The 491,996-nt window shown below is 50.7% G+C and overlaps 8 protein-coding genes and 3 long non-coding RNA genes across 28 annotated transcripts; 4 read left to right on the top strand and 7 right to left on the bottom strand.

Moving 5' to 3' along the window:
• The first annotated feature begins 21,305 nt into the window (after positions 1-21,305).
• Positions 21,306-41,740, top strand: CLK4 (CDC like kinase 4). Of its 2 annotated transcripts, XM_087862387.1 has the most exons (14): positions 21,312-21,444; positions 24,490-24,650; positions 25,433-25,499; positions 29,178-29,400; positions 30,532-30,622; positions 31,022-31,088; positions 34,975-35,091; positions 35,182-35,348; positions 35,546-35,640; positions 35,893-36,022; positions 36,850-36,932; positions 40,141-40,220; positions 40,887-40,977; positions 41,067-41,740. In XM_087862387.1, exons 2-14 carry the CDS (start codon positions 24,548-24,550, stop codon positions 41,205-41,207), a joined length of 1,455 nt encoding a protein of 484 aa, XP_087718513.1. In that variant the 5' UTR covers positions 21,312-21,444; positions 24,490-24,547; the 3' UTR covers positions 41,208-41,740. The 2 variants fall into 2 exon arrangements, with proteins under 2 accessions (XP_045650895.1, XP_087718513.1); XM_045794939.2 differs by lacking the exon at positions 25,433-25,499 and having other exon boundaries at positions 21,306-21,444.
• A 14,117-nt stretch (positions 41,741-55,857) lies between these two features.
• Positions 55,858-365,146, top strand: COL23A1 (collagen type XXIII alpha 1 chain). Its single transcript, XM_045794937.2, has 29 exons — positions 55,858-56,327; positions 78,704-78,770; positions 303,000-303,044; positions 320,069-320,076; positions 321,652-321,678; positions 339,878-339,904; positions 341,190-341,216; positions 342,546-342,572; positions 346,371-346,487; positions 347,286-347,321; positions 347,646-347,672; positions 348,121-348,147; positions 350,128-350,181; positions 350,734-350,796; positions 351,237-351,281; positions 352,660-352,737; positions 354,385-354,438; positions 355,086-355,130; positions 355,397-355,486; positions 356,329-356,391; positions 356,757-356,813; positions 357,026-357,052; positions 358,043-358,105; positions 358,191-358,244; positions 358,447-358,473; positions 361,471-361,524; positions 361,709-361,795; positions 363,628-363,666; positions 364,107-365,146. Exons 1-29 carry the CDS (start codon positions 56,043-56,045, stop codon positions 364,107-364,109), a joined length of 1,623 nt encoding a protein of 540 aa, XP_045650893.1. The 5' UTR covers positions 55,858-56,042; the 3' UTR covers positions 364,110-365,146.
• A 3,709-nt stretch (positions 365,147-368,855) lies between these two features.
• On the top strand, positions 368,856-402,853 carry PHYKPL (5-phosphohydroxy-L-lysine phospho-lyase). Its single transcript, XM_045794927.2, has 12 exons — positions 368,856-368,995; positions 369,865-369,983; positions 371,031-371,190; positions 374,224-374,298; positions 374,872-374,959; positions 375,037-375,153; positions 376,631-376,713; positions 376,974-377,199; positions 399,406-399,560; positions 399,969-400,058; positions 401,725-401,855; positions 402,770-402,853. The coding sequence occupies exons 1-12, from the start codon at positions 368,937-368,939 to the stop codon at positions 402,817-402,819; spliced, it is 1,353 nt and encodes a 450-aa protein (XP_045650883.2). The 5' UTR covers positions 368,856-368,936; the 3' UTR covers positions 402,820-402,853.
• A 696-nt stretch (positions 402,854-403,549) lies between these two features.
• On the bottom strand, positions 403,550-410,140 carry HNRNPAB (heterogeneous nuclear ribonucleoprotein A/B). 2 transcript variants are annotated; one of them, XM_045794930.2, is made up of 8 exons: positions 409,941-410,140; positions 409,626-409,857; positions 408,691-408,859; positions 407,842-408,000; positions 407,512-407,643; positions 405,221-405,338; positions 404,411-404,551; positions 403,550-404,136 (listed from the first exon to the last, which is right to left on the bottom strand). In XM_045794930.2, the coding sequence occupies exons 2-8, from the start codon at positions 409,832-409,834 to the stop codon at positions 404,066-404,068; spliced, it is 999 nt and encodes a 332-aa protein (XP_045650886.1). In that variant the 5' UTR covers positions 409,835-409,857; positions 409,941-410,140; the 3' UTR covers positions 403,550-404,065. The 2 variants fall into 2 exon arrangements, with proteins under 2 accessions (XP_045650886.1, XP_087718511.1); XM_087862385.1 differs by lacking the exon at positions 404,411-404,551 and having other exon boundaries at positions 409,941-410,074.
• A 4,304-nt stretch (positions 410,141-414,444) lies between these two features.
• Positions 414,445-422,585, bottom strand: LOC123790471 (uncharacterized). 8 transcript variants are annotated; one of them, XR_015724613.1, is made up of 5 exons: positions 422,188-422,585; positions 419,830-420,001; positions 417,733-419,349; positions 416,373-417,180; positions 414,445-416,063 (listed from the first exon to the last, which is right to left on the bottom strand). XR_015724613.1 is itself a non-coding variant. In XM_087862386.1 (4 exons), the coding sequence occupies exons 1-4, from the start codon at positions 422,455-422,457 to the stop codon at positions 416,031-416,033; spliced, it is 582 nt and encodes a 193-aa protein (XP_087718512.1). In that variant the 5' UTR covers positions 422,458-422,585; the 3' UTR covers positions 414,448-416,030. The 8 variants fall into 8 exon arrangements, 1 of the variants encoding a protein (XP_087718512.1); XR_015724616.1 differs by lacking the exons at positions 419,830-420,001; positions 422,188-422,585 and adding an exon at positions 419,474-419,821; XR_015724617.1 differs by lacking the exons at positions 419,830-420,001; positions 422,188-422,585 and having other exon boundaries at positions 414,447-416,063; positions 417,733-417,881; positions 419,244-419,821.
• Positions 422,586-431,619: 9,034 nt separating this feature from the next.
• Positions 431,620-438,899, bottom strand: LOC148110151 (uncharacterized). Its single transcript, XR_015724611.1, has 3 exons — positions 438,072-438,899; positions 436,853-437,053; positions 431,620-432,130 (listed from the first exon to the last, which is right to left on the bottom strand). It is a non-coding gene; the product is annotated as an uncharacterized LOC148110151 (long non-coding RNA).
• Positions 438,900-439,148: 249 nt separating this feature from the next.
• NHP2 (NHP2 ribonucleoprotein) lies at positions 439,149-442,546 on the top strand. Its single transcript, XM_045794925.2, has 4 exons — positions 439,149-439,388; positions 439,468-439,537; positions 441,524-441,629; positions 442,196-442,546. The coding sequence occupies exons 1-4, from the start codon at positions 439,229-439,231 to the stop codon at positions 442,319-442,321; spliced, it is 462 nt and encodes a 153-aa protein (XP_045650881.1). The 5' UTR covers positions 439,149-439,228; the 3' UTR covers positions 442,322-442,546.
• LOC123790468 (uncharacterized) lies at positions 439,498-440,800 on the bottom strand. Its single transcript, XR_006779107.2, has 2 exons — positions 440,580-440,800; positions 439,498-439,807 (listed from the first exon to the last, which is right to left on the bottom strand). It is a non-coding gene; the product is annotated as an uncharacterized LOC123790468 (long non-coding RNA).
• An 828-nt stretch (positions 442,547-443,374) lies between the features above and the next one.
• RMND5B (required for meiotic nuclear division 5 homolog B) lies at positions 443,375-459,975 on the bottom strand. Of its 7 annotated transcripts, none has more exons than XM_087862384.1 (12): positions 459,846-459,975; positions 454,059-454,209; positions 453,026-453,044; positions 451,475-451,654; positions 447,729-447,874; positions 447,464-447,604; positions 446,875-446,975; positions 446,524-446,690; positions 445,555-445,720; positions 444,275-444,377; positions 444,028-444,182; positions 443,375-443,933 (listed from the first exon to the last, which is right to left on the bottom strand). In XM_087862384.1, the coding sequence occupies exons 2-12, from the start codon at positions 454,134-454,136 to the stop codon at positions 443,870-443,872; spliced, it is 1,320 nt and encodes a 439-aa protein (XP_087718510.1). In that variant the 5' UTR covers positions 454,137-454,209; positions 459,846-459,975; the 3' UTR covers positions 443,375-443,869. The 7 variants fall into 7 exon arrangements, with proteins under 7 accessions (XP_087718510.1, XP_087718509.1, XP_087718508.1 ...); XM_087862383.1 differs by having other exon boundaries at positions 459,492-459,880; XM_087862382.1 differs by having other exon boundaries at positions 459,551-459,880.
• Positions 459,976-467,240: 7,265 nt separating this feature from the next.
• Positions 467,241-475,621, bottom strand: N4BP3 (NEDD4 binding protein 3). Of its 3 annotated transcripts, none has more exons than XM_045794918.2 (5): positions 475,284-475,621; positions 469,886-470,233; positions 469,099-469,626; positions 468,261-468,515; positions 467,241-468,151 (listed from the first exon to the last, which is right to left on the bottom strand). In XM_045794918.2, exons 2-5 carry the CDS (start codon positions 470,204-470,206, stop codon positions 467,615-467,617), a joined length of 1,641 nt encoding a protein of 546 aa, XP_045650874.1. In that variant the 5' UTR covers positions 470,207-470,233; positions 475,284-475,621; the 3' UTR covers positions 467,241-467,614. The 3 variants fall into 3 exon arrangements, with proteins under 3 accessions (XP_045650874.1, XP_045650873.1, XP_087718504.1); XM_045794917.2 differs by having other exon boundaries at positions 469,886-470,236; positions 475,284-475,619; XM_087862378.1 differs by lacking the exon at positions 475,284-475,621 and having other exon boundaries at positions 469,886-475,259.
• Positions 475,622-482,058: 6,437 nt separating this feature from the next.
• On the bottom strand, positions 482,059-491,773 carry LOC123790598 (uncharacterized). Its single transcript, XR_006779134.2, has 3 exons — positions 491,541-491,773; positions 487,438-487,586; positions 482,059-482,183 (listed from the first exon to the last, which is right to left on the bottom strand). It is a non-coding gene; the product is annotated as an uncharacterized LOC123790598 (long non-coding RNA).
• Positions 491,774-491,996: the final 223 nt, after the last annotated feature.

Raw genomic sequence — 491,996 nt, 5'->3', positions numbered from 1 at the left:
CACCTGGGCATCAGGAAAGGGAGGCCCCAAATCTGCCTACGGAAATGAAGAAAATGTGATGTTTTCGGGATTCCTCCTGAGCTAGGAGACACCGAGCCTGAGTTGACTTAAGAAGTTACCACTCCTTGTAAAGCCCCCTTCCCTGCCTCCTCAGACTCCATCCAGAGACAGATGCCATACATCTGAAGGACTGGATAGAAGTGGGGTGGATGGTCTCCCAGGCTTGAGTTTTATTCTGAGTGGGGTCTAGAACCCTGACATGCAGCTGAGCTCCTGAAGTCAAAAGACAATCCAAGGGTCGTCATTCCTGTGTGTTTGTGGGAGGATGGCTGAATTCTTTGTCTTTCATTTCATAAGCATTTTTGCAGCCATTAAATTAGGAGCCCTGCTGAGGGAAACAAAAGAAAAAAATGAACTTTTGGGACTTCATCAAGATAAAAAGTTTCTGCACAGCAAAGGAAACAGTCATCAAAACAAAGAGGCAGCCCACGGAATAAGAGAAGATATTTGCAAATGAAACTGCAGATAAAAGGCTGGTATCCAAGATGTACAAAGAACTTCTCAAACTCAATACATGGGAAACAAATAGTCAAATCAAAAAATGGGCAGAAGATATGAACAGACACTTCTCCAATGAAGATGTCCAAATGGCTAACAGACACATGAAAAAGTGTTCAAAATCGTTAGCCATCAGGGAAATTCAAATAAAAACCACACTGAGATACCACCTTATTCCAGTTAGAATGAAAAAGACTGACAAGACAAGAAACAACAAATGTTGGAGAGGATGTGGAGAAAGGGGATCCTTCTTACACTGTTGGTGGGAATGCAAGTTGGGACAGCCACTTTGGAAAACAGTGTGGAGGTCCCTCAAAAAGTTAAAAATTGAGCTACCCTATGATCCAGCCATTGCACTACTGGGTATTTACCCCAAAGATACAGACGTAGTGAAGAGAAGGACCATATGCACCCCAATGTTCATATCAGCATTGTCCACAATAGCTAAATCGTGGAAGGAGCCGAGATGCCCTTCAAGAGATGACTGGATTAAGAAGTTGTGGTCCATATGTACAATGGAATATTACTCAGCCGTCAGATAGAATGATTACCCAACATTTGCAGCAACATGGACGGCACTGGAGGAGATTATGCTAAGTGAAATAAGTCAAGCAGAGAAAGACAATTATCATATGGTTTCACTCATTTGTGGAACATAAGAAATAGCAGGGAGATCAGTAGGAGAAGAAAGGGAAGAATGAAGGGGGGGCAAACAGAAGGGGGAATGAACCACGACAGACTATGGACTCTGGAAAACAAACGGGGGGCTTCAGAGGGGGAAGAGGGTGGGGGATTGGGATAGACTGGTGATGGGTATTAAGGAGGGCACGTATTGCATGGGGTACTGGGTGTTATAAGCAAACAATGAATCATGGAACACTAAAAAAGAAAAAAAAGAAAAAATTAGGAGCTCTGTATGTTTCTCTGAACTTTACAAATACTAAACTCATTCAGTCCTCAAGGCATGTGTCATGGAGGATGTTAACTACGCTCATTCGGCAGAGCGGGGTGGTAGCTACTCCTCAGAGCTGGGACCAGACACCCAGCCCTGGGCTCCAAAGTGCATGACGCTGCAGTTGCTGCTTCTGAAATACTTCCTGGGACCGTCCTTCAAAATTCCTGATTTTTCTTTTCTTTTTTCTTCTTTTTTTTTTTTTTTTTAGAGGCAGAGTGCCCATGAGCAGAGGGGGAGGGGCAGAGGGAGAGAATTTCAAGCAGACTCTGTGCTCAGCGTGGAGCCCAACATAGGGCTTGAGCTCATGACCTGAGCCAAAGGCCCAACCTACTGAGCCACCCAGGCGCCCCAGCATTTGGTAATTTTAGACAGAGGTCAGCATCATCAGCCATTTTACAATGCTAGGTATTGGATATTTTCTGTCCCCTGAAATAATACTGGCTTTGTTCCGTGGTGCAGTTAAGTACCATGAATCAGATTGACCTGACAGTTTTTGAAATGTTTGTATTTTCCTTTGCATCAGAAGGTCCAAGCTCTGATTTCCAGCAAAGGCCAAGAGGAAGAGGAACTATGGAAAACGCACAGAAGGAGGCCCATAGAGATGAGGATCCGGAGGTTAAAAGGGAATTTATTTTATTTTTTTTTAAGATTTTATTTATTTGTTTGACAGAGAGACAGCAAGAGAGGGAACACAAGCAGGGGGAGTGGGAGAGAAAGAAGCAGGCTCCCAGCGGAGGACCCTGATGTGAGGCTCGATCCCAGGACTCTGGGATCAGTTCCTGAGCCGAAGGCTTAACGACTGAGCCACCCAGGCGCCCCTAAAAGGGAATTTAAAGTACTTCTAGGGGCCAGTGTTTACCAGGCATTCCTCAGGAGTCACGCCCAAGGCAGGAGTGAACTGGTCCCACCCGGCCACATGGGCCACGTGATGGGCCCAGAGGAGGCAGTGCTCGCACAGATATCCCTCCGGCCCCATCCACCTCACCTGGGAGGCCCAGTCCACACTGACCAGGGTGACATGGTCATCAGCAGGCTCCCCCAGATCCTTTTCTCCCCGAGGCAGCATCCCTGGCCCAGGAAACATCCAGATGGAGAGTCAAGAGGAGGAAACTTCCAGATGGAGAGTCAAGAGGAGGAAACTTCCAAAGTCGGACATGGACATATTAGAAGGCATTGCAGATTATGTGCCCTCTGTGACCAGGACACCAGGATGAGGAGCAGGACAGATGTCAGGAAACGGGGCTAGACCCAGGCCAAGAGCGGGACCAAGAGACGAGGAAGAAGAGGCAGCACAGCGACTTGGAGAAGCACGAAGTGGACAATGAGCCCACGGACATGGACAGAGACGTGGGTCCTGCCAAGGAGTTGGTCAAGTCTATCAAAGAGAGTTTGCTGCATCGCTGGCTAGAAAGGCACTGGATTCTCTGAAGAAGCCAGAGGACAAGACTAAGCTGGGAGATTTCTTTTGCATGTCCCACAGTTACACAGCCCGCGAACCAGATAGAAAGGGTGAATGGCTGTGGGCAGTGTTGGGGAGGCAGATGACAGCAGCTGCACCTGGCACAGGAAGGGCCCCGGAGGCTGCTGGGACTTTGATGGCAGAGGCAATATGGTGAGTATATGAACACCCAGGAGGCTCTCCGCCAGAGGCTGCATTCCAGTCTGACATCACGATGTCTGGAGGGTGGAGAACTAGGCACTTCCAAGAAACCAGAGCTTTCATTACCAGTGGAGGAAGATGAAGGCGATTATTGAGAGGAGGACAATAATGGAAGCCAATGGAGTTGAAGTCAAAAGACCAAAATGCTCATCTCCAGTTCCAACCCCGAGAAGAATCTCCACAGGGATATGTTCCTACGGCTTTCTCTGCAATACCCAGAAGGCCACTTGGGTCGTCTTGTGAATACATGTACAACTTTGTTCTGTTCAAGTTGGTTATCCTGCCATTGGAGCAGTGGTCCCGAAGAACTTTCCCCCTGGGCTTTCTTAGAGTGGGCATGGCCCCTGGGCATGGCTGGGTCATTGGCAAAGATTCGGGGAGAGGGTGGGTGATGTCCTCATGAGCTCTCCACGTGCCTTTCTCTCTCTCAGGTCCTCCCAGCACAGATGCAGCTGACGTCCCATCTCACCAGCACCAGATCCAGGCCTGGACCACCCCCCACCTTCCACTTGGAGAAATGTTCTGGGACCCCCCACGTATGTGAGCTACACAGAGAATCCTCAGAAACCATAAAAGGAGGCCTCGAACATGAACCCTCCATGGTCAAGTCCATGCCCATGTCCTACCTTTCACCCCTGCAGAGTCCCCAGCCCCCAACAGCACCTATGGACCCAGATCTTGAACTTTAAGAAAATTTGAACCCGGGGGCACCTGTTACCTGTGAGTGGCTGCATCTGGGGCTCTGTATTTCAGAACAAAGTCTCCAGAGTCATATCATGTTTCCCTGGTGTTTGTGAACCGCTAGGAAGAGGCTGATCTCAGATTGGTCACGATTTCCTATCATCTCAGAGTACAGGACACAGAGCGATTCACCACTTAAAGTAGAAGGTCTCAACCTTGAACGGCCTTGCGAAACAGCTGGGACCATAGACTACGGGGTGGTTAGACTCACCTGGGGCCTAATCAAGTCTGATGGCCAAGAGCTGGCCAAATCTGTTTAGAAATTCTGCAGGATTTCCGCTGAGGTCATGATATGGATCTCGGGCTGGAGCTCCACATGGGGTGCGGGGGGGTCCCTGCTCAGCAGAGATCTGCTTGAGGATTCACTCCCTCTGTCTCTCCCCCCAACTCGCTCATGCATGTGCACGCGCGCTCTCCCTCCCTCTCTCTCTCAAAATAAATAAATAAAATATTTTAAAAAAATTTTTTTTAAAGTTTAGAAAGTCTCCAAGAGATTCTCCTGTATTACCACATTGTGTCAAGAAGCTAATAAAATCCCTGCTTCTCTGAATGTTATAAGCTAATCTTAGGCAGAGCCCACCGAAAATCCCCTCTTGGTAACTCTGAGGCCATGGTTCTCAAATCTGCTTGTCTATTAGAACCACCCGTAAAAACCTTTTTTTTTTTTTTTTTTTTGACAGAGAGAGACAGCCAGCGAGAGAGGGAACACAAGCAGGGGGAGTGGGAGAGGAAGAAGCAGGCTCATAGCGGAGGAGCCTGATGTGGGGCTCGATCCCAGTACGCCGGGATCACGCCCTGAGCCGAAGGCAGACGCTTAACGACTGCACCACCCAGGCGCCCCCGTAAAAATCTTTTTAACAAACAACCTAGGTCCCACCACAGGCTAATCACTCCCAGGGCTGAAGGGTAGAATTCTAGCTTCGGCAATTTTGAAAAGCCCTCCAGGGGACTTCAGTGCACGCAGTGAGAAGCGTGGTTCTCACGGTGCATTCGCTGTGCACACAAGACCCTCAGTGTCAGCAAGTTTGCAGAGGAACAGAGGAGGAGGCACCGTATGCTTGTATAGTTCTCGAAGAGGTAACAGGCAGAACACCTCGCGTGATCTGTGGGGCATCTTAGAGTCAGCGAAGACCTCCCAGGGAGGCCATGCATTGCTCATCAGACCTGAGAGCTGATACCAGTTAGGTAACTGGGAGTACGGGTGAAAGGAAGAGAGGGAAAGGCAAAGGGGGCAGAGCCATGGGCCATGAGCCAAAGGTGCTGCCCACCATATTGGAAATGAGCAAAGGTCAGCCTGGCTGCAGCACGTGTACTGAGCAGGACCCTAATGATCCGTGAGGATGTCCAGGAAGGGGCCAGAGGAACTGGGATCACAGGCAGTAACCAAGGTAGTTTGGATTTTATCCTTGGAGAAATGCAGGTAGAGACTGGTGTTGTCCATCAAGGGGTCCTGAATGCCTGGAATACGCTAATGTTGGGGAATGGAATGAAACAGACAGTTAGTAAGTGAGATTTCAGGACGTTCTGTTTGAATGGAAGCTGCAACTGAGGATCTCTGGACTTGGAATAGAACTAGCCATCAGCTGTCCTGCTTCCTGACTGACCCTGCAGATTTGGACACTTACCATCCTCCATAAACAAGCCAGTTTTGTTTTTTTTTTAGATTTTGTTTCTTTGATAGAGACAGAGAGAGAAAGAAAGAGAGCACAAGCAGGGGGAGCGACAGGCAGAGGGCAGAGGGAAAAACAGATTCCCTGCGGAGCAAGGAGCCCGATGTAGGACTCGAACTCAGGACCCTGGGATCACGACGTGAGCCAAAGGCAGACGCTAAACCAACAGAGCCACCCAGGCGCCCCCAAGAGCCAGTTCTTATAAAAATATGTGTTTGTATAAATCATACACATACACACACGCTCAGGGACCTATTGGTTCTGTTTCTCGGAAGAACAATCACTTTATGCTCCTGATTTTTCCGTTACTATCTTGAAAAAAGCGAGAACGGTATATTTATAATTGCTGTTGAAGACCCTCGTCTACTGAGTCTATCATCCCTGTCTTCTCTAGAACTGTTTTTATTGATTAATTTTAATCTCCTTGCTGCGAGTTACATTTTGCTGCTTCTTGCCATGTGTTACATATGTTTTTTATTATATCCCAATGTCAATTTTATGTTGTTCGTGCTGGAATTTGTTATATACCTTTAAAGATTTGAGCTCTTTTTTGGTGATGTGCGTGGGAGGCTTAGAAATCATTTGAACTTTCTAAGGCTGACTTGTAAGCTTCTGTGCTAATGTGATTTATAATAAGAAATACTATAATCTTCATCCCCATTTCTGGCGCGAAACTCCAAAAACCTAAGTGGTAAGATTTCCTAAGAGAGCCATCAAGGTGTCTTGTTATGTTAATGAAGTGACTTTTGGATTCCCATTTAAGGGTGCCGGCTGGTCCGCAGGAAACCAAGCTTGCAATTAGAAGGTTGGAACTTCCAGTCTCATCCCCTAACTCCCAGGGAGGGGAGAGGGGCTAGAGGTTGAATCAATTAATCGCCAATGGCCAATAATTTAATCAATCATTCCTATGCAACGACATGTCCATAAAAACCCAAACGTTTCAGAGAGCTTCCCGGTTGGCGAACATGTGGAGATCTGGGGAGAGTGGTGCCTCCAGAGACGGCATGGAAGCTTCGAGGCTTTTCCCCTGAACGTTGCCCCATGTATCACTTCCATCTGGCCATTCCTGAGTCACATCCTTTTATGATAAGCTAGTGATCTAGGAAGTAAAACGTCTCTTTGAGTTCTGTGAGCCGCTCTACACATTCATCGAACCCAACGGAGGAGGGCACCTCCGATTTATAGCTGGTATGAGATACAGGTAGCAACTTGGACTTGGAGCTGGCAGCTGAAGTCCAAGGAGGGGGTTGTGGGAACCTCCCATCTGTAGCCGGTAGCTCAGAAGCTCAGGTAGTAACTTGGGCTCGCGGCTGGTGTCTGAAAGCAGAGCAAGGGCCAGTCCGATAGGACTTGTGGAATCTGATCCTATCTCCAGGTAGATACGTGTCCGAATTGAATTGTAGAACAACCAGGCAAACCGGTTATGAGAACCTCGTGGTAGCCTAAGGGAGATATAAGGGTGAAGTAGACTAGATGATCCGCCATGGGGAGACATCCAGCAGGTGTGCTGATGGCGCAGGTGGGGGACAAGAAAGGAAGAGGCTGCTCCTGGAGCCTCCCGGGGGGACAGCTGTGCCATTATGGACACTGGGAGAGACTGGGATTTAACATACATGGCAGATTGAGTCCCAACAGTCTCTTGAAGGATGGGAGCACCCATTCTGACATCACTGTTCTGAATCCCCAAAAGAAGGAGGACCAAGGGTTTGTGCTACGAGGTCTGGTGTCCCTTTGATAGGTCAGCAGTTGTTTGTGGCCAGGAGCCAACATTTTGTGTAAAAGAGGCCTTCATCATCGGTTAGGTGGGGGGCTGGGGAGTGGTTTGAAGGGCATTAGGCGGGCTCTATTCATGGTTGTAGGGAGAGCTGGTCTTGGGCATGTGTTCCCTGGAATGATGTCAGCTCAATGGGTCCAGCTTGGGTTAAGATATTACTGATTAGGAATTTGAAAACTGATTTAAAGGCATACTTTTCATCCATGTAGCAACCTAATTTCCAAATACATTGAAATTTGAGATAACCCAAAGGTCTCTCAGTAGGAATCTGGTTGAATTAACTACGGTACATCTACAAAGGGCAATCCTATTCTATGCAGCTTTAAAAAGGAGTAAGAAAATCTCTATAAATTCCACAATGGAGAGACACATCTATAGAATATATTATTTTACTGGAAAAAAGGTATAGAACACTGTGTATTGCAATTTCATCAGAAAAAGAAGATAAAATTATATATGATAATGTATATAAAATATATAACAATTAAACATGTATATATATTATTTTGCATAATTCATTTAAAAAAAGAACCAACAAAAGGACAAAGCCCCAACAAAATAAAGTGGTTATCTGTAAGACAATGGAAGAAAAATGATGGAGGGGACAGGTATAGAATCTAAGTATCTTCTAAGGCACCTTGTTTTATAGTTTTGATGGTGGAATTACATAATTATAAAACTGGCAAGTAAAAATGAAAAAAATCCCTAAAAACTGAGATGACGCTGACACAGGTGAACCTCCTTTTATTTCCATGCAGTGGCCAGCTCCTCTTGCATGTACCCAAGTACAGCAGTGAGAGCGAGTCTGGTAAACTGAGTGCTCTCAGTAAACAGACCAGGGTCTTTTCCTCCTTCTGTGGCCAAAGGAGAAACCAGAAACTTGAGTTTTGGCACCACCTTCTGGAAAACACAAGAGAGGCAGCCAGGTGAGAACCAGAGAAGACAAAAGAGCTTAAGAATTAGGCCAAAAGAGGGAAGCAGGAAGTGTGGACCGGGTGTATCCAAGCAAGGTTGGAGAAAACCCTAGGAACAGCAGGATCACCAAACAGTAGGGCCACATATCAAAGTCACTAGTAGAGATTTGAAATGTGAAAACAGCATTCAAATGTGAAAACAGCAATGCAAAACTACAAGGCCTATGAGGAATCAAGAACACCTGTCATCACCCGAAGATAATGGTAATCCTCCAATAACCAAGCTCAAAGTCACAGAATTTTGTGACCTAGCGGATAAGGAATTTGGAATAGCTGTTTTAAGAAAACCCAACAAGCTATGAGGAGACACAGAAAGACAATATTCTTGATGAATATAGATGCAAAAACTCTCAACAAAGTATTAGCAAATCAAATTCAACAACACACAAAAGATTTATACACTTTGGGGAGGCTGGGTGGTTCAGTCGGTCAAGCGTCTGCCTGCAGCTCAGGTCATGATCCCAGGGTCCTGGGATTGAGTCCCGCATTGGGCTCCTTGCTTAGCTGGGAGCCCACTTCTCCCTCTCCCTCTGCTTCTCCCCCTGCTTGTGCTCTCTCTCTCTCTGTCAAATAAGTAAATAAGATCTTTTAAAAAAAAATTGGTTTGCTTTCTTTCTAAAAAAAAAAGAAGAAGATTTATACACTTTGATCACATGGGATTTATCCCTGAGAAGCACAGGATGGTTCAACATATGCAAATCCATAAATGTGACACACCATATAAATAGAATGAAGATAAAAATCATATGATCATTTCAATAGATTCAGAAAAGGCATTTGACAAAATGCAACACCCTTCCATGATAAAACCCTCAACAAACTGAGTGTAGAAGGAACATACCTGAACATAATAAAAAGTCATATGCAACAAACTCACAGGCAATATCATACTCAACATTGAAAGAGTAAAAGCTTTCCTCTAAGATTAGGAACAAGACAAGGATGCCCACTCTTACCACTCCAATTCAGTATACTACTGGAAGTTCTAGCCACAGCAATTAGGCAAGAAAAGAAATAAAGGGCATCCAAATTGGAATGGAAGAAATAAAAGAGTCTCCCTTGTAGATAACATGATCTTATAGGTAGAAAATCCTAAAGACTCAACCCAGAAACTGCTGGAACTAATCGACAAGAACTAGTCAAGCTGCAGGATATAAAGTCAACATACAGACATAAGCTGTGTTTCTATACACTAACAATGAAACACCTAAAAAAGAAATAAAGGAAACTACTATGTTTACAATAGCATCCAAAAGAGTAAAATGCTTAGGAAGACATTTAACCAATGAAAAGTATAAGACATTGATGGAAGAAATTGATGAAGACACAAACTAATGGAAAGATCTCCTGTGTTCAGGGATCAGAAGAATCAATATTGTTAAAATGTGCATATACCCAAAGACATCGGTAGATTCAGTGCAATCCTGATGGTAGGGGCGCCTGGGTGGCACAGTGGTTAAGCATCTGCCTTTGGCTCAGGGCGTGATCCCGGCGTTACGGGATCGAGCCCCACATCAGGTTCCTCCGCTATGAGCCTGCTTCTTCCTCTCCCACTCCCCCTGTTTGTGTTCCCTCTCTCGCTGACTGTCTCTATCTCTGTTGAATAAATAAATAAAATCTTTAAAAAAAAATCCTAATGGTAGTTTTCACAGAAATGGAAAAAAAATTCTAAAATTTGTGTGGCACCTCAAAAGACCCCAAATATCCAATGCAATCCTGAGAAAGAACAAAGCCAGCGATATCACATGTCCTGATTTCAAACTATCCTGCAAAGCTGTAGTAATTAAAACAATATGGTACTGCATGAAAACAGACACAGAGCCTAACGAAGCAGACTAGGGAGCCCGGGGATAAACCCCTCATAGACAGTCTGCTAGGGAAGCAAGAAAAACTCGAAGGAGAAAGAATAGTCTCCTCAGCAAATGATGTTGAGAAAACTGGATAGCCACGTGCAGAAAAATGTAATGCAGAAAATGCAGAAAATTAATCTTATCCTCACAAATATTCACTCTAAGCGTATTAAAGACTCACAGGTAAGACCTGAGACCATAAAACTCCTAGAAGAAAACATATAAGAAGCTCCTTCTCATTGGTTTGGGCAATGACTTTTTTGTATAGGCATACCTCTTCTAATTGAGCTTCACCAATATTGCATTTTTTTTTTTAACGAATTGAAGGTTTTGGCAACCGTGCACTGAGCAAGTCTATCAGCATCATCTTTCCAGCAGCATTTTGTCACTTCAGGTCTGTGCGTCACATTTTGGCAACTCTTAACCATATTTCAAACGTTTTCGTTATTGTATTTCTTATGGGATCTGTGATCAGTGATCTTCGATGTTATTATTGTCATCGTTTTAAGGCCCCGTGAACCCTACTCATATAAGATGGCAAACTTATTTGATAAATGTTATGTGTGTTCTGACTGCAGCAAGTTCTGACTCTGGGAGATCTAGCTAAGATCATTAATAAATGTGGCTGCACTCAACGACAGATTTTCAATGTGGATGAACTTGCCTTCTACTGGACGCCATCTAGGACTTTCATAGCTAGAGAAGAGGAGTCAGTGCCCGGCTTCAAAGGACGGGCTGGCTTTTGTTAGAGGCTAAGGCAGCAGGTGACTTTAAGCTGAAGTCAGTGCTCATTTGCCATTTCTGAAAATCCTAGGGCCCTGAAGAATTCTGCTAAATCTACTCTGCGCGTGCTCTACAAATGGAGCAACAAAGCTTGGGTGACAGCACATCTGCTTACAACATGGTTTACTGACTATGTTAAGCCCACTGTTGAGACCTACTACTCAGATAAAGATTCCTTTCAAAATATGACTGCTCAGTGATGATACTTCTGGTCACCCAAGAGCTCTGATGAAGATGTACAATGAGATGGATATTGTTTTCATGCCTGCTAACACAACGCCCATTCTGCAGCCCATGGATTAAGGAGTAATTTTGACTTTTAAGTCTTATTATTTAAGAAGTACGTTTCATGAGGCTACTGCTGCCATCGATAGTGATTCCTCTGATGGATCTGGGCCAAGGAAAATGAAAACCTTCCGGAAAGGATTCACCAGCTAGATGCCATTGAGGACGTATGTGATTCATAAGAAGAGGTCAAAATATCTGCATTTATAGGAGTTTGGAAGAAGTTGATCCCAACCCACATGGATGTCTTTGAGGGGTTCTAGACTTTAGTGGAGGAATTAACCGCAGATGTGGTGGAAATAGCAGAACTAGAATTAGAAGTGGAGCCCAAAGATGTGACTGAATTTCTACAATCTTGTGGTAAAACTTTAACGGATGAGAAGTTGCTTCTTATGGATGAGCAAAGTGGTTTCTTGGGATGGAATCTATTCCTGGTGAAGACTGTTGAAATGACAACAAAGGATTTATCTAATATCATCACATAAACTTAGTTGATAAAGCAGGAGAAGGGTTTAAGAGGATTGACTCCAATTTTGAAAGAAGTTCTACCGTGGGTAAAATGCTATCAAACAGCATCCCATGCTAAAGAGAAATCATTCATGAAAGGAAGAGTCAATCAATGCAGCAAACTTCATTGTTGTCTTATTTTGAAAAATTGCCACAGCCATCCCAACCTTCAGCAACCACCACCCTGATCAGTCAACAGCCATCGACACTGAGGAAAGACCCTCCACCAGCAAAAAGATGATTACCCACCGAAAGCTCAGACAATGGTTAGCAATCTTTAACACTAAAGTATTTTTAAATTAAGGCATATACAGTGTTTTTTGGGACATCACACTATTGAATCTTAATAGATTACAGTATAGTGTAAACATGACTTTTGTATGCACTGGGAAACAAAAAAAAAAAAATCGCTTGACTCATTTGATTGCAGTGGTCTGGAACTGAACTGACAACATCTCCAAGGTACCCCTCTTATATCCTACAACCTTGCTGAATTCATTTATCCGTTCTAACAATGTTTTAATGGATTCCTCAGGATTTTCTGGATATAATTTCACGCCATCTGTGAATATAGTCGTGCTGCTTCCTTTTCAATATGGTTGCCTTTTATATCTTTTTCTTGCCTAAATCGCTCTGGCTAGAACATTTAGTACAGTGTTGAGTAGCAATGATGAGAGCAGGCATCCTTGTCTTGTTCTGATCTTAGGGGGAAAGCATCCAATCACTCTCTGTTAAGCATGATGTTAACTATGGGTTTTCATGGACGATCTTTATCAGGTTGAGGATGTTTCCTTCTATTCATAGTTTGTTTTTTTTTTAAAGATTTTATTTATTTATTCGACAGAGATAGAGACAGCCAGCAAGAGAGGGAACACAAGCAGGGGGAGTGGGAGAGGGAGAAGCAGGCTCATAGCGGAGGAGCCTGATGTGGGGCTCGATCCCATAATGCCGGGATCACGCCCTGAGCCGAAAAAGGCAGACGCTTAACCGCTGTGCCACCCAGGTGCCCCCATAGTTTGTTTTTTATCCTGTTGGATTTTGTCAAATGCTTGTGTCCACTGAAATGGTCATGACTGTTTTGTCCTTTACTTTTTCTATATTTTATTGAGATTGAGATGATGTATACTCTTTTCACCTCAAATAATTTAAAAGACAACTGCATAAAGCCATAATTACAAAACTACCGTTAGGCTCATAATGGATAAGGATAGAATTTGCACGACAATACTACAGAGGAGTTAGGAAGAGAACTATATTTGAGCAGTTTCTGTATACTATTGGAGTTAAGTTAATATTCATCTGAAATTGTTCTTTAAGTTAAAATGCATATTGTTTTCTCCAGAGCAGCCGATAAAAGGAACTCCAAATATATAGGGTTTTTTAATTATAAAAATCATTTATTTGGTATAGTACTATATAATAACTCCTTTTTACTTGAGTTCTTTTAACATCTATTTCTTTACACTGGAACAAAATAACATTTTTTATAAAGTCTGAAAGTTAATTATTAAATGCTTGTGAATTGCTTAACTACATTTAACTAGCATTTCTTTTTTTTTCTTTTTTCCTTTTTTTAGTTTTATTTAAATTCAATTAATTAACATATAGTGTACCGTTAGTTTCAGAGGTAGACTTCAGTTATTCATCAGTTGCAAACAACACCTAGCGCTCATTACATCCCGTGCCCTCCTTAATGCCCATCACCCAGTTTCCCCACCCCCCCACCTACCTCCCCTCCAACAGCCCTCAGTTTGTTTCCTATAGTTAAGTCTCTTATGGTTTGTCTCTCTCTCTGATTTCATCTTATTTTATTTTTTTCTCCCTTCCTCTATGATCCTCTGCTTTGTCTCTTAAATGCCACACAGGAGTGAAATCTTACGTTAATTGCCTTTCTCTGATTGACTTATTTCACTTAGCATAATACCTTCCAGTTCCCAAATATATAGATTTTTTTAACAAAAAAGGAAAATGGTACACCTGAAAACATCTATTTAACACAAAAGAAGGCAATAAGAGGACAGAGGCACAAAAAAGCTATGTAGAGCAGATAAACGACAAAATGGCAGATGTAAAGCCAATGGATTAAACACTCCAATAGAAAGGCAGAAATTGCCAGACTGGATTTCAAAAAGGCAGAATCTGTGTGCTGTCTACAGGAGACACACTAAATTCAAATATACAAATAGGTCGAAACTAAAAGAATGGAAAAAGAGACAAGGTAAATAGATACCAAAAGAAAACTACAGCGGCTATACTAATGTCAGACAAAATTAAGGGGGAAAAGGTTACTAGGGACTAAAAGAAACATTTTATAATATTAAAAGCAATCATTCATCACGAAGGTAAGACGATCATAAACATAGATGCATCTAGCAAGACAGCCTAAACTATATGATACAGAAAGTGAGTGAGTTGGAAGGGAGACTTCAATACTTTTAATTTGCTTGACTTAATTGACACTTGTAGAAAATTCCAGCCAACAGCAAGGGAATATACATTTTTTTTTTCCTGGGACCATGACCCAAGCCAAAGGCAGACACTTAACTGACTGAGCCACCCAGGCATCCTGAATATACATTTTTCAGTTGCACAGGAAACATTCTCTATGGTAGCCCATGATCTATCTATTATGTATCTAATTTATGCTTGGCCATAAAACGAGTCTCAATACATGTAAGAGAATTGAAATCACATAAAGTATATTCTCTGACTATAAGGGAATGAAATTAGAAATCAACACCTTTCAAAAAATGGAAAATCCATAAGCATTTGTAAATTAAACAACAGGTTTCTAAATAACCCCTGAGTCAAAGAAGAAATCACAAGTTAAATTAGAAAGTCCTTAGGAACTGAGTGAGAAGGATATCACAATAAATCAAACTTTACGGGACGTAGCTAAAGCAGTACTGCTTAGAGGGAAAGTTATAGCTTTAAGCACATCTATTAGCAAAGAAGAAAGATCACAAATCAACAATCTAAGCTTTTGTCTTCAGAAACTAGATACAGAAGAGAAACCTGAGCATGAAATAAGTGGAAAATAGGAAGATCGTATTCTGGAGTGGGAACCAACTAGAGTTGGTTCTCTGAAAGGAGCAACAAAATTGTCAAATGTTAACTAGACCAACAGAAAGAGAGAAAGAGAGAGAGAAAACAGATCACCAAAATCAGGAATGAAGGGAGGCACCATTAGCCCCAGAAAAATTAAAAGAATTATATAAAGAACTACAGTGAACAATTTTATGCCAACAACTTAAACAACTAAGATGAAACGGGAAAATTCCTAGAAAGACAGAAAGCACTGAAACTGACTCAGGAAGAATAGGATAATTAAAATAGACCTACAACAAATAAGGAGATGAAATTGATAATTCAAAAATCTTTCTATGAAGAAAAGCAAAGGCCCGGATGGCTTATCTGGTACATTTTATCAAACATTTGAAGAAATAATTCCAATACGTCACAAACTTTTCTAGGAAATCGAGGAGGAGGGAATGCTTCCTGACTATTAGGCTGGAATTACCCTAATAGCAAAGCCAGACAAAAACATTACAAGAAAAAACAACCATTGCAACCTTACTCAATAACCGCACTAGCCCCTTTGAAAGTCCCTCAGTTCCTAAACACCTCTGCCTCTGAAACCCACCAATGCCTACATGAGTGGCTCCAAAAACTTACGTAAGACGAGCACTGGCTGCGTTTCAGGAGACTGTCCCTTGCAAGTACAGCTCTCCCTTGCAAGCAAACAGGAAGTTCACCTTGCTTGCTTCAGATAACAAGTTCAACTTACGGAGAATTCACAATCTTTTTGCTGGATCAACTCCAATTTACAATTTGTTATTAATTCAGGCTTGTGGATGGCAGATACACTAATGTAGCTTTGAGATGACCAAACTCAATTTTTCTAATCTTTGTGGTGATCGCTACCATCCCCTTTTTTGTATGTATATATATGAACTCCAAAATGCCAAAATGTGAGTGTAAATTTTGTGATGAATTTTCTGAACAACTGACGTTTATTAAAGAAAAATTCTTCAGAGCTCTTTGTAATACACGCAATTATTCATTTAATATAAAAAATGATGGAAACTCAGATATAAGCCAGCATATTCTAAGCATTGAGCATAAGAGATGCATGATTTCTTCAACTGACATCAGAGAAAGTGGTAACACATTTTTTGATTAATGAAGATAAAATAATCACAGAAAAAGTTGTTGTAATGGATGGCTTTGTACACTGTATATCATCAGACTTCCAGATCAAATGACTGGCCATACTGCTTCTAGAATATTTGCTGTTTTTAAGGTCGTGAAGAAGGGGAGCACCTGGGTGGCTCAGTCAGTTAAGTGTCTGACTCTTGATGATCTCAGGGTCCTGGGATCAAGCCCCGAAGCAGACTCCAACGCTCCACGGGGAATCTGCTTGGGATTCTGTCTCCCTCTTCTTCTGCCCCTCCCCCTGCTTGTGCTCTCTATCTCTCTCTAAAATAAATAAATATAAAAAATCTAAAAAAAAAAAAGCCTTGAAGAGGGAACTGAGCAAGTTCAGGTCAGCCAACTGTAGAGTCAGAGACCTCCTGTAGCCACAGGGAAGATTGTGTTGAAAATGAGACTCAGGATCTTTAGGGGGAACAAGGTTGCAAAGGAAACTGAATGCATAGCTTCAACGCTCCCCAGTGCTAAAGTTCAGAACTCTGAGAAGCAACTTCTCTAGTGCATTTAATACGTTGTCCTTTCAACCTACCCCAAAGTGACAAAATAAGTCATTTATTTATTTATTTATTTATTTATTTATTTATTTATTTAGAGAGCACAAGCTGGGGGAAGAGCAGAGAGAGCGGAAGAAGCAGACTCCCCACTGAGCAGGGAGCTCCATGCAGAACTTGATCCCAGGACCCTGAGATCATGACCTGAGCCGAAGGCAGATGCTTAACCAACTGAGCCACCCACGTGCCCCAAGTCAGTTATTTAAATATATATGTATCTTTGAAAACATGTAGCATAGTTGTAGTTTTTAAAAACGGCAAAAATGACATTGTATTATAAATTGCATTTTCTTTTTCACTCAACGTTAAGTTCCCAGGTCTTAATTGCTATACATAAATTTAGTTCAATTGCTTTTATCTGATGTGTAGTATACAGCTGACCCTTGAACAACACAGGTTTATGGATCTATCTATACATGGGTTTTTTCAATAAATACAGTACAGTACCGTGAACGTATTTTCCTTATGATTTCCTTAACACTTTCTCCTCTAGCTTAGTTTACTATAAGAATACAGCATATAATACTTGTAACATTCAAGATGAGTTAATGATTGTTGATGTTATCCGTAAGGCTTCCCATCAACAGTAGGCTTGGAGTAGTTAAGTTTTGGGCGTGTCAAAAATTACACACAGATTTTCAAATGTGCAGTGGGGGTCAGCGCCCTAACCCCTGCTCCATTCAAGGATCAACTGTGCATCCATTTTATTCACCCATGCCCTAGTAATGAACAACTACATTATAATCTTTTCTTCCTATCACAAAATGTCAAAGAGTATCTTCACACATGTTGCCTTATGGGGTTAAATGAGACTTCCAGTGGGCTTCTGTTCCACTTGTCCATGACCACCTTCTTCTTTCCCTTTAGCCCCACTTGTCCTATCTGCCAAGAGTCCTTCTCTTATCTTCCTACCTAAAGAAGACCCTCCTCAGTTATTCTTTTAATCCCCGGTTTGTTTCCTTCACAGCATATATAAAAAGTTTGAAGTATTTTTGGGGTGCCGGGGTGGCTCAGTCGGTTAAGGGTCCAACTCTTGGTTTCGGCTCAGCTCATGATCTCGGGGTCGTGAGATCAAGCCCTACATCAGGCTCCACACTCAGCAGGGAGTCTGCTTGAAGTTCTCTCTCCCTCTTTCTCTGCCCCTCCTCCTGCTCTCTCTAAAATAAATAAATAAATCTTTTTTTTTTTAAAGATTTTATTTATTTATGTGACAGAGAGACAGCCAGCGAGAGAGGGAACACAGCAGGGGAGTGGGAGAGGAAGAAGCAGGCTCCCAGCGGAGGAGCCCAATGTGGGACTCGATCCCAGAACGCCAGGATCATGCCCTGAGCCAAAGGCAGACGCTTAACGACTGCGCTACCCAGGCGCCCCAATAAATAAATCTTTTAAAAAATTGAAATATTTTATTCTATTTTCTTTCTCTCTCCCCCGCTGGAATCTAAGGTCTATGAGGGCAGGTATGTTGTCTTGTACACTTTTGTATCCTCAGCACCTAGATCACTGTGTGGCATTAAGTACATGACATCAGAACTTGACAATTACACAGTATAAGAAAGGGTTAACCCCACTGGATTCAAAGACAAACATATATGACCTATTTTCATACTTTCATGTGGGCTTCTACAAGGTTCACAAGAGATTTAGGATTTAGGTAAATATATTTTCCCTGCAATGTTGTCACTGGACGGTCGACAGTTGACACTATGCGTAAGTGGGGGTTAAGAAAGTACTTTATTAACCTGGCTCCAAAGCCCTTCCACTCGAGGCAGTGGAAATTCACAAGGAGTTTGCAGCCTGTCCTATTCCCTCCAGAACCTCAGAATTAAATCCCTCAGCACCCCTTTACTCCCCTCCTCACATACACGTGGCAAAGCGCTTTGTGTATCAGGGAACTCTTCTAGCACCGTCTGGAGGTGCTGAGTCCTGCTTAATAATCCTGTGCTGTATGAATCCCCTCACAACCAGTGTCAGGAAACACGGGAGGGATGGGGGACGTTATCCATCTTGGGTGGTGTGGGATGCAGGGGGGTCCTTTGTGACTTGCTGTCGAACAGGGAATGAGGCATGCTGAGGCCTTTGATGACCTGGACGTGATGGAGATAATCTGACCCATTGTTTCGTCACGAGCAGCCCTTGATGATATAGCACAGTGGAGAGTGGTTGGTTTTTTTTTTTTTTTTTTTAAGACAAACTCCTTTGGTGTTGCTGAAAGATGGACTCGGCCTATTTTCCATAACGACCAAGGAGAGTAAGTTGCTATGTACTTTGTGTTAGGAGTTGAAGCGGTTCAGCAGAATAGTTAAACGCATGTACTTTGAAACAAGCAAGGCCTAGACTGAATCTTGGTGTTGCTACTTGTTAACTGTGACCTAGAGCAAGTAACCAAAGATTGATCACTTTACAGAGTTGTTTAGATTATTAAATGAGGAGACCACGGGTATACAGGACTTGGCACATCATGAATATTTGATTGATGGCTAAACACAAATGAAAAATCTAATTTTTTTTTAAGATTTTATTTATTTATTTGACAGAGATAGAGACAGCCAGCGAGAGAGGGAACACAAGCAGGGGGAGTGGGAGAGAAAGAAGCAGGCTCCCAGCAGAGGAGCCCGATGTGGGGCTCGATCCCAGAACGCCGGGATCACGCCCTGAGCCAAAGGCAGACGCTTAACTGCTGTGCCACCCAGGCGCCCCTGAAAAATCTAATTGAATACAGATTGGTAATTATCAGTAATAGGCAACTTAAAACAGAGGTTATAACTCTGCAAAGGAGTTTTATTTGAGAGAGAGCGAGCACACAATCGGAGGAGCATGGAGCCCTATGTGGGGCTGGATCCCACCACCCTGAGATCATGATCTGAGTCGAAATCGAGAGTTCGACTGAACAAGCCACCCAGGTGCCCCTTCATTGGGCTGCCTTGTAACATTGTGTCCCTGTTTAAGCAGAAATGTGCACTGTCTTGACCACATTCTCTTACATCTTCTTGAGACAAAAATTTCTCAGCAAAAAGAAAAAAAAAGTAAGTTTTCTTTGGTGTCAGCTTCAATTTATGCCTCTATACAGGCAGCAAGGTGAGCCCCACTTTACCTTGCAGGATGGCCCAGTATGGGCAATCATTTGTAGAACCAGGAGATTTCACGTTTTGGGCAAAATTGGTTGGCATAACTTGGTGGCTCCAGGCACCACAGTATGCCGTGGCTACCTGTTTCAGGACCTCATCTCTAACTGGTGTATAGTCAAGAGCAGGGTAATGGCTGGGAACAGATCTAGTCGGGGACAGCATCTTAGAGATGGACCTGGAAGGATGGTCAACAAGATTTAAAGTTGTAGGTACAGAAATGTTGGCTATTCCAGACGAGAATAATATTGTCCGTTTCATTCTATAGCATAAAGAATTTTCACTTCCAATTTTCCAGTTATCTTTTCAACTCCACTTCTTCACTTCTTGAAGTGTGACACGATCTCCGTGAGGATTTATGTATTTTCAACTTCACTTTGTGAAGGCCTGTGGTACAATCTCCGTGACGATTCAATTTATCCTAAGAAGGTGGTCCAAGCTTCTAAGGATATCACATTACTGAATTACAGGGACTTTCTTTCACCTAACAATATACGAGAGTTCACATCTTCAACATGCTATTTAGTCTATGCCCGAAACCGTCCAACCCTGCTCTCCCAAATTCGATTTCTGGCTTTCCCTTTTATTCAGTGAATCCTTGTCAGAATACAGAATCCCCTTGACACTTTTCAGTACTAAGGATACCTGACCCCTTCCCTGCGTTTGGCACTGCCTTTTTTCCTTCATGTAAGCCTTTCTCCCCCCAGCTTTCTCTGACACCATAGTCTCGGCTCTCCTCTCCTTCTGATCATTCCTTCTCAGGCGCTTTTCCTCTGTCCCTTAAAAGCCTTTCCTAGGGCTCAGACTGGTTCTCTTTTCTTTACACACTCACAATGGAGAACTGTTTAGGGATTCTTAGAATTGCAAAATACTTTAGTTGAGATCAGCAAGCCCCCTTACTTGATGCTCACTAGCTCTCAGACGTGTCTCTCTGCCTCGGTTAAATGAAACCCACCCAGCAGGGACACAAAAATGGGACCTTGTTAGGGAAACTGTCCAGCTACCATCTGCCCAGGAAGCAGGGACCCAAACAGGAAGAACCCTGTAAGGAGTCTCAGCTAAAACTTCCTCATTTTTTTGTTGCGTTCTTCTGATGAGGTGCACAGGCCTCAAAAAGAGAAGCACCCCTGAGTTTGTTTTCTGAGACATCCTCTTTATTTATCTCCCTCCGTTTTAGATTGGAAGCTCCCAGGCGGGCTGGACTACTCGTATCCTGTTCACTGAACTGCCCTCCGCACCAGCCCCGGGCCTGGCACAGGGCAGGTTTGGGGGCTGAGCTGTGGCTTGTTGGCACTCTCCAGAGTTGACGTCCCGGAGGGGACCGAGGGACGGCAGCCCAAGGGCCATAGTGCGGTCCACTTGAGCCGAAGAGCAGGAAACGGGGCCACTCAGCTCCACCAGAAGGAGCAGACACATGCCACTACGTTAAGACAGAGCACAGGCACTACCTCCAGATTTCATCCAGACTCCGCCCCTGCGAAAACAAGTTCAAGGGTCCCCTCTACCACCCCCACCCCAGGCCTCCGGGCGGGACCTGCCTGGGCTGCGCAGCCGCAGTGTGGAGGGCGGGGCCCGACCCGGGCCGTCATAGAAGCCCCGCCCCTTACGCGGAGCGGCGGGAGCGCGCGAGCCTCTGTCACGCAGGCGCGTTCGCGCGGCGTAGGTGGCGCTAGAGGCCGCCTTGGGGGTTGTAAGGAGACGGCGCTGCCGCCATTTTGTAGGGTGTTTGTCGCAGCGGCTGGAGAGAGAAGACGGCGGTTTGGCGACGTTTCTCGGCCAGAGGGCCTTTTGCTTTTGCGGAGGTGAGGTTTTGGGTGGATTGGGCTGGGCCGTTTCCAGTCTTGTAAGTCTCGAAGCCAGATGTGGGAGAAACGACCCAGTTCGGGGCCTTGGCGATCGGGGTTTCTTCGGAGCACAGCCCCGCCGGTGGCCTTTGAAACCTAGAGTTGCTCAGGTGCCATGGTAGATTTAAATCCCTGGGGCTGCGGGGCCGCCGCTGACTCGTCTCTGATGGCCCTGGCCGCTCGCATCGCGGCTCCGGGAGCCCCGGCTCTTGCCGCAGGCGAGAGCGAGGACCTGTCGGAAAGACCCTTTGAGAACCGCCCTTAGGGGCTTGTGTAGTCGGAGATAAGGCTCTCCTCTGAGTGCCTGGTGTCTGCGGTTGGTAGCGTTGTGGGGGTTTTCCAGAGTCAAAACCTTTGGCCCTAGCTGTGAGTGCGCCAAAGGCCCTGGCCAGGTGCCTGGGGCGGGGTGGAGGGGGTGGGGACTGCCTGGGCGTCCGAGGAACTGCAAGTCTGCGAGTCCAGGTGGTGGAACTGAGCTCGTGCTCGTGAGACGTGGAACGGTGGAGGGGTTCGTGCCTTGTGCAGCACTGTTTTCGCCCCCCTAAAGTGGAGCATACCATTGCTGCACCGATCTGCATTTCCGATGCTTCGGCATCAGGTTATCCTTGGTTACTTAAGTAGCCTTCTGTGCGGACCCGGCCCCACACCTGGTCTTGTTTATAGCTGTCCCGGTTTGATTGTGCTCCGTACACACACTCCTCCAGGCTCCTCGTTACCCATTAAGTGCAGTCCTTCTGGAGCCATCTAATCATAACTTCACGCTCTTTCCATTTTTTAAAGCCATGTACACAGCGTGAAATTGTGGGGAATGAAAGGGCAGTAAGAGAATCAGATTTCTAAGGTGGATCCATTGTGTCCGATGTTTTCAGTGAAAGATACGCGGTGATTCTCACATGTAAGATTCTTTATTAACTGAAGGTAGTGTAATAATTCGAATTGGTTTTTTGTGTGGATGTGAAGGAACTTTATCTGTAACATGTAGGTCTGGGATTCTTCTCTTTGCCTCCTCAGACAGTATTTCTGAACATTTATAGTAAGGGGGAAACTTCCCAGCAGCTGAATTAAATTTAAAGTAGTGAACTTCACTGGAGAAATGGGGGGGGGGGCATCTTTGGTCCTCCGGGTGTGCTCATTCTTATTTTAATGGTTGAGTATTGATAATTTTGGTGATTTGAGAATTCTGCCTTGTTAGAGGCGAGCTGGTTTTGGCAGACTGACAGAGGGGGGAAAAAAACACCCCGCAAAGCTAAAGCAGATATGTTTTGCAAAAACTGCGTTAATAATCCTCAGTCATCCTATGTTGTAATTTTGCCGGCTGTGATTTAAGACTGCTTAACGGAGCCATTTTAAAGAATTACTGATGTGGTTGGGGTGATTAAAGGAAGGTTTGGAAGAATTCCACTAGAAATACAAAATTCTTTAGATGGTTTTTCTGTTGGCCTTTGCCTCAGAGTAGTTTGTAGTATTCATTTTAGGTTCCCATTTTGAGGTGACTCTATATCAAACTGCAATGCTCATTTAACCATTTCCGATGAGAATCCTAACACGTTTTAGAATTTTTGATTTACCTGACCAATGCCTTCCCTTCTCTTTTTTTTAAGCAAAAGGCATGATACAAATATTTTCTTAGGGAATACCTCCCAGGAGAATTGCAGCTGACTCATTTCAAGTCTTTTTTTTTAATGCATCTGAAATCATTTAAATTTTTCCTTGAATTTGTTTGCTTGTTACCAAGTCATTGGGCAAGCTGAAGGCAGTAAACTAAGCTGGATTTACTCCATTTTACCTTTTTTTCCCAGCTCTTGAGTTGTGAAACTCACCCTTCAGCAGTTTGGATATCACTGTTAAAAACTTAACTGCTTTGTAAAAGAATTAATATCGGGAGCAGCAGATAGTGATTACATTGTTAGAACACGGATCCTGAGCCTGGAAGGAACCCATCTATGCATTAGAGGCTGTAGATGGGGGCAGCAAAAGAGAATGGTCACTGTCCTCATCTGCTTTCACTGACCATGTGCATCCTTGTAGGTTGGTTTCTTCAGTCACCCCAGAGCTACAACAATTATGTTTTCATTTTAAGACTAATTGCAAGACGATCTGAAAATAAACTCGTTGGGTAGAGACAATGAGTTTAATAAAATCTTTGGTTTGCTTTTCAGTTTCTCTGTTTGAATACTGTGTTCTCCTCATGTCCTACTTTTCCCCCAAAGCTTGGAGTCATTCTGAGATTAGGAAAAGGAACTCTCTTTAGTGTTGTTGTTTTTTTTTTTTTTTAGAAGCTTCTTTACCTTTAAAACAACGTCATCCCCTATATTTAGAATCCCTAGGTGTTTCTCTGATTTCAGTTGCCTGTATTACAGAATTTTGCCAAAGCTGTATGACACTACGATATATTTCGTTTTAAAATAGTTCATAAAAGTTAGCATTTTTTAAAAAAGAAATTGTATTAATAATTAGATCATTTACTACAAAAAGAAGGTAAGGCGTGCCCGGCTGGCTCAGTTGGTGGAGCACGTGACTCCTGATCTCGGGGTTGTGAGTTCAAGCGCCACTTTGGGTATGGAGATTACTTAAAATCTTAAAAAAAAAAAAGTAAGAAAAATGAATTAAAACCCTACAAATTATTAATTTCTAGCTAGATACTGTCTACGGGAAGTTCTAAGTCTGAATCCTGGCTCTTTCACTTTGTTTACAATGGCAGTTAGCAAGGGTTAGTTGAAGATAAACACCAAACTGAGCATTTATTTAGAAGAATTGAAAGAAAATGTATTATTAGGTCTCAGAGTGTCATGCATCATTTGGTACTAGATCTGTATGCCATTTACAGTCATCTGACATACCATGGAATGGTGCCCCATGCCTTGGCAAACATCACCTACAGAGATTTTAGAACCTGTATGAGCCTGTGTGCTGGGTGTTTATATTTAAATACTGTGTAATATTTTATTTACTAACCATAGCCATCTGTAGCCTCCACAGCTCACTTTCCCTTTCCATTAACAGATGCGGCATTCCAAAAGAACTCACTGTCCTGATTGGGATAGCAGAGAAAGCTGGGGACATGAAAGCTACAGTGGAAGTCACAAACGGAAGAGGAGGTCCCACAGTAGTACCCAAGAGAACAGACATTGTAAACCACATCACCAGTTTAAAGAATCTGATTGGTAAATTCCTTTTGAATTAGTAACATTTTAACACTAGTAGTTTTAATGATTTCTCATTAGCTTATGTAGCTTTATTCTGTCAGATTGTTTTATCATTCACTCAACAAATATTCAGAAAATGTTTATCGAGTTCCTGTTATAGGCTAGGCACTGTACAGGTGCTGAGGCTACAGCTGTGAATAAAATAGTTCTTACTCATACTTCTCGATGTCTGTCTGGGACTTGTGGGAGACAGTGGAGTCCCAGGTGCCAAGAGTGTAGTCAGGTGGTGAGACACAAACAGTTGAGTCATAGTGATGCTAGGATGTCCAATGAGTGCCTTTAACTTGTATGTAGGAGGAGATATGTATTTTGGGGGGCTCAATTAGGGTTTCACAGATGAGAGGTGATGAGGGCATAGGGAGAGTTAATCCAGATGAGAAAACCAGCATGTGCTATTTGGGAATGGTAAAGTGCATGGGGGATTAGTCACTTAACTGTATTCTATAGGTTATATTTGTAGATAAGGCCAGTGGAGGTGTGTAGGATTTTTAGAAGCTTGGTTATTGTAAGAACCAGTAATTTAGGAAAGGGCCTCAATAAAAATTTTTCAATACCGTGTGTCCTGTTTAATTATACTCTTACTGTGTAAAATTTGGAGGTATATAGAATTTAAGGAATTTTAAAGTTCCTAAAGGATTAAAGAAAGGCTAGGTGAGTAGCATTTCTTTCAGTCTGTCTTCCATTAACTTCCCTTTCTCATTTGTTTTGTTGGTTCTATGTTTTCTCCTTGTTTTGTACAGATGTTCCATTGAGACTGTTTGCCAGATTGCTTTCTAAATTAGCCAGCTGGGGTTACTTTAAAAAACAGTATGTAATTTTTTTTCCTTCTCCATGCTAAAACAGACTTGTTCTGCAGAACAGTGAGCTTGGTAGTCACTGCAGACTAATCTTCGTCACATACTGTCATATGGGGAAGAGGGAGGGTTGCGCCAGGATGACAATGACCTGAGCCAATTAATGCGCTGTAGAAACATCTGTACCCTTTTATTAACAAATACAAAATGCCCTATGAGGCTTAACATCGTAGTACTAATAATCGATAAGTTTGTTATTCATTGTATGTGTAGGAAGGAAGATCTGAGTGATGAACAGTTTTCATGTCCACAGTTAACTACACATAAACACGATACTACATCAGTCCAGTTAACCAGCAGGCCAACAGCTGCTGCTTTGACCTTGGCACCAGAGGTGTCTCTTGGTAATTGCTCTCCATAATCTGGAATATTCTAATAGTTTTTTTTGAAGATTAAAAAACTTTAGTATTTTTTATAAAATTACTGAAAAGAGAACTGCAGTAAATTGTAAAGAAGGTAACCTTGGTAGGTTCCTAGCCCCCCATTGTTTCTATTCTTTAAAAAAAAAATCTTTCTTTACAAATCTTTGCCTCTGATTATTTCCTGAAAATAGGTTCTAAAAAGGATATTTTTAAGCTAAGGGTGTGAACTCTTACAAAACTCTTGCCACATACTCATGTTTTTTTCTAGAAAGTTTGTACCAGGTTCTACAACATGTTCTTTCATGCTCCTACCAGTCTTGGCATTTTGAAATGCCAAGAATAGTGGTTTTAATTTGAATTTTTAAGTTTTTGGTGAGTTTGTCCGATACATATTTTTTCTATTTCAGAGTATTTTACTGATTTAGAAGAGCTTTTACTGTATATCAGAGTTTTTTTTAACCTTTTTTCATACATATTGCAAAGTGTCTTTTCTTTCTGATTTGTCTTTGGGCGGTAGCCTGTGAATTGGTCTCTCTTGCTACAGGCTTAATTAGTTCTGTATATTATATCAGGAAGACTGATGTGGCTATAAACAACGCCTTTATATATTGTGGTAAAAGTTCTTAAGTGTCTTCTTATGTAACCTAGAGTATCAAGTCTTAAACCAGTGGTTCTCAAACTTGACTGTGACTAGAAGCGCCTCAGAGGTATGTTAAAAATGCATATTACCAGATGTAGATTCGGTCAGTCTGACCTGGGGCCCAGGAATCTTCATTTTTAATAATTCCATATTTTGATATTATTGATCAACCAGACCACCGTTTGAGAAACAGCTGTTTTAAACTCCTTAGCCTGGCATGCAAGATTTGCATGATCTGTTCCCTGCTTATTTATTTGCCTCTGTTCGTTCCCCTACGTGGAAAATTGGTCTTGCCGTAATTGTCTACGTACCGTTTCCTGGGTGATACGTAGACAACCCATCTCCCAGAACGCTGTTGTGATCTGTAAATGTGAGATGGTAATAATGCCATTCTTCTCCCATGGCATTTCTTCTACTTTCCGCTTTGTCCAAATCTTTACTTCCCTTTAAGATGCAACTCTGCTTTTTTATGAAGTCTTCCCTGACCATTTTAAGCAGTTTGAGTTTCCCTTCCCCTCTATGATCCTAAGCACTCATGCAACCTTTCAGCATTTCCTGCATTGTTTTGTTTTTATGTTAGTAATCTCAAATTGTTCATTTGTTGGCAAGGATTTTGCCTTATATATATTTTTTTATCTTCCACAGGACCTGTGTGGAAATAAAAACGAATGCCCGTAGCCTCATTAGTACTGGCTATTTTGAAGGACCACAGTGAAATATTCGCTGGACATTCAGTGAATATTTTTAGAATTTAAATCAGTCTGTTCATCTTGTCCACTCTGTCCACATACAGCCTTTATAATTCGGTAGACCTTGTTTATGTAATCGCTAAGGCTTGGTTGTACAGATTGACGAGGTCCCTCATCTTTCTAGTTTATCCGCATGGCTTTACTTCACCTCATGTTTGTTAGTCTGTAGATTGTTTATGGATTATCTGCAGCTCTAATTTTATGCACTATTCCAGCTAAAGGTTATTAGTATTAGTTTTTTCTGATAGGTTTTGGACTTTAATGGAAAGGGTGCCTCACAGAATTAAAAAGGATGCCCTTGAGAATGAGGTTATACTAGCCTGATGTAGATATCTCACTGACAGTTCAAAGCCAGGATTTCAGATCCCTGACCTAGACCCACATTCTTATCCTAATATCCTGAGTTGTTTCTCCAATGGTTAGAACTTACGATTGAAACTGGGAAAAGGGAGAAAAGGGGGTTCTGTATTTCCCTAGCCTGGATTTGATGCCAGCCCTGTTGAGTAGGAGTTTAGAGACGCTTTCCCTTTATTTCTTCTATGCCAGCCCCCTGGGAAAAAGAACAGCATATTCTGGGGAACGAGTGAGGTTGGTGAGGGCAACTAGTCAACATCTGTCACTCCATTGCTTGTCAGGATTCTTTTAGCCGTTTTGTCTGACTGGGCAGGTGTCCCCTCTCTCCCTCAGTGCTCCATGTGCATCCCTCTTGAAGCTTCGCACTCTGTTGAAGAGGACACCATCCCAGGTAGAGAGGGGGACGGGAAACTGGGCCAATTGAATCTATGTCCTTTTCTTTCCATCAGATCAAGGCTACTTAACTGGGATCTGTTGACTTCCTGGGGTCCGTAACCTCTATGAAATTCCTTGTTGAGTTTTGTTTATGCATTTGTGCATTTCTTAGGGGAGAGGGTCCATAGCTTTCATCAGATATTTAAAGGGATCTATAGATTCAGAAGTTAAGCACTATGGCACTAGATGATAAGGTTCCTGTGTAGAATTTTTGAGTATTTTGCAAGCAGGAATGACAGGAAATTAGAAACGCAAAGGGAAATAGGGTGGTGTGGGTGGGTGTTTTGTAATCCTAGGCAAGCAATTACAAGATCCTTTTCTCATTTGTGGGGAATATATTTTAATGTCTTTGGCACATGAGGCAACCTTCAAAAGCTGTGTTGTCTGTTTCTCAAAAAGGAAAAACAGGAAGTTAGGAATACAAAGTGGAGATGGGATGGGTGATATGTGTAATAAAATTGGCCCGTGTAATAGGAGTTAGAATGTGCTCTACAACCGTGGCAAATCATTTTCCTTCTAGGGATCTTAATTTAGTGATCTGTAAAATGAAAGGGCTGGAATCATGTAAGATTCATTCTAGCTCCAGTACACCTTTCGTGAAAGAACTCTGTGTGTGCCGGAGAGAACGAAAATTCACTTACATTAAAAGAGAAAGGAATCCTGTTTTGCCTGCCTCTGATTGTGTGTGGCTCTGTGAGGAAAGAAAGCAAGCTTAGTTACAGATGCGTATATCGTAAGACTGATAAATTTCAGAAGAGCAGTTTTGTGAATTTTTGGTTTTAACTTTTTCCAAAAGGTAAAGGGACACTTAAGTAAACCGTGAATGTAACCTAAGTGACTCAAGCTTTGTTCCTTGATGTGAGGTGTTGGATAGGAGTCTGTCTGATGGAGAATATGAGCTCACTTGTTGGTTAAAGCAAAATTATATCTTAAGTTTGTGAGATAAGTATAAACGCTAATCCATCAATTTGAGGTTTTTTTCTTTTATTGAGTTAGCTGTTTAAAGCAGGAGTTACTGAGAGAATGTTCTGTTTGAGCCACACTGCTGCAGAATGAAGAGAATGATTTGGAATCCTTTACTGTGTTCGCAGTCATTACTTAGAAGTGAGGTCCCTGAATGAGAGAGATTATCGGGACCGGAGATACGTTGATGAATACAGAAATGACTACTGCGAAGGCTATGTTCCTAGACATTATCACAGAGACGTTGAAAGCGGCTATCGAGTCCACTGCAGTAAATCTTCTGTCCGAAGCAGGAGAAGCAGCCCTAAAAGGAAGCGTAATAGACACTGTTCAAGTCATCAGTCACGTTCGGTATGATTGATTTTGTTTTTATTTTGGGTGGATGCTTATTTGTGTGTAAAAGCTCTTAAGGAGCCAGTAAGTTTGAAGAAGTTTATATATACATACAATATTATTTGAATATATTATAATTGTGTTTATATTACTTGAGTCCTTAAACATCCAGATTCTCATAGCTAATCGTATTTATTAGGTAGCCTTCATTTGCCCACATTTACTCATTTTCTGTAGTCCAGATCATGAGTTCTTGATTTTAATACTAAAAATATTTTTATGTTTTGTAATATAATTTTATGAAAAGATAAAGCACCCATTTTTTCTTTCATCTTAAATTTTTTTTTTTTAAACTTTAAAAAAAGGCCTTTTCTTGATAGTTGGAAACCAATCTAGAACTTTGCACTGGTGGATACTAACTGTTTTTACTCTCTACGTAGGGCAATCCCAGAGCACAGTGCGTCATTGTCCGTAGCTAGTTCCATTGAAATTCTAAAATGGGTGCTGAGTGGAAAATGCATTAGCCAAAAGCATGCCTTTTCTTTTTCTTTTTCTTTTTTTTTTTTTAAACATTCAGACATCTTCACCTGTTCATTCGGTAAACTTTGAATAAATTTTCTTCCCCAAGTTTTCTTCAGAACTAGCTTTGATTAGGTTGAACGTTGAAATTAACTAGCTTTTATTTCCCCTTTTACTTTAATTATGTATATTTTAAAATATTGCTAAATGAACAATTTCAACGAATCTTGACATTTTAAAACCTTTTCCTGACAAACTAGACATCTCAATTCACAGCATATGCTATTTTATAGCAAGAGATTAGTAGATCATGACATTGCATTCTTTAAATTTCAGACTTCAATTAAATCAGTATTTTAAAGAGACAATTGTGTTGTTTTTTTCTATTGCCACTTTAAGTATCTTATCTGAAAATCTGTTCCTTGCCATGTTTTTCTTCTGTAACATAAACTGTGCCCTGTGAATTTCTGGGGACTGAATTTGAAATTGCTCCTGCCAACTGTTCGTGGCCTGGTGCTTATCTGAATGCCTGAATATCTCCCCGCTGAATGAATTGCGTATTCTGCCCTGAATTCACTCTGATATATTGATTGGCTGGACGATCTTGGTGCTGCCCACTTGCCGTTCCAGAAGAGCCACCGAAGGAAAAGATCCAGGAGTATAGAGGATGATGAGGAGGGTCACCTGATCTGTCAAAGTGGAGACGTTCTAAGAGCAAGATGTATAGAATATTTTTCAACACTTTTTTAACTTTGCAGACAGAATAATCTTTTTAAGAATAGTTGGTCAGCGGGGGGCTAAAGAACTCTTCATTGCTTTTTTGTTTTGTTTTTTGTGGGTTTGTTTGTTGTTCTTTTGTATTTCTTCTTTTCTATAGAATTTAAATATTTCTACTCTAAAAGTTCCAAAATAATCAATGGAATTTGAGATTAGAGCAAGAAAGATAGCTCTATCTAATTGTTTTTGTAGCAGCTGAAAATAAAATAATTTGAGTGCTGGAACCTTAGTTATGCTTTGATAGAGATCATTTGAAAATATTCCACACTTAAGTATTCATTGTTTGAATAACTAGATAATTTGTACTCAGGTACTTACTCCTCGTTCTCCTCCCTTACTTTAGATGAAATCGTGGACACTTTGGGTGAAGGGGCCTTTGGCAAAGTCGTGGAGTGCATTGATCATGGCATGTAAGTTGTTTTTTTTTCTTTTTCTTTCTTTTTTTTTTAAAGATTTTATTTATTTATTTGACAGAGAGACAGCCAGAGAGAGAGGGAACACAAGTGGGGGAGTGGGAGAGGAAGAAGCAGGCTTCCAGCAGAGGAGCCTGATGTGGGGCTCGATCCCAGAACTCCGGGATCACGCCCTGAGCCAAAGGCAGACGCTCAACCACTGCGCCACCCAGGCGCCCCATTTTTTTTCTTTTTTGAACGTTTTGATATTTCTTGGAAAGGACCCATAATTTAGATGCCATAATTTTAAGTAGTAGCCACGTGTTTTCCTGGGTGGTGTAAATATCAAGAATTTCTTGAACTGTATCTGGTTATTTACCAAGAGTGTGGATTTTGATTGAGAATGCTGACAAATTTGGGGGTGCCTGGCTGGCTCAGTCAGTGGAGCATGTGACTCTTGATCTCTGGATTGTGAGTTTGAGCCCCAGGGCAGGTGTAGAGATTGCTTAAAAATAAAATCTTTAGGGGCGCCTGGGTGGCTCAGTCGTTAAGCGTCTGCCTTAGACCCAGGGCATGATCCCAGAGTCCTGGGATCAAGCCCCGCATCAGGCTCCCTGCTCCACTGGGAGCCTGCTTCTTCCTCTCCCACTCCCCCTGCTTGTGTTTCCTCTCTCGCTGGCTGTTTCTCTCTCTGTCAAATAAATAAATAAAATCTTAAAAAAAATAATAAAAGTAAAATAAAATCTTAAAAAGAAATAAAAAAGCAAAACCTGACAAATTCTGTTAGATGGTGTTTGTTGAAGTGAAAGTGGGTCTTCCAATGAAGGGGTTTCCCAGAATTTAGGCCTTGGCCCTTAGATTTAGAGTGCTTTGGTCTAGTTTTGAATATCAGAGACAATAAAGCTTGTCTAATCTCGGTCAAAAACACATATTCCCGATCTGAAAATTGCATGGTGGGAAAAGTGGCCTAGCAGAAAGCAGTCTGCCCTGGAGTGTCATTAAGGGAGTGGAAGGGAGCATCTTCCATTTAAAAGGTTTTGGAACCTATCTCAGTTGGTTAAGTATCTGCCTTTGGCTCAGGTTCATGATCTCAGGGTCCTGGGATCGAGCCCCCATCAGGCTCCCTGCTCAGTGGGGAGTCTGCTTGTCCCTCTGCCCCTCCATCTGCTTATGCTCACAAGCTCTTTCTCTCCCCCACCCCCAAATAAAAAAAATCTTAAATAAGTTTTGGAACCTTCTAGCTTTATTTTGAGATGATGCATAATCACAACCGGAGAAGAAGTCTGCTGTTAAGGACTAGATATTACTAGAGGAATTGCATTTTATCACCTATGTGCTCTGTATCATGCAGATCTTGTACCTTCTTTCTTCATACTTCATGAGATAAAAGTTTCTGTGGCAGAAAAACAAAAACAGAACAAAAACCTTTATTCCCAAATTTGCATATTAGAGTTAGCTTCTTAAATACAAAAAAATTCTATTATTTAAAGGCAACAGAATAAAGTCCAGATTCTTTAATGAGTTATACTAAACCCTTTGTGATTTGACCCTCTGTGTCTCATTTTAACATTTTCCTCCAGGATCTCTGTTCTGTAGGTTACAAACTTTTTTGTAAGTGAACCTCTTTAAAACAATATAGTTCACCTGTACATCTCTAAATTGACATCTAAAATTTTTCATCATAAAATAGTCGGGAAGGATGTGATTTCTACCTTATTTACACATTAATATATTTTTAAACTTCTCATAAATATGATTGAGGGAATCTAAATACTACAGCAACTTGGTAATACCTGGTGTTATCTCCATGAATCAACTCTTCTTGAATGCTTAAACATGTTTTATCTTGAAGTTATTTAATTCCATTTTCCGTGAAGTATATTATCCTGCTTGTCTTTTATTATCACCCTGTCTTTTCTGCAACAAAATGTGCATGTAAAGTGAAATTTTGAAATGTTTTGAAATACTTTCAGAGTTCTAAGAAAGTTTCTAGAATAGCTGAAAAAAATCCTATATATCCTTCACCCAGTTTCTCCACGTGTTGACATTTTACATTTTCTTTATCATTTTCTGTATACATACATGTGTTACATTTTCAAATGTTGCTAGCTAATCTACAGCTCTTAGATTTCACCAGTTGTCCTATTAATATCCTTTAAAATGTCTTGAGATTCCAGAGTATTTGAGGTATTCCAGTTAATGGTATTCAGTTGACCAAGTACAAATCTGTTGCAAATTTTGATACTTATTGGACCTAAATATAAAAGTTAATTGGAAATGTGTCTTTTATTGGGTTGGTTTGGACTTTAAAAAAAGGAGTACCGTGTATTCATAAACATACCTCAAGTGCTTAACTTTAGGTGTTTCCTTTTTTCTTTTTTTTTTTTTTAGATGACCTGTAACTTGTAAGTTGAAAGTGTACAGCTGTTCATTGCAATATGATTACTACAGTAGTGTTAGCTAACAGCTTTTGTTAATTTTTCATTCGTAGAGCTTAATAAGCACTGAGAAAACTTGGTCATACAGTAGATGAGATAGGAGTTTTGTCACAGTAGTTACATAGCAACTCTTTAGTCTTCAGATACGTGCCAAGTGTCATAGGGAGATTATCGTCAAAATCAGTTTTTAATGATTTATCAGCTCACAATTTCACTGGGGCTTTGTTGAAAACAGTGAATTAGGAACCACCAGACTTGGAAAAAAGGTTTGCTATTTGCTATACAGCCACTAGAAAAATTTGTTTGCCTCAAAGATTTTTTTTTTCCCATATCTTTTTTTTTTTTTTTAAGATTATTTATTTTGAGAGAGAGCGCGTGAGGGAAGGGGCAGAGGGAGAGAGAGAATCTCAAGCACGCTCTGCGCTGAGCACCGAGCGGAACGTGGGGTTCGATCTCATGTCCCTGAGATCATGACCTGAACTGAAATCAAGAGTTGGCTGCTGAGTGAACTGTGCCACCCAGGTGCCCCCAAGGGCACATATTTTAATATACTAATTAGGGGTGTATGAAGTTTTCTTGTGGCAAGTGGAAAGACCGTAGTTTAAAAAAAAGGGGGGGGCTTGAATGCTGGTTCATCTTCAGGAAGATGAGATTTAGAAAAGACAAGGAATTTGAAGGTTTAGAAATCCATTTCCTCAAGATCATTCGTGGCTTGATACTCTTTAGGAAGTATTACAGATACCGCAGCCTAAAGCTTGTGCCCTCCACTGGCTGTTTCTACCTGCTTGCATCAGTGAACGTGCTAAACATTTTCTTGCTTCATGACTTAGTGATGGTGTCTCCTTTGTTGGAACGTGTTCACTTTTCCTCCCAAATCTTACAGACTGGTAGCTGCTTTTCAGGGCTCAGTCGTGTGTCACTTCTTCTCTGAATAAGTTTGAGCTCCCCTAACCCCCTAATCGTTAGGCTCTCCCATCTCTTTGATGTGTAGTAGCTCGTACGAAGCACTTTTAACCTTGTAAGTTGTTCGTGTGTCTTTTTTCCATTAGACTGTGAGGAAAGTAGGGACAGGCCTTGTCTTCATCGCTAACACCTGTGCGCCCTCTGGCACAGGGTGGGCTTTCCCCTGTGAATGAGCAAATGCTTTCAGCAGTAACGTGTTCTATTTGAGGTTTTATTTTCATCATCATCTTTTTTTCCCCCAACTTTTGTGTAAAATCTAGGTAAATGTAAAATTCTGGAAAAATTAAAATGTGTAAGTATTAAGGGAATTAATTGCTCTATAGAAAGTGTGTTTTGTCAGAATGTTTTGAAAAGATATTATATGGAATCTGATATATGATGCCCTGAAAGACTGTTTCAGGAAAAGAGAGTAATTAATACTCAATAAGATTGTGCTTTAGAGGACACATGTCTTCAGCCTGTTTTTGTACATAAACCTTTTTAATCGTAATTTTGTTTTTAAGGGATGGCATACATGTAGCAGTGAAAATTGTAAAAAATGTAGGTCGATACCGTGAAGCAGCTCGTTCAGAAATCCAAGTATTGGAGCATTTAAATAGTACTGATCCTAATAGTGTCTTGTAAGTATAAACTTGAACTCTGATCCATCTTACTGCCAAAACTAAGCAGAATTCTGTGAACTGACGTGTTTTTATTTTGATCTGTTTTAGCCGATGTGTCCAGATGCTAGAATGGTTTGATCATCATGGTCACGTTTGTATTGTGTTTGAACTACTGGGACTTAGTACCTATGATTTCATTAAAGAAAATAGCTTTCTACCATTTCAAATTGACCACATCAGGCAGATGGCATATCAGATCTGCCAGTCTATAAATTGTAAGTATACTTGATAAATTTTAAACAGCAGAAAATTAAAAGTTTTCATTATACAAGCAACATGTCAAAACATTGTTACTAAAAATACACGTTACAGGTAAAGATGAAACTCCTGTATCCACTAGTAATCCTCAGTGTCCCCCAATACACATGAAATATGTAAGTGAAACTAATAATGCCTTTTTGTTCTCTTGTAGTTTTGCATCATAATAAATTAACCCATACAGATTTGAAGCCTGAAAATATTTTATTTGTGAAGTCTGACTATGTAGTCAAATATAATTCTAAAATGGTGAGTTATGACTTATTTTAATTTTGGTGGTTGTTTTAAAAATTAATATAGTTTGGTGATCCTTGGATGAAGAATTTTCACTTCTGAGACTGGTTATATCCTGATATTTAATCTAAAAAGGATAATCCTTTATCTTTCTCATGAAGTTACGTTGAAAATCAGAAAGATAATTCACATGCAAGCCTTTTGAAGTGCCATAAAGTATTTCATGTCTTTACTGATCTTCGTGCTGACTCAACTGTATTTTTCTAGAAACGCGATGAACGCACACTGAAAAACACAGATATCAAAGTTGTTGACTTTGGAAGTGCGACGTACGATGATGAACATCATAGTACTTTGGTATCTACACGGCATTACAGAGCTCCAGAGGTCATTCTGGGTCAGTAGACACCACCCTTCCTGATACTGTGTCCAGTCTACATATATAAGTACAATAAGTAGATCCCTGTGAACTTTAGATGACTCTGTTATTCTGCTTATATGAAACTGCTTATAATACCATTATAGTCCTTACATAATGTATGTAAAACTAGTATTTTTTTAATGCAAGAAGCAAACTCAGGCTTTAAGCTGATAATAAGCGATAAGTGACTAGTAATTACATTTTGAGGGTGACTGTCGACCTCTATTTGCTACAAAAATGTAAAATTTCCTGGAATAATCGTGAACCAGGTCTAACCGTGCCCCCCATTGCACGCAGTTCAGAGACTGGAGTATTTACACAAATTGGTAGTTAAACGTGGAAAATATTTGCTAGTCCCTCTCTGATTTTACATAAAATGCCCCCTCCCCCAGTTAAAGCACTGCCTTGTAAGGATATGGAGAATTATGAGAGTGTACTGAGTAACCTTTTCTATAAAACTAAAACTGTAAGGCCTGAGTTTACTGTCATATTCTCCCAAATGGGCTAGGTGAAAAGAGCACCCATACAGGGAAGGCTATCGTGTATTGGCAATTAAAAATTGTTGCATATACAAGTGTATGTTTGGGGGGCGCCTGGGTCGGTCAATCAGTTAAGCCTCTGCCTTCGGCTCAGGTCATGATCCCAACGTCCTGGGATCGAGCCCTGCATCGGGCTCCCTGCTCCCTGGTGAGTCTGCTTTTCCCTCTCCCTCTTCCCACTTTTGCCTTCTGTCTTGTTCTTTCTCTCTCTTTCTCAAATTAATTAAAAACAAAAACAAACAAGTGTGTGTTTGGTTTTTACAGCTTTAGGTTGGTCCCAGCCTTGTGATGTTTGGAGTATAGGTTGCATTCTCATCGAATATTACCTCGGTTTCACAGTCTTTCAGGTGTGTATTTAGTAAACAGCATTTCATAAGTAATTTTCAGTGTTAAAGGCATGTGAAAATTTTGGCCTCCATATTGACAAGTTGCTGTAGTGTTCTTCTTAAGCTTAAAACTTGTTTATGCAAAATGATCATCCTCTAAAACCAGAATTGGGTGAACTACTCTTGGTGAATGGTCATAGTCCAATTTGCATGTGGAGTTTTTAACACACAGTTCATATTGTCTTGTGTTCCCATTTTTTTATTGAGCTCCTGAATCAGTTTATATTAGTGTTACTGTGGCCAGTTTAATTCCGTTCTGGTTATGTTGACTTACCAGCACGGCCATGAACAAGTCACTTAGTCCTTTTTGTGAAATAATTCAGGAGCAATAAGTTGTATTTTATGCTTACATATTAAGCATCTGTGACCCCCTGTGCACATTTCAAGACACTTACGTGTATAAAGATGAAAAGACAACATCTCTGTCCTCAAGGAAGTCATGCAAAAGACATGGGAGAACTCACAGTATGATGTGTATTTGCTATCATGGGGCAATGTAGAAAGTGTAGTGGGAACCCAGGGAAGATGGACAGTTACATTCCTCTGAGAAGGCATCAGTGAGGAGGTGGGGAGTTTAAGCCAGTGCTAGAGGGAAGATGAGGGGTTTGTCAGAAAACTAGAGTGTGTGGTGGCCAGCGCAGGAAGAAGAAATTGTACCCATACATGTGGAGAGGCATAAAAGAACACACGCTGGTCTGAGAACAGCAAACAGTGCTGTCAGAGTATCTTGCATAAATGGGGAAATGATGCAGGGACTAATGGACTCCTTTGGGTAGAAAGGTACTTGTTTCCTAGAAGTTAAGTGTTTTCCAGAATGTAGATTAATCTAAAGTGAAAATGATTTTGTAAGTTTGTCATTTTGGCCTTTATTTAGAGATTATTCCTCCAGGTTTTTTGTTTGTTTTTGGTATTAAAATGTCCCTTTTATGGAATGATAGTAGTTGTTGGTAGTTGGTTTTTTAAAATTAAAGTCCTTACTTGGCAAAACAGAAAGTAGGAAACCTTGTATGTCTACTTTCTTCCCCTTGTAATTATACTTACTTTTGAATCTAACAGTCTTCTGAAAGGTTTAGGTTGTGCAAGCATTGACAAACTTGAAGTAGGGCTGCGATGTGATCAGAGTGTCGTGATCCGTTTTGGGGGGGTGGGCGTGCAGATTTGGCACATTCTGGCACATGCTGTTGAGGGTGACTTGAAGTCAGCGTGGGGGGAGGTATGAGGAGTGCAGAGTCACTTGGGTGCTGGCTGTTGTAGAATGCGTTCTCTGCTTGTGGGGCCTGTCACCAGCCTTCTGTTGCTAATCCACAGAGAGCCTGTTAAAAGTACTCTGAGTTTATAGACAAGTTTGATACCTAGAACCGTGGTGACCAGTCAGTTCTGGGAGGTGGTGTATCTGGTTTGTGGCGGTAAGCTGAGGGCCAGAAGAAGTTGAGCAGAGTACATGCCTTCTTCGTTCTGACACACATAAAAGTTGCTTCCCAGGATTTGTGATTGTAAATCACTCTGAGGTCTTAAGAGCAGATTGATTATTAACATTGGTTTGAGACATATTTTCTGTTTTAAGTTCCACCCTCCAAAATATTCTTCAACTAAGGAATGTTTTTAAATGTGGAGCTAGCTTTTTGCTGCATCTACTGCCGAATGAAGACCATTCTCAGCAGACTGTCGACATTCCAGAAAATGTCATCCCTCTGAAGGGATGCACTATTATTGTAAAGAGCCCCCAGAGGGCCTGCAAAGGGGCTTCGGTCACATCAGTGTAGAACTCCGTCTCCTTGGAAAGAAGGAAAAGGCTCCAGGTTGACAAATGGTGGAGAAATGATGTGAACCGTAGCCAGTTCTTTTCTGTCTGGAGTCTGTAGAGAACGTGAGCGAGGGTGTTGCACTGGGCTTCCATTGCAAGATGAGGTCTGTGTATGCTCATTTCCCCATCAACGTTGTTACTCAGGAGAATGGTTTTCTTGTTGAAATCTGACATTTCTTGGGTGAAAAATGTCTGCAGGGTTTGGATGAGGCCAGGTGTTGATTGTTCAGTATCTCTCAAACCCAGAAAGATGAGTTAATTCTTGAAGGAAATGACACTGAACTTGCATCAAATTCAGCTGCTTGGGTTCAGCAGGCCACAGCAGTTAAAAACAAGGGTATCAAAATACGGGGCTGGTATCTGTGTTTCTGAAAAAGGAACAGTTCGGCAGGCTGATGAGGAAGATCTAAGTTGTCGGGCTACAGACCCGGCAAGGTGCCAGGTGACCCTTCAGACTCGCGGGTTATACTTTAATGTAAAGATAAAAGCGTGGGGCTAGCGTTACCTGCTCCTGCCGTGAAGTAGGGCTTCACGTGTTGGAAGCAGCGTGCTAGGAACAGTAGTTGATAGATTGTAAGCAGCGTTACACACAGCCTCTGCTCCTCAGACTGAGAGTAGGCAAATGATATTCTGCCTGATGCCTGCTTTTAAAAAAGAAAAAGGAGTATGTGACAGAGACCATTTGTGGCCGGGTAGGCCTTAAATATTTACTGTTTGGACCCTCACGGAAGTTTGCCAGCCTCTGATCGAGGAGCACACCGCCTCAGCTGTAAGTGTGTGGGTCTCTCTCTCCCGCTTTAGCCGGAGCTCTGCTCCTGTGTGGCTTAAGAATGTGAGTTTTGACCTAGATCCATAACTCACCTTTCCTCGTTTACGAGCTAGTATCTCAGCTTCTTGGACACACACGTTCCCGCACACGGAGCTCAGGATGGTTGTGAGAATTACCGGCACTGTATTTTTATTGCCTGGCAATAGTTGATGTTAACACGTTCACTGGTGAGCGGAGGCCAGTTTGGGGTCAGCAGCTGAATAAGTGAGGAGACCGGTTTTCCGCTACTCTTCCCTAGCCATTCTTCAGTAGACAGTGCAAGGAATGAAAATGAATAAGGAAAATGTTCAGTTTCACGTTAAATTCCTTGTCCTCTGCTGTACAGAACCACTGTTGGATGTCTGACACTTCAGTTTTACTGGTTTGCATGGAGAATACAGCTCATTCAGTATTGTTCGTCTTTGAAGTAGAGTGTCATACCAGCTGCGCTGCTGTCTGATCGAGTCCTCTCTGTCAATGCTGTTTTCTTGTGTTTTCCTTTATTGTGCATGTAGCACAAGGGAAAGTGCTAAATTCATTTTTCTTGTGTGTTTTAGACTCACGATAGTAAAGAGCACCTGGCAATGATGGAACGAATATTAGGACCCATACCAACACACATGATTCAGAAAACCAGGTATGCTCCAAGATTAAAGCTCTTTCCTGGGTACGTGCAATGCCCTATATTCAAACTACAGAAAACCCAACTTTGTTGTTACTGCTTGTCCCAAGGACTTCAGAGTTTGATTTTTTTTTTTTTTTCATAAAGTCAAATTTTAAAAAAGTAATGCAGTATTTACCTCGTGATCTAGTAACCAAAGGTGGTGTTTTTTATACTCAGGTTAACCTTTGCGTAAATGTTTTCCTAACTTGATAAAAACATAATACAGAGAGTAGTAAAAAGAGCTTGATTTTGGAGTCCTGTCGATGTGTTTGTATTTCGTACTACCGCTAGCTAGACCTATGCCTTTGGACAAGATACTAGAGTGGTTTGCAAACAGAACTTCACCACCCCATCCCAGATCTAGTGAAATCTGAATTCGACTGGATCCAGAGGCCGACACTGTTCATGTATGGTATTTACGAACCACTTAGGTGGGGCACTGAAACCTCAGAGGGTGCAAGAGTGAGGAAGACGTGCCATGAAGTATCTGATATGTAATTGTTGAGATTCGAGAAAAACTGTATGCATGTGTCTGTGTGTCTACCTAGAGCTGTCCATGCTTCCCTCTGTTCAGTGGGGGCAGGGTAAACGTGTGGCTCTTCTGTTATTTTTACTGATCCAGACTTCTTTCTCTCGTAGAAAACGCAAGTATTTCCACCATAACCAGCTAGACTGGGACGAACACAGTTCCGCTGGCCGATACGTTAGGAGACGCTGCAAACCATTAAAGGTAAAAGAGAAAAGACTCAAGGTAGTTAAAAAATATATATTTTTAAAAACTATTTTTGAATCTCTTTCTTAACATTCCCCCCCCCCCAGGAATTTATGCTTTGTCATGATGAAGAACATGAGAAACTGTTCGACCTGGTACGAAGAATGTTAGAGTACGACCCAGTGAAAAGAATCACCTTGGATGAAGCCTTGCGGCACCCCTTCTTTGACTTATTAAACAAGAAATGAAATGGAAGTCAGTGGTCTTACTATATGCTTCTCTAGAAGAGATTACATAAGACTGTGTCAGTCAACTCTAAACATTCTAATATTTTTGTAAACATTAAATTATTTTGTACAGTTAAGTGTAAATACTGTATGTTTTGTATCAATAGCATAATTATCTTGTTAAGCAAGTATGGTCTTGATAATGAATGAACTATAAAAGTTAAAATTAATTTTCCTTTTTGAGATTAATTACCATTTTTAAAGATCTTTGGAATATTGTTTGTGTCTAGTGATAAATGTGATGGATCTTGTCTTTTTGTACACGGAGGTCAACTCTTTGAAGTGATTTTTTTTGAGTAAAAGGAAATCTTGACTACTTTATTCTTAATGAATATTCTTTATATACCTCAAATTCAAAACTTTTCGTAACTTTAAAGTTTTTTCTGTAATTGTTGAACAGGTGATAAGTATCAACTCCCAATAGGCAGGTATTGGAAACCAAAACCCATAGGAAAATGTTTACTGTTGGAATTTCATTAAATTTTAAGAATTGCGTTCTGTCTCATTGGGTCATGTCAGTGGTGATCATTAGCATTCGTGGCAAGGCGTCCAGTTTGTCCATCGTGACAGGTTGTTTAATAAAACCACATACACACTTCATTTAAGATGGAAGTCTAACTGGCAAGTCACAAACAGGAATTCTGATGCCTGAGGATTTCATTTTTAATTCCACATGGAGGAGTTTTGAAATGGAGCATAGTTTCCACATCACTGGAAGTAAGTAAATACTTCAGCCTGTGAGGATTAAGGTTACGAAGCCGTTTATATTTGTGTTACTCTGTAGTGGAGCAAAAGGCTCCTCTTCTGAAGTTGACTAGGAATTTAAGAAAGCTGAAGTTCTACCGTAGAATCGCGGCATAAATTAATCTCAGGCTTGCGATGCCGTCCACATACAGTAACCGCCCTCATAATAGTTTCAAGTGTAGAATTTAGCAATCCAACGCTTCCGTACAACACCTGGTGCTCAGGTGCTCATCACAACCCGTGGCCTCCTTAGTCCCCATCACCTGTTTCCCACCTAACCCCCCTGCCCCCCACTCCGGTAACCAGCCGAGTGTTCTCTGTCATCAAGAGTCTTTCTTGGTTTGCCTCTCTTCTTCCTATGTTCGTTTGTTTAGTTTCTTAGATTCCTCATATGGATGAAACCAAATGATACTTGTCTTTCTCTGAATTCTTTTTGCTTAGCAGGATGCTCTCCAAGTAGTTGGAAATGGCAGGATTTCGTTCTTTTTGATGGCTGAGTAATACTCCGTTGTAGCCATATCCCACATCTGCCTTATCCATTCTTCAGTGGACATTTGGGCTCCTTTCCATGGTTTGGCTATTGTTGGTAGTGTTGTTATAAACATTGGGGTGCATGTATCCCGTCGAGTCAGTTTTTGGTATCCTTTGGGTAAATACCTAGCAGTGTGATTGCTGAGTCATAAGGTAGCTCTTATTTTTAATTTTTTGAGGAACCTCCATACTGTTTTCCAGAGTGGCTGCACCAGTTTGAATTCCCACCCCACCCCACGCCCCGAGAGTATAAGAGGGTTCCCCTTCCTCCTCATCCTCACCAACACCTGTCGTCTCCTGTAATTTTAGCCATTGTGACAGGTGTGAGTGGTATCTCTTCATGGTTCCGATCTGTATTTCTCTGATGAGTGATGTTGAGTGTCTCGTCTTGTGTGTCTGTTAGCCATCTGGTTGTGTAACAAGGTTTTTTAAAAGCCTTTGATGTAAAAATGTTCTCCCTGACCCTAGCAATGTTGCTATGGTTAAGGTGTCTGCCACGCTCTACCTTCCTTCCGTCCACTTCCATGCTACCAGTGCTGCTGTAATACCCGAGCCTCTGGTCTGTTCCCTACAAGTGCTTCACGTTCTCCATCAGGAATTCACTCCCTCAGAGCAGCCGAACTTAGGATGTAGGAAGAAAGAAAAATACCCATGCTATTTCTAAGACTTAATGCTTGCCAACCGCCTTTCTCTTCTCAAAAGTACTTAACATTCTTCACAGAGAGTGTTGGCTAAGTCCTAGGCATTACTCCTGGAATTTTAGAAATTAAAGTGAAATTTCAATAAATTCACAAGAAATGTTTCAGTATTAGGGTGGTACCCCGGCATCATCGTGTGTTTACTGCCAGCCTTCCCTTTTGCGAGCTCTCGGCTTCCTATGACTTTATCCTTGTGCTTCTGAACTCATTTTCTGAAAGCGCCAGATTTTTACCTGATCGTGCCTGGAGTCTCAGCACTCAGCAAAGGTTTAAAATGGCCAATGAATAAATACGGGTCATTTGTAATCGGGTATTTTTCTTAATTTGATGCTTCATAGTTTACTGTTTTTAAAAAATATTAAAGTCCCTTGTTTTTTTTTTAAAAAATGTTTAAGGTATAATTGACAGTTTTAGGTGTACAACAATTCAGTATTAGTATATACTGTAAAATCAATAAGTCTAGTTAACATCCATCATCACACATAAAATCTTTTTTCCTGCATGAGACCTTTTAAGATCTACTCTCTCAGCAACTGTCAAATACGCAATACAGTATGATTAGCCATAGCCCTCATGCTGTACACCACGTTCCCATGACACCTGCAGGTTGTACCTTTTGGCCCCTGTCACCCATTTGCCCCACCCCCTGGCACCTGCAGCCACCATCAATGTAGGAGTTTGGTTTTGTGGGTTTTTTTGTGGCGGTTTCTGTTTGCTTAGAGTCTGCATGTGAGATTTTCTCGATCTGGCTTATTAGCATCATGCCTCAAGTTCCAACCATGTTGTTGGCAATGGCAAGATTGCATTCTTTTCTAAAGGCTGGACAGAGTGCGCACGCGTGTGTCTTTTCTATGTCCACTCACCCATCGATGACACCTGTTCCCATATCTCGGCTATCGTAAATAATGCTGCAGTGAGCATGGAGGTGCGTACGTCTTTTCAGTTGGTGTTTCCTTTTTCCTTGGATAATTAACTCAAAGGTGGAATCGCTGGGTCCTAGGGTAGCTCTATTTTAATTTTTCGAGGAACCTCCATACTGTTTCCCAGAGTGGCTGCACCAACTTACATTCCCACCGGCAGTGCCCAAGGATTCCCTTTTCTCCACTTCCTCGGCCAGCACTTACTTCTTTCTTTGATACTAGCCGTTCTAGCAGACGTGAGGTGATACTGCGGTTTTGATTCGCATTTGCCTGATGATGAGTGAGGCTGGGCATCTTTTCGTATGTCTGTTGGCCATCTGGATGTCTTCTTGGGAAAAATGTCTTTTCGGGTCCTGTGCCCATGTTTTAATCACGTTGGTTCCTATGAGTTGTAGGAGTTTTTCCACATGCTGGACGTTAACCCCCCATCCAATACACGATTTGCGGATACTTTCTCCCATTCACGAGGTTGCCTTTCCATTTTGTTGATTTCCTTTGCCGTGCAGAGGCTGTTTCGTTTGGTGAGGTCCTACTTGTTTGTTACTGGTTTTGTTGCCTCTGCTTTTGGTGTCAGATCCAAAAAGTCATCACCAAGACGGATAATCAAGGACCGCCTGTATTTACTTCTAGGAAATTTATGGGTTCAGTTCTTACATTTCAGTCTAGTCCATTTTGAAAGCTTGGCTTTCATGAGGCATTTTTTAAAGTGCAGCTAACGAGGTGATTTGCAGTGTTTTCAGATCCTGCTTATTTCTCGGGTGTTCTCATTCATCCGCGCATTCATCAGAATGTTCAGAGCAGATTAAAATTGACGCCCGCTATTACTCAACTGGCAGCAAATTACCCTGTGAAATTTTACAATTTGTAAAATTGAAAAACATTCCTTTGAGTAATCTTGAAGAGCTAGATGCTACGGAAACTGGAAAGGATTTGGCCAAGTCTCTCAGTCATGGCCGAGTTGTGACTTACACTCAGGTTTCCTAGATTCCTGCTTTCTTTTTTGGACTTACTTTGTGGAGTCCAAAACTCCATCAGTTTGAGTCTTGTTCACGGCTCTACTGTGGAATGAATTGGGATGAAATGGAAAGTAACGGTTAATAGAAAGTTTTATTACTTGGATTCCATCTGCGCATTTTTCTTTACTACAGTTGATACGTAGCTTCAGCTGTCAAAATGGTTAAAATGGTAAGGTCATTTGAATTTAAAATTATGTTTTCAGTAGGTAGGCACAAAGCTTGACATGAGGAAATGCATAAATGAAAGCAAAGTTTGTCAGTAAAGTTTTTACATCCTTCCCAATTTGAAGTTTGTGATTCCCACAAAACTTGGTGCAGATAAAATATTTTAAGTGGAAATATCCAGTACTTCTTAACAAGGTACTTTTTCAAATATTATAGTCGGAAGGATTCATTTCAAATAACAGTACCAAGAGCGGTGTCAGTAATTGTTGGCTTAGATTGAATATTCACAAATAGGTCAAAACAGTTTAAATTCTTTTTTTTTTTTTTTAAGATTTTATTTATTTGACAGAGAGACAGCCAGCGAGAGAGGGAACACAAGCAGGGGGAGTGGGAGAGGAAGAAGCAGGCTCATAGCGGAGGAGCCTGATGTGGGGCTCGATCCCAGAACTCCGGGATCACGCCCTGAGCCGAAGGCAGACACATAACGACTGAGCCACCCAGGCGCCCCAAAACAGTTTAAATTCTTAAAAGAGTTGATCATTTTACCATTTTTAAGAGGTTGCCATCTCCAGGTAAATCCTTAAGCTAAAATTTTGTCTGGTTAATTGGTTTTGTTTCTTTTTTTTAGATAAATAGAATGTAAAATCAAAGATAGGTTTTACAATTTGGTCAATCCAGACTTTTGAGATATAGGCGATGTGAATACATTTAATTTGAGTCATGTGGGGGAAGTTCTATATTGGTAATTAATTTTTAAAAATATAAGGCAACAGTAGAATGATGAACCTCTAAGTACTTACAGCCCAGCTTCAAAATTTAAAAACACTGTAAATTTTGTTTCATCTCTTCCTCAGCCTGTTTTCCTATTGTATTTATATATAAATGCCAGATACCGTATCATTTCACCCATAATATTTCTGTGTACCTTTTAACAGATGAGTTTTTTAAAATACCCTGCCATTATCATACCTAACAAAATAATTCCTTATCTGATATTGAGTCTATTTTTAAAATTTGTCTTAAGAAAATGTCTTTTTATAGTTGGTTGCTTTGAATTGGGACCCAGTCAGCGCCCACACATTGCTAATATGTCTTAGGTCTCTTAGAGTCATAATGTGTACCTTTTGCCACCCCCCCCACCCCCCATTCTGTTTCTTTGCTAATGAAACTGGCTCGCTTGTCTTTAAAGAATTTCCCATATTCAGTATTTCACCGGAGTGGTGTCCATTTCTCTAATCCCCATGATCTTGTAAACTGATAGTTGATGAAGGGAATTTTTAAATTTATTTTTTATTTATATGAGAGAGAGCACGCACACGAGCAGTGGGGAGGGGCAGAAGGAGAGGGAGAGGCTCCCCGCTGAGCAGGGAGCCAGATGCTGATGTGGGACTCAATCCCATGACCCTGGCATCATGACCTGAGCCGAAGGCAGACTTTTAACTGCCTGAGTCACCCAGGCGACCCGAAGGGAATTTTTAAAAACAGAATTCCTCCTAGTAAACGCGGAAGGGATGTTAGAAAGGCAATGTGTAGCAGCTGTTAATTAATAAATCCAGGCTGCAATCATCAGTGGAGGTTAAAACCATTGGGTGAAAAATTGATGGAGAGCTTTGTAACGGAGGGATCAGGTTGATAGCATGTGAACTCAGGGTTCAATGTGAGCTCAGAAGGACAACCAGAGGACGTGCTGATGTACTTCTGGGTGATGCAATAGGACATACACAGCACTTGGTATCATTGCCTTCAAACAAAAACCCAGCTCTAATCAAGCCTCCAGGTTGAAATGCCGTTAAGGTAAAGAAGCTTCTAGCCCTTTGTGTCTTGCATTTCTCACCTATCAGCTAATGCCTTGGGGTAAGAGTTCAGTGAATTGAAAGAGCTCAGACTTCTTACCAGCATGGTTCCAAGGTCAGTCCCTGGTCTCTGTGTTTGGGGAGCAAACGATTTAAAGTGACTTTACTTTGTTACTTGGAATTTCTTAGGGGTAATATCTATGCTATAGGGTGATTAAAAGCATCTAGCAGATTACCTGGCATTTAGTGGTCCCACTAATAAAAAGCAATTACTTTGTTTTCTGTAACCATTTCAACCCAGATGACTTCCTGTGTGGTTTTTTTTTTTTTTTTTAATTTTTCTAACTGTTAATTGTTCCTCTTTATGGCACCAGAAATTACTAAACTATCAAGAATTCTATTTTGGGGGGTGCCTGGGTGGTTCAGTCAGTGAAACCTCTGACTTGATTTCAGCTCAGGTCATGATCTCAGGGTTGTGAGATGGAGCCCCAAGCTGGACTCTGCTCTCTGTGGGGGTAGTCTGCTTGGATTCTCTCTCTCCCTAGCCCTCTGCCCCTCCTCACCGCCCCCCCCCACTCGCTCTCTCTCTCTCTCAAATTAATAAATCTTTTAAAAAAAGAATTCTATTTTTGACTCCCTAAAGTTGTAGTTTTTATTGCAACATTTCACTGAAACGTCATGGGGAATAGGATTTTCAAAGAAATTTGTTTCTTATTTGTTTGTTTTTACCAATCAAGAATGTCTAGTATTCAGATACATTTTCTTACATTCACTCCTTTTCTGGTTTTAGTTGGTTTAAATGTCACAATTTCTGGGGGAAAATCATAGATCCTTACAAGACAGACAGATTTAATTATGAAGACTTGAAACCACCTGAAAATATCCTTTGAGATAGGCACCCCATAGACTTAGTTCTTTCAGGTACTATTAAAGGTAGTTACGTGTAATGAGATGAACTGAAGATTAATTGTAGGGGTGCCTGGGTGACTCAGTCGTTTAGCATCTGCCTTCCACTCAGGGTGTGATCCCAGGGTCCTGGGATCGAGCCCTGCATCCCGCTCCCTGCTCAGTGGGAAGCCTGCTTCTCCCTCTCCCACTCCCCTTGCTTGTGTTCCCTCTTTCTCTTTGTCTCTCTCTGTCAAATAAATAAAATCTTTAAAAAAAAGATTAATTGTAGATTTGGGGGTGTTCCCATGCCCCTCCCCCCACCCCATGATTTAAAATGTCTCCCATTAGAAGTATAAATGAAATTTACGTGTTTGTTTTTTTTTAACTTAAAATATCCAGTGTTGCTGGATTTACTCTTAAGACAACATGGACAGGTACAATTTTGAATGAATGACAAGAATAGGCCTGTCATTTGTAGAGGAATTTAATTTTAAAAGATCTATTTCTTTTTTATATTTTTAAAATTGCTCCAGAAACACTGACCTGATTTTGTGTGTCTCACAGCTGCACATATGAGAATAATCCGGTCGGTGTCGTAATGCTTGCGTGCAGCGTCAGACTGGATCCACACCCTGGGATTACCCTACACGGGTGTGCGGGGTACATACCCTCTGTGGTCTCATCTGTGAGCTGGGATACAATACCTAAGTTCCCAAGGGCGATCCTGAGGATTAAATGAAATAACTTATAAAACGTGCTAGTGAATGGTAGCTTTTATTTTCATAATTTCTTAATTTATTCCCTGTATTGTTTTTTTTTAAGATTTTATTTATTCGAGAGAGAGAGAGCGTGCACGTGAGCAGGGGGAGGGGCAGAAGGAGAGAGAAGCTCAAGCGGACTCCACCCCCGTGCAGGGTCCGGCTTGGGACTCAATCTCACCACCCAGAGATCCTGTCACCTGAGCCAAACTCCGGAATCAGCGGTTTAGCAGACTGAGCCATTCAGGCGCCCCCTGTTGGTGGCTTATTACCTACAATTCTCCGTGTGTGTGTGTGTGTGTGCGCGCGCGCGCGCACCGCGCGCGCGCGCAGGGGGTGTGTTTAGCGGTTGCCTTAGAGATTGTAGTCTGCATCCTTATTACAATTTGCCTTTAAGTAACATTATTCCAGTTCACATATATAGCAAAGGGATCATATATAGAACTATATTAAGTTATAGTTTTTTTGTTTTTTTTTTTAATTTTTTTTTTTAAAGATTTTATTTATTTATTCGACAGAGATAGAGACAGCCAGCGAGAGAGGGAACACAAGCAGGGGGAGTGGGAGAGGAAGAAGCAGGCTCATAGCGGAAGAGACTGATGTGGGGCTCGATCCCATAACGCCGGGATCACGCGCTGAGCCCAAGGCAGACACTTAACCGCTGTGCCACCCAGGCCCCCATGTTTTTTTTTAAAGTAGGGGCGTGGAGCCCAACGCAGGGCTTGAACTCACCACTACGAGCAAAAGGATCTCCTAACAGTAAATTACCTAAATTTTTCCATTCCTGATCTTTGTACTCTTGTCATCACACATTTTATTTAGCCATATGCTACAACCCCACAATACATTGTTTTTTGTGTGTTTTTTTTTTTTGCTTTAAAACCTCAATTATCTTTTAAAGAGATATGAATAAGACTTCTTATGTTTACCCACAGTCATCATTTCCAGAGGTTTTCAATCCCTTATATAAACCCATATTCCCATCTGATACGGCTTTCCTTCTGCCTGAATTACTTCCTTTAACATTTGTTTTTATTCTGGGTCAACTGGTAATACATCCTTTTAGCTTTGGATCGATGTATTCGTTTAGACTTTGGTTTTTGAAAGATACTTGCACTGGGTGTAGAATTCTGGGTTTTTTCCTCACTACTGAGGCCAAATCTTTGACTCTATCCCATGCCCTGTGAATGATCAGCTTTTCCTTCCTTGTCCTTCTACGTGGTTCTTCCTCGGCCTCACGTAGTTTCCTCGCCAATGTGATGATGGTCTGTCTCTCTCCACTCCTCTACCCTGCAAATTCTAACCGCCTTGCCTTGCTTGGACTTGTAGCTCTCGCTCTCTTCACCCCAGGGTGGCTCTGCCTGGGTCCTCCTCCCTGCACTGTGGCCTGGAAACAACTCCAGACAGTAAACTGGGGCAGTCCTTGGGCTCCCTTCATTTGTTTCCCATCGCCCAAGGATCGCTGGCCTTCACTGCCTGGTGTCTAGTGTCTTGACAAGACGATTCATATAGTTTGCCTCATTTCCTAGTTGTTTCCGGCAGAGGAAATCTAGTCTCCGCCAGTATCTCCATTTTGTAAGTGGGAAAACTGGGGGTCCGGAATAGGAAGTAGCTGGGGGCTGTCAGGAGCTGGAACTAGAATCTAGGTGTTAACGTCAAGACCTGGTGTTTTCTCCACCGTATCACACCACCTTTTCTATGCAACAGTTTCCTCAGGTAACTGAAGCTTTAGCCCACTAAGCTTTATAGTGTCATTTAAACCGTAGTTCCTAGTCATTAAAAAAAATGAACTTTTTCTTTTTTTTTTTAAGATTTTATTTATTTATTTGAGAGAGAGAGAGAGCACAAGTTGGGGGAGAGGCCGAGGGAGAGGGAGAAGCAGACTCCCCCCTGAGCAGGGAGCCCACCAGGACCCCAGGATCACACCCCGAGCTGAAGGCAGACGCTTACCCGACTGAGCCACCCAGGCGCCCCGTATTTGAAATTTTCATCATCAACATTACTTATGATCTTCGGCAGGGGTGATCAACCCTATCTGACCCGAATAATTTCTTTTTGTTTTTTTTTTTTTAAGATTTTATTTATTTATTTGACAGAGATAGAGACAGTCAGCGAGAGAGGGAACACAAGCAGGGGGAGTGGGAGAGGAAGAAGCAGGCTCCCAGCGGAGGAGCCTGATGTGGGGCTTGATCCCAGAACGCTGGGATCACGCCCTGAGCCAAAGGCAGACGCTTAACCGCTGTGCCACCCAGGCGCCCCCCAAATAATTTCTTTTCTTAATAAAATATGTTATAATGCCCGTTTTATTCTGCGCCCTTGTCAATCACCAGGCTGCGTTGTTACACACTGCTGTTCACAGTGACAAGGGGACAAAGAGGTATCACAAAGTGCCTGGCATGGTCCTCCCTGCCCCCACTGTATCCAAGCAGCCCTATCTCCTCCTGCTGATCAGGGGTCAGGCACCCCCACCAGAATGATGACTCGATGACTTCAGGTCCCTGACACCAAGCTCCAAGTGCCCAGGGTGACAGCCGTAGCCTATAGTTGAATGGAGCCCTGCTGTATCCCCAGGCGAGAGTGGAGCCCCTTTGAGAACTAGCCTCTCCAGCCCTGCAGGACCCGCAGCTGTGAGGACAGCAAGTACAAAATCCCCCAGTGAGTCATGCGGGCTGATGGTGCGTGGGGCTACTCCCGCTTCTACCCCTTGGTTCCTAGACCCATGTTTTATTGGGAACACAGCATCATATACCACGACCTGAAAGGTGGCCCTGCAGCCTTTTCGAGTGCAGGAGCCCTCCCTTATCCATGGTTTCACGTTCTGGGGTTTCAGTTATCCATGCGCAACCACAGTCTGGAGGAAGATGCTGCTGGTGTAACATCAGAAGGTCAATAGTGACGCTACGTCATGACGCCGACATCATTCGCCTCACTTCCTCTCAGCACGAAAGCATTTTGTCATCTCACATCATCACCAAAAAAAAAGGGGGGGGATGAGAACAGTATAATAAGATATTTTGAGAGAGACCACATTCACATAACTTTTATTACACGATATTATAATTGTTCTATTTTTTATTGTTAATTTCTTATTGTGCCTAATTAATTTTTTAAAAGATCTTTATTTATTTGACACAGAGAGCATAAGCTGGCAGAGTGGCAGGCAGAGGGAGAGGGAGAAGCAGACTCCCCTCTGAGCAGAGAGCCCACACGGGGCTTGATCCCAGGACCCTGGGATCATGACCTGAGCCGAAGGAGACGCTTAACTGACTGAGCCCCCCAGGCACCCCTGTGCCTAATTCATAACTTAAACTTTATCATAAGAATGTCTATATCGGAGAAAATCTAGTATATATGGGGTTTGGTACGATCTGCAGTGCCAGGCATCCCCTGGGGGTCTTGGAATGTATCCCCCGTGGGTAAAGAGGAACCTTTATTGCATCTGTATTTTGCCTCTAAATACTATGAGTTGGTTTTTCACCCGTGCCTTCGAAAGGCGGTTCCAGGAGTGGAACAGTATCCTAGAACAGTGAGCCTGGCTGCTTCTGGCTGGTGCAGGATATAACAGGACCCGTAGATTCCATGGTCACGGACTCACTCCCACTGTCAGATGGGTCCCTCGCTCAAATGCTGTGTTGTATGGGATTCCATACCTATGGACCGGGCCGTCTGTTAGGACAGTGGTACTGGCTGAGGCTCTATAGGCAAGAAAGATAAACCCGTACCTGGAATAGTTGGCTGTCCCCGTGAGGGACAACCTGCTGGCCCTTCCGGGGTGGAGGGAGTCCAAAGTAGTTGATTTGCCATCAAGTGGCCAGCAGGGCTCCCTGAGGATTAGTCCCTGCTGCTGACCGGTTAGCCACTCAGAAGCAGCCGTAGCTGTATTGAGCTTGCTAAGTGCTATATGCTATATGTGTTAGGTAATGTGGTGGGGATTCTCTCTCTCTCTTTTTTTTCCCCTCGACAGAGCTGCTCTTCATCTCTCTGACTCTGTCCTTAGCAGGCTCACCTCTTGCACTGCACCCTCTGGGCTCCTACCCTGTGGGTTCGGTCAGCGGGAGGTAGGAGACCCAGCAGATCAGAGAGCAGGAGGAGAGAAAGACCATCCCCCCGGCTCCCACCTTCCGGCTCATGGAGCCCCTTAACCGAAGTCCACAGCTCCTGTCCTGCAGAACTTTTCACAGCTCCGAGCATTCACAGGGTCCCCCCAACAGCTCCTCGTCTTCACCCCTTCAGCTAGAATCGTAATGCTCCCCACTGTTGCTACTCCAGGGGGCTTCTTCAGCACCCCCTGTTGGCTTCCCTTCAACCGCCCCACTTTGTAAAGTCTTTACATTCAGGCTGTCTGTGGTCTGAGGAGGCCATCTGTTCCTTCTAGGACCCAACTAACAAAAACAAGACAGAGTGTTTTCTTCCTTGGCTTTTAAAGGGAGCTGCAGGCAGTAAACCTATTTTCACCTTGCCTTCATTCTTTTGACAAATATTTACTGAGCATCAGCCATGTGTCAGATCCTGTTCTGTTTTTTGAGAAAACAGTGGTGAGCAAGACAAAGGGCTTGCTAATGAAAAGATAACTTCAAACAGTGATAAATGGCCTGCTCCCCCGAGGAATCCTTTGGAGGGGAGCTACGGACCTTAGGTTGGGCAGCCTGGGCAGGTCCTTCAGAGCTGGTGAGGTTTGAGGACCTGAGGACCTTGACCGGAAGGAAGAGCTTGCTTTTCAAAGATCTGAGAGCAGAGGGGCGCCTGGGTGGCACAGCGGTTAAGCGTCTGCCTTCGGCTCAGGGCGTGATCGTGGCGTTATGGGATCGAGCCCCACATCAGGCTCCTCCGCTAGGAGCCTGCTTCTTCCTCTCCCACTCCCCCTGCTTGTGTTCCCTCTCTCGCTGGCTGTCTCTATCTCTGTCGAATAAATAAATAAAATCTTAAAAAAAAAAAAAAGATCTGAGAGCAGAACATTCCAGATAGGGAGGTAGTAGGCGAGGGCAAAGACCTAACGGATCAATGAGCTTGGCTTTTTTTTTTTAGTTTTTATTTTTTTAAACCTTCTTTTGAAAGTTTTAAAGTTTTTATTTAAATTCCAGTTAGTTAACATACAGTGTTATGTTAGTTTCAGGTGATTCAGCACTTTCATACATCACCTGGTTCTCATCACGACAACTGCCCTCCTTAATTCCCATCACCTGTTGCCCCCATGCCCCCCACCCACCTCCCCTCTCGAAACCATGAGTTTGCTCTCTATAGTTAAGAGTCTGTTTCTTGGTTTGTCTCTTTCTCACTCCCCCCCCCCATGATCGTTTGTTTTTTCTTAAATTCCACATATAAGTGAAATCATATGGTATTTGTCTTTCTTTAACTGACTTATTTCACTTAGCATTATACTCTCTAGCTCCATCCATGCTGTTGCAAATGGCAAGATTTCATTCTTTTTTGTGGCCGAGTAATATTCCAGTGTGTGTGTGTGTGTGTGTGTGTGTGTGTGTGTGTGTGTATACATACCACCTCTTATCCATTCAGTAGTCGATGGACACCTGGGCTGCCTCCATAATTTGACTCTTGTAGATAATGCTGCTTCAAACATGGGGACGTGCAGTAACATTAACACAGGTGATGGGCAATTAGTCTATGTGTCTGTAGGCCGAAGCATTAACCTATCATCTGACATTGGCCTCTTCCCGAGTACACAATCTAGTTTGCTTAGCGAGTACTCTGGGACTATTTATTGGGCATACACTGGATTTTAGCATAGCCCCAAGACCTAGCTCTGTATGGTCACCTAACCACAAGCCCAATTTACCTAAGGAAGGTCGCAGCTACGGAGCTGCAGAGGCGAGGTGCCAATCACTTCTGTGTTATTCCAGTCTCAGAGGTGGTTTTCCCCCTCTGAACTAAGGGAGTAAGGAGGGACCTGTCAGCTGGAGGTCCTCAACAGTTTTCAGAGATGAGTAATCTAGCCACAGAAATGGCTAATCCACAGATACCCAGAGAGCGAGAGGTAAGATAGAACAGGTCTTTTTCTCCAAACAACAACAACAAAACAACAACAAAACACGTTGTGGAGTTGCCCAAATCACGAAGATCTAAGCCAGCAGTTTGTGGGTTTATTTTAATATTACAGGCGTTAGTGGAAGCGGTATGGTGAGACCCGTTTTAGGATATAAATACACCTGGTAGGAATGTGTGAACAGGCCGACACCCCGCCCGACTTCCAGCCTTTCCTCCCTTTCTTGGCAAGACTGTGAGGGCCTCTTCATTCTCATTCGGGCTTTCCTGCCTGAACCCTGTGATCAAAGTCTGCAGCAGGACGGCGGGATAGGCTCAATGGGGTGCATACTGAATTATCACTTTGGGCCAAGCTGTGCTTCCACTACGGAATTAAGCCATCACCCGAACAGAAGTTGGAGCTCTTTCCCGCCATCTTTTCCATTTGTGATAGTCTCGATTTTCCCAAATGAAAACCCTTTCTAGGTCAGCGGCGAGGTCTTAACAATTTCTGCTCCCAGCACCACACCTAATAAATGGTGAGAGCGCTAAGATTCTAAGAGCATCTTCCCGCTTGGCGAGATCGCAACCCCGACTGCGTCTCCAAGGGCGAGCGCGCAGAGATCGCTTTCGGCCACAGAGCGGCGCTAAGGCACCATCCAGGCCGGACTCGCTAAGTTTTCCACGGGGTTTGAAGTTCTGAACTTAAAAAAAAAAAAAAAAAAAAAAAAAGTGTCGGAAAGGTTAATTCACAAGTTGAGGGGCCATTTCCTCCAGGCACGAATGATGCCCCAACCAGGGGTGGGCTGCAGAAGGCGCTGAGTGTCCGGGCGCCCCGGAGTCCTCTCGGGATCGCAGGGGACCTGGGCCGGAGGAGCCGCCGAGGTGCGCGCGCGGCAGCGGGGTGCAGCCCGGCGCCCGGGACAGGTGAGCGGCAGGTCCGCGCCGCGCCGGGGGTCGGCCAGGCGCGCGCCGGGGAGGGGTGGGGGGGCTCGGAGGAGCCAGCTCCCTTCCCTCCCCCGCCCCTCGCCGCGCGGGGCCGGCCGGGCCGCTCCTCCCCTGGGTGGGTCCCGGCTCCTTTTCTGGCAGGGTCTATTTGCATAGAGGAAACTGCCCAAAGTGGCCGCTGTGGAGGAGCTCGCGGCGGAGAGGGGGGCGTGCGCCGCGCTCCGCTGCTGCCCGCAGGCCAAGCCCCGCGCCCGGCCGACCTCGTGCCTCGGGCTCTCCCGCCTGCTCCCCGCGCGCCAGCCCGCGCCCGCCGCGCCGCACCGCCCCCTCGGAGAGCCACGCGCGACCAGCGCGCCATGAGCCCGGGCCAGCGCGCCGGCGGCGACGCGCGGAAGGACGGCCCGGCGGGCGGCGGCGGGGGGCGCCCCGCGACGGCGGCCGGGGCCTGGGCGGTGAGCGCGTTGTGCCTGCTGCTCTCCGTGGGCTCGGCGGCCGCCTGCCTGCTGCTGGGCGCCCAGGCGGCCGCGCTGCAGGGCCGGGTGGCGGCGCTCGAGGAGGAGCGGGAGCTGCTGCGGCGCGCGGGGCCGCCGGGCGCCCTGGCCGCCTGGGCCGAGCCGCACCTGGAGCGCCTGCTGCGCGAGGTGAGGGGCGCGGGGCGCGGCGGGGGGCGGGGGCTGAGCGCGGGGCGCGTGGGCTGTGCGGCCGTCTCCCTGAGGAGAGGCGGGCGGAGGCTGCGGGTGCGGGTCCCCGAGGGGGTCGTGCGGTCTCCGCTCCGGCCGCGGGGTCGCTTTCCAGGGCGCAGCGGCCGCGGGAAACGCGAGCTGGAAGGGCCGTTTCGGGAACGGGGAGGAAGAGAGAGGAAAGCCTCCGGACTTAGAAATTGTGACAGACCCGCGAGGGGGGGGGGGCGAGTCTCCACGGGGGTGCAAGCTCCGACCGGTCGCCTCCCGCCCGGCGCTTGGTGCGGACTAACGCCCAGGCTCGTGTGCGAAGGGTCGGGTGGGTGACTCGTCACCGGTGGCACAGCAGCCACCGTTCCCCGTGCTGGCGTACCTGGAGAAGCGCGGGCTCTCCAGCAGGCGGGCGGCCAGGGCGGCGGCAAGCCTCGGACGGACCGAGGGCCAGGGCCCTTAGAGGGATCTGCTCTGCCCAACCTTCCCTGCACACCTCCCTTTGGAAAGGTTTCCGAGCAGCTCCATCCCGGAGTTGCTGTGTTCTGGGGCTCTTAGAGCTGAGTGCACACCCAGCGCCCACGAAAATCTGGTAGGATGAGGGGAAGAAAAAAAAAATTCTGGTTTCAAGCGATGCAGATACGTCCTGAATTTTCTTGCGCTTGTTGGAAGTGCCATATGAGACGCTGTGACACTTCTGTTAAGGTTGCTGCCGTGTGTCTTCAAAGCAGACGCCCCATTTGGAGCCTCAAAGCCCTCACCCATCATGTGCATGAAAACCTCCACGTTTTGTGCAGCAAAAACCCCATAGAACCAAGACAGGCAGGTGGACTGGCTGGGTCTCCTGGGTGTGCTCACCTCCCTAGCCTGAGCCGCCCTCTTCCTCCTGGGAAAAGCGGATCCCAAGTATACTGCCCAGGGGCGCATCCTCAGTTGTAGCAGGAAAAGCGCCAGGGTTTCAAGGTAGAGGAGAAGCAGGTAGGCCAGGCCTGTTACTACTGATTCCCCTCACCTGTGCGAGCTGCGATCTTTATTAATGTATCCCGCTGTGTATCCATAATGTTTGAGTGCATTTGGAATCTTGGGGGGATGGGAGAAGACTGCACCACACCTTCTAGTCTTTCTAGTACCTGTTTCTTAGTGACTTGAATTGAAGCCAGCGTTACCTCTCCCCCAGCAACGTGGTTTGGGGCAGAATTGCTGCTTTGTGGTTTGATTTCCTTCTTTTCGTCTTGAAAGTGCCCACAGACTTTGGAAATCTCCCCGGAGCCCTGCTGGCAACTGGTGCTGGGTCTTCCATAATTGCGGCAAATCCCTAGAGACCAGGGTGTTGAATTGATTTATGGAGGCCCATTTCTATCTGTTCATGCACTAGCCCCAGCCGTTCTTTCGGAGAGGAGGCCCCTCTTCGTAAAAAGAAACCGCAAGCCCCGACTGAGTCAATCAGAAATCCCGGGAAAACCGTTTACAAGGACCTTGCAAATTGTGTCCAGGTTCATGGTGGTGGGGACAGGGTGGACGACCTGGGAAAGCAGCCACTGCTCAAAAGGGGGAATTCGCAGGTCCTGGACCTCGAGGATTAAGGATTCGGAGGGGAGAGACTGCAGTGGCTTCATTCTGTCTCCTCCACTGATTTTACCTAGATGCGACTTCATGTCTCTCTGTCTCTGTCAGTCTCTGTGCTCTCAGAAAGGCAAAGGGGAGATCTCACATCCGGGGATTTCCACTTGAAATGCGCCGCACCAATGGGCAGCCTGCGTGGGCACAGGGCCTCGGGGAGCGGCGTGCACTACCAGCTAACTAAACTTGGCTCGGTTGGGTTTGGTTAGTTGAAAAGCGCATAGGAGCACATATTAGAGGGTGGAGTGTCGGATGCGCCATGGTTTAATGCACTTGGGGTTGGGCTGTTTGGGGTCCCCTGTGAGGGGCATCTCTCTCCCAGGGCACCAGTCTGTCTGTTCGTGCAACAAGCAGTTCGTCTCACTAATGTCACTGGATGGGACATGTACTCAGCCTGGCTGGCGACGAGAGCCCCTGGCCCAGATGAGGGTGGGGGGTGTGGGAGGCGCATCACAAGGAGGTGGTAATTGGCTTTATCTCCTCTTAAGATGTTATGTATTCATTTGACAGAGAGAGAGAGAGAGAGAGAGCACAAGCAGGGGGAGCTGCAGGGGGAGCTGCAGAGGGAGCTGCAGAGGGAGAGGGAGAAGCCGACTCCCCGCTTGCAGGGAGTCCTACGCGGGACTTGATCCCAGGACCCTGAGATCATGACCTGAGCCAAAGGCAGATGCTTAACAACTGAGCCCCCCAGGCGCCCCCGTAATTGGCTTTAAATAGATGCGAGGATACTTCTTTTGAACCTTTACAGAGGAAGCACAAATAAATACTGAGCTGAGCATCTCTGCAAGGAAGAACATTTGAACTTGAACATGCTTTTCCGTCCGATTTGTTTTCAGGGAAGCCTCTTTTGAATTTGTTGCTGAAGTAGTTATGCACGCGAGGGTGCCTGCAGCTTGTCCTTTATCAACAAGCTTGTTTTCAGAGTTTCAGAGGCAGAAACCGCGTCCAAATTGAGGAAGAGCAGTCCTTGCCAACCACACACAACTTTAATGTCAGAAAAAAAAATTTTTTTTCAAAATAAGCCAACAAAAGCCACTGTTAATAGGGGACCCGATGTCTTTGTTCCCTTGGGAACAGAACTGTGACATAACTTTTTTTTTTTTGGAGACTGGCTGATGTGCCCGATAATGTAGATAGAGAAGCTACGAGAAAGGAAATATTCATGCTAACTTGGGAGTATTAAAGACCCTTCCCATGACACAAAAGTGAAAGAAATCGTTTTCAGAACATAAAAAAGTCATTAACGATAGTATCTTCGTTATGACCCAAAAATATAAACGCCCAAGAAGCATCTGGTATTATGCTTTTTAAGTGTCTTAAGTAGGTTGCCGGAGTAATCAACTCCCCCCCCCCAGCTCGTTACACCTATAATTACAGTATTACGACAGCTTAAATTTTAGAGTAAATAAAATAGCTTTCATACTCCAGTAACAAATTTAATGCAAGGATTAAAGAAATATTTAGCTGTATTCAGAGGAGAGCATTTCCAGCTTAACAATGGATTTATTGTTGGCTCCTGGTCTTCCATTGTCCAGACCCATCAGTTTGAAAACAAGAAAAACTCAGAGACTCAGGGTAAAATTCAATTTCCTCCCCTACCATCAACTACTATATGTATTGGTTAAATTACCGTAAAACCCAGAATCACATGCAGCTTTTTCGGCCCCTGCGGCAGCCTGCCACTTGTCAGGACTGCCCTATGGGGAACACGTTGATAAAAAGCCAGTTTTTGAATCCCATGGCACAACAGGAGATGGGAGGGTCAATCCTGGCGACATTTGTTTCCTTGACATTTCCTGGCTCCCAGACCAAAAAGTTCCTTTCTGGTGACTTCCTGGCATGCTCACTTTCTCCCTTTATTCTTTCCTTCTTCTTGTTTTTTGGTGGGGGAGAGCTTTTTAAAATAGCAACATGTTTAAGAAAAGGCAAAAGATTTATGCAAGCTGAAGAGGAACTAGAGTGTTAAAACACAGCAGTGTGTGCGTGACTCAGTCCTTTGAACGTCCGTCTCTTGGTTTCAGCTCAGTTCATGATCTCAGGGTTGTGAGATCGAGCCCCACATCGGGCCCCACGCTCAGCACGGAGTCTGCTTGTCCCTCTCCCCCTGCCCCTCTCCTTTCTTATGCTCATCTTCTCTTTCTCTCTCTAAAATAAATGAATAAATCTCAAAAAAAAATAGCATGTTTAGAACGAGCCAACTGTCAGGGCATTTCTTTTTCAAACATATTTTGGAAATGTTTGAATCGGACCTTTACATACTGGTGCTGAAGGTTTGCGGCATGGCTCCTGAGCTTGGGTAGTCCATAAACGGACTGAATTTATCCCAGCGGGGAGAAGGGCTCTGGTCCTACCATTTTCTAGCTGTGTCCTCTAACCGCTTCAACTTCCCCAGCGGCAGTTTCTTCTTTCCCAATGTGAAGGTCACAGCTACCTGTGCAGGGACAAGCAAATACAATAATACAGAGGAAGGCGTTGGTGATGAGTCGTGGAATATAGCTGAGCGTGGTGCCTTCAACAATTCAGTCATTGAGTTACCTTGCATAACTAGAGGAGCCTGGAAGTTAGTAGGCAGTTCTCAGTTCAGTGAGTCGGCCACCAGGGGATCCAGGTCAGTGTCTGCCCTTCTCTTGGCTTTTCCTCATGGTTTCAAAACGGCTGCTGCAGCTCCGAGCTCGTGTCTTCACACAAGAGTAACCGAGGCAGAAGGGAAGGGGGCAGGAAAAAGAGTCCTCTTCTCAGTAGGCTTTCTATTTTGTTTGAGTCAGGGGGGAAGCTCCCAGCACCTCTCGGAAGACTCCCCGTATGGCCACCAAGCAGAGCCAGTGCCCACGATTGCCATCATCCTGTCACTGGCAAGGGTAATGGGGTTGCCACAGGAGGCTTGGACCAATCTTGATTCCTCCCCTGAGGCTGGGCACGTTGCCACCGGAAGAGAATGGTGGCTTTGTTAGGAAGGAGGACTGGGAATGTTTTGGGGACCAACCTGCAGTGTCAGGTGGGTGCTATAGAATGTGACCCCAGAGGAGGATGGGGGCACATGGGGGACGGTCATCCACTGGCCTGCCACAGTTGTCATACCCACACCCCCTTTGGGAACACTTCTCAGCCACCAAATTTCTGTTTCCCTCGGGGTCCTGTCTCCAGCTCTGCCCCCAGTCAGAGTCAAAGGCAAGGTTGGTGTGTTTGGGGATTCTCTCTGGTACAGCCCCATTCTTGCACTTTACGGGCTTTAACCCTTCAGTGGACGCCGTTCTGACCCCACAGTGACCGGGGAAGGGGCATACCTGTATCATCCTGCAGTAGGCTGGTGAGGCTGGAGAAACTGGCTCAGCCACTCCGAGGACAAGGACATCACTGCACCCAAACTCGTGGATGGAGCCCTGTACCCATTAGGTATGTGCCCAGAAAGCTCCCCTCTTCGTCCTCCCTTACGCCTGGCCATGGGTCTCCATGGCTTTTCTCAGCAGCCATCTGTCACCGTGGCCCTCAGATTCCCTTCCAGAGCGTGTGCAGTTATAACCATGGTCCCCGGAGCATGATGTCCCCTTTACCCTCAGGAGCTTCATCTCATCAGATCCAGCCTTTCTACGCCCTTGGACTCTTCCGCCTTCAGTTAGCAATGTGACGGGACCCCAGCTCAGACCGGCTTAAATTAGAAAGGGAATTTATCGGGGCGCCTGGGTGCCTCGGTCGGTGAAGTGTCCGACTCTTGATCTCAGCTCAGGTCTTGATCTCAGGGTTGTGAGTTCGAGTCCTGAGTTGGGCTCCATGCTGGGTGTGGAGCCTACCTTAAAAATTTTTTTTTAAATATAAATACAAAGGGGATGTATCAGCTAGGAGGTTGCCACAGCCTCGCCTGGCACCGTGTGCCTTGGTGACTTTGTGCGGTTGTTTGGAAGACGACGTGCTCTGGACGAAGGGCTAGAGGCCACTGTCTCAGACTGTTTGAGCTGCTGTAACAAAACACCATAGCCCTGGTGGCTTAAAAACAAACACTTGTTTCTGGCAATTCTGAGGCTGGAAGTGCAAGATCGAGGCGCTGGCAGATTCGTTGTCTGGTCCCTGCTTCCTCGTTGGTAGATGGCGTCTTCACCATGTCCTCACGTGGCAGGAGAGGCAAGGGGGCTCTCAGAGGTCCTTTAATAAGGGCACTGATCCCATCCTGAGGCGGCACCCTCGTGTCCTCATCACCTCTCAACCGCCCCACCTGCGAATGCCACCATATTGGGGATCAGGTTTCAACACAGGGGTGAGCTCTGGGCACTGGATCCCCCGCCCTTCACCTTCAGGGCCCCACAGGGTTCTGGGGCCTTCAGAGAAGCCGTCTCCTCTCCCAGATTTCTACCCGTTTCTCCCCCCTAATTAATTCTAACCCCCACCATGAGGCACTGAGAGGTGTTGCCGGGAAATGGCGTTCTTCCAACCCTGCTCTTTGCAGGACAGGTGCAGACCCTTTGTCTTTGCCCTTTGCCGCGCTCCTCTGCTCTCCAGCTCCCACTGCCGCTGGGCTGTGACCACCTCCTTATCCAGGATGGTAGACCCAGTGTTGGGCAATAGCATGCCCATTTGCCTACCCTTCCCTTGCCTCCTTTTCTTTAAAAAACAAAGAAGCAAAAGAAAAACCAAAGTGTATGTTGCTTTAACATGATGAATGTTATTGATAACCCCACCACCCTAGAACAAGGACTATTTAACATTTTGCATAATCCCGTGCAGTCCTTAATCCTCGGACAGATTGACACCTACCCACCACGAACCACAGAGCACGCTCCACGTATAGCTGGTTTGTGTGCATTCCGACCTCACGTCGAAAACATGTTTCCAGGTGCTGCACGATCTTTGTGGCCCTGCGTCACAGCTGCACCTGAGCCCATCAATGGAAGCTGCATCTTTCTGTCCACCCGGAATCTAGGCCTCTTCCATATTTTTGTTGACGCAGAAAATGGAGCAGCCAGTGGTTTCATGGGGCAAGTGTCTTCTGTTATTCACTAGGGTGTAAGTAACTGCCTCAGGAGGAACCTCTCTAGGGCTTTGTTTTTTGTTTCGATTTTAGAATATCCAAATTTGTCTTTGATCCACCTGTGGTGTTCCCAAACCGTACCTGGTGAAGTCAGGTTTTATAATGGACAGCGTGGATTCCGTCTGTCTTGTGGGTGGATTTTTCACTTCATTCGTCTTTGTTGTCGTTGAAAGCAAAAGGCCGTTGATAATAGAGCCTTAAAACGCGATCTAGAAAAACTGCGGATTCATCTCGGAATCAGGCTCCTGCTTCGGTTTGGTGCCGACCCCCTTCTGGAACAGCAGTTTGAAAGTGCCCGGCCTTGCGCCCACCGCGCGCCCGTGACTTCTCTCTAACTCTGCGAACAAATGTCGTTTGGTTTTGGGCGTGCTCTCTGGAGGCCGCTCACGACCTCCGGCTCCTTCCCCGTTCGATTTTCTCCATGTGTAGGATCAGGATTAATCTTTAATTGTTGACACAGGCCCTCAGAAAACATCCCTTCATCATGTCCGGAAACAGATTGCAGAACGAAGCACGAATGCTCGGGAGAAAAACTAAGTTTGCAGATGTAGTTTTAAGGCAAGGCACGTCGGTGTGCGCCTAGAGGCTGTCGGGGAGGTCACTGAGTGCCTGTCTTTGCACACCTTGGGCAGAAGGGTTCACATAGGCGTCCTCACGGCCTCACCCCAGCCCCCACCCGGGCCTCCCACCCCCAAGCCCCCCCAGCAGGTGGGCTTCAGCCTTGCAGGAGGGACAGTGACTGCCCCCAGGTAGCGACGTGAGTCCTGGGGCTGAGCCCTTTCCCTCGGCCTCGCAGCAGACCCTTGTGGGAAGCAGTCATCGAGCGTGGCACAGCAGCAGCTTTTCCTGCCCATGTGGACATCCTCCGTGGGGGGCAGGGAACGCTTGAGCTTTAAGCAACCCCAAGACCAGCTCTGCCGTTTCCCAGCTGTGTAACTTTGGTAAATGACTGCGGTTCCAAACCTCTGTTTTGCCCATCTGTTTTTGTTTGTAATGTTTTATTTGTCTCTTTGGGAGAGAGAGGGGGACAAGCAGACTCTGCACTTGCGAGCCCAGAGCTCGACGTGGGGCTCGATCCCAGGACCCTGACGTCAGGACCTGAGCCGAAACCAAGAGGCGGAGGCTACACCGACTGAGCCCCCCAGGCACCCCTGCCTGGCTGTTAAGGGGGGATTATAATACTTGCCTCGTGAGGTTTCAGTGGGGATTAAACAAGCCGACAGGCCCAAAGTGCCCCAGACGTCACACACGTCCGGCGCATGGCTTTCTTTGCCTGGATCCAGAAGGCGCGTGTGTGTCTGTTTGCCAGTTGGAGAGGAGGCCCCGGGGTCCCTTTAATGCTGGGATCCTGCCAGCTTCCGGAGGCCACACAGAAGTGGAAAAGGTATTAACACAGGTCCGGCGTCTGCGTCAGTGACGGGAAGCTGGACTGCTCCTTTGCTGAGGCAAAGCAGGGGCTGAATTGGCTCCCTGACTCCCATTTCCCCCCCCCCCCCAGTTTCTCGTTTAGGAATGAGATTTTTCATTTAAACACACACACACACACATACACACACACACACACACTTCACGTTTATGACCAAAATAAAAACCTAATTATTCATGAAAATTATTAGATGGATTTTTCATTGCGCAAGGGCACCCAAACACCTAATAAATTCGCTTTAAATAATTAGTCTGTTCTTGTGGTTACGCAACATGGCATGAACACCCCCCCCCCCAAATGCTCATGATTAACCTGATGGATTAGAGGCCTCACACACATCTGCTTCAAGTCACATTTGGTAAATGAGAAAATCTTTATTTTTTTGATGTAGCCGCAAAATCGGGGTGGGGGGGAAGGGCTCTCAAATGGGTAATTTCAGCTTCTAAAACGGACTTTGCCTCCAACTTCGAGTTGTGAAACAAGTTGTAAAGCAATTACAGTGCTTTCTGGGGGTTTTCGGAGACAGTTGAAATAAAACCTACCCAGCGTTGGGCCTCCCAGGAGGATCTCCACGCACAAGAAAACGCAGTCTGTCCGTTGATTTAACGGTGCCTTTTCCGTCACCGTCCACGGCATCTTCTTCTCAGCCCCGTGGTGCGGTGCAGTCACGTGAAGGGCAAGTTCACGCGGCGGTTGGACTGGGGTGTGTGGCCTGGGTGTGAGCCTGAGCCGCTGTGAGGTCCGGAGGGCACTGGTGCAAATGCACGTGAGAGGAAATGTGCATGCGTGTGAGTGTGCACACATGTGTGCATAGAGATGCGCACGTGTGAGTGTGCATGCGTGTGAGAGTGCACACATGTGAGTGTGTGCATATAGATGCGTGCGTGAGCGTGCGTGAGTGCATGCACGTGAGTGTGTGCATATAGATGCGTGCGTGTGAGCGTGCGTGAGTGCATGCACGTGAGTGTGTGCATATAGATGCGTGCGTGTGAGTGCATGCACGTGTGTGCATATAGATGCGTGCGTGTGAGCGTGCGTGAGTGCATGCATGTGAGTGCAAATAGATGCGTGCGTGTGAGCGTGCGTGTGAGTGCATGCACGTGTGTGCATATAGATGCGTGCGTGTGAGCGTGCGTGAGTGCATGCACGTGAGTGTGTGCATATAGATGCGTGCGTGTGAGCGTGCGTGAGTGCATGCACGTGTGTGCATATAGATGCGTGCGTGTGAGCATGCGTGTGAGTGCATGCACGTGTGTGCATATAGATGCGTGCGTGTGAGCGTGCGTGAGTGCATGCACGTGAGTGCAAATAGATGCGTGCGTGTGAGTGTGCGTGTGAGTGCATGCACGTGTGTGCATATAGATGCGTGCGTGTGAGCGTGCGTGAGTGCATGCACGTGAGTGTGTGCATCTAGATGCGTGCGTGTGAGAGTGTGTGTGTATGCGTGCACATGGGTGTGCCTGTGGGCGTGTGCATGCACATATGCACCACAGAGGTTGCCCCACCCGCGTCCTCCTGACAGCCCCTTTCCCTGGGCCCTCCCAACTCATGCCACAGGCTCCAGAGCAGCGAGATCGGGGTCTGAGTCCAGAGCTGCCTCTAAACTGGCTGCAGGGGCCGGGACAAATGCGTTGGCTTTTCCAAGCCCCTACTTCCTCCTCTGGAAAAGGGGTGACAGTGGCTGCTTCCCTCCGTTCCCCTGAGGAATAAGTGACACGCACTTCCCAGGACAATGAGTGAGCCGTCACGTCGCCCCTCGCTCCCGGTCTGCTAAGCCTGCCAGTGGCGGCTGCCAGGAGTGTTCGTTCACCTCCGTGCCAGGGCCCTTCCTGGGGACCGTTCCTCCCCTTTTCTTCCCTCCTCCCCCGGCCTGTAGCGAGGCTCACGCTTGGGGCTTCGAATGGGATGAGCTGGAGAAAGATGATTCCTTCCCGGGCTTTCTTCTGTGCGCCTCCTTTAGCACCTGGCCCTTCTGGAAATGCTTGGTCTCTCTGGGTCCTGTCACTCCGTGCCTCAGACAGGCCTGGCCCCTCTGCTTTCCTCTTGGTCATCTTCCTAAACAGCCGTGGCGGGGTGTCCCTCCCTTCGCTCCCCAACCACCCTCACGGGGCGCCTGGGTGGCTCAGTGGGTTGGGCGTCTGTCTGCCTTCGGCTCAGGTCATGATCCCAGGGTCCTGGGATCGAGTCCCTCAGGAGTCTGCTTCTCCTTCTCCCTCTCCCTCTGCCTGCCACTCCCCCTGCTTGTGCTCTCATGCATTCTCTCTCTGACAAGTAAAAAAATCTTAAAAAAAAAAAAAAAAAAAGGAACATGAATTAAAGATCGCTGAAGAATTCCATCTCCTTTGAACACTGAACTTATCAAAGCATGCCAGCATGTTTCAGGGCTGAGCTAGGACCCTTGAGGAAATGTGTGCCCATGTGGTTTGGAAGTCACTCAGCATGCCGGCGGGAGTCACTGAGGAAACCCCATGTTCCTTAGAGAAACGTGTCTGAGCTCCTGCCGAACGCCGGGGCTGGGCTAGCTGCTCTCACCAACTGTCTTCCCTCGACTCTACCGAACTTTTCCTGGCACTGAGGTGGAAACCCAAGCCCGGTGGGGTGAAGTTGATGCCTTTTGACCCCAGGACACCTGCTCCCCCACCCCGAGGGATGGGGAGCCAAGCCTGTGGGAGCCAGGGCCAGAGTGTTTTTGTCCTTATCATTTTTTAAAGGTATATTTGATACATAATGAACTCCAAGTATTTTAAAATTACAATTTGAGACCTTGTGACCACATGTGTGCAAATGTGAAACCATCTCTACAGTCAAGGTAGTGAATGTATGCATCACCCTCAAAAGCTTCTCCTGTCCCCTTGAATTCTGTCCCATCCTGCCACCCAGGTGTCACGGATTTCTCTCACTATGGATTTGTCTTCTTTTTTTTTAGGATTTTTATACAAAAAGAATGACACAAAATTCTGCTTCTTTTTTTGCAGGGGGTAGGGTGTCTGGTTTCCTTTGCTCAGTATAATTATTGAGAGATGCATTTGCATTTTTGCATATATTATTAGTTCATTCTTTTTCCTTACCAAGTGTTATTTCTTTTTTTTTTTAATAAAGATTTTATTTATTTATTCAACAGAGATAGAGACAGCCAGCGAGAGAGGGAACACAAGCAGGGGGAGTGGGAGAGGAAGAAGCAGGCTCATAGCGGAGGAGCCCGATGTGGGGCTCGATCCCATAACGCCAGGATCACGCCCTGAGCCGAAGGCAGACGCTTAACCGCTGTGCCACCCAGGCACCCCCAAGTGTTATTTCATTATAAAGAAATGCCATCCTTTGTTTATCCCCTCACCTGTTAATGGACATTTGGGTTGTTTCCAGTTTGGGGCGATTACAAAGAAAGCTGCTGTTAACATTTGTGTACAAGTCTTTGTATGGACACCTGCTTTCGTGTCTCGTTATACAGACCTTGGAATGAAATGGTTGATCGTCTGATAGGTGTATGACTAACTTTTCAAGAAGCTGCCCAGCTGTTGTGCAAAGCCATTGTATCATTTTACATTCCCACCAGCAGCCTTAATAGAACGAGAGTTCTAGTATCCATGTCATGGGTCCTTTTCCCTCTGGCTGCTTTTAACATTTTCTCTTGATCCCTGGTTTGAAGCAGTTCGAATGCAATGTGCCTGCCTTGGTGCAATTTTCGTCGTGTTTATTGTGCTTGAGTTTCCCTGAGATTCTTGAATCTCTGGGGTTATAGTTATTATCAAACTTTGAACAATGTTCTGGCACTCACTGCTCAAAGTATTTTTTTCTGCTCTACTCTCCCTCTCTCTTTCCCCCAATTTGGAGACTGTACTTACATGTGCACTGGAAGACCCAAAGCTCACGGACGCTCTTCTTTTCTTTTTCATTCTTTCTCTCTGTTCATTTTGGATAATTTCTACTGCTGTCTTCAGGTTCACTAATCTTCTCTTCTGCAGTGTCTAATCTTGCCATCAATCCTCTCTGCTCTGTCTTTCACCTCAGACATGGTAGTTTTCACTCTTAGAATTTCAGTGTAGGTATTTTAGTATCTTTGGCGCCTCTACTGAACTCCCTGACCGTGTACCATGTAGTCGCAATCCTCGTTTTATGGTCTGGGGGGGGGGCGCTAATTCTAACATCTGTGGCAGTCGTGGGTCTGTTTCAGTTCACTGACTTTTCTGCTCATTATGGGGCCTGTTGTCCTGCTGGTAATTTCTTTCTTTCTTTTCTTTTTTAAAGATTTTATTTATTTATTTATTTGTCAGAGAGAGCACAAGCAGGGGGAGAGGCAGGCAGAGAGAGGAGCAGACTCCCCACTGAGCAGGGAGCCTGATGTGGGACTCGATCCCAGGACCCTGGGATCATGACCTGAGCCAAAGGCAGACGCTGGACCAACTGAGCCACCCAGGCACACCCCCCCCCACCACTGGTAATTTCTTATTAGATGCTGGACATCATGAGTTTTACCTCATTGGATATTGAATATTTTTGTATTTCTGTAAATTTTCATGAGCTTTGTTGGATTACAGTTGTTTGGAAGTAGTTGGATCCTTTGGGTCTTGTTTTTAGGATCCATTAGGTGGGACCAGAGCCACGTGTAGTCTAGGACTGATTACTCCCTATGTCTAGGCAAGACTCTTCTTGGAGCTCTACTTGGTTCACCTGTCTGGCTGGGGGAATGGGCACCCTTCCCAGTCCCGTGTAAGAACTACGTGCTGTTCCCTGCATCCTTTTAGGTGGTTCTTCCCCTGGCCTTGGGTCATTGCCTCCCACATGTGCTGATCAGTGCCCCATGGAACATCTGCAAAGAACCCTCCCAGATCTCTGGTTCTCTCGGCTCCTCTGCTCTGCAGCCCCAACTGCCTGGCATCCCTGGACTCCCAGCTCCATCTCTTCTTTAAAAAACATCTATTTTATTTAAATTCAATTAATTAACACAGAGTGTATTATTAGTTTCAGAGGTAGAGTTCAGTGATTCATCAGTTGCATACAACACCCAGTGCGCATTCCATCATGCGCCCTCCCTAATGCCCATCCCCCAGTTACCCCATTCCTCCACCCCCCTTCCCCTCCAGCAACCCTGTTTGTTCCCTATAGTTAAGAGTCTCTTATGGTTTGTCTCCCTCTCTGATTTCATCTTATTTTATTTTCCTTCCCTTCCCCTATGATTCCCTGTTTTGTTTCTCAAATTCCACATATGAGTGAAATCATATAAGAATTGTCTTTCTCTGATTGACTTATTTCCCTTAGCATAGTACCCTCTAGTTTCATCCACGTCATTGCAAATGGTAAGAGTTCATTTTTCTGATGGCCGAGTAGTATTCCATTGTGTATATATACCACATCTTCTTTATCCACTCATCTGTTGACAGGCATCTGGGCTCTTTCTGTAGTTTGGTGATTGTGGGCATTCCGGCTCCATCTGTCCAACTTCAGAAGGCTGCCAGGCTCCATGTCTGTTTTCCCTGCCTGTGCTACAGCCTGGAAACTCTCCCCAGGCAGGAAGCTAAAACCCTTGTTCTCTGAGATCATGCTGCTTTCCTGCTTGGTATCAATGTCTTCAAAACCTGTGTTCCCTACATTTTATTTGCAGATTTTGTTGTTGTTGTTTTTTTGGGTTTTGGTGGTGCTATTTTATGCAGGAGGATAAATATAGTTGTGCTACTGTATCTTGCCCGGAAGTAGAAATCCATGATGTGGCTTTTAAAATTTTTTGAAATAATTTTAGAATGATAGAAAAATATGCTTACATATGTACATAACTGTAGCACATTCATCAAAAGTAAGAAATTAACTGTGATACCTTACTCTAGCAGGCAGAGGTGTAGGAGAGCCCTCAGGATTCCCACCCCTTGGCGTACACACTTTGTGTGATTCCCTCCCCTTGAGTGTAGGCAGAACCTGTGATTATGATAGGATCGTTCCCGGGACTGAGTTACCAATCAGTTGATTGAGTTCATTACAGCATTTATCCTTGGTGGGCCTGACCCAAGCAGGTGAGTCCTTAGAAGGGACTGGGCCCTTCCTGAAGTCAGAGAGATCTGAAGCATGAGAGGCTGTGTGGAGGGGGGCCACATGTCAAGGAACTGTGGTGGCCTCTAGATGCTGAGAGCAGCCCCTGGCTGGCAGCCAGCAAGAGAACGAGGCTCACAGACCACAAGGAACCATATGAGCTTGAAAGAGGACCCAGAAGTCCAGAAAGAAACACCCAGCCAATGCATTGATTTCAGCCTCAGGAAACCACGAGCAGAGAACCAAACTGTGTCCAGACCTTTGACCACAGAAACCCTAGTAAATAGGTGTTGTTTGAAGCTGATGATTTGTGACAATTTGTTATGCAGCAATTAAAAACTAATACAATTACTATTAACTAAAAAACGCCAGGTCCAATTCTTTAGTAACAATATCCCATTATTAATCTAGCAATATCTCAACAAAGAGTAACGTGAGGACCAGCATGAAGCTGTGGGTCTATTCCCACCACTTCCAATTTTTAAGATGATTTTATTTGTTTTCTTATTTATTTATTTTTTTTTTAAAGAGAGAGAAAGAGCAAGCATGAACGGGGGAGGGGCAGAGAGAGAGGGAGAAGCAGGCTCCCCGCTGAGCCTAATGCGAGACTCAATCCCAGGACCCTGGGATCATGACCTGAGCTAAAGGCAGACGCTTAACTCACTGAGCCACCCAGGCGCCCTTTAAGATGATTTTAATGCACCCATATTGTGTCTTGGTTGGAGATGGTTAGGATCTTGATTAATAATAGATCTGTCATATGAGGAAATATTTGCAAATCATATATCTGATAAGGATGTAGTATCCAGAAAATGTAAAGGACTCTTATAGCTCAACAACAGAAAGCCAACCCAACTTAAAAATGGGCAAAGGACTTGAACAGACATTTCTTTAAACAAGATAGCAAATGATCAGCAAGCCCATGAGAAAGACGCTCCACATCATTAGTCATTAGGGACGTGCAGATCAAAATCACAATGAGATACCACTCAACACCCACTAGGATCCGTTGAGGAGGATGGGGAGAAACTGGAACCTTCATACATTGTTGGTGGTAATATCAAATGGTTCAGCCACTGTGGAGAAGTTTGGTGGGTACTCAAAACATAATATATGGCCTTAACCATATGACCCAGCAATTCCACTTCTAGGTATGTACCCAGAAGAACTGAAAACAGGTACTCCAACAAATACATACACTCGTGTTCACAGCCCAACTGTTCACAATAGCCCAAAGGTGAACACAGCCCAAATGTCCATCGACAGATGAATGGATAAACCAATTGTGGTGTAGACACCCGACAATATTATTCAGCCATGAAAAGAAATGAAGTGCTGATTCATGCCACGGAGTAGACAAAGCTCAAGAACATTATGCTAAGTGAAAGAAACCAGATACAGAAGGTCATATATTATGTATATTATGTTCCAGAATATGTGAATCCATAGAGACAGAAAGATTGGCAGCTGCCATGGGCTCAGAGGAGGGGGGAATGGGGAGCAGCTGCTTAGTGGGCACAGGATTTCCTTTTGGGGTCATGAGAATGTTTTAGAACTAGACAGAGCTGGCTAAGGGGTGGTTGCATGTGCCACCAACTGTTCCCTTTAACATTGTTCACTTTAATTTTATGCGGTGTGAATTTCACCTCGATTCAAAAAAATAGATGTGTTATAGAAATAACAAAGCTGTACCTCAGTGGGTGTTAAGGGACTTAGTGATTTCTTTTTACCCAATTTTATAGAGGGAACTACAGACATTATTCAGATCTCTCTGGTTTTTCCTCTAAAGTCCCCTTCCTGTTCCCAGATCCCACCCTGGATACCACGTTGCATTTTGTTTTCATGTCTCCTTGGTCTCCTTGGTCTATGATGGTTTCTCAGTCTTTCATGTTTTTCATGACCTTGACCATTTTTGGACATATTGGTCAGGTAGTTTGTAGACTGTCCCTCAGTTTGGGCTGCTCTGATGATTAGACTGGATTCTGCGGTCTTGGGGAGAAGAGCACTACAGTGGATTGCCATTCTCGTGGTGTCATGTCAGGGGTCCGTGATGTCACATGACCTATCACTGGTGACATTAACCTCGATCACTTGGTTCAAGTAGTATCTGCCAGATTTCTACCTTATAAAGTCCCGCTATTTTCCTTTCTCGGTCTTTCGGAAGTGAGTCTAGCCTTCACTCAAGAAGTAGGGAATTTTGCTCCACCTCCTGGAGAGGGGAGTATCTTCATATATTATTGGAAGATTTGTCTCTTCCCACTTATTTATTCAATCATCTCTATCAGTACGGACTGATGGGTTTCTAACCTATCCTTCGGGTGATAGATAATCTAATACATCATTATTTATTTTGTTGCCTAAATTGTTCCAACTTGGGCCATTCTGAGCCCTTTCAGGTAGGTTCTGTGTTTCTTTGACATACTCTTCCCCCACCTCCTTTTTTCAAAAAGGACTTCCTTACTTTCTGCCACTACAAGGCACTGGTGGTTCATCTTGTGTATTTCCTGCCCTGGGTTAGAATCAGCCATTTCTCCAAGGAGCCCTGCTTCCTTTTCTTGGAAAGTGGTATTTAGAAACCAAGATTCAGGTACGGGGTGTGCTTGCTGCTTCCAGGATGTCCTTGGTTGTAGGTCGTCTCTGCACACAGCTAGTGTATGTATCTGCCTGAATATCCACTCCCCTATGTACACGTACCTCTGATTATTTCCGTATGTCTCTTTCTGTGTAAATTAGATATGACCTCGTAGTGGCGTCGCTGACCCATCCAGCACCACACGGGTCATTCTGTCTCTCCCCCTTTGCGTCTTTATAACTTCTTTCTTGGACAGTGAGAAGCCTGGCTCTCATCACCCATAGTCTATTTACTCACTCATTCAACGCTAATGTATGTGTAAAGTAGTTTCAAAATCGCCGACCTTTCAGAATTGCCCTCGTTAATGCCCGTCGCCCAGTGAGACAGGGAGAGACAACTTTCCCTGCCGCAGGACAGCGTCTCTGTACGGCTCCTTTTGTGTTCAGTCTGATAGCTCTCCATCAAAACACTATTTTGTAGGGGCGCCTGGGTGGCACAGTGGTTAAGCGTCTGCCTTCGGCCCAGTGCGTGATCCCGGTGTTGTGGGATCGAGCCCCATATCAGGCTCCTGTGCTATGAGCCTGCTTCTTCCTCTCCCACTCCCCCTGCCTGTGTTCCCTCTCTCGCTGGCTGTCTCTATCTCTGTCAAATAAATAAATAAAATCTTTAAAAAAAAAAACAAAACACTATTTTGCAAAGTTACTTAGGTCAGCTGCCCGCTTTTCCCACCACTTGCAGCAGTCTTAACGTAGCTAGATTCATTCGTCACAGCCTACGTTTCGTCCAGAGATTCTCCCACATCCGGGTTGATTTGTAAAGAAAATGTGTATCCGTTAAAGTTCACTCTTTGCGACGTCCAGTCTTACTGGTTTTGACAACTGCCCAGAGTCACGTGTCCAGCGTCTCAGTGCCACACCGAGCAGTTCGATCAGCCTCACAGTGGCTCCTTGTACTTCACGTCTCACACTCCTCCAACCTTCAGCAACCCCGGACCTGATTTCTGTCCTTTTCATGCTGTCTGGCCTGGCTGTGGATGGCAACTTTTTGTTTGGTTGGTTGGTTGGGACACGAAGACGGCTTGTAAGCGGAGCGGGCCATGCTTTGCGGTTGGAGTTGGTGGACACCAGGGTGCAGGGCCCACCCTGATGCTTATTACATCGCCCTCTGGAGTCTCAGTGCTCTCATCTGTCAATGGGCACAATAGTCCCCACCTCTTGGTGGGGGTGGGGGTGGGGGTCTTGGCAGGTCTGGAGGAGGTGGCGGCTGTTGGCACTGTGCCTGGCCCCATAAACCATCAGTAACTCAGTAATAATACCTTGTATTTGATGTCCTCCTCATCTCCGTGATGAGCTATGCAAAAAAGAATGTCAGAGGCCAGGTCTCACTGCCCTCTGGGGTGGCTGGCCTCAGTGACAATGCAGCAGGGGCCCCTCCCTGTGAGAGTGGAAGGAGGGCAGAGGATTTGTGGGGGGAGCAGAGAGGGTCGTCTGGTGCTTGTGGTGCTAGAATCATCTGTCTGCCATTCACAAATGGTCCTTGGCAGGGCGACTTGAGGGCTTCATTTTGGTTCTTCCTCTTCTTCCAGGCTTTTTTTTTTTTTAACTGAAAAGATGGTCTGACAATACGGCAAGGACTTCTAAAGAAGTAAATCACCATAATCCCGACACGCAGGGGGCTTTGTGTTTCGGTAGCTGCTGCCACCCCATGCCTGAATTTTTACACAGATATAGACCTTTTATTTACGGTATCATAAACATCCCCCGCCCACTTCTTGCTATGCAGTGTTGCTAGTGACATTTCACGAAATATGACAGTTTCATCACGGAGAGTTTCACCATCCTTCTCTAAACTGCTCCCACTGTTTCGGGGGGCACAACTTCATGGGTATCATTTGCTCCTGCTGATTTTTACTTCCCTGCGATTTCTTCCCGAGAGCAGGAATCTTCTGTCAAAGAGGACAGGAATGTCTTTTGGCTTTATTTGTGCCATTTTACAGAAATAAATTGTGACATCCTTCTACGTGTATTCATCTATATTTCATCAGAATGCACCCGTTCGAGGCTGTGATCAAGCATCTGCCCGATGGGGCGCCTGGGTGGCACAGCGGTTAAGCGTCTGCCTTCGGCTCAGGGCGTGATCCCGGCGTTGTGGGATCGAGCCCCACATCAGGCTCCTCCGCTATGAGCCTGCTTCTTCCTCTCCCACTCCCCCTGCTTGTGTTCCCTCTCTCACTGGCTGTCTCTATCTCTGTCGAATAAATAAATAAAATCTTTAAAAAAAAAAAAAAGCATCTGGCCGAGCATCCCAGACTAGTGCTCCCACAGGTCATTAATAAATCTATCATCTAACAGCGTAATGCTTTTCTGAGAACCAAGATTTCCCCCTGCTCTCGCTGCCCCTCCCCCAACTCCAACTTCAAGTTCTCCTCCTCCGGACTGGTGGAGGGAAAGCTCCCAAAGTCTCAGGGACTTTTCTCTGAAACTCCTCCTTTAGTTACTTTTGGAGTCAGGACTTGTTTGCATATGTAAAACCAGGACCATATTGTTTGCAGATGCGAGGGGTGCTGCCAGATAATTGAATGCAAAAAAAAAAAAAAAAAAAAGTTGAGGCCTTTAAATCATTTTACAAACCTGGATGCAAAAGAATATTTTCTTAGAATTAGAGAAGAAAAAGCGAAGCATGGAAATAAAGATTGTGGGATTGGGTTTCTAATTCAAACATTTCACTTTGTGTTCATAGCAGTGGTATTTCAAACCCACAGAAAGTTAGGCGCCTGGGGGGGGTGGAGGGTGGGGGTGGAGGGCAGGGGACTAGCAGATAAAAATGCAGATTCTCCGTATAATCCAGAGAAACACACGCATAGACGCATAGACGGAGTTAGAGTCAGTGACCAAACAAAAACTCGATCCCATTACGTTATGACCCCACCTACGAGCATTAACAATAAGGTTAACCCCCCCACCCCCAATAGCTTCCTGTTTAGCTTTTTATTTTAGATAAGAGCCCTTTGGAAGTAATTGTGCTTCCTATCGGTATGTGATAAGCCCTCCCTCCCTTTTAGGAGAGCGGCCCAGATGTGATCAGCTGTTAAAACGAATCGGGTTTTAGCATTAAATGCTTTGGTTTCCAACAAGGAAGCGAGTGCGGCTTCTAGCCGGTCTAGTAGTGATAAAAACAGATGAGAGAGCGTCTCACACAACTTGACGGGCTTGAACGAGAAGGCTGTATTTGTTTGCCGTGTACATTTTGAAATCTGTAACAGTATCTGCAAATACAGTGGGGGAAGAAAGTGAGTTCTGAGACCCCGCTCCAGCCTGTATCCACGTCCGCGGGCAGCTTCGGTACTCTGGCTCAGAGACATGGTCGCTAGTGGGCCACAGGGTCCGCACTGCTGGGGGTGGCGCTGGGGGTGGGGAGCGCGGGTTGCAGAGCTGGGAGGGTTGCCATCTGCTGCTACTGCTAGTGGAGATGTTCTCACCCACCCCTGGGGTGGTGTAGCGCCCAGGGGAGCTCCGGGTGGCTTAGGGTCGCTCTGGGCCAGGTGGACCAGAGCAGAAGTGAGTGACAGGTAGGGGTCCAGCTGGGAGCTGGGAGCCTGCGTCCAGAAGCCCAGCCAGGTTCTGATTTCTGGGGCAAGCTGAGGTCTTGGGGGGCTGGGGAGGTGCGATGAAGACGGACAAGTTAGTGCACGTAAAGGCAGCACCCTTCCACCCTCTGCCTGTCTGTGGTACCCCTGCCATGCAGCCTCTGCCACGGGGTGTATAACCACGTCCCTGTGTCCCCTCAAAACTTGCAGGCTTTCACTCCTTCTCTTGTGGGTATCAGCCTCTGTGGCCCATCTGTAAAATGGGGGTGAGGCTGGCAGGGCTGGAGGTGGACCCTGGAAGTGCTTGGCAGGTGGCCGGAGCTCCTGGTCCTGGGCTGCTCCTGCCAGAGGCAGACCGGGCTTGGCTGTGAAGTCCCCTCTCCTGTGACAATTCCAGGCTTGGTGCTCAGGGGCTCAAAAGTGGGGGTGCCCTCCTCACCTCGTCTAAAGCAGTGCTTTAAACGTAACAGTTTGGGGATCGCCTGGCTGGCTCAGTCCATAGAGCATGCGACTTGATCTCAGGGTTGTGAGTTGGAGCCCCACGTTGGGCACAGAGATTACTTAAAAAAAAAAAAAAAAAAAAAAAAGGCCAAACAAAAATAACAGTTTTATTTGCTTCCTGTACTGTTTTCAAGGTATTTTAAATTTTTATTTATTTTTGTTGAGAAAGATGACATTTATTAAAAAGTTTTATTTATTTATTCCGAGAGAGAGAGCGCTTGCACAAGGAGGAGGAGCAGAGGGAGAGGGAGAGAGAATCCCAAGCCAACTCTGTGCTGAGCACGGAGCCCAACGTGGGGCTCGATCTCACGACCCTGAGATCATGAACTGAGCTGGAACCAAGAATCAGGTGCTTAACCCACTGAGCCACCCAGGGCACCCTGAGAAAGATTACATTTTTATGTTTGAACCTTCTGGTGGTAGTATCATGTTTTGTCATTCAGGTTATCCCATTTGGGATTTGCTTTGTTTTGCTTTGAGGGAGATTTTTTAAATTTGTTTGCTTTCTAAGGAAAGGTTAATACTTTATTTTTTCTTGTTAGGACTCAAGTCTTGGCTCGTTTGGGGATTATGGGCCCGTCATTTCACTCTCCTCAACCTGGATTTGGGTTTGGGGACTAATTTCTTTTTTTTTTTTTCCCAAGCGTGTCCCCGATGTGCGAGACAGGGACAGTAATCGGGCCTCCGAGGTTACTCCGACTGGCCCATCAGGCAGTGATTGTGCCAAGCTGTGCTGTGAGTTAGGAAAATAGTGGAGCTGGGATGTTTGGCCCTAATTCTGGGGTAATTCTCTTCCCTTCTGCCAAATGTAACACAGGGCTGGGCATGTGTAGAGATTCTTGTTAAATGGACGGAGCCAAATTTTCTAGGCCAAGGATCCCTGCTGGTAAGAAGGAAGGAAGAGGTCATCAGGGCGGATTAGGGCTGGGCCTGGGGTCTGAGGCCCCATGGGCTGTGGAGGTGGCTGCGAGGGGGCCCCAGGGCGTCCTGGGTTCGGATCCGACCTAAGGACCAGGAGTTGGCTGCCCAGGCCCAGCTTCCAACTTCTCTGCCCTCTCCTCGTCACGCTGACTGTATGGTCTCTCTGGCTTCTCCGGATTCATGTTTGAAAATGGGTAACAGGGGCATCTGGGGGGCTCCGTCTGTTAAGCGTCTGCCTTCACCTCAGGTCATGATCCTTGGGGTCCTGGGATCAAGCCGCACGTCTGACTCCCCACTCAGCGGGGGTCTGCTTCTCCCTCTGCCTCTCCCCCCTGCTCATGCTCTCTCTCTCTCTCAAATAAATAATAAAATCTTTAAAAAAATTTTAAAAATTAAAAATTAAAAAAAAATTTTTTTTTAAATGCTGTAACAGAGCAGAAACCTGCCACCTTCTTGTCAGGGACTCCCAAGTGATCGTTGCACGGTTATTTTGGTTTTTCCTCTCATGCTAAAACTGCCGATAGCATTTAACTGCCTGGTAAAAAAAAATGTGCCCCACTGTGCCACCCCCATTGTCGATCTTTCCAATACATCGGTGGTTGCTGATTTTTCCACTTCTGCCCCTGTCCGCTCTCAAACTCATGCTCATTTTTTCTCCCCCTCTCTTTTCTTTCTGGTCCAGAAGTTGGAGGGACTGGCCAAGCACCGGACAGTTCGGGAAGCACCGACCGCGTGCATCTGCCCACCAGGTAAGTGGATGTTTGATGCTCGCGGGCCCCTGATTTCCCGAGGCCGGGCCTCCTGCCTCCTGTCTGCTCTGAACTGCCGAGCACGTGGTCAAGAGGCTGACCCTGGCTTTCAGGCTGTGTGTCGCAGCTCGTGGACCACCCCACTCGTGGGGTCTTTCTTCCTATGTCTTCCCTGACCAGCTCACCAAGTCAAAGATTCTAGCAAGGTTACCTGACCTGGTTTGATGAGGATGGTGGTCTGTTAGAAACTGTTCGAAATGACTTATAATGAAGACGTAGATACAAGGAAACTAACAGCTGTCCCATGTCAAAGACCGAAAAACAGGCCTGGACCGTCCGCACGGTATTAACATTGTGACCCCAGCTCTATTTCAGACACGACGGTTGAGTAAGGAATCTGGCGAATATAGGTTTTTTCGGGTTTCGTTTCTTTTGGTGGAGGTAGAGGAAGGAAGATGGGAACGTGGTCTGAATGATTCGAATTATCGTGTCTGTCTTGGGTTTTGGTGGTGCAGCCAGGGTGGCTGAGAATCAGACCAGGATTTGTGGGTTTCCCATCCTTGGGGCTGAGTCCCGAGTCCCAGCAGGTCTTCCGGTGGTCCTCATGGGAGCTTTGTACAGACCTTCATCGAGACTTTAGGTGTGCGCTCTTGGCCCTGGTATTTTCAGCGTTAGAATTACCCTCTATCGAAGGTGTGTAGTGTGTAGTAACTACCGGTGAATGAGTTGGAAATTGCAATAATTCGTAGACTCCCCACCATGCAGGACAAGCTGGAGAACACAGGAGCTGAGCCCCGGGGACCTTGTCCTTGCTGTCCCTCCGTCCACTAGCCAAGTGGTCCGGCTTTTCCCAATCTGGCCGAGACACGAAGCTCCTTGAAAATGAACATCTCCGTATTGGGAGATGCCCTGGGATTTCTGCAGAGGTGGACCTCGCAGTGTGAAAATTCAGTCTCCAAGGGCCCGGCTGGAGAGGATTTTATGGGCGAGCTTGAGTTAGTCTTTAATAGCACCTCCAACATTTCAACAGGAGGGAAAAGGACGGGACAAGCAACGACATCATTAGCAGATCAGGAAGTCAGACATTTGATGCTCTTGTGGGGTTTTTTTGGTATTTTTTTCCCCTCCTCTTTCTGAGTGCTGTATGGATGTCAATTCATGGGAGTTATGTGGAGAAGTATTTTTTAAACTGGGAGTCACAAAGCGTTTGTAGGATATGAAATCAGTTCCGTGGGTTACAGCCAGCGTTTTTGAAATTTTGAACTAGCTGTAGACTGGAATAAAAACATATTGGAGTGAAGTTTTTGTTTGAGCTATTTATACTTGGAGTGTATGACCTGGATGGTGATTGAAAGGGGTTTCCTGCTATGCGTTGCTGACCGGAAGTTTGAAAGTCTCAGATACAGATGATGGGGAGAGAGGGAGGAGGAGGCAGTGAGGGGGCGTAGAGCTCCTGAATAAACCTGGCCCGGGGCCACATCTTGGTCTACCGCTTATTAACCCTCAGGGTCTTTATCGAAAATTGATAACGATATGCGAGTGGGCTCTGTAGACTTTTTTGAGATTGGTATTTGAGTATAGGTCAAAGCCCATGACCCAGAGACAGTCCTGGGACCTGCCTGCCCTTGGGGGTTCCTGAACTACCAAGAGAGGCTCTAAGAGGGTCTCAGGGGAGACTCTGGGGTCTGAAAGGCTGGTCAGAAACCCCCGTCCCACTGAGAGGAGGGCAGTAACCTCCCCTGCTCTTGGAGGGGGTGCCCTGCTGGCTGTCGGCGCTGCGCTGCCGTTACCGAGGGACTCGTGGCTGCCCTCAAGCGCTCCTGGGAGGCGTGCTCAGCACGGTCGTGTGGCAAGTGTGGCCAGACTCTGATGCACACTGCTTTCTCCCCCTGTCACCTCGAGCTGGAGGACTCGCTTGAGCCCTTTGGACCAGAGACCTTCATCGATGCAAAACGCTGTAGGGTGGACATTCTGTCATCAAAAGGACAAAGGCCTTTTTTCCTATAGCACTCGAAGCCTAAACCGACTCCCTTTCTTGTGCTCCGATCTGCCCTGCAGACTTTGGGAGTCTGGACCCGCCAACTGCCCTCTGTGGCTTGGGGCCCCATCTGATTTGAGATACTTGCCGATGCCCCCGCTGCCCACCCAGTTCCTTCTCACGGCCTGGAGACTGTGTGATCTTTTGTCAGATCCAAGGAGGTCTGATAAAACAGATAAGCGAGGCCAGAGAAGGGAGAGACTCTTCTGTGTGGTGCCCATTGTGAAGTGGGCCCTCAGTGGGAGCTGTGGAGCTGAGAAGGGGGCAGGCTTCTTGCACGAGCCAGGGGCAGCAGGCCTGGCAGGGCTGTGCCCTGAGCTGGCCCCGTGACCTCGGGCAGAAGAGGGACCTGAGCCTTGTACCTCGTCTATAAAATGGTGTAGAGGGTTGAATGAGGTCATCCAGGATTCAGGATGGGCCCTAAGTCCAATGACAAGAGTCCCTATGAGACAGAAGGGAGAGACTTGAGACACAGAGACACGCAGAGGAGAAGGCCTTGGGAGGCCTGGGAATGATGCATCTACAAGCTTAGGGCGCCAAGGCTTGCCCATGCCGACTGGAAGCTGGAGAGGGGGTGCGGAGGGGATTCTCCTGCAGCGTAGCCGGAGGGAACCAGCCCCGGTAACACCGGGGAGTTTGACTTCTGGCCTCCAGAACTTTGAGAGAATCAGTGTCCCGTCATTTAAAATCACCGCGTTTGTGGCAATTTGTTCTGGCAGCCCTAGGAAACGAAAGCGGGCTGGGATGTGAATCCCCCAAGGACCTTGACGTTGCCAAGGGGGAGGATGAAAATGGGGAGCCCCCCTCCCCCAGGCTGCCCTTTCTCATTCACCTGCCCAAAGAGCCCCTTCTGCGCTCCTTCAGCAGACAGCTCCAGGCTTTAGACGCACGCGACTCACCCCCGTCCCTTGGGCATTCCAACACACTTTGCTTGTGTGACCTATGTATTTACATGCTTAAAAATGAGCTGAAAGGTTCAAAATGCTACGTAAAGTTTAAAAGTGGTCATTACCGCATAGGAGATGTGATTAAAAAAAAAAAAATCTCAAGTACTGCTAAAGATTACCCACGAGGAATGATTCCCCTTTCCGGTTCTCCCCAGTTCTCCTGCTCGCCTTTCTAGACGCCTTACCAGGGTGCGCCTGTCCTAGAGCAGAACTTTCTGTGATGTGCAGGTGGACGAGATCCTGCAAATACGGCAGCTGCTACGGGCCGCATGTGGCTGCTGAGCCCTTGGCACGTGGCCCGTGCCAGCAAGGAACTGAATTTTAAAATTTTTACTTAATTTGAATTTCCATTGCCACATGTGGCCAGTGGCTTTGGTATCAGGCGGCGGGGTTTTTGAGGTAGTGCATGTATATTTCAGACCGCTGCCGCCGGGCCTGGGGGTGTCGGGCTGGACAGACAGGAGCTCGCAGTCTGTTGGGGGAGGCTGCCCTCAGAGCGGCAATTCTAGAATATTGCAGGAAGGGCTCTGGCAGGGGTGTCCCCCAAGGCTGTCCTGTGGCAGATGAAGGCACAACCTGGCCCCCGCTGCGCTAAGAACAGTCATGACCCGGGAGCATCCTAAGGGAGGGGTCAGGGCTAGAACCCAGCACCTTGGAGCCAGAGAGCCCTGGGTTTGACTCTGCCCTGTGGTCCCACCCGGGACGTCCTGGGATGGGCCACTCTGGTGTTAAAGTGCTTGTATTACTAACTCTCCATATTGCTCCATAACTAACTCTCCTAATGCCTATCGCTGGGTTAACTGCTGGGCCTGGAGGATGGGACGCATTGGGTTGCCAGGTCTGGGTCAGGTGCCTGTTCTTGGACCTGGAGGAACCCCTCGTGGGGGTGGGGTGACCCTGCCCATGTGGGCTGAGAATGGGGAAGGGTAGTTACCACAGGCATAAATAAGAGCTTACCACTCCAGGGGCAGCTGGCCAGCCCGGTCCAGGGGGCCCTCAGCTGGGGACTGGAGACAGAGTCTGGGTTTGGCCGGAGGTTTGTCTCCACTCCGGGCACAGAAGAGCCTTCTTTTCCCTCTGCTGAACTCTTCCAACAGTTAGCCTGGCCCAGTAACAAAGCGCTTGGACTCTGGACCCTGACTTTCTGGTTCAAATTCTGTCACTCACCAGCTCCATGACCTTGGACACTCATCCACGTAGCCTCCTGCTGCCTCAGTTTCTCATCTGTGAAATGGGGTTTCCAGTAGTAGCCATGTCCTAGGATCGTCACAAGGATGGAATAAGTTACCGCATGTGTGTTGTTTAGAATGGAACCTCCGTCGCTTTCTGAGTGAGTTAGTTGTGGTTACCATTAACTCAGATCCACTGTCCCCAGGCTGAGCCAGACCCACCTGTGTAGCCTGTTACCTTCTTGATTTTCGCTCACGTCCGGCAGGGCCGCCAGAGCGATGGGGGAGAGGAGATTTTGAAGTTGGCGGTTGTCTGGGACTATTCTGGAGGGAAAGAACAAAGGCTTGGCAGACCACATTGGCATGTTCTTCTAGGACGTGGGTGAGGAAAAGCTGGCGACAGAGCCCAGGAAGGGGACAGGGAACGTGTAACCCGTGAGCTCCTGTCAGCCACTAAGGGCTTCCAGAAGGATGCTTGCAAAGCCCCTTGCTCTGCTCCCTTCACACAGTTCACACTGGTTTCCACCCCGGGCTCCACCTGCCCTGGAAGTTTGTTAGCAACTTTTCAGAAAAGTGGCAACACTTTTCATTTCTTTTTCTGTGCCCTTCTGTATCGTTGTATAATACACCAGAGATGCTGTGTGAGGTTTCCAAATGATGTGCACCGGTGAGTAGATTAATCAGAGTTAGAAACGCCCGGCTCTGTCTCAGCCTTTGGAAGTTTGAGCCGAGGAGTGCAGCCCTCCGGAGGAGAGCATGATGTCGAACCTGATACATTTCATTCATAGTTTATGGCAAATGTTACCGAGTGGAACAGAAGTACAAGTTACACGTGTTCAGCCCGTTTAGTTGTTGGCTTAGGAAAGAACTTAGTGAAGGAATTGTGATTCCCCTTTTTGAATTATTTATGCCGAGAATGTTAAAAATAGCACACTTTTTTTAACCTGTTAAATCCTAGTTGGCTGGAATTCGTGATCTAAAACAGTAGCTTGACGGCAGTTCTCCCGCTGTGTCAGACTGCACAGAGTTGAAGGAGTTAATTTACGTGTCTGATCTTGTTTGCTTGTTTGTTGGCTGGAATCCTCTGGAGGATGGTCTCCAGCGCCCACTCCATTATGCTTAGATATTTGTTCTTTCTTTCCTTCATCTCTCCCTACCCGTTTTGTGCTTTTCCTGTGGGCAATATTGACAAAGATTGGGAGAGGCATGGTGGTTGGAGCCTGTCGTTGGAGGTCATGAGGCAGAAAGAACCTTACTGTCCTAAGAATGGGAAGAGCCTGGAGAGAATAAAAGTCTTGCAGAAACAACAACAACAAAAAAGGGAGAGATTGACTCAGCTCAGGAGAAACTGGGCAGGGGGGCAGATGATAGCCGGGCAGGGTTTTGAAGACTGTTTGGCATCTCAGCCAGCTGGGACAGGAGACGCGTTCCACGATCCCACCATTCTGAGCAGAGGCATGGGAGCGCTCTGTTTGGTTGGAAGGCGGCAGGGGGAGGTGAGGGTGGGTCCTGGTTAGGGAGGGATGTGGGTGTTTTTCCACGGGAGGACACAGCTGAGGGAATGTCAGTAGAGTTCAGCATTAAGAGGACCCCAGAAACAGCACATAGTAAAGAGCGGAGGCAGATCTGGGTCTAGCAGAGAAGACCCCGGGGAAAGGGTGCTCAGGGTGGGAATGGTCTTTGTCTCATTCCCTGCCGTGTCTCCTGAGCCTAGAACGGTGGTGGACACGTGGAGGAGGGACGATTGCATCTGCTGGATGACTTCTGTGGAGGAGAGGTCGTGAGAACTTGAATGGGGGCCATGAGAATTGATGGCCGGGAGCAGCTGCAGGAGGCACGGGGCCGCGTGGTGGACGGAACTCACAGACAGGATGGATGGGCACGGGAGGGGACAGAGGTGCCTGAAGCTACGAGCCTGGGGGAGGGCGATGAACATCGACAGGAAATCCCCAAGAGGGATTTGGAAGGGAAGATGGTAAGCGTGGTTTTGGACAGTGAGTGGCTTCCTGAATCAATTAGCAGACCCACTGATGGATGGGAGAAGGTAATTAGAGGTCTTCTCTTAGGGCATCGGCCGGCTACTCTGAATCTGCTCATTACAAAATATACCATGTCCCGTTAGTAAAGGTCTTGCGGTTTAACTGTGTGCTGACCGCTGAGATTTGGAGATTTTCTTGTGACCACCAGAGGGAGCCCACTATATTCATTAAATTCTATAGAAATTTAGCAGGAATTTAAAAGCCATGGATAATTAATGTTTTTTTAAAAAATGACTAACAAACACACAGAAGTGAAACAGAAAGCCAAGCACCCACGCTGGTGTTTTTTCCTATTTCTTCCATTTTCCTAAATGGAAGATGCCTCGGAATTTTCCAGAAGGTTCCAGAATCAAGTGGTTTCCTGGAAGCTGGGATGAATTATGGGAAGGGTAAAAGAGCCATCAGCAAACGCATTCCTGGAACAGTTGCCCCACCCACCCAACATTTATTGAGCGCCATCTGGTTTAGTCATAGCTGAGAATCCTGACGCTATGGGAAGACAGGACTAAAAGAGTCTTGACCTCAGCTTGGCCAACTCTGTGCCAACTATTGGACGACAGGTGCAACTTTTCACTGCGTGGGGTGTCATGTAACTTTGGAGGTTAGGATTATTAAATGTCCCACAGATCAGGAGCTGCTCACGTGGTGGCATTGCCTTTTCTGAGGGTCAGTTCAATGGGGCCCTCATATCTGGCTTCTCACCTTACTCCGAATGCCAAAGTATATTCCCCATGCATTGAAGACTTCAATGTGAAAAATGAAACCACGGAGGGCAAGACAAAAATACAGTAGGTCCCTGAAAAAAAAAACCGTGAGGAAGAAGTAGACTAGACTAAGTGTTGAAGTCAGAAACCATAAGGCAGTGGTTCTCAACCAGGGAAGATTTTACTCCCCAGGGAACATTCTGCAATGTTTGGAGACATTTCTGGTTTGTCTCAAGGTGGGGTGTAGTGGGATGATCCGGGCATTGAGTGGATGGAGGGCCAGGGATGTGGTTAAACATCCTGCAATGCCCTGGATGGCCCCCAACACAAAAAATGACCCCTCCCCAAATGTCAGTGGTGTCGAGGCTGAAAAACCCTGCCATAGTGTAAAATATTTTCTTACATGTTTTAGGCTTAAAGCTTCCATTTTCTGCATAGGAAATCTTGCCTAAACAAAGTTTAAAGGTAAAGAAGAAGCTGAAAAAAAGTTCAACCTATACACTACACGTGTGGTTAATATTCATGAGGTGAAAAGTGTTCTTACAAAGATTAAGGCAAAATCAAACGTTTTAGTGGACGAAGGGGCAAAGAATACGCATAGGGAGTCGCCAGTGAAAAATACAAATGGTGACACATTCCTTCAGTGGATACTCACGGGGCACCCACTCTGTGCCAGGCTCTGCTTTGGGCCCTTGAAAAGATCGTCCACGGTGAATAAATTGTGGAAATTCCTAGTAAAATGAGATAATGTTTTCAGGGATCCGACTGATAATGTTTACATTGTCTTGATCTTTCTGGTGGGCAGCTGTTGCTGTGAAGTCCAAGGGCAGTTGGCTGGAGAATCCTCTCTTGTTTGGGAATTCGGTCTTCTTGGTCTCTTCAGGCCTTCAACTGATTGGATAAGGCCCACCCACATGACGGAGGGCCATCTGCTTTCCTCCAAGTCCACCTCTTTGAATGTTAATCTCAGCCAAAAAAAAAAAAAAATCGTCAGAGAAACATCCAGAATGTTTGACCACGTATCTGGGCACCATGGTCCAGCCAAGCTGACCCATGAAATTAGCTGTCACACCTTCATCTGTTACTTCTCTTGGGGTCCTCCTCCTCCTCTCCCCTCAGCTCTCTCTCCAGTCAGTCAGTTGTCTCACCTGCTTCCCATATGTTGACGAGTCCTCCCTACACCGTTCGTCCACCACTGCCTCCTCCAGACACTCATCGGCTCTTGTCCTTACCAGACCTTCCTCAGGACTGGGGCAAAATGATGTTCAGTTTCAAAGCCTTCCTTGGGTCTCCACCGTCTTTAGGATCAAGGGTGCAGTCTATGTCTTGAGATTTCTCCATGTGATCCCTGCCTCCTTCCCTGCACCCGTCTCTCACATCATATCACCTTCCTATCTCAAATCCTATGCCCTAGGGAATGACTTAGTTTCTCGATCCAAACCTGTGTGTCATTCCCCTGCCTGGAGTGGCTCTCTCCTCCTGGCAGTTCTCCTTGAAGAATCCACCCACAATATTTCTTCAGATCCGCTGGCTGCACAGACCCTCCACGGGTGTTGGCTGAGGTGGTGGGAACCAACGACACACTCAGCCCTTGCGAAGGGAACACGCAGAATTCAGCTCTTTCTGTAAATACGTTTGGGTGATTTGTAGCATGACAGACAGGTCTGTTCCAGGTTGGTTTCAGGGAAAGGCCAATAAAAGCTATTAAGGAAGCCGCCAGGGCTGACGCTGTCCTTCTGGAATTCCACCCTGTCCAGGATCGGGGTATCTTCTCATCCCCTCCGTGGGAAAGCCCCTTCGAGGGGTGTTGGCCTCCTTTTTGTTTTTAAACTTGATACTGACTCTCTTTCCATTTTTTCCAGTGTTTTCTCCACTCGGCTTTTTGTGCTTGCTCACTGAGGCTTCACTCTGGCCAGGGCTTGGCTCGCCTGAGCTCTGACTTGGCCCCAGGGTCCGGTGATTGGAAGCATTTGCATTTGGTTTGGCGCTGGCCAGGGTCCCTTCCCTGTGAATCAGATCCGCTCCTGCCGCCTTGCCCTGGGGCACTTGCCGCTCCCTGTGTCGGGAATAGATTCCCTACAAGGAAACACTTAAAAATATCCTTCCTGGGGGCACCTGGGTGCTAAGTCTAAGCACCTGCCTTCAGCTCAGGTTATGATCTCAGGGTCCTGGGATTGAGCCCCGCATGGGGATCCCTGCTTATCGGGGAGTCTGCTTCTCCCTCTGCCCCTCCCTCTGCTCGTGCTCTCTCTCTCATTCAAATAAATACGTAAAATCTAAAAAAAAAAAAAGAAAAGAAAAGAAAAGAAGAAAGAAACAAGAAAGAAAGAAAAAGAAAGAAAGAGAGAGAGAAAGAAAGAGAGAAAGAAAGAAAGAAAGAAAGAAAGAAAGAAAGAAAGAAAGAAAGAAAAAGAAATATCCTTCCTGGAAAAGCCTTCCCATCCTTTGCAGCTAACATTTCCTGTGCACTCTGTTTTAGCCCCCCCCTTTGCCTAAATTGAGCAGGGTTTGGGAGTTGTGGAGACCTGGGCACCCCCAGACGCCTCCCTAGATTGCAAAGCCTTGTCTCTGTGCAGGAGCTCCTCCTAGGACCCCCCGAGCCCCTCTCTCCCCTTGTCCTCCTGGAGCTGGCTTACCCGCAGCCTTGCTCCCTGCGTGCCCTCACCCTAGGCATGGGTGACCCCAGCTTGCCTTCCATCCTCATGCAGCTGAGCAAAGCGGTGGTATGGGCCGAAAGCGCTGCCCTTGCTAAACGGTCCGAAGAGGATCGGTGGTGGCGGAAACGCACAGAAATGTCCCCTCATTCCCTTCATCTGCTCGTTTGGCGAGCTCCATCCCACTGTGCGGCGTGCACCTGCTCCCTTCGTCGTCCTTAACTATGTAGCCGCTGCGTGCCACAGGAGCTGGGCCCGGGGACAAGCCCCCAGACCCATGGAAGAGGCAGCTGCAAGTCTGCGTGGCTCCGGGGAACGGAGAGGAGGGAGGGCATCTCCATGGATGGCGAGCGAGTTTGCACTGTCACTAGCAACAGAAACCAAGTGGGGCAGACTTAGCGGGAACAGGAAAGTACTGGAAGGAGTTCCGAGCTCACAGAAGCCAAGCGCCTGGTGAGGAGGAGGTGGGGGCGGACAGGAGCGGACAGGATGCGGGTGGTTCTGGGAATCTGGGCAGCAGGTCCCCAGGGGATCGAGGGCTCTCAGATGCGTCCCCTCCAACTGCTTTTCTGTGTGTCACTACTCTGCTTGAGGTTTGGGGTCTCAGGACGAGGAGCCCTACTGGGCAGGCCCGGACCCTGTGCCCATCCCTCCGCCTGGGGCCTCCATGCAGGGTGGAGAGGCAGGGAAGCCCGTCCCCACGGGGGCCAGGATGCCTTTTGGTGTCTGGGACAGGAGTCCGGGTTCGGATGCGGGTGGATCCAGCCCTGAGTGCCAGCTGTGGCCTCCATGGGCCCTGTGAGGTGATTCTTTAAACTGTCTATCTCCTTGTCTGTAAAATGTACCTCGTGGGTTTGGGTTGAGGCATACGCTGAGAAAAATACATGTGGAAGTGCTTGGCATGCAGTAGGCGTCTAATAATGTCTGTGCACTTATCGCTAAGAAAAGTGATCTGTGGTCCCCACGGGGTGGACGAGAGACGGACACAGGTCATTATTATGGGTGGGGTGTTACCGAGGGAGCACGGACAGCATGACCGTGGGGACACTTTCTGTTTGTTGCCTCCCCTGCAGGGATGTAATGTCATTTCTGCTTGGTCTCTTGGTTCGTCTGGTGCCACAGTCCCCCTCATGAAGCTTCTGCTCCAAGATGGAGAAAGAGCATCTCCTGGCTCCTCGGGGAGCCCTTGAGCCTGATTATCAACAGGGAGCTTTATAAAGCCCTTTTCTTTTGGGGGACCCTGGAGATTCCCCCATGATGCAGCAAAGCCTCTCCCCTGACCCCACTGTTCTTTTTTAGTTTTTCAGCCCTGCCTTTAGAAATGGGACCGAATGCCGGCAGAGCTGCCTTCCCCACGAGGTCATGATTTTCGTGACACTGGGCTTGAAGTGGCCGTGGGCGGCCCCCTCACAGGCTAGCACAGAAGTTCACAGCTGCAGGCTGAGGTTCCGCGGGGAAGAAAAGTCCAGCAAACAAAGGCCAGTGCATGGCTGGTGTGGACGAGGGGCCAGACCTGGTTTCCCTATTAGAAACTCACACGCCTGCCTCCCCTGCGGTGCTTTCTGTCAAATGTACCTTAAAAAATGTGTAGACAAGGGGCGCCTGGGTGGCTCAGTTGGTGAAGCATCTGCCTTCAGCTCAGGTCATGATGCCAGGGTCCTGGGATCGAGCCCCACATTGGGCTCCCTGCTCGGCGGGAAGTCTGCTTCTCCCTCTCCCTCTGCCTCTGCCCCCCATTCATGCTCACTTTCTCAAATAAACAAAATCTTTTTTAAAAAAAATGTATAGACAAGACCACATGTGCCCCTGGGAGGGTGGGGGCGGCAGGTGACTTGGAGGCAGGGTGGGATATGCACCAGGGCTGTGGCACTCACAGAAGGACCAGACAGGGACTCTACGCGAGCGTCACTGCCTGTCGCCCAGGTGGGGTCAGAGGCGGGCTGTGTGGGCCCCCGTGCTCGCTGAAGGTCAGCAGTGTATGGGAGCGGTGTACTTACTAGCTGTGACTGTGGTCCTCAGAGTGTCCCCAGAGGGCCTGGCACTGGTTTTAGCACTCTCTCTGGGAGGCTATGTATGGGGTGGGGGAATGGGAGGCAGGACTGGACACAGGGCTGCTTCCTGAGGAAGGGGAGGAGCAGCTGCCCAGGAGTGACTCCCCCTGCACCCCTGCACCCCCAGTAGGACTTGGGCTTAATTTCCAGGAGGACAAGGTAGTGCCTTCTGTCCACCCCCCCTGCATGTGTGCTCCCCAAAATGTACATCCCCTCCTCTTGCCTCCTACCCCCTTGGGATCCAGGAATCCCAACAGGAGGGGCCGGTGAGGGTCATGCTCTGCTACATGGACACTGGGCCCTTCTCTGCTGGTGGGGTGGGGGGGGGTGTAGAAAAGCAGGGAAGGTGTATGTGTGGAGGGGTAGGTTGCATGTGGTGGGCGTGGGGGGGTATGAACTCAGGAGTGAGGATTTACGGGAGGGATAGTTTATGGCAGGGTGAATGCAGTGGGGTTGCTTTGGTGGGAGAAGGTAGAGGTGAGGGAGGGGTGAGGGAGGAGGGAGCGACTGGTGAACTCAGGCATATCTGCTCTGCCCACCAGGGGTGGGGCTCTGAGCCCCTCAGGCTGGTGCTGAATTCTCTGCCCAGAATCTCCCCCAGCCCCCAGGGCTGACTCACTTGGTCTCCAGCTCACCTCTGGATGATGGAGTGGCTCCTTTCCTACCTAGAACAGACTGTTTGCTTCCTCTTGGAGGTCCCCACCTCCCCACAGGGCCCCCTTCTCCTATCTTCTTAGCAGACTGTCCTCCTTTCATTAAAAAAAAAATTATTATTATAAAAGCAAGCTGTGCTTCTTCAACTTACTCCACTGCCCCCCTCCTCAAAAACAACAGAGCTCTGAAGTTCAAAGAAAAGTCTCCCTTGTCCCACCTCCCCACCCTCTCCAATCCCATTCCCTGGATGTAAATATTTTATAAATGCACACATTTAAACTCTTGCAGAAATAAAATAATGCATGGTATTCTGCACTTTTTTTTTTTTTTTTTGTCTTCACAATTTAAAGGTACAGTTCTCTGTCAGTCTGACCTGCATGGGCTCCAGGGGCCCCTGGCCATGCTTACGTGGGGACCCGTTCAAGTAAACAACAAACCGTGACTGCAGGCAGGGAGCTGGGGCAGCTTCCCCGCTTTCCCTCTGCCTTCCTGGACCTTTTCCAACATTTCCTTCCACACCGGTGGTTTTCACTGTTTCCAGTGCAAAAGTCTCCCTGCCTGTCTCTGGCCCCTGCTTTTGGCAGCAAGTTTCCATAGAAGGCGGCAGAAAGGCGGTGAACATGCACTCCGTTCATATTCTGTGTCTCCGCAACCGTTCGTGGCTTTGGTCACCGCAACATCAACAGATCCATCCCTCCTCCGATATCTGCCTCATTATTTGTTGTAATGTCTTGTCCAAATAGAACTCACCGTAGGCCAAGCGCATATCTGACATTTGCAGCTCGGTGAATTTGCACAGACAGCACACCCCTGGGTCCCAGGCAAGGAGCCACACATGACCCACCCTCCAGAGACACCTGTGCCCCCCATAGTTGCCCCGGGGGTGGGAGGTGGCTCCTAGCCCAATTTCTCACCGAACAGACTAGCTCTGCCTGTTTTTTGTACTTTACGTGAGTGGAATCACACGGTGTAGAAAGGTGTGTGTCTTTCGTGGAGGGTGATGAGATTTTGGCCATTTTGCCCGCATGTGGTTGGGGATTGCACATTTATTCGTTTTACTGCTGTTGGGCGTTTGGACAGTTTCCAGGTTTGGGGCTCTTGCTACGAGCAACATCCTGTGTGTTTCGGGGAACATAGATACGCCTCTCTGTTGTGTTCCTACCTCGCGGTGGAATCACTGGGCATGAGGTAGACAGACGCCTCCGTGTAGGGAACGGTGCCACGCTGTTTGTCAGAGAGGCCGCCAGTCCCCGCACGTGTGTCTGAGAATTTCGGGATTCCATGGGCTCCGCGTCCTCACCAACACTAGGCAGCTTCTGTGTTTTCCGTCTTGGCCACGCCGGCGGCTGCGCTGGCCCGTCTGCACCGCCTTTTCTGTTCTGTTGTTTTTTTTGTCGCCCGCTATGCTGATTCCAAATTATTTTAATTCCCAACGCATGAGTGTTGATTTCAGGGAGTAGGTTTTTTGTTTGTTTTTGTTTGTTTGTTTTTTAAAGAATTTATTTATTTATTTGAGAGAGAAAGAGAGAACAAGCAGGGGCAGCAGCAGAGGGAGAAGGAGAAGCAGACTCCCCGCTGAGCAGGGAGCCCAACGCGGGACTCGAACCCAGGACACTGAGATCATGCCCTGAGCTGAAGACAGACGCTGAACCGACGGGGCCACCCAGGTGCCCCCACAGGGAGTGTTTTGTTCTTCAGGATCGCCTCTGCTATTTCTGGGTCTCTGCATTTCCACACAAGGTTTACCTCCAGTTTGCCCGTTTCCTTTAGGGGGACTAGAACCCCCAAAACGCTGCCTGAGACCTATGAGTGAGATTCACTGACTGTAGATTCATTTGGGGGAGAGAGGACATCTTTACCATGTTGAGGGCTCCAGGTTACGAACGTCGTGTTTCGCTGCTACGTATTTGGGTCTTTGATTTGATTTGATGGTAATATTTTATAGTTTTGAACGTGGAGGTCTTACACATATTTTGTTAGATTTATTCCTAGCAATTTACTGGTTCTGCTGCCATTTAATTAATTGATTAATTTTTTAAATTTAAATTCAATTAACATATAACGTATTATTAGTTTCAGAGGTAGAGTTCAGTATTTCATCAGTCTTGTATAACACCCAGTGCTCATTCCATCAAGTGCCCATCTTAATGCCCATCCCCCAGTTACCCCATCCCCCACCCCCCTCCCCTCCAGCAAACCTCACTTTGTTTCCTATGGTTAAGAGTCTCTTATGGTTTGTCTCCCTCTCTGATTTCGCCTTCTGCTGCTATTTGAAATGATAATAGTCTTGGAAATTTGTTTTCTGTTCGTTGCCGAGAATCTTCACGTGGCTCCTGTTTCCAGCGTCCTTGTCACCTTTGCCTAACGCTTAATAGGTTAATGGTCTTTAGATTTTCTGCGTATTTACTCTCATCTTGTCTACAAAGAGTTTTATTTGTTTCCTATTCTGTGCCTTTTATTTCTTTTACTGGACTCACTGCTCTGGCCCAGACCTTCCCGCATGCTGAATAGAAGGATTCTCGCTTCTGAGCCAGGCATCCTGGTTTCGTAACTGAGCTTGGAAAACACTAAGCACAACCATTGCTTTAGGGTTTTTGCAGATATTAATCAGGTTAAAGAAGTCAGTCTTTTCTTAGTGTGCAGAGAGGTTTTTTTGTTTGTTTGTTTTTAAGTGAAGATTGGGTGTTAAAACTTGTCCAGTGACGTTTCTGCATTTATGAGCTGATCATAGGGATAGGTCTCTCTCTCTCTTTTTTTTCCCTGTTAAAACAGTGAATAACATTGATTGATTTTAGAATGTTAACTGCTCTGGGCCTCCTGGAAGAACCCCTGCTTGGATGGGATATGTGATTTTACCATGTTGCTGGATCCAATCCGCCAACATGGTGTTTGGGGATTTTGCATCTGTCTTCACAGAGAGATGGCCTGGAAGTTTCCTTTTCCTCTCTTGTCAGGTTTTGGTATCAAGTTTGTGCTGGCGTCATAAAATGAGTTGGGAAATGTTACCCCCGTTTCTTCTGTCTGGAAGAATTAGTGTAAGATTTAGCGTTTGCTCCCTTCTTCAATGTTTGGGAGAAGTCGCAAGTCAAAACATCCTGATGTAGGATTTTCTGTAGGCTTTAAATAATTAATTCAGTCGTTTTAATAGCTGTAGGACTCTGCCTCATTATGCCTCTTTAAAAATATTTTAAATTTATTTGAGAGAGAGAGAACAAGCAAGAGAGAGAGAGAGAGCATGGGCAGGGTTGGGGGGAGGGGCAGAGGGAGAGGAAGAAGCAGACTCCCCGCTGAGCAGGCTCGATGTGGGGCTGGATCCCAGGACCCCGAGATCATGACTTGAACCACCCAGGTATCCCTGTTATGTCTTTATAATAGTTTTATTAAGCTGGAACTCACAGGGGCACCCAGCTGGCTCAGTCAGAAGAGTGTGCAACTCCTGGTCTCAGGGTTGTGAGTTCGAGCACCACGTCGGGTGCGGAGATTACTAAAAAAAATAATTAAAAAAATCTTTGAAAAAGAAAAAAGATGGAACTCACATACCATATAATCCATCTGTTTAAAGCGTGCGATTCGGTGATCTGTACGTGTGTGCAGAGAGCAGCAACCATCACCACGGTCATGTTTAGAATATTTCCATCCCCCCACGCAGAAGCCCTGTGCTCCTGAGGCATCATCTTCCAAACCCCTCGTCACTCCCAGCCCCTGGCAACCGCTCAGCTATTTTTTGTCTCTCTCCCTATTTGCCTCTTCCTGGCATTTCCTAGAAATGGAAACATAACGATGTGGCCTTTTGCGTCTGGCCTCTTGTACTTAGTATAATGTTTCCGAGGTTCATCCTCGTGTGGCATTACCGTACTTCGTTCCTGTTTAAGGCTGAATAATACTCCATCGCATGGACATACCACACACTGTGTATCCCATCACCCATTCCTGGACATCCGGGTTCCCACTATTCGGCTCTAGCGGACACAGCTACCATGAACATTCGTGTACAGGTTTTTGTGTGAGCACACGTTTTTATTTCTCTGGGCTGTATACTCGGGTGTGGAATTGCTGACTCACAGGCTTCATTATTTTTATTGCAAAACCGTAACAGGGATACACCAAAGTGCATTTAACGACTGCATTATTGATGGTCCTTTGCGATGTTTGCATTCTTGCTGTTGAACTGCGCTCGGGGCTGCGCTACTCCAAACGTGGCTTGCCAGTGGGTGCCGGCCCGGGAACTGTTTGCTACGGGCCTCTAACAAGATTAGGGTAGAAACTGAGAGTATTTGGAAACTTTTATGGCAATTGAAGCGGTAATTTTATGTCTGTTGAATCTAATAATAAAAAACACGGGCGAGGACTTTTATGTTTTTGGTTTTAAAACATTTTATTTTCTGCCGCATCATTTTTATCGGATTTGCCCGAAGCCTCGGCCCCTGACAAGCTGGAAGTCAGGATGAAAAACACGGCCACCGCCCTACCCCCCCCCCCCCCAGGGTCAGGTGGTGCGCCTGCTTGCTCACGTGTTTCTGGAGGGATTGTTTTGAGAAGTGGAGCCTTGAGACCAAGGCCACAGGCTGAGAAGTGAAAAAGCCGTTTGGGACTCGGTGCTGGGAAGGGAGGAGGAGCTCCCATTGCGGGTGCTCCGGGCGCATGACGATGCTAAATGGTCATCCAGATGGGTGGGTACACAAAATGTGCAGCTGACCCTTGAACAAAATGGTTTGCACCATGTAGGGCCATTGATCCACAGCACTGCCCTGAAAATGCATTTTCTCTTCCTAATGATTCTCTTCATCACATTTTCTTTTCTCTCGCTTTAAGAATATGGTAGGCAGGGCGCCTGGGTGGCTCAGTTGATGAAACATCCGATTCTGGATTTCGGCTCAGGTCATAATCTCAGGGTCATGAGATCGAGCCCTGTGTCGGGCTCCACGCTCAGCGAAGAGTCTGCTTGGGATTCTCTCTCTCTCCCTCTGCCCCCCCCCAAAAATTAATATGATACATAATACATTTAACGTACAAAATATGTGTTCATTGACTTTGTTATCAGTAAGGCTTCTGGTCAACAGCAGGCTATTAGGCGTTAAGCTTTTGGGGAGTCAGAAGTTACACACAGGGTTTTGAGTGCACGGGGGTTGACGCCCCTAACCCCTGGGCTGTGCAGGGTTCAACTATACACTCATACCCAGCCTCAGATGGTGTTCAGCCTCAAACAGGAAGGACATTCTTTTTTTTTTTTTTTAAAGATTTTATTTATTTATTTATTTATTCGACAGAGACAGAGACAGCCAGCAAGAGAGGGAACACAAACAGGGGGAGTGGGAGAGGAAGAAGCAGGCTCATAGCAGAAGAGCCTGATGTGGGGCTCGATCCCATAACGCCGGGATCACGCCCTGAGCCGAAGGCAGACGCTTAACCGCTGTGCCACCCAGGTGCCCCAGGAAGGACATTCTGACACTCGCTATCACGTGGATGGACCTCGAGGACGCTGTCAGGATAAAGACTCTGGGATTCCATGTATACGAGGCACTTAGAGGAGTCAAATTCACAGAGACAGAGAACAGAATGGTGGCTGCCAGGGGCTGGGAGAGGGGAGAGCGGGCGGGTGTTTGATGGGGACAGGGCCTCAGTTTGGAGGAGAAAAGAGTGCCGGGGTGGACGGTGGTGATGGTTGCACAACAGTGTGAATGGACTTCATGCCACTGAGCTGTGCACTTAAAAACGGTTAAGAGGGAAAAAGATGAACTCTTTCTCTCCACCATGCAAGCACACAGCCAGGCTGTGGAGGGAGAGGGAGTTCTGGTCTTCTCCTCTTCCTCTAAGGGCACTAATCCCATCATGCGGATGACCTCGCAGAAACCTAATCACCTCCCAAAGGCCCCACCTTCAAATATCATCACATTGGGCTGGGCCGGTGGGTGGGACACAAACATTCAGTCCATAGCACCCATTCACTTGCCTGTGGCCTTGGACAAATCCCTTTAGTGCCTCGAGACTCAGCGTACCCATCTGTAAAATGGGGACAGTCACAGCGCGTGCGCCCCCCCCCTTAATATGGGGCTAACACATGACTCAAGTGAAGTGAGGGGTGCAGACACCTTTGTCAGCTGAGCTCGGGGAGCTAAGACTTGTCAGGGGTCAGCTGGAGTCTGTCTCAGGCACACTGGGGGCCCTTTTAACCAAGCACGTGGCAGGAGGTTAGGCCAGTCCGCATCTACAAGGCTGCACCTGAAAAGGCCTCTTCCATGCTCCTGTTTTTTAGATGAAGGCAGCCACACAGTTAAGCCATCCTCAGGGGCCTTGCCCGAGACACGGCCATGGAGGTTTCTCTTGAAAACCCGATTATTTTAAAAGGGATAATACTAAATCACGACCAGGTAAACAGTCTCAGGAAAAAATGTGCCTGGCGTAAAGCCTCCGTCCGAGCCCGCACAGGGGTGACCTCCGGGCTCAGCTGGGAGGGGACGGGGGGGGGGCGTGACCTGAGGAGGGGGCGTGTCTCTGAGCAAACCCCGCCCCTGGCCGCAGTTGCCCGACCCCCCCAGCCCGCCTGCGCGCATGCTCACGGCGGGGGGTGGGGGGGGTGGGGTGGGGGTGGGGGTGGGTGCAGAGTGTGGCCCCGCCCTTTTACCGGGGACCTCCCCTGCTCTGGTTGTCAGGGGCTGTGCAATCTGTTTCGTCACCCCCTCTGAGGGCTTCAGCGGCAGTCCCCAGCGCAGCCGGTGCTGGGCTCAGTCACTGGGCTAGAGGGAGCCTTCAGGATGCTGGGGCCGGCCTGGGCCAGCTTCGAAGGCTGAGGATGGGCGAGGACCCGCTTGCTCTGAACGTTCTGGCAATCTGCAGAGCGGTGGGGAGCTCTCTCACGTTGCCCCTGGAGCTTCACGTGGTTTAGCTTGGTTACTTGGTTTTGGCATCGGCACCAGAATAAGTTGGAAACACCGCGGTAGGAGCTTTGAATCCAGTGCAGCCTGAAAGCCAGTGTATCAGTTAGGCATGCGTTTGGCTGAGGATAACAGAAACCCTAACTTAAACTCACAGGGATTTACTTTCTTTGCTTGCTAATTCCGGAGGTGGGCAGCCCAGGGCTGGTATGGCTGCTCAGCGACGTTTCTGGAACCTGGCTCCTTTTATCTTTTCATCCCTCCATCCTTCGCGGCAGACCTTTATCTCCGCTGAGTGGTCAGGGAGAATGGGGTCCAGAATGAGTGCTGGGTCAGCTCCAGGCAGGCGATACAAAGAGTGTTAGACTTACAGTCAAGACATAGGAGTCCATGTCCCTCTCTGGGTCACCATGGGGCGAGTCACTTCCATCTTCTGGACTTTTCTCCACCTGTCAAATGGCCAATATTATCTCACAATTCCCTTCCTTCTGGTTCCGGGTTCCACATCTATTGCTGGGTTACAAACTACCCCCAGATTCTGTCGCTTATATGTTTATTTTGCTTATGAGTTTGCAGTACGGGGAGGGCTTGGTGAGGACAGGTGGTCTCAGCTCCGCTGCATGTTGGCTGGGAGGCTGGGATCATGCGAAAGCTTACACCATGTCATCCGAAGGCTCACACCATGTCTGGCAGGGGATGGGGGCGTTCCCTGGGACCTCAGCGGGAGCTGCAGCTGGATTTCTGTGTGGCTGCTTGACTTCCCCCCAAGGTGGTCACTGCGGTCCAAGGGCGAGTTCATCAACAAGCTTTCATGGACCATTCCTTATGTGGCTAGCACTGTGCTGGGCATAATAAGTTAAAAATCAGGCCCAAGGTCTGGCCGCATCAGTTGGGATTGTGTAGTTCTGCTGGGGAGGCAGACAACCAGGAGTGCTCCCAGCTAGCCAAGTCAGCCATGTCTGATTTCAGCCTGTGTCAGCGTCTACACTGGTCGTGGCATAGAGGCAGTGCTGGTCACGGTCTTGGTCAGTGACAGAAACTGATATTCATGCCGTGGATAGCCCCCTCCCACACTGATTCTGAGCTTGGCTGTGCAGATTGCTTTGGGCAACAGGACATTAGCAGGTGCGGTCCTCGTAGAGTAGGACAAGCCACTTGTACGCCAGGATTTGTGCTGTTGGAGCTCCCTTCATAGAACCCAGCCACCCAGCTAGGAAGAAGCTCGGGGTTAAACTACCAAAGGGCAGAAGGCCACATGGCGAGAGACCGTGAAGGGGAGGCTGTCACAGACATCCCAGCCACTTAGACAAGCTCTCAACTGGATCACAGCCTAGTGAATGACCTCACCTGTCACCATGTGGAACAAAACGGCCCAGCTCAGCCCAGTCGATCTACAGAATCATGAGAAGTAATTCATTGATATTTTAGGACATTAAGTTTTGGGTCGTGTTGTCATGTGGCCGAAGATGACTCATGAGGCCAAGATGGCTGCCACCAACTCTGGGCTCAGGTGGACTGAGAGCACCTCTTTTGCATTAATTTTTGCAAACGTCATAGGAGGGACCCTCATTTAACGAATGCAAGCCACTTGTTGATCTTGGAACCAATCACTGTGTCCAGTGGCGGGGCGGGGGGGGGACACCAGGCCAGAGACATGTGCCCATTCTTATAGCTGGAGCAGGGGTGGGATGCACTGGGGTGGGGTAGGGAAGGGGAAGAAATGATGCTATTATTGCCAGAAAGTGGGGGGTGAGGGGAGGAGTGGAGACCTAGTAGTCAGACTCAACAGATAATCCTCCACAGGGAGTAGGTTAAATCAGTGAGGGCTGAGTGAATAATTGTGATTGGGCTGAGTTGAGAAAGTTTGTTCAATGGCTAATATTTAAGCCAGTAAGGGACGAGGGTCTTAGGAGGCAAGCAAGCTGAGGGGTAGAACAGGAGATAGAAGAAGACCCAGAGGTGGGAATTAGAGCACTTGGGGTGGGTGACAGCTGGACGTGGATGCCAGATGGGATCTGCTTTGCACTCAGAGAAAGCCAGATGTCTCAGCTAAAAGCTGGGTGTTTGCCGAGACTCCACATGTGGGTTAGGCTTTTCCTCCTGAATTTAAAATTCACTTGAAATTTTTTTTTAAAGATTTTATTTATTTATTTGAGAGAGAGAGAGCATAAGTGGGGGAGGAAGACGGAGAGGGAGAAGCAAATTCCTGGCTGAGCAGGGAGCCTGACATGGGGCTCAATCCCAGGACCCTCAGATCATGACCTGAGTCGAAGGCAGATGCTTAACCAACTATGCCACCCAGGTGCCCCTAAATTCGCCTGTATTTTAAGAGACGTGTCTAGGTGTTTCTGATTCATTTACACCTAAGTCCTTGGTATGTGCGTGCTCACACGCACATGTGCGTAGCTATTTAATGCTTAAGAAATGCTGGAAATGGTTCATTTTGTCACCTGCCATTTCAGACTGTTTATCCGAGGAAGGAGAGGCTGCCTTTGGCTGGGCCGAGCCACCTTCAGCCATGCCAGGATTGTAGCGAGGAGGTGTGGGGAGCCCTCAGTATCCACACCACTTGGGGGACCGAGCGGGGCTTCTGAGTGACAGCTTGTAGCAGTGTCCCAGGAGAGACTTCAGAGCTGCCCTGAGCCGGACACACAGTTGTTCCGGCTCTCGGTAGAGATAGGCACCCCCCACCCCACCCCACCCCAGCTGGTCACAGTCACGAGGACAGTGTGTACCCAGGGATGTGCCTGGAGCGAGCTTGTGACCCAGCAACCATCCGGGCCAGCTGCCTCCTGGAAATAGACCCTGAGTAGGAGCCATTCCCACGGGGCTGAGATGTGCCCCAGGGGCCTGTCACTGCTGGCAGACGCCCAGGAACGGGAGACGAGGGGGTCGGCTGCTTATCTCCGGACAGACAGATGGAAAAGTGGGAAAGGCCAAGGCTCCTGGTACTGGCCGTCAGGGGGCTGTGAGGGATTGGTGTTTGTGAAGATATAGCTAGCTCTCCGGCTCAGGGGTCCCCTCAAGGACGCTGCCCTGCTCCTTCACCCCTCTGGCTGAGATCGGACTCAGATCCGCCCCAGAGCCACTGGCCTTTGCCCTGTGCCTTCCCAAGCACCCCCTTCCTACACAGCTCGCCTCCCTTCTTCCATCCCCAGGCCCTGCCTGTCCACCCCTTTGGGGTGAGCCTCTGGGGAATGTTACCCCACCTTTTCCAGTTTGGCTTTTTGACCCCTCCTACACCACATGCTTTCCTGGGGAGGGGGGCTTAGCTTCTGGGCCTAGTCCCCCCTCTCCCCCGCCTGACTCTGAGAGGCTGAGCGCGCGGACTCAGCAAATGAGGCCATCTTTCTCGACAGCAGCAGTGGGAGGATGAGTAAAGACAGGAACAGTTTCACACATTGATCAGGGTAATAAATTGGAGGACGAGGAGCAGCATGACGGAATCATTCCTGAACCCCCCCCCCCCAAACTGCCATTTATCGACCCCGACCTCTGGGCAGCAGAGCCACGTGGCTGACGGAACAGCAGCTCTGAGTTGAACCCACATTTTGGGGTTCCAGCCCTTTGAGGCCAGCCTGCCCTCCTCTGTGTCAGTGGCCCCCAAGCTCAGGCATGGCAGGACCGACCCCATGGCACACTCACCGGCTCCACGCCTCCACCGGCACTCCTCGGCATCCTCCTGGCCCTGCGTTCCTGTGTGGGCTTCATTCAGAGGTGGGCTCTTCCCCTGGGGGGCAGTGGTGACAGCCCCTGCCTGCCCCAGGCCCACATCCTGACAGCCGTGCCGGCCCAGAAGCATCCCACAAGGGCTTTCCCCTTTCAAGGTCTTCCCACGCTCACCTCCTCCAGGAAGCCACCTCTGATGACCCCAGCCCTCTCTACATTCTTCCTCCCCAGAACTCCCTGGACCCTCAGCTTCTTTGGGCCTGCCCAGGCAGTGTCTGTCTGTTCTCTCAGGCTGTTGCCGTCTTCAGCTTTTCCCGAACTAAAAGCCCCACACGTACCATGGGGTCGTCTTCTATATCAGTGAAGCTTTTCCTGTGAGTTCTGGACCCATTGTCTTTTTCCCTTTTGCACAGATTTTATTAGGAAAAGCCTCCGGGTCCTGGGGTTCACACTCCTGCTGTAGCCTGTCTTCGCTCACCACGTGAGCTTAGCCGAGTCATTCAGCCTCTTGGTGCCTGAGTCTCTTCGTCTTTGCAATGAGGAGAGGAGCACTTAACCTTCAAGAATTACGGAGACTGAACAGGGGCCCATATGGAAGCCCCGCCCAGCGCGCATGAACAGCTGGGGAATGAGCGAGTGAATCAGGCAGTGACTGAATCAGTGAGTGAGTCAATCAGTCCTACACGGTGTGTAGGATTCTAGACAGGGAACTCTATGAAAAAAGAAAACCCTGTTTTGTGGTGTTGGGGAGGCCCCAGCATAAACAGCGGGGCTAGAGCCAACCAGGGCCTGCCTGCCTTAGGCCGGGTCATTCTAGAAGCTGGGGCAGAGCTGCAGAAGAATCAGCTGGGGTGGTCAGCTGGCTCCACCCGGCAGGATAGAGGAGGCCGGCAAGGGCCTGGTCAGGTCAGCGCCCAGCCATGAGCAGAATGTCTGCCTGTGCTGGGCAGCACTGTGTCTGTCCCCTGTCCTTTGGTGACGGTGCCCCTTTCCCTGTTCCAAGGCTATGGCTTAGGGTGGGCTGACCCCATTAGAATCTAGTGATAAGCACAAGACCCGGTCCGTCCCCAAAGAGGCAGATTCCAGGCTTTTCTTGGGACCTTTTTAAAAAAATATTCTTTATTTATTTATTTGAGAGAGAGAGTGAGAGCGAGAGAGAGAGCACACAAGCATGGGGGAGGGGCAGAGAGAGAGGGAGAAGCAGACTCCCCGCTAAGCAGGGAGCTAGACTCGAGGCTCGATCCCAGGACCCCGGGATCATGACCTGAGCCAAAGGCAGACACTTACCCGACTGAACCACCCAGGCATCCGTTCTTGGGACTTTTGAAATAGAGAGGGTCTCTTTCCACTGAGGTTATGAAGCTGGTATAATGTAACCCCAGAGCAGCTGGGAGCCATGGTAGGGCTAGCCCTCCTCCCTTCTGCTGAGAACGAATCCAACACAGAGAATCCAGAGCTGAGAGGTGGGGAAGGAGAGTCCTGAGGGTGATGGCGAAGTCATCGGAGCACCTGGATCTAGCTGTTCTTGAACCTGCCTCAATTTGTCAGTCAAGGGAGGCAATGCATTCTCTTTGCCTTTTAAGTTAATACCACCCGGTTCTGACCTTGGGAGATAAAAAATTCTGGCTGATGGAGCACCCTATGGAAAGCAGTTGCTCCCCGGAGATCCTAACCACATGACCCAGTTTCCCTCCTGATGCTTATTCCCTTGGGTGTTTGCATTTTCGAGGTCCTTCTTGGAGGTCACCCAAATGAGCTGCCCTAGCCAGGAGAGGTTCTCAGGACGTCACTAAGGCAGGGAGCAAAAGCCGTGTGCGCGGACCCCATACCAGAACATGTCCCACCCTCAGAAACAGCCCCGTGTTGTGTTGTGGCCCCCATCCCAGGGACGTCAGAATCTGGAACGTGTGTGGACCACATTGAGAAGAGTTTCCTGCCCATTGTTCATCGTTTAAGATCTCATTTCGGTTTTTTCTCTGGGTACGTCGGTTCGGATTTCGCACGCACTGCCAGTTTGGTAATGGAAATAATCACACACGCTGATAAAGTATGGCAGTAAATGAAAGAAAATGATAGAAAGCACCCACCCAAGCGCTTCCATGGACGCAGAGGATGAACATTTCTGTCCGTGGTTAAGCAGGAACAGAGCTTCGGAGCTGCTCTTGCCCGGCCCCTGCCAGCGACACATCGTGAGCTCTGGGCCACATGGATCGCTTGGAACGTGTCCACCTCATGGAGTTTTTTCAAGTTCAGTTCTGCGCCTGGATCGGAGGCTGTGCTGGAGACAGAGACTCTAGGGCGGGGGATGCACAGCTCCTTACCGAAACTATCTCCATGCCAGAATTACACTGTGACACCCATGTGTGGTGTCCAAGGGTCCAAGATAAACCTTTTTCCCAGATAGTGGAGGGGTCGGGAGGGGGGTGCAGGGCTGCAAGAGAAGAGAAAGGATGCCCTTTGACAGAAGTGATGAGCAATCTCTCTAAGCTGACTCTGGTCCCTGGGCTGTGCCCATCATGAGTGCTTGGTGCCTGCCTTGATGACCTTTGTGGTGTTGGCATGTGTCATCAGACTGCCTAAGGATTACAGGCAGCCCCCCGGCCCCCATCCTGCCCTCCAGCACTGCCCTCTTGCCCTCACATATAAGCTCATTGCCTACCCTTGGGTGCATTCTCTCTCAAAAGACTTGTGGACGCAGCTCATGGGCTGAGGGGGGCCCTGGTGTCCCTCGCTGAACAGCTTGGATTAGAGTCTGTGCCATGTTCAGACCATATCCCGGCTGCGTGGGCAGGTGGCGAGGCCATTCCCGGTCCTGGGGTACGTACTACTGAGACCAGACTGTTGTCCCCATTAAAATAGGTTCCGACTGCAATTCACGTGGGTTGAATCCATGGGGCTTCATTTGAGAGGGAAAAATGTCTATTCCGTGGTTGCCTGGTTTGTGTTTCTCGTTCTCCTCTCTCCTGCCCCCAAATTACAGAAAGGAAAACATCCAGGTCATGTTTCCAAATTTCATTTCATAAACCGAAAACACATTGCAGGTCTCAAAGGGCAGAGAGACACCTTCATCTAGTTAACTTGAAATGTTTTTAATGTTCATACAACACAAAGTCGTGTAGCGCTCTCCCTTTTTAGGCCGATTAGGAGAATTGTTACTTTGCTCAGACTTCCCATTTTTTAAAGAATTCTTTTATTGTGGTAAAGTCTATTTTCCGTTGTAACCAATTTTTAAGTGTACAATTCAGTGGCGTCAATTATATTTACCACGTTGTGCAACTGTTTCCATGGTCTACTCCCAAAACTTTTTCGCACCCAAAATAGAAACTTTGTAACCCTCTTCTCCCACCCTACAGCCCCTGGTGATCTCCAGTCTACTTTGGGTCTCTATGCCTCGTCTAGGTACTTCCTATCCATCGAGTCTTACAATATGTGGCCTTTTGTGTCCGTTTTCTTTTACTTAGCACCTTTGAGTATGAATCGTTTTTCATTACTGAAAACTATTCCGTTGTAGGTACATCCCACACTTTGTACGTCTGTTCCATCGACAGACCTTTGAACCTCCTCATTCTTAGATTTCGGTCTTGAATAGTTTGGGGGAGTAAACTGAATCTTAACATTTTATTCTTGTCGAGTCATTCCATAATACTGCCTGGACAGTTGGATAGCATGAAATAGAGCTAACGTTTATTGACTGTCTTCCATAAATAGGGGTTCTGTGCTAGCCCCGTGCACATAGTATCATATTTACTCCTCACAAACACGGTATGCAGTAGGTGTCATCATCGCCTTTTGCAGATGAAAACACTGAATCTCAGAGAGCATAATGGACTTGCTCGAGGTCACGTGGCTAAGTATGGTGCTGAACTGAGCTTTGAATCCTGGTCCACTTAATTTCCAAATCCACATGTTCCCATTTTGTCTGTGCTCCCTCATTAATCATGGAGACAAACGAGTTCATGCTGCTTTGTCACATTAGAGGTGTGTCTGTCACAGATGCCTTCTTCCCAAGTACATCGACAGAGCTTTGAGCTACGGTCCAAATGTCCTTTGTCCTCCGTGTATCCCAGATCAACTTTTCAGTGACGAGGGAGAGTATGGAGGAGTCACGTGAGTGCCTTGCTCTTAGGGAGGTGTTGGGGAGTTTGGAAGAGGCCTTTGAGTAATGAGAGATCTGTCTGCTTTGCAGTTGGGGAACCAGTGACCAGCTACCTCCACTGAGCCTTCTACTCTAGCAGCAAAGTCAGGAACTGTCCAGCCTTGTTGGTCACACATTCATTCCCTCCCTTTCCCTTTCTCCCTTCCTTCTGACCATCCATCTGAACATCTCATATCCATTCAACTGTCCATGAATCCATGTCTGTATCCATCCACCCGTCCGTCATTCCATGCATCCATCCATCCATCTGTCCGTCCACCCATCCATCCACTCATCCATCTATCCGTCCATCCATCTGCCCACCCACTTATCCATCCACGCATCCATCCATCCATGCATCCATCTATCCATCCACCCATCCACCCACCCACTTATCCATCCATCCATCCATCCATACATCTGCCTGTCTATCCATCCATCCATTCACCGATCTGTCCATCCATCCCTCCATCCCTCCATCCATCCATCCATCATCCATCCATTCATCCATTCACTCATCCATCTATCCACCCTCCATCCACCCATCCACTCACTTATCCACCCATACATGCATGCATTCATCCTTTCATCCATCTGTCCATCTGCCCGTCCATCCATCCATCCATCCATCCATCCATCCATCCAGACAGACAGACAGACAGTATTTGTTGTAGGCCTGGTGAATGCTACATCCTATACCAGGCTCTGGGATACAGTGGTGGGCAGCACCAATGACTAATGAGATAAATAGCCTTTAATAGAGAACAGATCTAACCAGTATAATGTGTTAAGTCAGGAAGCTTTATTTCAAAATCCCGATTCCTGGCTTCTCTTGGAAAATCTGGAAGACCAGGCAGCACAGAGTGCAGCATGCCACACGGCTGTGCGGCCAGAGCTGTGTTGCCCTGGGCAGGACATTTGCCTCTAGCTCACCGCAGTCTGCCGCTCCCTGCCATCTGGCACCTGGGCCACATGGTGTGCCTGGCCCAGGCGGCCTTAGAGTCTTTGCCCTCACCTAGACCTGTGTTTGCAGCCGTGCTGGCTGGCCTAGCCGTCTGCCCCCACCGTGAGGTCTGGGCTTTGTTCTGACCCATTCAGCCCCTGAACTCCCAGTTTCCTCATCTGCCTAGTGACTGTGGGGGATGGGGGAGGGGGGCAAAGATGATAAAGGAGCTGGAAAAGGTCTGCAGACTGCAGCGTGCTGTCCCAAAGTGAGGGCTGCCATTGCCAAAAGCCTGAATCAGGAGAAAGCTAGTTGGGGCCTTGTCAGTAGCATGGGTGTTCCATTGAACACATTCTCCTTTTAGTTGAGATGAATCGCTCCATGGTGTCCTTTCTTCGTGCTGCTTGGTGGTGGCCAAGTGGGGCTCTTTGCCTTCCCAGTGCCCATGTCTGGATGGGCCTTGGGGAGCATCCTGATCCTTCCTGCTGTGTCTTTGGTGCTGGGATGTTGGCACTGTGCACTCCTCTCCCATCCGTCAGGGGCACAGGATTGCTTTTATCCATTCATGCATCCATACAACAAATCTCTACTAAACACCTGTTTGCCAGAGACCATTCTAACCACTGGGGATATGATAGTGGATTAAGGCATATGTGGCTGCTACATCTAGCCATGCCTTGCTGGATACTTCGGCTAGTTCTTGGCTGTGGGGATGGAGGGATAGTTGTGGGGGGAGTGCGGTTGCTGCGGTTCTCCACCCACTGGAGTCTCTGTCCCAGCTGGGTCCTGGCCCAGGGTCCAGCCACAGCCCATCATGGCCTCCTACAGTCCTGAGCTTTGACGAGGGTGTGTGCCCACTGGGGCCCTGCCCAGAAGCACCTCTGTTCACGATGACAGACACTTCCCACGCACGCAGCCCGGGATGGTTCAGCTTTGTATACGGGAAGGCCCCCCGCCCCGGTTACTGCCGGCACACGCCACCTCACACATCCACATTCTTGTATGTAACTGTGAATTATTTAGCATCGGGACAAGCGTGAGATGCAGGGAGACCCGGTGGGCCAGGTGGGCACAGTGCCCGCCCTCATGGAGTATCTGGAAAGTCTGGGCGGGGGGACTGGGAGGGACACCCCATCTGGGCTGGAGGAGTCGGGATGCTGCCAAAGGGACAGGGACGTGGCACCTAAGTCGAGGTAAGTAGGAATTGGGAGACAGAGGAAAGTCTTCCCCAGGCAGGGAAGACAGCACATGGACAGGGAGAGAGCAGGGGAGCATTCCAGGAGCTGAGAGTTGGTTCAGGATGGTTAGAAAGTGGGGTTTGTCCGTGAGTGTGGTGGGGAGGAGGGGGGGGATCCAGGGGTTCATGGGAGAAAGGCGGGAAGGCCATGCACGAGCCTGGACAGAGGGTCCGTGGGTATTTAGAACATTTCGTCCTGATACAACATGGTCAGGAGCGTGAACTTATCCTAAGAGCTGGGAAGTTACACGGGGAGTTGTTGGCCCGGGCGTGCACTGAGCATGTGGGCATTTGAGTTGGATGAGAATGGATGTGAGGGGCCCGACCTCAGGCAGGGGCTGGGGTGACTCAGCAGCCTGCTCAGCAGTCTGGGGCGAGAGGAGTCGGGAGTAAATGATTTTTGAATACAGGTGTTCAGGTGTGGGATTGCCTGGGGCTTGGGTTTCCTTAACTATGGGTGGGGGGAGGGCGGGGAGGGCACGGGAGGTCTCTGGGGTGGCTGGGGGCCTGTGAGGGGTAGGTTGGATGGAGTGGGGATCGGCCAGGGGGAGACCTCATGGTGGAGGTGCCCAGGATGCAGCTGCAAATTTTGTTCTGAGGCTCAGGATGGACAGTGACCAAAGCCGGGGAGGACAGGAGGGTGTCAGGAGGCTGAGTTGCCCTCCCACCCCCCCCCCCCCGCCATTGCTTCTGGTTCTTTGGTGAAGGGGGAGGCAGGCTCAGAACCAGTAGAGGCTGGTGGAGCTGAATGGACAAGAGGAGGGAAGCGTCCCGGCGTTGAGGGCCATGGGAGATGTGTGGGTCTGGCATGCCCTTTCCTGGCCACCCCTTCCCTGATGAGGCTGGTTAGACACCCTCACTCCCCCCGAAACCTCCACACCAGTCCTGGACTCATGTGGCTCCTGGGCGGACACCTGCCCAAGGACAGGCTCACAGCAGGTGCTCGCTGGGTCCTGGTCCCGTCCCCACTAAGGTGGGCAGACGTGGAAGGAGCCTGTGTGGTCATGGAGGCTGCGGTTGGGGGGGCTGCTGCAGATGGGGCATGGAGAGGGGCAGAAGAGGCCCCGGGCAATGTGGCTTCCAGAGGAAATGTCCCCTGTAGCAGATGTCCCCAGGAGGGCTGAGTGGGAGCCTAGCCCAGCCACATCTGCAGCTCAGCTGCCTCCAAGAAGCTAGGCTAGCACGTGGCTCTCGGGTGTCTGTCAGAACAGGCAGCCACTTTCTTCTGCGTGGAATAGTTTTGCTTCAAAGAGAGTGATTTTATTTTCATTGGACTCTAGGGGGGAAATAACTCCGAAAATTAGAACCTCGGCAGAAAACGCAAACGGGACTCTGTCCCTTGGCTCGGCTTTGTTCCTGAGGATTAAGCCAAGCTCCGAAAACGCTCTTAATTTGAATTTACAGCCAGCACGATGCTTTTGTGGGCGAGAGTGACCCGTGCTCTGGGAGGAGCTGGGATTCCGCCTGCGAGGTGACCAGTACCCTGGGCTGTGGTGTTTTTGGTCCCTTACATGTCAGTTACAAATACGGATGGTCTGTGCTGGCCCACACCCCTGAATTCCCAAAGCATCTTCTTCATGCGTTGCTGGGGGCAGCAGGCTGCTGTGTCAGCCTCCCTGCTGCGCTGCGAGGCCCATGTCGGTTCCTGTCTGTAGCCGCAGCCCCGGAGGCCCCAGGATGTGGCACGAAGCGCGGGGATGGCTTTTGCGTCAGTGGGTTGTTGGATGAATGAATGAATGCACAAAGAGGGAATAATGCAGCTCCTCTCAGAGCACCATGAGCTTCGGGGTCGGTTTCATGCCGACTTTGGACCCTCTCTATCCAAGCCACGCCACATGCTCCCACCAGCACCTTCCAGTGAAGCCCCATCTTCATCCTCCCTCCTTTTCTCAGAACCTTAAGTGGTTCCCTGTTTCTTAAGCTTCACATCCAAATGTCAGCCTAGTGCACCGCTGGTGCCTCCAGGCCAGCCAGGATGGCCTCCTCCCTGCCCTTCAAACCCAACAGTAAGGGCACAGGCTGCGGAATGCGAAATGGTGCAGCTGCTCTGAGACGTGGTCTGAATCACCATGTGACCCGGCTGCTCCACTTCCGGGTCCGTACCCGAAAGAGTGAAAAAAGGAAGGTCCGGAAGAAAGATCTGTACACCCATGTTCTTAGCAGCGTTACTCACAGTAGCCCAGAGGTGGGAGCAACCCAAGTGTCCGATGAGTGGATGAATGGATCGACAAAATGCGGTCTGTCCATGCGATGGGCATAGGATTCAGCCTTAAAAAGGAAGGACATTCTGATCACTGGGTGTTACACGCAGCTAATGAGTCGTTGAACACTACATCAGAAACTAGGGATGTACTATCTGCTGGCTAATTGAACATAATAAAACAAATTGAAAAAAATATATCTGTATCTTAAAAAAAAGGGGGGGGAAGGACATTCTGGAGACCTGGCTGGTGCAGTTGGTTGAGCGTCTGACTCTTGGTTTTGGCTTGGGGCATGATCTCAGGGTTTTGAGGTCGAGCCCTGTGTCAGGCTCCACGCTGGGCATGGAGTCTGCTTGAGATTCTCTCTCTCCCTCTCTCTCTTGTCCCCTTTCCCCCTCCTCTTCTCACATGCTCTCTCTCTCTCACACACACACACACACACACACACACGTGCTCTCTCTCTAAAAAAAAAAAAAAGATGGTAAATTTTATGCCATGTATGTGTTACTGCAATTAAAAAAATAATTTTTTATAAAGTGGAGGATGTTTGGAAAAGGTAAAAAAGTATGTTGGAGAGAGAAGCTGTGAGAAGGACTCCACCTGTCTGTGCTGACTTTGAAGATCGAGGGAGGGGGCCACGAGCCAAGGAATGCAGTGGCTTCTAGAACCTGGGATCAGCCCTCATTTTACCGCCAGCATGAAAAGGGGGACCTCAGTGTGATAACAGGCACGGAATGAACAGGAGAGAGATTCTCCTCCAGAGAGAGTCTCTAGGAAGGCTCACTGCCTGCCGACCTTCATTTTAGTCTGACGGGGCACGTACTGGACTTCTGACCCACAGAACACTTAGGATAATTACTTTGTGTGGTTGCAAGTCACTAAAAAAAAAAAAAAAAAAAAAGGGTTTGAATCCCAGCTCTCTCCCTTTTCAGCTGGGTGGCCTCGGACAAGTTTCTCACGCTCCCTGCTGCCCTTTCTTCAGCAGTCAGTTGGGTGTCTACACACCCTGTGGACCCGGGTGAGGTTTAAACGAGTTCACAGCTGGTGTTGCGTGCGGTGCCTGGCATCACCGGAGTGCCGTGCCCACGCGTGTGCCTACTGTTCGTGCCACTGCCACCCCCGTGGGCATTCTCCCCCGGGGCTCTCTCGTGTGCTACCACCCTCTGGGGGCCCCGCACCCCCACTCAGTGACCTCTTGACTTTTCTCTCCATATATCCCTCCCCGGCTGGAGCTCCTGGAACACAGTGTCCTCCTTCTTCATCCGCTCATCTTCTGGACCTTTCCATCGATCCCTTCTCCCTGGCACTCTGTGTACGTAGCTATCTCTTCCCCACTGGGCAGGCACCTGCCACAGCGTGGCTACCCAGGAAGAACCCGGTCAAGAAAGGTCCCTGAATGATCTTCTCTTTCTCAGACTGGTTATCACATATACGGTCCACGTAGATCTGCATTTAGATATACACACAGATTATTTTCCTCTCGAAACATAGCCACATGGTAAATATTTCAGCTTAAAATAGCTCAGTCTTCCACGACCGTTCCTTCCCGTGATTAACTACACCTCTCAACTCCAGGAGTGCTGAGAAAGAGTCTACCGCGGGTGTGTGCCAAAATTTATTTCAACAGTCTCCTACTGTTGGACACTCAGGCTCTTTCCAGTTTTCTGCTTACATTATTTATAAGCGTTGAACAGCCCTCTACACACACATTTTCTCTTCTACTTAATTTTCCTTTGACAGATTCCCAGAAGTGGATTTGCTGGGTCAAATAGTATGCACTTTTTTTTTTTTTTTAAGCGTGGAGCCCAACACGGGGCTTGAACTCATGACCCTGAGATCATGACCTGAGCTGAGATCAAGAGTCTGACGCTCAAAGGACTGAGCCCCCCCAGGCGCCCCCCCTGCACCTGCTATGTGCACATTTGTAAAGCTTTAGTTAAACATCGTACTTCCAAATTGCCTTCTCCAAAGGATGTATCAATAGAAACTCCCACTAGGAATGTACAAGAGTGTCCGTTCTCTTTCTAGCAATGAGTGGTATCATTTAAAATTTTTGTGATTTTTTTTTAATTTTTATTTATTTATTTATTTTTAATTTTTGTGATTTTTAACTTAAAACATTGGTAGGATATAGCTGAGATCTGAGATGAGAACATGTATGAGTCATTGCCATGTTCAAGGAGTATTCAAAATGACCACATGATTTAATTTCTCCCTCTGAGGAAAGCAGCAGTATCCCCATTTGGTATATGGTGGAGGCTCAGGAGCTGGTCAAGGGTCATGGAAGGTTGGGGTTGCTGCAGATCAGGGACCCACGGGTCACCTGCAACCACAGGAGGGAGGTGAACTGGGGCTCCCTATGAGCAAAGTGCTAAGGAGAGGGTTGGTATGTGGGCTAACGGCGCTCTTTAATGATCTCCATTGCACTGGCAATCTGCAAATAAAGCCTTATTTTAGTGGGGGTTGGGGATGGATGAACGACAGATTGCAGCTACAGATTATAAGTGAACGTCTTCTCGTTCAAGATGGTGCTTTCCAGGCTTGGGGCCTCCTTTGCTGCCGAGAACTGCTTGGTGCCAAGACCTTAGTTACTAATTCAAGTGTCACATAACTCTCAGGTCCCACGTGACAGCATTATGGGTGATCCTGCCAAGAAAATGGGCTTATTAGATCTCTTCGTAAGTGCATCGTCCCAGAGTGATCTCCAAATCTACTCTTAGCGTCACTTGAAAGTTTTCTTTGTAATCCAATGAAAAGTTGTTAAAATGAAAAATTGGGGGAATAATGAGTACAGGAAATTAAACCCAATTTTACCATTTCAAGAATGATTTCTAGTTTTTTATTCCTCTTCAGTTCTCGTTTACATATATTAGTTATAATCAGGAGCATATGTTATTTTGTGTTTTTATTTTCTTACCTAATATTGAATACGCATTTTTCTGTGTTTGAATACGGCCTTTTTAATTATTTCAATGGCTCCATAGTCATCCATCAAATGGATGTGCCCTAGTTAATTGTTTGGCGTTTAGATTACGTCCAAGTTTTTGCAGTTATATATTATGACTCTTCATACAAATAAACCCTTCCTTTGGCTTAACTAAGATGAAGTGTTAAGTCCCAGGAGTGGGCCTTCTGGAAACCTCTGTTTGTTCCATACTGCGTGTTGCCATTGTGTTTCGTGAAAGAGCTGTGTTTCAGCACAATCTCTCCGGCACGGGGTATCGTCATGCAAAAGAAAAAGCAGTTTCCTTTTTAATATCTCCAGGAACAGAAAATATGGATTTACTTACGCTCTTTTGAAATATTGATTACCATAACATTTTCTCGTAAGTGGGGACTTGAAAGGCGTGCTTAGAACATGTTTGCAGTGTAAATGATCGTGTGTTTGAGTATCTCTCGTGTGTGGGGAACCAGCTGGTGAACACTAAAGGCATGTGGAAAGTCATGGTCTCCATCCCCCAAGAGCTTTCCAGGAGCTGTCTGCAAACTCAGCATCCTAGAAGATGTAGAAAGTTTCAGAAGAATACATGATACAAGGTTTAAACAGTGGCTCAAGAAAAGAACAGGCAAACTGTCACAAAGCACGTGATTAATCATCTCACAAATGGTCCGGAGAGTGGCCGTTGAAGGCGTGTTGAAGATGACTTCAGGTTGGGGTGGTCAGAGAAAGCTTTAGGCGTGGGGTGGGTCAGGGTGGGGAGGCATGCTGCTATGCCTTTAATGATGGTCAGCCCTCCTCGGCCAGATGGAAGAGGTCAGAGCATTTCAGCAGGGGTGTGGAGGTAGGAGAGCCTACGATAGGTAAGTTCAGAGCTGGAAGTGGCCTTGGCCGTCACCCAGAGCACTGCTTCTCAAACCTCAATGTGCCAAACATGGCTAAGAGTCTTGTTCAAATGCAGGTTCTCAGCCAGTAGGTCTGGTGTGGGGCCCGGGACTCTGCATTTTGAACAAGCTCCCAGAAACTGCTGTGATTCATCCATGGGGTAACAGGGATCTACACGAACCCTCGCCTTTTAAAGTTGGGGAAACTAGGGGCGCCTGGGTGGCTCAATCATTAGGCGTCTGCCTTCGGCTCAGGCCATGTTCCCAGGGTCCTGGGATCGAGCCCCGCATGGGGCTCCCTGCTCATTGGGAAGCCTGCTTCTCCCTCTCCCTCTGCCTGCTGCTCCTCCTGCTTGTGTCCCCTCTCTTGCTGTCTCTCTATCAAATAAATAAATAAATAAATAAATAAATAAATAAATAAATAATAAATAAATAAAATAAATTTGGGGAAATTGAGTCCCAGCATGGAAAAAGGTCTTGGTCCAACATTGTGGAGCTTGGCAGCAGCTGCTGCAAGATTACAAACAGTTTGAACTACAGCTGATGACTCACTTAGGAGATATTAGGATATGAGGTTGGAACTGTTCGAGAAAAGTAAAGAAATTATTTATGGCATGTATTCTCAACGCCAGGCACTTGACCTAATTTATCTCACTTACTCCTCATGACACCCCTGCATAAGAAGGAACTTGCTTTTTATTTTCCAGAAGGAAAACTGAGCCTCTGACAGCCAAAGCAGCTTGCCTGAGGTCGAGTTCGTATTCCCTTTGAGACCACTCCAGCCCCATGCTCACGCTCTTTCACCTTGTCACCCCCACTACCTTCCGTGTCATCGAAGATGTTAAAATATTTGCCCCCAGGCACTCTGGCTTTGTTTAACTTTTGCTCCACTTTGGCATCTGAAACGTATTTTTAAAAAGGCTCCAAGTAACTTCCACTTATGGAAAGGTGGAGGAGAAGTGCTCTTCCCTGTTCTCCTGCTAAGAATGACTAAAAGGCATGGACATTATATCTAAAACAAACATAAGAAGACTGTGAAGGTAGAGAGAAGAAGGCAGGCCTGCTAGGGACTTCAGGACACAAGGAATGACATCGTGGTGAGCTCTCGACAAAAGTCTGCTCCCTGTAGCCAGAGGACCAGGAAAGGGGCCACCTAGCAAGGTAGAAAAGTTGAGATAATAACTGCCAAACTTCTGCCAAATAGCGCTCCCCCTGCCTCCACCCCTGCCATGGTGTCAGTGGAGCTCCCTGAAGAGCGGCCCCTCCTAGCCAGGGTGGGGTCAGTGGAAGCCTAGAGGGGGGATGGAACTCCTACTCCCACCTGGAAGTATCTTCCTTCAGGTGACAACAGAGGCCAAGTGGGGAACCTAGACATCTGCCCCCCACCTGGCAGTAATGAGGTGGTACCTCCCCTCTCCTGCCAGCGTGGTATCAGGGGAGTCACCTAAGGTGGAAGATTTAATTAAATAAGATCTAGAGTCTCATAATATAATATTCAAAATGTATGGGTTTTTATACGTTGGCTAATTGAATTTAAAAAGATGTATGGGGTTTTCATTGACAACCACTCATCATAACAAGAACCAGGAAAATTACAAACTGAATGAGAAAAGACAATCAGTGCCCAACACCAAGATGGCAGAAATGTTAGAATGATCTGGAATGAATATTAAAACAGCCACCATAAAACTGCTTCAGTGGGCAATTATGAACATGTTTGAAACAAATGAAAAAGCAGAGTCTTGATGAAGGAATAGAAGAGATCAAAACAAAATGAGGATTTTAGAACTGAAGAACATACAATCAAAAATTAAAAACCCAGTAGATGGTATCAACAACAGGATAGGGATAACAGAATAAAGAATCAGTGAAATAGAGGATAGAATAATAAAAAATACATAGTCGAAACAACAAAGAGAAAATAGACAAAAAGAAAGCAAGAGCAGAGACTCAGGGACCTGTGGGACTATCACAAAAGATCTAACATCCATGTTACTGGAGTCCCAGAAAAGAGGAGAAGGAGGCCAGGTCAGAAAGTACTTGAAGAAATAATGGCTGAAAACTTTCCAAACTTGACAAAAGACATAAACCTACAGTTTCAAGAAGTGGAGTGAATCCCAATTGGATGAACTGGAAGAAATCTACACCAAAACACATGTCAAAATTCTGAAATCTCATGACAAAGAAACAATGTTGAAAGTAACCAGGGAGACACAATGCCTTATCTATAGGAAGAAAACAATTTAAAGTTTATTTATTTTTAGTAATCTCCACACCCAACATGAACTCAAACTCATGACCCTATGATCAAGAGTCGCATGCTCTTCCAGGTGAGCCAACCAGGTGCCCCATAGGAAGAAAACAATTTGAATGAGAGTGGATATCTCATCAGAAATCATGGAGCCAGAACGAAGTGGCATTACAATTTTCAAGTGCTAAAAGAACTGTTAACCCAGATTCCTATATTGAAAATATCCTCCAGGAATGAAGGGGAAATAAAAACATTTTCAGATGAAGGAAAACTAATAGAATTCGTTGCCACCAGACTTAAACCAAATGTATCGCTAAAGGAAATCCTCTAAAGAAAAGAAATAATAAAAGAAGGTATCTTGGAACTTCAGGAAAGAAGAAAGACCAATGGAACAAATTTTAAAAATGGGTAAATATGATACATTTTCCTTCTCTTTAATTTTCCAAATTCAATAGTTGAAGCAAAAATTTTAACACTGTTTGATGTGGTTCTATAAATGTATGTAGAGGAAATAGTTAAGACAATTATATAATAAGTGGAGGAGGTTAAAGGGACTTAAAGGGAGGGAAGTTTTCTATACTTTGTAAAATGACACCACCAGTAGACTGTGATGTTATGTGTATATAATGTAATACCTAGAGCAACCACCAAAAAAAGCTATGCAAAGAGAAACACTCAAAAACACTAGAGATATACCAAAATGGAATTCTAAAAAATGTTCACATAACCCACAGGAAAGCAGGAAAAATAAAATAGAAAAAGAAAAAAATCAAACAATTAAAATAAAAGCGACACACTTAAGCCCTAACATATTAATAATTACATTAGGGGCGCCTGGGTGGCACAGCAGTTGAGCGGCTGCCTTCGGCTCAGGGCGTGGTCCCGCCATTGTGGGATCGAGCCCCACATCGGGCTCCTCCACTATGAGCCTGCTTCTTCCTCTCCCACTCCCCCTGCTTGTGTTTCCTCTCTCGCTGGCTGTCTCTATCTCTGTTGAATAAATAAATAAAATCTTTAAAAAAAATACATTAAATGTAAATGGTCTAAATATGCCAATTAAAAGCGATTATCAGAGCGGATTATAAAAACACAACCCAACTATAAGCTGTCTAGAAAAACTCACTTCCAGTAAAAGAATATAGGTAGGTAGGCTGAAAGTAAAATGATGGAGAAAGATATATCATGCAAACACTGATCAAAGAAAAGCAGAAGTGGCTATATTAGTTTCAAATTAAGTAGACTTCAGAGCAAAACATTACTACGGACAGACAGGGACATTATATAACGATAAAAGCGTCTATCCAGCACGAAGCGATTAAAAAAAAAATCCTAATGTATGTGCTCCAAACAAAACACCTGCAAAAAAATGTGAAGCAACAATGGAAAGAACTGAAAAGTAAACTAGACAAATTCACGTTACTTCTGTAAAGGGAGAAAGTGCTAGAACAGTTCTGTATCTTGATTGCAGTGGTGATTATGCTGATCTATACCTGTGATAAAATGGCACAGAAATACACTGTGTGTATTCTTGGTGTCTACTTCTTGGTTTTGATATTGCACTATAGTTAAGTAAGATGTAACCGGCGGGGCAAGGGGGGGCACCTAGGTGGCTTAGATGGTTGGGCCTCTGCTCAGGTTGTGATATCCAGGTCCTGAGGTTGAGCTGGGCATTTGGCTCCTGGCTCAGCAGGGAGTCTGCTTCTCCCTCTGCCTCTCCCTCCTGCTTGTGCTCTCTCTCTCTCTCTCTGTCTCTCTCTCAAATGAATAAGTAAAATCTTTAAAAAAAAAAAAAGATGTAACCAGTGGAGACTGGGCGAGGACGCTAGAGACTTCTCTGTACTATCTGTAACTTCCTGTGAATCTCTAATTATTTCAAAATAAAAAGTTAAAACAACAACAACAACCTCCAACTAGCAAAGTCCAGTTTCTCAATCTCACCTTGCCCCCTTCCCCTGCTAACCACCCCCACCACTCCAAGCCAGACGTACACAGGCTGGCCCTTTTGCCCTGCTCGGCGCAAGTTGTTACACTGTGTGGTTCAATTTGGGGACCCAAATTGAAGTTTCGTTAGCTGATTCGGTGTGGAAAGGTGGCACTGAGCAAAAACATGGGGGCACAAAAGGAGGGACTTTAGAGCAAAGGAGGCTTCAGAAACTAAAGGGACAGTGTGACAGCTGGCACCTGTGAGGGACTCAGAGGCCCCGGTGTAAACTGCAGATGCTAGTTAAGCCCCACACTTAGCAATGGAGAACATGCCTGTGAGGACATCTTGCAGACTGTGAAGGTCATAAGCAATGTTAGTGTGAACTTGATGAGGAAGGGAAGACAGGGTCCCCAGCCTGTACCCAGGAAGGCTGATCCTCTGAAATGACCATCAACTCATTTGCATGCTCCTATCAATTCTGCCACCACCTGGCTGATGACTGTCCTGCTCTTCCCCAGAATCTGGAGCTCAGTCTTAAAATCGAGGGAGTGGGTTTGTTCAGGTGATGGATGGGTGTCAGCCCACAGGTCTTGCTTTTAAAGCTGTAAAAGAGGCTGACTGCTACCTTTCCTCTGGACCTTCCCACATGCTTTTCTCTCTGCTGGAAAGTCTTTCCTTTCCTTATCCCCCTAGTCACTAAGCTTCAACCTCAGGATTCCTCTGTCTTTGCCAGCCTTGATGTCAATGAGAACCCAATTTAAGCTGGCTTAGTCAGAAAAGGGATTTTTTTTTTCCCAGCTCACCTGGAAATCCCCAGTATCCAAGCGACCATGTTGGGAGTCTGTCCTCCTCCATCTCGGAGCTCAGATTTCTTCATGCTCTCCCTCGCCATATGTTGGCCTCTGGCCACTCCAGGCTTACATCCAACCAGATCAACACCCCGGTAGAAAATGAGAGTCTTTTTTCTAGTAGACCGAGTGAGCTCCAGGGCTGACTCTCATTGGTTGCACTGGGTCATGTGCCTATCCTTGAGCCAATCATTGAGTCCCTGAGAGGCCAGGCTTGGGTCAAGTGCCCATCCCCAAGCCAATCATTGAGTCCCTTTGAGGCCAGCTCTGGGTCATGTGCCCATCTCTGAGCTAATCATTGAGTCCCCGAGAGGCCACTCCGGGGTCATGTGCTCATCTTGAGCATGGGGTGTTGGTACAGCTCCATTGGGTGAGGATGGAAAACTGGGGAGTGGTTTAGGTAAGAAGAATGGTCAGCAGGGTGGGCAAATCACCCACTGTATCCTGCAGTTTCCCTAATCCCCTGGCAGGGAGGGTGAGCCGCCACTGTGTGCTCCAACTGCCCATGTCCGTGTACCTCTGGTAGCACTCAGCACCCTATTCAACAACTAAAATTTTACACCTCTCTCTCTCTTTTCCTCCTTCTGGATAGTGAGCTCTGAAAGTACTAGGCAATAAACAATTAAAACAGAATGGAAACCAAAAAGCAATAGCACACATTTGACTGTACTGTGTTCCAGGCCTTTTAAACATGTTAATTTTAAAAACACGTTAGCTCATTTGGACCTGTGAACTAGATACTATTCTTAACCCCATTTTACAGATGAGGAGGCTGAGGTTTGAAATGTTAAGTGACCAGCCAATGGTTTCATGATGAAAAATGAAGATCCAACTTGGAGTCTCTCAAAAGAATGAAATGAGACATGAGCAGGGCTGTATTTTGCAGCACTATTAGCAAAGCCAGTGGTGGAGGGAGGATCTCCCAAGGGTCCATCCAGAGGGGAATGGCACATTTGCACAGTAGTGTAGTGTGGAACTGTAAGAGGGATCTGGGGAGGTCTTCTTTATTTTTTTATTTTTATGTAAAGATTTTATTTGTTTATCTGAGAGAGAGTGAAAGAGCACAAGCGGGGTGGGGGGCAAGGGGGAGGAGCAGAGGGAAAGGGAGAAGCAGACTCCCCGCTGAGCAGGAAGCCAGATGTGAGGCTCAATCCCAGGACCCTGAGATCATGACCTGAGCTGAGGGCAGACGCTTAACGGAGAGGTCTTTATATATCCCTGCAAAGTATTGTCAGGATATATTGCAAACGGAAAAAGACCAAGTACAGAACTGTGTATAGTACGCTGCCTTCCATATTAGAGAAAGGGGGGGAGGATAGAAGTATATATACATATCTGCTTATATTTTTATAAAAAGAAACAATAGAAGAATAAACCACAGGTTTACAAACCTTGTTTCATAAATTGGCTTTGGACCCATGTAAACATTTTACATAACTAAAAACCAAAATTAACCCAAAAAGAATGAAAGCTGCCTCGTCCTAACATTGAAAACAAACCGAAACAAACAGTCCTGTAATTGATGGCATAATCTCCCAGAGCATTGTTTCAAGTGCCTTTGAAACAATTTGTGCAGTTCACGTGGGACCAAGACAAGAAGAACCACAAACAGAACCTGGATGGTACCCAGCAATCTTATTGTTGGTAATCAAAGTGGTATTGTTTTGAAACTATTATATATACAAATATACACATTTAACCATAAATAATTATATTCATGTCCTTGGGAACCGGGGTATTGTCAGGGAAGGGACACAGAGAGAAAACCCTGGAAATTAAATAAATCTTGTCATCGTTAATGAGGATTGGAAACAGCAGTATAAAGTACTCCCTTTATTCCATAAGCAACGGCACTAATGTCATTAGGAGCAGCCGCAACCCCACACCAGGTCTCCCGCTGCGGGTCAGACCCTCCTTCCAGCCTCCCACTGAGCCTCCGTATCCCCACTGGCCCACGGGTTCCTCTCTGCGCGTTACAGTCTAGGTGGATGTTCTTTGGATGGAAGGGGCGAAGACGTATTTCCGTGGCTTCTGTGACCCCAAAGTCTGCTGGGAGGATGTGCCCCTGGGCCCCCTGGTTTTCCTGATCGAGGCCCCCAAGCACAGGCAGCTGCTCCGCATGTGTGGGACACCCAGGAAGCCTGAGGCCTCCAACAACTGTCAGTCCTTCCATCACGCTGGAACACTGTCCTTGCTGAAGCCCGGAAACCCCCTCAGGCTGAGTCCCAACTGCCAGGACAGGTTTCCACGCTGGGGAGTGGCATGGTCATTCCATCCTGGTCTAGAAACAGGCCTTTGCTGTTTTTTTCTCTCTCTTTGTTTATTTGTTCAACCCAGCTTCTCAAATCCTTCGGCAGACCTGGCCTTGCATGTGCTTTGCAGGCTCTGGGCACAGTGCTGGGTGGGCCTGCCCTGTCTGAGGTCCCATTCAGGGTCTGAAGCCATGGACTTAAGGGACCCTCTTCACTGTGGCATGTGAGACTTGGCACTGGGTCACAGCCGGCTTGGCTTGCTGGCCCCTTGTGCCCTTCTGGGGTGCCCCAGAAAGGCCCCCAGCAAACAAATACACTTAGCAAGAAGGTTATCCGGTGGTGGCCATCCCATGTTTGTCGAGCCCACCTCTTGTTTTAAAAAGCTTGGAGCCAAAATTTGTAAATCCACAGCCCTCAGATTTCTAGTTTCCCTTGAAGAGTCAGAGCATCCGCTAACCCCAGGCCATTCCTGCTTGGCCATACGTGGCTGGGGCAGAGTCATGGTTGCCCACATTTTGGCCACAGATCATATATATATATAGTACAGACAAGGTGCTTCACCCCTACAGATGTATTTGCTTCACTCAGTGGGGGACCAGCCTGGCCCCAGGAGGCATTTGAGTTTTCGGTCTTTGCTCCGGGACCAGGGTTGTAGCCCCTCCTGACCCGACATCCACTCCCAGTCCACTTGTCCGTCATCAGCTATCACCACCGTCCACCGAGATTCCAACCTTTTGCCTGTGCCCAGACCCCTTGACCTTGCACCTTGCTCTCCATCTGGGAGGTGGCCCTTCTTCCGCCGTGGACCCCGCTCACCCCACCCCATGCCTTTTGCTATGCACCCCAGCTCCTGTGTTCCACCTGCTCCCCAGGCCGGCCCCCTGGTGGGCAGTATAGTGGTGCCCAGGCCATTTCTCCTAACCCATCCTGTGGCCCCACTATCCACTGTCTCGGACCCAGCAGCTGACCCTTTCATCAAGGGAAAGTAGATTTTTTTTTTTTTTTTAATGATCATTTGAAAACTCCTGAGCAGTAAACTGACCTCTCTGTCCAACTCAGGAGTTTCCTTTACACTCTTAGAACCCCTCCTGCCACAACTCAAAAGTATCTGATGGGGAAGGTGGTATGGGAAATGGGAGAATACGCAGAATAGAAAACGTGTGAATCATTTCATCCTTCCAATGAAAAGATGCTAGGAGTTGAGTATACATTCACAGTGCTAGTTGGTATTAGCGTGAAATGTCTTTCCTTTCTTTTTTTTTTTTTTTTTAAGATTTTATTTATTTGACAGAGAGACAGCCAGAGGGAACACAAGCAGGGGGAGTGGGAGAGGAAGAAGCAGGCTCCCAGCGGATGAGCCCGATGTGGGGCTCGATCCCAGGACTCCGGGATCACGCCCTGAGCCGAAGGCAGACACTCAACGACTGAGCCACCCAGGCGCCCCAATGAAATGTTTTTCCTGAGTTGAGATCTTTTTCTTTCACACCTTTTCATCTGCAGTTCCCAATACCATACAAATGTCAATGGTTCAGTTATAAAGCATAATAATATAATGAACACCCCAGGACCTGTTCCCAAATGCAGAGCCCAAACACAGGTGAAAGCTCACAGCAGGGGCGCCTGGGTGGCACTGGGGCGCCTGGGTGGCACAGCGGTTAAGCGTCTGCCTTCGGCTCAGGGCGTGATCCCGGTGTTCTGGGTTCGAGCCCCACATCAGGCTCCTCTGCTATGAGCCTGCTTCTTCCTCTCCCACTCCCCCTGCTTGTGTTCCCTCTCTCGCTGGCTGTCTCTATCTCTGTCGAATGAATAAATAAAGTAAAAAAAATATTAAAAAAAAAAAAGAAAAAGCTCACAGCAGTCCCCTCCTGACTTAGCCCATTCTTCTGCCCACCCCGCCTCGGCTAATTCTTACCCTGAATTTTATCATCCTCCTTTCCCCTCTTCCTTTGAACTCTTTACTTGGAAAGAATTTTAAAGTTACGGAAAATTTGCAAAAGTAAGAAGAATACAAAGAACATCCACATAGACTTCACCCTGATTCACTCATTGGTAACATTTTACCCTATTGTCTTTATCATATGATCTCGTTCTCTCTGTCCCTCTCTCACCACTTCCTACACACACACACACACACACACACACACACACACACACGGCCACACATGTATACACATACACACACAGTATTTTTGGAACCACTTGAGGCTGTCGTGTTATGTCTCCCCTAAATACTTGAGCATGTATTTATTTCCTAATGATAGGAATATTCTCTCACTCAATCACATTACAATTTCTAACTTCAATAAATCGACCGAATAATGCCCTTTATAGCCCCCCCCCACCTCCAGTACAGGATCCAAATGTATGTCTCCTTAGTATCGTTTAATCTGGAACATTTCCACAGACTTTCTTTGTATTTCACACCATTGACATTTTGGAAAAATTTCTCTCCCTCCTCCCTCCCCCTTTAAAAAAATAGAATGCTCCTTGTTTTGAGTTGCAGTGGTTATTGTTTATTGTTTCCGGTTCCCGATGTGCTCTTCTGTGACTTAACGTTGAATTTTTAAGGCTCAGCCCTGGTGCTGCACGTCGAGCCGTAACCCCTTTGTCATCTGTGCTGAATCCCATCTCAGGGGGTGTATGCACTACCATTTATTTGCACGTCGAGGGACAGTTAGGTGTTTCCAGTCTTTTGTTCCTGTGGACGGTGCTGCTGGGAACATCATCCCGGCGCGTGTCTGCCGGTGCGCATGCGCGAGTTTCTTTGTGGCTCTCTCCAGCGGGGCTGGCATTGCTGGACCTTCGACCATGTGACTGTTCGGCTTTTCAAGATCATCCCGAATTGTTTTCCAAAGCGGGTGTGCCCTCTTAATCTCCACTAGCAATGAGTAAGAGCGCCTGTGAGCTTTTAATTTTTTCCGGCACCTAGTATATAAATAGTGTATAATAGATAAATTATTGTCTCGTGATGATTTTCATGAGCATTTCTCTGATGGCTAATGGTGACGAGCATCTTTTCATGTTTTTTGAGCATATGTGTGCCCTTTCCTGTGAATTAATAGTAGTAGTAGTGATAATCATTAGAATACCACATCTTGCTTACAACTTGCTATGCGTGAGAAACTGTTGTAAGCAACGCACAGCATTGAATCCTAAAAAACAACGTCATCCTTCCCCGAAACCGTTGCAGCAGAGGTATCAGGATGCCCCACTGTACATGGCCTCACGTACACATCCTTGGTGGCAGGGGTGGGAGAGGAGTCACTGTTTTCTCTGCGGTGTTTGGCTGGAGTAGAGAAGCAATTGTCTCACCATGCCAGGATGCCCCTTTCCACGTCTTTGGCTAGAGAGAGTCAGCTTTGGTTGGGGTGGTTTTGTTGGTACCCAATGGCGTTTTTGCTGGTTGCTGGCTTCTTCAGCTCCAAGTCTGGGGTGGATGAGGCAAAAAGAGAACCCAGGACTCAGCTCTGTGTTGTTCACTCTTTGAGTCTTGAAGTACCCAGGTAGTCTGCCTTCTCTCCACCATGAGTGTGTTCTTACGTTTCATGTAGACTTGTTTTTTAAATAATGCCTGGGGTTTTTCATTGTGTTTAGTGGAAGAAATAGGAAAAAGTATGTCTACACCATCTTCCCAGAAGTAGAACCCTTGCTGACTTGTAAGAGTTCTTTATGTCTTGTGAATACTAATCCTTATTCAAGGAGTAGTGTTATACCAGCTGAAAATATTTTTCAGTTCGTGGCTTTTAAAAGAACTTCTTGATAGTGCTTTTGACATCTGTTTCATCAGATGTTCTTGATTCTGATGTAGTTGTACTTACCAGTCTTTCCTTCTTCTTTTTAGAGTTAGTGGTTTTTATTTCTTGTTGAAGAAATAATTCCTTATCCAAAATGTAGAAAGATAGGGGTGCCTGGGTGGCCCAGGCAGTTAAGCATCTGACACTTGATTTCAGCTCAGGTCTCGATCTCAGGGAAGTGAGATTGAGCCCCACATCAGGCTCTGCACTGGGCGTGGAGCCTGCTTAAGATTCTCTCTCTCCCTCTTCCCCTACCCCTCCTCCCACACTTGTGTGCGTGCACTCTCTCTCTTGTTAAAAAAAACAAAAACAAAAGCCCAAAATGTAGAAAGATAATCTCCTCTAAAATTTTTAATGCTTTTGCTTCTCATGTTTAAGTTCTTGAGCCCCACCTGGAACTGATTTGGGGTTATATTATGGGGCAGGGGTCCAAGTTCATATTTTCAAAAGCCTCACTGAAGTGTAAATTAACATACAATAAAGAAGACATATTTAAAGTGTACAGTTTAATGGATGTTGACATATATATGTATACACTTGTGAAACCATCACCACCATAAGGAAAATGAACATACCATCACCCCAAAAGTTTCCTCCTGCCCCTTTGTAACCTTTCCTCCCTGAGTCTCCCCACCTTCCCTCCAGCCCCAGGCTACCACCGATTGGCTTTTGTTACTCTAAATTAGTATGGACTTCTGAGATTTTTGTATAACTGTAATCATACAGTTCATACTATTTTTGTTTGGTCTGGTGTCTTTCATTCACCATAATTATTTTGAGATTCATCCATGTTGTAGCATGTATCAATAGTTTCTTCTTTTTTATTGCTGAAAACTATCCCATTGTATGTCTGTAATGCAGTTTGCTTATCCATTCACTTGTTGGACATTTGGGTTGTTTCCATTTTGGGACTATTACAAATAAAGCTGCTATGAACGTGTGTGTATAAGGCTTTGCATGGAATATGATTTAATTTCTTTTAGGTATAAATACTTTGGCGTGGAATGGCTGGTGATATGGTAGATGTATGATTAACATCTTTTAGGAAATTGCCAAACTATTTTCCCTAAATTTTCCATTTCCACCAGCAGTGTATGAAAGTTCTAACTGCTTCACATCCTTACCAACGTTTGGTATAGTCAGCTTTTTTCACTTTATCCGTTCCAACAGGCGTATAGTGGCATCCCGTTGTGATTTTAGTTTGCATTTCCCTAATGACTAAGGATATCGAGCATCTTTTTATGTGTTTTTTTTTAAAGATTTTATTTATTTATTTGACAAAAATAACCAGTGAGAGAGGGAACGCAAGCAGGGGGAGTGGGAGATGAAGAAGCAGGCTCCTAGCGGGGGAGCCTGATGTGGGGCTCGATCCCAGAACGCTGGGATCACGCCCTGAGCCGAAGGCAGACGCTTAACGACTGCGCCACCCAGACGCCCCTTTTTATGTGTTTTGTATATAATTTTTACTTAAATCAACATTTAGGACTGTATGATTAAGGGTGTGCCCATATTATTCATAGTTCCAAACGTGTTCTGGTTTCTTTTTGTTTTGCTTGAAGTTAATATTTGCTTGGAATTTGTATTTGCTTCATTTGTTTGCGTGTGTGTCTGTTGCTAATTCTTCCCACCTTGTCATCCCATGACATTATCTTTTTGTCTTACTTTTTGGGTCTCATGTCTTTCTCTTTCTTCATTCATTTCATTGCCTTGTGGAGTTTACCCTCCAGGAGTTTCATCAGGTTAAAAATTAGTGCATTAGTGGAAAGCATGCTGGTGGACATGGGTTCATACACCTTACTCTTCAGTAACATTGTTCCAATATGGACTGGTTGCCATATTGGTATACTTGGTAACTGTCATTATCCCAGAATGTTTCCTCTTTAATTTGGAGAGTCTCTTATCCTTTTTTCCTGTCTTACATTTCCTATTTTCTGGATCCCATGTCTCTTTCTTTCTTTCTTAGTTTGCTCTCTCATTTTTGTGGAGAACAACCTTCAGTAAGATGCATTTTTTTAATGCATTTTTTTAAAATAAAATTTTTGACATCCCTTATGTCTGAAAATATCATTATTTTACTTGGATGTTTCCTTGGTAATTTGGATGGGTATAGAATTCTACATTAGAAAGCATATTCTTTCAGAACTGTGAATGAATTACTCCATTGTCTTTTCTTTCAAGGTTTTGTGGTCTTCTCTTTGTCCCCAGTGTTTGAAAGGGACCTATTATGCTGGTACTTAGTGGACCCTTTCAGTTTGGAACCTTAGGTCCTTTAGTTTGGGAAATTTTCTTGAATTTTAGAGGATAACTTTCTCTTCTTTTTTCTCTGGTTTTTTTTTTTTTCGTTTTCTTTCTGACACATTTGGCTATTGGATTGTCTTTTAATTTTCTTATCTTTACTGTTTTACTTTCAAACTCTTAATTTTTGCTTTACTTTCTGAGATGTTAACTCTGTCTTCTAACCCTTTTAAGGAGATTTTGATTCTCCTATTGTCCTTTTAATTTTAATTTTATTTTTTATTTTTATTATTTAGAGAGGGAGAGAGGAGGGGGCAGAGGGACAGAGAGAGGGTCTTAAGCAGTCTCCATGCCCAGAATGGAGCCCTCCTTGGGGCCCAGTCTCACAACCCTAAGATCATGACCTGAGCTGAAATCAAGAGTCAGACACTTAACCAGCTGAGCCACCCAGGTGCCCCTTGTGCTTTTAACTTTAAAAAGCTCTTTCTTAAAATAAACTTTTAAATTTTAGAGTAGATTTTTATTTGCAGAAAAAAATGCAAAGATAGTACAGAGCGTTCCTATATACACCCCACCCAGTTTCCCCTATTATTAACATCTCACATTACTTTGGTACATTTGTTACAATTAATGAACAAGTATCGATATGTTATCAACTAAAGTCCATACTTTATTCAGATCTCCTTAGATTTTACCCAATATCCTGCTTCTGTTCTAGGATCCTGTGCCAGACATCAGATTGTATTCAGTTGTTATGTCTCTTTAGTCTCCTCTTGGCTGTGATAGTTTCTTAGACTTTCCTTGTTTTCAATGACTTTGACAGTTTTGAGAAGTAATGGTCATGTGTTTTATAAAATGTCCCTCCGTTTGGATTGGTTAGACTGGTGTTATGTATTTTTAGGAGGGACCCCACAGGGGTGACGTCCTGTTCTCATCACATCAGATCAAGGGCACATTACTATCGACGTTACCCCTCATTGTTAATCTTGATCACCTGTTGAGGTAGTGTGTGTCTTGTGTCTCCACTGTAAAATTACTCCTCCCCTCCTTTCCATACAAAGAGCTCTCTTTTATTCTCTGATTTTTAGGATAGCATCTTGTCCCTGTTCTGTGCATATGGTTTTCTTATCTCTCTGAGGGTATTGATATTTGTTTTGTTGTGGTTCTACTGATATTTGTCAAGTGCGCCTTTCCCCAGCTTTTTGCTTTTTAATATTTGTGTCCTTGTATTTTCGGCATGTCTCCTATAAACAGTACATGGTTGGATTTTTTAATCGCCCAATTGCCAGTCTGTTTCTTTTTTTTTTCTTTTAAAGATTTTATTTATTTATTTGACAGAGAGAGACAGCCAGCGAGAGTGGGAACACAAGCAGGGGGAGTGGGAGAGGAAGAAGCAGGCTCATAGCGGAGGAGCCTGATGTGGGGCTCGATCCCGTAACGCCAGGATCACGCCCTGAGCCGAAGGCAGACGCTTAACCGCTGTGCCACCCAGGCGCCCCAACCCAGCCTGTTTCTTTTAACTACTGAGTTTAGTCCACCTATATATGTAGTAATTATGGATATACTTGGACTTGTTTCTTTGATCTTTTAAAAAACATTTCTAATTTCCTCCCTTTCTGTAGGTGTTTCTTTTCTAGTTGTCTTCTTTTGCTCATCTCGTTTTGTTATTTATATTCTGTTTTTTTTTGTTTCCTGTTTACCGGTCCTGTTACACACACTCTACCACTATTCTCACATTTTACTGAAACAAACTTAATAAATAGTAAGATGCACAAATGCTAAGTGTATGGCTTTGTCTTTTTACTGGACACACAGTTTTAAATCATCAGTTATTTTCTCTTAACACTCTGAGGCTATTCCACTACTTGTTGGCTTCCGGCGTTTGTGTTGAAAAGTCTACTGTCCTTTTAATAGACATTCCTTTAAAGGTGAACTGCTTGTTTTCCTGTGGATACTTTTAAGATCTTCTCTTTGTCTTTGATGTTACGTAGTTTTAATGTACCTAGATGTGGACTTCTTTTTATTTATCAATTTGGGATATGTTCTGCTCCCTAGAGTTGTGGATTCATTTTGTTTTCCCTATTAGTCCTCAGAAATTCATAGACATTATCTTTTTAGAATATTGCCTCTTCTCCATTTTTTTCTGTTCTTTCAGGCACTCATTCTGTTCTCTATATCTTTTTACATCTCTTTCGTATTCATACCCTGTCTTACTCTATTTCACTTTTGGTGATATCTTTGTATCTTCCAGCTCATTGATTCTTTCTTCAGCTTTATCTAATCTACTGTTTAACATACATATTGGGGTTTGTAAAAAAGATTTATTTATTTGTTTATTTATTTATTTTAGGGAGAGAGAGAGAGTGAGCATGAGTGGGAGGGGCAGAGGTTAAGCAGTCTCCATGCCGAGGATGGAGCCCAACTTGGGGCTCAGTCTCACAACCCTAAGACCATGACCTGAGCTGAAATCAAGAGTCAGACACTTAACCAACTGAGCCACCCAGGTGCCCCTTGTGCTTTTAACTTTAAAATGCTCTTTTTTAAAATAAACTTTTTAATTTTAGAATAGATTTTGATTTGCAGAAAAAATGCAAAGATAGTACAGAGAGTTCCTGTACAGAGAGAATCTCAAGCAGACTCTGTGCTGAGCCTGACATGGGGCTCAATCTCACGATACTGAGATCATGACCTTAAAACCAAGAGTTGGACACTTAACTGACTGTGCCATCCAGATGCCCCTGTATTGAGTTTTTTATTTCAACCGTGATATTTTTCACATATAAAAGCCACATTCTCCCCACAAACTTCCTATTAATTCCTCAGAGTCACTTCTTGGTTTTTTTCCTCGTCTTTGTGATTGCATCTTCTTTTTTTCTGTAAATATTTATATATATAGCTTCTATAATTCTGTTTCTGAAATTTTCAATACAGGAGAGAAGATATCTGTTGTTTATTGTTTCTGCTGATTGTTATCCAATGGGGTCTTGCCTTATCCCATGTCAATCCTTGATTATGAGCCCATTGCTTGATACTAACCTACAAGACTCCTTAGTCTGAATTGGAGAAGACCGCCTCCAAATTACTTTTGCCTGTCTTTCAGCTGGCTGCCATGGGGAGTCGCTGCCCTGAAACCGTATCAGCCACTCTTACGGATCTTGACCTAATGAAGCTGGAAATTTCAGACCCAAGTTTCCTATGCTGTTGAGCCAAGGCACTATGCCCTGATACGCTTCTGTTGCCGTTTGCCCTTAGGACAGATTCTGGCCCCTCACTGTTCAGGCTAAGGGTAGCTCATGTTTTATTTTTATCTAGTGGATGAGGTCCTTGGTGGAGCATGACCCTTTTGACAGTAGCACTGCCCCAAAGCATGTTTCCTGTCCAGAACACCTTAACATCCATAATGCTGGAAGCAGAGTTCTGAGAAAAGATTTTTAACTCATCAGGCAGGAACTGAAATGTAATCCTTGGAACTTAGAAAAATGTGTCTCAGTAGAATGAGTGGTCCGTGGCCTTGAAAAATCAGGTCTCAGTCTCCAGTGTTTCAGAGAACCATTAGTTGCCATGTTCTCCATATAAAGATTCAGCAGGAGAAATTTTTTTCAGAACTTAGCGTCAGGAAAAATCTTGTCTTCCCGGAGGGATTGGCAACTTCTTCTGCCTGATGGCAAGAGCTTTATAGTACATCTGAGTTCCCTTTTTGCCCAAGCTGCCTGGAAGCACTGGTCAAAACAGATGCCAAATCAAATCAGATTTTTAGTCCTTAGGACTGAAAAAGAGGATGTTTTCCTCTTTCTCAAAGTCATGATTTTTAGCTTGTGTGTGTATGTTAATAGATTTCTACTCTATCTACCTCTATATCTCTTTTATGAAAAGAGGCAAGTTATGAGTAAATTAAGTTAAAGTTATAAACATTTTACGTTTACCTTTCCTTCTCCTGTGTTCTTAAAATATCCAAAGGGCAGGTATAATCTGAAATATTTATGCAAATTGATCTAGCTACATACCGAAGCTTCATACTCAAGGCATGAATAAGCAAACCCAACTTCCTGTAGAACATGAGGGCATTTCTCTTTCTGCTCCCCCCTTGAGGGGAGCTGTGTCCTGACTGTGCTGAACTGGGATTCTTTGCACATTTCTTTTGTCTTGATGGTAGCCCAGGGGTGTGGAGTGAATTGTGCTAAGAGTAAGAACTAGACCTTAGACATTCTCCCAGAGAGTTCAGAATAGACTAACATATGTTCTGTTCACAGCAGGTGAAAAGGGGTGGGCATTTACATCCCTGAATTATAGATGGCAGGACTGGTACCCTTGACAGGCTTATTCTGTGATTTCTTTTTTTTTTTTTAAGATTTTATTTATTTATTCGACAGAGATAGAGACAGCCAGCAAGAGGGAACACAAGCAGGGGGAGTGGGAGAGGAAGAAGCAGGCTCATAGCGGAAGAGCCCAATGTGGGGCTCGATCCCACAACGCCAGGATCACGCCCTGAGCCGAAGGCAGACGCTTAACCGCTGTGCCACCCAGGCGCCCCTCATTCTGTGATTTCTGACTTCCGCCCTGTCCCATCTTTTGAGTCACAGTTATTGCCTAGTTCCTCTGAGTGAAGGTGTGAAATGAACTGCTCGGGATCATGGGCTTTGGAGCTAGTTCCTTCACCACTCACTACATAATTACTGTGTGACCTTCAGCAGAGTTACTTAAGCTCTCTGTGCCTCTGCTTTTTCATCTGTAAAATAGGAAAAGTAATGGTATCTACCTCCCACATCTGTTATAAGGACAAAAAGATTAAATGTGGGGGAAGTACTTAGAACATATAGCAAGCACTCCTAAATGTTAACCATTAATATGACTACTAATTTTTATTTTTATTTATTTTTTTTAAAGATTTTTTTAATTTTTATTTATTCGACAGAGATAGAGACAGCCAGCGAGAGAGGGAACACAAGCAGGGGGAGTGGAAGAGGAAGAAGCAGGCTCATAGTGGAGGAGCCTGATGTGGGGCTCGATCCCACAACGCTGGGATCATGCCCTGAGCTGAAGGCAGACGCTTAACCGCTGTGCCACCCAGGCGCCCCTAATTTTTATTTTTTTATTACATTTTTTTAGAGGGAGAGAGCATGTGTGTGTGTGTTTGTGTGTGTGTGTGTGAGCGCACATGTGGGTGGGGGCAGAGAGAGAGGGAGAGAGAGAATCTTAAGCACTCTCTACGCCCAGTGCAGGGCCCGATGTGGGGCTTGATCTCATGACCCCAAGATCATGACCTGAGCCAAAATCAAGAGTTGGATGCTTAACCAACTGAGTCACCCAGGTGCCCCATGACTACTAATTTTTAAATTACTGCTACCATGATTATTGTTGCTACAGGGGCTACCCTAAACAGAAACATAGTATCAGAGTCTCCCAATTGTCACATTCTAGGGACTTTTCCCCATTGTGTACTTAACTTGTCCCATGGGCATCTCTAGCTCAGGCCCCACTACTTTCTTGTTGCAACTTGATGCAGGCTTGGCCCCTGTGCCCTCTCTCCTTCTCTTCCCACTCTGCTTGGCCAACTTCATCCACCCTCGTGGTTTCAGGTTCCTTCAAAATCTGATGGGTGCAAATTCCTTACCAGCCTTTTCTCTGGGCAGTGATGCCCTTTATCCAACTCATGGTCAACTTCTCCACCGTTCGTCCCCATCTCAGCGAGGCAGCTAGCATCCTTTCTTAGGACTCAGGCTGCTAAGTTAAAATTTTTCATTCATTCATCCATTTCCTCATTCATTCATCCCAGTAGTGCCTCCTTCCTCTCTGAAGTTCATGATTGGCCTGCAAGTGTGGGGCTGTGTCAGAGGATTTTTCACATCCTTGATTTGGGCCACTTACGGTTCTCCCCATTTAACTTACTTAAATCCCAAATTCCTGCTTCCCTGAATTACTTGCCGGTCCTACCCCAGGTTGTTCTGTGGGATATTTGACCTCTCCAGCAACGCTGAGAACCCTGCTGTTGATGGATGGGCCCAGGGAGTCTGTGGTGCAGGGAACATGGGCTCATGCCTCGGGACAGGTTGGTGGGTGATCACTGCCCATGTGGGAGACTGAGTGCTGGGGTCCTGGGCAAATCTCAGTTCTGATCTGGCAGGATCAGGAGGAGGACACCAGGTACATCTCTAGTAACCATGGTTTTGTGAGGATCCAAGATGGCATCATGATTGGTATAAAAATCGTAGTGTCCCCACCTGACAGCTAATGCCATGCATGTGTGGCCGCTGACTTACTGGGATCCAGAGATAAATGCGTATGTGCAGGGAAAAGAAAAAGTCCCTTTTTCCTTGTGATGATGGGGGCAGAGGTTTCCTAGGGCATGACTCAGGTAGCACCCATGGCGACGAACAGGAAGAATCCTGAATACTGGACAGGGTGGTAGAAGGGGAGCTATTGGGCAGTGTTAGGATTGCACAGGGAGTGGTGCTTTCTCGTTTAGCGCATTAGTGGGAAGCATGTCAATGTGTTTGATACCCGTGCCCCCCACTCTGCTCCTTTGAGGCAGAGGTGGCCTCAATGGGGCCCCCTGAGTCTGACCCCTTGCCCCCGTTGAGTGGTGACCCGCTGTGTTTGTCTGCTTGGGCCGCCATAACAGAATGCCACAGGCTGGGGGTGCTCACACAATGGAAATTGTTTCTCCCTCAGTGCTGGAGGCTGGGAGTCCAAGATCAAGGTGTCAGCAGGGTTGGTCCCTGGTGAGGACTCGCTCCTGGAGTTGCAGACCCCTACCTTCTAACTGTCCTCACGTGGGCTGTGCATGCAGAGAGGGTGAGAGAGAAAGCACTCTGGTGTCTCTTCCTTTTCTTAGAAGACCACGGGTCTGTTGGATTAGGACCCCATCCCTATGCTCTCCTCTAGCCTCAGTTACTCCCTTAAAAGTTCTGTCTTCCAAATGCAGTCACATCGTGGGCTAGGGCTTCAACATCTGAATCCCGAAGGGATTCAGTCCATAACACCCACCACCCTCGCAACCCATTGCGTTCACAGCACGTGACCTGCTGCTGTTGAGCCGGCCCCCTGCTGACCACCTTGCCTCTTAATGGAAGGGTGGCCTGATGTCTGGCTTGGTCCTCCCTCCATAAATGTCTGCTGAATCAAAACCAAGTAATGTGTCCTTATAGGTGAATGAAAGCTGATATTATGTGAAGAATGTTTTAAGATTTTCACAACCCCCTCTTGATAGAATTGAGACACCCTGGAGTATTGCAAAACGAGGCAGGATCCACACTTCTCTCTACCTTTCCCCTGCCCTGCTGTGGTTTCTGCAATAGTTGAGTTAGAAACAGACCAGGTTTTGCCAGAGCAAACCCCTGGGTTTCCACACACAGGAAAGAGGGGCTTAAAATGCACTTTCTTAAGTAGCAGTGGTTGTGTTCACACTTGTGGCTCATATCTAATAAAAGTCCGTCCTGGGATTTGGGAAGGAAATAGGCATGAGATTGGCAGTGACCTGTGGCCTAGCATGAAGGCAGGCTTTGGCCTTAGCTGGTGGATTTGGTTTGTCCTGGAGAAGACCCTGCCAAGTGCTGGGGGTGCTCGGCCTATGAGCCCAAGGAAGGCATGTCCCCGGGGTTGGTGGCTCTGCTTCAGAAGGGCATGGGGTCCTTCTCTTGCATCCCCTGTGGCGGCAGAGGTCACATCTGCCAGCCGCCTCTGGCTCACCTGCATCTGGACGGGCCAACAGAGAAAGTGCTTCCCTTGATCTTACCTCTCCGGGACCCTCGAAGTGTGGGGGCTGCCAGACGGGCCGGCCTGGCCAGGTGACCCAAGGGCTGGTCTCCAGAAGCTACTCCACAGGGGCACCTTAATATGAGTGTGAGGGTCTTGGGCAGGAGGGGCGGTGTTGCTGGCCTCGGACTCTGAGAGAGAAGCCAGGTGACCCCATGTGGACAGAGCTCTCTCCTGGTGGGGAGAAGCTGCTGCTGGCCGATGGCTCCCTTGATAAGATCGGAGTTTGCTGGCTTAGAAGAACCCTGAATCCACTACAAAACTCTTCCAAGAAAAGTTGCCAGGCCTGGTGAGCCCTGGGCCTGCTGAGCAGGGAGGAGGGGTTCCAATAGGGCCATGTCCATAGATTTATAGGGAGGGATTCTGGCATGGAAGGTATTTCTAGATCTCTTGGGCTGCAGGGCCCACAGAACATTGAGCTAAGGGCCCCTGGAGATTCCCGTCCGTCACAGTGAGGATCGGAGCACTTATTCAGCCCGGAGTCAGAAAATGGGGATCCCCAGTCAGACAGAGTCCCTGCCCTCAAGGCATGGATGCTTTCAGGGTGTGAGACCTACAGTTCAAGGTTGACCTGCTAGGTACATTTATGCGGCACTTACTGAATGCCGGGCCCTGTTGTGAGCACTTTGCCTGAATCACGTCATGTAATCCTTTCGATAACCCTGTGAGGTTGGCACCCCCTTACAGGTGACGGACCTGAGCCACCAGGAAGCTTAGTAACTGACCCAGGGTCATAGGAGAGTAAATGGTTGGAGCTGGCCATCTCTTGCAGAGAGCCTGGCCCAAGAGCATGGACCCCCAAGGGGATGGGCGGCTGACACTGGCCAGGGGCCAGGAGGATCCTGCAGGTGGAGAAAAGGCGAGCAGCCAGTCTAGGTGAGGGCACGTGTGTGCAGAGGGGGAGAGACGTTAAAACGGCCTGGCCTGTGGGAGCGTGGCTGGGATCGAGGCTGCGTGTGAGCCCCGGGCAGCCAGTGAGCGGAAATAGACGTGCCAAACGGGCCACTGTACGTGGTCCCTGTTTGGCTTTCATGTTACAAATTATTTTTCTTTGTATTGTGGTAAAACACACATAGTATCAAAGTTACCATTTCAACCATTTGAAAGTGATTCAGTGGCATTGAATACTTTCATGTGATTGCAGGAACATCACGTCTGTTTTGGGGTTTTTTTTCAAGATTTTATTTTTAAGTAATCTCCACACCCACCGTGGGGCTCAAACTCACAGCCCCAAGATCAAAAGTTGCAAGCTCCTGCGCTGAGCCAGCTGGGAGCCCCATCCCTTCTGTTTACTTGCAGAACATTTTCATCACCCCAGAGGGACCCCTGTTCTCGTTAAGCGGTTGCTCCAACCCTCAGCCCCTGGCAACCACTCATCTGATTCTTTCTGTATAAATGTGCCTGTTCCGGATGTCAGTGGACTCCTACAGTACGTGGCTTCTGTGGCTGGTTTCTCTCACCTCGCACTGTGTTGGCAAGGTTCACCCACGCTGTAGCCTGTGGCGGAACCTCATTCCTTTCTATGGCCAGATAACCAAAGTGTTTATTTTCAATCGGAACGCCTTTCAGGGGACCAGCATTTGGTGGAGTCCACACCCCACACCCCAGCTTTGCCCTGGCCACCATCTCTCGTGGTCCTGCTCTTGGCTCAAGCCACATGCTGTTGTTACCTGCCTGCAGTTCAGTTTCCATCGTCGGTTTCGATAGAAGCGTTTGGGCCAGATTTTGAAGACCCCTGAATGTGGTTCTGAGGGTTTAGCCTCTGTCGGCAGGCGGCGGGTGGCTGCCCAGTGCGTGCGGCCCCCTCGTCCTTGGGTAGCCGTGTCTGTCAGTGCTGGGCGACCCTGCCATGGGCCAAGGCTGCTTGTCCCCAGGGGGAAGCCCGTGCTTCTTCTCAGGCGGTTTGTAATTGCGACCTGGCAAGAGAAGAGTCTTCTTCTCGGGACTTGGCCCAGCTTGAACTATGCGATTGGGAGAGGCTGGAGAAGTGGGGAGAAGGAAGCCATGAGGATGGGGGACAGGTCCTTGAGTTCTGGGAAATGTCACTTGGTCTTATAGAAATATCTCCTTCCCTCTGTCTGTCTGTCTGTCTCTCTGCTTAAGCTGGCATGCTCAGTGGGGTGGTGAAGTGCAGAGGGAGAAAACAATTTATTATAAAGTTAACTTTTCCAAAAAGGATTAAGAGGGGTGATTTTTGGGGGTGCCTGAGTGGCCCAGTCAGTTAAGCGTCTGCCTTCAGCTCAGATCATGATCCTGGGGTCTTGGGATCGAGTCCTGCTTGGGGCTTCTTGCTCAGCGGGGGGCTTGCTTCTCCCTCTGCCTGCTGCTACCCCAGCTTGTGTTCTCTCTCTCTCTGGCAAATAAATTAATAAATCTTTAAAAGCGATGATTTTTTCAAAGTCAAGCTCATTGAGGTATAATTTACCTAGTGAAATTCACCCTTCTAGGTGTTCAGCTCTGAGCTTTTGATACACCGTTTTTTATTGGGGAAAACTATACACAACAAAAAATTGACCATTCCAACCATTTTTAAGTATACAGTTTGGTGGCATTATGTACATTCCCAGCGCTGTGCAACCTTCCCACCGTCCACCTCCAGACCTTCTGCATCCCGCCGAACTGCAACTCTGTACTCACGGAAGGATAATTCTCCACGTTCCCCTCCCCCCAGCTGCTGGTAACCTCTACTTTCTGCCTCTATGAGTTTGCCTTTTAGGTCCCTCCTACAAATGAAATCATACAGTATCTGCCCTTCTGTGACGGGCTTCTCTCACTTAGCATAACGTTTTCAAGGTCCACCCAGGTGGTGGCATATGTCAGAATTTCCGTTTCCAGGCTGAGTAATATTCCGTTGTGCATATATACCACGGCTTGTGCCTGTCGTTGAACGCGCTGATTGCGTCCACCTTGAGGCTGTTGTGAATAACGCTGCTCTGAACGTGGGTGTACAAGCATCTGTTTGAGTCCCTGCTTTCGCTTCTTTGGCTTGTATATCTAGTATATCTGGGCGTAGAATTGCTGGGTTATCTGGTCATTCCATGGTTAATGTTTTGAGGAAGCACCACACTGTTTTCCAGAGTGGCCAGATCATTTTATGTGCCCACCAGCAATGCACAAAGGGTTCTAATTTCTCCACATGCTCGCCAGCACTTGTCATTTCCAGTATTTTGAGAATGGCCACGCTGATGGGTAGGAAGTAGTATCTCATTGCGGTCAGTTCTAGGGGTTTGACAAGTGTGCACAGTCCTATAACCATAAGATGGTGATTTGGGGGGAGAAGATGGACATGCCCAGATGCACGGGAAACTTCTGGCAAGCTCCGTCTTGGACAGTGAGGAGGTTCCAGGAGAGGAGATGGGGCAGGAGGTGGCTGGATCTGCCCACACAGATGGTGAGAAATGCAGCTGATTCAGGCAGTAGACTGGTGGCTCCAGAGCCCAAAGTCATGAGAATCTGCTTCCCGGATACCTCCCCGAGACAACTAGACAGGGGAGCAGATGACAGAAACGAGGGGTCAGAGATATGGCTGCGCTTGGCTGATGGGTGACTGCTTTCTGCTGGACGCACCCCTCCCCACGCTCCCCACCTCCCAGTCTCCTCTTTTGGTATCACGAACAGTTCATGTCCTTTGTTCCTGGCTTCTCACTCGGTCTGTGAGAGCCCTGCTTCCCCAGCTGACTGATTTCCAATGATCTCTGGTGGGAAATCTGGCCAGGAGGCCCGTGGAGAGCTGAACATATATAACCACTGTTGGCCGGTGGCTCGTGTGTTTGTTGACCTTGAAGAAGTCTGGGGAAGTACTGGGACGTCATTTCTTCACGCTGAAGCCTGGCAGGGGCAGAGACTGTCGTGTTCCACCAACTGCCCTCGTAGAACCACGGATCTCCTGCCCAGTGCCTCATTCAGTCACGTCCATTAAGAGTCATGGGCGCACTGGTGCGCTTCCAACCCTGTGCGCCATTTTGTCTAAATCAGTGGGGACCTACCTCTGCAAACCTGAGCTGGAGGATATTGAAGTCAAATTGGTCCAAGATTTCAATGATAGACGGAAGACATTGCATTTGAGAACACATGTTGCAAATAACTTGACATCTGAGAGAGGTAGAGATGAGGAGAGGGAAGGAAATGCTGGATTCGGCCTGGAATTTTCTCTAGAAATCATCACACGTGGCAAAGTGAAAGGAGGGCTGTCACCTGAATTTTGAGATTCCAGATCTGAGGTCAGGGATTATGTTCTGATCTGTGCAAGCATTCAGGACGGGTGACGGGAAGATGGAGCAAGTCTGCGTCAGAGAGGTGGTGTTGAATGAGAGGGTTTTCCCTGGGCAAATCCTCAGCAGACTTTTCTTGGGGTGTGTCGTCCTCCCTCAGTGCTGATTTAATATAAATTGACAGGGTTGAGGAACTGGAACACCCCAAGCCCTGCCAAATGACAGCTCATTCTCAGGTTTGTCCCCTCTCAGTGAGGAACGGGAACAGTCACTAATGGGGCTCACTCTTTGCCACACACCCGGCCTTATTTCAAATACTTCTCATAATAGGCCCCAGTGGTAAGGCTGTCATGTCCTCACTTTACGGTTTCGGGGAGGTTAAGGAACCTACCCAGGGTCTCACAGCTTGAAAATTCGATTTGTTCTTAAGCCCTACCCACCATGAGCCAAATACCCACAAGGAGCCCCTTTTGCACAGTGCTGATGAGACAGGGACGTTAAATTAACTCTCAAAGCATATGACCCAATATAATAGGATACTATTCAGCCATGAGAAAGAAGGAAGGCGTCCTGCCATTCGTGACAAGGTGGATGGAAATGGAGGGTGTTTTGCTAAGTGAGACAAGTCAGACAGAGAAAGACAAATACTGTATGATCTCACGTATATGGAATCTAAAAAAGCCAAATGGGTAAAAACGGGGAGTAGAATGGTGCTTCGCCGGGACTGGGAGAGTCAGAGAGATGTTTCAGGAGACAGGCTTGCAACCAGTAGATAAGTAGGTCCTGAAGATCTAACGCATAGTATCGTGATCATAGGCAATAATGCCGTGTTATAAACTTGCAAGTTGCTGAGAGACCAGATCTTACTTATTCTCGCCACAAAAAAGAAATGATAGGTACGTGGGGTTGGTCGGGATGTCAGCTGACACTGCAGTGGTAATCACACTGCGGTATACAGACCCATCACACCAGCGTGTTGTACACCGTGAACTTAGAGAATGTCGTATGCCAACTGTATCGCCATTAAACACAAACTTCAGGACGTAGCAGAGGTGATTTTCAATGTGACTCGTGTCTGTCTAACACGTCCTGGGATGCAGGGTTTTCAGTGGGTCTTGGTACCGTGGTTCAACTTTGGTTGGAATCGGGGTAGGTAGTTATCAGGAAAGAGCTAGAGGAAATGCTGACTAGTGTAACTGAGGCATTTCTTTGTACATCATCATGTGTCCATCCCACCAGCCCTCCCAGGAGGGATGTGAGACTCGGCAGGAGCTGGGTCCTGGAATCTCCAGAGTCCTTCCCGGGGCAAGTGTCACATTGGGGACCTTCCAGCCTGCATAGGTCCCTGGCTTTCCTGGGAAAGATCCACACTACACCCAAGTTCCTCTAAAAGCTTCCGGAAAATAAGACAAGCCCTGCCTCGTGCTGGAGACCACGTGTAAATTGGGACTCAGACATGGCCCCATCCTGGAACACCTGGATTCCAAGAGCGTCACCTGCAGAGCCACCTGTGATGGGAGGAGCTGGGGGAGAGACATGTGATGGGTAGGTTGGTTCTAGAACTTGTGAGCCCTGGGCTTACTGGTATAAAACAGATTCAAACAAAGATCAGGTGCAGTGTGTCGACCTCGTGTGGCATTTATGTGGCTGAGAGTGGAGAGCAGAACCGGGAGGCCCAGAGGTGGGATTTTTAATTCGACCACATCCTGTCTGATCCCCTAGTTCACTGCTCGTGATGATACCCTTCTTAGTCCATGGCAAGATACATTAGGTTTCCGTGAATCTTTACATTCCCAAGGGCACTTTCCAACTGGTCCTACTCGCCTTGGCCCCCTTTTTTTTTTTACAGGAAACACCTCTGTCTTGGCAAATGTGAAGCAGCCTCTGGGTTCCCAATGGCTGCCTAGCTTCTGGGTCTCCTTTCATCCCGTGTCCCCAGCGCCCTCCAACCCGTGACCTGTAGTTCTCTCTGCTTTGACAAAACCATGAAATAGCCTCTTTGCATTTGCCAATTACTCATTTTCTTTTAAGCTCCCACGTTTCCTTGTCTTGTTCAGCTTCTTCAATGTTCCTTCTGCTTTTCCCTAATGAATGACCGTGTTCTGTCAATGTCTCACTTTCCAAAACTTGGTAATTGTGCAGTGGACTTCTCGGACTCCCATCCCGGTTCACGCCGTCGGTATTTTCTGCACCAGATCTTCTCTGTGACACAGGAGGGGCACCTCCAAAGCCCTGACCTTTCTGCTCATGCACATGAAGGGTCTTGGCAACCCGTGTACATCCCCATGTCACCTGAGTGTAATTGTCCTGAGTTGGCAGCTTCCTGAATCTCTTCGAAGGCTCCCACATCTTCAGAACGTTCAAGGTCATGCACATCTTCAGGAGTGTTTTTTAAATCATGTGTTGACGTTTTCAGTAGTCAGTAGACATAGATTGACATATGTAATCACTCATCGGGGCGTGCATCTGTTTAACGGTCGTTCTGTAGCTTGCATGTGGTGATCAGCTCATTTCACACAATTTTAGCTGGTTGAGGCATCGTGATTGGAGGGCAGACATTTTGGCCATCTTTCCAAGGTCGAGGAATATGCAATTTATATTCCTTGCATTGGGGAGACTTATTCTTCTTAAAGAATTATTTATTTATTTTTAGAGAGAGAGAGAGCACGCGCAAGTGGGAGAGGCAGAGGGAGAAGGAGAAAGAATTTCAAGCAGACTCCGCGCTCAGTGCAGAGCCTGATGTGGCTCGATCTCACGACCCTGAGGTCACTATCTGAGCCGAAACCAAGAGTCAGATGCTTAACGAATGGACGGAGCCACACGGGTGCCCCATGGGAGTCTTTTTTATGCAGAGTCCTTCCCCCACCACCATCGCCACCACCATCCCCACTGCTCCATGCAACGGACACTTGGGAATTGAGGTTCTACTTATAAACTCAGCTTGCTGGTGGGTTTCCTTTTTAAGGTCAAAGTTTATATCTGTACCCCGTTTCTTGATGAGCAAAAGTACACCAATTTCATGTTATTAGAATGAGGTGGGAAGTAAACACGTAAATGGACCAACATCGTATTGTTGGAATTTTAGGAGGACGTTTTTATGCAGTTCAGAAATGTTCTGGAAGCTCAGATTCCTAGAGCCGTATGGTAACTGCTCGTCGCCTGACAAAGTTCTCATCATTCATTTATTCATCCCACATTTATTGGAAGCTCCCTGTGCTCCTTTGCTAAGCCCTGGAGACCCATGGCCAGAGTCTGACATCGGAAGGGCACGGCCTGTATGCTGGACTCTTTACAAATATGTTCTCCTATGGATCAGAGGAAAGAAAACATCACGTCCAGTCCCATCATGCTTACAGTCTGGGGACCCAGACACATGAGCAGTCATCATGTCCCGTGGTCATTTTTGACAGTCTCCTGTACAAGGTTCATGGGCTGGGGCCAGTCGCTCTGCCCGGGAGACACCATCCTTGTTCTTCAACAAACTGCCCTGAGTTTTGTTTGCTTCTTTTGCTTTGTTTTATTTTTGATACATTTGTCATTTGAATCATCCTCCAAGCAGAACAAACGAAAACAACTTCTTTTTGAAAACCTCGTGCCTCGGGACGCCTGGCTGGCGCAGTGGGTGAAGCGTCTGCCTTCAGCTCAGGTCAGGATCCCAGGGTCTTGGGATCAAGTCCTGCATCGGGCTCCTTGCTCAGCAGGGAGCCTGATTCTCCCTCTGTCTGCTGCTCCCCCTGCTTGTTCTCTCTGACGAAGGAAGGTAGGAAGGGAGGGAGGAAATCACATGCCTAGCAGAGTTTGGTGCCCAGGGGAGCGTGTGCTGTATTAGAGGCAAGCAAATGGGCATCCCTGAATCAATATTCCTTTTCCTCTTATGCACATACCAACCCCAGTATAAAAGTTTCCTTTTAAAGACAGACCCTCTTGCACAAGGCTCCTTACAACTCTGTAGGATACGGGGCGCCTGGGTGGCTCAGTCGGTTAAGCATCTGCCGTTGGCTCCAGTTGTCATCCCAGGGTCTTGGGATTGAGCCCCAAGTTGGGCTCCCTGCCCAGCGGGGAGTCTGCGTTTCCCTTTCCCTCTGCCCCTCCACCCCACTCATGCCCTCTTCCTCTCTCTCTCTCTCTCTCTCTCTCAATAAATAAATAAAAGTCTTTAAAAAAAAAAACCCAACTCCGGGATAAAGATGGTCAAGTTGGAATTAGAACCCACAGACAAGCCAACTGAACCTAATATCAGAAGAATGGACCAAGACCAAAACAAAATCAGAGGAAAACCAAACAAAAGCAGGGGAGGGAACTGGGTGTGTAGGGATGGAAGCTGAAAATTTCAGAATATGACTTGTGGTTTTTAGATGGGACTTTGGAAGCATGTAAATATTTAAACATGTAAAAAGTTAAATTATTTTTTTTTTAAACTTGACCTTACACTCCTTATTTGCTCACATGTGACTCCCCACTTCTGAGCTGTAGTCAGCTGAGGCGCCGGAAAGCCAGAAGGGAGGACGTAAGCAGAGAATCCCCCAGGTTGTATATCTTTTCTTTTTTTTAAAGATTTTATTAATTTATTTGACAGAGATAGAGACAGCCAGCGAGAGAGGGTACAAAAGCAGGGGGAGCAGGAGAGGAAGAAGCAGGCTCATAGCGGAGGAGCCTGATGTGGGGCTCGATCCCATAACGCTGGGATCATGCCCTGAGCCGAAGGCAGACGCTTAACCGCTGTGCCACCCAGGCGCCCCCCAGGTTGTGTATCTTGAGGGAGGCTGTCCCCGTGAGCTCTCTTATTCCTCGGATCTGAATCTGATCGCGTTTCACTGGGGACGCTGCCCAGCGCCAGCCTTTTGGAAATTCTTTTTTTTTTTTTTTTTGGTTTTGTTTTAATCCCTCTTTCATGTGGCATCTATTGCTTTCTCCGATCAATTCCTATGTGGTTGTCCCCCCAGTAATTCATTTTGAAGGAGAATTATGAGAGATGACATGCAAATGCTTAACTCTATTTAGGTGTCTGGATAGCTCAAAATTGATCACCTGCAAACCTTCACCGTGCCCCAGAGTGCTTATCAGCGACCTGTTTGTTGACCCTATTCACGATTTTTTTTTATGGTGATAGAATATACATAATATGAAATTTACCTTTTCCTCCATTTCTAAGTGTCCATTCAGTGGCGTGAAATACATCTGTGTGGTGCAACCATCTCCAGAAACTTTTCATTTTTCCAAACTCTAACTCTGTACCCACCGAACAATGACTTCCTTGCTCTCTCCCACTCCAGCCCCTGGCAAGCACCCTTCTCCTTTCGGTGTCTAGGAATTCGACAACTCTAGGTACTTCATATATGTGGAATGCTACAGTTTTTGTTCTTTTGTATCTGGCTTATTTCATAAGCACATTAGCACAATATCTTCAGGGTTCATCTATAGCGTAGCCTGTTACTAGAATTTCATTCCTTTTTCTGGCTGAATAATATTCTATTCTATGTGCTACAGATAGAATGTTTGGGTGCCCCCTCCCCCAAATCCATACGTTTAAGTCTGAACTCGCCAGGTGATGGCGTTAAGAGGTGGGGCGTCTGGGAGGTGAGTGGGTCATGAGGGTGGACCCTCACGAATGGGACCAGTGCCCTTATAAAAGAGACCCCAGGGAGCTGCCTCAGCCCTTCTGCCATGTGGGGACACAGCGAGACGGCAGCAGTCTGAAAGCTGGAAGAGGGCCATCACCAGAACCCTACCATACTGACGGCCCGACCTTGGACTTGAACTTCCAGAGCTGGGAGCTACATGTTTCTGCGGTCTATAAGCCCCTCAGTCCCCATGGTATGTTGTCATAGCAACCAGGACAGACTAAGACACTATGGATAGACCATATTGTTCATCCATTCATCTGGGGATGGATACTTGAGTTGATTCCATCTTTCGGCTCTTTGCTATGAGCAGTGGTGTACACGTATCTGTCTGAGTCCCTGCTTTCATTTCTTTTGGGTCGGTACCAACGGTGGCATTTCTGGGTTATATGGTAATTCTACATTTAACTTTTTGAGGAACTGCCCAACTACTTTCCACAGTGGCTGGTAGTACCATTTTTACGTTCTCGCTAGCAGTGCACAAGCACTCTAATTTCTTTACATCTTTGCTAACACTTGTTTTCCTTTTTTTCTCCATCGTAGCCATATTAATGGGTGAAGTAGTATCTGATTGTGCTCTTAATTTGCATTTTACTAATGACAAATGGTATCGAGCATCTTTTTATTTTTTATTTTTTAAGTTTTTTTTCTTTATTTATTCGACAGAGAGAGAGACAGCTAGCAAGAGAGGGAACACAAGCAGGGGGAGTGGGAGAGGAAGAAGCAGGCTCATAGAGGAGGAGCCTGATGTGGGGCTCGATCCCATAACTCCGGGATCACGCCCTGAGCCAAAGGCAGACGTTTAACCGCTGTGCCACCCAGGCGCCCCTGAGCATCTTTTTAAAATGGAACAGTAAATGTATTTTTTTGTTTTATATATGTATTTTTAAATTTGAATTTAAATTTTTTAAAGTTTAATTCCAGCAGAGTTAGCATATCGTGTTGTATTAGTTTCAAGTGTACAGTAGAGTGACTCAGCACTTCTGTATGTTACTCGAGGCTCACTGTGATAAGTGTCCTCTTAATCTGCTTCTCCGATTTCACCCGTCCCCTCATCCACCTGCCCTCTGGTAACCATCTGTTTGTTCTCTAGTTAAAAGTCTGATTTTTTGGTTTGTATCTTTTTTTCTTTTTCTGTTTGTTTCTTAAATTCCACATATGAGTGAAATCGTATGGTATGTGTCTTTCTCTGACTGACTTATGTTGCTTATTTGCTTACTCTCTAGCTCCATCCATGTCATTGCAAATGGCATGAGTTCCCTCTTTTTTATGGCTGAGTAATATTCCATTACACACACACACACACACACACACACACACACACACTCCACATCTTCCTTATCCATTCATCTGTCGATGGACACTTGGGCTGTTTCCGTAATTTAGCTCTTATGATAATACTGCTATAAACATCGGGATGCGTGTGCCCCTTTGAATCTGTATTTTTGTATCCTTTGGGTAAATACCTAGTAGTGCATTGCTAGATCATAGGGTAGTTCTGTTTTTAATTTTTTGAGGGACCTCCATACTGTTTTCCAGAATGGCTGGGCCGGTTTGCATTCCCACCAACAGTGCAGGGTTCCCCTTTCTCTGCATCCTTGCCAACACCTATTGTTTCTTGTGTTTTTTATTTTGAAATTGAGCATCTTTTCATGTGCTTACGCACCATTTGTATATCTTCTTGAGAGAAATGTCTGTTCAAGTTCTTTGCACATTTTTAATTGTGTTTTGTTGAGTTGTAGGATTTCCTTCTGCATGTTCTCTCTCTATATATAGGTATGTATACACATACCTATATATACATATTTCAATTTTTTTTTTTTAAGTGAGAGGGTGAAAAGGGGTTGGGGCAGAGGGAGAGAGAGAAAGAATCTTAGGCAGACTCCACACTCAGCACAGAGTCCAACATGGGGCTCGATCCCACAACCCTGACATCATGATCTGAGCCGCATCAAGAGTCGGACACTTAATCGACTGAGCCACCCAGGTGCATTCTGGATATTAATCACCTATCAAATATATGATTTGCAATTTTTTTTCTTGCATTCTGAAGGTTGTCTTTTCATTCTATCAATGGTGTCCTTTGATGCACAGAATTGTTTAGTTTTGATGAAGTCCAGTTTTTCTGTTTTTTTCTTTGTTGCCTGTGCTTTTGACATCATAGCCAAGAAATCATTGCCAAATTCAATATTATGAAAAATTTTCCCTATGTTTTCTCCCAGTAGTTTCATAGTTTTAGCTCTGGGGTTTAGGTCTTTGATCCATATTAAGTTATTTTTTGTATATGGTCACATTTAATTTTGATATTAAAAATAGTTATGAATATCCCTGACATCTTATACAAAGATGGAATCACAGTCAAGTCTGCTTAAACCTGTGAAAAATAGACTTTTGTATCCTTGTTGACCAGTTATCATCAATTTGCTGGTTTTATCTGTCTCTTCTGCCTTTTGTTTTTCCTGGAGTTTTTTTATTTTTATTTTTATTTAAAAGAGACTGTGTGTGTGTGTGTGTGTGTGTGTGTGTGCGCGTGCGCACTTGGGGGGGGAGGGGCAGAGGGAGAAGGAGATAGAGAATCCCAAGCCCCAAGCAGACTCCATGCTCAGCGAGGATCCAACACAGGGCTTGATACCATGATACCAAGATCATGACTTGAGCTGAAATCAAGAGTTGGGTGCTTAACTGACTGAGCCACACACAGGCACCCTTTTTCTAGAGTATTTTAAAGCAAATCCCAGGCACCTTATATTTTATTTGCAAATATTTCATTGTGCATATCTCAAGGAATACGTGGTTGTTGTTGTTGTTGTTGTTGTTTTTGCCCTTATAACCACAATGCCATTATCACACCTAAAATTAATATGAATCCTGAATATCACATAATTGCAGTCTGCATTCAGATTTCTCCACTTGAATTAAATCATGTCACCTCAGCATAGTATCATGCAGACCCCCCCTGGCTTCTTCCTGGGAACTAGTCCCACATCCTACTTCAAGGAGCCAGAAGTATTTCTGGAATGTAATCAAGAGTTGAAAATACTTGTGTGTTGGGGGGGGAGCATGGCCATGGGGGGAGCTGGCATTCCCAGCATCAGGGTAAGTGAGACTGCCCATTAGAGGAGTCAAGAGGGAGAGGGAGCCAGCAGCTCCAGGTTGTGCATGTCTGCAGTGAGGAGCACAGGTTTGGGGTAAGATAGCCTGAGTTCAGGTCCTGGCTCCTGTGTGTGACCTTGGGCAGGTGGCTTTAGCTCTTCGAACCTCCATTTCTTCGACTGTGAAATAGGAACAATAAGAGTGCCTGCTTCGTATTAAATAGTGCACAGAGAGGGCCTGACAGTGTTAAGTACTCAGTGAAGGTTGGCTGTTGTCAACAGTGCCATCACCGTAATCATTACTGGGGTGATTATTGTTATCCCGGTGAAGATCACAGGCCACTGAGGCTCATAACCTGGCTCTTGGCTCTCCCCCTGGGGACATGGCCTGGGCACACCAAAGTTACAGGGCAACGCAATGATTTGAAGAAGAGTAGTGCCTCTTAGAAGCCCAGTGGTGTTTGAATGTTCCAGGACAGTGCCCACGTCCAGAAATTGTGTCCAGAATTTCAGTGCCGGCCCGCATTTCTCTGTACCCCTGTTCTCTGGGGGAAACCTTTTGACAAAGTCTTGTGTGAATCAATGGAAGGACAAGTGGAAGGCAGTGATACTTTCAAAGGGGCCACCCCAGCTACTTTCATAGCTATTTCTCTTTCAACCTGAGTACATCTGGCTTCAAAGGTAACACAACTGGCCTGGGTATTTTCCCCAAATATTAATTTAAAACATTAGATTCCTGCAGACACTCTCTCCATGGACACAGTAGGGGAGGGGGGTTGGCACGGGAAATGTTTGCCGCCCAGATGGGACCCATTCTAGGGGAGGCCACCCAGATGTTTCCCGGGCCATGGGCCTTGATGTTGGTATGGAGGGTGCTGGAAGGGAAGAGCAACTCCCAAGTAAAATGGACCAGAGCTAGGAAAACCCGCAGCATTTGGTTAATAAATAAATAGCGCGTAGATTATATAAGAAATGACAGCTATTGTTTTGAGGCTGAAGGCTGGTTCCTTCTGGAGCATTCAGATGTGTAGCCCAGGGGAACAGCTGTTTCAGCCAGCCCAGGATAATCCTGGTTTATTTCCATGTCCCAAACCCTCAGTGAATTCTCCTGCCCACCCCTCCGCAGGCATCTTGGCAACCCATTGGTTCTTCAGGCCAAACCCTGGTATCTTCCCATCTCACATGTAAATCTCCTAGACCGGGCTCGGAAGGAGCTTTCATGTGGAAGGCCCCAGTGGGCTTCACTGGTGCCTGCCAGGGTACCCGCTGGAGACATCTGGCCCAACTGGGTCAAACCCTGCCAGACCCCAACCCCGGCTGCTGCCTTGCCTACTCTCCCCAGAGTGGGGGATGGGGGGGTCTCCCTGCCCCACCCCCACCCCATCTGTGTGCCCAGCTACCTCCAGGCCCTGAGACCTCCCAGCCAAAATGAGGGGCCTGAGAGTCTGCAGCTCCGATAACTGGCATTGGCCATCTCACCTTTAGTTCCTCATCCATGAAGTGGGGACGATCACTGCTCCCTCGTGGGTCCACCGTGAACCTCCCGGGGGCACACTTCACCCAGGGGAATCAATGGCCCAAACAGTCCTACCCTGTGAGACATACGATTTCCCTGCTATACTTGAAATGTTTTCTTATTTTATGTTCTCTTGGGAAGAGAAAGAAGGGGGATATGTGGACGGTTGTAAACATAGATGTTTTCCCTTGGAGAGGGGCTCAAGCTGTTTTGCATTTCTGCGAGGAGCCTTCCGATGTGTCCTTCAAGGTCTCTGCTTCCTGATTAGGCAAGAGGCACAGTGATTAACCACTCTTCCCTTTGGGCCAAACTGTCTAAAAGACCTACTGGCGCCTAATAAGGAGGCATGAAAGACAGTCTTTGGGGGACGATTCTGCTTACACTGTCTGCTTTCCATTTAAACAAGCCGTTTGTTTGCATGCAAGATGGATTGCTGGGCTCCACGGGTGAGTCGGTGCCCTGCAGGAGCGCGGGTAACACCGGAAGCTTCTGCGCATGCGTCTCTCCGGCTTGAGCCGGTCCAGTCACCCTGCCCCTGCTCCGGGATGGGTGCCTTCCCCCCTCAAAGCCCGGGCACTGCTTCTCTCGCTCAGAGCTTTGTGATCCTCAGGATGACTTAATGTTCTGGTTGTTTTCTGAATCCATGGGTTGCCTGGAAAACAACTTCTTCCAGTAAAAGAAGATAAAAGTACTTAACGGGAACGTCAACAGTCACAATCCCTCAGCCTTTTATGGCCCTTTGCTGTTTAGAAAATGCAGTTCAGCCATCATTGCTCAGAGAACCCAAACACTAGCCCTGAGAAGGAGGCCAGATATTCTGTTAACCCCCCTATATGGATGGGCAAAGTAAGGCTCAGGGGAGTGGAGGGACGCGGGTAATAATGTTAGAGCTGGAGCCCTGATTCTCTGACACCCCGGGTTCAGCTCCTGGCTGTGCGACTTGGTATTTGGGAGCTTAGAGAGGTCATTGAAGTCACTTGAACCCTGGTTCATCTGCATGACAGAGAAGTTGATCATGCTTGTACCAAAGGGAGGGTTGGATGAAATCGTACATAGACAGTCCCTAGAATGGGAGCCGGCATTATTCTTGCTAGGACTTTTATTAATTGTCATCATTATTATTCTTGCTACGTCAGACGCAAAGAATCAGGTGCCCAAGCAGCCCCACCCACGTTGTTGGCAGGTGCACGCGGGCACGTACAGAGCGTCATGCTGCCCACAGATCGCTGGTGCTTACCACCATGTGCATGGAGGATGGGTGTGGCAGGCAGGGTCCTGGTGACCCCAACATTCCTGCCCCCGGGGGTGTAGCTCTGCAATCTCTTCCCTTGAGTGTGGGCAGCCTGGAAATATGGTGGGATATTACTCCTGGGATGATGTCGCATTGGAGGGCAAAGGGATTTTGAAGATGGAATTGAGGTTAACTTTGAGTTAAGTTAATTAAGATTATCTGGCTGGGCCTGACCTAATACATCAGCCCTTTAAATCTGGGTGGAGGGGGCGCCTGGGTAGCGCAGTCGTTAAGCGTCTGCCTTTGGCTCAGGGCGTGATCCCGGCGTTATGGGATCGAGCCCCACATCAGGCTCCTCCGCTGGAAGCCTGCTTCTTCCTCTCCCACTCCCCCTGCTTGTGTTCCCTCTCTCGCTGGCTGTCTCTGTCAAATAAATAAATAAAATCTTTAAAAAAAAAAAATCTGGGTGAAGTCAACGGCAAGAAGTCAGAGGTCTTTGCAGAGGGTCACGTGGCTTCTAGGAGCTAACAGCGGTCCCCCGGCCAACAGCAAGCAAGAGATCAGGGGCCTCCGTCCTGCAACCTCAAGGAACTGAATTCTGCCAACAACCATGTGAGCTAGAAAGAGGCCCCTGAGCTTCAACAAGGACTGTGACTTCATCTTGATTTCAGCTGTCACAGGACACACAGACCTTGAGCAGTGGACCCAGACTTCTTCTTTTTTTTAAAGATTTTATTTATTTGTGATAGAGAGTGCACAAGCAGGCTGAGCAAGGAGCCCGGTGCAGGATTTGATCCCAGGGCCCTGGGATCATGGCCTGAGCCGAAGGCAGATGCTTAACCGACTGAGCCATTCAGCTGTCCCTGGACCCAGACTTCTGACCTACAGAAGCTGTGAGTTAAGTTTTAAGCTGCCAAGTGTGTGGCAATTTGTCGCAACAGAAAACCAACAAGCCCCTGCAGGGTGACGATTAGTTATCTATTGCTGTGAACACATTTCCATAAAACTCAATGGCTTAAACCACCAACATATACTGTCTCGTAGTTTCCAGGCGTTAGGAATGCAGGTGGGGCTTTACAGCATGCTTCTTCTTCAGGGTCTCTGCTTGGACCCAGATGTCCTCAGAGCGTTTCTTCTTTTCATTTAGGCTCCTGCTTCTGGGACACCTCCTCCCAGAGACCTCCCTGACACGGTAGCACCCATCACTCTCTGTCTCCTGTACGGCCACTTAATTTCTTTTCACGGTACTTGTGGTGTGTTAAATTGTGTCCTTCAAAAAGATATGTTGAAATTCTAACCACTGCTCCATGTGAGTGGGACCTTATTTGGAAATAAGATCTTGGCATATGTGACCAAGTTAATAGGAGGTCACACTGGATTAGGGTGGGCCCTCGCCTAATGACTAGTGTCCGTAGGAAATTTAGACACACAGACATGCAGGGAGAGCACCATGTGACTGACGTAGGCAGAGATTGAAGTGATACTTCTGTAAGCTAAGGAATGCCAAGGACAGCTGGCAACCACCAGAAACTAAGGAGGCAAGGAAGGGTCCTCCTCTAGAGCTTTCAGAGAGACCATGGCCCTGCTGACACCTTGATTTTGGACCCCTGGCTTCCAGAACTTCTAGACAATACATTTTCCCTGTTTTAACCTCCAAGTTCGTGCATACTAGTTATAGTGGCCAAAGGATACTGATACAGTACTTATCACCATCTCTTTCTTTCCCTATCTATCCATCAATCAATTCATCCATCCATCCATCCATCCATCCATCGATTGATCATCCATTCATCCATCCATCCATTGATCCATCCATCCATCCATCCATTGATCTATCCATCCATCCACCCATCATCCGTTGATCCATCCATCCATCCATCCATCCATCCATCTATCCCTCCATTGATCCATCCATCCATTGATCTATCCATCCATCCACCCATCATCCGTTGATCCATCCATCCATCCATCCATCCATCCATCGATCTATCCATTCATCCATCCATCCATCTGTCTATATACCAATCGATCTATTGATCTATGTATCCATCCATCTCTCTATCTAGTGTATGGTTTATAGTCTGCATTCCCCACTGGCATTAAGTTTCTTGAGAACAGTTGACTTTCTTTTGTTCCCAGGGCAACCCCCTGTACCTAAGTCAGAGCTTGCTTGGACCAGGACTTAATAAGAACGTGCTGAGTGAATTGATGAATATTTATTTAGTTAACAAGTGCCCATGATAGAAATCCTGTATATGCCACATTCTTCTGCTGTTAGAAAGGTTAAGAAAGAAAGACGGTGAGTTCCAGTGATCTGATTCACGATGAATTTATTTTTTCATATCTCACAGGGGAAGAGAAGATACTGGATCTTTAGGAAAAAGATATTTCTAATAAAAATCTCAGACATGAAACTCAAGAAAATAATAATTTCGTTATGAATAAGAAAAAGGGACAGAAGGATTGGAAATTTATTTTTCCTGTAGCCTGCTGCTGGAGCATAAGCTCTTTGTGAGCTAAATTCCACTGACCGCCTGGTCTGGGAGCAGGACGTAGTTTCGCTGACAGCAAGAGAGAAGGGGACTGGGGAGGGTAACCCTTAACATTAATTAGGAACGAAATAGATACAAAACTCTGACTTTCGAGGGGCTCCTTTGAAAATCTGATGAAAGCAAAGGACTTAGACAAAAGTGCCCATTGATGCGAACCCTCACATGCGGCGTCAGGGATTTGAGGATTTGCTGAGGCCCGCGGTGAAGAACTCTTGTCCTGCAGAATCTGTCAAAGCACGTCCCCGTTCCTGACTGGGACTGACCCCTGTCCCCTTGCCGAAGTCCACGTCGCCTTGGCCGGGGGCCAGCAGGGGGGCGGCGTGTGTCCATCAAGGCCGAGCACCATCTCTTTAGATCGCAGAGAAATAAAAATGGTTCGCTGATCTTGAGGGGAAACAAAATCGTTTGGACGATTGCAAAATGAATGACCCCATGTGGTGGTTCAGCCTCTTTTTCAAAGTTCTCAGGGCACTTTGTTTCAAGCAACTAGGAACAAAACCTCACAGGGATGTGCTGGGTAGTGGTGTAGGAGTTGTGCGAGGCCCCCTGAGGGAGGTTTTGGGGGTGCAGGGTGTTAATCAGCCCGTGGCCTTGACTGTTCAGAGGCGAATGTCAGAAGGAATTGTCAGAAGCACTGGCTTTGGGCTGACTCAAAGTCCCAGCTCTCCCGCCCACAGGCTGTGTGATCTTAGGCCAGTTACTTAACCATCCTGAGCCTCCGTTTTTCCCTCTGTGTAAGAGGAGACTAATAACACTTACCTTTTAGGCTTGTTGTGGAGATTAGGAATTATGCATGACAAGCACCTGGCACAGGAGTAGTAGCTGTTGGTAATATTATTAATGTTGACAGTACCTTACAGTTTGTGATGGATACCCCATATCTGGCCGTGTATCAGAAATATCCAGGAAGCGTTTAAGAAAAACTCCCAGGCCCCACCCAAGAACTACGGAATTGGATTTTCTGGGAGTAGGACTCAGGTACGCGGGGCATCTACCGTTGGCTTCTCCAGACCATTCCACAGCCTGTCCACCCTGCTTTGGGCCCCAGGAGGCTGCCCAGTAGGGCTGGTGATGTCCAGTTGGGTCTCAGTTGACCTTCCTAAAGGTCACTGTGGACTCACTGGGTCCTTCAAACAAAGGGATGTCCCTCAAGCACCCATCACATAGCAGTTCCACACGGTTCAGATAGCTGTCCCCTCTACCAGTCCTTTTCGTCTTTTGATTGTTTAAATATGTACCTGGGATTTTATTCTAATCAAGGGCAGTAAGAGGACAGACACAGAGACCACAGGCTTGAAAGAAACATTTATTCTTCACAGTTCCCAAGAGGAGCGGCCATGGCCTGCCACGCAGGGCCACACCGAGAAGCACCAGGAGGCAAGGCGGGGGGGGGGGGCGGGGGGCGTGAGGGGATGCATGGCCAGAGCCTATATTGTGGTTTTCGTGGGGAGGAATGGGTGAGGCAGGATGGGCAAGATGCGCAAGTTCAGGATTGCATTGTTTGAGTAATTTTGGCAGGCTCTGGACAAAAGCCATGGTCCCTAGTCGTCTGGGACCTGGCCCTGGGGTGATCTGGGACCGGGGGGGCTTGCTGCTTGGCATGTGAGAGTCGGCTAAAAGAGGCGGTTGGGGGTATGTATGGGCTTTGGATTGGCTGGTCTGCGTATAAAAGATGTGCCTGAAGGAAAGTTGTTTACTGTCTCTTACAAATTCACTTACCCGGATAGAGGGGTGGTCGCTCCCTGGCCAGCAAAGCATCAGAAGATATCAGGGCATCATAAAATATGAAAAAATCTATAAAACACAAAAACTAACCGAAGGCGATGAGTGTGTCTATAGCCCCTGAGAGCTGCACCATCCCTTGTCTGCAGCCTTGTAAGTTTCTTTTCCTTTTTAGCCTTGTAGGTTTCTTTATTAAACTCCCCTCAAACCGCCCCTGAAGAGTGCTGTTTTCTGCCAGGGGCCTGACTGACATGCGAGGAGGGTACACACTCCCCAGGAGATCCCGATGCAGCCCATGGCTGGAATAGGGGGTCTTTCAGAACCAGCTCGTGGGTGCACGGAGCAGATAGTTTGCAGAGCCTGTTTAGACTCTGAAGTCCTTGTTGGGACTTCAGGGTAAGCCAGCGAGGAAGGGAGACTTGAGAATGGTTGTAGCATGCAATGACTGGGAACAGACAACAGCACAGGCTTTGCAGGGCGGGGGCGGGCAGTCCTGCTGGGACAGGCTTCTGAGGCTCAGGTAGGTGCCTACTACACACCTCAGACCGGCTTCTCCCGGTGGGCCTTTGGGAGTTGGTGGCCACCCAGTGGGGTCCCCGGCTGGGGCTTGGCTCCTCAGGACGGCGGTGTCCATGTCCAGTGGGCTAGCCCTCGCCACTGTATTCCCTGACAGTCCAGATGGCTCCAGGCGGCAGGTGCCCAGGAACAGGGGCATCTCCGGATTTTTAGCTAAGGGAGCTGCTTGTGTAGCAGGAGCGAGGCATTTCCTCCGACGCCCCGTCTTTGATCCACATTATGGTGTCCATTCCTCTCCCTGTCTTGCAGCTCTGTGTTCTTTTCCACCCTCTGGCCTGTTAACGAGCTGAGATTTAGACCTTCCCCCGCTTCCCACCTGCACATTCTCTGCTGCTCCGCACTCGCTGTGGCTTCTGGATTGAAGGCCGGCTCGGGGTCAGAGTGGGGAGCTGGGAGGCTTCATGGTCTGGGGCGGGGTGGGGTGGGCACTGCCCAGCTCTTTGGCTGTGGACGATTCTTCTAGACAGTCTCTAGTGCAAGAAGATTGATGGGGCTATGTTTGCAGGGATCTATAATCACAGGAACCCAGGCCTGCTTGGCTGGCCCTCGGACACTGACTCATGGCAAAGGACGGACGCAGGAGCAGAGCGGGTGAGGCCAGGTGGGAGCCAAGAGCTCGAGTCACAGCTGATCCAGAGCAGAGCCTGATCGTCAGCTTGAAGCAGGTCCAGGGGAGGAGCCTGAGAAATGACTGAGCCAGACATTGACCCATCAGGACCGTCCACTGATTTTCGAGCGTAGCCCAGCAGCTGCTCTCTTTATCAGGCAGATGTCCACATGCTGAACCTCCAGTGTCTGGATATGGAGCGGATAAGTCCTTGGAGTGTGAAGGGTAGAGTTTTAAAGGGCCAATTCAGCTGCCTGGAGTGCCACTTGCACTGTGAGACAAAATTCATTGTTAAAATGACATATTACGATGCTTGCCAGTGAGAGGCGATGCCTGAGAAAAATAAAACAAAAACTTCTTCGCATGACGAAGGCTCCCTTTGGGCCTCTGCACAGTGGGTCTGCCTGGCTGAGACGTTTTAGCCCATCCCTGCTTCCAGGACTGGAAGGTTCTATCCATTCTAGGACTCTTAGGGAGGAACATGCCGGCTCCTGCCGCAACCACATCTGCTTGGCTGGGGGATGGGCAGCTTGGCCGCTCAGCCTGCAGGCACGGGCTCTCTGGGGAGGGCAGCAGGTGGCAGGCAGGCCGCCCCCAGCTCTGTCAGTCGGTGCCCGCCCTGGCTGCCTGCGTGGTGCTCAGCTCACCCAAGGGCGCTTGGCTGGGGCCTTTCTCCAGAATCCTAGGTGCAGATCACCCCATCTCCTGCTCTTGATCCAAGCCCTGTTCCTGAAACTGACACACCTTCTGAATTTGGTTTCAGGTCTCCTGCATGTGTGTATAGAATGCATAGACTTTGTAGAACCTGGTGGGGCTGATAGAAACAGTATCTCAGAGTGAGTGCGTGAACGCTGCCCAGGCAGATGCGGCTGGGAGCGCGGAGGGATAGACAGGAGGTAGGTGGAGGCACCCTTCCCCAGGCAGTGTCCCGGAAGTCACGAGGGCTGATCATGTTTAGAGTTGAGAATTCATCTGCTTCTGGGCATATATTCAAAAGAATTGAAAGCAGGGACTCAGATCTTTGCACACCTATGTTCATAGCAGCATTATTCACTGTCATGTCCACTGAGGGATGGATAAGAAGCACAGTGTGGTCTATCCACACAACGGAGTATCATTCAGTCTTAAAAGGGAAGGGCATTCTGGCAAATGCCATGACACGCACGAACCTTGAAGACACAGTGCTAAGTGAAACAAGCCAGTTGCAAAAGGACACGTGCCATGTGATTCTATCCATATGAGCTCCTAGCCTAGTGAGATTCACAGAGACGGAAAGTAGAATGGTAGCTGCCCGGGCTGGGGGACAGGAGGAATGGGGAGTCGTTTCAAGGAGACAGGGTTTCAGTTTTGAAAGAGGAAAGAATTCTGGATGGTGGTGATGGCCGCATCACAACGTGAACGGACTTAATGTCACTGAACCGTGCGCTTAAAAATAGCCAAAATGGTGAATTTTATGTTATGTGGTTTTCCCACAATAAAAACATTTTTTTAACTTGGGGTTTTATAAATTAAACATTAGGACCTCTCCCCCAGCATGCCACAGAGGGGAACCATAGGCTCCGAGACCTTCGCACGGTCCTCCCCACCGAGCTGCCTCCCCAGTAGACGGGACAGTGTCTTGTCTGGGCAGCAGGGGCACCCTGAGGACGGAGGGAGGTGCCCAGCTCTGCTCCTGGCCCACCCTGGCTCACCCCCTCCCGTCAGCCCGTCCCCCTCCGCTAGTGCCCCCAGTCACCCCGGTGTGTGTGTGCACTGTCGGCCAGGGCGGGGGGTTGGTGGTGGGGATGCGTGGCCTTGAGTGAGACTTGGGCACAATCTCAGACACTTTCACAGAGGGAGGAGACTGGCTTGGAAGCTCAAGGCCAAGAACTGCAAGGTCTCTCCTCGTCAGATGAGAGTATCCCCCCTCCCCCATCTCTCCCTGTGAAGCGGGGTAAAGATGGAGCGAAATGATGCTGCCACGCATGCCCCCGAGGACAGTCCTGAGCGCCCCTCTTCCCAGGACACGCGGGTTGGGCTTGTTGCTGGTCTTGCACTAGGTCATCTGCACTGGGTCCCCCCCTTCCACTCTGAGCTCCCCAAGCAGAGAACCACACTGGGATCCAGCCACCTCTCCAGCCACAGCTCCTTCTCCCAAAGCGAGGGACGTGCGTCCCCCAGGACAGGTGGCTCCTCGATGTGCGCCTGGGCATCACATCACATCAACCTGCTTTGGAGAACGTCGCCCCGATGTTGAGCAGAAAGCCTCACGCGGGTGCTGCTGTGTCCTTAACGCTTCTAACTCCGGCCAGTTCCCCTTTTTTCGCCAACGGAGAGCGCAGGCCTCAGACTCCGTGTCTCCAGCAAGCTGCAGTGTCTGGTTATAATTTAATAACTTCCTTTCCTTGCATTTATTTTTAGGGTTTCTTTCTATTTTTGGCAAGTGGGACTGGTTTTCTATTTACCGTAGTGTATAACGTTTACTTTTAAAATAACTTGGAGTGAAAAAAAAAAAAACCACCCATGAGTTGATTTAAAGAGAAATATTAAATCAGTAACGGGAGAAGTAGTGTGCGGCTCTGGTGGGACTCACGGAGGGGGTGCGCAGCGCGGTGTGGATTTGGCAGCCCGGGGTCTGAAGTTTGGGAGACTCCTCTGCCTCCTCCAGACACTAGCTCAGACCTGAGCTCTTCTCCGTGGTTTTCCCTGACACCCCAACACCCCAACACGGCAGCGCAGAGAGCAGCCGATGTTCGTGGCACTTGCCATATTCTATGGAAATTGCCTCTTCGTAGGTGTAAAGAATATGCTTACTGAGACAGTGAGCGGGGATGGGGACACCTCTGGGTCCCCAGCCCCCAACTCAGAGCCAGCCTGGAGCACACATCAGGAGTGTTTGTCACTCCAGGCTGCTGGCGGAAAGGGGTGGAAGGATCTCCCCTGCCGGGGGCGGGAGGTGAAGTCAGCTCTCCCAGACTTCTCTCTTTCCCAAAGGCCCCGTTAGTGCAGGCAGCAGATGTTCCTGTTTGTCCCTTGAGCGCCCTGTGAATTAATTTTGTCCACGTGGCTCCACTCATCTTTTTATGAGATTCTGCAACTTAATCTTGTAGTAATAACGCGAGTGTATTATTACAGTACTCTGGCATTTTACATTTCATACCTTTCCCCCACATGTATTATTTTAGTTATTCTTCAAAATAAGCCTCTCAGTGGAGGGAGTGTGATCCCCATTTTACAATTGGGGAACTGAGAGTCTGGCTTGCCCCACGGTCATACAGCTAGAATAGGGACACATGCTGCCGTTTCCCAAATCCTGTACCCATTCCGCTGCCCCACTGTGCCTGCCGTGTCACCGGCTAACCCTCAGACATGGCTGTCCCCCACCTGGGCAGGCCTGACAGGGGTTGGAGCTGCTCTGATAGCCCCTCTCGGCAGGCAGAAGTGTTACGGTTCCCATGCAGACAAACTCTCAGCTCCAGATGGACGGTGACGGTGGCTCTGAGGTCGTCCTGTGTGGCCAAGAGGCAGCAGGTGCAGGGCCACCACCCCCAGCTCTAAGACCCAGAAAACAACAGCTTGCTTGGCCCTCGGACTAGCAAGACCCAGAAAGAGAGGGGGTCCCCGGCACCTGGGGCCAGGGGTGAGCGTGCTGCCCCATCCTGCACACTCCATCCTGGAAGGCACTCCGCTGGGGGCACCCGGGCCCATCTCAGGTTTCTGCCGCTGTGTCTGAAAGTGCTGGGATCCTCCAGCCTGGGGAACCTCAGAATGATCACACGTAGAAAGGTTAGCGCTTTCCTTTGTGAGAGTGATAGGAAAAAAACAAAACAAGACAAACTTGACTCTTACGAGGGTGCTCCTGCTGCTAGCAGCAGTATTCCTCTCGTCCTCCCACAACCCGGTGGGTCTTGTTGATGTCCCCATTTGAAAGATGTGATAACAGCACCGTGAGGGAAGAAGTGGAGAGGCATTTAGAAGGGAGGCGAGCAGCCCTCCGGGACGGCGGTGACAACTGGGGAGGACAGAGTCGAGGAGTAGCAGCAGGGAGACTCAAGAGTGGGTCAGTGTGGACACTTAAGAGGTTTTCTGGAGGCTTGTTTTCAGAAGCATGCACTGTATACGAACATCTGGAGTCGATCGAGAAGCTGGTCTAGAAACGGACTGAGGGGTCACCAGCAGCCCCCGCATCACTCACTGGTTAATACTTCGTACCACCCGGAGAGACAAATGCTACATGACCACATTTACATGAGGAATCTCATAAAACAGACTCATAGTTGCCCGGGGCTCGAAGGGGGGGGGGCTCGGGAGGTGATGGTCAAAGGTGCAAAGCCTCAATTACATTGGGCGTGTTTGCAGTTCTGTTCATGGCTGTGCTCCCCGCATCAAGGGGCTCAGATCATGCTAGATAGAATATGCTGGGGGGGGGGCAGCCAGAAAGCACCGCCAAGCCAGACAAGGCTCTCCTGCTGCTTCTCAGGCTCACCCGGTCAGAGCTGTCCCTGCTGGCCAGGCTCAGCCGTGCTGCACAGCAGGCCTGCTCAGAGGGCAATGTCAGGGGGGTTATCTGCGGCTGTGTGAAGAATGCTATTAAACCCGTGCCTGGGTTCCTGACCTCCGAGAGAGAGAAAACAGATGCACGCTTTAACCCCTTCTTGCCACGGGAGGAGCCCAGCATCTGGGGTTTTAGGGACTCAGCCCAAGTTAGAGAATTTCTGGCCTTTGGACCCTAAGGGTTAATGAGAGCCCGGTGTTCCCAGGAGCAAATCTTGGAAGTCCCAGAACTTTGCTGCAGGATCTCTGAATCCCGGCCCTCAGAAGCCCGTCACCTGTCAGGGTCTGATGAACAGCCGGAGGGTCCACCCTTGCTTCCCAGAGGGTTCAATGCACACATCGTGCGGGTCATGGAGGTGGAAGTACTGTTTTCTTTTGCCACTGGGAGGTCGGGAGCACTTCATAAGACCGGCGTTCTCCACCTGGCTGGGCTTTGGATATTGCTTTCTAAATCGAATTAACTCTTTTTAGGACTCTACTCAGAGCCGCCGTTTCACTCCTGTTAACAATAACGTATTAAATACACGGCCCCTGTTGTTATTTACAAAATAGTGGCATTTTGGTAGGAGACGGAGCTTAAGTTGAGTACTTCTGTTCAAGTACAGTCGCTGCTGTGTGACCTTGGGCAACTCACTTAAACCAAGCTGTGCTTTCTGGTCTTCAAAACCCTGCTCACTGAGCTGCTGTCAGGCCTTGGGCACCCTGGGGCTCAGCAGACCTAGCTGGCAGGCCAGCTTTGTTGGGCAGGCACAGCATTGGAGAGCATTTGAGTTAACAGTTAAAAATACAGGTGTCCCTTTAAAATCCCACTTTCCATGTTCTTTTTTTTTTTTAAAGATTTTTGAATTTATTTAATGGAGAGTGAGAGAGTGAGCATGAGCAGGGAGAGGGGCAGAGGGAGAAGCAGACTACCCTGCTTAGCGGGGAGCCAGACGTGGGACTCGATCCCAGGACCCCGGGTTCACAACCTGAGCCAAAGGCAGACGCTTCACTGACCGAGCCACCCAGGTGCCCCTCTGTGTTCTTTAGCAAGTGGGAAACAACAGAGGCTGGCATTCCTGCATTTCCATAGTCAGGACTGAGTGACAGCCACAGCCTTCACGTACCCTGGCGGTGACAACAGTGCCTTATAAATAGCGATGTGCGGTAATTACGTGTTCCATCCGGGAGAAGACACTGTGTCTCAGAGGGGTGCTGAATGTGGAAGCAAGCCATATGTCCAGCGACAGACAGATGGACACACAAAATGTGGCATTTACATTGGAAGACGGAAATTGACAAATAGTATATTTAGGACGGAATATTATTCAGCCTCCAAAAGAAGGGCGTGCTGACACACGCCACACCGCGGGAGAAGCTTGAGGGCATCATGCTAAGTGAAATAAGCCGGTCCCCAAAAGACAAATAGTGTATGATTGCATTTGTATGAGGAGCGGACTCCGCTTATGTGGTATCTTGGACTTGTCAAATTCATAGCGACAGATAAGAGAATGGTGGTTGCCAGGGGCTAGGGCGTGGGGGAGACGGGAAATTAATGTTTAATGGGGACAGAGTTTCAATTTGGGATGATGAACACCTGGAGATACGATTAAGACTGTACACTTAAAACGGTTAAGATGGTCAATTTTATGTGATGTGTATGTTACCAAATGGAAAAAATGTGAATGAGCTGCTAACTGAAGCTTACAGACTGGGGGTGTCAGATTTCTGCCCCCCAGCCTGCACCCTTGTCCATTTCGGGTTGCTGGAAACCCGGTGCAACAGGGAGCAAGTGGGCTCCTCCCCAGGAGTGCTGCATAACCAGGCTGGTTCCCCAAAGAGGGGAGACCTCCTGGTATTTATGCCATGTGCCCCAGGCAGGCCAAAGGGCCCGTACCTGCACAGTGTCCTCGGCTGCAAAAGCAAGACCAGATGTTTGAGCTCTCCCTTGTTTATAAACGAAGCGTCTGTTCTCATCCAGACCCTCCGTGTTTGCAGGCTGGAAGGGGAAGGGGCTGGGGGGGGGATGGGTGTGCACACTTGGAAGCCTCCTGGGGCCAGTCGCTCTTGGGCACCCCCTTCTTCCCCATCACCCTTAGCTGTGGGGTCTTCAGGGAGTTATTAACTTCTCCTACCTGTTTACTCATCTGTAAACCAGAGGTGCTAATAATGCCCATCTCCTAAGGCCAAGTCTCACGGAATGTTTGCAAAGCACTCAGAACAGCGCCGGCCCCGCAGCAAGTGCCCGGTATGGGTATGTTATCCTCAGGCTAGCCCCTCTTTCCCTGCCTTTCCCCCTCCTTCTTGCTTCTGCTGCCCCCTTTCCAGACACAATAATGCTTTCATTCAACCCCACTGCCCCAGCCTGGGAAAAGAAAGCCAAATCCACGGACATCTTGGACTTTCTGAGAAAATAAACTCCTCTCCACGCGTCTAATTAAAAGCAGAGTTTTTGCAAACACTGTAAATTCGGGATGTTTGTGTATTCTCCAGTGAGAGCAGAAAGGAATCTTTCTTTGACTCACATATCACCTAGCCTGATGTCAAAACCCTTGTCGTGGCTAGAAAGGTGTGCAGCGGCTCTCCAAAGAAGTGGGATCCCCATAGCAAAACAGCCCATCGGGGCGTCTGAAGTTCAATTACACTTAAAAAAATATTTCCCTTTATTTAGCTGGGAAGTGAGGCGTGAAATTGCACCTAACCACCCACTTACTGGGCCCTTTGAACATTTTCCCCCTCCACGAGCATTTGGGCAAGGTACGCAGTGCCAGCCTTCAGCTGGTCCTACTTTGCTAATTACGCCAAATACATAGCAAATGCCGCCCTCCTGTTTCTCTCCTTTTTCTGCTGTCGTCTGCTGTTCGTAAATGCTCACTAATTTTCACACCAGTTTCCACTTTGGCTCTGGTTCTGAAGAGGGCACCGTGGGGACGTTTGTTAAGGAGAAATCTGGGAAATCTGTTTTGGGAACTGTTCTTCTCAGACGAGCGTTTGTTGAGAGGATTGGACTTGCAATTTGTAGTGAAATTGATTACATCCTGGAGGGTTTTGATTTTTTGTTTGTTTGTTTTTGTTGTTTCAGTCGAGCAGAGTCGGGACAAAGTTAAATTTTCCACGACTCTTTGGCCTGGTTTTGTATTTTCATTAGCTGGGATGGATGGGGAATATTGAAGAACCCAACAATAGTAATTCAGGGATTTCAGAGCCCAATGGGGGTGATTTGTAGAAACGCGAAGCTCTTAACCTAATATTTTGTTAAAAATGTTTCCTCTTATTGCGGCTGATTTAATACAGACTCTTCTCTTTTGTTCTTTATTTCTTTAAATGCCCGAGAGAAGTTAAATGCATACAGGTTTACGCGAGCCTCAAATGCAAAGATAAAAGGAATCGATAGGAAAAGCTCCCTATAAGTCATATCAATGACAGAAGAATGTGGAATTTTCATTACTGACCCGGGTACATGCCTCAGCTGCTTTTATTTAAAAGCTGTGTTGGGGATTGGGCCTGATTGCTGTGGGGAGAGACCCGGGACGTAACCTCTTAGAGACTCAGTGCCATCTGTGAAATCGTGGCCATAGAACGAGGTTTAAATTACGTGGAAATGTTTACCATGCACGGCACAGAGCAAGTGTTGCTTGTATGGCTGCTTTTATCCTAACTCCTTCTGGAAGATCGAATAAGCACCTCCAATGTGCCAGAAGCCAGCTCTGAGCTCACTCACCCACCGAGAACCACATCTGCAGGGTGGGGCAGGTGGCTGTGTTTGGGCGTCTCCCCGCCCCACCCCCAACGTTTTCCTTTAGACCCTTCTTGAATTTGTGTCGAATTCCTGTTATTTTGAATCGTTTGCCAAGACTGCCTCAAGCCCGCAGCCTCAGTCCTCTCACAGACCCCCTGAGGTAAATGCTGTGCTCTTCCTTGTGTCACAGAAGGGGAAACTGAGGCCCAGAGAGGTGAGGAAAATTGTCGGGGTCGCAGAGCTTGAAGGAACTTTCAGATGAGGTGTCTTTGTGTGAACTGTGGCATGGTGGCTACCCTCGTCTCTCTAAAGCAGAGAAAAAAAAATTAATTTTTTATTTTTATTGAGAGAGACAGAGTGAGACAGAGAAAGAGAGCGTGTGTGTGCACTTGAGCTGGGGATGGGGGGAGGCAGAGGGAGAGGGAGAGAGAATCCTAAGCAGGCTCCGCGCTCGGTGCAGAGCCCAGTGCGGGGCCTGATCTCATAACCCTGAGACTATGACCTGAGCCAACATCAAGAGTCAGATGCTTAACCGATGGAGACACCCAGGTGCCCTCAGAGTAGAGAAATTTCTTAAATATCTCAAAGTGCCTTCGCAGTTGTCCAAACTATTAAAAACTGGTTCTGTATTTTCGGAGAGCAGTACCCATTCACCATGCCACCGAGTGGCCCTTCCCCAGGTGGGACCGCCTTGTGCTGCCCTGGCCTGGCACCTGCCCGAGCTACCTTTGGGAGAGCAGGGGGCACAGGGGAGCGGTCAGCCACCTGGTCCCCCCTCCCCCCCAGCCCCTCTTCCCAGCGTGGGGACCACTGGCCTCCTTTGCTGCTGCTGCCCCCTGTGGTGGAAACGGGCATTACAGTCAGGAGGGGTGACCAGAGATGGCCTCGCCTGACATGGTGAGCACCCTGGGCACGCGTCCTGCAGCTCCCTGGATTGTCCTTTGGCTGGAAGATCAGGGGAAGTGACCCGCCCTCAAGGGGTGAGGCAGCACCAGGAATCCAGTCCCTGGGCTGCAGCCAGTTCCCATCGCCACACTATGGTCTTGCTGCCAAAACCAAGTACAGCAGCTGGTTTCTGCCCTCCAGCCTCCTTTAGAGAACGGCTCTCTTCCAGGAGGTGCCGGCCAGACTTTCCCATGGGAATCGCTCCTCTTTATCTCCTTATCCTTCAGTTTTTTAAAAATATGCTTGTATGAATGGAGACGCCCCATCCACAGCCCCCCCCAACTCGAATATTATAAAATGGGAGAAGGGGGTCGGGAGATCTTGGGTGTCAGACTTCCCTCCCCAGGGGACTGCAAACCAGGCATCAGCACAAGTCCTAATGACGTAGGGTCGGTAGAGTTGGGAAGACCTTTTGTAAAATGCAAAGGACAAAAAAAAAAAAAAATGTCCGTTTCTTTTTTCCACTGGGAGCAGGTATAAGGCAAGAAAAGGAAGGAAGTGGTTTCCATGGGTATGTCTGTTTTCATTAGAACCCAAGGCAGCTAGGTAGGTGGGTAGATTGGTCAGACTAGATGGTGGCACGTTCTGGAAGCTAGGCTTTCACAACAATTTGAATCTTTTTTTTTTTTAAAGATTTTATTTATTTATTCGACAGAGATAGAGACAGCCAGCGAGAGAGGGAACACAAGCAGGGGGAGTGGGAGAGGAAGAAGCAGGCTCATAGCAGAGAAGCCTGATGTGGGGCTCGATCCCACAACGCCGGGATCACGCCCTGAGCCGAAGGCAGACGCTTAACCACTGTGCCACCCAGGCGCCCCACAACAATTTGAATCTTAAAGGTGAATCTTTACTAAAGGGAGGACAGTGGTCACTCCCAATGAAATGAACGTGTTTGCCACTGCCCCTCCTCGCAGAACCTCTTCTGTTGGCCCAAATTATGTTTCCTAGTTGGGATTCCCAGGGTTTTAGGATTTGTTTACTGAGAGAGCTTTCCTTACAGGTTTTGTGTGTGTTGTTGGCACAGATCCTATGTCCATCGTGGCTAATGGTCATGGGCCCACTGCCTGCTCTGTCTCCATGGGCTGGGGGCCCCTGTCGTGCCCTGGGCTGGAACCAGCTGTCCCCTGCTGGGACGGGCAGTGCTGTGCACGCCTTTGCAAGGGATTATTTTCCGCTTGGTTCTTTTTCCCTTGGGGCAGAGACTCGGGGGGCTCTATAAAGCCTTGGCCCGAGAAAGGTGCTTCCGTATTGGGTCTACTGAACACTGTTTATTTTATCAAGTCTGGGGATTCTCTGCACGGCGAGGGTCTCTGGGTTCACAGCAGTTCCAGAGACTGTTGGAAGTGATTAGGCTGAAATAGAAATAAACACACGACGAGCATAACAACTTGGTCTTCCCTGACAAATTCCAAGCAAAATGCTTTCAAAAATATATTTCTGTAATTCTAAAGTAAGGCTTACTAAGTGTAGAAAACAAAATACATAGAAATAAAAACCACCCAACACAACCACCATAAAGAGATAACTATTATGTTGAATATTCTACTTTTTGCCTCAAAATTCGTGACGTATGTATAAAAGACTGCGATTACACTACAGAATAGTTTTGTAACGTTTCCCATCATGACCATATCTTGAGCATTTCCTCATGTCATAAGATTGTTTTGAAAAAAACCTCATTTTCGATATTTAAAAAATCTTTTATTATAGAAACTTTCAAACGTTTTATAGAGAGAATAGCATGAACCCCAGGTGCCAATCACTGGTTTTCAACATTTGTCAAATCATAATCAATCGTGTTCCATCTCCGCTCCCACCTATTAACAGCCTGGATTATTTGGAAGCAGTTATAGGCATCATAGCTTTTTTTGGGTAAATATTTCAGTATAACTATTTAAAAGTCAAGTGCGTTTTAAAAAACATAGCCAAAATACTATTTATTGTACCAAAAAAAATTTTTTTTAAGTTAGCAAATCCTGGGGTGCCTGGGGGTCTCAGTCACTTGAGCACCTGACTCTTAATTTCTGCTCAGGTCATGATCTCAGGGTCACGAGATCGAGCCCCTGGTTGACCACAATGTTTAGCACAAAGTCTACTTAAGATACTTTCCTTCTCTCTTTGCCCTTCCTCCCCCTCGCACTCTCTCTTAAAAAAATAAAAATAAAGTTAGCGAATACTTAATATCAATTAAATATACAGTCGGTGTTCCAGTTTCCCCCATTTTTTCACGATTTTTAAAAAGCATTTAAATCAGGGGCACCTGGTGGCACATCAGTTAAGCGTCTGCCTTCGGCTCAGGGCGTGATCCCGGCGTTATGGGATCGAGCCCCACATCAGGCTCCTCCGCTGGGATCCTGCTTCTTCCTCTCCCACTCCCCCTGCTTGTGTTCCCTCTCTCGCTGGCTGTCTCTATCTCTGTCGAATGAATAAATAAATAAAATCTTTAAAAAAAAAAAGCATTTAAATCAGGAATCCAAATAAGGTTCATATGTTGTGATTGGTTGATACACCTGTTAAGTCCCTTTTGGTCTACACGTTCTGTGTCCTTCTCTTTCCGTTTTCCTTGCGATGTATTTATTGAAGAAACTGGTCGTTTGTCCTGCAGAGCTTCCCACAGTCTGGATTTTGATGATTGCATTCCTGCGGTGTCATTTCATAGGTTCCTCTGCCTCTATTCCCTGCAAATTGGTGGGTCGATCTAGAAGCTTGATGAGATTCAGGTTTGGTTTCTTACCAAGTGGTGCCGTGGGCTTCCATTTGTAAAATGGTGATAGTCTAATTCTGCTCTTCTTTATTCGTTAGCTGGAATACCTCTGTAAAGACCAACTGTTTGGTTAACCTGGTGTAGGGTACACTTAAGAACAGCAGAATAGATAGGTTGTTTTTTTTTTTTTTTTGCAATTATTTACCAATTTTCAAAATAATGAGTTTCCTCCTTAGCATCCTGCAAGGTGACCGCTGAGTTCTCTTTCTTAGTACCCTTATGACATGCACTTAAACATCTTTGTATATTTTAATCCATTGCACTCATTTTTATTGATGTTTAAGGGGTCCTGTCTTTGGCCAGTGAGAACCTCTTCCAGGTGAGCCATGGGTCCTTTGGGTAGGACCCTAGTTGTTCCTGCAGTTTCTTTGCTTTGACAGTGACAAGATGGTCTAGATTCAGCTTGTATATTTCTTTTTAAGTAGGAAGTTTATAGAGACCATAATCTGGGCATTGTGGGTAACCCACTGGCACTGGGTTTGTCCTTTTTGTCTTTGGCCTTTTCTGTGGAAAGAACTAGAAAATGCTTATTTGTTCTTAAGATAAAAGGCTTCCTCAGACCGTGCTGCTATTTTCAATTCAAAGGCAGGCCTGCTGGGTTTTCACTTAACATGGCCCTTTTCATACTGAAAATCCTGCCTCTCAACAACACACCGGATTCACTTGCTCTATCCTACGATACGCGTACAACAGTCTTAGAATAATAGTGTCACACTACCTTCAACAATAGGATTACCATACAGAGTTTAATTGGGGGGAGGGCGTTTCTTTTGGTCTTTAAGGAAAACCTTTTGGGAGGGGGGGCATGATAATCCATCTATGAGGGAGAATTTTCTCCACTTTTTGGACATTAGGGTTACCTTCAAAGTTTTGCTCTCATAGAGAATGATGTGATAAACATCCTTGCCTTTGCTTTTATTTCTGATCATTGCCTTAGGCCAGACTTTGGGGAGTGAAAGGGGACAGTCAGAGGTCGTGGACGTGTCTAAGCCCCCCACACAGAGTACACAGTGCCTTTCTCAGAGCCAGCTGTGCCTGGAAGGACCTCCATCCCCATACCCTGGTCAACATTTTCCATAAGGAACAGCCCGGTGTTAGCAAGTAGGCCCAAGAAAGGGTGCCTCGTGGTTTTATCGTGACGGTTTTTAAAATTGTTATTACCAGCCGTATGTTTATTAGATGGTTTTAGTTCTATTTAGAATTGTCTTTGCAGTGAGGAAGCAGGGAGTTTCAGGGTTCTTCTTGCTGATTTGAAATATATTTTTAATATCTTTTTTTTTTTTAAGATTGTATTTGTTTATTTGACAGTGAGAGAGAGAGAGTATAATCAGGGGGAGCAGCAGAGGGAGAGGGAGAAGCAGGCTTCCCGCTGAGCAGGGAGCCCAATGCAGGGCTCGATCCCAGGACCCTGGGATCATGACCTGAGCCGAAAGCAGACGCCCAACCGACTGACTGAGCCACCCAGATGCCCCGATACTTTTAATATCTTAAGGACAGTAATCCTTCGTTATGTTTGTTGCAAATGTTTTTCTTACTTTGTCACTTGCCTTTTGATATTTATGGGTTTTTTTAATGTATATCACCTGAAATTTTTAAATGCATCAATTTTGTTGATCTGTTTCGTTCCTTTTATGCTGAGTAAGTCCTACCTAGGGGCACCTGGGTGGCTGTCGGTTGAGTGTCGGACTCGATTTCTGCTCAGGTCATGATCTCAGGGTCATGAGATGAAGGGTTCCCCCAACCCTCCGACGTTTGCACTCTGCTCTGCCAGGAGTCTGCTTGAAGATTCTTGCCCTCTGCCCCTCCCCCTACTTGTGCATGCAGCGCCCTCTCTCTCTCAAATAAATAAATAAATCTTTAAAAAAAAAAAAAAAAGTCCCAGCTGGTATCAGTTAAATGTTTACCTCTCTTTCCAGTTTATATAAGGCTTCATTTATTTTTTTTCCACCTTTATTGTTCATTCCCTTATTACAAAAGGAATACGTGTTTGCTGCAGAATTAGAAACGCTGAGGGAAAATACAGAGGCTTCCTTTGTGTTTATACTTAACTTTTTAAAATCTGCAATTTATTATGATATACGGAGCGAGAAGGTCGGACTTGAAGGTCTTCCAAATAACCAGTTACGCCAACACACTCTGTTTTTCTCCTGTATCGGACACAAAACAGTTCGGTACGTGAGCGCCTTTAAAAAAAAAAAAAATCTGTACCAACACCAATTTGTTTTAATTCGTGTGGTTATGTAATAATACTCCTTTTCACAGCTCGGGCCACTTTCTGGTTACATTTCCTTTGCAAAAATGCCATCGCCGCTCTTGTCTGTGTGTTGTCTGAATACACAGGACAATTACTTTGTCAAGTTAATCCCGTGATCTGTTGATTGGAGTGGCTTGAGATGGAGTTGGGAGTTTCTCCCATGGGGGTGTGCGCTGAGCCGAGGCGTTTCACGGGAGTGACGTCTTAGGGTCTGTGCACGTGGGCAGGAGACGCAGCTGTGCAGAAGGATGCTAGGGTCCCGGTCTGGCTGGACCGGCAGGGAGGAAGCTTGCTGAAGGCACAGTAAGGAGGGGCATGACGTCACACTTGCCTATGGAGAGTGGAGCAGAAGGGAATCTGGGACGACCCCTTGGGCCTCTGTTTGGTCAACCGGCTAGATGGTAGAGCTTTTCACGGTCACAGGATTTAGTAGCTCTAAGAGTCTGTGCTTCGAGGAAAAAATGTACTCCGTGCCCTGTGCTCATGTCCAGGACATGACCATCGGGTGTCCCGGTAAGAGGGAAGACATGTGGGGACAGACGCACAAGGAGCACGCCCTGTGACCATAGTGACAACGGGAGCAGGAACTGCAGTGACACAGCTGTGAGCCAAGGAACGGGAGCGTTGGCTACCCCCAGGAGCTAGGAAGGAATGTTCCAGAGTCTCAGGGGGAGGGCGGCCCTGCTCACACCCCGAGTTCCTTCAGGCATCTGGCCTCCTCCGGAACTGTCACATAAAGGGATTTCTGTTGTTTGCAGCCACCAGTCGGTAATACTTCGTTCTGTGTGTGGCCGCCCCTGAAAATGAGCAAGGGGGTCAAAGATGGACAGAAGTTCCTGGGACACAGTGTGAAATACCGGCGTTTACCCATTCGGGAGGAATTCCTTCCCTCGGAGACTCGACAGTGTGTCCTTTTTGTTGCGTGAAGAAGGAAGGAAATACCCGATGCTCAGCCCTCCCCTGCCGGGAGCCCAGCTCCTTAATCCTTAGCCAGTTTGCTCCTCTGAGCCTCACCATTAGGCAAAAAAGGGTATCATCATCCCCATTTCACAGACAAGCAAACTGAGGCCCATACACATCGAATGCCTTGCCCAAAGACGGCAGGCTTCTCCTTCTGGACTATACCCCGCTGAGCCAGGGGCGCCCCTGCCCGTGCGTCCTTGCTCGGGGACCATGGGGCTCCTGCTCCTGGGCACATTCTTTTCGGCTGACAGCACACAGACCTAAGTTATTAGTCCATTTGATAACCGTAAAGAAGGTGGCCATTTCTCCATTTTTTGATCCGAGCTGGTTTTTAGGGGCTCTTAAATGTAGAAACTGGCTGAAGTACTGTAATGAGCTTTATTATCAGGTGTCAGGGATTCGTGCAAATGTGGCCTGAATTTGTTAAGCTAGTATTTGAGGTGGGATGAGGGGGCGTGGGCTGCATGTTGAAAGAAAGCCCCTTCGGTTTCACCTGTGACCACTCTTCCAGGCTGTTACGTAAGGACCCAAGAGTTGTGTTGGTGTGTAATATTATTGTGTTGACTGCATGAAGAGGGAGAGAGGGTTTGCAAAGACCAATGTCTCTCCACTCTGAGAGAGAGAGGTTTGAGCTCTGTGCAATGGCTTCATCATATTCTGTAACTGCCTGGCCACGGTATCTAAACCCCTGCTCTGACACAGAAGCTTCTGGAAGATGGAGGATGATTTTTCCTTTTATTTTGATATCTCTGGTCTGGTACAGGCATGGCTTTAAGTGGGTTTTGGAGAGTTCATGGGGATTGTGTTGAGAAGCAAGACAGACAGACTGCCTGGGTTTGAATCCTTCCCTACTTTGCCACTTCTAGAGAATGAGTGGGGGGGCTGTCGACCAATCGTGTCACCTCACTGTGCCTCAGTTTTGTCATCTGTAAAATGGGAGTATATCCACCACCATCATCGTCTTTATCGTGGCAAGTTGGTTAATTGAACAGATGGACTGGCCACACCTAAGTATACGGGGGACGAGTCTTAAGAATCCTAGTGTCTCTGGGGCAGCTGGCTGTCTCAGTCCATAGAGCATGTGACTCTTAATCTCAGGCTAGTGAGCTCAAGCCCCATGTTGGGCATGGAGCCTACTTCAAGAAAAAAAAAAGTAATTTCTAGTATCATTTCTTAAAAAAGAAAGAGAGAGAGAAGGAAGGAAGGAGAGAGAGAAAGAAAGAGAAAAAGGAAGGAGGGAAAGAAGAAAGGAAGGAAGGAACGAACAAATGAACCGGGACACCTGGGTGGCTCAGTGGATTGAGCATCGAACTCTTGATTTTGGCTCAGGTCATGATCTCAGGGTTGTGAGATCAAGCCCCGTGTCAGGTACCCCGCTCAGCAGGCAGTCTGCTTGAGGATTCTCTCTCTCTCCCTCTGCCTACCCCCTGCTATCTTTCTCTCTCTCTTTCAAAATAAACATGTTAAAAATCCTTAGTGGCTCTGTGCTCTGGGAGTCTATCAAAGTTGTAACTTTTTTTTTTAATTAAAAAAATATTTTTAAATTTTAAGTAGGCTCCACTCCCAACGTGGGGCTTGAACGCACAACACTGAGATCAGGAGTCATGTGCTCCTCGGGCTGAGCCAGCCGGGCGCCCCTGGAGTTGAAACTTTTTTTTTTTTTAAAGATTTTATTCATTTATTCGACAGAGATAGAGACAGCCAGCAAGAGAGGGAACACAAGCAGGGGGAGTGGGAGAGGAAGAAGCTGGCTCACAGCGGAAGAGCCCGATGTGGGGCTCGACCCCATAACGCCAGGATCACGCCCTGAGCCGAAGGCAGACGCTTAACCGCTGTGCCACCCAGGCGCCCCTGGAGTTGAAACTTTTTAATTAAGGTGCAGATTCCATGTCTCAATGAAGCTTGGGTACTTGAGGGTGAATGTTGCCATTAAGAGAGTTGGATAACATTCCAAATCCACATCCCAGTCTCCCAAAGCACTTACAAGAGCAGCATAATGCACAGGAAGTACCTCGGAAGTGAGTGGGTCAGTGAGATAAGAAGAAAAGTGCTCCAGCATGTTTGTTTTTTTAATGGCTGAAAAAATGTAATAGGCCGTCCGCTCACATGGTTGAAAAATGTGGATGTATGTAGGGCGTGCTGTGTATACGGTTTTCTGGATGCCCAGTGTTCTTCCTCACAGGACCCCAGTGCTTTGCTTGTATTCAGTACACATCCAGAGATTTTTTTTTGCATATATAAATATTTACCTGTGTGTATACAGTCGTCCCCCCTTATCTGCGGTTACCTGCAGTTCCTCCGCGGTCTGGAAGCAGGTGATCGGACGCATCATCGGAAGGTCATTCCCAGTAGCCTAACTAACGCCACATCACAACGCCTGCATCATTCCCCTCACCTCCTCGCCTCACACAGGCATTTCTCACCTGACGTCATCACAGGAAGGGGGAGTACAGGACAATAAAATATTTCCAGGAAGAGAGAAACTGCATTCACATGCAATATTACAATGTGTTGTTACAATTGTCTCTTTTTAGTAGAAGTTACTGTTAATCTCTTACTGTGCCTGATTCATAAATTGTATGTGCTTGGGTGCGTACTATTTGCAGTTTCAGGCATCCGCTGGGGGGCCTTGCACTGGATCTCCCACAGATAAGGGGAACTTCTGTATCTCTTTTCCCTACTTTTTTTTTTTTCATGACCCACAAACACACAGCACACACTGCTTTGCACCTGTTTCCTTCACTTCTGGAGATCTTTCTCTATCAGCATATAGACAGCGTCCTCGTCTGTTTTTCCTGCTGTATAGTGTTCCTTTGCATGGACGTGTCCTGCTGTCTTTAGCCAGTCCCCTCCTCACGGACATTTAGGTTATGACGACTCTCCTGCCATTAGAGGCGGTACCATGGAATACGTTTATGTATCCATCATTTCCCATATATGTAGACATTCCATATGTGATCCCAATGATCTGTTCTTAGTGGAAATCATGGGTCAAAGGATACCTGCATTGTTCGTTTTTTTTAAAAGATGTTATTTATTTATTTATTTAGAGGGCAAGCGGAAAGGGGAAGAAGGAGAGGGAGAGAGACCATCTCAAGCAGACTCCCTGCTGAGCATGGAGCCCGATAAGGGGCTCGATCCCACGACCCTGAGATCATGACCTGAGCCGAAACCAAGAGTCAGACACTTAACTGACTGAGCCACCCAGGCGCCCCCCGCAGTGTTAATGTTGATGGACATTGACAAATTACCTATTATCAAGGTGCACTGTTTTATGCTCGTTTTTTACCCTCAACTCAGTGTTTTATCAGGTTTCGGATCCAAGTCATTCTAGTCAGTAAAAAAATAGTCTCTCAGAGAAGTCTTCATTTGCTCTTGGGCCTCTTTCCCTTTTTGGTAAATTGCGTCATCATTTTGCCTCTGTTTCTATTAAGTCGTTGGGCTTTTCCCTAACAGTGCATGGGAGTTCTTTGTGCATGAGGAATGAAAGCTCTTTGTAAAAGGAGTTGAATGTATATCTTTTCCCTGTGTATCATTTGTCTTTTGATTCTGCCGATGGTAGTTTTTAGATGTGTAGACATTCTTACTTTTCAAATGGTCCATATTATCAGTCTTTTATGGCTACTGGGCTAGAAAGGGGCTCGCCATTCTGAATTTCTTTTTTTTTTTTTTAAGATTTTATTTATTTATTCAACAGAGACAGAGACAGCCAGCGAGAGAGGGAACACAAGCAGGGGCAGAGGGAGAGAGAGAGAAGCAGGCCTCTCGCTGAGCAGGGAGCCCGATGTGGGGCTTGATCCCAGGACCCTGGGATCATGACCTCAGCCGAAGGCAGACGCTTAACGACTGAGCCACCCAGGCGCCCCTGACTGAAGCTTTTTTGGGGCTCCCGGCTGGCTCCGTGGGAAGACCATACAACTCTTGATTTTGGGGTCATGAGTTCAAGCCGCCTGTTGGGTGTAGAGATCATTTAAATAAAAAGTTAAAAAAAAAAAAAAAGAAAGAAAGATGACCTAAGCTTTTTCATCAGGTAGATATTGTAAATTTCTGATTTAATTTATTCCTGGGTATCTGCTATTTTAGAATAGGATAGGATAGAATAAAATAGAAGTAGGATTTTTCTTCCATTAGATCTTATAACTTGGTTATTGTTTTGATATAGGGAAGCTATTGATTGCTATATTCATGTTTTATGTCACCATATTACTGAATTCTTTGTATTATGATTTTTGTTTATGATTCTCTTGGAATTTCTAGGTAAACAATTGTATCAAAGATCAAAGCGTTTTGAGGTAAAATTCCGGTGGTAAGGAAAAGAGGTTAGTAATGTTACTGATTAACAAGGAAACGGGAATCTTATGTTTCTCCTTTGGGGGATTATGTCTCGAAAATACCAGTTCTTACAATGTAAACAGCTGTTCAATAGATTTAAAGTTTTCCCCCTTTTCCCCCTTTATAGCAGAAAAAAAAAAAAAAAGCTTTGAAAGCCAAGTCAGTGCAATAGAAGTTGAAAATTGAGTTCTGCCAGGATTTGGTTTTAACAAAATAGCGATCTCTAATTCCTGATATTATTTGTGCTCAGAATTAATCTTGATTTAGGAAGTAGTACGTTCTCAAAAATTATTTTGTGGAAAGAAGAAGTACCTAACTGAGGGCAAGGAGCCAGCACGAGGTAATGGGAAGAACCCTAAGCTGAGTTCAAAGATGAGTTCAAGCCCTGGCTCGGTCCCCAATTCATTGTAATGTTGCCCCCCTCTTTGGGCCTCAGTTTCCTCATCTATAAAAGAGGACAGATGATAACTACCGAACAGGGTTTTTGTGCGGAATTGAATGCGATCGTATATATTGAGAGAGCACCTAGCACGTTGCATGCAATATAGGCAACACGTGATGGCTGTTTCTATTAACGTACCTGTTCATTTAAGCCACCCTTGATGTGTTCAGCTGCAAGTTAGGCTGCTGAACCGAGACCCCCAAATGCGGTAGTAGAACAAGATAGAAGTGGGTTTTCCTCTTGTGTGCTCGTTCAAGCAGCGAGTGTAGCAGCTCAGGAGTCCTAGAGACCCAGGGTCCCAGTGTTCTTTGGCTCTACCGTTCTCCACACATGGGTCATCCCACGACCCCTGATGGCTGCTCCAGCTCTCACCACGGCGTCATCAAGCAGCCCGTGGGAAGCAAGAAAGGGAAGGGGGGGTACACTCACCTTGGCCTTAAGATCATGCCCAGGAGGGCACCTGAGTCATTCCGTCAGTTAAGCATCTGCCTTCAGCTCAGGTCATGATGCCACGGTCGTGGGATTGAGTCCCCTATCGGGCTGCCTGCTCAGCAGGTGGTCTGCTTCTCCCTCTCCCTCTCCCCCTCCCCCCTGCTTGTGCGCATGCACTCTCTCTCTCTCTCTCTGTCTCTCAAATAAATAGATGAAATATTTTTTTAAGAAATTACTTTTAAGATCATGCCCAGGAAGCTGCTCTCATCACTTCTGCTCATGTGCCTTTGGCCATAAACTAGACGTATGGCCACACCTAACCGCAAAGGAACCTGGGAAATGTAGTGTTGATACCCTTCCAAAATGTTTCTTAGTATAGAAGAAGGGGGAAGTGAACGCTGGGGCCCAGTAGCAGTCGGAGCCATGCTTGTTATATGAAACTGACACTTCCCATGTACCACCAGATGGCCTCGTCCTGGGCCTGCTTGTGACCCATTTTGGCAGTGGGGTGGTGGAAAAGGGGGGGCTCAGAATTTGATCTTGTGCCTTATTTCCCTGTAGGCCCACGAGGGTGTGTAATGACCAAACCCAGATCAGCCTTGCTCATTCTCTGGGGCTTGGTCAGGGAGGCTGCCACTTCATAGTGCGTGGATCTTAAATGTGAGGTTTTGAGGTAGACCCTGGACCCAGGTATCTTGATATTGGCTGAGGTGAGGCTGACATTCTTGGGAGACATCAAACCTTGATCTCTTTTGCTACCATCTTGGTGCCTGGACCGTGCCAGGCGTACAGTAGTACGTGCCTGTAAATGTCGATTGGCGACCAGTAGGCTGATTCCAGTGAAAGGATCGTTTGGACACAGTCAACGATGTTCAGCGCACATCGCCAGCTCAGCAGCCCGGGGTGGGATCGCGTGCCTGTGCTTTTTTTTTTTTTTTTTTTTAAAGATTTTATTTATTAATTCAACAGAGATAGAGACAGCCAGTGAGAGAGGGAACACAGCAGGGGGTGTGGGAGAGGAAGAAGCAGGCTCATAGTGGAGGAGCCTGATGTGGGGCTCGATCCCGTAACGCCAGGATCACGCCCTGAGCCGAAGGCAGACGCTTAACCGCTGTGCCACCCAGGCGCCCCAGCGTGCCTGTGCTTTTGTCTCAGGATGGGGAAGAGGATGCTTGATGTATAAATCTTCTTAGCAACTTATTAAGACCAGACAACAAAAGCCTCCCTGTCTCTCGGGCCACTTCTCTAATTAGGAAAAATAGTAAGTAAAAGGACGGGGTGGGGGACGTGCGGCATCTTTCGAGTTTGAAAGCTGTGTTTAGGCCGGGACAGTTGTGCGTTTAATTATCCTGTCTGAGTTGACTTTAATGAGCATTATTTTTAATGCCTTCATTTCATGGAGGGGAAAAAAAAAAAAGAGTGCTTTTAGCATCCAAGCACGTAAAACAGTGTTATTCACTGAGCTTGAAAGGCAGAGAGTCATTGCTATTGGGTCTGTAGCAACTCTGAGCCAGAAACCTCCTAGGAGAGCCTTGGCCAGAAGACACACGGCCAGCCGCTATCAGGGAATCAGTGGATTCAGGCTGTCCTGGGTGCCCCTCTTCCCATGACCATCACCCAATGGCAGCCACTTAGGAAAAGAGTGCCGGAAATAAGCAGGCAGCATCAGTATCCTGAGAGCTGGATATTGCCCCATCTAGGTTATTTTTTTTTTAAGTTTTATTTATTTATTTGTCAGAGAGCACAAGCAGGGGGAGCAGCAGGCAGAGCAGGCAGAGGGAGAAGTGGACTCCTGAACAGGGAGCCCGATGCAGGACTCGAACCCAGGACCCAAGCCGGCATCAAGACCCAAGCCGAAAGCAGACGCTTCGCCGACTGAGCCACCCAGGCGTCCTCCCACCCCCATCTAGGTTATTCTTGACATGCCACGCAAACTGTCTATGCTGCAGGTTAAGGCATCACCATCAGCTCATTGACCCAACTAGAAACCATGTCAGCCCCATGTTCCAAGGTCCCCACCAGGCCAACCAGCGTTCTTCCTGCCCCACGTCAGACCCTTCCCATTGTCCCCCTTCCATCACGTTCTCCATCTTGCCACCTAACTTCTCTCTTCTCTTCCTCTTCCGTAAATAATCTCTTGGGAGAATGAAAGTAATACAACTACATTCAGGAAACAGAAAAAAGGAAGAGGTAATCATAGGGGTGCCTGGGTGGCTCAGCCAGTTAAGCATCTGCCTTTGGCTCAGGTCACAATCTCAGGGTCCTGGGATCGAGTCCCCCATTGGGCTCCCTGTTAAGCGGGGTGTCTGCTTTTCACTCTCTCTCTGCCCTTCCCCCCACTCACACATGCACATGCACTGTCTCTCTCTCAAATAAATAAATAAAACCTAATAAAAAAGGAAGAAATAATCATGTATAATTTTACATCCTAACAGCCATCTGTAATTTTCATATGTCTTTCTAGTATTTTCAATCATAAGTGTAATTATAATCATAATGATAACGATAAACAGCCTTTTATCCTGGTTTTCTCTCAATGTGTTAATTAGCCTTTCCCTAAAAATTCTATCTGGTTGTTCGGTAGATGTAATCCTATTTGATTTCACCACTCTCCTCGTGTAAGACATTATGATTGGCTTCTCATTTTTCCCCTTTGCGAAGAGCATTACAGCGAACATTTTAATTTTCCTGTGCATAACTTTTTCAGTATTTCGAACTGTTTCTCTGGGATAGATTCACAAGGTCAAAGGAAATAAGTTGTATGGTCTTTAATATTGCAAAATTGATGTGCAGATTTATCATGCTAAAGCAATGCTCAAAAATGCTACTTTCCGGGGCGCCTGGGTAGCGCAGTCGTTAGGCGGCTGCCTTCGGCTCAGGGCGTGACCCTGGCGTTCTGGGATCGAGCCCCACATCGGGCTCCTCCGCTGGTAAGCCTGCTTCTTCCTCTCCCACTCCCCCTGCTTGTGTTCCCTCTCTCTCTGTCAAAATAAATAAAATCTTTAAAAAAAAAAAAAGCTACTTTCCTTAGTACCTGTGACAGCAGTACCTATCGTGCTCGTTTCTAAATTTTTTCCTGCTTTGAAAAGGTGAAAATGATCCATGGGAAAAAAAAATTTTTATTCTTTTTGGAAAAAGGAATACATACTTGTATAAAACTTAGAGAAGCTAAAAAGAACTTAAATTACTATAATCTTGCCCTTGTACCATAAACACTGGTAATATTTTGGTATGTATCCTATCTGGAGTTTTAAAAGTATGTATATATAATTTCCTTCTTGTCTTTCATTCTTTTTTCCTTTTTCTCTTTGCCTTTTAAAAATGGAATAAAAATATTTTTCACATAGTAGTTTTATGCTATGTGAACATCTTTTTTTAGGACATTACATATTTTTTCATAAAATTCCCCAGTTTTGGAAATTTGGATTCTTTTCCATTTTCGGCTATCTTAAGTAATGTTGTATAGCCATACTTGTAAAGTATGTCTTTGCAATTTTAAGACTCCTGTATGTAAGAACACCCCTTGACCTGCATTGGGTATTTGTTATAATGCTAAAAAATATATATTGGGAAGTTTTCAGGTAAAAAAAAAAACCAACAACTTCCTTATTACTATCTTGGTTAGTAGTTCTTAACTTATCTGGGTTCATGTAATTAAAGAAATGAAAGACATTTTCCTATGCTTATCAGACAGTTATCGTCTTCCTTTGTGAATTGTTTGTCCTGTTACTTTTTTCTCTTTTCCATTAGATTAAACTCTTTACTGTATTGCCACGTCTTTGTCAATTTTATGTATTCTGGTTTGGTAGGATTTTTTTGTTGTTGGTTTTTTGTGTTTTGTTTTGTTTTTTTGGTTTTTGTGTGTATGTGTGTGTCTTTTGTTTTTTTTTGATCTTCTCCTTCATGGCCCGTGTCTCTGGTGTCATACCTTGGCAAGTTCTGCCACCCTGGGAGCATCACACATATTTTCCTTTAGTCTTTGCAAGGTTTAATTGTCTACACGTCAATCTTTAGATTCCCTCTCCATCTTGTCGTGGGGTTAAGTGGAGGTTCTTTTTTTTTTTTAAAGATTTTATTTATTTATTCGACAGAGATAGAGACAACCAGTGAGAGAGGGAACACAAGCAGGGGGAGTGGGAGAGGAAGAAGCAGGCTCGTAGCGGAGAAGCCTGATGTGGGGCTCGATCCCATAACGCCAGGATCACGCCCTGAGCCGAAGGCAGATGCTTAACCGCTGTGCCACCCAGGCGCCCCTTAAGTGGAGGTTCTAATCTACTTTTCTCTTCCAACTTAGGTAACAAATCGTTCAGAATGGTAATGTCACAGAGATGACCGGTTGGCTATTTTAGATGCCAACTCTTTCCACATTGATTTATGAATGTTGTACAATTTCCATCAAAATGGTGACACAAGTCGGTTAGGCATCTGCCTTCGGCTCAGGTCATGATCTCAGGGTCCTGGGATCGAGGCTGGCATGGGGCTCCCTGCTCAGTGGGGAGCCCGCTTCTCCCTCTCCGTCTGCCTCTCCCTCTGCTCGTTCTCTCTCCCTCTCCCTCTCTCTCAAGTAAATAAATAAAATCTTTTTAAAAATCATGATAAGCTATCTTGGGAATTTGACCAAACGATTCTCAATTTGATCTAAGAGAATCAACGTATAAAAAAAGCCAAGAAAATTTTAGAAAGAAAAAGTTCAAAAAGAGGGACTTAGGCTATCAGATATTAAAATGTATGATAAAGTTATGGTAATGAAAATGAAAACCACATGTTGCCAGTATGAGACAGTCAAATCAGTGAAACAATGGAAATTTCTGAAACGGACCCGAGGATATAAAGTAATTTAGTACAGCGTATCATTGGAGCAAAATATTTCATGTCAGCAGAAAAGGGAAGGATTGTTAACATGAATGAGTTTGACTATTAATGTTTTGAGTTACACTAACAAGTTTTGTAATACTGAGCCAACCTTACAGTTCTAGAATAAATACTCGAGGGACATCGTGTATTGTTCTTTTAGTCTGTGTGACAATTGGATTTGCTGATGTTTTATTGAAGACGTTAGGCGCCTGCCTTTGTAAGTGACACTGGTCCATATAGCTATAGAGTTTGGGTATTAGAACTGAACTTGTGATGATGCGCCCACCTGTCCTTCTCCATCCCCCAGTTACCTTGCCAGAGCCCAGAATTATCTTCCAAGCATTTCACAAATCCATTCCTTCTCTCCCTCTCTGCTTTACTTCCCACAGCTGCCCACCTCCACTGTGGCTTCTCCTCCACCCCTTGTCCTTATAACAGCTAAGGTGATTTGTGTGTTGGTTATTTTAATTTTTTTTTTCATAAAAGGTCTGTTTACTAAGTTTTGCAATCAGTAAAAAAAGTGTAAGTTGCTTGATTAGTTGGGGATTATTTTTTTGCATTTTTTTCTATGTTGAGGTTAAATTCACAACTCATAAAATGTACCATTGAAACTGATGTAAAGTGTATGATTTGGTGGTGTTAAGTACATTTTCCATATTGTGCAACCATCACTATTATCTAGTTCCAGAACTTTCTGGTTACCCCAAATAGAAACCCCATGCCTATGAAGCAGTCACTTCCCATTCTCCATCACCTTCAGCCACCGGCAGCTGCTAACCTGCTTTCTGGCCCAATGCATTTGCCAAATTCGGATATTTCATATAAATGAAATCATACAATATGTGGCCTTTTGTGTCTGGCTCGTTTTATTTAGCATAATGTTTGCAAGGGTCATTTATGTCGTCGCATGTACCCAAATCTCATTCCTTTTGTGGCTGAACAATATTCCATTGTATGAATATTCCGCAGTTGGTTTATCCATTCATCCTCCAGTGGACATTTGGGTTAATTCTACTTTTTGGCTGTTATGAATAGAGCTGCTCTGAGCATTTGTGTATGATTATTTTTTGAATATCTGTTTTCAAATGATGGACCTGTTTTCAATGGAGGAGTGGAGTTGCTGAATCATACGGAAATTCTATACTTACCTTATTGAGGAACTGCCAAGGTGGCTGAGCCATTTCACATTCCCACCAGCATGTGTGAGAGTTCCAATTTAGTCTACATCCTTGCCAACACTTCTAAGAGAACATAGCCAGCTTTAGTTCTTAAATTTAGGTCTTTGAACCATTTTGAGTTAATGTTTGTGTACGGCGTGAGGGAGGAGTTTGCACGTGGATATCCAGTTCTCTCACTACCATTTATTGCAGACTACTCTTTCCCCATTGAGTGGTCTTGGCACCCTTGTTGAAAATCAATTAGCCATAGATATATGGGTTTATTTATGGACTGTCAGCTCTATTCCATTGATCTGTATGACTATCCTTACGACAGTTCCACTTTGCTTGATTACTGTAGCTTTGGTAAATTTTGAAATTGGGCAGTATGAGTTCTCCAAGTTTATTAATCATTTTTCAAGACGGTTTTGGGTATCTTGGGTCTTTGGCAATTCCATATGAATTTTAGGACCATAGTTTCCATTTGAAATAAATAAATAAATAAACAAACAAATAAATAAATAAATAACCATTGAGGTTTTGAGAGGCATTGCATTGAACCTGTAGATCACTTTAAGGAGTATTGTTATCTTAATAATATTTAGTTTTCCAATCCATGAAAATGGGATGTCTTTTCATTTGTTTAGGTTTTCTTAGTTTCTTTTAATAATATGTTATAGTTTTCAGTGTACAAGACTTGCACTTCACTGGCTAAATTTATTCCTAAGTTTATTTATTCCTTATTCCTTTTTTTCAAGTAGGCTCCACACCCAGCGTGGAGCGTAAGGGGCTTGAACTCACAACCCTGAGATCAAGACCAGAGCTGAAATCAAGAGTCAGATGCTTTAACTGACTGAGCCACCCAGGCACCCCAGTACCTTATTCTTTTTGATGCTACTGTAATGGAATTCTTTTCTTAATTTCCTCTTCAGATTTTTTATTGCTAGTATATAGAAATACAACTAATTTTCTGTGTTGATCTTGTATCCTAAAACTTTGCTAAATTTATCGGTTCTAACAGTTTGTGTGTGTGTGTGTGTGTCGGGATTTTCTATATATAAAATCATGTCATCTATGAATAGAAATAATTTTACTTCTTCTCTTCTAGTTTTGCTGTTCTTATTTCTTTCTCTTGCCTAATTATTTTGGTTAGAACTGCCAGTGCTATGTTGAATGGAACTGGCAAAAGCAGGCATCCTTGTCTTGTTCCTGATCTTTGTTGGAAAGCTTTCTGGCTTTCCAGAAGGCTATGGGCTTTTCATAGATGCTGTCTATCCTGTTAAAGAAGTTCCCTTCTATTCCGAGTTTATTAAGTGTTTTATCATAAAAACGTGCTAGGTTTTGTCAAATTCTTTTTTCCACACCAATTGAGATATCAGTGGGTTTCCCCCCTTCATTCTATTATCTGTATGTTATGTTGATTGATTTTATGTACGTTGAACCAACCTTGCATTCCTAGTACAAATCCAAGTTGGTTGGGATATATAATCCTTTTAATATGCTACTGGATTCAGATCACTAGTATTTTATAGAGGACTTTTGCATCTATATTCGTAAAGCTTATAGTGTTCTTGTGATATTTTTGTCTGGCTTTGGTTACAGAGTAATGCTGGTCTCGTGGGATGAATTATTCCCTCCTCTTCTATACTTTGGGAGAGTTTGAGAAGATTTGATGTTACGTAGTGATCTTTTAAAAGCACAGTTAGATCCTCTCTCTTTAAAATAAATAAATAAATATTAAAAAAAGAAGAAGAAGAAGAAAAGAAAGAAAAGAAAAGAAAAGAAAAGAAAAGAAAAGAAAAGAAAAGAAAAAAGAAAAGGAAGAGTGCCTATGTGGCTCAGTTGGTTGAGCCGCCAACTCTTGATTTTGGCTCAGGTCATGATCTCAGGGTCCTGGGATTGAATCCCGCATCAGGCTCTGTGCTCAGTGGGGAGCCTGCTTGAGGATTCTCTCTCTCCCTCTGCCTCTCCCCCGACTGGTGTGCCTGTGCACACACACTCTCTATCTCTCAAATAAATAGTAAATCTTTTTTGAAAATTTAAAGCACATTAGATCACCATGCTCTCACGTTTAAAACCCTGTGCTTATTTCTTATCAGAATTCCTAACATTGCCCACTAGACCCTTGAATGTGCTTGCTGCTCATTTTCTGCTCTGCTCCAGGCACTGCATTTTTCACATTACTTATTCTCAACCAGAAAAAAACCTTAAGCCCCTTCACTGCACAAAGGCTGGGAAGCTCTCCTCTGACCCATGAAGCCCTTTACTGCCCCAGGACCTTTGCACATTCTCTCCTGCTACTTTCTAGATCTCTTCTTGTTCTATTTCACCCTGCTAAATGTGACTCATCTTTCTGGAAGCCTTCCCCAAATCACCAACTACATATAGTAGTTTAAGTTTCTTCTGGTTATTCCCTTTCACAATACTTTGAACCTTCTTTATACCGGTGACCTTTATTGTAACTAATTATTGCTAGCACTGGGGTCTTGGGAGAGGGGTATTGTAACTAGTTATTGATGTGATTTTTGGTTTATTCCTGTCTCCCTCATAGACTTTGGTGCCATGATGGTAGGTGCCATGTCGGTCTTTAGTTTGCTACCAAAAACTCAGTGCTTGGCCAAGTGTTTTTGACACGGTAGGCACTTGATAAATATCGACCCAAAGTATGAAGGATACAGTAGCTTAGAAAATAGAACTGGGAAGCTTTCTGTATTTCTTAAGATGTGAAAAGGTTTAAAGTAATTAAAAGTTGTGTGTTCTTTAAATGGTTCAAGCAACATGCTTAAAACACCAACTGAACCCAGAACTAGTCAATTCTAGTAATTCTGTTTTTCTTTTCAAAAAGGTTTTTGAGTTGTAAGTAATATTCCCCTACAGTGTTTTCTAGTCTCCCATACCTCTAATCCCTGCTGCTAAGTGTAGTGATTTTGCTCTATTTATTCTTGATTAAGCTTTCCAAAAATATGTGTGTTTTATATCCCTGCAATTGAAGCTTTTATTTTCTTTTGGATCTAAGCTTTTTATTTTTATTTTTTGTGAGAGTATGTGTGTGTGTGAACTTGGGAGGGGCAGAAGGAGAGGAAGAGTGAGAATCCCAGGCAGGCTCCACACTCAGCACAGAGCCCAACATGGGGCTCGATCCCATGACCCCAAGATCATGACCCGAGCTAAAATCAAGAGTCAGATGCTCAACTGACTGAGCCACCCAGGCGCCCCTTGGGTCTAAGCATTTAAAAAAAAAAAGACTTTTAAAAAATTTCTGAGCTATTTTTATATTTAAACTTTTATTATTTACTTCTAGTTGTATAGCCTGATGGTCAGCCTGTGTACGTTCTGATTTGACTGCAATGTATTGTGACCTAAAATATGGTCACCTATGAAAATATATTATATGAAGAAAGATACAGAGATATAAAGAAAATGTCAGGGGCGCCTGGGTGGCACAGCGGTTAAGTGTCTGCCTTCAGCTCAGGGCGTGATCCCAGCGTTATGGGATCGAGCCCCACATCAGGCTCCTCCGCTATGAGCCTGCTTCTTCCTCTCCCACTCCCCCTGCTTGTGTTCCCTCTCTCGCTGGCTGTCTCTGTCAAATAAATAAATAAAATCTTAAAAAAAAAAAAAAAAGAAAATGTCAATAAATTCCGCCAAAATTTCAGGGTAGGTCTCTTGTTATTAATTTTAGCTGCTACTCAGTGAGACATTTTGAGCTTAAGACTGAGGAAAGCCTACTGAGTATTTCTTTCATAGTTATTTTCTTTAGTTCTCTCCCAAAATTTCTACTTTGAGTACGTCTGGGTGTGTATTAGATTTTTTTTTTTGTCCATGTCTCTTATTTTTGAAATGAGAGGCAAGTGAAATGAAATGGTGAGACACTACAGTTTAATGACACAACATAAGACAAATTATTCAGCCATTTCTGCCTCAATATCCCCATCTGTAAAATCGGAGCAATACGGCAACTACCTCACATGAAGACTGTTAAATAACAGAAATCCAACCGAGTAAATTTTATTGTATTTGTTTATTATTTTTGTAGAGAGAGAGAGTGAGCACGAGCAGGGAGGAGGGGAAGAGGGAGAGAGAGAATCCCAAACAGACTCCCTGCTGAACGCGGGGCCCAGTGCGGGCTCCATCTCACGACCCTGAGATCATAACCTGAGCTGAAATCAAGAGTCAGATGCTTACCCAACAGAGCCACCCAGGCGCCCCAAATTTTAAAGATCTAATTGGCTTTGTTGAACAATTCATGAATGGGGCTGCATCCCATCCAGCAAGGAGAGGGGAGCTCCAACGTACAAAATAAAACGTTTTCATTGATGGGGGGTAGGGCAAGAAAGTTTTTAGCAAGAGAAAAGGATTGCTGCAGACAAGGTGGCTTTCCCTTAAGGGGTCTTATCATGCTGATGACCTCATCTTCCTTTTTGGGGGATGGAGGGGACCCCTGTGTGGCAGATTCATTGGCACTGGCCAAAAAATTCCTGACTGGCCAGTTACAACTGTATTTCTGGGGGAGGCTGAAACTGGAATTAGATTAGGTGCTAATGCCATTTGGGGGCTGTGGTTTTCTTTTTCACACGACTAAAGGAGTTAATGTGTGTGCAGCACTTAGCACCATCCCCGGCATATCATACATGCTCAGTAAATGTCACTTGTGGTTTGTGTCTGGGAAGGAGGCATTGCTGGGCTGTTGCTGGTGCACCCAGGCTGAGAGCAAGAGCAGCGTGGAAGTCTCAGGGAGCAGGGGCAGTGATGAAACGTCTTCTACAAGAGGAATGCTTTGGCGGCAAGTAACAGAAAATCAGACTCATAATGCCTTACACAATAAAGAGTTTATTTTTTTTCATATGCCCAGAACTCTGGAGGTAGACAGTTGTTGGGGTTGACTCAGTTGCTTGATGACGCCATCAGGGTCCTAGGCTGTCTCTATCCCACCATCTTTAGTGTGTCAGCTCTGGATCTCATACTTGGATTTCCATGGTCCCAAGATGGCCACTCCCCCCTCCCCCACAGTGATTAGGTCTTTGTACCGGAACATGAGAAGGAATAGGAGCAGAAGGCTTTTTTCTGGCACAGCTTGGTCCTTTCATTCAGGGAGGTGGCCCTCCCTTTACAAACTCCCTCTTCTGTCTCATTAGCCTGAATCGTCACCTGCCCGCCCAGGAGAATGAACTAGCCATGTTTCAGCTCTGGATCTGAGTCTGGGTCTGGGCTGGGGACCTACCTTTCATGAAACTGAAGCATCTCCATGTCCTCCCCGACCAAACTGAGTTGAGTTAGTGGGGAAGAAGATGGAAGGAGACACATTGTAGGGTAGATATTTGGACACGGTTGGCAGCCTTTCCAGAATGCACCTATGCAGTTAGTATACAAGAATATCATGAGAGACTTTTTCACCTGCCTGTGTGTTAATCCTCATTCCAGATGTCAGAAATGAGAGGCTTTCTGGCTACACTATGCCCATGATACTCACCTCACTGTTGGGAAACAAAATGTGGCTGATTTGTAATGATTTGTCCTTAGGGATCCATAGCATCTCCAGGACTCACCACTGTCTGGCCTCAAGAGTTGTGTGCCTGTTGAGTTTGCTCATTCTGCAATTCATCTAGCCCTCTCCAGCTTGATATCCTCCTTCTTCAGAATCACCTGTGGTCAAAGAATATAGACAAACAATGACATGTCTAAGCGGAGTTGCTCTTTTCATTGAGATTCAGTAGGTAAAAACCGGCTACCTCCATGTCCTTGTCCTGAGACTGGGTCGTTTAAGTTGGGTTTACTAGTAAACTTTTTTGGATAAGGTGTAAGAAAGCTCACATGATGCTGGAATCCAGAAAGAATGGTTTTTTAGAAGTGGTGCACGTGCAAGGACGCAAAATCATTTGTCTGAGTCAGTGTTTATGGGCCTCCTGCAGAGTGCCATCACCATGCTGAACTTGGTGTGGGTTCTCCGATGAACTGGAGGCTGCAGTTATAGCAGAAGGAATCCTAGATGTGGGGCCAGGAGACCAACACGTGAGTAAGGTTGGCCTCTTAATCTCCCATCTCTGGTTTTCTTGATAGTAAAATAGGCATGATAATATCTACCTCCAGGTGCTATGGTGAAAATTAAATAAGTGGTGTGTGTGAGCTTAAGTAGTGCCTGGTACTTAGTGGGCATTCAAAGCGCATGAGATGAATCTGAGTTATTTGAATAAAAGGCAGGCTAAACCCTCATAGGGAGATAACACACATTTAAATAGCTCTAATACATGGTAGAAAGTAATAGATGTCATGCCTAAAACTTTCTGGCCATGCAAGACTGGTTCAACATGCTAAAATTAATTAATGAAATCCTTCATATGAATAGTTAAATAAGAATGATCCTATCAATAGATGCAGAAACAGCATTTGATAGGTTTCAACATCCATTCACCATAAAAACTCTTAGCAAACTAGAAGGGAAATAGAAAGGAACGCTCAGAAATAGAAAGAAACACCTTTCACCTGAAACCAAAGGTAAATCTCAACAGGTATTATTGCATTTGCATGACATTCTGGAAAAGACAAAACTGTAGTAATGGGTCAGTGGTCTCCTGGGGTCAGGGGTGGGATGTGGGGATGGTATGACTGATAAGGAACATCTACAAAAACCTGCAGCTAACATCATACCTAATGGTGAAAGGTTGAATGCTTTCCCAATAATCAGGGAGAACATTCCTACTCAGTATTGTACTGGAAGTTCTAGCACATGCAATAAAGTAGGAAAAAGAAATTAAAGTCATTCAAGTTGGAAAGGAAGAAATAAAACTATCTGTATTCATAAATGATATGATTGCCTACATAAAAAAATCCAAAGGATCTATTTAAAAAAAAAGCTCTTGGAACTAATAAATGAGTTCAGCAAGATCACAAGATACAAGATCAACTTAAAAAAAAACAACTGTTCTATTTCCATACACTAGCAACAAACAATTAGAAACCAAAATTTAACAAGCAGCCTCGTTTATATACTCCTTTCTAACTGAGATAGTTAGGCATAAATATAATAAAATATGCACAGATCCTGTGCATATCCTGTACATTTCTAAAAGAATCCCATAGATTCCTTTTGAAAAACTAAATAAATAGAGAGACATACTTAGTTCATGAGTTGGGAGACTCAATATAGTTAAGATGTCATCTCTTCCCACATTGATCTGTAGATTTAATGCAATATCTCTCAAAATCCAACCAGGATCTTTTTAGATGTCAGCAAGCCTACTCTAAAATTTTTATGGAAAGGCAAAGGAACTAGAAGAGCAAAAACAATTTTGAAAAAGAGGAACCAAGTGGGAGGAGTCACACTACACAGATCAAGACAGGGCGATATTTGCAAATGGATAGCATATTGGTCAGTGGAGCAACAGAGAGAGTCCAGGGATATACCCATGCAAAATAGAGTCCACAAGGGGCGCCTGGGTGGCACAGCGGTTAAGCGTCTGCCTTCGGCTCAGGGCGTGATCCCGGCGTTATGGGATCGAGCCCCACATCAGGCTCCTCTGCTATGAGCCTGCTTCTTCCTCTCCCACTCCCCCTGCTTGTGTTCCCTCTCTCGCTGGCTGTCTCTCTCTCTGTCAAATAAATAAATAAAATCTTTAAAAAAAAAAATAGAGTCCACTGATTTTTGACCAAGGTAATTCACCGAGGGAAGGACAGCAGTTTCAACAAATGGTGCTCTAACAGTTGGACATCCATATGCCAAAAACAAAAACAAAAAAAAGTGAACCTCAATCCAAATCTCGTACCATCTCCAAATATTAAATCAACAGGGATCAGGTGTAAATGTTAAAGTATAAACCTCGTAGAAGAAACTATAGTAGCAAATCTTCATATCAGGCAAAGAGCTCTTAGACAACCAAAAAGCACAACCCGTTTTTAAAAAATTGATAAGGTGGACATCAATGTAAAACTTTTGTTCTGGTGGGGACAGCCTCAATAGAATGAGAAGACAAGACACACACTTGGAGAAAATACTTACAAATCATATATCCAACAAAGGACTTATATCGAGAAATACAAAGGATTTCCAAAATTCAACAATAAGAAAGCAACAATCCAATAAAAAAGGAGCAGAAGTCACTTCATCAAAGAGGATACATGGATGGCAAATAAACACATGAAAAAAACTTTCAACATCCTGAGTTGTTAGGAAAATGCAAATTAAGACCACAGTGAGATACCATCATGTACCGACAATGCCAAGTGTGGACAAGGACATGGAGCCTCTGGAACCCTCGTGCTTTGCTGGCCAGACTGCAAAATGGTCCAGCCACTCTGGAAACCGTGGGGCAGTTTCTTACAAAGGTGAACATACTCTTAGCAAATGACCAAGCTATTCCACCCTTGGGCGTTTATCCCAGAGAAATGAAAACATATGTTCACACAAAAAACATATACATGAATGTTCATAATAGCATTATTCATAATCACCAAAAGCTGGGGAAAAAACCCCAAATGTTCTTCAGTGGGTGAATGGATAAAGAAGTTTGTTGGAATGTTCGTCAGCAGTGAAAAGAATTTTTTTTTTTTTTAGAGAGAGAGAGAGCATGTGCACATGAGGGGGGAGGGGCAGAGGGAGAGGGAGAGGAAGAATCTTAAGCGCTAAGCGTGGAGCCTGATGCAGGAATCGATCTCACAACCCTGAACCGAAATTAACAGTTGGATGCTTAACCAACTGAGCCACCCAGGCACCCCAAAAGGAACGCACTATTAGTGCACACAACAACTTGGATGAATCTTAAATGTATGATGTTAAGGGAGAGAAACCAATTGCAAAAAAATTACTTACGTGCTGTGTGATTCCATTTATGCCACATTTTGGAGAAGGCAAAACTAATGATGGTGAACAGGTTGGTGATCATGGGGTTAGATGTAGGGGGCCGGCCTGACTGCAAGGGGATTGTGTGAAGGACTTTGGGGGGTGTTTTTTGGGGAGTTGGCCTTTATCCCATTAAGCGGTGGCAATTGTAAGAATTTGCATGTCTCATAAAACTCCTAGAACGGCACACTCAAAAAAAACCCAAAAAAACCCAGAATTTTATTGCATCCAATTTTTTAAAACTCTTTCCAGAATTTGAACCAAGAGAAGGCAAGTGGCCACAGGGCATTGGGCCCTTGCGTGCCTGCTGCTGACTCACCTTCCAAAGCGGGGGTTTTGGTGCTGGTTTTGGTGGAGCATTCAAGCCTCTCCGGTTTCAGCTCCCTTTAAATGTGGGGTTCGTTTGCTGCCTGGAACCGAAATGGCACATGGTTAAGTGTTTTCACATGGGCATCGCTTCTAGACTCTAATGGGTTTCAGGGAAACGCCGTAGGTGGGTAGGGGTGCGGACGTGCGGACCAGCTGCCTCCAGCGGAGGACGGCAGGCCACACAGGCCCAAGTCAATGCCGCGGCACACACCAGACTCCACGGGGACCACACAAATGCACAAGCCTGCTTCGAATCTTCGGAAGGAAACAGAGAAGCCGCCTGGGGTGCTGGAAACATCCGTGGCCTGGAGACGGGAAGGCTTGGGGGGATGGCGGGTCTCCCTGGCTTGTAAAATAGGAAAAAGGGGGGCAGAATAGACCAGGGGTTCTCCAACTGGGCTCTGCCCACGTCTAGAAGTGGGAGGGGATAGGGAGGTGTGGTGAAGAGGATGCTGGGAGTCAGGCCTATGTTCCTTGTGCCAGGCGACAGCCAGAGCTGTTTTACTCTGATTCTGTTATAAACTGAGCATCTGCAAGATGCCTTCTATTTAAAGAGTGGTTTCTGCTGCTTTAAACAAGGTTGAATCACCACGGGACCAGATGAGCCGTAAGGTTTTCTTGGGGGCCTCGTGATTCCCTGAGTCAGCTAGAAGCGCACTCCTGCTCCCCCCCCCCCCCCCCGCCCCCCGATCCACACCCCGGCTGTGGACCCTGACCCCAGCTCTCCAAAGGGAGAGGCTCAAGCTATCCTCCTGGATTCATGAAGGCTTCACTATAGAAAATTGCTTCTGACATGCCTAGGGCCAGAAAGTTTCTCAAAAGAAGCCCCAAAGGATTTAAGTGGACATTTTAAGTCCTGTGGAGGCGAGGGTCAATCTTTAAAAAAAAAAGTTCCCATCTAAATTTGCAAACTTGTTGGTACAAGCAAGTCAAAGGCAATTTTCTTCCCAGAATTAGCAGCATGGAGGACCTTGGGTTATCCTTTCGTGCCTATGATATGTCTCTTCATCTTTCTTTTTTTAAAAGAATTTGTTTATTTGAGAAAGAGAGAGAGAGAGCACGAGCAGAGGAAAGGGCAGAGGGAGAAGCAGACTCCCCACAGAGCAGGGAGCCCGATGTGGGGCTCGATCCTAGGACCCTGAGATCATGACCTGAGCCGAAGGCAGACGCTTCACTGACTGAGCCACCCAGACGCCCCTGTCTCTTCATCTTTCTTCACCACACATACCACTACCACCACCACCACCCCTGGGTTTCCTAAGATGTAGAGAGACCAAGTTTGGACTCTTATAATTTGGGGGACCTTCGCCAAGGGTCAGAGGAGAAAGCAAGGGCCAGGCTGGAGAGAGAGAGAGAGGAGGCCAATAGACTTGGCATCAATGGATGTCCCAGAAGGCCAGGCCACTGGGTGGGGCCTCGGGTTGAAAGACAAGGCCCTGGCCAAACAGGCGCAGGTGCAGAGGGGAGAAACTGAGGCACGCACTGACTGATGGGTCCTCAGCCCAGTCATGTTCAGGCTGTGAAGTACAGAGTTTCCTTTGGGAAGCCCAGATCCTTCTGTCATGGGTGATTCGGGGCCCCTGTCAGACATCCGACGGGCTTTCTTCCTCACTGTCATCGTATTGGGCTGGGTGGGCTCCCGTGATCTGGGCAAATGGTACAGAGCGTTCTGCCACAACGTGGGCAGGGTTTGTGGCAGAGCCTAAGGCTGGGCCTGCCAGCCCCGTGTCGTCACTCAGAGGCACCTTGGCTCTTGTGTTTGGTTCAAAAGCGTCTTGAATCCCTGTTTCTCTAAACATCAGGAGTTAAATAGGATCTTCTGTGCCCCATCCATTAAGACTGAGAGGAAGCTTTTAAATTCCCCTGAGCCCCAATCTCTGTCCTTGTGTCTGGGGGCAGGGCCAGGCTTCCTGGGTGATCATCGTGGACCCCACACTGAGAGGGGCCCCTCCTTTGGGTCAATGGCTCTGCTCTCCCCATCTTAAATTCTTAATAGTTGTAGCATAAGGGGACCCCGCATTTTTATTTTTCCCTGGACCCCCCCCCCATAAATTACATAGCCGGTCTTCTCTGGAGATTTCGGTTGAAATTATTGTTATCCCATTATTATTTTTATGTTTCAAAAAATGTACTTGACATTTGTATTTCATCTTCTAACTCAATATTTATAGCAATCATTTGTGCTTCTTGCTGGGGTTTGCTGCCAGTCTAACCATAAGAGAATGTTGGATCACAAACAACTTTTTAAAAACCGTGTGCATATTGTAGGAGAGGAGAAACTATAAGACATACAGGGACCCATAATCAAGTTGCAGGGTGGGGGTGGGGAGTTCACAGGTGCACAAAACCCGTCTTCCATTGAGCAGATCCGGTACTGGGTGACCTGTGGGTACCAAGCCCATGCTGACCACGGGGATACAGAGAGAAACACAGTACAACCCTGTAGAAACCCCTTGTTTCATGAAGTGTTTTCCAGACATTTGAAGCCTCAGCTCATAGTAAGACATAAGCAACTCAGTACATATACAGATAGACATCCATAGAAGAGTGAAAACGATAGTTTCGCGGAACGATGTGCTTTCTACGTATGGTGCGTTCTGTTTTCTCTTCTGCTTTTATTTCACTTTCTAAAAATGCTGGTTGATTCCACAACCCAGTAGCTTCCGTTTTAAAAGCACGGCTGCAATGGGAGAGGCGGATATATAAGCAAATTAGGATATTTTGAGAAGTGTGATAACACAGAGGGGTGGTGTGGACTTCTCAGATGAAGTATTATTTGCTCTGAGTCTTGGAGGTTGGGAAGGACTTGACCAGATGGAGAAGCTGGCCGTGGTAACAAGCCGCTTCAGAGGCAGGGACCACGTATACACTTGGGAAAAGCTGCAAATTCCGCGGGGCTCCGGGATTTGGGGAGAGGGTCCTAAGAAAAGCAGATCAGCCTATGGCAGAAAGCTTTGCATACCAGGCAAGGAATTCGTTCATCGTCCTGTGTGAGAAGGTTTTTTAAAAAACAGTTTTATTTGAAGTATACAGTTGACCCTCGAGCAACATGGGTTTGAACGGCGTGAGTCAACTTAGGCACAGATTTTTGTCAATAAATACATGTATTTTCTCTTCCTTATGATTTTCTCAATAACATTTTCTTTTCTCTAGCTTACATTATTGTAAGAACGAAGTAGATAATACATATAATACGTGTTAATCGACTATTCACGTGAGCAGTAAGATTTCCCGTCAACAGTAGGCTATTTGTATGAAATTTGGGGTGAGTCAAAAGTTATATGTGGATTTTCAACTGCATGGGGGGGTCAGGGCCCCTAACCCCCAGTTGTTTAAGGGTCAACTGTGATTTATACACCATAAAACTCACCCATTGCGAGTGTACATTTCCATGACTTTGAGTAAGTCCATATACAGTTGTGTAACCACTACCATGATCCAGTTTTATTTAGAACCTTTCCATCACCCCAGAAAGTTCCCAGTGCCCATTGCCAGTTATTCCCCACTGCTTTCCCCAGCGCCCGGCAACCACCGATCTTTCTGTCTCAATTTGTCTTTTCTAGAAATTTCATACAAATGCCATCACAGTTTTTGAGTCTGGCTGCTTTTCTTTGGTATCACGTTTCCATGGCCCATCCATGCTGTGGGTAGTAGTAGTCCATTGATTGGATATACTGCAGTGTAGCCAGTATACATATATGCATATGTGTGTGTGTGTGTGTGTGTGTGTGTGTGTGTGTGTGTGTGTGTATGCATATTGGCCCACCAATGGACATTTGGGTTGTCTCCAGTTTGGTGCTTCTAGGAGCGTTTGTGGACGTATGTTTTCATTTCTCCTGGGGCAATCCTGGGAGGGTAATTTTTGCATCAGGTGGTAAATATGTGTTTAGGAGTACCTGGGTGGCTCAGTCAGTTAAGCGTCTGCCTTCAGCTCAGGTCATCATCCCAGGGTCCTGGGGATCGAGCCGCATTTCAGGTTCCTTGCTCAGCAGGGAGCCTGCTTCTCCCTCTCCTCTATCCGCCCCCCAAACCCCGTTCATGCTTTTTCTCTCGCTTTCTCTCGCTTTCTCCCAAATAAATAAATAAAATCTTCAAAATAAAAGATCCCTCCAGTTGCAGGGTGGGGGTTACCTCTGAAGGACAGGGAGAGGGAGATGTCATGGAGGGGGGGGACAGGAGCCACAGAGCGCTTCTCAGACTGGCTGAGTCACGCAAAAAGTGGGAGAGAGAGAGAGAGAGAGAGAAGACAGGGATCATCCAGCAGCAAGATTTGCATCTGGACCAAGACAGTGGTGCCGAAGCCTCTGGCCTGTCTCGGGTTCCTATCAAATGAGGCCAGCTCACCTCTCCTGTGCCCCGGGGTCATTCCCAGATCCACTGAGGGAAGTGGTTCGCAGCCCTGGCCACACATATGAGTCACCCAGGAAACTTTAAGAGCGCCTGCTGGCCAGTCCTGGTGTCATTGCTCTGGGGGATGCACAGCCCAGACGTGGAGAGGCTCCAAGGTCCAGGGGGACTCCAGTATGGACCTGGAGAAACTGCACTCCTGGGCATGGCCACCCACTCAACCGCACGCTGCAAACCCCTAAGGAGTTTGACAAGCTGCGGAAGCCTGCCTCCCACCCAGAGCTTTGGGTATAGCTGGGAAAGGATGACACCTGACCACCAGAACTATTCAAAAATCTCTCCAGGTGATCATCACGTGTGGCCAAGTCGCAGACCCCCGGCTCTGGGCAGCTCATTTGGACTGAAGAGTTCATTCCGAGCACAGCGCCCCCCGCCCAGCCTTTCCGAGACTGAGAAATCGTTTTTTTTCCCCCTTTCGAAAAGGCGCGGATCATTTTTCCGAAGCGTTTTATACTACATGTTGTGAAAAAACAAAACCAGATTCCAGGGCACATGCTCTATAAATCCATCTGGCTTACATAAAATATTTATAAATACAGATACAGAAGGAATTTAAAGCTCTTCGTGGGTAAGGAACGGGCGTGTTGGCTGTACGTGGCCGGCCCCGAGGTCTACACGGCACACGTGTGCTCAAACACAGAGCAGACGCACGCTAAGCTGCGTCCCTGTGGGTAAAACAGTTTATTTCGCTGGGACCCCACTGGAAGGCTCACCGATGCATGCTTTTCTGGCCCGAAGAGTTTCCGACAGGAAATTCAATAAACGGAACGATGGCTCGCACACCTTTCTGTTCGCCCAGGTGCTTGGCATTTGCGCATTCCTGCCCATCTTTTTTTTTTTTTTTTAAAGATTAATTAATTTATTTATTAGACAGAGAGAGACAGCCAGCAAGAGACGGAACACAAGCAGGGGGAGTGGGAGAGGAAGAAGCAGGCTCCTAGTGGAGGAGCCTGATGTGGGGCTCGATCCCGGAACGCCGGGATCACGCCCTGAGTCGAAGGCAGAGGCTTAATGACTGCGCCACCCAGGCGCCCCTATGCCCGTCTTTTAACTCTTGCAGCAGGAACTTGAGGAGCAGGCCAGAGCCGGCTTTGTTTTTTAAACTTGGGCTGTTTCAGTAAGTGCCCTGGCGTATTAAATTCTCTAGGTGCCGTTTGCATTCTTCAGATGGAATGCCTTAATCCTCTGGTGTGGACCAGAACAGAATCTCAGGGTGGAGACAGGTGCCACGGATGAGCCTTGCCTCTGCTTGCCTTCGGCCCTGGTCCTCTTCCAGGGGATTATCACGCTTGGGCTGAGATTGTTCGAGGCCTTGGGTCAACTTCGGGTTTATTCACTGTGGCCATCAGGGACCTCTGAGCCCAGAGTGGGTGCTTAGACCAGGCATGGGGAGCCGGCGCTTGGCTGAGGTCCCTCCCACCCCTTGACGGCTGGGGGCCCTGGGTCCAGACTCTCAGCTCCCCCAAGTCTGGGTCAGCTTCTTGACTTTTGTTCCTTGGCTGGTGAACATGGGGAAGGAGCTGATACTGGCCCTGATGGAGACATAGGACTGGCCTTAGAGGGGCTGGATGAGGGATGGGGGAGCATGCGACCATGACAGAGGGAATCCAGGTAGACAGCGAATACCTTCAGGGCCTGGTGCCTCAGAACTCAGATCAGGACCCAGGGCCATAGGTTCGGCGACTGGATTCAGTCCCAGGTGGAAAGGCAAAAGACAGGTCACAGGTCATGCCAGGCAGGTGGCAGCTGGGGCCCAACTACAGTCCCACCAGGGACACTGAGGCAGAGGCCAGGAGTCCCGCACATTTATTCATGCACTGCAAGCAATTTGGCATGAGGCTTATGCTGGGCCCCACGATGCCATAGAAGTGTGCCGCCTCCTGGTGCCCACCTGCTCCTGGGGTCAGAGCTCAGTTCCTCACCTGTAAACCCTGCCCGGGCCTGTTCCATCCAGGTAGAGCATAAAGAGCCAGAAGGTGATTACGGTCAGACACCACCTGCTACCTCCCACCAGGAATGCGATGAAAGAGCGAGATGATACTCCACGGAGGTGGACAGCGGGGACATAAGAAGATTATACTTGGTGACGGATGTCCTGGATTCAAGCGCCTAGTCTACCACTGTCAACACTGGGGGAGGGAGACAGATGGGAAACAGGAGTCTCCAGGACCTGAGGCCCTAAAAGTGTTCTGTCTACTGTGCAGTCCACACACCGCTCTGTAACTTTGACAGGCATAAGGAACCTCTATGACCCTCGGTCTCTTCCTTTGCAAAGTAGGGGTCTCACCCCTCAGGGACTGAATGAGTTGAACGTTGCCAGGAGCTTGGCACCGTTCTACACAGATAAGTCCCCGATAAATGTTAGCCGTTGGTTCTGTGCCCTGGGCAAGCAGGCAGACTGAGGAGTGAGCACAGTTCATCTTTGGGTCCCACATCTCTGCTCGGAAAGGACGGCTTGGTTGGGTCACTGGAGGCTGCATGGTGACACCATACTTGTCCACCACTCTGGTGCGTTTGGTCTCAGGCAGCCCTGGGGTGTCCTTGATGGACGTACATTTTGGGAAAAGCAAACAGGGTGCTTCTAGATGGTTTTTACCACAGATGGTGCCCTGTGCATTCTCTGACACACAGCATCCCCACACACCCTGCCCTCCTTCCCTTCCTACCGCGGTCCCCTCCGCTGGGGCCCTTCCAGCCACGCCGAGCCCCCTCTGCCCACACCCTGTGCCCTCTCATTGTCCCTCCCACAGCCTCGGCTCTGGACACCAGCAGCCTCCTTACTGGTCTCCCTGCCTCCCCATCTCTCTCTCCACACCGTCAACACAGCTAAACACCAGGCAGCTGAGTTTGGAGCTCTGAAGCCTCTCCCTCCACCCCACTTCTGCATCTGTCCTGAATGCGTATTTTTACCAGTCACTCATCACGTGCTCCCCCCTTCATTCACGATGACCTCTGCCGGAAGGCTCAGAGCATCATCCTTCGAGGCTCTGATGAAACGTCAGTGGCTCTGAGAAGCCGGCCCTGATGCCGGGGCCAAATGAAACAGGCTCTCTGTGTCCTCTCATAATGCCTGGCCCATTAGCATGCTGTTTCCAATGGCCCGCTCGATGGCTGCCTCCCCCGCTGTTCCGTGAACATATCCAGGGCAAGCGTCATATCCTATTATTAACAAAAACAACAATAAAAGAATGGCAGTCAGCATATTCCGTGCTAATTAGGTGGCAAGCATCGTACGAGGGCGATTCTCGTACACGGGCTGATTCATTCCTCAGCGGCAGGGCCAGGAAGTCGCAGGGGGCTGGAGGGGGAGACCTTCCCCGGGGCCGCCCCCAAAACACACCATCTAAGTGAAAACAGTGCCCTGGTATGCAACGGTGGCTCCTACCTCACCACCCTGAAATTGGATCGCCTCCCCACCCCACCCCCATATGCTTTTCTGAATCAGAAACTGAAGCAGCCAGGGAAGCCAAGGAGATGGGTCCTATCATTATCCAGTTTTACAGATGGGGAAACGGAGTCTGAGAGAGCTCAGTACCCGCCCACCGGGTCACCTGGCAGAGCTGGGACTGGGACCCCACGGTCGGAATTCGGGGGCCCTCCCCGCCTTTCTGCATGCCCAGCTCTGAGCTTGGTACCTGGCTCAGCTCTGCCGGGTTGAGGGTCAAACTTGGGACTCCTGAACCACCTACATACCGTTGAGGGTCACCGCAGACCCCAGCGGAGGCAACCCCGTGCCCCGGGCTCTGTGTCTGCAAATGACAAAGTCAAAGTGAACTCTAGCCAGGGACGTAATTCAGCTCAGAATTCTTGCCCTCGCCCGCTCACCCCTTTCCACTTCATCTGGTGATTAAAAGGGAGGGGGGAAAATATAATACACGCCACCCCCAGGGGTCCGGGGCTCCAAGATCTGGTTCCAGAAACTGAAAGGTTACTTTATTAGCTGTCACAGAAATTTCACTGTGACCCCAAAGTAATTTCCCCAGAGAGAGGCAAATCTCCAGGAGCCGGGAACGGACGGAAAGATTATTGCTTACCCTGCTGGGCAAGCAGCGTCTGTATCCGGTGCTCTCTTGGAGTCAAGCGAGCTGCTCTGGATTGGTGCCTACCCCCTCCCTGGACAGCAGAGGCTCCTGGGAAAGGCGCAGTCCAGCGGCAGCCGGCAGCTGGGGTCAGTGCTGGGGTGCCCTGCGTGAGCCACACAGGGTGCCAGGACAGACGGGACCGTTCAGAAAGGGGCCAGGAGCTCTGAGATCAAACTGGGTTTGAATCCCAACTCTGTGGCCCTGAGAAAACTGTACCCTCTCCCTGCCCCCCTCCAGCACCCTCAGCTGAGAAATGGATGTGGGGGTGAAGCCCCTGGCCTCCAGAGGGCACAGTGCTGCTGGACCTGAGGTCCCTGCCCCAAACTGCCCTCATGAGGTCCAAAGCGAGGTCTCCAGGCCTCCGGGGAGACTTGCTCTGGGCGGAGGCTCAGCCTGAGCCACATGGGCTGAACCCCATCTCTGGGCCCAGCAGCCTCTGCGAGCCTCACCCCGCCTCACCATTTAACAGATGAGGACCAAGGTTCAGAGATGGGAGAGTCCCCACCAGCCACATAGCTGCCACAGGGCAGAACCCAACGTTCAAGTCCCAGTCTGGGCATTTCACTCGACTCCTCTGGGGTGTGGGGGGCCAGCCTGGTGGGACTGCGTGTGGCCTGTCCTGAAGAGGGAGACTCAGGGCCAGGGAGTGTGTGACAAAGAGGTGCCCCAGGAGGCTGAAGAGCTCCTTGAGAAACAGCATAACCTGCTACTTTCCCATGGTGCGGCCTTGGGCGGGAGTGCATGACCTTGGGCCGCTACTTAAGCTCCGCCAGCCTTGATTTCCCCATCTGTAAAGGAGGAAGGATAATAGCACTTGCCCTCTGGGGGTGGATGGGAGGCTGTATCAGTCCACTGGGCCACAGTGATGGAGAACCACAGACTGCCTGCTTGACATATGTATGTCCTCAGTTCTAGAAGCTAGACGTCCCAAGGCGAAGTTGTGGGTGGGTTTGGTTTCCTTTCTTCTTGGCTCTCAGATGGCTGTGTTCTCCCTGTGATTTCACATGGGCTCCCCTCTGTGCTTGTCTGTGTCCCGATCTCATCTTGTGAGGACAGCCCACCCTAGTGGCCTCATTTTAATGTTGTTACCTCTCGAAAGGCCTGGTCTACAAATACTGCCACATTCTGAGGTCCTGGGAGTGGGACTTCAATATATGACTTCTGGGGGGACACAGTCGAGCCCATATGGAGGGTTAAATGAGGGGAGAGTGTGCTGTAATGAAAAATAAATATTTGGTCTTTGTCCCTGGTTCCTGGCACACAGCTCCTTAAAGTCTCAGAATCTCGAGTAATAAGAGTCTTGTATGCTAATGAAATGGCTGGTGTCTGGGGGCCCCCAGAGAGCTGCGGGGTGGGGGCTGGTTGCCAGAAAGACCAATCCATGATAATGGGCTTGGAACTTTCAGTTCACTTCCTCCCCCCCACCCCATTCCAGGGCAGGAAGAGGGCCGGCCATTGAGTGTCATCACCAATGGCCAATGATTTCATCAGTCATACCTACTAAGAGAACATCCATAAGTCCCCAAAGGATGAGGGTGAGTTTGGAGAACGTCAAGGTTGGTGAGCACGAGGGACAAGGTTCAGAGATGGGAGCGTCCCCTTCCATGCCAGGAAGATGGCACACTCCAACTCCATGGGGACAGAAGTTCCTGCTCTTGGGACCTTTTGGGACCTCACCCTCTGTGCCCCTCCATCTGGCTGTTCATCTGTATCCTTTCTAATAAACCAATAAACATAGGGAAAGTGACTTCCTGTGTTCTGTGAGTTGTTCTAGCAAATTATGAGACCTGAGGTGGGGTTCATGGGAACCCCCAGTTGATAGGCAGTTGGTCAGAAGTTCAGGTGGCCTGCTGCTTGCAGCTTGTGCGACTGAGCCTTGAACCTGTGGGGTCTGTGCTAACTCCAGCCAGTGAGCGTCTGGATTGGGGATTGTAGGACCCCTAGTTGATGGGGAGAGTTGGAGAAGCGAGTTTGGAAATGACACCACGTGTTGGGTGTCAGGAGGGGAAAGGACCTCTCCGAGAGTGAAAAGCTCAGGACACCTGAGCTTTGATGGTCTCAGCAGCTCAGGGCCAGGGGTGTGGGGTGGGGAGTGGTGACGGTCCTTCAGATCTGAGTTGACAGTTGGCTGGTGGGTGAGGGGGCCTGTGGGGGGTGCTAACGACCAGTGCAAGAAGGGTAAGGGTCCCAAACAGGGCAACAGAACAACAGAAGTGGGGGTCTATGCCCAGGTCTGTGCTGGCAGAGCAGGAGAGAAGGCAAGTGGACAGCCGGGAGGGGCTTGGGCCTCGGTTGTGCTTGTGGGATGTGGGCCCCAGAGGTTCTTCACATGCCTGCGTCCTTCTTCCTTCCCCTTCTGCCCAGCTTCTTCCTCCTTCCTGGCACGCCTCTCTTTAGTGGGCGGGTGACTTCAGGCCTCACTGGGTATAAATCCGCAAACCCAGCTCTGGGTGTTTGCGAGCACGAGTCAGTGACCCTGCCTCTGTGCCCTCAGCCTCTTTCCTGTTGCGCTCTGATCCCTGGGGACTGACACCAGCAGGCTGTGTGCCCCTGCCCTGGGGTCTCCTGTCTTTCCCTCTGGTTTCAGCCAATGGGATCGCAGGAGGGAATTAGAGGGCGGGACGATGGGAGAAGCCGGGGTATTTCTCCCCACCCCTCTTGCCAGGAGCCACATCGCTGTGGCCGGTCCAGCTTCTGTTGGTGACTCAGTCCCTGGGCTCCTGTAACAGGGCCTCTTCTCATTTGTTGCCCCAGCCTAGGGGGTGGGAGGAGCTTCCTGGTGTTGCTAAACTTTGGGTTATTTTAACCGTCCTCGGGTTGGCTGCTCGATTCCCCCAGCACCTGTGTAACTAGCCCCCTGCCTTAAATTCTCTGTGTTGTCAATACCTGTGTTCCTTCCTCTTGTCTTAGTTCGACCCTGTCTGCGTGAATAGATGTCAAGACTTTTTTCTGAAGCCTTCACAGTAAAAGGACAGTGTTCTAGAAGTTACCGTGAAAGGCTCTGTGTGATTAATTGCAGCCACAGTCCTGCCACGCTTAAGGAAGGGCCACTGTTTTATTCCAAGACCTTAAAAGCATGTTGCAAATGTCCTCTTCTCTCCCGGCCAGAGTTTTCAGCTGCTTACGCGTCTCATCAGAATTGGCACTCAAGTGTCTCGTTTCTCGCGGACTTCCGAATGATCTCTGTTCTCTGGCTGCAGAGAGTTTTGGTGAAAGATGTTTCCCCCAGGCCACGGTGAGCCTCCCGGTGAGCGGGAGTAGCCACGGACACCTTTGAGAGAATCCTTTGCACCGTGAGAGGTTTCGTGGTTGGCAATTATCACAAACTCGGTGGCTTAAAGCAACCGATGTTTCCTCTCTGAAAATGCTAGAGGCCAAAAGTCCAAAATGAGTTTCACGGGGTTAAAATGAGGGCATCAGAAGGGCTGGCTCCTTCCAGAGGCCTCAGGGGAGAACACATTTCTGGCGTCTCCTGACTCCTGGTGGCCTCCGGCGTCCTCAGCTTGTAGCCATGTCACTCTGGTCTCAGCTCCATAGTCACATTGCCTTCTCTTGTCCCCCTGCCTCCCTCTCATAAGGACACTCATGGTCATTCTTAGGGATAATTCAGAGAATCTTCCATCTCAAGAGCATTAACTTAATCACATCTGCAAAGTCCCCTTTATCCATTTTGGGTGACACTCACAAATTCCGGGCATTAGGACAAGGAGAGCTCTGGGGGCCACTATTCAACTGTGTTCAACCATAGTGCCTTCCAGAACTTTCTTTGTGTGAATAAGCCTCTGCCCCCCAGAATAAGCTTTCCAAAAACCAGCTCCAACCAGGACATACCCCATGTGTATGAGCTTCACAGACTGGAGTCCGGCCCCCACCCTGCAGGCGCGCCCGCTGGCCTTCCGGGCAGCTTTCCCACAGCTCCTCCATCACCCACACCCTTGGCTCTCCCACTTACCTTCCGTAAACTGACCATACACTTTCTGTGTCCTTGCTCATGCTGGACCTGCTGCCTGCATTCCCGTCTCCCTCCTCTGCCTGGAGCCTTCTGTTCATCCTTCAAGGCCCATCTCCACGTCACTCTCTCCCATGTCTCCCTGCTCCGTGCTCCCGTCTCTGGGTCTGTGTTAACACACCCGTCACGGTAGACTTGACTGAATAGACACCCCTGACTCCCCCACACGGTAGTCCCGCTCCCTCACCTCTGACCCCGCCTTACCTGGCGACTCCTCGTGAGCGCAAGCATGAATGAAGAGTCACAACCTGGGTCTCAGGGCCCAGGGCGCAGCGGACACTCGGGGAACGCGACCTGTGTGGAGTCGCGCACACAGACCATCTCGTTCTCCTTTCATCCGAAGGCCTTATTTCCCAAGGTGCCGTTTAAAGGAATCGTGGAATTCTCTTGGTCTCCTTCCTCCACATCCTGCCTGGAGATCAGAAGCAAGCCTGTGTGTTCCTCGCACACTCACACCCATGTGTGCTCACACGTGCGGACAAGCCAGGCGGGTGACAGCCCTTAGGAATAGATAAAGCTCACCTTTAAAAAAAACAACACAAAACAAAACTGCTCTTCTTTCTCTTTTCTTCCCGGCTCCCATTTTGTCCTTTCCAGGGGACAGTGAACCCTGGGGATGGGATTGCCACTCATGCGTGTGGAAAATTGGAATCCGTTTCTGGAATTCTTGGCAACGGTGATGGCATTCCAGTGGCCAGAGGCCCTGAGCGTGGGGGCCCTGGTGAGGTCACCTGTGTGTCTTTATTAACTGCGTGCAGAGAAGAAATCCTTCATGGGGAAGAAATCCGATCCTTGTATTCACAGAAAGTCCCCCTGACATCAGTGTGGAAACAGGCTGGGGGAGACAGTTGGGGGGCTTTGCATGTCCCGGCAAGAGACCAGGTGGCCCCACCAGGAAGACAGGGGTCAGACTGGAACTCTGGGGGTGTCCCCAGCATGGATGACCCATGGGCCTGGATTACCATGAGGCTCAGATCAAGGGAGTGGAGCAACTTTCTCCAGAGGAAGGGAGGAGAGAGGTACTTTACTTTTGGGGTGTCAAAGGGGGAGCTTGAAGCATGGTGGCAGGAATGCTGGGCTTGAGGCAGGCAGGCTTGGGAAGGCCCAGCTCTGCTCTTTGTCGCACCCCCTGGGGTGCATGTCCCCCACCCCTGTCTGTAGAATGGGGACACCACCCAACGCCCAAGGCCATATCTGAGGCCAGGGCCTGCTGGGCTGGAAGCGTCTGCCTCGGCAGCCGCCGTCCGGCAGACAAGGGGTTAAAAAATCCAGATGCAGATCCTGGTTCAGGAACAGAATGAGGCCTTGAAATAAAGCGCCACAGGCCAAGAGAGTGACAGTGTCCTGGGAGAGCAGGAGACATCCTGTCCCCAGCCCAGCCCCAGCTCACAAGCTGGGCACTGACATAATGAGGTCAGGAGAAATGGCTGCTGTCCTGGTTCTGGGGCTGCAAAGGCCTGGGTGCTGAGCAGAGGCTGCCGGCCACGAGACACCATCCCGCGGGCTGGGCTGTGGTGCCCTGCGGCGGCTCCTGAGTACAGAGCCCAGGCCGGAACATTCCATCGGTCCTCTTCACAAAGACTGCTGAGGAACAGAAGGGGGCTGAGGCCCCGGAGGCCGTCCCTGGTTCCCTGTCCCTGCCAGGGTGGCGGGGGCGGGGGGTCACGGGCCCCACACGGAGCTTGGCATGTGCGTGTCCCCGCTGGACTCCAGGGCCAAGGCACTGAGGCCCCAGCATATAAACACAAAGCCACTTGTCCCTCCCGAGAGAATTCGTGGTTTCTTTGCAGAACTACTGAAGTTTATGTTCAACTTTTATATCATGACTCCATGTAATTAGGTTTAATTGCCTGGAGTTTTGGAAAAATAATGAGAAACTTGGAGGGTTATTGCTCATCTCGTCCCGGCCCCGCAGTGTCCTGTGGGTTGAGGTTTCTAACAAGAAAAGTCTCTTGAACGATTTTTGGTCCAGGACGGCTTCTCCTTATGCTTGATCCCTTCCGTTTGAAAAGCAAAAGAGCTGGGGCGCCTGGGTGGCTCAGTCGGTTAAGCAGTTAAGCGTCTGAGTCTTGGTTTCCGCTCAGGTCACGGTCTCAGGGCCTTGCAGCCTCAGGCTCTGTGCTCAGCGGGTAGTCTGCTTGAGATTCTCTCCCTCTCCTTCTGCTCCTGCCCCTCTCACGTGCTCACGTGCACTCTCTCTCTCAAATAAATAAAATCTTAAATGGAAGTCAGCCTGGGAAGCCAGAGGCCGCTCTCCCAGCACAGGTGGTCGGTCTCCTCCGAGGACTTGTGATTCCCCCTTACTCTTCTTCTTCTTTTTTTTTTTTTAAAAGATTTTATTTATTTATTAGACAGAGATAGAGACAGCCAGCGAGAGAGGGAACACAAGCAGGGGGAGTGGGAGAGGAAGAAGCAGGCTCACAGCGGAGGAGCCTGATGTGGGGCTCGATCCCATAACGCCGGGATCACGCCCTGAGCCGAAGGCAGACGCTTAACCGCTGTGCCACCCAGGCGCCCCTCCCCCTTACTCTTCTGCTACCTGAGATCAGAGGCAACTGAGAACACAAGACAGACTTGTCAGGGGTCAGAATGCCTGCTTCGCCGCTGGAAAGGCTGGGCTAGAGGGAAGGGCTTGGCCCTAGGCCCAACAGGCTTCCTGGCACTCCTTCCCTGAGTCCAGGCTGTGTGGTCCCAGAGGGTGACACGCAGACCCCCACTTGGCCAGCTTTTGGTGGGTCGTAGCCATGCCTCCTCAAGGGCCTGGGACAGTGAAGACACTTGTACGCATACAATGGGAGACCACAACTCTGGAAAACAGTGTGGAGGTCCCTTAAAAAGTTAAAAATTGAGCTACCCTATGATCCAGCCATTGCACTACTGGGTGTTTACCCCAAAGATACAGACGTAGTAAAGAGAAGGGCCATATGCACCCCAATGTTCATAGCAGCAATGTCCACAATAGCTAAATTGTGGAAGGAGCCAAGATGCCCTTCAACAGATGACTGGATTAAGAAGTTGTGGTCCATATATACAATGGAATATTACTCAGCTATCAGAAAGAACGAATTCTCAACATTTGCTGCAACATGGACGGCACTGGAGGAGATAATGCTAAGTGAAATAAGTCAAGCAGAGAAAGACAACTATCATATATGATTTCTCTCATCTATGGAACATAAGAACTAGGAAGATCGGTAGGGGAAGAAAGGGATAAAGAAAGGGGGGGTAATCAGAAGGGGGAATGAAACATGAGACACTATGGACTATGAGAAACAAACTGAGGGCCTCAGAGGGGACGGGGGTGGGGGAATGGGATAGACTGGTGATGGGTAGTAAGGAGGGCACGTATTGTATGGTGCACTGGGTGTTATACGCAACTAATGAATCATCGAACTTTACATCAGAAACAAGGGATGTACTGTATGGTGACTAACATAATATAATAAAAAATCATTAAAAAAAGAAAAAAACAATGGGAGGCCACAGGCCACAGTGGCCCAGTCCTACCCCAACTGCCGGCCCCAGGCACCGTTCCCATTGCCACATGGAGGGTCCAGTGAGGGGGTAGGAGATGGCAGACAGTTTCTTCCCGAAACTTGTGGTCAAGGCCAAGATGGGTAAGTGGGTAGGGGGAGAGAAGGGTCTCCCTGCATGGCCCTGGGACATGGTTAATGCCCAGGACACTCGTTGAATTGAGTTATAATGGACATATTATATTAGTTTCAGGTGTACAACCTAATGATTCGATATTTGTCTACGGTTGACCCTTGAACAATGAGGATTTGAGCTGCTCAGTTCCACTTACATGTGGATTTTTTTCAATACATATACGTACAGCACTACAAATGTGTTTTCTTGTCCTTGATTTTCTTAACATTCTCTTTCCCCCAGTTTAGTTTATTGTAAGAATAGCGTATATAACACATAAAATACATGTGTCAATCATAATGCGGTGATGGGTACGGCTTCCGGCCAACAGTAGGCTATCAGTTAAGTCATGGGGGAATCAAAGGTTCTATGTGGATTTTCAACTGCACGAAGGGTCAGTGCCCCAACCCCTGTGTTCAAGGGTCAACTGTATGTTGCAAACGATCACCACAGTAAGTCTCGTTAACATCCATCACTACACGGGGTGCCTGGGTGGCTCAGTCTGTTGAGCGTTGGACTCTTGATTTCGGCTCAGGTCGTGATCTCTGGTCTTGAGATTGATGCCCCTATCCAGCTCCATGTTCAGCAGGGAGTCTGCCGGAGATTCCCTCGCTCCCTTTCCTTCTGCCCCTCCCCCCCACTTTCTCTTAAATAAATAAATAAATAAATAAATAAATAAATAAATAAAACCTTCTAAAAAATGCAGGTGGGGGGCACCTGGGTGGCTCAGTCAGTTAAGCATCTGCCTTCAGCTCAGATCATGATCTTGGGGTCCTGGGATCGAGCCCCATGTCGGGCTCCCTGCTCAGTGGGAAGCCTGCTTCTCCGTCTCCCTCTGGTCCTCCCCACCCCTTGTGTTCTCTCTCTCTCTCTCTATCTCAAATAAATAAAATCTTTTTTAAAAAGTCTTTTAAAAAATAAAAAAGAAATTAAAAAAAATTTTTAAATGCAGGTGGGAGTCTCTCTCAGGGCTGACCCCTCATCACCTGCCACCCTTGCTTCCAGTTCTTGACACTGGCCCCAGTTCCAGGGCAAACTCCAGAGGAAACAGGGACCCAGGCTTCATGCAGGAAGAGCCTGGGACAGACTCACTGTGTGGTTGCTGATAGCATGGAGCTGGAGCTTCGAGACGTTCACCTCCCAGCATGCAGGCAAGGGTGACTGTTCCAGTGGAGCACGGTGTGGCCGTGGGTGGGTCTGTCCCCACTTTCCCTAGTGGGAGCAATATTTAGGTCATTTTGACCCAGCCAGCTCCTGCCACAGCCTCACAGGGGAACGCGCCCACTGCTGGAGGATGGTAGTGCTGGTCCCCATCCTTGGGGAGGAGCCAAGTTTCCTCCCAGGAGTCTCGGTGCAGCATAGGAGGCCAGAATGTGGATCTCCCAGGTGATGTCACAGAGCCAGTAAGTAGGTGACAGTCAGGACGGAAAGTTGGGCTGCTCCGGTGTTCCCGGGCTCTGCCTGTTCATCTCTCCCGCCACCCTAGAGCGCTGGCAACCACTGATCTTTGTCTCCCAAATGTTGCGTTTTCCAGAACGTTCTGTGGTTGGAATCATACAGCATGTAGCCTTTTCAGATTGGTTCCTTTTACTTAGTGATATGCATTTCAGTTTCCTCCGTATCTTTTTATGGCTTTGATAGCTCGTTTCTTTTTAGTGCTGACTAATAATATTCCATTGTCTGGATGGACCACAGTGTAGGAATCCATTCACCTGCCGAGGGATGCCTGGGCTACTCTCGGGTTTTGGCAGTTATGTAAATAGCCGTGTGCAGCGTCTTGTGGGGACAGAAGTTTTCAGCTCCTTCGTGTCAATACCAAGGAGTGTAATTGCTGGATCGTATGGTAAGAGCATGTTTAGTTTTGTAAGAAACCAACAGTCGGTCTCCCACACTGACTGTATCATTTTGCATGTGTAACACCGATGAATGAGTCCGCATTGCTCCGTATCTCCGACAGCATTTGGCGGTGTCAGCAGTCTGGATTTTGGCCATTCGGATAGGTGTGTGGTGGTATGTCACTGTTGTCATTTGTACCTCCCTGATGACATACGATGTGGAGCACCTTTTATGTGCTGTTTGCCATCTGTATATCTTCTTAGTGAAGTACCTGTTAAGATTGTTTTCTTCTTGTTGACTTTCAAAAGTTCTTTGTATATTTCAGATAGCAGTCCTTCTGCCCCTTTCTACCCCACAGTGCCTCCCGAGGGGGAGGAGGTGAGGGCCGGGGCCCGTCTTTGATCCCCTAGACCAAGAAGGGTGCCCTGGGTCACTTACTGAACCCCCCCATTTCGTGCCATCTTTACACCCATGATCTCACTGAATCCTCAAGGTGGTCTGGGCAGGTCTGCACTTTATGGACGCTGTCTGGAACTCAGAGGAACTCAGAGGACCTGCCAGGGTGGGCCTGAGCCATAACCCTGACCATTCAGGTTTAATTGAGGGATTGCTATTTTAAGAGTGTGGACTGTTCGTTCTGACCCGGAGGACACCGAGTGACTCTGACCGCTCAGATGTCTCAGATCCGAGAGCTGTTGGTAGACCCTCTCTTTGTTCAGCTCCAGAGAAGAGCATTCCGTGTTCTCTCTCCCCCTGATGCGTACATTTTCCTGCCTCTTCCAGGGAGGTGGTGAGGCAGAGGACGTGACCGGGACCCAGATCAAAGGGTTTTCCCCGAAGCCTCGCTGTTCTATCTGCTTCCCATGGACCAGCGCTCACCCCAGGGTCCTGGGCGGGCCGGCCAGATTTTAGGTTCACGCGGCCAATGCAATGAAGCTGCTTTCCAAAGCGTGTTTATCGCCTTTGTCCTGGAGAGGATTGGAGAGGTGCTTTGGCACCTAACACGGGAAAGTCACCGTGAGCGCACGAGTGGTTGCATGATGTATGAACGAATACATGTGTTTATGCAAGCAAGGCGGCTTGCTCTAGTCCCTGCCCGCCCCCCTGGGGCAGGGAGTGAGCTCAAACTTCCTCCAACTCCTCCTTCCTTCCTCAAGGAAGAGGGCCTAGGATTCCGATCGTTAATTGTTGTGTGCTGCTCAGAAAATCATTCAACGGCCAAGCGTCAGCATCCTCATCTGTAAAATGGGCTTTCCCCGCCTCTCAGCCCTCAGCCCTCAGCCCTCAGCCCTCCTGGATTACCCGCTGGGTGGGGAGGGTGAGGAGCACAGCTTTATCACACCCCCACTCAGCCCCTGCAGCTCACAGACATCCCAGAGCAGACGCAGCAGGCTGACATTAGTGAACATGACCCTGGGATGCGGTGCCTGGTCCCACCCTGCAGCAGCCTGCCCGGAGCCTCGGTTTCCCCACAGTACAACGAGGACAGTAAATGCATCTCCAGGACTAGTGCTAGAGCAAGGATCAAAGCAGGAGCGGGAACGTGCCAGGGCTCTGTATGCGTGTTCGTGGTCGCATGTATATGTAATCACAATTTAATCATGGGTGCTACAGCTGCCATTTCATACGATTACGATGACCTAGTCAGCTAAGTGCTTTTCTAGTCATTGCTCCCAACTGTATCACTGAAGGACGAGGGACAAGCAGGATGTAGAAAGGCAGAATGTCCAGACTCCCAGCCTCTTAAGTAGCCATCGGGGGACGGTGGCCAGCCGAGCTTGTTGGGGGTGCAGGGCAGAGAGCTGATAGTCCTGCTCTCCCCTTCCCGGGATCTGTGACCCTGTGCTCCTGCGTGGGCTACATCTGGGCACAGCCTCTGTCCGAGTCGTCCCTGCGGCTGCTGCCTGCTGGCCCTTCTGTCCCTCAGTCCCCAGAGCTGCATGTCTTCTCTGATTCTGGTTTTTGCCTCCAGTTGCTTAGAAACTCTGTTCCTGTGAAACCTGGCTTTGTCCCCTTTTCAGCTTGGGGCAAATGCAGCTGCCTGAGGGAAGTGTCAGGATTCCAGCTGGAAGGTGGGGGCGGGGGGTGCCTACATCAGATTCCCCTGAAGACAGCATTTTCCCAGCAGGCACGGAGCTGGGGACTGTCCCCCCCCTCCCCCACCACGGAGTGCAAGGGGCTCACGTGTGATTTAAGTACCGTGTGTTTCTAAATCACATTGGAGATGTGGGTCCTGGAAGCAGCTAGTATACATACGGTCTTAGGACTGGGAAGCAGGGAGGGCCTGAACTCAAGCCCAGTGTCTCACCTTGGGAAGGGGTGAGAACACGGTCACCCAGTGAGGAGCTTGTCAGTGCCAGGGCGGAACCCCTGGTTGACCCCTGCCCCGTCCGTGTGCTCCCTCCCCTCTGCCTCACCCTGCCTCCCGCCCATCCTGATATACCGAGTCTCAGATTCTGCTAACAGAAGACAGCAGGGCGCGTCCCTGTGCAAACGTGTTTGATGCGCGAGAAGAGGGGCTGCCCTATGTTGAGACTTTCATCCCTCACCAAATTCAGCTCCCAACGCAGGTGTAACTATCCCCATCTTACAGGTGCAGAAAGCAAAGCTCAGAGAGGCTGAGCAACCTGAGCAAGGTCACACAGCTGGTAAGGGCAGAGTCGGCTTGGAAATCCAAGCCCTTCAAGGCGAGTCTGGGGGCCCGTCCAGCGATACCTTGGCCGACTCTCCACCATGTCTGTTCTTCTCCTATGGAAAAACATTTTTCTTATGGAATGCGCTCGGGGCGGGGGGAGGTCAACCTGATCTCCAAAAGTGAGATCGTGACGGTCGTAATTGATCAAGTGCTTCAAAGATGGCTTGGGGTACACCGTGGGAATTTTTAACAAGGTACAACCCCATTTTTTTCCGGCCTGATCTGTTTATGAAGAGAAAACCGAAACAAGAACAGATAGTTTTGAAGCCTCCCAGTGAACAAAGAACATTAGTTGTCCTCTCCTGGGCTGGGGTTCCGTGACCCCTCTCGCGAGGAGGGGGCGTTCTGTTTTTATTTCTGCTTTCATGGGAGTTTTCCTTGGGAATGGAACTCTGTTTCAAGTTCTCCACATAAAATGAAAACAACAAAGGCCCCCATGAGGTCAGGCCTTCCCCCAGGGTGGGCGTGATGACCACCCAAAACCCGGGACTTGAGAGCTCAGTGTTTCCCATTGTTTGGGACATTCTTGGAGCTTTTCAAGTCCCAAAGCCCACATTCCCCCTGTGCTGGAGCCAAAAGGGAAGTAACATCTCCCAACAGGGAGGAAGGAATCAGGACCCTTTCTGTAGAAAGCCCTCTGCTGATTTTTGAATCTGCAGGACAGCCGCACAGAAGTGCTCCCCTCCTCCCCCTTTTACAGAATAGCAAACTGAGGGACACGACATGGTTTCCCTCAGGTCAGACAGCTGGTGAGTGATAGGCTGGGGTCTAAATTCAGCCTACGGGCAGCAGAAGGCTTGGCTCAGCCTTCCCCAAAGCTACAAGCAGAGAGGTGAGAAAAAGCTGAAGCCCTCCAACACGGGGGATTGGTCCGGCACGCAGCAAGGCAGCCGAGGAGCGGAGACCGGTGCCTGGGACCCCGCCACATGGGTTCAAGTCTAGGGCTGCCACTTGACGCCCTGTGACCTTGGGGTGTTGCTTATCACCCAGTCCTTTCCTTCTTCATCTGCAAAAGGGAAAATAGTAATAGTAATACCTACCTAGGTAGGGTTGGGCAGAGGGAAGGAGGTAATTCAGGTGAACAGTACCTAGCCCCAGCGCCTGGCCCAGAACAGATTTTCAGTAAGTGGTTAGCGTCCTTATAATGACTTAAGCCCTGGCATCGACGGGCTAGGAGCTTGCCTGTTCTCCGCTGGTCCCAGGGCAGCGACCCATGGTGTGGGCGTGGCCACGCTGGACACAACAGGCATTGCCACTATCCTTCGAAACCGGTGCCCAGGCCTTTGATGGAGGGGGCAGGGAGCAGACAGTGTGGGGACGACTGCGTTGGCTGCATTCATTCTACAAGTGTTTCTTGATCATCTACTATGGGCCAAACCTCATTCCCAGCACGAAGGAGTGAAGAAGGCAGGCAGGTTCTTGCTCTCCTGGGACAAACCTTCAATCTGTAATGGCCCGATCTAGTCTTGGCACGATCCCTGGATCTCTGCAGTCCCGTTCAAACTGAAACCACATTGTTTACTCTCCTGACCAAGGATTTAGAGTGAGGCCGCCTCTGGACACAGACAAGTGGAGGGTGAGACTGAGACCTGAGGCTCAGGCAAGAGGGCTCAGCTAACCTGATAATAATGATCATGAAATGAGTAGTAGTGATAATAGTCAATCCTTACTGAGTGCATAGAAGTCTCCAACCTTATGGGTACTGGCCCATTCAATCTCACAACACCGAGGCAGGTGCTGTCGTTGTCCACAATTTACAAATTATGAAACCAAGACACAGAGAGGTTAAGTAACTTACCCAAGGTCACACAGCTACTGAGCGGAAGAGCTAGGGTTTGAACCCAGTGAGTGCAAGGTGTCAGGCCTTCTGGACGCTGGGTCCTCCACCCAGGACTAACATCCTACAGCCCTGCCCGCCTGCAGCCTCAGGCTGCCTCCTGAGGACTGATCGCAGGACTAGGGGGGAGGCCTTGACAGAGGAGCCCAGGACTGAAACATGAGGCTGAACAAATGACAGGCCCTGAATAAATATTTGTTAATTGAACTCGAAGGGGAAAAAAGTGCAATTTTCTTTGGGCCCAAGTCAGAAGTCATTGGTGCAGCCCAAGTTCAGCATGTCCTCGTTTCTGCGGGTAGTTGGTGATCTTTATCCTCATGGTGGAGACAGGCCACATCTGTTCTGCTAATGAACCCAGTCTCCTTGGCCTGGATGAAGGGGGGGGGGGGCAGCGAGGGACCAGGGGCACAGCTACCTATAAAAACCATCTCATCAGATACTGGCATTCCTGGGCATTCTTTCAAATGTCCCTTGATCGTCAAGGGTTGGATTTCCCTCGGATACAGACCCTGTGGTTTTCTGCTGTAGAACGATATCTCGCTGCGGGAATGTGGGACAGACTGGGGAGGCAGCGCTGTGCTTTTCCCCCAGACAGAGAATCCGGAATGTTGCGTGCCTGGTTCCCTGCCTTGCGCGGGGACCAGAAACACAGTCTGCTACCGGAGAGAGGTCAAATTCTTTACCTGCAGAAGCACTGGCAGTGACTTAAAGGCGCACACAGTGAGGATGGCGGAGTTCCCAGACATTAATGCAAAGGCAGCAGTCTGCAGGATCAAGGCTCCACAGTTAGAAGTTCCCCTGTGTGTGTACGTGTGTGTTTGGGTGCGTGTATGCACACGTGTCTTGGGCATGTGTTGTGCGTTCCTGTACGTGTGTTTGTGCGTGTGCATGTGTGTGTGTCCAGAAGAGCCATCCATCCAGGAGGAGTGGTTCTGCCGTGTCCCGAATTCTAGTAAGCACCGGCCTCATTTTCAGATCAAACAAAGTTGATGCAGTGTTAGGAATGTTTTTGTTGAGTCGTGACTCATTTGACAAGTATGTTTGTCAACAGGCCCTGGGCTGATGCTTAACCACACGAAATCCCTAACTTCTGAAAACTCCCACTCTGATACAGAAGACTTACACCTCTAGGAGGGACGGGAGATGAATGGAAGGAGGCCAGACCTCGGGTCGTGGGTCAGGTTGTGATGCGCCCAGATGTTGGCCACTTCCTCATGCTGGATGCGCTGCCCGCCTGGGCTCCCCGTCTCAGGAATCAGCCAGTCCAGAAACCTGGGCCATCCGCAGCCGCTCCCACTCCAGATCGCATTAATCACCTGCTCAGCTGTGTGACTTTGGACACATTATTTAACTTCTCTGAACCTCAGTTTTCTTATCTGTAAAATGGGAATGATATCAGTACCAGTTGGGAGGATTGAGTGAGAGCTTGAAAAATGGTTAATTCTATTTTCTATATACGTGTGGAACTCACCCATCTCTCTCACTACATTATCCTGATCCAAGCAATGGCTCTTTCTAGGCCCTCTCCCTACACATTCCAGCCAGAGGACCTGCCAGCCTGCACTGCCACCCTAGGGGTCTTCCCTGAGGCAGATCTGACCCAGGCAGGAAAGGGAGGACAGGTGCTGACCTTCGGCAGTCAGCCAGTGATGGGAGCAACGTGTGTGACTCAGCCCATCAGGTCCAGTGACTCAGCACCCTGGGGGCTTCCTGAGTGAGGCTGGCCTCCAGAGCTCTGTATCTTTGCCCATCTCTTATGATATAAGCCTCTCGAGGTCAAGGATGCTCACTGTCTTCTCTGTATCCAATGTCTGGCAAAGAGTAGGAGCTCAGTATGTATTCAGCGAGCGAATGAGTGAATAGGAAGGTCTGGACTGAAGGAGAATGGCATCAGGGCAACTGATGGTGGATTGGATTTCAGGATTTCACAACCTGGTAAACTGCCTCTGAACCTCTGTCCCTGGTCCATGGCTGAGGGACCCTGGTGTGCCCTGCTTTGCCTGCCACCCCTCCACCCATCAAGTTGGATTCAAGGCCCAGCCCTCACATCTCCTCCGCATGGCAGCTCCCTCTGACCCCCTCCCAGCCCTGACATCACCTTCCCACCCCAGCTCTCTCTGGCCCCGGCCAGTCCTGACAGCCCCTCCGACTCTGGCCCCACCCTGCCTTGACAGCTCCTCCCACTCTGGCCCTGCCCAGCCCTGGCATCACCTCCCCACCCCAGCTCTCTCTGGCCCCGCCTAGTCCTGACAGCCCCACTCACTCTGGTCCCACCCTGCCTTCCCAGCTCCTCCCCACAGTCCCCTCTGGCCCCGCCCAGTCCTGACCTCTCCTCCTCCCACAAATCTCCTTCTGGCCCCACCCAGTCCTGAAAGCTCCCCCTGCCCAAGTCCCCTTTGGCCCTGCCCGCACCCCTCTGTCCTCAGTGTCCTCCTCTCCAGCAGCCTGGCTCTCACCTCTTGAGGTCCTGTGCTGGAGGAGTTCACGGTCTGGTTGTTCGCCTGTCTCCACTGGGCTCTGGATGAGAGCAGTGGCCTCCCTCGGCATCCCTGTGCCTGGCAGGGGTTCTGGCACAGCTGAGGCATCGAAGTGTCCGTGTCCTGTCCACCTCAGTGACTGCCCACATGGTCCCCTTATCCTTTGTGGAGGCAGAGAGGATCTCAGAGCAGAATTCTCCTCCTGTTTTCATCCCCGAGACCCTCCTAGCGGCAGTAGACCCTTGCAGGCGTAAACAGGTCTCATGCAAGCCCTGAATCCATTTAAAGTGTTATCCGTGGGGCGCCTGGGTGGCACAGCGGTTAAGCGGCTGCCTTCGGCTCAGGGCGTGATCCCAGCGTTCTGGGATCGAGCCCCACATCAGGCTCCTCCGCTATGAGCCTGTTTCTTCCTCTCCCACTCCCGCTGCTTGTGTTCCCTCTCTCGCTGGCTGTCTCTATCCTGTCGAATAAATAAATAAAATCTTTAAAAAATAAATAAATAAAAAAATAAAGTGTTATCCGTGAGGAATATCTGACTAGCAACTCTAGTTGGTTCCATAAATCGAATAAGATGTAGGTTTGACAGAGCACAGTAATCCTTACAGTAGCAATCCTCAAAGAACAGAATCTGTAGATCCTCGCGGTTTGGATTTGTCTTCCCTCATGATTAATGATGTTGAGCATCTTTTCTCGGGCTTGTTGCCCATTCGTATGTCTTCTTTGGAGAAATGTCGATTCAAGCCCTTTGCTCATTTTAAATTGGGTTGTCTTTCTGTTGTTGGCTTGTAAGAGTTCTTTTTATATTGGATGTATGGTCTAGACATATTCTGGATACCAGACCGTTCTCAGATGTATGCTTTGAAAATGTTTTCTTAGGGCACCTGGCTGACTCAGTCCGTACAGCATGCAACTCTTGATCTCAGGGTCGTGAGTTCAAGACCCAGGTTGGGCATAGAGCTTACTTTAAAAAATTGTCAGTTTACTTTCTTGATAATGTCCTTTAATGCAGAGAAGTTTTTCATTTTGAGGAAGTTCAATTTATCTGTTTTTTGCTTTTTGTTTTTTGCTTTTGGTGTCATATCCAAGAATCCATTGCCAGATCCAAGCTCATGAAGATTTACCCTATGTTTTCCTGGAGAGTTTTATACTTTTAGCTCTTATATTTAGGTCATGAATCTATTTTGAGTTCATTTTTGTTTGAGGTGTGAAGTAAGGGTCCAATTTCATTCTTTTGCATGTGGATATCCAGTTGTCCCACCACCATTTGTTAAAGAGACTATTCTTTTCCCATGGCATCCTTGTTAAGATTTAAATTCGGGGTGCCTGGTGGCTCATTCAGTTAAGCTTCTGACTCTGGATTTCAGCTTAGGTCATGATCTCAGGGTCATGAGATCGAGCCCTGTGTCGGCCTCCACGCTGGGTGTGAAACCTGCTTAAGATTCTCCCTACCTCCTCCCCACCCTGCCCTCTCAAAAAAATAAAATAATTATGGGGTCACAGCTACAAACGTGGTACAGAGAAGTCCCATGTACTCTTCACCCAATTTCCCCCAAAAGTCACACCTTAGGTACTATAAAACAATATCGAAATGAGGAACTTGACCTTGGTACAATGGGTGTTAGAGTTCTGTGCCATCTGATCATGGATGTAGACTCATGTAACAAGGAAAGTATAGCACTATTTTATCAGCGGGAAAACAGCCCCCTCCACCACCATCAGCCCCAACCTCTGGCAATCGCTAATCTGTTTTCCATATCTACACACTTGTCATTTTAAGAAATTTTATGCCTGGAATCCTATAGTATGTGATGATTTAGTGTTGACTTTGTTGGCTCAACATAATGCCTTTCAGTTCCATCCAAGTTGTTACATGTATCAAAAGTTCATTCACTTTTTTAAAGGTTTGCCTCTAAATTCCAGTTATTAACATACAGTGTAATATTAGTTTCAGGTGTACAATATAGTGATTCAACACTTCCATACATCACCCTGTGCTCATCACAATAAATGCCCTACTTAACCCCCATCACCTGTATAACTCATCCCCCCACCCACCTCCCTCTGGAAACCATCACTTTGTTCTCTAGAGTTAAGAGTCTGTTGCTTGGTGTGTCTCTCTCTCTTTTCCCCCCATGCTCATTTGTTTTGTTTCTTAAATTCCACATATGCATGAAATCACATGGTACTTGACTTTCTCTGACTGACTTGTCCATCTTGTTGCAAATGGCAAGATAGCTCCATCCAAGGAGTTTTTTATTTGAATGATTGTATATTTCAGTTGCAAAATTTCCATGCGGTCCTTCTTTATATCTTCTATCCTTATATCGTCTGTGCTGAGAATCTCTGCTTTTGTCATTTGTTGCAAGCGTGTTCTTCATTGCTCGCAGAAGCATTGTTATGTTAGCCGTTTTAAGATCTTTCTCAGGGGCACCTGGGTGGCTCAGTCGGTTGAGCATCCGACTCTTGATGTCAGCTCAGGTCATGATCTCAGGGTTATAAGATCGAGCCCCGTGTCAGGCTCCGCACTGGGCATGGAGCCTGCTTGAGATTCTCTCTCTCTCTCCCTCTGCCCCCCACCACTCGCCCACATGTGCAACGGCTCTCTCGCTCGCTCTCTTAAAAAAAATCGTTGTCAGATAATTCTAACATCCATATCACATTGGTGTTCACATTTGTGGATTGTCTTTCTCACTCAGGTTGAGGTTTTCCTGTTTCTTGGTATGATGAGTGATTTTCCACTGAATCTTGGACACTTTGGGTGATATGTTATAAGACGTGGGATCTTACTTGCAGTTTTGTGTTTTAACTGGCCTCCCCAGACACATGCTCATTACTTCCAGTGGGATGGAAAGCCAGGTTTTCCACCCATCCTCTACTGACATCCAAGATGGGGGAGGCTTCTCTTCTTGTTACCCCTGGGGGGGGGGACTACGATTCCGGCTCCCCACTCAGCCTCCTCTGATACCACCCCAGCGGGGTTTCACGTACGGTCTGGGTATGGGGGCAGTCTGCTCCCCACTCTGCCCTGGTAGATGGAGGGAGGAGTGGGGCCGTGGGTTTTTTGGGTTATACACCTGGTGTAGAGCTTATATTCTCTGGAAGTTCTGTCTTGTTATGTTATTTCTATGTTGAGTTTTGTCTTGTTGTGTTATTTTTTTAACCCTTTTCTAGGTTGGCTATAGAGAGCAGGCTTTTCTTAAAGACTTTTTTGTTCATATCCATTGGTGTTTCCGAGTTGCCGGCTTCTCCAACACTCAGCTTGGAATAGATGAGACAAAACAAAATTAAAAAAAAAAAAAAAAGGCAGGGCACTTGGGTGGCTCAGTCAGTTAAGCGTCTGCCTGAGATCATGATCTCAGGGGCCTGGGATCGAGCCTGGAATCGGGCTTCGAGTTGGTCTCCCTGTTCAGCGGGGAGTGTGCTTCTCCCTTCCTCTCTCCCTCTGCCTCTCCCCCTGCTCGTGCTAGCTCTCTCTTTCTCAAATAAATAAATAAATAAATAAAGTCTTTTAAAAAATTAAAATTAAAATTAAAAAAATTTTTTTAAATGGCAAAAACAAAAACACAGGCAGAAATGAAGTCACCTGACAGTAATCTCTCAAATGCCAGGGTCCCTAGCTAGCTTGGCTTGTCTTCCCACCTTTCGGAGTCTCCTATATATACATACAGAGTCTATATATATAGAGAGAGAGATGATGTCCAGGGTTTTCAGCTGTTCTGTCCACAGGACGAGTAGGGACAATTATGTCTGCTCCATCTTTCCACCCAACTTTTAGTTACCATGATTTCATAACATGCTTCAAATTTCTAGTTGGGCTAGCCTTCACTCGTTCCTCTTATTTTTCAGTTATCAAAGCTCTTTTGTGTGTTTTCTCCAGGTGAACCCCGATATTATTTTAAGCTCCAAAAATAAGAGTGTAGCTACGAGTGTTGGTGCCTTGTTCATTTTATAGATTAATTCAAGGAGAATGAGCATCTCCTCCATGCTGAACCTCCGTCTCCCTCTCCGAGAACAAGGATGCCTTCCAGGGTGCTTGCCTTCTCAGTACTCCTCAGTAGAAGTATTTGAAGTTCTCTTCATAGAGATCCTTTGATTTCTTATTGAGTTGACTCTTGAGTGCTCTGTCCTTTCTTAGAGCAATTACAAATGGAACGCCTTTCTAGGCTGCCTTCCTCACTGGTTATTCTTCGTATCTGGGAATGCCATTCATTTTTGCACGTTACATTTATATCCATCCACTTTGGTGTATTCGCTCATTATTTCTAGTGGTTTGTAGTTTATTCTCATGGATCGGAGGTATCAAATCCTAGCATGTGTTAATAATTATATTTTTCACGTTCCATTCCAACATTAGCATTCCTTCCTTTCTTGTGGCCTCCCAGAAAACTGTTCCGTACTGGTGGTGATGGTGGTGTGTCCTCATCTGGTTCCTGACTTTAATGGGGGTGCTTTCAGCATTTCAGCGCCAGGCACGACAGCACGTTGGACTGTGGTTTGCAAACACTGTTTTTTAATCATGGAGCGGAGAGGACTCACCTATGCTCTTCTCCTTCTTATCACCATGTCATAAACCAGGCATGAATCCCAAAAGCACTTACACATAGAAAAACCTTGCCATCTGGAGATTTAAAAACACTCTCCTAAATAACTAGTGGGTGAGAAAGAAAATTCAAGGATGGAATCATAGTCTGTTTAGAGAATAATCTAAACAAGAACCGAGCGGTATTAATGGGAAATCTTGGAACATGTCACCACGTAAGCCAGCTTGAGGGGATATACTGACTCATCGTATTGACTTGGAACCAAGGCAGCAGAAGCCTTAGGATGCACTGGCCTCACGGCAGAGCTGGGGTTCACGGTCATCATTTCCCAGAGCAAACACAGGACCAGACACACTGCAGACCACGCAAACCCTTCTGGGGCTCGGGCTGCTGATGGCCAGTGCTCACAGCCTGCAGTGCCCATGGGGCCAGTGAAGACAGTCTGTAAGCGGGGTACAGGGGGGTCACCTGGCTGAGCTCAGGGAGGAACCACCCTGACCGAGGTGTGGGGGCTCCACTGGTCATGTGGTATCAATAGAAGCAAAAGGACCAAGGCTGGTGAATGATTTCCTTCTCTTTGCTAAATTAAAGCAAAATGCAGGTTAGCAGCCCGGTGACCTTCTTCTCATGCTGGTGTCCCCAGTAGAAGGGGAGAGTTACTGCTCATGTCCCCTGGGTGTGGACCCAGGTCTGTGTGAGAACCCCAGGGTCTCCCCATCCTCAATATTGTGTGGACAGCTGCATCTCTGAGGGGTGTTAGAAACAGGGGTCTGGTTATCAATGATCTTTGTGCCCCTGTAGAACCACTGGTCTCTGTCCAGTAGCATGATTTATTGAGTACCTGCTGTATATGGTGAGAGTTGGGGTCACCATGGAGCCAACAGTGGCTGGGCGGGGGGCTGGTCTGGGCTCATCTCACACTCCTTCCTCATTCCATATCCCACCACAAGGAGTTACCTGTGTTTCCCCCAAATATTTCATGTTATTTCAGACCTCAGTGCCTTTGCATATGCTGCTCTTTCTGCCTAGAATGCCCTTCTCTTCCTGGTAGACTCCTTCTTGCAGACTCAGCTCAAGTCTCTTCTTCCATGAAGTGTGCCTTGCCCAACAGCATTGATTCCTCTTCTGGATGCCACCACAAAGGTGGGGCCTGCTTCTGCTCACAGACCACACCGCATCTATTTCCATGTCCTTAAACTGAGCTGTGGTCCTTTGTTGTTAAGTGAAATGAGTGGATGGATGGGTGGATGAAGGGTGACAGCAATTATTATAACCAAGTGCATTACTAAGGCCCCCACACGCAGTAGCATGGCCCCTCCTTCTGATGAGCATGGTCCCCAATGGGGGATCCGGGGAGGGAACCCCAGAATTGGAGGCAGGCCCCGCCTGGCACACAGTAGGCTCTCAGTGAGGCTGCTGTATCCTCTGCTTGTGTTTGCCATGTAGATGGAGGCAGGGTAGGTATGACGGGCCACGGAGAGACATGGGCTGCAGGACACCGCGACATGAGCCTCTGTCTCCTTTGCCTTTCTCTTTCTGGGAATCTCACCGAAGGCAAGACAAGACCCTTTGAACTTCCCTTTAGAAAAATCTCTTGTTCTTTTGAGGCTTTGGTTGTGAGGAGCTGGACGAGCCTGTGGTTTCGGAGCCTTGGTGGTAGCCTCCCACATCTGTCACTTTCTGGGTTGCCCCCGAAGGCTGGAAGGCGCCTTCCAATCCCCGGGTTTTTCTCAAAGACATTTGTTTTTCTCTTTCTCTTGTCCTCATGTTGTCTTTCTTAGAAAGTGTTGCAGATTCTGGGCAGAGTTGGAACAGAGGGAGGTGGCCTCAAACAGTCGCTGCACATTTGGGAAGCATCCCGACCCCTCGGGGCGCTGCGTCTTCAGATGACTGCAGGGTGTCAGGTCTCAGGTCTCGGCCTTTGTTTCCGGGGACCAGACCTAATGCTCAGGCATTTTGTCTGAAAGCAGCGGTTTGCACATCGTGAGCCCGGCGTGTCCCCGAGAGGGGCTGGGACTCAGGAGGTAGGCGGACCCAGGCTCCAGGGTTTGAGCCTGGCATTGGCTGGGCGAACCCCATCTCTACAATGGGAAGAATAATCCTGCCCTGAAGTGGGTGTTGCAACAATTGAGACTATGCCTTTAAACTCTCCCAGGGATGGGGCGCCTGGCTGGCTCCGTCGGTTAAGCCTCTGGCTCTTGGTTTTGGTTCAGGTTGTGATCTCAGGGTCATGAGATCAGCCCCATCAGACTCTGCACTCAATGGGGAGTCTGCTTGGGATTCTCTGTCTCCTTCTCTCTCTCTGCTCCTCCCTCCCCTCATGCTTGCGCGCTCTCTCTCTCTCAAATAAAGAAATCTTTAAAAAAAAAATAAACTCCCCCAGGGGAGAAAGAAGTAGTGGCACTTATTAGCACCCACCTGTATGTGAGGGAAGCACAGATATGGTGGATGAGAACCTCCGTTCACGTCTGGCTCAGCCACCATCAGCCGAGGGACCTTGGTCAGGTTCTTTCTCCTGTATCTAGGTCGCCACTTCAGTAAATCGGGAATAAACCTGAGCATTCGGTGAGATAACCCATGAAGAGCTCTAAGGACCACGTGTGGCACGCAGTGCTAGTTCGATATGTGTGTGACGTGTAGAAAACCTCAGTAAATTGCACTTTCGGTCACTTCTCACCATGAAAATCATTCTATCATTTTGATCTGGCAGTCAATGGATAGCGTATGGATTTTAAAAAGACCAAGGCAACTGACACTACCAACTACAAGTGTTGGCAAGGATGTGGAGCAACCGGAACTCTTGTGCGGTGCCGGCAGGAATGCAGAACGGTGCGGCACTCAGCAAGCGTCCACCCCTCACGTGACTCTGGGGTCCCACGCTTAGGGCTTTACCCAGGGAGGCTGAAACCTTACGTTCACACCAGGATCTGGATGCGGATGTTTGTAGAGCAGTATTCGTAATTACCCCAAATTAAAAATGACCTAAATGGGGTGTCTGGGTGGCACAGCGGTTAAGCGTCTGCCTTCGGCTCAGGGCGTGATCCCGGCGTTATGGGATCGAGCCCCACATCAGGCTCTTCCGCTATGAGCCTGCTTCTTCCTCTCCCACTCCCCCTACTTGTGTTCCGTCTCTCGCTGGCTGTCTCTATCTCTGTCAAATAAATAAATAAAATCTTTTAAAAAAAAAGATAAATAAATAAATAAAAATGACCTAAATGGGGACGCCTGGGTGGCTCGGTCGGTGAAGCATCTGCCTTGGGCTCAGGTCACGATCCCCGGGTCCTGGGATCGAGGGCCATGTCGGGCTCCCTGCTCAGTGGGGAGTCTGCTTCTCCCTGTCCCTCTGTGTGTTCTCTCTCTCTCTCAAATAAATAAGCAAACAAATAAATAATCTTCTTTTAAAAATGACCTAAATGTCCCTCAAATGGGAATGGATAAACAGAGGTCTGTCCCTATAGCAGAGTACCTCTCGGCAGCAAAAAAGGACGAGCTGTTGATACGCACAACAACATGGGTGAATCTCAAATGCACGACGCCAAGTAAAAGAAGCTGGACTGGAAAAAAAAATCACGGTACACACTGTAGGCTTGCACTTCTATGACATTTTGTAAAAGGCAAAGCGGTAGGGACAGTGTTTGAAAGCGGGGAGTCCAAGCGGTATGTGTACGCTCACGTTCACAGACGTTGTATTCACCGTAACCAAACAGGGCAAACAACCCACGTGTCCATCCGTAGATGAATGGACAAACAAAATGCACACACTGGAATTTGTTTAAAGTTTTTTTTTTTGAAGATTTTATTTATTTGAGAAAGAGTGAGAGCGAGCATGAGCAGGGGCAAGGCAGAAGGGGAGGGAGATGCAGGCTTCCTGCTGACCAGGGAGCCCGACGTGGGGCTCGATCCCCAGACCCTGGGATCATGACCTGAGCCCAAGACAGACACTTCACCAACGGAGCCACCCAGGCACCCCACAGACCATGGAATAGTATCCGGCCTTAGAAAGGAAGGAAATTCTGACATGTACAACAACATGGACGAACCTGGAGGATATTATGTTAGATGAAACAAGCCAGACACAGAAAAGACAAACACTGAATGATTCCACTTGTGGGAGGTACCTGGAGTTGTCAAATTCATAGAGACAGAAAGAAGATGGCTGGTTGCCAAGGGCTGGGGAATGGGGGAATGAGGAGTTACCATTTAATGGGTACAAAGTTTCTGCTTGAGATGATGAAAAAGTTCTAGAGGGGCTCCTGGGTGGCTCAGTCGTTAAGAGTCTGCCTTCGGCTCAGGGCGTGATCCCGACGTTGTGGGATCAAGCCCCACATCAGGCTCCTCTGCTATGAGCCTGCTTCTTCCTCTCCCACTCCCCCTGCTTGCGTTCCCTCTCTCGCTGGCTGTCTCTCTCTCTCTCTCTCTCTCTCTGTCAAATAAATAAATAAATAAATAAATCTAAAAAAAAAAAGTTCTAGAAATAGATCATGATGATGATTGCACAACACTGTGAATATACTTAATGGCTGAATTATAACAGTTAAAATGGTACATCTTATGGTACGTAAGTTTTACACTAAAGAGAGAAGCAGTAGGCAATTGCCAGGGGTGAAGGGTGAGGAGTTGGGTCAGACAAGGGAATCAGGGGGGTGACAGAGCTATTCTGAACCTCTGATGGTCATGGTGGTCCCATGACTACTCATTTGTGTAGACCAAAAGGAAGGCATTTTACTCAATGTAAATTTAAAATTAAATTAAAAAAAGAAGAGGCATTCCAGCTGGGCTCTGACTCTTCTTTTGGTTCATTCGTTTAGCCCACAAATATTAATTAACTCCACCTGCACACGAGGCCCAAGCCATGCTCCCCAGAACCCTAGGGTTGGCCGTGGGGTGGATCCCAAGACAGATGAGCCCAAGGAGATGAGAACAGTGTGGCCGCCTTAGTGTAATTTTGATAAAAAATCACCAGCTGAAAGCTGGTGGCTCTGGTTGCTTTAATACCATCTCAAGTCATTTTTAGTTAAGTATGTGTGTACATCATCCACCTCCTTTGATGCTCCGGTCTTAAACCATCTCTGGTTTATGCTTTTGTTTGCGGGTTTCCTTACCCTGCCCCCCATCCTTGAGCGGGGCTCTCTGAAAACTAGGGAGACAGTCCAGGTTTTCAGGGCTTCCCTCGGCAGGCCACTGCCTTCAGCCTGCTGCCAGCCACTCCCTCCCGCCTGCCCAGAGATCAGCTAAAAGACACAGCTAAGCTGCAAGGGAGAGTGGCTGGCTTCAACAAAAAAAACAGAGGGTATCGGCTGAGGACACTTAAAGGCTCCCTGGGCTGGGCTGGCTTCAGGCATGGCTGGATCCAGCAGGTAATTCGTAGCCTGTGGATTCTCCATCTCTATCTTTATCTTTTTTTCTTCCTCTTTTTCCCAGTCCAGCCCTTTCTTTGCCTCCTGACCTCTCTCCTCCATGCTGGCCTCAGCGCCTCAGCTAAGCCCCCTGGGGAGACCTCCTGGGGAGAGACACCATACTCCCTCCCGGAAGTCATTTAGCTTTCAGGATTTTCCTCCTCAGGTACACTCTCTCAGCCCAGCAAGAGTGCTTGAGGCCACAGGCCCAGGGCCCCCACCCCCATCTGTGCTCATGCAGACCCTATGAACCCATTGCTACAGACTGTGACTGAGCAAACATCCCAGTGAGAGACACAAAACACAATTGTTTTTCTGTATCTTCTTCATTCATCTGCTTCACAGGCCCTGCAGAGTGTCCACTGCACGCCAAGCTGCCCGGGGGCCAGCAATACAAAGACGAAAACATTGCTCCTGCCCTCAGAGCCCGTGTTCTGAAGTGAGGCAGATCTGGAGAAAAAGGCATGCTCCAGAGTCCCTTTTATGTAAGAACAGCAGGGCCCAGAAAAAGGCCTTTGAATTTCATTGCAATGAGTCAACACAGGGACTCACTGGAACTAAATCTTGACAATAGAGACCAAAAACAAAGTCATTTTTGTAATTTTATCCCACATTTAATAATGTTTAAGTTATCATTTCAATTCTGGGAGAATCTTTTTAATGAAAAAGGAAGGATTGTGGTGCCTGGGTGGCTCAGTCGGTGAAGGGTCTGCCTTTGGCTCAGGTCATGGTCCCAGGGTCCTGGGATCGAGTCCCGCATTGGGCTCCCTGCTCAGTGGAGAGTCTGCTTCTCTCTCTCCCTCTGCTGCTCCCCTGCTCATGCACACGTGCTCGTGCGCTCTCTCTCTCTCAAAGAAACAAGATCTTTAAAAAAAAAAAAAGAATGATTTTTGGTTGAATTTTACTGCTCAAGTTATGAGAGAGCTCAGTAAGGTTTTTTTTACATTTGAATGTCACAGCAGGTTAATAGAATCATTCATGCACCAGCATTCAGGGGCTGCTATAATCTATTTCCCCGTAAGTCTTTCTCGATCTTCTGTTCCCCTGAATCACTCTTGGAGCGGCCATGGTGCCCTTCCCCTTGGCTTGCTTCCCTTCTTGGGCTGTTACTGGGCTCACTCAACAGAGCTAGTGCCATGTCTGAATGCCTTGGTGCCTAATCTAAGCAATTCTCCAACTTCACTCTCTTCCATGTCGTGAAAGTCTGTGTCGTTTTTTTTTTTTTTTTTAAGATTGTATTTATGTATTTGAGAGAACAAGAGCAAGGGGAAGAGCAGAGGGAGAGGGAGAAGCAGACTCCCCATTGAAAAAGGAGCCCGACACATGGGGCTCCATCCCAGGACCCCGGGATCATGACCTGGGCCGAAAGCAGACACTTAACCGACTGAGCCACCCAGGCGTCCCTTAAGTCTGCGTCTTTTGACAAGGTTTGCAATTTCTCTGGCCGTGGGTTTGCATACGATTTACAGTCACAAATACCCTCCTCCAACAGCAGGTGCATTGCCAATATACAGGGGTCATCTGGACACAGATAAGACCGCAGATAAGACAGGTGAGTGGGCACAGCTGCAGATGCCGACAGCCAGGGCTGATTTTATAAAGGGTCAGCTGAGTCGTCACTATTTGCGTTGTGACGATTTGGGCTTCTCTCTATGGATTGTCACACTGGGACCCACCACACAGTGCCCGAGTTTTTCTCCTTCTGAAAGAGAAGTCTGACCCACTGCAGCATTAGGGCCTTACCCCTCCCCAATATCAGTCCAGAAGGGCCTCCAATGAGACCCCATATGGCCAATGCTGGTTCACATCTCAAAGGCTTCGTCCACACCTTCTCCTCCCCCTAGGACACTTCTCCCGTGGTTCCCTGACATCCATCTCCTCCTTCCAGACCCTGCCCAAGGGCCTCTTCTTTCAAGAAGCCCTCCCTGCTTACCCTGGCACGCCGACCCCTCCTTCCCGGGCAACGCAGGCCACGTGGCAGCCCCTCTTTTGTAAACCCCCCCCCCAATCAACCACATCTGCCTCCTTCACCATACTCCTCGTGAATCCCCAGGACCAAATGCAGAATACGTCTTCAGTCGCATAAAAGGCAGGAAGAAGGGAAGGTACCCACATTTTTTGTCTAGGGGAAGTGTAGCCCTTGAGCCTAAAACCCTCCCCTCAAGCTCTGGGTGGCCCGAGCAATGAGGATGTGCTGTGGTCTGGGACCCAGGGTGCTCCAAGCCTGCTCGCACATCAGCGTTACCCGAAGCTGGTCAAACACAGGTTCCCAGATATCACCTCCCCGACTGTCCTCCAGCTGGTCACCAGAAATCGATTGTCTTATGGTACTGGAAGTCAGAGGTCCAGAATGGGTGCTCTCTTGGTGCTCAAATCAAGGAGTAAGCAGGGCTGGTTCCTCCAGGAGGCTCTCAGGGAGAATCCATTCCTCTTCCGGCTTCTGGAAGCCAGCCGCACTTCTTGGCTTGTGACCACATCACTCCACTGTCTCCTCTGTCATCACATCACCTTCTCTCTGACCTCCTGCCCCCTCTTCTCATAAGGACCCTTGTCATCCTGGATAACCTTGAATAATCTTCCCATCGCACTCTGCTAGGTTTAATCCCATCTGCAAAGTGCCTTTGCTCCCCAGGGCCACAGCCAAATACCGCAGACTTGGTGGCTTTATTTTTTTTTTTAAGATTTTTCTTTTGTGATAGAGAGAGAGAGAGCACAAGCAGGGGGGAACAGCAGGCACAGGGAGAAGGAGGCTCCCCGCTCAGCGGGGAGCCCGATGCAGGTCTCATCAATCCCAGGACCCTGGGATCATGACCTGAGCCAAAGGCAGATATTTAACTGACTGAACCACGCAGGCACCCCAAACTTGATGGCTTTAAACAACAGAAATTTATTTTCTGTTCTGGAAGCCACAAGTCCAAAATCAAGGTGTTGGCAGGGCCATGCTCCCTCCAGAAGCTCTAGGCAAGAACCCCTTCTTGCCTCTTCATAGCTTCTCGGTGGTTGCTAGCGATCCTTGGCATTCTTGGCTGAGAGCTAAATCACTCCGGTTTCCGCCTCTGTCTTCACGTGGCTGTCTCCCTCTGTGTGTGTCTGTGTGTGTCTCTTTCTCCTTATAAGGACACCAGTCATAGGGGATTTAGCGCCCACCCGGAGCCAATATGACCTTGTCTTCACTGATTACACCTGCAAAGACCCTTTCCAAATAAGGTCGTGTTTGGAGGTTTTGGGTGGGCATGCATTTTGAGGAACTCAGCACAGCCCAGCACGTCATAGAGAGGGAAGATACTCACAGGGTCAGGGGATTAGGGCATGAATATTTGAGGGAGTTGCTGTTATGCCTGCCACATGAATCCTCACGACAATCGGATGGGAGGCAGGAGGTACAGTTTTCTCCACGTCTCAGGCAAGGGAACCAAGGCACAGAGTGGGGAATGGACTTGTCCAAGGTCACACAGCTGGTAAGGAGCAGAGCCGGGACATTGAGCCTGGTTTTATGACGCTCAGCCTGGTGTGGTCACCACCTGCCGCAGCTGTGTGCCTGACCCAGAGCCAGGCTGAGCCCCTCGGCCCCTCCTCACCGAGGGGCCCCCAAGTAGCTGTGCCTCTAACAGGCAAAAGAGGTCAAGAGTGGCTGCCACGTGCCCCGGGGCCCGGGAAGAGGGAAGTGATATTTATCAAGCCCTCCCTCGTTCCAGGCACTTCCATGTGTCACCTGATTTAATTTCTACAAACAGCCCCGAAGTGTCAGCATTATTAGCCCCATTTTACAGACGAGAAAGGTGAGGTACAGAGATACTGGTTGACTGGCCCAGAGTTCGTGTTTAGTAAATGGCCAGGCTGTCTTGTCAGTGGGCCCTCGGTGGTCCCACCAGCCTGGCCGTGTGTGGCAGAAGTTCTGTGTCCCCTTCCTGGACTCTGTGTGCACAGCTGGCACAGAGCGGGGGGCACAGCTGACCGGGCTGCCGGGCGGGCTGTGTCCCAGAAAGCCTCCACCCCGGGGACAGGTGGCCCCGTGGCGCAGCATCGCTGACGGCTGCTCAGGGCACACCGGGCAGGCCCCAGGCTCAGCTGTCCTGCTCCTTTGAAGTCCACGCCAAGCAGCTCTGGGCAGGAGCCCGGAGTACTGACCAGGGAGGGGAGAGAGCCTGAGAGGCGGAGGGGAGCGGGGGAGGGGAGCCGCAGCTAGGGTGGGCGGGGCCAAGAGCCCCACGCAGCTTAAGCGCCTTCAGCTCCAGCTCTGCTGAGTCCGGTGGCCCTTGCGCAGGACCTGGGGGGCTTGTGATTCCAGCCCCACTGGATTTATTCTCAGCTTGTCACCTCAGGGGGCCATTTCGTCTCCCTGGGCCTCAGTTTCCCCTTTGGGAGCCTGAGACGGGAAGGCTGCCCACATCCTCCTCCTCTCCCTGTTGAGACAGGCACAGGCCCCAGGGGAGAGGGGGGTTGAGCTTTGAGCCAGAAATGCTAGTTCAGGCTTATTTCCTGTTTCTCCAAGATGTGACTCTCCAGGCTACATGGGCCTTGGAACAGGCGCGACGCCACGTGTAGGCCAGAACCCCAGGGCTTTGGAGATGAACTCGTGTCTTGGAGCAGAAGAGTCCCTGACCCTCGGAATATGGTCTTGTCCTTTGGAGATCTTCAGGGAGTGAGCCGGAGAGGGTGGGTGAAGCGACAGGTGGCAGGTGCCCCTCCCATCGCAGCCCCGCACCGGCCCTTGGGGAGCTCCAGGACTCACAGGACAGATGAGGACTGTGCCTGTGCCTGCCTTTGGGATCCTTGTCTCCTTCAGGCACATCTGGGGCCTTTCCTGCCTCCTCCCCTGATAGTGCCCCAGCCTCTACCCTCAGCTCCCTGCACTGCGAGTGTTGGGGGTCTAGCTACACTGCGTACCTCCCGCCTTGGGACAAGGGGTTCTGTCCTGCCCTTCCTTCCCCGCCACGGTGGGCAAGCTGGTGGTAGGTCCGCCCACCCTTCGGTGTCCTGGGGACGGTGGTTGAAAAGAGGGGGGAGAGTCTTGATTGACAGCTGTTACCCGTTATCCACTCACCTGATTGGTGCCAGGACACCTTTCGAGCCAAATGTTGTAGGCACTTTGGACAAAATCATGTAACGGGACACGGTATGGGGTTAGAAGACCTAGTGTGAGCTGTTCTCTGGTATGTGCCCACCAGGGTCCCCGGGCTCTCGTCCTCTGCAAAACCCAGGCGCCCCAGCGGGTGATTTCAAGCATCCGGCGAGCTGGTGGAGGGCAAGACACTGGAAAATGCTCATACGGTGTGGGGAGCTGCAATAATCAGGGCTGGGGCGCCTGCTTGGCTGGCTGGCACCTGCGGTTTGCCCCCGTGTGGCCCGGCTCCATTTGCACCGGCTGGCCCTGGGCCGCCGTGCTCATCGACACTTCCTCCATGCCGCTGATCGCCGGCCTTGTGTATCCGCTGTTGGTAGCTGTCTGGACTTGGACTTGAATGTCTAGATTTGGAGCATGCCGAGCCCACCCCGGGCTTCTGGTTGCCAGGTTGATATTACCTTAGTTCTTTGACACTGAAGATCTCTCTTTTTTTTTTTTAATTTTTAATTTTTTTAAAATTTTTTTTAAAGATTTTATTTATTTATTCGACAGAGATAGAGACAGCCAGCGAGAGAGGGAATACAAGCAGGGGGAGTGGGAGAGGAAGAAGCAGGCTCATAGTGGAGGAGCCTGATGTGGGGCTCGATCCCAGAACACCGGGATCACGCCCTGAGCCGAAGGCAGACGCTTAACCACTATGCCACCCAGGCGCCCCATTGACACTGAAGATCTCTTGACACAGCTGTGTTTCCAAACCTTGCTCCTGTGGGGCAGGAAGCATTCTAAAAATGATATAAATTCAGGACAGGCTTCTTTAAATAAACGAGGAGAGGCCGAACGACCAAGCCCAGCACCTCCGTCACCGACCCCCCCACCCTTGCAGACAGGCAGATCCCCATGAGCCACCCACCTCTTATGGGGACAGTGGTTCCTAAGTCCTGCCCGGGGCCACATCTTGGCAGTCACCCTCATCAGATGAGTGATCTGGTTCCAGGGACAAGTGGTGGAGGCAGGTGTCAGATGCAAGGGGATGGAGGGTTCTCCTCAACAGGGTGGTGTGGCTTCTCCTCCCTTATTCCAGAAGGCCAGCCAGGACTGCTCTGTCTACGTAAACATCAGCTCTGCTGTCCGGCTTATGTTGCGCCGTCCCGTGGCCTTGGATCGCAGGGAGAAGACAGAGAACTTATAACTCCCACTCATTTGTGCTTCTGCCTCTATTAAAAATTCCTCATGGTCTGACGGTTAGTGCCTGGGGGTGTGTGTCTGCGAACAGTCCTGTTTGAGGTTTGTTTTAAGATGCGTCCCTAAGATACAGTTCCTTTGATTTTTAGGAGAAAGATGGGAACGCGGTGGGCATGTTGTTGGAAAGATACAAGATGAATGTGCCCTGAGACTCCCGTGGGCCAGAGTGTGGTGCTGGCTCGGCCTCGAAGATGGGGTCTATTCTGTAACAGCCTTACCGAGATATCATTCCCTTACTGTACGGTCAACACCCATGAGTGGAATTGCCAGGTCATGTCATAGTCTCTGTTTAAACATTCGAAGAGCTGCCAGACCGTTTTACGAAGCTGCTACACCATTTTACCTTCCCACAAAGAAGTATATGAGGGTTCCAATTTCTCCACATCTCACCAACATTTACTATTATCTGCCTTTCTGATTCCAGCTATCCTAATGGGTATGAAGTGGTACCTCATTGTGGCTTTAATTTACATTTCCCAGATGGCTGATGATGTTGAATATCTTCTCATCTGCTTATACTGGCCATTTGTGTATCTTCTTTGGAGAAGTCTCTATTCAAATCCTCTATTTTTTTTAAGATTTTATTTTTAAGTAATCTCTACACCCAAGGTGGGGCTCGAACTTACGACCTTGAGATCAAGAGTCACATGCTCTACCAACTTAGCCAGCCTCTCTATTTTTTAATTGACCTGTTTGTGTTTTTATTGTTAAATTGTGAAAGTTCTTTATATATTCCAAATACAAGTCAGTGGGTTGCCTTTTCACTTCCTTGATGGTATCTTTTAAATCACAAAAATTGTTTTGTTTTTTTAAAATTTTGATGAAATCCAGTATATCCATATTTTTCCTTTTGTTGCCTGTGTTTTTGGTGTCCTATCTAAGAAACATTACCTAATCGAAGGTCGCTAAGATTTCACCTATGTTTTTTTCTAGGATTTTTATAGTTTTAGCTCTTATATTTAGGCCTCTGATCCATTTTGAGTTGATTTTTTGGATATGGTGTGAGGTAGGGGTCCGACCTCAATCTTTTGTATGTGGATGTCCAGTTGTCCCAGACTCATTTGTTGAAAAGACTGTTCTTTCCCGCATTTAATTGTCTTAGAATCCTTGTCAGAACCAGAGGTTTTAAGAACCTTCCTGAGTGCAGGACAACAGCCACCACGACATGGCCCACGGGTGCCTGGGGGCACACACAGTATTGGGAGGTCTTGCAAGGCCCTCTGTTGAGTTGTCTCTGCTTTACAAAGCCCTGTGCACTTTGTGGGTGGGAACAGGGTGGGTATTTGGGCTGGAAGACCCTTGCAAGGACAGCTGGTTAGAATGGACGGTATCAACTGTTCCTTTTCATGGACATGCCTCTGTGCCTGAGAAGGAAGTGTGTCTGACCAGGGAAGGCTGCATGCACCATGCCTGATGTCCACAGACATCTGCTGTCCACAGGCAATCTGCTACAGAGTGCCGTGCCTCCCTGCTCCTCAATGGCCTCCCCAAGCTGGCCATAGCAAGGTGACTGTGTGTGCCACCATATTGGGACAGTTCCAATTGATGCATAGTCTTCCTCCCTTGAAATATCTTGGTTTGGATGATAAATCAGGGAGTCACCTGCTCATAGAGCAAGGACTGGGATGAGAATGTCCGTGGGTCCCAAACCATGCACTCGGAATCCGAGGCCACCCTTTACCCTGCCAGGGAGAACTGAACTTACATTTCAAAGTTAAAGCCTCAGCAGATGCCGTCCAGATCCCACAAAGCCACTGCGAGCACAGTGGTTGGCAGGATGCGTAGCCTCTGCGGGCACCCCTGGCAGAGAACCCGTCTGTGGGAGCCTTTGGGATTAGCCCCAGTGGAGAGCTTACCGGTATGCTGGACTGGAGAGCCTGGTTCTACTTCCGAAAGGGTCAGGAGGGCCAGATGTGGCTGCCACTGCCCATGCCACCTGCGTGTGCCCATCCCACAGCCTCAAGAAGTACAGGACCTGAAACTCCTTGCCGCTAAATGATGAATAGACATGTCTGGAGGATCTCCAGCCCCTCCCCCCCCCCCCAACAAGAGGGGAAAGGCATCTCCCCATAGGAGGGAATAATGTGTTTTTGCTTTTTTCGTTAAGCCAACACTCTTTTCTTTTCTTTTCTTTTCTTTTCTTTTCTTTTCTTTTCTTTTTTATGATTGTATTTATTTGAGAGAAAGAGGGAGAGAGAAAGAGTGAGGGGAGGAGGGCAGAGGGAGAGGGAGAAGCAGGCTCCCCGCTGAGCAGGGAGTCCCATGCGAGACTCGATCCCAGGACCCCAGGATCATGACCTGAGCCAAAGGCAGATGCTTAACCGACTGAGCCACTCAGGTGCCCCGCAACTCTCTTTTTCTCATTGTTTTAGTTTTCTTAATTTTTTTTTTAAGTAATCCCTGTGCCCAACATGGGGCTCAAACTCACGACCCTGAGATCAAGAGTCACACACCCCACCAACTGAGCCAGCCAGGCACTCCCTTAATGTGTTTTTAAAATTGAAACATAATTGACATACAGCATAATATTAATTTCAGGTGTGCAACAGAATGATTTGGTGCATATTGCAAGATGATTGCCACAATAAGCCTTGTTAACATCCATCACCACACAGAGGTACAAAAAATGTTTTTCTTCTCATGGGAACTTCTGAGATCTCCTGTCTTAGCAACTTTCAAATATACAATGCAGGATTGTAAATACGTTGCATCCCCAGGACTAATGAATCGTATAACTCAAAGTTCGTACCTTTGGATCCCCTTCACCCATTTCACCCACCCCTTCCCGCTCCCCAGGATGGTGTTATATACACACCTAACTAATGCAAAGCCCGCTCTAATTTGGCGGGGGGGGGGGGGGAGTCCAGATGGAGTAGCAAAAAAGAGAAAGAACTAATTTGAGCAGTGCCAGCAAGTGCCCCCTGTGGGGAGGGAGGAGAATGTGCAGCGCACCCCCACCCCCACCCCAGGGCGGGGGTGGGGGCATCAGCTCCTGAGAGCCCTGTGAATGTCTGATCATCCGAGCGAGGGTGGAAGTTTTCATACAGCTTATCCTTTAAGCGCAAACCGAAGAATCATGTCTCGAAATGCAAATGTTGCCTTATGCTCTATATATCTGTCTACACTGGGGGAGACTGTGGGAAAATCCCCAATCACAAGGAGAGCAGGAGAGGGCTTCCCGGAGGAGGTGACAGGGAAGCTGTGTTGGGAAGAGGTGGAGGAAGAAGGAGGGAGCTTCCAGGCAGCAGGCACTTTGTAAAGCAAGTACTGAGGCAGTGGGAATGTGGAGGAAAGGAGGTGAGGCCAGGTTATGCAGGCTTCGATTGCTTTGATAAGGAATGTGAATTTTAGCCTTTGGTTAGTGAATCCCAGTTCAGTGTCCCTGAAACAGATTCATGAGATGCTCCTGGGACAAAGGGTTCCACAGTCACACAAGCGGGGGAGACCTCACATGCAACTCCTCCTCCCTGAATCTCCACCTTGGAAACTTACAAAACATATTAACATAGTAAAGGCCCTGAGAAGTCCTGCAGCAAACACCTTATTGACTAATTACTTGGGGTTTCCCTGAAACCATCCTGTAGCCTTTGTGCTCCACAGGAAATCTATCTCAGGCACTAGGGAGCCACTGCAGGTTTCAGTGCAAGGGAGTGACAGGGTCAGACGCCCCTGCTGTGTTGGAGGCAGGGAGTCCACAAGGTGGCTGGTCATACTGGCTACATCAGAAGGTCCATCTCGGTAGCTACCTGGATGTCTGGGAAGGACCCAGCAAAATCGCTCAATGGGGAAGGAGTTGACCAGAGAAAGCAGGAGAGACAAGTGAGAGCCCCAGGGCTTTTCTGATGCTACATCCCAGAGCCGCTCTGCTCTGGAAGCTGTCAGCGGCCACAGTCCCCTGGGATGTTCTGAGGCCTGGGAAGGAGCATCTGAAGGGCGTCTTCCTGCCACTCTGTGTTTACATTCAAGTAAGTGCAGGTCCTGTGTCCCGGGCTATTCCCTTGAAGGCTCCAACGGACACCTGCTTTGCCCAGAGCACATCTTTACCTTTCAAGGAGAGGGAAAACAGATCAAATCCAATACACCGCCAGACCACCCCAGCCCCCCCTAAATTCTTAAGCAGCATGGAGAGGACTGGATCTCTCCTGGGATTATCAAAACTCGCGCTCACAACACTTCTTGCATCTTAACCAGACCTGCGTGCTGGCAGAAGGCTCCCATGTCAGGTGTCTTCGAATAATTACCTGTAAATCACGGGGACTCCGAGGCTGCAAACTGCCTATCCAGCTGTGACTTACAGGCAAATAAAGTCTCGGGAGAAGGGCCTCGCAGGCAGATTGCTTACTGCTCAGGATTTTCCATCCTGTTTCTGTGCAGCCGCCTCCGGACCTTCTTCCTGCCCTGGGTGTGGAAGCCCGGAGAGAGAGGGGACTTCGGCTGGGATGCCACGGCCCCACACACTGCTGGGGGTGGGGGGAGAGCTCAGGCTCGTTGCCGCAGCCACTCATTCATTCATCCTGTGTTTATTGAGTGTGGTGTGTGGCCTGAGCTTTGTAGTTGTGTTGGGGCTAAACGATGAACAGTCGTGAGCCTCCAGCATAACAGAGCTGAGCCCGCCGTGCAGGGAGACACAGCAAGCAAGTCCTGATCCCACCTGGAGAGGCTGGGGGCAGGAGGCCGAGCAGGGCTGATGCTGGAGTTGAAATCATTGGGGAGAAGTAGGAATGGGGGTGGTGGGCACTTTTGGGCAGGGGTGCTCTGGGGAGCGGGGGATACCCCGCGTGTGCAAATGCAGAGAAACCTGATTGAACACGGTGTCTTAAGGAGCTGGGAATGATTTGGTTTGACCAGAGCTTGACCTTTGAAGGGCATGTGGAAGGAGACGAGGCAGAGAGGTGGGGAGTCTGGGCCTGGGGGCTGGGGGGCTCGAGTGCCACGCTGGGGAGTGTGGCTCTTCTCCAGGCAGCTGTCTGCGGGGAGCCACGGAAGGTTCTCGGAAAGGGTCATTGTAAGCTGGCAGCCCCGAGATGGGTAAAACAAGAAAGGAAGGAAGGACCGGGGTGATGTCAGCTCCAGGGAGGATGAAGAGAAGCTCCCACAGCGAGAGGAGGAATGGGGGCATGGAGGGGTGGACAGCCAGAGCCACTGGGCAGAGATGGGCACAGGAGCCGAAGTCTGAGGGCCAAAGTGAGGTCTGCGTGGAGACATACACCGCACCCATGTGAGTAGTAAAATATTGGAAGCCACGTCAATGTCTGACGGATAAGGGAGAATGGCCAAGTAAATCATAGGTGGAGTGTGGAGCCGTGAAACGTTATGGTAAAGAAAGCCTGTGTCCCTTACAGCCACATGGAGTGTGGGTCTCGCCATCTCGTGGGGACCCCCCACCCAGGAACAGAGCCACAGCCCCTCCCCCGCCCAGAGGCCACAATTTCCTCTTAGGGTTTCCTGATGGGACAGGGACAGGAGGTGGAGGGACCCCTCTGCATTGCGGATGCTTCCCTCCCCTGGGGGCACGGGTGCCCCAGGTCTCAGTGACCTGCGGGGACAGGAAGTTCAGGGAGGAAAACAGACCCCCCCCCACCCTTTTATCAAAACTCATTCCTCCACAGATGGCCACAGCTCTTCAGGTCAACAGGCTGGAAGCAACTGTCCAAAAATGGAAATATTGGTGCTGGGTCGGTGGGGTTGTGGGTGGGTCTTACTCCTAAAATTTCCTGGAATAATATATTGCCTTTTCGGGGCGCCTGGGTGGCTCAGTCATTAAGCGTCTGCCTTCGGCTCAGGGCGTGATCCCGGCGTTCTGGGATCGAGCCCCACATCAGGCTCCTCCGCTATGAGCCTGCTTCTTCCTCTCCCACTCCCCCTGCTTGTGTTCCCTCTCTCGCTGGCTGTCTCTCTCTGTCAAATAAATAAAATAAAATCTTAAAAAAAAAAATATATATATATATATATATATATATATATATTGCCTTTTTCATAATAATATTGAAAAAACCCGCACTGTACAAGTACAGTAGTACATAGCTGGCCACACGAGCATTCATTCTGCCATTAATGCAGCTACAAACTGGTAAATTCTACACGCCTCGCTTTCCTCTGCTCTGATACGAGCTGGGCAGTGCGCACAGATATCAATTTTCCAAGAAATGTCAGGTTTACCATGAGTGTAGGGGAAGTCGGTAAAATCTTATATTCAATCCAAGCTAGAGTAGATTGACTGAGCCTTTGAACGCCCTGGCGGCCCCCGTGCGAACTCTGATCCCACCGTCCTAGTTTGATCGCGGATGCCTTTGACGGTGGGCGTGGCTGTGCCTGGCTCTGGGCTTACGGTCTCCTTCATCAGGTCACTCTGGGAACCAGGTGTGGTCACCACCACCCCAAGAAGTTGTGACAGATGGCTTGGAGAGAGCCCACAGATAGCAAATCACCCATCTGTGGGGAGTTTCAGAGGAAGCACCCAGAAAAACTTCCTCGCGTGAACACATTTCGGGTGGGCCCATGCTGCTCTCAGGAGGACACGGAAAATGTGCCCATACCTCCCCCCCCGCCCCGAGCGGAGGTGGGTACGGTTCCCAGACCCCTGAGAGTCCAGGGCAGGCTGGGCCAGGAAACCGAGGCAGCACCCATATTTTCCATTTTGGGACATTTGCTTCCAGCCTGCTGACCTGAAGAGCTGTGGGCATGTGTGGAGGAATGAATTTTGATTAAGGGCTGGGGGGGGTCTGTTTTCCTCTCTGAATTTCCTGCCCCCACAGGAGCAGAGGGCTCCCACCATCTCCCAGCCTTGCCCCCTCAGGAGAGGACCCTGAAAGGAAACAGTGGGCTCCAGGAGGGAAGGGGCTGGTGGCTCTGTTCCTGGGTAGGGGGAGCCCCTGGAGATGGGGAGACCCACACTCCATATGACTGTGGGTGGGACAGGACCCCCTGCTGTGAACCCCCACCCACACCCCCAGTACTTGTTCATGCAGCCACGAGTGGGCCGCCACAGAGGTCCCGCCCGTGTCAGAACGTGCTCAGGCTTTAGGGACTGTGCCCCTGGTGGGGGGTGGGCAGGGCCCCTCAGTAGGCCTGGTTCTAATGGGGGCAGGGAATGTGGGACTCAGCTCAGGAATGCAAGCCTGTTTACTGGCCTCTTGCTAACAGCTTGTTATCAGGCTTTCCGTTACTGGGGGGACTGCACGCCCCACGCTGTGTCAGGACATTCCCCCTGCGGTACACAGTCTAGGCCGCTGTCCCAAGGGCACAGGGTGGGCCCTCCCTGCACGCCCCCTGTGAGCACCCACCCGGTAGATCACGGTGTTCCCTGGAGGCTCCTGGCTCTGACCTCAGCACACCTGAGAGCGAATCCAGGCCTGCCTCCCACCCCACTGAGCCTTGGTTTCCCCTCCTGCAAACCCTGACCTCCCAGGGTGGGCGTAGAATCCACTCGGGAGAGGGGAGGGAGATGACGGTGCCCGGCGAGGGGTCACTATTGTGGGCCACCTGTTTTGCTGGCCCGGGGTCCCTTGGGCCCCTGGGAAGGACTTCACTCAAAACTGTCTATGTGACCTCCGTAACACATGGGCTCGGGAGCTTGGGGAGGAGAAACTAGCCTTTGAAAAGCCCTGGCCTTGGGTTTTTTATTGTCGTTGTTGTTTTCCCACTTATTTATTTATTTGTCTATTTTTATTTAAGTTCAGTTAGCCAACATACAGCGCATCATGACTTTCAGATGTAGTGTTCAGTAAGTCCTCAGTTGCGTGTAACACCCAGGGCTCATCACATCACGTCGGGGCCTCATTTATGACCCGGATGAACGTCTCTGGGATTTCCTGAGGCTCGGTCTCATGTCAGGACTGAGAAGCCAACACCTCGTGAAATCTGTTCTATGAGAAAACAGCCAGTCCAGGTAGAGGCGGGGGCTGGTGTTGGGGTCGGGGGCGGGGGGCGACGGCTGTTGAAGCCACGCTGCTTGGCTGACTCTCAATTTCCAGTCCCGGGCGCAGCACGTTTGAGGGGTTGTCTGGGTTGACGCCGCTCGTGACACCTGTTATTTCTAAAATAGCACCTGTTGTTCTTGAAAACACCTTCTCGGTCAGCCTCGTTGCATCACCGTTGCCCTTTCGTGATGAGGAGCGTCTCCGGAGAGGCGACTCTGCCCAGGGACACGGTGAAGCGTGTAGCCCTTTGGTGGCACTTTGTACATGCACAGTGATGTGCAACGGTGGCCAACTTCCAGTTCCAGAACTCGGTCTTCGCCCTAAAGGGAAATCCAGCACCTTTTGCCATAACCCCAGCCCCTGACAACCACGAATCTGTGTTCTGTCCTGTGGGTTTAACTCTTGTGGACACTTTGCAAATGGATCCCTGTGATATGCGACCGTTGATGTCCTCTCCTTTTTCACCTGGCAGGATATTCTAGAGGTGCGTCTTATCCTGAGGGCTGAATAATATTCGGTCGTAGGGGTTAGACCACGTTTTGTTTGTTCATTCATCCGTGGGGGGGCCTCGGGTTGTTCCTGCCTTGTCGCTATTGTGAACAACGGCTCCCAGGTCTGCGCTGGTGTGCACCCCGCTTCCCTCCTTGCCCCCTTCCCTCCGCACCCCCCTTGCAGCCCCTGGTTGTCAGCTGGGTTCACTTTACTTCCAGGCTGCCCTGAACCACAGCTGACATTCAGCTTTACGACTTTCCCCCTCGGGGGGCCTCTCGCCTGAGAGGGCTCGGAGGAAGGAGGTGGGGAGCAGGAGCCGAGTCCCAGAGGTAGAGACAGTTCCCAACCCATGAAGCCGCACTGGGCTCGTCCATCTGTCATCCTGGGTCCGGGCTCCCTTTTCCATCCCACACCTCTCTGGGAGTGAATGGGGCCTAGAACTTACTGATACTATGGGGAGAGCACAGCCCCCATTAGGCTCAGTGTGACCCCAGGATGCAACCAACTGGTCCAGCCACGCCCCCCAACCTTTAGAGCTGGGCTGGGCCCCCAGGGGCTCCTTGACTCTGGCCACCAGTGGAGTATCCATGCGCCCCTCAGGTCCCTACCTCCTCTAGGTCCTATGCCCCTGTCCCCTTCCCCGATGAGTCCCCTTCACTTGAAGCGGAGGAAGGAACAGGCGGGGTCGCCAACTTGAACCTCTCTCCGTGGTTATGGCAAAACATCTAGACCTACATACAGAGGGTTGTCGAAAGAACAGATTCGAAACAAAGAAACCAAAAGCCCTGGAAAGTTGATTTTTTTTTTTTTTTTTTTTTTTTTTTGCGCTCCTTCCCACGCTAACAATGCAACACTCCCTTTAGGCGCTACGAGTGCCTCTGATCGGGAGCCAGGGTGCTTGCGGGCCCCAAACATCGTGCGCTGGGTCTCCATCCTTGCCAGCTGTGTGGCCTGGGGCGGACCAGCCAGCCTCTCTGGGCCTCAGCCTCCCGGCTTAGAAACCTCAGCCCCACAGGCCGTGTGCTGAAACCAGCTTCTCCAGGAAGACTCCAGGGTAGCGTGAAGCCCCCAGAATAGGGATCTCTACGGAGGTCAGACTGCGTCACAGAGAGACTCAGGGTGGAGACTTCGCCGCCCTCAGGAAGCCCCTGGATTCCCCGTGGGCGAGGGAATGTGCCAATTTGATCAAAGAAATCCAGGCCAGGGCATTATTGGAACATAATCCCCCTGGCCACTGCACTTCCTGGACCGGGCAAGGGACTTTCCAGGTCCTTAGGAACCAGGCACCCCCTTCACGTGCCCCTTTAGGTTTGAATCTCACCGTAGGAGGGCCTTGACGGTGCCTGTCCGGGCAGCCAGGAGAGCCTGCTGTGTGCCCTCCAGCCTTCCCTGTGGACGGTGGGGAAGGCGGGAGCGGGCAGCCCCCCACCATAGCTCATGCAACCTCTAGTAAGCAAGATCTGGCTGCTGGCCCACTGTCTGTCCCCCCCACCCCCCGCCCCAAGCAGGAAGGGGTCCCTCAAAGCCACTTCCTAATGATCTCTTAAAGGCAGGAGTTGCCAGCTTCGATGGGTCCAGCTGATGAGTGAGGGCTTGGACAGGTCAGAGCCCGGGTCCTCTTCAGTGATGGGCGCCCAGGGAGGCCGGAGCCTCTGATTTTTTTCAAGCGAGGAATCACGACTTTTAGGGGAAATTGTGCCCTATGTCAGAGCAATCCCCAATTAGAGTGAGCCTAGCCGGATGTGCTGTGTCGGCCCTGCCTCTTCCCTAAAGGCTGCCTCAGTTTCTCCCTGATGCTAGCCTCCATGCCCTCCGCCCTGGAAGGGTCTCTCCTGCCGCAAGGACTTAACGTTTCGTCCTTTGCAGGACATTTGGGGATAGGTGGAGTCCGTCCACACGTCTGTGCCTGCAGCCTTGAGTCCTGTCCTGGTGATTCCTCCCTCCCCACTGCCCCCACCCCACGTCCAAGGCTGGCACCCACCCCGGCCCTTCCTTTAAGGCCTGGCTCAAATGTCACTTTTCATTCACTCCTTCTGGTTCTCAAAATGTGAGGGGGGCGGGATTTCCATGTTTAAAAAAAAAATGAATGTATTACATGGAGCATCATGAATCATGAATGAAACCAGCTATAGTTGCAAAATCAAAACTTGGAACTTCTCGTCCGATGCCGTGGGTGGCGATGTTGTTTCCCCTTTTGGAGGAGAGAAAGAAAACAGGAAGGAAGTACAAAAGCAGAGAAGAGGAAGCCACAAAAAATAGTACAAGCCCTGGAAATCCGAGCACACTAACTTATACACAGCGACGCTAGACTGTCTGATCCCCCCCTGCCAAGTCATGGGGACAGTGCCCGTGCTGCACCCCCCTCCCCAAAGTCACCCGTGACCCAGGGTCATAGTCCCACCCCCAGGGTGTAGAGACTTCAACTGCTCAGACTCTGGGCAACATTTGACCTGTTGACATTTCCCTGCTCTCAAAGGCCTTTGCTGTGGCTACTGCAGATAACAAATGGACTGGTCCTTCAGTGGTCAGAAAGGCTTTGGCCAGGGGCATCTGGGTGGTGCAGTTGGCTGAGCACCTGACTCTTGGTTTCAGCTCAGGTCAGGATCTCAGGGTCATGAGATTGAGCCCTGTATTGGGCTCTGTGCTCAGCGGGGAGTCGGCTTGAGATTCTCTCTCTCCCTCTCCCTCTGCCCCTCCTGTTCGTGTTGTCTCTCTCTCCCTAAAATAAATAAATGCATCAAAAAAAGAAGAAGGAAGGAAGGAAGGAAGCAAGGGAAGAAAGAAGGGAGGAAGGGAGAAAGAAAAGCTTTGGCCAAAAGAAAAAAAAAGGCCAAATATGGAATTATATATCCACCAAGAAGTGGCATGCATGGTTCACAAATTACCTTTGCATCAATGGTATCACTTGGAGGGTTGTGTCGGAGGCAGCCTGGGTTCAGGAGCAAAGGCCTGCACCAGTCTGTGGAATGCGGTTCCAATTTCAAACGTGAGGGCCGTGGGGCCTCCCTGAGCATCAGTTTTGCCATCTGTGAAACAAACAGGTTGGACTTCGCGGGCGGTTTCTTTTTCCTTGTTTTGCTTTAATTGTTTTTGTATTTATGGTTCTGGCTCTTCTTTTCTCTATTAATTACAGGAGTCATACGTGATTTCTCGCTTATTGTCTTAGTCTGTTGGCGCTCCTCTAACAGAATGCCATGGACTGAGTGGCTTATAACAACAGACCTCTGCTCCTTAGAGGTGTGGAAGCTGGAGGTCCAAGATCAAAGTGCCAGCAGATTGGGTGTCTGGTGAGCCCGCTTCCTGGCTTGTAGATGGCGGTCTTCTCCCTGTATCCTCACATGGAAGAAGGGATGGGGAGCTCTCTGGGGTCTGTTTCATCAGGGCACGAATCCCATCATCAGGCACCACCCTCATGACCTAATCACCTCCCAGAGACCCCACCTCCAGATACCATCGCCTTGAGTGTCAAGATTTCAACCGATGAATTTGGCAAGGCATAAACATTCAGTCTGTAGCGCTTATTAGGGAAAAAAAACACATAAGCAATACCAAAGTCTATAAAATAAAATGTCAGTGCCCACCTTCTTCCCTACAGGATCTCTCTCCCCAGACGTCCCACTATTACCAGATTCCTGTGGGTCCATCCAGGCTTTTCTTTATGCACAATGCATGCAGAGAGCTTTGTTTAGTAGTTTTACATTTTTATGACATTTCTAATGCCAGTGCCTACAATAGCATCCAACCCATTAGGTACTTTGCACATTTTTGTTGCATGGTTAAATTAGCACTTTTTTTTCCAACCGAACCCTATGTCTTAGAGATCTTTCCGTTTTCTTTCTGACTGCCACAGAGAGGTACAGTAATTGAATCACACTTTCCCACTACAGGTCACGATATGGTCTCCAATTCCTTGTGGTTTGGTGTGTGCAGAATTCAACATTGCTCCATTTTAGAAAGGTAATACGCACAGGGCAGCCCCCCTAACCAGACACACTAACACTTCTGCAGTGAAATGTATAAATAAAATGGGATGGATAAAATCTGTGAACAGCCTCACATCAGGCCGGGCTTGCCTCCAGATGAGCCTGCCCTAAGGGGAGATAGACTCTCTGCTCAGAGCTTTTGGGGTTTGGGATAAGACAAGGCGGTAAGCCTCTGCTTGTAGGCGGTGCACATGCAGACCTGCTGGGCAAACATGGCTGAAACAGGGTTGGGGGGCTCACCCCCTGCCAGACCTCCCTGTCCTCACTGTCTGTGTTCTCTGCCTCTGAGAGCTGGCAGAGTGGGGAGTGTGGTGTGGGGACTGGGCAGGGCAGCCTGGTCCCAGAGGTACGAAACCTTTTCTGGCACTTGGAGCTGCTCCCACCTGTGTGCGTCCCGCTCTACTCCCCCCTCCCTGTTCCCCCCACTGACTCGGTCAGATTTGTGAGCTGGGGAATCTGCCTCTGTGTCTTCATTTTTCCAGGGAGCTTCTCTAATCTCCAGAGCTGTCTTTTCCCTCTCGTGTTGGGGTTGGTTACCTGCCTCACTTTGGCACTATCGTTACCATTGGGACCTCACTGGATTTACCTGAGATCTTTGCATTATTGTGGGGTTTTCCCAGACCGTCCCTTCTTTTCCCTCCCTCTGCCCAGTCAGCTCCCGAATCCTGCAGCCCGCGTTCAATGGTGGTATCTCCTACCCGATGAGAGGCCCACTTGCCATGGGGCGGGGACATTGGGCTTTGGGGAATGCACAAGTACCCTGAAATTGGAGCCGAGTTGGGGGGGGGGGGCACTGGTGCATCTCCTGAGGGCTTCGTGGAAGTGGTTAACCTCTTGGAGGGTTAACATCGTGGCTGTTAGGTGAAGCCCTTCTCCTCTGACCTTGCCTGCTCTCCAGTATCTTCTCTGCCCTGTGTCTGTCCCCACGCGGAGGATCCCTCGCTGTCCCCAGGCCCATCCGCCCCCTCCTCATCAAAGGTATATGCAGCTCCCTCAGTCTTGTCTACCCTTCCTCCTGCTCTGCCTGCCATCCCAACATCCCCCAGGGCTCTCACCAGGCACAGGATGGAATCTGTGGGAGACGGAGGACGGGGTCCGGGGCCCGGGAACTCTGCGGGCCACCCTGGAGAGGGGGTGGGATGGGGAAATGAGCCCAGGGACATTAGGTGCTGCAGCCACAGGACCAGGCGCCAGTAGCCAGGGCTGAAAAAAAGGAGAGTCGAAGACAAACTGGGATGTCTGGCTTCATGGTCACTGACTGCCTGATGCTTTGGGGTTCATTCTCTCCCCCAGCCCTTTGGAGACGGGGGCCAGAACTTTGCCACTTAAACACCATGGGGTCCATCCCTCCATCCCCAAAAGCAAGGAAGAGGGGCTCCCTTGTGTGGCCAGGAAGGAAAGGCATTCCTTGTTTGGGGAGGCAGTTTGAATCTGACAGATGTGACTCGTCCGCCCATTACGGGACACTCTTTACTCCGATTATGTTAATAGTGGCTCTGCTCTGCCGACACTCGTTCATCCTACACCGCCCGCCGCAGACTCACACGCCTACCCGCGAAGGCACCGGCGTATCTGTCTCATGCATGTTCCTTCCAGACCTTGTACAGTCGCCATGGGGTGGTCCCCCTTGTCCTTGAGCCGTCCTCCAGCGGGTGACCCCATCCGAGGGCCAGTTAGAGAGAGGATGCTTTATGCAGCAGGATGTCCTCATTAGGGGAAGAAAAAAGCGGTGGGGTTTGCTTTGAGGATGTCAAGAGAGCTGGCCTGTGGATGATTCCCTTCCTCTGCCTGACCTGCCGCGTCCTCACTTAGCTTCCCAAGCACAGTTCATCCAAAGGTGCTTACCTCGTGGAAGGGGACAGGACATGCCTTATGCACTGGGGAGCCGCGAGAGCGGGAGCTTGGCTGCGGCCCCTTTAACACAAATAAACCTTCAGCCCAGCCGTCTACTCGCTGCATGGCCTTGGGCAAGTCCCATAACCTTTCCTGGCTCCCACTCCTGTTTCCTCTTCCAGTAAATGGAAATCAAAGGCTGAACTTGCAGAACTGCATAAGGAGTAGAGGTGGCGTCTTCAAAGCACCTAGCTCGGGGCGCCTGGGTGGCTCTGTTGGTTAAATGTCGGACTCCTGATCTCGGCTCAGGTCTTGATCTCAGGGTCATGAGTTTGAGGCCCCACGTTGACTCCACACTGGGCATGGAACCCACTTAAAAAATAAAATAAAATAAAGCACCTAACTGACCACTTGGTTCATAAATGGGAGCTGTTATCACCGGGACTCCTGCTTTTGGGGAACCAGAGACACCCATGCGGTATGACAGGAGCTGGCCCATGCACCACGCCGTCCTGGGCTTCCTGTCCTGCTCCATTGACCCTCTGTGGGACCCTGGGCAGCTGCCATCACCTCCTTGAGCCTTTGTTTCCTCATCCGAGAAAGGGGGGGGGAAGCATACTTCTCAGAGATCTTGTGAAGACCAAGGTCTCAACAAATGTTTCTGGAGCTTACCAAGATGAGAGGATACATAAATCAACACAACAATAAAAATTCCCTGACCTGATGGGGCTCCCATGTATCAGGGAGACAGACAATAAATCAAGGCTATAATAAATAAATCGTAGAGTATTTTATAAGTTGACAGGTGCTGTGGAAAACAGGAAAAGCAGATGAAGGCACTTGGGGTATGGAATGTGCAGGTGGAAATATTATGGGGGGCAGGGGAGCTCTGGGGGTCCCACTGGGAAGGGGATGTTTGAGCCCAGGTTTAAAGTAGAAAAGAGAGGGAGTCAAGAGGATTTCGGGAGGGGGGACATGGGGTCCAGGTAGAGCAGAAAATCCTAAGACTGATGATTTGATTTTCCTTGTGGCTTTCCCAGACCTGACTAAAGACCTGCCCTGGGCTGGACCCTGTGTAGCAAAGAGACAGATTATAGCAGCTAATAGCTTTCTTTTCTTTCCTTCTTCCTTCTTCCTTCTCGTCCTCCTCCTCCTCCTCCTCCTCCTCCTTCTTCTTTTTCTCTGTGGTGGGCAACTGAGTTTGTTTTTTTTTTTTCAAGACAGCTTTATTGAGATATGATTCCCAGGCCATACATACAATTTACCCATTTCCAGTGTACAGTTTGAGGTTTTGGGGTATTCACAGAATTGTGCAACCCTTTACCACAGCCAATTTGAGAAGATTTCATCACCTCTAAAAGAAATTCCATGATCCTGAGCCAACACCCCCTCACTTCCCACCCCTTCCCCAGCCCCTGGCAACTGCTAACCTTCTTTCCGTCTGTAGAGAGTTCTCTGTTTGGGAATTTAACATGAATGGAAACCCACCGTAGGTGACCTTTTGTGACTGGCGTTGTCACCAAGCATAATATTCACAAGGTTCGTCCAGGCTGTAGCAAGAATCAGGGCTTTATTCCTTTTTTAGGGCTGAATGATACTCTATTTTCTTTGTCCATTTGTCCATCGGGTGACATCTGTTTGTAATCTGAGACTCATGAATAATGCTATCACGAACGTCTATCTGCAAATTTTTGTGTGGAAATATATTTTATTTCTCTTGGGCAGACACCCAGGGGTGGAATTGCTGGGTCATATGGTAACTCTGTTTAATTGTTGGAGGAACCTCCAGACCGGTTCCCCCAAGGGGCTGCACGTCTTCCCTTCCCATCAGCCGTGGACGCGCGTTTCGATTTCTCCACATCCCGCCGACACCTGTTATTATCTGACTTTTGGATTCCAGCCGTCCCAGGGGGTGTGAGGTGGTAGCCCACTGTGGTTTGAGCTCGCAGGATTTCAGGGCTTGCTGAGGGCACTCACCGTCAACCCCTTGGCGTGCGTTCATTCAGCCGGTGGTCCCAACAGCCCTCCGCAGGTAGGTGTGACGGTCGTCCTCGCTTTACAGATGAGCACACTGAGGCACTGAGATGTCCACGGGTGGCAGAGCTGTGATGCAGACCCAGGCGGTCCAGGTTCTGAGCCCATGATGTTGGCGGTGCTCAAAAACCTGACCGCGTGGGAGACGCGCCCCTGAACTTCATAGAAGCCCCACTGGGCATGTGCAGAAAGACAGCAGCGGCTGGGGGTGGGGGTGGGGACATCTGAACTGGGCCTGGGAGAGTGAGTAGGCGTGTGTCCAGTGGTCGGGGATGGAAGGACATTGCAGGGGTGGAAGGGCAGGCAGAGGCTGGGAAGAGCAGAGGTCTGTCTGGCTCAGGTAATCCTGGCGGAGATGGCCCGCGCTGACTCCCTCCTCCGCCAAAGTCCTCCACTCTTTGTTATCCGCTTCAGCACGGTAGTTTTAGATCAAATGTTTCAGTTCTGAATAGAAGCCAGTATGTGCTGCGAATCATACCCTCCAGGGTCCACTTGATTAAAAACAAGTGAGCGCGTTATTTGAACACCTCCTGGCAGATGGAAGACTCGCGCATGCGTATAGCCTACGCAGACGCCTCCCACCCCGCGTGCTCCCAGGAGTGAGTGTGGGCATGGAGGAGAGGACTCACCAACTTGAGGGCCGCCCCGGCCCTGCCAGGCCTGTGTCCAAGTGAGCACCCCGCTCAGGTGTGTTTCATGGTGACTCTGACTGCCCTGCTTTGACCCCAGGTGGCCCTTTGGGCACTCACTCACTGTTCCCCTGCAGGACAAGGTGAGAGGTATTTGGAGGGACTAAGCCCCCCAGTGGGTTCTGTCCAGCCTGGTCTCCCGAGACTCAGCTGGTGGTGGCTACTGATGGGACCACCCGGGGCAGAGCCAGGGTCCCACCACTGAGCTGGTAGGTTCCCACCTCTTACTTTCATCTCGTCCCCCTTGGCAACCCTGTGCCCATTTTACAGCTGAGGAAACCGAGGCTAGCAGAGGCGCCAGCCCACCAGCGGCTCGAGGGTACAGAGCCAGGGGCAGGTGGCAGCCCGGACGTGTGAACCCACATGAGAGGTTTTGGTTGGGGGGGAGGAGAGTTGTAAGCCTTCGCCTTTTTGGCCAAGGGGGTGGATTCCTTGCTTCCATGGACTCATCAGTTCTCCTGAGAAATCTGAAACAGTTACATCTTGCCCCTTTCCATCCCATCTCCCCCACAGCACCCCCCAGCCCATCCCCCCGTATGTTACCCCCATAGAGTTGCTCTGGGTTTGGGTCCCACTTTTCCCCTTTGGTATCGTTTGCCCTTCCTCCTTCATTTCCTCTTGGCCGTCGATTTCTGTTTCATAAGGCCAGGGCTAACTCCGGCACCAGAATCAGCCACTAAGCCCTTTGCCTAAAAGCTTTAATGAGAAACAGAAAACAAGGAAGTGGCTCTCCTGCCGAGTCTGTAAATCATGCCAGGGCTCCCAGCCAAGCCAGGTCTGCATTCGGAACAAGGAATGTGGAGCCGAAATTCCCGGTGAGCAGCACTCTTTCCAGTGCCTCCTGACACCCACCCTGCCCCTCACACGCACCTTCACCCTCCTGAGCCCCCCATCCTCCGAGGGGTAGCCTCCGCCCACCCCAGCCCCTACCTTCCCAGAGAGGAACAGAAACCCACAGCAGTGTGTAAAATCGCCTGTCTTCTAACTCTGGGCAACGAATTCCCATGTTTTAACAACACTCGCAGGCCAGACAAAACATGTCTGTGGGTCACCTCCGGCCCACAGTGATCATTGTGCAACCTCTAATCTAAAAATTATACTGGATTTCCTAGTATCGAGTTGGTCAGGTTTGATTTTTTTTTTTCCCCTAAAATCCCTCTTAATCAACCTCTCAGACCTGGACTCTGGTTGGTAATAGCTATAAAATTAAGGCTTGGAAATATTTTCATGCTCAGGTTCAAGGTTGGATGTGATGGAACCCCCCTCTGCAGTAGGGCGGGGTGGGGGCTGGCTTTGTGTACAGGGGACCCATCAGTAGAGGCTCGGATGGGGGCCAGGAGGTGGGGGCTCGGAGATGAGAAGAGGGCAAGCCCATTTCCAAGTCGGTAGGAAACCTGCCATTCAGAAGGGACTGTGGACTTGGGGCTCCGGTCTCAGGGCACACGGGATGGGAGAGCTGGGATCCAGGGCAAGGTGGTGCTGGGGCCTGTCAGCCCAGGGGGTTGGTGACCGCGCCCCAGAAGGAGGCTTGGACCCCCGGGTCCTGGCTGCCCAGGGTCAGCCTGTCCAGCCTAAGGTCAACTAGTTCAGCTAAGGGGAGCCGGGACTTTGAGCCCCCAGCTGAGCCTCTGGAGACCCATCTGACCCATCCCCTGCAGTCAGAAGAACAAGGCCCACAGCTGGCCCCTCTTTCCGCTGCCCTCCCTGCTCCAGCATCCCTGCAGATAAAGCTATTAGAGTACATTGGATCCGTTGTAGGAACGTGAGCCTACGCTTTGCCCCGCAACCAGGCGTGCGGGCGCCCATCCTGGTTTGGGGCTGCCACCTGGTGACGCTCCTTAAACCCACTTAGGATGAGGAAGTATAGATACTTGGATGTGAGGGTCAGGTTCTGACTCCTCTGTAAATCTGCACAGAGCCCTTCCTCCGACGCTGCAAACGGGAGGAGAAGAAAAGCGCGCTCCGGGTCTGCGGGTCAGCGGCTTGGTTCCGCGCATGCGCTCCTGAGGCCAGTCTTCTTAGCAGGTGTTCCCGGTAGCTTCCGTGGTTCCTATGGCTCCGGCCACCCGGTCATTTAGGATCCTGCTGCGGGGACACTTGGCGTCAATTTGGTTCTGAGCTGTGCTTTTCCTGAGGTGCTGGGTGGTTTTTAGTCCTCTGTATGCTGTGAATGGCTTCCATGGTTGACTTGACTCTGTACATTTGGGACGTACATCTGGAAAGGGCATAGAACCTCGAGTCTTGCGTCCTGGACCCTTCTCTTGCTCCCTGATGGTGGTCATTTATCTTTGGCTCCTGTTTTCATCCTGCCCTGTCGACCGCAATGTATTTTTGTAATGTGTCTGAAAGCTTTTCTAAAAGGACAGTAGAAAAGAAATTAAGATGAAGTTTCTCTTCTGATATGCAATGGGGACAGCCCTCCCAGTTTCCAGAAGGGCATCACCCTAACCCAAGGCACTTCCTCCCTGGTGTCCAGTTGCCTGAGAAATGGAACTGGGGATCAGGGTGTCCGCACAAGGATGGGAGGGTGGTGTGGGGGGATGATTCCTCTCACCAAGGGTCAGCATGCTAAAGGACCCCGACCTTCTGTTCACTCGTCCCTGGACAGGACTCCCCTGCCAAGCCAGTTTCTCTGAGCCCTGCCTGGATGTGTTCATGTGACTGATGCTGTCCCCTTCCAGCCTCTGCTAAGGGAATTCAGCCAACCCCCCAAGGGGCAAAGGGTGCCTGACAAACACAGCCCACCGTCCTCACTGATGGCTTTGTCGGGAAGGTGGATTGGGGGGGGGGTCTTTTAAACGTTGAAGGGTCATACACCCGTGAACAGTTCTTCATTTCTCTCTCCTCCCCGCACCCCCGGACTATCTGCGTTCCTACTCTGTCTCTCCCAATGTTGTACTGCTCAGGGTTTGCTGCAATGAGGAGCAGCTCTGTGAGCTGGGGATGTGTTTGTCTGCCAGCAGGAATCGGTTAGCAGGCAAGGCCACATCAGGGGAAAAGCATCCTTATGGTCTTACAGCCTAGGAACAATAAAGAGTGCTTAGTGTCCAAATAAACAGCCCTACTTGGCTTGGAGTGATGCCAAATGTACCAGGTCTTTTCTGGAGAAAAATCACTGGGAAGATCGCCGTGGTACTCCCTTGGAAGAATGTGTCTTCTGGCAGCCCTGCGAGGCCCTGCTGCTTCCCTGCACAAATCTATAGTTGATCCTCTGTGCTCAATCCACAGGGTTCACCCTCTTTAACCTGCTGTCCTGGCCATGTGGACCTTATTCCCATGCTTTTCACACATGGAAAATTCTAGAAAAAAAACCAAGTTGATCCAGGCTTACTTGGCTTCCCTCTCTCATCTGAGACTGTGCCTAAGTTCTTCTTACCCTCAAAGCTCTGCTCAAATACAGCCTCCTTGATAAAACCTTTCCTGATCCCCCATATGCAGAAAATATGCACCTGACCAATGAATTTCCATAGCGCATTGTGGCACCTCCCTTAGAACAGTCCACCTGGTCTGGCCATGAGCTCCTCGGGGACAGCACCTGCTCTCCCTGGAGGGCTCAGCTGGGTCGTGACCCTGGAGGGTGGTGGAGGTACCCCCAGAAAGCCTGGGCTAGTGAGCATCTCTATACCTACCTGCTGGTACCCTAAGACAGGTTTGCATTCAGGAGCAAGAAGTCCCCCAAAGTGGGAAGAGGACGCATTCGACGGGTGCTCTACAAAGAAAAGACACAGCCTTAGGATGGTAACCTCCATTTATTTGGCCACAGAATAGGACGAATCCCTAGGAGCATGCCTGACCTTGGATTTGAACCCCAGCCTCCCTAATATTTCAGGGCTCCCAGCTTATCCCACTGGGATCTGATATCCACCTCTGGGTCTCCTCCGTTCAACATTGTGGCAAGGCCAGCTGCCCCAGCCCACGGGGAGCACACCGAGTCTACAGGGGGCTCCAAGCTCTGTATAAACACGCAGAATACTTGATTTCAGGGTATAGCCTGCATCAGAAAAAAGGGTACCATTCCACCTTGTACGTGAACTTGCTGGTAAGCCAGCTAGTGCTCCCTCCCTGCTCCAGAGGAGAAACAGGGCACACGGAGAGGTGACCTGCTTACGGCCAACACCCCTGTCAAACGTGGAGCTCCTGTCAGCTTAATTACGGAAAATGCACTTCACGGCGGCAGCCGACATCTGGACATCATCAAACGACTTAGAGTGAATGCCATCGGGTGTTTCCAGGCAGATCAAGATCGTGCTGATTTATAGCCCAGCGATATCATCACATAATGATTTGGCCATCGGAAAAATTTTGACCTGACCACAACTGAGTTTTGTCTGATAGCAAATGGACTGCTTCACATGCAGACCAAAGCCCATTCAGAGCGGGGTCCGAGATGCATACCGTGCGAGACTCAGCTTCAACAAACACTAAATGCCCAACCCCATTCCGGGCCTGGACAGAATGCCAGCAAAGCTGCGTAAAAACAGCCCCGGCGGGTATGGCTGGGAAGTCTGGCACCCTGACTTCTCCCCCAAAATGGGTTACTTAGGCCAGGAGGAGGTCAGGATACCACTCCCTGCGAGACTCAGAGAAGTCTTTATGGACAGAGTGATACCTGCCCTGGTCCTACCTGGTAGCTCCGATGCTGACAAGCTCAGAACAGGGAAGGAAGGGGCTTCTAGGGAGGTTGGAGGAGCTCCGTGTGGCTGCATCACGTGGGTCTGGAACAGGGTGCTGTTTGGGTTTTAGAGGAAGCTACAAGTGGGTTGGGGGTCAGACAGAGAGACACGGGAACTAGTCACAGTGATGGGTGATTGAAGAGGGATGGAGGAAAGCAGCCCCTCAGGGGCAGGGTGGGAAATGGCCTGGAGGGGTCAGATGGGGTGCCAGTCGAGAGAGGCTGTAAAGGGAAGTGTGCGAGAACAAGATGGGTGCATGGGGGCTGGCTTGGGAGACGGCAAGGAGGAGAAGAGATTTGGGGCGATGGACCCCAGCAGGCAGGCAGGGCTGAACGTACAGGGGCTCAGAGTAAACGTGACAAGTGCCCTGGGGGACAGAGGAGGTGATGCCCACCACAGGGTACAGAGGGAACCTCCTCTATGTCTGTCTCCAAAGCCCTTGCTGCCCTTCCTGCCTCGCTCGACCCAGCCAGAGAGGACCCAGGCTCTACCCTCGACGAGCCCCAGTGTGGTGGGGAGACAGTCATGGAAGAAGCAGACCCCAGAGGTGCCTGGCCTGTTGGGCCCCCGTGCAGGGTCAGGAGGGGATTCTCTGTCAGGGGGAAGGTGAGAACAGAGCCAGTCTTGGGGAAGCGGCTTTCCAGGGGGAGAACAGGAAACGCAAGGGTCTCCCCCAAAGCGCAAAGAGGACATACAGCTGTTGAGGAGGGCAAAGCGTCCCTGCACACCGGGGCGGACGCCGAGCAGTGAGTGGGCAGAGCCCAGCGGTGCGATAGAGATGGGGAGGCAGGGAGGTAGGCCCGGGCCACACCCTGACACCTGCCAAGAGGCTCGTACTTGGTCCTGACGCATCAAGGGGACACAGGGGGCTGAGGGCTGAGGGAGGGAAGCACCTGGTTCGATCCAGCACGTGTGAGTGTGGCAGGGAGGAGGAGGGGGCCAGCGGGGAAGCTAAGCCAGAGACTGTGGAGCCTGGGGCTTTCACAAAAGGCCTCTGTGGCCCCAGGGTGCCCCCACCCTGCACATCAAAGGACAGTCTCACTCTCCCACACTGTCTGCCCCAACAGGGTTTCCTGCGAGCAGCTGGATCACAGCTATTTATCTAATGTTCTTGGACGGAGTCCCAAGAAAACAATTTTGCTTATTTGGAAAGAAAATAACACAAAGCAACATTGCAGAGCCCACCCCCAAAGAGGAATTGTAAAGAGATTGTTATGGCCCCTGCGGTTTATGGCTTCATTGATTTATCTGTTTGGGCATCTGTTTATTGGCCGGGCTGGATGGTTCCTGTTGCTCAATAAACCCAGGCTGTCTTTACAAGGGTTGTGGAAGGAAGCAGCCCCCAGCCCGGGCTTCCAAGCCTGCAGTCAGCATGATGCATTGGGAATACGGGGCCGGGCACGCGGGAGCCTGGGTCCCAGGCAGCTCCGTGAGCTCACACTGGAATCCTAGCCGTTGGTGCCCCACGCAGAGTGAGGGGGCTCCCAGGGGGGGCTCATCAGCAGTCATAGGGCCTGGGGTGCTTTTTTAGAGATCCAGGGGCCTGAGGGCCACCCCAAACTCTGTAGCTCAGTCTCTGGGGTGGGGACAGGAAAAGCTGCCCCAGTGATTCTGTTAATTAAAGGTGTAACTGCTGGATCACATGATTCCCAAGGGCCTTCCTCCCCCTCCTCTGCCCATTCTAGAAGTGTAATCTAGGGTCCTTTGGCATGTGAGATGGGAGGGCAGGACCACGCAGACGGAGCCTGTGGGGGATGGGCATGACCCCCCCAGCCCTACCACGTGACCAAGCCCCTGCATTTCAGGGGCAAGATTGTGCCCTCTCCACCCTCGTAGGCCCACCCCATCCATAGCTCACTGTCCCGGGGACCTGCAGCTGCCATCCCACAAACCAAAAGATTCCTATCTAGGAAATTAGGAAAGCAGATGTCAGGGTGTTTGAAGGCAAACCAAGAGCCTCTCTCAAGGGGCGAGGGGTGGGCAGGCCCACATTTGGAACACACTGCTCGGACTCAGAAAGGGTGTGTGTGTGTAGATGGAAGGGACAGGAGCTGGGACGTGACCCAGAAAACAGGCCCAGGGATGGCAAAAATGTGCAGAAGAGCACACTTGGCTTCTAAAAGCCTCTTTGGCACAAGGAGAAGAACGAAGAGCCAGACATGTGGCTAGGGACCCCAGACGTAGGATTAGCAGGCAGTGGTGGGGACAGAGGATGGGGAACAGAATATGTCAGTTCTGAATATGCTCGGGGCCTCGGCATGAGCGTCTGATGGACAGCAGTGCAGAGGGACATGGAAAAAAGGGTGCGGGGGGAGGTTGTAAGAGGAAGAGTCCCTGTCACAGAGCAGGTGTGGAAAAAAGCATGAGAGGAATCCCACCATGTGAATTGAATCTTCAGAGCCACATGAGTTGGGCCCAGAGCATGGAAAGAACTTGCTCACGTGACCGTAGAAATAGGGCTGTGTCTCTGAGGAAGAACAGAGGAGGGGATGGACCATCAGACCTGTCCCCTTTTTCAGAAGATTCTAGAAACTCCATGTGGGTGAGCCGGACAGGAACGTGGGGCCGCTGTCTAGAGCAGATGAGGAAGCAAAGCGCCCGTGAACTCTGTGACCAGCTAACAGTGAGCATCAGGGCCCCTCAGGTGCCAAGCCACCCACCAAGCAGCTCTTCTGCGGGACTGGGTCAAAGCATGTTGAATCCTGATGCATTTGGACTTCGGACAGGTGGACGAAATGTCCAGGTGTTTTGTCTGAGAAGGAGACATTTGGACCAGAATCGGGCTGGGAGTGTGGCTGGTTGGTTAAAGTCACAGCCTGTCAGAACAGAACGATTGGCCTCAAGTAGGACTCAGTAAACACTGAATGAATGAATGAATGAATGAATGAATGAATGAACGAACGAACGAACGAACGTATGAGCCACTATCCGCTAAGAGATAGCTTTCTTCTCTGGGACTGTGGGTTCTGTACTTACGTCTACCCTGTTCATTGTTTCTAACAACTTGAAGACATGAAGCGTGTCCAGTGATCCCATTTGCAGAGGATGATAATAACTGTGTCAGAGGACAGAATTAAAATGTAACAAAACTGTGATGAGCTGTAACTATAGGTAGTGGACCAATGCTACCTCCAGGCTAGACCCCATCCTAGAGGCTCCTATCCTTCCCTTCCTTGGGTCCTTGGCCAAGCTATGATTCAAACCCTCACCCATCTGCCTCCAAACTCAGGCCCCCTCCCTTCCCTGGGGCTCTGGGTAGAAATGGGACTGATGTCTCTACCTAACAGCCCCCAGGCAGGGACAGGAGGAGTGACCCTGAACACCTGTCCTGAGCCAGCTGGCTGTGAGTCGGAGAAGGGGGCACCTAATGTGCTTCCCACCTCCGTGTCCCTGCAACACCTGCATTATGTCACCTAGAAGGAGCCGGACTGGGGAAGCATCCTTGCTGCTGGTCATAAGGACCCCACATCCCCAGGAGAGGAAGAGGGACGCCTTTGTGTAAAAATCAAAACTCTTTTATCTCCCACTCTGTATGTCCTAGGCAGGGCCCGTAGCTCCGGGTGTTATTTCAGCTTGTGGTTTGCCGAGAGAGTTCCAGAGTGAGGTGGTGGGAAGACCCCTGGAGGGAAGGCGGGAGTCAGGATGAGGAGGCCGCCTGGCCAACCAGTGGAGGGACTCACACCAACTAGCTGATCTTGCTGGACCTCACTTTTCCCAACCACGGAAGGGGAGGGTAGAGCGAATGCACACGAGTGAAGGCACTTCTGTGAAAGCACCTGTCTAGGTGGGGGGGCTGGGGCTCCCCCAGGGGACCAGCGTCCAGCCTGGAGGGGGTGACTCCAGGAGTGGAGTGGGGAGCAGTCAGGGTTGGAGATGCAGAGGGAAATGTGAAGGCTCGAAGTGGAGGTTCTGGGGGAGGCTGCAGGAAGAAAGGCGCAGAAGTGGGGACACGAGTCATGCAGGGAGGAAACACGCACACAGGGGTTGTGGGATGAAGGAGAATCCAAGAGCATCCGTTCACGCATTCCTCGGGGCCCGTGCACCCCCATTTCCACCAGGGCAGAGTCTCAGAGCAAGGACACAAGAGCACTAATTCAATATCAAAGGACAGGAACTCCACATAAAAAAAGCCCATGTTCAAGTCTCTTTCAGTCCTCCCAGCTCGTCCAAGAGATGGGTCTCAGTTTGATCCTACGGTGTTTTTGACGCTCCTCTAACATGAGATCATCTCCCTTTTTGCAAACGGTTCAGACCTTGGGCTCAATGCTTACAGGCAAGAGTTTTGGCTGGAACTTTCTTTGTTGGATGATGTAGCTTTCACTGTGTATTATCTTAACAATAAAAGGCACGGGAGGCCGGTTTTCCTTTTGTGATAGTGGTTGCAATGGAAGTTTCATTTCCAAACATATTTATTTTGGTAAAGAAAAGCTAGTTTAGAGGTGCCTGGGTGGCTCAGTCGGTGAAGCGTCTGCCTTCAGCTCAGGTCATGATCTCAGGGTCCTGGGATCGAGTGCCGCGTCCGACTCCCCGCTCAGTGGGGAGTCTGCTTCTCCCTCTCCTCCCTGCTCATGTTCTCTCTCTCTCTATCTCTCTCTCTTTTAAATAAATAAAATTTTTTAAAAAACACACATACACAAAGAAAAGCTAGTTTAAAGGAAGAAAGGTTTACAAAAATAGTGCAGATGGCACAAGAATGATGAAAGATCCCAAAACAGACTCTCAGAGCAGCTCTGGGCAGCCTTTGCTTGGAGATGACAGAGATGGGACCAAAGTGTGCCCTTGAGAGGTTCGGTCCAGTCCTGTTTGCTGACTCTGAAGCTGGGCATCAACAGTCCTTCTCATCGTTCTTCACTATCCTTGATGACCTTAGAAAGACCACAGACCTCGTTCTTATTCAAGCCCCCATCACATTTGCTCTATTGGCCAATTTCCAGTCCAAGGACCGAGAGTATCTACAGCTCTCCGAGCTTACTGCTTCCCTAAAGCATTTCACTGCGGACACAGTACGTGGTGACACCCGCCCTGAATATGACATGGACACCACGTCCTGCACACCTCTGTGGGCTGGGTATTACGTGTGAGTTTCTAACCTGTTTCTCATTCAGTTGTCTCCTTGGCCCAACGAGGTGGGTATGATCAGGCCCACTTTTAGGGTGGGAAAAACGGAGGCTCAGAGAGGTGTTTGCCTCAAGTCCCCCAGCTAGTGCCGTGTGAGGGATAAAGGAGCTGGATCTGCATGCCGCCCATTCCCACGCTCTGTGCCGGGCGCTGTGTGGCCTCTGCCGGAGCGGAAGATCAGCTGCCACGTAGGACCTCACCTCCCTCGCCTGAGGCCCCGCCAGGCTCCCGGGGGGCGTGTGGTTCACATGGGCGGGAGAACCTGGGTGTCTGCATCACCCCGCCACAGCTGCCGCCACTTGAAATGGACCTGTCCCCACTGGGGAGAGATTTTACAGATCCGATAAAGAAATTTATGTTTCCTTGAAAATAATCTAGCAGTTTCTATTCTTGTGCCACGTTCCGTGAAATTCACCGGGATTGCATTTTCCCAACCAGAAATTCCTACGCTGGGACTGACAAAGAATTTGAGGCCATTTCTGGGCCAGGGGAGGGTGGGGGTGCAAGGAGATGGAGGGTGGGCTGTCTCTAGGCGGTGTGGTTTGCATGTCAGAGGGCTGGCGTCCCAGGACATTGGGTAGTTTATGGGGACCACAGAAGGGAATTGGAGCTGTCACCAAAGCCCTGTGACTTTGGGGGTGCCGGGGCGCTGCTTGTCTCCCACGAGGTTCTGGCCTCAAGTTTCCTGCTTCCATAACTCACCCTTAACCCCACCCCTGCTCCCCACACCGCTCTTACCCCCCTCCCTTCACCTCCCCTGCTCCCTTCTCCCTCCACTCCTGGGAGCCCTCACAGCCCGGTTCTGTCCTCTGCGCAGAAACCAGCCGGGTCACTGGGGGTAACTGAAGCTCACAGGCTTGCCCAAGGTCACACCAATCCATGACCGCAGTGCTGGAAGCAAAGCCAGGTGTGACCCCCTATAAAACTCAAGCCCTTTCCACTCTGCACGTGGCTGTTGCCTCTGTGCTTTCCCTCCCCATAGATCCCCCCGACTCTTCCAGAACACATCAGAAGTCTTCCGTTTGACACGCTGACACGACATCTGTCCCACAACAAAAGGCACTCAGTTGTAACCCTCGTCACATGAAGATCATGGGACCAGGGCTCATTTAAACCCTTTGGTTTAAATTTTTTTTGTCACCGGAATTTTATAAAGGAACGGGCATCTTAAAAATCTATCGTGTGGGTAAATATTTTATATGTGTGTGGGTTGCTCAGACAGATATTTGACATGGGTATATCATGTTTAAACATGCCCATGTAGTCACATATTTTAAATCTGACATGACCTTAGGCAAGATAAAAACTGAGCATTTCAGCAGACGGGTACATTCCTTTATATTTGGAGCCAACATTTTGAAATCGAGGGGGACTCTCATCATTAGCCCAGCTCTAGCCTAGCAGTCAGGGGCTGGCATCTGCCTGCCTCCCTTGTGGTATCATCAGACCAAATTCCAAACTATGTTTTCTTTAAAGAACTCACTAAAGAGTTTCCCCAGTGGATGGTTCAAACCTCAAAGGCGTGTGATTCCTCAGTGCCTCGCTCTCAGCAAGCCCCCACATCTCTGCCCGGCCTGACCCTGCCTAACCTCATTTCGCTGTCCCTGCTCCCAGAGACGTGGCTACGCCCGCCCCAGCCCTGCAGCCTTGCTGGCCAGCTCCTGCGGGCACAGCCCTCTCCCCTGCACCAAGCTCAGAGGTGGTCGGTCTTTCCGAAGAGCACAGAAAAGGCCTTCTTCTGTGGGCCAGGCTGGACCGGGACACCTGTGAGAAGGGAGGGTCACATCTGAGGGGACACATCATCTGGACTTCAGGGAGCAGATCTCTGGGCATGCGGGGCCTCAAGGTCACTTCCTGCAGGGCAGGCCGGGGTCACCAGGGAGGGAACTCAGTGCTTAATGCAATTAGGGACGGAAAGAGCCAAGGGGGACAGGGGGCAGGGGGCAGCATCCCGTAAAGACTTCTTTCATTGTTCTTTTCTTCTGTGGAATTCAGACAATACTTTAAGTTGATTCAAAGTCCTCTGTTGAAAAACCCAACCTGGCTTTTGCTGTTGACATTTTACTAGTGTCTATGACATTTTACATAGTGGCTCTATGTTAGTCCTTTTTTATACGTAGTGTCTCAGATTATCTGGAGAAGGCGGCACAACTATCTTGGTTTGGAAATAGGCTCAGAGAGGTGAATTGGACAGATCACTGGGGCCTTAGCGGGGACCAGAGCCTGAGGCCAAAAGTCCCAGCTCTTTCTCTTGCTCCTTAGACCATCTGCATGCCAGGCCCCATGTTGGATGATTGATGGCTCATGGTCTGTTACAGTCTCCTGGAGCAGGGGGTCTGGGGGTAGGGCAGGGAGACACAATCTCTTTTTTTTTAAAAAAAAAAAAAAAGAACTTTTTAGACAAAAAGAGAAGTTGATTTTGTCTGACTTTGCGCTTACGTAGTCAGCTATGAGTTGACTTTGCGCTTACGTAGTCAGCTATGAGTTGACTTTGCACTTACGTAGTCAGCTATGAGTTGACTTTGCACTTACGTAGTCAGCTATGAGTTGACTTTGCACTTACGTAGCCAGCTATGAGTATGCTAACGGTTTGAGAGCTGAATAGAAGTTCTGGTCACCAGGGTCAGCTTCTTATGAATTTTTAATGCTTTAGTATCTCAAACAGCACCTGCAGGTGACGCACCACAGTGTAGAGAGCTCTGAGCGGGAAGAAGCAGCAGTGACTCCGCCATGCAGCTCTGCCGCTGGTGTGTGCCGTGAGCTCAGCCATGTCGTCCTTTGCCTAGGGCCGAGGTTCTCAACTAGAAAACAAAGGGGGTGAATAGTCCAAGTGTCCCATGACACAGAATGGGATTCCTTATCGGGTGGTGAGTCCCCCAGCATGAGAAGTAAGCGAACACAGGCTTAAAGGCCATTATGGAAAAGAGGCTGAATTAAACCTCATTAAACTGGCTTCATGAATGGGACAATATGTGAATCACCATTATATCTCTGGCATAGGGTCCACTGCTTGACAACAGGGTAGATGCTAGAAAAAGGTTGGATGGATGGATGGATGGGTAGATGCATAGATGGATGGATGGATGGATGGGTAAATTGGGTGGGTGTGTAGGTGGGTGGATGGATCGATGGATTGATGAGTGGGTGGATGGATGGGTAGATGAATGGGTGGATGGATGGGTGAATGAGTGGGTGGGTGGATGGGTGAATGAATGGATGGGTGGATGGATGGATGGATGGATGGATGGATGGATGGATGGAGGCGTGGATGGATAGATGGGTGGGTAGATGGACGGGCACATTTCCATGCTTGGGGGGAGGTTGAACTGGATGAGCAAGAATGTCCCCCCACCTGAGATCCCTGACTTACTTGCCACTCTCCCAGAAATCCTAACTCACACAGCTTCTCCCTAATACTTTGCCCATGAAGTGGAACTTTGACTGGAAACATTGGGCTCTGTATGGATGTTCACAAGGCCTGTGGTGAGGGCTTGGAGGTAAACTTCCTGAAGATTGAACAAGCAACGGATGCCAGTTGTCAGGCACGTAATCAGTGCTAGGGAGTGTCAGCTACCCCTGCTCCTTACAGGAGGTGGAGGCAACAGGAGATGAAGGGGACGTTGGGCAGGGGAGGAAGGGAGGGGCACTGGGTCCCCTAAGCTCTGACGGGAGGCATTTCTAATCCTACCAGGCTCCAGAGGGCTGCACTTGAAGCAGCAGGGTGCATGCCTGTTCCCAGACTGCTCTGTGCACCGATCATTTCTGCAGGCTAGAGGGCAGCTGTGTTGAAATGAGCACTTGGGCTCAGAGTCTGTAGGCTTGGGTCATGCACAGGGTCAGCGCTGACGTGTTGATGTGCTTAAGTTTAGCCTCTCTGAGCTCCCACTGGTCTGTCTGCACCCTGTCCTCACCAGCCTTGTTGCAGGGTCCCTGGGGACTACACGCTGCCTGGGACAGCCAGCAAAGCGCCGTCTTCCATGCTTCTAGAAAAGGCTGTCATCATTTTGAACCTTAGATGAGCACACTTTTCCCTCTCTTCCTCCTATCATGACAGCCAGGCTTTGGGGCTCAGGCCGTGGGACCCCCGCAGCCCCCTCTCCTTCCCTGTTCCAGGAGGACTCTTTTCCTGTGTCCATACTGTAACTCACAAACAGATGCCCCTCTTTTAGACAATTTACGGTACGCTTTATACACTGGTCCTTCTGCACCTGGCCTTTTTCTTTGGAATAAAGCTTCACTAAGATATGATTCCCATACCATGCACTCCACCCACTTAAATTGTACAAGTCGATGGCTTGTAGTGTATTCACAGAGTTATGTAGCCGTCACCACAGCCGATGTTAGACCCGGTTCATCACCCCCCAAAAGAAGTCCCCTACCCACTAATCTACCCTGTGTCTATAGGCTTGCCTATTCTGGACACTTCCTATAAATGGAAATCACACAGTATGTGGTCTTTGGTGCCTGCTTCTCGCATGTAATGCCACGTTTTCAAAGTCTGTCCATGTCATAGCACGCTCGGCACCTTGCTTCTTACACTTCGAGAGAAGTTGAAAATCACCCCGTATCAGAACATACAGATCTGCGGCATTGTGGCCCGATGTTTGTGATTCAAGACTCCAAAGGCATCAAAAGGCCTACAGAGAGGAGAATCCCTCCATCCCTGGTCCTTTAACAGCCAAGTTACCCTTCCCAGCCATCCCCCGGCCTTCCTTATAAAGGTGTTTGCAGCCCGTCCAGACATGTATAAATACAGTCTTTTCCCGCTCTTTTGTTAACTCGATGATAACGCACAGCACACACGATATTTTATCCCTTGTTTCTATTTCATAGAATATCTGAAATATTTTTGTCTCTCAGATGGAGTTGTGAACCACTGCATTAAATGGCATGGTGGGCGCGTGTAGCTGAAGGAGTAGGATTTCTGGATCAAAGCATATGTGATGTGAGAGTACCCATTCCTTTTCTACTCCACTCAGCCTTGCGGGACAGAACACGCTTCCTGGGCCCTGGCTAAGCAACGTGGTACCACAGTTGACCCTTCAACATGGGGGTTAAGGGTGCCCAAGAAATCCACATATCACTTTGCGCTCCCCCAAAGCATAACTAGTGATAACCTCCTGTTGACCAGAAGCCTTACGGATCATGTACACAGTCAATTAACACAATAAAATACAATAAATTCTTAGAATCAAGTAAGCTAGAGAAAAGAAAATGTTATTGAGAAAATCATAAGGAAGAGAAAATACAGCAGTATGCTGCATTTAGTCCAAAAAAATCCTCGTGCAAGTGGACCCACATAGTGCAGAGCCGTGTGGGTCAAAGATCGACTGTAGCTCATTAGACACCATCCTAAGAGATGAGAAACAATATCCCAGGAGAGGTTTAATTTGCAGTTCTCTTTGATGAAGATTGAGCATCCCCCCCCCCATATACTTCAGAGAAGCTTCTATTTCCTTTTCCGTGAATTGTCCAATCGGATCCTTGGTCCGTTCTCCTGCTGGGTTGTTCATCTTTTTCTTACCGATTTGTAGGAATGCTTTAAGAAAATTGTCCTATGAGTTAGAAACATGTTCTCACCGTTTTCTTTTTCTTCACTAGATTTGGTTTTTCTTTTGTTTTCTTTTGGGAAGGAAGGAAGGAAGGAAGGAAGGAAGGAAGGAAGGAAGGAAGGAAAGAAAGAAAGAAAGAAAGAAAGAAAGAGAAAGAAAGAAAGAAAGAAAGAAAGAAAGAAAGAAAGAAAGAAAGAGGAAGGAAGGAAGGAAGGAAGGAAGGAAGGAAGGAAAGGAGGAAGAAAAGAGGGAGGGAGAGAGAGGGAGGAAGGAAGAGAAAGAAAGAAAAGAAAAGGAAAGAAAAAAGAAAGAAAATGAAAGGGAGAGAGGGGGAGGGAGGGAGAGAAAGAAAGAAAGAGAGGGAGGGAGAGAGAGGGAAGGAAGGAAGGAGAGTGAGGGAGGGAAGGAGGGAGAACGAAAGGGAGAGAGAAAGACAGAAAGAAGGAAGGAAGGAAAGGAGAAAGAAAGAAAAGAAAGGAAGGAAGGAGGAAGAAAGAAAGGGAGGGAGAGAGAGAAGGAAGGAAGGAGAAAGGGAGGGAGGGAAGGAGGGAGAAAGAAAGAAAGAAAAAGAAAGAAAGAAAGAAAGAAAGAAAGAAAGAAAGAAAGAAAGAAAGAAAGAAAGAAATGTGAATGTCATCCCATTTATCCACCTATTTTATGGTTTGAGGTTTGGGTCGTATATAAAAGGGCCTTCTCAAATCAGAGATTATAAAAGAAATTTATGGTTCCTCTTAGTACGTTTATGGCTTCATTTTGCTTCGTTCTTTTCAAAAGCTGCCCAGAATTTCGTTGCAGGACTCTGTCATAATTTACCCCGCCAGGCTCCAGTTATTGGCCATTTGCATTGTTTTGTCTTTTCCAAGAAACTTGCTTTTGTGTGCTCGTGGGGAAGTCTACCTGGCGACAAATCCGTGGAAGCAGAATTGCTAGATCAAAGGACACGGCTTTTTAGATTTTGAAACTAGGTCACCAAATTGCTTTTCTAAAGGAGCTGTCCCGTGTTCCTCCTGTCGATGGTGCAGGAGAGCGCCCTGCCTCTCAGCCTTGCCAGCATTTCTTGTTTTTTTTCAGATGCAAAACATCTTCCTTTCTTTTCTTCTCAAAACACTCAGTGTAGGGGCTCCTGGGTGGCTAGTCGTTAGGCGTCTGCCTTCGGCTCAGGGCGTGATCCCGGCGTTCCGGGATCGAGTCCCACATTGGGCTTCTCCGCTGGGAGCCTGCTTCTTCCTCTCCCACTCCCCTGCTGTGTTCCCTCTCTTGCTGGCTGTCTCTCTGTCACATAAATAAATAAAATCTTAAAAAAAAAAAAAAAAACACTCAGTGTAGGGAGGATGGACAAGCAGGCCCCCTTTGAGCCTTTGGGGTGGAGAGCTCCCTGTCAACAGGCTGGGCTGGTGATGGTGTTAATCTTGTCCTGACACCTGCTGGGCATCCAACCGCAGTTTTCAGAGTGACAGCCTCAAACATCTGACTTGTCTTTGGAAGATTTTTATCTTGAGTTTGTCTATCAGTTCGCGGGGAAAACGATGCCCCTTCTCTAAGCTGGGGTGCTTCATCTCTCCCTTTCTGGAGGAAAAGATGGAGAGGTTTGTCTTCATGGTATGTGGGAAAGAGACGAGAGTTTGACAGAGCTGGGCTTCCTGGGGCGCCTGGGTGGCTTAGTCGGTTAAGCACCTGCTTTTGGCTCAGGTCATGATCTCAGGTCTTGGGATAGAGCCCCACGTCAGGCTTCTGCTCAGGGGGTAGTCTGGGTGGCTCAGTTGGTTAGGCGCCAGTCTTTGGCTCAGGTCATGATCTCAGGTCTTGGGATAGAGCCCCACATCGGGCTTCTGCTCAGGGGGGAGTCTGCTTCTCCCTCTCTCTGCCTCTTCCCCTGCTTGTGCTCTCTCTCTCTCTCTCTCTCTCTCTCTCTCTCTCACTCCCCCCTCAAATAAATAAAATCTAAAAAAAAAAAAAGAAAGAAAGATAGATAGATAGATCTGGGCTTCTGTATCTTCCCTATTAATTAAAACCCTTCTTTTATTGAGAATTATTGCTCTCCATAAACATTTGAAGAGCGATCGTTCTAAATGCCTGAGACCGTTGAAATTTTGCACCACCTCCCATCTCACACTGAAGAAATCTACTTTCTCACAGTTCCGGAGGCTGAAAGCCCGAGATCAGGGGGCCCTCAGGGTTGGCTCCTGGTGGGAGCTCTTTCCCTGGCTTGTGGGAGACCATCATCCCGCTGGATCTCCTTGTGGTGGAAAGAGAGAGCTGGAGCCTCTCATGCTTCTTCCTCTTCTTCTAAGGACAACTGTCTTATTGGATTAGATTGGATTAGGGCCCCGTGCTTATGACATCATTATACCTTGATTACCTCTTAATTACCTTCATGACCAGGCCCCCTGGAGGTTGGGGCTTCGACACAGGAATTTGGGAGGGATGCAGTTCCATCCCTAACAGCCTGGGCCACAGAATGCACCCAGGGGCCAAGCATCATGACATCATCACTTCCCCCAAAAGGGTCAAATCCACATTGTGACCCCAAGCCTGGTCCCCAACTTCTGCGGCTTCCCTCACTCCAGACACACTGTTCTCTCTCAGATTCACCCCAACCTGTATGCCCCCACTTCAGGGCCCCCCGTGTGTCCCTTGGCTAGCAGACCCTCACCCCAACCCCTTAAATTCTTCCTGACACCCCCCCCCCCACGCCAGGTCCAGCCTCCCGTTACCCACCTTTGCGGCACGGCCTGTACCACTGGGATGTCTTTCCAGGGAGTTCCCCAGGCTGAGCACCCCCACGGGCTGGCACAGAGGGGGCACTCGGGCCACTCTTGCAGACACCACCCATGCTGTGCACACACGCCGTTGCTCGTGCAAAGGTTTTGCTTCTAGGATGGCAGAGATGTGGCTCTTCCTTCCTCATCTCCACTGGACGGCTACCTGCACCCTCCACCCATCTCCCGCACTCGGTCACTCCTGATCTTGCTGTTTCTCCTCCCCGCCTTGAGCTAGAGTCCGAGTCCTCCCTGCCCCACCTCTGGAACCAGCCCCTAGAACCACCACGCAGCACGCGGCAGGTCACGGGGGCCCCATGTGGCTGGGGGCCGGTCCTGTGCCCCGCGGTGGGGATGCACTGAGGAGCTCCAAAGCACCTTTGGCCCTCTGAGGGTTGGCAGAATCTCCTGGCACCCCCGGAGACGGCCCCCACTGGCCTGGTGCATGTCTGGACTGGAGGATCGTGGCCTCGCTGTATGGTCGTGGGACAGCAGCCACTGTGCCACTTTGCACTGAAGGTTGTTAAAGAAGGGGGCTCGGCACCGCGGAGTCCATGGTTGGGGGAGAAGCCTGAGTGCTGGAGGGAAAGGGGCCTGACATGCACCGACCTAATAGGCTGGGAGGTAGGGAGGGGTGGCGAGAAGCCCACCTACTCCTCCCTCCATTCGTCCAGTCCTGTTTCCTGCCCACGCTGCCCTGGACCCAGTGCTGGGTGCTGGGCCCTGGGTTGGCCGCTCCCTGCCTACATGCGGCTGCCCAGAACACCCCCCTGCAAGCATTTCTGTGTGCCAGGCACCGTCATGGGTGCTGGGACCCTGAAGGAGCTCCCACCAGCTGAACAAATCATAGAGAAATAGGCTGTGCTTCAGAGCTAGGTGGGGCCAGCAGCAAGGAGGAACAGCAGGGCAGGACCAGGAAGGCTTCCTGGAGGAGGAGACATGGGCATTCGGCCCTGAGGCAGACCCCGCGCCCAGGTGACGAGCAGGCTGGGGCCCAGGTGGGGGATGGAGAAGGCAAGATTGGGTCAGTCATTCATTGACGCAGTCAACAACCCCTTTGTCCTCTGGGGCTCACCTGCTACGGCAGAGAGAAGACAAACAAAAAGGGAAGCTTCCAGGTACATCAGATGCTGCTGGTGCTGGGGGAAAAGATAAGGCAGGAAGGGGAGAGGCGGTGGCATGGGGCAGGGGGGTGCGGTGGCGCTGCCCTCGGGGGAGGGCTGCTAGGGACCCCCTTTGCTGCTGCCAAAGCCACTGTGACTTTGATAAAGTGAGAAAGGAAGCCAGTCGCAGCGCCTCCATCATCGCTGGGTTACCGCCCGGCTGGGCCTCTGTCTCCCGCTGGCCTAGAGGGTGCGGGGCTTCCTCCCTCCCCCTCAGCCACGTCTTTCAGTCTGGCTTCCCCCCACCCAGCTGCCTGTCCCCCCTCCATGGTTTCTCCGCTCCCGACTCATCGTCGGTTTTTACCTTGGGAAAAAAAAAAAATCCAAGCATGGAAATCTCTTAATGCAAACCAGATGGGGGGCTGGTGAAAATGTTTTCCTCCGCATCAATCACCGGGTCCTTGCTGTGCTGAGAATTTGGTAAGCCCTCATCAGGGCTCCCACCAGGAATCCCTTCCAGACCTCGCTGGGGCGAGACGCAGGGAAACAATGCCGCCTTCTGTGTGTCTAGCGAAGCACCTTTTCACACGTGCTTGCCCCCACTCTCGCACCAGTTTGGGTAGGGTTTGGGGGTCAGCCAGTGCTGCTGGGGCTGGCCGGCTGCCACCCTCAGTGGGACCTCTCCCCTCCCCCCAGGAGTCAGCAGGTCCCCATGGCCCCACAGTCCCCCTGGGCTGTGCGCACCGTGTGGCGGGGGCTCTCAGGTGGGAAATGCTAGATTGGGAGCAGGTGGCCGACAGGACCGGGGACCTCCTGGGAGGCCTCCCTACATCAGGCTTAGGGAGGCAGGAGCCTTCAGGCACCCAGGGGCGCTGGGCCTGAGAAGGGGCCTTGCAGACCTTCCCTCCTTCCCCTCCCAAGGCAGATGGGCTGTGCCCAGGCCGAGAGCTCAGCCCGGGAGCCAGGTAGCGAATGGGCGTGGAGGCACCTCGTGGACCGCTAACCAGGCATGACAGTGTCATCGTTGCTGTCCACCATCTGTGCCACAGAGCTGTGCCCATGCCTGCCCCGCCCCGCCCTGTGCTCTGCCGAGGCCACACACCCAGCACACTCCTGCCGGGCGGGGGGGGGGGGGGGTGGACATGAAAACAGGGGGTCTGGATGAGAGTGTAGCTCGGCCATGGCTGCAGTGAGGTGGGGGGCCGCGGGGTAGGGGGTCAGAGGAGGTCTGGGCCCAGCGGGGCGCACTTGGGGGTGGCTTCCTGCCTTAGATGCCCCTCCTCTGAAAGCCCAAAGGGAAAATAGCCCTGAAAGGTGTATTTTGAGCAAAATAATAGGAAGAGTGTGGCAAGTGAAGGTACCTGAAGGTCACCATACCACGTGTGGAGGGAGCACGGAGCAGCTGTCCCTGCAGGAGACCTTGGAGGAGGGAGGAGGAAGAGCTGGTGGGAGGAGCCTCCCCAGGCCAGGGGAGCAGGTGAGGAGCCCAGGGACATGATCTGGGTAGGGGCCAGAGCAGCTGGGGCTGGAGTGGGAACAAGGGGGCGTGGGGGCTCTGGGGGGGTGAGGAGTCCATGGAAGGCGGGGAAGACCCCCAAGGAGCACCACCAGGGCTGGGAGGCATGAATTTGGGGGGAGAGAGGATGATCAGAGGCCTGGGCCCCTCCTTGAAAGCTTGCAGAACTATGCTGTCCAATGGAATAGCTACAGGCTCGTGTGGCTGTTTAAAATTTTTTGCAGTTTTTTTAAATTGAGATAAAATTCACACAACAAAAATGCACCCTTTTAGGGCGCCTGGGTGGCTCAGTCGGTTAAGTGTCTGGCTTTGGCTCAGGTCATGATCTCAGGGTCCTGGGATCAAGTCCCACATCAGGCTCCGGGCTCAGCAGGGAGTCTACCTCTCTCTCTCCCTCTGCCTCTCCGCCCCCCCTCACGCTCTCTCCCAAATAAATAAATAAAATCTTTAAAAAAATAAAAAATAAAAAATATTGAAGTATGCAGTTCAGTTGTTTTTAGGATAATCACCATGCTGGGCCACCATCTCCACTACCTGAGTCCAGAACATTCCTTAGTAGCTATTTCTAACTCTTACTTCCTCCCCCTCCCTGGCAACCACTGATCCACTTTCTGTCTCTGTGGATTTGCCTCCCGTGGACATTTCCTATGAAATGGGATCCGACAACGTGTGGCCTTTTATGTCTGGCTCCTTTCACTTGGCACCATGTTTTCAAGGTCCATGCAGGGATGTTTAACTAAAGATCCATGAAATGAAAAATTCAGTTCTTCGGCCACACTGGGCACATTTCAGGTGCTCGGTAGCCACAGGTGGCTTTTAGCTTCCACATGGGACAGCACAGCGAATACTGAAAGTTCTCGGGAGCAGTGTTCCTCCAGAATGCACTCCGCAGACGGGGAGGGGTGTGGAATGCGAGCAGAGCCCCACCCCTGCCTGCCTGGTGGTCGTGGACTTACCGTCCTCTTCTTGGGTCCCTGGTGGACGGTGGTAATGGGATCCACCAGTGATACTTGCTGTTTCCAAAACTGATGAAAATCAGGCTTGCCAAGGGATCAGTCTGCCAGGCTGACCCAGCGCTTGGGTTTCTTGGCTTTCGGCTAGGAATGCCCCCTATCTGCAGCCATCGCAGGTTCCCACTGGCCCTGGCCTAGGACTCTGATTAATAAAGATGAGAAGACAAGTGAGCTGTGGACTTTGTAAGTGCAGCTCGGGACACATGATCTTTTCGGAGGGAAAGGAAAAGCATAAAAAGGAGCCTTGTGTGATTTCAGCCACCAGACGCGACCGTTATTAGCATTCTTGTTGATGGCCTTAAGATAAGGATTTCGGGGAGCGCGTGAGAGTACACATGTACAAATGGGCATATAGGTATGATATTTGAGAATATGTGTTTGTGTTTAATTTTTAAAGGTCGATGCAAACATATGATTCTTTTTTCATCCCTGACAATTTACAGCGATCTTTCTCGAGAGAAGTTTGGGGCATACGGGTATCTCTACACAATGAAATCTGTTCCTATAAGTTCATTTCTATTTAGCTGTTTTTGAAAGTTTAAGCGATGGGTACAGTGTAAAAATTCGCAATTCACACCTGAACTTTTGGAGAAGAGAGAAACCTTAGTTAAAAACATATTCTCTTAGGGACGCCTTGGTGGCGCAGTGCCTTAAGCGTCCGACTCTTGGTTTTGGCTCAGGTCATGATCTCAGGGTCATGATCTCAGCGTTGTGAGATCAAGCCCCACATTGGGTTCCACTGTCCGTGAAAAGTCTGCTTGGGACTTTCTTTCTCTCCCTCTCCCTCTGCTCCTCCCCCTTTCCCTGGTACTCGCGCACTCTCTCTCTCTCTAAAATGAATAAATAAATCTTTTCTTAAAAAATAGTCTTTTAAATAGTATTTTATCAGGAAAAAAATGCAGACATTTGCCCAAGTAGGCAGAGTAGTGTAATGAACTCCCATGAATCTACGTCCAGCTTCAACAAATTTCACATACACCCCTTCCTCCCTTTCATTACTTTGATTTATGGCTCAGCTGTCTTTCTTGTAAAAAGCTTGCAGCTGGATTTGAGTTTTATCCAACGAACAGTCTCTGTCTTTTTATTGAGAAGTTTATGGTTTCAGCTTGTCTCCTGCTTTTTTCTGTGTTTCTCTATGAATTCTTTCTTTTTTACAAATAAAATTGTGATCCATATGTCCCTCTGTCAAGACACGACCTTTGCCGTGACCTCCTGTCCCTGATGTCCCCCCCCCCATACTCTCCATTGTGTCATTATGGGCATGCCTCCCCTGTCTCCTTTCTTGGTCTTAACTGAGTTGGGGGTGGAGGCAACAGTCTTCACTTGGGAATCCGACCGCCCCTTGATCATGTGAGTCTTGGGGCATCTCTGGGGCTGCTCTGAGCCTTTCCTCCAAGACTGTTGCCCATGTCAGGGTCTTCATGTGGCCTCTTGGGTGAGAATGTCCTGGTCACTCCGTCATACTTGGATGCCAGTTGGCCAGATGTAAAGCTCCAGGTTCCAGGCACAATAGTCAAAACTTCAAAACTCATGTCAGTTCTCAACACCCTTAGTCCCTTGGAATGCATGGTGTCGATCTGAGTCTCTCGTCATGGGGCCGGCGCTCTCTCTCCCTTAGACCTTACTGTCTCTGACAGTCTTAAATTTCACTCTAACACATTGAAATATGCATTCTTTCCAAACTCTGGTGTGCTGCAGGCCTTTGTCATCTGAGAGTTTCCACCTCTCTTTAATTCTAGAAAGCTATCTATGTCTACTATGTCTCGATTATTTAATCATTTCCTCCTCCGGGTACTCTTGGCAGTTTCTATATGAAATATTAATAAAGTCTGATTTCTGACTTAATAAGAATGCATATTAATAGAAAAGGGGGAGCTTTCGAAACAGAAGGGTTGAGAGGCGCCTGGGTGGCTCAGTCGTTGAACGTCTGCCTTCGGCTCAGGGCGTGATCCCAACGTTCTGGGATTGAGCCCCACATCAGGCTCCCGGCTCCGCTGGGAGCCTGCTTCTTCCTCTCCCACTCCCCCTGCTTGTGTTCCCTCTCTCTCTGGCTATCTCTATCTCTGTCAAATGAATAAATAAAAAATATTTAAAAAAAAAAAAAAGAAAAGAAAAGAAACAGAAGGGTTGAGAATTATTGGCACGTCATAGCCATCTTCTTTCTTTAAATAAATAAGTGTTCCCGAGAGCCTGCTCCGTCCTCGCCCGTGCTGGCTCCACGGGTGGGCTTCTTGCTCACGTCAGCCCCTCCCAGTAGGTCCTACTTTGGAGATGAGGAGTCTGTGGCATCAGGAAGTGAAGGGCCCATCCAGGGTCACCCAGCTGGCCATGGGCAGCGATGGGGCTGTTCCTCTGTCCTACTTGCCCTGTTGGCAGACCTCGTTGATGGGCAAGTGAGGGAGTTCCCCAGGCGGCCATCTGGAGGTAGAGTGTTTCAGGCAGCAGGAACAGCCTGTGCAAAGGTCCTGAGGTGAGTGGTATGCAGGTTTTGCGAGACTAGCACAGAGACGAATTTAGCTAGAGCAGGGGTGAGGGAGACTGAGTGGTGGCCGATGAGCTCAGGGGATAACAGAGGCCCAGATCATGCAGGAGCTCAGAGGGAGGGAGAGGAGCCCGCCTGTGGTCATGCAGGCAGGCCACACCTGGGACCCAGCATCCACACTCCTGACCCTCCTCTGGCCTCCCCCAGCCCAGGGCCCAGAAGAAAGGCCAAGGCACAGCCTTACATGGAAAGCACAGTCACCTCCCTGTCCTTGTCAGCCATTCCTGCTGACTTGAATATTTTGGAGATGAAACGTGGACCCTGTCACTTAGAGAGGAGGAGGCTTATCAATGCTTTGCTGCACCCCATTCTGGCAGGAACCTGCTCGTCCTGGGGGCAAGCCACAGTGCCCCCCGCCCACGGGGTGTCAGCTCAGGGCATTTGGAGGCTGTTTGGGGGGAGGAAGCAGGAACTGCCTTCCGCTCCCCAGACAAAGTCCTCATTCTCTCTGTGAAGACCCAGCACGGAGGGCCTGGGACAGGGAGTAGGGAGACCTAGCCTCGTCCGTCGTGGCCCCGGGGGAGGTCAGCCCGAGTGTCTCAGCGTGAGGGACTCCGTTTGCTCACCGTCAGAATGCAGAGACGGAGCTAACTGCCTGGTTGGTGGGAGGTCCCTGTCTCGTGGGACGGCCGCTGCTGCAGAGGCTCTGACCTTGCGACCGGACTTGCTTCTCAGCTCCCCAGCCCCCGCACATCAGCCACGGGGCTCTACTCACGGTCCTGGTCCACAAAAGGAGCAATGACCATGTGCGGCTTTTCAGATGGGAGGTGGTAATGTCATTTAGGAAAAGCTGGGCCCTGCCCCTGTCTACCTCTGTTCCGGTGACCAGCCTCGCTCATTTCTCCCTGGCCGCGGGCAATGGCAGCCCCACGCTCCTGAGCCTCGGCAGATGGTCCACGCGTGCTGTGGGCCGCTGCATCAGCTCCTCCGGGAGGTTTGAGGAGCCCAGGTCTGGAGGACGGGGATGGTGGGACGGGGGGCCCTGGCTGTGGCCTTCAGGGCTGGTGTCGTGGCTGGAGCAACGGGACTGACGGGGACTCTTCCTGCCCCGGCAGCAAAGGCCAGAGTGAAAGTTAGCTGCCAAGACCACCAGCTTTCCTTGCCCTTTGTTCAGCTCCTGCTCTGAAGCACCCATAAGGCTGTTCTCACACAGGCTCTTTGGGAAGCTGCCTACGACTTACGTGAGCCCACTTTGGGGGATGCTGGTCAGGGAGGTGGCCTGGTTCTCAGCCAGGCCCATCCTTGCCTCAGGCTCCAGGCTTTCATGGATTCATTCCTCACAAGAACATGGCGGAACAAGGAGGGAATATCATCCCCAAAGTCAAAGGTGTGATATGCCCAAGATCAAAGAGCTAGTGATGGGCAACACCAGAATTCCATCATCCCCCCACCCAGCCATCCACCCCCTACCCACTCAACCCGCTTGTCCATCCATTACCCCCATCTGGTCATATCCACCCACTCACCTGCCAACCATCCATTCATCACTCATCCATGTATCCACTCCCCTACCCATTCACCCCCTACCTTACTCTGTTACCACCCATCCATACACCCCACCACACCCCACCTACCCAACCCACTGGTCCAGCCATTACCCCCCCCCATATGGCCATACTCTACCCACTTATCCCCTCAACCCATCCATCACTCATCCATCTGCCCATCCACTCCCCCACCTACCCATCTACCCACCTTTCCACACCCCCTCCTATCCACTCCCCCACCCATCCCCCACCCCTCTGTCTACCCATACGTCCACCCCCCCGCCCATCCACATCCCACCTACCCAACCCATTGGTCCATCCATTAACCCCCCAATATGGCCACACTTCATCCACTCATCCCCTCAACCCATCCATCATTCATTATGTACCCATCCATTCCCCCTACCCACCCATCCATTCCCCCATTTCTTCCTCCACCATCCATCCACCTGCCACCTATGTACCCACTTATCGCTCTATCCCCCCATCTGGCCACCCTCCACCCACTCATCCTCCCCATCCACCCATCCATCACTTATTCGCACGCCCATCCCTCTACCCTTTCTGTGCAATGACTGGACTGTGCCCTGAGGAGACACAGGTAACCGAAATACATGACCCTTGTCTTCCCAGAGCTGGAGGGTTAATGAAAAATCAGTCATTGCTGCAAAGTCACATTTTAGGTGGGATTTTTATTCTAAAGTGATTACATAAGGCAAGAATCTTGCATGGCCCATTCCTCCTGAAAATCTCCCTGATTGCCCATAAAATGCAGGAACGTACCATCTCTCTGGAACCCCACAGAGCCAGCATTTGCTCCAGTGCTGGGGGCAGCAGCCCAAACAGCTCAGGCTGGCATTCAGGAGCCCTCGAGGACCAGAAAGGTTTTCTCCACCCAAGTCCAGAAGTCCCGCTGGAGGCTCTCCCTCACACAAGGCCTGTGGGAACCCAGGAGTACTCAGGGGCCAGTAGACTCACATCTCCGTCTCACTCCAGGGCATAAGGGAATATAGCCTCGGTATTTAATGATTTCTCTCATTTCCCCCTAAACACGTATAGTTGGCAGTGAGTCAATGAGAGTGTATCTCCATTGCACAGCCGAGGGACAGCTAGGGACTCACTCCCCCACCCATCCAGCACCTTCCAGCTCATCGGCTCATCGCGCAGCAGGCCAGCAGGCCAGCAGGCCAGAAACAGATCAGACCTCTAGCTGTGCACTCTCTACACATGAATGAGTCGAGGCCAGGAGAGGGGCAGCAGGAAGCCTTGAGTGAATGAGATACCGATTGTGCCTTCCTCTGCCTGCAGGCCAGGGCAGGATCATTAACAGAGGCATAACATCTTCAACAAGGGAGGTGATAATCCCGCTTTGCCCTGAGGGCTCAGTTCTTCGAAACTTGCCATGGAGGGAAGGAACCTATTAGATAGGGCAAGGCTATCTAAAAGAGGCTTCCAGGGTGGCAGAGGGCTGTGGAATGCACGTCTCATGGAAATGGTCCTGGAAACTGGGGCTGTGCCTGTCCATCTCTTAGGGGCCTTTGGGAGGAGTGGTTGGGTTTGTTGTGTATGGTCCCCAGGGTGCATCTAGGGTTTAAGCACTCAGTGTCCATCAGACGCAAGTGACTGCTTGATCTGGTGTTAGCACGGACCCAGGTGTGACGAGCTCTGGGAGGAGTGAAGTGCTGCCCCAGCCTCATTAAGAGACCGGATGTTGCTTCTGGCTTGACACTTTCCAGGATGGTGTCAGGCATGCACAGATTTGCCCAAAAAGCTGCCTTTGGACCATAAGCTGCTGCTCCACCGTGTTTGGGGAAGCCTGTCCTTGGTGTCCGTCGGGCAGGCTTGTTACAGCTCCTGGTGTGCAAGGGGTGTGTTCTGGATGTTTGGCTGCTTTTGTTATCTCCCTGTGCTCCTTAGACATCATGGAAATCCGGCTCGGACTGGCCAGCCGAGGTATCACTGTCCTCCGGGCGGGCTGGTTCTGAGCCAGGTCCATCTCCCTGCCTGTGCTCTCTGCACCGTCCCACTGCCTCCCAGCTGGTCCGCAAGGAAGCTTCAGGACCATGGGCCAGACATGGACACCCCGTGGGTCCCGGGTATCAAAAGTCGTATGTAGTTAAGAGCATAGCCCTGGGTGAGACTGCCCCAGTGGCACCCCCGCCCACACCCCCCAGGTGTGTGGCCCAGAATATGTTACTTCACCTCTCCAAGCCTCTGTCCTCAGTGGTAACCTGGGAACATGACCTGCCTGCATGTGACGATCCACGCAAGGCACTTAGCATCGTGCTTGGTAAATGTCAGGTATCCTAATTTCCCTTATTATTAGTTTGACTCTTCCATGATCCCAGGAACCCCTTCCCTCACTAAATAGTGAGGGTGGGGGATGGTGCCTGGGTGGCTCAGACGGTTAGACTCGGTTTCGGGCTCAGGGTGGTGAGATCGAGCCCCGCATTGGGCTCTGCGTGCAGCGCAGCATGGAGTCTGCTTGAGATTCTCTCCCTCTTCCTCGCCTTCTGCCCCTCCCCCTGCTCACATGCATTCTCTCTCATAAATAAATAAATAAATAAATAAATAAATAAATAAATAGGTTTTTTTTTTTTAAGTGATGGTAGGGCAGTTGACAGTGAATGATGCTTTTGTGCCCAGAGGAAGAAAATCGGTAGAGCAACCCCAGTCTGGGCAGAGAAGGAGGCTCCAAATTTTGGGTGCCAGGGAGAGCCCCCTGCAGAGCCTCCCCCATCCCTGCGGAGGCCACGTACCCCTAGAGCAAGGGACAGTGGATCTGGAAGGAATTGCCCCCCTACTTCCTTCCCACTCCAGACCTCTGAGGAGCCTGGCAGCCAGCCCAGCTCATGAAAGGATCTCATGTGTTTGAATTTACTCTATGCTATGGCACTCATTTTAAAACTGGGGAGAGGCGATATCTGGACTTTGCCATGAAAGCCTGCCTCCAGGCTTAAAAAGTGGGTGAAACTGGGTCATGTACAAGACACACAAACTCAGGAGGGAATGGCTGCTCCTTCCTGGGGGCTGGCAGCACAAGAGGGGGTGCAGGGTGGTGGCTGTGCTCCAGGATGGGCGGCCAAGGAGCCCTTCTCCCCACACACCCACACTCAGACCCCTCTGAAAGGGCTGCTCCGTCCAAATGAATTCTGCTGGTGAGCCAGGGACAGAGGGGAGACATCCACATGATTCCTGTGTCTGCCTCCCTGAGCCATTGGCTGGCTTTGGCAGAGAAGTACTTTTATTCTTTTTAAGTGCAAACCATGCCTCGGTAAAACAGAGGGCTTGGAAAACCAGCTGCACCAAAGCTGCACTTGCTTTCGCTTTGCCTTCTTTTTTTTCCCCTTCTCTCCATCTACTATAGCCATTACCCCCCCCCATTTAAATTTTGTTTATTTTTAAAAGCATCATTAAGACAGAAATGAAGCAGGCTGTCCTGCTAGAGCTGGGTTCTCTCTTTTTAATTATGGAGGTGAAATTCACATAACACAAAATTGACCAGTTTAAGTGAACAATTTGCTGTATTCCATACACTCACAGTATTGTGCCACTGCCACCGCCACCCCTACCTAGTTCAAAAGCATTCTTGGCACCCCAGAAGGAAACCCCATATTCATGAACAGTCACCCCTACCCATGCCCCCACTCCCGGGCAGCCACTAATGTACTTTCTATCTCTATGGATTTGCCTCTTCTAGGCATGTCATATAAATGGGTGGCTTTTTGTGTCTGGCTTCTTTCACTTAGTGTAATGTTTTCAAGACTCATCCACGTCCTAGTGTGTGTCAGCACCTCGTTACTTTTTATAGCAGAATAATATTCCATTGTATGGTTATGCCACATTCTATCCATTCATATGTTGATGGACACTGGGGTTGTTTCCACCTTGTGGCTGTGGTGAATCATGCTGCTTTGAACAATCCTGTACGCGTGGTTTGAGCACTTGTTTTCAGGTATTTGGAGGTATAGACCTAGGAGTGGAATTACTGAGTTTTATGGTAACTCTGTGTTTTACTTTTTGAGGAACAGCCAGATTCCTTTAGATTTTATTGAATACCTAAATGTGTGTGCCAGCCTGTTGTACACTGAACGTTTGTGTTCCTCCCCAGTTCATGTGTTGACCTCCTAACCCCCAATGTGGTAGCATAAGGAGGTGGTCTTTTGGGAGGTGATGAGATTCAGAGTGTGGAGCCTCATGAATGAGGTTAGTGCCCTTATAAAAGAGATTCCAGAACTCGTCCACCAGGTGAGGACACAGGGAGAAGGTGGCCATCTCTGAACCAGGAAGTGGGGTCTCACTAGACACCCAGCCTCCAGAAACGTGAGAAATAAATTTCTGTTCTTTAGAAGCCACCCAGAAATACCCTCTGGTATTTTTGTTATTGCAGCTCGAACGAATTAAGACACAGCCTACACCAGGTCCCAGCTTCATCTCACCCTCCTCAGAGCCCCAAAACTGTGCCTCTCTTGGCTTATTCTGCCCATGTCACAAAGGGCTTCTTTTCCCCATCAGCCTACCAGCTCACATGGGGCAAGAAAGAGCCCACAACCAGAGGGCAAACACAGCCACCTAGAAGGCAGGTGATTGAGCAATTCTTTGCATACTGTGGATCATTTGGAATTCTTTGCAAACATAGTTGGTTGAATTATAGCTCCAATGTGATGAGCAAACTGACATTTTGCAATAGTTCTGCAAATTATTACAGTGTCTAATAGTAGTTACCAGTCCACTGGGCTTCTTACTGACCCTTCCCCTGGATTTGTCAGTCTATACTGACAAGCCGGGCAGAAACTCCTTTTTGAGCGCTCTTCTCCTCCCTAGGGAGATACTGAAGTTTCATATAGGATTGGAAGGGTTGGCAAATTCTAGCATGAGAGTGTCCAGATATTAAATGTAAACCAGACCACCCGCCCTGGCTCCGAGGTTCAAGAGGGAATAACCAGTGTGTGTGCCGAGGTTGATAGAATAAGTTCATTGAATAAGGGGGAGTCATGTGATCCTTATAAGCAGCCAGCATTCTTATTTTCCTTGCTCAGTACACCTGCTGAGGGGGAATATTCTTCCCATGACACTGGACAAAAGCTCCGTTGTGCCCCATGACATTCTTGGTCACCTTCCGTTCATCACTTTAAGTCCCAAAACACGGGTTTCATTTGGAAATTATATTGTCTATCCCAAAATTATTATGAACACATCATTTTCATTCAAAGGTCTTCAAAGTTTCAAAATGGGGCATCGCTCTGAAATCACACCTGTCATTTAAATAGAAAGCTTTTTGCTTCTGAAAATCCCTCTTGGTTGGCACACAACAGCTGGTCCTCAGGGAAGCATAAAGCTTACCTTCCCATCTTGCTTGTCCTGCCTTTGGTCGTGAACAAGCTCTGGGTTTAATCAGAGCCTTCCCACTCGCCAGGCTCCCTTGCCTTGGGGGGTGGGGAGCACCTCCAACTATGGAGGCTGCTCTTCTTGCCTTGAAGAAAACTGGGAATATGCCCAGGCTGATCCAGGCCCAGCGTGTGCAGAAGGCTTTGAAGTCAGCTGTCCTGGGTATGGGGTCTCAGCTCCTTCTTACTGAGTGTGTGACCTCAAGAAGGTCACCTGTTTGGCCTCCATCCCCTTTATCTGTAAAATGAGTGATGATATCCCCAACTCCTAAGACATCGATGGACAACATGGTTCGACATGTGTGGAAATATTCAGACAACAGTAGATGCTGGGCTCGTGTCATCTATTAGATTTATCGTTGCCTTCATTTGGAAGAGTGCTCGACTCTTGATCTCGGGGTCATGAGTTCGAGCCCCGCCCTGGGGGTAGAGATTACTAAAAATAAATAAACTTAAAAAAAAATGCATTGTTGCCTACAAGCAGATGGAAGGCAAATGATGAGCTCCAGGGGTGCTTTTCTAGGGCTGCATCCTCCCTTCAGATTTTCCACGTCCTAAGAGAAAACACAGGTTAGGAAAAGCAAACCGGGGTGCTGCTTAGGTAATGCTCCCCAGCTGGAGGCTGTCCCATATGCAAGTGGTAAATACCGTGGACCCCTGGGAAATGCTAACAGGGACAGACATGATCCTATGAGCTCAGTTCAGTTGGGGAGCAGGAGACGTGGAGAGGCTGGCCGGTGCCTCCTGGTGACTCCCTTCCCGCCCTGCAGTAGGGAATCCTTGCTTTTGGGAAGACAGCAGGATTGGCATCAAGGGCATGGTCTTGGTTCAGGTGCGTGCCTTGGGTAGGCCATGTTGCCACTTGGTTCCTCGGTCCTAAAACGGGCATTAACACCAACTTGAGAGACAGCGTGAGGCTTCCTGGAGATTTGGCCAAAGCACTATGTCAGATGCATGCAGAGGTTAACAGATGGGAAGTGAGCCAGGTTACCGTTGTGGGGGTGGCCACTGACCCGCATCCCCACCCACCCAGGAGAATAGGAGAAAGGCAAGGTCTTTAGTTAAAGATGGAGGGCGGGGAGTCTCAAACTCTTCCCCCGGGGCATGGGATGGAGGACAGAGACAAGACCACACATTCCCATAGCTACTCCCCTAGGGCAAAAGGGAAAATCTCTCCCCAAAGGTATGCAGATGTCTTCAAGCTCTGGAAAGAGGGCTGGCCAGGGGCTCCCTCACTGGGCGGGAAGTCCAACTGCGCTGTTGTTACCCTCACAAACCCCCCCAGCCAGGTTTGGGGATCCCAGTGTCACCAAGGCAGGAAGAAGCAGGGCAGGTCTGCTTTCCCCATGCTGGATTCCCGAAACTAGGGACAGGTGCTCTCGGAGACCGCGGGAGCAGCCCACTGCCCATGCTTTCTGTAAAGATGAACGTCCTCCTGGTGCTGGGTTGGGGACAGAGAGGGCCTGTTGGTTAGAAGCACCAAGATGAAAGGACATAGAAGGGACTGGAGGAGCCCCAGCACTGGGTGCCTCAGATCCAGGATACTGGGGTGCATTTCACCAAGGACTTGGTCATCGGGGTGGTCTTAGAGGATGCGTGGGCATTCACCACACAGGGGAATGAGGAGCGAAAGTGTGGCTGGACGGAGAAGCAGCCTGGATAAAGAGCGCAGGAAGGGTCTGGGCACGCCGGGGTGGGGGAGGAGAGGAACCGAGAGCCAGGAGGAAACCAGGTAGCATTCCTGCAAAGGGCTGGAACTTGATCCCTTAGGCTGTAGTCACAAAGCAGCAGCCCCAAGGCAAAACTCAGACTGGAAGGTGTTGAGCTTCGAGGGGTTTTTTGGCCTGGAATTTTTTTTTTTTTTAATGTGACTTAGCAATTAAAAATATGGGACATTTCAGGGGCGCCTCGCTGGTTCAGTCGGTAGAGCATGTGACTCTAGATCTCAGGGTTGTGAGTTCAAGCCCCACTCTGGGTGTCGAGATGACTTTAAAAGAAGGACATCTAAAAATATGGGACATTTCACATAAAAATCCTGCTTTCTGGTTTCTCTTAAAAAATGGAAGGATCTGGAAACAGTCGGTTGTACCTGCCCCCCTTAGGTATACCTGTCTCTGGGTGCCACAATCCCCACTCTTCCTTAATTGTCTCTGGAACCCTAAATTTCATATCCTTCACCATTTACTCTGGGGCTTCCATCCTCTTTTCTCCTAGTAAAGAAAGGCTTCTTTGAGGGGCGCCTGGGTGGCACAGCGGTTGAGCATCTGCCTTCAGCTCAGGGCGTGATCCCGGCATTACAGGATCGAGCCCCACATCAGGCTCCTCCGCTATGACCCTGCTTCTTCCTCTCCCACTCCCCCTGCTTGTGTTCCCTCTCTCACTGGCTGTCTCTATCTCTGTCAAATAAATAAATAAAATCTTTAAAAAAAAAAAAAGAAAGAAAGAAAGTCTTCTTTGAGCCAACATTTCTGCCAAATAGCAAATATAGACCAAGAGGCCTGTCTCATCATTTTTTGCTAATGAGTCTGTTCCCTTTATCTATGGAACCCACTTGTCCCTGTAGGGCAGAGGGTTTGAAACTGCCAGGGAGTCACTGGATGAGTTTGTCAGGATCCGTAGGTGCAGACAGAAGAATCCACTCCAGCTAGTTTAAGAAAAACAGATTCATTAAGGGATAGGAAGGAAGACAAAGCTTCCCTGAATGGCTTCCAGAGCCACCGCCGAGCCAGCCTGCCAAGAGCGCTCCTGCCGGATCGGGAAGCCTCCTTGAGGCTGCCAGCTCGGAATCCCGCAGCCTCTCCCTGCAGAATGAGAGCCCTGAGCCCCGCCTCTGTCCCCAGGGAACTCAGCTCAGACGTGACTGATGGGTGAGCTGTAAATCACACCTACCACTCGCCCCAAGCAAACACGGAAGTTTGTAACCAGTCTTGCAAGGTGACGCTAGGGGGAGCATCCAGAAGTGAAGAGGTTGACCGAACGTTTGGGGCGGCCGCCAATGACCACTGACCACTCAAGCTCTGGGGAAGGGGGGGTGTTGGGGCTTGGGGGGAGGGGTCACCCAGCTGAGAGACCTAGCCAAGCCACCCACCTGGCCCAGGGTGGTCTTGGACCAAGAACTTCACACTTACGGGGAGGTTCCTGAGTTCCCCAACACAAAGGCACTGCTCATAGAAAAGACGGCCTCAGATGCCCGGAGCCTGGGGTGGTCCCTGGCAGGCCATCCGGGCAGCCTCCTGGCAGCTGTGCCCACCCCCCTGGCCAGGTGTCTTCACTGGGCTTGCACGTGCCTTCCTCCCGCCCCGCCCTGCCGGCTGGTCCCGTGCGGAAAAGCTGTGTCACTCTTGGGGAACTCTTTGTTCTCTTCGTGGAATTCAGAGGAAGGTTCTGCCAGCTTGGAGAAGGGCTCGGCTCTTTCCCAGCAGCTGATAACAGCTGGGATTAAAAGATGAAACACCGAGCAGATGTCCCAGCTCTGCCGGAAATCGAGAAGCCAAGGGTAGACGTCCAAACCCCTGTGCCCTGTGGCACTCGTGCCTGCCCTGCCCTCCTGATGGCCTCTGCATCCGACCTCAGAGCCCCACACACCTAAAGATCGCGCCTGATGGGGCACTATCAACAAGCCACGGATTCCCTGGGGAGCCACCTGCAGAGCCCTGGGGGCCCACAGCCAGGACCCCTTAAGAGAGCAGGGGGCTCAAGCTAGATTTTGAGTTCCAAGCCTCAGCCCCTGGCAGGCGGAGCGGCCTCTTTGATTTTGATTGCAACATTCCCTAAGCGCCTGCCGGGTGCTCCGTGCTTGAGTGGCAGATCTTACATAAGCCTGGCAACTCCCAGAACGTAGATGCCATGTGATCCTGGGCTTGCAGACCAGGAACCCGAGCCTCGGGGAGATGAGGTGAGCTACCCAGGGTGGACCTGGGATTCAGCCCAGGTCTGGATGGCTCCACGGCCTCCCTGTGGGACCCCTGCACTTTGCTCCCTGCTTTGCAAGCTCTGCAGCTCTCTCTGCAAGAGAAATCCAGAACCTTCTAGAAGGTTCCTTTGGCCAGGAGGCATTCATCAGAGTCAATGACCACACTGGTACCCGAGTGAGGGGAGAGGACCCGGCAGCAGGCAGTACACTGTGACAGCTGGGTCTGGGCCCAGGCCTGACAGCCCTCTGCTAGCGTGTGACTGGGGGCAAGTCATTTCCCTACTGGCATCTGTTTTCTCATTTCATTTGTTGAACAAGTATTTCTGAGCTCCTGCTATATGCTAAGCCCTCGGAACTAAGACAGACAAGATCTGTCCTGTCACGGAGCTTACGTTCTCACAGCACCAAGACCTGTAGTGGGCAGGTGACAAGATGCGGTGACGGCACGGGGGAGCTGGGAGGGCCAGCAGACAGAGTGTCACTTGAGCTAAGATGACATTAAGCTAAGACCCCAATGACAGAGGGAGCCAGCCACGGGGAGGTGGCTTCCCAGGCCGAGAGCCGCCTCCTCTGAAGAAGGACCGGGGGTGGGTACGTGGGAAGAGCAGAGAGAAGGTCCATATATGGTTCACGGGAGCAGGGGCTTTGAAATGAGGTCACAGGTGTAGCCCGGGGACAGAGCAGTGCAGGCCAAGGGGAGGCACAGAGGAAGGCTTTGAGGGTTTGATCAGAAGGACACGCGTTGTGTGACACAGGAGGGAGTAGATGACGTGCCCAGAGTTGCTGAGAGTCCTGGGGACAGAAAAAGCCCAAGGAAGTCAAAGCCCACAGAAATACTGTGAGAACTCGTAATGTTCGGGGGAGGGACAGCGGTGGGCTCTGACATCGGCAGGACAGTGGGAGTCTCTAAGCCATCCTCCTGCAAACCCTGCCAAGCGAGGGCATTAGGGCTGAGGTCGGGCTTGGAGGCCAGCCCACACCACCTGAGGGGCCCATTTGGAATAGAGGCTTTGTCCGGTTGTCTTAGAAATAGAAGCTGAGGGGCGCCTGGGTGGCTTGGTTGATGGAACGTCTGACTCTTGATTTCGGCCCAGGTCATGATCTCAGGGTCGTGAGATCGAGCCCCGTGTCGGGCTCCCCGCTCAGAGCAGTCTCCCTGAGATGCTCTCTCTCCTTCTGCTCCTCCCCCCACTCACTCTCTTTCTCTCTTAAATAAATAAAATCTTTTTTAAATTAAAGAAAAAGAAATGGAAGCTGACCCTGGTGGATTCTAACATCAGACACAGCAGATTTCCATCTTGCCTGGGTCATCCGCAGAAGAAATCAGATATGGTTGTTTTCACCTGGGAATGAATTTGTTTCATAAAATTTGGAATCATTTTGGCAGCAAAGTGTCGGGCAGGTTTGGCCTGACACTGGCAACTTGAAATTGGCCACCTGGCGAAGGGTTTCCTGCCTGACAAAGGGGCTTTGAGGCATGGGAGCTGACAGCCCTGGGGAGCCTGAGGTCAGATCCCGGACCCCCAGGGCCAGAACCGCCCAAGCGGGCTATGTTTTCCTGCACACCGTTTGGTTTTCACTGTCCTCAACCCATCAGTCCTCAGTCCTGCCATCTGAAGGCCCTTTCCACCTCTGTCTAGGCCCTTGCCTGGCTTGTGAGGCCCCATCGTCTCCCTCCTGCATGACTACACCAGGTGCCCACCCACTCCCCCAGCCTTATTCTTGCAACTCTGCTTCTAGTGAAATTCTAATCTTGGCCTCCACATTTTTAGTTTGCAAGACATTTTGTGCAAATGTTCTCTGGACATTCCTCCTGATCTTGTTTCATGGATATATCGACCGTTTCTTTGAACTTGCCTCTGCTGTTGTTGCTGTTATGGTTTCTGTTTTTTGAAAACCCACATCCTCTGAGTTGCTTTTCCCCACTTGTTTTGGCCTCTGTCTTTCATCCAGAGACTCTCTCAGATGTCCAGCACCTTTGGCTCGTTTTTCATGGTGGGACCTAAAAAAGCCAATTGACAGCTGCATGGACACAGATGGGGCTGGTTAACAGTGGCTTCCCAGGGGTGGGAGCTGGCTGGATCTTTCTCCTGGGCTCATCAGATCCCCTAGGATGAGCCCTCTCAACTCCTGCCTGGAAGCAAAGGCCTGGTTGCCCACGTCCTGGAGCCTTGTTGAGGAGGGAGCGGTGTAGGGGCCTCCGTACTCCACGTGTACACTTCCAGTTAATGGTACTCCTCCCTCAACTTTGCCTGGCATTCTGCAGGCTATACACTGTTTTTCTGTCTCCAGAAAATAACACCCCCCCCCCAAGGCTGCTACCCAGCTCGAGGAACGGCAACTGTCCAGATCAACTGTTCGTCTCCATTGAAACTGACTCTGCCATTATAACACGCAAGCAGCCATAGACAGTCCGTAAGTAAAGACATGGCTGTGTCCTAATAAAACTTTATTTACAAAACTCAGTAGTGGGCCAGATCTGGCCGCTGGACCATAATTTGAGACCCCTGGTAACTGGTTCCTGAGCTTTGGGTGTTCAGCATTGCAGGCTGGTTACTCCTGAGTGTTCCCCCATTGCTGGCTTAAATTTTTGTCTGTCCCATTTCTGGATAGGCAGTAACCCCTCATTGGTCTCCTTCCCAGCTTCCTAAATATTCCTGCCAGGGCGTCCTCTCCAGACTTCTTTGCCCTTGGAGCTCAGGGTTCTGGACATAGTAGAGATAAATGTATACAGTCATCTCCCATTTTTAACTATCAGGCAGGCTCCTTTTATTTATTTATTTATTTTTTAATAAGAAAAGGTCCGTCAGGTTCGTTCCCTCTTTAAGTGTCTAGAACTAACATCGATTATGGTTGGTTTAGGTTGTGTCTTCACCTAATGATGCTTTTCTGTTTTGTTGGGTTTTTTTAAATAAATTCATTGAACCACATAATTAATTAATGTACCATGTTAAGTTAAAGACCTCTGGGAAGATTTAAATAGAAGATAACTCCCTCCTTTCTGATGCCCTGCAGGGGGGCTGCCTGCCGTGCTCACCCAAGCAGGGCAGTGTTGGGTGAGCTAGCTCCCAGAATGTTCTCTCCGGGACCATGGCCACTCTGCAGGATCCAGAGCCTGGAATTTGGCATGCGCGGTCCCTGCTCGGCAAGCCAGGTTCTCTTTCTCAGCCCCTTAGCCCAAGGCCAGGAGAAAAGAGGCAATGAAATAGCGGGGGGGGGGGGGGGGGGGGGAGGGCTTTGAGCTTTAGCTTCCTGGAGAGGGACCACAATTTATCTGCCAGGGATGTCCCATTAGCGCTAGGACTTGCGGGGTGCAGGAAGAACCCTGACCCAAGTCCCAAGCAGCCTGGAAACCTTCAGAGGGGGAGCAGCCAGGCCGGTCCTGAGGGTCACCCACTGGCCAATGTCTTCAGCAGGCTCCGCAGGGCTCCCTCTTCCCTTCTGTGCCACCGCTGCTCCCGGGCATCAGTGCCCTGCTCCCCCACCGCACCTGTCCGTCACGTGACTCCCCATGCCACGTCGTGATTGGCTGCTTGCGCATCTCCTCCCAGCTCCTCGGGCGCCCCCCCAGCGCCTGGCACCGAGAGCGCTAATGTTGGACGGATGCAGGAGCCAAAGGATGACTAAACAGAGACGGAGAACTCGGTGGGCGGGCGAATGGGCGAATATCCAGATGGAGCTCTGATAACGTGGATGACCAAAGTCCTTCATTCTGCCCCACGCGATGTCCTAAGCCGTTTCTCCACAGAGCGCTAAGTGGATGGATGAAGGGGGGGCGGCGGCGCCTGGGTGGCTCAGTTCGTTAAGCGTCTGCCTTTGGCTCAGGTCATGATCCCAGGGTTCTGAGTTCAAGTCCCTCATCGGGCTCCCTGCTGTGCAGGGAGTCTATTTCTCCTTCTGCCTGCCCCTCCCCCTGCTTGTGCTTGCGCGTTCTCTCTCTCTCTGTCAAATGAATAAATAAAACCTTTTTAAAAAGAATGAAAGAAAAGACGCGGGGCGGGGGGGATTGGAAGAAGCAGCATAACAAGTGAGTAAACAGTGAACTCGATGAACGTCTGAGCGGACAGATGACCCGTGTCCACACGTCCACGGTCACCCCTAAGGGTGTGGGTGTCTGCGAGCTGAAGGAGTCGTTCCCAGGGTCCCAAGGAGGAGGGCTGGTGAGGAAGAATTCACAAACACTCTCTGTCTATTAAAAAAAAATTTTTTTTCTCTAAATAAACTTTGAATCCACTTCCAAGTATGTTTGGAAAGAGCAGAGATGGCTTTCATGAAGGGTAAATTATAAGTGCCTCATTCAGAGCTGTGTTTAGGGACCTTCAGAAATATACGCAGTCCCCGCAGCGAGCGCGAAAATGCGCAGGAGACAAGAAACATATGCCGGGTATGACGATGTCAAACAGGCTGACTGCGAGCATATGTGCTTTGCTGTCGATGGAATAGTCAGCAAGTGTTCCAGAAAGAGGCCTTTCCTGAAATGGAGGTCAATGAGAATACTCCCCCTTCTCATAAATCCTTGGGAAAAAAAACAGGCCTGTCTCCCACACACATGTGGCTAATTATCTGGGGGCTCAGGGCTCTCCCTGGAGAGTGGTGAAGAGCCGTTTTCCCGGGCTCCGTCTGCCCCAAGTGGTTTACAGCAGCCCTGGCTAGAAAGACCTTGCCCTTGGTCCACACATGGCCATTTTCCCACCCCCGTGGACAGAGGGGGACAGGCACAGGTGCTTAACAATAAAAATCGCATCTTTTCCTTTCCTCGTGCCCACCGGAGATCAGACCTGGACACAGGCTGCTGGGGGACACCCTAGAATCCAGAGCCTCTTTCCAGAGCCACTGGTGACCATCCACCTTGATCCAGTTTAGCTGGATTCGGCCTGGGCCTCAGACCTGGCTCTCAGAGGACCCGGGCAAACTAGATGTGGTCTCTGCTTTGTGGCACTTGGGGGCTGGCAGAGCGACAGATGGGTGCACGGCTCCATCCCGTAGCAAGTAAATAGCCCTGACCCAAGAGTGGGCAGCCAGCCAGGAAGACTTCCCAGAAGACAGTCCTTGTCTTAGGTGGGTCTTGAAGGGTGAGTAGGAGTTTTCTGGCAAGAAATGGGAGAAAGGACATTGGAGACATGAGCAACACAGCTCAGGGGCCATGGTGTTCTGGCAAAAGGTGGGCCAGGAGTGATGTATAGAGGACAAGTCGGGGGTGGGCAGAGCAGGCCAGAGGGGGATGTCGGCTCAGCTTGGGAGGGCTTTGGCCAAGGAGCTCAGACTGTGTCCCGAGGAAGTGGAGAGCCTGTGGATGGCTCGAAAGGGAAGTGGTATGATCAGATCTGTGCCCTGACCGCCAGGTAGAGAATGAGAAGAGACGGGGAGCCACGGAGGAGGCTGTGACCATTGACCCAGGGAGAGGTGCTGGCACGGGACCCCGTAGGGACAGAAAGGGGGCGACTCTGGTTATTTCCCTTCTTGACTGTGATTTGGGGCATGTTACCTATCTTGATGCTGTGGTTCCACATCTGTGAAATGGGATCATAGTGTCTGCCACGTGGGGCTGTGATGGGGCTTCTGGTAAGACATAGAAAATGCCAGAACAGCCCCGAGGCATGGTCAGCCACACAGAGCAGCACCCTGTGGCCTCTCGTATTCAGAGGCAGTGATCGGGAATCATGAGCAAATGCATCCACCCGCATTCCCGGGGTCCACGGGGTAGATAATGGTGCTATTCACAGAGACTGGGGATTCGGAGGGAGAAATGAAGTGGGGACGGGGAATGAGGACCTTGGTTTAGGCTCTTCAGCCAGTTTCCACCAGAACTGGTGAGGGACTTCTGTCCCAGCTGAGACTAACCCGTGGCTCAGAGCGTAAACTCTGGCACCAGACCACCCCAGGGCCAAATCCTGGCCTTGCCACTTGATGCTGTGTGACCTCAAGCCAGTGACTTGCCCTCTCTGAGTGCAGTTTCCTCCTCGATAGGTTGAGATAGAGGGTGGCTGTGCAAATTTCATAAGGATTGGCGTGACAGCTCAGAACAGCACCTCGCACACAGAAATGCTCACATTTCCTAGCAGTAGTAGGAGTAGAAATAGTCTTGGGTGGTTTATGAGCCCAGAACGGGTGTCCCAGGGTTCCGTAAACTCACAGCTTGACTCCAGCCCCCATCCACTGAGCACGCAGAAGGCAACATGGCACCATGAAGAAACACGTGAGGCTTGAAATATTTTGTAGGAAAGACAATGATGTTTAAAGAGAGAAGAAATCAACTGGTTTCCGAGTGTGTTTGCTGGACCAACAGCTTCCCCCGAGAACTTATTAGAAATGCAAATTCTTGGGTCACTCCAGCCCCACTGACTCTGAAACAGGGGTGGGGCCAAGCACCCCCGAGCACTTTCGAAGGTAACCCCAATCCTCCTGCTTCCACGCAGCAGGACAGGACCTAGGATGGCAAAGGAGCTGCATGAGTCTGGGGACACCCAGGGGTCTCTGGCCAGACAACAGCATGTGAATAGATGGGAGAAGCCCCAGGCAGAACCCGTTTCTTATTTAAAAGAAAAAAAAAAAAAGGCAAGTGCTTTGGAATTAGACACAGCTGGGTTCAAATCCCAGCTCTGCCACACACCAGCTGTGTGACTTGGACAAGTTCCTTCTCTCTAAGCTTCTTTTAGTTCATCTGCAGGGTCAAAGAGCTGTCATCTTCTTGGCAGGGGTGCTGGGCACACTTCCTGGCACATGGCAGGTCCACAGGCAGGAGCCCCCTTTCCTGCTGCCTGTGGCATCCCAACACTCCTCCAGAGCTCTGGGAGCAGCCAGAGCAGCCGTGACGTCTCCCCATTGCAGAAGGCTGACTGAGAGCTGTGCAAAGGCCCTGAGGTCCACCTCCTAACAGCATCACACTGGAGGGTTAGGATTTTAATATCTGAATTCTGGAGGCACAGATGTTCAGGTTATAATGATGGTGTGACACGGGTGAATGCTGAAGACATTACGCTAAGTGAAATCAGCCAGACAGCAAAAGGGCAAATCCTGTAGGATTCCACATTAGTGAAATATCTGGATATCCAGAAAAGACAAGTTCATAGACAGCTTAGACAGCTTAGATTAGAGGTTCCCAGGGGCTGGGGAAGGGGGAATGGGGAGTTCATGCTTAATGGGTACAGAGTTCCTTTTGGGGCGGGAGGGAAAATTTCGAAACCAGATCGTGGTGATGGTGTCACAACATTATGAATGTACTTAATGCCACTGCACTGTAGGGATCTAAAAGGCAAATTTTATGTTACATATAATTTACCACCATTTAAAAAAGTAATATAATAACGAAATGTGGAAGACACATACAATAGAATAGATTGTTCAGCCTTAAAGAGGAAGGAAACTTTTTTTAAAGATTTTATTATTAATTTGAGAGAGAAGTGAGCACAAGCAGAGGGAGCAGCAGGCAGAGGGAGAAGCAGGCTCCCCAGTGAGCAGGGAGCCCCAGGAGGGGCTCCATCCCAGGACCCTGGGATCATGCCCTGAGCTGAAGGCAGACGCTTAACCGACTGAGCCACCCAGGCGCCCCAAAAGGAAGGAACTTCTGACACATGCTACAACCTAAATGAACCTTCAGGGCACTAGACTAAGAGAAATAAGCCAGGCACAAAAGGACAAATACTGTATGATCCCGTTCCTGGGATGGACCTGGAACATAGAGACAGAGGGGGGACTGGGGGCCGCCAGGAGGGGGGCTGGGGAGTCAGTGCTTAATGGGGGCAGAGTTTCAGTTTTGCAAGACCAGAGAGTTCTGGAGACGGATGCTGGTGATGGTTGCATAACAGTGGGAGCGTTCTTAATGCCGCTGCACGGTATCTTTAACGATGGTTAAGATGGTGAGTTTTATGAGCATTTTACCACAATGTTTTTTAAAGATTTACTTTTTTTAAGATTTTATTTATTTATTCGTGAGAGACCGGGGTGGGGGGGGCTGGATAAGAGGCAGAGGGAGAAGCAGGCTCTCCGAAGAGCAGGGAGCGTGACATGGGACTGGATCCCAGGACCCTGGGGATCACGACCTGAGCCAAAGGCAGATGCTTAACCGACTGAGCCACTCAGGCCCCCCTTTATTTATTTATTTTGGGGAGAGAGAGAGAGAGAACACAAGTGGGAAGGCAGAGGAAGAGGGAGAAGGGAGAGAACGAATCCTCAAGCAGATGCCCAGCTGAGCATGGAGCCCCGAGCCGGGCTCGAGCCCACGACCCTGAGATCATGACCTGAGCCAAAACCAAGAGCCAGGCGCTCAACCCGCTGTGCCACCCAGGCACCCCTCCCACCATTTTTAAGAAAGTAAAAATGTTTAAAAGTAGAATGTAATATACCAGCAGCATGGAGTGAATTGTCTGGTATGTGAATTAAACATCTCAGTGAAGCTCTTTAGACAATAATGCTGCCCCAAACCCAGCTGGACACAGTGTGGCTGACCATCCTGGGGCCAGGAGAAAGAGCTGCAGGTGTCGGGGTACCAGGGCCTGCCCGCCCCCGACCCTCTGAGTGTGTGGAGATGGCAGGTCCCAGCTCAGCACCCGTGTGACCTCCCAGCCCCCCGAAGGGCCCCACAGCGCTGAAGGGCAGGGAGCCGCTGCTGCTTGTGAGGGATGGGGCTGCTGGGGGACAGTGGCGTCCCCTCTGAGCCGGACAGACTGGGCAGATGGGGGCCGGGGAAATCAGATCCAGCTGACAGTTTCCAGCGGGCATTTGGGCCTCAGCCTGGGGCTCAAGAGGAACAAATGGTGAGTCACTCGAGGCCCCTTGGGAGTGTGAGTCAGTGGTGCAGGGAGACCGCACGGGCCTGGTGTCCTCTTGGACCAGGATGCTGAGAGCAGCCTCTCAGGGACCCCACGAATTTTCCCGCACCTCTGCGGCATGTAGTCTCGGAAGCTGGAGCGGGTGCCTCAGACTTGAGTCCTGTCAGCAGGCCCAGGCTGTGGGGCCATTTGACTTTGGGAAGCCCTCTTCCCTTCCCCACGCTGTAACAGGGGACACTAGTGTGCTCAGCAGGGAGCCTGCTTCTCCCTCTCCCGCTGCCCCTCCCCCTGCTCAGGCTCTCTCGCTCTCTCTTATAAATAAAATGTTTAAAAAAAAAGAAAAAAAGAAAACAGAAGACTCTCACAGAGAGTCCCTGGGGGCAGGGCAATCTTAGACAGTTGTCAGGAAAGGTGTCCAGGAAGCACAGCAAGGAGGCAGCCACGTAGAGATGCAAGAGCACCCCAGGCAGAGAAAACGCCTCGTGCAAAGGTCCTGGGGTAGGACTAGGCCTGGCAGATTTGAGAAGCAGAAGGAAAGCCATGTGGCAGAGGGTGGGGGGTGAGGGGGAGCAGGTGGTACATAAGCAGTGTTGGGAGCCTCCTTCTTCCCTCACGGGCTGCCCACTGGAGTGACCACCCATCCCAGTTTGCCTCAGACTGCCCCAGTTTTAGCACTGGGAGTCCCAGAAAAGTCCTGGGCACACTGCAATGGTTGGGTCATCCTAGTGCCCACCTGCCCCCCTTATTTACTAGATGCAGAAGTTGAAGCACCTTGGGCCCTGCTGGGGGCCGGCATGCCTTTCCCTCCAGAGAGCTTTGTTCCCCTGTCCCGGGGAGCCAGGAGTCCACGGTCCAGGGCCCCTCGGATCAGGTCGCCTTGGGGCAGGTGGCTCATGCTGAGTGGCCCGCTTTTTTCCTGAGCCTCCATGCTGGCCGCATTCCAAAGACCTCCAGGTGCCCGGCCTCACCTGCTCTTTTCTAGAACTTTCTGCGTGGCACAGGGCGGGGCTTGTAACCTGCAGGTTATGAGGAATTCTCATGAAAATCACAGCTCCCATGAATAGCTTTCAAGTTAAAAATGAAATAAAACGAAATAAAATAAAAATCTCTTCATTCTCTGAAAGCAATAAATCCTGGCCTTCATTAAGTTCGGAGTGATACCCTGGCCCATGTGTCAGTGATTAAGGCTTTGGGGTGCATGGGGAGTTGAGGAATTTGGTATATTTGGGGGGGTGCTGGTTTCTGTGTGCCTCTCTGGAGTCTGTTCTCCAACAGGAATGGGATTTCAGGAGATGATAGGCTCTGGAGAAGCTGACCTGCATGAGCACGGATCTGGGTCCAGCCGAGCCCTGGTCACCCCGAGCGCTCCCACCCAACACCAGCTGCCCACAGCCGGTGCCCCCGGTGTCCTCGCCACCTGCGAGGCACAATTCCTTAGGATCCAATACCTTTCTTAGCCTGCACTCAGCTCTTTCCATAGGCAGGGCAAGCTCCACCTTTTGAGAGCCCAGGAAGGTCCTTCTCCTTTTTTCTGGAGGCCCTCCCTGCACTCCCCTTCCTTCTGGTCCAGGCCAGCAGGCAGGTAGGGCCTCTTCAGCCTTCAAGGATGCTCTCATGGCCTTGAGCCCCGTGAGAGGGAAGTACCATGGTGTGTCCCGGCCCCTCCGAGGGGCTTTTCACCCTTCTTGTGAGTTTGCTTCATCCTTTCCATAGCCTGAGCCACGGGCAGCGGGGAGGGGGCTTGGCCCAGCCCAAGGAATGGCCTGTGACCGGGTGGCCCCAGCATGGGGTACCCATGTGCCCTACAGCTGTCACTCCAAAGGATCCTTCAAGAAGTGCCTTGAAGTCTCTGGGATGAGACACACATCCCTTGACCAGAAGCCCTTCCGTGAGCCCCGTCACTCTATTCCAGAAACCATGCAGCCACGGTGTGCTTCTTCCCGAGTCCTCCTTGCTCTTGTCTCTGGATGAGACAGTCCATATTTTTAGCTCTGGTGCCTCAACCACAGTCCATTTCCCCGAAAATAAGGCACCGAGGAGGGCAGCGTCGGTGCCCCAAGACTCTCGGCTCCTGACTAGCCCTGTGACTTGGACAGGTCACCTCCCTTTGGTCTCCGTCCCTGTTCATACCTGCATCACTGAGTGATGAGCAGGATTAAAGAGATAACAGAGTCACGCAGTGTGTCGCCTGCAAGGCTTAGCGGGTGGCAGCAGGTCGCCCCCTCCCCGGGCTCGCTGCCCCCACCTTGCGGGCCAAGCACTTCCTGCGGGGACCCTGGGTCCGGTGCGCCAGCAGCACGAGTCATAGGTCCGAACTCCTTGATCCTGTTTTAAATGCTTTATTAAGGCTGCTCCTGACTCAGGGAAAGGAAGGAGCCAGGAAACAGAGCCTGGCACTTCGGATGGTGTGAGGAGGGCATGCTGGGATCCGGCCAGAGTCAGTCCAGGCCTCTGGTGCTGGGGGCAACATGTGGCCTTTTAATTCACTATTTAACTCGCAGACCTCTGAGAGCCATCCCCGGGCCCCTTCCATTGTGTGTGTTTCCTGTATTCTAAAAACGATAATAATAACAAATGCCAAGAAGGAGTTCTGGAACCCGTGGACGGTTGGGCACCTCTCACCTCCAACGAGCATCTCCTCGTGCGGGAGGCAGGCAGCGGGGGTTGGACACGCACGCTTGGGGTCTACACTGCACGGCCCCACCTACTACGGGCTGTATGACTCAGAAGATCAGTTTATCTCTCTGCGCCTCAGTTTCTCCTTCTATAAAATGGGGATGACAGTGGTAGCTTTGCTCTTAGGTTCGATGTGAAGAGTAGATGGGTTAATACTTGGAACCGAGATTGGTACCAACCGTAAAGCAAACCATGAATGGCATTGCCTCCCTATTGCTTTTATGAAACACCGTTGGGGGCCTTCGGGGCTGTCTGGTACTATCAACTCCTTTGGAGAGACCAGCAGGGTCCACTTTTGAGGCCCTCTGTGAATGTAAGGTTGGGGTCCTCCACCAGCCCGCCCTCCCCCAAGATGGGCCCTGTCCATTCAGCCACTAAATGGCATGGTATCTAAGTGGGCCTGCCCGGTCTGGTCATGGGGACTGGAGGAATGTGTCACCAGCCTGGACACACCCCAGTCCCAAACCAACATTTGCCCTACCACCCCAGCAGCCTGTGGCCTTGGTTTTCCAAACTGCTCCGGAACCGTCCAGAAAGCAGCAGGGCTCCCCGTAGCGTGATGCATGGTGGAGACTTTGGGGACAATAAACTCCTGCTGTAATGAGCGGTATTTGCTGAGTAAGAAGCTGTGATTTTAATTCCCGGAGGACAACATGGCCCTCAGTGCCAGCCAAGTTCAAGCAACCTGCCAGGTGGCCAGCTACTCCAGGCGGCAAAGCCCCTCCAGGAGGGCCGTGGCCCCCAGGCCCTCCCCGAGGTGTCCACAGGACGCACCTGCCCCCCACTCTTGCAAGGGACGGGGGGGGCTTTGTTAGTCCAGGCAGGAAATGAGCAGGGAGAACATTCCCCTTCCCCCGAGCCAGAGTTGCCAACTCCAAGGTTGGTCTGAAACTTATAAAACAAAATTATCTGGGGAGATGTTTTAATGACCTGGTCTTAGCAGCTCAAATCCAGGAATCTCTCCTGCCTCCTCTGCCCATCGCAAACCCCCACGATGGCCCCGGGGCCTTGGGCAACCGCAAGGAGCTCCAGACTGAAGGTCCGGGGCATTCAAACCACCTGACCCCCAGGCTCAGGAAGAGGGTCAGAGAAGGGGCCTCTGATGCCCGTGAGACAGGCCCCATCCTAAGGCTGCTGGAGGCTCTGGACACGTCCTGAGATGTTAAGGACTTGGCCTTGGTCACAACGACCAAGGAGTTCAGAGGACGTGCACTGGAATCACACAGACCTGGGTTCGAATCCCTGTTCTGCCATCTCCTCACTGTGTGACCTCGGGGATGCCACCGTCCCCCATGACTACACAGTGCCAGATTCTCATTGGACACCCAGTGGTCATCAACCACGCCGCCAATGACATTTCTGTGGTCTCTAAGAGGCCAACCTGAGTTCGCAGTCATGCTCCAGCCCTTGGGAGCTGAGAGCCCTGAGAGCATTCCTTTTCTTTGTTTTAACTTTGGTAAAATCCACGCCACGTAAAATTTACCATTTTAACTGTTTTTAAGTGTGACAATCCAGTGGCATTAGGTACATTCTCAGTGTTGTGCAACCATCACCGCGGTCTGTTTCCAGAACTTTTTCATCCTCCCAAACAGAAGCCCCATCCCCCCCAATCCAGCCCCTGGCACCCACCCTTCTGCTTTCTGTCTCTCTGAGTTTGACGACTCCAGGCACCTCGCGTAACGGCGATCATACGGTATTCGCCTTTTTTGCGACTGGCGTATTTCACATAGTGTGACATCCTCACGCTTCATCCGTGGTGTGGCATGTCTCAGAACTGAATCATGAGCCTGAATAATATTCCATTGTGTGCACACAGCACATTTTCTTCGTCTATTCTCCCATCCATGGACATTTGGGTTTTTCCGCCTTTTGGCTATTGCCTCTGGCAGCATTTCTTGACGTCTCTGAGCCTCCTTTTCCCCAGTCTTGAGGGAGAAGAGAGCAGGAAGGGATTAAAGCACTTTCTAGAACTGTGTATAGATTCAATAAGATGAATTGCACAAAAACCTCTGCCCCAGGAAGCAGCATGGGAAGGGCCGAGGACTGGGTGACCTGGGGAACACGGGGGCCTGGGCTAGATGTCCCCCACATGCCCGGGCCATAATAAGGGAGACGTTGCTGGAGAAGGAGTCCTGGGGGAGGTTGGTGCCAGGGAGGTTTGAGGAGGCCACCACTGTGAGAGCCACCTCCTCAGGCTTCAGACCTCCAAGGGAGCCTGTTGGATCTGGTCAGTGCGTGAGTTCTCCAGCCCAAGCAGAGATGAGATTTTTATGAGTTAGAAATGGTTCCATGTTGTCTGGCTTCGAACGGTGCTTGAGAAAACCACCGTCCTCCGTGGTTACTTACTGGGCAGACGGTCATCACAGGCATCCGGAGTCATTTCGCAGCAAGCTGGAGCCCAGGCTGCGCCTGAAACCTCAGGATTTCTTTGAGAAACCCCATCCCCGGGCCGTGCAACTCCTGCATCCCGGTCCCCAGGCAGACCATGAGGAGAGACATGGAAAACCCCAGACTGGCCTTCCATCGGGACTCAGACCCTGCCCACAAAGTCACTGACTCGCAGCTGTTGTGTCTCAGGCTTTACCCACCCTGGGGGACACACAGGAGCCTGTTGTCATCAGGGCCCCGAGTTCTGAAGGCCCAAAGGCCTGTCCAGCCAGTTATTTCTTGGGATCCCAAATAGGCATCACTTTTGTGCCCCCAAGTTGGTGTGTATGCCACTAGCTCTTCTATTTAACAGTTCTGCATGGCAGCTGTCATTCTGCCCCCCCTAAAATTCCATCCGCGTGGGTTCAGAACCTAAGGCCCAGAGAGGTTGAGTAACCTGCCCCAGGTAAACAGCTTCTGTATCAGTCATGTCTTTCCCCTCCTCAACTGCCACTGCCTGGTTGGTGTCTGTTGCCCACAGCCTCTGGAAGGACACCTCACGATGCCCCTGTGGCAGCTGGAGTCTCCACCCTGTACGGGTCCCATGCAGCGGTAGGGAGAACAGTACGATCCGGCCTTCATCACGTGCAGATTTTCCAGCTGGAACTGTTTTCCCGACAGCATCCTTGGGCAAGACCTGTCCTCCCCCTCAAAGCCTCAGTTTTTCCATCTGTACATAGCAGGCCAGTCGGGACCTACTCCCAGATGCCTTCCAGGGCAGCCTGAACGTCTGAGTGTGTGCTGGCAGTGGGAGAGGTTTTCCCACTGGAGAAGGGAAGGGAAAGAAGAAAAACGGTGAGGAGAAAGTTCTGGGGCAAACCGCTGAGCCAAGGGCCTTCTTTTGCCTGTTCGCACAGACGGTTGACCAGTTGTCGATTTGTGAGTTGTTCACACTGAGGCGTTTAGTATCTGGTTTGGATTGGCCTGGGAGAGGGTTCAAGAGCATCAGGCACGTTCTCTTGTGCTACCTAGGCCCTTTCAGTTGGGAGTCCTGTCCAGCCCCCTCGATGCCCAGGGATACCCAGGCCTTGCCCCACTCCAGGCCTGCTAGGAACTTCCCCAAAGGCTCTGGGAGGCGGGGCACCGCACCCTGCCTGAACAACTGCTCGCCTACGAGCACCCCACCTCGTCGGGCCCTCTGCCTAACCATGCCACCCAGGAGAACCACCAGATAAATCTAATCGTTCAGCCACCTCAGTGAAGGCAAATGTCTTCATCTGGCTTGAGTTACGCAGACAGAGCATTTTGCAGTCGTATCCAGTAATGACCAGCAGGAAACCATGGTGCGCTTTAGCTTTCAGACCCAGGAAGAGCCTGGCTTACTGTTCCACTTGTGGGTCCCTTTCCTGCCATGTCCCTCACCTCAACCTGAGGCCCAAGGCAAGCCATCTTGCTGAGCCCAGCATGAGCTTCTGTGGCTTGGTGAAAACCTGGAAGCCAGGCACCAGCGCCCTGGGCCTTGTGAGTGAAAGTGGGCCTTTTCCCTCCTACAAGCAGAGGAGAATAATGCTGTGTGTGCCAGGGGGGTTCCCGTTCCCACACCCTCACTCTCCCTGAAAACAGATGTGCCCAGAGAAGAGAAAGGACCTAACACCAGGCCAGCTGCACCCAGGAGCTGGGGAGGAGACCAGGATGTATGTTTTGGCCACGACGGGCCTGAGATGTTGGTGAGATCCACAAGGAGATGTTAGGTTGGCAGGTGGCCGAGCAGCGTGGGCTCAACTGAGGTCATGGACCTGGAAGTGTTCCATAACCTGCAAATCCCTCGCCAGGGTGAGGAACTGTTGTCTGTTACGAGAGTGCCAGAATCTTGGCCGTGCCAAGTCAACATGGCCCGTGGGCGATTCCAGCACAGAACTCAAGCTCTGCATCCGGTATCGAGGAAAAACAAGGGCCATGTGACTGGCAGGAATTTCTGTGCTCAAAACTCAGGGCTGCCTCGCTTATATGGTCAAACGATCTTTCACAAAGGTGCCAAGGCTACCCAGTGGGGAGTAGACAGTCTCTTAAACAAATGGTGTTGGGGAAACTGAATATCCGCATGTGGAAGAATGACATGGGGCCCTTACCTCACACCATAGACAAAAATTAACTCAAAAGGTTAAAAAAGCAACAAAAGCAAAAATAGGCAAATTGGATTACATCAACTTAAAAACTTCCAGGCAGCAAAGGAAACCATCAACAGAGCGCAAAGGTAACTTACAGGATGGGAGGCAATATTTGCAAACCACCTGCCTGATAAGGGGTCAAGATCCAGAATACAGAACTCTGGCCACTCAACAACAACAAAAATCCAACGAAAAAACGGGCAACGAAGAGACATTTCTGCAAAAGAGACATACGCATGCAGATGGCCAACAGGCATATGAAGAGGTGCTCAACATCACTAATTATTAAGGAAAGGCAAATTAAAACCGCAATGCAGTATCACATCATACCCCTTAGGGCGGCCACTACCAAAAATAAAAATAAAAATAAAAAATAAAACAGAAACCCAGTGTCAGCGAGGCTATGGAGAAATTGAAGCCTTCACTGGTGGGAATGTAAAATGGTGTTGTCAGCATAGAAGACAATACGGAGGTTCCTCCAAAAAGTAAAAATGGGATTACTGTGCGACCCAGCAATCCTGCTTGTAGGTATATATCCAAAAGCATTGGAAACAGGATCTTGGGGCGACAGTTGGACACCCGTGTTCATCCCAGCGCAATTCACAGTAGTCGAGAGGTGGAAACAACCCAAGGATCCATCACCTGACGAGAAGAATGGATGAAGAAAGCATGGCGCGTGCATAAGATCGCCCCCAGGCACCTGCCAAGGTTTTAGGGTGTAACATAGCACCAAGGGGCCCCCTCCACATCCAGAGGAGTCCTTCTTCTCTCTCTCTCTCTTTTCCTTAAAGACCCTCCCTGCTCTTCTTTCAGGACTCTCCTGATCAAAAGTCTGGAAGTGCCATGGACCTGGGGCTGCTTCTGCTTTTCTTTCCCATCCCAATCCCTGGGCTGGGGCGCACAGTGACTGCCCACTTAAAACCAGGAGAAAGGAAGGAAAATTCATACACTTGAACTTTTTATATATTTTATTGAAGATTTTCTTTATTTGTTTGAGAGAGAGGGAGAGGGAAAAGCAGGCTCTCCGATGAGCAAGGAGCCCAATGCGGGGCTCGATCCCAGGATCCCGGGATCATGACCTGAACCGAAGGCAGACGCCCAACCGCCTGAGCCACCCAGGCACCCCACATGAATTTTTTAGTAGACCATCCTGCCTCAGACCTGGTTCATGGCCAGCCTCTGCCTCTCCCCTGTGGTTGTTCCGGGGTTTGGGAGGGAGGTTAAGATTGACTTTTATAGGAAAGAGCAGTTCCTTGTAATACAGTCCAAGCCTGTGGATCTGCCGCCCCTGGGGCCCCACCAGGCCAGCGTGCAGTGGGTGGGCACCATGGAGGGAGGGTGCCACGTGCATCTCAAATGTCTAGTACGTACACCTTCACTTCTGCACACCTTTTCCCCCAGCACCTGAGAAGACGTCCCCCAACTTGGGGCTGGGGACTGGTCGGCATTCTCCTTCTTCAGCGTCATGGTCGCTGGGTCTGCGGACCACCGTGGGCAGAGCGGGGAGAAGGTGGAGGCAGGGGGGTCTGCATCACAAATTCAGAAAGGCTTCAAAACCTGCGGACGGAGGAAGTTGCATATTGGTGTGGACCCTAAGTGCGATCAATCACGAGAAATTCATGAGCAGCTCCCCCGGGCTGTGGGCGAGGGGTGTGTGGAAGGTTCTAGCAGGCGGAGGAGGGACAGGCAACGGACAGGACAGCACCTGCTGTGCCCGAGTTCAGGCATTGGGAAAGCCACGGTAGCGTCGCTATGTGGTGTGTTGTCTCTAATGTTTTACCTTAGGGAATATTAAAAGGCATTCATCAGGATTCTCGTAAAAGGACTCCCAACCTTGCTGGACTTCATTCTTCTAGATCCAGTTTCTCAGCAGCAGACCCCTCTGCCTGTAGAGTTCCAGGGAGTCAGTCTCTGGGAGTGAGAATGACTCGTGAAAGACTGATGACCGGACAGCGAGGGAAGGGAAGGAGGCAGTCGGCAGGGCGGTGGGCAGGCTGCGTCCCGGGGCGCCGTTGTGGGGTGGGTGGGCTGAACCCAAGCCTGCTGGCTTCCCTTCTCAACCAGTCTGTCCTTGTTCTCCTGCCCAGGCCCTCCCGGACGGCGCGGCAAGGCTGGAAGAAGAGGCGACCCCGGTAAGTCCCCGGTTTTCTTGGTTTGCAAACTCAGGCCCAGAAGTCTGCCTTTGACCCGAGACCTGACCGGAGATCTGGCCTGACCGGAGATCTGGCCGGAGGTGCTTGTCCCTGCACCACTCCCCCCGCCCCCGCCCGCCCCATAACTCGGGCTGCTCGGGCCCAGGGCCAGGCCTTCCTCTCCCTTCCAGCTAGCTGCTCTCCCCTGAGCCGCAGGGTCCAATACTGCCTTGCTTGGCTTCTCGGCATCCGCAGTTCCAGGGACAGTCCCTCTGTGCCCTTGACCACTCCCTGAGGTCACTGTCAGCACCTGAAACATCCTCTTCCCTTTGTGGGGGCTGGTGATGGTTCCACCAGCCCCCCGTCTCTACCAGGGGTCCCTCCACACAACGCGATGGCCTTCCTGGGTGCATCCCCCGGCCTCCCCAGATCTGGACTGTCCTTCCCCTGGGAGGCACCAGGAGGGGACTCCTCCACGTCCCTGCCACACGACCACAGACTCACCTCTACTTGCCGCCCCCTCCCTTCCGCCACCTTCATTTCACCCAAAATGCACTCAGCCTACACACCCCCGACCCCCATGACAGTGAAGCTTCCAGACACCCCCTCCCCCACCTCTCCACTCATCATCCAAGGCCTCTGGTCTCTTCTTAGCCTTGCCGCTGACGTCAGCTTGGCCAGAGTCACTGACAACCGGCCCGTGGCCACACCCTCTGTGTTCCCGGGTCAGGGCCAGCCTGTGTGTGCTCCCACATCTCCCACTCCTCCCTCTCCACCTGGTCTCTGAGACCCCACTTGCCTCCCAAACCAGCCCGCCTGTGGCCCTCTTCTGTCCTCTGTGCCACGCCTGTGGCTCCAGCTCTCCTATCGTGCTGACATGTCTCCACCCCAGTGATCTCTGGGCCCTGAGGTTGGAGGTGCTTCCCCACAAACCCAGCACCGCCCCCCACCTGCTGTCCTCTGGCTCCCTGTGCAGACTCCAGGGCAGCATCCTTAACCCCTTCCTTCCCCATTTCCACGCCGAGTCCCGGTCAGTCTCCCCCTCGGTTGGCCTTGGACCTGTGCCCCCACCTCTCGGGGTTCTCCCCTCTCCTCCTACCATGTCCCCCACCTCCAGCCTCACCCGGGGGGGTTAGGGCCTCCCACTCTGAGCCTGCCCACAGAGTCTCCTCCTCTACCTGGACTCTCGGCCCAAGTTCATTACCCTTTGTCCTTACATCTAGAGAAAGCCTTCTCGAACCCGGCTGGCTGGGAGCTCTCACCCCGAATCTTCCGAACCCGGCACACAGCAGGCTCGGGAAAGGCAGGTGCACAGAACAGGGAAGGAAGGATTGCCCACATGCTCAGCCCTCAGCTTCACCAGGACCCCAGCCAGACTGCACCCCAGGGGGAAATGGGGCACGTTCTCTCTGTGCCCCAGAGTCTTCTCCCGGGCCCTGGGCACAGGCTTCCTGCCCCCTGTACCACTGCGTGCTTGCCTTACCCAATGCCTTAAATAGAGGACTTCCAGCTAAACTCCCTGGAGTTCACTGCTAGGAAACGCCCTGCATGGATCCTGCTTGCTTTGACTTCCAGAGCTGAAGGCTGTTTTGTGTTTGATTGCTAGGACTTTTCTTTCCTCTGGGTTTTGTGTGTAATCTCTCCCCTCCCCACCCCACCCCCGGTGCCATATACACATGCTACCAGCTCTCCAAAAACACACTGCATCACTCAGTTCTCCTTTCAACCCTTGTAAAAGGACTCATTGCATTTTATTGTAACCTTCTGATGTCCTTTCTGGAAGGAAATGAGGAATACACAGTGACTTTTTTTTTAAGATAAAGTATAATACCACTCAGCTTATTAAAAAATCCATTTAGAATTCAGACTCCACTTTAAAACAATCTAAAAGTCAAAGAAAGACATGGATTTACTGGGCTCTGGGCTGGGTCCTTTCAAGTCCTTCCTCTCCTGTGACCCTCACAGAGCCCTGCAAAAGATAAAAATATGTTATCATCCCCATTTTGCAGATAAGGAAACTGAGGCTCCAAGGGGATAAGTGTCTTGTGTAAGGTCAGCTGCTGGGCAAGGGGTGGGCAGCCCCTCCTCCCCTCTCGGCCCTTTCCCACGCAGGGTCCTGATTCTCTGCCTGTCAGGGAATGGTGTGAGCAGCACAGAGCAGATGTCCGTCTCGGATTAGCTCTGGCGGGGCCCCCTGTTTATTTCCAGATAGTTTCACATACATGCACATCCTGGCTTTGGCACCTTCCCTTGTACAAACCAGGCCTTTTCCTGAGTCCCAGGAAGAAAGGCTCTTTCTGTCCGGTGGGCCAGTATCTGGCCGAGATGCCTTCCTGCTGCACCACGGCTGCCCCAGACCTGCAGACAGAGCTCGCCTTGCCCCTGCCCGTGGGAGTCTTTGCCTGGAAAACACCCCCAGAGCCCTGCAGCGTTTATGCGTTTCCATCATAATGGAATGGATTTCCCATTTCCCCCACTTCTCAGCCCAAGAAGCCCAACACTGCTCTTGCACTCTGAGGTACTCTTTCTAGGGACCTTGGGCAGGATTCTTTTTCCATCCAGACCTGCCTTTCCCCCAGAGCCTCCACTCTCCCCAGCTCCCCCTTCCCCCGATGCCTTCCTCTGTCCCAGCATTTCTGCACCTGGTCGTGGTGGTCTGTTCTGCACACCTGTCCTTCTCCACCAAAGCAGGGGCTCCTCAGAGCCGGGGCTGGAGCCCTAGGCATTCAGAATATGGGCAGTAAATGCTTGTTGACAGGAAGGAGGGAGGAAAGCGAGGAGGAAGAGAGAAAGAGGGACTGGTGGTGGGTAAATGATGGATAAAGGGTTAGGAGATGGGCAGACACAAGGACGAAGCAATCGAATGCTGCTTAGCCCGTGTTAAACCTGCAGAGACTAATGGAGGCGCTCACCCCATCTCCGCAGCTGCCAGCCTTAGCTCAGCAGTCTCGGTGCTAGGGTTCTGTTGTTGTCGTTGCTTTAAATAGATCTGTGTATTTATTAGTGGCAGTATGCACTTGAAAGTACGTCAACGTGCAGAGAGATTTATTAATTTTACTAACGATGCTTCCTTTGCGTTTGGATTTGAGGACCCTTCATTACTCCTACATGTGTTCCCCAGGAGTCTATGGCTCTTAGGGTAAGAAACAGTTCTGTGAGTCCCATTGAAAAATTCTAGGAGGTAGCCATATAGTTCAGAAATGACCGTAAGAAGATAATCAGTGATATTTCGTGTTCTGATTCACACAACAATGTTCTCATCATTTGTTCAGTGGTCCATGGAGACCATGGTATTGCCATTCACTTCCTGCCCTGGCCCCTGGGGGGCAGGGGAGAGGTTCTCAGAGTTCCAGAAGTTTCTGTGATTTAAGAACTAGGACTTTAAAGGCTAGCTACGTGTCAGCTCTACTACAATCATCAGGTCTGCCTTGCCATGTCAGTGCTAAGGTTTTTAATCTACCCTGACCCCAAGAAACACTTTCTAAAAATCCGGTGGAAGAAGCACTTCTAGAATGGTAGAGGAAGGACCTTTGAAAATCTGCTTCTCCATAAAAAGCAGCAAGAACACTAAGGGAAAAATGGACCTTTTCAGAATTCTGGAAATTAATGTCTGGTAACAACACAAGAAATGTTTATTCAAAACAAATATCTTGCTAAAGCAGTGACGTTTGTAGCATTTTAACTTGCCCATTTCCCAGCCCCATGGTAGCCTAAAAAATCAACAATCTCACAGCCACAGTACCTATGAAAGGTAGCAGCCATTGAAGGAAGCAAAACAATTTGAAGGTCCCTAACTGCTCATTCCCAGAGAACTGTCACTATTTGTCAGCTTCCAGGAAAAGCCCATACCTAGGACTTGTCTCTATTTGACCTGATGCAGAGCTCACTCACTGGGAAAAACTCTGTCCCTGAGTGCTTGCCAAAAACACTCAGCAGCAATTGTTTAATATTACAGCTGCCTAAGGTAGCAACACCAGTTGGAACAAGGAAGAAGCTGACACAAACACTTCAATGAAAATCTAGGGGATGAGCCACCCAGAGGGGCTTTGAAATGCTCCAGGGATATGTGTGTCACGTCCACGAAAGACCTGAGAGAGCCCTAGTCTCTCACTTCTGGCTGACCTTGAGGCCCTGCTCAAGCAGGAAGTGAAGGCAAGGCAGAATTGTAACCTGGCAGAGCACTGAAGTTATGCTCCAACACACACAATGAGCCCCTTGGCACAGAATGGGAGATGTGCTGGATCAAGGCATTAAAGAAAACCTCTGTCTCAGCTGACCATTAAGCTAACTAAGAGAGAATTCAGAAGCTGCACTTGACAAAGAGGACACACTTTGGAGAATTAGTCCAGGAAAACCCCTAAGCAAACAAAGAGCAACAATAATAACAAACAGCAACAACAAATCCTGGAAAGCAGGATGGATATCTCATTTCCAGAGTAAGCCACATTAAGTTATTTTAAATGCCCAGTGTTTAACAAAAAATTATGAAACACAAAGATTTAAGAAAGTATGGCAATGAAAAAGGGAAAAAAGCAGTCAGTAAAAACTGTCTGTGAGGAAGCACAGATGGACTTATAGGCAAAGATTTTAATTATTTTTTTGAAGATCTTATTTATTTATTTGAGAGCGAGAAAGAGAGAGCAAGTGGGGGGAGGGGCAGAGGGAGAAGGACAGGCAGATTCCCTGCTGAGTGTGGAGCTGGACTCCGGACTCGATCTCATGACCCTGAGAACACAACCTGAACAAAAATCAAGAGTTGGACATGCAACCAACTGAGCCACCCCTAGACAGAGATTTTATGTTGACTGTTATAAATTATGTTTGAAGAACTAAAGGAAACCAGGTCTAAAGAATTAAAGGAAAGCACAGGAGTTATGTACCACCAAATGGAGACTATCAATAGAGAGATCGAAAGTATAAAAAAAGAAAAGAAATTCTGAAGCAGTAAATTACAATAACTGAAATGAAAAAATTCACTGAAAAGGCTCAACAGTGGATTTGGGCTGGCAGAAGGAAGAATCAGCAAATTTGAAGATAGGTCAGTTGAGATGATCCTGTCTAAGGAAGATAAAGAAAAAAGAATGAAGAAACATGAATAGAGTCTGAGAGACCCGTGGGACACTATCAAGTGTGCCAACGTACATGTAGTGGAGGCCTCAGAAGGGAAGAAGACAGAGAAAGAGGCCGAAGGAATATGGGAAGAAATAGTGGCCAAAACCTCCCCAAATATAGACAAAAATATTTTTCTACACATCTAAGAAGCTTAACAAACTCCAAGTAGGATAAACTCGAAGAGATCCACACCTAAGGAGCCACATTACCAAAAGCAAAAAATGAGGAGAGAATCTTGAAAGCAGCAAGAGAACAATGACTCATCACAGAAAAGGAATCCTTGATAAGATTAGTAGCTGATTTCTTTTCATGAAATCAGCTACTAATGAAAATCATGAAAGCCCAAAGTCAGTGGGGAGGACATATTCAAAGCGGTGAAAGAAAAAAAAAAACTGTTAACAGAGAAATCTACAACAGTATCCTTCAAAAGTGAAAGAAAAATTAAGACATGCCCAGATTAAAAAAAAAAAAATGGAGAGAACTTACTTCTATCAGCCTGTCCTACAAGCAATATACGAACGGGATTCCTTCCATCTGAAGTGAAAGGACATTAGACAATAATTAATTTTTTAAAAGATTTATTTATTTGAGAGAGAGGGTGAAAGTGGGGGGAGGGACAGAGGGACGGGGAGAGAAGCAGACTCCCCGCTGAGCTTGGAGCCCAACACAGGGCTTGATCCCATGACCCTGAGATCATGACCTGAGCCAAAACCAAGAGTCGGCTGCCCAACTGACTGTACCACCAGGTGCGCCTAGACAGTAATTTAAATCCACATACAGAAATAAAGAGCTGCATGAGATAGCTGCACAGGTAAATATGAAAGACAGTATAAATGTATTTTTATTTATAGCACTTTTTTTTCTTTTGATTTAAAAGCCAGTTGCATAAAGCAATAATGATAAAACTGTGTTGATGGGCTTATGATACATAATTAGTAATTTCATAAAAGTACACTAAAAGTACAAAGAAGGAGATAACAGAGCTATATTGGAGCAAAGTATTTGTTTACAACTGAAAGTAAATTGTTATTCATCCAAACCAAATTATTTATTAAGATGGTAATTATAGGGGCGCCTGGGTGGCTCAGTTGGTTAAACGTCTGCCTTTGGCTCAGGTCATGATCCCAGAGTCCTGGGATGGAGCCCCATGTCGGGCTCCCTGCTCAGCAGAGAGTCTGCTTCTCCCTCTCCCTCTGCTGCTCCCCCTGCTTGCGCGCTCTCTCTCTCTCTCTCTCTGTCGGTTTCTCTCTCTCTCTCAAATAAATAAATACAATCTTTAAAAAAAAAAAAAGATGGTAATTATAAACTCCAGGGCAACCACTAAGAAAATTATTCCAAAAGTATGGCAAGAGAAACAAGGAAATTAAAGTGATATACTAGGGGGCGCCTGGGTGGCGCAGTCATTAAGCGTCTGCCTTCGGCTCAGGGCGTGATCCCAGTGTTCAAGGATCTAGTCCCACATCGGACTCCTCCGCTGGGAGCCTGCTTCTTCCTCTCCCACTCCCCTGCTGTGTTCCCTCTCTCGCTGGCTGTCTCTCGGTCACATAAATAAATAAAATCTAAAAAAAAAAAAAGTGATATACTAGAAAATACCTATTTAACAAAAAAGAAGCAATAATGGGTAAGAGAGGAACAAAAAAGACATAAAACAGAGAGAAATTAAATACTAAATTGGCACACATAAATCCTGTCTCCCAAGCAATTACATTAAATGTAAATGGATTTTAAAAGCCCCAAATACCCAAAGAAATCCTGAGAAAGAAGAATTAAGTCAGAGGCATCATGCTTCCTGGTTTCAAACTATACTGGAAAACTATAGTAATCAAAAGAGCATGGTACTGGTATAAAAACAGATACCTTTAGGCACATAGACCAGTGAAACAGAATCAAGAGTCCAGACACAAACCCACCCAAGAGCCCAAAGGTTCCAATTTCTCCACATCCTTACTAACACTTGCTATCTTTTTACAGTAGCCATTCTGTCTAATGGATGTGAGGTGATGTCTCATTGTGGTCTCCATTTCCATTGCCTTCTTGATGATGACGTTGAATGCCTTTTGGATCACACTACTTATTTATTTACTTATTTATATAAAGAATCCACAGGGGCGCCTGGGTGGCTCAGTCCATTAAGCGTCTGCCTTCGGATCAGGTCATAATCCCAGGGTCCTAGGATCGAGTCCCACATCGGGCTCCTTGCTCAGCGGGCAGTCTGCTTCTCCCTCTCCCTCTGCCTCTCCCCACCCCCGCCTGCTCTCTCTCTCTGTCAAATGAATAAATAAAATCTTAAAAAAAAAAAAAAAAAAGTCCACAGAGGGGTGCCTGGGTGGCTCAGTCAGTTGGACGGCTGACTCTTGATTTCAGCTCAGGTCTTGATCTCTGGGTCCTGGGATCGAGCCCCGCATCAGGCTCCACGCCGAGTATGGAACCTACTTACAACAACAACAACAACAACAAAATCCACTGTGTTTACTTCCCACTCGGGCTTCTCATCAGTACCCACTGCCTGCCCTGCACAATGTGTGATGAACAGGGTGATTGCCAGAGTCAGCCTCCACACCCAGGCTGGCCTGTCGGACCCTGAATCCCAGGGAGGTGTCCTCACCCCTGACCGTGTTGCCCAAAATGCCGGGGGCCCTTCTGCGGTGCCATCTCAACAGGACACTCTTCAGATCTGCTGTTCTGTTAGGGTTGGTTCTGCAGCATGAATCCAAACCACAGAAAACCACCAGCTGTGCTTCTCTTCCCCCTACGATCGGGGGCGTGCAAGTGCACGCGCATGTGTGTCTATGCGTGGGTGTGCATGCTGGAGAGAGCGCGAGAGAAAGAGAATGCTGTCCTTCTAGCCAGCGTTGGTCTTCTGCGCCACCGCTGTCCTGGGCACCTTACACATGCGCAGTGGGTCCGTCACTCCTTGTAGCAGTCCAGAGAGGCAGGGATGGTCACCTGCTGAGCTCCTTAGCTGGAGGGCCAGGATTCTAAAGCCTCTATCCTCCCTGATAGTACCGGCCAAATTAAATCCAGGCCAGAGAGCCGAGCTGAGTCCCAGCTCTCGGACTCATTACTGGCTCTGGATTTGCCAACCTACAAGCCTCATTTCATCTACCCACAAACTCAGTTTAAAAGCCCCAGAGTAGCATGGCTGAAGGTCTCTATCTTCCTGATGGGCTGGATTTTCAAGGCTCAGGATCTGGGGCCTTTTACCCAGAGCAGGCTGAGTGGGGAGAGGCAGAGGGCTGGGGCAGTGCCACGGTGTGTTGGAGAGAGTGGGCAGCAAGCAGAGCAGGACTCAAGAGTCCTGACCACACAGAAAAGCAGGTGCAGACTGTCCCCAGGGACGATGGCCCCAGCAGCCTCAGGCACCAAGGCTGCCGTGCCCCCCCCCCCCGCCCGCTGCCACCGGTGTGTGGGCTGGGCACCTGCCAGGCAGTGGGAAATATTCTCCCCAGTTTGCTTTTCCAGGAATATACCCTTTGGGAAACACTCAGGAAATGTCTATTCCCCAGAGGGACAAAGAGCTCCTGGTTTGGGGAACCCTTTTAAGCTACATTGGTTCAGTTAAAGAGGCCACAGGATCAGTGAACCCTCTACTCTGACCCATTTTATTGAGTTCCCAAGTCATCTGGCTCTTATTTCATTGCTCCCCACATTCCTGACAGCAAAGTCAATGGATCCCAGCAATGCCTGGAACATATGTTTGAAAGCTGTGTGCAGAACGGGGCCGGGCCATGGGAGGCCCTGCAGCCGGCCTCACTTTCCAAGCAGAGACCCCTGGACGGCCTGACCCAAGCCCTCCGCCCCATCCATCACCCGTGGCTGCTCGGCTCCCTGCAGGCCGTAGCGTCGGTGTGCCGCGAAGTCGGGTGCCCAGGGCTCGGAAGTGGTTGTGAACTGCTGGGCAGCTCCGCACTCCTGTCTGTTTGGCCCCCTGGTCCCCTAAGTGTTCTGTCTGCCAGGCCCTGTGCAAGGCAGCAGGGAGACGGCGGCAAGCCGAGCAGCTGCGGTCCCACCTCTCGGGGAGCGGCCTCACTGGCGGGGCTGACAGACCGTAAACACACAAAGAAATGGGGTTACTAATTAAAGATGGTGATAAGTGCTTGGAAGGGAAATGGCAGGGAGCTGTGATGGATACCAGTGAGGGCAAAGGAGGAGAAGCCACAGCCTGCCGACTGTGGGGCCAGGTGGATGTGGGTGTCCTGAGGCCAAGGCCATGGGCACTGAGGAGGTGCAGGGCCAGGCTGCAGAGCTGTGCGGGGGGGTTTGGATGCTATTCCATGCACCATGGGAAGCCCTGGGAAGGGCTGGTTGTTTTTAAGAGGCCCCCCTGGTGGGTGGGTCAGGGTGCCCAGAGGAGGTCAGTTAGGACGCTGTGGGGGTGGTGCTGATATAAAGCAATGGTGGCCCAGTGATGTTGTGCCAGCAGGGCCTGAGAGAGGTGACGGCCAGGGTGCTTTGGAGACTCTCGGACGGGCTAGATGTGACCTGTCCCCCCCAGCGGTGGAACCACTCCCCGGAATGCTGCTGTTCCACCCCTCTGAAGACACAGATGGTGCTGTGGGTTTGGGGTCCCACGAAACCTGGGACTCCAGCCCGGGCTGCCCCCTCACTCGCTTGGTGACCTCAGACGTGCCACACACGCTCCCAGGCACCTCGGGGGAAGCTCTCCCTGCCAAAGCGGTTTCTCTCCACCCCCTTCGTTAGGCTCAGAATCAGACGGCCTGGGTTCTGTCCAGATGGAAGCAGGACATGACTCTGGGCACAGTAACCTTTCTGAGCCTGTCTTCTCATCTGTAACCTGTGCCCGGGGAGGACACAGCGGGGGTTAAATGAGATGTTTGGGGAAAACCACGCAGTTCAGTTCGCAGTTCCAGTTCAGGAGTGAGTGAGTGATGGCTGGTCTTACAGCCCTCCTCCCGCCCCCCCCCCCACCCACCACCGTGCTGCCCGCTCAGGACCAGGGTGCTCACAATGATAATCCCAGTCTGAGCTTTCTTTCCTTTTCTTTTCTTTTCAAGATTTATTTGTTTATTTGAAAGAGAGAGAGCATGAGCAGGGGGGAGGGGCAGAGGCAGAGGGAGAAAGAGAACGTCAGGCAGACTCCACGCTGAGCAGGAAGCCTGATACAAGATTTGATCTCACCACCCTGAGATCCGGACCTGAGCGAAACCAAGAGTCCGACGCTCAGCTGACTGCGCCCCCCCCGCCAGGCGCCCCCCAGTCTGAGCTTTCTTGGAGGGAGCTTAGAGGGGAGCCTGAGAAAAGGCAGCCCGAGCCGCAGGACCAGACAAAAACGCAGACCTCACTGCAGCCAGCTTTCAGTTAAAGCTTACTGCCCTTTCTGACTTGGGAAGCCCCACATGTGTATCCAGGGACATCAAAGAGCCCGGCAGTGAAAAGTCAGTCTCCCCCCACCCCACCCCCGCTTCTGTCCTCGAGCCATTCGGTTCCCCTCCCCGCAGGCAGCCTGATGAACACTGTCTGTGTCCACACCCAGGACAGAGCACGTTTATCCAAACAAAAGCCTATCACGTTTTTTTTTCTTCGCTCAAATGGCTAAATAAAGAGTAATACACTGTTCCAGACCTTTTTAAAAATGTAACAATAAGGGGCGCCTGGATGGCTCCGTCAGTTGAGTCCCTGCTTAGTGGGGAAACTGCTTCTCCCTTTCCCACTCACCCTGCTTGTGCATGCGCGCTCTCTCTCTCTCTCTCTCTCTCTCATAAATAAAATCTTTAAAAAAAGAAAACATAATCAGCCTATAAGTATATGAAACAAAAGCGAATCTTCATTCATAATGTGAGAAATGACGGTTAAAACTATAATCACAGCAGATACCCATTGGTAATGCTAATTAGGACTTAAAATGTTTGTGCCCATTGCCGCAACAATGATCCTGCTAGAAACATATTCTGTAGATGTGTTAACATGTATGTAAAAGGACGAGTACGTAAAAATATCCACAGCAGAACTTTTTGCAATGGCCAAAAACTAGAAGCAGCACCGCGGAGAGAAAGATGGTACGGTTCAACTTGAAATGGAATACCACGCAGGTGTGAAAAAGACTAATGTGATTATAGATGCGCTAATGGGGAAACAGCTCCAAGGCATATTGTTACGTTTTTAAAGGTTTTATTTATTTATTTCAGCGAGAGAGAGAGAGATAGAGACAGGGAATGCAAGCATGAGCTCAGGGTGGGGTGGGGGGAGGGGCAGAGGGAGAAGCAGACTCCGCGCTGAGCAGAGAGCCCACCTCGGGGCTCGATCCCAGGACCCCGAGATCATGACCTGAGCCGAAGGCAGACGCCTCACCGACGGAGCCCCCCAGGCGCCCCTAGGCTATTTATGTTTTCTCTGAACTCTCCCTTCATCTGCTCTCTGACTATTCTTCTCTTAGGTTGTCAGTGTTTGCAGAGTCGATCTGTACGAGCGTTTTTACAACAAGGTCCATCACCCTTTGTGACATGAGTCAGAAATATTTCCCCCACGTTGGCTTTTGACTTTGCTTACAGTGCTTTCTGCCTTGTAGGCATGTTTGGTTTTATGCGGTTAAATCAAACTCTCATTTTATGGCTTCTGGATTAGGGACTGTAGTTGGAAAGGCTTCCCCTCTCCACGGTTAGAAAGGAATTTTCCTCTAGGATTTTTTTTTTTTTTAATTGAAGTATCGTTGCCTCGCCGTGTTCCATTAGTTTCAGGTGTACAACATAGTGATTCGACTTCTCTGTAGGTTGTGTGGGCTCATTACCCGTGTAGCTGCCACCTGTCACCATGGAACATTATTACAGTATCATTGACTATATTCCCTACGCTGTACTTTGCATCCCCGTGACTTATTCATTCGCTAACTGGAAGCCTGTATCTCCCACCCCCCTTCACCCACCATGCCCATCCCCCTCTTCCTCTGGCAACTACCCGTTTGCTCTCCGTATTTATGGGTCTGTTTTCCTCTAGGATTTTTATGATTTTTTTTTTTTACCATGTAAGTCTTTGATCCTTCTGGAATTTATCCGGGCTAATGCTGAGGCACGGATCCAGCTTCACTTTGTCCTGATAACCACCAGTCTGCCCAGCACCCTTTATAACACTGCCTCTCTGCCCACGGGTTCAAGGGGCTCAGGTGGAGAGTCAGGGACAGATCGCAGCTCGTGGTGTAGGACTGGGGCCTTTGTCCTAAGAACAACGGGGAAATGAGGACTGGGGGGACGAGGGTGCTATGATCAGATCTACATCTTGAAAATACCACCCTGGCCCCAGGGTGGAGATTGGAGTAGCGACATGTCAGCCCTGACCTGGGCATTTCCCCCTCGTCGCTTGTGGGTTTGAGCTCCTGGGTCTGCAGCCTTCCCACCAACACTCCTTCTGGGTCAATTCCTGCCCCTCGCACACCCAGGCCTCCTTCAGTGAGCTGGACTGCCAGCCGACCTCCCTTCCATGGTATTGACCAATGCCCCATCATCACAAGTAAATGCAACATCCCGATTCAATGACACCCCCATTCACACAAGTCACCCGAACCCACTGCCTCTTTCCCTGACCCCCACATTCCTTCCATCTCATGCATCTTCCAACCCACAGATCCCACCACCCTACCCTTTCTGGCTCAAATCCCACACACGCACACCAGCACCTGCACAGCAACCGGTGGCTGGAGGGAAACATCCCCACGCTGGCTGGTGACACTGAATGCCAGACCCACGCACAGATGTCCAGCTCCTGCCCCCAGCAGTGCTGTCTCTATGTGCCATCCTCAGGGTCGTCACTCCAGGAACCCTCATTCTCCAACATGTAGGATCCACCCCTCCCTGCAAATGACTCCCGTTATACAGACATACGGCCATATCTCTCATCTTGAAGAAGTAGCCCTGTCTGGACCCCATGTCCCCAAAGCACCTGCTCTGTGTCTTCACTCCCCTTTGCAGTGAAACTGCTCGCAAGTGCTCGCTGCCAATATTCCTCCTCTCCCTTCTCCCGGAAACCATCTCCAACCAGATTTGCATACCCACCCCTCCCCTTGCCCCTACCCCTATGTGGCTAGAGCCAGTGGGCTGGGCGTTTTTTTTTTTTAAGATTTTATTTATTTATTTGAGAGAAAGCGTGCACACAAGCAGGGGAAGGGCAGAGGGAGAAGCAGACTCCCCACTGAGCAGAAAGCCCAATTGGGGCTCGATCCCAGGACCCTGGGATCATGACCTGAGCCGAAGGCAGATGCTTAATGGACTGAGCCTCCCAGGCACTGCAGTAGGCTGGTCCTGGACTTCAGCTTACTCAACTGTGCGCAGTGGGGGGCACAGACACCCGCCCCCTCCTCCTCAATGTACTTTCTCCACTCAGCTTCTAGGAATTCCTTCTCTTCTTTCCAACCTCCCACTGTTGGGACAGCCCCGAGTGCTGTGTGCGTAAGGCTGAGCTCCTGAGCCTTCCAGCCAAACCCGCCCGACGCACAGTCTCCCCACCTCCGTCCATGGCAACTCCATCCCTGCAGTTGTTCAAGCTAGAATCGTGGCATCTTCCTTGACTCCTCCAGAGTCTGGAGAAAAATCCTCTTGGCTCCTCCTTCAGAATCCATCCAGAGTCCAGCCCCTTGTACCCCCTCCACGGCCACCATCAGCTAGGAGCTGCCATCTTTCCTCCCCAGCATCGCTGCAGGATTCTAACCTTGCCACCCCACATGGTGTGATCCTTTTCATATGTCAGCCAGGTCTTGTCCTGTGTCTGCGCTAAACCCTACAGGGGATCCCATCTCAGAGAAAAGATTAAGCCCTAGGAATGGCCAACAAGACCCTACCCCATCTGCCACCACCCCCCACCTGCCCAAAGCCACCTCCCACTGTGCTGTGGCCTCGTTGGCCTCCTGGCCATTCCTGAAACACACAAGGCACCCTTCTGCCCCCAAGGGGGTAGGTCTTTGCACTGGGGGTTCCCTCTGGCAGGTACACATTTTTCCAGGAATCTGCGGGTTCACTCTCTACATCCTTCGAGCCTCTGCTTAAATGTCACCTTAGGAAGACATCTACCCCAACCACCGTATTGAACCCGCCAGTCTGTCCCCGGCACTGAAAGCTCCTCCTTCCCCTGCCCTGCTGCCTCTTTCCATTGTGCTTGTCGTCTCGCAGGTGATGTACTTCTTTGTTATGCTTGTGGTGTCTTGGCTACCTCCCTCGTTAGAAGGTAAGCTCCTCAGGACAGGGACCTTTGTCATTGTCACTGCTGTGTCCCATGTGCCTAGAATAGCGTCCAGAACAGCGGATGCTCAGTGAATGTCTGCAGATTGGATGTGCCAATAGATTGAGGAGGGAGAGCTGTCGAGGGGGACTCGTCATTGTCCGGGTCACTGGGCGGGCGGGAATGTCACCCATGGAGACTAGGAACCAGGAGAAGAAGCATGTTTGTGGGCAGACCATGAGTGTGTCTGCACAGCTTGGCCTGAGGAGTCTTGGGGACTGTTCAAGGGGAGATGGCAAGCAGACAGCTCGAGGGAGGCTGGGCTTCTGAGGCACAGTTGGGCTGGAGGCACCCACTTGGGGCACTTCTGCCTCGGGTGGTCAAGAGCGTGATGAGATCCCTGGGGAAAACGGGAGAGAGGGGACAGCTAAGTCCCACGGAGAACTGGAGAGAAGAAAGCCTTTGCCATGAGCTCAAGGAGCCTCTGCGTGAGGCTGGGAGAGATTGAGCCGGCTGAACAGGCAGGGAGGTGGGAGGAACATGACCTTTTGGAAGCCGAAGGGAGAGAGCGCTTCCAGAAGGCGGGTGCGCTCAGCAGTGTGGGGTGAGGAGGAGAAATCCTTGGCGGGCTCACTGATGTGGAGGCAGGCGGCTGGGGGGACTCGGTGGGAGCCGTTCTGGTGGTGAGAGGGATGGAACCCATAGGTGTGGGATGAGAGGCAGTGACAGGAGACCCCTCTTCCCGGCAGTGAGGGAGAGGAGAGCCAGGGCTCGAGCGGAGGAGGGCGTGTGAGCAAAGGATGGGCTTTCAGCGGAGAAATTGGAGCCCTTCCAGAGCTGCTGCGAGGCATCTGCTGGAGAAAGTAGGTTCGATGCAACAGGCAGGGAGGGAGCTGTGGGTGCAGGGCCCCTGGAAGGCGGGTCGGGTCGGCTCCTAACTTCCCCGGAGGGACACAGAGAGGAGGCTGGGCACACGCGGGTGCAGGCTGGTGTGTGCGCGTGGCGTCAGAAAGGTGACAGCGTGTCTGTCCAGTGGCTTTTCTTTTCCTGGGAAAACAAGGCACGAGGTCCCTGGCTGAAGGTGAGAAGTCCATTGTACAGCTGTCCAAGTGGCCAACACCCTGCCCCACCCTAGTCTAGACTCAGGGGACCTGCAGCCCCCCACGTTACCATCCTTGGGTATGAGCACCACCACACATCAGTTTTTCAAGCCAAAGATCTTTGTCTTGTCTCTCTTTCTTCTATGTCCCATGCACCCCCCACCTAAATGGATGAGCAAGTCCTATGGGTCCCCACTGACAAGTGTCTTCTGATTCACTTCTCTCCTCTCCACTGTGAGCACATGGAGTCCTGGCCACCATCACGTCTACACGGGGACAGCCCCCCCGCACCCGCTCTCACCCCCTCCCACCTCTCCTCTGAGCAGGACCCTTCTGTGCCCCCTGCCTCCCTCTGCCCTTCAGATCCTGGGCCATGGTGTGGACATCCCGAGCTCTGGCTGGCCTTCTCCCCAGGTCCTCCTCCCCACCCCTCCTCTGTGGACCCTAGCTCCTCAGAAGCCCAGTGATCCTGACAAGTTGGGAGCTTTGCCATCTCTGTCCCACGGCTCCCTCCCTCTTCCTCCCTGAGATAATCATCTCTCAGCTTCAGGACCCAGCCTGGCTGGGAGCTTGCTGCACTTCTCCCTGAGTCACTGTTTTCTTAAGCATCGATCCTTCCCAGAAATATTCTGGAAGTCAGAGATCCTGCCTCTTTTACTCACCAGTGGGTCCCCTTACTTGCCCCCCAGGGGGACCCAGCTTATAGGTGGCGATCCATCAATGTGTGGGGGCCAACGGCCTGCAAAGTGTCCCCTCCTCCCTGTGCCGGTCGGGCCTGCGGGGAGCAGAGACTTTACTGGATTGGGAGCGACATGGCTTTGGCGCAAAGTGTAGGGGGTTCAAGAGTCGGGAGAGGTCTTTCCAGGATGAGTTCCACCCCTTAACCAACTATGTGGCCTTGGGCAAGTCCCTGCTTTCTCGCTAAGCATCTGTGTTGTTATCACACCTCCCACAAAGATGGCTGAGAAGGTCAAATACAGTGTGGTTTGCACCCCGGAAGGCGAAGAAGACACCTGTGGGTTTCGAGAATGTTCTCCACGAGTCCTCACCTGCGGGAAGACAGGTGTCAGCCGTGCTGCACCAGCCTTTCCCGGAGCAGCCACCCGTGTTTCTGGACCCAGCCCCTTCAGCTTCCCCACGCACACCAGACTCTGTGCCCCTAACCCCCGGCTGAGCCACGGGCACCCTGCATGTCTGCTCAGCCACACCCACACCTGCACCCTTAGGAGGGCTCTGCCCTCTACCCCAAATGTTTTCTTCCCCAAGCCTTTCCCCTTCAGTAGAAATGAACTGACCCCAGGTGCACCCCAAAATTTGTCCTTCAGGTGGAAACAAGTCTGATTCCTACCTGGCTTGCCAAAACCGGACCCGGGTAGGCCCCAGGCAGGGATCCACAGCAGCCCCATGAAATGAACGCCCAAACCAATACACTCGGGATTGTCATTACCAGCCACACGCCCGCCCCTGCCCCTGCCCCTGCCAGGGCAAGAGCACCCCCTCTGTCCTGCCACTTGGCTTTGGGGCCCGTGAGAGCATCAGAGGCTTGCAAGGAGGGGCGGCCAGTAGCTGTGCGAGGGAGGGGCTGGCCTGGGCAAGGGGACCGTCTCTCCCCATGATGCTGACTGTGGCCTCTCGGCTTGTGTTTTGCAGGTCCTCCCGTAAGTGTCCTGGATTATGCTGTCTGCTCCTGAAAGATAAGATATTTCATTCTCTTCTGTAAACTATTCCATGAAAACAGTTTTTAGTTAGGTGTGTTGTGTCCTTTAAAACAAAAAAACCAAAAACAGCCCTGGACAGGGTCCATATTATTTTTGGATTTGTAGATGAACGCAAGCACAGAATTCTCGGGCTTGACTTGCCCTGTGAAGCACTCTGTGACCCTTTTCCGTCCAAGAGAACTGGCATTCTTGGGCCTGGCTGCCCGGTCTCTGGCTCAGCTTTTTGGGCAGAAATGCAAGCACCGTGTCCTCATTTTCTAAATGCTCTGCGGCACTTAATCTGTTTTAATGTTTTGGTCTCGCGTGCTTAGGCACAAAGGGCTCCGGAGTCAGGCAGAGATGCCAAATTTCCTGATTTGCCAAAATGCGTTTGCCTCCCTGGTTTGGGCCGCTGAGCTCCCAGGAGCCCCGCAGGCCGGCGAGGGTGTGGAGCTGGAGGAGGGTGCGCGGGAGGGACTGGCCGCCAGGGGGCAGCACGGAAAGCAGGGGAAGGTCACCGCCCTGGAACTGCGGGTCCTTCTCCAAAGACACGGGGCGAGTCTGTCTTCGATTCATCTGGGCAGTGTTTCAGAGCCCGCTGAATCCTGACGAATCAATTCAGGGAGCGCACTTGACAGTCCGCTGGGGCCAAAGTGAGCCTTTTAAAGGAATTCCTTTCGATGAACAGTTATAATTTTGACTTCCTCCTAACCATGATTCACTTCCCAATCAGCACCCTTCGGAATCTGGGCTCCTCCGCGCAGGGAGCGGCGCCGCACGGAGCCAGAGAGCGAGCCAGCGAGAAATGTGTAGATTTATTGGCCAAAGCAGTTTCTGGCTGTTGAGTCATTCCTGGTTGTCACGGGGAGGCTAGCCTGTGTGAACTTGCTCGAAGCGCGGAGCGCAGAGGGCAGTGGAGGGATTTTTTTTTTTTTTTTAACTTGGCTGTTAAGCTCTTAAGTGTATTCAACAAATGCAGATTTCTCAAGCTGCAGCCTGAGATGGATGCCAGTGTGTGGGCCACTGGCCAGACGGTCAATGCTCTGAGCCGGTGGGTCCCGGCAGAGAAGCATCCAGTAGCAAGAAATGCCCCGCCCCCCACGCCCGTATCTCCGGCTTCCGAGGCCGCCTTCCTCTCTCTACCCCCTCCCAGTGGCAACAGGGAGGAAGAGCCATTTCTGCTCTCTAGACCCTATTCGGGGAGCCTTTTCCAAGGTGGCCTTGACACCGCCCTTCAGAATCACCACATCCCCCTGTGGTCCTCGCCATGTCCCCCCCCCCCCGAAACCGCGTGGGTGTGCTCCCTGGTGGCCCCTCCAGCCTGGCTCCAAGAGGCAGGAAATGGGTGCTCCGTCTCCCAGACCCGTCGGAGCCCTGAGTGCCCCCCCACACACCAGGAGTCATTACCAAACCATCCGCCTTTGCTGCAAACCCCCGCAGAACGTGGGGGGACCGGGGACCCTGATTGAGTTGTAAGTGTTGCCATATGGTTTTCTGCTCAAAGTCTGATTATTAATGACGTATTAATTACCACAGGGGCAATCAGGACGAGATGGCTACCCGGTAATTTGCCATTTATTTTTTGCTCTTTGTGCCCTTTTCTCTCAAGCTGATCTTCTTACTCTGAGCCTTTATTTAACTCTGTCTACGCTCCTGCCCCCCCCCTTCTGCTCTCAGCGGCTGAGGTCTGTCTGTAGAGGGGGGATTAGCAGTATCGAATCTGTCTGCCGCTCCAGCTGTCCTCCAGGCAAAGCAAAGAGGCTCAAGGAGGAGCCTTCTTGGCATCCCGAAGCCTCTGGACACTCTTGCTGCCCAGCCTGTCCGCCCTGAGCTGAGGGTCCGGCCCTTGGCTGTGGAGCGCCCCCCACCCCCACCCCGGGCTGGCTTGGCTGCCAGCCCCTCCCCAGTGGGCAGGGGGCTGCCCGTCCCAGCCCACCGCATCCTGTCAGCACTCGGGATCAGGAGAACTGATGGGTTCCAGTGTGGTCTTTGCGGTGTCATCACTTCTCAGATCTTTTGAATTAAACCTCAAAGTTGGCTTATATTTGGAATCGACATCCCCCGCCCAGGCTGGGTGAGCGCTGCATGAAAAGCAAAATTACATGGAGCTGTGCTGACTGTCCAGTCCTGCTCAGAGAGGTTAAGTCCCACGGCCCCAGCATCCAGAAGTCCTGATGTGTCAGAGCAGGGGGGTGACCTCACAGAAGGAGAGCATGGCGGGGACCTGGGGTGTGGTTGGGGGATGGGAGCTGTTCTGTGCCCTCAGGCCAGGAAGACGCAGGGAGGAAAACAGTGGTTGATTCAGAGCCCTTGCTAATGACCAGCGCTGTCCAGAGTCAGGACCCGCTGGTGATGGAGGGCAAAGTGGTGGGGGGGGGGGGGGCGGGGTCTCCCAGTCCTGCAGGAGCTGCCTTGCCAGGAGACTGTGGATCTGGGCTTGCAGGCCAGTGCTGTGCGTCCCAGCTGGGTGCCCCAGGGAGAGTGGGTGGTGGCTGGGGTGAATGGGTTTCTTCCCTTGCCCCCCATATCAGCTCGTCTGAGCACGGAGTGACATGGACTCCTCTCTCCCTGGCTGTGAGCAGGAGAGAGGATGTTGGCTGATGGTGGGAATCATTTTTCCTGGGTAAAGGACAGGGGTTCCAGACCAGCTCCCAAGTCCAGGTTTGTGTGGAGTTAGGAAGCCAGGGTTGGAATCCTGTCTTTACCGCTCACTGGTTGTGAAGCCCTGAGTCTCCAGCTCCCTCCCTGTGAAGAGGGCAGTGGGGTTCAGGTGAGGTGAGGTCCTGCCTGGGGCACCCCCAACACCAAAGATCACCCTGGACAGGGGACTGGGGCTAGTCCAGGGCTGCAGGGAATTAAGCCTGAGTTTGGCATGTGAGGGGCTTGGTGCCCAACATGGGCCAGAGATGGGGCTCCATGAGTTGGGGGAGGGAAGGCGGGGTGGGGGGGATGTGCGTGCAATGTGTCCTTCTGGTATAAAGTTGGGAGCTTTTTGAGAAGGAAGTGGCCGCCAGGCAGGGCAAGGGGTGAGAGAACCCTGTCAAAATCTCGGGTCACACACCCATGAGTGCACAGGGCCAGGGCACCCCTTTTCCTGAGGTCGCCTAGCCCCAACTTGAACCCGCACTGCCCTCTCCACACAGATAAGGGCATCTTCCACGGCTGGGCTGGCCCTGCCCCCACTGGGTCCAAGGTGTCCCTGCACCAGGACCAGCCAGGTCCAGCTGTGTGCCTCCCAGCACCCTTGTTCCCGCAGTCCCGCTGCTCCGGTGGTCCCCTCCAGCGCTGACACCCCGCCGGGCTCCTGAAGGGGGGAAAGCAGGCCCATGGGGTTAGCAGGCAGGAGGGATGACCTTCCCTGGGTTCATGGGGCCCATGTGTTTTGAACTGAAATTCAGATCTCTTGGCCGGTGGAGGGCCTGGCTCCCAGCCTGGGGGCAGTTACAGACGGCTCTGCCGGCTCTGCCGTCCAGGCCCTGCGGCCTTGGGCAGGGCACTCAGCCTCTCAGAGCCTGGGGACGTCACGCACACAGATTTGGAAGATTAAAACAGGGTAACATATGCGGGGTCCAAGAGCAGCGTGAATGCGGCAGCCCCTCGATCATGCTGCTGTCTTTCCTCACCAAGGAAAGCCTTAGGAGAAGGAGAGACAGGTTTAAGAAATAACTTTTTATTTTATTTTATTTATTTATTTGAGAGAGAGCGAGAGAGACAGAACACGAGCGGGGGGAGGGGCAGAGGGAGAAAGAGAGAAGCAGACTCCCCTCTGAGCAGGGAGCCCAAAGGGGCTTCATCCTAGGACCCTGGGATCACAACCTGAGCCGAAAGGCAGACGCTTAACCCACTGAGCCACCCAGGTGCCTGGGAAGTCACTGTCGTCCAAAACAACATTCACTGGCAGTGTTGGGAAGGGAAAATGGCTTTGAGAACGTTTTAGGAAAAGGTATTTTTCTGCTGCTTAGGAAACTTCAGGACCAGCCTCAGGGAGGATTTTTTTTGTGTGTTAAAAACATGTCACTTCCTAAAAGGAAGTGAGGGCAAGAAAAATGTCAAGCGGGAGGGTCACGGTGGAGAGTGTGCGGGCTTGTGCGTTCTGGATTAATCCAGGCTGGCCCCTCCCCTGAGCGAGACCAGCTGAAACCAGGTCCAGATGTGGACCTAAGAGCCTCCGCCGGGAGACTGGGGTGCAGGAGCCAAGCGCAACGGTGGGGCAGGTTGTGGACTGACAAGGGCCCATGGGCACCTTCAGCACAGCCTCCTTGCAAAGAGGCCAGCCTGCCCCTGTCTCTGCACGGGCTCCTGAATAGCTCCCTGCTGATGACGACAGAAGCATGTTTATTAGAAAACCGTCCCAAAATAGAGAAACGCACACAAAAAAGGAAAACGCAATCATCTATAATCCTCCCACCCGCAGATAAGTCTTCTCAACGTCTCTGTGGTTGTTCTTTTCAGACTTATTATGTGTGAGTTTGTTTTTATGTTTATTATTCTAAAAATGGGATTACTGGACATACTTCTTCGGAGCCCTTTTTTTTTCCTTGTCATTTAATATAGCATGAGATGTTTCCACATCCTTCAGAATTCTTCTAGAACGTAGTAGCTACATAGCATTTTATCATCTGTATAATTTAACCCATGTCCAAGTTACGGTGTTTATATTGACAGTCTTTTACCCCTATGGTCCACGTCCTGGGAATAAATGTAGGTGTATTTCCATGATTTTCTCCTTAAAATCAGTGTCTAGAAGTTGAATTGCTGGACCAAAGGGTTTGCACATGTTGAAGGCTTTTGCTGTGTGCCAAATTGCCCTCCCGGGGGATATTCTAATTTACATTCCCACCAACAGCTTAGGAATGTTGCATATTTCCCCAAACCCTAGCCAACTGTGGGTATTATCATACTTTTAAATCTATGCCAATATGATAAGTTAAAAAAAAAGTGTGCATGTAAGTATCTTGTTTTAATTTAGGGTATATTTTAATGAGAAGTACAGTCTTGGAGATGAAACTAGTTTTAATAAAGTTTGTGTAAACCCAACTGCCACCTGGTGGTAGAGCTTAGAATTGCAGGTATAGTTTAAAGAGGCAATCAGCATGTTTTTTTAAGAGCTTCCAGATCCCAGTTGGTCCTGGGACACCGTGGAATGGGCAGCCTAGGGGGAATTCTGAGCTCCGAATATTGTGAGTCAGAGGTGGGACCCACAGAGGAGCCATAAGCACTGCGCTCGTCTTGCATTTGGGGGGTAGTCATCAGCATTTATGTTGATAAAGTGATATTTGCCATCTCATACATAGGAGGCTTGGCTCTGTTGAACAGGTCTGGAAGGTGTCCTGCCCTGTGCCGGGTACAGCAAAGATGAATCACACCAGTCATAGTCTTTGGGGAGCTGTGAGGGAGGGGGACCAACACAACCAATCTGCCATGGAACAGAGAGGAAGGAACAGTTAGGGGTCACTGTGACTTCCTGGAGATTTCTTATACAAACCCTTTCTTCACTCCAAACCGTGGCTTCTGTCTAAGATGAAAAGACTCGATCTTGCCTACACCTTGCCTTTTGCACAGAAAACGTCACTCTCATCATCTGCTAATTCCAACATAGAAATTCTTCCTCTTTGGTGTTTTGATTTTTTTGACTCTTAACGTGGAGCTGTAGTGACTTTCTGGGTCGTTTCATACCTTCAGAGCGCACTTTAAACATTTCTCAAAAAAGGTGTTTGTGGCATATCTCACAGGACTTCAGGTTTCCGTGTATCTGAAGGTACGAGGAGAGTGTCAGGTTGGAGATCAGAGGTGCATGGAGATGATGAAATTCAGTGAGGCCGGGGTGGGGACTGTGCCCACCGAGCCACTGGTCAATGAGTCTGTGCCAAATGCTTTCCTGGGTCTTTGGACCAGGACCGAACAAGAGAGACAAGGGGAGGGGTACGTCGGTTAAGCGTCTGCCTTGGGCTCAGGTCATGATCTTGGGGGTCCTGGGATCGAGCCCCGTGTTGGGCTGTCTGTTCAGTGTGGAGTCTGCTTCTCCCTCTTTCTTTGTGCTCTCTCTCTCTCTCTCTTGCTCTCTCTCAAACTTTAAAAAAGAGAGAGAGAGACAAGCTGAGCTTTTAATGGTGGAAACGATGCAGAGATCTTGTCGGGAAAGTGTTCCTGGAGGAAAAAAGCAAGTGCATGAGGTCATGAGCGGGGATGACCTTCGCGTGTCCAGTGTGGCTGGAGGCAGTGAACCAATGAGATGGGTATGGGGGGGGGAGGGGAAGCCCGAGAGATCTCCAGGGCTGCCTGGCGCAGAAGCTTGTAGGCTGTAGGCTAAGAGGCTGACTGAGGCTGGAGGCCAAGGAAACTTGGCTTTGTGTTTATAGAGACCACAAGCTGCCTTGCCAGGGGTTCAGAGATTCCCCCCCTCCTAAGGGAAGAAAGGACCGTCTCCTCCCCTCCCCCCTCCCCCCAAGCCCTTCCAACGTGCCCGGGAAGCAAGTGCACTTACTGAGCGCTGGCTCTCACCCTGGGAGGTCCATGGTCTCCTCCCTCCTTGACAGATGAAGAGGCTGAGCGCCCAGGCTAACAGCGCTTGGCGGAGACACAGGGCCCACCCGCACGACAGAGCCCAGATGAGCGGACAGGCTGGGGACTCCCTGGCACACCAGCTGCCCTATCAGCAAGCAGGCTGGGGCAGCAGGTGGGACCTCTTAGCACCCAGGGACACCGATATTTGGAGTCACTGTCTGTCTCTCGTCCTCACCTCTTGCTTTTATCCGGGGCTGGAGCTCACCCCGCATGCCACCATTAGCAGCTTGTCCAGACCCTTTCCCGCTCTCCGGAAAAACCAAAACGGAAAGCCAAGTCTAACTTGAAGAAAGAAGTCCGTGTCTCCCTTCCACCTTCTTCGCTATTCCTCATTCATATGTTTGTATCGCGGCCACTATTAGAAATCAGGAAGAAAGGCTTCCCCCTTGTGATGAAATGTGCAATCCTGTTTCCGCGGCCAGCGTCCTGTCCCCATCACGGAGCAGCCGAATGGAGCAGGGCCCAGCCAGGGGACCTGCCTCGGCCATCACTTAGGCCTTGTGAGCCTGTGTGTCCGCACTAGCCAAGTGCGAAGCTTGGCCTGGTGACATCGGAAATCAGATCTGTGTGGCACTTCACAGTTTCAAAGCACATCCCCACCCTATGCATGCCTATTCGTGCCCATCTGACGTCTGGAAAAGCTAAGCTTCCAGTGGCCGCGTTGCGTTTCCGGATCTCAGAGTGGGCAAGGGCGGGGGGCCTGGCTTCCCTCCGGAAAACCCCCCCAAAACCCAGACCACGAGAGCCTCCCAGACAGAGAATCTTCTGGCGCCACTGGCAGGGCTGTAATACATAGGGGCAGGGCTTTGGGCCCCATGGAGGAAGGAGTGGCTGACTCTCCCTGGGACCAGGGGAGGCCTCACAAGAGAGGGACATCTGAGGTGTGTCTTGAGGGAGGAACAGGGGTTCGGCAGGAGGACAAGCTGGGAAGACATTCCACGCTGCACACATGTAGGCACCGTTAATGCCACAGGCGTGCAGTGGGATCCTCTGTCCCCCGAGGACAGTGGCTCTGCGGGTCAGCAGAGAAAGGAAGGAGTTAAAGCTGAGTGCAGGGCGCCCACCCACCCAGCAGCAGAGTTGGGAGGCCACAGAAACCCCGAGTGACGTGGACAGGTGTGAACACTGAAGAGACAGACCTCCCTGGCTACGGGGCAGAAACTGGAGGAAGGGGGTCCAGGTAGAGGCCGGGGCAATAATTCGCAGATGAAGCCCAACTCCAGACTGCCCCAGGGAGGATGCAGTGAAAGGGGACAGGTGTCAGAAATGAGATCTGGCAGGATTTGCAGGCCAGGTGACAGATGAGGGGCCGGAACCAGAGCTCCTTGAGCAGCCTGGGCTGAGCATCACCCCAGATCTATCAGGAGAAATGCATGGCGAGGGGGGAGGGGGGAGGGGGTCAGGAGCTGCACTGTGTCTCCAGAATCAGCAATGGGTGCAGCCCCAGCCTAGGGAAACCAGCACCCAGCTCCCAGGTCCCAGGGAAAGCCTAGCCTAGCTCTGAGCGGAACTGTGGTCGATGAGACAGGGTCTCAGCCTGGGACCAATTTTGAAACGCAAAACTCAGTTGGACCGTTTGGAATTAATCAAGTGAGCCAGAAAGGACCACAGAGCGCCACACATTCATATGCTTTCTTGCACTCTCGAAGTTCAAAAACAGCTTTGATTGTAAAAATGTAATTAGTTAAATGATTCGTCTGTAATATTCCAAATTCATCTGTTTTTAGATTTTGACAACCTACGTCTCATTTTCATCTGGCCCCCTGTGGTGCCGCTCCCCAGCCCCCCAGATTCCGGGTGGAGTGGGGATGGGATGAAAGGACACTTCCCGAGCCCCCGATAATAGCCCTCAGATTGGAACCTCAGGGAGACACAGCTGGGCCCGAGGGAAAGGGCCACCTTGCTGGGATTTCCTCCCCAGGGTGCCGCACCAGCATGGGGTAGGCGCTCCTTGACTCGGGGTGCTGGTCTTGGGCCTATGCTGTGTCCCCAGAGTCCTTTCGATTGTCACATGTGGGGTTCCCAGGCACATTGCTTACCCTCCGTAGCTGTTTGCACCTTCCTGGCAGTAGCTGAGAGCCCCCAGCCCCAAATATCAGCCTTGTCCCCAAGTCGGGCTCTGGGAGAGCATGTCGCACAGGACAGCCCTGTGGGGGGCCAGTGAGGAGGTCCCTCCCGCCCTTTGCAGGTGTGCCTGCCGTGGCATCTTTGCTGAGTGCAACCCTCCAGGCCGATTGCTGCCTGAACCTCTTCCCGCTTCCCCAGGCAGCAAAGCCCTCCTCCCCGCATTGCCTGGAAGGGTTTCTTCACACACCTGCACCAGGTCACCGCGGTGACCTCAGGCCTTCCCAGGAAACAGACTTGAGAGAAAGCAGTTATTTTGGTACCAAGGTGGTCCGGCCAGCTCCTCCTGAAATCTTGCCCATGCGGTGGAAAGAGAATGGGCTTTGGGGCTCCATAGACCGCGTGGCCTCAGGCACACCCCTAACTTGTCTTTGGCCCCTGGGGTAACTGGTAGATGACCCCACGAGACCCTAGTGCTGGGCACATGAGCTGGGTTCAGTGAGTGACAGTTCCTGCCACCATGATGGCCACTGACCTCAGCAAAAGGAGCCGTTGAGGCTGAAGGAGCCCCTTTGGGGCCAGTGTTCCCAGTGCCCAGCACCCTGGCTGTGACCCAGGGAGTAGGAGTCCTCAGGCGCCCCTGGCAACCGTCAGCAGGTCAAGAGCGCCCTCTGGTGACCCAGGGTTAGACACCGGAGCCAGTGGGAAACTGGACATTCATTCAGCGGCATCCACTTGGCTGCTGGTTCTTTTGACAACTATATACTGTATTCTGTGTATGAAGGACTTTGTTTGGCACTTGGGACAGAAGAGCGAGAAAAACAGCCAGGGGTCCCTACCCCCTTAGAGGTTGTGGCTGAGTGGGAGAGAGAATCCAACAGCGTTCATGGGAATTCCAGCCTCACTGTGCACCAAGGTCAGGGCTGCGACCGCCTGCAACCCCGGCCTGGCCTGGTGGGCGTCAGGGCAGCTACCCTGGGGGACGGAGGTGTGAGCTGAGGGCAGAAGGCAAGGAGGTGCTGACACAGGGCGTTGCAGAGGACTATCCAGACAGAGGCCGCAGAGAACTGGCCAGGCTGGCTAGGAAAGGAGGGCAGGAGGGTGGGAGGGGGATGAGGCCAGTGGCTCTGACGTACCCAGCGCTGATTGGCTGCCTCGCCAGAGGCTGCAAGGTGGAGGGAATTTGCAACGGCATCCAACCTGGGAAGGATGGACACAAAAAATTTGCAAACCCGTCAGGCTGCCCAGGAAGCAGTGAGTTCCCCATCAGTGGAGGTATGCAAGGGCTGCACACCCACTCACCAGGAAGGACATCTAAGGAGAGGCTGGCCCCAATTGGTCATCTTCCCACAAGTGAGTTGTTCCACCAATAGGGCCTCTTTGGAGGGCTACTCAAACCCAAACTCAATGGAACAGGATGGCTAGCACAAGCCTAGCTTGGGGAGCCTGGTGTGGGGGTACTTGCCAGGTGCTTGCCAAAGCCAGAGGAGGAGCATGAGTCAGGATTTAGGTACGAGATCCAGGCTTCCCCAAGGAAGGCTGGGCATGTGGGGGCTGGAGACAGGGAGGCTGGTGGAGGCTGGTGCGGGAGAGAGGCCAAGTCCTAGGCAGGGGCAGATGAGGGACTAGACAGGGGTCCGCAGTTTGGAGAGATGGTTCAGAGCTGGAAATGCAGGCTCACACGCTCCTTGACGCATTCCCCATGTGGGCCAGCCAGGAGAGGAGTACGTGAGGCTGGCGGGGTGTGGAAGAGTGCAGCAAATGCCCCCCCATCAGCCGGGCTGAACTGGGGGGCACACGCCCCACCTCAAGGGGGCGCCACAGTGCAGCCCAGGCACCTTGATCATCATCACAGCTTCCAACGGTTCAAGAGAAGCTGGAAATCCAGATTTCACACAAAATCTTTGGATCCTTAAAGGTTCCAACCAATTCACTATCAGCAAGTGATAATTGTGTTGTCTGGAAACCAAGGAGGGCCGGCCCCACAGCCCACGGGGTGGCGATGGGAGAGGCCTGGGCGTGGCCGGGACCCCAGGGATCCCTGCAGAGCACCTGCAGCCTCAGAGTCTGCTGCCAGCTGTCCCTGTCCCTCTGTCCCCCGGTCTCCCGGTGGCACCTTCTGCCTCTCTTAGACTATCTGCGTTGTGGTTCACACCCCACTCAGACCATCACCGTCCGGTCAGCTAGCTCCCCAGCCCAGCCTGTCTGCCACCAAAATGGGTGCCCCAGCCTATCCGCTACTTCCAGTGCCTTCCACCAGACCAGCCCACGTGCCTGAGCTGGAGAAACCAGCCCAGAGGCCGGGCCCTCAGGCGCACACGGCGCACCTCACTCACCCATCCTCCATGGTCCCACACCCAATGGGAGTCGGGCTCACGACTCGTTTCACCCCACCCAGGAACGATCTTTCCTGATACCTGACAGGGTAATCATGCAGCGGCAAATGTGTAATTTAAGCAGGTATTTGGGGATCGGTTCAAAGGCATAGCACCACCTCTTCCAGCCATGATGTATAATACGGACATACGTGTAATTGCTTCCAGCACGCACAGGATATACTGAGCATGCCCTCTCCCCAAAATAGAAGCCAGCTGGCTTCCTGGCCTCATAGAATCGTAGAGCTGAAAGGCACCCAGGAGATTTTCTAAGCCGAGGGTTACAAACCTAGATGAGTCTCCGGAGCTGGCAGGTCACCTGGACTGGGCCGGGGCCACACGCGGGGCAGTAGGGGGCGGAACCTGTGGCCCTGGGGCGGAGCCTGCAGCTCTGGGGCGGAGCCACGCTAAAGGAGCTTTTTGCCACGCATGCAGATCTGCGGGGGGGGGGGGGGGGGCATCATCTCCCAACCTTTCTAGAAAAGTACAAACTCCGGATATTTATGCACAACATCACAATTTTAAAAGGTTCCAACTGAGTTTATTTGGTTTAGGATTGGGTTTTTTAACTGTACAGACCAAACCAAACCTGGCTCCAGGCCACACCTTCACCCTACAGACAAAGGAGGGTGGCAGCTTGAGCAGGCCCCTAACCTCGGCAGGTTCCTCGAACCCCGCCCAGCTAAAGTCTTCACGGCTGGCTGAGTTGGGGCATGATTAATTGGTGGCTCTACAGAGGACCCCAGATCCCAGGACCGGTTTCTCCCAGGTCCCACCCACCAGGACACGAGCTACAGTGGGGCTAGACCTAAGAAGCAAGGGTTCTCTCTTTACCCCAGGGCGGAATTCGAGTCTGGGAGATCGCTAGAGCTGGGCAGTCTTGCTGTGGTCCATGTGTGTGAAGCCTGGTCTGAGAAATCAGAACCACATGGGGCTGACCTGCCTGGCGGGGCTGCCCACCCACTCTAATGAGGGAGCCTTCACACAGGAATGCACACGTCCCAGCCTGGGACCCCGGGGCCCAACAGCCTTGTAATTTGATGAATTGTCAACATCTGGGCCATAATTACTGGTCCCTGGACTGATAATCCTGGTAAGCCCCCTCACATCCAGGGTCCCCGTCCTGGTGCAATTTGGAGGCTCCATTCCCCGATGGGAGCCGTCAGCATGAATTATAACCAGCAAGCGAGACAGTCACCCCGCTCCAGCCGGTCTCAGCATCCACTCCTGTCCGCATCTCCACACGGCCCGTGTCCTGATTTAGCTCAGAGCGGCAGATACTCTCACAGATTGGGGGGCCGGAGCCCCAGCTAATCAGGGAAGAACAGAGCCCACCCCCCGATGTGGGGTAAACAGTTGGCTCAGCCCTTTTGCTGCAGGGTCCCTCTGCATCCCCCACCCCAAGCTGATGCACTTTGAGCCTCCAGCGATGGAGCCAGTAGACTCCGCTTCCCAAACTTATTTCACGAAGAAACCTCCCCTCCTTTGCTGCTTCTGTTAACTTTTCCCAAAAGATGGCTCTGAGGAATGCTGCTTAGGAAATACTCGGTGGTGGGAGGGAGGGAGCAGACCCACAAAGGTGCACCGAGTCCAGCCACCTGCCATTCAGAAGACCACACGAGGTCGCTCCCCAGCACTGCCCACCCCCACCCCCCCCCACCCCACCCCCAGGGCTAATGCAGACCCCACACCTATGTCAACCTTCCTACAAGGTCGTGCCTCTGGTCGGTCTGGGAGAGGAGGAGGGAGAGGAGACAGACCTGGGTCTCCTGTTGGACTTGTCCTTGGAGAGGAGAAGGACATGTCCCCCATTTTGCAGATAAGAAAACTGAGGCTCTGGGTGGCTCAGGTCGCTGAGCAAGGTGAGGAACCAAGCCAGCACAAAAGGGCTCTCTGCCCGCCTGGCCCGAGGCTCGTGCGCAGCACATCCGGAAAACGTCCTGGAGCTCTGCTGATCTGCACGGGGTGGGGGGGGGGTTTAGGGGGGGAAGAGTGATTTAAAGCAGAACCGAGGCTTGTAAACAGCTGTGGGGTTTCGTGGAGGGCAGAAGGTGTTGAAAACCTCTGGTGAATTCCTTGGCTTTGATCAGGCGGGAGAGGGAGCCAGCGGGAACGGGGTGCCTGTGGGCACAGTGCTATTGGCGTCTGACCCCCAGAGCGCCCCTTCCTGGGAAGCAGAGGCTCAGAGACAGGATTTGAACCCTGGCAAGGCCAGAGCTCTGCCTTCACCGGTGGGCTGCCTTGCATGCCTTCCTCCCCGCTCCTCTTCTGGGAGGTGCCCCCTGATCTGGGGCAAGCTGCCTGGACGAGACAAGACCCTGCCACCAAGAGCGTGCCCCACCCAGGCTGGGGCTCTGCTATTCCAGACTGTTCGGCTTCCCAGATGGCCCTGCTCTGCACAAGACTGGCTTGTTGTCGGCTAGGACACTCAGCCTGGACCCTGCCCCGCCTCAGTCCAGGCTGACCATGCCCTCCACCCCATGTTTGTCCTTGGCTGCCTTCAGACCACCCCCTGGCCCTTCCCTGGAGTGTTTCTGCTCTTCTCAGGGCACCCAGATCCAGGCTCGGGCTCCCCTCCAGCCCATGGAAACACCTGGTCCATAGATGGTCCACACAGCCTCCCGGGGAGGCTGGGAACGCTGCCGTCCTAAAGAGCCACAAGCAGAACCACGGTTCAGACAAGACAGGCTGCAGGAAGGAAACCTATTTCACAGCAAGTAACCCGGTGTTCCTCAAACTTACCTGACCGGTGAATCCATTCCCTGCAGGAAAGTGTTCCCTGGGACACCAGTTTGGGCAAGATAGTATGCGGGGTAACTAGGAGCAGGGCCTGTCCTCTGGGAGTTCACAGCCCAGGGCCCAGCCTTCCCTGGGGCAAGAGGAATCAGCTCACTCCCCCGCCCCCCCCCCCAAGCCAGGCAGGCCCATCTAGCTCCAAAGCCAGGCTGTTTCCTTCCTCCACCCCACTGAGTCCCCTCCTTAGTGACTCCCAGTGACCACTGGTCACCTCGCAGCCTCTCTAGGGGTCAGCTGTTTCGCCAGAGAATTCAGGGGCCCAAGCACAGCTCTCTTGCCTAGCTGTCGTCAGAGATGAGCCCGGAGCCACTGTGAGTCAGCCCCATCCTGAGGCTGGGCTGGCACCCTTTGCTTTGCAAAGAGCACACGTGGGGTTTCTGTTTGCCCCAGGAATCTGCTAAGCATCAGATCCAACCACCCGCGGCTCCAATCTTGGTTCCTGGGGCTTGGGGGTGACCTCCCTTCAGCCTCCCGGCCGGTGTTTCCAGGAGCACTGCTCAGCTGCCTTTATCAGAAACTCCAAACTTCATTGACTTTTCTGGAAAACTCCTAGGAACCTAGAGCTCTGGGATGCCAGATAGAGTCAGGGCCCTAGGGAAGAAATTTAGGTTTTTGCCCCTTTTAGGCTTTGTCACACTCCAGAAAGAGGCTTTAGGGACCACCAGGAATAATTCTGGGGTTGAAAGAGGGCAGAATCCCTCCTAGGAAACAGGAGGCCCAAGGTCACTCTCAAGAAGAGACAGCGAGGTCTGGCCGTTGGAACACTTGCAGAGACAGCTGGCAACGAGAGATTCCTCCTGTGGGGTCCAAGCCAAGGGAACGTCCCAGGTTCCCTTCTGCACCAGACACTTCTAGAAAAGCAGGGCACCTACAGCTCTGTGTGCTTTCTGTCCACCCAGCAGACATCCTGGAACAGGGCCTGGGGACCCAGTGATGGACCAGAGGCAGCCCCAACCCCTAGAAAGGACCGAACCAGGACACATGCTCCCGTGCCCAGCGTGGGGCAGGCAGGCTTTGGGCACCAGACCGGGAGGTCTGGACATTATCCTTCAGGAGTGAGGCCACCCCAGACGGGCTCAAGTAGGAGAGCAGATCTGCATTCTAGAAAGTTCTCCAGGGCATTGCATGGGAGAGACTACAGGTATTAGGGAAGGGCCGTGGGGATGATGCTCAGGTCTCAGTGTGTGTCGTAGGCCTTTCCTGGAATGCGGTGAGGAGGCCTATGACGTGCCTCGCAGGGCCGGGGGCCAGATTCCCCGGCACCATGAAGGCAGATGGACCCGCAGATGTCTGCTGTTCAGCCCACAGAGGGCTCTAAAAATAAGAACGGCAGGGCTCCACATATGTGCTTCTCCAGACACGGGCTGCCTCCTGGGGGGGGTCACGCAGACTCGGGTGCCCATGCCGCCCCCTGGGAGAGCAGCTGGGGAGGAGGGAAGGACGTTTGCTTTGTCCTGTCTCCTTCTGCACGGTTCGTATGTTTCACTCAGCGCATAGCATCATCTCAGCAGTGCAGGCACACACACACACACACACACACACACACACACACAGAGGCCAGGGACGCGGGGAGGCCCGCATCTCCCCGTCACAGATGATGAGGCCCAGGCCACCAGCTGGCATGTGGGAACGCCTGGATTTGGTCCCAGGTGTGTGAATCCAGAGCCGGCCTCCCCTGACCGCCTGGCGTGTCTCCTGGAGCTCGGCCACAGGGCTCTCTTCCAGAAGGATGGGGACGCAGCTCTGTGGCAGACAGGCTCGGGGGCTGCTGCTTCTCCTTGGGGAGGCTCCCCGAAGGGCTGTTGGAGCTGGGCCTTGAAGAATGAGTGGGAGTTCTCCAGGTGGAGGCAGGACTGTGCGCGGTGGAGGGAAAGCAGAGCTTGGGGTCAGGAAACCGCATGAGGGCTGAAAGTCTGTGGGCCTCCAGAGGCACCCAATATACCCCTGAGACCTCTGGAGCAGCTCTTTGCAAATCCCAGGGGCTATCAGGAGGCTGTGGTGTGGCAGAGTTTAGGGGAAAACTGGGGCGAACCCAGGGCAGGAACAGCTAATGAGGATACTGAGGCTCAGAGAGGTTGACTGGCTCTCCCAGGGTCACACAGCAAGTGGGTCTGTCTGACCCAGTACTCTCTCTGATAGAGGGTTAGGGTGACAGAGGGTCCAGAGAGGGTCTGTTCAGAGGGGGAGACAGACATCCCAGGAATCCCAGAAGGAAGGCAAGGCCTGCGAGGCTCCAACCTAGGTCCCCTGCGATAGCCACCTGTCAACCATGCTGCCCTGTGCTGCAGGGGAGGGAGCACTGCATGGAGAAGAGGGCCTGTTGCAGCCCTTGGAGAGTCCCACCGCCTCAGCTTCGTCATCTGCAGGATGGGGCCATGGGCGGCAGTGAGGGCAGAGGCCAGGAAGGGTGTGGCAGGGTTCAGTGGAGTCCGTGTGGCTGAGCACTGAAGCGTTCATAGACTTGCCCCGGAGACTCTCTGCCTCTGTGGCCCCAAGGGGAGGGGTGCCCACTTCCCTCAGCCAGGCCTGCCCTGGGTCCCAGGCTCTGCCAGGGGCCCCTTGCTGCCGTGACTTGGCTGTGAGGCCCACTGTGTCCTCTCTCCCTGCACGTGAAGAGGAAGGAGATTAACTTAGCTCTAAGCAGCACCTTCCATCTCTTTTTCATCTCAGTCTGCATGATGGATTTGTTTAATCTCTGCAGACGGACAGAGGGGCGCTGTTTCCGGGGGCTCAGTTCAGCAGGCCCCGGGGTGAGGGGGATGTGCACCAGCCCTGGGCACAGAGCCCGTGACGGCAGCCACACTGGACAAGCTGGCCGGGGGGGCCACGGGCAGGGGAGCCCCAGTGGGCAGTGGGATGGAGCAGGAAGCTTCGAGAGGGGCACGCAAGGGCAGGCAGATGGGGGAGCATGCCCAGGAATCTCAGTGCCCAGAGGACAGAGACATGAAACGCCTTTCTGGGTTCCAGCCCTGCCCTGTTACTGCCTGTGTGGCCTGGGGCGGCAATGCCTTTCCCTCCCTGGGCCTCAGTTTCCTCTTCTGTAAGATAGGGATGATAACACCTGCCTTGCAGTCTCCCTGTGCTGACTCAGACTATGGGGGCCACAAAGAGCCCCCAGGTGAGACCCAGGGTGGGACTGGGCCCCATGTGTGCTGGGCCTGGGTAAGGCCTAGCAGGGCCTGAGCTTGGGGAGTAGAGGAGGGCCCAATTTTAGCAGACTAAGGGGAGGAGGGCTCAGGCACATGGAACCAGGGGTCAGGACAGCCAGGAGCCACAGGACATGGGCCAGCGAGGGCAGTTCCTGGTGAAACTCAGCAACGGGGACTGGGCCTGAGGCTGGGGCTGAGGACCTGACCAGGAGCCCCCAGAGCCTAGACCCCCCAAGACTCTGGAATGACCCCACTCCCCATCTCCTGGGATTCCATCTGCCCCCAGGGCATTGCCCCAAAGTCCAGACCCTCAGCCGACCTCAAGACTGGTGGTCAGAGGCACTTAAGAGACAAATTTTGAGAACTGCCCTGGTTTCCTGCCTAGAGCGAGGCCCTGGTGTGAGCACCTTAAGGAGTAGCCCCTCTTAGAGCATCTGGGGACTTGGCCGTCCTGGTTCAGGGAGGTCTGGTGGCTGAACCAGGGAAACCGGCTGTTTGCTGCGGGCCCAGTGGGCAGGGCTGCCAGCTCCCGGGCCATGAGCAGACCCGAGGGAGGAGAGACTGACTTCCGGGAGCCAGAGAGTGTCTCCCAGGTGGAGGAGCCAGGGAAGGGCCCTGCAAGCAGAGGGAACGGCCCATGCGAAGGCATGAAGATGGGAAAGAAACTGAGAGCTTGGGAAGGCCAGGGACACAGGACAACTGCAGGCAGAGGCTGGCCCTGGCCAAGAGGACTCCAGCGCTGGGCCGGGAGTGCAGCCTCAGCTGTGACAGGGACAGACCCACGTGAGAGAGACCAGGATGGGAGGGAGGTCGATGCCCAGGCAGAGCTGCCCCTCTGCTCGCAGGCCCCCCGCCTCTGGGCTGCGCTCTCTGCCCACCGTGCCCTCCCTAAATTCCCAAATGTTACTTTCTCAGGGTAGCACTCCCTAATCCTTTCCAATACCCCCCAGAGCCTGGCAGGCTGATGCCCTGCTCAGAACTGGCGGAACCTTTTGTCTGTCCCGCCCTGAACTTTCTGCCTTACACCCTGTGTATCTGCACGCACTTCGTCTTCCCCGCTGCCTTTCCTTGCTTTGACTCAACACACATTGAGAGGCGCGTGCTCTGTGCCAGGTTTCATCCGAGCACTGGCGACACGGGGATCAGACCCTTTCCCTGGATCCACTGGAAGACCTGTGTAGACCACACGGTAACAATGCACATTGTCATGTGCGACACCTAGAAAATGTGCTGGATGCAGGCATGGATGGCCTGACTCTGGGCAGTGGAGAAGCCCGGAGGGCTTCGTGGAAGAGGAGGTGACAGAGCTGAAGATAGCGCACAAGAGGGTGAAGGGTGTGCCAGGCAGGCAGACGGTGTGTACGAAGGCTCGGGAGAGTGGAGCTGCCTAGAACATTTGCGGCATCCGTGGGGACAAGGAGGCCATGGCAGGAAGGAGGACGGGTTGACAGATGGACCCAGTTTGCGGCATTGCCCTTGGATTCTTGTATACGCCCACCCGGTGGAGCTCAGCAGGGCTTTCTGAGTGGGCAGCAGCTGGACAGCCGAGGGGCTGCTGTGCTGCGGTCCCTGACCCTCTGCAGGCACCACGGAGCCCCCAGAGCCTCTGGGATGGCCCAGCCCTTGGGACCCAGCCTTGTGCAGTTTGGCTTCTCTTGGCTTTGACTTTGGCCTGCGAAGGCCAGAGCAGTGCAGGGAACTAAAGAGCCTTCAGGACTCTTCCAGTCCTCTCTTGGCCTGTTTGGGCTTCTCTAACAAAGCGCCACGGACCGGGTGGCTTAGAAACAACAGAAATCGACGTCTCGCAGTCCTGGAGGCTGGAGGTACGAGGTCAGGGGCCGGCGTGTCGGGGTTCTGATGGGGGCTCTCTTCTGGGCTGCAGGCGGCCGTCGCTTTCCGTGTCCTCACGCGATGGACACAGAGGCAGGCAGCTCCCTAGAGCCTCTCTTCCAAACAGGATGACATCCCACTCATGACCTAATCGCCTCCCAAAAGCCCCCCCACAGTGCCATCACACTGGGGGTTAGATTTCTTTCTTTTTTTTTTCTAAAGATTTTATTTATTTGTCAGAGAGAGAGCACGGGGGGGCGGGCAGAGGGAGAAGCAGGCTCCCGCTGATCAGAGAGCCCAACACAGGACTCGATCCCAGGACCCCGAGATCATGACCTGAGCCAAAGGCAGGCGCTTCCCCAACTGAGCCACCCAGGCGTCCTGGGGGTTAGGTTTCAACACATGCATTTGTGGGGGGGGGGGCGCACATTCAGTCCCTGCCAACTTCCATGTGACAGAACTCAATTCGAACTGGCTTAAAGAAAATCCACGGACAAACGGAAATGTGCAGGGCTGGGTGCTTTCAGCTTCAGACCCTTCGCCCCATTTTTCTCTCTGTCTCTCAGCTCTCACTTCCTCTCTGTTGGCTCTCCCTCAAGCCACATGGTACCCCCAGGAGCTCCACCTTAGCCCTGTCAGGAGAAAAGAGCCCTCTTTCCCCTACGGGGCTGCCACTCAAAGTCCCAGACAGGACGCTCATCCCTGAACCAGTCACCCTGGTTGAGGGAATGTGACCACGCACCCAAGCCCCATATGAGCAGATGGGGGTGGTCCTGGAAAAGAAGAGGGGCTCTCTTGTCAGAGGAGGGGATTCTGGGCAGCAAACACCCAGATGCCCCCACTCCAGGTCCGCGTGAAATGTACTCGAATCATGGGCTCATGTCAGGGTTTGGTCTCTGATACTCAGTAGTGCCTCTGGGTCATAAAACACACAGGAAATGCCTTTCTGGTGTGTAACCTCTGCTCTCTGTCTCTCATTTCCAGGGGCCACTGGGTCTGGATGGCAAGCCCGTAAGTGATGACAAGGCAATTCTAAGTGGTCCTGGGAGCGGGCCATTTGTGGGGCTGAAAGTGATGGTGGGGTGCCAGAGGGAAGGGGCCACTGGGAACCTGGCTCAGCATAGAGAGAAGTCATTTGGGCATCAGACTGAAGTTCAAATCCAGCTCTACTACCCGCTGACTATGCAGCCTTGGGGAGGCCTCTTCACCTCCCAACCCTGAGGCTCTGTCACATGGGTCTGTTAACCCTCCCCACCTTAACCAGCCCTGCTTGCTGGGGATGTGGAGAAGTGTGGATAGCACTGTTCTTGACATCTAGTCAGCCTTCAAAACTTACAAGCCCCTCCTAGCAAACCACAGGCACAGAGCATCCCCCCATAGTCTCAAGACTTCAGGGGTAGGCATTGGGCTGATGAGTTCTCAACACCTGGGTCCATAGGCATCTTCAGCAGAATGAACAAGCTGTTCAGGGAGACGGCATAATTACATAAATAATTGGATGTGGATGGATAGGCAAGTCAGTGGATGGATGGATGGATGGATGTATGGACAGATGGATGGATTGATGGATGGAAAGATGGATGGAAGGGAGCAAGGGAGGAAGGATGGATGGATGAATGGATGGACAGATGGATGAACAAATGGATTGATGAATAGTTGGATGGAAGGACAGACAGATGGATAGATAGATGAATGGTTGGGTGGTTGGATGGATGGAAGGAAGGAAGGAAGGAAGGAAGGAAGGAAGGAAGGAAGGAAGGACAGTAGGATGTATGAATGGATAGGTGGAAGGATGGATGGATGGATGGATGGATGGATGGATGGATGGATGGGATGGATGGACAAATGGATTGATGAATGGTTGGATGGAAGGACAGACAGATAAATGTGTTGATAAACAGATGGTTGGGTGGGTGGATGGAAGGAAGGAAAGATATTTGGATGGAAAGATAGTCAAATGAGGTACTGAATCAGTAACTGTATGAACAGTTGGATGCGTGATGGTTGAGCAGACAAGGTAGTGAAGGAATGAATGAAGTAATAAGTGACTGAGGAGACGTCAGATGATGTGTGCCGTATTAGAGGATAGAGGAATGAAGTGACCATCTGGACGGACAAGTTGTTAAGTGAATGAACCAGCAAAACCATTATGGACTGAAGGGACAATGGGTAGTTAGGGGGCAGCGGCCGCCAGGCACAGCAGGGGCTGACCTGGGAGAGCTTTGCTCTCTGGGGGTGCATGTGCCAGCCCAGTCCTCCTCTCTCATGCCTGTCTTTCTGCACCTTTTCTCTGCAGGGACTTCCAGGCCCCAAAGGGGAAAAGGTAAGTGGTGCTGGCAGCTGTCTAGATGTGGATATGATGAAGAATGCCAGAAACCTGCCTCCAAACCCCAGCTCCAGAGTGTGGCCCTGGGCACGTCACATCCCCTCCTGGAGCCTCAGTTTCCCCATCTGGAAAGTGGGGCTTAGAGTGCCTCCCTCCTAATGGTTACATGGGTTATATTTAACAAATTCAAGTGCCCAGGGGGTGACACTGCCCCCCCCCCAGGGGAATGACAAAACTCAAACCACAGTCTTCCCAGAATGAGGAGTTTCCAAAACAAGTAATCATGAAGGGGGTGGGGGGTGGCCAGGAGAGCCTTGGCGGGCGGGGGCGGCAGGGTGGGGGGAGAGTTGAACAGTCACTATAGATGGTTTTCCTTGTGAGGGGTGCGTGCCCCACCCCCCCAGGCAAACAGGTGGCAGAGAGCTGCCCCCATGATCTTTACAGCCCCTTGTGAGTTGAAAGGCTTCCCTGGCATTTGGCACGAAATGTCACTGGAGGGCTGGGACCTCCAAGTGCCGCGGAAGGGAAGGGGAGAGGGGGCCACCCATGTGTCGCACAGCAGGGTCTGAGCAGGGAGTGGCCAGAGCAGACGCAGGTGGGGCAGGACCCTTCTAGGGAAGGGCTGGGCCGACCCGGGCCACCACCACCCCAGCCCCCTGCTGCAGTGTGCCCGCTGAGGTTAGTGAGGGCGGCCAGGGTCCCCGTCCACCCTCAGAGCTGTGCCGGGCCCAGGATCCCCGGCTCAGAGCGTCAGGTTTGCGGTAGGGCTCTACCGCCAACCTCATGGCTTTTGTTGGCTTAGCCGGCTCTGTGGGCCTCAGTTTCTCCATCCATCAGTTAAAGCAGCCTCACAGAGAGATGATTTCCTTCCCGCTGGCTCTGGCTAAACAAAGCAGAGGCTTTGAACCCAGAGAGAAATTGGCATCTTGGCATCTGTCACTTCGTAACATCCTGCCCCAAAACTTGGTGACTTCAATCAAGTAATTACCATCCTTCACTGTGTCGAGGGTCCGGGATTCCAAGAGGACACAGTGGGAGCAGCTCGTCTCTGCTCCGCCGTGTCTAGGGGCCGGCCGCAGACAACACAGCGCCTGGTTCCAAGCCCTGCCTGTGCCGGCTGTGTGACCTCGGGCAGGTTACTCAGCCTCTCTGTGCCTCGGTTTCCTCATTGGAAACGGAGATTAAAAATAGAGGCCTCGTGATATGTTTGTTAGACTTGGGTGAGACTATGGGTGTAAAGCACGGGGCACAGACTAAATGCTCAATACATCTGATAAAGTAATAATAATAGTAGCCGTGACCTGTCTTCTTGCTTCTTGTCCTTAGGGTGCCCCAGGAGACCTCGGCCCTCGGGTAAGAGCTGACGCAAGACCCCCTCACCCACCCCACACAGTTTGCACTGTCGTATAGTAAGGCGTATCTAGTGTTTCTTCTGGGTCCTTACACCCTACCGCATGGGCCCACGGTCTCTGCCCGCTGCCCGCCATCTGTCCTTCTCCATGGTTTCACTTAAGTGGCACCCAGTCACACTTGTCACCGTGGATGGCGGGCGGGGGGGACAGTAGGGCTAGCATTGGCCCCAGTTCCAAGACTAACCTTCCTGAGGATGGCTGGCACCCCACAAAGGGGGAAGGTTATGGAGTCAGCCGCTGAGCTCTGCCACTTATCAGCCAAGTAACCCGGAGCGACTCCCTTTCCCCTCTGAGACTCAGTTTCTCCAACTGTGGGGGGTGGGATTGACAGACCCTACCCTAAGCTGCTGTGGCAAAGATTCATTGCAGTCATAAAGGTGGGCACCCAGCACCCAGCATGGGGACAGTAGATCCCCCAGCCCTCAGTGCCCCCTGCGCCCAAGGGACCCAGAAGTGCCTCGTGCCAAACTCGGGGTCTCTTCAATGAAGCAGAATGGGGAGCCCGGGTGGGGTGGGTCCCATAAAGCCGATCGGGCAGAGGGTCACGTAAGGGGCCCTAAAGGCGCGCCCCCACCATTCCTACCACACCTGGGGTGGCGGCCTGACTGCACTAGAGGGGGTGCTCCCAGGGGATTTCAAGGAGGTTATGGGGTGGAAATTGTAGCCGGGGAGTGAGTCCCCCCGCCCCCCAGCCAGCATCTGCAAACACTAGAGGCAGGGATGGAGCGGGGGTAAGAGGTGGGCACTGAGGTTGGGGAATGGGAAGGGAAGGGGAAGCGGCTGCAGGGCCAAGTGTGGGCCGGGTCCCAGTCCCAGCTCTGCTTCCTCAGGGCTCCGACCCCAGTTTGGGCCGCCAGGCTGGGAGAGCCCCCATCACAGGTGGTCGTGAGCAGGAGCTGAGAGCCCCAGGACAGAGCTGTTCTGTGCTGGGCCTTTGGCTGGAGGGCAAGCGTGGGGCCACCAAAAGCTGAAGGCAAAGAAAGGGCACCATGATGAATTTGGTGGCCGCAGAGAAAAATCCTTTTGCTTGCTTTCGGGCGGGCGTACAAATGCTGATCTTCCGAAAAGGGGGTGCCCGCTCAACAGACGAGAACCCTCCCCAGCCCGGAGGTCACAAGAGATCCTTCCCGACGCCCTCCCTCCGCCCTTCATGGGCGTCCTTTCGTTGTCCCAAGGTTCCAGCCCTCTCTGAAGCAACCTCCACCCTTGAAATTTCCGTGGCTTAAAACACCAGCGTGTCACTGTCCCTCACGACCCCGTGGGCAGGTGGGGGGATTGCTCTCATCGACGGCAGAGGCTGCTGGGCTGCGGCCCAAGATGATGGCACCCCCCCCCCCATGGCCTCTGTCGATGCGGCTGTCAGCTGGGAGCTCGGCTGGGGAGGATCTCGGTGCACCAAGGCTTCTCCCAGCGTGGCGGTGGGCTTCCTAGACGGGCATCCCAGGACCAGCATTGCAGGAGGCCGGACGCGCACCTGCCAGGCCAGTTAAGAGCCTGGCAGGCCTTACTTCCACTGCATCCTGTCCGTCCCATCAGTCACGGGGCCCATCCAGAGTCAAGGTGGGGAAAGAGGAACAGGCCCCCTGGCTCTCGATGGGGCATGGAGGGATCCCATCGCAAGGGGCCTTGGGATGGGAACGAGCGTAATGGCCATCTTTGGAGAATGTAGTCTGCCTCTCCCAGTCGCTGGGCTGGGTTAAGTGGCTTTGTCCCCCGAAACAGCCTTGTCCTTTCCTAAGTCACCCTTTCTGCCTTCCTGACCACACAACCTGTTTGCTGGCTAGATGGTTTTCCCATGGCTCAATCCAGGCTTTATAAGTAGAGACCATCACGGGTACAGTCGCCGCATCTTCAAGGTAGCCTGGCCCAGTGGCGTGTGCGGGCCTGCCGGTTTGCATGCTCCCTTGACTCACCCCTGCATTGCCAGGGTTAGACCTCAGCCATCCGATCCCAGCGTGCAGACTAGGCAGCTGGCCAGCCTCGTGTCCCAAGTGACTCAAGGCCAGAGCCTGCAAATTTCTGCTGGGATCTGCTCCAGGGTCGAAACCCATTTTCCTGCTCATTAAGTAGAGCCCAGGCCAGGGGTGCCCATCGTGGGGCCCCTGGGCTGTGGAGGGAACAGCGGGGGATGGGGTGTCTTCCAAATCTTCCTGACACAGCATCAAATGAAAGAGGAATTACCCACCACCGTCCCCACCGTGTCTGGGTGGGCTAACCAAACTGTCGGACTGGAGTCATGGGCTCTGGGTCAGGATCCTGAGTGGTGGACACTGAGAGCTTCAGTTAATTTTTTAATTGGGGAAAACAGATGAACTGTGTCTGAGGTCCAGTTGGCCAGAGAGGCGAACCTTCACATCATGGGATCCAGGGATTAAAAATGCGTCCAAAAGACATCACTTGCCTCAGTGACCCGAGGAAGTGCCGCCTTTCCTAGCTCTGCAACCCTGGGGAAATGATTACCCTCTCTGTTCCCAACCGCTCTATCTGTAAAATGGGTTAATAGCAGTGCCATGGCCTGGTGGCCGCAAGGGTTGGGTGAGCCAGCTTCCAGGGAGCCCTCGCTCTCCTCAGCGCTGGGCACACAGCAGGGGGCTACTTCCAGAAGAGCCTTTTTCCTTTCCTGGCTACGGAAAGTTTGGGGGCTGCTGCCGCTATGACCCAGGCGTGGCCCATGACCATGTCTGGTGCTCGTGCGGGGCAGGAACCACGGGGGCAGCAGAAAGTGCTGGTGGCACCATGGTCCTCCCTCCTTGCAGCTGGGGGCCACGAGGTGAGGGCTCTGGCTGCCTGAGGTCTGACCCCATACTAACATCAGGTCCCTGAGTGGGGGACAGGATGCTGCATGACTGAGACTTTGTGGTCCTTCATGGCTCTCCTTTTTTTTTTTTTTTTCAACGTTTTATCTTGAGATAACTGTAGGTTCACAATTAGTTGTAAGCGATGATACCCCGGGCACCTGTCCTCCACGTTGCCCGGATGGTGACATCTGGCTTCCCCAGAGTATAGTCTCACAACCAGGAAATTGACACAATCCGCCTGCCCTATTCGGAGGTCAGGCATTTCACTCATCCAGGTGTCAACAGTGTGGGGTATTTGCAGCCACAGAGGATGTCACCTTTTGAGACTGGCTTTTCTCACTCGGCGTCATTCCCTTGAGACGCCTCCGAGTTGTGGCAACATGTCTGTGCCTTATTCCCCGTGATATGGCTGTGGGCCCATCGCTTAACCATTCACCCGCTGAAGGCTATTTGGGTTGCTTCTAGTTTGGGGTCCTTACACCTAGAGCTGCTGGGAGTGAGTTTCCATCTCTCTGGGTAAGTGCCCAGATGCGCACCTCCAGCACCGAATAAAGTAGGAGCTGACCAACGAGGAAGGCTGTGTGCGGCCCCCTTTGCAGGAAGAAGGGAGCTGGCGGGGCCCACATGCTTTGCGGCCGCACCCAGCGTGTCCCATCTCTCAACGAAACACCAGAGCTGGGCTCCAGGCACTAAGAGCTGGGAAGATGGCACGTCCCATGGAGTGTAAAAGGTCCTGTTAGCCTTTTATGCCAAAGTACAGGGGCCTGTCCCCTCCTGTGGCCTCCAAGAAGCGGCGAGAAGCCCAGTAACCAAATGCTTTCCTCTGAGCCCCCCGAGTGCTGGGGAAGGGAAGGCATCGGGCTGTCCGTCTGCAGAGGCTTCTCTGAAGACTGGAGCCCCTTCCCTCCCCCTCACAGTAAGCCAGGCCCCATCTCTTCCAGGGAGACCAAGGGCGAGATGGAGCTGCGGGACCTCCGGGACCTCCTGGACCCCCTGGGGCCCGGGGTCCTCCTGGCGACACTGGGAAAGATGGCCCCAGGGGGGCACAAGGCCCAGCGGTAAGAGAGGGCCTGGAGGTGGAATACCTCTGGCCCCAGTCCAGACCCAGACTCATGCCTCACCCTAACCCCAGCCCCAACCCAGACACCCGCCCCACTCCAGCCTCACACCTAATGCCATTTAAGACCTTCACCCCAAACTCATTCCCAGATCCTGGTCCGCACCCTCATTTCTGGCTATTATCCAGCCCTACCTCTGACCCCTACACTCTGACCTGACTCCAAACCCAACTCGTACCCTACACCCTCACCCCAAATACAACCAGAGACCGTAAACCTGACCTTGGTTGCAATTTCAGTCCCAATCCTAACCCTGACCCTGAGATCCATATGGCGGCACTTCCTCCCCACATTTTACCACCACCACCCCGCCCCCCACTCTGGGTCTCTCCCCCTCCTTCCCTCCCTCCGTCCAGTACTAACTAGTTAGGCTCGGTTGTCCTCCTATAGTTCTGCCCAGACCCTGGAGGCCAGACTTCATGGTACTGCCCCTTCCCCTACAGCAGGGCCTCAGGCCTGTCCTTCCCCTCCCACCAAACTGCCACCAGGGTCCCCTCTCAGGGCAGCTAGCTACTTAGTTGGCTCACGCATTCCTATTCATGTTGGACACCTAACTCCCTGAGCCTCAATGTTCTCATCTGCAAAGTGGGAAGAAGGACCCCCACTCATGAAACCAGACACTGCTTGGAGCCCCACCCTAGAGCCCGGCAGGGGGAGTGGGCTCCGTTAACCGTGGGGTCCCTACATCTCTTCATCCCCCGCATCCCCTCAAGAGGCTCTCCTCTTCTTCCTCCTCAGGGTCCCAAAGGAGAGGCTGGACGAGACGGCGAGATGGTCAGTATCCAGGGCACTTCGGAGGCCTGGGGCCCCATTCATTCAGGGGCCCGGAAGCCCCTGTCCTGCTCACGGCCAGCAGTGGGGAACCGATGGGCCAGGCCCCCAGTCCTGCTTCCCCGGGAGGGCGCCCGCAGCCCACGGCACTGCTTGAGATCCGACACAAAGCAGCCCTGGACGGGGGCGTCAGGCCTAGAAGAGGCAGCACATCCCTGCCGCCTGCCATCTGGCGCTTGGTGTCGCCCTTTATGCAGTGAAGATGAGGGAGACACCCAGAAGCAGCCTCCAGTATCCCGTTTAATACTTTCTCGTCTCTTGTTGCAGGGCCTGAAGGGACCCCCAGGCCCCAAGGTGAGTGCTCTTCATTCCCTGTCCCCTCCCTGTCCCCTGCCCCGGGCCTGGGAAGGATGGGCCCCCCCCCCCAGGTCATCTGTTCCTTTCCTTCTTTGCCTGCTGGGCGGTGGGGGGGGCAGGGAAGCTGGGGTCTGCCCCGAAGGAGAAGGGCCTTCCTTGCCTTCTCCCTCATCTCAGAAACACCCCCTGAGGCTGGGGCGTCACCTCCCAACTTGCAAGAGCAGTGACTTGCCCAGGGTCATTCAGCATGGGGGGGCCCGCTCAGGAGTGGAGTCCAGGACTGTCAGCCCCAGCCACCATCCATGTGTACCCCTCTGAGGGGCCGGGGTCTCCAGGCTGTACCCAGTCATCGGGGCCACTTCTAACAGAGGAGCAGGTGGCCTGGTGTCTGGGCTGTGCTCTGAGAGCTCTGACCTCTCTCTTGCACCCCCTGCCTCCCCCTCAGGGTGAGCCTGGCATTCCTGGAAAGAAGGTGAGGGGGGCCCCCAGGAGGGGCTTCCTGGTGGGGGTGGGGGTGTGGGAAGTGGCTGGGGAGATGGGCAGGGGCTCCCCCATGGGGTAGGGCTGGGGGGAGGCGCTGTCCAGCAGCCACAGGGAAGTGCTCACCGGATCCAACCCTCACTGTGGATGGCTGCTCTGTCCTCTGTCTCTGAAGCCCGGGGCTCATTCATTCACTCACTTATTCTCTCGTTCTTTCCTTTCTGCAAACACAGCAAATTTGTTCCCACCTCAGCGTCCTGGACAGCCATTCTCAAAGTGTGGTTCTGGGACCAGCAGTATCAGCATGGCTGGGGGCTCCTTAGACAGGCACATGTGGGGGCTGACCTCAGACCCACCTAGTCAGAGACACTAGGGGTGGGCCACTGGGATGTTGTGATTAATAATAAATCCATATTTGGTCTCTGTCCTCCGGGTTTCTGGACCAGAGCTCCTAAAACCCTTGGAATATCCCCAATGATGAAACTATTCTGAAGGTGCTTATTGTTATGTTAATGAGGCGACTTTGGGCCCCTCCCCTTCTGAGGATGGGGGCAGGTTGCCAGGAGAACCAACCACGTGATTGGAGGGTTGGACCTTTCAGTCCTGGTCCCCGGCCTTCCAGGGAGGGAAGAGGGGCTGGAGGTTGAACCCATCTCACCAGTGGCCAGTGATTTCATTGCTCATGCCTGTGTCATGAAGCCTCCATAAAACCCAAAAGGATGGGGTTCTGAGAGCGTCGGGGGTGGGGGTTGGTGAGCAGAGGGAGATTTGGGGAGAGCGGCGCTCCTGGAGAGGTCGCAGAGGCTCCGCACCCCTTCCCCATATCTTGCCCTAAGCACCTCTTCCATCCGGCTGTTCCTGAGTTCTGTCCTTTATAATAAACTGGGAGTCTAGTAAGTAGAGTGTTTCCCTGAGTTCTGTGAGCCGCTCTTGCAGCAAGTTAATGGAACCCAAGGAGGAGGTGGTGGGAATCTTCAGTCTATGGCGGGTTCGTCTGAAACCCAAGCGACAGCCAGCTCGCTCCTGGTGCCTGAAGTGGGCTGGGGGGGGCCGTCTTGTAGGACCAGGCCCCTAACCCACGGGGTCCCACGCTCTCTCCAGGTAGACAAGTATCAGAATTGGGTTGAATTGTAGGACACCTGGCTGGTGTCACCTGGGGGTGTGGACACACCCCACCCCCGTCAGACGTGGTGACCAGAACTTTTATTTTTTTATTCATTTTTTTAAAGATTATATTTATTTATTTGAGACATATTGAGAGAGCATGAGAGTGCGTGCGTGCACACGCACACAAGTGGGGGAGGGGCAGAGGGAGACGCAGACTCCCCACTGAGCGGGAAGCCTGACTTTGGGCTCCATCCCAGGACCCTGAGATCATGACCCGAGCTGAAGGCAGACACTTAACCAACTGAGCCCCCCAGGTGCCCCTGGTGACCAGCACTTGTAGCCGTGGTCTATCCAGAAGCCCCTGGGGGTGTTGCTGGCATGCTCTCAAGTTTGGAAACCACCCCTTCCTTTGCCAGGTCTCCAACAAGCTGTCCCCTCCCCCAGGTGACCGTCCCTCCGAGTCCCTCCATCCCACCACCCTCTTCCACTCTCTTCCCAGCACTGTTTCCACCTCCTGGCCTGGCTCCATGTGTTTATCTGGATATTTCTTTGCCCTCAGGCCCCTCTCTCCCCCACTGTGCAGGGACCCTACCTGCCAGGCCCACAGACAGTGCTCACAAGATACGTGTTGACTGAAGGAACCAGTGCCCTCTCCTCCACCTGCCCCACCCCTTCCTTCGGTGTGCACCTGCTGACACGTGCTCTGGGCTGGCCCTGGGGGACCTGCCCCACCCCTGTCCCGACCCCGTGTGACCAGTGCTGTTGCCAGCACAGGGCTGGAGTGCAGGGGAGCACGGGGTGGGGGAGACGGTCAAAGCCAGTATCCCGGGCCTGAGGGCTGCAGCCTCAACTGCTCTCTCCTCAGGGGGATGATGGGACGCCAAGCCAGCCAGGGCTCCCTGGACCCCCAGGCCCCAAGGTAGGTACCTGTGCCTCGCCCAGAGGACCCCTGCCTCCCACTTCCCTTGGCTCCCATCTGTCTGGTGAGGCCCGCAGCTGGACCTTTCACAGAGCGGGAGCACGTGCTGACGCCCAGGGCAGGCCCGAGAGAGACAGAGGGAAGGCCCCGGGCCCCACTTGCCACGGGACAGGACGGAGCATCCCATCCAGCCATTTGTCTTCCCGCACACCCTCAGGCCCTCCTAGTTCCTATCTCAGGGGGCCCCCACTCTATCCTGTCCCCAGGCTAGGACCAGGGTATCATCCTTGCGCCCCCACACCATGGAGATGGCCAGCCTGCCTCCAAAATGTCTCCTGAGCCCCTGAGCGGCCCTAACTATTTGCCAAGATCCAGACCAGAGGAGGTGGTGTGGTCCAGAGTCCCCAGGGCCTGGCGGGGGGGTGGGGGGATTCCTGAGGCCCATCTCCTCTCAACCCGTGGGGGTTTCAGGCATATCCCCCAGGAATCTCTCAAAGCCAGCAGGCCCAGGCAGCCCCTGGCGCTCACTCACTGCAAATGTCTCTGTTGCAGGGCGAGCCAGGGAACGTGGGGCCTCGAGGAGAAAATGGTGTGGACGGCGCCCCAGGGCCAAAGGTGCCTTACAACAAGAGGCTCAGTGCCCCCATCCTGGGGTGATATGGCTTCGCCTCCATTTGCGCTTTTAACTGGGGAGTCCCGGGAGGGCGTGGGCCCTGGGGTCTCGTTCCACAGGCTGTCAGAGGCTGGCCCTGGGGGTGGGGGGGGTGGCCACGGGTTTGGGTAAGTGGCAAGCCTCCACCAAGCTCAGCCATGTGGCTAAGTCGTCTTGCAGCCAGCAAAGCCTAGATCTCCCTCGGTGGCCCATCTCTACACACCGTGGGGCCCGAGGAGGCTCCTATAGGCCGTCCTTCCAGGAGCCCAGTTCCTGGGGTGCTGGCCAAGTACATTAGTCCCTTGGGGCTCCAGCACGTGGGCCCTGAGCTTTCTGGTGACAAGAAGACTGGAGGGGCGTGGGGCGGCCGTGTGCACATGGCTACAACCTCACGTCTCCACAGGGAGAGCCTGGCCAGCGAGGCGCCGATGGAGCCTCGGGACTGCGGGTGAGTCTCCCCTCTGACCACACTGAGGGGACCCAGGGGCCCGGGTTCTTCAGAAGCGCCCATCCCCCGGAGACCCCAGAGGAGCAGCAGAGCTCCAGGAAATGGGAGTCTTTTTTTTTTTTTAAATAAATCATTCATTAGCGATTTTTAAAATTTTCATCTCACAGTACATGCTTTTGGTAAAACGTTCAAAGACGCATGTTTTTTGTGCAAACAAGGCCTCCCAGGTGAGTGTCTGCCGTCCTAGAGTCTTGTCTTCTCATATTCAAGCACAGCCCTTCAGTGCGTCTCCTGGGGGGACCCTCCCCCTGCGGGGTGCCTTGCCCCACTTTGAGGCTTGTCCCCATCTCAGATGCATAGCCTCCCTGGGTGGTCTCCAATTTTTTGTGACCAGCCACTATCAACCCACCTTTAAGTCAACATCCGGGATCCTATTCTCTTCTCGGTGGCCTCCAGCAATCACACGCCCTCATGCCCCCGGAGGCTGCTTTCCTCCTCCGAAAAAACAAGGTTAAGCCCACAGCCTGGTCACGCAGGTGGTGGGGGCTGGATTAGGTGCTGAGTGTGGGATTCTGTGCAAACGGACCATGACCACGGAGGCTGCTGGCAAGTGAGGCCCCGGCCTGGGTCCCCAGGCCCTCTGCAAGGGGCCTGCCCCAGGCCTGACCAAAGTGCTGCCGGTCCTCACGGTGGGCCCAGCAGAGAGCTGCCTGAGGCGGAGGGAGGTTCGGAGCGGAAGGGCAGGGCCAGCAGCCGAGCTCGAGCGGGTATGGACAGGTGGGTGTGGACACGTGCGGCCGCAGACAGTTGTATGCACATGTGAGCGTGCAGGCCTGGGTGGACGTGTGCTCGTTACAAGTGCACAGCTTGCACAGCCCCTGCCAGAGCCTGGGAGACAGAGCCCCAAGGGTGAGATCCAGCTGGCATAGCTGAAATTGGTCTACACCGTGTCTGGGCATTCGGGGGAGTGTGTTGATTTTTGCGTGTTTGTTTGCTGACATTTAAAAATCAGAAGAACTTCACATCAAAGTGAGTCCTTTTATTTTCCCTGGAGAGCTCTGGGTTAAGACCTCAGTGGACTTCAATTCCCACCCAATAGCAGCCGGACCGGTCATGTTCCTCTGTTGGCTCCGGGCCCGCGCCTTCCCTCCCGACACCTGCTACCCGCCCCCTGGAGCGTTTTCTCAGGGAACGGGGTGCCCGTGGCCATGTAGATGCTAGAGATGAGCTCACAGGGGTCCCATCGGGTTACAGCTGAGTCAGCATATGGCACACGGACCTTCCTCCACGTGGACCAGGTTCCTAGGGTCCCTGGTTGAGACAGAGACGAGAGGGCCAAGGCTCTGCACTGAAATTCTTAACTCTTCCTCTGCCTCAGGGTCCCCAGGGCCTCAAGGGCGAACAAGGAGATACAGTGGTGATTGACTACGATGGCAGGATCCTGGATGCCCTCAGGGTAGGTTCCTGGCAGGACCAGGACACATCCTGGGTCTTGTCCTGAGGAGACAACCACATACTTTGCGTATCAATCCTGCATTTCTTTCCACAAGGGACGGAGGGCAGCTTAGCACAAAGACCCCAGCTTCACCAGGTGCGCCTGATGAGGAAATCAGGGCTGTGCTGAGCCCCCCATGATGCTAAGAGCTGCCATGAACATGGTTTTTGTGGCCCCAAGCTCCCCGGAGGCCAAAGCAAAAAGGGAAGCTCCCTGCTCAGGGGCAGGAGGCAGAGCCTTTCCTTATGCCCGGTCCCAGCAAGGCCTTCTGGCACCTTCCCCGGGGAACACAGGCTGGACAGCTAGGTCTCCTGGTAGCTGTTGGGGATGGATGCCAGCAGCCAGGCCTGCCCCCAAGGAGCCTCAGGAGATGCACGGCCGCTGAGCCCTGCCCGGTGGCCGACAGACTTGGGGCGCATCACCAGTGGAGAGAGGGGTTGGGTCCAGCTGCTCATGGCTCCCAGGGAAGGGAGCTCAGGAAGGCGAGGGGCAGGCATCAGAGACCAGACTGGACCTCGGCACCTGACCCCACCAGAGCTCCATTCCAGTTCTCTCCCGTGGGCCTCGGGGAAGTACAGGCTGACGGTAACTGGGGCCCCCCCGGGCCCGCACGGTGTGCTGTGGTGTGGTGTGGGCCGAGGGCATGCACAGACATGGCGTGTTCAGGCCCCCGCTTGGAGAAGCAGCCTGAGTGCGGGGAGCCAGGAGGTAGATTCTAGATGCCAGACTGGAATGATGCCTCCAGCTGCTGGGCAGTGAGCTGCCGAAGTTGGTTCTTGATCCGGCGAGTGCTATTGTGGGCAGGCTAGCTGAGGAATGGCATGGAAGGTGTGGGGACAGCTGGAGGCAGAGAGGCCACGGTGGGGTGTGGGTGGGCTCCGGGCCGGCGGGGGGGGGGGGCGGGCGGAGGAAGATAGGAAGACCAGAGAGGTCTCAGTGGAGGTGCCGGCAAGGAGGGGCAGGTCGCTGGGATGAGGGGCTGGGCAGGTGCGGCCTTGAAGAGGGGACGTGAGTCTGGAGGGTGACGATGAGCCATGGTGGGCAGGTGGCCTGTGAGAAGCCTGGGCTGGAGCGGGAGCTTGGGAGCGGGGTCCTACCTGGAGACGCTGCAGGTGCCGTCCCTTACTCATGCGACCCAGGACTCTCCAGCACTTGCAGACCGCAGGCTGCAGAGCCGATGGGCAGAGAGCTCACGGAGGGACAGGGAGGGCAGTGCTGGGCCACTGTCAGTGATAACATTTTTGGCTGGCCTTGAACACCAACCGGGGATTTATGCTGGCTGCAAGGGGCCATAGGGAGCCATTGCAGGCTCTTGAGCAGGGGAGTGTTGTGAAGAAATCTATGTTTGGGGGATATGAGCTCTGAAGGCAGAGGGATTCTGGACCCACTGTGGCAGCGGGCATCGTGGGATCCCACCCAGTCCCTGGTGCCCCCTCCCTGCCCCCCACAAGATAAGAGGGCCTGCCTGACCTTACTGGGTGGGAAGCAAGCTATGAGACCCTTTTGCAGGCCAACCGGACAGAGCCCCGGCCCCTGGGGGGAAAGGGTGAGCCAGCAATGCAGGGGAGGACCGGAATAAACACTGACCAGCTTGACTTCCACATACAGGGTCCTCCCGGGCCACAGGGGCCCCCAGGGCCCCCAGGGATCCCCGGAGCCAAGGTGAGTTCACTGGCCCGTTGTGTGGCCCCCTCCAAGCCCCTTAATTCCAGCACCCACTTCCCCTCTCCTCCCTGTTATGCTCACTCAGCTTCTTTCCTGGGATCCCGGCCCGGCTTCTGGGGGCTCAAAGTGGCCTTGGTCCTTCCTAACCAAGCTGGATGCCTTCCTCGTGGCCCTAGCTCCTCCCTGGAAGCCCCATTCACATGCATAAACCCTCAGGACATCCCCAGGTCCCATAAATGACAGACATAGCCATCCTGATGGCCTGTACACATCGTTTACCCCCTTGTCTGGCTGGCTCAGGAGAAAGAGCCCAGACTTGGAAATCAGGCGAGATCTGGTCCCGGCCATCACCCTGGGCTGTGTGGCCTGCAGTGAGTCATTGAATCCCCTGGAGCCTCAGTTTCCAAAGCTGTAACCTCCCAGACTGTAGATTCTAGCCCTGGTCTGCATCTGCCAAGAGGAGCCGAGGAGGAGGTCAGTGCCCGGCACGGGGCTGGGCACCCAGTGGGCACCTTCCAGACCCAACCCACTTTAGGGACCTGACCCAGGGACGTCGTGCTGATCGGAGGGAGGGAGCTCAGCCACAAGGCCCTCTCGGGGACCACAGGACACCACAACCTCCCTTGCTTTCTGTTCCCTTCCAGGGCGAGCTGGGATTGCCTGGGGCCCCGGGAATCGATGGAGAGAAGGTCTCTGGGCCTTTCGTTTGCTTGGCAATGCTGGTGCCCAGTCCCACTCCCTCCCCCCTCCCACGCCGGCCCACCCTGCACCCCTGTCTTCATCCAGGCCCCTCGGTGCATTCACCACCTGGGCCAGAGGCAGGGACCCACGATGAAGAAGTGGGGGTGGGGGTGGGGGTCTGGCCCTGCCAGGATAAGCTCTGGGGACCCTCTGGGGTGGGGGAAGGGAGCGTGCCTGCTGAGTTCCACCAACCCCTTGTTCTTGTGGCTCGCAGGGTCCCAAAGGAGCTAAAGGAGACCCAGGAGAGGCTGGGCCGACGGGACCCAAAGGGGAGGCGGGCGAGATGGGCCTGTCGGGCCTCCCGGTAGGTGGCTGCGCGGGACCCGCCCTACTCTGCCCATGTGGGGTTCTAAGGCGAATGTGTGCCTACCACAGCAGCCATGGGGGAGGGGAGCACCGCTGGGGCCCTGCCAACTCCGCCCAGCCCTGGGGGCACCGAGCCTTTGAGCCTTTGAGCCTTTGAAAGGAAGTTCTGACTCAGCCCAGGCTGCTTGGACTCTCTGAGCCTCCCTACGCTCTTCCTCCTCCATCCAAGGACCTACCGCCTGCCTCCCAAGGCCCCCGCAAAGGTGGAACAGAGCTGGCAGGTGGTTAAAGCCCACCCCGACCACTCAAATTTGCGTCCTGCTCTGTCTCCTGCTGACTCTGGAACCCTGCAAGCCAGTGTCCTAACCTCCCTGGGCCTCGGTTTCCCCACCTCTAAAATGGGGATGATAATCTCCCACTCATGAGGACCTGCAGGACAGGGCTGAGAGCGATGGCTGGCCATGTGATAAACACCCACCGTCAAGGTCATTGTGGCCGGACGGGGAGAGCTGCGGGTCCAAGCAGCCAGCAGGTGCCCCCTCTTCGCATCTGGTGTCCATCCGTGGGCCTCCCTCAGCTAGAGAGCTTTTTGCTTCCAGAGCCCCTGGGTGCCCCCCTGCCCTACAGGAGATAATTTATACCATGGTCAATGTGCTCTCCAAACAGCCACCTGCTGGGCACCCAGAGCGTGTCACTGGTTTAGGGGAAACTGCTTCAAGCTGCCAATGCCAACTCATCGCTGCAGCTGGAGGCCTCATGGGAAGGAAGGGGAGGTGCTGACCACCGTGGATGGTGGGTCTGGGGATGGGCAGAGAGGGCTGAAGGCCATCCTATCTGCAGGGCACCGACGGCCCTAAGGGGGAGAAGGGAGAGTCGGCATCTGACAGCCTACGGGAGAGCCTGGTAAGGGCGGCTGCTGAGGACCAAGGTCTCCCCTCAATGCCCGGTCCAGGCCAGCTGGGGCCCCGAACCTTGGGACAGAAAGGCCACCTGGCCCGCCCAAACCCAGGGCAGTGAGGGAGGGGGCGGCGGTGGGGGAGGGTGCCTCGGGCTGTGTCCTCCAACTGAGGCCCATCTGAGAACCCCAGAGGCCAGCCCCTGGGCCCCCCACCAGGCAGTGTCCTCCTGGGGGCAGGAAGGAGACTCAGCCCAGTGGCTTAGAGCCCAGCCCTCCCAGGAGAGCTCATCTGATGTCCGGTATGTTCAAGCGTGAGCGAGCGAGGTATGACGGGGCGGGGGTGACTAACCCACCTCTGACTGCTTCCTAGGCCCAGATCATAGTGGCGCCGGGGCCCCCCGGCCCCCCTGGTCCCCCAGGCCCCACGGTAAGAACATTTGGCATGAAGTAGCTGAGATATGCAGAGGGTGGTGAGCCCAGGCCTGGAGCTGTGACCCAAGGGGAGGGACAGGACTTCCGGTGTGGAGGGGGCACATCAGGCAATAGGGCAGAACCTGGGTCTGGGAGGCTGCAGAGGTCAGGGCCACAGGGCCAGTGAGCGGCCTAGAAGCCTTTGTGACCGCTCTTCTCCTCCTGCAGGGCCTTCAGGGAATCCAGGGTCCCAAGGTGAGTTCCGGGGCCTGGGTGGAAACCCCTCTCCTCACTGCAGACTCCCAGCCTGGAGAGTTCCAGAAAGCCTTGCTAGTGGGCAGTGAGAGCCCCACACTTGGCCCCAGACCAGCTCGGCCTTGTCCCAGGGCCTGACCATTCTGAATGCCCTGGAGTGCAACCTCCCTGATGTCCTCAGAGCTCGTGCCCCCGAAGCCCACACTGGGACACTGTTCTTTCGCCTTGTCCCTCTGCCCGAGCCCTCGTCTGCTGCCTCTGCCTCCTTGGGCCATGCCCCCCTTCCTTGCAACCTTCCCCCCGCACCCCCCATGCACACATCTGTCTCTCAAGCGCCCACAGCCTGGACATGAAATCTTGGGTTCGGTGTCTATTACATAATGTCATGTTCTCTGCTCTCGAATTAAAACCGTGCGTGTGGCCTGCCCGTGTGCCCCGCGTGGGGGAGGCCAGCTGGCCTCACTGCTTGCTAGGCCTGGTTTCTCTCTCACTCACTCTGGCGGGGGGGGGGGGGCACCTCTCTGATTCCCCAGCCCAGAGGCCAGCGGGACGCAGTCATGAATCCCACAGCTGTGCCCCAGGGGCCGAGCATGTGGCCCGAGCAGATGTGCTGCTGCTCCTGGTTCTGTTTGGTCCCACGGCCTCCCCAGATCGTGTTTAGACGAGGCAGCTGCTGTCAGGGATGAGGTCCAAGGCTGGGGCTCAGAAACCTGACTGGTCCTCAGCTGTGCTGCTTCTTGGCTGTGCAGCTGAACCTGTCCCTGCCCCTTCTCTGCCTCTCTTTATTCATCTACGAAATGGGTGTGAGGGAGCCCATAGGTGGGCTCTGGTTACTGTTTGCCCTGGAAGGAAGCCGGGGTCAAGCCCGTGAGAGCCTGGCATCTGTTCCTCTGCCCTGCAAACCCCAGCTCACACTCAGGCCCCCAGCTTTCCTGTCCTGCTGTCTGTCTGAGCCCTGGCCCCTGACCCATGTCTCCTCTTGGCTTCCAGGGCTTGGACGGAGCAAAGGGAGAAAAGGGTGTGTCGGGTGAGAGAGGCCCCAGCGGCCCGCCTGTGAGTGTCGTGAGCCTTGTTTATCCCTCCGGGACACTAATTCCTGTACCTGTCATGCCTCTTGACCCATTCCTTTTCCACCCAGGGGCCAGCTGGCCCGCCAGGCCTCATCGGGCTGCCAGGAACCAAAGGAGAGAAGGTAATGACCTTCCTTTAATGCCCCCCAAGTATGGCCACACGTTCACGCTGTCACTCGGCCTTGGGGACTCAACCCCCTGCACCACACCATCCCAGAGCCAGAAATCAGGCTTGTGGACAACTCACAAGGCTGAGCGTCCCAGCAGTAGTGCTCCCGGCACCCCCTCCCCGGCCCCTCACATGTCCCCTTTGTTTCTCTTCAGGGAAGACCCGGGGAGCCAGGACTAGACGTAAGTATCTCATGATTCACTCTGATCAGCCTCCTCCTGCGTGTAGCTTCTGCCCTTGCACTGGCCGTACAGTAATCCCATCTGTGGGGCTTGGACGTGACCCCCTTCCCCAGGCCTGGTACTGGGGGGCTGAGAACTGACTGGTTCCCCCTGTGTCCTCAGTGCCAAGTCTGGTTCACAGCCCAGAGTAGGTACTCGATGGGTGGATGGATGGGTGATAGGTGGATGGATGGATGTTGGATGGATGGATGGATGGATGGATGGATGGATGGATGGATGGATGGAAGATGGGTGGATGGATGGTGGATGGAAGATGGGTGGATGGATGGTGGATGGAAGATGGGTGGTTGGATGATGGATGGATGGATGGATGGATGGATTGATTGATGGATGATGGGTGGATGGAAGATGGGTGGATGGGTGATGGATGGTGGATGGATGGATGGATGAAGGGTGGATGCATAGATGGATGGATGGATGGATGGATGGATGGATGATGGATGGTGGATGGATGGGTGATGGATGGATGGATGGTAGATGGAAGATGGGTGGATGATGGATGGATGGTGGATGGATGGGTGATGGATGGATGGATGGTAGATGGAAGATGGGTGGATGATGGATGGATGAAGGGTGGATGGATGGTGGATGGATGGATGATGGGTGGATGGATGAAGGGTGGGTGCATGGATGGATGGATGGATGGATGGATGGTGGATGGATGGGTGATGGATGGATGGATGGTAGATGGAAGATGGGTGGATGATGGATGAATGGTGGATGGATGAAGGGTGGATGGATGAGTGGTAAATGGATGGATGGATGGTGGGTGGATGGATGGTGGGTGGATGGGTGATGGATGGATGATGCATGGATGGGTGGCGAATGTATGGGTGGTGGATAACTGGATGGAAGGGTGATGCATTGGAACAGGAAGGTGAGGAGAGCAGTGTTGCATATCCTAATGAGATGATGAAGCTTCAGCTAGGACATTACTGTAGGAAGGAGAGGAGAAGAAATATTAGCCCAAAGTTGATTGGATCAAGTGTCTTGGGGTTGCCAGCAACAGAAAACAGTTCAAACTGGCATAGACTGACTCCTAACTGAAAAATCCAGAGGGACAATGCACAACGCACACAGCCTAGCCTCTCGTGCTTTCTTCTCTGTGCTCCCACTGTGGGAGTGTCATTTCAAGTTACATGTGGTGATGGGATGGAGACATTAGCCCCAGACCCAAACCCTGCAGAAAGACTGTGTGCTTCACTCTCTCTTCTTTTAGAAAAGTTTCATCAATTCTCACTGGCCCCACTTGGGTCCATGCTGAAAGCTCACTTAGCCGTAAGAAGCACAGTGCCCTGATTGGCCAGGCCTGATCACATGCTCCCTCCCGCAGTGGGAGTGGAGTCAGTGGATTATGAGAAGGGAGGGTGGTCCCCAGGAAAATCCAGCAGCTGTTGCAAGGGGAAAGGTGACCAGAATCAGGGCTGCAGGGACTCTGGTGACCACCCCGGACTGGAAGGAGAGAATGTCCCCTTGGAGAGCAGCTGTAGACACACAGAGTTTCTGATTGGGAGGACGGTGCTCCCTCCCTGAGTCGGGTCCAGAGAAGAAGCCAATGCTGAATCCTGTTCAGGCTCTGGACCCAGCGAGGTTGCGGAGTGTGGCCTCGGCGGCCTTCATGGCTCAGAGAAGCATCTCAAAGCCATGCCCACCCACTCTACCTGGTAAGCTTCTGGCCCCAGGCCCACTCCACCGAGCCCAGCCGCTGTGGGGAATCTATCAGAAGCCTCCCTGACCTCACACCCGGATAGGACAGCCCCTCTCCCCGGGACCCTGTGGCATCTGGTTCTTTCCGGGTCACTGAGCATTGACCATCATCTTCTATGCCCTCTTGCCTGTCACGTTAGACCATGAGGGAAGTGTCCCATTTGTCCCTGCGGGGTTTTAATTTATGAAGGTGACCGAGTGACGACCCAGAGAGGTCAATGCCATTGAAGGAAGAGTGGGTTACTTATGTTTCCCGAGGGAAGGGCTCACCTCGCTATGCAGGGCCCCGTGGGGAAAAACCAGGTTTGGTTGGGGGAGGAAAGGAGTGGGGGGCAGAGCTTTTATGGGGGTTCCCTCGGGAAAGGCAGGCCAGGCACAGGAAACAGCTGAGGACAGGCGAGTATGAACAATGCAGGCGGGCTCCTGGCTGGAAGGGAGGCCCTGGCTTCCTGGTATCTGGCCTGGGGATGATTCCGAGCAGGGGAAGTATCAGCTCATGCGTGAGAGGCAGATAAAGGGGGTGATGAGGGAATGTTGGTTTACATATGAAACGTGCTCCCAGACCGGCCCTTTGCTACCCCCAAGAGCGGGCACAAGGGAGGGGCAGCCTGTCCCTGGCCAGCAAGTTCGTTAAGATGTCAAAACATCCGAAGATATAGAAAATAAAACGGGGGAGAGGCAAGACACATCAAATCCATTTCTCCTGTCCTCGGTATCCAGCCCACAATGTGGTTCCTAGTGGATGCTTAGAAATGTTTGTTTCATGAGTGGATGGACAAATGGACGAACGGACGGATGGATGGATGGGCGGGTAAGGGCATAAGAGATTAAGCCAAAGGCAGAGACCAGAGGTCGGCATTTCTTAGTCTGGCAGACAGTGACACAAACGTCCACGAGTTTCCTGGGTCTCTGTCCCTGGCCTCTCTTGGGCCAGCGCCAGCTGCAGAGGACAGAGACATGAGAGAAAGCCCCTCGCCAGCGGCTCTGCATGAGGGCGTCTGTCCAGAGACCCCAGCATTGTTCTCCCGTGGAGGAAGCAGTGCTGGTGTCCTGAATGCGTGCTTGTCTCTAAACCAGCCTTGCACCCAGCTGACGCGTCACCTCGGAGCTGGAGCGGGGCCAGTTCATACTACCTGACTACGCACGGGGGCGGAGCAGTGAAGAGGGGGGGCAGTGAGATGAACAGATACCAAGAGCCAACCTCAAACCTCATTTTATTCCTTTTGCCAGGGGTTCCCTGGACCCCGAGGAGAGAAAGGTGACCGGAGCGAACGTGGAGAGAAGGTGGGGAGCAGGTGGAGAGAAGGGGGGGCAGCAGGAGAGGAGCCAGGGCAAGGGGAGGCTGGGATGGATGGGGTGGTAGCAGGACAGGGGGTGCTGCCAGCTGGAGGCCCATCCCTCTGAGAGGTGGAAAAGGGGTCCTGGGCCCGGCAGCCATGGCCATTCCTTCATTTCCCTCCTTGTGCAGGGGGAGCGAGGCGTCCCAGGCCGAAAAGGTGTGAAGGGCCAGAAGGGCGAGCCGGGACCGCCGGGCCTGGACCAGCCATGTCCTGTGGTACGTGTGGGAGCAGAGTGGGAGCCCCAGCCCAGGTCTTCGCCGCCTCAGGCCGGGCTCAGGCCAGTCTTGTCTGTCCTCAGAGCTCACTTGCAGCGAGACCCCCATGGCTGTCCCTGCCATCGTGGAGGGTCCCTGCCATCGTGGAGGCTCCCCTCGCTCTGGTCCTGACTCCCCTCCATGGGCGTGGCTCAGGGGACCCACCCGCCCTCCACAGACACAGAGGCCGGGTCCCGGGGCAGACTCTTTGCCTGCGTCACCGCCCCTCTTTTCGCAGCTTCCTTGGCCCTAAAGGGGGTTAGGATGCCCTTACCTCTCTGGGTGTGGGTCCCAAGGAGGAGGCTTTTGCCGGTGTGAGTGGCCCCGCCTGGCCCCTGCACCTCCTCTCTGTGCCCCAGAATCCTTCCCTGCTCCCCACACCTTTCTCCTTTCCTTCTCTCGCACATCAGCTCCTGATGGCCCACCCGACCACAGGCCTGAAGGACCCACGCTTCCGTTCCCTTCCCCGGAGGGCTGGGAGGGTTCACACGTCAGACTCTTCCGTGGAGCTCTACAAAGACAGGAAAGACAGAGCAGGGCGTTTCCAGACCGAGACTGAGCAGATAGCCAGACCCGACCCCCCAGCCCCGAAGCGTGCCGGCTGCCTTTTAAAAGGGGGATCGGAGTGAGGCACCCCAGAGGCCTGATCCTCTGTTCTTCATTCTCCTCATCCATGCAGTGGGGGTGCTAATCCGTATCCCCAGGTGGCTTGAGGGGTGAATGAGAAAAAGACAAGACGAGCAGAGTGGTAGGCATGGCATGCACGCAAAATGCGGGGACACCAAGGGGACACGGTGGCCCAGCCTCACCGTGGGCCCTGGGCCGAGACTTCCGTCCGAGTCATTCAGCCTTTGTCTTTGAAACAGGAGAATCCTAAATGTGGAGGCAAGCGAGGGGCGCCGGGCTCCGGGGGGCCCTGCCCTGCGGTATGAGATCTGGCCTGCTGTGTGCTGTGCTGTGTGCTGGGCTGGGCATTGCGGGCGCCTGTGCCCACTGCTCTGACCCCCCTCTCCTCTGTCCTGTCTTCCCTTCCTTCCAGCCCCTCCCTCCCCCTTCCCTTTGGGCCCCAGCCTGCGCCCCTGGGGTGTGCATGGCAGGTCTGGGGGCTGTGCTCCCGTGGGTACTACAGAGTGAAGTGTTTTCTGTGCCGGGGTTCCCTAGGGACTCTAAGCTGACTGACAGGTCAGCCACTGTCCCTCTCCAGCTCCCCCGTGCTCCAGGCTGCCTGAGGCAACCCGCCCCACCCCACCTTGCATCTGAGTGCTGAGCCAGCATTGGCATTGCTGGTACCCCATACAACCCCCACCCCCCCACTCCACTTTCTACCCTGAGAGCCTCGGCCTGCCCCGTCTGCCGCTCAGACCCACACAGGGAGCAGGACAGGCCGCAGGGGCACCCTTCTTCCTCAACTGTCCTTCAGACACTCTTAAAGTAACTCCCGAGAGCTCTCAGGCCCCCAGCGTGAGAGGCCAGAGCCAGTGTCAGGAGTGTCGATTTCCCGGCCAGCAGATTCCAGCACAATCCCCAATCCTCCAGTGCCCCCGTTCCGTCCCCTGCTCGAGTGTCCCAACAAGCAAAGTCCCGTAGGGGCGCACGCAGAGCAAGCACAGTGGGGGGCCCTCCTGTCTCTCTGTAGTGACCCGACTGCCCAGGTGGACAAGCACTGGAGCCCTGCCTTGGTGTGGGTTGCCCTCACCGGGGGCTGCCCTCCTGATGTCCAGGGCAAGAGTGTATGGAGTACAGGGAGCTGATCAGTCCCCCAGCCCCATCACTGAGACCTTTTTCTTTTCCAGGGCCCCGATGGGCTGCCCGTGCCCGGCTGCTGGCATCAGGTACCCCGCAGGGAAGAGTCTCTAGGACAGGCTGGGAGGAGGGGGACAACGGGGGGCAGGGGGGGTCCCAGGGCTTGTATCTGCAGGTCTCTACACAGTGCCTGGATAGCCGGGTTTCCCCATGATGCCAGGACCCTAGTTTTGATTCTCCCATCGGATGGCCCAAGGCTTGAGGCCGTGGTCCTGGGTGATTGGGCACAGCCGACCCTGGCGGTCATTCAGGGCTCATTCAGTGCCTGGCCCAGCCGGGGCAAAGCCACCCACACACCCTAGGACTTTGTCCAAACTGCCCCACTGAGAGGGGGTGGAAGCAGTGAGCTGGGGATGAGAGGACTGGGGGCACGCCTGTTCTAGAAGAAATGGGCAGGACGGGATGCCCAGACCAGGGCGGGACCTCTGGGGCCTCCCCCCTCACCTTCCGTCTCTCCCTTCTCTTCCAGTGACCCCCGCACCCAGCTCACAGCCTGTACAGATGCGTGTGGACGTTTTTAATTTTTGTAAAAAAACAAAAACAAAAAACAGTAATATATTGATCTTTTTTCATGGGCTGCATCACCTGTGGCCTTATAACATTCAAGAAGGTGCCTGGCCCAGCCCCAGAACGATCAGCATTTGAAGCTGGCAGGAAAGCGGCCAGGCCAGTCCAGGGGAACTGTGTCCTCGGGGGGCAGCCTGGGACTCGGCTTTCCCGGGAAGGAGACGAGGGTGAAAGCGCTTGGCTCAGAAGAGGCTGCAGAGATGCTGGCTTGGGCCTTCAGCCACCTGATTAGCAGAGAGACTGCCCCCCAAAGCTCTGGAGCCCTGGGGCCCACTCCATCCAGAAAGGCCCAGGGCTGAGACAGTAAATGAAACTGTCCCGGCCTCTCTGGCCTCTGGACTCAGCCACACCCCTCGGGGCCCCTCTGGCTCCCGGGTTCTCCAGGGCAGGACAAGATTCCTGCCCTGTGCTTGCAGCTGGATGCTGGGAGCTGTGGGGAGCACCCCCAGCGGGTCTAGCTCCCACCGAGTTCAGGAGGCCCCAGGAGCCCAGCCTGCCATGAGAACGTGCGTCCTCTGGCCCAGAAGAGAGGCCCAAGCACCATAACCACCTCCCGTGGACCCAGCTGTGAAGAAGCCTCACGATCCCCGGGTGCGGAGGACGGCGGGGCCCTGACGGGAGTGGTTGCTGCTTCCCGTGGGTCTCACAGCACCCAGAAGAGGGTCATGATGGGACTTTGCCAGCCCAAGGAGACTGGCCTGCAGCTCAGAGTTTGGGTCTCACTGGCCCCAACCCTTCCACCTGAGAGGACTCTGGCCAGCCTGCCAAACCTGGTCCTTCGGATGAGCTGTGCAGATGAAGAGGGCCCGTTGCCCTGAGGGGAGAGGCTTCCCCACCTCTGACAAGGGTCCCCAGCTGCCACCTCCAGCCGTGCGGCTTGCCTCCCTTCTCTGTATAGATGGATATCACTGCGTGTAATAAACCCCAATGTGTGTCTGCGTATGCCTGTCCTGGCAGACTGCCCCTGAGCCCCTCTGGGTGGGAAGGGACAGTGGGACGCTCCCTGGGTCAGAGCCACCCCAGAAGCCAGAGGAACAAACCGGAGGATTATTCAGGGGGTCAGGGCAAAGATAGGGTTTGGAGTCAGAAAGACCCAAGGCCTGGCCCTGCCATATACCATGGCTGAGCCCTGTGTCCACTCACTCATGCCACGGAGTCCCTGTATGCCCCTCTGATCCAGTGACCAGTGACTGCTGCGTGACAGATCACCCCAAAGCTTACCCTGAAACAGCAATAGTTCTCTCTTACCGTCCTGGGGGTAATGGGCTCAGCCGGGTGTTGTCACTCAAGCTCTCCCATGCATGGTGGCCACTGCTGGGTGTCAGCTGGGTCCTCTCTGTGTGGTCTGGGCTTCCTCACGGCAGGGATGCCCACGATGAGTGTCTCAGGTCACCAGTGGCATGCTATGTCCCCTTTTATGGCCAAGCCTCAGAAATCATGTGGCATCACGTCCTACCAGAATCAGAGGTTCACCCTAATGCAAGGGAAAAGTGTAAACACCGTATTTGAAGGAGAAAATGTGGGATGGTAGATGTTGTTGCAGCTGTTGGTTAGAAAATTCAAACCTGCCACGTCCTCTGTAAAATGGGACAGCGGGGCCGCCTGGGTGGCACAGCGGTTAAGCATCTGCCTTCGGCTCAGGGCGTGATCCCGGCGTTATGGGATCGAGCCCCACATCAGGCTCCTCCGCTGGGAGCCTGCTTCTTCCTCTCCCACTCCCCCTGCTTGTGTTCCCTCTCTCGCTGGCTGTCTCTATCTCTGTCGAATAAATAAATAAAATCTTTAAAAAAAAAAATGGGACAGCGATGCTTGGCCCCTAGGACAACAGGTCAGGCACCAGGAGGCGCTCGTGGGTCTGAGTTCCCTCCCTTGTCCCCAGTCTAAACCAAGCAAGGGCCACCATCTTGCAGAGCGTTTCTACTTCCCTCATCCCAGCAAGTCCTTATAACGACCCTGGGAGAGGAGCCCAGTGAACGCGCCCATTTCACAGATGACAAAACCAAGCACATCCAGAGTAGTTTAGACAAGAATAGGCCTGTGGTGATGGGGTCTCAGGTCTTCTTCCTCCGAGGGCTGGCACCTAAGGAGGCCACAGTTTGGGTCCTCCCCAGACCAAGCTATGTGGCCTCCTCGCTATGCAGAAGAGGCCCAGCCATGTGCTGCTAGGGAGGAGGAAAGTACCCAGTCCCTGCCTCTGTCTCCCTAAGTTGTTGGCAATGAGTGGCAGGCCATTGCTGCCTGTTGGCCAATAGTGGGGCTCACCGGGGAAGTCAGGAGAACAGACAGGGACAGAAGCACAGTGGGGCTCTGGTTTCTGATGGAGATCACTGGGTGTCCAAGCATCCTTTGGAGCCCCAGCAGAACCTCACGAATCGAATGTACTCGACAGTTTATAATCCGCGCCTCCCTCCACGCAGGTGACTCACTGGATCCCATAACCAGTCCTGCGAAGGCCAGGGCCTATGTGATCCGTGTCCCTGTTTCCGCTTTACGTATGAGGGAACTGAGGCTCTTGAGCAGTTCGTCACCTGCCCAGGGATGCACGGCCAAGACAGGGTGACAGGCAGACTGGGCCCAGGTTCTTGGATAGCCTCCAGTTTGTCCTTCCAAATTGTTTGGCAGGGCACGGAGTCTGCCAGACAGTGTCAAGATGCTGAGTGATGGGCAGGCCGATTCTCCTGGGGGTGAAAACCACGTACTCCCACTTCCCCAGACCTCTGAGCGCCTTTGGGGAGACAAGGCCATGCATGGCCCACTGTTGCCCCCTTGTGGCCTCATACCGTGTATCCTCAGGTCTGCAAATTTCAACCACAACCCCAAAGTACAGCGCCAGCGGGTGGAGACCTCCAAGAGCTTGCGCTGGGGGGCAAGAGACTGTAGAAGAATGAATGATGTGCTTGAGATCCCACCTGAGACTTGGGATTTGTTCCCGGCTCACAGCTGAGCCTCAAGGACCGAGAGCCTCGTGTCTCTCTGCCTCAGACTAACCCCTTCAGAGGCGAGGGAAGCACATACACCAAGCCCCACTGTGAGCCATGGCTGCTAGACTAACCACAAGGATTACTACCCCCTTTTCCAGATGAACTGAGGTGGAAGAGGAGGCTTACCCAGGCCTCCTTCCTCCCGATCCCCAGGATACTGCTAGGAGCACATGGGGTGCTTATGGTTGTCACAGTGACTGGGGGATGCTGCTGGCACTCAAATCCGGATTCAGCCCCTTCCTCCCACCCCCTGCCCTCTAGGCCTCCAGCGGTACCTCGAAGCCCACACATGAGGTAACGGAGGAATGCTGAGCATGGGGCCAGAGGCAAGGAGTGGGCTTTTCCGAGCAGGAAGATGGCAAAGGTTCCTGGTGTGGTCCTGAACCTGTTGGAGACACTCTTGGCCCTGGAAATGGCCCAGCCTGCTCTGACCCCCAGCCTCATTGTACTTCCTCCTGGACCCAGATACCCCAGGAGTAGATGAGCTATGATCTGGGCCTGACTGCAACGTTCTCACCCTTATCCCAAGGCAGGGACAGTCCCTGAGCCAACCTGACTTCTCTGAGCTGCGCTGGGCCATGAGAGGCTTGTGTTTGGGCAAGAGACAGGGCCAAGGATGGGGCCCAAACAGGACTCTCAGCCTCTCCCTCCCCCACCTCCTTCTAATTCAGTTTGGGAAGACAGAGAAGTTCTGGAGATGGGTGGTGGCTATGGTTGCCCAAAGTGAATGTACTTAACGTCACTGAACGTACACTTTACCACAACTTAAAATGTTCTTTAATAAATACCGTAAGCATTTTACAGCATGGGGGGAAGAGATGAAGAAATCAGCAATGAGCGGGCAAAGCAGAGGGCTGAGACTCATGAAAGGTGACAGGAGGGACAGCAGGAACCTCCCCTTCCTCAGCTTGCTCAGGCCACAACCTAGGTCCCTCCTTCTGGGTTTGTGAAGGCAGAAAGTCCCGGGGCCCCACCCCAGTTGGGGCTATGTCTCTGGTAGCCTAGCTTCCCAGCCCCTTGGGGGCCAGCGATTGCTTCTCACTCACTGGACTGACAGAGCCGAGCTGGAGTCCAGCCTCGGCTGCACACTAGCTGTGTGTCTGGGAACACAGCCCCTGTCCTTCCTGGGCCTGGGTCTCTCCTGCCCACGCACGGTAAGGCCCAGCAGGCCTCCCAACTCTCTTCCTGTCTCAACGCTGTGTTCTCTTAGCGTTGATTCATCTCTGTTCACCCTGCCTGGATTCTAACAGGCCCATGACCCGCTCCCTGGGTCAGTCCCAGCAGTGACACTGCGTGAGACTGGGAGGTCCTAGGTCGGGCCCAGCATTGAAGATCTCCTCTCCTACCCTGAGGCTCCTGCTGTGAACCAGGCCCTGGACCAGGTGTGTGACACATTCCCAGTTAACGCTCACGGGCCAACCCATTTCATACACCAGGAAGGCGACTCGGAGACGGAGCCCTGAGCTCAGAACTCTGCTGGGATCCGGAACAGCAGCGGGGTCACCCGGGAGCCCTTCCCAGGGAGGGAAACCGCAGGGGCCGGGAGCGACGGGGGCGGAGCCGTGACGGGGGCGGGGCCGTGACGGGGGCGGGGCCGTGACGGGGGCGGGGCCGTGACGGGGGGCGGGGCCGTGACGGGGGCGGGGCCGTGACGGGGAAGGGGCGGGGCCGTGACGGGGGCGGGGTTTGGCGGCCGAGCGCGCGAGAGGCTTCTCCGCGCAGCGTCTCCGCGCGACTAGCCGCCGGGTGCCATGGCCGCCGATCCGCGCGGGAAGGCCGAGACTCTGGCCCTGCGGCGGCGGCTGCTAAGGTACCGAGACGGCGGCGCGGGGCGGTGCGCGCACGCACGACGCACGCACGTCCGGCGCGGAGCCCGCGGAGCCCAGGGACTCCAGCCCCGGGCCTCGAGCGGGCTCCAGTTCCCCGGCCCGCCAGACCCGGCAGCCGGCAGCTGGCCCCCGCGGCCGCCTCCCGCGCTGCGGCCGCTGCCAGACTCTGGGCAGCCTCTGCCCCTCGGAGAAGGCCTCTGTCCTGGCACCTGGGAGTACCTCCCGCAGGGTTGGCCCGCCCCCAGGACCTGGGCCTGGCCTGAGGGTGACCCGGGAAGGGACTGAAAGTTCGGACGGAGGGTGGGCATGGGGGGAGGAGCGTTTCCCAAGAAGCCTTAGAGAAAGTCTACCCGTGACCTGTGAGGGGGGCTCTCCGCGCCCCTTGGGGCGTGAGGCAGCCTCTGGCTGGAGCTTAGGGCTGACACCCAGCGGGGTGGCAGAGACGCTTGGCTGGCAAGGACCACTCAGGGCTGAGCGCCAGCCACCTGATGGGGGCGCCCTCCCTCACACCCATCCCAGCAAAGAAACACTGCCCTAAGGAGCCCCCGTGGGTCTGGGGCAGCCACCTTTCCTTGGGATCCAAGGGAGTGACGTGGGCCTGTGCAGAAATGAGCAAGGCCGTAGCCTTTGCAAATGACTTAAATAATTTCAGTTTTAGCAGCTTCTTACCCATCACTTTCCTCCTTTTCAGCCACCTATACGGTGCGGGACTAGAAGCAGGGAAGCACCGCTGTGCCCTTCAACCTTTTGTCCCTTCCAGAAATTGCGGGGAAGGGGGTTGTGGCTGTGGTGGGTGGACTTTTCCCTTCAGGTCTTCAGACATGGTGTCCACTTCTTGCTGTCCCCACAGCGATTCTTGCAGACTCTTTTATCCGGAGGATCCTATTAAGATTGTCCGGGGCCAAGGACAGTACTTGTATGACGAACAGGGTGCAGAATACCTCGATTGTATCAACAATGTGGCTCATGGTTGGTATCATCCCTCAGGCTGGCAGGGCAGGGGAGCGGGCTGAGGCTGTGAACCTGGTCCCAGGGGGATCCTGAGATTGCAGAAAGGTGTGGAGAGCTTGGGTTGAGCTGAGCAGAGGAGCCCAGCCTTTCTGGTGTAGCCACTCTTGAGTTTCCAAGTGGTAGCTGTGCTGAAGCAGACAGAAGTCCAGTCCCACTTGGGACTGATGGTGAACTCAGCGTCAGTCAGCCTGGCCATGAGCAGCCACACAGCAGGGCCCTGGCCAGGTGCTGGGGGTCATGGCAGCGCTTTAGACCCAGGGACTTTCTCAGGTGCTAAGGAAACTGAGGTAGGAATTCAGTTACCCAGGTGGGGCCGCCAGAGCTGGTGGAACGAAAGGGAGTCTGTGACCCACCAGGCACATTAGTGGTAAATGGGATAGAGGTTAAAAGCGGGGGGCTCTGGTCCAGACTATCTGGGTTCATATCCCTGCCCTCCACTTACTTTATGATCTTGGGCGAGCTACTTAGTTCTCGGTGCCTCGGTTTGCTGATCTGCAAAATAGACATGATGATACTAGCTATTCATCTCAAGGTGTTTTGGAGAAATAAGTGAGTTAATTCAGATAATTTGCTTTGAGTGTGCCTGGCACGTTTCGAGCTCTCAACACATGTTCACTGTTATAATCCGGGCTGTTGGCAATCAGCATTACCTCCAGCCCCCACTGACTAGTTGAAGTCAAGCCTGCCGACAGACACTCCCCACATCCTGTCTTTGTCGAACAGGCCTCCAGAAGCTTCCCTAAAGACAAGGATTTTCTAGGTAGGGTTTCTGCCAGCATTCTTTTTCTTCTGCCAGAATCTCAGGGACTCCTTTCCAGGTCTCCCTTTCCAGAACCGGCATCTCTGTCCCCCACACACACACCGCGTCTTGAGACTCCCCTCTTTCCTCTCCACCTCTCCCGCACAACTGCTCTCCTCCGGCTGGGTTTATGGCTTGGGGCTGGGGGAGGCCCAGTGGGACCGGCTGAGCAGAGCCGCTGTGTGACGGAGGTGGCTCTCTCCCAGTTGGACACTGCCACCCTCTCGTGGTCCAGGCAGCACACGGACAGAACCAGGTGCTCAACACCAACAGCCGGTACCTGCACGACAACATCGTGGATTATGCGCAGAGGCTGTCAGAGACCCTCCCACAGAAGCTCTGTGTGTTTTATTTCCTGAATTCTGGGTAAGTGGACTTCGGCCAGCCCCCCCCCACCCCCACCCGGCACCAGGCCAGAGGGTGAGACGGTGGAGACAGACAGAACTGCTCACGCAGGCGAAACCTTGTGTGGCGGACCCAGTGCGCGCTGGGGGAGAGGCAGCCTTGCCCCGGCTGACCCTGTAGACCTGGGCACTGGCTCTGTCGGATCCAGTTTTCTGGTCTCTTCGTAAGGCGTGCCATTTCCTCTATTCCATGATCGTCCTTGGGGCTTACCTAGGTTATACATTCCTTTATTTTTGCCTTATGAGTACACCGGCATAGCTGGGGGGCTACGGCCGACGTCCCTGCCCACAAGTCGCTCGTAAGGAACAGAAACGTCACAGAAATGCAGAATTCCTAAGGGGAGTTCATTGTCTGGAGGAGAAGTGAGAGGCCTGATGAGGCCAAGAAGCAATTGGGGGTGGGGGGCTGGGCCTGCTCGGAAAGGGTCAGGGAAGGCTACCCTGAAGGAGCGCTATGAGGCACAGAGCTGATGAGCAGGAAGGAAGCCGCCCACCCTGTTGGAAGTGTTCTTGTCAGGGTTCCTCAGCACAGGGAACAGCCTGTGCAAAGGCCCTGTGCACGCTTGAGGACCCGAAGGGAGAGGAGCAGGTAGGAGCAGACACATTCCAAGCGAGAAGTTTGTTTTTATCCTGAGCATTCAGGAAGCCATCTGAGGGTTTTAATTAGGCAAGTGATGTCATCGGGGCCGAGGAAGAGCGAGAATGGACACGGTTAGGCACCAGTTCAGCAGCCAGGTGACAGGTGATGGTAGCTCACACCCAGAGTGGCAGTGGGGACAGAAGTGGCAGACGATGACGTGTGCATAGAACCAGCCCAGCCTGCCTGGGAGAGAACACTCCCACAAACCCCGCATCGTGGCGTTTGGTTTATAGTAATGAGTATTCACATCATCCTTGTCACCTTCATGCACCAGTCCCCGGTCATTTCTAGGAAGTAGAATTTCCCGTCTTCGCTTTGCAGATGAGGAAACGGTAGTTCAGAGAAAGGATCCAGCTTGCCCAGGGTCATCCACGTGGGAGAAGGCAAAGCCGGAACCAGAGCCTCTCCGGGAAGAGCCAAGAGTCAGAGGGTCCAGGAGTCAGAGCTTCCTGGGCTGGGCAGTGGGGGCAGGGACGTTGGCTGGTTGACTCCACCACATTCAGGCTGGATTCCAGGAACTTCCACGTTGCCAAATCCAGCGGTCTCTTTGCTGTCCTTGTCTTACTCTGTCTCTCAGCAGCCGAGCCAGCGTTACCACTCTCTGGAAGTCCTCTCTGGTCTTGCTTCCAGGACACTTGGTGCGCCGGGGTTTCTGCCAGCTTCTGGCCACGCCTCCGTCTCCTGTCTCCTCAGCCCACTGCTCCTCCTCACTTGCTCAGGGCCGGTCCGAGCAGCTGTCTCTCTGAGCCCTCTGCCTGCATGATCTCATCCGTTCCTATGGGCTTACATGCATCCACATGCTGGTGATTCCCAAATTTGTGTTTCAAGCCCAGATGCCTCCCATGTGTTCCAGCCTCAAGGTTCCAACCACCCACTTGACTTCTGGACCGTCTCCGACTTGATGTGTCCGAAAGGAGTTGGTTGTCTTCTGCCAACACCTGGTGTGGGACCGTGGCACTGGCTCTCCCAGGCATTCCCAGGATGACATCCCCCCCCACTGCCATCCTCACCCTGTCTCTGCTCCAGGCACCCTCCTCCCAGGCCCCCAGCGTGTCCCCGTCGTCTGACGCCAGGTTGTCTTCTACCTCCGTCCATCTTTCTGCTCTCCATGATGTCCTAGCTCTCCTCCTTGTCCCCCACACAGCCAGAGGCTTCCTCCCCAGGTGGAAGCTAAATCATGTCCCTTCTCCGATTGAAACTCTCCAGGGGCGCCTAGCTGGCTCCGTCGGTGGAGCACATGACTCTTGATCTCGGGGTTGTGAGTTCAAGCCCCATGTTGGGTGTGGAGATGACTTTAAAAAATAAAATCTTAAAATAGAAACAAAACCCTCTTCATTAGTTTGGCACAGCACTGACAAGAAAATCCAGCACCTTCCAGGGCCCTGTGTGCAGGGCCCCTGAGTGTCTTCCCCCTTCCTCTCCCGTGCTGCACCCGGCCTCCCTTGTGCTGTCTCGGTTCCCTGAGCACACCTGAGCACTTTTTCTGCCCAGGGCCTTTGAGCATATTGCTCACGCTGCCTAGGACCTTCCCCCTGGGGCCTCGGTTCAGGTGGTATCTCCTCACAGAGTTTTTCTCTGACCCCTGTATTAGGTTGGGCTGCTGTAACACAACACCACAGACTGGGAGACCTAAGTGACAGAAATGTATTTCCCCTACTCCTACTCTCCAGCATCCAACAAGAAGGGGTTAGCAGCTTTGGCTTCTTTGAGGCTATCTGCCTGGTTTGTGATTGGCCACCTTCCTGCTGTGTTTTCACTCAGTCTTCTGTGCCTGCACACTACCTGTGTCTCTGTGTGTCCACAGTTCCTCCCCTTAGGAGGACACGAGTCAGACTGGCTTAGGGCCCAGGGTCCGCTCTGCCGATCTCTTTTGAGTTGAATCACCTCTTTGAAAGCCCTATCTCTAAATACAGTCATGTTCTTAGGTGCTAGGGATTAGGGCTTCAACATAGGAATTTGGGGGGACACCATTCAGCCCATCATACCCCTTTATCTACAGGAAGGCCCTGTGTGGTTCTCTTCGAGACACTTACCAAAATGATCATCCTTTCCTTTTTTGTTTTTGTTTTGTTTTGACTTGGCTTGGCTTTCATGACGCGTACTAGAATGTAAGTTCCAGAAGGGCCAGGACCGTTTGACATGCTCCTTGCCCCCGCCCAGCTTGTAGCACATAGAAGGCATTCGATAAAATTTTCATTGAATGAATGAATTCGAATGACTCACAAATGGCGTTCTGAGAATCTTCTTGCTGCTGGAAGGGATCCTCGTTCCCTCCGGGTTTCTCTGTGGGAAGCAGGTATCTGGGAGGAAAGCCCTGGACAGCTGTGTGAGCAGTGCCCTCCTTTTTTGTCATAGGTCAGAAGCCAATGACCTGGCCCTGAGGCTGGCCCGCCAGTACACGGGACACTGGGACGTGGTGGTATTAGACCAGTAAGTGCCCTTTCCAGAAGCCTGGGCCCACCACTTACTGGGGCTCAGTGAGGCTCTAGTTTTGAGTGCCTTGGGCAGGAGGATGAGGGGCCCGGGCTCCTGGAGGGAAGCATGAAGACCTGGCCATAGAGACACCCCCACGTACAGAGGCTCTTCCCCCCGGGGCCTCTCTTCTGGGAGCAGAGGATGCTTTGTAAGGTGGTGAGACTTCGCTCCACGTTTTAGGTATTAAAATTGTCCTCACAGTATTGAGTATCTGCTGTGCACGAGGCCCGGGCTAGAGCATTATCCCATTGGGGATTCCTTACAGTTCTGTAGGAGAAAACCACTCCCCCTACCACCACAGAGGAGAGCACTGAACCCCGAGAGATCAAATGATTAGTCACCGTTACCTAGCTAGTAAGCAATCTTGCTCCCAGGCTCCCAGGCCTGCGTTGGTTCCCAGCCCTAGGACTCAGGGGCTATGTCCGGTTGGTCTGCCCTGTGGCTCCCGAGGTGGGGAGACAGTTGTCAGGGCCAGGGCACAGAGTACGTGCCACCCGGGCCTGAGCCCCCCTTCTTTCTCCTCCTCAGTGCTTATCACGGTCACCTGAGCTCCCTGATCGACATCAGTCCCTACAAGTTCCGAGACCTGGATGGCCAGAAGGAGTGGGTCCATGTGGTATGCACTGCCCAAGCGGGCAACAGGTCGGTGCGCACACCCCGGCCCGGATGACACGGCGCTGTCACTCCCCACAGGCACCTCTCCCAGACACCTACCGGGGTCTTTACCGGGAGGACCACCCCAATCCAGCTGGGGCCTATGCCGGCGAGGTGAAGCGCGTGGTGAACTGCGTGCAGGAGAAGGGCAGGAAGGTAACCGCATCCGCACAGGCCTTGTGAACAGAAGACAAATGTCATTTCCTCTGTTGTTAGCGCAGTGCTGGATAGCGGGGGCCCTGGCGACACTGGAACCGGGCCCCACCCTTTAGGAATCTCAGAGGAGGTTTACGTGCTCAGCAGAGAGTTTAGCTAAAGACCTGTCCTGGGTGTTACAGGAGTCCAGGGGCCCGGGCTGGACGGGTGTGGGCGCGAAGGAGGGTCCTTGGAGGAGATGCTGCAGGATTGCAGTGGTGGGGTTAGCACTCAAGGTACGGGCTGGGGGAGGAGAGGAAAGGCATCCTAAGCAGAGGGGTGGCCTGCAGGGTGGAACCCCATCAGTGTGGGGCCTGGCTGAGCTGGCAGGAAAGGAGCTGAGAAAGGCAGGCAGGACCCCCGTGGCACAGGACCACAAAGGCTGTGCCGAGGGGCTGGAGGGTCAGAGGGAGAGTGACGAGACGGGGGGATGCACGTGAATGGGGCCGGCCTGCTACCATAGGAGCCCCCCCTCCCCACGGTGTTGGGGCGGAGACAGAGCACAGGGGCAGAGACAGGAGAGGCTGTGTGGGTCTGGGGGAGCAACGGCTGTGAGAACAGCAGTGGGAGGGAGTTAGCTATTGGCGTGACAGCTTTCTGGAAGGCCTCACTGATGAGTGACAGCTGAACACAGGATGTACGGCCGAGACAAGCAGGCGAAAAAGCCAGAAAGATTGGCAGAGCCAGATCAGGGGAGCCTGGCGTGTGCATTTCAGATGTTTTGCCTCCGCTTACAGAAAACCAGGAAAGAGATGGCTCCGGGGGCAGTAGGGGTGGCCGGTTCCTGCCCCATCAGCCTTCCGTCTGGGCCGTGGTCTCTTACACAGTTCTGAGACCCGACATAGCTTGGAGGTCATGGCTGTGAGAAATGGGGTCACTGAAGGGGTTTAAACAGGACAGTGATGAGTTCAGTGACTGGACCGAGGATCACCCTGGTGGCTGGTGGAGGACAGACTGACTGGAGGAGGCATCCCGTTAGGTGACATCTGCGGGAGGCCGAGGCAGGAAGCGGCCCCTGTGCCAGGAGGCAGGTGTGTCCGGGTGGAGGGGAGGCGTGGGGGCACAGACGGTGGAGAGGCAGAGGCCGTGCTGACCAATGGATCACGGACGGGGGCCACGTCTCTCTCGGTGGGGGTGATGGGAGTCACCAGTCGGGGCAGGGAGGGAATAGGCTGATGAGGGAGAAATCAATGGCTTTCATCTGGGACGTCCTAAGTACAAGGAGTCTGGAGAATTCCACGTGCTAAGAGTTGGTTTGCGGCCCAAAAGAAAACCCAGTCACAGACCAGATGTGACCTGGAGGCCGAAGTGGCCACACAAGCAGCTCTGGTGACCCGTCCCACCAGGAGCCAGCCCTGAGCCAGCATTGGCAGGACGCGCCCAGCACACCACCCAGTGCCTCCCCTGTGGTGTCCCCAGCGTTCTCTCTCCTCCGCAGATCGCAGCCTTCTTTGTGGAGTCTCTGCCCAGCGTCGCGGGGCAGATCATGCCCCCAGCCGGCTACTTCCGGGAGGTAGCAGAGTGAGTAGCTGGCAGGGGGGCCTCGGGGAGGGCAGGACTGTAATGGGGCTTCCCGACCTTTGTTCCAAACTCCAGCCTCAGCTTGGCCTGTTGGCCCGAATTTTGAGAAATCGTGGTGGCCCCGAGAAAGCCAGCCCCCTGCTTCATGCCCCAACCTTACGGCTGGCAGAGCCAGGGTTGGGAGTCCAAGACCCCCCAGCTCCTGGTCCGATCCCTCTTACCACAGACCCCACGCGTCAGCCGTCTATCCTCTGTCACAGGCACATCCACAGGGCCGGAGGGCTCTTTGTCGCAGACGAGATTCAGGTGGGCTTTGGCCGAGTAGGCAAGCACTTCTGGGCCTTCCAGCTGCAGGGAGAAGACTTTGTCCCCGACATTGTCACCATGGGCAAGTCCATTGGCAACGGCCACCCCGTCGCGTGCGTGGCCACAACCCAAGCTGTGGCCAGGGCCTTCGAAGCCACCGGCGTCGAGTATTTCAACACGGTGAGTGACGGCTCCGGGGCACAGCAGCACGGCGGGTTCTGCTCGGCCTCACCTGCTTGTCCTTAGTGAGCACAGGCCCCAGGCTTAGCACAGTGCCCAGTGCAGAGACTCCTCATGCTGTTCTCGGGGGTTACCGCCGGTTAGAGGAGAAAACACACCACCTTATAAAACCGGCATCGATCCAAAGACTGTCACAAGACATCATGCCTTGTAAAGTACACAGAAAGAATACAAGAGACCCGCTCTCCCTTCCAGCAGGCACGACCTGCTCTGTGCCAGGCCCTGTGCCTGAGCCGATGCAGATGTGTGAGGAGCTCCGTCTGTTTGGGGGACGAATGGTCTGGGGACAGAGTTGACATTCCAGTAGGAGCTTCTAGGGGGACATGGCTCCCCATCCTTGGGGCACAGGCCGGAGAGCTTTCCCTAAGTGAAGTGGGTCCTTGTGTTGCAGGAGAAGCCACAGCGTGTTCGCTGGCTGAGAGAACACGCCGTGGGTGAGGGGAGCGTGGTGGTCACCAGGGGCTTCCTCAGAGCTGAGGAGTCGGGACCGGTCGGGAGGGCCGTGACGAGCCATGGAAGGGTTTCCACTGGGGAGAGAGGACATGTGAAATACACTTTAGAGAGATCTCTGGTGAGCAGTGTGGAGAAAGAACCAGAAGGTGGGGAGACTGATGCAGGCAAGGGAAGAGGAGGCCCAAATCTGGGCACAGGCCACAGGGAAGAAACAGGAAGGACAGCATCGCGGGAAGGAACTCACTGTGACTTCCCAAAGAAGAGCCAGTTTGAACTGGAGACGGAAATATGTCGGGATTGGGCAAGATGGTCGAGAGCTGGCAGAGAAGGTCATGAAGGGTGAGGGTTGACGATTCAGCAAATCGTCACTCGACGCGCAGGGGACATGCAGACAGAGCCTCTACCCTTGGACAAGCTCCCCGTTGGGGGAAGACAGACCCACAAACAGACCCCTTGATGGAAGGGGTGGGATGTCAGCGATCAGCACAAGGGACATGGGTGGGGGGACGCCCCCCCAGAAGAGGTGTGGGAGGAGTAGCCCCGGGGCAGGAAGGAGTGTGTGGTGTGGGGTGAAAGACAGACCATGCAGTAGAGCGCGATCTGGCGTTTTGTTTCTTTGTTTTAACCTGCGGTTCACATAGTTAGATTATATAAACCTCTGTCCCCGCACGGTCCTCTCTTCGTTAACCAGTTAACGGGTTACTTTTATTAATGTCGTAAGCATCCAAGAAGCCATCATTCCAAGTAAAAGTTGGGCCTTGGACGGTAACCTGCGTCTACCCATACGGCCACCGCGGTCCCGTCTCATTGCGCCCTGTCCCCCCAGCCCGGCTACCCCCTCCAGCTTCATTGTTCATTCTAGTTGTTTTTTACCCTTATAAAAAGTGTATCGTGCTGGGGTTCTCTTAGGAGGTTGGTTTTTCCACCTAAACATGATCTTACTCCGAGTCGTCCTCCTCGCTGGTCACCGAGGTCGGACTGCTTCGTGCTATCCCACCGCGTGACTGTGCCGTGGTTATTTGTCCCCTCCTGGCGAGGAGCTCCGGGGTTGTTCCCATGGCTTGTGCTGCTGTAAACAATGTTTTTATAAGTTTGTATTGTGCACGTGCAAGAGTTTTTCTTAGGACCTAAAAGTGGACTTGCTGGGTCATGGGGTCTGTGTTCTCTCTCCATTTTTAAGACATGATGACTTCTGTTTTCCAGAGTGGTTCACAAGCTAACTACCAGTGGTGGATAAGAGATTCTGTGGGTCTCCTTCCTCTCAAACAGCTTTTAATGTTTGCCAGGCCAGTGGGGTGTAAAATGGTATCCCCTCAACTTGGGGAATGGTCTTGACAGGCCATTCCCTGGTTTCAAATTATGTGAAACATCTCTATGGGTTTTTTTTTCTTATTTTAATTTAATTCCAGTTAACATACAGTGTAATATATTTTTTAAGATTTTTTATTTATTTATGTGACAGGCAGCCAGTGAGAGAGGGAACACAAGCAGGGGGAGTGGGAGAGGAAGAAGCAGGCTCCCAGCCTAGGAGCCTGATGTGGGGCTCGATCCCAGAACACCGGGTTCACACCGTGAGCCGAAGGCAGACGCTTAACGACTGCGCTACCCAGGCGCCCCCATACAGTGTAATATTAATTTCAAATGTACAATACAGTGATTCAGCACTTCATACCTCACCCCGTGCTCGTCACAGCAAGTGCATGCCTCAGTCCCCTTCACCTATTTCAGCCACTCCCCACCCCCTCCCCTCCAATAACCATCAGTTTGTGCTGTATAGTTAAGTCTGTTTCTTGGCTTGTCTCTCTCTCTCTTATTTTTTCGCTTTGCTCTTCTGTTTTGTTTCTTAAATTCCACATGAGTGAAATCATATGGTATTTGTCTTTCTCTGACTGACTTGTTTCGCTTAGCATAATACTGTCTAGTTCCATCCATGTCGCTGCCAATGGCAAGATTGTGTTCTTTTTTATGGCTGAATAATATTCCATCGCATATAGACACCACTTCTTCTTTATGCATTCATCAGTCAGTGGACACGGGCTGCTTCCCTATCTTAGCTATTATACATAATCCTGCTATAAACATAGGGGTGCATGTATCTCTTTGAATTAGGGTTCTTGTAGTCTTTGGGTAACCACCCCATAGTGCAATGGCTGGGTCATCATGTAGCTCTATCTTTAACTTTTTGAGGAAGCTGCATACTGTTTTCCAGAGTGGCCGCACCAGTTTGCCTTCCCACCAGCAGTGCCCGAGGGTTCCTCTTTCTCCAATCCTCACCAACACCTGTTTCTTGTGTTGATTTTAGCCATTCTGACAGGGGTGAGGTGGTCGCTCCTGTAGTTTTGATTTGCCCTTCCCTGATGGTAAGTGATGTTGAGCGTCTGTTCACGTGTCTGTTGGCCACCTGGGTGTCTTCTCTAGAGAAATGGCTTCTGCCCATCTTTAAGTTGGATCATTTGTCTTTGAGGTGCTGAGTTTTATAAGTTCTATATGTACTTTAGATGCCTTCATATGTTTATTGGCCATGTGTTTCCTCTTCTGTGAAATGCCTGTTTTTTCTTTTGCCCATTTTTTGATTGAGTTACTAGAGGTTTTCTTCTTTATTTGCGGGAGTTTTGTGTGTCTCTATATATGCATTTGTGTGTATGTATATATACAGAGGCACACATATATATATTCCTTTTTTTATTTTTTAAAGATTTTATTTATTTATTTATTTGACAGAGATAGAGACAGCCAGCGAGAGAGGGAACACAAGCAGGGGGAGTGGGAGAGGAAGAAGCAAGCTCCTAGCGGAGGAGCCTGATGTGGGGCTCGATCCCATAACGCTGGGATCACGCCCTGAGCCGAAGGCAGACGCTTAACCGCTGTGCCACCCAGGCGCCCCACACATATATATATATTCTTGATATTAGTCCTTTGTCGATTGTGTAGGTTGGGTCCCTCAATAATTTTCAGGGGATTCTAAGTTCAAAACTGTGACGACCGGGGCACCTGGGTGGCTCAGTCGGTTAAGCATCCGACTCTTGATCTCAGTTCAGGTCTTGATCTCAGGGTCATGGGTTCAAGCCCCTCACTGGGCTCCATGCTGGGAATGGAGCCTACTTTAAAAAAAAAAAAAAAAGCGTAAGGGCCACTGCATTATTCAGTTCTAGGTTTTCCAGATCTTTTTATTATTAACTTCTGACTAATGACACTGAGATCAAAGGTCATGTCTCTAAGGTGTGTTGAGGTGGTTTATTACTTGATTATTCTGCATGTTCTTTAGAAAAATGTATGTTCCCTAAATACGGAACTCTGTAAATGTCTCTTAGGTCACACTTATTAATTGTGTTGTTTGAATCTTCTGTAGTATTGCTGGATATTTTTTCTACATAACCTATTACTAACTGAGGACTGTGTGTAGAGATCTCACAATGATGAAAAACTGATCTGTTTTTCCTTGTAATACTGTCCACTCTTTGCTTTATTTCATATATATTTTAAACATATACATATTTTTTATTTCTATATGTTCATTGGGAATTGAATCTTTTTTTTCTTAAGATTTTATTTTCGAGTCATCTCTACACCCAGTGTGGGGCTCACACTCACTACCCTGAGATCAAGCCAGGCACCCCGGGAATTGAATTGAATTTTTTTTTTTAAGATTTTATTTATTTGAGAAAGAGACAACATGAGCAGAGGGAGAAAAAGAGGGACAAGCAGACTCCCCGCTAAGCAGGGAGCCCAATGCAGGGGCTCGATCCCAGGACCCTGGACTCATGACCTGAGCCAAAGTCAGACACTTAACCAACTGAGCCACCCAGGAGCCCCTTGAATCTTTTTTAAAATTTGAGGTATAGGGGCGCCTGGGTGGCACAGCGGTTAAGCGTCTGCCTTCAGCTCAGGGCGTGATCCCAGCGTTCTGGGATCGAGCCCCACATCAGGCTCCTCCGCTATGAGCCTGCTTCTTCCTCTCCCACTCCCCCTGCTTGTGTTCCCTCTCTCTCTGGCTATCTCTATCTCTGTCAAATAAATAAATAAAATCTTTAAAAAAAAATTTGAGGTATAACTGACATATTACTTTGAGGTGTTCAACATCATGATTCGATAGTTGTCTCAAAATGATCACCAGAGTAACTCTGGTTAGCATCCATCACCACACGTAGTTACAGACTTTTTTTCTTGCAATGAGAACTTCTAAGGTCTACTCTCTTAGCAACTTTCAAAAATACAGTAGAGTATTATTAACTGTAGTCACCGTTCTGCACATTATACCCCAGAACTTATTTATTGTAACTGGAAGTTTGTACCTTTTGACCAACTTCACTCATTTCGCCCATCCCCCCCCCCCCCCCACCTGTGGCAACTACCAGTATGTTCTTGGTATCTAAGAGTTCCATCTCGGGTTCGTTTTTTGCTTTTTTTTTTTTTTTTTTTTAAGATGTTATTTATTTCTTTGAGAGAGAGGACGAAAGAGAGCACAAGTGGGGCAGGGGAGCAGCACGGGGAGGGAGAGGGAGAAGCGGGCTCCCCCCTGAGCAGGGAGCCTAAGGCGGAGTTCAATCCCAGGACCCTGGGACCGTGACCTGAGCCAAAGGCAGACACTTAACCGACTGAGCCGCCCAGGCGCCCCTGTTTTTTGCTTTTTGTTTTGATCCCACAAATAAGTGAGATACAGTATTTGTCTTTCTCTATTAGACTTATTTCACTTAGCATAATGTCCTCAAGGTACAGGGCATGCTGTCGCAAATGGCAAGATTTCCTTCTTTTTTATGGTGGGATAATAATCCATTGTGTATATATACTGCATTTTCTGTATCCATTCAACCGTGTGTGGACGCTTAGGTGGCTTCTGTGTCTTGGCCACCGAAAACAGTGCTGCTGGGGCACCGGGGTGGCTCCGTTGGTGAAGCGTCTGCCTTTGGCTCAAGCCAAGCCAGGATTCCAGGATCCTGGGATCGAGTCCCGTGCCAGGCTCCCTGCTCAGTGGAGAGCCTGCTTCTCCCTCTCCCTCTGCTGCTCCTCGTGCTTGTTCTCTCTCTCTCTGTCAAATAAATAAATAAAATACTTTAAAAAAAGAAAAAAGAAAAAGAAAATAGTGCTGCAATAGACATGGGGGTGCAGATATCTCTTCAAGATTTCCTTCCGATAAATACCCAGAAGTAGAATTCCTGGATTATATGGTGATTCTATTTTAAATTTTTCGAGGCCCCTCCATACTGTTTTCCATGGTGGCTACCCCAGTTAGCATTCCCACTAACAGTATACGAGGGTTCCCTTTTCTCCACGTCCTGACCAACCCTTGCTGTTTCTTGTCTTTTTGACAATAGCCATCCTCACAGGTTGTGAGGTGACATCTCATTGTGGTTTTGATGATTGATGTTGGGCACCTTTTCGCGTACCTGTTGTGGCCATCCGTGTGTCTTTCCTGGAAAATGTCTATTCAGATATTCTGCCCATTTTAATCGTATTCTTTATTTTTTGGCCATTGAGTGGTATGAATTCTTCATATATTTTAGATATTCGCTCCTTATGAAACAAACGATTTGCAGATATTATCTCCCATTTGGTCAACTGCCTTTTCATTTTGTAGATGATTTCCTCTGCTGTGCAGAAGCTTTTTAGTTTGATGTAGTCCTACTTGTTTATTTCTGCTTTCATTGCCTTTGCTTTTGATGTTAAATCCAAAAAATTGCCAAGAATGATGTCAAGGAGCTTACCACGTATGTTTTCTCCCAAGAGTTTTATGGTTTCAGGTCTTATATTCAAATCTTTAATCCATTTTGAGTTAATTTTTATGTATGGTGTAAAATAGTAGTCCAGTTTTCCAGGAATTGAATCTATCATTAGGAATAATTTTTTCCTTATAATGATTTTGGCTCTTAAATTGTATTTTATCTGATGTTATAGAGCTTCCGCAGCTCTCAGTTAGCTTTAGGTATGTTTAACAAGCATATATCTAGAATTTGGGTTTTTTTCCAGAACTGTTAATATTTGACTTTAAAGTGATCACTTTAGATCACATTTAGACAGTCTAAATTTAATGTAACTTTTGATATATTTGCGCCTCTTGATAACATCTTCATTTATAATTTCAGTTTATCATACTTTTCTGTCTCTTTTAATCCTTCCTGTTTTCTTTTACTATCTGTATTAAAACTTTTTCATCCCAGGTTCCTGGGAGGCTCAGTCAGTTAAGTGTCTGCCTTCAGCTTGGGTCATGGCCCCAGGGTCCTGGGATCGAGCCCCACATCAGGCTTCCTGCTTAGTGGAGTCTGCTCCCTCTTCCTCTCCCCCTGCTTGTGTTCTCTCTCTCTCTGTCAAATGAATAAATAAATAAAATCTACCAAAAAAAAAAAAAAAGTATTTCATCCCAAATTATTTTCAGTGCAAGCCTTTACATTGCAAACCTTCTGAAATCTTATGTGCCTAGGAATATTTTTATCAGACCCTCATATTTAAATATTTTAGCTAAACATAAAAATCTAGGTCCTATTTTCCTCCAACACGTTAAAAGTATATGCCATTGTCACCCTGCATGTAGTATTGATGTAGAAAAAGCTGGAATCATCCATTCTTTTTCAGTTGAAATATAATTACATACCCATAATATTCACTCTTTTAAATACAAATTTGGGGCACCTGGGTGGCTCAGTGGGTTAAGCGTCTGCCTTAGGCTCAGGTCATGATCCCGGGGTCCTGGGATTGAGTCCCTCATCAGGCTCCCTGCTCAGTGGAGAGCCTGCTTCTCCCTCTGCCCCTCCGCCAACTTGTGGACTCTCTCTCTCTCTCTCATAAATAAATAAATACCTTAGAAATAAATGAATGAATAAATAAATAAATACAAATTCAGGGGCACCTGGCTGGTTCAGTTGGAAGAGAGTACGACTCTTAATCTCAGGGTCGTGTGTTCGAGCCTCATGTTGTGTCTAGAGATTACTTCCACACAAAAATAAACTTTAAATACAAATTCATTGGGTTCAAAATCAAGTACAAATCAGTGGTTTTTAGTATACTCACCAAGTTGTGCAACCACCATTACTGTCTTAATTCTGGAACATTTTCATCACCCAAAATGCAGCCCCATACCCATTAGCAGTCCCTCCCCCATTGCGTTCTCTCTATAAGTCCTGGCAGTCACTAACCTTTCTGTCTTGATGAATATGCCTATTCTTGAAATTTCATATAAATAGAATCACAAAAACACATGACCTTCTGTGTCTGACTGTGTCACGTAGCATAATACTTTCAAGGTTCATCCATATTCTAGCATGAATCAGTACTTCATTCTTTTGTAGGGAGGAATAATAATCCCAATTGTATAAGTAGGCCACATTTCACTTATCCCTTCTTCACTTAATGAACATTTGGGTCATTTCCCCTTCTTGGCTATTATGAATAATGCTGTGATGAACAGTTGCGTACATGTGTTTGTTTGGACATATATTTTCAGTTCTACTGAGTATGTACCTGTGAGTGGAATTGCTGGATCTTATGGCAACCCTAGGTTTAACTTTTTGAGGAATGACAGACTTTTGTCAAATAGCTGTACCATTTTACACGCCCACCAACAATGTCCGAGGGTTCCAATTCCTCTATCCTCTCCAGCATTGATAATTTTCCATCTTTTATTATAGCCATCCCAGTGAGCACGGAAATAGTATTTCATCGTGATTTGCATTTCCCTCGTGGCTAGTGATGTCGAGCCTCTTTTTATGTGGTTATTGACCATTCATATATATTCTTTGCAAAATGTCTACTCATGTCCTTTGACCATTTTTAAAGTGGGTTACTTGTCTCTTTTTGCAGAGTTGTAAGAATTCTTTATCAGGTACTAATCCTTATCAGATAGATAATTTGGAAATATCTTCTCCCCTTTCTGAGTTGTTTTTCACTTTCTTCGTAGTCTCCTCTGGAACACAAAGGTTTTTAATCTTGCTGGAGTTCAGTTTATTTTTTCTTTGCTTGCTAGTGCTTTGGAGTCATATCTAACAAACCACTGCCTGATCCAAGGTCATGAAGATTTACACCTTTGCTTTCTTCTAAGGATTTTATAATTTTAGCTCTTAAACTTAGGTCTTGACCTAATATTTTGCGTAGGGGATGAGGCGGGGGTAACTTGACTCACTTGCATGTGGCTATCCAGTTGTCCCAACACCATTTGCTGAAAAGACTATTTTTATCCCATTGAATGGTTTGGCAACCTTGTCAAAGTTGACCAGCAACAAAAGCTAAAATAAGCAAACTGGATTACATCAAATTAAAAAGCTTTTGTACAGAGAAGGAACCTATCAACAAAACAAAAAGGCAACGTACTGAATGGGAGAAGATATTTGCAAATAAGACATCCAGTAAGGGGTTAATATCCAAAATATGTAAAGAACTTACACAACTTAAAAAAAAAAATACACAGTTGAGGGGCGCCTGGGTGGCACAGCGGTTAAGCATCTGCCTTTGGCTCAGGGCGTGATCCCGGCGTTATGGGATCGAGCCCCACATCAGGCTCTTCTGCTGTGAGCCTGCTTCTTCCTCTCCCACTCCCCCTGCTTGTGTTCCCTCTCTCGCTGGCTGTCTCTCTGTCAAATAAATAAATAAAATCTTTAAAAAAAGAAAGAAGGAAGGAAGGAAAGAAAGAAAGAGAGAGAGAGAGAGAGAGAGAAAGGAAAGAAAGAAAAAGAAAGAAAGAAAAGAAGAAAAAAAGAAAGAAAAAGAGAGAAAGAAAGAAAAGAAAGAAAGAAAGAAAGAAAGAAAGAAAGAAAGAAAGAAAGAAAAAGAAAAGAAAGAAAAATGGACAGATGGACAGAAGACTTGACTAGACATTTTTTCCAAAGAAGACAGATGGTCCACACACACATGAAAAAATACTGAACATCACTCATCATCAGGGAAATGCAGATCAAAACCACAATGAGATACGTCCTCACACCTGCCAGAATGGCTGTTATCAGAAAGACAAAAAATGACAGGTGTTGGCGAGGATGTGGAGGAAAGGGAACCCTCGTGCACTCACTGTTGGTGGCAATGTACATTGGTGCAGCCACTATGGAAAACCGTGCAGAGGTTCCTGGAAAAAGATAAAATAGAACTACCCGATGACCCAGTAATTGCACTGCTGGCAATTTATCTGAAGAAAATTAAAACCAATCCGAAAAGACCTATGCACTGCTGTGTTCATTGCAGCCTTATTTACAAGAGCCACAATATGGAAGCAGCCCATCAGTTAATGAATGGACAAAGAAGAGGTGGTCTATATATTATATGTGGTATATATATTATATATACCATATATAGATGTGTATATATATTATATATATGTATTATATATTATATATATAATATTCCATATGTTGTTACAAATGGCAAGATTTCATTCCTTTTTTATGGCTGGATAATATTCCATTAGCTGGATAATATTCCATAGTGGAATATTATTTAGCCATAAAAAAGGAATGAAATCTTGTCGTTTTTAACAACATAGATGGAAATGGAGGGCACAGTGCTACGTGAAATAAGCCAGTCAGAGAAAGACAAATACCAGGGGAGCCTGGGTGGCCCAGTCAAAATGTCTGCCTTCAGTTCAGGTCATGGTCCCAGGGTCCTGGGATTGAGCCCCATGCAGGGCTCCCTGCTCAGTGGGGAGTCTGCTTCTCCCTCTCCCTCTGCCTGCCGCTCTGCCTACTTGTGCTCTCTCTCTTTCTCTGTCAAATAAATAAATAAAAATCTTAAGAAAGAAAGAAAGAAAGAAAGAAAGAAAGAAAGAAAGAAAGAAAGAAAGAAAGAAAGAAAGAAAAGAAGAAAGAAAGAAAAATACCACGTGATTTCATACTTGTGTGGAATCTAAAAAATAATTGATAGAGTTTTCTGAGTTTTTATATATTTTGGATGTTAACTCCTTATGAGATATATTATTTGCATATATTCTCCCATTCGGTAAGTTGCCTTTTCATTTTGTTGATGATTTCCTTCACTGTGCAAAAGTTTTTCAATTTGATGTAGTCCCAGTTGTCTATTTTTGCTTTTGTTGTCCTTGTCTAGATCCTGAAAGGTATTGCTAAAACAAATGTCCAAGAGTTTACTGCCTATTTTCTTCTAGGAGTTTTATGGTTTTAGGTCTTATAATTAAGTCTAATCCATTTTGAGCTTAGTTTTATATATGATGTAAGAAAGTGGTCCAGCTTTCCTAACACCATTTATTGAAGTGATTGTCTTTTCCCCATTGTATATCCTTTGTTGCAGATTAATTGGCCATATAAGTGTGATTTTATTTCTGGCCTCTCTGTTCTGATCCATTCATCTCTGTGTTTGGTTTGTGTTTGGTTTTGTGCCAGTACCATACTGTTATGATTACTATAATTTGTAGTATAGTTTGAAATCTGGGAGCATGATATCTCCAGCTTTGTTCCTCTTTCTCAAGGTTGCTCGGGCTATTCAGAGTCTTTGTGGTTCCATACAAATTTTAGGATTATTTTTTCTAGTTCCGTGAAAAATGTCATTGGCTATTTTGATAAGGATTGCATTGAATCTGTAGATTGCTTTTGGTAGTATGGAGATTTTAATAATAATAATTCTTCCAATCTATGAGTACAGTATATCGTACCATTTATTTGTGTCATCTTCAATTTCTTTTATCATAGTCTTAGAGTTTTCAGAGTACAAGTGTTTCGTCGCCTCAGTTAAATTTATTCCTAGTTATTTTATTCTTTTTGATGCAATTGTAAATGGGATAGTTCTCTTAATTTCTGCAATAGTTTGTTACTAGTAGATGAAAACACAACAGGGGCAGGGGACCTGAGTGGCTCAGTCAGTTAAGCATCTGCCTTCAGCTCAGGTCATAAACCCAGAGTCTTGGGATCGAGTCTCTCGGCAGGCTCCCTGCTCAGCGGGGAGCCTGCTTCTCCCTCTCCCTCTGCTGTTCCCTCCGCTCGTACTCTCTCTCTCCCAAATAAATAAATAAAATCTAAAAAAAAAAAAAAGAAAAAGAAAAAAAAGAAAACTGCCTGGGTGGCACAGTTGGTTCAACACCCAATTCTTGGTTTCAGCTAGGGTCATGATCTCAAGGTCGTGGGATTGAGCCCCACATCAGGCTCTGGGCTCGGCGGGGAGTCTTCTTAAGATTCTCCCTGCCCTTCCCCCTTTTCTCTCACTCTCTAAAATAAATAAATCTTAAAAGAAAAAAAGAAACAACAGATTTCTGTACTTTTGTATCCTGCAACTTTACTGAATCCCTTTAAACTAATAGTTTTTGGGTGCAGGCTTTACAGTTTCCTATATTGTAGTAGCTCATCTGCGAGTGGTGACAGTTTTACTTCTTCTTTTCCAATTTGGATGCCTTTTACTTCCTTTTCCTGCCTGGTTGCTGTGGCTAGGACCTGCAGCGCCGTGTTCAATAAAAGTGGCAAGGGTGGACATCCTGTCTTGTTCCTGATCTTGAGACAAAGCTTCCAACGTTTCACTATTAAGTATGTTGTTAGCTGTGGGTTTGTCATATACGGCCTTTATTATGTTGAGGTATGTTCCATCTACACCCACCTTTTTTAGAGTTTTTATCATGAATGGATGTTGAATTTTGTCAAATGCTTTTTCATCCGTTGAGCTGATTGGATAATTTTTATTCTTCGTCTTGTTACTGTGGTGTATCACATTGAATGATTTGCAGATATTGAACCATCCTTGCATACTGGGAATAAGTCCCATTTGATCATGGTGTATGATCCTTTTAAATGCATTCGATGAATTTGCTTTACTAATATTTCACTGAGGACTTTTGCATCTATGTTCATCAAGGATATTGGCTTGTGATTTTCTTTTTTCTTTTCTTTTTCTTTCTTTCTTTTTTTTTTTTTTTACAATGTCTTTGATTTGGGTATCACTGTAATGTTGGCCTCATAAATAAGTTTGGAAGCATTCCTTCCCTTTCAGTTTTTTGGAATAAATTGAAATTTGGGGAAGGATAGGTATTAACTCTTTAAATATTTGGTGGAATTCACCTGTGAAACTGTCTGGTCCTAGAGTTTTGGTTTTGGGGAGTTTTTGGATCACTGATTGAATTTCATTACTAATAATCATCTTTTTTTTAAAAGCTTTTATTTATTAATTTGACAGAGAGAGAGACAGCCAGTGAGAGAGCAAACACAAGCAGGGGGAGTGGGAGAGGAAGAAGCAGGCTCCCGGTGGAGGAGCCTGATGAGGGGCTCGATCTCAGAACGCCGGGATCACGACTGAGCCACCCAGGCGCCCCTACTAATAATAATCTGTGCAGGTTTTCTGCTTCTTCCTAACTTAGTCTTGGAAGATTGTGTGTTTCTAGGAATTTATCCATTTCTTCTAGGTTGTCCAATTGATTGGCATATAATTGTTCATAAAAATCTTTTATGATCCTTTGTATTTCTGTGCTATCGGTTGTAACTTCTCTTTCACTTCTAATTTTATTCGGTCCTCTCTCTTTTTTCTTGACAAGTCTGGCTGAAGATTTTTCCATTTTGTTTATTTTTTAAAGAACCAGCTCTTAATTTCATTGATCTTTTGTATTTTTTTTTTCTTTTTGACCTCTCTTTTATTTACTTCCACTCTGATCTTTATTTTCTTCCTTCTACTAACTTTGGGCTTGCTTTGTTCTTTTTTTTCTCATTCCTTTAGGTATGAGGTTAGAGCGTTGATTTAAGATTTTTCCTCTTTCTTGATACGGGTCTGTGTCATTATATTCCCTCTTAGAACTGCTTTTGCTGTTTCTCATAGATTTTGGACCATTGTGTTTTCATTTTTGTCTCAAGGTATTTTTTATTTCCTCTTTGACACTCGCTGACCCATTGGTTGTTTAACAGCGTCTTGTTTACTCTCCATGTGTTTGTGTTTCTTCCAGTTCTTTTATTGTAATTGATTTCTACTTTCATACTGTTGTGGTTGGAAAAGATACTCAGTGTGACCTCATTCATCTTAAATTTATTAGACTTATTTTATGGCCTTACTTATCTGTACTGGAGAATGTTCCATGTGCACTTAAGAAAAATGTGTGTTCTGCTGGTTTTTGATAGAATATTCTGAATGTTCTGTTAAGTCCATGTGGTCTAATGTGTCATTCAAGGCCAGCATTTCCTTATTTTTTGTCTGGATGGTCTATCCATTGATGTAAGTGGGGTGTTAAAGTCCCCCTGCTGTTACTGTATTACCATCATTTTCTCCCTTTGCATATGTTAATATTTGCTTTATGTATTTAGGTGCACCTGTGTTGGAAGCATAAGTATTTACTAGTGTTTTATCTGCCTTATTATATAATACCCTTCTTTCTCTCTCATTACAGTTTTTGTTTTAAAGTCTATTTTGTCTGGGGCGCCTGGGTGGCTCAGCTGGTTAAGCGTCTGCCTTTGGCTCAAGTCATGATCTCAGGGTCCTGGGATCAAGCTCCACGTCAGGCTTCTGCTCAGCGGGGAGTCTGCTTCTTCCTCTCCCTCTGCCCCTCCCCCTGCTCATGCTCAGTCTCTCTCTCTCTCAAATAAATAAATAAAATCTTTTAAAAAATAGATAAAGTCTTATTTTGCCTATTGCTACCCCAGCTTTCTTTTCACTTCAGTTTGCATGGAATATCTTCATCTCTGTACTTTCAGTTTGTATATCTTTAATGCTGAAGTGAGTGTCTTGTAGGCAGCATATGGATGGGTCCTGTTTGTTTGTTTTTTTTAATCTATTCAGCTACCCTGTCTTTTGATTGGATCATTGAATCCATTTACATTTACAGGGATTATCGATAGGTATGTATTTACTGACATTTGCTGTGTTCTGGTTGTTTTTGCAGTTCTTCTCTATTCCTTTTTCTCTCTTCCCTTGTGATTTGATGACTTTCTTTAGTGTTATGTTTAGATTCCTTTCTGCTTATTTTTTGTGTATCTGTTACAGGTTTTCGGTTTGTGGTTACCATGAGGTTCATATATAACAACCTGTGTGTATCAGTCTATTTTCAGTTGGCGGTGAAGTTCAGACTCATTCTAAAAATACCACATTTTGGGGCACCTGGGTGGCTCAGTCTGTTAAGTGTCTACCTTCGGCTCAGGTCAGGATCTCCAGGTCCTGGGATCGAGTCCCACATCAGGCTCCCTGCTTAGCAGGGAGCCTGCTTCTCCCTCTCCCCCTCCCCCTGTTCCTGTACTTGTGCTCTCTCTCTCTCCGCCCGCTTCCCCTTCCCTCTCTCCCTCTCCCTCCCTCTCAAATAAATAAAATCTTTAATAAATAAATAAACCACATTTTTACTCCCCTCACCCCACCCCCCCCACACATACGTGTTTTGTTGTCGTATTTTACATCTGTCTATTTTGTATATTAATTGTTGCAGATGTAGTTGATTTTAGTACTTTTGTCTTTAACCCTCTTCAGTTTTTTTTTTTTTTTTAAGATTTTATTTATTTATTTGACAGAGATAGAGACAGCCAGCGAGAGAGGGAACACAAGCAGGGGGAGTGGGAGAGGAAGAAGCAGGCTCACAGCGGAGGAGCCCGATGTGGGGCTCGATCCCAGAACTCCGGGATCACACCCTGAGCCGAAGGCAGACGCTTAACCGCTGTGCCACCCAGGCGCCCCAACCCTCTTCAGTTTTATACGTAGTCGATCCACTACCTTTTTTCTATATGTTTGCCTTTACAAGTGAGATTTTTTCTTTCATATATTTCCTTATTTCTAGTTACTGTCTCTTCTTTTCTGCTTGAAGAAGTCCCTTTAATAATTTTTTGTGAAGCCAGTTGTGATGAACTTCTGACTTTTGCTGTCTGGGAAATTCTTTTCTCTCTGCTTACGTTCTGAATGATAACCTGCCAGGTGGAGTATTCTTGGTTATAAGAGTTTTTTACCCCTTTTCAGCACTTTGAATATATTGTGCCACTGCCTTCCAGCCTACAAAATTTCTGCTGAAAAATCAGCTAATGGTCTTATCAGACCTTATATATAACTAGTTGCTTTTCTCTTGCTGCTTTTATCTTTACCTTTAATTGTTGACATTTTAATGATAATGTGCCTTGGTGTAGGTCTCTTTGGGTTCATCTTGGACTTTCTGTGCTTTCTGGCCTCCTATGTCTGTTTCTTCTGCCAGGTTAGGGAAGTTTTCAGCCATTATCTCTTCAAATAAGTGTTCTGTCCCTTTACTCTCTCTTCTGGGACTGCAGTCAGTGAATGTTAGTACACTTGATGTTGTCCCAGAGGTCCCTTAAACTATCCTCCTTTTTAAATTCTTTTTTCCTTTTTACTGTCCTGATTGGATGATTTCCACTACCCTGTCTTCCAGAACACTGATCCATTCTTCTGTATCATCTAATCTGTTGTTTATTCCTTCTAGTGTGTATTTCATTTTTAGTATTGTAGTCTTCAGCTCTGATTGGTATTTTTTAAATTTTTCTCTTTGTTGAAGTTCTCACCATGGTTATCCATTCTTCTCCTAAGTTTGGTAAGCCTCTTTATGACCATTACTTTGAACTCTATTGAGCGGATTAATAGATAAGCATCTCCATCTTATCTAATTCTTTTTCTGAGGTTTTGTCTTGTTCTTTCATTTGGAACATGTTCCTCTGTCTCCTCATTTTGCTCAGTTCCCTGTGTTTGTATGTATTAGGTGGTTCAATTACAGCGCCCCATCTTGAAGGAGTGGCCTTATGTAGATGTCCTGTGGGGCCCAGAAGTGCAGTCCCTCCGGGCTGCCAGAGCCAGGTGCTCCTGGGGTGTCCCCTGTGTGGGCTGTGTGCACCCTTGTATTGTGGCAGGCCTGCAACTCCTGTGGGTGCACTGTTGGGTGGGTTGGTCCCCTGCCCGGCTGGTATTGCTGTGAGCATGCTGGTGGGAGGGACTGTCATTCAGCTGTGAAGCCCAGCTGAGATGCATGGTCGCATAGGGTCAGCAGTCTAGAGTGAGGATTCCAGAATGGTACGCACCATTGCCAGGATCAGCACAGCAGAAGAGGATAGGAAAAATGGATGCATGCCACCACTGTCTCAGTCCTTGCAGAGTGGCCCAACCTCCTCTTATGTCTCCAACAGACCCTCCAGGATTAGTACGTGGGTCTCTGTCACCTGTGGTCCATATACCTTTCAATCTGGTGTTTTGCACTTGTTTCCGGGTCAAGTTGATCTATGTGTAAACTTTTTAAGAGTGACTTTTCATTTCCCTATAGTTCTAGAGTTTTCTGAGATGTACTCCCTGTTGGTTTTAAAAGCTAGGTGTTTTGGGGTCTTGCTCTTTTGTTCAGGATCTAAGGGTTGGAATGCCTGATGTGGAGCTCAAATCACTCACTCCTCAGGGAAAAGGTATGTGCCTTTAAGATCCCTCCTGACTGTGGAATGCTGCCTCTGGGGTATGGTTTTTTCCCTTAGTGAGAGTATATCCCTGTCTCTGCTGTCTGTCTCAGTGCTGTTCCTTCTTGCAGAGGCTCTGTTCATCCAGTTTCTCGGTCGGTCCCCTTCAGAGGGAATTATCCCGTATGTACTCGTAGATTCGTTGTGTCCCTGGGAGGAGGTGAGCTCAGGATCTTCCTACACCTCCATCTTGAACCTTTCCTCCACATCTATATTCCAAAGAGATACTGATCTGTAGTTTTCTTTTGAGGTCTTTGTCAGGTTTTGGTATCAGGGTGTAATACTGGCCTCAAAGAATGAGCTGGGAAATGTCTGTGCCCCTTCTATTTTCTGAAGGCTTTTCAAAGGATCAGGGATAATTCTTTAAACATTGTGGTAGAATTCGCCAGTGGAGCTATCTGTTTCTAGGCTTTTCTTTGTGGGAACTTCATGTTACTAATTTTTTCTTTTTACTTGCATATGTCTATTAGATTTTCTGTTTCTTCTTGAGTCAATGTCAGTATTTTGTATCTTTTAGGAATGTGTGCACTTCATCTCAGCTAGCTTGTCGACATGCATTTGTTCATATTATTCCCTTATAATCCTTTTTGCTTCTTTAAGTTTGTTAGTTTGGTAGTGATGGGTCCTCTTTCATCCTGATTTTAGACATTTGAGTCTTTATCTCGGTCAGCCTAGCTGAATTTGATCAATTTTGTTGCTCTTCTCAAAGAACCCAGTTTTGATTTTGTTGATTTTTTTTCTATTGTTTTTCCGTATTTCTGTTTATTTCCACTTCAGTCTTTAGGATTCCCTTCCATCGGCTTGCTTTTGGTTTTGACTGCTCTTTTTTGTAGTTTCTTAAAATGGAAAGTTATTCATTTGAGATTTGCAGATATAAATTTTCACATTAGTACTACTTTTGCTGCATCCTGTAAGTTTGGGTATGTTTTCATTTTCATTCATCTTTATTTTTAAATCTCCTTGTGACTTCTTAAGACTCACTGGTGTGCTTGGGAAGGGTGTTTTTCTGCTTTGCTGGAGTGTTCTGTATGTGTCCGTTAGGTCTAGTCAGCGTATAGTGTTGTTCAATCCTCTATTTCCGTGTCGATCTTCTGTATAGTTCTATCAGTTATTGAAAATGAGAGACTGAACTCTGCATTTGTCACGAATGGTACATTGCTGCTTTCACTTCTGTCAGTTTTTGCTTTATGTAGTTTGAGGCTCTGTTTTTAATATAAATGTGTTTGTAATGGTCATATCATTTTGATAGATTGACTCTTGGCATTGTGAAATGTTTCTCTGTGTTGCTCATACCAGTTTTAATCTGCAAGTCTTTTACGTCTGATATCAGTACAGCTACGCCAGCTCTTCTGGTTACCGTCTGCATGGTGTAGCTCTCCACCCTTTTGCTTTCAACCTCTTTGTGTCTTTTACCAGCGCTCTTCATTCATGTGAATTTGAGTTACTATCTGATGTCTTTTTTTTTTTTTTTTAAGATTTTATTTACTTATTTGTCAGAGAGAGGGAGGGAGAGAGCGAGAGAGCACACAAGCAGGGGAGAAGCAGGCTCCTGGTTGAGCAAGGAGCCTGATGTGGGACTCAGTCCCAGGACCCCAGGATCATAAGCTGAGCCGAAGGCAAATGCTTAACCAACTGAGCCACCCAGGCGTCCCTATCTGATGTCTTTTCATCTCAGCCTGAAGACATATCATTAGTATTTTTTGTGAAGTATATGTTAGTGACACATTTTTTCAGTTTTTATTTATCTGGAATTGTCTTAGTTCCCCCATTTTTAAAGGATACGTCTATGTAGAATTTTTGACTGGCAGTCTTTTTCTTTCATTACTTTAAATATGTTATCCCACTGCCTCTGGCCTTTATGGTTTCTGATTGAGGAATCGGCTATTAATCTTGCTGAGACTCTTTTGCACATGAGTCACTTCTCTCTTGCCGACTGCGGTATTGTCTTTTGTTAGTTATTATTGACATACAGTATTCTATTAGTTTCATGCAACATAATGATTCAATGATTTGTATATATTATGAAATGAACCCAAGTGTAGTTAGCATCCGTCATCACATTAAGTTTTCTTCCTTATGTGAGAACTTTGAAGATCTACTGTCTTAACCATGAGAGACTCTTAACTCTAGGAAACAAACTGAGGGTTTGCTGGAGAGGAGGTGGGTCGGAGGACGGGGTAACTAGCTGATGGGCATTGAGGAGGGCACGTGATGTGATGAGCACTGCGTGTTATATGCAACTGCTGAATTACTGACCACTGCGTTTGAAACTGATGATGTACTGTATGTTGGCTAAGTCAATTTAAATTAAAAAGATCTGGGGCGCCTGGGTGGTACAGCGGTTGGGCGTCTGCCTTTGGCTCAGGATGTGATCCCAGAATGCTGGGATCGAGCCCCGTATCGGGCTGCTCCGCGAGGAGCCTGCTTCTTCCTCTCCCACTCCCCCTGCTTGTGTTCCCTCTCTTGCTGGCTGTCTCTATCTCTGTCGAATAAATAAATAAAATCTTTAAAAAAAAAAAAAAAGATCTGTCTTAGCAACTTTCAAAAATATAATACAGTATTATTAACTATTATCACCGTGCTATACATTACACACCCATGACCTACATATTTTGTAACTGGAAATGTGTTACCTTTTGACCACCTTTACCCATTTCTCCCACCCTCTTTGTCTTTCTCTCTCCTCTCCTTCTGGGAATCCCATTTGCAAAGGTTGGTTTGCTTCATTGTGTCCCACAGGTCGCCAAAGCTCTGTTCATCCCTTCTTTCTGGTTTCCAGACCGGACAGTCTCAACTGACATTATCTTCGAATTTGCTGACGCCTTCGTCTGTTTGCCTAAATCCACTGTTGAGCCTCTCTGGTGAATTTTTCATTACAGTTACTGTGAATTTTCCGTTACAGTTACTGTGCTTTTCAACTCCAGAACGTCTGTTTAGTTCTTTTCTAAAGTTTCTCTTTAATGATACTCATGTTTGGTGGGACATCATCTTCATGCTTTGCTTTTTAGCTCTCGCAGTGCGGTTTCCTTTAGTTGTTTTACTGTATGCGTAACACCGGAGTAAATGTCTTTGTCTAGTAAGACCGCTATCTTGGCTTTCTCCAGGACAGTTTCTGTTGATGTTCCTTGCCCCCCCCCCCCCGCCATATATGAGTCATGCTTCTTTCTTTCCTTGGAAGTTTCATGATTTTCTGCTGAAAACTGGACATTTTAAGTAATATATTCCGACAACTTTGGAAATCCTATTACCTCCTTATGCCTGTGTTTTTATTGTTTGTATGGTGCCTTTTCTGAACTAACTGTGTGAAGTTTGTAGTCTTTGCTTAAAGGCTAAGCCAACTAAGGTTGGCTTAGTGATCATCTAATGATTGGGCAGATGGCTCCTTAAATGTCTTGTCTCTCGGCCTTTGCCAGGTGGTTCCATGTGTGAGGCCATGCCTTCACTACTCAGCCCAGCCGCTTACAACTCTGTCCCAGCCTTTATTTCCTCCTGCCGCAGAGCCTCAAGGCAGCCAGTGGCAAGAGCGGAGAGCTTTTCAGGTCTTTCCTGAACATGCACGTGGCACAGGGCACGCACATACCCCTGAGTGTACGCGTGACCTTCTGGATTCCCAGGACTATGTCAGAACTTGTTCATTTTCTTCCTGTCACTCCTCTGGGCTGATCTCGGGGCAACGACGTTCCTGCTATGCTAGGTCGGCATCGCGGCCAGGTCACGATTCTAAACAAAAGATGCTGTTAATACGTACACGCCACCTTTTAACAAGTTCATGGTTAATAATAATTATACAAGTAGCCTCAATCCATCCGCTGTGGCCAGCCCACACATAATTTGTTCCGGACGTATCAGAAATCCGCCTGAGGGCAGAATCACCTAGGAAGCTTTTTATGATCTCAGATACGGGGCTCTGCACCCGCAGTTTGAAGACGACTACAGGACACCACTACACACCCATTAGAATGGCTACAGTTAAAAAGACTGACAATTCCAAATCATTTTGAGGATGGGAGCTCCTGGAATTTTGTAGGCTAACGGTGGGAATGTGATACAATACAACTACCTTGGGAAAGCTTCAGTTTTTTATAAAGCTAAATCTACATTTATGATTACAGCGCAGCAATTCCACTCCTAGATATTTACCCAAGAGAAATGAGAACATCTGTTTACACCAAGATTTGTTATAAATGTTCTTAGTTTTATTCGTAATAGCCAAAAAACAAAATAACCCAAGGGACCATTAACAGGAGATTGGACAAAGGATGGTACGTCCGTACAGTGAGATACTATGCGCCAATAAAGTGAACACACTACTGAGACACAGGGCAAGACAGGAAATCGCAAAAACATGGTGAGCAGAAGCGGCCAGGCAAGAGAGAACATTCCAGAAACAGCAAAACTACGGTGACAGAAAGCAGGTCAGTGGTTGCCTGAGCCAGCAGTGGAGGGGCACAGCGAACTCTGGGAAGTGATGGAAATGTTCCGTATCTTCATTGTGGTGGAGGTTGCACGGGTCTATGTACTTGTCCGGTCACACCAAACTATTCTATGCACTGTAAATATTTGCAGCTGATCGTATGTAAACTCTACCTCAATCAAGTTTTTTTTAAATATAGTTTTTTGTTTTGTTTTTTTTTTAATAAAAAGTCTGCAAGAGACACCCTTGCACCCACCTGGGATGCAGGTCCCCCCTGACACCTGCAGGGCCGGGTGAAGGAAGGGGAGCCAAAGCAGTCCGGGTGCCTGACGGGGACAGCCCCCGCCGGCGGAGCCAGATGGGCCAGGTTTAAGTCGGGACTGCACATTTAACATTAGCACCTAATTCAGAGCTTTTCATAATGCCACACAAGCCAAACCAAATGAATCGTCAGGCCACATGTGGCTTACAGTCAGCCAGCTTCTGTTCTGTGGCCTAAAATCCTCCTGGAGCTCAAACAACAGAGCCTCGAGTCAAGTACACGGAGTGGCTTCTCCTGGGTGTGACTCTGGCGTGTTGCTCTTGACCCCGTCTTAAGGTGATGGGGACGAGTCCGTTGCTGTGGGCCCAGGCCTGCCCCGTGAGATGGGGCCGTAAAGCCTCCCAACAAAACCAGCTCTGTGGCAATGCACAAGTACACCCTCGCCTCTGCGTCTGCCTCTTGGGGCTCCTCCTGTACCCCCGGGGGGTAGCTTACCTGAGTCCCAGTCATTAGCACCGGGAAAAGCGAGAGGACAGTTCATGGGGCCTCAGGAGAACCCCGTTTACCCCCTAGGACTCTGGGTTCTGAGGGGTTCAGGCCTGGGCCTGTCACTGCCCTTGGAATGTGGGTGGCATTCTGCTGCCCTCACGCTCCCTGGAGCACAGCCCACTTTCCTGGGTATCTGACCTGCCCTTTGTCCCCTGGCTCAGTTTGGGGGCAGCCCAGTGTCCTGCGCCGTGGGCCTGGCCGTCCTGCATGTTCTGGAGAAGGAGCAGCTGCAGGCTCATGCCGCCTCTGTGGGCAGCGTCCTGATGGAGCTCCTCCGACAGCAGAAAGCCAAACATCCCATCATCGGGGACGTCAGGTGAGGCTCGGGCAGCAGCCCATACCGCTCACTAAACACCCGCCAGGGGCCAGGTGTGCGTCCTTCTGTCACCTCATCGCCACCAGGGCTGGTGGGGACTTTTATCTCCACAGAGGACGACCTAAAGCAGTGAGGAGTGCTGTTGCCCAAGGTCACGCTTCTAGGGAAGGAGAAAGCAGCGTCAGACCAGGCTCTAACCCCCAACCCTTCCTCTGTCACGCTTGGCCCCCCCCACCCCCGCCATCACTTCCTGGCACTGGTCACCACCCTTAGGGTTCTGCAGCCCTCGGTCTCTCCAGGAAGCAGAGGAACAGGCCCTGGTGCTTTCCACAGGCCCAGGCAGAGGGGGAGAGCAAGGACCACATCCCCTCAGGCCTGGTCTCCTAAGATGTCGCCTTTCTGCTCCAGGGGCATCGGGCTCTTTATTGGCGTGGACCTGATCAAAGACGAGGCAACCAGGAAGCCAGCAACTGAAGAGGCGAACTACATGGTGTCCAGGTACTTTTTCCTCGAAACAAGTTGCCTTTGCAGTGTCCAGGGCCCTGACTGGGAGGGAGCCCCCCCCCACCCTGGCGTCTGCTGTTGTCACCATGCTCCTGGGCACTTGGGGCCCACAGAGGGCTGCCTGAAGGAGTTGGCAGCTGGGCCTGAGCAGGGAAGGGGCCACCGTTCTGTGTGCCCGTCAGCCTGGTGGCCAGCGCCCTGCAGCCACGGCTTCACGTGGGTGCGGGCCGTTCACAGCCAAGGACGCCAGGGCCACAGGGGCTCTCAGACCCAAAAGCTGCGTTTCACATCCCCGGGTGGCCCAGGGGGAAGCTGCTTCTCCGCAGCCACACCAGGGACGGTGGCAGAGCCAGACTTGGGGCTCCCCGTTCCCACAGCAGTGGGTTTTGGGGATGGACAGGCCTCCTGCTCCTTGCCTGGGTGGAAGGCGTCTGGATGACCGGAATCTCAGGACCCCAGAGTCCCCCACCCCAATCCCAGTTTGCATGTTCACACCCGATCCCAGGCAGGGCCTGAGCCTCAGAACTCTTTCCCTTGTTACTTCCTTCTTAGCGCCCTTCCCTCTCCTACCCACTTGCCCCACCTTGGGAAACTCCTCTGGTGTCTCCTGTGTGTCCTTAAGCACATCATTCTGTCTTCAGAGCATGTGAACAGACACGATGTAGAAGTGTTCCCTTGCTTGGGATTTTTTAGACTGACCCTCCCCCCCCGTCACTGCCTGAGCCCTGCCTTCTCCGCGGGTCACCCATCGGAGGCACCCCCCAGCTCACCCACTGCCTTCTCCCCCGTGCCCCCCCCCCCCAGGAGCCTCAGGACTCAGAATCAGTGGGATGAGGGAGCCAGACCTGGGGCCCAGCCTGACTCCTTCCACCCCACACCCACCCTGAGTTCTCTGGTGCAGAGAGGAAATCAGAAGCAGGGGGAGGTGTGGCACGCACAGTGGCCCTGTTGGTCGGTGGCGGGGCTGGATTTCAAGTCCAGACCTTGTTCTAATAGGACCACAGTCCGTGCTGGGAAGAATATACGGGAGAAAGCCGCCAGAGTGGCAAGCCTTAAAAATCACAAAGGAATAAATGACAAAGAATGGCAGTGGGGGTCAGGACGTAAATATGATGTCAGACCCTTCTTTCTGGCCCAGTTACCTTCCTAGGTTAAAGTGTCAATGTGGAATGGTAGCATCCTGAGGTACCAATAACATTAAGAAGGGTGAAGTCATCTTCCTAGAAAGAACTGGAAATTACAACTGGAGAGTCCTCTGGGATTTCAAGATTACTTTGGGGCAGGAAGCCGAACAGGGTCGGCAGGGAAGTTAGTGAAGCTAGCGAAGCAGCGTGTGCGGTTCGCTGTACGGGCCTGTAAGCACTGGTGCGGGGCCGAAATGCCTGCTGTCCACGTCCTAGCAGCGGCCTGTCTTGTCTTGGCTCAGGCTGGGGCTCCTGCTTGGGGGGGCGGGGCAGCAGGCTCAGGGTACCCCACACAGGAGCCCGTAATGCAGGCAGGCAGTTCAGGAGGAAGCCAGTGCCGTGTCCTGCTGGGAATGGACTGTGGTGGGGCTCCCGGGGCAGGATGGCTGGAGCCAGGGCCAGGAAGGCCTTCGAGGCCCTGGGAAGGGCTCCTCGGCTGCCGGGCAGCAGGGCCTTGCCATGTCCTGTCCTCACAGGCTGAAAGAGAACTACATTTTGCTGAGCACTGATGGCCCTGGGAGGAACGTCCTGAAGTTTAAACCCCCGATGTGCTTCAGTGTGGACAACGCGCGACACGTGGTGGCCAAGATGGACACCATCCTGACAGGTGAGCTGGGGGCCCGAGCAGCTGACCAGGTCTCTAGAGCCCAACCTGCAGCCAGGAGCTTAGGACCTTCCGCAGTGCCCAGGAAGGGGACCCCACAGCGAGCCGCGAGTCTTCCAGATGGTGCAGGGAACAAGGAGATGAGGTGTGGAGGGGCTTCCTGACCCGAGGCAGGCACTGAGCTGTTCACCATCCTGCCTGGGTGGCACCAGTGTGGACGCAGGCAAGGGGATCAGAGCCACAGTGAAGTCCGCCATCCTGCTAGCAGGAAAGCCGGAGATGGCGATGGCACGAGACTTGTGCCTTACTTAAGGCTAGTGTCCCCCACAGCTGCCAAGGTGCTAGAATGAGATTTGCACCCAGGACTGATGAAATGCCAAAGGAGATTCCTCCCAGTTCCAATCCCCTAGGAATGCGAGGATCCATCCAGGGTCTCCCCTAAACACACTCACTAGGCCATCTGGAACAATGGAACCGGACGGGTGTCTGCACGAAGGCCATGCTACATGTGCAGGGAGCTGGGAGCAGGGGTGGGCAAAGTGGGCAAAATCCCACCTCCTGGCAGAAATCTGAACAGGCCAGCAGGCAGCCCCTCCCTTCCCTCCACCTCTGGAGCCCCACTCCCCGCTGGAGGGAGGGAGGGTTTGTGGGGAGCCTTGGGGGGGGGGGGGCGACAGCTGATGGGCTGGACCTGGCTTTGCTTTCCTGAGCAGAAGGGACAGCCATTGAGCCTGGAAGTCTCAGGAAACCTGAATGAGGTGTGGCTTTGTCCTTCTGGGACAGTACTGCTGACCCTGTGGCTTGGTGCCCTGTGCACATGGGTCAAGGGCCTGGTAAAGGGCCCGACCTCCAAACTAAGAAGCTTGGACGCTGGAGAAAGGCTAAGCCGTTTGGGGGGGCTTTGTGCTGTTTTTCAGATATGGAAGAAAAGGTGAGAAGCTGTGAGACACTGAGGCTCCGGCCCTGAGGCAACCCAGCCATGTCACATCCTTGTCCCCCCGGTGAGTGGGCCTTGCTCCTCACGACCCACAGCTGGGGTCTGCACCCTCATAGAGCCAAACCTTGCTCTTAACTGAGTCCTCTCTAGCCACCCTGCCAGAAACATCTCCCAAGTTTGCATCTGATAGCTGACAGGAGATGGCAGGAGTAGCACCTTCCCTGCCTGAGCCAGTGTTCTAGAAGTGATGGGAAACAAAATTCTTTGTTGTCTGAGGCCTCAACCACCAGGCCTGGGCTGCTCCAGTCCAGCCAGCAGCTAGGCTCTGCCAGAGGGGGCGAAGCTATTCTAGGCCATCCAAGACGGGGTACTTTGTGTCCAAATCCAGGCGGCCCCTAGGACACTGCCCTTTCTCTACATTCACACTGTCCTTGCTGGGAGACCAAATCCTATTTCCAGCGGCAAGGAAAGACTCAAGTCTGCAGGTGCCCCAGACCCCCTGCCCTGGAGACAGCAGCCCTCACGGTACCACCTTCAACCCCCTTGAAGCTGCCTCCAGTCTGAGTCCTTTAACTTTCTCTAAAAGGGCTCAAGTCCTGGGTAGGACCAGTCCTCACAAGCAGCTCGCCAGCGGTCCTGAGAGTCCGCGGCTCTGCCCGACAGGACTGCTGGTGGGTCATGGAGGCTACGAGAGCTTCGAAGGCTCAGGAGCGCCTGGCCCTGCCCCACTCTTCACAGCATACCCCACACTCACCCAGGCTTTGGGGGTTTTTAAATTTTTATTTCAAAAGCTTGGATAGCTTCAATATCCAGGTCGTGGCAAAATCAGGACACGTGTAAAATACCTTACAATACATTAGATTCCCAAAAGGTACCAAAAAGTACAGTAAAATTAACACTTCCATTAACAGGAAATGTATGACACAAATAATATAAAATTAAAAGGTGAAAAAAAGGTGACACTGGTTTCCTAAGATACAGTTGACTCTTTACAACCAGGGTCCACAGGTCCAGGCTGCGGAGCGGCCGCGGGAAGCAGACCCTCCCCTCTGGCTCTGGGTGACCCTAACGCCGCTCTGGCCTCAGAGACCCCGCACGCTGCCTACAACAACTAGAGCTCCGGAAATAGTCAACAGGAGAGTGATTTCCAAGGGGGAAATTTTAAATAAGATGCACATGGGACAGGCCATAGAAAGTATGCCAGGTGAGATTTGGTACATAATCGTGTTCACTCGCGATCCCGACTGCGCGCTCGGCCGCGCGTCCTGCCGCAGCCTCAGTACGGCTTGTAGTTATTCTGGTGGCCGCCACGTCGCTGGCTCTTCCCGTAATTTGTACTACCCTGACCTGGGGATGAGAACGACAACGGTCGCAGCTCCGCCTTCCCGAGCCTCCAGCCTGTGCCAGGCGCTTGCTGTGCACCCTCACCCGGGCTCATACCCCGCCTTCCTGAGGCCCAGGAGCTCCAGAGCTCCTTCCGGTGGCGCCAGAGGCCGCGCCAGGCCCCCCGAGCCCAGCCTGTCCGACTCCAAAGCCCCTGCTGCCAGTGGCCCCTGCACTGTCTGTCCTGCCTCCCGGGGGCTGGGGGTGAGCGGACGGGGCCTCCCTCTCTCCTACTTACTGTAGTCGTAGCCGGGGCCGTAGCCGTAATAGCCATAGGGCGAGTAGTCGTAGCCGCCATAGCCGGGCCCGTAGCCCTGCTGGTAGCCGTAGCCCTGGTTCCAGTAGCTGCCGTAGCCCTGATTCCAACTCTGACTCTGACCTGTGGGGGGAGCAGGGCACAGGGGCCCATGGACCATTTAGCACACGCAGGAGCTAGGATGGAGGAAATCCTGCCCTTTGGGTGGCGGGGTTACTATGGCAACTCAGAGGTAGAAGCCAAGGGACTGCTGTCCTGCAGTTGAGGGCCCTGGGCCCGGCCCTGCATCTGAGACCCAAGCCTGGGATCTGAAGGCCAGGAGAGACCTGACCGCTACCTTCGCTCGGGGCAAATGAGGCAGGAGCTCACTCTCTCTCCAATCTCCCTCTCCTCACCCCCACGCGCCCTGGCAGCCGGGCCTTAAAAAGGATGAAGTTCAGGCTTTGGAGTCAGAGGGGCCTGGACAGAAGGAGGTAAAGCGCCTGGCACAACCCTGCCCTACCTTCTGCCCACCCGCCCAGGGGCGTACCGAGACTCAGGACCGCCACCGAGCCAAGCGCACCCCCTCACGCCCCCCTCGCCCCCCGGGCTGCAAGGCGAATGCCCCTCTGCCCTGGGGCCCCAGCCACAAGAGCGCCAGGCTCTGCCATGCCAAGCAGCAGCAGCAGCATAGCCGACGTGACTTGCCTGGCCTGGCGCACCACGCACCGGAGGCCAGAGCGCGCCCCCCAGACGGGCACAGAAGCTCCATGCAGGCAGGGACCCATCTTCATTCATCTGGGTTCCACTCACCTCCGCTTCCACCGCCACCACCACTGCCTCGGTTCCCTCGGTTGCGGTTCCCACGGCCCCCAGAGCCGTACTGCTGCTGCTGATAGACCTCTTTGGGCTGGGCCACCTTGATTTCACACTGAAAGCAGAGAGGACAATGGGTCAGACCACTGGGACAAGCGCTGGGTAGGGACTTGTGGACAGAGACCTCAGCCGACAGATACTCAGCTGGCCGATTGGAACGACCTGCTCAAAAACAAAGTATGCCCAGGGGCGCCTGTGTGGCGCAGTCAGGGAGGCGCCCCAACCCTTGGTTTCAGCTCAGGTCATGATCTCAGGGTCAGGGATCGAGCCTTGCATGGGGCTCCTTGCTGAGCAGAATCTGCTCAAGTTTCTCCCTCTCCCCTACATACGCACACTCTCTAAAACAAATCTTTAAAAACAAACCAAAAAAAAACACAAAATATGCTGAAGTGGGAAGCCACATTTGAGCTAGCAGCTTTCAGGACCACAACTAAAATCTCGAAGGACCAAGACTCACTAGGGCCTTTTTGGCCAAAACCTCTCCCCTCAGAGAACTTACTGGGGTGACAGCTATAACCCCAGGCCTGATGGCAGCCCAGGGGCCGCTCCGCATCTAATGACTGCCTGGGAGGAGACGCGGCGAGGCCAATGCCAACGCAGTGTAGCAAGATCCCACCCCAGGGGGCAGGTCTGATGCCAGCCTGGGCCTACTGCGCAGGGGGGTGGGTCAGAGCTGGCTTCTCAGATCAGGGGCCTTGGAGGGGGGAAGAAACAAAACAAAAACTTTCTCATTTTTTTTTCTTTACAGAAAAAATGAAGCATACCACTCAAACTACCGAGGTGGCGACCCTGACCTCAGGCTTGGAGGAAGCAAGCCACGGAGGCTCAGGGCGGGGCTTCCCTGTGGCTACACTGCTCCCCCCTCTTCCCCCAACCAGGGCCTGTTGTTGGGAAGGGCCAGATCCCCTTAGGAGCCAGAGAGTCCATTTCCTTTTTGCTCAAAAAATCTGCCCACTGTGGGTGGGGTTAGGGTCAGGGACCTCCCAGTGCTCCTGCCTAAGTAAACCAGGACTTGAGACTTTTTAAGGAAAATACCCTGGCACATATACTCCCCTAATTAGGACCAGTAAAATGCCATTTGATACAAGGTGTCGCTATTCAAGGGTACCCTAATGAGCTGGGAAACCACCCCCACCGGGTGATGCCATCGGAGGTTTTCTGTTTAATTAAAAAACGCCAAATACATTGATTTCCAAACCCAGCAGCAGCAGTCGATTACCTTACAGGTACTTCCTGCCCATGTCACAGGAAGACACAGGAGAAACGAAAGGCCTGTGTCACTCACTGTCCACTGGGGGAGAGGGAATGAGCTCTTACCCAGCACTCCCAAGATTCAAACTCCTCTCCTGTAAAAATGTAAGGGCCCAATCCTGAATTCAGCGTCACTCCCAGCCAGGATTAAGACTTCTAGAAGCCCCACCCTACCTGTCCCACCTTATCTGGCCGCCACTCCCGCTCAGACCGGCCACACCCTGCCAGCGAGCCACACCCTCAACCGCCTCTGCAGCCACCTGGAGAATACCTGCCGCGACCCCAGGAGCCTCCTGCCTGGACCCGAGCCTCCTGCCTGGACCCGAGCCTCCTGCCTGGACCCGAGCCTCCTGCCTGGACCCGAGCCTCCTGCCTGGCCGGAGTTCAGCGGGAAGGGCTGCAGTTCTCACAGCGCAGCAGCGCTCACCTCAGGCACAACTGACCATGGACGCAAGCTGACTAAACTCTGCAAACTTTGGGAAGAATCTCCACCTGAGGTGGGAGTTGACTAAACCAACATCCGAAGGGGGTGGAAGTGAACAAAGATTTGGTTGTGACAGAAGAGAGGAAAAAGCTCCACAGCAGGAAAGACGTTACCCAAAGGAAACAAACCCCTGAATGTCAGAAGTTCTAGAATCTTCTGAGACTTTCACTTCAGGCCATATTCACCTTGGACTCTAGACTGAGAACACCGTGACCTCTAGCTTTCAGTCAGGAATCAAAGGGGCCACTCAACATGCCCTCGCCCACAGAAACCACCCTTTCTCCTGTCTCCCACAATCCTGGGTTTCTGCCAATTCTACCAGCCTAGGAACTCCCCCAAGGACAGAGGGGACCATCTGCCCCGAACAGGACAGCAGGCACTGCAGGAACACAGTAGGCTAAGCCCGCCCTGGACAGGTAGCCCAGTTCCTAACCCACACCTGAAGAGCCAGCTCTCCAGCAGCAGGCCAGATAGAGAGCTGGAGACACCTTACCTTACTTCCACTGATGGTGTGGAACTTTTTCTCCAGAACTTTCTTCACAGGTTCCTCTTCTTTAAAGGTGATGAAAACAAACCCTCGTCTTTTGTTCGACTTTGGATCCATCGGAAGCTCAATGGCCTCGATCTGTAAACACACACACAGCTCAGAACCAATGCCTCCTGCCACCCAGGGCCCATAGCGAACCCCCAGGAGAAGAGACCCAAGAAGGCCAGAGTAAAAAAGCCTCGCCGAGGAGAGCTACAGCCAGCCAAGGCTGCCAAGGACCAGGGAGAAAGCAACCTCAGGGCAACCGGCAGGCCACCCCCAGGGGCACACACTCACCTCCCCAAACTCGCCAAAGTACTCCCTGATCTTCTCCTCAGTGGCTTCAGGATTCAGACCCCCCACAAAAATTTTCTTTACCGGGTCCTTCTTCATGGCCATGGCTTTTTTGGGGTCAATGACACGGCCATCCAGCCTGTGTTCCTTCTGGTCTAGGACCTGCCCCAACAGAAGAAAATTAGGTTCTAACTCAGCAGCACCACCCCCCTCAACAAGGGCCTTCCCTCTGAGCCACAAAGACCTCAACACTGGTACAAAACGTGCTTGGCCCCTCCAAAATCCAGCCCTAACCTGAGTCAGCGACCCAGCTTCATCTCCAAACCTCGAGTACAGCTAGTTTATCGGAACCCCTACAGGCCTCGCCCCCACCGCTTTCCCAGAGAAGGCAGTCTCAGGTTAAGGCCCTTCTCTTCCAGAAGTTAAGCAGCAGTGAGGAAGGCTGCGGGTGGGCTGCTAGGGTTGGAATCCACCCTTTTGAGGCGTGTGAGCTCTTCTACTTGTACTTCTGAGCCTTTGTTTTCTGTAAAATGGAGCTAAAATAATGCCCAGTTCACAGCAACCCTGGACTCTTTATTCTAGTCCTCGCAATAAAGCGTTTGCTTTACCAGTGCCCGGAAGAGACACAAAACAGGCAATGAACACCAGCGGTAATCTTCCTGGACCACTCGAGCCCATACCCATCAGCACTTAATCTGTGTTTTTTAATCCCTTCAAAAACAGGAGAGTTCCTCACCTCTGCTTTTCCCCAAGCCCTCACCCACCTACAGAGCGCACAAACTAATCGTGCTCTCGGAATGCCATCCTATCCTCTTAGAACTTAAGGCCGCTGACATCAAGCGCCCAGCTTACCTTCTCCACACTGGCTGCATCCTTGAAGAGGATAAACCCAAACCCTCTTGACCGGCCAGTGTTGGGATCCATTTTTATTGTACAGTCAACGACCTCTCCAAATTTGGTAAAATAATCCTTCAGGTCCTTTTTGCTGGTATCCCAGCTCAGGCCACCAACGAACATTTTTCTGAAATGGTAAGGACACGTGCCAACGAGCCTTCCGAGAAAGCCGCGATCCTAGAAGGGCTGGCCCGACACCACCTTCGCTGCCACGGCTTCGCAGCAAAGCCGCCTGCCGCAACGCAGGTCTGGCCTGAGAGTCCCCAAGGGTCCGACCTCGACCCATCCTCACGACCCTCCCACACGACGCTGACGCTGGAGAAGCTTCAGACCGCGCAGCCCCCGACGGGGCAGGCGAAGGGAGGGCGCGCTGGCCTGGGTGGAGGCCCTGAACGCTCACAACTGGAAGTCCTTTAACTAACACGCACGGGAGGCGAAAGGCCGCCGGCCCGGCCCGTCCTCACCGCCCCCGAGAGCTCGCTCTCAAGGAACTCGAGGCTTCCGGGGGCCGGAGACCGCGTTCAGACCGTGACTCCGCCCTCCGCAGGGGTGGGGGGGAGGGAGGGAGGCCGCGGCCGGGGCGCGCGCCAACTCCGCCCACGCAGCCCCGCGGAGCCCGAGGCCGGCCCCGGCCCCGGGTCCGAGCGCACTCCTCCTCCCGGGCCGCCCGCCCCCCGGCCCCGCGCGAGCGGCCCCGGGGCGGCGCCAAAGTCGACCCAACAAACTCCTGCAAACTCCGGCACTAGCGGCGGCGCGGCGGGCGCGGAGGGGCCGGGCGGCGGGCCGCGAGCAGGCCCCGGCCGCCCGCCCGCCCCTCCCCCCGCCGCGTGGCGCCAACAAAAGGCGGCCCCGGAACAAAGGCGGCGCCCCGGTCGGCCCGCGGCCGCACCTACCCCGCGTCCTCCTCGTTCTTGCTGGCGTTGATCTGGTCGCCCTCGGCGCCGTTCTGGTTGCCGGCCGGCGGCGCCGCGCTCCCGCCTCCGGAGCCCGCCGCGGCCCCGGTGCCGGCCCCCGCCGGCGACTCGCCTTCCGGGGCGGCCTCGTGTCCGTTCTCGGTGGCGCCCGTCGTCTCCATGGGCTGCTCCTCACCCGCTTCCGACATGCTAGGCCGGGGCGCGGCGGCTCCTGCAACGAGCGGCCCCAGCACGTCAGGCCCGCGCGGCTCCCGCCCAGGCTCCCGCCCGCCGCCCGCGGGCCCGGCCGCTCACCTCGCCGCCGATGACGCCGCGGGGCCCGCTCGTCCCCACCCGCCGGAAAGGCGCCGCGGGCTCGGCCGCGCTCACGCCCGCGCTGCCGGGCCTTGCCTCCGTCCGCTGACGGAGCCGCCGGGACCTCGCGCCCTCCGCCGCCGCCGCGCCGCACGGAGCCCACCGACCGACAGGCTCGCTCGGGCCCGCGCGGTGCCGCCGCCTGACAATGCCGACTCGTGGCGCTCTTTATAATGCCGGGGCCGGGCGCACCTCGCAACAAGGCGCGTGCTCATTGGCCGCGCCCGCCCGTCACTCAACCCCGCGCCGGCGTCCCATTGGCCGCAGCGGCGCGCGCACGCTAAATCCGGGCGGGCTTTGTCCTCATTTTAGAACCCGCGCGAGCCAGGGCCCTGCGGACGGCTGCCGGGGCCGGGCGGGACCAGAGTTTTCTCCCGAGCGGCGACGGCCGCCGGAATCCCGCGGCCGAGGGGCCGGAGACTGACCCCTCCGCCCTGTGAGGCCGCACTCTCTCGTCCCGGGGCGCCCCATCCCAGCATTGGTAGCTTCGCCCACTCTTGTCCCAAAAGAGGAAACTGGGCTCTAGGAAGTCTCGCAAACCAAGGTCGCCCGGCTGGAAGTGGGAGAACTCGGGCTGCCGAGATTGGGCGTGCAGGGTTCCCCCAAGGCCAGCTGCCCGGCTCGAAGGGACGGGGACGCAGCCCGCCCTCCCCCCTTGACCTTGGTGCCCTCACGGCCCGGCGCTCCCGCCCTTTCTGCCGCCTCCCCCAGTGGCGAGCGGCGGAGAGGGGGTGGAGCCCGCCGGGCGTCTGGTGCCAATGGTGCTCAGGCAGGATGTGGCGGGAGAAACGGTGGGACCGCGCTCTTCCCCAATCTTAGGTCGTCCGGCACCACCTGGACGATTAGCGCCGTTTTCACACTTTGGGTTAACGTTTTTCATTTGAGTTCATTCATTTATTCCTGCTGAAATTTCTTTTTAAGGAAAATATACCACTTCCCTGAAATTATGAAGTTGGAGGCGGGGAGGGATGCTTCTCTTTTTCTAATATACAAAACCCCTTCATTTGATCTCCTTGACCACCAAGCTTGAAAGGCCAGCGTAATCCCATGAGTCCTTTTAATCATACGAGAGATGGGGCCCCAAATGGACCAGGATTACAACCTCTGAAGCCTAGGGATTACCAGAGAGCAACAGAACACAAGTGGCTGACGTTCCCGCCGTCAGCTAGGCCTGGTGTGGGGGGCTGGGGGTTCTATTTTCTCATCTGGTCTCCTAACAACCCAATGGAAGGCGATACCATCACAAATTTATAAATGAGAAAACTGCAGCCCAGAGAGCTGACCCAAGGCTCACTCCCGAATCCAGCCAGCCAGTGGAGTTGCAGAGGAATGAAAAATGTGACCGCTCCACATTCAGAAAAAATAATCGACTATAGAAAATCCGAAGATTTGGCCACACGGTGCTGCATTCCCCTAAGGTATCCATCACCTAGAGCGGAGGCACCCGCCCCCAGAGGAGCAAATACCCTCTGGTTCACCCCAAGGCCCACGTGACTGTGTCACTTTCAGGCCAGATTCCACAACTGGAACGCAGAGTATCTCCATAAGACTGGGGTCATGTCACTGACAGCTGGTAAGAAGGCTTGCAAGAAGTCCTGCACAAACTCGCCACCCCACCTGCACCCAGCCCGTGCCCACAGAAACAAGGGCCAGGGAGGGATGTGGCACCCAGGGGAGGATGGACACAGCTGCCCCAGCAATGAAGATAATACAGGCAATGAATTCAAAGTCAGAGAGTCTAAATGCAGCCACAGGACATAACTACTGAGGAGGGCAGACATTCGCTTCATCTCTTGCTCTTGTCCACACGGATGCCTTTCCCACGACTTGGGAAACACTTTCCATGACATGCCGAGTCTGAGGATAACAACATTTGGACAGCGCTCCACAGTTTGCAAAATGCTTTCCCCAACATTGCTTCATTGGAGCCTCAAAATAATTTTTGTGTGAGGGTATCCATAGTTGATACACGAAAACACTGAAATCACATCTAAAATCGTAGCCCCTTGGGGCGCCTGGGTGGCACAGCGGTTAAGCGTCTGCCTTCGGCTCAGAGCGTGATCCCGGCGTTATGGGATCCAGCCCCACATCAGGCTCTTCCACTATGAGCCTGCTTCTTCCTCTCCCACTCCCCCTGCTTGTGTTCCCTCTCTCGCTGGCTGTCTCTATCTCTGTCGAATAAATAAATAAAATCTTTAAAAATAAAATAAAATAAAATAAAATAAAATCGTAGCCCCGAAGCCAGCACCTCCAGCTCTGCCTTCTTTCCAGGGCTCCTGGCTACCGTAGCACAAGGGGTCTCTGATTTCCTGAGTTCCTTGGTCTAAAGTAGATCTCTTACCAGATTAAATTATTCTGAGGCTCAAACGAAGCAATAGCTTAGAAAATAATTTATGGGGCGCCTGGGTGAAGCAGTCAGTTAAGAGTCTGACTCTTGGTTTCAGCTCAGGTTGTGATCTCAGGGTCGTGGGATCGAGCCCCACCTCGGGTTACAGGCTCAGTGCAAAATCTGCTTGAGACTTGCTCTCCCTCTCCCTCTGCCCCTCCCCCTCCTCTCAAATAAATAAAAAATTTTTTAAGATTTTATTTATTTGAGGGGCGCCTGGGTGGCACAGCGGTTAAGCGTCTGCCTTCGGCTCAGGGTGTGATCCCGGCATTGTGGGATTGAGCCCCACATCAGGCTCCTCTGCTGTGAGCCTGCTTCTTCCTCTCCACTCCCCCTGCTTGTGTTCCCTCTCTCGCTGGCTGTCTCTATCTCTGTTGAATAAATAAATAAAATCTTTAAAAAAAAAAGATTTTATTTATTTGAGAGTGAGAGAGAGAGAGCACAAGCAAGGGGGAAATGCAAAGAAAGAGGGGCTCCTGGGTGGCTCAGTCATTAAGCGTCTGCCTTCGGCTCAGGTCATGATCCCAGGGTCCTGGGATCGAGCCCCGCATCAGGCTCCCTGCTCAGCAGGAAGCCTGCTTCTCCCTCTCCCACTCCCCCTGCTTGTGTTCCCTCTCTCGTTGGCTGTGTCTCTCTCTGTCAAATAAATAAATACAATCTTTAAAAAAAAAAAAAAAGGCAGAGAAAGAGGGAGAAGCAGACTCCCTGCTGAGCAGGGAGCCTGATGTGGGATGCGATCCCAGGACCCTGGTATCATGACCTAAGCCGAGGGCTGACACTTAACCGACTGAGCTGCCCATGCGCCCCATAAATAAATCTTAAAAAAAAAAAAAAGCATTTATAAACTCTAAAGAACTGCAGACAAGAGGGGTCAGTCTCAGCACAGAATGCTTTTATACCGCCTGAGATGGGCAGGGCGCCTGGCTCTTTGGAAGCGGCAGCAGGAAGTCCCTTAAATGCAAGGGTACCACTCTAGTTACTGGGTCGCAGTTACAGACCCCGTTACAGACCCTGAACAGAGGACATCTTTTAGGACAGTGAGGTTCTCAAATCAGTAAGCAGCCCAGTTATCCCCCAAAATGCCCTTAAAAGGCCCATATAGTACAGTCTCCTGGCTTTGGGGAATTCAGGCTGTCGGGCAACGTATGTGTAAGAATACATACATGCCCAACCTAGGGGCACCTGGGTGGCTCAGTCATTAAGCGTCTGTGTTCGGCTGAGGTCATGCTCTCAGGGTCCTGGGATCGAGTCCCGCATGGGGCTCCCTGCTCATCGGGGAGTCGGCTTCTCCTTCTCCCTCTGCCCCTCCCCAGGGCTTGTTCTCTCTCTCTCTCACAGAAATAAATAAAACCTTTTTAAAAAAATAACCAACCTAGAAGGGAGAGAACAGACACAAAATGCATTTTGAAAGTTTTAAAAATTTCACTTGACCCTTGAACAATGCAGGGGTTGGGGTGCCGACCCCCTGCACAGTCAAAAATCTGCATATAACTTTTGACTCCCCCCAGAACTTAACTACCCATAGCCTCCTGTTGACCGGAAGCCTTACCCATAATATAGTCAATTAACACATATTGTGTATGTTATATGTATTCCATACTACATTCTTACAATAAAGTAAGCTACTGGGGCGTCTGGGTGGCTCATTTGACTAAGGGTCCGCCTTCGGACACCCCATATCGGGCTCCTTGCTCATCAGGGAGTCTGCTTCACCCTCTCCCTCTGCCTCCCCCCCCCCCGCCCCCGGCTCGTGCTCTCTCGCTCTCTCTCTGTCTAATAAATAAATAAAATCTTTTTAAAAACTCTGCGTGTAGGGGCGCCTGGGTGGCACAGCGGTTAAGCGTCTGCCTTCGGCTCAGGGCGTGATCCCGGCGTTCTGGGATCGAGCCCCACATCAGGCTCTTCCGCTATGAGCCTGCTTCTTCCTCTCCCACTCCCCCTGCTTGTGTTCCCCCTCTCGCTGGTTGTCTCTCACTGTCAAATAAATAAATAAAATCTTTAAAAAAAAAAAAAAAAACTCTGCGTGTAAGTGGACCCGCACAGTTCAAACCCATGTTGCTCAGGAGTCAGCTGTGCGTGAACTGACTTTCCTCGCGTTCTCCTTTTCCACTCTGTTTGTTTGCTTGTTTTTCTCGGCTGAGCCTGCCAGCTGCAAGTCGCAGGAGCGAGCTGCTGTGCGCTGTGCGGCCACAGCCAGGCCACGCTGCATGGCTCCCCGGCTCCAGCCCCCCTGCCGCAGGCCTGAGTCTGGCTTCAGCTGGAGGGAACTCTCTAAAATGCAAGTCGCATCTTCTGTCCCCATGGGAACCCTGGCTGGGCTTCCCAGCGCTCTGAGGCTGAGGTCCTAGCCCTGCACCCGGGTGAGAGAGAGGGAGTGGGGGCTCACGGAAGCCCCCCTTGCAGGGTGGTGTGGGAGTGGGAGGGTGGCTTCCAGGCCTGGGCAGGGGAGACCAGGGGCCTCCCCCAGACCTCAGTTGCCCTGGGGACCACGTGTTCTACAGAGCAGGGCTATGTCACGGACCGCAGCTGCCCGGCCTGGGCCGGACTTGACCTGAGCGAGACACGACGCTGTAACTATGTCAGGCGCTGAGATCTGGGGGTCTCTCTCTAGCGGCAGCCTAGCCAGCCCTGACCATTCCACACAATGCGTGAGGCCCGGCACGAGCCGCCCGGCAGCATCTCACGGCCGCTCTCCACTCCAGTGGCGCGGATTTATTTCCAGAAACCCACCTGCGTCCTTCTGCCTCTAGAGGCGCGTCAGCACCTGCTGTTCCCTCTCCCCTGAACACCCTTCCCCAAATCTCACCTGCCTAGTCTACGTATCTGTTGCGGGTTGAATTGTATCCCCCAAAAGATACGTCCGGCGGCGCAGGTGACCTGAGTTGGAAACAGGGTCTCTGCGGATGCAACCGAGTTAAGGTGAGGTCCCACGGGAGTACAGTGGACCCTTACCCCAACCTGACTGGTGCCTTCTGAGAAGAGAGGACACACGGAGACAGACAGACAGGAGAAACACCCCATGTGATGACGGGGGCCGAGGTTGGAGGGATGGGCCTACGAGCCAGCTGTCTAAGTCAGCTCTGGCTGGGTGGCTTACACAGCAAACTTCTTTTTTTTTTTTTTTTTTAAGATTTTATTTATTTATTTGACAAAGGACACAAGCAGGGGGAGCAGCAGAGGGAGAGGGAGAAACAAGCCCTCTCACATCTCCTCCTATGAGGGCACTAACCCCATCGTGCGGGCCCCACCCTCATGACCTCATCTAAACCAAATTGCCTCCCTAAGGCCCCATTTCCAAATCCCATCCCACTGGGGACTAGCGCTCCCACCTACGATTCGGCGGCAGGGGGACAGAAACACTCAGTCCACGGCACAAAGGGGCACCAAGGAGGGCGGGACACACCAGCAGCTTGGAGAGAGGCACGTAACAGATCCTCCCCTTGCTTTTGGACGTCTGGCCTCCAGAACCATGAGACAAGAAATTTCTGTGGTGTGCCGCCCAGCTCGCAGGGCTTGGTTACAGCAATACGAGAGCCTCGAGATTTCCGCTTCCTCCAGGAAGTGCTCCGTCATGGCCCGAGGAAGGGCCCCTCTCAGAGCGCGGACACTGTGCTCCGTGACAGCCTGCACCCGGTCTGTCTCCTTCACCCCAGCACCTCCAGTGGGCCCCCCACGACCTGCAGATTGAATAAACAGTCTCTTAATCTGGGATTACAAACTGGCTGCCGGCGGGCCGCGTCTGACTCTCACCCGAGCCTGCTTGCTTGCTTGCTTGTTTTGATGTTACAAAATTATTTGCCAACATGTACAAAGTATGACATGTCTACAACATGTCACATTTCCGGTTACTTCAGGAACACAGATGAAGTCACACTGGGCCACAGTCGGCAGGAGCTGAGACTCGCTGCCCCCCTGGCAGGTGCTGTCCGGCTGACCCCAGGCCCCACCAGCTCCTGATATCTTGCTCCTGGGCCCCCTAAAATTACCATTTTCATGGACTGTGAGAGCATCTGAGATGTCAGACCCCAATGAGGCCTCCATGAAGCCCGGGCTTCTTCATCTTTAAACCGGGACGGCAACACCGGCCCAGCAGCACCCCTGTAGGGATCGGAGGAAAGATCTGCCACGGGTCTAGCACAGGGCCCAGCAGGCAGTGGGTAGAAAGGAGAGCAGCTCAGATTACTAACAACAATAGCGACAGACGCAGGGGACGACTCCTTCACCGGCTGAGTTCCCCTACCACCCTCTCAAGTCATATCCTCCAAACAGACTTGGCAGATCTGGAGAAGTCCTGCCAGCGGGTAACCTCCCCACCCCCCCACCCCCCTCCCCACGGACACATTCTTACAACAGCAGCCCCAGGCCCACCAGACGCCCATCAGAAATGCGTGGGCCACCCTTCTGGAATCAGGCCTCGCTGGAACACGTGGCTCACGGACAGACCTGATCTCCCCCCGCCCCCCGCCCCCGCCCTGGTGTCCTCAGGAGCTCCCTGGGGCTGCCTACAGGGAACGCCCGGCCTGACTTCACATCACGTTCCCCGGCGAAGCTCGGAAACCAGATTCCCAGCCCCCCAACCCCCGGGACTGGGCTCCTCTCACTTTTACAAAGCATTCCGGGCACCAGGCATTGGAACGGGGACAGATCGGGGACCTACTGCTGCAGACCGGGTGGGGGACAGCCGACGAAACTGGGAAGGGCCCTGCGGCGTTGCAGAGGTCTCACAAAAGATCAGCCCAGGGGGCTCTTTCTTTTATGGGGTCACACTGTCCCTTGGCGCCTCGGTTTCTGGTTCTGCAAGAATGCCCCCCATTCATTTATTAATACCCGGGCCTCCCCCCTATCCCCCGCCATCAGCATGCCCACGGCCCTCAGGACAGACCTGTTTCCTGAACTCTAACCCTTCGAGGATAACTGCCCCTGAACATCTCTCCTGACGTGTCACCAAGCACCTGCATCTCAGCACGTCGGAGACAGGACACACGCTGTCCCCCGGGGGCCCGGCCCCTCCCCGGTGTCCTTGGCTACAGAGAACCGCATCTGCTATGCAGCTCCCAGCGCGGGCCAAGAGCATGGGTGGCTTGGCGTCGGTGGCCCTCTTTCTCTCACCGTCCCCACCCCATCTGCCACCTCGGCCCCAGCAACATGCCTCCCTTCCCCCCATCACGCGCAGAGAATTGGCTCTCCACCACGTGGCACGTAAGGACACAGGCCCCTTCATCTTGGGGCGCCAGCACCCCTCGCGCCTTATCAGGGGCACGCAGCCAGCAGAAAGAAGCAAGCAGGAAGGACCGGGGGCGTCCCGGGGGCCCAGGCCTGGAAGCAGCAGGCACAGCTTCTACTCACACCGCCGTGGCTGGAGCTGTCAGGCAATCTCGCCAGGGCCACCGAGACACTAGCTTAGCTATTTGCACGAGGAAGGCGAGGACACCCTGGGGGCCGCTGCTTCACGACAGGCTTCTGACAACTGAGTGTTCATGGCAATGAAGGAAGACCTAAGAGGAAAGCTTTCCTTTTCGGAGAAGGTCGCCAGGCACCTGTCCTGAGTAACTGCGGGCCTCTACCATCAGAGGCCAGCCTGATCCGGCCCCTGCTTCGGCGGGGAGGAAGGCTATCCTGGGGAAGCACGGGGACAAGACACGTGGGAGGGACTCCGAGCCAAGTCAAGGAGGTGGGTGGGAAGGGCAGGGGCCCCCGCTGTACCATGAGCACTGAAGGGGGGTTCTCCGGGCAGTGATGGCGGGAAGTGGGTGCAGGCAGAAAGACCCACCCAGCAAAGGCTCGGTGCTTGAGAAGCACAGAGGGTTCAAAGACGGCAAGGAGCCCCGCCTGACAGAGGGGGGTTAAGACTGTGTCATGTCAGAGGGATCCGTTTATCCGCAGGAAACAGGAAGTCAGAGACGACTGCGATGGCACGAGTCCAGGAAAGGAGGGGCAAGGAGAGGCGTTAGGGAGGATGGGGAGCCTGGCTGGCTCAGGCAGTGGAGCGGGAGACGCTGGATCTCCGGGTCGTGAGTTCGAGCCCCATGTCGGGTGTAGAGATTACTTAAATAAATAAAACCTTAAAAAACCAACGGGGCGCCTGGGTGGCTCAGTCGGTGAAGCGTCTGCCTTCAGCTCAGGTCATGATCTCAGGGTCCTGGGATCGAGCCCCACATCAATTCTCCCTCTCCCTCTGCTCCTCCCCCCTGCTTGTGCTCTCTCTCTCTCTTAAAATAAGATTTTAGTTATTTATTTGAGACAGAGAGAGAGAGCACAAGCAGGGGGAGTGGCAGGCAGAGGAAAGGGAGAAGCAGGCTCCCCGCAGAGCAGGGAGCTTGACTCGGGGCTCCATCCCGGGACCCTGAGATCATGACCTGAGCTGAAGGCAGACGCTTCACTGACTGAGCCCCCCCAGGCACCCCTAAATAAAATCTTTAAAAATAAAATCTTAAAACAAAATTAAGGAGGGTGAGTGGGCAGAACTTCGTGTCTATACGTAGTTATGACCCTGGTTCCAGGCATAGCGGCAGGTGGGCAGTAAGGCTGGAAAGCTGGAGCAGAACTACCCAGTGGTGGGCTCTGACAGCCGGGCCTGGCAGGGAAGGCGGTGGGCAAATACCATCTGCCTCTGTCAAGGAGGAAGGGCTGCTACCACCGGGGGCAGCCCCCTCGCTCCCCGGCTACACCTGCCTCTAACCACACGTCACCCATTTCTTGCGACAGCTAGCAAAGGAGCAAGAGATGATCCATTTCAAAGATCAAGTCCAAGGCCCTCGTTAACAAGGAAAACCAAAGGTCATAGAAGGAAAGGGCCTCAGCCCGTTCAAGCTGCTACAGCGAAAGTTCAGTAGATTAAGCGGCTTAGGACAACAGACATTGATTTCTCACGGCTCCAGAGGCTGGAAGTCCAAGATGAAGGCGCTGGCAGACTCAGTGCCTGGTGGGGGCCCCCTTCCCGGCTCACAGATGGCCGTCTTCTCCCTGCGTCCGCACATGGTGGAAGGCTCTGCCCCAATGACCTAATCGCCCCCCAAATGCCCCACTTCTGAATAGTATCCCGTTGGGGGTTAGGATTGCAACATATGAGATGGAGGAGGACACAAACATTCAGTGTGGAGGTGGGGCGTGGGAGGGAGCGACGCGGCCAGGGCCACCAGGCCTGGAACCGGGGCTTCTCCCTGTCGTGTCCTCTGGGCACCCCGGGCGCTGCTCCAAGCCCCAGGCAGCTGCAGGCAGGACACCAGGGGCGCGCTGAGGTTTCCGTCCTCCTTCGCCCCGTGAGCACAGACAGGGGCACAGAAACTCCGCCTTTTGCCACCCAGAAACAGGAAGCCGCAGGCCAGTACCCTCTTCTCGGTGCCTCCCTTCTCCCTGCACAGCCCAGGGCAAGGCAAAGCTAGCTCCTGGGTGTGGACGGTGGCGCAGGGAGCCACGGCCCCTGGCAGCCACCTGCGTGCTCACCTGAGCCCGGGGCCGGCAGGACTCCCCAGGCCGGGCAGAGGCGGCCGCTGGCTGCGGACAGTAGGACAGTCTCCAGCATTCTCGGTGTGAATGCTTCGTCTTGACCTCTGTTTCCACGCTTGGCCAGTGAACTGGCAGAACCACTCCTCCAAGTAGGGGGGCCTGGCCTAGCCTCCAACCCGAAGACAAGCTCGTGAGCTCCCCAGCGCACGGTTCTCGTCCCACATTCACCCACTCGGCCAATCGCTTGGCCACCCTTTCCTTCCTGCCAGCCACCTTGCCCCACATGCTCTCATGGCTGCCCCCAAAATAGCTGCATCCTGCTGCTCCCTGCAGCCCCCCCACCACCTCAAGCCGAGTCCCACAGAAGCCTCCTCGGTCTGGTAGCCCCCTCCCCCGCCCCTCCAGCTCTCCTTCATGAAATCCGCTGTCCGCATGTGGCCCAACATTCCACTCCTCAAAGCCAGGCCACACGTCCTCCCACCCCCCCACCCCCAACACAAATGGAGGGGTCATCCCACCCCACGCCCCCCTAGCCTACTCCTCGAGCAGTTCTCTATCACAGAAATACGATGCAAGCCACAAATGCAAACACATGTATAATTTAACATTTTCTTGGACACCTGGGTGGCTCAGTTGGTTAAGCGTCTGCCTTCGGCTCAGGTAATGATCCTGGGGTCCTGGGATCAAGTCCTGCATTGGGCTCCCTGCTCAGCAGGGAGCCTGCTTCTCCCCCTGCCTGCCGCCCCCTCCCCCGTTTGTGCTCTGTCCCTCTCTCTCTCTGACAAATAAATAAATAAATCTTAAAAAAAATTTAACATTTTCTAACAGTCACATTAAAAGACTATTAGATAATTAGAAGGGTAAAAGAAATAGGTTAAATAAATTTTAATAATATACTTTATTTAGACCAATCTATCCAAAATATTATAATTTCAACATGTAATCAACATTAAAAAATTATTGAAATGTTTTTCTTTTTTTTCTTTTACGGGGTTTTTTTGGGTTGTTGTTTTTTTGTTTTTGTTTTGTTTTTTTTTTTGGTGTTTTGTTTTGGTTTTGTTTGGTTTGTTTGGACTGTCCTCGAAATCCAGACTATTTTAGCACATCTCAGTTCGGACTGGATACTTTTCCAGTGCTCAGTAGCGACATACGGCCAGCGGCTACTCTACTGGACAGCACGGAGCCAGACGAAGGCTGGCAAACTGCAGCCCACACCCCACATCTGGCCTGCTGCCTAACTTTGTATAACCCTCGAACAAAGAATGGTGTTTATATTTTTACATGGTTGAAAAAAAATCAAAAGAATATGGGGCGCCTGGGTGGCTCAGTCAGTTAAGCCTCTGACTTTGGATTTTGGCTCAGGTCATGACCTCAGGGTCATGAGATCCAGCCCCGCATAGGGCTCTGTGCTCAGCACAGAGTCTGCTTAAGATTCTCTCTCTTGGGGCACCTGGGTGGCTCAGTTGGTTAAGAGTCTGCCTTCGGCTCAGGTCATGATCCTGGGGTCCCGGAATCAAGCCCCAAATCGGGCTCCTTGCTCAGCAGGGAACCTGCTTTTTCCTCTGCCCCTCATCCTGCTCCCCCTGCTTGTGAGTGCTCTCTCTCTTTGAAAAATAAATAAAATCTTAAAAATAATAGTTTAAAAAATTTTCTCTCTCTCTCTCTCCCCCTACCCCACTCTTGCACTGTGCTCTCTCGCTCTCTCTCTCTCAAAAACAATAGTATTTTATGACACATAAATTCTATGCATTTCAAAGTTAGAGTCTGTCAAAGATAGTCTGTCAATAAAAAGCATACAGAGATATGTTTCATCTCTTTTTTTTTCCTCCCCCCCCTTTTTTAAGTAATCTCTGTGCTCAACATGGGGCTCAAACTCACCATCCTGAGATCAAGAGCCACATGCTCTCCCGACTGAGCCAGTCCACACCCCCGTCTCATCTCTTCCTGTACTGTGTACTTACCTACATAATAGCAAGCCTCTTGGCCCACGAGGCAGAAAATACAGTATTTACTATCTGATCCTGTAGGGGTAATATTTGTCCAGTTCTCTTCTAGGCCATTCACCTGTCCCTTAAACTGCAGTACAGGAGCGCCGGATGTGGCTTTGTAATCAGGGAGCCCAGCTCAAATCCTGCCTCCCACCCAGCGTCCCAACTCTGGGATTCCGAACAAGTCATTTTCCCTTTGGGGGCTTCAATATTCTTCGTTTGCAAATCGGGCCAGCACTCAAATGGGTGTTAAGGGTGAAAACCCAGTGCCGGCCATAGAGCTGGTGACTCGTTTCCAGTCTCCCTGTCTCAAGTTTCCAGTCTTCACACCTCCGCCTGCAGCACCTGCCCACCGAGCCCCTCTCACCTGACTCCGTACTTCCGGCAGGTGATGCCCCACCTGTCGCCTTCTCCCAGCATCCGCATCGATCCCCGCCTCCAACGGCCAGAGCCCCACCTCGGTGGCTTCTGGATCACTTTGGCCGTGCTGTCCTCTACCTGCTTGGAAGAGCGTCCCACCTTCCTCACCAAATCCAGGTGCCTCCCAGAAGACGCCGGCCGCGCCAGCAGCGCTCTCCACGCACAGCCCCACCCTCCCCCGCCCACTTCCGGCACGCCCACCGGGTGTTCCGGGCATGCGCCGGCTCAGGTCCCTGCAGGAGAGGACCAGCTCCTGCTCCTTCCTGGGCCAACTCCTCGTTCTCGCAGGGAGCCCGACAGATACTTCCCACTGGCCGAGTGAGACGAGGGCCACATTTCCAGGACCATGTCCTTCCTCCCCCCCCCCCCCCCGCCTTGACTCTGAAGACAAAAACCTCATCAATCTGGACACTGACATCTTAACCCAGACACCATGTCGCCGACTGCGGCCACTCCTGCGGACGTCTGCCTTTCCAGAACCTCCTCCTGTCCTGCTCGTGTCCCGCCCACGGCCGGCCTGGCCACCTGTTTATGTTGGGCTAGTCTGGGCTCTCCCGCCTGGCCCACCCATCTTCCTGTCGCGTCCTGCCAGCAAATCTTTTCCTCCGGGGGAAGTGTTCCTTCTAAAACTGACCCTCCCTTTGGCTGCTGGGTCAGAACTACTTCCAGCAATGAATAATGATATCCTAGAACAGATCTTGTTGCCAACAAGTACTCCCTGATTCACATTCCTCCATTTTTGCCAAAAAGGTGAGAAGTGGCCTCCCACTGGGGCTTCCAGCCCCGACCCAGGATGAGAGCATTTTCCTCATGCCAGTACCAAATTTTCCGTCTACAGTCTAGCCACTTCTCAGTTTCTTCCCCCCCGCCCCCCATTCTACTCGGGATATAGTTGACATACCATAAAATCCACCCGGTTAAAATATACAATTCAATGGTTCTATATTCACAGAGTTGGTCAACTGGTCCCCACAATCTAAGTTTAGAACATCCGCTTCGCCTAAAAAGAAACCCCTTACCGATTAGCAGTCATTCCCAACCCCATCCACCCCAACCCCAGCTCCCGCAACCACTCGTCTACTTTGTTTCTCTAGATTTACATGTTCTGGACATTTTTTATAAATGGAATCATAGGGACTCCTGGGTGGCTCAGTTGGTGAAGCGTCTGCCTTCAGCTCAGGTCACAATCCCAGAGTCCTGGATCGAGCCCCGCACGGTGCTCCCTGCTCAGCGGGGAGCCTACTTCTCCCCCTCCTGCTCCCCTTGCTTGTGCTCTCTCTTTCTGTCAAATAAAAAAGAAAAACTTTAAATGGAATCATATGTGTGGCCTTTTGCGTCTGGCTCCTTTCACTTAGCATTTTGTTTTCAAGTTTCATCCATGTTTTCGCACAAGATACTGCCTATATGTGAGAGACTCACCCATCTATCTCTCCAGTCCGGCCCTTTCTCACAAGCTCCGGATGCACAGGCCCCGGCTGGCCTCCACACACCTGTGCACGGAGACCAATTCAGGCATCAGGCTTGCCATGCCCAATATAAGAAAACCATAGACGGGGCGCCTGGGTAGCGCAGTCGTTAAAGCGTCTGCCTTCGGCTCAGGGCGTGATCCCAGCGTTCCGGGATCGAGTCCCACATCGGGCTCCTCCGCTGGGAGCCTGTTTCTTCCTCTCCCACTCCCCCTGCTGTGTTCCCTCTCTCGCTGGCTGTCTCTGTCAAATAAATAAAATCTTTAAAAAAAAAAGAAAAGAAAACCATAGACGGACCTCGGTTGTGAATATCGATGAGAGAATGCTAGTAAGTAGTCGTGCCTGGGTGGTTCAGTCCGTTGAGCACCCAACTCTTTTTTTGTTTGTTTAAGATTTTATTTATTTTTTTGACAGAGAGACAGCCAGCGAGAGAGGGAACACAGGCAAGGGGAGTTGGAGAGGAAGAAGCAGGCTCCCAGCAGAGGAGCCTAATGTGGGGCTCGATCCCACAATGCCGGGATCATGCCCTGAGCCGAAGGCAGACGCTTAATGACTGCGCCACCCAGGCGCCCCGAGCGTCCAACTCTTGATCTCAGCTCAGATCTTAATCTCTGGGTCAGGAGTTCAAGCCCCATGTTGGGCATGGAGCCTACTTAAAAAAAAAAAAAAGAAAGAATGTTAGTAAGTATAAGTAAATAAAATCCAACAGCAGGTTAGTCATTTTAAATATATTCTTTAAGATTTTATTTATTTATTTGAGAGAGAGAGTGAGAGCACGAGAGCCAGGGGAGAGGGAGAGGGACAAGCAGACTCTCAGCCGGGCTTGATCCCTGGACCCGGAGACCCTGACCTGATTCAAAATCAGATGCTTAGCCAACTGAGCCACCCAGGCATCCCAGTAATTTTAAATCTTAAAAAAAAAAAAAAAAAAAAATTTTTAAGTACACTCTACACCCAGTGTGGGGCTTGAACTCATGACCCCCCCGATCAAGAGTCACATGCTCCACTGACAGAGCCAGCCAGGTGTCCCTAATAATAACTTTAAATCATAACCAAGCAAGGCTTATTCCAGAAAGCCAAGGATGGTTTAATATTAAGAACTCTATTAATGGGGGCGTCTGGGTCGCACAGCAGTTAAGCGTCTGCCTTCGGCTCAGGGCGTGATCCCGGCGTTATGGGATCGAGCCCCACATCAGGCTTCTCCGCTATGAGCCTGCTTCTTCCTCTCCCACTCCCCCTGCTTGTGTTCCCTCTCTCGCTGGCTGTCTCTCTCTGTCTAATAAATAAATAAAATCTTTAAAAAAAAAAGAACTCTATTAATATAATGATAATATTAATAGGAAAAATAAGGGGGATAAAAGTAGACTAAACAATATACATGAACAGGGCATTTGATAAATTTCCACATATATTTTTAATAAACATTCTTGACAAAATAGAATAAAATAAACATTTATAAAAACAATCCATGGGGTACCTGGGTGGCTCAGTCATTAAGCGTCTGCCTTCGGCTCAGGGCGTGATTCCGGCATTCTGGGATCGAGTCCCACATCAGGCTCCTCCACTGGGAGCCTGCTTCTTCCTCTCCCACTCCCCCTGCTTGTGTTCCCTCTCTCTCTGGCTGTCTCTCTCTCTCTCTGTCAAATAAATAAATACAATCTTAAAAAAAAATAAAAACAATCCAAATGTCATCTTCCTGAAGCACTTTCATTAAAGTCTGAAACAATACCTTCTTCCATTTATTCTTGAACCTTTTCTGGAGGAACGGCTAATGCAATTGCACAAGAGAAAGAAATTAGAGGTGTGAAATGGAAAGAGTAGGTAAATTCATCACCATTTGCAGATCATATGATTACCTACGTGGAAAACCCAAAGAGAATTAGCCGAAACACTATTCTAAATAAACAGTAAGAGAATTCAGCAAGGTGGCTTTTATACATGCCAACAAGGATCAGAAGATAGTACATAAAATACCTAGGAATACACTCAACGATTATTCAAGATAAAGGTGAAGAGTATAGGAAATGCTGAGCACACAGAACGCGTGAGCAAACGGAAAGGCCTATTGTGTTCCTGAATAAGAAGGGTCAAGACCATGAAGATGTCAAACCTCCCAGGACATTTGATTAACTCGTTACTGCTATCCTCACAAAAACACCAGCAATTTCATAGGAACAATCTCCTATTGAAAAAAGCAAGATGCAAAAACGCTGTGCACGGTCTGCTACCGCTTCTGAAAAAAGGAGGAAAAACACAGTATTTGGGGATAAGTAGGTGGGTAGGTAGGTCGGTAGGGAGGTAGGTAAGTAGATGGAGACTGTCGATGGAAGGTAAGGTGGGAACTGTCTCTCACTGGCTGTTTCTGGTTAGAAAAATAGGAAGTTGAGGGGCGCCTGGGGGGCTCAGTCGTTGGGCGTCTGGCTCCTGCTCAGGTCATGATCCCAGGGTCCTGGGATCGAGCCCCGCATCAGGCTCCCTGCTCAGTGGGAAGCCTGCTTCTCCCTCTCCCACTCCCCCTGCTTGTGTTGTCTCTCTCTGTCAAATAAATAAAATCTGAGAGAAAGAAAGAAAGAAAGAAAGAAAGAAAGAAAGAAAGAAAGAAAGAAAGAAAGGAGAAAAAGAAAGAAAGAAGAAAAAGGGAAGGAAGGAAGGAAGGAAGGAAGGAAGGAAGGAAGAAAGAAAGAAAGAAAGAAAGAAAGAAAGAAAGAAAGAAAGAAAGAAAGAAAGAAAGAAAAAGAAAGAAAGAAAGAAAGAAAGAAAGAAAGAAAGAAAGAAAGAAAGAAAAAGAAAGAAAGAAAGAAAGAAAGAAAGAAAGAAAGAAAGAAAGAAAGGAGAAAAAGAAAGAAAGAAGAAAAAGGGAAGGAAGGAAGGAAGGAAGGAAGGAAGGAAGAAAGAAAGAAAGAAAGAAAGAAAGAAAGAAAGAAAGAAAGAAAGAAAGAAAAAGAAAGAAAGAAAGAAAGAAAGAAAGAAAGAAAGAAAGAAAGAAAGAAAGAAAAAGAAAGAAAGAAAGAAAGAAAGAAAGAAAGAAAGAAAGAAAGAAAGAAAGAAAGAAAGAGAAAAATAGGAAGCTGAAACAAGAATGGAAGGGACACTTCTCACCGTATAACTTTTTGGTATAATTTTGAACCATGTAGGGGTGCCTGGGCGACTCAGTCGGTTAAGCATCTGCCTTCGGCTCAGGGCATGATCTCAGGGTCCTGGGATCGAGCCCCGCATCAGACTCCTTGCTCAGGGGAGGATCTGCTTCTCCCTCTCCCTCTATGATCTCTCTCACTCTCACTCTCTCTCAAATAAATAAATAAAAATCTTAAAAAAAAAACTATTAAAAAAATTTTTGAACCATGTCAATGTATTACTTATTCAAATTTTTTTTAGAACTTAATAAAGAAGAAAAGAATTCTTTTTTGGGGGGGAGGAGGGACAGAGGGAGAGAATCCCAAGCAGTCTCCCGGCTGAGCTCAGAGCCGACTTGGGCTCCATCTCACAACCCTGAGATCCTGACCTGAGCCAAAACCAAGAGTCGGCTGAGCCACCCAGGCACCCCAGAAAACAGAGAATTCTGCTATTTAAAAAAAAATCTCCTAAGGGTTCTGTGTTGCCAGCAAGCGATTAAGGTAGCCAAGACCTTCCACAGTTAGGCTCCAGATAACGGTAATGATGGCAGCGGGAGGTGAGGGACAGCGAAAGCCACCACCAGTAGCACCACCATCATGAGATCAGCAAACTACGGTGAACCATGGCCCAGGCCAAATCCAGCCCCCTGCCTGTTTTTATAAATAATGGGTAACGCAACAGAGATTGTAGAACCCACAAAACCTAAAATATTTACTGTCCGGCCCTTAACAGAACTCCTTTGCAATATTGGGGTCTGTGGAGAAGGAGCACCAGACAAGGAAGGGACCATCGGCTGCTCCCCGAATCCTGCCTCTCTCCATGCCCAGCTGGAAGCTAACGGCCAAAGGAACGTGGGGAGTGGGTCCCCGGTTTGCTTGCCTCCTAGAGCCTCCCCATTCCCCTCTGTTACAGGGTGAGGGGTAATAGATGGGTCCTAAAAGCCCTTCTAGGAGACAGACCGTGCCCTCCCCACCCCGTCCAAAGGCAAAGCAAGAAACCAGCTGTCAACCAAACACAGTCATAAAAGTTCACAAGCCAGAACGGGCCACAACAGAGTCCTGGTGATTCCGTGCTGCCTGCCGTGGGGGTGGGCGCATACCCGAGGGTGTGGAGGCCAGAGAGGGCTAGGACCCCAGGGTGCAGCAGGGCTGGGGCAGTGACAGCGTCGCCTGCTCCCTCCATCCCATCACACCTCAGGGAATCAAGAACTCTGGGACGGGCACACAGGGCACAGCAGAAGACCTTCTGCAGCCACTCCCAGTTCTCCAGCCCCACCCACCGCCACCCCCAATCTGGGACCTAGGTCTCCCAGTGCTTCCAGTCCAGACCAGTGGGCGATGTTACCTAGGATTAGAAATACTTTCCAATATTTTCTCGATCCTCAGTACAACCTGACGAGGCAGGTCCTCCCGGACCTCTTTCTCTGCCAGCCCGTCCCGCCCCGCCCTCATCTTTGCTTTCCATTCAGTCATTGTATCCAGAAATCTGGCGTGTTCCTGTTCATTTTCTATTGCTGTTGTAACAAAGGACCACCCTGTGCCTTGAAAAGCACATCCAGGGGCACCTGGGAGGCTCAGCCGTTAAGCGTCTGCTTTCAGCTCAGGTCATGATCCCAGGGTCCTGGGATCCAGCCCCGCATCGAGCTCCCTGCTCAGCGGGAAGCCGGCTTCTCCCTCTCCCACTCCCCTTGCTTGTGTTCCCTCTCTCGCTGTCTCTCTCTGTCAAATAAATAAATAAAATCTTTACAAAAAATAAAAATAAAAATAAATAAAATAAATGAAAACCACATCCATGGGGCGTCTGGGTGGCTCAGCCGTTAAGCGCCTGCCTTCGGCTCAGGTCATGATCCCAGGGTTTTGGGATCAAGCCCCACATCGGGCTTCCTGCTCAGCAGGGGGCCTGCTTCTCCCCCTCCCTCTGCGGCTCTTTCAAATACATAAATAAAATCTTTTTAAAAACCCACATCCATTTCTTCTCTCACAGATCAGAAGTCCAGGATGGCACACGGCCGGGTTCCCTGCTCAGCCCTTCACAAGGAGGCTGAGACGAAGTTTCCACCTGCCGCGATCTCACCTGGTGCTCAGGCTCCTCTTAGAAGCTCCTTCCTGTTATTGGGGCGCCTGGGTGGCTCAGTCGTTAAGCGTCTGCCTTCGGCTCGGGGCGTGGTCCCGGCATTCTGGGATCAAGCCCCGCATCAGGCTCCTCAGCTGGAAGCCTGCTTCTTCCTCTCCCACTCCCCCTGCTTGTGTTCCCTCTCTCGCTGGCTGTCTCTCTCTGTCAAATAAAGAAATAAAATCTTCAAAAAAAAAAAAAAAAAGAAAAAAGAAGCTCCTTCCTGTTATTGGCAGGATTCGGTGCCTCGTGGGAACCCGCTGGACTGGGGTCCCCCCAGCTCCTTGCAGCTGCTCTCCAGTCCTTGCCCACACGGCTCCCATCTTCACAGCCAGTGTCTAATCTCTGATCGCACCATGGCCACCAGCCAGAGCAGCGCTCTGCTTTCTAGCTTGGATAATCCAGGACAGTCGGGGGTGCCAAATAACCTGCTCACAGCAGTGATACCCCCGCAGACTCACAAGTTCTGGGGATTAAGGCAGAACCTCTCCGGGGGGCCGTTTTAGAAATTGTCCATACCCCACCTGCCCTCTTCCCCAGCCCCACACGCAGTCTCAAAGTCCTGCTGCATCCTACATATTGCTCACACGGACTCCCTGAGCTCCGGCCTCATGCCCACCACCCTGGGGACTCCTCTCAAGGCTCAGCTGGGCCTCTGAAGTGGATCCCTCCCTGCCCTCATCTTTCTCCCCCTTGCCCAGCCCCACTGCCCACTCCCCGCTTTGCCCCTGTGGCCAAATGATCTTCCAGATGCACAAAGCTAACTGGCTGACTCCCCAATTTCTTTTATTATTTTTTTAAAGTTTATTATTTATTTTTAAAGATTTTATTTATTTATTTTAGGGAGGTGGGGGAGGAGGGGAGGAGGGGAGAGGGAGAGAGAGAATCCCAAGCAGAGTCCTCGCTGAGCGATCCCACGACCCTGAGATCATTACCTGAGCCTCAGCCGAAATAGCCGAAATCAAGAGCGAGACGCTTAGCTGACTGAGCCACCCAGGAGCCCCCTTTTTAAGTTTATTTATTTATTTTTAAGATTTGTTTATTTGCGAGAGAGAGAGAGAGAGAGAGAGCGCGCGTGCGAGCCTGTGTGAGGTGGGGAGGGGCAGAGGGAGGGAGAGAATCCCAAGCAGACTCCCTGCTGAGCACTAGGGGCTCGATCCCACGACCCTGAGATCACGACCTGAGCCGAAACCAAGAGCCCGATGCTCAACCGACTGAGCCAGCCAAGCACCCCCATTTATTTATTTTTAAGGGTTTTTTGTTTGGTGATCGCTACACCCAACATGGGCTCCAACTCACCACCCCAAGATCAAGAGTGGCGTGCTCTTCCGACTGAGCCAGCCGGGTCCTCCTACTTCCCAATTTAAACTCCTGCATCCCCCCCCACCCCCCCAGTAAGCTCAAGACCTAACCAAAACTCCGTAAAGCTCATTCACTCCAGTGTTTTCGCAACACTGACTCCCTGCCAGGTATGCCCTTCTGGGGCTTTCTGTGTCGTAACATAGCAGATCCCCAGCAAGGAGCGAGGCTGCAGTGAGGCCTGCGGGTGGCCCTCCCTGTGGGCCCGGCCGTCCCCCTCCTCCCCTCCCAGCTCCTCACCTGCAGGCATTCCCAGCACCCCTCCCCCACCCATCCCGCAAATCTTGGTGGGAGCAGGTTCTCCCAGATCCCCTCCCTGGAGCCGGTTCTAGCTCTCCCAGCTCTAAGGAACCTCTGGGGAGGCAAGGACTTTCTCTCTAGGTCACTATGGCTCCCTCCAGTGCCTGGCACAGACTTCGCCACACTCCAGGCGCTCAGTACATTTTTTTTTTTTTATTCATGACTTTTTAAAATGAGGATTAGTGTTTATTTTTTTTTTATAATGATTTTTTATTATATTATGTTAGTCACCATACATTTTTTGGAGTGAATGGACCCAACAACTCTCGGCATCCCCTCTACTCCCAACAGTTTGTCAACCGCGCCAAAGCAGCTGCCAGCAAAGCCTCCAGTTGCTCAGCCTTCCAGCTCCCCGGGTGCCCACGCTGCCCGCTCTGCCCTGGCCTTAGCTGTGACCCGCAGCCGCAGCTGGGATGGTGCTGCCTGGGGATGAGCTATTTAGGGAACGGAACGAGCTCCATGGCACGAAGTCAGGCGGGCATGCCAGTGCTGGTTCCAGGGGGCCGTGGGCAAAGGGCACAAGAGCAAAGAATGTTCACGAGGCCCAGGCTGCAGAATCCTGTTCACCAGTGGGGAGGCAGCATGGTATCCCGCAAAGAGGGCTGGTTGCACACGCACGTGCACACACACACACCCAGTTACACCCCGCCAAGCTTTACCAGAACAGGAGAGTAAACGTAAGAGCAGTCCCCAGCAGAGGAGAGATTCTGGGGAGCGTGCAAAGCCCACGGCCAAGGTTTAACAGACGAAGCCGCCGCTCCTGATACCCACAGGCACCGGGACGGTGGAAGTGAGAGTCAGAACTGAAACAGGGCGACACCCCTCCCCCCTCCCGGCCCCACCTCTTCCTCCAGGCAGCCCCAGACAAAAACACCCAGCTGAGAAAAACACACTGTGGACTGGTGTTGGTGGCCTGGAGTAGAATCTGCTGATTAGGGCTCAGGGGCTGAAGACGGCAGCCACCGCCTCCCCACCCCCAGTGGGAGCCACGACCCGCAGCCCAGGGCTGCCCACCTCCGCGCAGGCGCCCAACGCGGAACACGGAGCCGCTCATGGAATTGCCTCAGCTTCCCCTCTGTGAAATGTCTGGATTAGGTGGTCCCCAGGGTCCCTGTGGCTTCCAAAAGTCCAGGCCTGCCTTCTAATTATATCCCCGCCAGAAATCAGAGCCACATGTCACTGCCTGCCCCAGGCCACCAGCTGGGAAAGTGGAAGGAAGCCCTATGGCCTGGTGACAGGAGCCCCCTCCAGGCCCAGCCCTCAGTCCTATCACCACCCCAGCCCGGCCAGCTGGCCCACGAGGCTGTCACAGCCTCACCCGATCCCTCGGCGGCACACGGACCTCCAGCTCATGCCCGGCCGATGATCACGTTTCCGGTGCTGGGTTGAATTGTGTCCCCTGCTCCCCCAAAAAGACCTGTTCAAGTCTTAACCCCTTACCTGTACCACGTGACCTTCTTCAGAATCAGGGTCTTTGCTGATGCAGTGGAGTTAAGATGAGGTTATGAGGGCGGGTCCCGATCCTGTAGGACCAGTGTCCTTAGCAGAAGAGAAAAACGCCATGTGAAGACAGACACCCAGAAAGAAAGCCATGTGAGGAGGGAAGCAGAGGTGGGAGTGACGTGTCTACAAGCCAAGCAACACCAGGGCCTGGCTGGCAATTGCAGCAGCTAAGAGAAAAGCAGGGAACACGTGTTCCTCTGGAGCCTTCAGAGAGAGCGTGCCCCTGCTGATGCTTCGCTTTTGGGTTTCTCATCTCTAGAATGGTGAGATGATACGTTCGTGCTGTTTCAAGCTCCCTGGTTTGTCTTTATTAGGGCAGCCCTAGGAAGCTAATACACCCAGTCCGCCTGGTCCCAGTCCCTGCCTGTTGAACAGATGAATACATCCCACTCCCCACCATTCCCCAACCCCCCAGCCCTGCCACCCCCTACCGGCAATCTATCAGCGAGAGAGAGAGAGAGAGAGAGAGAGAGAGAGAGAGAGAGAGAAGAAGAAGAAGAAGAAGAAGAAGAAGAAGAAGAAGAAAAAGAAAAAGAAAAGAAGGAGGCCCAGCCCTCACATTGGAGGGGCTCAGGGCAACAGTACAGATGGAGCCCCTGACCCACCTGCCCCCCTCTTCTATTCCTGCCAGCCCCTCTGTGTGCAAGGACCCACCTGCACAGAGGTGGAGGCCCCAAGCCGGATGTCCGCAGTCTGTCCACACCCCACCCACCCACACCTCGGCCACCCTGCAGACCTACAGGGACCGCTTTCCCTCTGAAGAGTAGATCGGGGGAGACGGCTGAGCAGGCCCTGCTAATGGACTCAGGGCCGGGCCGGGCTGGGCCGGGCAGGAGGATTGGGGGTGGGGGGACCTGAGCTCCAGGCCTTGGTCCTGCAGATTTCCTCACCCTGGCCCACAAACGTCCGGCCCAGAAGCAACCTCCACACGCCTAACGGCAGCCCCGGGGACTTTCCTGGCCACATCTCCTTCAATCTTCATCTGATTTTAAAGGTAAAAAGCCAGAAGCCCAGTAAAGTTAAACAATTTGCCCAGGGGGAAAAAGCTGATCATCTGTATACATCAGATTAAAACCATGGCCTGTTTCACTCCCAGGCCCTTCATGTCTCCCCGTATCAAGCCTTTCCCCAGGCTTGGTTTTATTTTATTTTATTTATTTTTAGATCTCATGTATTTATTTGTCAGAGAGACAAAGCAGAGACAGTGCACAAGCAGGGGGAGCAACAGGCAGAGGGAGAAGCAGGCTCCCTGCTTCAGAGGGGAGCCTGATGCAGGGCTCAATCTCAAGACCCTTGGATCATGACCTGAGCTGAAGGCAGATGCTTAACCCCTTGAGCCACCCAGGCGTCCCTCCCCAGGCTTGGTTTTAACCTGGTGAACTGCCAAAGCCCCAGTAGATACCAAAAATAGTTCAAAAACAAATTAAAAACAAACAAGCAAATATTACAACCATCAAAACAGTTTAGTACTGCCCAAACACATCTTATTATCTAGTGTATAACAGAGGAATTTTAAATGAATGCACCACACCAGTAAGAATTCAGTGGATGGCATCAGGACAATGGCTTAGCCATCTGGAAGAAAATCAAGCTGGAGGCCTGCTTTGCTCCTAACATCACATTAAACCTGATGGATCAAACATTTTCATTATCAACAGTGAAACCACAAAAGCACTAGAGAACTTTCCTTAAAGTACTAAAAGCTTTTCTAAAGTGGTAAGAGACAAACCCTATAGAAAAACCGGACGAGAATAGAACACAAAAGAGCTATAAAAATATGAAATAGCCAGCTTCCATGAGAACTAAAGAAATGTAAATGAACACAAGACACCATTTGTCCCTACTGGATCATCACCAACCTTCTTCCTTCTCAAAAAAGTTGCTAAAACCCAGTCTTGGCAAGTGTTGGCGAGACACTATTCGGAGCAATTGGGAATCTTACCTCTGTAGAGCATACCGTGTAATACGGCAGATACCCAAATTATAAATGTTAGGAGTTCATCCTGGACAGACTCACAAAAGTACCAAAGGTATAATATTCATTGCGAACGCATTCGAAATAGTAAAAACACTAAAAACAAACTAATATCCATTGGTAGGGGCTGTTTAAATAAATTATGGAAATCAGGGGTGCCTGGGTGGCTCAGTCAGTTAGGGGGTCTGCCTTCAGCTCAGGTCATGATCCTTGGAACCTGAGATGGAGCCCTGCATTGGGGGGGGTCCTTGCTCAGTGGGGAGCCTGCTTCTCCCTCTGCCTGCTGCTCTCCCTGCTTGTGCTCGATCTCTCTCTGTGTCAAATAAATAAATAAAATATTAAAACAAACAAACAAAAAGTCATTCTCCAGGGGCGCCTGGGTCTCAGTCGGTTGACTGTCAGACTCTTGATTTCAACTCAGGTCGTGACCTCAGGGTCTTGAGATCAAGCCCCACACCTTGGGGCCCCACCCCCGCCCCTGCCTCTTCAGTGGGGAGTCGGCTTGAGGTTCTCTCTCTCCCTCTCCCCCATCCCTTCCCCCCCATCATGCATGCATGCTCTCTCTCTCTCTCTCAAATAAATAAACCAATCTTTAAAAAGAAGATTTCCTCAACTTAAAAACGGGCAAAAGATCTGAAGAGACATTTCTCCAAAGGAATGCAAATAGCTTATTGGAAAGTTGCTCGGGATCCCAATGAAAACCACAAGGGCATTGAACTTCACAACCCCCGGAATTACTGCAATAAAAAAAGTCAGACAACATCAAGTGTTGGTAAGAACTCGGGGGAATCAGAATGTTCGTATGTTGCTGATAGGAACCTAAAATAGTGCAGCCCCTTTGAGAAATAGCTGGATGGTTCCCCAGAAAGTTAAACATAGACCCAAGAATTCCAGCGCTAGGTGGGTATCCAGGAGAACTGAAAACATACGCCCACATGAAAACCAGCAGCACTCTTCACGATGGCCAAAAGGTAGAGACAACCCAATCATGCATTAACTGGTGGCTGGATAAAACACAGAATACCCATACAATGGAATGTTACTAGTAACTTCATACAGGCTGACACCCGCTACAACGTGGATGAACCTTGAAAACATGCGAAGTGAGAGAAGCCAGACACAAAAGGCCACGTACTATAGGATTCCCTTTCAATGGAATGTCCAGAACAGGGAAATCTATGGAAACGGAACGTAAATTAGGGGTTGCTTAGGGCTGGGGGGGTCTGAGGGGTCAGAGGGTGATAATCACAGGGTGCAGGGGTTTTTACTGAAGGGATGAAAACGTCCTCACATTGATTGTGGTGATGTCTGCGCAACTCACTAAATATACTAAAACCACTGATTTGGGGGCGCCTGGGTGGCTCAGTCGGTTAAGCGTCTGCTGCCTTCGGCTCCGGTCATGATCTCAGGGTCCTGGGATTGAGCCCCGAGTTGGGCTCCCTGCTCAGTGGGGAGTCTGCTTGTCCCTCTGCCTGTTGCTGCCCCTGCTTGTGTTCTCTCTCTCTCACTCACTCTCTCTCCCTCACTCCCTCTCTCAAATAAATAAAATCTTAAAAAAAAAAAAAAAAAACCACCAGTGATTTGTACACTTTAAATGGGCAACCTGTATGGTATGTGAATTTCATCACAATTAAAAAAAAAAAAATCACCCTCCCCAACTTTTCAAAAGACGGGACCTTAGCGCATCTGGGTCCAACTTTCTCACTTTATAGACAAGGGGCTGAAGCCTAGAGAGTTTAAATGAATTGCCCAAGGTCACTTGTCCTTCAGAGCCCTGGTCTACTGCCCATTAGGCATAGCCATATGGTCTCACCCAGTCTACACTGCTTCAAGTGAGCTCTGATAGCCGTTAGAACGAAATCAGCAAAGTCACACAAGCCACTTCACAGTCAGCACAGAGGTCTGAGCCTGGTTTTAAAAATGCATGGTGGTAGGGGCGCCTGGGTGGTGCAGTCGTTAAATGTCTGCCTTCGGCTCAGGGCGTGATCCCAGCGTTCTGGGATCAAGCCCCACGTCAGGCTCCTCTGCTGGGAGCCTGCTTCTTCCTCTCCCACTCCCCCTGCTTGTGTTCCCTCTCTCTCGCTGGCTGTCTCTGTCAAATAAATAAATAAATCTTTAAAAAAAAATAAAAAATAAAAATGCATGGTGGGGCACCTGGGTGGCTCAGTCAGTTAGGCATCTGCCTTGGCTCAGGTCATGATTCTAGGGTCCTGAGATCGAGCCCCATGTCAGGCTCCCTGCTTGGTGGGGAGCCTGCTTCTCCCTCTGCCTCTGCAGCTCTCCCTGCTTGTGCTTGCTCTCTCTCTCCCTCTCCCTGTCAAATAAATAAACAAAAAATCTTTTTTAAAAAATGCATGGTGCAGGGGCGCCTGGGTGGCTCAGTCGTTAAGCGTCTGCCTTTGGCCCAGGGCGTGATCCCGGGGTCCTGGGATTGAGCCCCACATTGGGCTCCCTGCTCCGCTGGGAGCCTGCTTCTTCCTCTCCCGTTCCCCCTGCTTGTGTTCCCTCTCTCGCTGGCTCTCTCTCTCTCTCTCTCTCTGTGTCACATAAATAAATCAATCTTAAAAAAAAAATGCATGGTGCAGTTTACTGAGGACATATCACGGGGCACAAGCAAACTGTAGGCTTGTAGACAAGTGGACCTGGGACGGAGATCTAGCTTTGTGTGAGCAGAATCAAGCTATTTGCCCCACGAGTCTCCATAAATTATGAATGATGAAGGTATTCTTTGTAAGGAACAGAAGAAACGCTCCGTGTAAAGTGCCTGGCACAAAGATGCTTACCTCCTTCCTCCTGCCATATAAGAACAGAGAGGCCTTCAAGACGGAGACCTTGGTAAGGTGGGTGCAGCACATTTTACATGAATCAGGTTTCCTGGGGATGGAATTCTCTGCTGGACGGAGTTCATCCTGCCCCGTGCACACGTCTTCTGGCTCTACCTCTCCCCTTTGTGACCCTGACACATTATCAGCGGTCCGACAAGGCTGAAAAAGTTCACGGGAGCACCACTCAGAACCAGGGGTAGAAAAGCACCCTTCAGGGGCACCCAGGGGCCTCAGTCGATGAAGCGGCTGCCTTCAGCTCAGCTCATGATCCCAGCGTTCTGGGATCGAGCCCCACGTCAGGCTCCCTGCTCAATGGGGAGCCTGCTTCTCCCTCTGCCTCTGCCTCTGCCCTGTTCGTGTTCTCTCTCTCTCTCAAATAAATAAAATAAAATAAAAAAATAAAATAAAATAAAATAAAATAAAATAAAAAAGAAAGAAAGAAAAGAAAAGAGAAAAGGAAAGAAAAGAAAGGAAGGGAAAGGAAAAGAGAAAAGAAAAGCATCCTTCGGAGCCCTGCACCTGCTGCCCCCACAGCTTCAGGAGGGCCTCCCTGGGAAGGCAAGAACTGCTACTACAGGACCTACAGGGCTGGAGGGCTTGCAGTGGGAAAAGGTACAGCAAAGTCCTAGGCTGCAAAGCATCTTCCCAAAGCTCAGGAAGGGGCTATCTTTTCTCCAGAAATTCCAAAGTGCGGCACCCGGGTGGCTCAGTTGGTTAAGCGGCTGCTTTGGGCTCAGGTCATGATCCTGGGGTCCTGGGATGGAGCCCCACCTCCGGCTCCCTGCTCAGCAGGGAGCCTGCTTCTGCCCCTCTCCCCTCCTCATGCTCATTCTCAGTCTCTCTCTCTGTGTCTTAAATGGATAGATAAAATCTTTAAAAAAAAAAAATAATTCCAAAGTGAGAACATTTACAAAAGGTCCTTATCCTGTTATGTGGTGCCTACGAATTTTGTTTACTTTCCAATGGTTTTTTCATTGCTTATAGAACTCATTTTCATTGTTTAATTGACATAACGTTTGTATCTGTGAAAACTATTTGGGGTCCAAGGTCAGGATGGATTGCATCCTGATTTTTCTTATTGAAATGCGAAATAGAAAAAACCGACTTGTCTTTTATCGAATGACTTTGCACTTGGTTACAGGGTTAAAAGTTCAATATTTAAATCGGCTTAACTAACCTGTGCTGCCAACGGCCACCTGCAGACTTCTGAAGTTCCACTGACCAGCCTATTCCGCCACCACAAGAATGTCAGGCCTACCGCAGCATGATCAAAGGCAATGAATTTGTAGCAACGATATAATTCCTATCCATCCAGTGTTCCAAGACACGGTGGAGGAAATCAGCCGGAGATTCGAGATCCACCCCGGTCTGGGCCTGCTCACCTCCCCAGCGTCACCGTCTACTAATGCTCTAGGGATACCTGCAGAGGGGCGCCTACTCGGAGCCGTCCCCCACGGCGCCGCGCAGTCTCAGCCCCAGTGCCGACGCCCCCAGTGTTCCCGGGGAAGGGGGGGCTTACGCTCTCCTCCCCCGCGCCCCCGCTGGCGTCTCGGCCAGGCCTTGGATTGTGCGTAATGCCAGGCACAGTCGTGGGAACTAGGAGGAAAAACAAAGAGGTAGGGCATGTCGGTGGAGGTCGGTGGGGACCGCAGTTTCAGATAAGGTGGCCAAGGGGAACCTCTCTCGGGGGCAACATTTGAGCAGGTCGCTGCGGGAAAAGAGGCGCCCGCGTGTGGGGCCACAGAAGAGAGCAGAGTGTGAGAATCGTGCTAGAACGGAAGCAGCCCTTAGCAGCGCCAGGCTCTACGTTGACCTTGGCACCTGCGGCACCTCGCCCAGGACCCTGTGAGGATCAGACTCTAAGGTGGTTTGGAATCCCCATTCTTCCGCTCCGTCGCAGAGCCGGCCCCTCAGGCAGGAGGATCCCGTCCCCTTAGACGTGGTTACGCCCCCACAGCCACGGTCTACACGGTCGCCGCCGGTACCCGCGAGGCGGGGCTCTCAGACCAGCCCCAGCCTGCGTCCTAGTCCCTTCCCGCCCCCGCCGGGCCCCGCCTGGCCCCGCCTCCCACCGAGCCCCGCCCCTCGCCTCCGGTGCCCCGGGCTAGGCCCGCCTCGGATCCGCTCCGCCCCTCCAGTCGAGACTCCGCCCCTCCCGGTCTGTCTGTAAGGAGCTGAGCGTCAACGATTGGTTTGAGTCGGAAACTTTGTTCCCTAATTGGCTGTGGCGTACGGCCGGCTACCCGCAGTACGGGGTGACCCGGAAGTGACTCCTGAGGCCCGGGCCGCGTGGATTCGCCCGGCGCGGAGTGTGTGGGTGCCGCGGCGGCCGCGATGACCAAAATAAAGGCAGATCCGGACGGGCCGGAGGCTCAGGCGGAGGCGTGCCTCGGGGAGCGCACTTACCACGAGCTGCTGGTGAATCTGAACCCCATCGCGCAGCCCCTGGCTTCGCGCCGCCTCACGCGGAAGCTCTACAAGTGCATCAAGAAAGGTGCTGCGGCCGCCGCGGTGGCCGGTGGTGGCGCGGGGGGCGGCCCGAGGCCCGCCGACTGACTCTTGTGTCGTTGCAGCCGTGAAGCAGAAGCAGATTCGGCGCGGGGTGAAGGAGGTTCAGAAGTTTATCAACAAAGGCGAGAAAGGGTAAGGCCCCCTCCCGCCGGGTTTTGCGTTTCTGGACGGTAGCACGGGTAGCCCCACGGCTTGGTAGGTGCTCGGCGAAAGTCGGCGACAGTGATCCGCCCCCGGTACACAAGGTCATCACGCCGTCGGTGAGTTCCCTCCAGTACGCGTCACTCACAAGAGCTCAGAGGAACACCACCGGGAAAGTGAGTTCCGGGGGAAGCGAATCGAAGAAGCCAGCGCACGCAGGGTCGAGCCCAGCTTCAGTCACTCACGAAAGTCCTGACGTAACTGTGAAGGAACGTACAGGGTGCATGAGGATGCCGCCTTCGCGACATCTTTCTCCCCCTCAGGCCAAACAGGAAGCTCTTTGGAGGACAGGACAAAGCCTCTCAGTGCTTGATCTCTGGAAGCTCATTGTTGGTGCTCAAGAGATCAATAGTGCTGGGGGACGTGATGCTCCATGGGAAGTCTGACTTAGGGCGCAGGGGTTCTGCCAGAAGATACTGGGTCCCAGGCAGGAGAGAGGATAGTGGTGGTCAGAAGCATTGCCCGGTAAGCCATGGTAAATTTAGTTTTTGTCCTCAGAGTTTTTCAGGCCACCGAGGGTTAAAAGCCAGGGAGTGACATAATTTTGTTTACCCTTGCGAAGATTTTTCTGGCAACTCTGGAAAGGATCGGGGGCACAAGAGTAGACCAGGAAATTGGGCTAGGAGGCTGCCCCAGTGTAGGAGAGGTGAGGGCGATGTTGATTGGGTTATTGGTGGCTGAAACAGAACTCAAGTGGATGCATCTAAGAGGACTTTGGGACATGGAGTGAGAAGGTCTGGATTCCAGCCGAGCAGAGGGCCCACTCAGATGGTGAACAGTGGATGGGCCCAGGTTTGTGTGGGAAGATCACAGGTTTGGTTTTAGACAAGTTCTTGAGGTGCCCTTTAGACATGGGGACCCCCCCCCCCCAAACAAGCAGAACTGTCAAATAGGCAGATGACTACACAGACTGGGAGCTTGGAAGGGAGAGAAGAGGCAGGGGAGAACAGATTTGGGAGTTGTCAGCACATACATGGCACCCGATGCCGTGGCCGTGACTGTGGCCTGGGTCAGCCAGGGAGAAGGTACTGAGAGGGCAGCCAAGGATCAGGCTGTGAGAAGCACCAGCACTGAAAGGCCACGCAAAGGAAGGGGTGCCGGCAGAGGAGAGCCTAGAAGACAAAAGGAAAACCAGGAGAGTGGGCCCAGTGCTTGCAACTAAGAGCTCTTTCCTTGTATTTGCCTCTCACCCCCCAAGCCCCTGCCCCGCCCCGGACAACACTCTTCCTTGGTGTCTTCAGGACTTCCAAGGCCCTTGCCCCAGAGCCCTGACACCTTGCCACCCAGGAGTCCTACCTCAGGGCTCTCTGGCAAGACTTCATTTGTTCCCTGTGACTCTCGGCACTGAACTCATGCTTCCCAGCCTGGCATTCAAGGCCCCCGGTGTGGCCGCTGCCAATCTCTCTAGCCTCCTTGTCTGCCCCATCCCTATCCTGGATTTCAGAACCATCCCAGGCCCCCATCGGCCAGCTCCTGGGTATGAGCAGCCATTCTGATCGTCTCAAGTCTCGAGTGCTTTCCCTGCCTCCAGCCCCTCCCAAGGGCCGCCTGACACCTTCATTCAGCTTTCTGATCCATTGTTACCTCCTGATTCCTTTTTTGACTCTCCAAGGACAGCTGAGCTCTTACTCCCTGGTGTCACTCCCATACCTCACCTGCCCCCATGGAATCCCACTTGTCACCCTGTGTGGCATTTACTTATTTGCCAAGAACTAGGTAGGGCTCACCTCCCCAGAGGAAGTGATCACCAAACACAAATTTGCATGCACTTTCAGAAGGTGGGGATTCGCATCTGGGGTCCTTGAGGGCTGGGACCATCTTCTCCATCTCTGTCCAGAGGCCCAGTCCAGAGGTGGCACTTTTTGACTGAAAGAGGGAATGGGCGAATTAGAAATGACAGTGTTTCTCTCATCGCAGGATCATGGTTTTGGCAGGAGACACGTTGCCCATTGAGGTATACTGCCATCTCCCAGTTATGTGTGAGGACCGGAACTTGCCCTACGTCTATATCCCCTCTAAGACGGTAAGGAACACATGAGCCCCCGCCCCGGATCTTGGTCGGCATTGGAGGAGGGGGTCTGGCATTGGGTTTGTGGGAACAGGCCACTGTGGAAAAATGCAAGCTTTGCAGTTGAGACAGATGTGGATGAATCCTTGGCTCTGCTGGTCCCTGGCCCAGTCTCCTTGTTGGAAACTGGGAATTCCCGCCCTTGTGGACCATGGGGGTGAAAAACGAGGTGTGCGTGCACGTGCTGTCCGTGCAGATGCCGCGCCCACGGTAGTCCTGTGAGGTGGTTGCAGTGTTCAGGGAAGAAGGGGGTGTTCAAGGGACTGGTAGCTGGGACCAGAACCCTGCCTCGGGCGGCAGCCTCTGGAGCAGAAGCCCATTGCCACTTGCCATGTGGCTGTGGAGGCCCAGCATTGTCGGCTCAGCATTGCCGGCCCGTGGCTTGAAAGCTGGCAGAGTTGAAATGCCGGTGTGACGTGTCGGAGGGCTGGATGAGGCCGGTGGGTCATGGGTTCGTGCCTCCCGGGCATACAGGTGGTGCAGACTTTGCCCCACACAGCCCTTCTTTCCCTCATCTGCAGGACCTGGGTGCAGCCGCGGGCTCCAAGCGCCCCACCTGCGTGATCATGGTCAAGCCCCACGAGGAGTACCAGGAGGCCTACGACGAGTGTCTGGAGGAGGTGCAGGCCCTGCCCCCCCCCATGTGAAGGACTCAGGCCCCTGCTCTGGAAGCTGCGGGGCTGGCAGCGGGCCAGCTGGCTGCCCTCCTGCCGCCCATGCTCGCATCTGCCCCGGGCCCCTGTGGCCGGCCTTCTTCCTGGGCAGCTCCGCCAGCTCTCGCCGGCAGGCAGAGCCGGCATCCTCTCCCGTCGCGCGCCAGCACAGACGGCTCCGAGAATGCGGTGTGGGGGGAGTAAACGCTAAGGCTCGAGTGTGTTGAGTCTGTGGGTGTTTTCTTCAGCAGCAGCCGCTGTTGGGGCCAAGGAGGTGGTGGGCAGGAGAGAGTGGAAGCAGCCTCTCTCACCAGAGAACCCGGAGGACTTCGAGGTGTTCCATGCTATGCTGGGCCGCCAGGGCTGGTGCCAGAGCCCAGCTGAGAACAGACTTTGCTGCCCACCCCCGGCTTCCGCCTCCCGCTTCCACAGCACAAGGCTGCCGCACCAGACCCCTGCACAAAAGCCTGTGGCCCCTGAGCTGGGGACACCCCCGTGCCTCTTTCCTCCTTCCTCTGCCCCTAAGAGCCTGAAATGCCCCTGGGAAACTTCTGGAAGCAACTGGGCCACATACAGCAAATCTGAAGTAGGCACGGGAAGCTAGAGCCGATCCCCAGACCAGCTCTCCTGCTTGACGTAATGGCCCCGGTGACCCAGTCCCTTCAGACCTCTCACACTTCAGGTGACTTCCTGCTCTCCAGCCCCAGCACGGGGCTCAGTGGGTACACAGAGCAACCAAACTCCAGGCACCCTGGAGTCAACAGAACAGAGCTTGGGACGGAGGGTCGGCTCTAGTTTCAATTCCAAATTGTCTCCTTCACAAGCTGTGAGCCCTGTAGGGCAAGTCCTTTCGTCTTCCTAAATCCCCTCACGCTGCTTCCTAATAAGGAGGGCATAAGATTTGATACATGTTTGTGTAAAAACCTTTGGCCCCGGGCCTGGTGTCCTATCCCAGGGCCCTTTCACCCAGTCTGAGATGCACACTGGGTTCTCTCTGGGCACGGTGGGCATGCAGTAATTCCTTGGTGAAGCTAAAGGCAGGTACAGTAAGGAGAAGGCCTGTGAATATATTTGCTCAGTTATAAAACCACGGCATTCGGTTTGAACCCGGACTATTTACAGTGGGGAATGGATACATACAGTCGTGAGGCTGTACAATGGCCGGGGCGGGTGCGGACACTGGCACCACACAGGGGGGCGGGGGGGGGGGGGGAGACTGGAGGCCACCTGGCTGGGGCAGGGTTGAAAAGACGTCTGCGTTGCTGGCTGAGTCCTCTGCCTCTGTGTTGGCGGCTACTGAGTCACTGGCAGATAGAAACGGGGCCACAGCAGGAGTGCAGAGCCAGTGTCTCCTACCCTTCCAGCCAAGGAGCCAGCTACCCAGCAGATTGGTTCCTCTCCCTTCTTGGCCTCTGCCCACGGTGGCGCTCAGCCATTCGCTCTGAAATGAACCACAGTCCGTTTCGGAGCCAACCACCCCCACTGAGACAGCAAGGCTCGTGGGTGGAAAACCCTTCCGACAAAGTTCCTTCGAGGCAGGTATCAGAATATGATGCGTTTCCCATCTGCTGGGTTCTGCTCCATGGGACAGTAGGGACACTTCAGCCTGCACAGGGAGGACAACAAAGAATGTCTTGGGTCTCGGGGGGCTGGCGGGCTGGGGAGCCGAGCCAAGACAGGGCAGAGCACGGGGAACTTACTTTCCTCCATTGATGAGCTTGTTGAGCGCGTCTCGGGAGATCACGTGGCCACAGATGAGCTTGATGGGAGGGTTGGAATCTGACGTCTGCTGCCGGAGGATGGGGCAGGCGAACACCGAGTGGTACCAGCACTTCATGCCCAGTTCGATCTCGATCTGGGGAGGCCAGCAGAGGGGTGAGTCCTACTTCCAGCTGGGGCCGCCCTTCCCAGTGCCTTCTGTCCACCACCCGCCATGCCAGGCCTCACCGGCAGTTCGTCCTTGTGACTCCAGACGCCCGTGCACTGCCTCTGCTCAATCACAGCCTTGATGTTCATCAGCACGGGCAGTGCCACACAGCCTGAGGCAAAGCTGCGGAACAGAGAGCAGGGGCTGCAGTGACTGGGACCAAGAAGCCGGCAGACAAAGGTGCCAGCACGCTGTCGTGGGTGTGTGTCTTGGGGCAGGGCTCTAAAGTGGCACATGGTCAGACTGGTCCTGGACAGTCTCCGGTCGCTCATAAAATGCCACACAGGTAGTTACGTGTGTCCGACTCTAGAGTCGTGCTAACGCACCCCAGAGTTTGAGGATCTATGGGAAAGACAAAAGGAAGATCTAGGGGGCAGATAGCTGCTTGTCCAAACCACTGGAATGTCACTGGTGTGATGGGGACAGTGATCAGTGGGAAAGGGCCCCAGCCTGCCTGTCTCCCCTACTCTGCTGTCGTAATGCCCCTCTGTGACTGGTTATCATCAATGAGGCCACGCAGACACGGGGCGATGCAAATCTCACAATGACTCAGACTGGGGGGGAGGGCGGGGAGTCGACCGGCTGGGCCTCAGGGGCCAAATACCTATGACGCTCAGGGAAATCGTGCACCCAAGAACCATGGGGACGTGTCCCTGGTGTTCCTGCTGGGAAACACTGTTCTTTCACTAGAATCCTTTCCCCTGGGGGGGTGGGGCGGCGGCGGGAGATGACGCAACACTCTCCACCGTGGTGCAGTGTGAGATTCTGGGACCAGGTCCATGTGCCCTTTATTCCCCGTGAGGCCCTGGGCAAGTCCACGCATGCCTTGGGCCTGTGTGTTTTGTCATCTGTAAAATGAGGATAACTACCTGTAATTCCTAACACCTTGTGCGTCTTGCGAACGTTACTGTGAAGGAGCCTTCCCAGGGAAAGGTCTCCATGCACGTTGCTCAGGCGCCTTCACATCTTCTCAAAGGGAGGTGGTTTGAGAGGAGGCCAGGCTGCAGAGGGTCTTGTGATAATTCAGGGGCGAGGTACAGGCCAGAGACCTCGCTCAAAAGACCTTACAAAAGGGGAACCCTGACCCTGTCACTGACCTTGCGATGACGTCAGGCCACAACTCTTCCTAACCTTAGTTTCTCCAACTGTAAAATCAGGTAATTCCTACCCAGAGGGATGACTAAGGGAGCCAGTTTAGGCCTGAAGAACCAAGTACCATCCGTGGCACATGGACTGGCCTCCACAAATTGTTGCCCCTGAAACCCTCCCACCTGGGCTGCCCCCACAGGGCTGCCAGTACCTGACGCTGAGGGGCGACTCCACCGAAAGCCCGAGCAGGGAGCAAGCATCCCGGGTAAAGGTCTCACAGATCTCTGCCCAATGGCTGTTGTCCAGGAGGTGGCAGTAGGGCGACTTCTCCAAGCCCAGCCGCAGGTACACCAGGCTGCCCATCATCACCTGGATCTCTGCAAGGCAACAAGGGCACAGGTCAGGGCGAGTGGGAGGGGGGGAGTGGGGGGGCGGGGGGGGCCAGGCTGGGTGCGCTGAGATGCCCTCGGGCAGAACTGGGGCTGCTTCTGCGGGACAAGGACAAGCCTCAGCCGCGAGGGCAATCCCGTAGGGAGGTGTGTGAGGTCTCTTCCCTTCCTTCCAAGTGCACCGAGAAGTGAGTCTCAGGTTGGCGCTCACGTTTTTCTTCTCCAACACTAGCTACTCTCCCTTTTAAAAAACTTTCAGGTGGTATCTAGATTTACTAACTGACAGTGCTCGGTTTTTATGATTTCACAAAATGTGAGGTAATAAACAGGGAGGAGTGGAGCTAAAGAACCAGTTACTACCAGTAGGCGTGGTTACGAATGCCGAGCATCTGGAAGGGGAGACTCCAGTGACAAGTCTGGAAATCCTGCTGTGACGGGGAAGGCTCGGGAAGGAAGCTGTGGAGAGGTGCCGAGTGAGTCTTAAGGACACGAGTGGGCGGCCTCCAGGCGGGAGAGGCCCGGGCAGAGCGCAGGCGCACACACCGCCGTGCCCTAAGTGTGGGTGGGCCCACGGCAGGTGTGCAGAGCCTGAGGGGAAGCTGGAAGGGTATGGCAGAGGCAGATGCGAGGAAGAGCCCTGAGTGTGGAGTTCACCTGGGAGACCGTGAGGGAGGGGTCAGGGTTCGCAGTGGAGCGGAAGGCATCCTGGTTACACGCAGCCCAACACCCTGACCCCTGCTGACACCCGCCGGAGCCCGGCAGCCCCCACCCCAGCACCCTGGGACGCTCACCTCGCTGGTGCAGCCGTGCAAAGGGCTGAAAGTGCCGGGCGTAGCTGAGGGCCTCCAGCTGCTTCTCGGGGCCGCCCGCCAGGAGGCGGATGAAGTGCAGGCGGTGCAGCTTGAACTCCAGGGAGCTGTTGAGCTCGAGCAGGCGCTGCCTGTGGGAGACGGCCCATCTGGGAAGAAAGGGAGCTGCTGGGGCAGGAGAAGGGGCCTGGTGGAGCGGGGACTGAGAGGTGGGCTCCAGATGCCTGAGTGAGGCCCATGAAACAGGGCTGGAGGCGTGTCAAGTACACCAGGTGATGTGAAGGCCATAGAGGGGCCCCGTCCCCCCACTGGCCCATCCGACGGCCAACTTACTCCAATGCCGGCCCTAGGTCTTGTTCATGCAGAGCTTCCAGGATTCGATTCAACTCAAGGAAAGGCTGCTTAAAGTCTAAGTCCACGTTCAGTGTTGATTCCTGTGGGGAGAGCACAATCCCACCGCTGGAGGACTTCATTTCCAGAACATCCCAGGTCTATAAGGCTGAGTGTTGCAGGCTGGCCTCCTGGAGCGCAGACTACAAAACCCACCCCAGGCCCAGGGTCTTAGAGACCTGCGTTGAGTAGCATGGTGAGAAAATGATTCCTCCGCAGTCCTCTTCATTACACTGCTAGTGTGCTTTTAACACCTAACAACTACTACTTTGTCATGTTACTAATCTCCCTTTTTAAGAAAGCGCTATCAGGCCTCAACTTAGAACCTTGGCTGGCAACCAACTCTAGCTAGAGGTTCATGACTTCACTTGCCATCGTCAATATTTTTAGAGCTATCTTCTATTTATGGTGGGGGCAATGATTTCCCTTCTCAAATAAATTTATGTACAGAGTAACAGGAACTGAATATAAAGACAGCCCTCAGGAAGAAGCAGAGGAGGCAGGTTCCAGCCCCCTCCCGCGAGGCCGTTACCTGGCACAGCTCCTCGGCGACACCCAGCATGCCTTGCTGGTACAGGTGCTCCACAATGGCCATCTGCAGGATCTGCTGCTGCTTCTCCCGAGAGTCCCACACCGCATCTGACACCACTCCGCAAATCTCAGAGTCAAAGTTCTGATGGGACCAGAGACAGGGCCTGGATTCAGTATTCAAGTTTCCTGCGGTGCCCCACACCCCACCCCCAGACACTGGCTCCGGGGTATCCCCACCCTCAGCCCGAGGCTGCCCACACGCTCACCCTGTCAATGGCTTTGCCCACTCGGGAGACGCTGCTGTGAATGTCCTTGTGGTCCGAAGCCAATTTTTGCACGGTGTCTTTGATCTTCCGGCAGCACTGGGACATCACCAGGGAGAGGGTAGCTGACAGAGGGGTCCCCTGGAGGGCTGCAGGGAAACACTGGCAGTGAATCAGGACACAGGGGAGCAAACCTGGTCCCTGCTTCCTCTCTTCTCCAACACCAGCCCAGAGGCCCAGGAGAGCCCTGAACTCCAGGGTGAAAGACCCCAGCTTCTGTTCCAGGTCCCGCCACTTTTAACTGCATGCCTTAGAACTGGCCAAGTGGGGCAAGCAGCTTCAACTCCTGGTTCATTTCCTCATCTGTAAAATGGGGGGACAGTACCGGCCCTGTCTGTTGCTGTGAAATGTAGGTGATTCGGCACTTCCTACAGGGAAGTACTCTATTTTAGCTCATTTAATCCTTACCACTGTGCTCTGCAGTGGACACTGTTAGCATCCCGTCCTGTAGCTGGGGAAGCTGAGGCGGTAACTTGCTAGGTGACAATGACAGAACTACAGCACGTGCTCCCCACCACCACACCCGATGGCTCTTCACTGTCTTGACTGAGACACCACGTGAGAAGCCTTTGAGCCATTGGGCACTATTCCCAGGTTAACGCCTAGTATCAACCCAGAGGACACTGCCAGGGAGGTTCAGGACTGGCGGGCAAGTTCGGGCTCAGGACGCCAAGCCTGCAGCAGTTTCTACCCCCACGGCTGGGCGAGAACCAGACCAACCGCCAAGAGCACATGAGATTTGGGAGAGAGGAGGACAGACAGAGCACCCGCCCTTCCTCAGCCCAGCACCTATGTGCCTTCTTTAGATGACCGCACTGTGGTTTAGGGAATGAAACATGACCCAAGAGAGCCAGGGAGCATCTCAGCTCCCAGACCCGAAGCCCTGGAAGAGAGATATATTCTACCAAGTCAACGAACACAGAATGGGAACTGAGCTGCTGGAGCACCATGACCACCTCGGGGGTGGGAGGGGGGGACTGCTCTGAGAACCAGGACTGTAGATTGAGGGTATCACGTGAGCACCAGCCCCGCCTGGACATTTCAGTTACCTGAGTTCATGAATCCAGTGTTCCCCACCCCTGCCTGTTCATTTAAGCTGATCTGAGCTGCGTTTCTGGCACCTGTAACTGAACGCCTCCTGACAAATACAGACAGGAGGCAGGGGCTGGGCCACCCACCTACATAGGGAGCCGGGGCAGGACCGCATTCCCCTCTGACATCGGTGCCACCCACCCGAACCCCAGCTTGCCACTCATCTCTCACATTCTGCTCCATCCAGGTCACAGACGGCCACACTCTGCACATTCCCTGGCCACATTCCTTTAGGACAAAGCAACAGCTCTCAGGAAACCAAAGCCACACACACACACACACACACACACACACACACACACACCCGGACCCTTTTTTAAAGTAAGCTCCGGGCCCAACATGGGGCTTGAACTCACGACCCCAAGATCGGAAGTCACACTTGCCACCAGCTGAGACAGCCAGGCGCCAGGACACCAAAGCCTTTTAACCTGAAATGCCCAAACCTTCCCTGCCCAAGGACCCCCCTGAAACCATCAGCACTGACAAAGCCCCCCTTGAGAAAACGCGGTCTCCCTGTAAACACACTGCAGCAGGCCACCACCACCTGTTAACCAACAGCACAGCGTAAGGGCGATCAGACCCGCAAGACGAAGCCATTCTACCACACGGTTCACCTGCCATCGAACGCAAGGACCCAGGCCCGGCCATTGACTGCAGTACGGCACAAGCACATGATGCAATGGCAAGCAACTAGGTGCGAGGACGAGGCAGAGTTCTACATAGTGAGACAGAACATCCTCCGGGGGGAGCCTGGGTGGCTCAGTCCTTAAGCTTCCGCCTTCAGCTCAGGGCGTGATCCCAGGGTCCTCGGATCCAGTCCTGCATCAGGCTCCATGTTCTGCTGGGAGGCTGCTTCTTCCTCTCCCACTCCCCCTGCGTGTGTTCCCTCTCTCCCTGGCTGTCTCTTTCTGTCTGTCAAACAGAAAAGTAAAATCTTTTTTTTTTTTTAAGATTTTATCTATTTATTTGACACAGAGAGAGACAGCCAGCAAGAGAGGGAACACAGGCAGTGGGAGAGGAAGAAGCAGCCTCCCAGGGGAGGAGCCTGATGCGGGGCTCGATCGCAGAACGCCAGGATCACACCGAGCTGAAGGCAGACGCTTAACGACTGAGCCACCCTGGCGCCCCTAAATAAATAAAATCTTAAAAAAAAAAAAAAAGAACATTCTCTGAGACAAACTGGAGGGGCGAAAGCAAGGTGCAGGAAAGCAAGCACTTGAGGCTACCCTCTGTGTTTAAAAAGGGGGAGGGGACAGACACACATGCCACCTACATGTGCACACAGATGCTGTCTGCAAGGGCACCTGAGAGACTGGGGACAGGGGTGACTTGGGAGAGAGGCACACAGGAACTGGGAATCAGGGGTAAAGGGAGACTCCCCTTTCACTCTAAGCTTTTTTGACCTTGGAGTCTTTTCAACGTGCATGCTTTCTTTAAAAAAAAAAAAAATTAAAAGGAAACAAACTCTACTTTGTAGATTTGTTTTTCACAGAGGTACAAGGTGTAGCAATTCTGAAAATGCTTTCTCTGTACTGTAGAAATCAAGCCGATGAGAAATGTACTGATGAGAAATGTACTGACGGTGTTGGGAGTCAGGCTTCTCACTGTTGCAGAAAAGAGATACAGCTATGGATGGGGGAGGTCTCGGAAGAATCCCTTCCCTGTGATGCGGGATTGAAACTGGAGGTATCAGTGTAAACTCATGGCCTACCAACACAGAGACAGATGGACAGATCTGTCTGCTACAAAACCAGAAACAATGACACCTCAGTAACAACCCAGACCTTGATTTCCAAATAGCATTTTCCACCCAAAGAACATCTCCTTGCAGAAATCACTTACTCCAGGGACTATCTTAATGTGCCAGAAAGCTAGGAAGTGCTAAATAATAATAATAATAACAAACAAAAAGGATGGGTCATGTGAAAAGGACCCAGGAGGAGAAAGAACAGAAAGAATGGTGAGACGCTGACTATCCACATGTAAAAGAGGGAAGCTGGACCTTACACCATATCTGAAAATTAACTCAAAATGGATCAAAGACCCAAGTGTAAGAGCCAAAACTACAAAACTCTTAGAAAACACAGAGGTGTAAATCTTCATGGCCTTGGATTAGGCAATGGTTTTCTAGATAAGACAACAATGGCATGAGCAGCCCAAGAAAAAATAAATTGGACTTCATCAATATTAGAAACTTTTATCCTTCAAAGGTTACCATCAAAAAAGTGAAAAGACAACCCATATGATAGAATATCCAATGCGGGTCTAGTATTAAAGAGTATATAAAGAACTCGTACAACTCAACAAAAAGAGAAACAACCCAATTAAAAAATGGGAAGCAATTTAAGTAGACGTTCTTTGATGAAGATAAACAGATGGTCAACAAGCCCACTCATGAAAAGATGTTCGGCGTCATCAGTCGCTAGGGAAATGCGGAGCAAAACCACAGTAAAACAGCCCTTCATACCCCCTAGCACGGCCATAATCAAACAGACATGCCAGCTCGGTGAGGATACAGAGAAACTGGAACCGTCATGCACTGTTGCGGCGACATCTGGAAAACAGTTTGCCATTCCTCAGGAAGTTAACAGAATTACCATATGATCCAGCACAGAAAAGAATCAAGTACTGATTCATGCTACAACAGGTATGAACCTTGAAAACATGCTCAGTGAAAGAAGCCAGACACAAAAGGCCGCACGTCGTGGGACTGCATTTATATGAAGTCTCCAGAACAGGTAATCCACAGAGAGAAAGTAGGTAAGCGGAAGCAGGGTCTGAAAGAGCGGAAGAAATGGAGTGACTGTTAGTGGGTGGCATTTGTTTTTGAGGTGATGAAGATGTTCTGAAATTAGACACTAGTAATAATGGTACAACTCTGTAAATATACTAAAAATAAACTTAAAAATTGTACACTTTGGGGCGCCTGGGTGGCACAGCAGTTAAGCGTCTGCCTTCGGCTCAGGGCGTGATCCCGGCGTTATGGGATCGAGCCCCACATCAGGCTCCTCTGCTGTGAGCCTGCTTCTTCCTCTCCCACTCCCCCTGCTTGTGTTCCCTCTCTCGCTGGCTGTCTCTATCTCTGTCAAATAAATAAATAAAATCTTAAAAAAAAAAATTGTACACTTTAAGAAAGTGAATTTTAATGTAAATTATAGCTCAATTAAAAAAAAAGGACATAAGGGCGCCTGGGTGGCACAGCGGTTAAGCGTCTGCCTTCGGCTCAGGGCGTGATTCGGCGTTGTGGGATCGAGCCCCACATCAGGCTCCTCCGCTATGAGCCTGCTTCTTCCTCTCCCACTCCCCCTGCTTGTGTTCCCTCTCTCGCTGGCTGTCTCTGTCTCTGTCGAATAAATAAATAAAAAATCTTTAAAAAAAAAAAAAAAAGGACATAGGAATCAGGAGTGACCTCTGTCAAATCTAAGATAATTTAAGCATCAAAATAAATAATAACAGGAATGGATTCTAACCCAACGAATAAAACAAGAATCTATGAAGTGTGAGCTGATGATAAATAAGGGAAAAAGGAGAGCTGAATGCCGACAAGTACAGTTGGCCCCTGAACAACATGGGGATTAAGGGCACTGACCCCGTGCACAGTCAAAACTCTGTGTATCACCTTTGACTCCCCAAAAACGTAACTACTAATAGCCTACTGGTGACTGGAAACCTTCCCGAGGACGTAGTCAATTGACACATATTTGGTATGTCACCTGTGTTATATACTGTATTCTTATAATAAAGCGAAGAAAAAGAAAATGTCATTGGGAAAATCATCAAAAAAGAAAATACGTTTACAGTTCTGTACTGTATTTACTGAAAAACAAATCTGCATGTCAGTGGACCCACACAGTTCAAACCTGTGCTGTTCAAGGGCCAACTGTACGTAAGGAACGAGAGAGAGCAGGAAAAGTCTCCCACGTGGCTTTGTAATAACCGATTCAGGCAAGAATCGTCCCTGGGCCAGTGGGCTCAAGTTTGGTAAAGTGCGGGACATTTACACAGGCTCAGAGCCCCTCCCCTCCAATTTCTTACTAATTAACTGTAAAGAAATACTAACTTTACGTGGGGGGAGCCCGGCCAACACCATCTTAACCAAGTGATCACAGTTCACATCACCAATCAGGGAACGAGCTGACGCCTTGTACCTCCTGATGTGACGATGCCCTGAGATGCAACATCTGAGTGAGGAGGAGGAAACAGCAGGCAAGTGCAAACCGAGACAGATTCTGCAAAATCATTAGCCTCAGTGCTTTGAAAACGTCAACGTCATGAGAGACAAAGGCAAGTGGGAGAACGTCCCAGGCTAAAAAACCAAAGATGAGACATAAGAAACCACGTGGCGCCTGATCTTGGATCGGATCCTAGAATGGAGAATAAAATTAAGATGTTTTATGAAAATTACCGGACAGTGACAAAACTGATGTATGAGCTATATTCATTAGATCGTAACATTGTACTAATGTTTAACGTCTTGATTTAATAATACACTGTATTTACGTAAAAGAATGCCCTTGACCCTAGGAAATACACACTGAAAGTTTAGGGGCAAAGTGGTACGACAGCTGCAACTTACTTTCAAATGGTTAAAAAGTAAGAATAGGCAAGAGAAGTGATAAAGCCAGTACGGCAACAAATCAGCAGTTGGTGCTTTCTGAAAATTTGAAACGATCTCAAAATGTCTTAAAAATTCAAAGTAGAGGGGCGCCTGAGTGGCTCAGTGGTTAAGCGTCTGCCTTTGGCTCAGGGCGTGATCCCAGAGTTCTGGGATCGAGCCCCATATCGGGCTCCTCCACTGGGAGCCTGCTTCTTCCTCTCCCACTCCCCCTGCTTGTGTTCCCTCTCTCGCTGGCTGTCTCTCTCTGTCAAATAAATAAATAAAATATTAAAAAAAAAAATTCAAAGTAGAAAAGCAAATGGAAAACAAACTCTAAAATGAAAATCTAAATGAAAATAATCTCAGGTAAACTAGTAATTTCTCCTGGGCTTTTTGAAATAGCTCAGAATGACTTCCATTATCCCACTTCAAGGAGACCTAGGCATCCGTGGACTGATGTCCAAACCGTCATCCTTTTAGAAGCCTGTCACCAAGCAGCCTTGGGGGCTCCCAGGTCCCCGGGGAGGGAGATGTGGGGCTCTTGGGCTGGGGGGGGGGCAGTACAACGACGGGCACACACCCACCTGCGCTGGCCAGCTCAGCCCGCAGCTGGCCCACGTAGTGCAGCAGCTCCTCCAGGCTCTGCTCGCAGTGCTGCCCATAGGTCAGGAACTTCTGCAGGACCTTGTCCACCTCCCTCTCCACGCTCGCACACTGCTCCATGGTGGCCTCTGCCTGCGGGCGGGAGGGGTCCGCTGCGTCAGGCCTCACCTGGGCTGGGGGGCACGCTGGGGAGGGCTCCCAGATCCCCCGCCACACCCATGTCATTCATCCATGCTCAGAAATTCCCAGCTTAACATACATGTCCACAGTGCCCATCACCCCGAGCCACAGTGCCCCGGAGGGACCAGGCAGGCGTGAGGCAGGTGTTTTGAATCATGGTCACAAAATTACTGCTTCCAACTCTATTCATTCTATAATCCCTGTTCATCTCTTTTTAATCAGAGGAGAGAACAGGCCTCACAGAGTCCTCAGCAGGCAACACTATCTACTAGAAATACAGACAAATATCACCTGCTTTCCTATCTCATGTATGTTTATATATTCATCATAAGCGCCTTCTCTTCAATTACTGGACTTGGTTTTCCACGTACTACAGTGACAGAAGCCATGAAGGCAGCCCTTGAATGGCCGATAATTGACAATGCAGCCTAAGGAACAACTGCCGAGCACATGGGCTTGATGGGCTTTGCCCACCTCTCCAGCCTCAGTCTCCCCTGCTGCTCACCCTGTGTCCAGCCACCCAGAACGTTGCTCCCTCCCAGCTCCGGGCCCAGGTGCATGCTGTTTCCTCTCCCTGATCCACTATTAGCCCTCCCCTCGTTAACTGCTCAAAAAGCCGGCCCATCCTTTCCGGGTCAGCTCAGAGACCACCTCCTCCAGCAGCCACCCCTAGCCTGCTGCCACCTGGCTCCCTCAACTCCCATGTGGCACCCTTCTGTTTCAGTTTTGATTACCGGTAAGGACGTATTTGAGGGTCCGCCTCCCCCGCCAGACTAGAACATCTCTTGTAACACACCCTTCCCTTATTGTACCACTGAAAGAAAGCTGACTTTTCTGGTCCCACCAGCAAGGCACCGCCCTTCGTAAGTCCCTTCCACTCTGGGCCACTGCTCCCCTCTATTCCAGAGCAGCCTTTGACACCGACCATGTAACAACCCTCAAATGCTTGACAGATTTTCCTCCCTATCCTTCTGTCTAAAGGATTTGAAATGAAGGGCTCTCTCAAATGTTCAAATCGGGCCAGCTGTCCATTCTCTCAAAGAAGCGTACAGAGTAACATCACAAGAATCCTATGGCCAAGGTGACCCCCGGGATGCTCCTGGTTTCACCAGACTCCCCATTCCCACCAGCACCACCAGGCTTGGCCTCGTCCTCCTGGCCCAGCCTGCAGCCACTGTCACCTTACCAGACAAGGGATGAGCGACGGGGAAATGGCAAACAGGGCCTTAGATGTGTTTTTGCCCTCCCTCCTTACAGTTGATGCCTTCACACCAGAATTTGTAATCATAATCATGATGTCCGGAAGACATGCCTTCCTCTTCATGCCCCCTGAACAAATACCTATAACTGAATATGACCCATGATGGGCAAAATATACCAGAGACTCCTGCCTGAAACAATATCACCATAATAATTATTACTGTTATTATTAGCTAACATTTCGTTCGGGCTTATTATGTGCCAAGCACCGTTCTAACAACTTTGCATGCATCAACTAATTTATCTAATTCTTACCAAAACACTATGAGGTAGGTACAGCTATTAGACCCAATTTACAGATAAGAGAATGAGACACAGAAAGATTAAATAACTTGCCCAAGGTCATGCGGCTGAGAAAGGGAGGACCTAGGAAATGAAGCCAGGCTGTCTGGCTCCAGAGCCCTTCTCTGAAGCACTCTGCATCACATTACTCTTTGGATCAGCTTAACAGCCCACCATCTCACCAGAAACGGAAAGCAGCCAATATATGTGGTTGGAATAAGTGTATAGCAATGATTAATGATGACAAGAAACAGGAAATTAACCACAGAGCCTGTGAGATGATCAACTAGGAAAGATGGCAGCACAAAAGAAATGTTTGCCAACAGTCTGGGAACCAGAATCACAATTTACCAAATATAAATACAGCTCAAGAAAGGTCAGGACCTCACCAAGGTCAAACAGTCTGGCCCTGTCGGACACCAACTGATGAAAAGATTATCTCAGGGAAGCCCAAGTCAGCATCTTGGAATTGTATTAAGGGGCTGAGGAAGGGGGTGCCTGGGTGGCTCAGTCGGTTAAGCATCCACCTTCAGCTTAGGTCATGATCTCAGAGTCCTGGGATCTAGCCGCATTGGGTTCTCTGCTCAGCGGGGAATCCACTCGTCCCTTTCCTGCTCCTCCCCTGCTCGTGCTTGCTTGCTCTCTCTCGAATAAATAAAATCTTAAAAAAAAAAAAAAAAAGGCTGAGGAAGGAGATGCATACAAGGATTTTCATCCCACCACGCTGTGTTGTGGCAGCAAGGCGCAGACGATCTAGGAGCCTCAGCATTGGGGGAACCGATAAGTCAAGGAAGTAAAACGTGGGAGATGCATCTATGGAAACCTGTGTAGCATTCAGACACCGTGTTCCAGACACACGCACAGGAGCATCAATAACATCCCCAAACATGGTACTGAGGGGGAAAGAAAGAAGCAAAACGAACTCTGGGCAGAATGCCATTTATGTAAATTAAAACTCTATAAACGCAGGGGCACCTGGCTGGCTCAGTCAGCAGACTGTGTGACTCTTGTTCTCAGGGTTTTGAGTTCAAGCCCCATGTTGGGCACAGAGCTTCCTTTAAAAAAAAAAGAAAAGGAAACAGGGGTGTCTGGGGGCTCAGTTGGTTGAGCGTCAGTTGCTTGATTTTGGCTCAGGTCATGATCTCAGGGTTACGCTCAGAGCGGAGTCTGCTTGAGATTCTCTCTCCCTCTGCCCCTCCCTGACTCGTGCGTTTGCACATGCACATGTGCTCTCTAAAAATTAAATTTAAAAAATCTTAAAAATAGTGTGTCTTTTTTTTTAATTTTTACTTATTTGACAGAGAAAGAGAGCACAAGCAGGGGGGCTGGCAGGCAGAGGGCGAAGCAGGCTCCCTGCCGAGCAGGGAGCCCGATGTGGGGATCGATCCCAGAACCCTGGGATCATGACCCAAGCCGAAGGCAGACGCTTAACCAACTGAGCCTCCCAGGCGCCCCTAAAATGTGTCTTTTTAAAATTGTTTTTAAAAGATTTTATTTGAGGGGCGCCTGGGTGGCTCAGTCGTTAAGCGTCTGCCTTTGGCTCAGGGCGTGACCCCAGCGTTCTGGGGTTAAGCCCCGCATCAGGCTCCTCAGTTGGGAGCCTGCTTCTTCCTCTCCCACTGCCCCTGCTTGTGTTCCCTCTCTCGCTGGCTGTCTGTCTGTCAAATAAATAAATAAAATCTTAAAAAAAAAAAAAATTTTATTTGAGAGCGAGCGAGAGCACGAGACAGAGAGAGAGCAAGCAAGCAAGCATGGGGCGGGGCGGGGCGGGGGCTGGTCAGAAGGAGAGGGAGAAGCAGGCTCCCCACTGATCAGGGAGCCTGATATGGGCTCAATTCCAGCACTCTGGGATCCTGAGCCAAAAACAGATGCTTAACCAACTAAGCCACCCAGGCGCCCCTAGAGTGTGTCTTAAAAGAAAAAAAATCTATGCATACAACCAAAGACACATGCAAACACATCAGAGTGGTTTCCTATGGTGGGTGGGGGAGGAGGAATGGGGATAAAAGGGAATACATCAATAAATACAAAAGAGATAAAGGCCTTGCCTGAACCAATTAAATGTATAATAAACTAAGAAGTATGATTAACGCAATAAAAAATCTAAAATAAAATAAAGAAGCTGGGAAAACAGAACTGTCCAGGAGGCTAATTCAGTCTGTCCACGGTGAGCCACTCTGCCTGAATGCCACTTGGTCATCTTCACCAGGCATTAGGGTGGATGAGTGTGTGAGTTTGTCTTTGTCAACGTCATGATGAATCCAGTGGTATTTCATGTCCGTTTCAAGCCCTCCTCCCCGGGGTCTCACCTGTACAGAAATGATCCATCAGGGTGATCCCTCCAAAACAACACATCGGATCCTGTCACCCCTTGACTCAACACTGCATGGCCTGACACACAAGCCCAGTGTAATTACACATTCGCCTCCTTTGCACAAGCTGTTCCTGTGTCCAGAGTGCCCTCGGCACTTGTCTGCACGGAGACCCCCCAAGATGCAGTTTAATCACCAGCTCCCCGCAAAGCCCTCAGTGAAATCCTCCAGTCTCCTTCTCTGCTTCACACACCTCTGTGGGGGACACCCATACCACACACCTCTGAGTTCTCAGCACAGTAACTGCCTGTCTATAGGTCTCCCCCCACTAGACAGTAAGCTGCTCAGGCCTGGAGGCCAGTCTTGTCCTCTCTCTCCTCACAGTGCCCAGCCCAGGGCCTGGTCAACAGTGGGTGTTCAGTGAATGCTTGCTGAGTAAATGGTACATCCACTTCCTAACCCTTGGGCTAGGAGGGCCTGGGCTCAAATCTGCGGGGCGGGGGGGGGGGGGTTGACAGGAAGAGACATGACTGAAGTATTAAAATCCCCACTACGCACGCATGGGTTTAGTCCCCGGACTTCAGCAACCTGAAACAGAAGGGCCCCTTCTGGGGTGAAAGGGAAGAAGTTTGTGCAAATCAGAGAGAGGTCTCCTTTGCCTGACACAGAACTGGACAGCCTCCATTGACCCAACTCTTACACTTCCAAACCCCTCAACTCTATCCATTCTCCACCCTACCCACCACTCCTCTGCTTAAAACCCACTAGATGCCTACTGTACTCAGCATAAACTTTCTTTTCTTTCTCTTTCTTTCTTTCTTAATCTCCACACAGAATGTGGGGCTGGAATTCATGACCCAGAGATCTAGAATCACATGCTCCTCTGACTGAGCCAGCCTGGGATCCCCCACCCTCCCTTTTACGGCTTAGGAGGCTCTTTTTGAGTTGACTCCCAACCACCTCTCCAGCCTCATCTACCACTTTCCCCCTCACTGGCCATACTCCAGCCACACTAGCCTCCTTTCTGTCCTTGACAAGAGTTTATCTCTGTCTCAGGGCCTTTGCACTGGCTGTTCCCGCTGACTGATACACTCTTCCCCAAAAGGTTCCCATGACTGGCTCCTTATCTCAGGGTCCAGGGTCAACGTCACCTCTTCAGAGATGTATCTAATGCTAACCCCTCTGCTCCACCCCCACACCAGACACTCTATCTTATCACTCTGTTCCTTTTCTTCATTGCACATCTCTAGTTGAAGTTTCAAATCTCTCTTTTATCATTAACCAAAACTGGAGGGAGTGCAAACCATTCCCCTAGGCTGCAGCTCCTACTAGGACCTTCACCTACATTATGGTGCAAATGACTGGCAAACTCCTACTCACCCTTCCTAAGGCCCTGCTCGAATGCCCCCCGTCTGGCCCCCTCGTCCACACCGGGTTACCTCCGACCCGGCCGGCTCGCACTAGGACGGGACGTCTCAGTTCGCGCGGCTCCCCCGGCAGAGGCGGCTCTCGAGGGTCCTACGAGTCCGTGGGACTCCAGCTCCCGGCTCGGGCCCGACGGCTGAAGAGAAAGCCAGCCCACGGGCAGACTGGGGCCGCGGCTTGGGGGGGCTTCGGAGAAGGTCCGGGGCCTGAGACCCCGGCCTAGCTGCCGCCCCCGCGCCCCCGTCGGCCGGCCCGGAGTACCTCGCCCTCCGCCCGCACCTCCCGGCCCGGAAGCCAGGCGGCTCTCACCTCGTCCCCGCAGCCGGGGCCCTGACTTCCGGCGCCTCTGTCATCGGAACCGGAAGCTGCGGCCGTTGCTCGGCGGATCTGGACCCGCCCACTCGCGGCTTCGCAGAGGGGTGGCCGTCCTGCGGGCTCGCGGCTTGCGGTCCGAGCACGGCGCTACCCCCTCCCGCGCGTCGAGAGTGGCGTCGCCTGCGGGAGCGGGGCTGCGGCTGGAAGCCCGGCCTCCTGCAGTTCGGCTGTCGCCCCCGGGCTTCCCCGGGTGCCCACAGCCGCAGGCCGAGCCTCGACCCTCCCTCTCCACGGGAAGGAATTGGATAGACCCACTTGCCGGCCGGCGGGGGTGCGCGGGCCTGCGGGAGGCCGGGCCGGGCTTCCCCCTCCTCCCCGGGGTCCCAGTACCCCAACGCCGCTCTCGGAAACCCGAAACCCGAAACGACTGTGCCCTCCCCGCGCGCTGCCTTTTGCCCTCCTCCAAAGTGAAGACAAACCCGAACAGCACGGTGCATGCCAGGGGTCCAAGAGTTAAGCTTTCCTGCTATGGCTCCTTGGTGCTCTTTTTGAAATACCAAGTGATCTTTAAAAGAAAAGTCCTGTTAACCTACCCCAGCCTCGGTCGTCCCCTAAGCCTGTACTTGATCTACCCATTGGGTATTCAACAGGAGGATTCTGGTGGGGGTCCCATCCCCTGTCTTGCCGCCCTCGGTGACCGCCCTCCTTGGGGGGCCGAGGAGGGGGGAGAGAGGGGGATTGCACAACCGTCCTAAGGAGGAAGGGTAAAGGTTAGGAAGGAAGAGAAAGGCGGTGACCCCAAACGCAGGCCGGGACTGAATTCACGGTCCTCCCAGGCCCCCTTGCTATGCAGGGGAGGGGCAGAGAAGTGCCCCCACCCCCATTTCCCCTTAGGCCTCAGGGACTTTGACTAGCGACAGCCCAAGAGAAAAGGCTCTATCTCTGTTTCCCTGACTTTCTGCTCCCTTTTGGGGCCAGTGTCATTCAAGAGCAATCTCCCCTCCAACCTTCCAGGTCTCCTCCCTTCCCCCCCACCCCACCCCCAAACACCCTTGCACAATCTTGTTTTCTGTTTAGCGTTTGCATAATCCAGTTTTGTTTTCTTTATAGCATTTGACACGAAATTGTGTGTTTATTCGTTTATTCTCTTCCTACCCCTAACGCACACACACCCCTTTTAGGATAAAGATCCATTGGGGCCAGGACTTTGTACTCATCACTGCTGTATCCCCAACACCATGTGCCTGGAACTCAGTACGTGGTCAAAAATTTAGTCGGAGGTAGCCAATATGCTCTACTTATGAATGAGGGAACGGCGGCTCCAAAGCCTTACGACACACACGGGAAGAGGGCGGTCCGGAGAGGCCTGTCTGTGCACCTCGAGCCTGGGTGGTCCTGGCCAACGCGGGGGCCGCGGGGGCGGAGAGTTGACTGAACCCTGCCTGGGGTGGCCACGGGCTGGGCTGAAGCCGCCTCCAAGCCAGCAGGACCTCACAGACCTGCCCGAACGCCCTAGGCTTCCTCACTTCCTCTGGGGGAGCCCTTGCCTGACTCACAGCCCAGGTGGGCGGGAGCGAAGCCTGGCTTCTCCAAGGACTTTGAATGTCCCGCCCGCGCGCACGCGCATTACACACACACACACACACACACACACACACACACACACACACACACACACACAGCAGGCCATTCCACCTCTATCTGTCATTGTCGTCCATCCCAAACGTGGCTCTCCTTGCTTCGCGATTTTGTTACTTCTCAGCGTGCACCGTTTTATGAAATAGATGATTTTGTCAATCTTTGCTTGGTGGGACTGCGGCTTTTGTTTTGTTTTGTTTTGTTTGCGTTGAAGGGTGGGGCTGCTTCAAAGCCGAAAAACTTAGCTGTTCTCCACTAACTCAGTAATAGCGCGTTTAATCTTTTGCTAGTTTCCTAGGATTTGATTTTTAAAAATTTAACTCCTCAATACATGCACATTTTATTTAGCAGGGGGTTGTGCAAAGTATGGCTTATTTTTTCCCCAAATTTTTGTCCAGTTATTCCAGTACCTCTTATTAAATGATCCTGCCTTTTCCTCTCGTTTGCGAGCCTTTTATCATAACGTTAAGATTTTCTACAGAATGGAATCTATTTCTGGCTCTTCGTTCTTTCCATTGTGATGTAGTATTATTTTTACATATTGTTTTACTTGCTACTTTGTAATATGTTCTAATATGTGGAGGGATTATACACTGCTCACAAAAAGGGGAAAAAAGGAAAGAAAGGTTATTGAGAAAGCAGATCTCTGGTTGCTGGGGAGGGGGGAGAGGGCTGACTGAGACCCAGGGGAATTTGGGGGGTGTGATGGAGCTACTCTGTATCTCGATTGTAGAGTCGGTTATGCAACTTTCTGCGTTTGTCAAAGTTCTAAAACCTATATTCTACAAAGGAAGCATTTTCCTGTATGTAAATTATACCTTAAACATGCTGGGGGGTGGGCAGGTACACAAAGAATACACTAGATTTAAAACAAACAAAGAAAGAAAAACGTTCTTGGCAGACAAGACAAGCTCTGGCGTGTTCTCCTGAAAATACAGCCTTCCTTGCTTCCCTGAGTGAGTCCTGGAAGGCCCGGCTAGGAAAAGATCGACCCTCCCCCGATAGCTGGTTGGGGTTAGGGCAGCAGCCCGTGATGCGGACGCCGCCTGACCTCTGTGGAACCTGGGAGCTTTGGGCCTCAGCCCATGGAGCTCAAGTTGCCTGCTCAGGCCTCTTCCTTCCACCCTCCAGGTGGCACCCAACCAGTCTCCTGCTCCTTCTCTCAGTTCCTGCCCCTCCTTGCAAGGCCTTGGTTCAGGCCAGGAGCAGCCACATCATTTGTAGGCTCTGGAGCAAAATGAAAATGTGAGACTCCTTGTTCAAACATCATTAATAAGTTCAAGATGGCAACAGGAGATGGGGCGTCCGGGTGACTCAGTCGGTTAAGCGTTTGCCTTCGGCTCAGGTCATGATCTCTGGGGTCCTGGGATGGAGCCCTGCATCAGGCTTCCTGCTCAGCAGGGAGTCTGCTTCTCTCTCTGTCTCTCTCTCAAATAAATAAATAAAATCTGAAAAAAAAAAAATGTCAACAGCGGCGCATTGCAGCAAGTGTAGGGCCCTTTGAGGGTGATCACACTTACAAAGCTAGTCCTGGTTCCATCCCTCCCCTTTGGCTGCCTGAGGGACCCACTCACAGCCTGAAGTCCTCCTGTTCCAGCTTCCCAGTCTGTCTAGGGCCTGCCTTGCCTCCCCTCAAACCCTTTAGACAGGACCCTCCCTCAGAAGTGCCCCACACCTCCCTGTGTTCAAATCCAGGCCTATCCTGGATGCCCTCATCCCACCCTGCTCCGGAGGAAATCTCCCCAATTCCCCTTCCTCAGAGAAGAAAGAAAGTCTTTCCTCTTAAAGAAAAAAGTACTCACGACACTTGTTAGAGAGTGGTAAGGACAGACTTTATTCAAGAGGGCATCCTGCAATGAGGGGTTTTGTAGTAGGGGAGAGAGAGTGGGCTCAACTCCAAATACAAGGAAAAGTAGAATTTATGGCCAAGGAGCAGGTGTGTGTGGGGGGGGTGGTCAGTGGATGAAAAATGGCTAAGAGGCTACCTCTGGGGGGCAGGAGGCAGCCTGGCTAATTGCACATCACAGGAGTCTTGCTGAAGGCAGGCCAGCCATCACCTGGGGGACGGTGGAAGATGAAGAACCAGATTACATATGGAGGGGAGTCAGATATGGAGGACGGGGGATTCTGGCTAAACTAACTTAGCAGGGATCTGGCTAGAACTGGACTGTATAAGGAGGGACACCTCCCAAGGTCAGGAGCAAAGAGAGGTTAGAAGTGCTTGACCCGGGGCGCCTGGGTGGCACAGCGGTTAAGCGTCTGCCTTCGGCTCAGGGCGTGATCCCGGCGTTATGGGATCGAGCCCCACATCAGGCTCCTCTGCTATGAGCCTGCTTCTTCCTCTCCCACTCCCCCTGCTTGTGTTCCCTCTCTCGCTGGCTATCTCTATCTCTGTCGAATAAATAAATAAAATCTTTAAAAAAAAAAAAAAAAAAAAAAAGAAGTGCTTGACCCAAGTCTGGTCAGTCTTTGTCACCCCCCCCCCAAGACACACCCCTTATGACCTGCAGTGAAAAGTAAGCCAGCTTTCCTCTGAATCCCACGGTACTCATGCCCCACCTCTCGTGACCTATTTCACTTTTGTTTTGTTGCAAGAAATAGCACATTCTTCTTTTCTGAATCCGATATAGAGGACTAAGCCCCACCTACTAGGGTGCTGAGTTACTCAGTCTGAATTGTCACTGTGGGGCATGCGCTGTCTTTGAAGAAAGGCTCCCTAATACCTATAGCCCCCCCACCCCCCTACCCTACACCACCCCTCCCCAGGTCTCAGAGAAATGTCCTTCTCCATGCTCTGCTGACTTGCCACCGTGGAGGCCCCTCTGTTGTCCCCCTTGTGTGTATATGTTTGCATTCTTCTGGCCCGGTCACTACCATGGACGTATGTGTGCGCCGTCTCCCTCCCCCACCCACAGGGAGGGGTCACAGGGGCAGAGGCCTTGGCCATGATGGCTTCCTCATCTGAGAACCAGGCCTGGCCCTGAGGGAGGCATGTCGTACCTCACTGGGCAGGAGATGGTGACCAGCTCTGTGGCCCAGTCCTTGGCCCCAGTGCCCAGGAATGATGAATGAACACTCAGAGCTGGAGACTTCCCCAAACACTCCACTCCACCCGCAGCTCGAACCCATGCCAGTCAGGGAGAGGTCTGGTCCCTCTTGACTCCAAAGCCCCCCCAGTGCCTTCTGGGCTGGAGCCAGAGCAGGCTCTGGGGATAAAAACAGAAGCCATGGCCCTGCCTGGTAATGCCCACAGCCCTGTGGAGAGAGATGGACGATGTCAGCAAATATACGGGTCTGTGGACACGGGGTGGGGGCGAGAGGGGGGCCGGGCAGGGCATGAGTTCAGGGAAGGCTTTCCTGAGGAAGTCAGACCTGTGAGGAGGCTCTGCCTGGAGGACGAGGGCCCAGAGGGACTTCGAGGGGCTGCTGGGGTCAGAAAGCGCACCATCATCTGGAGGCCAGGCTGTCAGAGACCTCAAGTGATAGACTAAGGGGGCCCAGGGAGCCCCTGGAAGATGTGACCCTATCTGAGCTGAGAACAGGAGAGATCGGGGGCACAGAGCCCAGGGCGGGGAGCTCACCTCCGTTCTGGAGAATTGGCTGCCTTGGCTTAGTCTGCTGGGGGAGGGGGCCTCTGGGCAGCTGGGGAGCTGAGGGTTAGACCCACCGGGCGCAGGAGGGAGGGGCTGCCCCAGAGCAGCAGCCCCTGTGGTGGCACCTGGGATTGGCTGGTCCCCAGAGCCACCCAGCCGGCTCGGGGACCAGGGAACTGGTTTGCCCGGCAGGGATGAGCTAACAGGGATCCGGTTCCCTCAGAAACACCCCAGCTTCAGCTCTCTCAGCGCCCTCCCCCTGCATCTGGGTCTGGCCCTGGTTTCTGGCACAGCTGCCAGGTTTTGGTACCGCCCACCCACTCCCCGCTGGCTGTACTGGCCGGCCCAGCTCTCTAATTGCTGGGTGGGGAGCGGTTCTGCAGAGATGGTACACCGGAAGGTGGACCCCAGCCATGGTGGGGCACGTGGGCACCCAGCCTGACCAGCTCCAGGTTGCAGGGAGGGAGTGGCCCAGGCTTTAGGTCAGCACCTAGCTCTGGGGGTGGGGTGGGGCCTTCTGGAGGGGTCACCGGCCCAGACACCTCGGTTTGGAGGGATCTGTGAAACGGGTTCCAAGGCCTGTGGGAGACAGGTCTGCCTAACTTGAGTGCTCCCAGGTTCCCTCCCCAGACAGAGGACCCAGGCTCAAGGTAGTCCCAGATGGGTCTCCAGCTAGGTGCAGGGGTCTGTCCTGGCCACAGGCTCTACCCAGGCCTGGCCAGAGCCAAGAGGGGCTGGGCTGGGGCTGGCGGGAAGAAATAGAGCAGAAGGAGCCCTCCTGGCCTCCCAACCCGGGAGCCCCAAACACACCCCCAGACACACCCACCACCCACAAGACAGCTCCACACACACCTGCCACTTACATGACCATAAACACACCATCCCCACAGCAGACACCTCACACACCCCATTCTCCACCCTAAAAAGGTGGGGCACATCAGCACATACTCCACAGCCCCATGGCTACCCCTGCACAGTGACTCCACCAGGACCCACCTGTTGGGGTGCGATGGGTGGCCAGGCATGGCCTGGGGAGGGGGAATCATGGCTGAAGGGAGCAAACTGGGGTTTCTGCAGAGAACTCGTCAAGAGGTTGCCGCTGCCCCATCAGGGCAGGGACTGGGAGGGGAGACGTCTGCAGGCTGGCTCCCCTGGAGCGGCAAATGCGTCTAATTCAACCCTGAGACCCCATGCACTGAAGGCCTAACAGATAGGAGGTGCTCAATGCCTGGCAAAAGCTACAGTGATGCAAGCATAAGGATACTGAACTTTACTGCAAGGTGTGGGGACGGGCCACCTGCGTGCCAGACTGGGTCTGTGCTCTGGGCCACCCACCCAGGAGGAAGCAAAAGCCCAGACACGAACCCAGACGTCTGAGAAGCTAGGGGTGGGAGTAGGCTGGAGGGGTCTGAGGACCAACTTGGGCGGAGTCCAAGGGTCAGGGAGCCTGGTGCAGGGCTGGAGGTGGAGAATTGCTTCCTCTCAGCACAGAGCTTTCCAGAATACAAATCAGATCAGATCTCACCCCTGCTTTAAAATATCCCCCTGGCCTTCCGTTGCCTACAGGGAAATGGCCACATTCCCTGTTGCAGTGCAGGCCCTTTAACAAGTTACCCACCCACAAGTTTTCTCTGCCTGTTTCCTGCACCTTCCTGGGGCCTCCCATCCCTGCGTGGGGAGGGGTGCACCACAGCCAGAGGGGAAGATGGGAGGTACCTTCTGGGAGGGGTAGGGCCTTCCTGGAGCCTTTGGGTGTTCCAGGGGAAGCTGTCTCAGGCCAGCCCCAAACCCAGCAGGGGGCTGGGTACCCAGGGCCCAGACTTCCTACCAAGAGAATGTTTCATGTTCAATGCCTTGGTTGACTTGCCCTTTTGTTTTTCTGGGTTCCCTGGCATTGTTTCTTCTGCAAAATCCCACTGGTGCTGAAGAAAGGAATTTCAGCCCACACGGCAGCTAAGGAACTGTGTGGTGGGGCAAGGATGCCTCCACTCCAATGCGCATGCCCAGCAGCTGCACACACGGGCACTGGGCACACCCTCCCACGGACCATGACCATGGAGGGGTGCTACAGCCCAGGAAAAGAGCCCCCAACGCCAACCATCCCCAGTCCTCTAGACTCAGGCCAGGGACAGGCCCCATGTAGCACCCGGGGGCCTCCTTGTAGAAAATGTGGTTTTATTCTGGGGGAGGCCAGTATTCCCATCCCAGCCTCCCTCCTGCACGCCTGCCCTTCTGCATCACGGGGCTCTTCATTCCCCAGCCTCCTTCTCTGGGCCACATCCACTCCCGGGAGCAGGGCAAGGCCCTGCCAAGGTGCTACTCTGCCGGGAAGCCTGGCCCCGGCTCCTGCGTCTGGCACCCTAGCCAGCCCACAGCACCACTGGACCCCTCCTGTCGGTGGGCCTCCCCACCCCTGACCAGCCTCAGCAGTTTCTGCCACAGACCAGCGCAAGGAAGGGGCCAGCCATCTCCGGGCGGGCTTGTCCAAGCCATTCTCGGGCGGGGCTTCTGCCGCCCGCTCATCCACTGGCCTCAGATCTTGGAGGACTCCAGCCGAGGACTCCAGGGCGCTGGGGGCTCCCGCAGAGCCCGCAGCTCTTGTTCCAGCGCCTGGTTGCGGCGGTACATGTCCAGGTAGCCCCCCTGGATCTCCCGCTGGTAGCGCAGCACCCGCTCCTTCTCCTCCTGCCACGTCCGCCGCTCCCGCTCGAAGCACAGCGCCTGCTCCTGGGCGCGGAGCCGCTCCTGCACCAGCTGGGCCCGCAGCTGCTCGGCGCCCCCTCCTCCCCCTCCGGCCTCGCCGCCGCCCGCCTCCCCCAGCAGCCCCCTGCTCTTGCAGTCGTCCGTCTCACAGCCGCCCGGGGCTGCGTCCCGCGGGCCCTGCTCCCGCAGGCTCCGCACCGCCTCGCGCAGCTGGGCCAGCTCCGCGTCCTGCGCCTGCGCCTGCGCCCGGCTGCCCCGCAGCTGCGTCTTCAGGCTGAAGATCTCGGCCAGCTTCTGTGCCAGCTCCGCCTGCGCCTCCCGCAGCTGCTGCTTCAGGAGGCTGATCTCCGCGGTCTTCTGGCACACCTGGAGGGGCACAGGATGCGCAAGAGCGGGTAAGGGGCGGGGAGGCGGCAGAGGGTGGGACGCAGGCCGCAAAGGGGACGGAAGGCTCATAGGATGCCCGGTCGCTCACCTCCCATCGGGCCTCCTCCTCGGGTCGGGTGCTAGGGTCGGCCTCCGGCAGGGCGCCGGGGGGCCGAGGCTCGGGGCCCAGGCCCTGCTGCGCCCGCAGCTCTTTGCGCAGCCGCCGCTGCTCCTGCTGGGCCATGAAAAGCTGCAGCTGGAGGTTACGCTCACTGCGCTCGGCCTTCTGAGCTACCTCGTGCAGCCGCTCCACGTACAGGCGCTTCAGCTCAGCCAGCCACAGCCGCTGGCGCTCCTCCAGCACCTGCCACGGGGAAGAGGCACCTGCCACGCTGGGAAACCCACAAACGGCCCCACCTCCTGGATACCGACTGCTGGCGCTCCCATAGCTAGACCCCTCCACAACACCCCAGCTGTGGCTGCAGGGGAAGTGTCCCCGACACACGGCCCTCCCAGGGAGTCTCTCTTCCTCCCTTCCACACAACTCCTGGCTAGCGAGGGCCACCAGTCACATGACATCCCCGTCACGTGGGGGGGGGGACTGGATCACCTCCATCTTCCTTACTCTCTCTCTCTCTCCTTTTTTAATACGTTTTATTCGAGAGAGAGAGAGAGAGAGAGAGCGAGCAAGAGAGATCACAGAGGGAGAGGCAGAAGCCGACTCCCAGCTGAGTGGAGAGCCCAAGGTGGGGCTCGATCCCAGGACCCTGAGATCATGACCCGAGCCGAAGGCAGACGCCCGACCAAGTGAGCCACCCAGGCACCCCATCTTCCTTACTCTCTTGTGGCCAGAGCCATGGTGGTGAGCTGGCTGAGGCCCCTCCTGTCTTCCCTGTACTCCAATGCCAAGGGACAGAAGAGGACCCCAAGGTAGGGGGCGCCCTCACCTGTGTGAAGGGGTTGGAGCCGTCCTCATCACCAAGGCCCCTCTTGAGATCCTCACAGGTGTCGGGCAGCACGGCCACCACTTCCTCCGCGGTGGGGCAGGAGAACTCATAGGGGGGTGGGGGCTCAGGCAGGCAGCTCAGCATAGCCAGGGGCCCAGCCTCCTTGGGGACCCGTGAGGCCCGGTCCAAGGAGCCCCCCAGGTGGTTAATGTGGCCCATCGAGGAGCTGAAGGGGCCTGGGCCAGTGCCAGGACTGCGGCCAAAGCTGCCCCCACTGGAGGAGTCAGACAGGCTGGGCTCGGGCTCGGGGCCACCCTCGTCCAGGCTGAGGGCATGCAACAGCTGGGCACGGGCCTGTGCCTGGCTGGCCCGGGGCCCTGGGCTCAGGGGGGGGTGGCAGGCCAGTGTGTGCAGGCTGCCATTGCTTCGCCACAGTTTCTGGCCCTTGTGGGCCGCCAGGCTCTGCATGGACAGGAAGCCTTTCCCGGCGCTCGCCACAGGCTTGAACACCGACGGGCGGATGCGGCACTGCCAGGAAGAAAGGGCAGGTTTGAGGCCCCGGGCTGACCTCAGCTCTGCCCTCCGACGCGCCCACAGCCCCCAGGATCCTCTCTGAGAACCTGGAGTGCAAGTCACCAGGGGGCGGTGACCTGTGACCAAGCCTCAGGCCGGCCTACCGCAGGAGGTTCACGTCCCAGCCCCATCTGAGCATCTGGGTCTCTGAGGAGACCCCAAGCTTCCCACCCCCACCCTCCAACACTAGGGAGGGAAGCGGGCAGAAAGGCACCTTGTCAAAGCGACCCCGCTCGGGCAGCGAAGTCTTGCTGAAGTCGCCGGCCCGAGGATGTTCCCGGTAATAGAGGGTGGTGTAGTCAGCAGGCTCGTTCCGAGGGGCCCTCTTGGTGTTCTTGCCGTCCCTCTTGGGGAGGTGCAGGTAGCTGAAGAGCTCACGCTGGCCCAAGCCCTTCCGGAGGAGCCCATCAGGCTGACGGGAAGTCCGGGAACCCGCGAGTGCTGCCCGTAGCTCTTCGGGGGAGAAGTCCTGCCGTTCCAACAGGCTGCCCACGCTGCCCATGGCAATGCCAGCAGGGCCTGGGGCTGTGGCCATGAAGTTTCAACAGGGCACAGGCAGCTGCTTCTGGGGATCGGGAGGCTCCATCAGGGGCAGGTGGGCACTTGCTGCCCAATTTCCCTGATCCCCTAAAACCAGGTACGTGTTCTCTGTGTCAGCTCCCTAGCTGGCCCAGGCCCAGGAGGCAGATATGGGTCCTGGACAGAATCCAGGACAGGATTCCTAGGCTGGCAAGAGAAAGGGGTAGAGGCCCCAAAGCCACCAGCCTGGCGTCCCAGCTCCAGCTAGGGGCCAGTGTGATTGGGGGGCATAGGGCACCAGGCCCAAAGCAGCGGTATAGGCCCCTCCCAGGACTGGGCCAGCTGAGGACTCAGGCTGTCTGACTCTTGACCTTGTTCACTCTCCTATCAGGGTCCTCACACAATTTGGGGGGGGGTGGCCTATTACTCCCCGTTCCTTCTTTTTCTCTGGGGAGGGGGAAAACCCTGTTCAGGCCCTCTTCCTGCAGTGGGTCAGAGTTCCCCAAGGGAAGCACCTGGCGTGGGTGGGGTTGGGGGCTGCAGTGGGAGGGATACAAACAGGAAGGGCCTAGGGGAGGAAGGATGGCGGGAACAATGGTCAGTTTCCGGAACAGGTGTTCACGTTGTCATAGGGGCAGTGGCGGGAGACAGAGGGAAGGGGCAGTGGCAGCCCCTGCCGGCCCTTGCCTACAGTACCACCCCAAAACCCACCACCAGGCGGGGGGGAGGTCCCAAATCTTGACCTGGCGTGGGGCCAATCAAGTGTGGACCCTAGCTTCCTCAAGCAGTCTTATCACTCAGGGATGCTGGGAGGATGGGATGAGATAACAGGACAGAGGGTCCAGTTCAGGGCCTGGCCCATAGCCGGGGTCAACACAGGCTGCCTGAAGCCGAGCTCAGCTGCTCAGACGTGACTCCTCCCCGGCAGGCTGCCCAGAGACCAGGTTAGGGACCAGCTCCCACCTGTCCCTGGCCCCAGCCCCCCACCAGATCCCTTGTTCAGCCCAGGGCCTGGCACACCCCAGATACACACACAGGACCTGCCGAATGAGCGAATGCCACCTTCTTCTCTGCCTCCCACCCCCAAGCAGCTGCTCCCGTCCCCGTACAGACACCCAGCAGGCGTGCAGCAGCTGTGCGGCCCCCCGCCCACCCCAATTTGCTTCCGGGACACCCACTCCCACCTCAAACAATGGTCGTTAGGAGGTTCCATCTTCCTCAACCATTTCCAGGTTTTGTGTTTGGGGAAGACAAAGTTCTCGGGGAGTGGGAGGGAGGGGGGAGTGTGGCCCTGCTCCCCACCCCCGCCCCCACCCTGTGGCCCGCACCTAGCCTCTGAAGAGGTCACAGGGCACACAGGGTCAGGGGACACATCGGTTAAGGAATCACAGGTGCTGGCCACCTCCAGCAACACAGCCCTGCGTAGGGGGTCTCACTGAGACCCATGATAGAGCTGTTGTCCCTCTTTTAAGGCAAGGGCACCGGGGCTCCCAAAGGTGAAGCGGCCTGCCCAAGGTCACAGAGCGGGTCGCAATGAGAAGCCTGTGATCTCCGCAGGATGGCTGCTGAGTGTTTAGTGGGGGCCCAGCATGGCACCCACAGCCCAAAGGGTTAGAGCTGAAGTGTCCTCCATCCCAATCTGACACCCCCTGACCACGACAGGTGCACCCAGTGACAGACACCACTGTGTCTGAGCACACTCAGCTCTGGTCGCTGCTTCTCAGGGAGGCGGACGGCCAAGAACCCGGTCTCCAGCCCTGTCCTTCCACTGTCTCTCCACGGGCACCCGGCCACTATCGCTTCTCCCTTTGCAGCAGTTGCCCCATCTCTGAAGTGGGCCAGACGGCCTGCCCTGTCTTCCTTTTGGTCTTCCGTCACAGAGACAACAGAGGTGAGAGGTCTCAGGAGCCAGGAGCCGAGTGCAAGCATGGGGGTAGGCAGGTGGCAGGGGTGGCGAATACACCCACCTCCCCCCAAACACACACCGCCTCACCTTCCCCTGGGCAGATCCTGACTTCCTGTGTCACGGAGAGACAACGGGCACCCTCTGTTCCCCACAAAGGGTCTCAGGTCCCGGGAGAGAGCCCTTGAACCAGAGGCAGCCACGGGCCAGAATAGCACATACCTCTCTCTCCCTCCCTCTCTCTCTCTCTCTCTCTCTCTCTCTCTCTCACACACACACACACACCTCCGCAGTCCACTCAGTGAGCAGCACAGTGGCTCCTACGTTAGAGGACAGAGCAGGGACGGTCGCATCCAACAGCACACACAGTCGGGGACAAGGTCACCCTCACGGCGCTGAGCACCCTCTGGGACACACACACAGGACACGCGAAGGCTCTAGCACTGCAGCAGCAAGAAGACCCAGTTGTCCTACCCAGCCCCCAGGCTAGATGCGGAGGAGGGTGTGTGTGTGGGGGGGGGCGAGGGGCTTCTCTCCACATATGACCTGAGCAATTAGAAACAGCTGTGGAGCTGGATGAAGGGGGCACAGAGAGCCCCTTCCTTTTTCCAAGGCCCTCGCCCTCCACCCCTCCTAGGTAACTTCTCTGGCTGTATTATCAGCTCCCCCCGCAGGGCTGAGGCCCCGGCTTCTAGGAGGCTCCACCCTACCCAGGTCTCAGTCTGGGGACAGTCCCTTTTCCTAAAGGGGTCCATACCCCCCCCCCACATTCCTTCCCCGTCGCTTGGAGGCCCAGGCACTGGCCTGGTCAGGCCGGGGCAGCTGTGCAGGCTGGGCTAGAGAAGATCTGGTGGGGGAGGAGGAGGGAGAGACAGCAAGTGCCTTGCAGCCCCTCTGGGAATATTAGAGCAAAAAGCAGGGCCTCCTCCGAGGGCCTCCAAGGGCTCCCCTGCCCAGAGCTCAGTCCACGCCCGGGGGCTCAGAGCGCTGCACAGAGCTGAGCGCACCGCCACCGTGCTGGCTAGGTTTGGGCTGGCCCAAATTCTGCACAGTCCCCAGCTAGCCCCCAGCTCGGGACCCCTGAGCTCCTGTTCCCCAAGCCCTGGCCCCAAGATTAGCCAGCAGCACTGAAAGCCCTGGACACAGAGGGCATCTCTTCTGAATCAACCCTTGGTGGAGACAGGAACACGAGGCCAGGGAGCCCCCCTGGCCATGAAACAGAGACAGGACACGCAGGCAGGCACCCCGGCATCCGTAGTCAGCCTGACACAGGGCTCACCACAGCCTCACGACACACACTGGTGGGGAATACTGACATCCTCCGTTTCAGAAGAGGAAACTGAGGCCAGGAGGTAAAAGCACGCGCCTGAGGTCATGTTCAGCCGCGCTGGAGAAAGTACACAAACTCCTCAGGTTTCGAAGCCCACCCTGACCCCAGCGTGCCTCCCCTCTCGACTGGCCCATCTAAGAGCACGTGGGCAGGAAGCTCTGAAGGCGCCTCCAGAGCCCAGGCCCAGGGGAGGGTCCCACCACCTGCTGGGGGATCAGCTTTGCTGAAGGGAGTGTCTGCAGCTGCCCCGGAGGAATTGGACTGGAATGTCCCAGCTCCAAACGAGGGGCCGTGGGTGAGGGGGGCCCAGGGCAGGGACGGGAGAGGCTGGCATACCCCAGTTCCATTGGGACACCCAAAGAGGCAGAGCCCAGCATCTAACCCCACAGGAGTGAGTCTTAGTGTCACCAGAGTCACGTAGTGGTGTATACCACTCTACAGTTCTCTGAGCCCTTTTATTTCATCATCTGAGCTCATCTCTACAACAGCCTAGTGGGGGGCAGGCAAGGAAACTGAGGCCCAGAAACCAGCTGCCCAAGATCCCACAATGATGAACAATTCCAACTCCCTGGGCAAGACCCTTCTCTACTGCTGTCCCAGCCAGGGGTCACCAGCTGCCCTCCATGGCCACACACTGCTGTGTTATGTGTGTCCGCCCAGCCCCCCACACCTGCTTCTCCCAAGGGCATCTGCAACCAGGTAGGTTTGGACCCCAGTCCCCTCAGCATGGAATTCCTCCTGTCTGCACCTGGGTCAAAGAGAAATAGTGGAAGCACTGTTGCCTGGGGACTCTGAGCCCTGGAAGCTGCTGGTTCTAGAGGAGGTGGCAGGAGCAGGCTGGCCGCATTCATTCACAGTCTCGCACATACACACCCACACTCAGCCAGCCGGCAGAGGAGCCCTGCCCAGGAGGGCCCTGGGAGGAGGTGGATCCCTGGGCCCAGGATGGCCTCCTGCCTCCGCTCCCTTCTTGGCTGGGCAGGGAGAGGGCACGGGGGCCAAGGTCGCCGGTCAGTCAGGCTAAGCCCCAGGTGCAAATGAGGAGAGCCCTAATCTGCACTGGGGAGCTGAGTGCGGGGTGGGAGGCGATAGGTCCCAGCCCAGTCCTCTTTCCAGACAAGGCCAGGGGACCTGATGTCGCCCTGGCCCCAGGCCGGCCCTCGCTTTGGCCAAAGGCTCTGGCTAGACTGGGATGGTGCTCCCGCCGCCAAGAACTGGTAGTGTCCCCACCGGTCGGGATCCCTGGCGTCGGGCCGGCAGCTGCCGCCCTTACAGGACAGGAGACCGGAGCAGAAAGGGGGTATCCCGGAGGGGGCGGCAAAGGGGTCTCGTGGGGAAGGTGGAGGAGCAGACCATGTAGGCATCCCCACGGAATTTCCTCCCGGGAAGACTGTGGAGGAGGCGTGAGCTCCCCAGAACCGCCGGAGGACCGCGAGCTACCTGGGGGGCGGGAGGGGGCGTCTCTTGCTGGCCCCTCCCTGGGGCCTGCCCCAGGAGGCCGAAGCCCAGGTCACACTCCCGCGCCAAGGGCGCCTGCCCCACCCCAGCCGCGGCGCAGGGGTCCCGGGCGCTGCTCCGAGGAGAGCACATTTGCAGGGGTTGCAGAGAGCAGCGTACCCTGCCGCCTGCCCCTCCAGAGGAGCGTCGCGGTCGGTCCCCGATCCCGCGCCTCGGTGCTTCAGTGTGTGGAAGCAGGGGGCACCTGGGCGCACACCGAACCCTGCCACCCCCGCCCACTTCTCAGACGGGCACCTCGCCGGGGACGGGCTGCGGCTTGGCCAAGGTCGCGGGGAAAGCGAGACCTCGGCGGCCGGCCCCACCCCCGAGCCCAGTCCCCGGCCCCCGGCGCGTCGCACTCACCATGCTGGCGCCGCTCCGCGCCCCTCGCGGGCTGCAATTCCCTCGCGCGGATTCGAACCCCTCCAGGCACCGGCTCCGGGCGAGACTGCGAGGCGGCCCGGAGCGGCCGGGCGGCAGAGGCCGGGGAAAACGCGGCCGGGCGGGCGAGCGGGCGGGCGGCCGCCGGAGCCGGATTGGCGAGGAAGGGACGCGCTCCGAGGCGCTCGCTCGCCTGCCCTAGAGGCGGAGGGAAAACCCGGCCTGACTCACCGGCGCGCCGCCAGCCCAGAGCCCGGCCGGGCCCCCGGATGTGGGGGGCGGGGACGGGGGGCAACCCCCGCCCACCGCGAGCCAACCTGAGCCCCGCCCGGGCTCGCCGCGCCAGCCCCGCCGCCGCCCGCCGAGGCGCCACGCGCCCGAGCCGCCCAAGCCCCCTGCCGGCTGCGCCCCGCGCCGCCGCCGCCCGGTGCGCCGCGCGCGGATCCCCGGCGGGTCGGCAGCCCCCGGCGCCGCCGACGTCCCCGGAGGGCGCCCTGCCCGCCCCGCTCCTCCTCCTCCTGGTCTCGCCCGCCCCTCTCCGTTTCCAGAACTCGGCAGCTCCCGGAGAGGCGCGTTCCGTCCATCACCTCCCAGATCCTCGCCGCCTCCTCTTAGGTGAGCATTATTACCCGTGCTGAGGTGTAGCAAAATAGCGCTCCGAGAGACGGAGAGAGAGACCCGAGGGCTCTGGCTCCTGAGCGGCTGAATTCAGCGCTAAGCATTTATTTTTATTTTATTTTATTATTTTATTTTATTTTGCCGCCAAAGCCTCTTAGGGGCCTCAAATTCAGATGCCTTCCGGAGCCAGGCAAATAATGCGAGCCAAACGGGTGTAAGACAATGCAGGAGAGATGGAGACAGACAGATGGACACCTGAAGGTATCCAGATTCAAACAACGAAAGCGCGCGTCGTCCTCAAAAAGTTAAACCTAGTCATCCTATGACCCAGCAATTCTACTCCTAGGTATATACCCCCAAAATTGAAAACAGGGACCCCCGGCGCGAACATTGTACAGGAATGTTCGCGGCCAGACTCTTCACAATAGCCAAAGGTGGGCGACTCGATTCAGATCGCCCATCCACTGATTAATGGTTAAGCACATTGTGGTATATCAACGCGATGGAATAGTATTCAGTCGTGAAAAAGAAGGAAGTGCTCATCCCTGCTACAGCACGGATGAACCTCCAAAAAATGAGGCTAAAGGGGCGCCTGGGTGGCACAGCGGTTAAGCGTCTGCCTTCGGCTCAGGGCGTGATCCCGGCGTTGTGGGATCGAGCCCCACATCAGGCTCCTCCGCTATGAGGCTGCTTCTTCCTCTCCCACTCCCCCTGCTTGTGTTCCCTCTCTCGCTGGCTGTCTCTATCTCTGTCGAATAAAATAAAATAAAATCTTTAAAAAAAGAGAAAAAAAGGAGGCTAAGGAAATAAGCCAGACACAAAAGGCCCCCTGTGGTAAGATTCCACTTAGATGAGGTGGGTAAATCCAGATTAGTGCCAGAGGCTGTAGGGAGAGACAAACGAGAAGTGCCTGCGTAATGGGCATGGAGTTTCCTTTTGGGATGAGGAAATGTTTTGGAATCAGCGAGGTCGCGGTTGCACAACCTTGCGAATGTTCTAAGTTCCTTTGAATTGTACACTTGAAAATGGTTGATCTTATGGTGTGGGAATTTTATCGTGATGAAGAGCACTTGTGTCCCCCCGTGGATCAGTCTGGGCCCACAGGTCGCCAGTTTGCAACCCCTTATCTTCTATGCTGTCCTTACCCATTTACTAACGATGGAAGTGCCGAACTTAAGGGGACTCATCTCTAAGAAAACTCACTGCTATTCTGTATGTTAGCCCTTGAGCACCCCGGTCTGGTGGGGTCACTCACTGGGACAGATGAAGGTTCAGCACAAGGACATGCTTCACCTTTTGGGGGACCCGAGGAAAGGCCTCACTGGGGAGGAGGCTTTTGAGGTGGTACTTGAAGGATGGGAAGCATTTCCGTGGAGGAAAGGGCTCACCATGGTCAGGAGCTTCTGGCTGAAGAGGGCCGGGCATGTTCTGGGGAATGCAAGCTTATTAATTAGAAATAGGTGCTGCGGGGGGGGGGGGGCGCCTGGGTGGCTCAGTTGGTTAAGCGTTGGACTCTTGATTTCGGCTCAGGGCATGATCTCAGGGTCCTGGGATTGACCCACATGTAGGGACTCCCTACTCAGCAGGGAACCTGCTTCTCCCGCTCCCTCTGCCCCTCCCCCTGCTTGTGCTTGCTCTCTCTCTGTCAAATAAATTTTTTTTTTAAATTAAAAAAAAACAAGAAAGCAACAGGCAGAGAAGGCAGGGGCAGTGGTGAGAGGAAGAGATGGAGGAAGTTCGTGAGATAGTTTGAATGCAGAATTGTCTTGTCTTGCCAAGAAATTACATGAAGAGGGGGAGGGGATCAAAGGTAAGTTCTGGTGAAAACTCAGATTCAGCCCCCCCCACCCTTTTTGTTGTTACAAACATGGCAACTTATCCAGGATCTCGTGACCCCCCCAGTCCAAGTTTTTTCCCTGCACGAGGCTGCCAGAGGGGGGTGGGAGGGGAAGGGTGTTCAGTGTTTTGGAACCTCCCCACAGGACTGATGTTTAGCCCCAGGAGGGGAGGGGAGGGGAGGGGAGAAGAGAAGAGCAGTAGGGTCTTGGCTGAATGGAATCCCAAGAAAGTGGCTCCCCCAGCAGAGCAGAGGCCTGTGGAGCCTTGGTGGCTCTGCGGGGAGCTGGGACCACTTCCCCGAAGCCTGCTGGGTGCAGTGCAGGGGGCTGGAGCTGGGGGGAGAGAGCAGCCTGGCTGAGCTCTGGGTCAAAGACAAGAGACAAAACTGTCCACGCCCCCTCCAGCCTGGATGAGGCTGTCTGTCCCCTACATCCTGCACAGGCTCTGGCCTCCAGGCTGCCAAGAACACCCCGCACCACCACCACCCCTCCCTGGAAGTTGGGAAGCTGGCCTGGCAGATGCTCCTTCCTGCCTGGCTTCTCTGAGCCCTTGGAGTTTGTCCTGATCCCCCAGATGGGGAGTGTGGGGGCCCAAGGGGACCAGCTGCCCCAGGGGAGAGGCGGCTTTGGTCCCAATCCAGAGAGTGCCTCCTTGTCCGCCTCCACATGTCCTGTGCCCTCCACCGTCATGCCCTCTTGCACACATTCACAAGCACAGACCTTAAGAGCATTGCAATGAACCCTTGGGAACCTTCTGCCCACCCTCCTCTGATAGAAAAACTCCCCCCAAACACACTTCAGAGCTAGTTACGGGCGGAGCTGGGCCTGGGAGCTGGGGCTCTTGCCTCCTAGCCTGCCGTGTTCAGCCACAGTGCCCAGATGCCAAGGGGTGAGGCCCTGAGGGCACCAGGCCAGGGGAAGGGAAGCAAGCTCCGTGGCCGCAGCCACTTCTGGAATCGGCTGACCTTGGACCATTGACTTTGCCTCTGTGCGCCTCTGTTTTCTCATCTCAAAAAAAGGGGCTCATGTGAAATGATGTCTGTAAGGCACCAGCACGGCTCCTGGCACATGGTGGACATCTGTACCTGTTGGTTTGCCCTTCTCCCTTCTGATGGGAAGAGGAGGAAAGGTGGTCAGGAGGACAGACTGCTTCTTGGAGCCTGTCCTGAAGTGGCTGGCCCCCAGCCAGGGTGCACTCTCGGTGCCTCAGGTCTGTCGCCCCAGGCTGGGGCGGATGTCCCTCCTCATTGCCTGAGACTGGCTGGGACTCTCACATCGAGGAGCCCCTCGTGGAGACTAGGGATGGTCCCCTCCTCTCTGGCTGCCACCTCTGGCCTCATCCCCTTTCTCCTTGACTCTTGCCCCAGCTGTGCGCGGGCTCCCAGCTGTCACCCACTCTGCCCCAGAGGGTGCGTCCCAGCCCACGCATTCTGTCCCCAGACTCCCCTGCTCCGGCGGTGGCGTCCCCAGCTTCAGGACCGGTCCTGCAGCTCCTTCGGGCCTGACCTCTGCCCCGGCTTGGTGCGCCTCTGCACGGCGGGCTGCCTCAGTGTCCTCATCTGTACGCGCCGGTCTTGGGGAGAACCCATGAAGGGCACCGTCTGTGTCCCTCCTTCCGCCCCCAAGGCAAAATTACTCCCCCTGCCCCCATCCGCTGTCACTGTGGCAACACTTGTCGCAGTGCAGATTTGTGGCTCATCTGTCTGTTACCCTCAGGAGACAGCAAGCCCTGAACACACAGTGACCGGCCCCCAGTCTATGTCCAGACCCTCCCAGGGCCTCCTCCAGGACCTGTTGGCTGGGTTCAGCTCCAACACACCATCTGCAAGAAAGCCACTTCGTGGCTTCTTTCTAACCAGGAGGAGGAAGAAAGGCCGGCCCGGCTCTAATTCCCGGTCTGTCACTTCCCGGTGGCCGCTCTGAGCCTCAGTTTCTTTGTGTGTAAGCAGGCAGCAGCAGCCCTGTGAAGGAGGGACTTGACAGCCATGTGTCCCCCACCTGCCCTTCGCTCCTTGCCTTCCCTGGTCCTCTCTTGTCCCCTTGGAGCAGAGCCAGGCCTCAGCCCGAGGAAGGGGGACAGAGAGCTGGGCGTTCCTGGAGAGGGGGCCTGAGGATTTCAGACCTCGCAGACAGCAGGCTGGCGGGTCATTCCTGGTGCCCGTTCCCGCTGCTGCCAGCTCCTCCAGGAGAGCATTGTGGCTGTCGGGGTCGAGGCAGTAGGACCCAGTGCGGCCGCCCCGCCGCCGCACCCAGGGAGACGAGCCCCACACCCTGGGGTGAAAGTGATCTCCTGGGACCTGGACGGCCCTCCCTGAGTCACCCGTGCCGGGGAGGAGCCTCGATTCACCACCACTGCCCACCCTCCCCCAGTGACCAGGGCAGCCCCAGGCTGCGGGTTAGGGTGGAAGCTGAGAACTGCCAGGGCTTGCCAGGTGCCTGCCCGGGGCAGAGAGCTCAGACCTGCAGAAGCCAGCCGGGACTGCAGTGCGAACGCCGCCCCGAGTCCAGGCCGCCCGGCTGGCCCACTGGCTGGTCCCCAGAAACCTGGCCCAGGCCCGGCTGCCCCCCCCCCCCCGCCCCCCATGGAGCTCGGGAGACCTGGCTTCCAATCCCTCCATCAAAAGGATTATTTAGGGGCAGGACGGGGTCTGTGGGGGAGGGGGCAGTATTAAGAGAAGTCTGGGGAAGTCACTGCAAAATTGTACATCGAGAGGATGAAGGTGTTCTAGAAATCGGTTGCATGACAGCGTGAATGTGCTTACCACCACCGAACTGCACGCTTACAAACGGTTAAAATGGTCAGTTGCGTGTTACGTGGATCTTACCACAATTGAGAAGATGTACAAAAGGAGGAAAAAACGTCAGGTCACCAGGCTGAACACCCAGCACGAATGTAACATTGTGTGTCAGCTACACTCAAAATAAAAAACAAAAGAAATGAAAAAGGAAGAAAAAACAGCCGTACACTGAAGCGAACTTGGATCCTCACGTGCCCCTGAAAGGGGCTGGTGGCGGGCCAGTCATTTCCTTTTGAACAAGGACTTCACCTAGATTACTTTCAAAGCTTCATTACAGAAATTTCCAAATATGCACAAAGGTCAAGAGAAGAGAATGAAAACCCTCCCAGGTACTCATCACCCCACTGTAGGATTTTATTCATCTCTATATGAACCCTCCCTCTTTGCCCCCGCCCCTCCCCCACTCCCAGGTTACTTGAACGCAAATTCTGGACACTATGCTATTTTGTCCATCGATATTTTCAGTGCAGACAAACATTTTAAATTGTAATCGGTGTTCGTTTTAGGGTGTGTGGTGGTTTGGGTACGATGGCCAAAGACAAAGCTAAGGGTTCAGGCCACCTGGAGATCTGCCAAGCACGATGTCCCGTAGGCAGGCCTCTCTGCTGTGCCGTCCACCAGCCCTGGGGCCACCTGCCCATGGACATCGCTCTCCTGAGAGAGAGAATGAGGAAGCTCTCCTCTCTAGGAAAGGCCAGGACGAGTGATCTTGGGGTCACCTGGGGGACTCCTGTCCATGTGGAGAAATGAGATATGCCAGTATGTGCTGTTTCAGTACCAAGAGAGGGCTGTTTTCCTCGGAGTGTGGGAGCCACAGCCCTGAGCGGTTAGGTCCTGGGCTTGCGGGAGGGTCTCAGGCACCTGGTCACCCACCCACTACCTGACTTTCGTGTCCACCCAGTGGGCCCCTCACCCTCCCTTCCATCTGCCACATCTCACTGGTCAGCTAAGTCGGGGCACAGCCCTCGCCACCCTGGGCCCTGGTGCAAGAGGCGTCCCAGACCTTGAAGTCTGAAAATCAGCACTCTCTCCCCTGCCTCTTCTGCTGAGGCAGGGCTTTCTCTCGGCCCCGGCTCTCCTGCTCCCTCAGCCCGCTGAGTAGATGTGCGCGACACAGCCAGCCGATCTGGCTTCCATCCCCAACCCACAGCAGGCCCGGCTCACAGAGCCATGCACCTGAACGCTTACCCAGCCGCGCCCAGGGGAGCCAGACAGGCTCACACACACCCTCACCGGCCTGGCACTGCCACGCCCCACCCCACCCTCCAGCCCAGCCTGCCTGGGCAGCGGCTGCCCGTCCACTTGCTCCACCCCCTCCGAGGTCCAGGTCACACAGACCCTCACGGGGTCAGCAAGGTCCTCCAGGCCTGTGTTCGTCATGCCCTTGGCAGGTGTGGAGGTCAAGGGGTTCAGACCCTCGACTAGCCTCTTACTTTGCATACAGCTGCTAGCCGCGGGGGGCTTGCCAGGCCGATGGGGACACAGACCACCCATCATCCCTGGGCTAGGTCCCCTACATGAGCCGGTGGGAAGGTCACACAGCCTACCAAACAGCTTGCTGTGGGTCGATCCTCTGGGAAGCAGATACTGACGTGGTTCAGAGTGCAAGGGTTTATTGGTGGGAATACCTGTAAAAGAAAGGGGAAGAAGCGGGATTGGGTGGAGGGCACCACCCGGCACTACGGGACCCCAGTGGTTCTGTGTTATTTGGAAATAACGTCTAGTTTTAGACGTAGAGAAAAGTTGCAAAAAAAGTAGAGTTCATTGATATCCTCGACTGGGCCTCCCCGCTGTGTTAACATCATACGTAACCGCAGCACAGTGACGACAGTGGAGAGGTTCGCAGCGGTCCAGTACTGTAAACCACGGGCTTCATCTGGATTCAACCAGCTTTCCCACCAACGCCCTTTCCTGGTTCAGGATCCAGCCACGTGCTGCACGCTGTTTTTGTTCCTGTTCTCTCACACACTCAGTCTTCAGCTAGATTGACCCACGTATTGACCGTGGATTTTGTCCTTCTTTCCTTCCTGTGTCCACGATCTTCCTTCTCTGATCATTTTCAGTCTCTCTGCAAACACAGTCATTAGCTTCCCTTAATGTGTAGTGGGCTGCTGGCAGCCCAGTCTCCCAGTTTTTGTCTGACAATGTCTTTATAGTGTTTCTTCTTGAAGGACAGTTTTTCTGCGTATAGAATTCTAAGCTGGCAGTAATTTTCTTTCAGTGCACAGAAGCTGTTGTTGGACCATCTGCCGCCTTCCATTTTTGCTGTTGAGGAGTGAGGGGCAGGCCAATTGCATGTATCAGTCAGGTTTTGCTAGAGTATGCTGCAGTGACAAACATTCCCCAGCGCCTCCTTGGCTTGCAACAACAAAGGTTTATTTTTAGCTCGCTTTCCATGCCCTGTGGTAGTCAGCCACAACTCCTACCTGGGACAAGCTCGTCTCCTGGCAGAGGGAAAAGAGCCGTGGCAAAATCATGGGATGGCTCTTCAAGCTTTTTCTGAGATGTGACAGAAGGTGTTGCTTATCCTTAAATATCATTACTCTTGCATGTCCCTGGCCAAAGCCTGATATCACCAGGGTGGAGAAATACTAGCTTCCCACAGGAATTGGTGGCAAATAATTGGGAACAAAGACGCTATCTACCATGTTTTCTGTGGCTCCTCAATTTTTTTAAAAGATTTTATTTATTCATTCATTTATTTATTTAGTGAGAGCGTGTGTGCAATTGCAAGCAGCAGGGAGGGGCAGAGGGAGAGGGAGAGAGAATCCAAAGCAGACTCCATGCTGAGTGCAGAGCCCAACATGGGCTCAGTCCCATGACCCTGAGATTATGATCTGAGGCAAAATCAAGAGTCAGATGCTCAACGGATTCAGCCACCCAGGTGCCCCCTTTGTGGCTCCTTTAAAGAGTTCTGGATCCCTTATGGTCCACTGAGGAAAACATAAAACCACGCTAGTTTTTTCAAACAAAGGAGATATAATACACAAAGTGGATTGTTCACACGGATTTTGGAGGATGAAAAGAGCCAAAGAGGTGCTGAGGTTAGCCCAGCTTACAGTTTCCACTCCTGGGCCTGGGAAGAGGTAAGGTTAACAGCAGCTAGGGGCTTGGAGGAGGACCCCCACCTGGGGACCCCCCAGAAGAGGGGCCCTGATGGCTTGGGCTAATGCCTCCAAGGGGATTTGGTCTGGCTGGTGCTGGGAGTGTTGAAAGGAGCTGGAGGTGCCTGAAGTGAGGCCAACAAGAAGTAGAGACAGGAAGGAATCCCCTTCTTCCACCTGCTAATCTCCCTTTAGTGTCTCCCACTGGCAGAACCAAACAGGAAGTCAGCTGGCAAGGGGGCCCGGGAAATGTAGTTTGCAGACCATAGCCCCAGCATCACAGAACAAGTTGTAGCTGTAACCTGCACTATTATCTATTATTTTCCTCTGGGTGCTTTTACTATTCTCTTTGTCTTGGATTTTCTACATTTTCACATGATCAAGGGTCAAGGTGTGGATTTCTTTTTATTTATTCTGCTTGGGATCCATTTCAGCTCTTAAACCTATAGATCGATATCTTTCATCCGTTCTGGAAAACTCTCAACCATCATCTTTTCAAATACTGTCTCTGTTCTGGTCTCTCTTTCTTCTTCTGGGACTGCGATTATTATTATTTTAAAAAGATTTTGTTTATTTATTTGACAGAGAGAGCAAAAGCAGGAGGAGTGGCAGGCAGCGGGAGAGGGAGAAGCAGACTCCCCGTGGAGCAGGGAGCCTGATGCGGGGCTCGATCCCAGAACCCTGGGATCATGACCTGAGCCACCCTGGGACTGCAGTTAGACATATATGAGATCTTCTTGCTGTAACTTCCATATCTGTAAACTTTTCTTCTGTATTTTCTATCCTTTTTTTCTCTCCATACTTCTTTCCGGATTTTCTTCTGACCAGCCTTCCAGTTCTGTAATTCTTTCTTTAGCCATGTCAAATCTGCTGTTAAACAGTCCATTAAATTTATAATTTTTGTTTTTAGTTTCAGTTTATTCCTTTTTCACGTGTACTATAGACTTTTAGAGAGTTTCTTGCTCCCTGCTGAAAGTTTCAATTTTGGTACTTAATTTCTTGAGCATAGTAGGTGTAATTTGTTTTATAGTCTGGAATTCTTCCAGTTCAGTTTCTGTTGACTGTTATTTCTGATGGGCTTAGTTCAAGGTTTTAGTTCAAGGAGTCTTGCCTCCTCATGCATCTGGTTGTTTTTGTATGTTGAATATTACAGTTGTGATATTACTTGTAGAAATAATTTGCACTGGGGTGATTTTGTCATTTGCCAAAGAGAGTTTTCTATTGCTTTTGCCAGGAGCCTGGAGGGATTAGCGAACTGAGATCATGGTAGTTCATACTTAGGGCATGATGTTGCCCCAGGATGACTCAGAGCTGGACTGCGATTCAGGGAAGGGCTGGTTTGCTTTCAGTTCACCTTTACTTCTAGGGTGCAGTCCTCTGGGGCTTAACCCAATGTTGGGTTTATTGGGACCGAAACTCCCGGCCCCTGACTTTTTTTTTTAAGATTTTATTTTTATGTAATCTCTATACCCGAACGGGGACTCAAACTCACAACCCTGAGATCAAGAGTCACATGCTCTACCAACTGAGCCAGCCAGGTGCCCCATGACTCTGGTTTTTGTCTCTAGCTGTGCAAGGCCACAAGAAGTGGGCTTGCCCTCCCAGCCACTTCTTTCCAATTGGCAAAAGCTTCGAGGGTAACTGTGGCCTCAAGTATCAGGGTTACCTCTCTGAAATCTTGTCCTCTTCCGAGCCTCAGCACAGTAATTCCTATCTTGTCAGTCTTGGCCATGAGTAACCGAAAGGGTGATGGTCCCAACATCAAAGACAGGTGTCTGAGAGGAGAAACAGTTTGCTAAGAGAAAATCAACAGTTTGGTTTTGAGCGTCTGTATTTGATGAGGCTTTGGGATGTCTAAATGAGAACCTCCCATGGGCAGTTGCATATTTGTGTCTGGAGTTTGGGCAATTATATACTATTACGAGTCTTCAACAGGTGAGGGGCATTTTGACCCTGTTATTTCCTTGAATGGAAATATCTTGGTTAGAATTTTTTTTTTTTTGGAAGATTTTTTATTTATTTGAGAGAGAGAGTGAGAGAGCACAGGCCTGGGGAGAGGCAGAGGGAGAAGGAGAAGCAGGCCTCCCCCGCTGAGCAGGGAGCCCGATGTGGGCCTCAATCCCAGGCCCTGGGATGATGACCTGAGCTGAAGGCAGACGCTTAACTGACTAAGCCACCCAGGCACCCCTAGAATTTTTTATCTTAATTAGAATTATGATTTTTCCCCCTTGGGTCAATAAAGCATTTTTGGAATAAATTACATTAAAGCAAATTAACTTCTTTTTTTTTCTATTGAGGTATAATTGACATATAACATTATATTAGTTATAGGTATACAATATAATGATTCAAATTTGTATATATTGCGGAGTGATCAGTACAATAAGTCTGGTTAACATCGGTCACCATACATAATTACAGAATATTTTTTCTTGTGATGAGAACTTTTACGATCTACTTAGCAACTTTCAAATATGCGATATGGTATTAGCAATTATAGTCACCATGCGATACTCAATACTGTACATCCCCATGACTTATTTAATTTATACCTGGAAGTTTATACCATTTCAGCCATCCCCCCGCCCTCCCCCATCCCCTGCCAGTCTGCTCTATCTTTTTTTTTTTTTAAAGAAGCACATATACTCCATCACATTTATTTTTTTTTTAATTTTTTTTTTAAAGATTTTATTTATTCGACAGAAATAGAGACAGCGAGCGAGAGAGGGAACACAAGCAGGGGGAGTGGGAGAGGAAGAAGCAGGCTCCCAGCGGAGGAGCCTGATGTGGGGCTCGATCCCATAATGCCGGGATCACGCCCTGAGCCGAAGGCAGACGCCCAACCTCTGTGCCACCCAGGCGCCCCTGCTCTCTCTATCTTTGGGCTTGGTTTTGTGTTTATTTTTGTTTTTTACATACCACATGCGAGTGAGATTGCGTGGTATTTGTCTCTCTCTCTCTGACTTGTTTCACTTAGCATAATGCCGTCAAGGTCCGTCTGTGTTGCCACAAGTGGCAAGATTCCCTTCTTTTTTATGGCTAAATATTCCATGGTATACATACGGCTCATTTTCTTTATCCATTCATCCACTGATGGGTACTTAGGCTGCTTCCATCCTTTGGCTATTATAAATCATCCTTCAATGAGCGTGAGGGCGCCTATGTCTTTCTGAATTCGTGTTTTCGTTTTCTTCGGGTGAATACCCAGAAGTCGAGTTGCTGGATCATAGGGGAGTTCTCTTTTTAAGTTGTTGAAGGACCTCCATGCTGTTTTCCATAATGGCTGCAATTTCTATTCCTGCCCAAAGTGCACAGAGGTTCCCTTTTCTCTGCATCCTTACCAGGACTTGTTATTTCTTGTCTTTTCTATAATAGCCATTCTGACAGGTGTGAGGTGATATCTCATTGTGGTTTTGATTTGCATTTCCCTGATGATGAGTGATGTTGAGCATCTTTTCAGGTGTCTCTGGGCCACTTGGATGTCTTCTTTGGACAGATGTCCATTCCAATCCTCTGCCCATTTGCCCTTTGCTCTTGGTAACAAATCCAAAAAAATCATCGCCGAAAATGATGTCAGGGAGGGGAGGGGGGTGGGGGAATGGGATAGACCAGTGATGGGTAGTAAGGAGGGCACATATTGCATGGTGCACTGGGTGTTATACGCAACTAATTAATCATCGAGCCTTACATCGGAAACCGGGGATGTACTGTATGGTGACTAACATAATATAATAAAAAATCATTAATTAAAAAAAAAAACTGATGTCAGGGAGCTTACCACCTGTGTTTCCTCTTGGAGTTTTATGGTCTCAGGTCTTCCGTTCAAGTCTTTAATTCATCGTGAGTTCACTTTTGTGTTTGGTGTAAGATAATGGCCCCGTGTCATTCTTTTGCCCGTGGCTGTCCAAAGCAAATTAACTGCTTGATCTAAAATTAAGTACAGCACAGTCAGGCCGTTTCTTATTTTTTGCATTTAAATTTTATTTTGCCAGAATTAACTTTCATGGCTATTCCTTCTTTTCAATTTGATTTTATTCTATCTAAGTTATTTATTTTTAATTAATTAATTAATTAATTTTTAAAGATTTTATTTGTTTATTTGATGGAGAGAGAGTGGGAGACAGAGGGAGAAGGAGAAGCGGGGCTCGATCCCAGGACTCTGGAATCATGACCTGAGCTGAAGGCAGATGCGTAACCAACTGAGCCACTTGGGACCCCCCAATCTAAATTTTTTAAAGATTTACTTATTTATTAGAGAGAGAGAGAGCACAAGCAGGGGAGCGGCAGGCAGAGGGAGAAGTAGACTTCCTGCTCAGCAAGTAGCCTGATGCGGGACTCGAACCCAGGACCCTGAGATCATGACCTGAGCCGGAGGCAGATGCTTAACCGACTGAGCCACCCAGGCGCCCCTCAATCTAATTTTTAAACAAAATCCATTTCTGCATCAATCAGTTTGTATTTATTTTCACAACTTTTACTTCTACCAGTTCCAGTCTCCTGGAGCAAGTTTTGCCGGTCTCCCTTGCGTCAGGCAGAGCCAACTTTGCCAACATTTTTAAGGCAATGGTACATTTTACCATGTGCAGGATTATTTATCGGTTTTATTTTGTGTGGTTGGATGGAGGAGGGAAGTTCTACTTTTCTTTGGGAATCCAGGAGAAAATTTTTTAAAAGATTTATTTATTTATTTTGGAGAGGGAGAGACCGCGCATGATGGTGCGCGAGTGGGGGAGGGGGCACAGGGGGAGGGGGGAAAAATCTCAAGCAGACCCCCCCCCCTTAGCATGGAGCCCTACATGGGGCTCACGTGGGACCGGATCTCAGGACCCTGAGACTATGACCTGAGCCAAAACGAAGGCTCCGACGCTCAGCCACCCAAGCCACCCAGGCGCCCCTCCAGGAGAAATTTTGGAGGAGTTTTGTGAACAAGACAAATGGAGAGAGAGAGAGAAAAGAAGAGTGGAGAGATACCAGGACTCGGGGAGAGAGGGAAGGACAGGGGAGAAGGAGAGAGGGAGGGAGGGAGAGGGGGTGGGCAGGCTGAAGGGGATGCCTAGTAGAGCAGGTCAGAATACCCTTGGGATTTTTTAAACAGGCAGGATTTTTTAAAAACTGTCCTGCTTTAGTCCTCAGCATACAGAGGGTCCCTGAAGCCCCAGGGGCGATGAGGTGTCTGGAGAAACAACAGGGCTCAAGGTGAAGGCTGAAGGCCCTTGGTGAAGGCAATTCAAAGAGGGGGAGGAGCCGGCCTGGCGGGCGAGGGGAGGAGGAAAGCTGGTACAGACCCCCACCCACGCTACAACACCCAGCCCACCCACCCGCCCACCTGCCCCAACACAGAGCTGGTCTGGGAGATCTGAGGACTGGGGAGCCATCCTCCTAAGCAGGGGGCAGGGGACCGGGTCGAGGGGAGGCAGGCAGGGCTAGGCTGTGCTGTGGGAAGAGGCCCCGGGAAAGGAGGGTTTCTGCTTTTCCTCCTCATCTCCAGGGACCCAGAGTCTCCTTGTGGTTCCCAAGCCCAGCCTGAGCATCACCCTGCAGAGAATGGCCTGAGGCCAGGAGGAGGGGGTGGGGACGTCTGGAATTCAATGGGCTCTTTCCTCCAGGATGGCTGCCTGGGTTTCTAGGGCCCAGCCACCCTCACCAGGCACCCCAGGGAGGCGCTGCTGCCCTGACCTTGTCCATTTTTCTTTTCTTTTCTTCTGTTTTTAAAGATTTTATTTATTTATTTGGCAGAGAGATAGAGACAGCCAGTGAGAGAGGGAACACAAGCAGGGGGAGTGGGAGAGGAAGAAGCAGGCTCCTCGCGGAGGAGCCCGATACGGGGCTCGATCCCAGCATTCTGGGATCACATCCTGAGCCAAAGGCAGACGCCTAACAACTGAGCCACCCAGGCGCCCCTGCATCATTTTTCGATCCCCCAAAAAATTGTTCTGCGTCACTAGATTGTATTACCGATACTAAGGTAACATTGTGTGTCAGCTCTACTTCCGAAAAAAAAAATTTAATTTGTTTATGTGTAATTAAAATTAACTGGGGGGTTTCTGTATTTTGTCTGGCAACCTTACCCCTCTCTGTTTTATCCCACCCCTGACTCAGCCTATTCTCGGCGGTCCCCTGCCTTCACTCTGGACCGTTCCAGGCCATTTTCCTCACCAGTCACCAGCGTTAACAGGCCGGGACACAGCTCTGATCTTGCTGCCCAAAACCCTGCCCCCGAGGCTGCAAACTGAAGTCTTGGGATCATGTTTTGTTGGGGGGGTGGGTTGTGTGTGCAATCAGGACATTTCACTATAAAGACTGGGTTTCCGGCTTCTCGAAGTATGAAGCCGTGGCAGCCTTGAGTCTCTTGACTGTCTTCATCACTAAGGAGCTGAGCGTGCTTCTCCTTTTTATGTTTATTTTTAAGATTTACTTATTACTTATAATACTTATTTACTTATATTACTAATTACTTATATTACTTTATTTTTAAGATTTACTTTAAGATTGCCTTTACTTTAAGATTACTTATATTACTTTATTTTTAAGATTTACTTTAAGATGGGGAAGGGCAGAGGGAGAGGGAGAGAATCTCCAGCAGACTCCCCACTGAGCGCGAGTCCGGAGCCGGGCTCGATCCCCTGACCCTGAGATCATGACCTGAGCTGAAATCAAGAGTCGAAGCTCAGCCGACTGAGCCACCCGGGTGCTCCCGCTTCTCCTTTTTAGAAGACCCCAGTCTCCCCTTCTCCTGGATCGCCTGGGCCTCAGTCCTTGTCCCCTCTGAGCTTTTGACCCCTGGCCTGCTGAGGTCAGATCCCCCAGCCTGACTCTCCAGGCCTTTCTCCGGGCAGGTGACCTCTCTCTCTCTCTGTTCCATTCCTTGCCTTCCTCTCCTCGCCCATGGCACCCTGGATGGCTCCTTAGCGTGCCCCATGATGCATCTGGCCCCTGAAGGGGGGCAAAATATGTCACCCCCAAATATGCCTCTTTGGCCTATTGATTATTTTATGCTGCCTATTTTTTTTTCTTAATGCTGGTTATTTTTTCAGAAACAGCAGACACAGGGGCGCCTGGGTGGCTGTCAGTTAAGCATCTGCCTTCCGCTCAAGTCAGGACCTCAGGGTCCTGGGATCCAGCCGCACCCCCCCCCCCCCCCGCTCGGCGGGGAGCTTGCTTCTCTCCCTCTCCCTCTCCCTCTGCCCCTCCCCTCGCAGGCACAGGCAGAGCTCTGAAAACCTAGTAGGTTACCCTTTAGTAGGAAACATTTACAAGGGAAATAATTCGTTAGGGTGTCTCCCCTTCAGTACCAGGAAGAGGAAGATATCTAATCTCTAGGATCTGCTGTCCCTGGAGAAGGCCCGCATTTAAATCGGCATTACAGCTCGACTCTTGTTTACTGTGCTTTTCCTGGTAAACCCTCCCATCACTGACTCCCACCCCCAACATCCTTTGTCTTTAGCTGAAGATGGTATTTAAGATGAGGAGCTTGGGCCATTTGGGGGGGAGGGGGGAAAAGGGGTGGCAGGAGGGGGGGAGGGGGGAGAGGGGAGTGAGGAGGCGGGGTGGGGTGGGGCATGAGGGGTGTTGCTCCGGTTTCCTGGGTCTCTCCCTTGTATACAGGAGGCATACATGTTATTAAACTTCTGTGTGCTCTTCTCCTGTTCATCTGTCTTACATCAATTTAATTGTTAGACCATCCAAAGACTGTAGAAGGGAAGCAGGAAACTTTTGCGCCCCTACACCACCCTGTCCCTGCACCCGCTGGCCCCCCAGCCACCCAGCAGATGGCTCTCCTCCCTGTGGTCACGTCCTGCTCATTCATCCAGGCCCAGGCCACATGGACATCCCCCATGAGACTTGTCTGTCATCTCCTACTGGAAGGTGCTCTCTGCTCACCTCTTTGGCCATCCACAAAACCCCTGCTCCGTGACCAGCTACTTCCTCCGTGCATGTGGCCACAGGCAGCGTCCACGATGGAGATGCTGGGGAAATGACAAGAACGGTGACCTTGGGGAGCTCCCAGGTGAGTGAGGCAGAGCTCCTGGGGAGAAAGAGGCCGCTGAACCGGCTGCAGGCAGGGCTGAGAAGAGGTGCCCCTACTGAGAAAAGGTTGTGCTGCACCCAGTCTGAGCGGGGGTGGTGCCCCTGGAGACTTTGAGAGCCTTCTTTCCTAGGAGAGGGGGTAGGGAGCCAAAGGGGGTGGAGCCAGGTCCTGAGCTGTCCCTAGGGCCAAATTTAAGATGTTTGAAGACTCGGGGACGTGTGAGTGAATCAGTCATTAAGCGACTGCCTTCGTTCAGCTCAGGTCGTGATCCTAGGGTCCTGGGGTCGAGTCCTGTATCGGGCTCCCTG

This window comes from Ursus americanus, chromosome 5 (genome assembly GCF_024610735.1).
Source record: "Ursus americanus isolate L20-20 chromosome 5, mUrsAme1.1.p, whole genome shotgun sequence".
NCBI lineage: Eukaryota > Metazoa > Chordata > Mammalia > Carnivora > Ursidae > Ursus > Ursus americanus.
Note: the sequence above shows the minus strand (reverse complement) of the source record. Positions and strands in the feature narration are given on the sequence as shown.

Coding starts and splice junctions, on each gene's coding strand:
- LOC123790471 (XM_087862386.1), bottom strand. CDS start 422,457: ATGCCCGGAACACCCGGTGGGCGTGCCGGAAGTGGGCGGGGGAGGGTG. Junction 419,997..422,187: donor TGCCGGAAGTACGGAGTCAG/GTGAGAGGGGCT, acceptor GTTGGAGGCTAG/GCCAGGCCCCCCTACTTGGA. Junction 416,064..416,372: donor TCTCACAGTCCATGAAAATG/GTAATTTTAGGG, acceptor TTCAATCTGCAG/GTCGTGGGGGGCCCACTGGA.
- RMND5B (XM_087862381.1), bottom strand. CDS start 454,197: ATGGAGCAGTGTGCGAGCGTGGAGAGGGAGGTGGACAAGGTCCTGCAG. Junction 451,655..454,058: donor GGCTGAGCTGGCCAGCGCAG/GTGGGTGTGTGC, acceptor CCGCTCTTTCAG/ACCCTGCTTCCGCTTACCTA. Junction 446,691..446,874: donor GACCTAGGGCCGGCATTGGA/GTAAGTTGGCCG, acceptor CTTTCTTCCCAG/ATGGGCCGTCTCCCACAGGC.
- NHP2 (XM_045794925.2), top strand. CDS start 439,229: ATGACCAAAATAAAGGCAGATCCGGACGGGCCGGAGGCTCAGGCGGAG. Junction 439,389..439,467: donor CTACAAGTGCATCAAGAAAG/GTGCTGCGGCCG, acceptor GTGTCGTTGCAG/CCGTGAAGCAGAAGCAGATT. Junction 441,630..442,195: donor TCTATATCCCCTCTAAGACG/GTAAGGAACACA, acceptor CCTCATCTGCAG/GACCTGGGTGCAGCCGCGGG.
- N4BP3 (XM_045794918.2), bottom strand. CDS start 470,206: ATGGCCACAGCCCCAGGCCCTGCTGGCATTGCCATGGGCAGCGTGGGC. Junction 469,627..469,885: donor AGCGGGGTCGCTTTGACAAG/GTGCCTTTCTGC, acceptor TCTTCCTGGCAG/TGCCGCATCCGCCCGTCGGT. Junction 468,152..468,260: donor AGGAGGAGGCCCGATGGGAG/GTGAGCGACCGG, acceptor GTGCCCCTCCAG/GTGTGCCAGAAGACCGCGGA.
- COL23A1 (XM_045794937.2), top strand. CDS start 56,043: ATGAGCCCGGGCCAGCGCGCCGGCGGCGACGCGCGGAAGGACGGCCCG. Junction 346,488..347,285: donor GGGGGGCACAAGGCCCAGCG/GTAAGAGAGGGC, acceptor CTTCCTCCTCAG/GGTCCCAAAGGAGAGGCTGG. Junction 350,797..351,236: donor ACGGCGCCCCAGGGCCAAAG/GTGCCTTACAAC, acceptor ACGTCTCCACAG/GGAGAGCCTGGCCAGCGAGG.
- CLK4 (XM_087862387.1), top strand. CDS start 24,548: ATGAAAGCTACAGTGGAAGTCACAAACGGAAGAGGAGGTCCCACAGTA. Junction 29,401..30,531: donor CAAGTCATCAGTCACGTTCG/GTATGATTGATT, acceptor TTGCCGTTCCAG/AAGAGCCACCGAAGGAAAAG. Junction 35,349..35,545: donor GATCTGCCAGTCTATAAATT/GTAAGTATACTT, acceptor GTTCTCTTGTAG/TTTTGCATCATAATAAATTA.
- PHYKPL (XM_045794927.2), top strand. CDS start 368,937: ATGGCCGCCGATCCGCGCGGGAAGGCCGAGACTCTGGCCCTGCGGCGG. Junction 376,714..376,973: donor TACTTCCGGGAGGTAGCAGA/GTGAGTAGCTGG, acceptor CCTCTGTCACAG/GCACATCCACAGGGCCGGAG. Junction 377,200..399,405: donor GCGTCGAGTATTTCAACACG/GTGAGTGACGGC, acceptor CCCCTGGCTCAG/TTTGGGGGCAGCCCAGTGTC.
- HNRNPAB (XM_045794930.2), bottom strand. CDS start 409,834: ATGTCGGAAGCGGGTGAGGAGCAGCCCATGGAGACGACGGGCGCCACC. Junction 408,860..409,625: donor AAGAACGAGGAGGACGCGGG/GTAGGTGCGGCC, acceptor TTACCATTTCAG/AAAAATGTTCGTTGGTGGCC. Junction 404,552..405,220: donor TGGTGGCGGTGGAAGCGGAG/GTGAGTGGAACC, acceptor CTCCCCCCACAG/GTCAGAGTCAGAGTTGGAAT.